The sequence below is a fragment of the Xiphophorus hellerii genome, chromosome 12 (assembly GCF_003331165.1).
Source record: "Xiphophorus hellerii strain 12219 chromosome 12, Xiphophorus_hellerii-4.1, whole genome shotgun sequence".
In the NCBI taxonomy this organism is placed as follows: domain Eukaryota; kingdom Metazoa; phylum Chordata; class Actinopteri; order Cyprinodontiformes; family Poeciliidae; genus Xiphophorus; species Xiphophorus hellerii.
Genome location: NC_045683.1, coordinates 11,439,689 through 11,939,652, shown reverse-complemented (window position 1 = coordinate 11,939,652; position 499,964 = coordinate 11,439,689). Strand labels below are relative to the sequence as shown.

Here is a 499,964-nt window from a genome sequence, read left to right as displayed (position 1 = left end):
TAGCTGTGTTGAAAAGCATGTAATACCGTAGGCAACAAATACTGTAAGTGTTTTCTGACCAACCAGATGATAGATTGTGATTTTGGGATATTTTTATCACTTGGATACTTTTTATATCAACAGTTTAGATCAGTAGTGTAATGGTGTGGGGGATCTGTTGGTCCTTGCACACTCCCTGACCAGAGTAGTATTTCTGACCCTCCCTTTAGATGACCACCATGTCACAAAGCTAAAACCATTTTTAAACTGGTCAAATTTGATCATTACAACAAGTTGACTGTATTTCTGTGGAATCCAAATTCGACAGATTCACAGATCCAACAGAACACCCTTGGGTGTGGTTGAAAAGGAGATATGCAACATTGACGTGCAGCCAACTAAACTGCAGCAACCAAATAGGAAAAAAAAAACACACAAAATATTTGTGTGTATTTGTGTAATATTTCATGACATGAAATCTATGTCATGAAGAAATAAGACAGTCATGAAAGCAAAAACTGGTCCAACCCAGCAACAGTAAAGTGTATCTGACCAAGAGGCTGGTGAGTTTGACTCCCTACCTTTACTCTGTCATAAAGCTGACTTTTCTCTCTGCAATAAAAGTTAAGGTCAGCTGAAGTCAAATGTACCCAATTTATTGAATTTGTAGTACAGGAGACCACATAGTATAAATTTACCATAAAAGTGATTGATTCTCCAACCTTTCCCAATGGAGGCAACAAGCTTACGGTGGGAAAACATGACATATCCCTCTTCAGTAACACAGTCCAAGATTTTTTCTGGCCAGAACAGAAATACAGTCCCTTCAGAGAATTTCGGGTCTCGCCCAGGGTCTCCTCCCTGCCAGACATAGAAGGGAAACCTCCAGAGGGAGGGGACTAGGAGGCACCCTGATCAGAAGCCTTGAATTACCTCAGCAGACTCTTTTCAAAGTTCCTCCCAGATGACGGGTCTCCTGACTCTATGTTTAAGGCTGAGGTATGGAGGAAGCTCATTTTGTGCCTGGGTACAAGAGTCCTTATGTATTCAGTACATAAACGAATGAAACAAAACTCAAATAGAGTTTTGTTTTGAAAGCCTTGTTTCTTAGTGTTCCAAAAGAGCCTTTTATTTTCTCAGATAAATGAAGTTGTTTGCGTAGTTTGCGTCTTCATACCATAAGCTGTTGAAGAATTAAAAACTCTTTATTTCAATCTGGATGTTAATATCTGTCACTGATGCAAAATGTTTGACTGACAGTCAGTTTTTTTATGTAACTATTCAGCAGTCCTCTTCTTCTTTCTTTCCACATTAAGGCGAACAAATGTTCCCTCACACACACACACACACACACACAGAGAGGAACCACAACCAGCTTTCTGCCTGTGCAGTATAAATGTCCTGCAACAAAGTGGTTTCTCTCTTTATGTTCTTTGATCCATATTCTATCAAATCAAGCTCCAACAACACCAGCTCCAGCTGCTTCACTAGGAAATGCTCCCAGGCTATTAGCTACAACAATATTGAGCTACTTTCTTTTGTTAATTTACACCAAAGTTTTCCCATTTAGAGAATTTCTACCACAGGGCAAACAGAGGGTTAATGATAAAGAATACGCAGCACGGCTGCATTTTATCTCCTAAATTTGATTCAGAGAAGTCTTAACTTCTCCTCATTACCAGGACCTGTAGAGTAGCAAATGACAAATCACAGTATGTGATAATAAAGGTGACACTGTGAAAATCCCCTGGCTGGGATCCATCTCATCATTATGAGAGCATTATGAATGGATGCAATAAAAGTGAATTAAGACAGGACATGGCTGATATAGATATTATGAGCACATTGTCCCTTGCCTAATGTGAATGGTTCTTCAGCCGGCTCTTGCAATATGGGTCCCAATTTGAAGAGGCTATCCTTGACTCAGAGTAATACTTACATACAATCATGACCAAAAAGCAGGGAGGAAAGAGGGTGGGGAGCCATTGAGTCCTCTTTTGTACTCTCTGCTATTTCATTACAGCAATGAATGTAAAAAAAAAAAAATAGAAAAGAAAAAAAAAGAAAAAGTCTTTGATATGCCAGGCTGTAGTGTGCAACACAGCAGTGGTTTGGCCATTTGGGGGTCTTGTGCTTCTCTTTGAAGTCTCAGGGAAAAATATGAAACATAGATGTTTCATTGTCACTTTGACTCTTCCGTCATATGGAAATATAGATTCATAGGCTCAGGACAAAGCTAATAGGTAGGCTTGTCTAAATTTAAGCAGTGATATGATAATCATACACTTCAGTTCAAGCCAAAGAACATTAGTCTCCTTATAATACCAGTTGATTCCCTTTTCAAACAATACTCTCTCTGCTTCTGTCCCTGGCGGGTGTTGGCCTTCAGAAAAGGCCACCAGTGAAGAGCTCGCCTATACATCATTGATGATGGTACAATAGCATTAGTGTATGCTTAGCCTGCTAATTCCCCCTGTCATTGTGGAAAGTTTTATAATCGGGCCATTTGTAATTCTACTCATAAAGGGATAAGCTGCGATCCAAGCTTATGAGGCTGATCAAATTAAGATGGTTTTCTCCTAACAGGAACACCTGATAATGGGGAATACTATTGCTCCGGACAGTATCACTGATAAGCTATTGACAAAGAGATTTGCCCTGTGGCATGTATTAGTAGGTGTTTGTTATTCATGCTGCACATTTGAAAACAGCTTCTCACAGGCCATCCCTTATCATATTCAAAGCAAATCAGAGGTTTTCCAGATATTAAACTTCAACCAAAAAAAAAAATTTCTTATGGGTTTATCATCTTGACCCCATTTTATAAGCCATGCATTCCTCACTGTAAGAACGTGAGAATGTTCCACATCCCTCTGACTCTGCAGTAATCCTCGCTCTGCAGATATCACTCAGTCACTTAGATAAAGCCTTTCCTTCTCATGTTCCTCATCTGCCTCTTTCAAATGGAAAGAATGAAGGATGTACAATAGCTAAGCGCACTGGCATCTGTTTCCTTACAGTTACAGTTCCGGGTATTTGCATGCATTCCCATGAGACATGAATATCAGATTATTTTATTTTCTTAATGATGCAATTGAGCTCTTCTTTGTTTTTCTTTGAACTTCACAAACAAGACCTGGGTGTACAAGTTTAAATTTTTGGCAGACTTTATCCACATAGGATTAAAAGTAAACATACAGCCTCAAATTTATACTCAATTATGTTCTTCAAAATTACACTGCCATCATTTCTTAACAGCTGATATGTTCTTCTCAGGCCTTGTTGGCAAAAATTATATATCCTTCACTTCTCAACACAGTCCAAGGTCAGCGATTTGGAAATGCAATTCCAGAAGCATAATATTCACATTCAAAAAATGTGATGGTTTGTTTTTCATCAATGTCTTGTTAGAAAATCCATTTGTTTCTAATTTTCAGCAAACTCACCCAAACTGTTACATGCTCCATGCTTGTTAAAGTTGACTATCCTCCATCCTTTATTCATCCATTTTAAAATATATATTTTTCATACCCCTAACAGTTCCTTTAAAAGCATTTTCTGATCTATATTCTTCTTAAGTTGATCAGAGAGGCGAATAACTTTTAATTAGTGAGCCATTGCTTTCTTTTTCTTTGCAGTAAAACATTTCTAATAGAGGTCCAATTCTCTTAGCCTCTCTTCAAAATGGACCAGACTAGAAAACATATAATCAAAATAAAGCAGACTGAAAGGAAATGGCTTAAAAATCTTGGCTATTGACCTAAAATTATCATATGAAGTCAGATGAAAAATGAAACATCTATTTTCATTTGCCCGGTAAATTTACAGGGCACTGTAAAGAAATAAGCATCTCAAAACCACACTGTGCCTCTGTGGTTCACTATGCATGTTGAACCGTTCTCACCAGACATCAAGAAACCTGCAGGCCAGTGGAACGCGGACACGCCCTCTGAACCACCACATTTGACTAACGCCAAGTTGTCAGCACCACGCATCCCCGCAGCTCAGGATATTGGAGCAATTACCTTCGTACAGCACCCCCTAGCAGAACAGGGGTCATTGGAGCCCAATTCATCAGTAGAAACCAGTCAGAGCTAACAACGCCAACACTGACTTGTTAGGGAACAAAGAGGCCATCATAATTAGCAGTGACATTTGCTGACAGAGAAGCCAAGCGGGCCCTGGCCTCCACTGAGATGTTTCAGCACAGAGGAAGAGAGAGAGGGAGAGATCTAGCTGATAGAAAGGGGTCTTTCACCACCATCTGAAATGGATGTTGCTGCCTAAGGGTCCAACGTGCCAATCAGCAACTTTCCGAACCGAATCATTTGCATCATAAACAGTCTCTCATGATGTGCTCTGAATTAATTTGCTGTTCGCTTACCACTGGAATGAATAAAAGCTTCACTCAAAAAATTTTAAAATCAGACACACATCACCAGCATGGACAAAAAAACATGCAGCAACTGTAACATGTAAAACCCCTGCAACAATTATTGGTTATATTAGTGTAAATAAAGCAGCCAGAGTCACTCATTATTTAAAAAAATGAAATTAGTCTCATAACTTATATTTAGAATAAATTAATCTATATGATTAATGACACTCATTGAGTTCTCAGTAATTGTAATCACAGAACACAGTTGTTTTCTAACCATTTTTATGATTACTAATTCTTAAAATAAACCTAGATAACTCTTAAACAAAGCAAACCAGAGAAACATCTAAAGGGCTGCTATTCATTTTCTCTTACACTCATTGACAAAATTTTAATAGCAAATAATTGCTGCCTTTAGACCTGGATAACCTGCTATATTTGAAAGAACCATAGGTACATTTTACTCTTCACAAGAAAATCTTGTAGAAAAATGTCCAACCAAGTGCTTGTGATTCAAAGGACACTAGCAAGCAACACCTAAATGACAAAATTAAGATATTTGAGTGATCTAGTCAAAGTAAAGACAGGCTATGGCAAGTCTATAAGGCTTTCATTCTCAAAAATCCTCCAGTGTGGCTAAATTAAAACAATTTCACAATGAAGAGCGCGTTAAAGTTCCTCATCAGTGATGTTAAAGATTAGGTCAGTTATCACAAACACTTGAAGCAGTTGTTGCCGCAAAAGGTGTCAAAACCAGTGAGAATGTCTAGGTGGTTATTGTTTTTTCACACAGTGCAGGTGGGCTTGGATAACTGCTGCTTCACAGTAAATGAAATCTTTCTTTAAAACGGCATTTTGTATTTTCTCAGATATTTGCTGTTTGATGACCTGAAACATTTAAGTGTGACCCAAAAAACAGAAAAAAAGAAGAAATCTATTCACATAAAGACTCTGGACAGTTATAAATAGTTTGTCTGAATTAAGGGTTCATTTTGACTAAATCATTTTTTTTTTCCACTTGGTTAACTGAAACTGTCAGGAGAGCCGAGTCTTTGCAGATGGTGTCCAAAGGTTGATTTGTGCTGAAGGAGTTATTTTCTTCTTCCTTAGTTTCTTAAGCAATAAGTAATGATTTAGGTATTGTTTCAGCTGGGAACTACAGCAACAGTTCCAGTGGTTTGTGCTAATGACCACCCCCTGGGGAAAAAGGATGATCATGTGGTTCTGTTTATATGCGTTTTAAATCTCTCTCCTTTTTTTCTGCCTTATCAAACACTATCATCGCTATGGGTGGACCACAGAACCAGTATGAGAGCAGTTCAGGAGTGTGACTGAAAAATTGCCAAGATGAGCCTGCGCTTTTAGATTCTTCATGGGGCCTTTACGTATCACCACCACAGGAGATGAGTGATGAAAATGGAAGGTAAGCGTGGAAGATGGCCAAATAAAACAGGAGGAAATGAAGAAACTTTGATTTTCACATGTATCACAATTTGTGCTGTAAAATGCTGCACGTGTATGAGGGCGAATATGCTTCCATAAAAATACATCTGGTGTCCATCAGACACTTTATTTTTCCTGAGGTCAGGGTCCGCAGGATATTTAATATTTCCACCAAAGAATCCAGATGACAAGGTAATGTCTTGGACTGAGACAAAGGCTCATAAAATTACTCGTATTATGCATGTCTCTTGGGGTCCAGAAGAAAAATGACAGTAATAATTTCAAACAGCATGAAACATGACATAGTCACAGTCCCGATAATACATTTCTTTACAAGTTTTTTCACATTCTTCCTGCCTGAAGGAACACTACTCATTTTATTTTATCCAGCCATATTTGCTCTACAGAAGATTTGTAACCTGCATGGGACTAAATACATTTTGTGTAGAGGGGACTCATTAAAAGGTCTCCCTTGACATCACTCAGGGTCACAATTCCAAAGTGAACAGATAAATAGTATCAAAAGATATATGAGCATAAATGTGACTTGATTTGCTCAATTCTGTTACACTGCAAGTTCATTCTCCATTTTTAAAAGATAATTCTGACATGTACACAAACAGGTTTTAGTACTACATATCACTGGTTTCAGGATTAAGAAACAACATAAACCTGCAACTTTCACCACATTCTGTATGTGGAAACCTTATAGGATGCTAACTTTGGGTTTCCGGGTTCGTTTTTCAACTTCTTGGGATACTTCTGACAGGGTAGCTGAAATATATGACTTGAGCGTACAAAGAGAGAGTTTCATTAGCCTCTTCCACTTACACCACAGGTAAAACTGAGCATGGACATGGAGGGATCAGTCCGCTTCTTATGTTTAAGAATCACAGCATCTTATTGAACCTTTACTCAAGTGTTGTATTGCACAAACAACTTGGTTTCTTTCTAGACTTGATTCTTTTTTTTCTTTATGTTACCTCTACAATGAGAACTTGCCTTGAACAAAATACATATCAGTTATAGCTTTTAAACTATTTCCAGCTATAATGTGAGTTCTTTTTGTCGAAAGGTTTTCTTTCATGCATATTAATTCAGTTCTTTTCTATTTTCCACCCATGTAGAAACATTGCATGCTGACAGACCTGAGGAAGAGTAATCTGTTGCTGAATTATAGACATTGACAAAGGAGAGATTTCAGACAGTCTCCCTGAGCCTGTAAAACAATGGCACATCAGACACGCCACGTCAAGTCATGTTTCTTCTGTTATTAAACAGAATCAGCTGTGGCTTCCCCTGCTGAAGACTCTGTGGGTCCTATAAATCTTGTGTGACAGTTCAGTTCAAAAGTCGTTGCCCTAAAAGGAGTATATATTTGTGAAAGCGTGTGGGTTTTCTCCCATTCAAGGGTCTGCTATGGCAGACCAGCACTAGCTAGATGAAGGAGATGAGAAAATGGAGAGGGACAGAGAATGAGGCAATATATATGGAAGATGTGGACACAGTTTGATTCTGAGAGAACAGATCCTCTTTGATAGTCTCACATCATAAATTAAACATGTGCATCTTAATAACACGGGATGGGAAAAAGAACTGCATCCTGAGTGGGGTCTCTGGTGCTTTCTGAAGTCATGGTGACTCACAAGGTCCACCTCTCACAAGGGCAGAGCTCACGACTGCAACAAGGCCTGCTTCCGCATACCGCGGCTGTGGCTTAATAACAGAAGACAGATTTAAGAGGGATTGAGAAGTCATTGTTTTGGTCAAGCTGATAACACCTTAAGGTTATACACAGAGGAAGGGCAAGTAAAGGAACAACAAAATGTCAAAAGCAAGAATGTGCCCATAAAAATCACTGCAAGTTCTTATTTTGTTCAAATTCTAATTCACAATGAAAAGTTGTTTTGGGTTAAAAAACTATTTTTTTTCATGCAAACTGTCACCCTGCCCTACTTAAAAACCACATTTAACGTTTTCATTCCAACAAATATGTTGTTTTTGTTTGTGAAATTAGCTTTTGTTGTGAGCGTGCATGTATTACAATAGCAGGTTTCTAGTGTTTTGGGATTTGTCTCCACAACCTTCTGATATCTAGATACTAAAATTTTGACAATTGTTTTGCAAAATCGCTTTGCAGAAAAGTGTTTGTAAACCTCAGTTTCAAAGTCTTGTCACAGATTTTCAATTGGGTTGACTAGGTCATTCAAACATATTATTATATTTTGATCTAACTATTCCACTGGATTTGGTTGCATACAGTTGTTGCCCTGCCTGAAGTTAAACTTCAGTTTAAATTGGAAATTTTTTGCAACTAATAAGTTGGGGTTTTCTTCCAAAATGTATCTCTATTGAGCTCCATCCATCTTCTAATCTGGTCATTTCTGAGCCATTCACTGCTGAAGAAAATGATCCCCAAAGCATGTCACTAGCACCACAATGACAATGTTCTGTGCTTTCCATGTAGGGCAGTGTTTGCATGTAGGACAGACATATTCTGTGCAGAGGATCTTCTTCAACAAATGCAAACACAACTTCCTGTGACTTTCTTTCAGTAATGGCTTTCTTTTTGCCAAGCTTCCATTAGGATCCAATTAGTGGAGTTTCTGACTAATAATTGTCCTTTTAAAAGTCTCTCACCACAGCTGTAAACTTCAGCAGCAAAGTTACCATGGGCTAATTTCTCTGATTATTGATTGCCTTTGCCTGAATCAGATGGACAGCTATGTCTTAGTAGGTTTGCAACTGTGGCATAATCTTTCCATATTCAGTTGATGAACCGAACAGTGATCTGGAATATGTTCAAAACTATAAATATTTTTGTATTTTTACATCCTAAAGCCGCTTGAAACCTCTACATAATTTTAAGTCTGATCAGTCAGGTTTGTTTGTTAATATTCATGATTCTGTTTGTTTACTAATGTTCTCTTCTCTGAGGCATTCACAAAACAATTGTATTAATAAAGACATTAAATTACTCATAGGTGGACTATGTTGACTACTTTCCCTGAATTTTATTAATTAGTATCAGAGTAATGTGGATTGCAAATTTTTCAGATTTATGTCATTCCAAAGATATTTGAAAACCATGTATCATTGTTTTCTACTTCACATTAATGTCCTCCTTTGGGTTGACAATTTACATTGAAGATTGTTGTTGAGAACTGTCAAAATGCAGAGCAAGTTCAGTGGGTACAACTACTCTTTAAAGCCCAGTAAAAGTTACACTGGTGCTGTTGTCAATGTTAGTTCTATGTAAGTGGTTTTACCCAGATTTTGTACACCTGTTGGAGCAGGCGTGCATGTCAGAGGGGTATCATGTTTGTGTGCACACAGTGCAGCTAGAGCATAAACATGCAGGAGTAAACAGAGCAACACTCTTTGCACTATTGTGCCACAGGCAAACCATTAATTAAGCAAAGAGAGTGAAATTGACCCAGCGGGTGGTACAATTTATACGCATGGAAAACTCAGAACACACAAGCAGAAGCAGTCAACGCTGACATATGTTTACCTCTGCAGGCAGTCTCCAGAAAACACGCTTGCATTACCTAACAGCAAACTTGCACAGAGTTACTATCTCTAAGTTAACAGAAAAACACTTTCTGAAGGCGTGCGTGTGTGTGTGTGTAAGTGGTTTTGCTGTCTCACCACGCCCTTTGTGCAATCGAACCTGCTCCTAAAATATACGTTCGTAGCTGGAAACACAGGTTGGCATGTGAGCTAACGATTGGTTGTGAAAACAGAAGAGGCTTTTATAGCTTGGCTGTGGAGCTTCCATGGGAATAACAAAGGTTATGGTTTATCTCTAACTTTACATCTTCGAGCCATTTGTCACGTCTAAGACTGATGGTGGAAAGGCTTGCTTGCACACAAAAATATAGGGATGCCTTGCCATATTTTCAACATCTTACCTCACGTTTTTAACCTTTTTTTTAAAATGTCTCTCACACAGCCATGCCACAGGAATAGAAGTTAAATCTGTGTGTTTAGATCTGCTGCCTTCTTGTAAATCCTCAGTTCTGGACCCGGCGGGGTGAGGTCATCAAATGGAGTCAGTATGGATTAAGGTAAATTGGTGGATTTTTCAATTCGAGGAAAGGAGAAAAGGAGCCTAATTCATAGTGATACAGTAAGAAAAAGAAACTAAGTGTCTCAAACAGAAAATCATTAACTCCATGATGCAAAATGTGGCAGCATACCCAAGTAACCAAGGAGATTAGACCAGTGACGAGTGGAGAGTGACATTAAAAAAAGGTTTGTCTAATCAGAGGCACTCAGAGCAGTTGAAGTAGAATACAATGCACAGTAACTTTGGGAAGGAGGATAACACAGGGAAACACATGTTCATGACAGTGTCATGTCAGTCATATTCATACCCCGTCAAATAAAGTGTTACCGAATGTATAAAGTATATGTTCTATATACTTGCCTTCCTCCTATGTCAGGAGGAAGGCAAGGCAAGTTACATCTTAATTATATTATATCTTATATCTTATGACAACAGTCATAAATATTCATGAAGACTTACTCATGTTCATGACAGGTGTTATGCCATGTTTATGACGGTGTCATGACAGTCTTATTCACAACCCGTCAAATAAAGTGTTACCATACATTCAAACTTTTTTTCATCAGTTTTATTTTATAGAAAAATAACTTATGTATCATTCACCCACATCCTCTCATTCAAGAAGTTGTACTTTGGTAAATAGCTAACTTTGTGGTGTTGTGGACATAAAGTCGTTAAAGTGGCTGATAGTCGCACAAATATTTTTAATCACATTTGTTATTTTAGCCTTTAGTTTACCCTATCACATATGCAGGGTACAAATCATCATCTATACACACTATCCACATAAAAAAATAAGCACAGCACGTACTGTACAACTCATCCCTCTGCAACATCAAGTCTCCATGAAGTCACCATCTCTGCCTCATACACACAAGCAGAAACGCTTACAGATTCCTTCTGTTTCCCATTATGTGGGCATCATGAGAAATTTTTCTGCTGACATTTCCAAAGATCTGTCACTCTTAACTCTTTCAACTGTCCCTCTGGAATGTGAGGCATTATGAAAAATTGTGCCCTTGCTGTCTTTCCTTCACACATTAACAAAGCTCCATGATGGTAATTACTCTTCACATTATGATTAGAACCAGTCAATGGCCAACAGATGGGGCCTGATAATCCCTTTTTTAGGGGTGAAGATAGTTCTAACACATTGCTGAATGTACAATCACCCTCCTTCTGAGGATTTCTAGGGCTTTGTTTTTTCAGTCCTGTTGTCTCATTCTGAGGAGGAATTATGGGTTTAGTTTACCAAGCATAAATCTGTTCTCTTCTGCTCCTCTAAAACTATTTTTACTTTTATTAGAAGGATGTGTCATCATTTGCTCCCACAAACAGAGATTCTAAAGAAACAGATAATAAAATCTGTGTGATCTTATTTGTCTGCATTTGTTTGCTAAATTTTGCAATTTAAGTATCTTGGAGGGGTGCTCTTGCTTATTTGTCTTGGACAGTGCTGCCATGTATACCAACTCCCTTATGTTTCCTGTTATTGTTGCAGTTTTCCCATCCCACCGATACAAATTTAACCCTCCAAATATTCACCGCGCAACTGAAAGGGTGAAAAGATCAGAGGTTTTCCCATTGTGACCCATACAACACTCATTCAGGAAATGACAACATGTTTTTATTATTTAGTATTCATTTCTTTCTGGACAAACAACATAGAAATAAGACAAGCAAGTTTTTTGTGTTGTTGCTGAACAATAAGTAAGACAGCACAAAAATGAATTGACAACATAATCTCTGACTGTTATGGGAAAGCTGCAGTAAACAATAATGTTTTCAGTCCTGATATAATGGATTGACACAGTTTTTGCTTGGGTTTTTAAGAAACTTGGTTCCAATGTTGAGGAGCATAAAAAATTGAACCTGCCTCCCCTGGTTTAGTTCTGGGCTTGGGAGTATTGGGTAAACAGAGCTCCAATGGCTTAAGGGATCTAGCTGTTTCATACCCGGCAAGCAACTCTGAAATATATTTAGGCCCAAGACAATTCTGTGGTACACAAACTGGTGAGAAGATTTATAATCTGAAAAATCTGATTGTATCTTGTCACTGTAGATGTCATGAGGACAGCAGTGTTCTCATGAAGCTATTGATTGACCTGTAAGTATTTGGAGGGTGACAGTTAAGAGGTAAAATCAAAGTGAATCAAATCAGCATTCTCTGCTCATGTAGCATTAAATAATCTGATAGTTTCAGTGTATCAAGGTTTGTATGATATTAGCTACAAAGCAACAATACCTAACCCTAGTTGGCCCGTATTAGTTAATAAAATACTTGTTACCATGCAGACTGGACGCAGGGTGGTGGAGAGACCAGGGACTCAGACTGATTCCTTATCAAGTCCTCTGGCTTCTTGGGTACTACTTCCCTCCCAAACAGAGGGGAAACATTCTTACATCTGAACACTCTGCTGCATCAGTAAGACCTAGAAAGAATAAATAATTCTCAATTTAGATATGTATTCTAAATATGTACAAAGATTACAAATAAATGACAAGTAAAGAAGAATCAAGCGACTACAACAGAATCCCTATTACAATATAGAAAATATGAAAGCAGTACTCACTAAGCATGGGATTTTTTTTTGCCTCAATTTCCAGGAAAATCACTAGCGAGTAATATCTATTACCCATCAAAACCCGTAGCAGCTCTGGGCTGCCCATCACAAATGAAACCATCTGCCTACTCCATCTGCACCCATTTAGTTTACTGTCTTTTTGCCTAAACCTATTCTTCCACCTTTGCTTACATGTTCCACAACTTTAAGCTGCTTTTCATTCCAATGTGAGTTGCATATTCAAACATAACTATTTCTGCTTTCTAATTATTTACGCTGCCACGTCACCCACAGCATTGAAATGCTTCAATTTTCTTTCCTCCATCCAATATTTGCGTGTGGTCATTTTAATAGAAAACTCCCAGCGTCAGGTGGGTGACTGCAAGTGTGTGTGGCTTTTACATCTTTCACCATCTTAATAAAAAGGAAGATTGGATCGCATCCCAACTTATTAATCAGTCATGCCTTGTGCGTCACTCAGCAGGTCCACATGTGAACGCGAGTATGCGTATATTAAACTTCATAAAGCACAGTCCCTTATCTGATTAAGTGATTAACATCGGTTTAAGCTGTGTGTGTGTGCGTGTGTGTTGGGGTGTTCTAAGGTGGTTTACAGTTGGTTAAATAAAAATTCTTCAGAGAATTTTGCAAATATTATTCAGTTGCTGTGTCTTGGCTTATTTTAAATCTTACCTTCAAACTTTTTTCCAGTAATGCTGCGAATCTTACAAAGTAATGTTCTTGTCAGAGGCTGTACAATTTTAAGTAGTTCTGATTAGATGCTTCCAGGCCTGACAAACCACCAATATTCTTATCCTTGATTAGTTAGACACTTCAGATGCCAACATCAGTAATATTTATGATAGCAATGTCAGTAAGATTTACAAGTATCACAACACTGTGACAGCTTCACGATTAATCTGTTAAGTCTCATTAAAAGAACAGCTTTTTTCTGTTTTGATTAGCCAGGACTGGAAGATGAGAGGACCCATGGATGTATTTGTGAAAAAGAAATCAGCTTCTGGGAGAGGGTCTGTCATTTTAAATGCTTATTAATCACTTACAACATGATGATAGGCTTAATAAGAGTGGTGGGTGATCGGCAGGTTTATGTTGGATATGTATATTATTTCACAAGATTTAAATATTTGGCAGTGATAGAACACCACATTATGAAATCCACCAATTTATATATGTATATTTTTTAACATGAATACCAAATCAGCCACAATGTCCAAATGTGGTTAAAATAACTTGCTGACATTTAAATGAGCTTCAGAATGGGGAAGAAAGGAGATTAAAATTACTTCAAAGTGGGCATAGCTGTTAGTGGCAAATGGGATTGTTTGATTACTTTGGAAACTGTCGACCTAAAGGTATTTGAACACAACCATTTCTCAGGCTTACAGAAAATAATCAAAGGAAAAGAAAACACTCACTGAGTGGCAGGTATACAGATGAAAAAGCCTTGTTGAATTTCTGAATGTACAACATCATAAAGTTTGAAGTAAGAGGCGACAGTGGCAAAAGTTTGTCCTGCAATCTGCAAGTTGCCGGTTTGATTCCCGCGCTGTCTACCTCTAACATAATAAATAGTTTAATACATTTGGCGGGAACTAGAAACAAAAACAAGTCAAGAAAGTAGAATGCAAAAATCTCAAACAGAATCATATCCACTTGTGCCAGTTTAATCTACACCCTCATTTTTCTTTCTACCTTCTCCTCATGAGCCATCCTCTTTGTCTTCCTAGTTCTTTCCTAATTTTTCATTTCCTGTGCATTTTCTCTTTTTGTTCAACCAGATCTTATTCAGCACAAAGATTTTGATACTTAATTCATTTCAGTTTTTGATCTGTGCCGATAATATCACTCAGCCTGGTTTATTTTCTCACATCCTCACATGTAGTTACTACTCTTAAGCAAAAACTTGCCTCAGGGATTCACCCAGACTTACAAAGAACAAGCTTGAAGTGCTTGAAGGGTGGAACACCGGGATTTATATGAATAACTTTAGTGTAAAAGTGTTGCAGATATATATGCAGTTAGACTGGAGCTGGAAAGTATTAGATGAGGGTGTTTTACTGCCTCGGGCATCGACTGGAGGAGTGTTTTATTAAAGTTAATGAGAGAGGGCCGCGCCCCTTACAGTGGCCATGCTCAAGCCTAAGTGCTTGATGCCCCATTACTCGGCAGATGTGTAAATCTGCCTTAGTTTTTTCTTAGTCTGTCTCTTCTAAGTTCTTCTCTAACACACTGAGATGCAAGAAGGATAAAGAAGAGTTAAATACCAAATTAGCACAATTCATAGGTTGTGTGTGTGTGCTGCTTTATTTGTTACACCACAAGTATCCTTAAACACACTCTAGGAAATAGAATTACTGTGAATGACTCCTCTCACCTCTTTTATCAGAACCTGTAAAGAGGAAAAACAAACAAGGGCAAATCCCAGAAACTGGCTGCAAAAATAGATCTTAAACATTTCAAACTGGGTGTGCTTTCTGCCTCCACCTCAGATTTTACAAGCGGTCCAAGTTTTCTGAGCTTCTGTGCTGTGGGAGTGATGGAGGAAGAAACTGAAGCTGTGTGAGACGGCACACGAGGAGAAACCAATAAGGCATAAAATTAGATCATAAAAAATGATATGGGACAAAGAGCAATGTGTCTCTTGCCGTTGATGCATATTGCCTTTTCTCATTAATATCACCATATTAACTTGTTGATGAATAATGACAGCCGTGGGATTTGAGAGGATTATAGATGTTAGACATCTCAGGATTTTCAGCTGTCAGCTTATCCAAGATTTACAGTGATCTAACTCTGAAGTGTCCTTAAATACGTCAACGAACCACATGCAGTGTGGCTCTATGGAATATACAGTCGACCAATAAACAAACACATGATCAGCCTACGCGACCTCACAGAGAAGGTACAAGAGCTTCAGATGTTTCAGTGGATCTCTCAGCACTTAAATTTAGTGTTAATATTCCATGAGTTGCAAACAACACAAGGCTACTGCAGCACTTTTTGTGTTTTCATGTGGCTTTTATAGCTACTTTTAAAGTAAGAAATTAGGTATCAACCTGAAGGGACTGGTTAAACTACTCATACTTGTTTTTTAATTGAGTAAGGACTGGATAGGAGCCATAAAAACTAATTGTAGTTCATTCACTGTAACACCAAAATTATACTGAGGGCTATGATGTAATCCAGGTGGGTATTTTGTGAGAGGTTAAGGCAGTGCATTGCTGAATGAAAACGTTATATCAGCCACATGGACTCAGTCCTTCATGGCTGGAGTTTTCACATCTGCATTTTGCAAGATTCAAATGTGGTCTCATCAGAACAGAGCACCTTCTTTCACATATTTGCCGAGTCTCCTACTCGAACTATCAACCAGACTGCTTTGTCTTGCCACTCTTTCATAAATGTCAGATTTGAGTGATTCACACGGATATCAGTTGTTCTCTTTTTGTTTGCAAGTGTTCTCTGAAAAACCTCTGAGGCTTTCATGGCACACTTGGGTTAAAGTTTTCCAATTTGCATTTATCTAAACTAGCTGTGAAATCTTGTATCTTTTAATTAGTTTGAGTAAGTCACATAAAATCAAAATAAAATACTTTGAAGTTTGTGATTGCTACACATTGTGGGTGGGAATCCTCATAGTATTTTTGTTTTATTGAAAAAAGGTTCCTTTTTTATCTCCCACAAGTTCCTTTTGTTGTTCGAAAAGGTTTGGGAAAGCTCAATGTGAAAAACTGAGTCACAGGGCTTTTTTCATCCTCTCAGACAGTCTGGGACTCCCTGCTTGCTCCACAGGACACATTCTCCCCTCCAGTCTATCTTTGTTCTACGATGTTGAAAACAGATAGACATGCCATGATATACTGTAGGGCACAACCAGTCACAAAATAAATAATGTTTATTTGAAATGTAAATTTAAAAATTTGATACAGTAAGAAAAAAAGGTCATGTTTAAAAAGACCCAGACTTCAGTTTTTTTTTAGTTGAAGTGAAACTTAGTTTTGCGACTCTGCTGCAGCCCTCTGAGAATTAAAGGTTGGAGAATGAAGGGAAAAAAGAGGCAATGACTTTTTTAAAAGACAAGGAATAGTAAGAGACGGGAAAATATGAGCGGAGAAAGTCAAAAGGCTATCCTGATGAAACAAGGCTTAAAAAAACACAGGAGGAGGGTTAGGTTCTGAAGCCAGATAATATCTGCTGTGTGTACATAGGAGACGGGCAACGAGAAATTTTAAAGAAATGGAAAGAAGACGGGAAGCAGAGAACTGGGAAGTGGAGAAGTCAGTAGGGTGCAGTGTAAATACAGCAGGGATTATAAAGTCACTCTGTTCTGCTCTCTGCTCCCCATCTCCTGTGACAGAACTCAGAAAGAGGCTTACTACTGAGTTATGCATTGCAAACATGGTGGGTAGGGGTGTGTGTGTGTGCAGCCACTGCTTTTAATCACATCTTTAAATGATTTGGTTCAAGCTTACTTTGTCCTCAGTGCTGTATCTGAGACAGAGACTCGTTCTGCGGGCTCACCCTCTGTTTATATTAATAGGGCCTAATTTTTCCCTCCATTTCACAGTAATACACACAATAATGTACCCACACAAACTTGTGTGAGTACACTTTCCCCTCTCTACTTTAGCTTTTAATGGCAGCATGGCCAGCATCCAGAATTGGATTTCACTTATCAAAATAAATGATAAAACACCATAACAGTCAATAACAAGCTATCGAGGCTCTATTTCATGTCAGTAAGTTGGTGGCTGTCTGAACGTGTGGATGAATGACTCTCCAGCAGACCTTTTAAATAAGCAACAGACCGGCTTAACAACACTGTTACAAATCCGCGCCACAGCCGAGACGCCACTCAGGTTTATTTAGAAAATATTGATTTTATGCCAGTGTAGAGAGAAATATCACAGCCTTACAGTAAATATCATAACTGTTCATTTAGATGTAAACTAACCAGCAATAAATATTGCTGAAATTCAGCCTGTCTGCTGAGTGATCCCAACCAAGCCAAGCTCCATCCTCATGTTTGATTGATTTAAAAGCAGGTTATCACCTGCCCAGAGAAACTGTATCCTTAGATACAAAGAAATAGTATTTTTACATCTTTGCAACAGAGTATGAATAATAGAAACTGCAGAAATAAATTAATCATCTTACGAAGAAACACCCAAAATGAGTCAATTAATCTAAGGTGTTTACTAATACAGCTTGTTCAGTCAAACAGGTTACAAATTACTGGATTTATAAATTGAACAAGTTAGCTTTCTTATTATCTTCAAGCTTAAAGCCTTCTTAAAACAAATTAAATGAAAATATATTACCATTTACTTAATTTTCAGTCATGTTTTGTAGAGATTGATTGAATAAAATAAAACCTATGTACCTTTTGTCATATTAAAACCCAGACTTCAGTTTATTTTATCAGAATTTTATTTATATTTATTGAGGTGAAAGGTAAAAGATGGATGGTTCTATAGAATTTTGATAAATACAAGTTTCAAGTGTTGTATCCATTTACTAACAACTAATTGTTTTCAGAAATCAACAAAGTACTAAATTTAGCTGTTCTGTGAAGGTTAAAGAACATTAGTGAACAAACAGCATCATAAAGACCAACGAACAACATGGTCAAGTCAGAGAGACAGTTGTGGAGTTTAAAGTTTAAATCAGAGTTTAAAAAAGATTCTGAAATGTTGGACTACTTGCCCCACTGCATGTGTGGCCCAAAATTAACACTGTAGTGGGACAGTGTTAGCAACCCATAAGTCCCACTCAGAAAGGTGTGCGCAGTTGATTATCATCACACAGGGAAACAAAAATTGGTCTGACTTCATAGGAAGATCACCAGAGCAAAATACAAGATAATCTTAGAAGAAAACCTAGAGAAGGAGACTAGAGAAGAGGTTAACCTGCCAGCAGGAAAATAACCCTAAACATCTGACCAGAACTGCAATGGGATGGCTTAGATCAAAGTATCAAAGGTTGTGGGTTGCTCTTACACAATCCTGTCTTTGGCCTTTCCTTTCCCTAATTTTAAAGGCTTAAACTGAAAGAAAACTATATATATAATTGTCTTGTGGTCTCACATTTGGCATTAATGTGTGACTCCCAAGAGTTCAGGATTAATGTCCCAGAAATCTCTGTTTTATGACCATTATGGTAATCCTCCCAGTCAGTAGCCCATACTATCAGTGATGAGGTTGGCTAATCAAGTAAAGTGCATTGATAGTGCTGTTTTCTTTGGTCAGGAAAAAATATAATTGATTGGCATCCGAAGAATAACTCCCTGACCCATCTTGAATCATTCTGAGTTAAAGAAAGAGTGATCCATGCGGCAGAGGATCAGACTCAAGGTACTGACTGTATTGTTTTCCTATACAACGCTGGTTCCCTCCTCCCTTCAGATGTGTATCAGTATCTGAACATTCTCTCTTGTGACTATCTTGTGAGCCAACTGTAATGAATGAAAGAATGTGTGTGAGCTGTGCCAAAAAAAATAATGATTGCAACCTTTTAACCCCTAAAACTAAACCTCAGCCATAACCTCTGACCTCGATCTAAGAAGAATGCCAAAAAAGTGCATTTACTTATTAGCATTCATGACATTGACACACCTTTACTGCGGTAACCTTTTAGTTACAGACCTCTCCGACCTACCGAGACTCTCACAGTGGGACTGTGGTATTTTTATAAGAGTAGGTCAAATAAAATAATAATATCAAGTTGCAGGCATTATGTTTATTTGATTTCTATATATAGTATTTTCTGTTTCAGAAAAGGTTATATAGTAAAAATCCCAGAAGCAACAAAGAAAACACATCATTACTAGACTTGAGTGTCCCATTTGTAACGTGCAACAATGGTTGTACTTCTATTACAAATGTGTGTAAAACGTCTATATTTTGTTAATGTTGCAAAAACAAAACTTTACAATTACGGTGTGTAGTGGAGAACTTTAAGTTTGACCTCTGGGGTGTGAAAACTTTCTGTTTGACACAGGAAAATGGAACTCAATAACAATGTTATTTCTAATCTATGTCCAAACTTAGAACTTTGTGTTTTATGGAAAGAAGAAGTGGACCAGACATTCGCAGAGGGTTTTTTCTCTCTCTCTGAATAGGTTGCTGATGTGTACGGAGAAAGTGAGACTGCTGTCTATAAGAAGTTTGCTTGTACTCTTGGTTTTTGCTCTCATCCCTGGTGAGAGACTTCAAAACGCTATCTTGGCCCTTTGAATAAAATACATGACAAAATGCATTTTGTTCTTGATTGAATCAGTGTCTCATTTTTAATAGGATTATTGGTTTCCTTATCAGGTGTTTCCATTAAATAAGAAATGAAATTATAAACACGTGAATAAGTTTGTTCATTCAACAAGCCATTAAAAATCATGGCAGCAATGGATGTAAACAGTTACATGAGATATATAATAGCCATGGGGCTAGGACTCATCAAGTATCAGCTAGCAGGGGAGATGTTGGTATCTTATTCAGGGGTTGGAGTGACAAGCCTTATACTTGTAAGTGGCTCTGTTTTGGGGAAATTGTAGCTGGCGATTTTACAGAAGAGCTACGGATTCAACACACATGTTTTATTGATTGTGATGCTGTGAGAGCTCTGGTGGTGTCCAGCTGCACATTGTCCAAAACCAAAAACAAACCATCATCCTCGTACTACTTTCTGTCACCTTCTTTGTGGATTTCTCCAGGAGTAACATCTGGCTGTTGATCACATGACTCATGTGATGAGTATCATGACTGTGCATTTGGATGTAAATGCACAGTTTACATCTAAACTGTGCGTTTACACACATTTTAGATGTGTGTAAATGAACACATCTAAACTGTGTGCATTTACACAGTTTAGAAATGTAAAAAACAAAAAAAAATTTTAGAATATGTCAATATCTGGTTCCAACTGTAAAATCAAACTGAACTAAAAGAGAGGAAAAACTCATGAAAGAAATCTATAAACCTTTTTGGCACTAAAACTCCTGTTCATCACAATATCTTCTCTAGAAATCAAGAACTGGACAAGTGAAAGTATGACATGTTAGTAATGAAACTGTCTCAAAATAAAGCCCAGAAAACTCACCAGTTGGTTTGATTGTAGTAATGTTCTCGTAGTCCCTCAAGAAACCTACCGATCAAAAACAATAGATTAGTCACAGTGCCTTTAAGACATTTCCCTGCCTTGTGTCTTTCTCGCAGGAGTTTAAAGGCTTGTCAGCAAATTGTGAGTGTAAGGCTTTACTTTACAATAGTCTTTTCAAGTGATAGCTGTTACCTCTCATATTTGGTGATGGTTTCTTTGAGTATCACATTGAAATGTTGTCATCTTAATGCCCCTGAATGAACTGTTTCATCTACTTGTCAATCACACCTATTGTCTGTTCACACTCTATAGTTTTTTTTTGTCTGCCACACTGTTTATTACAAAGCAGTCTTTCAATTTAAAGGGAAAAAGAAAATACATAAATAGATTTTTGTCTCATTTTCTCCCTGTAATTATTATCCACAACATTTCCATCATCATGTATTTTGTCTGTTTGTGAGAGCTGAAACCACAATGTTTGTTCAACTGCCTTTCCTTTGTGTTTAATACGAGCCTTGTGAGAACAGGGCTGGTATTAAATATGTCAATCAGATCATGGCTGCAACAGCAAAAAGGCTCAAAATACTCTCGCACACAATGTTAATAAGGGACTGCTGCAAGATAAAGAATTCACAAGTCAACACTGATGTTGTGTTCCTGATCTTATTTTCTCAGTTAAGAGAGTGTAAATGTATAATTGGAATTTGACCATGATTGTTTCTAACATGCATTTATATTGGCATTTATATCATCTGGTGAAAGAATTCCTAACGTTTAATTGTTTTTCTTTTACTTTTTGTCAAGTTACAATAGCAAACTTTAATTTATTTTACTGTATCATTATTAGATGCGTTAGATGAACACAAAATAGAGAATGCAGAATCATGGTGAACTTAAAAGAAAATGATACATGGTTTTCTAAATTGTTGATGAATAAAATACTTGTATTTGCCCTAAAGGACCCAGAGTCAAAACTTTATAGGGACATCTTTTTCTGCAACAGTTGCAGCTGTAAGACTTTTACCAACTTTGCACATGTAGAAACTGAAGACCTTACCCACTTTTCTCTCCAAAATAGCTACAGCTATGTCAGACTGGATGGAGAACATATGCAAGCATTAATTTCCAATTTAATGCTTGCCACAGACACTTGATTTGATTCAGGTCTGAACTTCGAATGGGCCATTGTAATAAATTAATATGCCTTGATGCAGACCATTTCATTGACCTTACCAGAGGGGCCGCTTTTCATTGGCTGATGCCCATTCTACGTGGTCACGTGCGTGGCTGTCGCACAAACACACTTAGCTTCCCGTTAGCTAAGTACAGCATAATGGCAGAACTGATACAACTTCTACACCTTGAAGCCTGTCTGCTACACAGTCTTACGTTAGCTAAACAGATCAATATGCAATGTGTGCTGTATCTGACATACACTAAAGATTTTATTTTAGCAGAAAAGGCTTTGGACTAAACTGCTACTCGTGTTAGCCACGCTAGCACCAAGTACAGCTAGTCAATCAACCATCGCTGTGTTCAGGGAAGCGCTGATTAATAATCGAGAAATAAATATCAAGCCTGGAAACTTGATATCGTAACGGACTGAATGTTATGTTTTTAACGTAAACTTTGCTCGTCTTGCGGGGCGCAGGCGGTTGCCACGGTAACAGGTGTGCTTAAGCGATAAAGAGAGAGAGAGAAAGTAAAAAGGTAGGAGTGGTTTTGAGTTGATCACCTGTTCGGGTTATTTTACCTTTGTTTACCTTTGCTGTGGCGCATTACAGCCGCTGTAGTTTCTAAACGTTGGACTAATTACCTCGTTCGTTTGTGAGTATACGTCATTCACAACAAACGTCAAATAGAACAAATATATTTCATAAAATTTTAACAAACAAATGGCTTCTACCGCGGTAATTATGTGAAATTAAATTAATTATATCCCAACTTCAGATGATTTGCCTTTACCTTTACAGAGCTCTTTGGTTCCTCCTATCAGTCTGTAGCTTCTCATATTGACGTCATCAAACCAAATTTCAGATCTACCATAACTGACTGACACCTGCTGGCCTCAGGTTTGCAACCAGCTTGTGACTGAGAAACCAGTAACCTCCTCCCAGATGATGACATGAACTTGTTAGTTCCTCTGTCCATTGTAGTAGCTGATTTATTGTGGAAATCCGGTAGAAATGATGCACTAATCATTCATGTTTACATAGAAACAACGCACCGCGAGGCTTTGCTTGTGAGACTTGGAGTCACGTGGGTCGGTTGTGGGCGGAGCTTGGTAAGGTCCATTGTAGTTGTGGTAATGTGTTTAGAGTCACTGATCTGCTGAACGGTGAACCTGCACTGTCTTGAGTCTTTTCCAGCCTTTTACTGTCCTGGATTCAATTTTATCCCATTTCCCGGCAGGTCTACTCAGATTCCTGTCCCTCCCAAACAAAAGTATTCCCATCCATTCATCCATCCATTATCCTACATGCTTATCCCTGGTAGGGCCGATAGGGGTGCTGGTGCCTATCTCCTGTGGTCAGCAGGTGAGAGGTGGGTTACAACCTGGACAGGTCGCCTGTCCATCGCAGACAAAAGTATTCCCCCAGCATGATACCAGTTTGTTTGTTGGTGACTGTTCTGATTTGTGCTGTGTCTTCTACATTTCTTGCCACTAACTGCAAAGAGGACTTCTTTTGTCCTTTTTTCAAGAGATCAGAGTTACTATGGCACTTCTCACTGCTTCTTTCTTCCAGTTAAGGTGCACCATTATGCGACTTAGGCAGTATTATTTTTTTCCAAGCACATAGTGCCAATTTATTTCAAAATCAAGTCATTATGTTATCTTCAGTTATTATGAAAATGCTGTTTATATCAAATATGACTTAATATAAATTTGACTTATTAATTTAACGAATTGAAATTGGGCCTGTGTCTCTTTAAAATGTCCTGCTCTTTCTGAAACTCTGCCTGTAGGAAGTCATCACAGCAATGTTCCTCTATTAATCCTTCAATATTGTTTTTAGATACGTTGCACTGAGAAGTGGCTCAAATAATGAGCTCCGCTGATGTGTAGTTCCACCTGGTGTTTGCTAATTTCTGCTGGCTAGTCTGAAGGAGCTGAGCAAAGGAGTCGAGGGGAGGGCTGCTCTGTGAGACAGAAGCTATAAGCTTGGAAACTGCAGTTTGGAGGAGGAGCTGAACCCCTATTTCAGTAGAAATACATTTATTTTCTGGGTATGGTAAGTCCTGCCCTATTTTTTATTCTGGTCATGATATATTAACACAATGTGGAAATCAACTTTGTTTCAATGTGTTTGGAAATATTCAGCCATGTAAAATGCAAAAATACATTCTTTCCCTTCCTTACTTTACTTTTCTGTAAGTGAAGTGCACACAGCTCATGTTTTTATGCATTCTTGCTGCGCGTGTACAGAACGTACGCCTCTGTCTGTGATCATTTGAGTGTGTTCTGTAGCAGTTGCTGGAAACATTAAAAGTTCAGACTCACGTTCTGTATGTGCATTCATGCATGTTCACATGTCCACCATGCTCACCTCTATAGGGAAATTTGCTCTACCCCTTGCTGTCTGCTTGGACATGGTGAATCTGTGTTTGGACTGTCGCACCCAGTCAGGGTTGTGTGCCCTGGTGCACTCGTCATGCAGCTTTAGTTTACCTCTCTGGTTCTCCCCTACCGCTGTCCCTCTTCCTATTTTTCTTTCATTATTATTTTCTCCTACTCATCCTCTCTTAAGTCCCACAGCAGTCATACACACAAACACTCACAACTCACAAAGGTATGCAAGCACTGGAGCATTCAGGCGCACATTCACATTCAAGTACACGGACGTTCATTTCTCATTTTCCAGCAGTCAGGGAGCGCTGACAATATTTGGAACAACTTTAAGGTCAGGTAAAGTCATGACTAAGATGGAAGACATGTCCTAAGTAACTCTCAAAGTAATCAAGCCGGTGTTAAAATACAAAGAGGATTTGTTGTACCTGTTTTATCCTGTAGTGGGTCACAAACTGAAGTTTTATCATACTGACAATAGGTCAGAAAAGGGGAACATCCAGGACAGACTGACAGCCCGTGTAAGAGCCAAAACATCAACCTTAAATGTATTCATTTAAATGTGTATCGAATACAAAAGAGACAGTGAAGTATATTATAAAGCATTCACTTAGAAGGATAGTATGGCATTTGAAAGTGAAGGTTTATGAGTTTATCATCTGCAGTAGTCAATAGTCGAGAGGTGGAGTAAGAGCCCTGACAGAACCCACACATTTGGACTACATGTAAACAAAGGCCCTGTTGGGAATTCAAACCTCGCTAATTTCTGCTGCTAGCCACTCCAACCCTTATGAGCTGCTCACATACCAAGTGTCTGAAATAAATATCACTGAATTGAGATAAAAACATTACCAGGTTTTCTGATGGGCAGAACAAAAGTGTGTTATTCAAAGCCATATGACGCAAAATGTAGCAAACAATTGTAAGTATGGGTATGTAGGCAGTTCTAAAGGATTTTAACCAACCTGTTTGTTGCTTTAGTTCTCATTTGTAGTTGGGCACAAGGTTTATATATCTGCTTTCACTTTGTTTTAGATATGTTTAAAAAAACAGAATCAGGCATCTAAGCACATGGTTTAGGTTTAGGAAAGTTTGAAGGTTTAGAATCTTAAGAATGAAATTGAATTTATATTGGAATTAAAGTTTTTCTCTGAATGTCAAAAATCCCTATGCTGATTAGCTCAAAATAAATGGTGGCAGGCCTAGTTAACCTGGTGATTGGGGTAATGGAAATATGTTTTTTTGTATTTCTGTGAAACTGTCCTAAAGTTAACCCCGGATTTACGCTGCGTTTGGCTCTGCTCCACTGCAAACCCCAGAGGTGCTCCAAGAAGCATGAGTGGGAAATGAGAGATCGCACCATAAAGCCAGTGATAAAAAGGATGAGTGGTGTCATAAAAAATACTGTAGTTCTCAACTTGAAAATGAATCTTTTTCTGTCCATTGCTCTCTCACTTTGTCTGCCTTGACAGACGCTCCTACTGTGACTGGAGTTACAGAACTTGATACAAAAGGTCTCTATCAATGAATGATACATCCCGACATCATGTATGTAAAAATATAAGAATATATTTATTAATATAGCTAGTATTTCATGCAAATGTAGTTTATCTTGGTGAATTATTTTGAAAATACATATGTGATCAAGCAATTTCCTGTTGGAGCAGTGTGATCTTTGAAGACTGACTCTACATGTGCTCCGGCATTCAGGAAAAATCTTATTGGTTCTAATTTTGATGGATGTTGATGCAGAAATACTGCACAGGCAGTGTAAATGCTCTCATTGACAATAAAGGGTGCACATTTACTGCACTGGCAGAGCGGAGACATGACCAGCGTTGAGCCCAAAACACGCTGCTTGTCTCCTGCTTTTAAACCTCTGATCCAACTTCTATCTGACACAGAGGATCTAACCCGATGGTCTGTTAACACACGGGACTTGTGAGAAGGAGTTCAACACACATTCTCGCAAGTACACACAAAGCTGCGGTTGTTGATTAAACAAAATTGCTGTTTCTATCATTATTTCTGTACTTCTGAGATCCTACCATGGGTATGTACACTGCATTTTTTTGGTTGAAGTATTTTAGTTTATATATTCCCTCAAATCAGTTGTGTTTTACTTTACCACTGTGGCTTACTTCCTGTCTCGCTCATGACATTCCCATCAAATTGCTGTGTATCTCTGAACAAAATAGACCTCAGGTCTATCATGGTTGGATAGTCATAGATGTTGTCACGATGAATTGTGAGTGGTCTGCGAGGCCTCGTTGACTTTAACATTTTCTAATTGCTGCATACATCATTCAATCCGATTTTTCAGATACTAAAAACAGATAAAGTGTGTCCTGGGCCTAAATTAAGGGTAAAAAACAGATGACCGTGCATGCCCTCACTTAAACTTGTACCTAATTTAGAACCACCAAATCCTGTAATTTAGATCTCATGTCTGATTACTCCATAAAGCAATTGTAGAAAATGAAGAGACAGATTTGCTAAGTTTAATTTAAAAGGGGAATTTCACAGTTGGTATCTAATTCTGATATACATGTGTGGAAATGGCCATAAAAGGAATCTACATCTTTATTAAAAACAAAAGTTCCACACATATATTCTAAAAAATATCAAATCTTGTATCTCAAAGAAAGTGCTAAAAAAAAGTGAAGCTTTTTTCATGAATACTAGAAACCTCCAACAAATAGAACCACTTTTTAAGACAACCAGTTTTGAAAAAGGCTTCTAGAGAACACATTTTTTTTCTGACAGTTGCTTTTAAGTTTATGGCACTGGTGCAAAGATCATCTTGTAATCTTATTAAGACATCAGCAGCTCTTTGAATCTTGGCAAACTCTGAAAAACGTTCTCAAGTGTGTCTGACAATTGTGTTACTGAGTCTTGGACTGGGCTGCGTTTCCAGGCAGATGTTTCTAAGAGATTCTTATCAACATGGCAATATCCTCAGAGGCATAAACACATGAACAGATGTCTAGGAGCAGGCATGCTATGCTCTCACACAAACTTCAAATTTGCACAAACATATATAGCTCTTCTCATTATGACAGTTCCACTTTTATTTGTTTTAGCTTTTGAATACGTTTGTACTTTATTTCTTATCACTACACGATGACTGAAAACATGAGAAAACCATTAATCTGTCTTTTCTCTGGAAAGAGGTGAAAATGACATTGTAACAAAGTACCTTGTATAAAAGATAAAAGTACTGCACTAAAAGGCCAAAAAGGCAAACTAGTGAGAGCAGTCAGTAAAAGCATGTGAGTCATAATGAAACAAAACAATGATAATTCATACTCTGAGTAAATACTGGTGTAAATTTCAGGGGTTTGCATTAAGAGAATATGCCAAAATGCTGTAGGGTTTCCTGACTAGAAAGACAATTTGGACATGATCCCACTGTGCTTTGCTAAACAGTCATACTCTTTGCAAATGTGGCTCGCATGAGTCAGTACTTTGTAGAACCAGCTTATGCTGCAAGTCTCTGTGCCTCTGGTTGCTCTTGGACTGAAATTTATTGCTCAACTGTCTTTGCAAGACTAGTTCTATGTCAGTCAGTTTGGATGGAGAGTATCTGTGAACTTAAATTCCATGTGTGGTGCAGATTCTTCATTGGATTTAGTTCTCATCTTTGACTGGGCCATTTTAAGGCATGATTTTAACCATGTTTGATTTAAACTGTTGCATTGTAGCTCTGTCTGCATGTTTGGGGTCTTTATGTGGCAAGTTACATCGACACCAGTATCAAGTTTTTTGCGGCCTCCAACCAATTTTCCTCGAGAATTGCTATATTTTTGACTGAAACTTTCTTCACATTAACGCTGCATAACTTCCCTCTCTATGCTGAAGGAACAAATCAGGGTGATATGAACTGTTCTATGGCACATGGTGTTTTGGAAAATGTTAAATTTTGGCCCAAACTGACAGGGTGCCTTTTGAAGCAGATTGTTTTATCCCATAAGTTGGGAAAATTAGCCTATGGTCAAGTAAATAGACTCTTAATGAAAATAATTTATAGAAACACTGGAAAACCGTGAATATGGTCAAAGCTTTTTTAGCTATTTTAACATGTTAGACATTTACCGTCTCCAAAAGTTATTCAGACCTGACATTGTTTTTTGTCAAGGGTTCAGAAATATATGTAGGGCATATTGAAAAGCTGTGCTTCAGTTCCTTTTACTCATTTGCAGCCTTGAGAAAGAGCGGTTAACTCGGAAATGGAACCAAAATAGCGTTTCATTCCAGCCATTTCCATCCTTTAGGTAGTGATTGAATTTTCCTGTTGCCTGCACAAAGTCAGTCCCCACAGGAACATTGGCATAAATGTCATTGAAGTTTGCCTGTTAATCCGCTAAGGAGAAGCATGTGATAAGATGTATCATGTTCGTCATGCCTGTTGCATCAGAAATAACCAAGACACTGACGCGTCTGTTCTTCCAGAGGTGGAGGGATGGGAACGAAGAACACCCATGACAGTAAGAAGAGGATGCATTAGTCGACCTGTGGGAAATAGAGCTCCCTTTCTGCTTAGTCAACCCTGCATAAAAACAAAGTTTTTTTCTGTTTCCCAGTTTGTTTACCATTTACTGTATGTGGGTAAGAGAAATGAGACAGATGATCAAAATGCCACAGTGACTGCGAGTGTGTTGGTTATTCATGGAAAGAGATAGCATAACTTTAACTCCAGATAAAGATGCTAGGCAGCAGGAAAAGGCTTTTAAGTTTGACTCTTTGCTTTAACAGGGTCACAAAGAAGACTGCAGTGCAGACAGAAGCAGCTGACAAGCACATTGTCTGCATTCAACAAAGAAAAAAAAAAGGTTGCAGATAAGTTTCTCTCAAGATCAAGATTCTGATCAAACATTTAAGGTTCACAAGCTTGTGCGCCAGTAAGCATGCATGTGCATGAATGCTGTCCTCTTGATGGACGCCATTTCTCATGTTACACAAAAGGTCTTTGATGTGATTGGATTTGATCCAGTCTTTCATCAACATCAAATAAATAGGTGAAGAATAAATCCTGCACCATCAGAGTAATAACACAGAAGGAAATGATAGGTATTGGTTACTGTGTCAGGGTCCATTACTACACTTCTTCAATGGCAGGGTGCCTCTTTTTGAGCCTTTTTACAAATATTTTTGGGTTTTCTATAAAAGTTGTCAGAATCTTCATTTATTGGAATAAGATAAATATGTTGAGAACACATTCATACTATTCCAAAGTACTACAAGAATGTAATGTAAGCCAGTAGATATGAATACTGGAGAAATAACATATTCTGACATAGCATATGTGCTAATTCTTAAGATTACGTTTGCATTTTCCCCCTTTCTTTTCCGCTGGATTCTGCTGGAGGTTTTTTATTTTTTTAAAGCAAGTCTTTTTCTTTGTACACAAGCGTGGCAGTAAAATGTCATAAAAAAAATCAAGAAAGTGGTAGTCAAGGAGCTGACCACCATGAGTCCCACAATCATGTGAATACTGGAACTCACTACTGTCCTTGCAAGATCAGCCCGGTTGTCACAGTTAATCGAGGAAACATGTCACTGACTCAGTTGTAACTTCTCAAGTGCCTGTTGTAAGAGGGTGGCTGACGCTACAGTCTGCATTTTTGTTCCTATTCCAAGTAACTCGACTAAATGTCAAACTGAAACCTCATAACTAGCATATGTCATACAAGGAATGACAGTTGGCTGCATGGAGCTGTGGAACAAAGCTATCACAGCCGCAGGGAAGCTGCAGGTAGTGAGTGTGGAGAAGGAGCAGTCTTATCTGCAATGTGTCAGCTGTCACCAAGGCTGACCACTACAACAGCAGCTGTGTGACAGAAAACCTCTATGGAAATAATCCCCCACCCTAAAAAAAAAACCTTCTGCACGTGAGCATCTAAAACATTACCCCTTCCTTTTTTCTGTTTGTAATGATGCATTCAGGAGAGATAAGTAAAGGTCAGAGGAAAAAATGGAGAACGCCAAGAAAATTGACATTGACTTTAAACATGGCAAAAACAAATTCAGTTTTGAAGCAATTTTGCAAATAGACCCATCACTGCAGAAAACATGTTAGCTCAAACTTTACACAAACCACATCAAAGGTGGAATTGATTCTCACACATTTCTTCAATTTTCTACAATGTGTTCTGCATACTTCCAGCTGTCTTAGCTCCCTGGGATCCTGTTGTGACTATTTCATTGTTCTGCACTAATAAGGCTTTAAAAGAATGAGAGCCACTCGAGCCTGAGAGAATTAACATGGCTGCAATGCATGACACAGTCACACCCCCCTGTTTACTAGATGTCTCGAACCTGAGAGTTTATCATTCCAGAAGTTTAGCTCCAGCACTGCCTTTGGACAGAGGGTTATGTAGTACATTGCAAAAATATTAAAATTCCTGAAAATTTGCATGGTTTTTGCAGCCTCAGAGGTTTTCATTCTTGCTATTAAGCTCCATTCATCTCCATCCAGCCATTAACTTTGACCAGCTTTACTGTTCCTACTGAAGGAAAGCATTCCATAGCATAATGCTGCCACCAGTTTGCATTACAGTAGGATTTGGTGTGTTTAGGGTGCTGTAATGTTAAATTTGTGTTTTCAATTAAGTTAATTTAATTTTGGTCTCAACTAACCAGGCTACTTTCTTGTGTTAGCTGTGTTGCCTGCACAACCCCTGGAAACTACAAGCAGGACCTTTTATGACTTTATTTCAACAAAAGTTTTCTTCTTACCAGTCCTTCACATGGAAGGTCTAATCTGGGAACATAGCCATTATTGGCCAATATTGGCCATGTTGCCAGATTTCCAAACCTGAGCTGTAGATTTCTGCAGCTCTCCCAGAGTTATCATGGACCTCTTTTTCAAAACGTGGGGTATTGTTTTATAATCTAATCCTGCTTTAAATTTATCCACATCTTAATCCCTGATCTGCTGTGTTCCTTAGTGTTCTTGGTGCTATTTGTTTACTAATGCTCTCCAACAAACCTTTAAACTCGTTTGTAAATTTATTCAAGAGTGTTGCAGGCTGAATAGATGTACATGCCACACATTTAAGATTTTTCTTTCTTTTCACAATTGTGCCCTACTTGGTGTTGGTCTAAAATCCAATATGCCTGAGAACAGTTTTTATGCCATTTGGACACAAGATATGGCAATACGCACTCTCTGCAAGCATAAGCTTGGTCCCAAGGATTTCAGCTTAGGCTGCACAGTAGTGTTCAAGTCTTGTTTTATTTGTATGGACGAAAATATCCTCTGCCAATATTATTAGATAGCCTGCAAGCTTCCCTCTAGTGGAGTAAACACTATGGCTTCTTTGATAAACCATGAATCCTTCATTTCACTTTGTATTTCTGGGCTGCAGCCGAAACTCATCCGCAAGAAATCTGCTGTGCAGTACACAGGAAGATTGGTTTGGCTTTGCTGCCTTTCGAAAGCACTGAAGCTAAACCGTCGGTCTGCATGTTAAATGCAAACACTCTGTCCTCTGGGGAGGTCTCTTAGCTCTTAATAGGCATTTTGTTTGGAATTTCAATTTGCTGCGAGGGGAAAAAAGCTTTATTCTTTTGAATAATATGAACACAGACAGGGGGAGGTTGCTCCTTGCTCCAGTCGGTCTGGCAACACAGGGCCAACACTGAGGTCAAAACCCATGCAGTGTTGTGATACATGCGGTTGTGTGTGTGTGAAGTCTCCATAGGACTGAGTATGTTCTCACCAATACAATAAAAATAAGACAAAACTCTGACATGCTGATCTGGGCTGATTAGATTTTAGAGCTATGGCTACTTTTTAAGTTATTTTCTAAGGGAATCCAAAAAGAAAATAGTGACATAAACATGCCAGCGCTTGGTATCTGGTGAGTGTTTCCTTTCAGTGAATGTACGAATGTGTGATTTTGCATGCATGCGTTTGTGTGTGTGTTTATTAACCTTTTGCCCCCCGTCTCTGCAGAATATCTCACAGACCCCCAGAGCCTGACACTGGACCACTTTACACGCACGGTGAGCTGATATCACAGGGCATGACATATTCAATACACACAAAAACCCACGCCCACACACAGATGCAAGAAACTGTACTATTAACGTAATCATAAATTAAAGGTCAAAAGAAAAATTTCATTTTTCTTTTAGGGTTTAACTTTTTGATTTTAATGGAAATATGCATTAGCATCATGGCATTTACATGCATTAATACACTGTGTGAAGAAAACCAAAAATGAACATTAAATTTGCGCTGAACAGCTTAAAACATTGTAACTGGTAGGCGCTCTGGCCTCTGTTGCGAATGCCAGTTTTGATCACCACTCTCCCCGCAACTTCATATTCAATTTATAGCGCTACCTTCAGTAGTTAGTAGGTGTTGCTATCTTGAAAATGACACTTGGGGAACTTGTATTAAAGTCTACTAGGAAGCATTCTGATTTGGGGAGATACTGCCTTACAGAGCTGAACCAACTTTAGATATCAAAATTCACCACTCTGTCATACTGGCAACCTCCATCAGTTTGAATTTTATAAGATTTATAAGTATATGGATCTTGCTTGGAACTATGTTATTATTAACTATGTCCAATGCGATGCAGATCACGTTATTTATCTAGAAAATAGAGCTATAACTAATTTTGCCCCAAACCAAATTCTCTCATAAAAAGTCAATATTTTCTATACCAACATCAAGTCCTTATCAGTCATCTGACTTAGTCTGAAACTGGATAGATCAAGATGATCAGAGATTTATGTTAGGATATGACAACTGACTTCCTGTTCTCAATGGACGAGGCATATCTGAAGTCATTATTTTAAGTGTTTTTGTTGGCGACGAGCACTGCAAAAATCATGGGACACTTTGTGTGAAAGTTTGTGGCCAATCCACAGCCAGACCCTCTAAGAAAAACATGAGCTTTAAACAAACAAAGCTTTAAAAGACTTAAGACCCACAATGAAACAGAATCATCAAAATTGCTTGGAGACGGGTAAAATATGCGAGACATGGCAGCAACAGAATACAAATGAAAACTTGAATCCAAAATGCACAACTTCTTGTTTGTTTTAAGATGTGGTTAATGTTTTTTGTAGGTTCTGGATAGATAAAATGTAAACTAAATCTAAAGTTATATGGAGCAGTTCTTTCATGAAGAGACCAAGACAAGCAGAGAACTAAAGAGAATTCTTTAATGTCATTTGATAATTGCACCATTGTTCAGTTTTCTAAAAAAATGGCATTGTTTACTTTTCTTTCATTACTTGTGAAACATCTTCACTTTTTCTTTGCTCTTGCGTGTGTGTGTTGCAGGTGTTGGTAAAGCTCTTATTCACACATTTTCAGCAGTATGGGAGAAGAAGAAAAGACCACCCTTTCTGAAGCACAGCAATCAGGGGCCTTTCAGAAGACTTCTGTCTCTGTTTTAATTTCCCCCCAAAACACATCTGTGCTCACACTGAACTCACCAGGATATGTGCACTCAGATCTCTTTGTGCATGCACAAATACTTCCTGACAGGTATGCACGTGGGTGTGTGCTCCAAAATAAAAAACAGTCCTGGAATACAAGTCTGCTGGAAGTGGAGCAATCAAGAAGAGAAACAATGCAAACAGATGGAGTTGTTTCTTCCAGCAAGAAACCCGCATCCAGACATAACAGCTCACACAGATGTCCATAGTTTCAAAGGTTGCTATCAAAGCATCTAATAGCAGCACACTCTGCCATTAACAAGGCAGATGGTCTTCAACGGTTTTGTTTCTTAGGCTGGCAAACAAACTATCATATGTGACCGCCCACACAGTTTCACCACATATTACAGCTTAATATTCATGCACCTGTTTTTAGTAAAAACTCTTTGCTGAAAGAGAGAATTTGTTTCTATCTCTATGAAACCATTATCTCAATGAAACTTCCTGGCACTAACTTTAGCTTTGAACTCAAAACTTTGTTATTTGGTATACATGTCCACATGTCTTGACTTTTGTAAATCCAAACAGTACATACACATATAGTGCAATTCCAGTTTTAAGTCTAAACTAGGGACGGGTAGTTACAGTCTTTGAGGGTCAGAATGCTGCATGTTTCAGATGTTCATTCTTTCCTGCAGAACTTACTGGGTATCCAAACCTCTGTGGCTCTGTATTTAAAAAGTTATTCTTCAACATTTCAACTCAGGATATAGCTGTTAATTACATTTCAGAAAACAATGTCAGTTGCGCAGGCCACACCGTGTAATAAAGCAAAGAAATCCTTTGATGGAACCTGTTTGATAAAATGAAATAGGGTAAAAAGGTCTCAAAAGCAAAACATAATGCCTGGATCTAAATAAATCAAGACCAGGTGAGAAGCAGAGAAACATTTACATCCATTAGTCTGATAAGGGTTACAAAGTCATTTCTTAGACTGAGGGACTCCAATGAGCCACAGCAAGAGAAATGACCCACAAATGGAGAGAAGATAGAACAGTGGAGAGCATTATAAGGAGTTACCCGGCTACTAAAATTTGTCCAAGAGCACATTGACAACTCATACAAGAGGTCGCAAAAGAACCCAGAATGACTGAAGCACTGCAGGGCACACTTACCCCAGTTAAAGCTGCAACTGAGAGTTCTGAGAAAATCCTGGACTTAGCCTGAAAATTTGAACAAGCACACCTTAAACGTCCCTTCTCTTTGCTTTCTGCTGTAATACAGCCCTCCATCCACAGCTGCTCCTTCACAACTGAGCCTGCCAAGAACTCAAGAAACCAACACTTTTTCTGTAATGTGCGTTTGTTTCTCTGCCATTAGCACAGCTGCAAGACACCTGCAATCTTGAGCTTATACCACAGTAAGGGCTGAGCGGGGAAAACGTGTGAGCAGCATGTACATAAGCTTGATTAACACTTCCACGACATTCTTCCTAGTTGGTATTGGTTATTTCTGACTGGGAGTTATGTATTTAAATATTATTTACTGTTTCATATATACAGCTTTTTATGACAACTGAAGCTAACATAATAATTGATTGTACTATAAAATGGCACTATGTACCTGGAAAGTAAATAATACAACCGTTTTAAAGAGAGTAGTCATTTTTAAGAATTTAAGTTTAAAGTTGGATCATCATTTTATCCTGGAAAATGAATACTAAAAACATAGAATTAAAATGACATTTTTCCTACGATGATTGTTCTTCATTTTCTGACCACAGCTCTAAGTACAGTGTGACTCAGTTTGGTAACATTTTATTTCCTTTTTGCATTTGCTTATTATGGCCATATTGATTTGTTTAGTGCACAGTATATTTGGTGGCAGGATTTTCCATAATTGTCCGTTTTTTCAAAATGACGACGTAGGGATGTGTCCACACCAATTAATTCCCGAAAATGGGAACGAAAACCAAAAGAGAGAAAGTGCCACTATGAATTAATCAGCTAGAAATAAGTTCTGGAACACAACTTTGACCTATTTGGCTGCTCATAAGGAAAACTCCATAACAACAAAAAATGATAACCATTTTCCATTTTCAGCAAAACAGATAGAGGACAGCAAGTTATTTCAATATATTTGATAAAATCCCCCAAAAACACTTAATTATATTCAGGAATGTTGCTGAACTTGTTCAACATTCTTATGTTAATTTTCTGTTCATTGTATTTTAGTGCCTAAATTAAAGCAAATTAATTCATAACCTTTAAGATAAAATGCATGCAATTATCCAGTTGGTTACTAAAAGTTAATTTAAAAAATTGTGTTTTTTAAAAATACAATTCCCCATACAATACAAAAAAATGTGGCTGCTGGGTTAGTTGATTCAAGGTCAGTTGACAATAAGGTACAACTCTCAGAAAAAACAGATTCTTACATTGAGTCGTTGGATTTCCAGTAAATCAACCAGAGCAAACATGTCGTAAAAGTGGTGAATAACGATTGGGTTTTAGCAAGAAGAAAACAGCTAAACTAGGCTCACTGTGATCTGCCATCTGCCACCTGGATCTTAAAGTGGAACAAGAGGTTTCATTTCTGTTTGGTCAGAGTTACATCCTGTTTTTTATCTTTTTTCCAGAGGTTTTTCAAAAGGAGGTTTATTAGTGGAACCACAGACAAATGTGTTGAATTAATAATAACTGACTTATAGTCAGGAAAATACTGGACTTTTGTTAATCAAAGGTGACCACATATTAATGAATGTATGAAGTGTCCTTTTTCTCATTTCTTCCTCCATTATGACCTTTCTGTTGCTGCATACCTGACCTGAAAAACTCTCAGGGGCTTCCCAATACCTCACCACTTTCAACCTTATTGCTATTCTCTTCCACACACTTTAGAGGTGAAGAGGAGCGTCGGGCTGCAGTATGTCAGGGAGCATGTGAACCTTGGACTATGAGGTCAGGTCAGTGTGTGCCAAACTTTGGAACAGGCAGGTTTGTTCGTGAGCTTGGGAGAGTCATGCGCTGTTTGCATTTAGATCGAGAGTTTGTCTTCACTTTTTCCCCTCCCTGACTCTGTGATTCAAGTCCCAGCTGTGGTCAGGTGGAGTTTGGAAAAGAGGGAAGTCAGGAAAGGAGGAATGGGTATAAAACTGGGGCAGAATGAGAAGGGACAGAAGAGGGGGGTATGAAAGTTGGCTAAGAGAAGCTTTCAATCAGTGAGCTTGGCAGATGCCTCTCAGAAGAGGAATGCCAGGTCACCGCTCCTTTCTTTGTTCTGAGAAGTTTTTCGCTTAGCTGGAACTCTGCTGAACTCTCTGGACCACTATCAGATTGTAAAGTTGGCCCTGGTGCTGTAGTGGAGGGGCATAAAGGGGATAGAGGAAGGGTGACAGAGGGGCCAACTGGGTCCTGCCAGGACTGGGCTCAGTTCAGACGTCTATAACAAGAAACAGAAAGCGCCACAGATTTACTGGAATCCCCTGCCAAGGCTGACAAGTCAGTTCTGTTTAAAGCATGATGTAAACAAACAGAAGCACAGAAAGGCTTATTTTACATTTCGCCTAAAGTGAATGTGGTTTTATTACTTTTGTATTTCGTCTTCTAAAACTTTCTTGTGTTGCTATGAAACTAAAATTACATTTTCAGGTATTTTGTCAAACAACAAACGTCTGGAATTGGGGTACTTATTTATTATCTTTATTTGTGTATTATTTGTCAGTTGACACAAACACTGCTAAACAATGACTTTGTGAGAGATCACAGTTTTTTTTCTTTTTGTATTTACTCTGTTTCTTTTATTTGAGTCTTCTGAAAACTAATATTTGTTAGTTTTTTATATAAGGGTTATCAACAATTTGGGTTCAATAACCCATTGTTGGTGCTTTCTTACAGGTGTATGCTGAAGATTTTGCCAGATTTTGTCTTTTATCTGTAAATATTCCCAGGATAAGTTCAGCTTAGAGAAAATTGTATAGCAAAAAACATTTAAGAGTTTTAGGGATGTTCACAAGACATGGATGTAGAGCATCTACAGTAAGGCAGAGGTGTCAAAACGTTTTGCCATATAGCTAAAATTTTCTAGCAGAAATTATTTAATTATTAAAATGAACAAAGGTGTTGGACATATATAAAAAAATTAATCTATAAATTATTGTTGATCTTAAAATATAAAAATTGTTTATCTCATGAAAATTTCCTACATTTTTGGCTTTCATTGTTTTTTTTAAATTTCTTGAAAGGCTTTTTGACTGTTTGTTCTCAGCAACAAAATGTGTATGTAGGTTACACTTGTTGTATTTAGCAAACAATAATGATCCACCCTTGTTCAGTTGTGCTAGATGTAATTGTGCTATTAGTGTTATGCAATATCCTAATTGTATGAGAAAGGTTGTAAGCAATAATCAGCAGAACTACAGAAATAAATGTTTCAGATTTAATACACTCTCTGTATTAAATTAGTCTATTTAGAGTCCAGGTCAGTGTTTGTTTCTCTCTTAGTTTCTGTCCATCCTAGAGCATATTTTAAGGTAAACTATGTGATCCTATGCTCTTTATTTATGATCACTTTTAAATTGGAGTTACAGCCCCACTTACTTTAATTTTCTATTATTTAGTTTCAACGTTTGGTTTATATTTGAGATACATGTATATCGGTTGTGTAGGTATGTATTATTCTTTTACTTTTCCAAGAAAAATAATCCAATTTAGCACAGTTTTTCCCCCTCCTAAAAATAAAATAAAATAAAATAAAATAAAATAAAAAATTGGCATGCATTCTTCTTTCTACCTGTTGCTTTGGAATTCAATTTCCTTTCCTAATTTTTGTTGATCATTTCAAGTCATTGTCAGGCTAAATAGCACTAGCATAATTTGTGAGTGTCTCTGTGTGTGCATGTGTGGAACACCCAGCGGCTGGGTGACATAAAAAAGTCCACTTTAAGTACATAAAAAGCCTCTACTTGAGGACTTAAAGTTTCTATGTTAAAGCACACTGAACTCCAGGAACCTCTCAACCGAGACAGACTAACAGCCGGCTAAGACTGTCAAGTATGGCCATGATTCAAGGAGCAGAAGTAGGAGATGAAATAAGAGACAAAGAGACAGAGGCAGGGGGTGAAGTGCAGAGAGAAGGTAAAGGGTTTTAAGAGCAGATAAGGAGAAATCAGCAGTAAAACCACAGACGGGAGAAAACAGGGGAAAAGGATGGTGCAAGAAAGACAAACAGCAGAGGAATGGAGGAGGAAATAAAGAGTGTTAGACAGACAAGGAGTGACTAAGGCAGTGATAAGTCTGAGAAACAGACACAATGAACACACACTCAGCGCATCATGGGTCCCAAACCATCTAAATTGAGTGCAAATAAAGAAGTGCAGGAGTGTTTGACAATCTCCCAATTGCCATGCAGTGAGCGTATAAGACAGGATGATTGAGTAGTTTTTGGACTAACAACATTCTGTCTAGAAATGAGGCAAACCTCCATCCTCCACCCCCCCTCAAAGACAGCCAGCTATTGGAGCTGTTATGAGCGATGATGTTAATTATGCATCTGACTATTTTTACACCGTGAAACAAGGGCAGATAGGATCGTTACAGAAGCTCCGGTTGCAGACAGGTTGGCAGGTAGACGGTGTGATTTGAAAGTAGAGCAGACAGATGGCCATGTGAGACCGTGATTACCAGAAGATGAGAGATGATTGCAGCACAACTAGACACTGTCATTAATCAAGGAATGATCGATACCCTGCATCCTAACGGTGGCCTTGATACATGGGTAATATTTTGAGTTTAAATGCGATTGGGTTTTACTTTTGACTTTTTCAAAAAATATAACGCTCCCCAAAAAGTTACTTGGAGAAACTTGCAACTGACATGAATGCAAAAATTTTGATGAGTTGCATAATAATTGTTCTTTTCTGACTAGAAAATGATCTGTTCATTGTATTGGTACTAAGCAGTGGCTGTGGGTGGCTGTCTCTTCAAAATAATTCTAGTGATCATGTCTAAAGATTATCTATTACCTGTCACTGAGCTTGTACTCACGCCATATTCATGCCTATTGCACTGACAATATGGACTAACACTGTTATATTGAATTTATATCCTGGAGATCATTTTAAGACCTCCATTTGGTCTTCAGTTACTAGCTCCTGGGTCAAACTATTGTACCCACTGTTTATATATGTCTGATCAACTGACTGTCACCTTTATGGTGATCAGCTATCTCTTACTGGTCCTAACTTAATGTTATCTACAATTGTCTATTTCTACCTGCAGCTGTTAAACCTTTTGTGATATCTGCTCTTGAAAATGTAAAGGGTTAGAAAACAATCATATCACCATTAAGAATTTTATTTTGTCTTTGGCCATTTATTCTCTAAATTCTTCATACCCACGGCTGATTTAGAGTTAAAATTGTTTTCACAAAAAAAAAAAAAAATGTTTCTGACTGGAAAAGATACTTGCCCAAATTTTAATAATGCAATATAATAGCTTTAATCAGGGTCATTGCCAGACATTTGGGGGCCCTAAATGCTATGTGGTGCATGTTTTTGCAGTATATTATTGCTAATTGTTCTTCTGTCTACAACAGTTAAATTATTTTGGTTGTTTATCCCTCTTCTCTCCTTCAACAGGGGCAACAGAGCAGCGAACACGGCTGATCTGAGCCCAAATCCATGCAAGAGTAGGAGAAGTTGGTGACTGGAGGGAGAAAGAGAGGGAGCAAGGCACTTTTCTTCTTTTTCTCTTTCCCCCCTACTCTTGATGTCTTTTCAAGGCTGTGATCACAAACAGCTACTTTACCATGTGTACCAAGGCAACTGTAGTGCATCTGGCTCATTGTTTCTTTGTTGTTTGGTTTAGGGTGGCAGTAGTTACATTTTATTTGGTGTATTTGGTGTAAGTTATAGATGTGTGGTGGTTTTTGGTGGATTTGTGTTGATGCTCATTTGTTTGGCTGGGGGTGCATTCGAATGTGGGGGGAAACTTGTGTTTCGTTCCATGGACCATGTTGTAAAGATTGGCTGGTGCACTTAAAGCCACATGGGTCATTCTAGATGAAGAAACTGGTTGTGAGAAGCTTCGGTTTTTTTCCTCTGGAGTCAATGCGGCTAATGAGGTACAGTTTTGTTTTATTTGTATCTTTTATCTATGTAACAAGGTCAGTTAAACTGAGGTTTAAAACAAAGGATGAGTAGTTCCTTAACTTCATTCTTCACAAACTAAGATTTCTGTTTGTTTTAAATGTTTAAAAATATGAAAATAGTATATACCTTTTCAGCTTCTGCTAACTTATTCTTTCTCTGAACTACACATATTTTTATGTCTCACTGTTTTCCCAAACAGACCTCAGAAGGCTTCTTATCCTCCCCATCCAGCTTGGTCCAGACCTGGCCAACTTATCACACAGACCAACCCATCTTCTCTCCATTACACCACAAACAAATTGGTCTGTTACACCTCTGTCTGGACCCAGATTGCATTTCTCTTCTCATCCCTCACCGCCTAAACATTCTTTCTTCTTCACTGAGACATCTCAGGCCGATCCGACACCCACTCTCCCTTCACGTGTGCCCTCGCTGCTCAACTGCTTTTACTTGTCAAGATTGAATCCCGTCGCTTTCTTTATTTTACTCTAACACACGGTCACCCAAACGCTCACATCACCTCTGTTTTGTGTAGAGTAACAACCCAAACAATACAAATGCTTGTCTTCTTTGCGGCATTATATTATGTCTGTAATTAGACGGAAAACACTATATTTTTCTCTGCTGCTTTAGCACAAAAGAAAGAACATACACTGCGAGTTCTGTTTCTGAGATTATGAAGTTAGAAATGAGAAAAAAAATTGAGTTGTGTGCCTTTTTTAATCAGATGTGACAATATGGTCAATCTGTTCCTGAATTCAAGGATGAATTCAGGAAACTATATATGCATATGTTCTAATTTATGTGGAAAACAGTTTAACATTACAAACCAAACAAATAAAAATGTAAAAGAAAGGATTCAGTAGTTAGAAAATGCTAATCTTCTCAAAAATGTGTTTAGACATGCTTGATGCGAGTCTTTCCAGGAATCTGGTGGGAACGTTGCTCCATGTGGAGAAAATGGCTTCTGGAAGGGCAACCAAGGTCCCGAACTGACATCTGTTATTGTAAACCTCCTTTTATCAGTAATCCCAAGACATTTCCAATGGTATTTAGATCAGGAGAACATGGAGGATGGTTCAAAAGTTATTCTTCTGGAAGAAGGGCAGCATTGCCCTTTTGAAAGAGCCAGTGATCAACACACAGACGAGGGCCCTAAGCTAAGAGCAAAGCTGCGCACTACCATCCGTGGTTTAACATCTCTGCACAGCTCTACTGTTCAATGTCACATGTTTCTCTTTTAAAATCCAAATGGAAACACTTTTGGCATCAGACAAAACATGGTGTTAGGTGCTGTTTTATGTTTTTTTTGTAATTTTTACAGGTTTAAAATTTTCAAGGCTATGATATTAAACATTTGGTCCACTGAAGAAAAACACGTTTGAATTTCAGTACAGTTTTCTTTCAGGAATATTCTAATGTATAGAAAGTGACTGTGTCTAAACACAAAAATGTGTTTTAAAACTTCTGCACATCAGCTTTCTCATTTAGAAAATTGGGAAAAACTAATCTATGAAATTAGCAGCCACCTGTTTTAGGAATCAAAGTTACTCACCAGACATCACAAAAGTAAGTTACCACTAAGTTACCGTATATAAAAAATAAATAAATTGTACTGTCTTTGTGTTAATCTACACCAGTCTCACAAGATCATAGATCCACTTTTTCACATATCCCAGTTCTCATTTATAACATTTATAACACACAGTACACTTATGAATACTTCTGCTCGTATGTGAAACTGAAGAACATAACACATAGACTATAAAATCCCCTGTCCTTCACAGTTTTATGAGGTCAGATGCTGCATCAGATCTTTCTCACTTTGCAGCTCTGACAATTCAATGTTTATCTTCACATCACATTACCGCTGAGCAGGTGTGTGGAGCTGAGAAAGCAGAACCTGAACTTCTCTTTTTTTTAAAAAATCGCTCACATAACCACATCCATAAGTTTCCTTGTTCAATACAGTGACAGCCTTCCAGGTATTTCTGTATGACCAGGCAGTACATTTAAACCTCAGGCAATTTTTGAACCATGGGGAAGAAATGCCTGTGGAATATAGATTTCTCCACCTAAGTTTAGACCTTAAAATCTTTGCTGTAGAGTTACATTTATGTGTGCATAGAAAAAAAATTCTAAATCTACCACTGTGAATTACTTTTAAATTCACAGTGTTCTATATCTATGCAATTTTAAGTAAGATGTCACATCTGTGCAGACAGAAGATCACCTAAGGACCAGTCACATGGCCTCAAATTTTTCTTCCCCTTGTATTTGACCGAGTCGAGCCAGTGGCTTGAATGCTGTAGCTTTAATGCTTTTATCCAATACTTTCCACTGAGTGAAATGATTTAACCACAGGATTATATCGGCTTACCCTGCAGGGAGAGACATGGGATGACAGAAATACTCCACTACTTACCACCATAAATCAAAACATACACCCACATGAAATGTCATGATGCACTCTTGTACTCACAAGCACATGCTTCCCCCTCATCTGTTTAGACGTCTACTGTTCTGTACCTGATTTGTAACGGCAATAGAAGAGTAAAATATCCAAGGGGTTGAATACTTTTAAAGGCACAGTAACAATTACATAATGACTTGGGAAGGATAGCAGCAGCTGAGCAAGTGTAAACTTTTGGTCATAAAATACTCTCAGTACTTTTGCTGAACTGAACAATGACTTAACACAATGAGTCACTTATTGTGTTCTCAGTCAGTACCAAAATATCTGTGATCAGTTTATTGCTTTATTAAATAAATCAATCTAATCAATAAATCTAATCAACCTCTCTAATGTTTTCCTCCTGCTTGGTTTTACCTATGATAATTAGCTGCAGCAGGGAACTGTTATTTTTCTCAGTATCTGAGACAGTTTGTCAGTAGCTGTTGGTGTGCCAAGACTTTGATTTCCTTTTCAACAACCACATGTTAAGCATTAGCCTGATATGACCTTCTAAGACCAAACAACGTGTGTGAAGAAAACTAACTCTAGATATTCTTTTTGATTAAGTGGAATGACAAGCAGTCTGCTCCGCTCAAGCTATCTCTTATAGTTGTTGGGCATGCCTAGCACTTCAACCTTGATTTGTTCCTTTTATTTTACAAGAGTTGTTCCATAGTCCTGTAGCTGAAAGTTTTTGATCAGGTTGAATAAATCCACCAATATCAAACAAGCAGCAACATCTCCACTCAGCATATCTCAACTGAAAGCCTTTTTTGGTCAAGAAAACAATTAAATTTGAGTTTACAGTAGTGGGTTATTGTGGTATGCTATAGAAATAAAAATCTCCAAAAATGATGTACTTTTACACTTTTATTCTCTGACCAACATTGATACAGCAAACCACACCGGCAATAAGATATCAGAAACTCAAGCTCAGATAGAACAGAATTTAAATTGGAACAACCTATTGTGTTTGGACATCCAGCCATGAAGGACTGAAACAGAATATGATAACTATTGATTTAACATACGTAATGTGTTAACTCTGGTTCCAGAAGCAGGAAGAGGAGGAGTTTCAGGAAGGAGCTTATAACAAAGAACTTTATCTGACAAACCCAGAGGGTGACATATGGAGGCCATGTGCAAAGAGATGGGGTACACCATTTCTTTGTGCCCAGTCCTGCACAGGGCAACACAAAGATACATGGGACAATCAACAATGCACACTTATGACTGCAGAAACCTTAAAGTAAAGTTGTTGGACTGTGGGAAGAAGTCTGAGTACACAGAGAAAAACCCCACATGCATGGGGAGAACATGCAAACATAAAGTAGAAAGACTTTAGGACTCAGGACCTTTTTTGCTAAATGGCAGCATTCCTACCAACTGTGCACTGTTGCCTCCCTGTGCATTAAAATTAATATTTTAATAATTGGAATTATTAAAATAAGAATTTTAATGCCTCCCTGTAGACAATAAAATAATGTCTTTAAAGCAGTTCTCTGTGTCATTTATTTGTGACATACACAAGTGTTTTCATTATTATAGGCAATGTAATATCTTTATATCAATGCAAAAATAAGCTCTTTGTGAAGCACATTACATCATCATTCCATTCTTGCTGAATCAGATTTTGCTTTATGCCTCCAAAGACTCGCACTGTGTCACAAAATTGTGTGGAAATTATTCATGTTTGTGAAACAAAGGAATGGCAGATTGTGATTAATTCTAGTCTGGTATAGATTAGAATGTTTCTGACACCAAATTGTGATGAAAAGTGCCCTTTAGGAAAATAGTCTGGGTTTCTCATGTATAAAGTGAGAGATTATTACCATTTGGGGTCTTTCATGTTTTGTTTTTTTGTTTTTTTTTATTGCAATGAGACAGAAAGTTTCTAGGAGCAAGAAAGACAGTCCTCAAATGGCAGCAGTCTTTATACTCAAGGAGGTGACATGGGTTAATAAAATGTGGGACTGAAATACGAAAGAATGTGAAATCACATCTCAAATTGTCCCCAAGACGTATCTGATGAAAGAAACAACTCTTTCATACAGTCAGATGCGGTTCTGACCTCTTGTTTTGACAAAGTTACAAAAACAAAATCACTGAGCAAAATTTGTCCTTGAAATGAAAAAAAAAAAATCTTTGTATCCTGCATTCACCAACAAATTGCCACAAACCTGCATTCAAAATTGTTAAAAATCTGTCAAGTCATGGGAATGTAAGAAAAGAAAAACATTTAAATAAATGTAGTTCCCAGGCGTAAATTCTGAAAAGAACAGTGGGGCTAGAAGTGATCTCCATTTTTCATCAGTGCACTATTCAACCTGACCGCAGAGCGCTCACAGTGGAAGTCAGCAGGCTGGGCCAGCATCCTGCCAGCCTTGCAGCGTCGCAGCAAACATGAGCCACAGCAATGTTTCCGCACGGAGCGCGGACACTATAATCAGCCACATGGCTGCCTGTGCAAGCTTGTGACTGCCTTTCACAGGCAGGGTGAAAAACAAATGAGTCACTACTTATCTCTGAATGTCATCATTGAGAGGTACTTAACAAGTTTAAAATTCAACGTTAAACTGAAGACCTCTGCAGTCAGTAATAACTGACACCTTAATTTCTTCCTTGCTTATACTTCAATATTCTTTTTGCTTTCATATCTAAAGCAAAAAGAAGGTATCCATTAGTCGGGAAGAAGAAGCTTTTTGTCTACAATATTATGCTTAAGTGCTTTTTGAGCTCATTCCAGGTCGAGTAAAGTTCAGATCATTTTTATTAATTGTTTTCTTGTCTTTAGAAAGAGTAGTTTTCAGGAGGCACCAAGAAGCTCCCTCTTTATCACTCAGATGAAGAAAAACTCCTTCACAAGAGCCAGCATATATCAGCACACCTGCAGCACAGCCATGCAGGGCAAGTTATGCTGATAGGTTTCACGGATGGAAGCGAAGGACACAGCAGCAGTGTGTTTGGAAAGTTTAATGCGACACCAGACTCTGTCTCGTCACTGCAGCTGTCAGTGTGAAGAAACTGATGGAATCACTCGTGGAAGACCTGTGCTAAATGGTGATTTGAATTTTGCGGGTGCCTAAACACTTGCTCTCAACAAAGCACTGCCTATTTCTACAAAGCTCCTCCTTGAGGCTGCAGTCGAGTTTCTGCCTCACAGAGCACTCCTCCCCACATTTCTTTCCCCACTCAGCTCCTCTAGACTAGCGGCATCAGTAATTAGGAAACACCTGGTGCAGCTGCAAATCTATTGAGCTTTTCATACAAACCACTTCTCAGTCCAACGCTGCTAAGAAGAGTTGTAATAATGATAAGCGTTGTACTGATAATGTGCTGAAGGTACAGTGATCGAAAGAGCAGGAACTTCTTAAAGAGACAGTGGCCCAATTTCTAGAAGTCAAATTTCTTTTAAATCATGTTTGATATATAAAGCATTTTTATAACAACTGAAAGTAACATAGTTACATGATTCTACTGTAAAATGGCACCAAGTCTTAAGAATACAGAAAACCACACATTTCATGAGTATCTGGTGCTGCTGGTGCCTCCCTTGTCTGAAGGTAGTCACTTAAGTTAAGCAGTTTGCATCCATGCAGAGGAAATGCAACATAAACAGAATCTCAATCTGCTTTTTCTATGCTTGGTCTCTTTGACTGACATAATAAAACACTTTGGATAATCAGCATTACAGATGTTTTCTGCAGGCCAATCAGAAAACATTGGCAGATGTTTTCTGATCTGCCTCCTGTAACAGAGGCAGATCAGAAAACAGTTACAGAGCCTCCTGCTACCAAAACTCACCATTTGCTGAAAGAGCATTCCATGAACTGTTTTAAAACAATTAATCTTTTAAAATGATCTAAAACAAGAAATAACAAATATGCTAAGTGTAATACTAATTTAGGTGAGATTTTGTTCTTTTATTATTGGGTCATTTTTAGAATATCTAAGTAGCAATTGTGTAGGTGCCGTAATAGTGGCACATGTTTGGCATGCAAGATGTGTGAGAGCTGTGGCATTCATGCTGCATAATTTTAGGAAATCTTCAATAATTTCTTGGCAGCCTGGCTTAGCTGCTAATAAAATGCATCAGTGTTCAATGTGTTTGTAAGGTGATGCGGAAGTGTTATTTATCTAAGGCTGTGCATCCTAGATGAAAGAAATGCAAGCACATATGCAATAGTGTGACACCAAAGAGTTGACAACACCACACAGGTCTCTGTGCTAAAGTGGCTTCAATTCATTTAGGACAGAACAGCAATAGCTGCTTTCAGACGTTAACATAAGGAACACAAAACTCACTTGACATTTTTCTTGGTTTTACCAAGGTGTAAAAACCTTTGCATAAAAGTCTAATGTGTGTTTGTCCAAAACTCATAAGTTCATTTTTTTTAAGTTTAACTTTTTTCATTCAGAAAACTGATTTATGACTGGTCTGTTCCTTGATGAGTGTTATCCCAGTTACCAATCTGTATTATCTCTGCTATTGTAAGAGCTAATACAACAGTGTTCTGTTGACACTATGGTTTTTGAACATATTTGAAAAACAAAATATTCTTCTACAGAAATTTGGTTGGCTTGATTTTGTGCACTAGGATAAAACCAAACTTTTTTCTATATACAGTATTATTCTTTAGAAAGAAGCTGCAACACTATTTTTATATTTACCGTGTAGAACTTGTTGCACTCTTGTCTAGAAGAAAACCAATCGCCTCTTAATTAGATAAGCAGAAAAAAAAATAACTTGATAAAAAAAAGAACAGAATTGAGTTTTAAACACAAATTGGATTCGATCTAAATTTGTTTATTCTTTTCCTATCAAGTCCCCAGAGCTGTTGTGTATTACGTGAACTGAAATGAAAGGCTTTTGAAAGATTCTTGTTTTATCTCTCTGTGAGTTTCATCTCCATGTGAGCGACACAACACAGCACTCATATGCCAGCATGGCCCACACAGCTCATTCCATATCTCTCCACAACCAAACTGAATCTACCCCATGCATGAACGCAGATGGATGAGGGCCTTTCCACTGCTTTGCTGCAGATTCAAGATTTTTCTTACAATGTGAGTCACTGCAGCTGCAAAATATTTTCCTATTACCATGCTCCTGATCACATTTCATTTTCTGACTTAAACATAAGTATTAGAAAATCAAAATATCGTGTGGCTATGCTGAAACTGCACATGCAAAGTTTTAAATTTCCTGAAATACTGAAAGAAATGGCTACTTCGACTTCAGCCTTAGAGGGAGTAAACGTTGTTTCCATGAAGCAGGAATCCACATGGATTTAGATACAACAAAATGGCAACCAGTAGCTGTGGTAAGAGGTTGAAGAAAAACAGGAGCTGGTACAACATACCCTGTTATCCAGGGTGTAATAATAAAACCTGGTAAAGATGTGTATAATACTTTCATCTTTTATTGAAGTATCATATTTTCACTCAGAAAAAAAAAGATTCTGCATTAGTCCAGATGTGGAAATTTTCTAACCTTTACTATTTTTCTCACTGTGTATGACAATAATGGCTCCTAGAGATTTGGTTGTTTAAAACTTTTTAATTATTGCTTTGAGTGTAGATATGGGCATATTTCGGTTACTATTACTTGAAGCAAGTTCTTAGCTTTTGAACATCAACACACATATTGTTTTTCTACTTTGTTCAAATCCTAGCCTGTGGTCTTTCTGCATTTAGATTGTTTGTGCTTTTCATTCATGTGTGGTCTTCTCTCTAGCACTCTGACTTCCTATGACAGTCCAAAAACATGATTGTTAGTTTAATTGGTCTCTCTAAATTGCCCCAGAGGTGTGTGTGTGTTTGTGTATGTTGAAAAATATGTGAATTTTGTCACATATTATGCTTACACTTTGAAGAAACACAAAATTGTGGATCATTAATTAAACATTTTCTGACACTCATAAATTTTAAGAAGAAAAGGGAAAACAAAAAAGCTTGAGATGTATTTTTTGTAAGAATGTTAAGGGGCATCAGCAGGGTGGCAGCAGCCTTTACGAAAAATAGTTATTTGAAAGAGCAAGAGCTCATAAAATGCAAACCTCCAAAAGGGGCGATGCTGTTTTTGGTCCGATTTCCTCTGTTGTTTTTAACAACCGATTCACTTCAAACAATAGTCCGATTCAATACTACTGAATATCTCATTTTCTACAATTTTGAGTGTTGATTAACTATCAAACTGTTTTCTTCTTCAGCTTGCATGTCTTTCTGTAATAATGGGTACATTAATTGAGTTGTTCTTATTGTTAAAAACGATTTTTGATTATTTTCCAAAGTTTCTAATAGTATGGCTCAAAAGGGAAATATTTCCCTTTTCCCTAGAGAGAACATCACTCTACTCTTTAATAGTTTTTACTTCTGAAACATTTAGTTTCTTCATTCTTTGCACATCTTTACCAGGGGTGCCAATAATGTAAAGGATGCTGTAAATGACTTACTACTCTGGATCGAAATAATGACAACAACCGCTTCTTAAGTCGGGTACATTCAGAATACTTCACTTTAAACCTCAGGGGAACGCCAATGCAAGCGTTATATCTAATTATGAAGTGAGTCTTACTCTGCACAGTAATCTGCCTCATCATGTTGTCTCACTGAATTCAAAGAGTGAAATGTCATCTTTATGTGTGATGGTGAAAAACAGAAACATGATTAAACTATCTGCTCATAATCACAACTCCCACAGGATTCTAAGACATCCTGAGAGATTCTGTCACCCTTGCTGAGAAGAAGAAGCCCCTGAGAGTTTTATAAGTGTTTCTTGACAAATCTTCACTTCTCATATTTGACCACTGACATCATTTGCTTGCGTAAGCGTGTATAATGGGGATTGTACATATAAACCAAGCTGAGGTTATGGTTTCTTACTTTAGTATTTAACCATCTTGAGAATACAGCTTTAAAAATAGGAGGAAAAACGAAAACCATGTGAACCAGCATTTGAGATGTTATTGATGACATCTGGCTTTAAAGAATGAGTTGTTTTGGAAACACATCATTTTAGATTGCTTCCAGTATTTGGTTTTGCGACTTTTATGTGTCAACCTCTACATTTTCCATGCTTTGAAAATGAGATGTCATGCACACTGTGACTTAGATGTTTTATGGTTGCACAGCAATTTGCAAAGGTATCCAAGCCCTATATAAGTCTTCAAATTTTGTCACTTTAAATCCACAAACCTCACTGTGCTTTTACAGCATACCATGTCTTTGACCAGAACAAAGAACTACCTCACTATAACTTTAAGGATAAAGAGATTATGAGGAAACTAAATGCTTCGTGAATGTAAGTGGATAATTATTAGCTACATTAATCATACAGTAGTTTCACTTTCACTATAGTGAGGTGAATGAAGCATCTGTATAGCATAATGTCATATGAAGTAAGGTTGTTATTGAGTTGTTGACATGTTAGTTGAAGTATAGTTACGTTGATTCAGTAGCAGTGGGACGCATACTTAATACATGTACCAGGTATGTCCAAAAATGTTTGTCCTCACTTAGCTGATAATCAAATTCTGTATGTTTCATATGCGTGGTAGAATGATGTAAGATTTTTATGTTTCCATAGCATTGAGATATTCTATGTTATTGAAGATATGCGATAGTGTGACTGGGGTGAAACCCTGACAGCAGCTTTATGATCATGCAGCTGTATTACAGCTACAGCAACTGCGACCTTGACTTGAAATTTGTGCAATTTTATATGCATTTTCCATACATTATGTTTCAAACCCCCACAATCAGCCTATTCTGAAAGAACAAAGTAAGTTTCTGGGTTATTGTATGTAGTGAGAATCTGAACCCTGCAGGTTACAGCCGCCCGTGAGGGAACCCTCCTGTTTCACATTTCAAACCCTCATTCAGACCAAAGATACCCACTGTTCACTCTATAAGATGATGGTGATGGTACAGATGAGCGTGGGGATAGCGAGACTGATGGTGGTCCTAGCAGAGGTGATGAGCGTGATGATGATCACGACCTGCTATTGCCTCCAATGACAGCCCAGAGTCCTTCACAGGTAAAGAGAAGCGCAGCAGAGTTGCGGGTCACATCAGGCTGACGGTGGGGGTCTTGGCCAGCATCAGCAGGATGTGTGAGATCACATTAAGTGGAATGAATGTGATTGGGCCCCAGGCTTATCATCAATACATAGAGCTCCAACTGTTTCTGGATTACATCGTGAAGGGCAGCAAAGAGGGATCCAAAAATTGCCTGCAATTTACTGGTGGGTGTTTGGAAGTGAATGTGTTTCTAGATGAGTGTGTTTTTTGAATATGAATGAGAATCTATGTAGTGTGAACAATGATGTAGACATACATCAGGTCCTTTTAAAATATGTTTTTTTTTTTCTTTGCCACCAGCAAAGAACAGCATGAGTCCCCGCTTTACAATTCACACTTTCTCATGAGTAGCACGCAGTCTTGTCACAACAAAAGTACTCTGATGGATGTCTCTACCTCTCTATGTCACTTTGGTTCTGACAGCCACTCTTTAGACCACTTTTCAGATGTATCACCCCACAGGGGGAAAAAAACCAACAAGAACAGAGAAGAGTACAGGGCAAGGAAGAGCCAAATGAAGAACTGAGGTAGAAGGGAGTTCAGAAAAAAAAAAAAACTTGTGAGAGATACTGGTGTCTTTGTCTGCTTACAACAGCATGTTTTGGGATGACATGGCGTGTTGGTTGAGAGTCAGTGTGGTTATGTTGAGGTCGTGGTCGATAACACTTCACTACACGGTGGAATATGAAAAGTATTGATTTGCTTTTTACCTTGGACAGCTTTGAGCACAAAGCCTGTGATGTTTCTGTATGCGGCGTTCAAAGTCAATACGCCTCTCCCCACATCAATCTAGCTTGTAAAAGAGAAGGAGGGGGGAGAAAAGAGATTCTTGTCATATCAGACAGAGCTGTGTCCTCTTCGGGGCTTTGTGTTACAGAGGTCAGGCTGGTTGTTGTGTTTATTACCTTATGGATCTGAGATGGTGGTCAGGGAGGGATGAGGGTGATGGGAGTTTGTGTCAGACAGGTATGGTTTGAAAGAGTGATGCTTTTGGTCTCGTCGGTTCAAAGCACCATTGCTGCATGTTTGCCTTTCACAAAGGCAAAATTTGAGAGATGCATGGCTGATAGTTGACCAGGCAAAAAAAAAAAAAAATCTACCACCTGACCTGTTACTCTCTGCTGCTTCTCCAGAATATAGATGGAAATCTTAGTTGTTTCACTGACTAATGCTCTCTTTTGCCAGGCATGTCAGCCATGCTCTGGTAAGATTGCAGCTGTATCACAATCTTTGTATTTTTATAAGCTAGATTCTGTGACATACTAAAAGCTTAAATAACTAAACCTGGTATTTAGTACTGCCAGTGCATGCACATGCAGCGACCTTCGCCCTTCTGATTACATTTACGTTTTTAGTTTTACCAGGTGATGGCAATAAATGTAATTTTGATTCCTTGTGTGTCTAGTGTAAATGATGAACTGACAACAAAGTACTCTGACTTTATAGTGAGATCAAATTGCAGACAGGTGAACCTTTTTGGATGGCGAATGAATACATTGCACAGAAAAAAGAGCTGAACACAAATGCAAAAAATAAAAAAAATCAGATGTTTACTTGTGAAAAAAAATAAAACATTTGTTATTTCATAATTATTGGTGTTGATGTAACACTTAAATATTCCCAATAAAGTCCATTGAAGTTTGTAAACAAAATATGAAAATGATGGGGCGTGCTGTGGTGGCACAGGGGGTTAGCACGCCCCACGTTTGGAGGCCTTAGTCCTCAACGCGGACGTCGGGGGTTCGACTCCCGGTCCCGACGACCTTTGCCGCATGTCTTCCCCCCTCTCCTCACCCTCCTTCCTGTCTGCCTACTGTCGAAAAAATACGAGCCACTAGTGCCGCAAAAACTCTTCGGAGAAAAAAAAAAATATATGAAAATGATTCAAGAAGTGGTAATACTTGATAATCCCAGAAAAAGGATTGGAGTGTAAAAATTGCAAGGTCAAAAATTGCTCTGACCTTGGTCAGAGCTCCAGGTATTTAAACCACTTGTAATGTGTGTGAAGTAACCACAAAAAATGCTGTCCACTGTTTTTCAGACACAGAGAGAAAGAAAAGACTGTTCCAAATAGTACCCTTTAAGTCTTCTGAGTCTAAAAAAAAATCAATGAAATCAAGAAGAACTGACAGACGTATTTGAGGGCGTAGATCTTGTGCAGAAAAATTCTTCTCCACAAAGAGAGCAACAGAGGAAAAACACACTTGAGACAGTCCTCGATGTTAAATCTTGCTGATCTCAGATCAGACAAGAGGGAGGTCTACAGGGAGAATAGCAAAGAAACCGACAACTACAAAGGAGCAGAATAACAGATTGCGGAGCGTTTCTTGAGATCACAGAGGAGAAAAAGGCAGACGGACACAGGAGGAAATCAAACTTCAGATGTTTCTTCATTGCTCTCATGCATTGTAAAAGCCTACTTGGAAACACTGAGGGCTATGAGGAGTATACTCGTATGGTGATGCAATCACTATCTTTGAGCCTGTCTCTCAGTCTACTATTTTTCCTTGGACACCAGTAATGGCCAGGAGTCTGGGTGAGACCACTGGGACAGATCTGAATCAAGTGACTGATGCACGACAGGCTGAGAATTAGATCCATCTGCTATGATCAGAGGAGAGGTGTGGCTCTGCAGACATCTAAGTGGCTGGATTAACCATTGGCCATGAGGGCTATTGATGTTATTGAACAGGGAGGCTGATGTAGGGAGTCCTTGTCAAGGTGTGCGATTATGCTGCTGTGGCTGCTTGGCATGCTTGTGGAACAGGAAATGTGCAGTGACACAAACTAAAAAAAAAAAAAGAAAGTCTAACAAAAATAGTGGGACTGAAAGAAATCTGTCTTTAAAATCATATATCAGACTTACAGTACACATCTACACAACTGTTGTTTAAAAGTGCTTGTTACTGTAGTGTACAAATTGATAGTTTTAAATCTCCTCATATATGCATATGCATACACAGCTAAATTATTTATTCTCTTGTAACACCATAAAAATGTGGAGAGCATATTGTGAAGAGACGCAGGCAGTGCAATGTAACAGAAAAAAATTTAGAATAGAAACAGTCACAGTCCTTTCTTCTTCTGGCTAATGTATGATTGTGACTTTTTATGTTACAATTTACCCATTATTTTTATTTTGTGGCTTTTTTTGTATAAAAAATGTTTCAGCAAAATTTTATAACATTTAATTGCTGGAGATAATCTCAAAATCCCCCAATGTCACGACCACTGCAGTTACGGGCACCACTTGATGCATTAAGTAATTTAACAATTAAACCTGATAATAATTTTGTGTTGGATGTGAAAGAAATGGACAGATGTGAGGATCAGAGTTATTTTGGCGGGAATCAAATGTCAGCGACCAGACAGCTGGGTCCAATCATTTTTAAAGGTTGCTCACAGATAGCCTGGACAAAATAAATAAAATGAAGATAAACACAAAAGAAGATACTTGAGGTGTAAACAAACGAATGTATGCAGATGAGTTCAAAAATAGTTATTCACTTTAAGAGGGATTAGGGATTTCATTATAATTTTTCATTTATTTAATAATAAATCACAAATTCTGGTCATCAGCATGAAGCAGTACATGTCTGGAGCCACACCTATCCTTTCCATGATAAATGCAGAGCTGCAAGAAACATTGAAGACAAGGCACAAATACAAATGGGGTTGAGGGATATCGTGAATAACAGAGAACCAAGTTCATCCTCTTATCGAAACAGTCTGGTACTGTTAATCAAGAAAGAATGGAACAAGCATTCCAGGGAAACATTAAGTTGGCTCACAAACAAAACCTTCGGGCCTATAAATCTGGTTATATTTCAGCCGAAGCCTGTTACTTCAGTTCTTATTTCTTCTTTACCTCATTTTGACCCAAGCCCCCGTATCTTATCTCTGTTGACCAAGACAGGGCGTGAAGAGTCTGCCTTTTGCAAAAGAATGCTTTAATTAAATTCACAGTCACGGCATCTGGTTAAAGGTTTTCATTTTTCACAATGAATTGTGCGAAAGGGATGTTCACATCTTTTGATGTGTGATAGTCTGCATTAATATGGATGTTGAAATTTTAGGCGGCTTGACACAATGCTGGTCTCTCCTAAATAAAGATAGGCTTCCAAGTCTGGAAGCCTATTTCTGTCACTTTGTCACTAACCATTTTGACTTTAAAATTTAACAATATGTTGAATTACTAACTAAATCTCATAAATATGATAGTTCAGATTGTTACATTGAATGTCAACATTTATGACTGAAAATCCTAAGTATGACTGACAGACTTTGAATAGTCCCGATTTCTAACAGTTAAAAACTTTAAAACTTTAAAAAGTTTAAAACTTTACTTCTCAAAATTGCCATGAAATTCAAAATTGTAATTTTAAAAAACTCCTGACTATGACAACACAAGCTATTTATTTCAAGTGACATAAAAGTGTTTCCACAGAAATCAAATGGGAAGCAAAGCAACCAGAAAATCTATTCAGCTGGCTGGCTCTCACTTTTTGTTTTCTTTTAATTCTCCTCTGAGTACAAAATGTAAGATCTTAAAATGGTTTTCTGAATATAACAGGGAGGAGACAGGATGACAGTGTTTTAGCCACAGAATTAATTTTTTCCCCATGAATAAAGGCATTATGCTTTGTTTATGGTGCTAATATGGCTGGAGTTGGACAGGCTGTCTAAACTCCTGTAAGATGGTCACGTGTGCATAAATGTACCCGCAGAAGCTGGCAGACACACACACACATAGACACACAGCACGGCTCTGTTGCTGGTGCCAGCATATTGTTCAACATGTTTAGTTTTGCGACAGGAATTCTGTCGAATTTCGTGATGAGGTCACGACTCGCTATGAATAAACTGAAACACACTGCAGGGTTTCAGAGACGTGCTTGGTCATCACGTAGATGAACAAATTCAGGGTGGTGACACACAAACAATTAACTCATTATAATGACGAAAGAAGTTCTTTGTTCGCCAGCATTTCTTTATTTTTTTTAAAAAACTGCCAATAATATGTCAGCAAAGAATTCTGGTATATGTTTTCCATAGTTGAGAATTAAGTTACAGCTGTAGTTATAGCTGTACATTCAGAAGCAGACAATATTCTGCATCGGTAAAGTGGATGACCTTCATTAACTCAAGTGTTTGTTTGTAGAACAGCATGAAACTCAGTGAATTGATTTTTCTTAAAGACAAAAAACTGCAGGAAGATGATTGGCACCTTGCTTTTAAATCATGCTTAATCTAAAATGACAACTTCATTACAGAAACAAGCAAATATTTCACACAGGCTACACTTGAAATGTACGGAAGAGGATTAGGGCCACTGGAAAAATAAAAATAAAACAGTTCTGACTTTAATCTCAGAATTCTGACTTTAATCTCAGACTTCTGAAATTAAAGTCAGAATTCTGAGATTAAAGTCAGAACTGTTTTCCAGTGGCCCTAATCCTCTTCTGTAGGAAGTGTGACAAATGAAAAAGTGCTTAAATCTCTGAAAAAGGGTTAATTAGAGTTACTTTAAAGGCAGTGTTTTATTGCAATTTTCTTTCTCATAAATTAACTAACAAGAGTACAGACTGAACACTATGGTGCAAAGGTTTTAGTGATCTAATTTAATTTAGTAATGAAGCCAAATTTTATTTTTTATTTTCTTGTGTCTAAAACAATTAGATGATGCTGTATATATTTCAGATTAAAAATAATAGACCCATATTCTAACATATTTCTTTTCCTTTATATTAACTGTCAAAAAGACAAAGATTACAGCGAACAAATTTATTCAACAGTGCGTGGTGCCGGAAGGTCCCTGATTGGGCTGGAAATCAGAGGAGCATCACATATTTTGATGTCAGAAAGCAGAGCATGTCCTGCTTCTCTGAGAATCATAGAATTGCTCAACCTAAATTGTTTTGTTGACTTTATAAGTAAAATCTTAACATAGTCAAGTTGTTTCAAATGTATCAAAGTTACACGTTATTTTATTTTATTTTATTTATTTAACTTCAATATAACAGAATTTCTGTGATGGACTGGCGACCTGTCCAGGGTGTACCCCGCCTGTCGTCCGAAATGTCTCACTGGAGATAGACACCAGCACCCCTCCTGGCCCCGCTAGAGATAAGGGTGTACAGAAAATGGATGGATGGATGGATGGATAACAGAATTCTTTAGAATTAACTTGTTACTGAGAGGTTTGAAATTCCAAAGGTGTTTGCTCCTCACCAAAAAATACTTTAATGCTAGAATGTTAAACATTTGTCAAAAAATCTGAAGCAGCCAAAAATTAAATAAAAAAGCTCCCCCCCCACAAAAAATTTCGCAAGTTAGGAATACCACCACAAAGCATAAAAATCCCTCCTGCATATTCCCCTAGTAACTTTTGTGGAAGTGACTCGGAGCAAGGCAGTTAACACCCAGCTGGTCAGGAGGAAAAGCTCAGTGAGCCACGCAGGGGAAACGTTGGCCCTCTGAGGTGTAAATGTGTGGAAGTGAATGGGGGCAAAGTGAGGCCTTTCTGAGAAGCAGCACGTATGCTTGACCAATACCGCCTGAGTAAATAAAAGTGAACATTTAGAAAAAGGCGATTATTTTTCTGGTCACGTTGAGGACGCACTGTCATTCTGGTTTGATAAAGATCCCCAGTTGCGGTCAAAAGTGCACAGAAAAGAACGTGGCCCGGACCCACATCCTGTGGAAGCACACCTCATTCCAGTTTATTTCCAAACACAAACTTCACATTACTCTCAGCTGGCCAAGTGCACTGTCATTTCATCAGGTTTTCCCCACGCCGCCACACTAGCCCCCGATGGTCTAGTAATTTTCAGAGCGTAACCCATAAAGAAGCATTGTAATGTGGATCTACCTCATTATTGCCGGGTCAGCGTATAGAGCAGAGCAGGAGAGTAGGGCGCCTCGTATGGCTTGTTAATTCAACACCTCTCTCATTCAGCGCTGCATTTGTACAGCTGGCCTTTTTGAAAGGAGTTCAAGCTATATCACACCCACATACAGCGTATGTAGTGACAGCACATATGCACAATAACACAAATCCCAGACGTTGCCCTGACATCACTCCACACCACTGGGTTTCTGCCCAGCCTGTGGTTCTCACCTTGGGAAATGACCCAGTGACTGTCCAGCCACCCAGGCATGAAACACACACCCTAAAAAGCACAAGGGCTGAGTATAGATCGGAGGTCTGAGTGGTTTGATGGAGGCAAAGCTGTGGTAAGTATGAGTTTGTGAAAAAAATCAGCTGGAAACTGAAGAGGAATATGTGTGCAGCAGGAGTGTATGTGATATTAAAATGCAGGAATGTTTTTCTCGATAAAAAATGTTCTTTAGCTTCATGCATGTGACTTAATGTGGCCTGTGGGTTTAGGCTAAAATTAGAATATGCTCTTATTTTAGGCAAAGGTTAGTACTGCATGACTTCTTGCCCTTTTGTGTTAACAGAGTTAGCAAATAAAACTGTCTCATGGGACCAGGCAACAACACCAAGAAATGGCTGTGTAGCCCTTAATATTTTAAAATTGTGTATAAGGCAGAATTCAGGGCACTCAGAAAAAGAGATAGTGGGAACAAGATAAAAAGTATTTCCAATGCTAAACACAACATCATCTTTATTGTGTCTTATGGCTTAAGACTGAACAGAACCTACCAAATTAAATACCACAAGGCCACATTGTGGTATTTAATATCATTGAGCAAACTGGTGCTTTAAAAACTTTATTTATTGGGGAGGTTTCTTGCTCCAAAAAGTTTAAGAGCCACTGCTGTAGAGGGAGCAGCAGAGGGTGTTGATTGGAGGGTTTGAGCGTTGAGAGATGGAATTGAAGAAGGATTATATGGTCACTCAGATTCAGGGGGATGAGGAGAAGTACGGGGTTGGCTGTGAGGGGAGTGGGGCCGCTCTAAAAGGAGGACTGGGGGGGGTGAACTCTTGGCCTCCAGACTGGGGCTCCGTCACGCCTCACATCTTTGCAAGCCACTTGGGCCTGATGCTCAAGAGGGGGAGTCGGTTCAACCTTTGTTGCAGTGGAGGAGTGGGGAGTGACAAGGCATACCAGCATATCTGACATGTCAGAGCAGTTGGCTGGGAGACCTGGATTCTGGTCAGATCTGACGCTAGCCATCTGCTTCAGAATAAGACCGGCCTGTTTTAAGTGATGACTCTGCCCCAGGGAGGATATGAAATTGTGCTTCGAGGAGAAAAAACATAGGAAAAACACACATGGCAAATCAGGTATTGATGAAATATGCACAGACTTATTTCAGTAAGCAAATAAGATCTGTGTATCCTCAGGGAAAGCCTAAATGGTGGTTAAATAAATCAAAAGGAGTTTTTTTTCTTTAGGTGAAAGGCAAACAGAAATGAGCATGATCAGATTTGAGCTTTCGTTCAAGTCCCCAGTAGGATATATTTATCCTTACCTCTTTCTCTCATAGAGCTCCATTTAAAGTCATTGAGCGACGGGAAGTGATGAAATGGAGCAATTATGTATCCATTTGTGCTATTCAGGTGAAACCAGGTGTAAAATTTCCAATCTGTGCAGCTGCTGTATCCTCAATTCATTGTGCTTTCTTGCTACTGTTGCCTGTTAGAAAGTAATATCTGAAATATGGACTAAATATTACAAGCAATAAAGCTATTTAACGTTATTGTATTACTTCCAGAAAGATTGCCTTTTCCACCCTGCAAATGTATACCAAAAAATTGAAATAACAAAGGTACTGCTGCATAACAAAACAAATCTTAACAGAGACATTTCTGAATTTATATGTTCTGCTGAGAAGGAACAGAATGCAATAACAAAAAAAAAAAAATCCTAATCAAGAAGAAACATGGGTAATTTGATATACAGACATTTAGGAATATGAAGAAAATAAAATGCTTGCACGCTCATCCTGAACGCTGGGATAAAAAAAAAAAAACACAACCTTTTTTTTCTCTGTGAAAACAGATAGCCGAGTCATCTCCCGTTGAGCTGGAGATTAATTTTCATTTTCCCAAACAGTTTGTGCATATAAATATTCATGAACCACCTTGAAAAGCGGTGGGCAACTATAAGACGGTCAATGGAGAAACCAACAACTCCCCCCTCCCCACTGCCTAATCTGCAGCTGTGCTGAGGGAGAGTGGGGGGTTAGCTCATGATGAAAGACTCTCACCATCCACGACCTTTCCAGTCTAAAACAAAGATTTGCACAATTAACTACTTTTAAATGTCATCCAACTGCCAAATCTGCATATCAACGCCAAGGCTTGCATAGAAATGAGGATGTTTGTGGACGAATCATTTTTCTCCCCTGTCCCGTCGCCGGTGCCAGCGAATGGGTGGCTCTTTCTTGTTTTAGCCAGGGAAGAAATGTAAATGTCAACATATCTTGCGTGGAGATCCTTCTGTTGCTAATTAACCTTTGCCGTTTAGAAGCTAAACTGGGCTCTGCCTAAACGCCGCAATTAACTGGAGCTTGAAAGACAGAGAGACAACATCTACATGGAGCCGTGGAACACAGCGAATCACGCCGACTTCATTATCCTTGCAGACGCACCTCATTTTTTGTCATTGGTAGATATTCTCCCCAGGCTGCAAGAGAAAAAGCCTATTGGGACAGTGTCAAAACTTTGTGGATTAACAACTCTCATTACTTTTTTTTTTTTTTATATCTCCATAAGGACTATAGACGGAAGGCAGTTTAGCTGTAGCCCCAAGTAGGAGTAAAACCATTAAAGGTGGATTCATTCTCATAAATCATCATACATCAAGCTGAAGACTGCTGGGGTCTATCATATTCACATTCAATTTTCAGATTTAGTGACTGGGAGGAAAAATGTGTCCTCCTCTAACTGGCTTTAACAGTCCACAACAAGAAAAAAGGACCGGTGTAATTTAAGCACTTTCCTCTGGTGGTCTCGGTGGGTCTCCTTTGGGCCTGAGCTGCACAGGCTCCTCTGGAGTAATGAATACCAACACTGAGCTCAGACCTACAGCTCAAAGCCAGTGTCAGTTACAAAGTCAACCCATTACCATCTTCACTATTCAACAATATACTATTTCCCTCAACTGTAGAATAAATAACATTCAACAGACAGAGCAGGTAGCTGGAGGTGGAAAAATACCATCTCGTTCCACTGGGAGGGAAGTGAGAAAACTATATGATGATGGACAGAGATGATTTTTTTTTTTTTTTTTTACTTTTATATGCTGATAAATTTTGAAGCTCAAGGAACTGTCAGGCTAGATGCAGACATATGATTGACATAATTTCCAGGGGGAAGGGAAGAATGTGGATTTGTAGAGGGCAGGGGTGATGTGGGGAGAATGTGGATTCAGTGCAAAATGATGAGAAGCTTTACCATAGCAGACCTGACACCATTTAACCACAAGGCAGACACAGTACTGCGAAAATGTTTTAATATTTAATCAGCTTCTTGTAACCTTTTAAAATGGTCTCTTGTTTTCTTTGGTTCCTTTTTTTTTTTTTTTAAACTAATTTGAGTCCAGTCATTATACCTGACTTGCCATGACAGCTGATTATGCAGAATAGGCTTCAGTAGGAGGAAAGTGGGCAAATGGAAGACAAAAAATGTGTCTAGCCTAAATGTATGGAAAATCTACAGTACAGAATCTTTAATGTAGGAAAACCTACTAAGCAACATACAAGACTTTCACATTTTTGTGAGAAGTATCATTATACTGTAACTCACATCCCATTTTATACCCAAGTATCTCTACATAATTTTACCCTCTTTAATTTCATACCCAAGTGTATGCCCGTTAGTATGTTGATTATCTTTGGAGATGTTGTGTTATTTAGTAACACAACTACTAACAAATCTTAACAGAGACATTTCATGTGACGTCACAGCGACATACCGTGAGAGCACAGAGTACAGATGGAAAACAGGCAGTGAAGGTGCTGATGAGCAGACGTTTGAAAAGGAGAGAGAAATGTCGAGCCGCATGCTAGCCCTCTTCAGAGGCTTCCGATGGGCCTGCTAGAACATTATATTTGGTGTCCGTTCAGTTCTATGTAAAAATCAATAAGGTAGCTGCAGCTCAATCAAAATATTGTGACAAGCGTTCTGAAACATTACAGTATAATGGATCACAATATCAAAAATTGTTCAATGGTCTCGAGCCTAAATGCATTGAGGAATTGCTGGTGAAGTGTGTGAAGACTGCAGATCTTAAGGGAAGCTCACTCCGTTTTTTTAAGAACCAAACCTAAACAAGGTGAAGCAGCATTTAGTTTCTATGCTCCTCAGCTCTAGAACAAACTCCCTGAAAACCTGGGATGTGCAGAAATGTTTGGTTTTGATAAATCAAGATTGAAAAACCTTGCTGTTAATGGAAGCTTTCTCATGGAGCCTAAGCATTTGCTTTATCATTTTTAATGTCTTTTTTTATTAACTTAAATGAGCATTTTAATGTGTCTTAAGTAGTGTGTCATGTTTTCAATGTCTATTTCATGTTTTTTTAATTGTACTCAGCCTCTTATCTCTATCCATTTATTTGTCCTATAAAGGATTTTGATTTATGATATCCATAAATAGTGTTAAACAAATAAACCTGCCTTCCCTTCACTCACAAACATCTAAGTCTAGCTCTAAAGTATTACTAATCAGCTCTGACATGATAAACTTGTTGTCGCCACATGAATGCTTGAGGAAAGCGGGCCGACTGTTTGTAAAACAAAGCCTTCATTATGAGCAGGACGCACTGCATCAATTCTTATGAAGAAGTTCAAACAAGCTTCTGCCTTTTCAGTCGAGGACATCCGTCAATGTCGGCTATGATTAGGTGAAGAAAAATACTAATTTCTCAGGAAGACTGGGATAATGTCCTTCCAGGTCCAACATGACAAATGTCCTTTATGGTCAGTGTCAATTCTTATCAGTACCTCATTAAACATGTAAGTGAACACATGAATATTTACCATGTTTAATTACGGCCCTGTGTCGAAGCTGTGTCGGAGTGGACCTGCACTCTTCTTTCAATCCTAAAGGGCATCGTCTGAACGCGTACCTCTACCTTGATGAAGTCTGAGAAGTCTGAGCAAGTCGAGTCCCCCTCAATCAGCTTGAGAACTGTTGGCACTGCCTCACATTTGCAGGGCCGTCTAATTGGTGGCAGTAAAATTCAACAAGCTGCATAATTTACTTGAGAGAAATGAGAATGAAGTGAACAAAGATCAGCTCATTTGTGGCAAAGAAATTAAAATGCCTTGTCCTTCCAAATTCAGAAAGACTGCAAGAGATTCAGAAATGACCAGGCCAGATATTAATGGTCTCTACTTGTCAAAGTAAAGAGACTCGGGGAGACATATGATGCCAAAACCCCTTTTTCACATTTGTTTTTTCACAAATTGTTAATAAATGATAAATGATAAACCTAAGCCCAAATTTTGGATTGGGTTTAAGAATGTTTTGATAATTATGTTGATCCTTTCTACAATAAAAAAAAAGATGAACAGTTGTTCAAAGCAGATCAGTTGCAGAACAGTTCTGCTTTCAACACTTAAGTCCAAAGCAGAAAATCATTAATTTAACCAGAACCAAGTGGAGAAAATTTAAACAGTTTAAACTGTAATGACAAAGAAACACATCAACTGGTTTGGTGTAAAGAAACATTTAAAAATAAATCTAAACCAGACAAAGGTAGGACTATTCTGAAACAGGTGTCATTTCCATCTGCAGTCAGAAACTCTGCTTTCACACACGTTTTGCATTAGGGGAAGGTTTTAATTACAGTAGCAATAAGAGTTGCTGTATCCATGCTCCTCACTTTCTGTATATTTTGATTAAGATTTAAAATACTCCCTTAGCTCCTGTGAGCTGAGCCTCAAACTGCTGACAATGTGAAGAGCCACCGTGGAAGAAACCCACTTTGTGTCCCGTTTGATGCTTTCTCCCACGTTTGATCATCTGACATGAAACAACACAAACACGTTGAACAGTAAAACAGGCACTTGAAAGGGACAATACTGCCAAAGACATGGGGACATATTGAGTGGCAGCTTGTTAGCTCTTTGAGGCCTTTGCTGTCTTGCTGGGCAGCAAGCTGATGTCTCCTCGCTTTGTCTCAGATGTGGAACTCCTGTGATCGTAAATAGTTCTGACCTTCAAAGTGTCCCTTAATAGAGATTCGGGGGCTCTGAAAAAAAAGTGCAATAAATGCAGCAGTATCTGTGAAAAACATCTTTACCTTAAAGAAATGGTGTGTCACTCTCTGGCTGTTCTGATAAGAGAAAAATAACATGCAGGTGCCCCTATTTACGTTTTACTTGAAAGCACGGATGAAATATTTTTTAAATGCAAGTTTGAACATAATTTGTATGATGCATAATTTGAAAAGCGCAATTAGTTCTGGCCTATGCTTTGGTACCAATGTACCCAAGTTTTTAAGAAAGTTAACATTTTAATAACTTACATTTTTGTTCCAGCATCCTGTGTTTTAATGTCCTTTTGAAGAGATCCCAGGTCAGAGTTCAACTGCTTAGAAATTAGAAAAACTAACAGCAAGTCTGCTGAGCTGCTGAAAACCTACATGAGCATATCACCCAATTAATCAGCTAACATTAAATAGTCATAATCAAAGCGTAACTCTAAAAAAAGAAGAAAAACAGCAGCAAATATCTGAAAAAAGAACGTATATCTGCTTGGCAAATAGTACCAAATTTAGGAGGTTCTTATGCTGTATTTTGGCTTACAGTATCTACAAAACTGTTCATACCTTGCACATTAGTTCACATTTTAGGTTCCAAAATCATATCCAAAGCTATGTTGTGCTTTTCATTGATGCTCTAGTAGGATAATCTGATGACAAATCAATAAATGGTGGAGTTGGTAGAAGGTGAGGCCCTTTTAAGCATCAACACAACAACTACTAAGTGGTCTAGACATTACACCCACCTTAATATTTTAAACTACTTTTGCTGCAGAAGGAAAACATGTTATTATATTACAGCTATTCATCATTTACATCTTTATCAGAATTTTTTTTGTCAAAAGCAAAAGCAGAGAATATTATTCCTATGTGTCATATCAAATAAACGTTGAAACAAACAAACGAAGCATCACAGATGACGACAACAGAAGCAGCAGTGTATTCTACTTTGTTTCTCAAAGTTGTCCTCCAGCTATAACACACATAAAAAAAAGGACAGAAGAAATCTTGAAGTTGTAGTGTTTTTATTTATTATTATGTAAATCCAGTCATTTATGGTTGCCTTCACAGATCAGAAATCAATCTTTTCAACACCTAGCAGAGGAGGAAGTGCCTACAGGGATTACAAAAAGAATAAAAAGATCAAAAACACAGCCAAAGGACAAGTCTTCCTTTGGGTAAAGTCAATAAATCCCAACAAGGTTAAAATGAGTCTGTTCTTAACTGTCTGTAATCTGTATGCGCCAGCAAAGTTTATACTTCAACTCAAACTTTCAGCTCATTAAGGTGTGCTCCCTGTGGGATGGTGTTTGGAGTCCAGAGTTGGTTCACACCTTACAAAAATACCCTGCTTTTTTTCCTTTGAACTGTGCAGCACTCAGTTTCTATTGAATGACAGAACTGTGATCAACTCTCATCCACTGATTTTCCACTGGTTTGTTATAATTTGCTCTACTAAGGCTTAGTAAACTGTTGGTCTCTCAACTTATGATTGAGATGTGAGGAGAAATCCCTTTCTAGTCTTTCCACCAGTCCACACTCACCCCTTGTCCTTCTTTGCATAATTGTTTGCAGCCCTAAAGCTTGTAACTGTAAGTCCTGTGAATTATAGAAACCCGGGGATCAGGTCTTTAAGAAGCAAACATAAATCACACAATAGGATTCTCATAAACGTGTGTTCAAAGAGTCGCGATCTATTTGTGCTGTGCAAACAGACAAGGTTACGACGCATTTGGCTAAATAAATGTAAATTGCTCACAGCATTACAGAGCTAATGCTAACAAGGATACAATCCAAACTAATAGTAGGCTAAATAAATTTCATTTAGTTTATATGAGATCAGATACGCTTTCATACCAACTCAGTAAGGAAACACTTCAGTAAAGTGAAATTCAAGTTGTTCATCTGAACAACAGTTTAACCTTTTCTGCATGTTATGTTCTAATAAAAGGACCCAGAACATTTGGGATTTTTTTTGTGTGAAAAAAGGCAATCTCTATTTCAAGCAAAGTTAAATTTGATGATGTGATGCTCAGTTATTATTAATATTTGCACTGCAGATAATGCAGCATGGAGTCCAAAGTCACATGGATCTCAGTTTCGTCTACACACCACTAGTACTTTGAAACAAAGATGAAAAACAGAAACATGCACGCTTAAACAACACACAACGGCATTCTCTTGGCTTGAGAGGAACTGTTTCTGCGCCGAGTCTTTCACTAAATCTTCTGTCTCTGACACCGGAGGCTCGTCAATGGTCCCAACAAATCCACAAAACATGTAATACTGCGCCGATGTCCAAAGAGAAGAAAACTATTGTCCAAATGGAGAGAAAAAAAAAATCCCCTCTGACAATTTCCTTACAAATGCCTCAAGTGCGGTCTGGAGCCGTGGCAGTTCAGGTTGACCTAAGTGGTCAGAAGACAAATATATTTCCTCCATGTGTTCTGCTTCCTCCTCAGGCAGCTCAGCAGAGCAGTGTGGAGGAAAGCGAACATCATGATGGGGTGACATGGAAAAGACCTCGACAAGAGTGGTTCCATCAGAGGAGGCAAACCTTTTTCTATTTTATCTTCAAATAAAATGACTGGTCTAACTATGGCTAAATTTCTGTTAGGTAAAAGTTCTTCCTTTTGTTCACTTATAGATATATTTTCAAAACTATTCAAAAAACTTGTACCCTCACATCTACTCTACAATCAAGATGATGCAAAAAATTCTAACAAAATTTGTTGTATTAACCTGTAGCGGGAAAACAAAAAATGATGTTTGTAAAACATTGTTTCAGACAACAACCTAAACGTAGTCAATGCATGAAGTCTTATTCATCGTTTGTAGAACAAACTAACAGAACTTTACCTTAAATGTTTATGACGGACTGATTTCGTTTCTGTCTCTGAGTGTGTCGCTACATGTTGACATGCATGACTGAAGGGTGAATGAGAAGCATGGCTGAGCTGCACTGACTTGTGCTTGTATGTATGTGAAGCTGTGTGTTTATGTGCGTGCATGCCTGCGATGCAGCGGCAGCTACGAAGAGTTTGACGTGTTGGGGCTCCAACCCATTTGATAAGCTCTCTCTAGGGTTCTCTTGCAGTCTTGCATCACTGTGCTGAAAACGATGTGAGGGTATTGAACCACCAGCCTCTCCACCGTCTCCTCGTTCACCTGTGAAACGTAAATATGTTGCATCACCAACAGTGTTGTGCGTGGTCACAGAAACTAGTTTAAATTGCAGTCAACATACATAAAACATACATACATTAGTTTTAACTTTATAGAATTTTGTAAAACGCTGTTGTCATTCACATATTTATGCAGTCAAAAGGCAAAAAACTGTGACTAACAAGTTGCCTACCAGGGCAATGTTTTAAATTACGATGGCATAGGATTGTAATCTTCTACATTTTTATATTTGTTTGTTCTTAAATGCCGAGTAGCTCATCAGTTCCCTCCTTTTAAGCTAAAATTTGGACAAGCTCAGTGGCTGAATCATCCAAGATCTGATGGCAGAAATAGGTCTGGCATTGAAGTCGAAGGAAAGAACTGAAAACTTTTGAATGGACAGTTTCAATCAGAAGCACCAAACTGACTCTATTCTCCCTTCAGCAGTTTTTTTTTCTGTGTCCCTGCAAAAGGCTGTAATTTTTTCACAAAGATATCTTTTTTTCCCTCCTCGTTAGGGAGAAGTTCATTATGAGCTCACGACTTGGGTCTTAAAAATAGCAAGAAACTTTTCAGATAGTACTATGCAATCTTGTTTTCACAGTGCTAATTAGAGAAACAAATGACTAATATATTTTTAGCTCAGAAAAAATTAAGGCAATTTTTGATCTAGGTCTACCTAATGCACATTTTTGAAAGCCATAATATAAACTAGTGTACTTTCTCTTTTAAACATGCTCATTTCGGCATTGCCTCTATAGTACTAGATGCTGAGTAGATACATTCCGAATGGGCCTGGGTCTCAGAAATTACTGAATTCTCGACTAATATACTGAACAGACAGTTCCTTGAGAGCGTGAAGTCTATGGACATGCTTATCCGCACACACAATTGGACTGTAGTGGCGGGTTTAGTACCAGAGGACAGCTGAGCTCACTGGGCTAATGAGGCCTTCATGTTCTCAGAGGACCAGAAAGACAAGTGGCTAATAGCCTCTCTTGCACATCTTTGCCAGTCTAACACTCTATCAGACCATCACTGAGAGCCAAGAGTGAGAGAGTCTGAAAAGCTGACAAAGAGCAGAGACAGAGTAACCCTGGAGACCTGAAGGGCTTAACTGCAACCCACCCAGAACCGGCCTCCCGCCCACCCGAGAGCATGATGCTTTCCAGTGGAAATGATGTATGCATACTTATATTAATGTTAAGGATACAGTCGACTGTTGCTGCCAAACAAGTGATAAAAGTATTTCACTTTTCCTACAGGATTTGTCCATTAGAGCATTTGGGTTTTTGGGCCATTTTGGTAAACTGCTTGTCATTTTCAAATTCTATTATTTTTTCCTTTCAGTGCAAACTACAAGCAGTGATGCTCTGCAGTTCCTTGGTAACTAGAAATATTGATAGAACAAAAAGAGAGTGGGGGTGAAACCAGATGAATCAAAGAAATAAGTGTTCTGGAGGAGACAGAACACTAATGTCTCTCGGGTCACAGAGAGAAAATGGAAACTCCAGGCTGAAAATAAAAGGCAACAATACACTTTCAGGCTTTCTCCTGATTGCCAAGAAACTTTACAGTGAGTTAAAAGTCAGGTGTCAACATAGAGCGCTGCACAGACTTTAGCAAGATGGTAGCGATGCCAGAAAAATAAAGTTAATTACATCCAAGCGGTTGAAAATTTTCTCACATGAAACTGTTTTGACTTTGTGATCTAAAAATCCTCAGTGAGAGCCAAAACTATTCTGCTTCACGAATCTTTTGAGTTGGCACAGAAGTGATGGGAAAAGATTGCCTTTTAAATGTAAAATAACACATTAACTCAAGAAAAGGTGCATTAAGTAGGTGAGTAAGATTCAAATTGGGAATATTCCACCAACAAGTTCAGAGCTCTGTTCAGCGATCCATTAGCTGAACCATTAATAATACAGTGTTTCAGGATATTGCTTTAAAGATTTCACATTATTTTGCTCAGCTAAAATGAATATCCTAACCGCCAGGCAGTTCTATAAAACAAATCATCACTGTTCCTCATGCAATGAAAAGATCAAACTCAACAAGTGGAGCACTCCTGCAGATAATATGAATGGGAGGGAAAAGAAAAAAAAAACAACTAAAAACCTCAGATATTTTGTCCTCGAGGTTTTAGTCATACAGGGCATGAAAACTGATATTACAATCAAAAGATGCCTGCAGTGTTCCAAATCTCTGTGTCCTTTTCTTTATGGGATTCTCTCACTGTGCTAAAAGTAAGTTACAGAAGGTGTTTTTCTGGGTACATTAAGCCTATTTTAATCCACCTGTGCTCATGCAAAATTTCATTGTGAACAGGAAATTAGTTTGGCATGAAATTAGCTTGGCATTTTTACCTCACTTGATGGGTCATGCCACAGTTTTTGTACTGACTTATAAACTGCAGAACAGTCCTAGGATTATAATATCAAACTCATTTAGAACTCCTTAGTCTGTAATAAATATTAGAAAATAATGTAAATAATATACATTCAGGCTCTTTTTGCAAGAAATATATCAGGTGATTTTTGTTGTTTAATGCAGCAGGACAGCATTGGGATGTTTCAGTGGGAACATTTGGAAACTACAACTAAGTCTATTTTCACCAAAAGAACAGAAGTAGCCATATGCATCTTTTACAATTAAGCCATGTTGTTGAAAGAGATTATACTGAATTTAGCTTTTTTCACCTGGTAGACTACTTACAGTGTGGGCTCTATGTAAGCAAAGGATTCAAAGCAGTAAGTAATTTATGTTGTTTAGATACACATTCATTGATTGGAACTTCTATCGTATTTGCAGAATTCGTTAGTTTGACTGCATGTTTTCCTTAATCCAGTCCCTCCAGTTTTTTGCAATCCTGTGATCACAGAAGTTCATACACGAAATCAACAGATCTCCATGTTTTTTATGATGAGGCATAATTCTGGGTTTATTGCAAATCTTTGGCAAATGTAGTCAAAAACTGGGTTTTAAGTGACTGTTAACGCCCACCTGCAGTTGACAGTATCTCTTATTGTTACTACACTGTTGCCTCTGCCTTTCCTGGTGTCAAGTTACAGTCTGATTATTGATTTGTGATTGATTTGGTTAGTAACAAAAATCAAGCTCATTAAGATCTTCAAATAATAAAAAATTCTCGGTGTCCAATTTGTCTGCTTGTTACTTTTTTCTCATCTTTTTTCCTTTAAATGTAGATTTTCAAAGGGGGTTAATGGGGGGAAAAAATGCTACAGTAGCGCCACAAAATCAATGACTTTGATTGCAAAGAAATTACAAAAACAATAGCAAAATCCTGGAGGGACTGCCTATTTATGTGCAGCCCTCATAGTGTTTATATACATTTAAGTCCAAATTTATGTATAGGACAAGTACATTTTGTTTTCACATAATGCTAATTTTATCAGAATGAACAGCCTCAGACAAGCTGCCTTTGAGATCCATCTGCCCATTCATAAATCACGAGATACTGACATCCCTCACATACCTCTGGGTTTTCAGAGAGCAGACCCTGCAGTATGACAGGAAAGAACTTCACATAAAATCTGTGTCTGAAGTCTCCCAGGAGAATTTACTTTAGAACAATAACGGCGGAACAACAGTGTGAAGCAATCCTGTTGTTGGCCGAGCAAATGCTTCAAATTTAAAATGTATGTCTCAGTTTCTTATTTTTGTCATTGGAAATTATTTCTGTGTATTGTTTCTGCTTCTAAATCCTGCAGCTGTCTAGTCGCACATTTCATCTATCCTCACTACATCAGTTGACAAAACCGGTCTGCCCCTTTACCAGTCAGCCAATGCAATGCTTTGACTACACTGCTTGGTGAGTCAGCAAAACAGACTTGAACCACTTCACCACATCTTTCCTTTTAAAAGATGGACAAGGCAATAAGGCACCTTAAGCCCGCCTGGAAATGTTTTCAAAATATGGGGAAAGAGAAGAAAAAAAAGACATTTAGGTCCCAAACAACAAAGTAAATCTTAAAGTATGTATTTTTTTCACTATTTTACTTATGTGCACAAAGGCTGATTAAAAAGGCATTTTCTCTCATGCAAGCGATATCTGTATAAGCACCTGAAACATGCTGCTTCTGTTTAGTAGAATCTAACAAGGGATTTTTGAACATGTCTCTCCATTCAAGAGCCTTTACCTATATAACATGTCTCATTTAGATTTCCCCTTATCTTCCCAGAAAAAAAAAAATTACATCATCTTTGCTATTGTTATCATTCAACTTTACTGTCTCATAGTTGTTGTAATTGGATGACACAAGAGGAACCATAAGTCATGGCTCAAGGAAAAATTAAGCAGCTCCAGTGTGTGCAGTTACAGTTTGTTAATTGGTTGAAAGGTTATCCTGCTCTTGTCTTGTGACACAATTTTCTTTAATGTTTCAAAATGAATAACTCTTACCATTGTCTACTTCAAACAAAGACACTGACTGCGGATAACTACTCCATGCAACCACTTTAAAGTTCAACATAATGATATCTATAAAATTTATTACAATGAAGTCTTTAATGAGGTCTAAATTAGAGGCAAGCACTTATTCTTTTTGTTCCACATAAACAAAAAGTAGGCATTTAACTCAACTCGTAAAAAAAAACAAAAAAACAAAGATGAAGAGGGAAGCAGATTAACAGAGGGCTTCAAACATAGCTGCTTTAGAGACAATAAGTTAAGTTTGTTTTGACATATGGGTGAGCCTCATTAACAAATAAAATGACAACTCCCTGATTGCCTTCATTGCATATTAGGCTACATTCCTGAACTGAGTATAGAACATCCCCCAGCTTGTTAATCAGGTCTTAATTACAATTAAAACAGATCTAAAGAATAGACCTGTCACACTGATGAGAAGCCATAACATTCATTAATGCTAATTTAGTGCAGCTTCACTTGCTGAGCAAACTTCACGCACACAACTCCAATCAAAATGCTGAATCATATGCTAATTGCTGGTTATGGGAATGCTAAATGTTTGAGCCAAAGCTGGATTGCTTTGATGGAAATCATGAGAAGAGTAGCAACTGTGGTGACCTCTGCTTTGTTGCTCCTAATCAGAATGCATAAAAACTTTTAGTTTGTGTTTATTTTTTTTTATGGTAATATTTAATTACAGCAACAGGCTTCAAATGAGTCAAATCAAATCTTCCTGATTCAATCATTATGCTGGGTGTGAAATTTTATTACTGCAGCAGAATAAAGAATTTCAATGGTTTGGCATCTAATTTAAACAATTTGTATCTGTTGTACAGGATACTTATATTTTAAATTACTGCCATAGTGAAAGTAATTAAATATTTTACATTTCCTACACTAAATCTTGACAAGTTTGTTGGTGCATTAAGAAATGTGTCACGAGTCTACGCATGAGAAAAAAAACTAAACATTTTGTGAAAGATTACGTCCTTTCATGTCTAAATTTAGTGTGTCCTTTATAATACACACTGATTATTCATTATTATTCAAGGCTGTTTGAAGTCCCCTAGGTAGTAATATAATTATTAGCTGACTTAATCAGAGAGTAGGTCAGGCTGACATCATTCTGAGTCTCTCCAAGCTTTTAGTGAGTGAATCTTCATTCGCATTGACAGAGGATCAGAAGAGGGTAGAATAAGATGAAGAAATATTTTTAATTGGTAATTTTTACGACATCTGAGTTGTGAGAAATTCAGTTTAAGTCCCTGCACACAAGGTGATAACTATAGCATGTTAGATTTGTGATGCTCACTTTGTGGAACCTTTGAACATATTTGCTAAAAATCCTGAAGGGGTTTTTGTTTTATTCTGGAGTCTTTAGGGATTCCAAGATGCATTTGGTAATCTCCAGATCAAAGTAAAAACACTTTGCTTCTTTAAATGTGAACCAGAATATATCAATAATTAAAAATTCATAAGACATAAAACATTTATTAATTTTTTGTAAACAATGAATATTATTTATTGTGACTTATTTGTTTTAGAACCACAAATAAATAGACTCTTTATGTTGTTCGACCTCTTCTCGTAACCATTATCTACAAGCAATGGATCATTATAAAACAATGGACTCCAAATTGTTTGGAGATGACTTTATAACCTTTCTCGAAATAAACATAATATTTTTTTTACTTCAAAGCACTCAGGGTTTTCCAGACAAGCAAACTAGGGGTCTTACACTTTCTGAAGAACAGTTTCAGAGTAAATTTTCTAAATGTTAGCTCATCAACAACAGCCAGTTATTTGCTTTTATTCCTAAGAAACCTATAAAGGCGTTTTTTTTGTTTGTTTTTTTCCCCCACTTTTCATTTCAGCTTTGATTTTTTTGAATAAATGATGACTTTGTGTCCTGATGTCTTTAATTAGAATATAGTGTTCATTGTGGATATAGCAGTAAAAAAGGTTAATGGGCAAGAAGCTCAATAACTAAATATTTTTTTTCTTTTCTAAAGAAACCCCTGTTGTAGAAAGTTTTCAAAGTAAGTCTCTGTAGTTTTCATCCTTTCAGCTCTAGCACTGTTATGTTATATATGCTTTGCATTGCTCTGTGGTATATTGAATGATATGTGATCATATCACCACACCTGGTCGGTATTTGGGGATTAGAGCTGATGTGAGATATGAAGGTCACACCAAATACCGAATCCAACTGGTTTATACAAAGGTGAGTTTTCTGGTTGCATTTGCACCCCTGAAACTGAAAAGTCATTTTCTTCCTAGAGAGCAAATTTGTTACTAGGCAAAAAGTTGCTTGATAATATTTTGCTGCTAGGCGACATAGACTTAAAATGTAATTGAGAACACTAGAATAAAATCCCTGGGGTGGTGTTTCAAATACGTGGCACTTGGATAGATTTTTTTTCTCCCTTTCTTACTTTCCCCTCATTTAGTCCAGACTCAGTGACCCGGCCTATACAACCCTCCTTTCAAAACAGCTGCCAAATCTGTAGGAGAGCCATATGATAGAGCAGATCACTGCACACTGATGATTCTAATCTCTGAGAAGCATCTGGGAGAGCAGCCGCGGCTATCTGGACTCAAGCCTGTACTTATGATATTTTCCCCCATTTTAACTTCAAAGATGCTGCCCTCTGGATCTAAGCTCAGTGTAATTCATCCTGACGGGTAATGTGCTGTTGTCAGACAGTACAATAAGGCAGGAGAAAAACAAAAATATGTGCTGAATTAGTTGTTTAGCAAAAAGCATTTTTTTATGAACATGCATAGCAACAAATGAGAATGCAGTGAGAGCGCAGCTTTTGAATCAGACAGCAGAACAGAAAAACGAGACCATGATCAATTATTTCAAATTTTAGAAAGAAAAATTAATTAAAAACCCCAAAAGGGCAGAAAGTGTGAAAGATCTGAAACAAATGCTATATTAAACAATTGTTTGAATTGATTTCAGCATTTAGTCTTTAGGAAGGATTTGTCACTGTCAGCATATCTCATTTTGATTTCAACAATGTTTTCAATATATATAATATAGCTTTCAAAAAGTCTCTTTCAGATTAAGATGACATTTCAAGACTTGACATGATCTCACAGATTTTCAATCAACTTTAGTTCTATATTCTGGCTGGCCATGTTCAATGTTTTTCTTTTGTTCTGATCTCACAAACTCATTAAACTGAGGTGACACTGAAAAATAAAAGCATTTACTTAAAGATATCCATATTTATGCAATCAGGTCACTGCACCCTTTTGTTATTTTATAACAAAGGGTTTTTGCAGAATAAATGTCACATTTATGGACATAAAAGAAAGAACAAAGTTATAAATCATATTTCATGGCCTCATTTTTAAAAAATCACAGAAAAACTTGACATTCTAAAAGGGGTGTGTACACTTTTAGAGAGCAACTGTAAATAACAGCAGGCCAAAGCAGAGTGCTCCAACACTAATCCACTGATGCAAATGCACTCTAACACCATGTAAAATATACATTTACTGCAAACACCCGGCCTTCTCCCAGTGAGCAGGGCAGTAAAAACAGTCGTAAAGTTGAGTCATGCGGCAGCAGTTCAATTCCCCAGCTCAAAAGAAGGGAAGGAAGGGGCTGTAAATTGATAATCAGCAATACAAATTTAAAGATGGATGTCAAATTAGACTGTCAAGATTAGGGCATCCTCAGAGTCCACCTAACAATCAGGCTAGGAAAATAGAAGCGGAAAAAATACTACCCTGTGAAAACCCACAGTGCTTTATTGTTAGTTGAACCATTTTTTTTCAGCAAAACAGCCAAATGTCTTTTCATTTCCTTTGTGTTTTCATTAAATTCAGCCCAAGTCTGCATTATGATATTTCATTTCTTTTTTCTTTTTTACCTAGGCGATGTGGCAGCCATGGCTACTCCCGGCCCATAAAGAGAGACAAATACGCCCTTCTCCCTGTCTACTCCCATGTAAACAGTGTATCATTCAACTAGTAAATACATTTGGGGTAAATGTTTAAAAAAGGCTTGTTTAGACAGCAGAAGAATGCAGTGCATCAGGTCATAGCGTAACACAACTTAAACAAGTCTAGATTTACACAGGTCAGATTTACGGCTTTTAAAAGTGCTTAGAAAAAGACCCCCAGTTGTAAAGTTTGGCAAAGAGTAGCTGCAAAGCAGAGATAGTTCTCCTCTTTGTTGAGAGAGGAGGAGGAAAGAAATGGATAGAAAAGAAATAAAATAACAAAAAGGGAGATTTAAAGAGCACAAAAGCACAAAAGAAGTCCTAGCAATTTTATCTGAAGGATTCAAGATTTCTAAATGAATGATTGATGCTTTGGCTCTGAAGCTTAGGAAATAGACTGCTTTTCACGACAGAAAGCCTGAGCTTAGTCATTTTGATTAAGCTCAGAGAGTCCCAGAAAGCACAGCAACCCGAGCAGAAATCTGTGGTGCATGGCTCTGAATGTGCTTTTAAAAACCAGATCAGGCGCTGCTTGCGACATCTAAGGTCTGGTCCTTCTCATCCCTGCACAATGTCAGACTGGAGCAGAACTGAAAAGCAGGGTGTCACTACATACACTCACACAAAAAGAGGAATGGCGGCTCTACTGAACGGGGTCAGCAAAAGAGGTTCTGGAGGCCAGGTTTGTAAACCCCACACTCCATCATGCGTGACAAAGGTAACTAGAGGAATGTGAAAAAGGCTAAGTAGAATCTCTTTTCTATGTTGGCTTTGTTATCTCTGTAGACTGGGGTAAAAACATACCATAATTTAGGAGATCTTACATAATTTCTCTGTCGGTCTCAGAGACAGAGATTGGCAAAAAAGATTGGCAACACTATCTTGAAAAATCTTTTAGGGAAAGCTAAAATGAAAGTAACTAAACTAGGAGGTGTAGTGACATATTACACTAGCGTGTGTAGAAAGTCATCAGGTAGATACAATTCCAAGGATTATAATTCTGAAAGGATAAACAAAGTGATCTAAGCTATGTCAACGTCTGTAGGAAAGAGTTTCTGCTGCTATAATTTTTTGTCCACTATTTTATTTTCTTTCTTTTAAGAAAGTCCTTCTACCGTAGACACTTTTTGTTTAACTATGTCTTACCTGAATTTAGCCATCGACTGAGCTGTTCATCTGTGTATTGTCCATATTTTGTTCTAGAGTAAGCGCTCTTGGCCACTGCTTCTTTATTTAGGTGATTTTCTCTTGTGGACAAAACCCCTGACTGAGTTCTGGCATAAACTATGCGGACTCTTTCCGTTTCCATTTCCCATAGAAAGTACTCCTGGCAAGTGATTCTGTGATTCTGTCTCTTTCCTGGAAGCCTTGTGGGAGCTTTTGCTGTCGGTTCCCTTGTGCACTCGTGTTTCCATGGAAAGTGTTCCTGGCCAATCGTTTCTTTGTTTCACTCTTCTGGTTGAAGCCATTCACCGAACTCAGAACTCTGTACATTGTTTGACTTTCTTTTGCACAAAAGTAATTTCTGTCTCCTTTCTTTCCTCTCAAACTCCAGTCAGTCCAGTCAGTCGGATGGCGGCTCATGCTGAGTCTGGTTCTGCTAGAGGTTTTTCTCTATTAAACATAAGTGGTTCTTTTTAGTTTTTTTTTTATATGCATGCTCTGGATGAGGGATTACTAGCAAACCTGACCTAATGCAAGCCGGTATGACTTTCTAAAATAATTTGAATTCAATTTGACAAATGTAACAGTATCTGAATTTGACTGTATACAGTGATTGGATTGCAGTGAAATAAGCTATAGTAATTTGGACTGAGCTTGGAAGAAGTCATACTTTATATAATTGTACATGAACTGTATCTTTTTGTCTGAAAAAATGCTCTGCGATATCATTCTTTGTGAACCTGAGCTAAATGACTATAGTGAAATAATTTGAATTCCAAACTGGGCTTGTACAAATAGACACACAGTTACTGCTAAAAGGAAACTTTTTTTTTTTTAAAAATGTAGAATGGGCTTTTTATTTCAGGAGCAAGGGGATGATGTCATGTAACCTTAACCCAATCCCTGCAAGACCAGGACATAGAAAACACACACACACAACAACAAAAAAACACAGTTCAACCTCGTACATTTTTTTGGTTTTCTTTGGAGATGAAAATATGATGTTTTTAGATTTTTTTGTTTGTTGGTTTTTGTGCCCGACTAAAGAGCTGGTGTGTTTTGTATCTTTTATCCACACACAGCCACACAGTAAATCTTCCCTAAAACAAAATTTGCAGACAACTCAGACTCACCCTACACACACACACCCCCACGCCCACACTGTTTTAGAGGGTCTAAAGTCAAATTAGAAGAATGCCGCACAATGTTGTCATTAGAAATGATACATTGCAGACCTGTTGAGACAACAGATGTCAATAAAGACCACTTTTGGCCTCATAAGGAAATAAGCAATAGGCAGTAAGATGGGTGCACATAAATACACAGAAAGACAAACAAGAACCAAGCAGAGGAAATTCCACAGTGGCTTATTGAAGGTCAAGCCAAGGCAGAATTCCTCACAGATTGATTGAGTTTAATTATTTGCTTAAGATGATCACCTCGTTCTCCTAAATGAAGGAATAAATAAGGACATCTTGCCCTCTGCAAAAAACATGTGACACAAAATTAGTAGTGACTGTTTAAAGTGAATAAATTCTGAATGTGTTGAAATCACAAATGTAGACTTTAGCAACACTCTGTGACTTCACAGACGTCACTGATTGCACTGATTAGTCGGGATTATGGGTTAATTTTCGATATTGTAATGAGAGCAATGCAATTACTGTCAAGTTTCTCTCTATTAGAAAAAGCTCCAAAGTGGAGGAAAGCCCCATACAAGCTTCTGCAAAAGCATTAATCTTCTGAAGCATGTCCATGTACTGTGACATCACAATCCCAAGAGATGGATTTTTGGGGATTTTACATGAGAGACAACCTCAAAGTAGTTCAGAATTATGAAGTGGAATACAATACTACGAAAACTGATACATGCATTAGCATTCAACAACTTTAAGTCAAAAATTTATAGGACCAGCTCTTGCTGAAATAACAGCTGCAGGTTTTGGGGGAGGGGGTTGTTAGTTTTGTACCTCTAGGCTGACATTTTTGCCCATTCTTATTGGCTAAATAGCTCAAGCTCAGCCAGATAGGAAGGAGTGAATCTCTAAGCATGAACTTAAAAGGTATTCCCACAGGGCTGGACATTGCCATTGCTATTTAGACACATGAAGACTTTTTCTAAACCACCCTCCAAATGGATGCAACACTTTCAAATATTTACTAATAGAAAATATGAAAATGATTTATTTTCTGCCACTGCTCAATGGACAAATTTTTATGGTTTTATCACTTAAAATATAAATAAAAACCTGTTTTATATAACTCTCTGGTTAAGAGGTAAAATAGGAAAGGTTTTATTTTGTATAGTACTTCTGATAGCCACTTCATAAACAGTCCAGTCCGTAATTATATTCAGCAACATTACATACATAAGTCTTTAAAAAGTCCTGCATTTACAGCTTTTTTTCTATTTACATTTGCCTGAAAATATTAGTTTTCTGAGCTGCAACCCAAGATGTCACAAAGTTAACTTGTTTCTGGATGCCCTCCAGTTGTAACACAGTTAATCTTATTTAAAGCTCTTACATTTATTGACTGTGAATCTCCCCCAAAAAATCACAAGTTCATCAGACCAAAACATATCAGGATTGGCAAGCTGGACAATCCAGGCCAAACAGTCTGTCCATAACTGGAAGATTATATTGACCTCAGTTGTGGTTAGTAAACAGCCCCCAATTTGGGAGAGGGGAAAAAAAAGGTGGAAGATAGACAAGGAGGGCACTTAAACGGACTAATTGAATGAACATGATGTGAGGAGCATTCAAAATTCAAACAACCTTGGATGTCCTCATTTAAAGTCGGGAAACGGAGGGAAATCAGAGGCAAAAAGAGGGAAGAGGGGAATAAATAAGAGAGAAAAGAAATGCATGAGTGTACCCAAGAGTCAGGTGAGGTCAGACCTAAGTTTCTCAAAGATCCTTTTTTTTTTTTTTTTTGTTTTTGTTGAAGGGCAATTCTGAGATTCACCTCAGACGCTCAGTGAACTCTGTCAGTGTCTCACTTCTCAGCTTCACCATGTCTCCTTTACTGTCCCACGCTCCTGCCCTTTAGAAAGAGACGAAGGGATGATCAGGCAGCAGCTTGAGTTAAGACCACCAATCGATACAACTCTTCTTCTGTGTGGGATGAGTCCCCAAGATTACACTGAAAATCACAAATGGCAAATGACTCTTTCAAACTACTTTCATGACTTTGAACATCTAGGTGTGAGTACAGCGCTGGGCTCCTCTCCTACACATGATGCTGTGCATGAAGCTTTTCTTCTAACTCCCCACTGCATTAGGGCCGTGAAATTGAGGATACCCGCTGTTACCAATAACAACAACCGTCGGAGAAAGTTTCGCTGAGCTTCAGAACTCTCATTTCCTAAACGAGAGTTAAAATGCTTCCTAACTCCTCGCCATACTTCATAATTATTTTCCTCACTCCAAACCTTCAGGCCCCGAACAATTAGGCCCTGGTTTATGTCTGCAAATTGCTGTGGCATGCCTATCTGTGCACGGTCCCAGGCAGCTGGATGCACCGGTGGAATGACCGTATTGATTGGGACGTCTGCCTCTTTTAACAAGGTCTGTCTGGATGTTGTATCTGGGGGTGCAGCCGTGCTCATTCCTGCTCCCCGAACGCCACTCCACCTCATTCCAGGTAATGGGAAGCCACTTCAAAACTGCTTACACAAAACACTTTTTGGGGGCTCAATTTGTAAAACAGATATGCAGCGCTAACTCTATTGTTTCACCTGATCTAATTTTACTCTCATAACCTCACGGTTTCAGACACGTGTTAAATAATTTCTCTTATTTTCCTTTCCCAGAAGCAAACGTTTTGTTTTCCTTCCCGCTCCCCTCCCTGATCTCATTCCTGTGATATCTCTTACTTTCTCCACCAGCTGTCCCTGAAGAGGCTGGTAGCAGTCAGTGTCATTATTTTTCTAGTCGGGCTTCATGCTGAGTGTGTGAGTTTGCCTCTCACTTTCTCAGCCTGGACTGCCCCATTTGTTTTCACTCTAATGAAGTAGTGGAAAAGTAGCTGGGGAAAACGCAAACAGGGGGGAGAGGGAGGAGAAAAAGAGGGGGAAAAGAAGGGAATGCAAAAGATGAGGAGAAAGAGACAAAATGAAAGGGGAAAGGAGGTAAAGAAGATGAGGGGGTTCAACAAGCTACAAAAACGTTTAAAGAAAACATTCCACTGAGGCTGAAGAAGATAGAAATCCCCAAAGTGATACATCACTGGAGAATGAAGGCTCTAAATGTTCACCTGAGTGGCCAAAAGGGCCTATTACAGTAAACAACAACTTAACAAATAAGGTATGTGAGACACATGAAAACAGCCTAGATAAGGAGGGCAATATGTTATAGTTAAGTGTTTGGCAGAAGCTTACATGTCTTTCCAAATCAGGAAAGACTAAGGCTTGCTGCTTTTCTTTTTTTAAATGGAAAAATGTTCTGGTTAGTCAGTGTTACTGTATTTTGCTTTAGAGAGGTTGGCTTGCTAAAGTCTGATTGTCTCAGTCTCTACTCAAATCAGCAACCAAATTGTTGCTACAACATCTTGCCAAATTCTGGCAAGAATTCTGTTAATTCTTGCCAAACTACATCTTGAATTTAATATACTTCTTGTAGACTGAGGCCTTTTGAACTGGCCTCTGACATGTTTTTATCGGTGTTACTCGATTCATGCAGAGCAGCCAATTGTCCCTAGAAATGACAGAGCAGACTGTGTGGCTCATCTAAACTGTGAGGTTTCTGAGCTCCAAGTTAGATAAATGGATCAGCAGGAGCAAAACAGGAGTTTGTTGATGACTTTAATTTTTTTAACAACCCTTCAGTGTATCTTATTAGCTTTTTTTTATCATTGAACAAATCATTGTACAGCCTAATTGTGAAATACAAGAAGGATTCATCGTTGTCAAAACGTTTCAGATAAAATTCTTAAGTGTCCCATGCAGTTATAGTTACCCTCCTTTTCATCATTACAGCATAATCAACTCCCCAAGCCACTCATGGAGCACTGTTACACAATCATCCATAAATGAAAATATTACAGCTAGGAAGGAAGACATCAACATAAATTAACTGGCTGAAAAAGAAGAGCTTTAATCAGAGTGGTAACCATGAGGTCAAATGTAGCTCAGAAGCTCAGAAGATTCACAGGTCGACTGGAAAGATCTTTAGACAGGACAAATCTGGCAGAGATATATTTTAAAGGGGGAGTGTTGGGTAATATGAGCTTTATATATGAACTTTTTCTCAGTCCAAGACTCCTAAGAACGGTTGTAAACAGCATAATGGAAAGTGTTGTTGCGCAACACCCCCCCCCCCCCCTTCTGTCTCTACTCTCACACTCTCTACTTCCTCTTCTGAGAGGGGAGATGTGCTACCAGCTCTCCTTCTAACGGGTTAATTGAGTTTCCTAAATCTGCCGGGATTTACCCTGTCCAGGACTGAAGTAAACTCTGTTTAAGCTGGTTTCGAGAAACGATTCGCCTGGTTTTCTGACGGCCTACATCCAGGTGTCCCACCCTTCTTCCCCCTGTGAATTAGCCAGACTGAGCAGCCTACAGCCAACTAGTTTCACAGAGCACACCTGTTAACGGTCGCTCGTTCTCTATTTTACAACTTGCATTTGTTATTGAACCAGGTAGGTTTTAGTGACTCGGGCGAGTCCCAAGGATGACGTTTTAAATTTGGGCTACCAGCAACCTAAAAACATTTTAAACTTTTTCCTCTCCAGAATCAAACATCACAGCTATTTTACAACCATCAAAGAACTTTAAGGTGACTCATTAACTGAATGTCCACAACATCTTTTAGATTTTCTTTATGCTAAATATTTTATTAGTAAGGCATTTTTGCAAGGGTCAGTACAGCTTAATTCAGTAGCAGAAATAATCAAATAAGTAAAATCAATCATCTAGTCTGTCTTTCCCTACTGCTGATACTGAGAACTAAAAAAAAAAGGGAACCTTTGAGAGAGACGGACGGAGTTTGGCGTTTCGAACCCCAGACCTGGCTTGATGATGATGAAGATGTTGCAGCAGGAGGAAGATGTTGATCGGCGAAGGCAGGGATCTCTGTAGGTCCGATGAGCTTCCTCTCCGCATGGATGGTGAGGTCACACAGGACTTGGTGCTGGCAGGAAAAAAGGCACCAGTTCTTCTTCTTTGTCTTTGCCTTTGTCTTCATCTTTGTCTTTGGGGTCTGAACCCAGCTGATGAGAGAAGTGCGATTCGAAGCCACAGGTTGTGGGCCTGACGGGTTGGTCTCCATGAGAAGGTCAGTCTTCGGCTCTGTGGCCCCGGCTCTTCTTCAGCTGCAGAGTTCTTTGTCCATCTCTTGGCTCGAAGCTGCCCGGAGGATCCAACGAACGGTTCCTCTTTTGCACTCACCTTTTATAGGGTTTCTTTGGCTAGCACTGTTGCTGGGCTTGTTTCATTGGCTGTCTGCTTAGACAGATGATCTCATATCCATCACTGTCTTACAGACATTATGTCCTGATGTCTGTGCTAATGTCTCAGGGTTGCTCAACCTCCTATGTCCGTTGTCTTCACAACCTTTCACCTAAATAAGGCGTTGATCATCTCTGCTCTCCTGTTAGTTCCTTGCCTTTCACCTTTCACCTACTCTCTACCTCCAACATATCAGTGATGTTTAATTGCAGTTACACCTTTTACACCATTTCAAGTTCAATGTCAAAATCACATTTATATCACATTTATTTTCTTCAGCTTCTCTGATTTATCATTCATTTATAATTTTATAACCATAACTTATATCACATTTATTTTCTTCAGCTTCTCTGATTTATCATTCATTTATGATTTTATAACCATAACTTATTAATTATACTTATTATAATCCTAATGTGAGTTATTACAGATGTTCTTCTGAAAAGAAACCAAGAATAATCCATGATTCTAATTATTTGATGCCAAAGTTACAGTTACTTGTTTTTCTTGTAAGTGTTCCCACAAATGTAAGTGTAAATATTATTACAAGTAAACCAATATTAATATAAGTATTTTACTTTGAATCTTATCAAATTACCAAAATGTTTAGATTTAATTCTTTAAAACTTTCATGCTTTAAAATAAGAAATAGTCTCAGCTATATTTATAAATCTGCAGGCTGGAAACTAACTTCCTCTTTTTCCAGGAAACCTGCTTTTCCTGTTTAATGACTCTCTCTGTCTGACTATGATTTCTTATGATTAGATAGAAAAAAGTAGAATTAAAGCAAAGTTTGCTTTAGACAAAAACAACACACACAACCAGATTTATTTTATTGACACCTAAGTCTACTGCTGGGCCTAGATGTCACTTGAGTGATTCATTTTAAAGATAACTTTATTTATTATTACTGTTAAACTTAAATCTCCAGCATGGGGAAGTGGGATGAGCTCGGATTTTCTTGACAAAAGGCATTGTTATGATGATGTGCTGATTGAGCGGAGCTTATTAAAGAGACAGAGACAATTTCAAGACGTCAAATTGGAAAGTCAAATTTCTTTTCAGTTATGTTTGATATATACAGCATTTTCATAACAATGGAAGGTTGATAGCAACTGATTGTGCTATAAAATTGCACTATGTGTCTGGAATATCCATAATACCGCCCCTTTAAGAGATGTACATATAACTGCAGACAAAGGTGGCTCCAAAACATGTTGCCCCAGAGGTGCTGAATATAGAAATGTACGACCCACTTTTCTGACTTTAATTCGTGAAACATTTGGAAAAACCTTGTAATGTCAAGGATGTTTTTTTTCTTTGTTTTCCTTCTCAGCTATAAACTAACAAAATGTGTTACTGAAACCTTGTAAACTAACCTGAAATGAAACATAGTCGTGGTTTTTAGCCTTGAGAATATTTGTTCACCCATGAGCTAAATACTCTGCAACTTTGTATAATGAATATTGCACCCTAGTGAAACTATGAAAATGTTGCATCTTAAAGAAAGTCTCTAGACTCTCTCCAGTAGAATATCAATTTTATTCTCACTGAGGCAACCTGGTCATTTTTGTTCTCCCAAAACTGAATTAACAGCAAGCATAATTTCTTTCCACTTCACAGTTAAATACTTATATCATCCAACAATCTAATAAAATCCATTGGAGTTTGTGACAAAAAAGGATTGATATAAGAGTGTATTCTGTCCAGTGGTTCTAAGAATATATTTTTCATCCTACATCCATCTCTTTATTGCTCTGAGCTAAAAGAAGCACTTGGAGAAAACCTGGGATAGTTAAGAAGTCAAGCATTGAGTGGAGAAAGGTTTGTGTTGAATGGTCATGTATTTTTCCAGCTTACTGGGTGATTTACACTCTAACCTGGCACCTCCAAATAAGGAGCCACATTCGAGGTTGTATTTTTCTGCGTTTTGAGTAAGTACTGACCTCAGGCAATCAAATATATGACCCAAAGCAGACAAGAGTACTTTCTGAAAATATGTTCCCTATAATGCATGATGCTCCAACAGATTTGTGGAAGATGTAATTCACTCACAGAGTAGACCATACCTAACAGCCAGAGTCACTGGATTTACTGAGACCTGATATTACTGTATGGAGGAAAAACCATCCTTTTAACAGAAAAGGAATAAAAAATACTCTTCCTCAACGCTGCATACTTCAATAAGCCTGGCACAGTTGCAGCTTAAAGAAGACTGAATGAATTGATTTGATTTTCTTTTTGGCCCAAGCCTGGATCAATCACATTCTTTCCCCTCATCAGAATGGGGTCGTTTGGACCCAGAGGGCTGAGGGATGTAATCGTTTGAGGCAGGCGGAGTGTGCCATTTGCCCCGGCCTAAGGGTTCTGATTTCAATACTCCATTATGAGCTGCGTTAACAGCAAATAACATGAATTCCTCCCAGAGTTACACACAGACACATTGCTTTTCAGCATGTATAAACACAGCGGCACACAAAGGAGCTCCTTTAGAAAGACAAGGAGGGAAGGACGAGGAGCAAAAAAAAAAAAAAAAAAAAAACTCAACAAATGAACAAATTCTTTACTACGAACACTGTGTATGATTCATCTTTTGAAAATATAACTGAAATAGGAATGCATTCAAAAAGACGCACGGATTTTTCTCATGTATGTCCTTACGTGCGTGAATATTGCCCTGACCGCTGCATATCGCCTCCGCCAGCAGTGGACATTACATTCATGCTGGCGCGGCTTTCAACTGTATACAGTTCAGAAGCACGTTTATACAAACTGTGACGAAGGAAACGGATCGTTCACACTGCTGCACATGAGGGGAGCCAGATGGATCCTGTTAACAGTTCCTAAATGAGTTCTGCACTTTCTGAGTCTGCTGACATTCCGAGGAGGCCACCAGATTAAAATTCACAACGTTTTGACAATTTCAAATAAATTTACACACTGCAGAGACACGGAGCTGACTGGTTTGTCTGCGCCAATGTGTCAAGGTTATCACAAGACTGTTTGTTTGAGACTGACACACTGAAACGCAACACCGTCGGATTGTTTGGCAGCTTTGTAGAAGGACTTAGGGAGAGATGGAGAGACTGAGAAAATATTTATTTTTTAAAAAAGCCAAATGTAGATTAGAAAATTTACATAAATAGCTGTAGGAAAGTTTGTGACAAACATGATTTTCAGGTTATGAGGAGCCAGTTTTTCAAAGAGGCTTTTTAGCTGCTTTTTTTTTTTTTTTTGAGATTTGTGCCACATTCCTCAAGAGACACACAATGTAGAAGAAACTAAGTAAAGTCCATGTAAGGGAATAATGAACTTGGTTTGCAATATGTCCGCAACACTGTCAACAGCATCGCCTGGACATCTTGTGCACATTGAAGAGTACATAACAGTTTATTTTTGCAATGCAAACATTTACAACAGGTATGCGGAGATAAATTATTTGATCTGAAAAACACCAGCACTGACATTTAGGTGGGCTAGATGGTAGTTAGCAGATGTATAAATATTGAGATTGATCCTTAAGTGCGTACATCCCAAAGCAAGGCAAAAAGATATCCATAAGAGTCAGTCAAGGGCAAGGATGCAAGTGTTGGACAAACTTATATCCATCAAGTCGAAAGGCAGGAAATGCCTTGAAAGGCGAAAATATCTTCATCAGGAACATGTTTTTACTCGGAACCGTCTTGGAAAATGTAGCAATTACAGTTGTTGGAAAACCTTTCAGCTAAAGGGTACATGGTGTTCAGTGTTCACCTGCCTCTTTCCCCCTTATTTTCTGTTACTAAGGAAAAACAGCAGATTTCCCAAGCAATTCTTAAATCAGATCAGCTGAACCATATTAAACAATCAAGACAAATATGTCCCGGCATGATCTAATTTTGACATTAGTACATCGCTGCATGGAATGTCTTTTTTTTACTGAATAGCTAGGAGGGTTGATCCTCTTCTGGGAAAGGTTACTAGATTAAGTTTAGATTCTTACCAATCAACAACCAAGTGAACAAATGTAGAAAATGTAAGAGGATTGAGGATATCCTCCTTCAAGATGGATGGCCAGTGAAGAATGTATATATATATATATACGTATATAAATATATACAGTACAGACCAAAAGTTTGGACACACCTTTTAATTCAATGAGTTTCCTTTATTTTCATGACTATTGACATTGTAGATTCACACTGAAGGCATCAAAACTATGAATAACACATGTGGAAATATGCACTAAACAAAAAAGTGTAAAACAACTGAAAATACCCCTTATATTCTAGTTTCTTCAAAGTAGCAACCTTTTGCTGTGATTACTGCTTTGCACACACTCTACATTTTCTTGATGAGCTTCAAGAGGTAGTCACCTGAAATGGTTTTCACTTCATAGGTGAGCCCTGTCAGGTTAATAAGTGGGATTTCTTGCCTTATAAATAGTCATGAAAATAAAGAAAACCCATTGAATTAGAAAGATGTGTCCAAACTTTTGGTCTGTACTGTGTGTATATACAGTATATATAGTATATATACAGTATATATATACATATATATATATATATATAAAATACAACTGAAAACAGATGTTGAAATACCCGGTATCAAACAGCATATAATAGTTTGGAGGTTTTTTTCTCACCACCTTGACATTAAATCAGACTACCATATTTTCTGTGCCACAAAGAGAAAAAAAAACATATCTACTGTACAATGCATCTTCAGTATAAGTCGCTTTTTTTTTTTTAGAAATGAAAGGATAAAATTAGCTTTCGTCTGGGCTGCAGACGGTAATGTTGACTCCTTGGCTCATGTCCGTAAGTATGAATTAACAATTAACGGCAATTAACAGCAATCAAAGAATCAGTCAAGAAGAAGAACAAAAACATATAAATCACACCTGAATGTAAATCGGAAGACTAGTAAAACTGTAAAATAGTGAGTTTTAGATGTTGCAAAAATAAATAAATAAATACATAAATCAGTTGTTATGTAACTTTTTTTTAAAGATTATTAAAATTTGAAATTCATAAATTGGGTCAATCAGGTTAATATTATACTAATTTATTTAAAAATGTCACATAAAGAAATCAAAAACGTGCATTTATACCTTACTGGAAAAGTAAGGTATACGTTTTTTTTGTTGAGGCCAAACTTTTGCTCAGCTTTCTAAAAACTTTGGAAAACTTTTGATTGTCTTGTTCAACTGATAAATAACTTTTGAGTTAAGCTTGAGTTAAGACACATTGTTTAAAACAGCTTGACATTTGTCCAACCTCTTTTTTCCATTTTTGCAAACACAAAAGGAGAATGTTGACACAAGCATTAAAAGCACATTGCAACGACTCGATAAAACTGTACTGAATTATTTCACATTGATTAACGTTTCTTTAAAACAATTTGTGGTCTGTAAAACTTTAACTCTCAAAAATATTATACCGTGCATTGTTATATCCTGCAAGCAACATGTGGGTAGTAAATAGTTACATTCACTTAACTTAAAAAAACAACAAACAAACAAAAAAAAACTTAGGAGTAGCTTTGCTGCACTGTATTTTTTACTTTTACTTGAGTAGTATCATTAAGAAGTATAGCTACACTTCTTTGAGTACAATATTTGGCTATTCTACCCATTAGCTTCCCTGAATGTCATCTTCTATCTGTAAAGCCTGTTGTGGCATTTGGAGCTCAAGTGAATATACAGTAAACAGTAGATATTGTCACTTGAAGTATGTTGCAGTATTCATATGTATGTACATGAGTAAATAGTACTGGAGTAAAAGTATGTAATATTTGAGCAAGTTTTTTTTTCCAAAATACTTTTTTCTTGCTACTTAATACTTTTACAAAAACAAAAGTATGTTGGAGTAGTGCTATTCTTACTTGAGTCCATGTTTTGGCTACTCTAACCACCTCTGCCAGGAAGTATTGACACAACCATAAATTATACACCTGGTTCTTGAGATTTTTACTTGTATGCATAACAAAATGTTCAATACTACATTGCTAAGTAAGAAAACACGCTTTACATTATATTTGATATATTTTTATTGGAAAATAAAAGCATTTGAAAAGCTATCCTCCCTAACAGGTGATTGAATATCTTTTTCTATTTGGCCACTGCAGTTAATATTCATTGTTGTTATGCTTAATTAAGTGGCATAGCATCTAAAAAGGAAGGTGGGATGATAAATTAAACTATCTTTTTCATTTAAGATGAGGGTCATTCCTGTTTTTTATTAGCTCAACTGTATCTATCGATTGCTAGGTCAATGAGTCAGTGAGGTAGGGGTGAACTAAATGAAAGTGGAGCCTGAGTGATCACCTGCTGTGTAATGTTGTTTCACTTTACTACTTACAGATAAATATGATAGATACACATTTATGTCTGCTGTAATGTGAACTGAGTACACTGCTTCATCCCAGAGACCTCACAAATGGGGGTCACTGTCAAATCCTCATATAATATAATTTTATTACAGTCTAAATAGATAAATATGATACACCGATGCACTCGACGCACTTAACCATCTGAGAGCATTCATTTTTATCTAAGAAATCCATAGGGTCAACTTGGAGGCCACGACTTGCAGATATCCACCGATTTTATAATGAAGAAATAAAAATGATGAGTTTCCAACCTGCTGAACAGCCTTGAACATAACTCAAAATTCCTTGTGCCCCTTTTTATCACCATCTAGCTTCTCATACCAGGGGGATCTTATGATTGTGAAATCCAAAGCCAAATGTAAAAATGTTTCTAAATCTAAAAAGAAAAAAAAATCTATTTAAAGCATCCCCAGAGACATTTCTTATAGACCCTGAGGTTTTGGGCTTAGGTACAGAAACATATATGTGCAGAATAAAGTGTAAAAGTCAATCCAGCTGCTCTCTCTCCCTTCTTCTCTGCTCTTATCCCACTCATGATATCACACCTAGTCCTTTTCCAACATCTCAAAGCCCATTGTCCTGTCCCTGAAATTTAGCTGCCAAAAATATAGATCAGGTTTTGGTATCAAGGGTAATTAAGAGTCCATCCATCTGGTTGAACGTATTCTTGGCATGTAGCTGAATGCATGGTTATGGTAAAAGGGATGTACTTGTTTAGCATTTATCTAGTCCTGACCCCAAAGCGCTTCACACTACAATCAGTCATTCACCCAGTCACACACACATTCACACACGGATGGTGGTAAGCTGCTACATTGTAGACGCAGCTGCCCTGGGGCAGTCTGACAGAAGTGAGGCTGCCATGCGCTGCACTGCATTGCATCCAAGAAATCCTTTGTGATTTCACTAATGCACATATTGAATGATTGCACTAACAACTATGACCTCATATACTTTGGAGTCCTTGCTGCAACAATTGCCATCAAGAATTTGTGATAATTGAAAATGAGACTTATTTTAATTTACATTTGCTTGATGGCTTATCATACTTAACAGTGATATAAACAGTAAAAACAGAAGAGGCCGATTAAGAGACATTTTGTGTTGAAATTCAAAAAAACACATTCTGCTGTGCTTTAGCACATGCATGTCATCTGACTTTTGAGTGTATTAAATGTTAATTGCTGCAAATTTTATTTAGCCAATGACATACCTGTTCATTTCATAAATTGCCACAACTGGTAACATAGTATACAGCTAATTTTGGAATCCTTTCGAGCATTTTCTTAGCTGTTGCACAAATTTTCTGTGCAGTGGTGCGTTTTTCTCATTATTTCTCTCACATTCTCAAAACAATGTAGATGGAAACAATGTAGATGCAAAACGTGCAAATCAAGATGTTATCCATAATGCTTATGAATTTTTTATCGTCTGCTTTATTAATATAGGAGATCTCATGAGATACGGGATCTCATTTTCAAGATGGAGGGAAATAATGTAATGCAGATTACATTCTTAGTGAGTTAGTGGCAGTCAATATGTCATCGAGTAAAACTTATAGATGATTCAGAAAATACTACCAATAGTAATGATGATGAGGAGAATGATGAGGAAGAAACATAATCACACATCCATGCTGCAGGATGGCCAAGTGTGCCCTGCAGCCTCACTCTTAGTGGATACCTTTAGTTTGTATTAATATATTTTGTATATGTTAGCAGCTTTACAAAACAGTGAAAGTACTGCTAACTATAATAAGGTTTTACACAAGGATCAAGATATAGATGAATCCTCTGTGTTTTGCATTAGTTTTAAACTACATGCATTTGTCTATTAATTTTCTGGGAGGTTAGCAGCTAAAACGTTATTGCACGGTACTTTACAGAGGAAATAACTAATCCTAATTCCAATCTTTTCATATTCATAAACAACATAGATTTAGAGCTACATAATAAACATGAACTATAGAGGAAAGATGTTGAAAATACCTTGAGCATAAAGTGGCTCATGCTAACACTACTTCTACTTACAATGACAACAGCTGAAATCAACCTTGTGCACATGCACACATGGATTCACTTCTAGGTGCATTTATTGGAGGATAAAGGGGTTACTAATGTATTCAAGAAAGCAGGGCTGCACCTGATGGCAACTGTTTGTTTGGACTATAAAATGCAAATCATCACTGCAATTCCAGTCCAAGATTTTTGGTCTCTTGTGGTCTTGTTATATTCCTTGTTTTGAGAGTGTCTAAAACCTAGATATTTGAATTTCCATTTTTATCATCATTACCTTCTCTAAAAAAAAAACTTTGCTCAAGTACATGTACACAAATTTACATTCACATGACTTTCTGCCACAGTATGTGAGCACACGCCCATGCCCGCACACGCCCACACACACACACACACACTAAGCAATCATCTGCTGCAGCCACAAGTTTAGTGTTAAGCCTTGTTACCTTGTCACATCTCATGAGGCCCAGGTATCGGAGGGACTTGCTGCTTTGAGCGATCTGTGTGGCTCCTTGGTCTGTGATGTCTTTGCACCAACCAGCATCCACGGTCTCTATGGTACTGCTGTACTGGCCTATGGCTATCAAAGCTGTGGGCATGGAGGGGGAGAAACAGGGGAATTGGGAAGAGAAACAGAAAAGGTGTTAGTGTGAAAACCTTTTCTCATGCAAATGTGGAAGCAACATTGTTCCTCAGGGACTCGGAGAAATTTGAGATGAAATCAGGGCAGATCATCTGAATAGCTGTGACACGATTTTGACGTTTAGTCAACACCTTGGAAAAAATCTGCACATGCTTGCATATTGACAACTCCCCCACACACCCATGTTTGTTCAGACAGCTGCAGGAGTCATACATCAGAATGTTGGCATGAGTCGCAACACTGAAAGGCAATGACAATGACACAGTGCCAAAGCAAAGTGTGACTCGATGCCAGCGCATGATATAATTTTGCATGTTTTGTTGGGTGGTGCCAAGGGAAGAAGCAAAGTGCCAGGGTAAGGATCCAGCAAAAACAAATGTGTGTTTGTCACTGGGGGGGTTGTTAAACCAGCGAAGAGAGTGTGAAAAGACAAAGGTTGAATTTGAATACACTGATTGCAGCCATAAATGACATTGATTTCATATTAAAACCCTCTTTCTATGGAGTAGAATAATAACACAACAAAATATGTTAGAAATTTTTACAAAATATAATTAGGTGCATAAGTTTGAATTTATTGTACAGTTTCTCTAATCAATGCAGGGTCAAAACTATGCTTAAAGGCTCAAATATGTTGTACCAGTGTTTGGATAAATGTCCTGTAGTAAAGTTTTCCTGGACCACAGGGTTTTCTCGCCCTGAACCAATATTTGCCATAAAGCCGACTGGATATTTGATCGCTCTATCAGAAATTTTAGAGTTTATACACACTGGTTGATTTTTTACCGCAAACCCAAACTTCAATCCCAGCCCACTTTAGATGGAAAGAAATCGGATAGAATAGTCAACATGCCAGCAACCACCAGGCCTATCATCAATAGTGAAACGCTGGAGCACCAGTCTCGGCATATTCAACATTAACAAACCAAACGCATCATGGAGAAAACTTTGGTCTCTTAGTGTAAGACCAAAGCCAGTGGTCTCTTAGTGTAAGAGACCAAAGTTGAGCTATTTATACAACTGAAAGTATAAAGTTTTGGAGGCTCTTAGCCCCAAAATTACTGTAGAAACTGTTAACCACAGTGGTGGTCGCATGATGCTGAGGCTCTGATTCAAAGCCAGTGGTACTTATACATCACACAAAGCAGTGGGAAAATGAGGTTCGAATACTACATCCAAAATTATTAAATGCAACCTGAAATTAAATAATAAATGGTTAAAATTGTGTTTCATAAACACAATGATCCCAGAAACACATCAAAACTTTTGAGGGAAAATTGCAGATTATGCTTAAAACCTGTCAGTGTCAGAAAGCCAAGCATTTTAAATTAGCTATTAATTCTGCCAAGAAGAGACATGAAATATCCAGTCAGATTTAAGGCAAACAACTTATGAGTGGCTACAAAGACCAAGTGGTTTCTATGCAACATGCTTAAGGACATTTATTCATACATTTATAAATTTCAGCCTGTAGATAGTAATTTAGTTAATCCATCCTGAAACAAATAAATTAGTAAAGACCCAATATTAATTTGGAAATTATATTGATGCTGAGCGCATGGAGCCTTCAGAGCAAAGCTACATTTTCTTTCACAGTATGGCATTCTTCACGTGTGCTGCCATAATGTCTTAATATAGTGACAAATTAAAAATGTACAGCGAACAAAGTGAGAAAACATCTTCTGTAATCTGGCTCAGAGTCTTGATATATGAACACACAAATGCAAACAGACACACAACAATCTCTCTCATCAGTCTTTGCCGCATCAATTGCTGTGTGCATCCCCGAGACCTGTGCTCAATCAGTAAATTGACGGCTATACTTGGGGATCGATTGGCAGTTCCTGGGCTTTGTTCTTCATTCTCACAACCATTGCTAATGAGAACTCAAAAGAAGAAGGAAGGATAAGAGGTGAGGGAAAGATGAAAGCAGGAAGGTAAAGACTGAGAAAGCCTTTGACAGCCTCTTCAAATAGCTCCTTAGCCCTGATGTTGTTTCTCATTTGCAAAAATCCATTTTACTTCAACCTTTTTGTGTTTCAGGAACAAGTTTGAGACATCTCCACCTCAGTAAAGAAGAAAAAGTCTTCTCCTCACCTTCTCACTTTTATGACAAGCAGTTCCCATAGTACAGTATTAAATAACACACAGTCAGCACATCAACAATGTTACTGCACATTGAGTATGACTACCAGCCCAGTCAAAGTGTGTATAAATGTGTGTTAGAGGTGAGGGAGCCTTTTTCCCACAGGAAAAGGGAAATGTATAATCCTACGCTCTGTTCTCCAGGTCCCTGAATCCTTTTCCTGCTGTGTAAGGTAGACGCCTCCACACATACACCCCTACACACACATGCATATAGTATGTTACATGTGTAATATATAGCTTAGGCCACTTGAAGCACACCACATGTGGTTCCTTTTGTGCTCCATCATGCCATGCATAATGGTACATTATAGCTAAACAGGCAGTAAAGCTGCTTTGAAGCTACAGTATGTTTTATGTAAAAAAGGAAAATGGCAGAAGACGCTTTAGTGAGTCAGATAGCTTAAAAGAACATGAGGTGACCAAATGATAACATTGTAGAGTATGCACACACTAGATACACTTATTTGTCTATGAGCTGAACCGTATGAAAAACTGGAATAGATTAAAGTAAATAAAACTCGAATCCTGTTGCCTTCATCATTTTCAGTCACATGATCCAAACTTTGATTACCTAGGTTCAGGCCTTTCATTTTAAGCAACGATATACTGTACATATCACTGCTGTTCTGAAAAAAAGGGAGATAAAAAAAAATTGTTTTGTACTTACACAAATCAAATGTGGGTTCTTTTCAGCTTTTCCTTTACCAAACATACACTCCTGATTCCTTTAATTCACCTCCGCTTCCCACAACATGACGGGAAAGCATTCAAGGCAAAATGCACAGATCTGCTTGATGTTAAGAACGGTGTATGCATCTCCTAATAACTGTGCTGCGCTCAAGCTGTCTCCAGTGACTAACACATTTAAATCTGTTTCGTATATATTCCAGCTGGAAATCAATACAAGGAAAGAGAGACACAAATACAATACCATTAGTTTATAAAGCTGTGAAATTGATAAATCAGAGTCAAATAAAGTCTTAGCCATACAAATTTAAGTTCGCTATTGAGATTTGACTGTTCAACAATCAACCAGGATTTTTGTCCATCGCATAAACCAGATAAGCTTGCTGCTTTCTCTGTTCGATCCTCTGTTCAGTCTTCTATCAAGAGAATACACCAATTCAGCAACACTAGACTGCAAATCCAAATCACCTGCTTTTAAAAAACCTTTTGAATAGACATGATCATTTTGTTTTAGATTATCTGTGACATACTTAAATATGAGCAAAATGAGACAGACCAACACAAACACACTTAAGACTCAAAGATTTGTTCATTTGTCTTTGCAAAATGCTCAAAACTCATGGCAAAGGCAGCGTGGTGCTGTTTTACCCTAGGATACTGAGTTTCAACAATGATTGTTTTTCGTGCTACTGTTCCATAAAAGGCAGGATTTTAGGTAATTAAAGGTTATATAGTGTTACTTGATTTATTATTATTTATTGTTTCCTAAGTCATACACCTCTACAGAATTTGTATTCTTCTAAACATCTCATTCTCAGTTTTATGACTACAGAGCATGGCAATGGTGCTATCAATTCAGAGAGGATTTCTATTCAACTGAGATTGCTTTGATCCTAATCTGTCAAGTGTGGCACATATAGCTGACAATATACTGCATATTTATCAGTCTAACAGTCAGGATTACCTAACGTGTTAATAAAGTGATCACAAGCAGAACACCTCTGAAACTCCATTCTGAAAGTATCATCAAAAGATTATGAAGGAAGTTTTCTCCATTTTAGGAAACTATCAGGCTGACATGGATTGTGAGTGGAAGCTGTAGTGGTTTAACTTTTCCTCTTGCAGTCTGGACAGGACTGAAAGGGATACCATCTGGTGCTCAACCAGTACTATTGACACTAGTCATTAAACGGTAGGTCTTATGTTTCTTTTTTGTTTTGTTTTTTATCATTTAAGATTTTGTCTAATACAGTGAATATTGATTTTTACTTGGTTTCTTTTATAGAAACAATGGAAAAATATGATTAGATTTCAATATGTGAACATTTATTTTGAAATAACTCAATATTTAACAGTCTCTTTTTTCCCCAAATGATTATAAATGATGTAACATTTTGTACATTTATATTAAATACACCTACATTTATTTTTTTCACAGTTTATAATACCGTAATGAAAACTGTGAGAAAAATCATCAAAAAATTCAGATGGTGTAAAGAAGAGCACGAGGAAAGGGTATTGCCTTTCCTGCACCTTACTGATTTGCTGTCTGAGACGCAGATGAAGTGACATGCAAGAGAAGTTGAGGTGAAAAAAACGAAAAAGAAAAAAAAAGAAAAGATGGCAAAATCCTATTTAGCTGCTAGGAGCTGGTGACTACACAGTCACAGACAGTAATGAGGACACACTCTGCTGCCCTGCCTGAAAATGGCTTTAGGATCAATCTGCCTGTGTGTGTGTGGATGTGGGTGGGTCTGTGTGGAAGGTTTTATAACGTCTTGTCAATACTTTAAAAAACAGTTATATATAACAAATTAATAAAACAGATCAGATATTTACTCTTTAGGTCCCCTATCCTGCAAAGATCCGAGTCCCGAATTCAGAAGGATTTTTATATTTTAAGCAAAAGCTAAACTCAAACCTTTTGGTTTGAAACTACTGTCACAAATGTCAAACAAAGGTGAACAACTGAGTAAAACCATAAATCTCTGATGTTTCATTTACTCTATTAAATCCCCAGATAGGGATTTCATAACTTACTGCTTTTCTCAGCTGAGGCAGAATATGTTTTCTGACACTATGAAGGATGAATTTATTCCAACATAAGGTAGTTTCAGGTTAAAATAACTTTACTCTTTAAAACCAAGGTCAGGAACACAGCAAAAACTAGAGAGTTAAAATTTCAGGGTTAAACGTGTCAGAGTTAAATTTAACTCATTAAGTGTTTTTTTAACATTTAGCGATTTAAATGATGCCCAGTGTTGGAGTTATTTCGCAGAGTTAATTGTGTTGGTGTTGAATCAACTCTGCTGGGAGGAAAATAAGCTCCTCCCCTCTGCTTCACAGTCTTCCTTTGCGTTCAATCTGAACACGGCTCCATTTTGTTCATCTCCTGTTCTACACGGTAAGTGTCCAACTTACTAAATATTTTGTCCAGCACTATTACATTGACAGAGTGAGTGATTTGACTTTTTCTACTAATTACCACATAACTGAAAGGCAGCTGAATATATCCATTTTGCAACAATTTCACACAACGTGTTAGCTAGTAGCCCACGTGGTAGCTAGTAGGACTTACACCTGATATTATTATCATGGTAATTCTTACAAAACATATTTTGTCGGACCATATACTCGTGAAAAATATACTTTTATTTTTTTGCCGTTTAAAATGATAATTTTGGCCTTGTGAATGTAAGAGGTAACGGCTATTAGCTTCCGTGGAACATCAATGAGCCGAAGTCACGTGCCACAAATAGCAGAGGAACGTTACAGTGAGGTGAACTCTTGACCTATACCTTATTTTGCTTTGTCTAGGTTTATCTCATGCTTAAACAAAATGCTAATCCATGTAAAGTATGGTGACCTGCAAAAGTATGTGAAGTTGGAGGAGGTCGAAGGGCTGTTTGACTTCAATCAGTTTCATGAGAAAGGTTTGTTATTTATTTAACATCTGTGTGGGGCATGGGCATTATTCTTTTCAATGTATGTCTATTTAACACATATTTTCCACATTTGTGGTAAGTAAAAAGAGTAATCAATTGTATTTTCATTAATATGTTTCATACAAATCACATGATCAATATCAAGTAACTGTTAGTTTAAAAAATCCAGCTAATTACAGAATTGGGCTCTAAATCTTGCCTCGTTTTTTCAGTCATTGAACGATTTTGCCTGCCACCTGATGGCAAAGTTACATACAAAGATGCAACAGATACTGAAGTTGACGAAGAAATATTCAGTGACCTCCTTAGACAAGGCAATGTGGTACTGACGGTTTTCTGCTATGATGGTGAGATAACAAAGCAAATTAAATCAACTGTTATACAGATTTTACCAAAGAATGTCACTGATGTCTATTGTCTCTTCCTTCAGAGTTCTCAGAATGGTCATCTGCTTCTGAGTCTGACTCGAGCTTCAACTCAAATGCATCAACATCAACAATACTAATGGATGAGATACCACGCAAGAAGCAAAAAACTGAGAATCCTAATAACTCAGTGTCTGCTAAGAATGTAACAATATTTTTTTTCTGCTTCTAAATTCTGTTTTGTATGCCCAGACATGTTTTGTCCTATTTTGGTAATCTGCATATTGCATATTTCCTGTTTTGTTTTCCTTTTTTTTATTATTAATTTTATAGCTGGTTGAAGGTGTCCTACAAAGCAAGTCTGGTGGTGAAGAAATTCTGCAGGAGTATGAAACTACAGAAACCCTAACTGATGCCACAAGAAGACAAATGGTGAACATATTGGTGGCTGACATGATTGATAAACATGGGTATGTTTGTTTTTACACTATTTAATTTATGTATAATAATTGAAAAAAATGTTTAATCACCAATTTAAAATCTGCTGTTAGGCACCTCCCTACTAAAGCAATCAGAGAGAAGTATGCCTTTGGAATAGTGACACTCTTCCCATCCCTCAAGGATCCATACACCAAAAAAGGCTATGTAATGTTTTTTTTTGTTTGTTTTTTTCTACAATCAAACATGCTCTTTTATTTTGTGACTCAAAACTGTGATTTTGCATTTAATTTTTTTTCTTTTTTTTAGGAGCACTTTTATGACGCAGCAAGCAGCACTGGATACATTTCATGGCGTCTTAAAACGGTCCAAAGGAAGATTCAAAGAGGATCTCTTGTGCCACTAAGTAGCACCAATTACATTTCATCTGGAGGCCCAAATATACAGAGAACTGTGATTGTTGAAAATCAGCTTGATGGGAATGCCTGCCAGGAGGCCATATCTCTGCTTAACCACACCACAGACAGGTCCGTGATCTTTCAGAAGATGAGAGAGACTTTTGAGCACCGTCACAAGCTTATTAAAGATGCCAGTGGAACAAATGATATTCTGACAGCGTTCAAGAGGTTCCTGGACACAAAAGGATTGGTAAGTGTTCAAGTGAGTTGTTAAAGTCTTTAAATGTGGATTTTTACCTTGTTATAATGGTTTGATTTCTACATGTTTTCAAAGATTGATCAAGACTTCAGTCTTCTATTCAATGAAGAAACCTCATCCAGACTGCTGCAGAAGTGGGATGTGTTCTTCAAACCAAATGTCATCAAGGAGGCTAAGCGTTTCACTTCTACCCCTGAGTTGAAAAGTTTGGTGCAGTCAGCGGAAAGTCTTCAAAGTGATGACCTCGCTAACACATCTAGTAAGTACCTAGATCTATCTAAAGATAGTTGACTGTTCAGAGTACTCATAAAGTTCTGATATTATATCTGAAAACTTTTATAAATTTGTCCTCAGGCTATGACCAAGAAATGGCCTCACTGTTACTTCTCTTACATCTCCTTCCACCGCAACCAGGAGGACAGAAGTCTCCAAAAATCAGTGCAAGTGATGCAGTTGAGAGACTTGTTGTCTTTCATAAGGTAATTGAAATTTAAAATATGCAAAATTATTTGTCTTTTTCCTTTTATAGACATGCATAAATACAGATGTTTGAATGACAGCTTTGAAGATGTCTGGGCATACTTCAATTTATTTTTTATGTAACATGTATCGTAAAGCTGTATGTTTTGTTTCTTATGTTTGGTGTATATTTTTTTAATTTTAGTCATGCTGCAGTTTAGAGGAGCATCTCCGGGGTCAACGGGGACTGCAGCCATACCTCCTTGCTGTTGGACGTCAGAAGAGCAAGATTGACAGCTTCTACATCGTCATGGATAAGTGCCTCATCCCATGCCAGACAAACGGTTCTCTTGGAGCATTTGATGAGCTATTCAAAGCACATTTTGTGTTTAATGTCTCTTATGATGCTGCATTGATGAATTTCTACACATTTCTGCAGACAACAGTGTATAACATTGACGTGGGCAAAATTAAGGAATCGCCCAGAGTTAGGGACATGAGAGCAAGGCTGCTAAACCAGTCCCTTGTGCTCTCTTGTGAGTAAGTCAGGCTAAAAAATGTTGACCTGTTTTATGTGTCAAAAACTGTATCCAAGCAGCCAGAAGTTGATTTCACATTTAAGACTTGAACATAGTTATTGTCCTGGACCAAAATTCAAATTGTTATGTTCTCAGCGTGGCTGCAGGCATCAGTTTCTGACATACACAGGTTTTCGAAAGCATCTTAATAATGTTCATAGCACTGTTCAGCAAATTTCACAAAGTTCAGCTATTCCAAGTTCTTCATCTTGTAATACAGTTGTGACATGTCAAACAGATGTTTTGGATGACCAGTTAACCCCTTTAAATCAGTGCTGTTCTTCTGATTCTTCTCATGAGAGCATCTCCTCACAGATTTCTAAAGATCAAACTAAAGAGATGTGTGCATCAATAGTGGCTAAATTACAAGGCAGTGGAATCTCTGGCAGTCTAGTGTCGTCAATTGTGGGGGATTTAGAAGAACTAACAAACAAGATTCACTTAAAAGCAAAGGAAACGGCTATATCTGCATTACCCAAAAGTGATCCCAATATTTCTGTGATAAATGAGTCATTTGAACAATTTGAAAACCCATTCACAAACCTAAATACAGAATGGAAGCGAAACAAATATTTCAACCTTAAATGGGGTGTTGTTGAGCCTGTGGAGATAACACTGGGAGTAAGATATGATAGTAGGTGGAATCAGAAATCTGGTACATATGATCAGGTACCTGTGAAGGATACGTTTGTATATGTGCCGATATTGGAAACATTGCAGTTCATGTGCAGAAATCAAAACATTTGTGCTATAATTAAGAAAGAATATGAATCAGAGAAAAACACTTACACAGACTTTTCTGATGGAAGCTATTATAAAACACATCCTTTGTTTTCAACAAAAAAAGCTGCATTACAAATTCAAATATTTTATGATGATTTTGAACCAGCCAATCCCTTGGGCTCAAAACATGGAATTCACAAGATTGGCTGTCTCTACTTTGTTCTAAGAAACCTGCCTCCTAAATTTAATTCAGCTTTAATGAATATTCATTTGATATCGCTATTTCATGCACAAGATCTTCACAAATATGGTTTTGATTCTATTCTGGAGCCGTTAATGAAAGACCTAAAAAATCTGGAAAGCCAAGGCCTTAGTCTTCCATTTTCTGATGAACCAGTATATGGCACAATATCCCAAATCACCGGAGATAATTTAGGGATGCACACAATTCTTGGTTTTAATGAATCTTTTAGTAGTCACTACTTTTGTAGACTTTGTTTAATAGAAAAAAGTGACTGTCAAACTGTATTCAGTGAGGATGATCCTAAGATAGTACTTAGAGAAAAGACACATTTTGAAATGCTTTATAAATCTCTTAAAGAAAACCCACAGCTAAAGTCTTTGTATGGTTTGAAGAAAGAATCTTCACTGAATTCATTGAGTTATTTTCATGTTTCTAACAATTATTCCTTTGATATAATGCACGATCTTCTTGAGGGTGTTGCTCAGTATGAGATCAAATTACTTTTTGAATATCTTACTCAAAACTTCATATCACAACAAGATTTACTTTCCAGGATTTATAGTTTTGATTATGGGTATTTAGAAAGAAAAAACCGTCCCACAAAAATTATTTTGGAGAGTGCTGGAAATAGTATAGGCTTGAATTCTGTTCAGACATTGTGTCTTGTCAAAAACATTCCACTTTTGTTTGGGGACATTATTCCTACAGGAGATAAAAACTGGTACTTGTTACTGTTGTTACTAGAAATAATGAACATTGTCTTTTCTCCTATTCTCACTATGGGTATGACGATATATTTGAAGCATTTGATTGTTGAACACCATAGACTCTTTAAGTTCTTATATCCACATCGAAATTTGATACCTAAGCATCATTTTATGATCCATTATCCATCTTCCATTAGGAAAATAGGTCCATTGTTACATATGTGGTCTATGAGGTTTGAGGCTAAACACAAAATGTTTAAAGAATATTTTAAAAACTTTAAAAATATAACCAAATCACTTGCGAAAAAGCATCAGATGACCATAGCTTATCATTGGGAAACAATAAGTATTAAAGAAAATGAGCATGGGCCTCTCAAACCATTTTCACTTAAAGATGAAGATGTGGTCAACAAAGAAATGCTTCAAATGATTTCATCAGGAGATGTTTTTTCAACCAGCTGGGTTAGAGTTGAGGGTGTTGAATACAGACCAGGACTTGTTGTTTGCAGCACAATTCAAGATGAGATGCCAGTGTTTTGTCAGATAAGTGATGTACTTTTAGTTGACAATACCTTTCTTTTATCTAAACAGCTATTCACAGAAACATTTGATGATCATCATCATGCTTTCAGGATTGTTCAAAGTGAAGAAAGGCATTTAGTAAAAATCCCTGAACTTAAATTTCACAAGCCTTTTGATATTCAAAACTCTTATGGCGTTTCAAATGAATGTTTGTTCATCGTACCACAATTTAAAATGTTGGAAACACAGCTGCAAAAATAAAGTGTTCAAAATTGATGTACTTGTGTCAATTGTTTTTCTTAATAATTATTATAATTAATCATAATTATAAAGTAACTTTTTTTGGAGTAAATAACACTTGAAAGTGTTAAATCAACACTAACAAAGTGGTACATTTTGTTCTTGGATCAGTGTTATCCATTATATCCCACAGTGTTAAATGAACCCTGTTTTGGGAGTTAAATAAGTAACTCTGATAAAGTGTTAAAATTTTAACTATATTGAAAGTGTTAATTTAACTCTGAAGAGTGTGGACTATATAAACACTGAAAAAGTGTTAAAATCAACTCTGTGGGAGTTAAATTAACACTGGACTTTTTGCTGTGAAGTGGTCAACACTTTGATTACTGAAACATGAGAAGACGTCCTCTTTAATCTGCTTATTCTACTTTTGAAAATGTCATCAGAGTTTCTGTGGTTAGGCATCTTTTACAGCCTTATTAGATATTCACTTATTACATTCTCCTAAATGATGCTATGTCATTATTGCTGTCATATTAAACTGTATACACCCCCCATGACTTTTTGCAGTAATGCTGATAATAACAGCATGTATTTCAAAGATGTGATCTAACTGCAACATATAGGATATGCTGCAAGTTTGACCTTTATGTGAAGTTTTACGAGGTCATTAAAAAAATAGCACTATAATTAATTTTTACTAAAAACTCTTATCGTACAAATAATGTTATACAGCCTCACAGGATATAATATTATTATACTGTTCAAAAAAAGGTGCCACTCACATGAGAACAGAGTCATGTGGATTCATAAAAGCAATTTATCATTTTGGTCTTCAGCTTACATAAGAAAACTGCATTTAGGAGCCTTGAAACGAAAAAAACATATTTCATTATTTCATAAGAGGTGGTGAAAAAAATCGGACTTAAAATGCGACTGTTATATTTTATGAGGAAGCAGTACTGCTGCCTCATGTCCAACCAGACATTACATGCACAACAAATACAACCTTTACAACGCAAGCTTTTTTTCCCGCTGTATTTATGGAGGAATGTTAGAGACCACATAAGTATAAATACTATTACAGTTTGAGTTGTTTTGGGTATTCTTATGTGGACAAAAATGTTTTTTAAGAAGACCTTTTAGGTGCAACAAACAGTTTTCAGTGTCTGGTGACACTGGTGAGATTTAAGAATTTCTTAAAAAGAAACTGGTTTTTGCAAGGCATCGTAAGAGGTGTGAGGCTCATAAAAGTTACGAGACAGAGAGAGAGTGGGACTTTACAAGACAACCGAATGTCTTTAAAAAACTCAGTTTTATTATTTTCAGCTTTTAACCTCACTCTGTTATGGAACATGTTGAATTTGGAAAGGCTGAATCCCTTTTGGATGTCTCAGAGTGAAAGTGAGAATCTAGATTCTCCAGGACTGTTAATTGCTAATATAAGGTACAGTTTAAAATATTACTAATAATTTTGTCTTCATTTTAAAAGACAATTGGCTTTTACATTTGGCTTTTTTTAAAACACTTCTCAGCAACTGCTGCCTCCCACACAAGGCTTGACTTTGACACCTCTGCTCCTCAAGCAAATAATTAATAATGCCTCATGCCAGGAGGACAAAAAAAAAACATGTTGAAGGGTGGTTTTTATCTTAATATTATAAAAGTCTTAAAGGCAATCTTCCAAAATAGGTTTTAGTAGGTCAAAGCTTCACAAAATCTGTGCACTGAGCAGTGTAACTTTGCAGAAATGGATTTCATAAAGTTAAACTTGGTCTCAAACTTCAGCAATACAAAACAAATGAACACATATGTCATACAGAGTGTTAAAAACAGCACAATGTGACTTAAATAAGCCACATATGGACATCGCTTTACTCCTTTGATGTTTTCTTGAAATGGGAAAGTGCTGACCACAAAAAGTCTGACTGATGAACAGACTAACCTCATCTTCAAAGGTACTGGGCCTGATCGGGTCCAATCTAATCCAGTAAACAACATTCAATGCAACCCTTGTAATGTATATGTACTGTAGATGAGAAACCAGGCAGAAGTTGTTGCTTTGGCAGGACATGAGCTGAGAAACAGTAAATGTTATGTTGTGAGAAAGCGGAAAGCGGTATCCTATTTCTCTATTTGGATGACTTGAGGGGATAAAAACTAAGCTTCATCTCCCAAGTGAGATAAAATATGGAAAAATAGAAACAAAAAAAATGAACAAAAAGAGAGCAAGGGCTGCAAAACTAAGAAAGGCAGAAGTTCAACAATGCAAAGTCCATCGACCAAGACATTTTGATCTACTGCAGTCAAAGACTAGGGAACTAAAATTAACTGAGCTTCTGAGAAGGACATATGAAGAAGGAGGAGCAGACAGAGCACTTTATGGTGGGACACAGTAGATGTGGGAAATTAATTAACTCGCAGGCCTGGTGAAGGCAGTGTGCTGAAGGCATGGGCATTTTCCCTACAAACCTCTGATGTGATGCATGCCAGCTAACACTTAAAATTTTGTGGCCCTGTGTGCTCATATGTGGTTTTTGTGCTTGTGTGGTTCTTTGTATAAGGAAAAAAGGCAGGAAATCAGCAGGCTTTTTTTAAGAAGTTGAAACAAAACAGCAAAAAATATATATACATATAAAGTTAGGGTATTTTTAGAGGTCCATCTTTGCTGAATAACACACACGCACAAACACCGGGGCTGTTTTAGTATTTGATGTGTGATAACCTTGGGAAGGGGATGTGATGTCTAAAGTGGAGACAAAGATTGGAGAGGTGAGTGAATGACAGGGGGAGTGAGGGGAGAGATCGAGTGATGGGCAAGGACAGATAGACAGAATGAAGGGGTGATAAGGAGAGATGGAGCTATCAGAGAGGTGACCTACAACAGGCTTTCCTTTGTCAGTGAAAATAGGACCTCCTCAACAGATTGCAAACATGTGCAAGCAGGACAATGTCACTTCATAAAAAAGAATAGGCCAGGATCACTCATCAAGACTTATGCTGACTGTTTCCTCTCATGTTTTGAATGAAAAAAAATTCAGTATTGCAAAACAAAACCTTAGCCTAAACACCACAGAGGAAAGACCAATAAAAATAACCTCTCACATGCAAAGTTGTGACCAGATATTTACATCAGGGGTTTCTTAAATGCAACCTGAGGTTTTTGAACGGCCATCAGATTCTGTGTGTTTTTAATTCAAGAATAGTTCAAATGTGGCCTGTCAAAAAAGGTGCTTGATGCAGATGGACAGTAGTTAAATTCTTTTTGGCTGAGATTTTCCCTGTCATGTTACTATTTTAACAGAAAAATACAAATAGAATAGAGAATGTCCACCATGTTTTTGCTTTTCATCTAACGTTTAAGTTAAAAAAAAAGAAAAGAAAAATGTAAAAATCCAGTTGTTCTACTGAAGAGCACCTTTAGCTGCACCTTTTCAACAAACTTTACGGAAAGTTTTAGAAAAAGGACCTAATTTAAATTTTTGCTCCTGAAAATAGAATCAACCCAAATAATTTGACTGACTTTTAATGAGATGGCTAGGGCAAGACCCTTTTTATGTTTTAAATCAATAATTTACAGACTTCTTCCTACAAAAATCAAACTAGTACCATGTGGGATCCCAAACACCGCCTGAATAAGAAAGGTATACGCCAAAAATCATCAAAAGACAACTAAATGAAGAAAATCTTACAGGAGTATAAATGTAATCAGAAGATTTTAAATTCTGAAGATCATTATCTTCCGGACTTCTTTCTGCTTCTCTGCCCTTGTGAATCATGTCTTGTAGCTCATCAGCGTCCTATTCTGGCTAAGGGTGAACTGCTTACAGCAAGAAGGCTTGCTCTTTCTGAGCTGTGTTTACTGTCAGTCCAATTGGAGGAAAATACTTCAAAAGAAATAAAAACATCTGATTAAAGTCCCTTGTTCAGCACAGTCTTTATAAAAGCCAGACAAGACAAATTACCCTAAAGATTGAATATTTGTTTCAGCCACGTCGTCTATCTACCATCCGCCTTTAAAATGCTTAAGACATTGAATGGGTTAAAGTTCACTAAGGAGAAACAGTAGGGCTTTTTTTTTAAACTGATTATTTTTGGTAAGATCCTAAAGGGAAATTGATATACTTTCTATTTTGTGCATTTTAATTAGAACTTTTGAAAAAGGAAATGCATCTCTGCTAATTTACTTTAAATCAAAACCTTAAACAAAAAAACATTTATGATTTGGTCATTTCCTGTCTCATAATACACTGTGTTAATTTAGAAAGTCATCAGCAGCTTCTTATTGGTCACAGATTTGCAGACATGTTCTCTGGTTCTCTCTGACAGCCAGAGAAGTCAGATGTAAAGAAACAAACCCATAAAAAAATCTCATTCTAACCTAATTTTGAAATATTTGCAGGGTGATAGTTTTATATATATGTACAAACTCTGAGGAAGCTTTATGAATTTCATCTTTCTTCTCAAAAGACAATATCAACGACATACCCAGACAAAAGGTTCCCTTTGCCATATGCAGTAAATGCAGGATATTAAGCCCTATTTCAAACCTATAGCATCTTTGCTCCCGTTGGCCTCTCTGAGGATATTAATCTTCTGCATCCTTTTTCTTTATATTTTTCTTACTCTCTGATCTTCTGGACTGTGTGCAAAAGAAGCTTTCTAATTCTGACAAAATTTCTTACAGATTTTTATTTCAAATGAAAACATGATGAACGAGAACAGAGGAAACCCAAAGGTAGCTATTAAGGTGAAGACTTTCTGAATCCCGCAGGCTGAAACGCATGTTGCGCACATCTGACTGGAAATTTTGTTGTGTAGCACAGTTATGGCTTTGTTATGGATTATGGTTAATCCTTTAGCATAGGGAGCAGGTCTTAAAGGTAATTACACGCTACAATTGGATCCAGAGGTCAGAAATGGACCCCATTTGTCCTGCCCATTATGATCGAAGTAGAAAACTGGCTTTTACGTACAGAGTATATAGATTTACAGAATAGCATTCAGCATACATTTATCTGAATGGTATCAAAGCTACAGATCTTAGATGTTCTTTTAGTCTGGAGATTTATGCATAAAGACATGTTTTGTGTTTGCATCTGCAGCTTTGTTCTTTTTTGTGACAATGTAAACATGCAGAAAAACTGAAGAAACAGTAAAGAAAGAGGCTGGCAAACAAACCATATAGGTTTTCTGAAGTTGTGGCTGCACTCTTACCATTCCCTCTATAAAACACACATCCTCTCTCACTCAGAGTCTAAGCACAGAGTCAGCCTTCAAAGTGCCAGTAAGTCTGTTTCAATGCCTTATCTCCAGTCTTTTAACAGTCCACTCTGTCTGCTTTGACCCAGTGGGAATCATTAACCAGAGACAAACTCCCAGAGCCCATTTCCCTGAGAAAACCCCACAAATTGTTTAACTGTGCTGTTTTGTCTGTTACTGAATTGAGGGTCTAATAAGCCTGCGAAACAACCCTAAAGTCAAACAATTATGCTAGTTGCACTGCAATTACATCAGTAAACTGTTAATAGCTAGTAGTCTCAAACAAAAAAAGACCCAAACCATGCCCAAGTCTTCCCTCTAATTCTGAAATTAAAGAGCCAAACAGAGCTATAGTTTATTTCCAAGAATATGCCCAAAAACAAACATGGTAAGGTCATCAATAATTCCGTAAAGCTCAAAACAAATCTACAGTTCTCTTCTAACCTTAAAAACTAAAAGTTTAATGGAATACTGACCATATGAATTAAAAGTACTCTTAACTGAATGTGAAAGAACAACAACCTAAATATTTAACTACCTACTTATTAATGTTTTAGATTAAAATATATATACATTTTACATAACGTGTCACAAATAAAAATACAGAATGACAAGAATGGAGTCCTACAACTGAAGAATGAAATATGTGTTTAGATATCCATGTATGAGAACATAGAAAGATTGTTTCATTAGCATGTAAGACAAATTTCATACCTGTTGGTCTGCATGATGCTGTTTGTTCACTGGTGTTCTACACGAAACCTCTGAAGCCTTCACAGAATAGCTGGACTTACACTAAAATTAAATTAAAAACAGATGGACTATATTGCTACAAGGTGTTTTATGACGTCAGTTGGCTTTACTTGGATAGTAAAGGCAATACTTTTCTAAAATTTATTTAAAATTAACCTTTGAAAAGCAGTCCCTGCACTAAATAATTGTGCACTTTAAGGTACACTATGTGTTGAGCACTTAGTTTTTATGCAAACTAAGTTAATTTAACCTTTAAAAGGTAAATGGGTATAAAAAGGTGACAGGCTAAACCAATTGCTACCACTTTAAATCTAATTTTTACTAGATTTAACAAAGAAGTAACATAAGGCCACAGCCATGGCTGAGTCATCCGTCTGCTTCCTGTGTTTTGAAGTCATCCAAGTCATTAATGTTGGCTCTTTTTGTCTCTTGATTCTTTCAAGGAGCAACACATTCCTGCAATATATCTTTAGGTTCTTCAGGCAATCTTACATAAAACAAAAATAATTTTTTTTTTAGTTTTTGACATTTTTGACAAAATGTATAAAAATTAAAGGGATTTTGATTCTTTTGGAAGGTGTCGTGTATGAAGTTGTGGTCAAAAAAAGAATCAAATAAAAGAAAGTTTATTTTCCAATTAAAAAAGCAAATACATGTATAATATTAAGAGTGATAATCAGGTTATTCTATATTGTCTAAGTGTTTTGTTTGTCCATTCAAACTTCATATACACCATGAGTTTGTAACTGCACTCAGTCAGGTCCCACCAAAAGCTCTTTAGCAAAGTTTAAAGCAGCTGTGATGTTTTCTGATCAATACCTGGCCATAACTCAAATCACACGTCAAATGCTATAACTGCATACACAAAGCACACTCTTCCAAAGTGCTCCATACACACCCGTACATTTTCATGAGCTCAGACAGTGTTTTTGATCAATACATGGCTATAGATCAAACATCTTTTTCAGTTTATGGCTAACCTTTCCCGAGGCTCGTTTCAGTCGCACAGAAAATAACTCATGTCTTACTTGGGATGGCTGCTTTGACAGCGACTATGAATTTGATAAGACCACTTAAATGTAAAATGGCAGTTTAAGGACCTCGTTTTCAAACTGCTGCATAGTCAGAGTGTCTCATAAAAGCAAAAAGCATATCTTTTTCAGAAGGGAACTTCAGAAACAGAGCGAAAACAACTACAGACAAAAATCTTGAAGCTAAAGTTCTGTGCTTTATCCTCAGAAGATAATAATCTAAAGAGTTCCTAAACCTTTTATTGTTTTTATGTACAAATATAAAAACAGAGAATTTTCAATGTTTTATCAGTATTAAATCATTGCCACCTCTTAAAAGAATTCTAACTGAAGCCTTTTAAAAATATATCCTTTTTTATAGATGATCTAACTTTTAAAGAGCTTCTTATTAGCAATGGGTGACTTTCTGTTTCCCTCAGGATTTTGGAGGAAGGGTGTCTGACATAACTCAGAGGGCTTTGTCTTTAGCCACTGGCGATAAAGCTAGATAAAGAGCCATATATTTATATATTTTTGCTACCAAGCACAGTGAGCAGGATATTAAGAAAGGTATCAAAATCTCTATGCTCACTGATAGAGAACTGCAACCGAGTGGCATGAAGCCCAAATAACAAACCTTATCCATGATATACATTTCAACCAGTTACTTATCACAAACATATTGAGTTTAGCTGGAGGAGAGTGGTTTGATGAGATGAGACTGACAATTTTGAAAAACGGTCCAGTGTAGTTGACAAAAAAAAAGACAAATATGTGTCAATGTGTATGTGAATGACTGAATGTAGTGTGAAGCATTTTGAGGTCCTGGACTTGATAAAACACTATGCTAGTACAGGCCATTTATCATTTACCACATTTCTTCCTGCTTGTTAAAAAAAATTACTTATTATAAAGATGAGTTCTTTCTTAATTGTTCTGTGCAGGATTATCTCACCACAAAAAAAAGGAATTTATTTTGCCCGTGGCTAGTTCTTAGAAGGGGATAGAAAATTAAAAGTTTATGGGCTCTTTCTTCACAGACACCAAAATGATTTATTGACATTTTAGCTAACCTGCTCCATCCTTCACCATCAATTATTTGATTCTCTCTGTTTTTGGTTAAATTCATTTCATCCCAGCCTTGGCTGACTTCTAACAGCCTTTCTCACATCGTGCCGCCATTCCCTTTCATGACTCAGTCTTTCTTGCTTCCCTCTAATGTTTGCTTTGCCCTCATTTTCAGTACCTCGCCACCTTCCCCCCCTGATCTCCTCTAAAGGATGTTCCTGTGTTCAGGGTCACTGTCACCATCTTAGTAGTTGTCTTGACCTCTAACCTCTTTACGATCAGAGTCACCGCCTGCTGCCATGGTTTTTAACATCCCTGTGGGAGGCTGCCCATGTATATGGGTCAAAGCTTGCAATGTGCATATCAAAGATACATTTAAATTATAATTGTGCACGCAGCTGTAGCTTTACATCTACTTTAATCTTCTGCTCAGTTTACTTCCAAATTTTAATAAAACAACATTGATTAAAGAGCATTTTTCCTCTTCTTCCCTCATTTATTTTTTGGGTGCTCCATCTTCTACATTACCATGAATCTTGAGATACATTACACCTCAACAAAAAAATTAATTGCCCAGCATATGATCCTGACCTAAAACCCCTTTGGGAATCTGCAGAGCATCTTCAAGAAGAAGACAAAAAACAGCACACCCAACCATGCCAACAAGCTACAGGCTACTGTTACAGCAACCTGGGCTTCCTAAACAACACAGAGACTCAGACTAATCACCTTCATGCTACACTACACTGAAGCGGTTTTGTGCAAAAGAAAAAGATCCTTGTGCAAACACTGAGTGGATGCATTGTACAGTACATGAATATACTTTTCAGGTAACTACCATTTCTACATTAAAAATCTTTTTAGTCATTTTATTTAATTAAATTTGGGGTTTTCATTTGATGGCAGCACTGTTGCATTGCAGTAAGTAGGTCCTCGGTTTGAGTCCCATGTCACGGTCTTTGTGGTCATAGAGTTTGTTTGTTCTCCCTGTGCATGCGTGGGTTCTCTGCTGGTACTCCAGCTTCCTCCCACAGTCCAAAAACATGACTGTTAGGTTAATTTATCTCTCTAAATTCCCCTTCGGTGTGGATGTGTGTGTGTATGGTTCTTTGTCTGTCGCTATGTAGCCCTGCAATGGACTGGTGACCTGTCCAGGGTGTACCCTCCCTCTCGCAAATTGACTGCTGAAGACAGGCTCTCGCGACCCTTCAAGGATAACCATGTTTGGAAAATAGATGGATGAATGGAGTTTCATTTGATTTAAGTCGTAATTATTAAGATAAGCACAATATTTGCTTTATATAAGTCAATATGTGAATAGGAAAGCTACATTCAAGATATATTTTTAGCTCATTTACTGAAATAAATAGTGACAGATTTATGAATTGGGAGCAACGGTCTCCCAGTGCGTACTCAATTAGCTATAACTCTTAGAAAACAAATTATGTGAGATCCTCAACACCACAACAGAGAGAATACAAAATAATGGGAGTCTTCAGCTTCCACTTCAAGTGTTTCTGCAACTGTTCTAAACCATCATTTACATTTTAGATTATTGTGAATTCTAAACAAACATAAACTTAGGAATCTGTATTTAACTAACAACATTGTTGAATTCAAATATGTGAAGAAGTACAATGAGCCAGTCTTTCAGGCGTTTGCAGGCAGGCTGAATGTCAGGTTTTAAAGTCCCTCTGACAGGAAATCAAATTATGCCCAAATTAAAGTTTGTGTGTGTACAGACATGAGACCTAATACTTTTGGAAATAGATATTGTCTTTAGCTGTACCAAATGCAGTGTGTTTCCAAACTAACCAGTAGTTGAGGAATCAATAAAAGTGGTTTCAAGAGTCCAAAAGTAATATTTATGACTTTTCCCATAACAGAGTCCTAGAATATTTTTTTTTTGTTTTTAGCCTGCATACCATGTTGTTATAGCATTTGAAATATTTTAGGTGAAAGTTTTAGCCAAAACTATTATGCATCTGTATTTATACTGCCTTCTTATCCTCACCTCTATGAAAGAAAATGACACCATATTTCTTTGGCAGTTTTCTGAATAAATAGATTGATTTATGACTGATTCGATGAGTGGTAAAAATATTGAAGAAATTAAGTGGATGGAAATTAAGTTAACTGATTTTGTCCTTTAATATCTGCAGATGTAATGGAATGAGAGTCTAACTCCATAACCTTGTTTTAACTGTCTACATAGGTTGTAAATAGACTGACATGGTCTTGTGTGTCAAAATACTTGTGTTAAAAATCACATAGAACACCTTTCATTTCAGTCTGTTTTACAAAATGCTTGGATTGTTGGAATGTGTGTTGTTTATATACAAATATACCCTTCACTGTTCACTTACTGTTCCGTCAATCTGACTGCATGGAGGTGGGCAACGGATTTAGCTTTGAAAGTGCGTCTGTGCTTTTCAATGGGGCGGGAGGTTTGAGCTTTAGAGAGGCCAAACACTTTGTGGGCAAATGATACAAGCCCAGCACTCCTCCTCCATAAATTACCAGCTCATTACAGTAATGCAATCCATTTAGCATAGGAAGAAGGGGGAGGGATAAGGAGGAGGCAAAAGAAAGGGAGTTTGGAGGTAACAAGATGCATGGGGGTGCTGCCTATGAAGCGGAAATGTCAACAGGGAGAAAAGCAGTGGGAACAAAGAGGTGGAGGGGGTGTACAACAGGAAATGAAACAAGAGAGAAACTGGAGATAAAAAAAGTGTAGAACAACTTGAAGGAGAAAGCTTGTTGTGATGTGTTTAAGCAGCTTTTCAATCTATGCCAAAGTGCTTTTCATTAGGTTAAAAATCTATCATCTATGCTGCTGCAGGGGGAAAAAAACACAATGGGCAAATTTTCATACAGACAGCGACTACAGCAAGAGACGGAGATATAGATCCGAAGAGAAAGAGCGAGCAGAGTGCAGAGAGGGAGGAGGAAAGCCAGAGATGTAACACTTGTAATTGAATAGTGAACTAGAGAGGGCCTGAGTGCAAGCACTGATTAATACAATTCAAATTGATTGTCTCCTTGTAGCTGTGTGAACATCTCATTCTGACTTTCATATCTGAACATTCAGCAAGTTCTCTGGGTGCATGAGTGCGTAAAACAAGAGAGCAGATCGGAGGGGTACAGAGACAGAGGGTGCCCTCTAGTGCTGGAGTTTTCTTTTACCCCATCTTAAGCAGCTGTGCTGGTTTGGTAAAAGGTTCCCACAACTTCGAGATAATTCCCTGCTGCCATATGCAAACAGATTTACACTGGTGACAAAACAGATTAGATTTTTTTTATATTCATGCACAAAATATTTCCAAAAACTGCATTATAAGGAAGATTAAAACTTATGCAGCACCTACACATGCCTGTTCTTGGAGGAAAAGCCAAAAGTTCTTGAAGGGCCTTTTAACAAGTTAGCACAACAATCAGAAAACAGGAGTCTTAAGGTGATGTAGTAGTCCATTGTGAGACAACTAACATCAATTGTTGTCTCAATTGATGACAACAATTGATGTTCAACCAATTGAACAAAGGTTCAATTGGTTGAACCTCGGTTGAATTTAATAAGTCACTTAAGAGGGGAGAATATTCACGCATGCATTTATTTTATTTTTAAAAATATGTTTGTTTTGTGGACATCAGCTTTCAGATTGACATTTAAATGTGTTTTGTATCTTTTTTTGTCAAAAAAAGCTACATTTTGCTGACCATGGTTGATTTGTAAAAGCAATAAACAGGTAAAACATTTAAGGGGAGTGAATATTTCTTGTAGGTTCTGTGTATGTTGCTTTTATTGCATCATGATATAAGTTTGGGTTACTAAACACCTACAAATATTTAATTATGCTGATTTTAAAGCTTTATTTGGCAATACAACTGGTTGATAAAAATATTTTCCAGTTTTATGAGAGCATCTCCATAACAATAAGAACAAGGCAGAAAAAAACTCTGCACTATCACAGCATTGAGAGCTAACGAGGGTGTGTGGGAAGAGTCGAGATCCATTTGCACCTCCAAAGCAGAGAGAAGGATTTATAGATGCGGTGTGAAACAATCATTCAAGTTAGCACATTCAATTAGCAATAGCTTGTCTCTCACACTGATGCTTCTCTGCTCATGAGCTGGAGAGTCCAGACACAGAAATCTAAGGCTTTTAAAAAACAAGACAAAATAAAACAAACAAACAAAAAAAAAAAACAATGAAATCATTGATATTCCACATGCTTTCAAGCAGTGTGCAGCCTTTTAGACAGTTCTATTAATTCTGCCGATTGTGTCAAGTCCTCAAAGTTTCAGTGGAGAGACAGATTATTGGTTAGACACATTTTTTTTTGAAGATACCAGAAATTGTGTGCTGTGTGTTTAAAATGTTTTTTTCTTCTCTGTGTTAAGCTAATGGTGTGCAGCTTAAAGTTGTTTTGTCAATAAAAAATCTGTTTCTTTTTAACAATTAATAACTCATGACGTGCATATTTCCCACATTATGATGTGATATTATTTTTTATGCATCTATTATGATTAAATGTGACATTTTAGAGAGATGTATAATGTAAACTCAAATTATTTTTAACAATTAATTTCCCTTCTTTAGCACTTTCAACATAGTTAATTGTGCACTAGTTTTGTATTTAAGTTTTTAAATATTGTGGTTTACTTCAATCTATCCCTGTGATGATGCAATATTGTGAATCATACTTATGTTAAATTATCTGAGTAAAAACCTGAAGCAGAGTTGTAGGTAGAGAATAACACCACCATTCATCTACCACTACACCAATTACTTACCGTGGCGACTGAACACAGCCTGGTGGATAGACAGTGCCAACTAAGGAAGTGCTCTACTTTTTTATTTTTAAAGAAAAGTCCCCTTGCTGCTGAGGTGTGAAGAGATGTGACAAGAGCTGCTATTTTCCTAATGTCTGAAGAAAGACGGATTAAGTCATATTCTTTAGAGGAAACACAGTTGCTTCTCAAGGTGTGGATTTAAAATACACTATAATGCCAATGGTTCTGCACACAAATAAAATTTGGTGACATTCTAATCCTATTCCATAGAGTGTAAAATGATTGTGCCCCACCCTTTGCAACTCCTGGAAAGGCTTTTTACAATGCTTAGGAGTGTGTCTATGTAAATTTATGACCATACTTCTAGATTTGCATCTGTGAGGTCAGAGATTGATGATGAATGAGAAGGCCTGACTTACAGTCTCCACTTAACTTCATCTTAAAGGCCTTCTATCAGGTTGTGAAGGACTCTGAGCAGTAAAGTTCTTCTACACCAAATTATTCTTCGATGCTTTTATGGACCTTCAGTTGTGCACTGGTGTACAGTGATGCTGGAGGAAGAAAGAGCCATACACGTCTTGGGGTGCTGCACCATTAATAGTTCCTTTCACTGGAACTAAGAGGCTAAACCCAAACCATAATCCCCTTCTCAACCAAACAGCACTTGTCAGATAAGTGCTGTTCTCCAGCCTCACTACATTTTATACAGCAGATGGCTGGAAAACCTGAATTCAATTATTTGGATGTGTGAAGGAATACTTCTATGACAATAGATTTATATACAATACATTTGTTAAATAAAGAGATATACTATTCTGCTTTAGCAGAATGTAAGGCATCAAAAGTACAAAAGTACATCTTAAAACCGGCCAGTTTCCATCACAACTTCGTAACATTAATGGCAATTCTTAAGACAGAAATGAAAATCTGGAGTGCATAACAAAAAGAACCTTCGAAGGTCAAATGACAAGTAGGTAAAAACTGCAAGAGAGTGCAAGGTATTGATGCAAGCAGATGATCAAACCTTTCATCAATTATGTAGAAAGAGAAGTAAGGCAAAGGGAGGTTCATGAATGATTTAGAGACTATCTTGTGCATGTGTAAAGTGTAGTGCATGTGTACAAATAAACAATGAAAAGAACAGTTACTTCAATAAGTACAATCATTATAGCAAGCTTAAAAGCAGAAAATATAGCCAAAATGTTGTTTTAAGAGTTCTGTGCGTTGGTTTAATGGTTAAGCACCAGTATGAAGAAATCTGTTCCAAGAGGAGATTTTGTATTTATTGAAGTATAAATCACTCAAACCATAAAAACATCCAACCTTCCTTTTACACTTAACTGCTGTGTGCTAGAAAAAAAGGGAAAAGGCTTAGCTAATGTAGTGTGTATTCTCAGCCAGTCAATAAAGTTGGATGGACTGCTTTTCAATTGAACATAATGGCCAATTATGCTGCATGTACACTAATGGTCTAAATTAACCGGTTTGAGTGTGGGGGTAGGTGGTGAATTCTCTGGTAAAACAATGCTTTCTGCGCTTTCGGAGTTACACACACATTTGAGGGATGGTAAACTGCAGTTTGCTAAGGGGTGGCTGAATCATTCATCAAACCAGAGCTAGAGACATTTATATGCCCAAAGACTGCTTACATTCTGCAGCATCATGCCTCAGAGCCCTCAGCAATGCAGGAGAGATATGGTGTTCAGTTCTGCACTGGTGCCATCAATAACATTACAGTGCCTTACTAAACTCATTTTCTTGAATGTGTGTATTGTTTCAGAAATGTACAGAATATTGTAAAAGTATTTATACTAACTGAAGATTTTCCAATTTGATCACATTCCATCTGCAAAGTTCTATGTGTTTTATATGGATTTTGTGTAATAGAGAACGACAATATAGAGCTCAACTCAAAAGTGGAATATTTTTTAGTGAATAAAGTTGGTGGCAATGCTGGCAAGAGTTCCTCCTGTAACATTGCTCAGCTCCATACATCTTTCCATCAACCCCAACTAGATTCCATGTCCCTGCTGAAAGAAAGCACCCCCAGCTTATGATGCTGCCACCACCATGATGCACATGGTGGGGATGATTTGTCCAGGGTTATATAAAGTGTAAGTTTTCCAACACCATAACATATAAGTCAAAGCAGTTAAATTTTGGTCTTGTCCAATTACAAAATCTTCTTCCATCTGTTTTTTGTCTTCCCTATGACTTGTGTTAAACTGGAAGCAAGACTTTTCATGTTTTTATTCATTTTTGTTAACAATGGCTTCATTGTTTTCCATTTTCCAAAAAGACTATATTTATGGGGTGCAGGAGAAATTGTTGCCGGTCGACAGATTATTTCACCTGTGCAGCTGATCTTGGTCACACCTCCAGAGTTACGATCAGCCTTTTGACTTCTCTGAATGACCTTCTCTGGCAATTTATTTGGTTATTAAAATACCAGTAATGTACCCTACATTTTCTATTTTCAACATATTGTAGTTTGCTTGAATTTTTTTTGAAAAACCTTGATTTTTAAAATATGCTAATCAAAAAAGTTTTTAAAAAGTGTCGATCTGCATCAACTGCCAATGCTGGTGAGCTAAATTTGTACCATTTGCAAGCTGTTCCAGAAAATTGTCCCACAGCTGCATTTGGATACACATAAATACCCAGTAAAAATACTGTGTATTTATGATTGCAAATCCAAACATAAAATATATTTCTATCTTGTTTGTTTATTATTAAAGACTGAATAACATATCTTTCCATTTTCACTGCTTTCTACACATATGCACATATTGATTCTCACCACAGCTGTTAGCTCACATGTAAACAGAAACACAAGACAGCAGCCAATACCACCTACACACACACACACCCCAGTATCTGTTCACCTTCTGAATCTCTCTCCACAATCACCTCCACTGCAATTAATCAAAGCTTGTTCTTTTTCCTCACAGGGTTAAGCCTGTCACACTCACCTCTCACTCTTTCATCATCCCTCAATTCTTAAAGAGCCACGAGCAGACAATATGAGTCCTGCCGGGGCGGCAATATGACACAACGCCGACAGAAAACAGCGACCTTGATTTAAATCATACTGGCATGCAGATTTATCACTGTTTAACTTGTCCAAAGTGTCTCCTCTAGTTGGTGCAGATCAGACTCTGTAAGCCGTTTGGCTTTCCTCTGGGAGGGCCCCAAGCCCTCACCAAGCTTGGCTCAGTTATGTTTTGTTCACGATGCAGTCACCGCTGAAACATACCACCAATGTCAGCAACAGCACACAGACATAAACCATGCATGCTTAAAAAGTTCACATTTTTGAGCTGATCCCTGGTTGATTTCATAGGATTCTTTGGGGCCCACTCTTTGCATATCAGGGTAAATATACCCATTTACTGAACACTTTCTTTTTCTTTGTGGTCATGAGGGGAGGGAGCAAAGTAGCAGATCATTACAGCAGTCAACAAGCAAGTGGAAACATTCTACCACTACAGATACCCCACTTATCACACGACACCAATACAGCAAACAGCCTTGCATTTCGTGGTTCTAAAGGCAGTTTAGCATATCGTACTTTAATCAAAGACAAATAGGCAACATAAATACTAAATCCAGTTTTAAATTTCATTGACAAATGTTTTAATTAATCAACTTGTTCAAGTACTGAACAAATACAGCATTTCTTCAATATTTTCCAGCTTTCCAGCCACTTCAAGGACATTTATTTCCAAAACACCAACAAGAAGACCATCTGATCAGTCATTCAACAGGAAATTAATACCTTTTTCTGATTAAAAAGTGGGCAAAATAAGAAACACTGACTAAGAGTGGTAGCCTATTTTGTTTTATCAAAAGTCTTGTGTCACTTTAGGATCGTTATTCTGGTAAATATTAGGGTACTCAGTAAAAAAAAAAAAAAAGAAACAGTAGAAACTATGAAAGATTTGCCAGTATGGTGATGATAACAATAACAGCGAACTGTTAGCAGCTAGTGGTACTAAAGTTAGCATCTTCTTCAGAGCTTCTTAAGGGTGCTAAGCTAAGCTCTGCATTCAGTATTACCAACTCCTCAGTAAAGAAACCATCTACTGGCTGCTTAAAAAGTCACTAGGTCCCAAAACCCCCTCACTTGCTAAACTGGCAGTAGTTGGTAATTGTAAAGAACGCTGCAAGAGTAGCGAGTAATGTGGGAGACAATTATAGATTATGTAAAGCATTGTGGAAATACGAACAATTTACTGCTTTGCAAGAATAAACACCATAGTACATGAACTGGTCAAACCTGGACTCAAACATTAAAAACTGATTACAGACTCTTTGAACCATAGCTTGAGATTTGTAAAATCTTTACTTGTGAATTCAGAAACTGGAATTTATTTTTATTCAAATTATAATAAAATAGAATATATTAATATTATAATTAAATATAATATATAATAAAATTATAATAAAATATAATAGATGATATTATGTATCATCTCATCTTCAGACAACGATGCATTATTATGTTCCAGATGGATGACATTCAAGTCTTTGAGGTAAGAACCGCCTTCACCTTTTTATTTTGACCGTAATTTTAAAATAGTATTTAGATTTGTGATCATCATTTGAAATGTTTGCTAGTTTGTTTTTTTGTTATTGAACATCAACATACCAAATAATTCTAAAGTTATAAAGATCGCAGAAGTGAACATATAAAAATAAACTTTTGAGTTTGTTTATGTGCAATCACTGCACTGACATTGTAACACTGATTTGTAAATTTTCTATTAAAAAAAAAAGTATTTTAATAGAAACATTTTATTTTTCTATTAAAAAAATAAAATTATTTTAATAGAACATTTTTATTTTTCTATTAAAAAATCCAATAGAATACAATAGAATAGAACTGTGTACTTTACTTCACAGTGAAGTACACACTTCACTGTACTTCACTGAAGTGTGAAGTGTTCATGAAATGAAGTGTTGAAGTACACAGGTGAAGACTTGTATCCTTTGATTACATATCAACAATTTTTGCCAAGCAAATGAAATGTTTATGGTTGTATGATAGTGTTTCCTCAAATGCATTTGGTTGGAGGTGTCAAGACTTTCAGATGTCAATGATGTTGATCTGTAGAGAGAAGTGAATACAAATTGCACATTCTCTGTATATATTTAACGATTTTCCATCATCATCATCTGCCAGGCAAAAACCTCATATTTCCATTTTTATACATTTAGTTTTCCAGTGACAATCATCTCTATGCATCTGTCTGGGGTCTCGTTAGAAAATTATCAAATATAATGTAAGAGCTATTATTTATATTTAAAGACATGTTTTTATTATTTTCTGAAAAGTTCCCGTTTTGGGGAAGCAAGCAATGTTGATGCACAAATGTATTAAGTGTTAAGCATTTTGTAATATTTTTTAGCTGTTACGTGCTGCTTAACCTTTATAGCAGAACTATTCAAACCATATCTGTGAACATTACAAGAAGCTGGTTGTTTCCTCGCCACAGAGTAACAAGTTGTGTAGTGTTCTTTTCAGAAGTGAGCTCTGTTTATGAAATACCAGATCAAAATGGAGACATGCATCATCCTATCAGATTTAATCAAAATTCTGGCAGGGGTGCCTAAGATATTGGAAGTGACGGATGGATAAACAAACAACCAGATGGGAACCTATTCACAATCCAAGAGAGAAAGGGACAAAGAGAACCAGGCACAGAAGCAGGGAAGCAGGGTGAGTCTTCAAAACATTAGAGAAAAATTCAAAGGCGGAAAGCAGCATTAAAGGAAGGATGGGGAAAGTAAGTTGCCTTGTTGCATGAGGCGACAAGAGCTCTGCTTTAAGATGGATGGAACCCAGTTATTGATAAGGTCAGACCTCATTTGTGCCAGACCTTTACATTTTGTGAAATGTTGGCCTAGCCATTGGGCTGTCAGGAGCAATTCATCCCTTTGAAAAATGGATTGGCTTATTGAAGATGGTGACACCATGCAAAAAGCCAAAAGGCCCCGGCATTGTGCTATATTTCTGTATCCCGCCACATTAAAGAGTCCGAGCCCAGATGGTTTGCAATCTTCACTGTTTTTCTGTCAGGCTAACTTAAGTGATTTCTGTCACTCTGTCACCGAGGAATGTCTGGATGTTAGGAAAAGTAACTCTTATTTTCCTCAATATCACAGCCTGCTACTATAAGCTTTCTTCTTCAAAACTCCTACAGAGGTAAAGTTCCTGCATCAGCCTCAGTTTTTTCAGCTATTTTCTGTTTTCTTTCATCTAAAGATTTAAGCACAATAAATCACACGAAGCTAAACTGTCAATTAACCATAATCTTTAATCATCTGAAAGAAAATAAAAGCAGTTACATAATGTTAAAGATTTTTAGTTTTTAATTTCAATGCAAATATTGTAGAACTATGACATTTTCCCTCAAGGTTTTCATAACTCATCAGTAGAAAATTTGACATTGCATACATACTAAATATATACAATCATATTTAATAAATTAGAATGTGTCAAAATGTAGTTAATTTGTCCAATTAAAAATACCTTTTGAAAATCATCTTTAAGCAGGTATTAAAATATTCTTTTCATTAAACCCACATTTGTATATTAAAACTATTTCATTTTGGTCTACAGTAATATTCTAATCTTCTAAGAAATTAAATGTTGTGTTTTCCTTAGCTGTAAGCAGAAAATCATAATCAAAAGGAAGAATTTGAGTTTAATTAATCTATATAATGTGTTCCACTTAGTGAATTGAGTTACTGAAATGAATTAACATTTCTATAATATTATAATTAATTGAGTATGACTGCATTTGAACAAAACAATGAAATAAAATGAAATGTTTTATGAATTGCACATGCTGTAAAGTCAAAAATACTGAAATCCACTTTTTTATTGATTTCTCATTAAAGTACATAAAATCTGACCCCTCCTACTTTAATCCTTTGGACAAGGACATATAACTGGAGTCCAGAGGACTGTAAGTCTGTACACTATGACACCGACCTGGCAACACTCCAAGGAACAGTTAAAGCTGGCTCCATAAAATAACACTACAATCAGTGTTTCAGATATGCAATCCAATTGAATCTCATCAGCCAACTGGTCACTTTCTTAAAAGATTGCTGTCTGCACTGTTGCATAAGTTCAGCAACATTTCTTATGGATTTTATACAAAACAAATCAATGGACTGTGGTGAAGTAAATCCACAAGAGATGCAGTGCACAAAGCATAAACTCGCTAACAAGGTGAGCAAAGGCTCTGCCTGGTTTTTACCTTAATCAAAACTCCAGGTGTACCTTCAGGTCTAATGTGCTTATTTATAGACGCAGCACTAAGTAGTGGTCGCAGGCCAGTGTAGGAGAAAAACTGACAGTAACTAGAAGGATGCACAGTAAAAACACAATGCAAAAGAGCATCATTCCCTAAGATTATGTCTTAGCAGAGGTTAATTATGCAAAAACAATAATTTGTCATTAACCAAAGTCAAGCAGTGTAACCTTAAACATTAAAGTACACCGTATTCAACAATGTGAAATGTGAAATAGGCAATATAAAATTATGATCCTCATGCAGCTAAAGCCACAGCAAAATTATATTTTCATTTCAAAGCACTTTGAAAAACTCAATATATATCAGAATATTGCCTGAAGTTGACCTGAAAAAATACAGACAAGTAAAACCCAATGACTTATCTTTCATCTCATTCATTACCCTATCAAACCTGCAGTGCACGTTTCTGATCCCTGATCCTGACGATCATATCGTCTCCACCTGCATCTCCCTCTCCAGGCTAATAGGCAACTGACTGTAGCTGAGGTGGCTGACTGACCCTGACTGCCGCCATATAAAGCAGAGACCTCAGAGCTGAAATCAATAGTCTCTCTGTGGATGCAGCTTGTTTGTCACCCTGTCCCTGGTCTGTCAGTCACCATCGTGTATGTCCTCCATTTGCTGCAGTCACATAACTACCCTGAGAAGACTGTCCAAAACAAAGGCCTTGAAAATGCAAAACGTATAATACTTTTTGATTAGAGATGCTGCTACTCACACAAGATCAATTAGCTCAAGTGTTTGCTTCAGAAGGACATGTAGCTGTAATTGAGCTTGATGGATGAGTTGGGGGTTTTTTTCCCAGATACTCCACAGCCTACTCAAGCACTTTCCATTTCTGCTTATAAAACAGTTGTTTAAAACTGGAAATTTATCACAGAATTTAACGGCCTAAGAAAAATTCTGAAAACTTTTGTGTAATAGATATGAATAAAAAAGTAATTTCTGTTTTTGTACATAGGTATCACTGGGAAAACCTGTAATTGAAAAATGGAGCTCTTGATACTCTAAACTGGCATATTTGTTCTGCTAAATAGTCTCGAGGCGTTAGATTAAGCAGGAACACCAAACGTTTCATAGCATCATGCGGTTTGGTTCACCTTCACACTTGTTTGCAGGTGTAACATTTATCAATACCCAGTTGTTCGTATGATAGAACCAGACATACAAACATGTTCAGAGATCAGAATCTGGCATTGCTACTCATTGATATCATGGACACAGTAAAATATTGAAAGTAATGGACTGTAATTATATGGTGACAAAATATAATGTGCATCATCAGCACAAATATGATAAGTTATTGATGTACTACAAAATTTGATGTAAAAACAATGGCCTAAAATAGAACTTTGAGGAACTCCCATATTCCCAGTCATTGTAGCTTGTCTTGTTCTGCGACTTATAGTCAGGTTCAACATACATATGTTTTTTCCTCTTTATGTTAATTCACACTGACGGACACGAACCAATGTCTAGATGCCAGAAAAAAACATAGCTAATATTGACATTAACATTGCAATGACAAGAGTTTCTTTTTTTAGTGAATAGTTAGGCAAAATCATCAAAATAAATAAAATTAGGAAAAATAGATAAAAACTTAGGGTAGTCTTTGACCTTCCAATAACAAAATAAACAATATGAAAAGGCAGCAAGATTCTTAATCCTCCTGCGTTCTTAAGAGATGGAGTCAATTGCACCCCACAATTTTACTCTGTACGTGGTCCAGCGGTGTCGCACTGACCCCTGTGAGCGCTTTTTGTGTGTGGTTTAGGAAACTGATGGTCTGACAACCACTCACTTCCCCATTGTTCGACGTTGACATTTGCGCCCACCGAGAAGAATAACAGGAAGTAGGTCATTTAAGTGACAGGAGACAAGAAATCAGTTAGAAAAATAGGTTAACAAGCACACTCAAAAAGTCTAATAACACCCTATGAGTCAGTACAGACTATATTTCATTTTCTTAAAAAGATATTGATTTATTTCCAGGAAAAACTGTAAATTTCATTAATAACCTTTAAACTTAAACAAATATTTACAGCAGCCATGTGCTTAAGTTTAATGAGCTTGTGTTTACCACAAGAGCAGCTTCAATTGGATTAAGATTAATTTCTTACAGTGCACATCAACGAACTTCAATTTTGCAATGAGCTCTTGCAAAGACAAGAGTCTAATCAAACCCCACAGAGGCTGCCCTTATGAAACAGAAAGGATCCTTTCTCTCCCGCAGAGTCTGACTCACTCCGTTTTCCTCCACATGAGTGCTACAATATGGTTTCTATCCCAATACACCTCTCACCGTGATAGTCTGAGTAGAGGTGCTGCTAAAACTGTACCAGCTACACATAATTAACAGCTTCTCAGATAATGTGAATTCGCAATGTAGTCATTTTTTTATCTTAAAGCTTCCCACTCTCCACTGTCTTTGGTAAGTTCATAAAAAGTAAATGAATGAAGTTAATTAGTATTAGAAAGTGAAGCAAGTGTCAGTCTGCAAAGTCAGTCCTGACATTAAATCTCGCAAGTTGGCAGTGCAGAAACGACAAGTTGCTGGTGTTCAGAGGTATGTGGAGGTGACACTTTAAAAGAATTGATAAACGGGGGAAAAAAAGCTTTAGCAGCTCGTTTGAAAGGCTGTCAAGAACCACCAGTAACTCCACTTATCACTGGTTGCTGGCACCTCTCTCCCTGTAGGAAATGCTTCAGCAGAAGGTGGTTGAAAACCAATCTCTCCTTCAACACCACGTTAGAACGGATCTTTGGCACATGGAAACTGACAGTCCAACGTGACAGACTTCTCCTTTAGACGCTGCAAAACAGAGCAGAAATCCAGAGGCATAAGCTCGGTTCTGTTTCTGTAACCACAGAAACTCTCATTGGCAGCAGTGCATATGCTCGCCTTGGAATAACTCTGTGGGGGCCAATTCTTTATGAATATGCCATTCCCTATGAAGGTGTGAGCCTTGAAGAGCTGCCTGAGGTTGGACGCTCTCTTTACAATGCAGGTTTTCTGAGAAGAATCATTTTGAAATCACTGACTGAGACAGCCATCTCTGTCCTTTGTAGTTAAAATATATTGTTTTGTTGAGGCCTGATGGTAAATTTTGTAGACCCATTGATAATAGCAGAAATTTGGTCACTTTTACCATGGCAACAGGAAAAGAAAGCTGATATATAATGGTTATTTTTGCATGACAAAGACATGCTATACTTATTGATGTTGGACACAGATGGCTCGCTGTCTTCTTTTCAAGCTTTAAAGAGAGTCAATTATCCTCTGAAGGAGAAGAATCAGCTTTGCACCATTGTTAAAAGGTGATTACGGTCATTTTAGAACTTCTGTTGATGTACAAACTGTACATATACAGTAAAATATGAGAAGTCGAATGTATGGGGATTTTGACTAATTTCACAACCAGATTACATATTTATCATGCCTAAATGTTTCAGATTAAACAAATTTTAACATCAGATACAAATAGCCTGAGTATATGTGAAATCCAGTATTCAAATTGTGATATAATTCACTTCAGAAAAAAATAGCCTGGCAATATATGGGAAAAAATTCCCCCCTTAAACTACTAAGGGGTTGTGCCACCTTTGGGAACAACCACCTTCAACTTCAGGAGTCTACTGAATCGCAGTGGAGGAATTTTGAGCACTTCTTCTGTGCAGAGTTAATTTTATTTCAGTCATACTGAAAGGTTTTCAAGGATGAGTATGCAAGTTCATGCCACCAAATCCATCCATTCATTGTCAATAACCAGTTGCCATGGGGAGGCTGGTGCCTATCTCAAGCAGTCAATGAGCAAGGGGCTTACCGACCAGAGGCAGCAAGCCTGTCTCGGAATGAAGAAAACTTCTTATTCCTTTGTTTTCTATCAAAATCAATGTTGTTTGCAAAATGTTTCACCAAATCATACCAATACCTGTCATTTAACAAAAACATTTAAAAATGTATTCATTAAGGATTTCCAAAGACAGCAAACAACAAGAGCTGCAGAAAAGTGTTCATTAATAAGGGATTTTGGATCTTACCCAGTACTGAATTACTGAAGTCATTTCACTGTTTCTATCTGGAAGCATATGTGCAAACACCCAGATGACATGTACGCTTATACACACACACACACGCACACAAAGAGAATTTGCCACACAGCCTCTAGTCAGAGCATATGGCGGATATGTAATACATTTTCCAAATGTCAGTGAATCCTGTTCACAAGTGTCAGTACCAAATCCCTTTGGATACAGAGAAAAGGAGAAGAAAAGCAGAATGAGTTGAATGAAACCCACTGCAGATACGACAACACGTTTATGAAGAGAATATTAAGGGAAAGATTTCTGCAAGAGTGATAAAAAACATAGAAAAATAGACAAGGTGAACAACAAGTGTGAATTCAACAGTGCCTTTAAGGGTTTTTCCTCAATGCAAATCATCAAATTTCACAAACACACACACGCACACCCCAACAGTAATGTGTCTGCATGTTTTCATTAGGCTTCCAATTTCTTCAACCACTAGAAACATTTCAATAAAGTCTCTTAATTAACATGCACACCGATTAGAATGTCATGTTTTAGAATGGCCAGTAATCTGTCTTCCTGTCACTCTCACACACACTGCATGCACAAGCGCACGCCCACGCCCTCACGCAATCCACCCTTGCCTGTGACTTAATGGCTTTTTTTTACCTGCACTTAGCAGTGTACTATGGTCTGTGAATAATAAGTGGAAAGAACAAGTAAAGCAGAAGAGAGGGAGTCGGCGTAGGAGTGAGTGTGAAAACGAGGTGTATTTCATAGCTTGGCTGTTAATGTAGATGCCAAGTCCTATTGAGCGTTTCATATTTCTTACCGCTATTTTCCCTAACTTGAATTTATTGATACATAGACTGGGAGCAATTTTCTGACAAACACTTGGGACAGTTATTAAAAGGTATTGTCTGCATGGACCAGTTTTGTAATCGACAGAAAAAGTCCATTAGAACTTTTCTTTTTATACAACAGGCGTATAAAAAAAAACGTCTGTTTTACTTAACTTCATCTGAAATATTTATGTACAACAGCATCTCAGTTTATTCTCTTGCATAAGAACAAGTTGAAAATTGACAATTCATGTGGTCGAGCCACATAAAATAGGAAATAACTGATAAGTGGAAAGAAAATTTGTTTTCAGCCTCAATATTTAAAAATCTTTGCAACCATCATTCAATTGCAGCTGCAAGTCTTTGCCCAGTTTGTTTAGCAAAAACATTCAGGCTCAGTAAAAGAATTTAGTTTCCGAACCGAACCTTTGCAGTCTAGTCACAAATTCCCAGTTTGATTTGATCTGGACTTGGACTTGAACATTCCAACACAAACTAATCTTCACATTAATATGCTTAGAATTAAACCATTGAAACACATTAAAGTGTCACTTTAATCCCCTTGTAGACTTTCCCTGTCTAGAAGGGGAACCTTAAGTTATTTGGAGCCTTTGTTTGGTTTGTTTCAGGATTGACATGTGCTCAGTTCTAAGAATCTTCACAGCAACTCTTCTGTGTCATACTAAGAAAAATAAAATCCATACAGAATACAGCAGCCACCACCATGTTTTATATTGGAGAATAGGTGTTCAGGTTACGGTGCAGTTTTATTTTTATTTTTGTCCCATTTAATCAGAAAACCTTTTACCACATACTTTTTGGCATGTGCCAAACTTCAAACAGGGACATGATCAAAATGATCTTTTTTCTTGTCCTGCTTCTATGAAGTTTAAATTTGTTCAGTCAACGACATACAGATGTTGTGTGGACAGACATCCTCTTGAGATGTAGATCTCTGCATCTCCTGCAAAGTTATTATTAACATTTTATCTCCTTCTCTGTGTGAATTCTCTTCTGTTGCAGCCTGCAAAGTTTTACTTGTTTTTTATCACCAGGAAAATTAACAGTATTCTGTAATAGCAGAATGGCTAGAATTACAATCATTTATGTTAAAATAGGTAACTACTAAGTGTAACTTCTAGGCTAGATTTTATTTAGGAATATCAGCGTAAAGGAGCATTGAATACAAATGGAGGGTTACACTTTTCATTCTTTTTGTAATAATAAATGATGCAACGAATCTTTCTTCTTCATAAAATCCCAATAACTTACATTGATGTTTGTACTAAAATGCAATATTTAGAAAAAATGTATAGACATCACTAGTTTTTCAAAACACTGTACAGCTTAGTCTGTCTCAAAATTTGGAAATAGTGATGAAGACGTTGCTGTTATTTTTTGTAGTAATGCTATCAATCAGGAAATACCAGGAACAACTGACTACTCAGAACAGAAACATGATGCCAGAGAATATCTGAAGCCATAATATAGACACATTTTCAGTCTTTCCAGTTAGATTCACTGCCTGAGAGAGGTTTGAATCACAGAGACAGGGAAGACTTCAAGTAATTAATAGCCTTTCAGTTATACGCAAAGCAATCTAAGAGGCAAAGTTTATATTCACAATAAATTTTTTTAAATAAGCTGTTTTGCAGAAAAGCACCCAAAACCAAGTAACTCTGCATACTCTATATTCCCACCTATGTTTCTTAAGTTTTAATGTACAAACATTAAGTTTTACTTAATAAGCATTATTTCCATCACATAAACTGCCAGGGAAAATAACTGACTACGCCACAGATGATTGCCAAACAGTAAACATAAAAACTGAGCACTGATGTATACCTGAGCTCCCCAGGGTTTGACTACCCACATGAGTCAGAAGCCCAGCTGCTGTTTTGCTGAGCCTATAGCTCAGTGAACCTGCATATGTGGGTGTGTGTTTATGTAAAAATCTCCAATGAGGTATAATACAGTCTAATAACAAGTAATAAGGGCAGTGTTGACCTTGTAATAGTTGGTTTCCTGCCAACCCGAGGGCTTGAAAGGCTGTCTTTGTGTAATGTAGGCTGCTGTTTAAGCAGATCACTTGAAGGGTTAACTAAACCTAGACACCCAAAAGGACCTTTCAGTATCAGAGCAGTCAGGCACAATTTTGACAAGAAGAACTTAAACAGAGTGTGACAGGTTTTTAGTGACCGCTATGTGAATCAAAGACGAAAACAAACGTACAAAATCCAACCCATACAGTATCTGAACCAGTCCCTGCTGTCAGTGTTTCCTTATGGGACATTTATAACTTTTAACTTAGAGCTCTAAGACATCAAAATATTTTGAGTTTTTTTTTTTTAAACAAATTCTGTGCAGTTTAAAATGCTTTTAAGTACTGTTTTCAAATTACAATAAAACAAAAAAAAGAAAATTAACTAAATACTTCAGTCACTATAAGTGCTGGTATAAAACTGAAGAAATGATCATATTTTGATAAGTCATCAAAATATAAATAAAAAAAACAAAACAAAACAAGAATGAGAATATAAACCAACTGATGATGATAAGCCATCCTAACATTAGCATGTCTTAAATACTAAAATATATTTTAATGATTAAAATTGAGATATATAAAAACAAAATGTGAGAAAAAAGCAAGAGACAGCTGAGGACACAGATGAAAGCTTGAAAACCCCAGCATTGTGAATAACACAATGGCCAACGAAAACATAAGGAGAGATAGTCAAGTCAGCAGCTTACATTTTAGAACAACAAGGAATTAAAATAATACTTGTTAAGTATGGAGGAGGCAGTTTGGAGAAATGTTGTCTGTACGCAGTAGCTTGGAGGAACTAACCAGCACCCTACAGAGAAACTTCAGGGCTCTGTGGTAAACCCAATCTGACTGTAAAACACTGCAGATGTGAACGACCAGAAATAAAGAAAACACTAACTATTCAGATGTATTTCTGCTCCGATACTGAGCAGCATTGGTACTCTGACGCCAGCAACCATAAGCAAACCCACTTTTATAAACAGCTGCGTTCCCAGATAATTTCTTATAAGGAAGCCATGCAGTTATTATGCAAGTCAAACTTTCCTCTACAGAGGTATTAAAATTTCACTGCAAGTGCACTTTGTGCCATGCCACTTAAACTCTGTTGGTCCATCTGCAGTTAGTTTCATATCAATAGCATGTTGTTTTGCCCTCCAAAGTCACTTCAAAAATAATGCTACACATGTGGTGGAGGTTAATTTAGATAGCCAGAAGGAACTTGTATTCAAATCCTTTTTCCTGCATTGTCAGATCTTTCTTGAAAAAGAGTTTCTTAATTTCAATGGCAACTTTCAGGTTAAAATAGGGGGAAATAAATAAATATTTCAATAAATAAAATTGTTTTGACATAAAAAGATTAAAAGAGATGGTCTCATCTAAATATTTTGGATGAACATTTCTTTATGAACAGTAGTGATGGGTATTCATCATACATGATAAGAATGTAGATTTTTGCACTGATAAATTCCAATTAGTGACATCTAAAAACCCTGAAATTGACAGTGTTGTCAGGATTGTTACTTTTACAATTTTCTACACTGTTGGTCCAATGATAGTGATCAGTAAATTAATATAAAATATGATAAAATGCAGCTACTGTGAGCAGTCAAATGATAAAATTGCACCTCTTTATATAACTGTTGTGTCCAGTGGTTGCCCGTTTTAAAAAGACTAACTTTTTAGAAGTGATATTTGCTTTTGAGGAGATGTTGACTGAAGAGACATCAAGTTACTGCCACATAGTTGCATAAAGGACTGCAAAGACATTGTACATATTTTACTGTCATTTCTAGCATTACCACATTAAATACCACAAAATATTACAGTACAGTTTTAAGTTATCTAGCCCATCCCTAACCACAGTAAAAGAATATATAACTTTGTTCTCCACTGACTCTTTGCTTAAGCTATTGGCTGTGGCTGTGAGATAAAATGTGGTGTGTTTTCTTCCCCAAGTTTTGCATTGTTGCTTCCCTTAAATTTGAAAATTCGAATTTTTTTATAATTTTGGAGCTAACAGTGATAACAGACAGATCGTTGTTGGTGGGTGATGATGAACCTGTCCTCTCTACTAGTTAGAGACCAAAGAATGTCCCCATGGCATGAATACAATCAAGGAATTTTCAGTGTAAACACAGCTTCCGTGTCCCCGACTCTCCAATAAGCTGCCTCATATGCATTCAACTTATACTCATTAGAAAGATATTTTTATTTATAAAATAATTTGTTTTCCATCTCCAGCCAAAAACAGGAACAGAGTCCAAGACAATGCCAATACAGAGTCATCATTGTCAATTCCAAGTGCTTTTCTGCTTTAGCTTGCATGACTCATACAACTCTTGTTGTATGAGAAAACTGCACTTTTCTACTTGGAAACACTACGTCAAGGCGGATAGTGATTTATTTATATTTCATACTGTCTCTAAAATACGAAGCAAACTAAATATATGCCTAAGATTTCAAGCACAAGTAATAAACTTCTTTTTTTTTGTTTTCCTATATTTACAATGTATTATTTGTTACCTTTAATTACTAGTAAGAATATATTAGTAACGGTGAAATGTTGGAAGTCAGCGGTTGTTTTGTATTGTTAGTATTGCATAAAGTTTGGCTACAGGTGACGCAGGTTGCATCATAATAAGGCAAAGCAAGGCTGAGTTGCATTGTGATTTTTAGCCAAAGATTAGATGCATCTACAGGACAACAGAACAGATGAATATTCTATTTAAAGAGGAAGGCAGCCTTGAAGCAGTGAACCTCAGAAGCAGAAATGTTCAAACACAATTTGCTGTTTGCTCTCCTGAGCTCACCTTTTCATTCTTCATCTGATTCCACTCTGGTGTCTCTATGGGCCTGATGCCACAAAGCTTTGCCTTAAGCCTAGAATATCCTTGAAAGAGAAGTGGGGAAGGCTTGTATCTACATTGCTCCCCCATCCCAGGCACATTATGCTCTTTAGCTAAGAGCAGGTTTAGTAAAGTTTCCCCAGCACAGACCTGCCGCTGCATTAAGATAACTCACATATTATTCACAGCCATAACCAGTCAATTCAATGACAAAGAATCTCTGGGAATTACCAATGCTTTCGTTGGGCCTTATGGATTGTGCTCGTTTGTCACAGATCATTGTTAAGAGGAAATAAAATCAACCTCAAACATTCACTGTGTACATCAACATAATTTAAAAGCAGTATTTGCATGATGCAGTTTTAGGGGATTGTTGGTGTGATCTGGAAGTGTACCTAGCAAAGCAGATACCTGCAAATCAAACAGATTCAATGGTTTCTTAGTTTTTGGGAAGATTATTTTTTGTACACTGATTGATAATTATAAGAAAAAATAAAGGCACTCATTAACCAGAACACACATGGCTTCAGAATAATATGATGAACTAAGAATTCAATCAGCTGTAACTTTATTCATGATTGCTATGACTTTTTAAAAAGCATTTTTAAATTAACAGTGACTAACTTCAGCTTCTGTCTCCTGCTATTGGGATGTTCTCTTATTTTACATCAGAAGACATGCCTGTGCTGAAAGAGATGCAAAAGCACTTTGGAATGACTATAAAAAATATTCAACCCCTCACAATCTATTGCTTTTACAAATCAATCATGATTAACAAAATTTGGCTTTTTGACAAAAAAAAAAAAAAAAATCGCTTTAATGTTAGATTGAAAATGGATTTCAAGAAGTATTTCCAATTAAATGAAAACATGTAACATAAAAATGATAAGCCACTAAGTGTTTTTCAGCAGTGGCTTTCTCATCGACACTCTGCCATTAGTCTTTGACTGGTGAAGAACCAGAAACAGTTATTGTCTGTACAGTCTCTCTTAGCTGCTGAAGGTTGTTTCGTCTTCATTATTCTTATGGGTATGCTGGTTGCCTCAGTCTCAAGTCTCCTTGCACAGCTACTCAGCTTGTAAGGACAGACATGTTCCTAACATGTCTTCATGATGCATTTAATTGAACTCAAGAATATGTTCAGTGGCTTAAAGATTTTTTTGTGCCCATCCCCTGACTTATACTTTTAAATAATGTTTTCTCTGATTTGCTTGGAGTGTCTTTTTTGTCATCATGCTGTAATGGTAGCCAGAAATTCAGATTAAGCAATGAATGATCCTTCCAGATATGGGTATCTTTATTCTACAATCACTGAAGACACACTGACTGCATTGAGGTGATCTATAGTCCACCCAGTGTGAGACTACCAGCACTAACTGGCTTGATCTCCGTTGAATTAAGTCAATCAAAAATGGTGATTATGTATGTAATCACTTACATATTTCTATTTTTCATTATTTTGTAGAAATCGTTGTTCACTTAGATTTTTTAAAAGCGTTTTTTGGAGTTTGTCTTGTCTCAAAGGCCACATTTTGTTGATCATTATTGATTTGTTAAAGCAATGCAAAGCATCTGAGAGGGTGAATACTTTTCATAGGCTCTGTATCTCAGGATTTTCTCAGATTATATTTCCTTATTAAGTGTTAGGCACCTTATAAAAGTTTTTTAACAAACTTAGAGATAGAAAGTTATCATGAAGTGTAGAAAAGAATAAAGACATTTGCACACATAGTTCTCTCTTTGGTAGAAAATTGATATTTGTTCTTTTAAAATTTGCAAAAAGTACTGACTCTGTACTAATCATATGCAGTGCTCTACAATCGGTTTCTATTAGACAAAAATTACAAGAAGCACACAGATAGTTAAACACAGACAGAAACAGTTTAAAACCACACTTACACATACTTATCAAATACACACACATTCTTTGTGTCTCCTTCCTGTATTTGGGCATCAGGCATATAATTGAAGGCTTAAAGTACAATGTGCTTCCCTTCTGCTAATCCTTCCTATGTTCAGGTGTCACACTGATCTGACAAACTATACTCCACAGGTACACATCTGATTAGTGCTGTTGTGTGCATGCAGCCTTACAGGGTAGGCAGATAAACAGAAAACAAGGAGAAGAGTAAAACAAGACGAGGATGAGGAGTGTACTGAAAGACAAAAGAAGATGTGGACACATTGGCCCATGAAATAATAGTGCAGAGTACAAGGAGACAGCTATGGTGAAGTCAAGTAAGCTAATTACTGTCACATGTTTTGTTTAACTCAAAGAATAACCAACCAATCAGTTACTGACTACATCAGGTATTTTTATTTACTTTGACTTCATTTACCACTGCATTGTTTTCAGTACAAATGGTTTTGTACTGAAAACGTAAAATCCTTGTGCATCACCAAGTATACTGATGGCAACACATGCCATGTCTCGTAGCAATATGTCCTGATAGGACATTTGAAAATTTCAATTATGTTTCACTAGATTAATGTAGTTAATCATTTATTTTATCTCACCCTCAGGTGATTTAACATTTTAACCTGTTTTTTTTCTCCTCTATTCATTAACTTAAACTCATAAATCAGACCTATTCAACTGTTAGCCTCAAGTTATCTGAAATACTGTGTTTGATTTGTTTTAAACAAGTAATTAAAAACATCCATTTATCAGAAATGTATAAAAGCCGGGAGACATTTTCTGGAAAAAAAAAAAACTTTTAAGAACGTATCGAGCCTTTCAGAAAGTTATTAGACAGAGTTTGGGAAATTTAGATGGAAAGCTTTTAATCCAAATCTCACTTTCTTCACTAAAAACAGAATTTACAGAAAATAATTAGAGGCTTGACATACTCAACAAAGGCCACAGCTTTTCAGAGACTAAGTTAATGAAATATATTATTCAAACCATGGTGCAAAACTGTGTGGATAATGATGTGGAAGTAGAACTTAGCACTGAACATAGGAGTTGGGTCTCAAGGACTTTAAATGCATTACAAAAAGGATTTTTCAGAACTGAAACAATGAAAATATTTTTAAAAGAGCTGTCTCAAATCACAGAAAGTTTTGGCCCAAAAGGTGAAAGCATCGACCTTGTTGCCAGTTAAGTGATCTCAAACAGAACCTAAACAAAATAAAAGACAGACGCACTCTGAATGAGGCACATATGCTGTTTGGTAATGAATGATAACGGTGCCAAGACTGCAACTTCCCACTGTCTTTTATGTTTAAAGAGCATTTTTGTATGCCTTTTATCTTATAATCCTGTACATGCACACAAACGAGTTACCTTTGCTTCATCGGTGCCATCGATCAAACAATGGGGGGGGAAAAGCCAGCAACCCGTGTGACACTGTGGCTGCTTGCCAGAGCTATTGCTGAACCACATTTAGGAGACAAGAAATAAAACGATTTAAACATGACCAATATGCTATGAATTATGATGGCTTCCAAACAGCCATGCTTTTGTGTAACAAGGAAAAAAGCAGCATAAGAAGACAGAACAACAGACGGTGACAAAAGGAGTAAATCAAAAGCACAGAAAGCATAATAAATATTAGGAATAAAAAGTGACTTTTAAGTACAAACAGATTTTGCATTTAGATACTCCAGTAACCTTCATGTAAGCTGGAATCCTACAGAGATAAAGACAGGGATGTTCTCTTGGAGCGTGGTCATCATGCTGGAAAAAAACCAAAGCAACTATAGGAGGTAAATGACAGGTCAAAGGTCATAGCCAGCAGGAGGAAATGACATCAGCAGGAAGTATGAATAAACAGTGGGGGATAATCATCCAATACAAGCACTGACCTTGCAAGGGATTAGCAGCGGCTTTATCTCTCAAATATACAGATTTGGAAAAATGAGGGAGCGAATGACCTTCATGTCAGAAAGTTTTCGATTAAAAGTTTAACTGAAGCGAAGACTGATGGCCGTAAACAACATGTTGTTACTAAGTTGTCATAATTTTTTTGGGTTCTGCCCAAAGTAGTAGTATGACTGACTAAGTAAACTTGGCTAAAGAGAACAGGCAAGTCATGGTTAATAAAATAGACTATAGAAATATGCTTTGCTTGAAAAAAAAGTAGAATTTCATTATAAATATTAAAAAATATATTACTTTTGGTATTATTTATGAATAGTTACGATTAAAATACGCAAAATGAAAAACTGAATGACTGCAATTATGCTTCCTATTATCTTATCTGACCTTTGTATTAGTACCACAAAGTAATATTTAATTCACTGCCATAAAAGATTAGGTGCATGCCAATAAAAACAGTTTGAATTTTCAGATTTGTTCTTTATTTAAAACACTACAGTGACAACCCATTTACCAGTCCAATGCACTTACTGTTAAACCAAAATATTTAAATACACTGCACCAAAAAGATAGAACTTTTGCCACATTAAACCAGGCTGAATTTTGTCAATTTTTGGCAAGCTAGGATAATGATAATGACATTTATTAATTGAATGCCAGAATCATGACAGAAATGTTCATTAATGTATTTGGTAGAAATGTATTTTAAACTAAGATTTGCATCAAACATTTTAGGCATCCTGCCAATTTTTTCCCATTACTCATGACTAAAGTGATGCAACTAAGTCAGTTTTTAAGGCAGCCTTGTTCACACACCTTTTCAGCTCTGACCACTGTTTTTATTGGACTGAGCACCGGACTACTCCACTTTGTGGCCACTTTATAACTAGTTTGATGAATGCTTAGGGTCATAGTATGCAGTTGGAAGACCCAATTGTACCCACATCAACCAGTGTGGACAATGACGATCTCTTACCAACTTCAGCCACCATCTTTTCAAGTCTTTTACTTTGTCCTGGGATTGGTGCACAAATTTCACACCGAAATGTTTTCCTTTCTAGAACCCGTCTTCTTCCTGAGCAGGGTGATGGCTACATGCTCATGTGGTGTTTATATTGCTTGCAATTGTTTGAACAGATGAATGCACCCCTTCAGGCATCTGAAAACTATAAGGGTTTTCTCTAATTATTTAAAGGCAATCACAATTTGCTTTATATGCCAAATATGACATGGAGTAGACATGTGCCTGGTTATGTCAGAAGGGGCAGGAGCCGCCACTGACAGTGAGCCAGAATCGCCCTAAGGAACCCAAGCTAACTATAGCTGGATATTTAAACTATTAAACACTCCCAGATCTGATCTCCATCATACATCAGCACCTTCTTAACCTGGAGGACAGCTCCATTCACACCTGAGAGCGATAAGTAGAGAGGGACAGCTTGGGAGTACAAGATGCCACGTGAAACTGAGGGCGGTGATGCACATGAAAATAAAATGAGACAACCACTGGGAGAAAAAGGATGCTGAACAGTTTACACCTGTCCATGGGCTGTAGCGGTGCTACTCTGAGGCGGTGGCACAGTGCATGTGATGGTGTCTCTGGAGAAAGACCTGTCATGTTCGAAGACATGCAATGGAACTAATAAGAAAAGTAGGAAAATGCAATGTCTCACTTCTATAAACAAATGCCTTATAGCCAGCAATAACAGGGACATCTTGATCACACTTCCACAGCTTGGTGTTATTGAGTCCCAGAGGCACACTTAAAGCATGCTGTTATTACAAACTACAAGCCTGAGAGAAAGAGGAAAAGACTGTAGGAGTGAGAAAGAGATTGAGCAAATTGATCCATTTTTATAAAAACTTCATAAACACAAACAGGGCCTGTTGTTACTAGAGCTGCTTCTTACCTGCAGCGCATACACTGCTGCTGGACACGCTCATACACATTTATAAACACAGTCAAGCACACAAATATGTGTTTAAATAAAGATAAACACACACACTGAAGTCATTACAAACATTCTTCTTCATGGTTAAGCCCGAAATAGCAGAGGCACGAATATCATTTCCCAAAAGTTAAGCCAATGTGTGCGAGCTGTAATATGATAGTGTAAGTGGAAGAGGATATTAGCAAGCTCTAAAGTGCATCTTATAATAAATGTGTAGCGACTGTGTGTGTAATTGTGATCGAGGCTCTCCTGGCTGTAATCCTCAAAGTGAGGTTTGTGTGTTAGTTTGTACCCTGAGAGAGGAAAAAGTGTGGGACAAGTAAAATGGTGGAAAGCATATAAGCCTGAAGCCTTCACTGCTTAACCCCCCCACTCACTTTTCTCCCCTATAAGGCAAACAGTGGATAGACCACAGGGCTTAGTGGCAAAAAGAGGAGGGGAGGACAATATATGGAAACTAATTCAATTTCTGCTTCTTTGCACTGCTCTCCTATCTGTAAATACCACCAAAGGCTGATGTAAGGAAATGGAAATTTCAATACTATAAAGAATCTGCAGAGTGGAACCCTATAGATGTATTTATGTACTTGAGCAGCGGTCAAGCAGTTGGGAACCTCTGCATAGGTTCAAATCCAAACCTTTTAAGCTGTCTTTGCTCCCCCCCACCTTCACCTATCACCCTCTCAGATTTCCTACATATCATCTGATGAACTTTCCAAACACACAGAAAAAGGGAAAGTGGTTATTAGTTATAAACGAAGACAAGATGATTTGCAGTTTCCATGTCTGGAGCCAAGGAAATATTTTTACAGAAGAAAAAATTCTTTACTTACTTTTTTTTTTCTTACAAGAGTTTAAGTATTAAACAAGCTCTGACATTTGAAGCATTTTTTGTTTTTTTTTGCTAAACATAAGGAAATGGATTGTTGTTTCTGTGGCTGCTTTGGTCAGAGTTCTCAACTAATGGTGAGCAATAAATTAATTTCCAGATTATATAGACTGCAATGGACTGGTGACCTGCCCATGTGTCTACCTCGCCTCTCAAAGCTGTCTCAGTTAATAGGTTTGCAATAATTATGTGAACTGGAGTCCTTGGTAAGAATTTCCCTATTCAATCACAATCATTTGCTAAGGGTCATAATCAAAACATTTTTAAATGATCAGGATTGGGTTCCTGCATAAACCAATTCCAGATCCCTCAAAATCTGGCCAGCTTTTGAAATTATTTGAAATGACCACCTACAGTATTTTGGGGCTCATGACTTTATTGTAGATCATGCTTAGCGTTTCCTGATCTAACAAATAAGCGTGTTTACTATAAATGTACATTTGTATTGTAATGACTTTCAGAAGAACCTGCAGCATTCACGGCTCTTGGAGTATCAAAGACATTTCTCTGTGTTTGGCAGAGTGACAAGGAGCAACTGAAACACAAGTAATTATGTACAAAGCAAATGATTTTGAGTTTATAAAGCAAGAAAAATATGTCTGCAAGTGTTCAAATCAGTAAAAACTACTGATTTTATCAAATTCCAGCTTGCCGTTAAATTTAGGAATGCTCCAAATGATTAGAATGCTCCAACATGATTTTAGACAAACCAATCCTGCCCTCTGAGTGAATACGTTCTTCGGAAATTGCAAATGACATATTTAGGATCTCTTTACAGTTTTGGACATTCATTTAGATAAAGTAATACCTAAATGAAATCATTTTTAAAATAGATGTCCTTATATGTTTAACTTTCTTTGGCAATTTCTCTACAAATTATTAGTTTGATGTAATAAATAGAAATGGGCATATTAACTGACAATTTTTACCTCCAGTTCATGTTCACATGCTTCAGAAAGAGTGTGACAGCTCTGCAGTCCAGCTACAAGCTCGCCATATTATTTTGTGTTGTCCCCCAGGGCTCTGGCACTACCATTGATTTGCTGAGATAATAACAGTATATGAGCCTTTGCCCTTTCGGTGTCCAGCGTTTTACAGCATATGCTACACTTATGCTGCTCAAACTCACCATCTCCTATACGCCTCAAACTGTAAACATACCCCTTATAAATTTTTCTGGAGAATGCTTTTTGTGTGTTACTGGCATATTGGTCATAAGGGTCATAATGATAATGACAGGAGTCACTTATGGGTTTGGACTTTCTGGTTTTATTGTTGTACTTAATGAAATTGAGGTCAGGTAGATTTTCCCTGGGTTGCTCTCTTGTACACTTGTGATGGTTACATGTTTCAGCATTTAAGATCTGAAATGAAAACAATGACATCTACAATGATAAAGAGTTTGTAGCAACATTAGTATTACAGGGGCGATACAATTTTGAAAATAGTGTTGAGTTGAAATGCTCATATTACTGATATTTTTGCTGAAATGTTGTGGTTGAATCTGTCTAATAAACAAAAGGTTTGTGGTTTATTTGGATAAATGAGGCAATGCAAACGAGGCATAAAGTTAAGGACAATATATTCAGTGTTTTATTGTACCAACCTCAAAAACTCAAAGCTTTGTCTTTAATACCAGTGGAAATATGCAAAATCCAGGTCAGCAATTATAAGAAGGGCTTGACTGCTGCAATGCCAAAACATTAAGTTTCTGTAGATTATTAAGAAAAGCCCATCTGTTTAAAGTTGCTTTTGAATCATATTAAATGAAACACTAACCAACATTTTGATGATGGCACTTGGCGAAATATAATGTTTCAATTGTTCATTTGTTTGTTTTTTTTTGCTCACTTTTTGTGTAGAGCTGAAATGAGCAATAAAAATAAATAAATTTGATTGATTGAAGGTTACAAATTATTTTCAACATGCCATTTTGTATTCAAATGTTAATGATAATGTGTTTTATTTTATTTTTGGGAGATCTCTTTCCCTAACAAACAAACTTATTGGTTGAACACAATTAATTTTAAATCTAAATTTGACAATGCTTTGTCTAATTCTGGCCTTAATTGTACTTATTGAGGGGTGGTTTTTTTATCTCTCCTGCTTACACTTTAAGATTTCACACACTGGCTGCAGAGTTTCATTCTTTTTGTAATGATAATCATATTATATTACAAGATTGCTAAGATGTCCACACCTTAGGGAAATTGGCAAGTACAATGTGTCTTACTATAGAATGACCAGACTTCAAAAAGGTTCAGAAACAGCCTAGTAAAGTCTTCCAAAATAACTGTGACCAACCATGACTTCTCAAAGACTAAAGACGCTCCTCCTTGGCATTGTGTTCATATACACCTGGGTACCATGGAGCAGAAAATTGCCAATTCTTTTGTTTTTACAGATGCAATCACACTCGCTTATGATTAGTTAATCAAGTGCATTTGATTAGCGGCACCTGGCTCCAATTTATCTTCTTAATTTTTAATTAAAGCGTTGGTGGTATAGTCTGTGCACTGGGAATTTTTGCCTTTTTCTGGAAATAAGAAAAAAAAAAATTGTTCCATGAGTCTTTTTATGATTTTCGTGTGTAGAAATAAATAAAGCTGTACTTTAATATTCTTCCATATATTTGCATTTATTTATATATTTATATTTATACATATATATTTGCCATGTCCTGACATGTTAACAGTAAAACTGAAAAATAGTAAACTGACTTTTATTTCCCTTACTTTATGAACAGATGTAATGATATGATACAAGAGATTTGTTTTTGTATTGACACCTTGCTGTTTGCCAGATGTTATTGCAAATAAGTAACTCTTTAGTAGAAATAAGTTATAGTTCGGAATAACTATTTAGATCCCAGTTGAGGTTTCTTTTGTTCTAAGAGTAAGAGGTTAAGAAAAAAAAAGGTCACAAACTATCCATTCTTTCAAACCATTTTCACTCAATTCGAGTGAAAGTTATTGAGTCTAAAGTCTGTTAAAAAAGATTACTGTAGCAACTTTTATATAATTCACAGATGCAGGTTTATTTTCAGCAGAGGAGAGATAAACAGGAGTTTGGATTGGCATAATAACTCGATGTTCTCAAACATTAACCTCAGCTTTTTGTTTTTACAGCAATGACGCTGCAACCACATTAAAATCACTCCACATTCTGACGAAATATGTAAATGCCTAATAAATTATGATCATTGCACACACACACACCCCCCCACACACACACACACATATGCCTACGCGCACGCTCACACACACACCGCTCTTTGGTTAAGACTATAAATCTTTTAATTCAGAACGTTGGAAGGGTTGAAGATGTTTTTATGTGTGCCTCAATCATGTAATCATGTAAATCATCCTAAAACACCGCTTAAGTCGGGAGCACTGGGTTGCTCAGCTGTTAGAGCACACACACCCTGGCTGTGGCCCGCGACGTGGTTGTCCTGGGTTTGATTCCCAGCCTTGGGCCATTTGCTGCATGTCTTCTCCTTCCTTCTCCTCTCCATGTCCTGCACATTTACTGTTAAATAAAGGCCTATAGAGCTTTAAAAAAATCTTTAAAAATGTTTTTAAAACCCTAAAATATTACTTTGATTGGAAGATTTATTCTCTCTAAATCTACAGATGTCTGTGATATAATAAATACATTAAAATGAAATTAAAATATAATAATGGAGTATTGAAAACAATCTGAATTACTTTGCATGCTCTACTTCTACCTGCCTCAACACCAGGACAGATTACGGAGTTGAAAGTCTACCCTTTGAATTGAATTGAAGTGGAAACACACGTTTGGCCAAAAATTGACAAACAAAATAATCTTAAATAAACTCCCTGCACTCTCTCATCTTGAACAGCACTAAAATCGTTTCCAAAAGACAAAGGCCTTCCACAGACTTGCTCTCTTTAGCAGTCCACATAAATCTGCTGTCCCGCTCTGTGCATTTTAATCAAATGCTGCTTCCTTATTTACCCTCTGAGTGGCAAACAGCGATAGGGTAATAACAAACAAGCTATTACACTATCTACATTTACATTCCATTATATGTGAGAACACTTACGGGGGAGAAAAACACAAATATGCTTGAAGAGAAAAGAGATGTGACAAAGCCCAAAAGGTATAGAGATATCCAGGCCAACACTTGTTTATGTAACATATAAATGCAGAAAGTGATAATCTAATTTTAGTCTTCATCACTTTTCGTTAAAGCTACTATTCCAGCATGGTGTGACATTTTACAGATAGCGCGCTGGTCCTTATCGAGGGCATTAAATGATATTGTGCTAAAGCTTCTGACATGAACATCTGTCCTACAAACAATACAGAATAATAAAAACAGAGCAGTACCTTAAGGTTAAAAGCAAGCACAGTAACTCTTGAGGTTAGAGCGTATTCTGATGGCCTCATCAGACTATGTAAGGAACCATAATAATCACATGTCACTTTCATTGTCTGTAAGGTAGTTACTGTGCTGTTGCAGCTGCTTTTATGCTAAGTAACCTTACCTTATAAAAAGCAATATGATACTTCAGGGAGTAACTGTGTATCAATTTTCCCCAGCGGCAAGGAACATTAGTGTGAATACACAACAACCCACAAAAAGGGATCTAAACAAGTAAAGACACACACTTAAGTCAAGATGCACTCACAGGCATACTTCATTCCTACAGTTTGGCTGAAGGGGAGAGGCATGGAAGCCTCATCAATCAATGTTCAGTGAGTTTAGAGTAAAGCACATATGATAAAAGCAAGAGCTTTAAGATGAAAAGAAAGAGGTACTAGAGAGGAAAAGAGAAAGAAAGGGGGTTCGGTCTTGGAACAGGAATGAAGGCAGGCAGCAGAAATATGCATGTGTTCAACGGGGGGAAATGTAGATTTGTGTTGACCACATGAAGTAGTCAACACAAAGTTGGTGATGAAATAAAAGAATCGGACGCTGAAAATTGAATGACAGCAATAATCCCACAAGCTCACAGATGGGTAAATACAGATGGACAAAACAATAAAATGCACAATCTGAGGGGCTCAATCCTTCTTATAAAACTACACAAGACAATCACAGCAGTCTGGATGATGGGCTGTCGCTGTTAGTTTTTGTTTTTTTAATTGTATTAGGGTAAACATCGTTGCGACTTTTTATTTCTTTTTCAAAGATTTTTGATATTATATAGAAGCTGTATTTTCTTTATGGCATAAAATACTGTTGTATAAGGTCTTTGAAGTCAAAATCAACACGCTGAAGATAATTAAATTGATGTATGTAAAATTAATATGAACTAAAAGCTCTTTGAAACTCTTGATCTCAGAATTTTGCCCAAACTTTCTCATTTCAAGTACCTGCAGGCCAGTGATTATTTTTTCATCTGCTAAAACAATGAAAAGTAAAGTAACTCTACAATCATTCAAGCAGTTTGAATTTTGTAAAAAATAATAATCACAATAAGGAAGAAAAGATAGTTCTGTACATACTGATGTATCTATGACATACACCAGCTTTGCAACTTTGCCTCACCAAACAGAAAGGAATAAAAAAGAAAAGTTTTGAGGTTGATTATGTTCAACTTTTATGATCAACTATTATTGTTTGTATTCTGAGCAGCAGGATAACCTGCTGTTGGCTTACAGCACAGTTCCTACAAAGTCCTTGTCCATGATATAACACACAACAAGCAAATTCAAATCCTATGTTTCCTGACAGTTTGAAAGCTCAGAAGGATAAAAAAAATAGACCATTGCAGTAATTTATTGAGACTTCCTTTTACATGCCTCACATTCTCAAGCAAATCTGCTGAATATCTTGCTCTCTCATGCTCTCTTGAATTGAATGAACCGCAGATACTAAAGTATGGCACATTCACTGATTGGTAAAAGATTGGATTTTTGAATTATGACTAGCCGATCATCGCTCGGTGCATAACCACTCATCAACTCCTTTCTTTTTGCATCTTGAAAATTGAGCATGTGATAAATGCCACAACAGTGATGTCACCAACTTTTCTACATGTAAGAAAGTTTTTTAATCGATGCCAGTAAACTCTGACTTTGTGCCATAAAATTAATTAACATGAAGAAATCCCTGAATATTTTTTCTTTTATAAAGAAGATATAATTGTTTTGCTGTAATCTCAAACTATGTTCAAATCAAAGCTGTTGTATTTTTTTATTGATGCATCCTAACAATACAGTACGCATTTTTTTCAGTTCTGGATGGAGATCTCCTCCCACCTCACATTTTTATAACTACAAAAAAAAAAAGAACATCAAATACACATCAATATACACTTTAAAATGTATGAAGAACTGTAGACTCAGAGTTGGAAATGTTAAATACATTAGTACCGAAACATTGTACATGTCAGAAAGGGAAAAAGAGGTTTACTTAAATCTATCTTGAGCCCTAAAATAAATCTTCCAACTTTGCTAATATATACCAGCTCTGCTTAAAGTCCTCCAAAAGCAGAGTAAAGCTTTCACTTTCCTTCCTCTCTCGCCAGCACAAAATCTCCCACAGGTGTTTCACTTGGTCTTGCATTTCGAAAATGTACACAGGAGGCAAGGACTAAGAATGCAAAGGATCATGCAGGGCTGTGTGGGTGAAGGAGGAGGATTTCCATATGTAAGGAGCAGCAGCACCAGGGTCTCTGTTTTTGTATCTGGATAAAGCAGGTGGGCTCCAGGTGACAAGATAAGGGCAGCCAGATACACACATACATAGAATGCAGAAGCAAATGGATTCATGTTAATGCAAATCACGCACTGAGAACAAAAGGAGGCTAACAGACAACTGGAGCGAGAGTGAAAGGAGACCAGGGTGCATCACTGTCTATCAGGATACAGAGCCGGTTGGTCACTGAGGAGGAAAATGGTGGCAAAGAGATCTGATTAACAACAGCAGAGAAGGTGAGAGAGTTTTCTCATCGGGATCAGTTTTCAATGTTATAGTGATTCTGTTATCTCTGCCAGAGAAACAACCCGCGATACCACCATCCATTCAACAGAGATACTCTGAAAATAAGCTCTTTGTATAGTGCAGATAGCTAGTTTTAGCTTTATGGGAGATAAAATAAGATTTAAATGGTACTTCTTTTTTAAAATAGTTTTAATAATCTAAGGGAACATTAGACTTTTGTTTGCAAACCTGAATATTTTTAAATAAAACTAATCACTATAATATGGAAGTGAAATATGTACTGCATGCATAGGAGAGTGTCTTTGCAGCCATGAGAGTGATAAGTGAGTGTACATAAGGACGTTCTTAAACCAAAGAGGGCCTGACACTCAAGTGTCAACTTTTAGAGAAATTACTTGAATTATTTAAATAACATTTGGTCAAAGGCTGAAACTGAATACATTCTATAATAATGATTCAGGATTCATGCACCTTGTTATCTCTAACTACCCTATACAGTGAAGTGAATCACTCCTTATATCTCTCAGCAAGCATTGTTAAACTAAACAGGCCTTACTTTACATATTAGCAATTAACACCAACATGCAATTGTATTTTAGTTTGAAAATGTGGAGTTTCCTTATGCTTAAAATCCTATCCATGATAAGATAATGACATCTTGTTAAGATATGACTCCATGTTGTGTTCACTTTTGTGCTGTGTTTCCACTTTCTAACATTTCCCTTCATATCACATGTTAGAAGCAGCCTGGTCAACAGTATTCAGTATTATAGAATAGAAGTACTTTATTCATCCCAGCAGGGAAATTACTTTGCAGTTACAGCATAGAGACAAGACACAATAACAACTACTACTTAAAGGTGACAAGATAAAAGTAGCAGTCCTGCTAGAAGTTCATTAATTAATAAACTTATTGCTCTCACAGACCTTCTCTTTAAAGAATAAATTATAAGTCTGCCTTCATGGCAGTACCTTCTTGCTCCCATATTCCTAAATCAGGGGTGTCCAAAGTGGGTCCTGGAGGGCCGGCATCCTGCGTGTTTTAGTTCTCTCCCTGGTTTAACGCACCTGGATCAAATGATGGCTCATTAGAGGCCTTAGGAGAACACTGACATGCTGAGAAGGCTGTTTCTACCAAGAGGGAGAGAACTAAAACATGCAGGATGCTGGCCCTCCAGGACCCACTTTGGACACCCCTGTCCTAAATGATAGCATTTAGATGCTATCATGTTGACTGGTTCATGGTTCATGTGTAGTTGACAAATCATCCATCCACACAATAGGTGCAGTTACAATATTTTGCTTTCACCCAGGCAGCCAAAAAAGCAGCCAGTGAGGCTCAAGCTTAATTTGAAGAAATGAAACAATGACCTGACCGTGATATTAGAAAAGTTGGACACAGTACGACCATTATGGTCAGTCCTCCTTTTCTTGTCACAATGTCAACAATAAAAGCCGTTTAAATGGTTTGGATAAAAGGTAGTCTCATCTTGAGTCTTATTTTGAACTGGAAGAAGAGCCAACTCTTACAATCTCACATATGATCTCTAAGAGCCCCTTCACACAGGCTTAAGACCGCCCTAAGGATGTCCAAAAATATTTATATTGTGCCGGATTACTACAAATTTGGAAGATCTCACGAGTGTCACATACACATCATCTAGGCGTCTCCCTACTCTTTTTCTGGTTTCTTGGATGCTTCTGCAGAATTACCATAACTTCTCCATGTATGAGAGGTTTCTGCGCCTCCTCCAGACTTTCAGCTTTGTGGTGGAAGAGAAATATTATCAGTATTTTCATTGGTTTATAAACATCAAGAGAAGATGAAGGAGAAAGGAGTTTCTGCACAGTGCACCTAGGAGCGCCATCTGTGGTTCGTCACTTTAAGCAGAAGTTGTGTTTTGTGTGCATACCTAAAAGAGAACAGTCAGGAAATTGTCCAGGCAACATTTTCAATGTGTTTGTTTTACTGATCACTAGGAGCGGAATACACTGAATCTTTAAAGCCTGAAATAGTTTATGGGTCATGCTCTGAATATTGTAAAATTATAAACCATAAGCAACTGATTTTGCTTTATACTCCTCCTTCTCCTTTCCTCTGCTTTTTGCTAAATTCAATGCAGGAATTCTTTCTGACAGTGTAAGAAATACACATTAGTTTTTAATCAATGTAACAATCGTTCTCTGATGAGCAGAAACCTGCCAGCACAATCTAAAGTAGAAGGTGCTTTTACTACCATAAATACAATAATTCTTCAAAACAATCCACAGAAAGAAACAAAATATCGATGCAGGCACTGTCTTTAAAAATCTGCATTTTCTGATGTCTATCTGTTCTAAATGCTCTTATAAAAAAGGCAAAGAAGCCAAATCTGGAAGCAAAAAAAAGAAGAAGAAAAAAACAAACAAACGAAAAAAACAGAACACTCAAACATAAGAGGCTTGCGGACATCTCAAATGCACTCAGAGAGGCCATTAATAAAAATAATTACACAGGAGATGGGCGGAAAAAAACATGGGCCAGTGAGGCAGATGTAAAATCTCATTTCTGTTATTTAATTTAGCAGAAGCAGAAGCAGGAAACCAACCAATCAATGAGTTAGAGTATAGAGCTCAACCAGAAGACATCTTTATCCTTGAAGGACAAGCATACACACAAGCACAAACAGATTCCAACCCAATCAGTGGCCAGAGAGGGCCAAAGGGGTCATTAGCAAAGGAAGAAGATCAGATATCAGCAATTCATCATGGTCAAAATGACCAGAGATGCTCAAACAAATGAGGATGTGTAAGGAGGTGGTTGTGTACATTTCTGCTGTAATGTATTTTAGGGATCTTTAAGTCATTAATCAAACTCCAGCAAAAAACACACCCACACAACACTTTATACACTTGGAGGCACAGTTAAAGCGCTGGTTCAGAGAGGTCAAGGTGCTAAATGTTGGTGTAACTCAGGGAAGTTTCCAACAATACTGCAGCTCATCAAGAAGAAAACTCTTTAGAGCTTACTCTGTGCAACACACATGACAAATTCAAAACATCCTGGGGGAAACTTGACACAATTAGAGTCTGACATGAAATGGTTTTCGTAGAAAAGAGAAAAACACAATTAGCATAGAGAATGTAAAAAGACGGAGAGCAGCCGCGAGTCCGTCCAAAGGTAATGAAGGTCAGAGAGAGAAACAAATGGCTGGAGATGTTGAAACTTTGAGAGAAAAGTAAACTGAAAGAGACTTGACTAATATGCTAATTTTATATAACACATTATTTAGTAATATATAACGCTGTGGTTCTTTAAAATGTGTGGCCAGTTCAAGAATACTTGTCATAAGGCTGCCCATTTTTATTGCTTTTACTTAGATATGCACCCAATCTTACATGATGTAGAACACAGACCTCTTGTGATTCAATTAAAGGCAAATTAACAAACCTAGAGTGTAGTTTCAACCATAAAACTTATTTTAAAAGAAATCAGCATTCCAATAATTGCAAACAATTCATACTCATACAATCTTTTTGTAGTGCACTCTCATGGCAAAAAGGTTCAAACTAGAGAGAGTTGAATTAAAGTATGATAGATACAAAGGGTATTTTGACCTGGAAAAGATAAGATTCAAAGTTTTGTTAAAGTAAGGTAGGTACTAAAAACAACAGCTGGCTTCACAGTGTAGCAGAATTTGTAGAGTGCACATTTCCACAGCTGAATAGATTAATATTACTACACAAAGAACCACATATTTCACACATGCTGTAATAGTCAGCAGTGTGCTCCTAATTCTTCAGTACTGAAGAACTCCAACTGTGTATTGTGCTGCATCTGATGAAAGGCTTGAATATTCAGCAAGACATATGGCTGAATGGCATCAAGCAGAGGAGCAAAGGTAGTGTAAACACAATGAAAAGAGAAGAGGATGCTAGGGGGATATACAAGCTGCCAGCTCGAGTGTTGCAAAGGGGGAAAAAAAACATGTATATCTTCTGTCAGACAATGCAAACACCTCTAATCCACAAACAGAAGCAAATGCAAAGAAATCCTGCCTGAAGCAGTAGTGATTCTGTGCTGCTAAATTCTGCCTTAGAGTTCAGAAATCATCACATCTGCGACTAAAGTGAGTCAGTCTGCCAATTTCATTCAAAAACTATTTCTTGGAAGGTAAACGTCAATATCAAGATGCTCATCTACGCTATGAGCGGCAATAAGAGGCATTACTTCCTTCTGTGTGAAACTTTTCATTATGTTTTTACTGTTTGCAAGTCTCATAAGAGCTGAACCATAAAAGCCAAATGACTGCACTGTTGAGAATGTGGGCAATGATGGTTATGATTATAACATTGGAGGTTGACTGCAACAAAAAGTCTCCTACCGTGGTCTGTGATTTTACAAGACACCAGATAGAGCTCCTTCAGACTTCTGCCTTCCTTGGCGATGATTTCCACACACCTGCAGAGACACAAAAACACAGCACATGTTTAAAATCTCACCTCAAGTGTGTGGCTTTTATCTGTACGTATCTCTGATTGGCAGATTTCACTTCCAATAATGAGAATATGGCTGCTCATACTGTGTTTGCCAGCAAGAACATTTCTGCCATTCATTGTGACAGAAAAGTCACAACCACCATTTTTCAGAAATGGCAGGGCCATTCAAACTCATAAGTATTACTTGAGCTAAACCAATAATTCCTTTGTCCCGCTGGAAGGTGAAGGTCCCAGTATCAAGTATTTTGCAGCCTTTAAATTTAAATGTTTTCTGATTGGGATGTATTTCACTGTCTTCACATAATCTCCTGGCTTAAAAACAAACATCTGTACAGTATGATGCTGCCAATACCATGCTTCACTTTACATTTAAGGTAACTTGCAATCTAAGCTCTGTCACAAATGTTTTGGCATGCAGGCCAAACTGATTTATTTTGGTTTCAACTGAGTCAAGCAACTTTTTCTTTATGTATGATGCTTCTCATAAAAGACTTGCATCGCATTGCAAGGACTCCTTTCAAATCTGGGCTTGCATACAGAACATATTTGAGGAGTATCTAACAGTTATTGTGTCAACGCATTCTCCCACCTAAGCTGTATATCGCTCCAGCTCCTCATGAATTAGGGGCCTCTTGGCTTTTTGTAATGTGTTAGTAGGTTTGCAGTTTTGAAGGATTTTATTTAGGGGTGTCAGACTAACGGGGACTGACAAGGATTTACAATTTAAAAATCCTCTGCGTCAATAATCTCAAGTTTGTGAGATGAGAAAAGGTGAAGAACCATAACATAAATAGTTTTGCAGGGAACATTCACATTGAGAAGTTCTTTCGTTCAGGAACACGCTTCTTTGCAAGTGGGATTACACTAGCATAAAGGTTAAACAGTACAGCCGCAGGGTCAAATCTGCTCGCACATTCTGCCTTCATTTATTTTAACATACATTAATAATTAAACACCTGGTCTGATGAAAGAAGCAAGCACCAACAAAGCAGGATTGTTGTGCGTATGTGTACGCACACACATCTACGGCTTTGCAGGCTTGCTCACTTCAAAGAGGTATATCTGGATTCATCCCACTGCCTGGGCCCAGAGGACCAGCAGAGCGTGTGTGCATGTGTGAGAGAGGAAGGATTCGCAGGGGAGGCCTGAAGGCAAGATCAGAGTATCTGTATCAAATAATTCTCTTTAAATGCCTGTAATGAGAGGAGTGCATGCAACAACTAGATTTTGATCTTTGCATTTGACCCATTAACCTTCAGGAAAAACCGTTTTGATCTCATTGCTGGTGTTGTACCATGAAAATTAACGATACAGAAAGACAGGAACACACACAGGCATGCTGCGTGGCTCTCGAGGTGTTTCTCTCTCTGCTGTGTATGAGCTTCGTGTCAAAGGGAAACATGGAAACAATTTTTAAGTATTTCTTGTGGTACGTTGTTCTGGGATGCAGCAGAAAACTGACAGTTGAGGTTATATTTGCACCAAAACAGCTGGCTTATGCCGAACCGAGCTCAAACAACTCTGAGAGTTTGTGGGCTTTTGTTTCTTTCATGCTGTTTATCCTGCATTGTCTCTCTCTAGCAAACACAAGCGAAAATAGGGTTTGGATCAACTAGGGAATTCTGTGTGACAAAACTTCTGGAAAGTCTGATTGGTGAGTTTTTTTGTGGGCAGTTTTTGCCCCAGGATTCACTTAAAGTGGCACAATACACGGATGTCACTTGAGGTGTGATATATCACACTGAAGGATCAAGGAGGAAGAGACGCAAGCGACAGAAAAGTTGAAATGTGGGGTGTAACGCAGAAAAAAAATTCAAGTGACTGAATGCAGCCGAAGTTGTTAAAATGTGCCCCGGCCTGTCTGCTTTAGTTCACTGGACTGCATCTCTTATTTTGCCTTTTCTATCACATTTTTCCTTCCAGCGGTCCTGCGAGCCTCTCCGTGTTATCAGGTTGTCCTTTTTCCACTTTGTCACTTCTCTCTCCCACCTCTTATTTATTTTTCTGTCTGAATCTAGCTTTTTTCCAAACTAAACCCTCCTATTCTCCATCTGTTGCCCCCCACTTGATCATATATATTAAAAAACAAACAAACAAGGGATCCAATCCAAATAGAAAAGAGGACTTGTTGCAATTGGTCATTCCTTGTCCAGCCTTGAGCCGCAGCCAGCCTGAGATTAGATTGAGTTAAGCCTCGAGGATCACAATATCATGCCGAGTGTCCTGAGGCTGGAGCATTAGAACTGCTAATGAATGAATGCCCTGGGAAGAGCCAGTGAGGAAACAGATAAAAAAGAAAGCAGCGATTCAGGGATGCTGCGACGAAGGCGGAGCGCATCCTCTGGGAGCTTGTTACACTGCGCCCAGGTCCCCAGGGTGAGAGCAAAAGCAATTAGATCAGACATCAATGAATGAAGGAGGGAGCAGGGAGAGACTGAGAGCAACTACAGCAGGAAGCACAGTGAGTAGGAATCTCTATATAGAATCAGGGCGGATGCATCACAGGAGACTTACGGCGCAAAAGAAAGGAGAAAAAAGGAGATGAGGGTGGAGCGGAGGGAAATGGGAAAGATGGAAAAGAGGTGTGGGGACTGGCAGCTGAGGCATGGTGTGCGCCACATGAAAAGACGTCACGATTCAAGAACATGAACCCCAAAAGGTTTAACCGACATAAATTAGACATCTGATCACTTTCAATAATGTACGCAGTGTCTAACAAAAGCTTAAGTTGAATCTGGAGTGCATCCTCACCATTTTTATGTTAGGACACTTTACCAGTGCTAAGCTTCATTAAAATCTACCAGTGTGGTCAGAGGAAGGTGAAAATGTGTTATTTGAACTTGAACTGGGTCCAGTTGTTTTGCCCTTTGGCCTTAACCCCTTGAGCATCGGTACAGTCAACCAGAGAATGTTGATTTGTACAAAGAGGACTTATTCTTCCTCACTGTCTGACATTAAATCCTAAGCATTTTAAATCACTTAGGATTAACAACAGTATTTTTACTGCCTCACTCACACACATCTTTTCTAACTCTGCCTGCAATGTTTTCATGAAATGAGGATCACTGACCATTTAGAGGACCTATTGGATCCAACCTTTAACGTCTTAGCTGGTGTTTTATAACCTATCTTTACCATTTGGACATTATATTATTTCCTGATTAAACCATCCATTTTGTGAAGTGCAACAGTCCGTCTTGCAGTAAAACACCCACGTGACATAAGGTTGCTGTCTCCTGGTTTTTATTTGGCTTCTGGAGTTATGGTTTCTTTCTTGGACAATCTGGCAGAAATGATGCTTTGGTGTGGCTGGTGAAAATGAACTAAAAAACTGGGTTAATCGGGAAATAGCAAGAGGAGTAATAATATTTTTAAATGGGGTCAGTTTGGTTTGTATAATCTATACTGTATGTTGGATTTATTCAGGTTTTGATCTCAACACTTTCTTGATAAAGGGTGTAATGGCAGCTTCACTTCTGTAGAAGTGAAGCTACAATGTAGCTTAATTGGTGAATTACTGAGAGTAGAGTGAAATGTGTAAGGGTGATAAAAAGTAGATAAAGCACCGTACAAGTCATTTACTATATACATGACTACACCTGAGGTGATTTGTTATTTTTAAATACATAAACACTTAATGTCTTTTGGTCATGCTGTTTTTGTCATATTTCATACTTCAGTGTGTCTTGGTTTACTTCTTTGCACTTGTGGCATGCAATAAATACCAAATTTGGCTTCTAAAAACATGAAATAATCTTGCTTTTGTTTTTTGATGAAAAATACTTGACTTCTTATTGAGTTATGACAAAAGTCTAGATCATTTATTTAGTGTTAGCCCCATTAAGGAAAAGGAAAGAATTGAAACAGTAGAACCAGGGATTGAGGCATTCTGGATGAAGGATTAGAAAGAAAGGCAGGAGAGGAGGTGGACAGATAAAGTGACAGAAAAATCTGGCGTGAAAAAGAAGAGCAGGTGGGCTATAAAGAAAGAAAAATAAAATGTCAATTTCAAAACTATTAGCAATAATTACCTTTAAAATTTAGGGAGTTGAGAAAAGAGAATAAAAATTAAAAAGAACAAGAAATTGGTGCAACACAAGGGGTAAATGATGATAAGTGACAAGGCTGAGTAGTTTACCACAGAGACAAAATCTCTAATAAAAAAAAAAGCCCGGAGAGAACATTCTGATTTAGTTATGAAGCTTTCTCATGTGCAGCTTATGGCCATTTTTTCTAGTTTAATGACAATAGACCCCTTTTCATTGCAACAAAATGCATTACTGTAACCAGAGGCCAGGATTGGAAAGACAACTAAAGACAGCAAGGCTCATCAAGGGTCAGCGTGTGGTTTACTGTCACCGCACTGATGACACCAACAGCTGGAGGTTCAACAATAAAGCTGTTACTCCCTTTACTCAACTCAAATCTTTTCAACTTTTATTTCTTTGTGTCTATGACTTATCATATGACAAAAATAATTTCACTTACACTTCATGAAAATTTCAGATGAGATCCAATTATTCAATTCACAGTACTGGACCTTTTTTTTTTTTTTTTGGCTCTATTCAGTTCTTTGGCAGACAACTAATGCTGCCTACAAAAGAACTGAACTCCTAAACTGAATACTAAAATTGGGATAAAAATAAAGAATTGAATTAATCTAGAGAGCTTAAAACCTGTCTTATTATTGTTCTAAACACCTATAGGTTTGTTGATGTTGAATTTATTTTACTGTTTAAAGTTTGTGAGGTTTTTTTTCTGTGCAGTTATTAGAAAAACATATTGCTGATACAGTATCCCCATATTTCATCTGAGTCTTATGTCCCATGTTTTATTTTCTTTTGTAAAATTAAAGGTTTTGTCTAGGTTTGCAATCACATGTCTTTGTCTTCTTGTGCAACCTGAGGTTAAATCCTGACAAAGTCAAGCAATCAGGGATCTTAATATTTCCTCACTGTTTGATCAAAACTAACTTCTCCTTTGCGGATATTGCTATCAATCAAATTTTATTTGTATAGCACATTTCAGCAGCAAGGCATTTCAAAGTGCTTTACATCATTACAAACACAGAAACACAATGCAAGATAGAATCAACAATCAAAACACAGCATTAAGTCAAGTTCCATCTATGGTTGTACAGTGTTGCCAGTTTAACAGCCAGTACACTTGTTTCAGAGTTGTGTAGTGTGATATGTAGTTCTCTCATTTCCTCTGCTTACAATGATCACTGTCATTCCAACATCCAATTGATCTAAATTGTTTTTGCTGTGATTATTTTCCCCACAAAACAGGGATTTTTATTTAATAGAAATCCCTCTCCTTCCACCACATCATGTTATATGAATGATGAAATATATGTCCAAAATTTAATTTTTGGGTTGTTTTAGAAGATTATCCATAGAGCATGCTGTTGGAGCATGCCCAGTCCAGTCATTGTGTCCACATACAGGCAAATTGAAAAGTATCTGCAGCGAAGAAATTTAAAAGCACCCGGGACAGGAACGGAGGGACAACGTGACAAGGAAAGCCTTGTGTTTGTATGTACACACAGTGTGTTGTGTGTGCTTTTGTGAATGTATGCATGTGTCTCTCAGAGGTGAAGCTAATCTTCTTTTATGCAGCACAGTCAGAGGTATCCAAGCAGACAGGCGGCAAAGGGGACGAATAGTAACAATACTTGAGAGAAACAGAGTTCCATATTTATCACAAAGGCTGCAGACAGTCTTGCAGCCAAGCAACATGTGTAGCGCTTTGCTTTAGCTAGGCCATCACAATGGTGCAAGAACAAAGAAGTGGCTGGAAGGAGAACTGTAGGTAGGTACGCTTGCGCGACGCCGACCAACACAGGCCCCCTCTCATCCCGTCTCCTCACACGGTCCACAATTACACGGCTGTCTGGCCACACAAAAGGGGCAAGGGAATAAAAATGGATGATTTTTCGAATGAAGAGTGTGAAAAAGAAAAAAAGTAAGCGTGGAATATATGAAGAAAAAGCTTTTGAAAGTGTAGCAAGAGGTTGAAAACATAAAAGCATGAGTAGGAGGCAGCAGTTGTGACACAGAAGACTTCAGACTTGGCTGTCTGTCTCTGCTTAATGAAATGGAAGGGCGGAGCAGCACATGAGGAAGAGAGCGAGACAAGACGGTTTATACTTCTGCGGAGGTAGCTCTTGCAAAATCATTCTTGCTGTAAATTTTCTTTATATCACCCATAAATCGATATGCAAGTGTAAAGGCAAGAGGGCTTTCACTTCCCCAGGACATGTGCAACTTTGAGTTGCTGGAATCTTCTGTGCAAAAAAACTTTTTCATTGTACTAATATAAATTCATATAAAAAATATCCAATACCCCAGAAGAGCTCTTCAGTAAGCAAATACTTGATAATAAAGGAAAGCAATAATCTTTAAATGAAGCAGTAGAAGTTTTATAGAATGTAAGGGGCCATCTTTATGGCTTTTGAAATAGCTGACCTTCCAAAAATGTGAATAAGCTTTGACTATGGTCTGTTGCATACTTGGAGTTTGACTGAAACCAATTTATCAAAAAAATAATCTGTTTTTCCCACTTTTCTCATATTTGCATAACAGCAATGGTTTTAGAAAAAAAAGAATCTTGTAATTCAAACAACATGTTTTTTTTTCCTGACTCGAAGTATTATTCACATTTAGGAGTGACTCAGCCAAAGTGCTGACTTGATTCTGAGAATCTCAGCAGAGGAATCTAAAGATTAGCATGATGGATGTCCTCAGTAAAAATAGATTTTTAAAACTATAGTGGAAACATGGAAAAAGCTGCACAGCAATGATCTACATGTTTTGATTATTGTTTTGCAGATCCTTCATAAATGCATAAACCTTATTCAAAATTCTGCTAAATATTTCAAAGTAGAGTCGATAGTCTTCTGTTTCATCAACTTTTGTGAGATGCTAGTTTCCTTTCCAATCAGGATTAAAACATTATATATTTTTAAATCTGCTCTTGGTATGAATAATTTAGGGATTAACAATATTCCTCATGAACATACGAGGTAATATTATATTTAGGTTCGTTACAACCAAGTTATTTTCTTTCCAAGTTCTCACACTAGTTAATGAAAACAAAATGTAATAGTGTTCGATTTAGTATTTTCAATAACAATAAGAAAAAAACTTTACCTGTCAGTTTAACAACAAATAAATAACAGAATTAAAATAACTGTTCAAAGAGGGAAGGACTATCACATCACGACTATAAGAATTGTATTTCCTACCATCTTGGTTACCGCAAGGGGAATAAAAAAAAAAAATGTATTCTGTTACAAACAATAATTGAAATTTAGAGAAGGGGATTTAGATTTTTAGTCTCTTGAGATTCCATTGTTAACTTTTCCACCACAAAAAAAGAATGGCAATATGTTTCTCAGCCATGAAGTTTGAGATAGTGGCAAACAAACTATACTCTGATACTAACAAAGAAATAAATGGCATTATTTTTGGTAATTTCTAGGTGGTTTATTTTTATCAGCTTCCAAATGAAAGAGTCTGTGTAGAAAGTTCAATTTAGTTCAAATTATTGCAAAGGATGTCCAGCCTCAGACAACACTCAAAAATATGACTAAGATTACAAAAGTTTCATATACATTGGTCATATATGGAAATACTTTATAAACTACGTAAAACTGCATCAACTGGAATCAAAAGATAGGCATTTCTTTTATGTGTAATAGTTGCTAAATACTATTAAATGCTTAATACACAGATCCATGAATACAGTTTGTTTTGTGGAATGTATTAAATTTATTGAATTAACAAGATGTAATATACATTTTCTATAAATCTGTTTATTTGTGTGTCTATCATGTGTGTGGGCGTGTGCGTCTGTGTGTGCGTAATTTCCAGCAATTTGAATCAGGGTCTGCTTTGGCAATTAGGGCCTGGATGATTTCCCAGGCTAGTCTGCTGTACCCACCGCTCAAATGAGAATCACATTCTTATTGTGTTTCACCGCAGTTAATCATGTTTTCAAACGCCTTCGCAAACCGGAGGGGCATAACGGCAGCCTGTCATCGGCTGGCTCAAAAATGTGCCGACGGGGTCATAACCAGTGCCATGAGCATTGATCACGCTCTGCGCTCCTGTTCAACCTGTGGTTTGGTTTTTCTTTTCTTTTTTGCTCTGAAGATGAAGCAAACACAAAAGAACACTTAGGAGGCCAACTAAGAGGCAACTAACACAACAAAGCAGCTATCTGTGGGGCATTTTTCAGCCATCTTGTTAAAAGAAAGTTTTTGTGTTTTTTTAGGTTTGGTTTTTTAGAAAGTAAATACTTTTGAAGTTAGAAGTAATACTAACTTCAAAACTAAAGGAGACATGTGGATATTTGATATGTTCTACCTCACTAAAGTACTGCTGCCCCTGATTAATGCTCTGCTTGCCGACTGTCGGTTTAGGTGGAGTTTAGAAGTTGTGCCATATTCTCTCTGTTTAAAGAAGACGGACTGAACGATGCTTCATGAGATCTTTGTCGGCTTAGATCATGTTTCATAAGATTAACCCTTCTTTGAACTCTTTTACAACTTCATTCTGATCGTTTTAGGGTGTTTCTTGCTCTTCATGATGCTGATTGTTCACTAAAGTTCTCTAATCTACGAGGCTGTCATAAAACAGCTAGATTTATGAGGTTAAAACACACACAGACTATTTACAAAGTAGATGACTTCTGAAGAATATTGGTTGGATTAGATTTTACTACTAGATATCAGATTAAGAGGAGCATAATTGAAATTTAATCCATATAAAGTGAGTTTTCCTTAGAAACCACTGTAAACTACTTTGTGGTTTTTTACCACATAAAACCTCACTAAAATAACAGTCTGTGGTTGCAATGTGCCCAGAAGCAAAAATGTTGACTGGGTGTGAATATTTACACTGCAATTGAAGCAAAACATCGGGTGTCAAAAACATATTTAACATGAACAAAAAAACAAATGCAACAAAGGAGTCAGTTTGCACATCAAATACTACAAAGAAAAAGTCAGCTAAGCACTTTTGTGAAGTTAAGTGGCAGTTATTCACTTGAAGTTCATCCAAATGGACAGCCTGTTATCCTGCCAACACTGACAGGCCTCCGTGATGCTCATGCACAAACAACATTACAAGGCGGCTTCTCGGGTTGCCAACAGAAACCAAAAACGGGGCCTCGCCATCACTCATACAACATCTATTCACTCAGCTTATGCTATTCCTTCCTCCATTGCACCAGAGTCCCCCCCCCCCCCCCCCCCCGAGGACATGCAAGTGAGATACTCACCTGTAAATGAACAACCGGCTTTCTGTGAAGCAATGTCATGGTCCTATCTGCCTCCACGGTCAGCCCAGCGCGGCCAAAACACAATAAATAACTCAGAAGAGGACGAGCAGTGCCCCGTGGCAGATGGCGATAACACTTACAGCCTGAGGTCTGAGATGACACAGTGGTTGGCAGCAGCTGTGTGAGTGTCTGAGTGTGTGTGTCTGAATGAATGGAGGAGAGAAAGGTAGAGGATCTTTGCCCATGTGAGACGAGCAGTTAAGTTAGAGATAGATGCCCATGGTAGATGTGACAGTGGGGGACAAAAGTCTGAGATGCAGGAATTTTTTTTTTTTCTTCTTCAATCTGTTACTTCTGAGAGACGTAGGGTCGAATAGAACAGGAGAAAAGTTTAAAATAAATATTATTATTAAGTCTGACAGCCAAAAACTGAAGAGGTTCAAGAAAAAAAATAAAAACGTAAATGTTTTCCACCATAAAAAGTTTACAATTTCAAGTAAATGAATAAAACAAAATGTATTTCATCATAATGCATCGGCTCAGGCAATGTTTCTTTTTAAAAGCATCTTTGTTAACTAACTTCAATCTAAACCACTGTATTCTAAACTGAAAGCATTTGTACATTACAATAAATAATCCAGCTACAGAAAGGTTTCTGTTCATCAAGGCCACAGAAATGCAGATAAACTGTGTCCAATAAATGCACTAATGCAAAATATACTTAGAAATATCAAATTGGGTTACTAAACAAAAGATTTGTGAGATATCCACTGTAAGTGATACACCGTCTGTCAGTAATATTTGGTAATATTTGTAAAACAAATTCATAAAGCTCCTGGATTGGTTTTATATGCACAGCTATGAGACTGTGCATATATCACAATTCAATAACTGTGATTAATAAAAAACTGCACACATCATTTTATTGATCTGATGAATTTTTGTTTTGTTTCTTTTAGATAATTGGTGACAGTGATATTGAGTGAAAAACGCTTTGTAGTTGAATTGAAAGACTTGGAACAAACATCAGCAAACACCCAATCTTAAATTAATCAGACTGGTAACTGGGACCGAAGCAAAAACCTTAATCAGGACATATTTGCCTATAATAATATAGCTTAAGATCTCACAAATCATGACAAATTAATCATTTCTTTGTTATTCAAGTTTTTAGTATTTTTGTACAAGCAACCCTGCCAAATACAACTTTTCTCTACATACAATATCCTTCTACAATGATTAAATCCGATTTCTCTAGAGAAGCTAATGGAGCCGGTCCGTGGTGGCTAACAATAGAACCATGTTTTTGTGGGCCGTACAGAACACAGTGGATCTAACGGTGATAGATTGAAATGAGCGTACCCCTCAGGGTTGTACAACGTAACTCCCCTGCTTCGTGTCCACACATGGAACGAGGTGAACTATCACGGTGTTTACCGGTGGGCCTGACACACCGGTACTGCGTACTCCCCTCCGCCCACTCAGCCGTAGCTAATTACTCTGCTCTTTGATTACTCCCATCTATTTTAATGAGAGCTTACAAATGCACTCCCTTCATCCTGTTTTCTCTGTCAAACCCACATGTAAGCATGATGAACACGTGCAGGAAGCGTGCGTTTTCCCCTTTGACATATACTGTATACACACACACACACACACCCCCACTCACACCAAAGCATGCGTTTTCCCCTTTGACATATACTGTATACACACACACAGTAAAGAGAACAATGCTGTATCCCATGTTTGTCCCAGAGGCAGGAAATTGGAGGGCGTTCATTAGGCTAATGGATTTGAAGAGGGAAGGAGAGGAGGATGAAGGAAGAGCAGAGGGTAGAGGATGGGGAGGCCACTGAATTTTACCACAACGAATTTTATACAATAGCCCAACAAGTCATAATGCAGCAAGTAATTTCCCTGCTTCTATGATAGAGAGTGCAATATTTCCATTATGTGAAATGGCTTTAATTACAGTGAATTTGCCTCATAAGTCAGCTCCTATTGAGAACAAATGAGCTGTTGCATTTTTGGTGGTGCTGCGAAGCACTCCTGCAGCTTGCCCGGATGGACTCGACTTCATTAGGATCACTGGTTTGCCAGCACACGCACTGAGAAGACAAAGCTTAATCAATGGACACACGCTGGTCTGAAAAGTCTCAAAGAGAGCCAACTGAGGACGCAGAATGGTACATGGTAACTGATCAATAGAAAAATGAGTGTGTGGCTCCTGTGATCTTATTTTCTGCTCTGCAGAAAGTCGTGTCTGTCACAGATGCTGTAAAACTCATCTTTATTCTAAGGTATGTGAGTGCTATGGCCATATGCTCAATACAAAAAAAAAAAAAAGCTAAGCTTCATACAGACGGTACACAAAAACACATCTCTTAAATACAGTGAACCCTCGCTATATCGCGGTTCTCCTTTCACGGTCTCGCTGCTTCACGGATTTGCATCGTGCATTGTGTTCTGCATTCTGATTGGCTAAACAGTCTCTCCGCTTCTTCTCTACCTGTGTCAATAACGTTGCAGTTTAATATGTACACGTACGTAAAACAGCTTGCCAATTTCAAGAACCTTTTTGCCAGAAGGAAACAAGAGTGACAACAACTACAGATAACTACTGTATGTTCTTCTCTCGAAAAAACACACCTGCACCGCAGGCTTTAAAAGAAAAAACGCTACAGAGCGGAGTCAGGCTGCAGCAGCTCAGTCAGAAGAGCAGTGAAATACACGTGAGTTTGTCCTACTGTACTTTGTATTTTTTTCATAATCATTTTTCATTTTCTTCCGTTTTAATCCAATGACTCGGGTCGCGGTGGGGATCTCCGCAATTTGAAGCCTTCAGTTCGTATTGAGGATTAAAATTATTATTTTACAGTACAGTAGTTATTTGTAACAAAAAAAAAAAAAAAACTTTTATACAGTACTTTTATTTGTTAAACAAATGCTTGAGACTGTAAAAAGGTTTTGTTCTTTGGTTTCAATGTATTATGGAGTATTTCATTGGATAAAGTAAAAAGAAAAAAGGTTACTACTTCACGGATTTCGCCTATCACGGGTTGTTTTTGGAACGTAACTCCCGCGAAAAACAAGGGTTCGCTGTAACTTAAAAAGGTCTGATGGCATCCTGTTTTTATTCAACAATAGATCAGCTGAAAAATTTATTTTTCAAACACATAAATACGACTAAGACAAAAGAGTGTTTATATATTTACATTTACACTTTGTGGCTGCACTTTTTTAACTCCACAAGCCACTATAGTTGAGCATTATGGTAAAAATGAGCTCTTCAGAGTTGCTAAGGCACAAACAACAAAAATAAAGTCTGCTTTTTGTCTAGACCAGACAAGCGGACCAGCAAACTTTCCTAGTGTGAATGCACCCTAAAGATTTGCTTTGAGAGTGCATTCATACACTAGTTACCCACTTTGCTAAAACAGACCATGTGATTTGGATTTAAAATGGTTGGAAACCCAGCTCAATGACAGAGATGCCCAGAAAGTTTAAATGAAAGAAAATCTGACGATTTATTTGTAATGGACTAGAATCTCTATAAACTACTAAGTCATGGACTCTGACCAAGTGTAAAGCTCCCACTGATCTTAACATGACCCATTTGTGTGTGTCACTGTGTTCATAGCAACATCAGCAAGAGTAGCACTTCAGCATTTACTCATGGCAAAATAAAATGTCCCTGAGGTGAATACCAAAGAAAGAAAATCTTACAGATAACGCAACACTTTCAATCCCAGCTTCTTCTCACCTCATTTTAACACCCTAACACCTGCATCTGCTGAATATTATTACTGAATGCTCCTCTTTCTTTCTATTCAAACATCAAATGCCTTCTTGTTCCGTCTGTGTTATCATAATGGTATGTTTTGCTTTATACCAGTAAAAACACACAGCAAACATAAGCCCAAACATAAAAAAATGAATTATCTGCTGTGAATGACTCGAAGACATTCTATAAAAGAAAAAGTAGCTGCTAATCCATTTGTTCCCCCTATAGGGGCAGAAGAAAGAAACATCCTAATGAAAAACTGGTGGCTAAATCACCATGATGGTAATAACAGCGGGAGCGTCACTTGGAGCAGTCGTTTGACTCTGGTGACACACAGCCATTAGGTATTCATGAAAACAGATGTTGCATGGTTCACCAGCCCACTGGCCCAAACACCCCCTGAAAAACACCAGAAACCTAAATGAATTTCTCTACGGATCACACCGTTTGATCCCCTGCCAAGAAAAAGTGACAAGACTTTTAGATTTTCACCAAAGGGGAGAGAAGGATGAGCAGGCTGAGCAGGATCAGGAGGAGTAGACAGGGAAGGTTACGGACAAGATGGTGAAAGACGCATGATGAGTGTAGTTTATCACTATTGATGCTGGCATGTCCTGTGCCTTACATAGGAACCATTCATCTCCAAGACTCATCTCTTTCTTCTGTTGTCCAAAGATATCATGTTTTGTAGAGTCCTAAAATCCTATTAACTTGATAGCGAAGGGATTTTCTTCTTGATCAGGCAAATCTTTTAGTAGCTTATCACTAGCCAAGCAGAGAGAGCTTATAGAAAATTAGGCCAGGAAAATGAGTTAGTGTGGGTCTATATATCATTTAATATACAGTTCTGTGAAAGACTGCTTATATGCATAAAAATATTTAATAAAATCACTATTTTTGTTAAGGTGAATAGCCATCTCCAAGCATCTATGACATTTAATTCCAATTACTGACCACCAATCAAGACAAACTAAATGTATTTTTTGAGGGGGAAATAAAAAAAGAACTTTGAAGACCAAAAGTTTAAGAATTTAGTTTCTCATTCAGTACGGCAGTAGTTAATGTCACCTCAGTTTTTAATGGTGAAGTCATTCTGTAGACTTTTATTTATTTTATAGTTTTGATTTTTTAGAGATCTTTAATAGGAACACTAGTCATAGCAAAGGGTACTGGATTAATCAAGTTTAGGTAACAAGTACAGAAATCTGATTATATTAAAATAATTGCTCATTTGCTGATGGCCAACAGCTAAAATATTTCAATCATTGCCGATATGGGTGGAGCTATCTCATGTTTTAATAAATAAGTCACTAAACATGTTTTCTTTCTGTTTTTTTTACTGTTTATTTTAACACATTTAAATTAAAAAGCCATCTCTTGTGTTTTACAAAACACTTCAAACAATGTAAAATGTCCTTTTTACAGTACTTTTACAAATGTTCTGTCCTGTTTTGTCTTTCAAACGGATGAGTCTACAATCCCCTGAAAATATGAGGATTGATGAAGTAGTCAAAGAGTATAAAGATCCAAATGCAAGTTTTGTTCTCTTTCACTCCCATAACGACTGACAGCACATTGTTCATCTTCTATTTAGTGTGCTGGAAAATTGACTGAGGCTGGCGGTTAGGAGTCAAACAAAGTAGAGGAAGAGCAGGCTTTCACATGATAGATGTGATTATAGCCTCTTCGTGGTGCCCATCTATTCTCTATAGATTCCAGATGATAACAGTGACCAGGTCCTCTCTTTCTTTTTCCCATCTTTGTAATGCCTTACCCTGATTTTCACCCCTTCTTCTCCTCCTGTCTTTTAACTCGACTATTTGCCATCCTTTTTGTTCTCCAAACTGTTTGTACTTTGATTCCTTCAACTCCATGTTTTTTTCACCATAAGTCACCCCCTCTCCTCACTTGTCATGTGCGTCACAGGGAGCCGCCAAACCATATCACAAATCTAAGGCTTCCCTTTCTTTTTTAAACTTGGAATCTTTACTTAATTTTCATTTTTACCACTTCCTCTTATCCGTTCACGGCCATCATCCCAGCATGCCTCTTTACGGTTTACAGTGTTCGGATTTTCAAAGAAACTAACTCCAACACCCCCCGACGGGTGGTGTGTATTTGCCTTAAAATACATTAGCAGTGTTGAGTAAAACAGTCTGACAAATGACAGAAGGCTAACAGTGGGGATCCAGTGGGTCAGAGAGCTCTGCCATAACACTGAGGCTCAAAGTGAAGCCAATCCTCCAACGCCATACAATATCTGCCTTAATCTCACTCAAGCTCCGCTCATTACACACTCAGCATGGGCTGGACACGGCCAGCGCAGGAAGCTATGCAGCTCGGGTCTGCACGCCAAATGTGTGGGGGTGTGCGTGCGTATGTCTGAGTGCGTATATAACGATGTGGTATCCCTATCACTGTGAGACGAAGCCGCAGTAAGAGAGCGTGTAATTCGTCTTGTCACTGTACGCAGATCAGGAAAATTCATGGTCCGTATCATCCCCTCCCAAATGGGACACAACCATGGGGGATGTTAATTTCCATCTCCATAAAAAGGCATAATAAGAACTCCTCCAATATGTTCGGATGGTTTCAGGAATTTACATACTCCGATACACCATGTCTTCTCCCATGACGTGTTCTGCCTCGGCATATTTGTATGTTCTTGTGCGTCTCATCAGTGAAAGAGCACGTGGGCGAACACAGTCAGAAAAACAGTTCTGGCTGTGATTCATTCATCACCTCCATCCTCATAGGTGATGTCATCCAGTATAAACTCAGTCAATCCTAATTGGCCCGGGTGATAATGCTCCCACATAAAGACTAGCATATTTCAACCCGCAGTAATATCCTCTGTAATCCAACAACTTTTCAACACCCGGCAACCTCCTGCTTAAATTCAAAGTTGGCCAGAGAAGAGTCGAAGTGAAAAAGCTGCAGGTCTGATCTGAATAACACAACCAATGAAACTGAATGTCTGTGTACCCACAACTAAACAAATAGACAATGTCTGAAAAGTTTTTCAAAGGTAACCATGTGCACACACACATGTACCGAGACACAATTCAAATAAGCAGACGGGAAGGCTGGAGCTCCAATTCTGCCAGTTCAATTTTATGTCTCGGCTTTGAAACAAGTCTGCACAGCGTGAAACCTCCCTCCACCTGTGGTTTATGGATATATGTGCAGGGGTATAAATGTAAAACTCCAACCTGTTTGCTATTGTGCAAAGCCGATCTCCTGCTGCTTGTAAAGAGTGCACTCATAATTTGTATGTATGAATAAAAAAAGTAAAGCTATAGAGGCAGTCAGACGTTTAGATACACTTACCTTTTGGCATGAATGTTAATCTCGAGTTTTTCAATTACGAATTTAAAGCATTCTTTTTTTCACAAAAGAACTTGTATTAGAATTCTCTAATAAACGGCTAACAATTTTAAACATGATTTCACTGCATACATCAGATTTTGATGTGGATTTACATAACCCAAACAGCTTCAGAATTATAGAAACTAGCTGAAATGTATGTATACATACTTATTAATATTTTAAGTGTATCTTTACAACTTTCAGAAAAAGCACAAATGTTTTGTATCAGCAAGCTTCTGGCATAATTTTTTTAAAAATTTTGACCACGGTTCTTAGCCAAATTAGTAAAGTTCATTCAATGTTTCCTGTCCTGGAACTTACTATTATCACTTACCACACATTTTAATAGAGTTGAGGTCAGGGCTGTGGCCAGACCACATAGGAAGCGTCACATAAGCTTTTATAAAGCATTTTATTTCTTTGTTTGGAATAAAGTCCATGTTAGAAAACAATACTGTGCCCACACTTCAACCTACTGACCTATACAGCACACCCCAAATAAAATTAAATTGTAAAGTAAGTTTTAATTCAACATGAATTGATAATGTGCCAAGAAATAGGCTCTACTTCAAAAGTTAAAACCTTCTAGCATGTCTGCAATTTGGAACTGTCCAAATAGAAAAACTAAACTCCTGGCAAGAGATTGAGCTGTTTGATAATAATAACAAAAAAGGTTTGGAAAAGTCAAAGACAGGGTTTGAAATCCTAAGAACACTTTAAAAGTGAAGCCTGGTGTAGTGGCAGCATCATGCTAAGGGTCAGTGATATTGGTGTTTTGTGCAAAGAGGATCGAACAATGAATAAGAACATCTGCCTCCTAATGCTTCACTTCAAATCACTTCTTATGTTTCCAAAAGACCTTACATCGAACATAGCTCTTCACTTGAACATGGATTGGAAGCATTTGGGTTTTATTGGAGTGCCAATATTAGTACCATGACTAATATCTGTGGGTTTACATGTATAGACCTTTTGCAAATTAGAAAAACTCGCAAATTCTTCTCATAAGTTATGTATTGCATGAACATAAATTAAATGTTCATGACTGTATGCTAATTGCTACTCGCCAGCAGTTGGCACACATTTTGGCTTATGTAGATTTATTAACCCATTCAGTAGAAGGCTGAATCTCATCAGTTCAAAAAGAGATAACTTTATGTACTAAATGTCTAATCTAAAAAAAGCCTTACATTTCTTTCTTTGTTGAAGTAATCCACCTTCTAACCAGATCAGGTCTTGTACCAAACAAACTGAGGTTTAACAGTTCAGGCCAAACATATGCTCAGATCATTGAATGTCTCAGCTGATACAAATACAGAAACCTGGGCTAGATGTATCGATGTCATTCCCATTTGTTTGCCAGTTTTCTTTCATAACAAAGCTTGCTACAGTGATCTAATCCCTGCATTCAGTGAAGTCATGATTATATTTTGCTGCTAAAATGCATAATGGATTTCCACAGTTATTTCAAAAACGAAGGACAGATGTTGAAGCGATACAAAAGAGAAAAAAAAAGAATTCATTTAAAAAATGAATGACACTGTAGGACACCTTATGACAAGCGTGGACCAATCTGTCTAAACACATGTCCTATAGCTTAAACTTTTTCTCATTTCTGATGAACCCCATGGAGAGAACATGACATATGCAGCAGAACAATGTTTTATCTCATCTGGCATCCTGACAACAAGGAAATAAACACAAGCTGACAGCCAATCAGATCGCCCATCTGCTGCTCTGCCGTACAGTGGTTGGATTGCCCGACAAGTGGTGAAGGAATAATCTCTTGGAGGAGCACACACCAGAGATGGTGCGTAGGGGAGTTGAGGTAAAGAGGACAAAAAAAGAAAGGGAAAATGAAAGGAATACAGAGAGCGGACAGCCGTATGGCAACTTCTTGCCACTTGATTGGTGGAGGGCATGCATGCAGCCAGGCAGGGAAGACCAGGAAATGTAATTCATGGAAGCTGTCTGGATATGACATCTCTGGGAGCTATTCAATCTGCAGCCAAACCCTCAAGTGGCGCCTTGCCTGGCGTGGTGGCAGGAAGGTTACAACTGTGAGCTCACTGCCTGTCAACCCCACTACACCCTCTGTGCAGGAAAAAAATAAGATGAGAAAAGAACAGAGAGGAGAGGAGTAGACAGAGAGAAGCACGGGGAGGAGAGGAATCGCAGCAGTGAAAGACAGGTTTATACTGTTAATGTTACAATATCCTTTTAAAGAAAGCGCAGGAACTATAGCAACTATATAAATGAGACTTAAAGTGGGCAGGTGAATGTGTGCAGGAGACAGCAGCACAATGAGAATCAGCTGAGACTCAATTTAAGAAATGGGAGAATGAGCGAGACAGCAAAAGGCGGGGCGGTTGGGAAAGTGATCCAGGCGCTGGCTGTGATTCTTCTCTGTCAAGCGTGGCTCATATAGAGCAGCAATAATTGAAAATAGCTGTCCCTCATTCACCGCAAAATATACGCAAAATAATCCACTTACACTCTGCGTATAATGCCTTAGGAGCTGTACTAGGAGGCATCATGTAGTGCTGTGAATAACACAATGATCTGATATTTTGCATTGTTCTGAGCGGAGGGGCTCATTTGTGCTTCGAGTCAAAGGAGGCAGTAAAACATCATGCTTGGTCTCGTATATTGTAAACTCTCCTCGTTTTGTGGCTTTGAGCTGCTTGGTCAGAAAATTCATTGATTCAGATCGATTAAAAACACATGAGCAAGGCAAATATGGTTGATTTTGTTACACCATCTGTTTGGGAAGCATAAATATGAAGAAAGGCTATACTACACACATCTTCCTTCCCTAGTTATTTTTTAAAAATTCTTTTGGGTTTATAATTAGACAAATTGCATTGATATAAAAGTGTGAGTAATCAGAGAGGGCTGCTGAAGTCTACAAAAGCCCATCCCAAAGAAAGCTAGTTGTTCACAGACTGTTGAATTAAACCATGTTTAAGTAAAGTTTAGTGGAAGGAAAAAAATGTGGTGAAATAGGTGCAGGGATGACCACGGCCGGGACAGAAATGTTCAAAGGTTTAAGGGGAGATTCACGTGTTGTGGACTGCATCCGGAGTCTGTGCATCAAGAGACACCGCACAGCTGAATCTGTCAAACTCTGTATGGTTAGCCACTCCTCAACCAAAGACAAAGTCAGAGGGTTATATTTCTTCCGGTGTTGGTTCACTATGTTCAAAGTCAAAGCAGATGATTACAAGGTAATTATAGAGTACTTCATGCTTCCCACTGTTGACTTTCAGCAGATGCCATTTCATTTTTCAGCAATTCTTTGGATCTCCCAACACATGAACAAATATCTGATTTAATTAAAGTGGTGTCACTGCGCAGGCATTAACAGTACAGTAGGTTGAAATTTCTGAATTAAAAAAAAAGTTTTATTGGTCTTATTTAACTTTCTAGCTCTCTGAGAAACTGACTTTTAGGTCTTCATTATCTTTAAGCCAAAATTAACTGAAATAACACCTGAAAAGAAACTCAATGTAATTAAGCTTCATATTATGAGTTTTACTTTTACTGAAATGGATAATCTTTCCATTGAAATTGTGATTTCTTCAGATACACCCGTTTATTTCACATTTCTCCCCATGTCATTTAGCCTCAGATCACTACACTTAATTTTAACATCTCACTGTTGAAATTACACATATATTATTCAGACAAAAACCCCTGACTTCTCCTTCAAACCAAATGTTGACACAATTAATTTTTTCTTATTTGGTTAAGGCAATGCTTTTCTTTTCTTCTTTTAAGGCAATACAGTTTTCCACTTGTCCTGCTGTTTCCAGTCTAATTACCCCAAATGTAACTTTGTAATCTAAAGAAACACATTCAAGATTCTTGAATTTTTACATATGAGCTGATAGTTGATAGACGTCCAACTATCAGGTAAAGTTTTTTTATTTTTAAGCAAATTGATTGGACACTCCGAAGGAGAATTTCTAATGATGATCCGATTGATCAAGATGGTCTTTTCAATTTCAAACAATGAAAAGCAGACAAAAACACGATTGTGTGCATGGAAAGACAAACTGAAGAAATTGTTCAACAAGATAATTGGACACTTTCAGTAATTGTTTTCTTGACCATCGGCAAGCTGATGGCAGCTGATGGCAACCTAAATATCAGTTGTGAATGTGTCAAATACACATAGCACATAATTGTCGAAGTGCAATATGGTGATGCTACAGAAAAGTTTTTTTTTGTTTTTTGGTCGGGCTCTTAACACAACTTTCCAAAAGTGACTATAAATGTTAATGGCATAGTTATTGTCTTTCAAGCAATTACCAATCAACTAATCTATAATATTGCCAACACATAAATATGTGCAAAATTTAGATTTTTTGCCATTTTTGCATTTTTACAGCTGACAGTTTATTGCAACACATAACTTTACCACTTTTTATTGAATTAAAAAAAATAATTTAATGCATTAAAATAAGTGTTATATTAGAGAATATAGAAATTTTTTGCATGCCAACTTGCCTTTTAACAGATTGTACTACCTGTATCACAGAGGAATGACATCATTGTAACTAACCACATTTACTAAGTTCAAAACCTACTTCACCGTCATTCAAACCCATTTCAGCTCCTTTATCTCTTTCCCTCTAGTTTTTGAATTCAACAGTAAATCTCAAAGAATCTTATCAGTAAAGTTATGACTTCACCATCTAGTCACTACAAGTCACCATTCAACAGATGACAGCTCACTATTAGAAACTGCTCTGAAGATCTTTCATCAAGTCCATTCACTCATACTAACATGCAGATATACAGAAGTTCAGAGAATACAAAGACGCACAGAAACAGGACCAGTCTTCCTTTTCACAGATACATTCATCCAGCATTTCATCCCAAAGAGACTGTACACATTCAAATAAACAGAGAAGACGGTTATTGTCCAAATGCAATTATCTTGTACTGTCCATCTCGTTGACTGCGTTGGGACAAAGAGCCCTCTGTTGATGAGGCCAGCAGTGTGTGAATAGTAGGTTAGACATCTTTGGCCTTTTCCGTAGCTGTGGACATTCAATCTGCCATCCACACATCGCTCTGGATCTGATAACGCTAAACAAACCCGAGAGGTTGAAAGGGAGAGGGAGGAAAAAGCCAGACGCTAATGGCCTCTGTATTGTGTGTAAATCCTCTCTTATCTCTCTGCTCTCTGTGTTAAGAGACTGGTCAAGGGCATTGAGAATGGAGGAAAGAAGTCTAAGCACAATGCCGTCTGCTGGTGCAGTCCTCAGAACGGAACGTGATCGCGCGCACATGGTTGCTCAAATACACGACAAAGTATCACAAACACGCCTACACTTTGTGACTAAAAAGTATACCATCAAGGCTAATGACCTGACATTAGGCAGGAACTAATTATTCTCGGCCTATCAGGCTCTCCCATTAGACTTTATCTCATATAAGCCCAGACATCCACACACACACACACACACGCACACACTAATTGTTGGCCTATTTCTCTCTTTAGCGCTGTCATGTCGGCGTCTCCAGGAGATGGAACCGTAATAGGAAGAAAATTAGAAGAAAGGTAAAAGGAGAGGGGACGGAAGGAGAAGAAAAGACATGGAGAATTATCCCTATAATCCCCTCTCTGCTAAATTACAGGGGAAGCTCAGCTTCTGATACATTAAGAGTACAGTAGGGAAACTGCTCCCTTATTTCCAACTGCAGCGCCAGTGAGAAGTTTACATATGCTCAGCATTGGCTAGAATGTCCTTTAGATCTTTTAAAAGCCCATTTTAATCTTTCTTTCCAGAGTGGAATGATCAAATGATGCATTCAGTAAGTACAAATGTATTTAATGTCAATTAAGAAAGTACACTTGGTTGAAGCTGCACATACAGTACATGTTCAAGTGTACATAAATTTGGCCAAATATCTTGTGAAGAGCTGGAGCTGGATGCATTCAGTAGCTTTGTCTATTAAACTTGTCTTCGGGAAGAACTTGCACAGTTCATTTAAGCTAATTTGTTTGACCTGTGTCTTGTTTTTTTGTTTTTTTTGTAGCCTAATCATCAATACACAAGTGCATGTTCTTGGCTATCAAGGTAGAGGAATGATATAAAATTATAAAATGTTGCACTTTCCAACAAAAAAAAAAGTTTTATATTGGATGTGATGCTAGAAAAAGTGTTGCTGTACAGACTCTGGCTGCATGGAGCAAAAAGTAACACAGCACTGCCCCTCCCCTGGCTGTTGCTGTGCACTGCAGGTCAAATGGTTAAATGAGGCTACTTCATAGAAAAAAAACAATGTTTAAAGCTTAAAAAAAAAAATAAAAAGCTTACAAGAGCATCAGAATCTTATACTGTCTTATGACTAGTTGGCAATCAGATGAAGGTCAGAGCTTTGGCCAGGCATTCCAGGTAGCTCTTCTGTCTATTCCAAAAACAGTTTTGATTTAATTTGGGATCACTGTTCTTTTTGAACACGTGATTTTTGTCATTATTTAATACAAACTAAAATCCTAAAATGAAAGTAAACTGGTTCAGATGTTTAACAGATACTCAGGGGTCATCAAACCGCAGGCATGACATGAGCTGGAAGCTGCTGGAACGCTGCTGTCTCTATGCACATTGAAGTGGGCTTCCAATCATAGACCTAGAATGTGCTGATTAATAAAAAATAAACCAAAAAAACTATCACTTTCACTTTCAACTGTCACTTATACTTTCAAGCTCAAATAAAACTTGCAGCAATCCATGTGGATTAACCAAACACCTTCAGGGGGAAAGATTTGTGGTGAGGTGGAAGATTGAGCTTTTTGATCACAATGGTAAGAAGTATGTGAAGAAACAGGAAAATCATGATAAAAATCTGCTTAGCTGCACAAGCAACCTATTGAAATCCAGATCTGGAGATTAAAACTCAACCAATTAAGTAGACTCCATCAACTGTGTCATAATTATGCCAGAAGCTTGTTGATGGCTACACCAGCCAGTTTCTCACAGCAACTGGCTGGTGAGAAAAAAAGCTATTATAAATTTAAACATCTGAATTTAGTTCTTGGTTTTGAAATTCACTGCAGTTGTTTGTTGTATAATCATACCATCCCGAAATGATTGAGAGGACGCAAACATTGCACCAGTGCAATGATTTCTGCATTTTGGGACTCCACTGTTTCATTTTATACCACAAGAAAGGTAAAAGGATCAAATAAAATGTGCTTTATCATCAGACATGAACAATTCAGACTGACAGCTCTGCAAACATTCTCCTGAGCTTTTTTTATTATTATTTAACTTCTCTCCTTTTTTTCTGCCAGCAAGATTTGCAAGACGATCACATATGTTTGTAATAGCAAACAGATGGTAATGATACAGTTTTAAAAGCAAATATTTTAAATATGCAAAATAATCTACAGCAGTAACTTCTGGAGTTACCTGCACTGCATCTCAAAGGGAAGGAGAGCCCACATTCATCCATCACAAGCAATCAGTGCCATGTTGTGTGTGCGTGTGTGTGTCTCACAAGCACGTGTTTTGGGTTGGCCAGCAGACTCTGCAGGTGCCACCAATCTGTGAATAACCTCCAACTATGGCTGTGTAGCACCTCCAAGTACAAAAGAGAGGACTGTTTGCCAAATGTGTGCATCTGAAAACCATTTCCTCTACTACAGTGACAGCATCTCAGCCCTAAATGAGGAAATATCTGTTCCAACATCCAAAGTACAAATTCAGAGAGAGAAAAACACCAGAGCTGCAACAATAACCTGCGAGTGGAGACTTAGCGAAGCACTGGTGTCACCTTTTTTAACAATTTGCAAAGCTGTGAGCTGTCACAAGCTGGCAGTTTGGCTCGTCTCTTCTTAAGCTGACAGAAAGGTTATGAGTTTGGGCCCTGGTAGATACCATGTCTAGAGAAAAAATATATATAATTCACCCAGTTGGTGCTCCTTATTTGTGGCTCGACAAAAAGGAGACAAAAAGGAGAGAGAACGGCAAAAAATGAATAGATATAAATAAAGTGCTGGAAGCGTTAATGATCATGGTGCAAGTAGACAGGGAACATTTTATGATTATTTCTTATTTATTTGAAGTAAAATGTGACACAGTTTCTCTACAAGCAAACTAAAATAATGAGAGAAAGCTAGGTGTGGAACTTAAAGGTGACTTGGGGTGAAGTAAAAGGTTTGGACCCTTTGAATTAGGAAACATGCTCAAGTACTAGGCACCGCATGACATACTAGAACTTTGTACATTTCTCCATTTGTTTAATTTTTCTATGCAAATCTAATTTGTTGAGAGAAGCTTAGAGAAGCCACAAAAATATGCTTCTTAAACATTAAGGAAAGTCAAAGTGCTTGCCTTCTCATCACACAATGACTGAAGACAAGTTGAAGACAGACGAGCACAGGTAAATTATGGAGAAAGCATACACTTCAACTTGCATGCATGCATGCTTCCCACACACACTCTCATTCCCTTGGTGTGTGTGATGGGAGCAGGTGCTGGATGTAATGAGTTTGTCTACAAGCTGTTATAAAATGACAACAGGGAGTGTGGCCCCTATCACTGGCAGATACACCCCCTTTCTTTGCACACTGGATACAAGCACACGCAAACACACACTGGTGCCACTTCCCTAACTACATGCTTCTGTCAATACCACTTGTCTTTTAGGGAGTGTGCGAACTGAAGCAAGATGGCAGTGGTCCAACTACGTGTGTCAGTGCGTGGGTGTACACATCTATGCCACCCTTTGAGATGCGGTGTGGGATGCATGTGGCAGGTATGGTAATACATGAATTAATACCACTCTTCGCAGTCTTCATGGAACACCTCAAGGACATGATATAAATACCAAATGCTGGAGAAGTACTTCACTTCATCTTTCTTCTTTCAATCACTTTCACAATCTGTCTTCCTGCAATTCATCTTCACGTGTCACACTCAGCATCCTTATTGGACTCATCAAACTGTGATGTGGATTCATTGTCACGAGAAAGAGGAAACTTTTTCTTATTGCAGTAACTATTGGAGGAAACTTTGTGGATTAAATATCGGAGGAGTCTCTGCGACTAACTCCATATTCTTAATGTTCATCTGTGGCCAAAAGTTATGTGTCTTGAAGAAATCTTATTTTTATACAAATTTCACTGCTTTAGAGTTGTCTGATGTTGTTTGATGATGTATCTTAATAAAATATTAAACCCTTCATAAGATTCAGAAAATGTTTGGGGTGACATTGGCTCAGCAGGTAGGAGTTTGTCCTGTAACCAGTGGGATTCTGAAGCCTTTAGCCCACTTCGAATCTTTTTCCACCTTCATAGCGTTTCCTTGTTTCTGAAGCTGATGCACTTAAAATGCATCGGAACTTCCTTCCCAAAATGGTTAATATTAAGCAGAAAAGGGACAAAGAGCTTCAAACCTTTCCACCCCAAAATGTGTGGGAAAAGAGCCCAAAATGTATTCTAGAGTGGTCAATTACTGACCGGCATCACCTCATACATATGTACTTGTTTTTTCCATCTCTGTCTTCACCTGTTTCTTAATTGTTTGTAGTTTTTCTTTAATAGAAAAAAAATAATACTGAAATACATGCTTGTCCAAAGGAAAACAATTTCAATAATTATATTTGACACAAAACGTACTAACTGCATAATTTCTTTTTGACAGGCATCTATTGACTCATCCATTTGAAAACCTCCCTCTGCTCTTTGACTCCAATCCCATTTCCCCATATGTCCAATATTGCTTATTATTCTAGCCAGTTTTTTCTCCACCATACTGGTGCCATCTTCTTCAAGATAAACAGAAATTGAGCCACATGAGGGTTTTTTTTGTTGTTGTTGTTGTTTTTACTTTAAAATAAACATTTTTTGCTAGGTATAATTGCCAGTTAGATATCATGAAAGATTTATTCTGAGAGTTTGCATGTGTACCCAGAGGCAAAAACAATAAAAACCCAGTTTGATGCAGTTAGTAAAGGTGGGATTTATTTGGAAAGACTTTGCAATATAAGAGTGAAATCCCAACAAATAAATAACTCAGCAGCTTTTTTACACGAGAGCCTAGAGTGAATTATTGATTGACTTTAAACTAAGGAAACTGCACACACTGAGACTTTTTAATTTATATACTGTGTATCTGCTTGAGGGGAAATGAGAATCTCCAAAAACATTTTCAGATAGCTAAACCGCATTCTGATTAAACTTCACACACACACCTCATTTTTTAAAGTGAGGGGAATTGGTCTAAACACACCAAGAGCTGTTCATTCTCGCCTTTATCAACAAACTAATTCAGACAAACAAAAAGTCATACACCTCCCAGTACTTGTGGCAACTTGATCTGATAAAAATAAAAGAAATTCCTATTTGTGCAAAACAGACAAATCATCTCCGAATGTGAACAATGGATCTTTCCCTGAAAACTAATTTCCCCATGAAAATGGGGTTTTAAATCTTTCGAGGCTCCTTTTAGTTTCTAATAAACTAATTCCAAGGGCAAAGCCAAGAGAGGCTTGTTTCAATTTCACAAGGCTTTGTTTGAATTTGTTGCAGATGATGATGCTGGTGGGCAGTGGGGGGTCTATGGTGCTGGGGGAGGATGCTTTGTTTTATTCGGGTATTTTTCTTAAGTTCATAAGATAACAGAGAGAAGAGCATGGAGAAACTTAAGCATATTTTATATTTCTGTTTCTACTAATCAATAATACAGAAAATCTGGATAGGTACAGATCGAGATAAAAATCTGCGTACAACTATCCATGATGTAAATATCATTAATTTTGTGCTTTAAATTATTTATTGATGCAGTTCCTTTATCAGGGTCCGATGCTAAAACAACTTAAATAGTTTATGGGGAAAATTGATACAAATAACTGAGTTTACACTATCACACAGATTTAGGAAAGGGCTTCCAATAAAGTTGCAAAGAAACTACATGCTTTACCCAGCCATCAGTAACATCCTGGGTTTGCTTAACCAAAATGCTAGAGTTTATCTAAATTATTTGTTTCCTGGTGCAGACCTGTATCTACTTTTTGTAATAAGGTTAGGTTTGTAGTGTGCTTTTGTCCTAATCAAAAATTCAATTTTGTCCAATTTTCAACTATGTACAGTAGCTGTTGATCTGAAGCTAAATTAAAGATTATTATTACAGAATGCGATTACAATTATTGTTTTTCTAAAACTGGCTTAGTTTTCTCATAATTTCAACTTGAAAATCCCAAAAATAAATTGCCACATTGCTGCATTTCATCCTCTGATATTGACATATCACTGTTGTCCATAAAAAGAAAAAATATATATTTTATTGAAAAACAAAGCAAATGTCCTGAGAAGCCAGTGATTATCCTAACAATTTTCCAGTTGGTCTAAATAAGCCACGCTGTCAGACCAACTGGTAAAATTTCCCAACAAATAAAACAAACAGACGCCCACACATGCAGTGAAACCTGGAAAAGTTTATCCTCCTCTGTTTGTTCAACAGAACAACAGAACAAGAGTGAGTGAAGTTTCAGGCATTACAAACAAGCTCAAGAGGTAGCGCAGTAAATGCAAATCTGTGGTTAACGTTAAGGGAGCAGACCAGTATAATAGTAATTGCAGTCACTAATGACTATAATAACATACCTTAACACTGAGCTGCTCAACCCTGGGCGGCCTCAGCTGATTGCAATCATTGTTAATTACACGTGTATGAGCTAATTAAGAACAGTAGCAATTCCAACTGTTGCTGCGCCAAGTAGGCCCGTGTCATTGTAGAAAGTTTACAGAGTACATACGCATAAATATTTTGTCAAACAAATTTAGGAAAACTATAATTGCAAAACCAAAGGGTGAGGGGAGTTAGAGCTATTAAAAGTACCAACAATATAAATTTTAACAAGCACAGAATTACTTCTTATACATACATTTTGGAGTAAAGACTTTTTCACTACACAATGGCCTGTTTGAATACATTCACTGCACTGTCGCTATTCATTAGTGTCATTTGCAGGGTCAACAAAGTGGTACTTATATGTCTTTTCAATCCTTCCATGCAAAATCCAGCAAAGCTAACGAGGCTGAGGTAACATGTTTCTCTGCAGAAACTAAAGCTGTTCATGTACTTCCAACTGCAGTAAAATTTTATCCCAAAAGTTACACAAGCATATGTAACAAATGACATTTCAGGACTTTCTACAGCTTGAAGGACATCAGAACCCCGCAACGGTTTATTCTGTGTAAGCCTTAGAGCTACTTATGATTACATGGAAATGTACTGTAACCCAAGAACTGCAGAAACATGAACTGAGACAATCAAAATAATTTTACTTTATTTTTAAGCTGCAGAGATGGTAATATATTCAGCACTTCATCAAACGTCTTGTCAATAAATACTGTACCAAGAATTATTTTCTTCTAGTTTTAGGCATAAAATCTGGTTTGCATTATAAAGTAATCATAAAGCCTGGTTGGTAGCAAGTGCCTTACACAAAAATTGCTTCAAATTTGTCACTTGGTCTGTGCAGAAAAGCCTAAACTGTATCATTGTGTTTGTTATTAAGATTCACTGGCCCTCTACTTCTAATACCAATGGAAAAGCAATTGGAGTTGTGAAACAAGATAAATATATGCATTTTATTCCGGTTTTATTCAATCATTGCTTTCCTTTAGTGCTGTATATTGCAGTGTTGTATAAAGTACTGAAATCTCAGAGTCAAGTAAAAGTATAAGTACCTCTCCAAAATATGACTTTGGTAAAAGTCGAAGTCACTGACTGAAATGTTACTTGAGTAAAAGTCTTAAAGTATTTGAAACTTCTTGTACTTAAGTATGGAAATTACTGTAAAAATGGATGTACTCAAGTAATGTAATGAAAAGTACAAGTAAAAAGTAAAACAAAGCAAATGCAGTTTGAATGACTTTTTTTATATTTTGGTAAACTTTTCAAATACACTTAAAATAATGTACCCAACCAAGTGCAGGCAAAATTAAACCTGCTAATAGATATACCTGCAGGCATCATTTAGTTAAGAAAATTAGGTGCTTTACCTATAGCACAAGGTTAACTTAACCTGCTTTACAACTGAACCAGCTTCTTAGTATACCCTCCAGGACAGAAAATACAAAGTTTTTGTAAGCCTTAAGTTTTCCCTTCAAGTAAGGTCAGTGCTGAAAATGAGAAAAATAAATAGTACAGAAAATTCGGCCAACATGAAGAAAGAGCTGTTACGATTACTCTACTTCACAAATCAGTGAATCAGTCAATGCTACAGTCAGTAGGTGGTGCACACAACTGGTCATTATGCAAAAGAAAAAAAGAATTGGGAGGGAAATGCAGCTTATTGGCATCTGTAAACCTGGTTTTGAACTTGCATGCCTTTCCTATATTCGTTAAATTTAGTCTAAATTGCTATTGCTATGGCTTCCGTCCCCCTTGAACAGAGGAGTCTAGGTAGCCTGCTACAGTCAACATTAGGCCTAAGCTAAATACACCACGTATGGAACTGAAACAATGCCAAACAAAGTTCATTTATGGTCAAGATTTCACAATACAGTAGTGCCTAGTGACCAAGCTATAGTTACTGAAACAGGAGGATTATAACCATTTCATAAGAAGTTACCTCGATGTGTTTCTTCAAGTTGGACGGGGAGTTTTTGTAAGATAGAATTTCCATGTGACTGCTACTGATTGCGAGACTTGCTTTGTGTTTAATGGGAGAAGCGAAACAGGTGTATCCTAATTAAAAGTAAAGAAATGGAGAAATGGCAAAAAATGTGGAATGAAGATAAGAAAGGAAGATTATATGAAGTACAAAAGTCAGTTTGAATTCGAAGCATTAATGAACGAAACAGAAGAGAAGAAATAATAATTAGTAGATTAAGAGTAGGTCATACCTACTTAAATGACATGCTTTATAAAATAGGGAGGAAAAATAATGATAAATGTGAGAGATGTGGAGAGAAAGAAAATGTAGAACACATATTGATGAACTGTAAGTCAAATGAACTCGAAAGGGAAGAATTAAAGAGAATAGTTAGAAATATGGGGCATGAATGGAATCTTAAAGGTATATTAGGAAATGAAGGAAACATAACAGATATTCACAAATTAAGGAAAGCATTGTTTATTTATCTTAAGAATACAAAATTAAAAAGTAGAATTTAATAGATATGAAGTAATGCTTCTACACACTCATGTACAGTAGGTGGCGGTATGCACCTTAAAGTTGCTTGTGATCCACCATAATAGAAAAGAAGAAGAAGAAGAAGTATCCTATTGGTGGTGATGAACAAGCCCAGGCAAGCAGGCTACGGACTTTGTTCGGTAGCCTAACAAAGCCTACAAAAAAGCCTACAAAAAAGCGAGAGAGAGAAACGCAAGTGTTTTGACCCCACCTACTGATTAGCAAGTAGCAATACTTGCTATTGCTAATCAGTATTGCTACTGATTAGCAAGTAGCAATACTTGCTAATCAGTAGGTGGGGTCAAAACACTTGCGTTTCTCTCTCTCGCTTTTTTGTAACGAGTAACTAAACCACACATTGAAAATGTATCGGAGTAAAAGTACGCAATTAAGTTCGGAAATATAGTGAAGTAAAAGTGAAAGTCATCAAAAATTTTCATACTCCAGGAAAGTATGAAGTACTCCAAAATATACTTAAGTAAAGTAGTGAAGTATTTTTACTTCGTTACTATACAACACTGGTATATTGGTTTGGAAATCCCAGTCTCAAAAACAAAAAGGAACTTTCAACACATCAATAAGGTTTTAACATAACACAAATTGCTGTTATACATGTAAAACAACAATGTGAAGAAAGGCTCATGAAGTTACCGAGTATCGCCTCTGATCCTTCTCATCTCTGCATAAATATTCAGCTGCTCCCTCCTGGGTTTAGGTGTTGTCTTCCCAAATGCAACACTTGTAAATATAGATTTTAGTTTTTTGTTTCATCTGCCACTGTGCCTCTTAACAAGCAGATGTTCTGACTTTCTCTGCTGTCTTTAAGCCAACATGCCACTTGGGTATATTTAAGTTTTGCCTTAACCCTGCTCCCTATACACGAGTCTTTTTGTGTTGCCATTCCTGCTATAAAGCAGTGTGTTTTTTTTCTGTAGTGATGTCTGCTACTGAGGCCAGCAATTACAGTTGCATAGGTGCCCTAAAAGACGTCTGTAATGAGTGATTTTTGGAAATGAACAACAACAACCTCCCCAAAAGAGCTTACATTCAGCAGTTTCTGACAATAAAAACCAAGAGGGGAACACTAATCAAGAACAAGCAGAACCAGAGCTGACTTAGCACAGCAGGATGCTTAAACTTGCAAATGTACTGCCATTAAAACAATTCTTGAAAACCACAAGGCTGTGCAGTGTGACAAACATGTTGCCTTTGTGATGAAAAGAAAAAAAAACTGTCTGTACAATAAATTATACTGATGCATTATTACACATGTCCAGCAACGTTTTGACCAATGTCTGCAGTAGCTGTGTTGGTCTTGGGCAGAGACTTCAGATGACGGATGGGAGCTGAATCAATTAGGATTCAAATCTGTTTCTATGGTAGTTTTCCTTGACAGGTTTCTGTATTTCTATGGACTGCATGACTTCACATCCCAGCACAAATTACAATGCATCCAGGCAGAGCAGATTGTGATGCAGAGGTATGCAGAGGAAAATATTTATTAATGTACATCAGACCTGCTGTTTTTAACAGTTAAGTGAGTTTTAATTTAGAGTGTGTTTTAAATTTAGAATTTACAAGTACGTAAAGGTATTAATGCTGGAATATTATGGTAATATATTTTTTTCTTCAAATTATTAAGCAGGTCATTATGGCAATACTTACAAGATATTTGTGATTTCAAAGCCCTTTTATCAGTAATCAAGACATATACCAGAATACAGTTCAATATGTAGGAAGCTCCTGTCAACAGACACACTGAATCAGAAGTACAGCTGCCCTTCAATATTCTACAGTTTTTCTCAAAGTTCTCTTCATCAAAGCTCACAATCATCATCATCAGAAGCACTACTCTCAGGTATATTTCAGAAACTGTATAACAGTAGCAGCTGTATGTTGTATGCATAAAATTCCCATCTATTATGTTTAACATAGAGTGCAAAACATAAAAATGTCTGAGTTTACTATAATAACTACTAAATAGATATGCAAAACGCTAATACATTGTCTGATACTTTTCCTGCCTGAGTCACTTCTTTGTCTGCCAGTTTGGCAGAAGAAACTCATGTTTTTTGGGAATACTAGGTACATAATTCACAGCACTGCTTTACAAAGCACAGATAGGTAAAATAAATTAGCTCAGGAAGAGTCTCTCAATGCTAACCTTGAGATAAAATGTACTAATGTTTTATTGTTAAAAAATTTACCCATCTCTTTAGATTTTTTTCAAATCTTTAATGACCATTTACAAATCCCCAAACTCAACAAGTTACCTTAAAACAATAAAGTGCAGGTGTAAAACCAACTGCCACTTAGCTCAGCAAGAAAACACTTTAATTATGGAATAAACTTTGATTCATCTGCCTAAAGAACAAGGACTGAATGATTGTACTTTGAGACTTGTCTTCAAACGTTATACTTGCAGAAACACTGTTCTTCTACTGACAGTAAAGACAGACAATATAACAATAACAGACAATGAAGGATTACAATGTTTTGACAAGCTGCTAAATGGAAGAGAGGAAGACTGTGATATCATCTAATAGGTAGAACCGTCTATTGTCATTCTACTCTTCTGTGCATATGTATTGGAGTTTAACTTTTTCCTCTTCCTTAATGTTCATAGACTAACCTTTATGCAACAAAACTCCACTTTCCTTCAGTCCTGGTGTTTGAGGAGGAAAACTAATCATTTTGAATTTGAGAGCAAGAACACTTCAAGTCTTAAGTACAGTATATTAGATAAAGCTCAACTGTTAAGGAAATTGGCCAACTTCCAGAAAAATGTGTAAAACTAAATTGAAAATGCTTTCATGTTTTCTTAGACGAGGAATTTTGGTAGAACAATGTAAAATATAAGTTTTGCAATTTAACTCACCAAAAGAGATTTTTTTTTCTTTGCAAAGGACTGTGTTTTATTTTTGCATTCCCAAAATATAAACTCCCAATGAGGACCACTGTATAATTTACATTGCCTAATAGTTTGGGTCACCTCTCTTAATCGCTGAATGCAGGATTCTCATATGCTTTCCTGGCCATAGGAATATAAAATCCAGCACCTATTCATGGAGACTTCTTTGACAATCATTTAACAAAAATGGGTCCCATTTTTGTTAAGATTTTACTGTATTTTACAGAGAAGCTCAGTAAAATCCAGTGTAGAAACAATGAGTCTGCAGCCTGTGTGATTAGTTCAGTCATGATACTTTCTCACTGCTCAGTATTCCACCGCCAACTATTGGTAGACTTATAATAAAGTAAAAGCTGGAATGACAGAAGCTTATAAAGTGGGGTCAGCGAATACTGAGGCAGAGAAGTCACCAATTTTCGAAGACATATACCAATGCCAGCAGCCAATAGATACAGACCTCCAGAATTCATGTGTAGTTCATGAATAATATGTAGAGAGATTCATGGAATAGATTTCCATGATCAATAAGTTACATTTGAACATTTCACCAAAAAGGTGCAAGATGCCAATAGAAGAGACTTCAATCTCTGGAGTGATGTTGATTCTGGTCACTCAATGGACAAATCTGGATTAGCAGTTGGCAGGAAAATGGCACTTGCTTGATTGAATTGTCAAGTTTAAAGTTTGGTGAGGAGGGGATTATTGTGTGTGCCTGTTTCTTAGGAGTTGTACACTAAGTGAAAGGAACCCTTAAAGCTTTGGACAGTTTGGACAAATCCATGCCCCAACCTTTGAGGAAGCAGTCTGGTGTATATTTGATTTGATTTTAAGGGTACAATTTTGCAACAACAAAAAAAGGTAACCATCTCCTGTGATGAGTACTGTTGAACATTATGACAGGTACATTCCCATTAAAACCCGGGAATGAGAGCATCTTCTTTATTATTCTGGTTGTTCCTTGTAGATCCATAATATTTTTTAAGAAGCAAGTTTAATTATGCCAGTTCCAAGCGGATCACAATTTTAAATGAAGCAAATATTAGCTGGACCCAGGTGGTAATTAACCGTCTTGTCAAGATGAATAATTACTTCTCTTAAGGCAGACCAGGAGAGTTCATTCCCTGACCGTCATCTGTGAGTATGTGCATGATCACAGCCTGAGATTCTCAGGGGACTAAATCTCTAATGCCGCCTGCAGCACGCATATTGTTAGGGTACACACAAACCCATAATGCCAGCAGCTAATTAGCAGTCAGCCTGAAAGCCATTAATTCCTCTCCAGGTGAGAAAACAGTGACAGAAGCAACCCTCAACCCTCAGTCAAAACAATATTCTTTCCCTGAATCATCATCCTTGTCTTTCCCAATCCCATCCTTCCACTTCCATCCATATTCAGCGGATCCAGACGTTGAATAAGGAGGGGGAGGAGGCTGATTCTAAATTCAGAACCAGCTCTTCTCGTTGTGCGGGAATGACCCATCATTTCACACTGGGCCAAATGGCATGAATTCATAAATATAAATAACAGCAGCAAAATCATCTTTTCAGGATGCCGTACAGAAGCACAGGCAGGGCCACATTAGAATAAAGATGCCTTCTCGCTCACTATCTCTCTGTCCCATTATTACCCACCAACACGTGCCTATAGCTTCTTTATCTGCCTTTACATTTTCCTTTACTACTCTCTGCACATTTTCCTTTATCTCTATCTTTATCTCTATTAACTCTTATTCTGTTTTCGGACAAAAATAAAGATTCAGAATCTTTATTTTTCTGGGGAAGAAACAGTAGTTGTTTCTTTTTAATTTGAAGGTGTGGGTTTATCAGTGGAAGAACGTTCCAGTGCCTCTGCCTGGCTGAACAGAGAAGCAGCCTAAGAGTGGGAAGAGATTGGCCTGCGCTGTGACAGTTGGGCTGATCAGCAACTTGGCTCTCCCTCTGCAAATCCAATGAATCCCTTTGCTTTCTCTACCATTTTCAGTCACTGCTTTTTTTCTTCTCTCCACCCAAAAAATTACTCAGCTTTTTTCCCCAAGAACAGTCAGAAAGATTCTCGATAAACAACCTGATTTGTTGTTGCGCTCATACACAAGGACAGCAGCACCAAACATTAGGGAAACGGCAGATACAACTGATTGATCGAACTGTCTCCTCTCCATACCACCAACGCTAATGGTTAACAGGGTAGTTGGAGATAAGCACGGCCAATCAGAGACAATCACTCGGTGAGCTGAAGAGGCAGGTGAACTAATGACAAGGATGGAACAGAGTGATTAAATCTTCTCACTGAGCCTCACAGTCATTTGGCAGCAGAGAAAACAAGTTGTTTTTTATTCATCAGGTGGGAGTGAACAACACCCACAGCCTAACTCTTCTGCTCAGCCCCTTCCATTCCCCTCTTGTTCTCGCTGCAGCTACAATTGCCACTTCCCTGCAACAGAAACCCGAACCTAAAGCGGGGCGATCAAATGAATGTAAATGCAGGCAAAGTATCACAGCAAGAAAGGGACAAAAGCTGTCATTCTATCAACTGAAATATGATGCTCGAATCAATGCACATCTGCAGTTGAGAAGATACAAGTGCAGAATTACAAGAGTGAAAACGAAGTGAACTACTACCTCTAAAAATAGGTTTCACTGTAAGCAGTAAAACCAGCCTAAACTTTAAAGTTGTTGCTGATCCACAAAGTCAACAGAAATCAGGTGACAGTGAATTTTAAAATGTAGCTTTCACAGTGGATCAAAAGTGCAAGTCCTCAGGTTAATATGGAAGTTCAATGCTGCATGGATTTTACATGTCTATCTTTTTCCTTTCCCATCAGCACCATTAGTATTTGCAAAAGTCAACCTTTTGCTTTGTTTTTCTAAAAGCAAGTAACAGCTCCTACAACTTTCCCAAACTAAGTTTCCAGTTTTGTTTTCTTTGTTTTTTTCTTAACCAAGCTGGGTATTTGAGTGAAAAATATTCAAAATGCTTAAATTATTGGTTGGCTGTAGAAATCATAGAACAACACAATGCTGAAGTAAATTCTAGACACTAACAGGTACCATAGGAATTGCACAAAAATCCGTGAGGGACGGCGAAGTCCCTGCTCGAAATTCCGTGAAAGAGGCGTACGGAGCCCCGTGCAGAAAGAAAAACGGCGAGTGACTGAGGGTCTTTGCGCGTAACGGAAACCCTGTAAATTCTAGACACTAACAGGTACCATAGAATTGAACAAAAATCCGTGAGGGACGGCGGAGTCCCAGCTAGAAATTCCGTGAAAGAGCTGTACGGAGCCTTGTGCCAGAAGCCCATTAAAATGCTATCTACATCATTTTAAACTGTGTGATTGTGAGCGTGAGTGGGAATAAAAATAGCAATATTTATTTTGTTCCATATAACACAGTAGGAGTGTAACAGGTAAACCTTTTATGGATGCAAACTCGACTAAAATCCCACCTGTTTAGGATTGTATTTGAAACATAATCAATTATAAATTTATTGATGGAATCTGACTTAATGTCGTGTTTTGATTGTTGATTCTATGTTGCAATGTGTTTCTGTGTTTGATATGATGTAAAGCACTTTGAAATGACTTGCTGCTGAAATGTGCTATACAAATAAAATTTGATTGATTGATTGATTGATTGATTGATTGATTGATTGATTGATTGATTGAAGACGTGAACTATAAATAGCGTTAAGAACATCTTGAGCTCCAATAAAAAAGGAAGCCGTTACAATGCAAGTGCCATGGTGAATTGTTTTTATCTCGAAAATCAGACCTTGAATCTGGGAAATTGTGTTTGGTTGCAAGTTGGAAAAAAGCTGGATTGACTATTTGTTGTGATGCAAATAGAAATACAAGCTAAGTAACTTTTTATCTTTATTTTACATATTCAAACACTTAAAGCCACAGTATGTAACTTTTATACATCAAGCTCCTCCACCTCCTCCCAGTGCTACTGTTGTCATCTGCAGAAATGCAATGCTCCTGGTCAAAAACATCCAGTCAGAGGAGGAAGGTCTTAGCGCTGTTAATCATACTGAAGTATGTGCTGCTGACTAGAGAAAGTATTGACTGTTACAGGAAAATTGTATCTGCTGTTATTGGTGGCCACTCTAACTAGTCTGAGAATTTGGGGAAGGTTCTCCTGCCAGGAAGACGGTAGCATAGCTGAGAAAAAGAGGTATAGTATGTGTAGTGCATACACATGCTTGATTGACAGTGCTAAGACCCTCCTCCTGGCTCTGATTGGTTCTCAGATTATTTGTCTCATATTAAAATGTCATGACATAGTGACAGTTTTAACAAATCAATGACAAACTTTGCTGTTTGACTTTGATTTAATGGGATAAAAACAATCAAAAGTGCAATCAATAATGTTTACCATCAACTTTAACTATGTTTTACATGTGCAGTATTCATACAGAATACTGAACTCAGGACTGCTGAGTGAGCTTCAATTTTTCCAATTTGACTCATAATTTGTTGTTTTGTTGTATGTTTTAAACATCCTTTTTAATAGTGAATCAGGACAAAACTAGTCCTATATTAAGTCAACATTTTACATTATAAAAATTCTGAATACAATAAATAAGTATTGTTGTTTTGCATGTTAAATACACAGGAATTACATGCATATAGAGTGTTACTTTTATATGTGACTTAAGCAATCAGAATACTTGTTTTCTTGCACAGTCCGAAGAAGAATATGTAGTTTGAATGGGAATTAAGTTGTTTCCAATACACTGTTCTATAATTATTTCCACATGTCTGGAGCCCTCAAGCAATAAGCAATAATAACAGATATTGCTTTTTTATCTAATTGGCAAGGCCTACCCACGAAAACAGCAGAAAATAGTCCATCACACAGATTAGTTTCCATGCAAGAAACCAGCACATAGTGCAGCATATATAGGTAAATGCACTCAAAAGTATAAAATAAAAGATGTCAGTCCTTGTTTTAAAACTGAAGGAAATAAAACTAGAACACTATGGGACCAAAGGTGAATCCAGCACTTCATGGAAAGCAAAAAGGCATGGAGACATAAAGGAAGCGCACCATTCTTTAAGCATTAAAGCCTCCAGCAGTTCTTCAAATAATAATGGCCCTAAAGAAAATGGTTAAAAAGGTCTAACATGGGAGCACATGGTTGATCTAATGTAGACAGATTCACAGAGGGCAGCTCTTTGAGCCACACGTGACCTTTGCCTTCAGTATTTTTCTCCCTCCTCCATTTCTCCTGAATCCATGTTTTTTCCTGTTCCAGACTCTTGCTGCTACAGGCTTTTACAGAAAATGAGCACACTGTTACATATCAAACAAAGGTCAGTATGTTTTAGCTGAGCGCAAGCATATGTGAGACTACCTAGAAAACAGAGTTGTGTCAAATCTCAAGGAAAGGTCGGGGTGATATGCGCATGAATGATCAAGTATGAATTTGTGTGACTACTGCCGACAGCATGAGCTAGTACACATGGCTGCATCTGGATTATAGTCTTTTCACAAGTTCAATACTGCCAATCACTGAAGCAAACACAGAAAAAATGCGCTTTCAGATATCACACTATTTCAGGACCGGACCCGATTGGACGGTTAGAATGCACTGTCATCTATACGTGATCAGCAACATTTCAATTTTTAGGATATTATGACACATGGCAAATAAAACTTTATTCCCACTTTGAGCAAACTAAATATCAGAAATGTTTAGAACTGATATTAACATTAACTATTCAGTTGAATGCCATATGGTACTGACTTATGACTTCTATGCAAAAACAGATTATTATAGCAGGGAGAATATATGAGGCTGTTTTGCAATATTAAGCTCACTGACTGGTGTAAACACAATTTCCCCAAGATTTTCCCTGATGTAGTTACATACACTTCCTTCCAATGCACATAGCTTAATAGATAAGAGTCTAGATATTAGCAGCTATTACTTCAAATGTCAGTAAATCATACTACGGGAACCTCTGAAGCATCAAATGCAAGTTGAAAGTTTACATCCATTCCTCAAACAAGTTCGCTTGTTGCTACAGAGGACGACTAAACCCTGGTTCAATAGTTGAAGTTCAGATACAAGCAGATCAGTTTTTGACTGTAGGAGTAATATACATAATATGTATTACCGATGGTAGGAAACAGAACAATTTTGACACATTGTGATACATTGAGCATAAATGCCAAGGCTACAGATATGAGGTATATATTTAGATTAATTTTTATTTTATTAAACAGCTTGCCTGAAAACACAGCAGAGCATGTCTGCTATGATCTACATGCTTTTCTCACCAACCGGGACTCAAGGATCAATTGTTTCTTTTGAATTATTAGAAACTGTACAGTTCTATGCTTGCAGCTTTTATGACATCACTCTGATTCAATTTGCTGCATGAGAGCAAGAGAAAAATGCACTGTGAGAACGATAACTGATAAACCCCAAGGCTAGTAGAGCAGGTGGCAGCCGAATTACTGGATGTGTGTGAATGTGGTTTCATCACCCAGCACATCAAAACAGCATACAGAGGATGGTGGGGCTTTTGAATATTAGGACTTATGAGTTAACCAGGTTTTTATGAATGCAACTAAGAAGCTAAGGATTATCTTAGCAGGGTATGTATAGGAAACATTTTTTGCAGTGGAAAGTTGCTGTCTTGTATTTTTTCTTTTTCCATCCCTAAAGACAGCCTGCTGACCATCTTGAGTCAGACTGTCAAGATGTTTTTTGTTTTTTTTCCGAACTGTGAGAAATCCCTATTTCATCAAGGCTTTGCATTTTTCCTGTGTGTTTTGATGTGGAGAAAAATCATTGCTGGCAATATCTATTGTTGTGAGCAGAATGGTTTTACTTTAACACATTTCCTTATTTTCATTAATGTATTTTTTTTTTATTTACCCCACTGTTGTGTTGAAATTACATTTTGGTAAAAAAAACAACAACAACAAAAAAAAACATTTATCCACATTTTAATATCTATTTTATTTCTTCTAAATTTCAACTACAGTACATCCAACACCTAAAAAGCGAAAAATGTTCAGTTTAGTCATTCTTTAAGAACTTCAAGTCAATGAAAAACTTTAAATGTCTTTTGAGCTATGTGAAGCACAAAGCGCAAGGGGACAGGTATATACAGAGCTTTTTCAGTTTCAAAATAGCTTCCTGTCAATACTGTGATACGTTTTAAATTCTAAAGTTAAACAAACTGTCGCTCAATCAACTCTGCCTGCTTTCAGCTTCCCTGTTTGCCTCTTTCCTATTCCCTTCATGAGCCTCTCTTCCCCATGCATTCTCTTTTATCACTACTCTCTGTATGATGGAGTATGATGGAGTGGGAGTGCCTATGGAGAGATATGACATTTGGATCGTTGGCTGTCACATAGACTGATGTCCATCTCTGCTCACATAGACAATTCAGACAGCTTAACAATGAACTTCTCAATGTCCAAACACAAGGCTTGCACGCAAACACAATCACAACAGTGATGGACAGCGATAAGGCAGGTAAACAACCTGTCATACATGGGTAAACACAAACATCAATAGTCCTCCATAGAGCCAGCTTGGTGTTTTGAATCACCTTGGGTAGAGGGAAGAAAATGGGTCCAAACATCAACAAGTGTTTATGCATTATTGTTTTCAAAAGTATTAAAGCACTGCTGAAAGACATGAAGCCAATTTCTTAAAACCTATGCTTCCGAGACAACCAAATATCTCCAAAAGCTCAGATGTTTTCAGTTCAGGATGTTTTTCTTGCTTTTTAATGTAGATAAAATGGATTTTAAATTTAAACTTAGCAGCTTAACCATACATTCAGCTCAAAGGATCAAAGGGTCTGTTTTTGGTCTATGTCAAAGAAAATGTATTCATAAAGAACAAAAAAGCAAAGTACGAGTTTGATCAATCACAATCCAAAATCAGTTTAAAAAACAAACATATTCAAGATAATCCTGATTAAAGCAGTCACAAAATTATTCAGTCCACATTTTAACAATCAGAATATTTTGGATTTTGACATAAGGTTGCACGATTTTATTAAAATAGAAAAGACTTTATCTCTAAATATTGCTATAACAATAATAAGCTGTCCACCTTATTCCTGACTCTGTTGCTCTTGAGCAGGTTGTGTCGGTAACATCCAGTAAGATGGTAGAAGCTGCAGTGCAGCAGAGTGTTTTGATTGCTAATGCAGTGAGCTGTACTTTTGAGGCAAATGGCTTACAGATAAGTGTGTGTTGAACACTCAACCATGTTCAAGAAATGGAGTTTAATTTTTGTCAGTTATACACAAAAGATGAAGTGACCATCTTATAACCTGTCTGAGTGTTTCTTTCAATGATGCCTAACTTGCATTGTAGTTTGGCTCTGACCACAGATGGAGAAGGTCTTCTGAAAATTAATACAATTATATTTTTACTCTCAAATGACTTCCGGTGCTAGGGTGCAAAATGGCCCTGCATTCTCAATACAGGAACAACTTGCTGTCTGTATTTCTCTGGTGAACAACACTAGAACCCATACTTACTGATGTGTGATGTTGAAGCTCTGGGTGGGTAGATGAGGTTGTACTAAACCTTATTATTTTGGAAGTGCTGGTATACCTCAGATTATTTTTGACAGTTTATAGTTTCTTATTTGTACCAATGGAGCTGCCAAACCAGCTAAAAGTGCAAGCATAGAAAACTAAATATCCTTCCTTCTGGCAATCTTTGAAAGATGAAGGTGACCACATGTTTATATTATCCTGCTGAAAGTGTAAAATTGATATTCCCACATGCCGTATCCCTATTTTAGCTGTTAGACTATTCACATGTAGAAACTCTAGACGTGCAAGTTATTCAGGCAAAGCATTGTGGGTTACAGAAATAAGGTTACAGAAATGTGATGTATTCTGTTATTTTTTGGGATCTGAAATTGATCAAACACACTACATTTAAACACTCATTTGATGTAACAATTGGGCTGCAATGTGGAGAAGTTGGTAGCACTGCTATAGCAAAAAGGTCCTGGGTTCAAATTGGGTGAGCGGTGTGAACATGAAGGAGACTGACAGCCCTAAGATTCTCCTCCTGGCTCTGAGTTGTTGTTTCTGACCAAGTGGTGTATTTCTGCAGGTGGCAGTGGAAGCACAAATTTTTCACAGATTATCTGTCTCATATTATGGTGTCACAATATAGTGATAGCTTTAAGAAATATGGAAATTTATCTAAATTCCCCTTAGACAATTTTTTCCTCTGGTGTCTCTATATTGCCATGTGATGGATTGGCAACCGAAGCAGGTGTATTCTCCCTCTCACCCAATGACCACTGGTGATAGGCACCAGAGACATTGTCACATGTAATATTGAGATTTTGTGCCACTTAACGCCCTCTATAAAAGTTACAGCATCCAGTAAAAAAAGATCAAATTAACATATGCTCCTAAACCTTTAACAGTCAGAGGATCTTTCAGTATATACATGAAAATCTGACACACCAGACGTGAAAAAAGTTTATTTACACCAACATCATTTACCCCCCGTGATGCTATGGCTGTAAATTAAGACCATCTTTGTGGATCAGCAAAAACAGATGCATTTGTACCATAGGTCCAAAATACGTGCACTGAACAAGTGGGGAGAAAAAAGGACACGTGTGGAAACCTCTTGTACATACAAATACAAAAAGTTGGTCAGATGCTAAAGCAGAATGTGGAGTGTGAATGAAATCTACAGAGCAGTTACTAAAACTTTGTAAAAAAGGTAATTAGTAACTGAAAATAATTAAAATGACAGAATACAACACAAAAAGCCATGATGCTATTTTAATCAAATAATTTTGTATTCTATATTTGATCTAGTGTCTGTTAATGTGTTTTTTCAGTCGAGTGTTTACAGTTAGACCGGGGCTCAGTAACCTCCCAAACAGCTCGGCTTTCTCAATAATAGATGCCTGTATGTTACTGTTCTATCTCCAGCTGGGGGGCTGTAAGTCAGTGGTTGGCTTGTGGAAGGTTATTCATAGATATCATGCATGCACCCACACACCCACGCCTGCACATGCTACCTATTTCACCCTCACAATCCGGCTCCATCTTCTCCCAGCTGCCCTATTAAACTGAAGAATCTCGGGAAGTGAAATGAAACTAGTAAATCTCGACTGCTTTTATGATTGACTTGATATGATTTGTATTATAATTTGGACCCAGTGCTCCTTCTCTCTCTGCTTCTGCCTCCCACCAGTGTACTCCCTACCCCCTTCTCATCCCTTTCATTACTTAGATTGGCTCAAGAAAAATAAGGCATGGAATCTTTATAACACATGCACCCGTATGTATGCAGATATACAATCACAGAGGCTTCTTGGCAGTCTATGATCTCAGTGTATGTAGAAATTTGTACATAAACTCAGTTTTGTAATAAAGTGGAATGACACAGGAAAAATGGTATTGAGCATTCTTACTGAAACTTATTTTAAACTTGATAGAAAAGCCTTTCTTGGTAATCGGAATTTGAAAATGTCCCCTGTATGGAAAAACTAGTTTCACATATTGCTCTTATGTTGTTTTGATCCAACTTTCACACAAACTGTCCTTAAATGTTGAAACCTGTTTGTTAGAAATCTTGTCAGAAGCACCTGATCATGACTGGTTGATGGTGAAAATATGTTTTTTTCCATTTGCCCCAAGGATGTTCATTGGGACATTCAGAAGCTTAAGATGTCTGCAGCCAATGCTACAATAAAGTTGCAAGGGTCTTAGGAGGGCTCTTTACCTTTAACCAACGTGAGATGCTTTTGATACAATACCTTGATACTAAAAAGCTCTTATAATCCGTCAATTAGGAATAAATAATATTTATGTCCACTGATAAAGGGCTGGATTGCTTTCTAATTAGTGCTGGGCTCTAAAATGACTGTCTAACAGCTGTTATAAAGTAAATTTGTATACAATCACTTAATTCACTCCTATCATAAAGACCAAAGACGGAAATTAATCATTATCAGCCCATTCCTGTAAAATTTGTAGCCATAAAGGACAGAGTAAAGGAGTCTGTAAATGTACAGCATGTTGTCTACTATAGTATTTACATTAAAATGAATTCATATAGTGATAAGTCCGGTGAGAATTTATCAAAACTATTGATATAGAGTCAAGATATAAATCTACAAGGGGAGAAAAGCGACCTGGTCGTACTTGAGTTTCCCTCTGTATTTTGATACTAATAAAGACATCTATGAACGGATTAAATGCAGTCTGGCTGTCAAACTTTTTTCACCTCCGTTTGGAGGCCAGTGATGGAAGATTAAGTGAAATGTGGAGATGAGAAGTCCAAAGAAAACCCGAGATGTGACAATCCAATCAGACTCCTCCCTGCACAGAATTGGCCACACTTATAAATTAATGCATGAGAGAGCCTGGAGAGATAACCGGTGGGTGTAAGGACCTCAGAGAGAATCTTTATATCGACTAAGTGATAGAGTAACTGACAGACTGACTGAATGATGGGACTGAATGAAACCTTTGAAATGCAGGCAGCTTGAAGCTGGGAGTCTCGAGGTCTTTGACCATCAGAGCCTTGACAGACAAAAGGCAAGAGAGGGCAGCTTATTCGACTACAGGCCCTTTAGCCTTCTGTGGCTTGGGCAAAAAGAGATGATAAGCACAACTCTGGCATCCTCTCTTCGCTCGGCTGATATGCCTTTGGGCAACATTTCCTGCCTCTGTTTGTGAGTGCATGTGTTGAAAGTGAAAGCCAAGTCATAAATACTGGCCAGGCCTTTCTTCTTCATGCTAAGATCAGGAGTTTAAACACCTGCAATATCCTTTCTGAAATGACTTCTTTCTTGTGACACTTTGCCAACTCTATAAACATACCTTATCTGAGGAAAAGCAGAGAGCAGGAGTTTGGAGGTGAAGCCTTGTGAACCTTGCTTTAATGTACAAACAGTATGGTGAGGGTTGCTAGATGCATTCAAAATGTACAGGAAGAAGATAATTTCAGTCTAAACTACTGCAACCTCATTATTAGTCTGTTAAAAGCTATCTTTGTTTATCTTTATCCATAATTTTCATTACAAAACGGGGTCCGGGATCCAATCTGAGGTTGTTTACTGCAGTGACACAAACTCTGGTCCGGCTTCTGACTTGACCACAGAAGGGCCCACAGCACCACATCTGTCTCCAAAACCAAATGATTCATAAAAGCCTGAGCCCAGCTACCTGCTGAGGCCACGTTTCTGCCCCAGCTGCTGACCACTGGAAAACACATGTATGTTAATTCTACACAGTCATGGCGATAAATACAAATTTGCTACTTTGAACGGTAACACGCACACACCCTTCATTGATTTTTCCAGAATACTGTGGCTGGCATGTGTTATTTCAACATATTTTCAGGCCATTATTATCTCTTTTTCAACAAAGTTGGAGCAAATCATTCAGTCCATGTTTCTGTTTTGGGAGCCCAAGGCACTCTGTCAAGGAAATGGGATAGTTCCTGGAAAAAGAGATGAGGAGAAAAGACTCCAAAAGACTATAATAGACAAAAGCAAAGGAAACAGAGCCCTCCAGAAACACAAATACATCGGACTATTTCCAGGATTCAAAAGCTATGTTTTGAATCCTGGAAATGTTTGAAAAAATGTTATTGACAAAACATTCCACATGGATGTCAACGCATCAGTGGAGACAAAGGGATGTTAGATTTCAGAGAAGCTAAAAAGATTATTAAAAGAGACTACAGTGACCCAACAACTATCAGCAGTATTGACAAAGAATCTTAAATTATTATTATTATAGCATACTGCAGACATTGTATTATATTATATCTTTATTATATTATATTAAACCAATTTCTCCATTGAGCCTGTATTAATACAATAAGCTAATATTTTGAAAAATAATAAATAACTTTACATGCAAACCTTCAGAGACAGTGATATAAATTTTAATGACTTATAGTGATGTTCAAGACACAATGTTTCTAATGTTTGAAGATATTTCCAAAGAGTCCAACAACTGCTTAATATTAAAAAACAGAAGGCGGAGTTTTTATAATAATTAGTTTTTATAATAATTACTTACAATTACTGCTGAGTCAGTTTTGTCTCCAGTTTTATTATGTGGTAGTTAAGAAACAAACATCTGCAAATCACTTAATTACATATTTATAAAGGCTAAAATACAGCTAGGTTTAACATTTATGTCAGATTTGAGATGATTGGAAATTTGCCATCAGTAAATTTGCATTTACTGATGTTGCCTATAGTAAACAGTGTGAGGAACCCAGTTGGAGAGTCTGTGAAAGTTCATAGCAAATACATCAATATCACTCCATCTTACTATTATGCTTTATCTTCAGATTTACAAAAGGTTCATTTAAAAGCAGACATTTTTTTTGGCTTGAATGAGCACAAAAACAGGTGTATTATTGAGAGCTGCATTCCTTTTCTGCAGCTGGGCATTCTGGTTATCTCTAGAACAAGTGTGAAGTCTGGACCTAGTAAAATGGGGACCTTCATAACACACCTGGGCCTGTCTTATTCTTTTAAGGTTAAATGTTTGCTGTGAAAGAGGCTCTGTGCCACAAATTTGTTATAGAATCAAGACGTCCAAACAATCCTATGAGGTGTATGATATTAACTCGGGAAGGATAGAACGGTAACGGCCATTTAACCGCCACATTAATGAACCCACATCAACCCAATAGAAGGAGCTTTAGTGTCGTGTTGGAAATATGCAGCCAAAGTAAACACAGCTGCTCAGACTTTCTTCTGTATAGAGAGATAATCAGCTACTTTCAACAGATCTTTGCTTGAACTATCAAGATTTGTTTAGTTGTGGTCAAAGTCAAAGAAAGTTGCTTTCAGAATTCAAAGAACTAATCAGTTTCGAATCAAACACTCCATTGAGTTCATTATTTCTTCTAAAAATAGGAATTTTGCCTTTTCTGAAAGTACTCCATGCAGGACTTGACGTGCATATTTCTAAGCAACGGTTTAGTGAAAACTGTTTGGTCTCAGATCAGATTTCAAATAAGGGACTTGCTCCCTATGCTTGTAATTACAGGGATAAGGTTGTTTTTAGTTGCTATTAGTCACTATTTACCTCAAAAACAGTCTGCAGCTGAACTATAACAAACATGACTGTTTCTCTTAGGGATAACTGTCATAAAACAGACTGAATTTATTTAAAAAATGAGACAACAAATTCTGAGTTTGGTAAGAATACCAGTTAAAGACAAATCTGGTGCAACATGTGACTACTTCATGTATCTACATATGAAGTACAGTCGACCACTGGTTTTGACAGAGGTTTGAGGAACTGAACTGAAAAACACAAATATTTGAGATCCCCTATAAAAACCATTTAGAAGTGCCCATTTTAAAAGCTTGACATATATTAATACTCAGAGTGGAAACTATCTATCTTGGCACTACCACTACAACTAACATCCATGGTCTTTCTGGTCTACACTTTTGGGGGTTCAGACAATTCAAGCATACCTGGTGAATGTTTGGAAAAGGCCTGGAATAGTTAGTTTACATGGTAAAAACGTGGCAGTTGTCTAACAGAGAGCATTACAGATATGTTTTACTTCCATTACTATTCTCCTCTGAGTTTGTGTGCTTTAGACAAACCTGGGTTATGAAGTTTTATAGAATCCTGCTAAAGAACTGTTCATCTTTTTGTTGTTTCAGATGTGCTGAAAGAGAGCCGTCATAAAGCTACGGCACACTGGACCACACAAGGACTAACACCTAAATCAAACAAAATCATTTCAGCATAAATTGGGCATGTTGTATATGGGGGATCCAGACTGTAGTTTTGGGGAAGGTTAGACAGGTTTCTATATTTCTGTATCCATGTTTTTACTTAAGAAGATTCTAGCCTTGCTACAGTAGCATGCGTTCATATATTGCATCTTTGAAGAGTGGCTAAAAATAAATGAGCCTAAGTGTCTCATTATGTTTTATATGCTTGAAACAGGAAGTCAAGTATTAATAAGTAAAAGATTTCATTTTGAGTTCAAGTTAAATTTGTTAGAAATCAATAACTGTGGCACCAATATTTTCATAAAAATCAGTTAAATCTCTGTTTTGTCCAACTTAAATGTACACATTTAAAAAAATGCTTTCAGTATGAAATAATGCTACTGCACTAAAAAGTTTTCGTTTTAGGAACTTTAACACATCTTCATTAGGGTGCTGATATATATATAGGTTGGCACTGAAGATGAGCTGAGAGATCGAAAGGGATTAGGCAAAGGAAGCATATTAACTATCTGTATGATAACACCATTACCTCCCATCTGATCAGCAGAAGCGTCCCCGCCACATTCACTGGCCATACCCTCTAGCTTTGATTAACATGAATCATGGATCCACTGTTGCATCTAAATGCTAAGTATTGTGCCACTTACAATGGCGTTTTCCGCATTCTTATATCTTTCTCTTTCTTTTCTGTTCTCTTCCACTTCACTCTACACAGCAATACGACAGATTATGATTGTTACAAAGCTATTAGGGAGTGTGCTGATGAAATTTCCATACCATCATAAGCCCCTTGAGATTCTGATAGTGAGGAATTTGCCAATATGCCACATATGCACACACAAATCCTGCACAAAACGAAGACTGTAAGCTGCAAGGCATGACTGAATCAGAAACTGCCTGGGTTATGTGAGAAAACCATGATGAACGCACAAAAAAAAAAAAAAAAGTCAATGACTTTAACAGAAATAAGGTGAAAAACGGGCAAGAAAAAGGAAAGACTGTTCTGGCCTTTTTCACTTTGCTAGAAATGAACCCTCATTGGTACTGTGATGCAGGTTTTTAAAGGATACATCAATAGGACAACTGAAACTGGACGCTGGATAATAATACCTCACTAAAAATCTTACAGCAGCTCATAAAGAGCCCAAAATCACTTTAATAGGTGCCGAGATGTTTCCTTTGGTAGACAAAAAATAAAAAAAAGTCAGGAAGAGAGATTGGGGTTCTGTGCATTAATACAGGTCACTGGATCTGTCCTCAGCTGAAATGATCCTTAGGACCACTCTCTGAAGTCTCAAACCAAGTCTATCAGTCTGTCCGGACACTCCTTCATTAGCAGAGGTACAAATAGTCCTCCTGCGGTTGGGTGAATGACATCAACCTCTCATTGGCTGCTTTACGAGCGCCACTGACCAGCGTGAGAAATCATTGGTCTGAAAACCCCGCTAAGACATGGCTAAAAGACCCAGCTGAAGCTACACATGAGCAGAAACACACACTGCATCCCACAGGAGATACACCGAATATAAATGCGCACACAAAGCATGGGGCGGCGCAGAGCCCAAGACCGCACATACTTTCCCATGCTGATGGAGGCGTAACAGAGTTTTATAAGTTGAACTTTCCCTCCTTGTCTCGTTTTTTGGGCAGAATCTTTTTTGGAAACACACACCAAAGGCTTTTACAAAACACTTATAACTGATGATTCAGATTGTTGTAGTTGGAGTATGAACAGAGAAGAAGCACACATCACAGAAGACGTTAGGTCTCAGCCGATGTGTCTTTTTTTCCCCTCCTCCACAAGGCCATAAAAGCCCAGATCAGAAGAGTAAGATGGGGTCAATCAGGAGGCAGAAATATAGAAACCAAACAGACCCAATGAGATATAAACAAAAAGATGTGCCTTGGCTAATTGAGGAATTGAATTACTTTAGTGTGTTTATTTCATTTGAATTTATTCAGACTGTGGGAAAACGTAGGTCATGCTAAGCTATTCATAAACCTTGGATCTCTTCACACGGTGTTACATTATAGCCACAAATCATAATGTATTTTATTGGGTATTTATGTTAAAGTCCAACACAGTAGTGCATAATTTAGAAGTGGAAAGAAAAGGCTTCATGGTTTTCAAAACATTTTTATAAACAGAAATTTGAAAAGTGGCTCAACATCTTAGAAACCACAATTTGCAGGAATCACAGCTACAAACCTTTTGGAATTTGCCTCCAACAGCTTCCCACAGAAAAACACTGAAGTGTTTCTCCATTTAACTTAGAGAAACCCCTCAAGATCACAATGATTGGATGGGATGTTTTGTATTTTTTATTTTTTGTTTAATGTCATACCAAATTGGATTTAGATCCAAACTTTGACTGGATCAGTTTGACTAATGAATATGAATGTAAACTACTGAAACATGAATGTCAACATTAAGCTCTGGCTTAATGTTTCGGGTCACTGTCCAGCTGAAAGGTGAACTTCTGCTCCAGTCTCAGGTTTTCTGGCTTTTAATTGGTTTTCCTCCTGAACTGCTATGTATTTGTCTCCATGCATCTCCCCTTCAGCTTTGATCTACTTCCCTGTCCGTACTAAAAAAAAAAAAGCATCCCCCAAGTATGATGCTCCCATGATTCACTGTAGGACAGGTGTTTTCAGGATGATGTGTAGACATTTTTGTTTTTACTTTCCATAAAAGTCAGATATGTAGAAAGCCTGACTAATAGTTTCAGTTTAGATTAATTTAGATTGCCCAACCTGAATGGGAGATCTCTGCAGCTCCCCCAGAGTTACCTTGTAGCTTGCATCACTGAATAATAATCTTAATGCCCCCCACACCTCCCACCTCTCACCCCAGTTTGCAGATTTAAAAATTTCCATTTTAGGTGTTTAAATATTTATATAAACAATTAAATAAAAAGGCTTTTTTCCATTACAAAAGATGATAAACTAAGTTAGGGAAAGGCATTTCTAAGGCACTAAAAATAAAACAAATCAGCTTTGTAAAAATTGTTACACTGCAGTTTTCCACCACATCTCCAGCCTGCCACATAAATATAAAGGATCAGAGAAAAATGCCATCAAATAGAATAACCTGCAGAGAGACAGAAGCTGTAATGGTCAATCTGTTATCCTACCTTTGAAAACCCCTCAATAAACAACACTTCAGTACTTGAACCATCTGTCATTAGATTCCACTCAAACTATGAGCACAAAGCCCAGACATGAAATGAACCCTTAATGCCATTTCAGCCATCATCATTTCAAGAGTAAATTAATGTGAAGGAGTAGAGAACTGGCTCACCATAGATAGCCAAAAGGGGTTCTTCCAAGACTTTGTAATACAGGAGTGGATCTAATTATATTCCATAATTTCTGGTATGCTGATTTGACAATGATTATTTAGCCTCACTGCAGTATAAAATATGAAAGAAAAACAGTGGACAGATTTTGTAGGTGCTTGTTTTGGCTTAAATTTGGATTCTGACCTGTTTACCCTGAGGATGCACTGTCATGAACCTGACCTGCATAATTCACAAACTGGGCTAGGATTACATGATTTGGGACATCCAGGTTTGATGAGGGTTCCCTGAAGGCTGATTCTACCTGAACAGGATTTTCTCTCAGAAGAGGAGTGATCTCAAGCATAATAAAACCCTTAAGGAAAAATAGACCATAGGGTTGTGCATGCTGTGATTTTACTTCTTTTTATATCCTCATTTAAGACAGCAAAAAAGAAAAAAGGACATAGGCAATTCCACCCTTAATCTTTTAATACGCCCATATTGTTTGTAATTTATGTTTCTTTCTATGCTTGTTGAACAAATCCCATGTCCTTTTCCTTTTAATCTCATTACCTCTCAAGGTGTGCAGCTCTCAGGATAACTGGAACTCACTTGCGCCAATGTAGTTCTCCACAATCCAGTGCTGACTGCCTGCTAAACAATATGCAAATTGGTCCTTCCAGCTGGACAACAGGTCTAAACATAAGCTGTTTAGACCTGTTGTCCAGCTGGAAGGTGAACCTCATTCCACTTCTAAAGCCTCTTTTGTCCATTTATAGAGGCCAATCTATTTTCCCATTAATGACTCAATTTTCTGTCTTTGCTGAAAAACAGGATATGCACCTCATGTTGCTAACATTATGCGTTACCATTGGGATTATGAGTTCAGAATGATGTGCAATGTTAGCTTTCCTCCACATAAATAGTTTTGCAAGTCTCCTCTGACAAGATAATCAGCCTTCATATCTTTGCTGTGTCCCCAACAAGGCTTGTGACAAACTATAAATAGTAATTCTTATGGTTTTCTTTCAACAATGTTTTCTTCTGGCCACTTTTGCAGCAAGGCCAGAGTTGCTGCACTGCATGACTAATAGTTATTAAACCTAAGCTGTGGATCTCTGCAGCTCTTCCTGACTTACCATGACCCTCTCGGCTGCTTCTCTGATTAATGGTCCCCTTGGCCGGCCTGTCAGTTTAGGCAATGTATTCATAGGTTTGCAGTTGGGAAGGACTGAATAGTGCTATATGGGGTGTGTGCTTGAGATATTGATTCATATGCTTATCACTGATCTGTCAGCTGTGTTCCTTGGTCGTCATGATGCCGTTAATTCAATAATGTTCTATAACAAACCTCTGATGCCCTCAAACTACAGTCGGATTTTATACTGAGATTAAATTACACCGCTCTGAACTAATTTGTTGACTCCTAAAGACAACTGGTTGAATTGGATTTTATTTAGGGGTACTAGAGTAAAGCAGACTAAATACCAAAGCATACAATGCTTTTTCAGATTATTTTGAAACCTACAAACAGTTTACCTTATACTACCTATTTATGAACTTCTTTGCATTAGTTTATCCTGGAAAATTGCATTGCAGTTTGTTCTTGTAATGTATCAAAGATTTCCCAAGGCACAGCAGATCAGCCAAAGGAATGAGTATTATCTCTGACTGTCTTGCTGCTTCTCCAGAAACTTAATAAAAAATAGGTGGATGAAAAAATGGGAGCACAGGAAAAGGAGAAAAGAGTCTAAGAAAGAGAAGACAGGGAGATGTATGAAAGAAGCATAAGAATTTTTTTCTTGGTGCACAGGGTCCAGAAGCTATGAAAACTGTTCTTCATCTGGGGCCAAAGAACATAAACGAGGTATTAAAAATGAACCCTCAGACCAGGGAAAGAGAGAGAAGAGGACAGATGAAAGTAAGTCAGAGGCAAAGGAGGAAAGAAGTGTTCAAAAGAAAAAAAGAAACAAAAGACAGAAAGACTGTTAATAGCCACTTCTTCTCTAAGTAGCTCTTTTTGAAATTTTCTGTAATCTTCACTATATTTATATATGAAATGGAAGAGAAATTGCTTACACAACACCCAAAAAATGCATCAACAAGTGGGGTTAGATGGGGAGCTGTAATGGTTCATTCACTTACCTTAATTTAGTGAAGAAACATCAGCAGCAGCATGAAAAAAGAAAGAGACAAAGAGACATTGGTTAATTATCTATACAGATAGCTTTTTTTCATGTGCAACAATGCAATCAGTTTCACAACCAATAGTAAATGAGATCCTGGCTTCATATACACTTTTTAGTGCGTCACACTTACTATTAGAATAACGGATGGTAACTAAACACAGACCAATGTTTACAAGGGGAAAAAACTCAGCTAATTGTCCCCAACACATTATTAGTTGACAGAGAAATATGAGGCTAATTTCCAGCTGTCACTGCTTTATGAATTTCTTCATTTTGTGGACAGTCAATTAAAACTGTGAAAGGCAATAATTTGGAGCTTATTGAATAAAAGAAAGAAAAAAAACGTCTTGTAAAGGCAAACCAGACGCTTGAAAATATATTTAAAACCAATATAAGGCAAACTAAGAATTACCTCCTTTGCCCCAACTGTTTTCTTCAGATTAGTTTTTTTTTTCTCTTAAATCTTATGTACAATTGTAATCTCAAGGAAGGGTGCAGGTTTTTAGCAGAAAAGAATTAAGGTTGCAAACAGGAACTAATCATAGTAATAAGAAGTTTGACACATGACTGAGAAGAAAATCCCAAACATGTACCCACGCCTGCTGGGTCACCCCTGCAAAGTACCATTTCATTTCATTTGAATGTGTCATAATGACTAATTTCACAAAAACATATTAATGAGAGTCTCTGAAAGTTACAGGCACTGTGAAAGGCTGAGAGATAACCACCTAATTAATGGAGTTTTCACAAGATGCCCTAATTGTTGTTTGGTTAGGCCCAAGCCACCAGCCTCTCTTGTTTTCAAGTGCGTTGCGATGCCAAGCTGACCGAGTAGAGCTAAATCAAAACCTTCTTAAGAGCATGGCAAGAGGCTGATGAACAGGAACAAGATGTGGGGTGTCAAAACTATAAACAACAATCACTCCGTTGACAGCTACGAGGGTATAACACCGCTGATACACACAATCGGGAAAGGGTCCGCACCAAGCCAGAAGCAAACACTTTGAAGCCAACATACTGCAACTCTCCGGCGGCTTTCAAAACAAAGGTATTAATCATCATTACACACATGCACACAAACACAGAGCACGGGTGGGCCGGGGACGGCGAGCCTTGGGACTCATCAGAGAGACACACTGACACCTCAGCTCAGCTCAGCTCTTACTGCTGCTGTCATAGCAACCAAGGTCAAGTGGTCCAAAAGCCGGGTGAGAGTGCGCATGCATGAGAGGCAACTGTAACACGCTCCCAGAAGAACGGGCTGGAAATAATGAGCTCGTCGCTGTCAGGATGGCGCAGGAAGTGAAACCCAAATCCCTCGGCGGTGCAGCGCAGCACGCCGCTACCTGTCCAGAACAACAAGCTGCCACACACCAAAATATTTTACCAGACTAGACTGCTAAACAACAATTAAGTCCCCGAATAATTGTAGTCTTCTCAGCATGGGTAATTGCTGGTTATGAACTGACTCATGTAATTCATCCAAAATTGCTATTTCATGAGTTAAATTCAATGAGAGAAACACCAGTGGAAATTGTAAGATATAAAGCATAAAGAAGCATCTTCTCCTATTTGCTGTTGAGAAGCAAAGCCTTTAACAATATAACGTGCACTGCAAAACTATTGAATCCCCTTGAGATTTTCCACTGTTATACATTTTACAGCCACAAACCACAAGGATTTTTGGGGGGTGAGACAAGACGAGATTATTTTGTGATAGACCAACAAAAGATAGGACATAAATGACATGGAAAGGGACAATGAGGAAAATGAATAAGACAGCAAAGAACAATAATTCTATATTTCTAAAAAAAAAAAATACTCAAGGCTTAAAACCTTCATCTTTTGTGACAACCTGCACAATCAAATGGATGTTGCTCCATGAAACATGTCTAGTTGCAGGTCCAAGAATTTTAAGCTTAAAATATTAAAATGAATAGAGCAGAGATAAATGAAAAACAGCTGACATTATCAGTAAGAATGTCTAAGAATGTGGAAGTATACTTTTGAGGCAGGTTGATGAAAATCCATGGTCTCCAACAGGACTTGAACTCTTAGAGATCATAAAAGTCCAGAGAGTATGGTATTCCACTACATCACTATGTACTTTGAATGCAGAGTTTTATTCATCTAATTGTTGTGCAGAAGGTTGTTTGGTGCCTCTGGATTCTTCATGATAGACTTGGATAATAAAGCACTATTGACACCGTGTAAATAACACCAATGCAGAAATGCAAACAAAGACTTTGTGCTTCTTGTTCTGCAAATCTCTTTACTAAACAGAGCTTTACTTAAATATTGAGTATTTACATCTCAAATCCTGTGTATTTCTGTTTAAATCAGATTCATCTGCTGCATTTCATGGAGTCTTTGTTCTTTAGTTTTCAGGTTTTATAACAAGTACTCCAATGTAGACAGGTCAAAAGTCAGAAACCTCGTCTTTATGTCAGACACATCTTCAAACCTTCAACTAAAGAAATATCCCTGACAAAGAACAACCATTTTGGACACCCTTCAAACACAGACTAAACACAATGTCAGTATTGACTTTGTGCAGAGGATATGAAGAGGGAACTTTTGAAGCTGAAGTTCAGCAGTCTGCTCTATATACCCCAATTTATTCATGCTTCAGTCACTGAGGAATCTATACACTGACTCCAAACATGTTGTCTGTCAGAACTGCTGTAATCTTCAGCTGAGTGGTGTCACTCCAAACTAAATCTGTCACAATCTACTCAAGAGGCACAAAAGTACAAAGCAACATCTCTCTGCCCTCATCCATGATTAAAAAACACAGGCCCCTCATCAGAGACGGAGCCTGTCGAAAAATTTATATGAATTTGAGGATAAAAATACAAGCCTGTGGAATGAACAGGGATTTCAAAAGCACTTTGAAAAGCTTACAAAACGTGTTCACGAGTCACAAAAGAGGTGAATGTTTTGACGTGCTCTTACTTTTCAAACTGACACAAAACAAAAAGTTTAAAAAGGTTTGGCAGCCCACAGAAATATTCACTGATAGTAACGGGTGTAAATCATTAGAAAATCGAATGGAAATAATCTGATTTACATTCGATTATTACATTTATTATTAATGTTATTATTATTTATTGTTACATATAAATGTAATAATATACTATTATTACATTTACATTATCTGATTTATCTGCCAAACATGCATGGGCCAAATTGAGATTCTAAAGGTGTCATAGCCTTAAGCACAGTTCACAATATTTATCAATCAGCTAGAATAAAATGTTGAATAAAATGTGGAACTGAGGACATGAGAGAAATGGAGGCAAAACTAAACTTAGCTTACTAAGTTTAGTTTTAAAACCCAGTAGCTTTACTTTGAGAAGTTGCTTTAGACACTCCTGCAGTAGCCACACCAGGATTGTCCATGTCTTTCAGGACCAGAAACGGTTCCAAATAACAAAATGTATTTTTCCTTAAAATGAAAAAGGGGGCAATTAATCGTGTTTCAGACAGTTCACCAGCAGTGACCACTTACAGGCAGGGGAAGAGGTAGCATTGTGTTACTCTATGCTCCAGGTAACCAGAGAAAATTCATGCCAGTAGGCACTTTCTCTCACATTTTAATTAAAAGACTTTAAACTGTAGGAATGACATGACAGAACATTTGTGTGGTTTCATGACTTGGTATATCTTCATACAAGTAACAAGAAATCATATAAAGCTGCCATTGATTCCCCAAATCGAAATTTCTATGAGCTTTCTCCACCTTCCTTTCTCTGCGTCTGCATTACTGATCCAGAGTGTCTCCTTCTTTGGTGTGTTAATTGCAGGAGCAGGAGACAAATCTGACCTTTTCAGTGTAATCATCCCTTTGGCTCCATTACGATCTACACCTCAGACCCAATCACCTGCACACACACACTAAAACTCAAGCACAGCTCAGTAAAACACCACACGTACACACACACCACCGGAGGTTAATCACAGAGTGGAAGTAGCTTGAGCTAGAGACACGATAATCAGTCTGTTCCCTCTGGACATTCCCACTGTCTCCTCAGCTCCAATGCAAAAGGCCTATAGAGCCTCTAAAAATAACAAGAAAAAGAGCCGAGAAATATCTCATACTCTCTATAATCTTTTCTACTTAACAGCGGTTTGGCATTGCACATGAGTTGTAAAGCAAACTCCACACATGATGAGAAATCTGCGGCTAATGAATCACGACGACAGTGACTTGCGGTGTTCATTTTCGGATGATAAAATCACTAAGCGAAGATTACATGCACGCTCGTTGTGTATGTTGGCAGGTATCAGGCATGCTGAATGGTGCTGTGCGAAGCAAAGACGGGAAATGGTGATGCACAGTCGTCCTCCAACAAAAACCTTCAAGGCCCATTACAGCCCCAACTGGTAAGAGACAAATGGATTTCTGCCATGATCTCTGACTCCGTCAAAAGTTATTTGGCTGAAGGAGAAAAAGATGCTTCTCCTGTGGAAAGATCAAGAACAGATGGACCGACTGAGTTCAGAGGAGAAAGAGGACAAGGACGGGTCGTCTTCTAGCATTCTGGGTAAGACTAGTGACATGGACGGAATTAGACTTCCACTCACGATGCCACACACACTGCGAGTGATTAGATTTACTGCCAGATGAGCACACTCGCATTGCTGCATCAACACACACACCATCTGAAAACAGAAACACACACACACATCCCATCAATTGCAAAAGAGGCATCCAGTGATCAGTGAAAGCTGAGTTCTGGCTATTAGTCGAGACAGCATGTTACAGATGGTGCGGCTCACACCCTTAACTCAACCTTCCTTCTCTGTATTCTGTCTTCTTTAAGAGAGAGGGTGGCATAATTAATAACTGGTATCATTCCAATAAAGCCATTAGTGGTCACTACATTTGTGAATTCGTGCACTCTTTCTCTCTCCCTCACGGTTTGTTTCACTTTGCATCCCTCCGTCTCTTCCTCTTTCTGTGATTGATGAACACAGAAAGAAGTAGACCACAGGAGAGCTTTTAGACACACACAATCTATAAAAAAAAGAAAATAGGTCTGCTACAACAAGGTAGACCAAGGTTACACAAAAAACATGCCCCAGCCTCAAAATCCATTCATTTAGCTTTGAACAATGATTCCTATCTTGAGCGTTGTGGACCCATAACATCGGCAAAAGTAATCAAAGGAAAGACAGAATTAAAAGTCTCTACACTTCTACATAAATTTTAACTTATATACCAATAACTTACTAAGACTTTGAGTTTTAATGATTTAATGTTGGTGAAAATAGATTAAAAAAAACCATATACAACACTTGCTCATTTATAAATGCCCTGTGTAATTTGTTCTCAGTATAAATACAGCAGGTCTTTAAAGACTTCAGGAAGAAAGGCAGCCCAGGGATAAAGTTGTGGAGAAGTTTAAAACAAGGTTAGGTGATAAAATATTGTCCCAACCTTTAACTTCTGATTGACCACAGTTCAGTTTGAGAAAGAAAAAGTGTACGGCACAACTACAAGAATACCAAGACCTGGCTGTCCACCTAAACTTTAAGCTGGGCAAAAATAGCGAAAATCAGAAGCAGCCAAAAGACCAATGATGGACGATTGTCTGCTTTATGGAAGAGTGATGACAAGAAAGTCACAGTTGAAGGTAAACCATATGAAATCCTGTTTGCATTTTGTAACAAGCCATGCAAGATGCACAACAGTGGAAGAGGGCACTTTGAAGAATGAGACCAAAACTGAACCTTTGGCCTCCAAGCAAAACGGTATGCATGGATAGAAACTAATGGTGAACATCATCCTGACCGCACCAGCTCTATGGTCAGGTGAAAGTCATAGGTGGCAGGTTCATGCTGTGGACACTAGGGAAGTTGGCCAGAGTCCATGGGAAAATGCAGGACTATCTTGGTAGAAAACTTGTGTGAAGTTGGAAATAACACCACCACTCCAGAACAACACCAAACACATCAAATATCTAAAGCAACACTTGATGTCAACAGTCTTCATCCAGTCTGACAGAGTTTGGGCTATTCTGCAAAAAGAATTTGCAAATATATCAGGTTGATATGTAAAACTGGTGGAGACAAACTATAGAAATAGAAAATGACGCTTGCACTTTGGTCATTATATATAATCCTAATAAAGTACATTAAGGTTTGTGGTTTCAATGTAACAAAATGTCAAAAACTTTAAGAAGTACGAAAACTTTTACAAGAGTCTGCATCCAAATCTATTTAATCTTATTTAACCACCACTATTATTAGAGGAAAAAATATTTCTGTGGCATCCAGGAAGCCTGGGAGGTTAAGAAAATACCACAGCTGCCCAATTTAATGCTGGCCTGAGATCTTAACTGCATGCCAAACCCACAGGCTGCACATAAGAAGTGGACAGGAAGGTTGAGCTGGAAAGTTAAACCTATCAGCCAAAAACAGACCACTCTGAGGCCTGATATTTGGTTAATTATGGAAATATTTTAATGTTTTCAGAAGGACCCCCAGGACACTGAGCACAGGAAGTGAATGTTGATAGAGACATGATAATGAGTTGGAAAATGAACTACTCTATATATCACAGGAAACTCTTGACAGCAGATATGTTCTTAAGGGATGGGATCCATTTATTGTCAAAGATATTTTGGATTTCCTATTTTTTTGGTCTGAATTTATGACATTTCTGTCCAATATGCAGTAATGTATATTGGAATGTATAATGTATAATTAAATATGTAGAGTTATATTTTCTTTGGCCTTTTGAAATGCTAACCTCTTTTTTGCTGTACTTTAAACTGTCAAAGGTGGTTCAAGTGGTACAGTAAACAAGTGGTTGTTTCCCTCTCTGTTGGATTCCAGTGGTTAAACGTATTGATTTTGTTGAGTCAAAGTATTAATAGCAGGATTGCACCCATCCAATCTGCCCTGACAGTAGATCAAGCAATTATTCATTTATAATTCCCTTTCCTTCAATGCTCCAGCTGTGGTGGAGGACAGCCCTGCTATGAAGTTGCGCAATGAGATGAATATATAGAGAATATGTGAAAAAGAAAATCAAAAGGCAGACAGGAACTCTTTACACAGTACAAACAGTGTTCTTTTCCCGTTGAGTAAAAAATCCATAATATTATAATGCATTCAAAATCACTCTTGCTGCACATAATGATAAAACCACTGCACCTGCGTACTGTAAAGTAGAGCTAAAACAAAGCCACATCTATATGCTGATTTTTCATTTTCTCCCTGTTCCCACTTCCCCTGCGGATGCGGAGTAGTAGCATATGCTCTGTAATGACTCAGTGCGGCGCAGCTTTTAGGGGTAAATTGATGTCAGTGACATTGTTGTAAGTTTGCATAAAACTGTCGGAGAAGGATGAAGTTTTGTTGGCATGTTTTAGGGCAAAGCAACACTGTTTAGATCCTTGAAACAAAGCTAACTCTTTTTCAATCCTACACTAGCATGACAGATTTACAGTTGAAACCATAAATTTACATACAATGTCAAAAACGCCAAAGGAGAGAAACATTTTTAGAGGGTTTTTTATTATTTTCTTAAAATTCAGAAGATTATGTAAACTAACACTGACATGATTTTAACAAATTTTGGAAAGCCAGGATGATGGGGATATGACGTTTTCAGCTTCTGTTAGAGTAAATCAGAGCATTTGAGTTAAACATATCTACACCTGTGGATGTATTTTATAGCAACACGGCAAAAGCACTGCTTCCGAGAGAGACATTTTACATATATGTAAAGAAATCTGGCAAAATGTCAGGAAGAAAATTGTGGACCTCCACAAGAATGGCTCATGCTTTATATACAGTATATAGGTATACCAGAATCCTAAAGGTGACACCTTGATCTGCTAAAGCAATTATATGCAAGTATAAAAAGCATGGCCAATAATTACTTAGTCACTCAGGAACTTTTATAAGGTGCGTGGCAAATAGTTGAACATTATCATGAATGTTCAACTATAACAGCATGAATTTCATAAGCCTCTCTGTGAAATAACCCAAAAATTCCATAAAAGGAGACAAAATCACTGAATCCCATCAGTTGAATGCAGAAATAAAATGCTTCCTTGGTACAGAGTCAGCACAGCCACTAACACCTCCGAGTTGAGCAACATCAAAATGCAATTTAATATCCCCCGGTTTAGAATCTGGTGCAGCCTGGTAAAACCTAAATGAATAATAAAATAAAAACGTGTACAGCATCTTATGGCAACCGTTTTTCTGGAGGGGTTTGAATCAATATAAAGACATTTCTGAATTTCACATTTCATGGACGTCCTTGGGTCAGATGAAAGGAGTTTATTTCATGCTCAAAAATGGAGGCCACAGTTCTGATTTGAAGCCAATTTAATTTAGGGTTAAGTCATTCGTTTGTGGACCTGCGCCTGCTTGACGTGACAGATCAAGGTTAGGTGCCAACCAGCAAATCGCCAAGGGCCACACCAGAGAGTACCCACAGCCACGTCAACAGCTGATGCACCAAGGTTTAATCTGAAACTGATCAACTTGAGGGCTGCACAGGAGGAAGCAACAGCTTGAGTTTGTTAACACTTTAAATTGTTGGAAGTGGGAGACGATGACGACTCCGCCGGTTTCAGCTCAAACCAGACACATCTGTCAAACTCTGGACACAGGGTGATCTTTTCATTAAGGGAATATCTGTGCCCTGACATTTACAACACCCGTTAAAATGAAGATGTATTACATATTTCACAAGGTGGCAAAGAAAGCATCCATCTCTCCGCCTCACCATCTCTCCCCCTTTCTCCCCCATCTCCCACCTCTTCTGCTCATGAAGTGTTGTACAGTTAGTGGCATATTAATTTAAAGCGCACTGCATTAGCCTATCCTGGATGAATATGCTAATGAACAATTTTGAGGCTTGATTAAGTATTTTTATGAGAGGCTGTAAAAGTATTTTTGGGAAATTCACTGTCAGGTTCAATTGCTTAAAGTGACTAGCCTCGCAGGAACCATATTTCACTTCGCTATAATAAAGGAGAAGCAGAGAAGGGCTGATGTAAAAACTGAGCAAGATTTAAGTGGCAGGTTTTATGGGCCACAGTTTTGTTAAATTAAGTTATCAGTGACACTTTTTTTAATCAAACATAAACAAAGTGATTCCAACAGCTCTGTTCTTAAGTTAACAATTGACTTTCGTTCAAGTCGGTTTAATGCTTTAAGTGAAAGAATGACCAATCAAACTCCCAAGTAGGTTTTGGCCTTTTTAATATTTATATTTTCAAATTCCAAATCACCTTTTAGGGACTTTTTATAGTAGGTGCTTTTGAATGCATTTTTCTAATGTGTATGTGATGATTATGCAGCAACATTATACTGCACCATTACCTGCAGTAAAAGTGCAAAGTAAATAGTTAATGAACATTAAAAAAGAAATAATTCCCAAATGACTTACAGACAGATACAACACTCTTAGAACAGTTTAATAAACTCAAGCATACAATCAGACTTGTTCAGGTAAAAATTTCAACCTGTCCTGAAGATGTGATTATCAGAGAGGAGAATAGTGGTACATCTAAACAGATTGCTATGCAAAAAAACAAAGAACTGTGTGTATTTATGTTAGTTTTACTAACTAGAGCTTACAGCAGATAAAAATAAAAAATTACAGCAGAGCAAAAATAAATTTTTACTGCAGAAAAGTTCTGTCTAGTTTTATGGCCTACCCATTCATGGAAAAAACTGCTGGCTTTCCATTGTCCACAGACAGATTTTAATAGAAAGCTTAGTGGAAGGACGAAGTGTGACAGAGACAGTCTTCTGAAATTGCAGAACCAAAGCTCAATCAAGAGGTTTAGAGAGATTCAGAAGGTATGGAGTGTGGATGAAGTCAGTGCTTCCAGAAGATTAGAGCTGTGTGAATTTTTTAAAGTGCTGGTCTTGGTCTGCTGCGTTTTACCTTGTCCAAAGTCAACATTTTAGAGCACTCTGTTTCCCTCTACTAAAAAAAAGCTACATTAAAGGATAAAAATGGGGATATAACATGATAATCACAAAGGATGGATGGTAGTTTATAATAAGGTAAAAAAAAAAATTCTTATCTGAACTAAATGAAGAATTAAGATGATTTTCAATTAAATGCAATTTAAATAATTTTGTAGAATATTATTGAGGTAATTTGGGCTTTGCTTTTGGTTTGTTGTGTTTAGGTGCTTACATTAAAAACAGTATTTACTTGCAACTCCTTTCAAATCTCATATGCTGTAATGTTATTTTCCTCAACAAAAAAAAAAAAAAAACAAGTCCAATTTTCCTGTTCTGAGCTGCCAAGATCAAATGAGCTCTGGTAAAATACAGGGAACTGTGTGGGTGTTTTGTTTATGATGCAGGTCAAACAATGAAAAAGACCCAAAGAAGTGGAGGTGGAGTAACCGATCAATATGCATTTAAAGCATTTACAAGTTTATGACACAACAAAACACAGTGCAGGTATCACAGACAGGTTTTACAACTATCTATAAAAATATAAAAAGTTAAGACAGAAAAAGCAGACAGAGCACAGAGAAGATGCAAAACTATATTGATAACATCAAGCTTCAGTAAGAAAACTGCTGTTTCTTCTGTACATTTCTATAATCATCATGCATGGCTATTGTCTTTGATTAGTTATACTTTGCTTGATCAAGAACAGAGCCTGAAATATCAGGGGTTCATACAAGTAAGGAACCCCTGAGTCATATGTTCTTGGAATATTTTTGCTGACAGTTAATGACTGTAATGGTGCTGGTAAACAGTGAATGGCTTTATAAAATGTATTGCTTCCTCCCTGTCATTTCTCAGGAGTGTGACTAATTTGGTCACAAATGTATCCTAATTTCTTAAAAGTGCTCAAAAAATAATCTGAGGTCTCACCAGCGCAAAACGGTCATTCAAGGAAAACAATAAAGCAGTCAGCCTTCTGTGGTTCAACAGCAGACATCCATCACTCCCACATCCTGTTCTAAACCAATCAGAGAAGGTGAAGGGCAAGAATCACCCTCTGATTGGCTGTGGTCTAACTGTTCATGTTCGTGTTACACTAAGTGTCATGGTTTCATAAAATTCACCTCAAGCTTCATTTCCTGAAATGAGTAAGAAAATATTGAATTCTTTCATGATAGATATTTTTAGCTGTAATTCTAAATCAGCATCCGATCAGATAAACATGGTAAAACATATGGGAAATATTTCAATAGAATAATGATTCTCAGAGCACTAACAGTCCTATCAGATTCAGATGAAGGCTATGACATTTCCAAATGAGTTGTTGGTTTTCTCAGAAAAGATTTTATAATTTGACTTAATAAACTGACCTTGCATTATAAATAATGACTGGAATGTATGTTTTTTGCTATTACTTTAATTACACAGAAATGTATTATTTATGTTCATGAATTGGATTAATTTGTCTTTTAATGTGCATTGACAATACATTTGTAGCAAATTGCCACAATATAAAACTGAATGAAATTAAATGGGTAAAAAACATCAGTAAGCCAATTTCAAGGTAGCAGTGAACTGACAAAAACACTTTCAAAAAAGGAAAGTCCAAAGCTTACAATATGAATAGTTACATCTTGACATCTACTGATATCTTTAATAAATACTTGAAAATACGATTTTTGTCACATTCACAAACAGCAGGCTTTTTTAACAAAAGAGTGAATATTTGATTCTATATAATACTCGTTGCTCATTGTATTTGCTAAACCGGTAATGTGGCAGAAGCCTTAAGATGAGAAGCTCTGCACAGAGCAAGCTCCTTTGTCATGTCTTTCTCCTGACACAAGGAACCATAACATCTTCCAATTAAAGAGAGGAGCCAATGATAAATGAGTAAGGACAAAGATGGGTCGACGAGACTAGAAAGCACTGAGAAAGTGGAGATTTTAAGACTCATCCTGTGCCCATTTTTAACGCTCCCTCCCCTCCATGCCGTCAGCACTTATTCCTCTATGAAAGGCTCTGATCGAAGGGAGATTTGCATGATTGCATTTTCCATACCTTGCATTAATAGTGCAGCAGGGATGAATAGCTAATGGCCTATCACATTTAAGTAGCCATCTCGAATAGCCATCATATTACAGCTCCCTCAATTTACAAATGAAACAGCTCTTTCTCTCTCGCTGTCTCTCTGAATCATCTTCTCCAAATAGACACCTGGTCCAGTCAGATTTTCGAAATATCTTCAAATGTAAAATTTGGGTTAAAATGTGAGTATGATGTTGCACTCTAACCTGGTAAAATACCATCAAAAGTAAATTACGCTGTTTTTATTAACATGGAAAATGTCCAGACAGACTACAATGATATATTAGTTTAAATATCTGTGTAAACTCTGTCTGTTTTACCAGTAATTTTAAGTGCTTAGATTAAGGACATTGAAACACCTTGTTGGCTCTTCATTTATTTTATAAGAAAACATGTAACCAATAAGGTTGTAACGCAACCCTAAACTTTATTTAATGATGGTTTATCCAGACAAAAATGCAAATACTCAGAGGTGATGGCCTCAGGCATTAACTATCAATAATGGAGCCTAACTTTTTTTTTTGAGTGAACAGTTTAAATCCTTACATCAAAACAACTCACATGGTGTCTTAAAAGATAAAACAGCAAAGGGAGCAAACAAAACCAACTCCAGATTTTTTGGAAGATTTATTTTCTTTTTACTACATTTAAAACAACAAACATGTACAACTGCAACAGGCTGCAGGGTTTTATAAATAAATGATAAGATACATCTATTTATTTTTATTTATTTATTTATTTATTTATTTATTTATTTATTTATTTTTTCAGCATATATTATTAACTGTAATGGGAATCAAACTGGTATTAGCTGATGTCAATTCTCAAACAATTTAAAAATCCTAATGAGTTCAGGGACCTTTTAGGGCAGAGCTTCAAAAAGCATTATAAGCGAGTCCCTACTTTATTCATTAGCATCCTGTACTTTTTTCTGATAAATATAGTAAAAATAAATAACTCATGACTGGATTTATAGAAAATAATAAGTATGAAGAAAGGCAAAATGGTTTAAGTCTACAGAACGAATATAAATAATGTTAAAGGTGCTCAGAAAACTTTATTTTTAACTGTTATTAGGATTATTTTCACTGTCAGAAAGGCTGGATGGGTCCTTTGAGAAAGAATCCAATTTAGAAAATTTAACTGCCTGTGCAAGAGTCAAAGACCAAATGCATTTTGTGCTTTTTGCTTTGCTGTACTATTATATTTGTGCATGTGTGCGCGTGTGCGTTTGTCTCAGCAAATGCTTGAATTGTTTTCCCATTTTGCTAACCATGGGGCACGAAACCTCATACCGCAAGGTCACAAAGACCACAGTCTATTCATATTTTTACTCTCTTCGGGTTATGGCAAGCTCCTGCTCTAACCCCTTCACACCACCACAACCCTTTTTACTGCCTCCCACTAGACAACAGTTTCCGTAATCATCTGACTCTGCTGCCAACAGATTTCCCACCAGACTTTACAACCTTATTGAAGATTAAGACGACCGGAATGGGAGATACTCCCAATATACACACGTTACCAAAAGGCTGCAGCTTCACATTAAAATACACTTACAAAATTCTTGCTTATAGCGGCTTGACTATATGGATGGGTTTTTTTTTTTATTATTGGCTGGCTTATTGGTGCTCTGACAGGACCTTGGAGCAAAGAACAGTTCAGGCAGTCATAGCCAGGACAAAAGGAAAGATGACGTCAAGGTGGTAAGGATGGAGCGAGGAAAGGACAAATCGATTGAGGGAAGGAATTGTGGACCCAGTAAATGGAGGAGGATGAATGAGGAGAGGGGAGAAAACAAGTAAAAAAAAAAGAAAAAAAAAAAGTAAGTCAAGGGGTGAGAATGTATAAGCCAGAGCAAATAGTTATTACCAGTCTCTGAAGGGTGGCGGCGTGAGCTGAATAGACTGGGACTTGAAAACCACTGTTACTGACGGAGATAGGGGACTGCTTCACAGCCTTGCAATCTGACAAAGGCTTAGTACATAATGGAAGCACACCTCCGACAGCAAAAAGAAAAGAGAAAACACACACACACAGGAGCTTCAGCACACTTTAAGAGCTGAACATCAGATAAGTCCAAATCCTCCTCAAATCCAACAAAGTAAATGTTTAAAAGTCAAAGGTGTTTATCACTTATAGATTGTAAATGCGAACTTTAATGTGATACGCTGAACATACCTACCGACCCCGGAAAATTAAAGGAGATGACAGCAGTCTCATTTGTGTGCTGTCTGACAGTTCAAACAAAACTAGTTTTATGCCAAAGTTATGATCAGACCTCTCTGAAAGGTTGAAAAAACTGAAAAAGTTGATTAATTCACTAAAAAATTACTGGAACTTCAACAACAAATGGCTCTTACTGAATCATCTTTTTGAGTACAGACCTATCTATAAAGAATGACCTCAGACAGCCAATATTAGCCACTCAACAAAACAAGAATATCATTTCAGCATAAAAAGGTCTACACTGTCTGCTTTGGATTTCATGTTTACCTCATTGACACAATGGGCTCAACTGAAATGAGAAAAAGTTTCCAGGAAAGAGGCAACTTTGCAGGAGTTCCTGAACTTGCGTTCTGGAAACCTGAAAGCCTGTATTTCTTTAACAAATAATTAAACTTTTCTCATTAAAAAGGGACATTTGCCTTTCAGTAAACAATGCAGCAAGATATTGAGTTCAAGATCTTGTTGAAAGACTAGTTAAAAGCAGAATGTATTACCCACCATAATTATCAGCACTTCTTGTACATAATAAACATAGCCATTATGCCTGCAGCATAATCTCCCACTGTATAAATTAAATATGCTGTCAAAAAGAGGAACATTTTACATGAAGAATTCACTGTAACTTCGTAAATAAGAAATGTCACAACTGCTGGCAAAACACTCATAAACTCTGTACAATCTCCTTTTGGCAACAGGAGCACACCTATAGGAGAATCTTCTCCTATAACATTTGATAATGTTGGCGCATAGAGAGCAAGAACATTTTGACCATTTCTCTTTGCAAAACACTGTAGATCAGGTGTTTCCAAAGTGCAGCCCAGGGCTCATCTGCAGTAATTGTGAAGATTTTGTGCAACCTCAACTGCAACTCAATAGCGATCAAATTTGACCTGCCGGAACAGGATGTTGGTGCAAAAAATCTTAGTAGAAAAAAAGATACGTTTCACGAAACAATTTTTTTTTTCAAAATATACAGTTTTTGTGGCTGTTAGTAAATTCAACTGAATGATTTTGGCCCAGGAGGCAAAATGTTTGGACATCACTGCTCCAGATCGTCCAAAGTCATTTTATTCTCTTCTGATTACCCCATGGGTTTTATACAGGATTTTAATCTGGAGACTAATGGCAAAAAACTGATTTTGTGTCTGGTGAAGCATTTCAGTTTGTTCTAGTATTAAATAATTAAATTAAAGATACATTTACTTAAGAGTATTTTGGGGGGTCAACACATTTGGAAGGTGCCACAGGAGAGAAAAAGATCAATTAATACACTATTTGTCCCAAAAAGCATCTGCTATAAACCAGGTGAGCAAAAGAAGCAAGTAATAACTCCAATTTACTTTATTATTAAAGTCCCACCACAGAGCACTGCTTAAAATACCAATTTAAAAAAGCAAATCAGCCACACAGTAGAAAGCTTCACCCCTAGAGACATATATCCCACCAAACAAATCAGAGCAGACACTGAGTCCCCTTCATCTATTTAGTATGCTGTGATACCCTCACTTTCTTTTCTTCTGATTTGGTAGAAAATGCCTTTCTTCTGTTTCTCCACACGTTAAAAAACCTTTAGTAATTTTCTTAATCTAAGCCCGATTTCGAACATTTACATAAAAATGTTCACTTTGGAGACTTCCGTAACAGAACACTCCCTTTAATACGCAATTACTCTCCTGAATAGCAGCGGCTAATTACAAAGGTGTCAGACAAACAGGTAGCAGAGCAGAGGGAGGCCTCCAACACAATGGCCGAGGTGCCGGTCCGTCACATGGGACGGTGCGGCTCAATGGAAAGCAGTAAATTCATTACGGCAGGCTTCATTACACCCTGCTCCTTGGGCCCTGAGTCGTGTTCTCCCCTTTGCTCTCATTTGTGGGGCGGACGGATGTGCTGTGGGTAAGAAGGAGGCAGATCACACAAATCAGAGCAACATAGGGAATGGGGGCAATGCTCGGGGAGGGAAGACAAGGAGGGAAGTGGGGACAGGAAGGAAAGACGGGAAGCACAGCTACACAAGAAAAGAATAGAGGACTATTATAGAAAGAGGTAGTGAGGTGGAACAAGGCCATGAGGACATGTGCTCATTTGATGATAAAGAAATAAGCATATAATAGAATATGCCTTTTGTTTTATTCGAAAAGACACACACACACAAACACAAAAAAAAGAAAATTACAGTTCTGGTCCTCAAATAGAGGCTAAACGCCAGCTCTCCAGCATGGTGCAACAAGGGCAGCCAAGCCCCGTGGTCTCTTTACCATTTAGATCATACTGGCCGTTTTCTGACCCCACAGTATGGATTACCATAATAAGGCAGAGCCCCCGCTGTGTGCCACCTGTAAGCCAAACATATTCACAAAACAAAGTCGGACACAGCAATCTGGACCAGAAAAACAGAAACGCTTCCACAAACCCGAAGCCAATTTGGCTTGCTAAAAAGGAGAATTACTCATACACTGAACTTTTTACATCTGCATAACTGTGTCAGACTCAATTTAATATCCCATTTGCACCATTTTGTGCCCAATTTAACCAAGCGTTTCTTAGGAGGACAATTAAATGCACAATGAACAAAAACTCTTAAGGAAGGAAGGTAAAGAACTGAGCTCTACAAGTAATTTGTAAAGCTGAATTTTGCCCTCTCTTCTGAAGAACATCAGAGAGCCTCCATAGAGGTGTTGCCAACTACAGACCACTGCTTTGGTTTCTGGCCGGTAGAGCACTTTATGAGAACATTTCTGCATGATTACATTACATAGCTGGTTATTCTGAGTGACTAGGATCACTGTAAATGACCCAGACACTCAGCTGCTGAGTGAACACGCATGCACTGCAACAATACAGGAGTGTCTCTGGGCAAAGAAGAGGCAGTGGCACCGCCTGGGTAAGAGCACAAAATAAAACAAAGGGCAAATTTGGATGACAAATATTTAGATAGAAATGCCAACAATGTTTTGGCTTCAGTCGATTTAATTCATGGGTACAAAATTATGAAGGTTCATAATAATAAATTGGGAGAAGAAAAAAAACTGATTAAATAAAAAAGTGAAAATAAAATGACCTTCACTCCCTAATAAGCTGAAACATGCACACTAAAAAATAGGGGTGGGGAATATAATCCTCATCTTAAAGACGCTCAGCCAGCAGACATCTTGCATTAAAAATGAACTACTCTGCTGTTCTTCTGCATCACTGATGCAATTCTTTTCCATGTCTGGCAGAGAGTATCAAATAAAACCAATAATCTTAGTGTTGCACTTCAATAATTTGGTTAACATAGATTTTTAGCGACATTTCAGTGTCACACTAATGACTCATATAAGATGACTTCACACAGACATTTGGTTCAACAGCTGTAAGATGCCCAGGTTTCCCTAGTAATGAATTTTGATGAGTCATAGTGGAATTTGCCAGAAAATAGTTTTTATATATATTTAATGTACAATAGCAGGTTCAATTTTGATTAAGAGTGAAAAAAACTTTATTAGGGAGACTGACATATATGATTTACACAGTAGAGAGGAAGTAAACAGCCGTCTGTTAGCAACAATATCTAAAATACATTTTGCTATGTTACTTAAAAGCATCAAATCGGTAATATTTTTGTTCTTATTAACACATAATACTGCTTAACTGGGAAATCTTTTCTGTACACTGTGGTGTAAAACAAAACACAATCAATACTCATTAATTTCTCAATGCTTGTCAGTAATAGTGTATCTTTATTGAAACCTTTTGATTTACAGAAATACTGGCACGCTAATCACACAACTCACATTCTGAAGAGTGGCCAAGAGAAAATGGCCGCTATGTGATTCATAGTCCAGAGAAACAAAAAGTCATGGATTCAAGTTTTTAAAACCTTTACTCAACATAAAAAAGTGTAATTTGAAAGAGAAAGTGCTCTGAAAAGACATTTCAGAGCAGGTTAAAAATCTATTTTTTCTTAATATGTGATTTGCTTCCCTACTAGTAATATATAGACAAATAAAAGGCTGAATTTGACAAACATTTTTGCAACGTGAGATTATACTACAATAATAGAAGACAATTTTATTCTAAACACTTTTTCTGGACTAGTATTGATAGTCACTCATGGAACTGATTTGCTATAGTATATTTTACTTCCACAAGGATTTTATTTCAGGGAGTGCAGGCAGAGAAGTGCAACTTCACTTCAGATCTGTGCCTGAACATAATGGCAGCAGTCTATAAGCTCCAGCTGCTTGCCTTCATTGTGTGTCTGTGCCGTGCCACAAACGTTTCTCCGTCTCTGATACTTATCAAGGCACCCAAGTCTGACGCCGCCATTACTCAAAATTAATAACCACGGCAGCATGTTTATCACAGCACACTTTCACAAGCAACCTGCCAGAAACAATCGCCTCTGTCTTTGTGCGCATGACAGAAAGGAAGAATAAACAGAGAGGGTAGCCGAAGTGTGAAAGAGAGGCAGAGCAAAGAGTCTAAAATCTGAAATGAAAGGTGTAACTGAGAAAGAGATGAAGAGCAAATATTCTGCATGCATACAGGTTCATCTGCCGTGCCTAATCACTCTGTCTCCATTAGTCCTCAAGGTTTTTTTCCTGGACCTTTTCTTCACATCATGTTTGACAACTGGGCAACACCGGTTCTACTTGTGTATTCACTCTGCTAAGCAGGACTCTGATCTTTGCTGACAGCCAATCTGCTCCAACACAGCAAGCCCGAGTAAATAAAAGAAAAGCCTGGGTTGCTAATTTACAAATCATACAAATACAGTGTTGAGTCGGGGGCTCAAATGCACAGCCGGAAGAGAATAAAAGAAAACCTTCTTCTGTGCAGGATGTGTGAAAATACAAGTAGAGAGAAAAGAAAAGTGACAAGCACAAGAGAAGGCTCCACAGCAGCCCTCCTCAAATCAGGACAGACAGGTGGTAAAGAAACAAGACAAGGACAAATGTCTCATTCAGGCTACGCTGACATTTTCCGTGACATTTTGAGACAAATCTGACAAACCCAAAGAGAAGGAGATAACCTGAAATAGTTTGTGAGAGGAAATCTGAGTGTAGTACCAAGCTGAGGCTTTGAAATCAGATGTAAACCCTTCAAATAATCTCATGTTTGAGATTTACCGCATACATTATATATGTTTCAAAAGGATTAGTTGTGCCTTATCAAGGAGAAATATTATCACGTAATCCTGACCTATAACCCTAACTGTAAGCTTTTAGAAGGTGCTAACTCATAAACCAATGTTTTATTTCTTTGTACACGCATAATCAGAAAGGGAGTTTGTGGTTTCAAAGCTGTGCCAGAAATTCAGTGGTGTCAAGAACCTGGAGAAATATATTGTAATTATGATTCTTAAAAGGGCATTTCCATTAGGATGTGACCGTTTCCCTTTTGTAATTTTAATAGACTAAACAGAGGCAGCTCAGCACCAGATGTTGGAGCCATCAGTAAGGGTGGAGGAATGCTGCTGAAACTATTCAACCTGAATCTCAAAGGTGGGTGGAAATAATGAAGGGTGGGTGGAATTAATAAACTCTGATTGAACAAATTAGACAGCTTATTAAATGACATAGTTTCAAATAGCGGTGGGGGATGTGACAGTTTAAGATGGTAAAACATTGCAACTTGTTGATCTCCCAAAGCAGAGACAAAGTGATATATTTTATAAAAGAAATCCTGCCAGTTGTTATTGTACAGCATTGTTTTGCATCAGTTTTATAGTTCCTTTAGCTGTAAATATGACAATTTCTAATATATGACAATTAGAGAGTGCTGCTTCTCTAAATGTCGCGAAAAATGTGCAACAGCAGGCAGCCAGTAGGCTTCCTGATCGGATGACCACACCACCTTAACAGCCACCTGTATTCAGAATCTAGTTTTTCTGATTGTGATGTACTGTATATCTCATAACCATAAATGAGAGTGGGAACACAGACTGTTGAGGTACAAAAGTCAGTGATGTATCTATTTAGGTCAGGAAATAATTATGGACGAATGAACCATCGTAATCTTGTTGACGTAAAAAAATAAAGTATAAAGCTGAGACTGACAGCTAGTGCATTAAATTGTCCTGTCTGGAACTGGTCCTTGTTTCTGAGTATGCACTTCCTACCTTGATTCTTCTTATAAATATAAGTAAAGGACCAAGCTGACTCAAATCTCCTTAATTAAGAAAATGTGCAAAGGTATTTGAAAACTTAACAAGACAAACAGGAAAATCTAGAGCGTTGCTTTTTTGCTCAGCTCATTCTGCACCGCAAAACACTTGGGGCAGCTCCAGCATTTGTACACATAACCCAAATTTGTCTATCCATCTACCACACTCACTTGTGCCCATCACACTAAGATAGCTAAACTCTTTGCTTGAAGCAGAGACCGCTTCCCAACTGGGAGGGAGCAGTAAACATATATCCTGTTGAGAACCATCACCATAAACTTAGAGGGAATTATTTTCATCCCAGCCTTCTCACAGTTGGCTGCAAACCACCTCAGTGCATGCTGAAGATCCAGGCCTGAAAATGCCAAGAAAAACACACTATTTACAAAGATGAGACCATGGTGTTCCCAAACCAGACACCTTCCTCTCACAACTATGCCTTCAGGTACCGTTCACAACTTTTACAAACAGAATCTAGACCAAGGATTTGCCCCAGCAGAGTCAACCCACAATAATTGAGAATGCAGACACAGATTTTGCTTCAGTTATAAAAGGGCCAGAAAGCTTTACAGAGGATTTCCGGCACCCCGTACTCCTGCGGCAAGAGCCCACAAAATGCCTTTGGAGCAAAAGCCTCCTTCCGACCCATAAAACACAAGTAGCCCGACAACCAAACCTTTCCAGGGAGCCTGAGAAGTGTGAACCTTCAATAATGAAACACTCTCAGTTCCCCTTAGATAATTAAGTACTTTGAGTCTTGGTTAAGAAATGTCAAGTGTAATTGACACAAGTAGGGAAAAATTGTACAAAAAAGATTAAAAGATTGAAACAGATGTTCTGCTATATTTGTTTCTTTACAGGCTACACCTTGATATTGAGAAATTCTGATATCTTGATTTTAATTTACCAGAAAAAAATAAAATCACTATGTTTGTCTTATTTCGCTCCTACTACCATTTGTATTTAGCATAAGTTTGACATGGTAGTAATTTTAATAAAAACAATAAAAACATGCGAAACAAATATACTGGAAGTAAACTGGACCTCTTCTTTCATGTCAACTCTATACGCAGATGCTAATCCATGAGTCATTGTTAGAAGTAAATATAGGAAGACTTCAACTGTTGGACATAAAGTTTAACATTTCTAAAGTCATATTTTAATATTGTAATCATACTAATGACTTCTCTTTTTTGCCCAACCATTTACAGCAAAACAGAACAAAGAGGGTATTTAGAGTCATCCCTTTCTTTGTTATGGGAGTTAATGGATGGAATATGTAATAAATCAAACATACATTCAAATACTGACTGACAATAACATCACCATTTCACTTTGGTGTCATTTGAACTCCAACTCAATAACTTCAAACAAGAAATGCTTTTTACTGCATTGAAGCTCCTTTAAATATTACATAACATAACATTCAAATGTTGATGCATAAAATCTGATCGTTTGAGCAAAATCATGCAAAGAAGAGAAACAAATGATCATTTGACACATCATTGATCACACTGATTTATCACATAAGCATCTGATTTGAAGGTTTAACACTTCTGCGGGCATTGTGACATCTGCCAATTGGCTGGAGCAGAGGCTATTTGGAAAGCATCTCCAGTGCAAACACCTGCGACTGTTAAAATGTTTCTGAAAAGGTTTGCTTCTGGGAGAATATTTCCCCAATTATTTATTCCTTTATAAGCTTCCCCAAGTCACGGGGGAGAGCGTTTCTGTAATCCTTCATCTAGCTTGATTTCCGTAGGAGGGGACAAAAATGTAAAACAGCCAATTTGAGCACTGATTTGTGATGCTCGTACAGTAAGTGATGGAGATATGCAGCAAATGTTGGCCTCAAGTAAAATGCAAAGGAGGTAAAATGGATGAATATTGATTTCCCCTTGTTTGAATGAAGCTGGCAGAAAGACAGATGAATAAACAGGGGAAGGGAGGAAGAGGGGTGAGACCGTCTAAGTTTTTGGGAAACACCCAGTCTCCAACAATAGAGGCCTCATAAAATAAAATGACTCACTTAATTCATGAATTTGGTTTCAGGAAATACTGCAAGGCAAACTGACCAAAGCCTGCACACAAACCCACATATAATCAGAGAGAGAATGGACATAAATCTTTCCCCTACTCCTCTCAAACATGTTCAGCTTTAACATCTTTGCTTAAAAATAGTTATTTTAACTTTACTGGACAGTAACAGACCAATCAGCTATGTCTGATGAAAATACTTGAAAATGTTGTAAATCAGCAGATAGTTGTGTATTTATTTTAAAGTTACCGGTACATATTATTTGACAGGTTTTAGAACTATGCAGAGTACAGAAAAAAGCAAACAAGGGTTTCAAAAAATATTTTTTCAAAGAGCTAACTAATATATATGAGGCATAAAAGTCTTTGCTGTATTTCTGAGAGCTGAGGTGTACTGGAGTGATGAAAGAAGACAGAAGACACAAAATTGTAAGCCAGAGAGACTGACCCAATGATTAACCAGCCAACCTGATTAACCAGAAGATGTGCCCGATCATGTGTACAGACAAGTTTGATCCATTTGTTCATAATTCGGTTGGACTTTTATTCAGCAAAATCTTATTTAATCTTTAGGAAGATAGTGTTTCAGACTGATTTTGAACTCCAACTGAGGAGCAGCTTAACATCCAATAGCCTTCTATCCTCCTCTAGGCAGACAGCACTGGTGTGATCCGCTTGTCTTGCATCTGGTCAGGACGACAGAGACACGACCAAAAGTCCAGACAGAACACGAAGCAGAAGCCCGTGGTTTTCCATAATGATATTTGAGAAAATGTAATGTTTGTTGCTTGTTTTATGTTTTTATCATTTGAAACATCCCAAATTGTGTGCTGCCAAAATGTGACTTACCAATAAGCTTAAGTTAAAACAGGATTGCATTAAAGCAGAACCCTGATGGATTCATCGTGATGGGCTGAAGGAACTGACGAGATACGGTTGATATAAACAGTCAGTCAAGGATCTACTTGAAAGCTAAGAATCACTTCAAGGTGATCCAGATGGTCATATGACAGAGATCATATGTCTAACTAAACTAGAGCTCTGGATTCTTCAGTCTGCTGCCATCAAAATGTCACTTGATGGATAAAGCAGGGCGGTTTTAGGGAAATGCAATTTATCTTTAAAAACCACACGAAAAAATACCGTTTTTATTTAAAAAAAAAAACAGAAGTTGCACAGATATTTTCTAAAAACCTTTGAGATAATTACTGATTTGCATTTAAGTCTGGGAGTTTTTGGCTGATAAAGTTGACTTGGGTTGAGTACACATACGAACATAGACATTATGTTTGACCAAGGAGTCAAACACAATCTGGGCCTCTTCACTTTCACTACATCCACTTAAGAGTTTTTTAAAGCCTCCCAACTTGTTTGAATTTTAATCTGGATTGGAACAAATTATAATATAGTGGTATATTGGTATATTGTTACTTTGCACAAGAAAAGGTGTGTCTTTAGATAGATGGACACAGTAGAAGACATTCCAAACACTTCAGGGTAAAGTGGAGAAAACTATTCAACTTTGTTTCAGTGAGTTTCTGAAAAGCCCACACAGGCATTTGGTCTCCAATTACCCTCTGCTCATGAATCGCTCCCCATTTTCCGAGCAATATGAGATTTGAAAAACACAATCCCACTTTGGAGTCTCATCATCTCTGGAAGAAGAAACAGAGAAATAACAACACCATCACTGCCCACCTGCAGAACAGCGCTTCTTCTCTCCCCAAGAAATGACGGTGACCAAAAGAATTGGGCATCCCACTGCCACCAGCCTACCCATCGGACTGTGACGATAGGAAGTTGGTGTTTGATCATGTCTCGGTTTCATACTTTGGGATGCTGCTTTCTGCTATTGTTGAGGCAATGGTTTCCCTCAGAGGACACCACATTTATTTATTTGTTTTACTGTTTAAATAAGGGGTGAAGGAAAGGGGAAGAAATGGCTGATGTGCTTTACCTCCCACCGAGCTCTATATCTTCAATAGCTTCTAGTTGGGGGACAAATTGGTCTTGGAAATAAGGGGTCATTTCCTCTGCCTGTTTACCTGTTCGCAGCACACTGCCATCAGTTTGAAACAGACACAGGCTGACCCAGCTCTACCCTCTGAGAGCCAATGTGAACCAGGGTTGAGTCATTCTCGTCTTTACTGACGACAAAGCACTGATGATTGTGTATGTGTGTGTCAATTGTGTGTGTGTTGGTTACAAACAGTAGTGATCCTGATGAACGCATGACCTTTTAAACTTTGAGGCAAATAAACCAGTTTCAAGTGTCTTGTCATCTCTTTTTGTAAGACACACTGACAGTTTGAACATTTCAAAAAGACCTTCAAGGAAATTCCATCCGTGACGTCTTGAACATTTTGGTGAAGTTACGTCTGTGTCTTTATCTGTTCTGTACTTTTCCTGATGTCCATTTGAGACCTTGTCAAAGCCCACACAAAGATATTTGAAACCAAATATTGACATATGCAGCATAAAAGGGAAGGAATCGCTTTTTTTCTTGCCCAACTTTAAACCAGACAGACCATTTCCTGCTTTAGATCATGACAGAATAATTGAGTGGAAGAAGTTTTGACAAAACTTTGTTGAAAGTTAAAGGTTAAAACACATTTCCTTAGTATTCTATGGAATTGCCATTTAAACTGTATGACTTTAAATATATGAAGAGTAGTTCCCCAGGCTTTTAACACCAGTTTGTTTGTCTCATTTTTCAGGTCAGGATACAAACAAGAATGAGATTTGGGTTTTATGATAGTCACTCCAAAACACTGACATTGTTAAGACATTGGCCTTAATCTATTGTGTAACTAACTTTGTGGTAGTGTCCATTTAGAAGACCAATTTGCATATTAAGTCCTTGAAAATGTCTTGATAAATTGATTTAATATTTCCACATAATGTTCTTTTTTTCTATTCATGCCATCTGTTTCTTTGACAATTCATCTTTTCTCTGTGTTCATTTTAAGCACATTGCTGATACTGAAAATTTGAATCTTTTTCATTTAGCAACAACATCCCCACTATGCAATGTTGATACTATATTTATACAGTGTTTTTCTGGGTATAGATTGGATTTTTCTTTTTTTTTTTTTATTGCCAAGTGGACTCTTCAGCAACAAATTGTCAGATTCAGGTCAAAAGTTTATTTGTAAAAGTACCTCTTAATTAAATTGTACATAAAGGCAATCCAGTAATCAGCTACTACAAAATATGGCCTCTACACTGAAAAAGTAAGTAAAATGATGTAGAGGAAGGAATAAATTTGCTTTGTCTGATAGATTTTTCAGGTCCTCAATAGTTAGACATGGTCTTTAGCATTTTGTTTACTAGTTGTGCTAATTTATCCAGAATACATCATACCCACTGTAAGGTGTCATAGAAGTCAACAGAAACTGCACCACACACACCATTTTCAATTTCATTCATTTTAAAATCCAGGCTGCACTCATCTCCTTAATGAGTGCAGTAAATTAAAATTTAAATAAATTAAGGAATCAAAGTGGCCTTGAATAAAATAAGATTGAACATAAATGTGCTTTAAAATAAAGTTTGAACAGTGAAAAACTGAAAAAACACATTTGTATTTTTTCAGAAGTTTTACCAAAATAAGCTTTTTCAAATATTTATAAGGGACATGTAAGGTTTTGCCATTACCTTCCTACCAAACACTGAATGTACATTCAATAATACATGAAGGATTTCACGCATGCACACCCCCACACATTCATACACACCCGTTGTTACGCACTGCGTACATCCAATATTGTGTTCACACTGTGGGGCTAAAATGGGAATACAGTCAGCAGCCAAGCCTTAGCTACAAATCGATAGATTAAATAGAAATGTATGAATAAAACACCAGCTAATAAATAAAAAAGGAGAAGGTTTATTCTTGCTGTCAAGAACGGTGTCAACTCTCTCCCAAAATGAGAGAAGAAAAAAAAAACAAGAAAAGAAGGAAGAGGAACAAGCACAGTACAACCAGAAAAACAAAGACACAAAATATTATTAAATTTTTAACAAAGTGAGTACATTTTTAGTTGATCCATAATTTTTTACCTGTTGTTAAGGCATTTTTTTTCTGTGAAAAATACTGAAAGTTTCCCATGTTGCACATAAAAGTAGTGAAACTGAAATATTTGTAAGATTTGCATCCAAATCTCATCCATTCATCATTGTTTGTGAATTTAATCGAACATCAATATCATTTGCCTACAAATGATATTGCTGATTAGCTATTGCTATTTGATTAGCTATTGCTCCACCACATGTAAATGTTTTAAGATCATACCATATGTTTTACACACATCATGATTTCTTCAAAGTAATGCTTTATGTATGTCAGTAAGTATTAGGTGGTAGATTATATTATTGTAGGCTGAATGAGACCATAAGTAAGTGACTTTAAATGTGAAAGGAACTGGATTAAACTGGATTATTTTGGATCAAACTCAATGAACTAAATTAATTTAAAAGTAAATAGGTTCATATTTAATTGGATATGAATTGTTTGTTTAAAATAAACTGAGTTAATGGGAAGAGAAGAGCTAAGTGAGCTGAGCTGAACTAAATAAAAGGGTAATAAGTTGAAATTGCATTAAAGAGGATTTCATACAATTGAAAGCATTTGAAAAGAATAGAACAAAGCAAAGGGAGGAAATAATTACTAGGCTATTGTAATTTAAGTGAAATGCATTGATGCTCTGCATGAAAATAATATATTTAAAGAGCAAGATGAACTCTTTCTGCCATTGATACGCGAATCAAATAAATATTGTTTAAGGTCTGACCTGGGTGGCTATTAATTTAACTGAACCCAATTAAACTTTATTGAACTAAAACATTTAGAACTGAGTTAAATATGACTGAATAAAAAAACAATGGAAAAATACTCAGAGGAATTCAAATGAATTTAACTAAATCAATATTTAGTGCAAATGATTTGTAACAAACTAGTGATTTGAAATAACATGTACTGAACTGAGTTGTACTTAATTAAATTTAATTAGACAGAAACAAACTGAAGAAAAATCAAATGAATGCACTGGGATGAAATTGAACTGAATCACATTGATCTGATTTGTACAGGACACAAGAGAACTGAACAGGTTTTTAAGAATAGAATGGATTAACATTATACTGAACAATGAATTAAATTAATCTGAAAGAAATCAAATTGAGGTGAACTGACATTGTTGAGTTCTCTGAGTTACACTGCATCATTTGACCCGAAAATACACATCACCTACCTGTCATTAATGCTCCAGTTGAGGCACAGGTTTAGGGAGCTGAGCTTCCGACACTTTCTCACCACTTCCATCACCGTCTCATTGTTCAGTTCTGAGATGTGCCGTAGATCCAGGACACTCAGGTTTTGCAGCTAGAAGAGATAACACACACAATATTTTATGACAAATTTATCAGAAAGTATCACAAGCATAACATAAACATGGGACTTTAACTGAACAATGGACTTGTCCATCATTACTTTGATAAGCCTTAGAGAAAAAGCAATAAAAGCATGCAACATTTCTGCTGAGCTACATCAGTAGATATGATGTATCTGCAAGAATGAAGTGAATTTTCCTTCTGTGTGTTCTACCACATGCTGCATCAAATACAACAAAACAAATACAGAGCACACACAAACAAGTGAGATAAGTGATACAAAATTGTTTATCGTTACTGTTTACCATTCTGCACCCGCACGCCTGGTGCAAAGTGTTTGAGCCAAAATGAGCAATCGCTTTTCATCTTCCTTTCATCCCTTCCACTTCCAATAATCCCACTTCCCAATCTGAATACCTTATATAAAAAAAAAAGGTTGAGCTTAATCCCCGAGTTAAAATCTCAACCTTCTGGCACGATGTTGAGCAAGTGTTCCTGCTCACTTAACTATCCAAAGGCTTTTCAAGAGACAGAGCAGGTGTGCAGATTCAGATACAGACTCATAACTATTCAAGAGAAAGCTGCAAACACACAAATACAAGCTTAAACTCTCTTACACACGCACACACACACACCCCCACACACACACACACACACAAGGGGATGCAAGATAAGAGGAGTATGATATTCAAGCAAGCCGCCAGGGAGGCATAAAGGTAAATGTCATGTCCGAGGCTAAAGAGAAAACAAGCTTACAGTTGGTGTTAAGATCACTGAGCCCTGTTGTCGGCACCATAGGCATGACATATACCGACCAGCATGAAGACACATGCGGGGGACAAGGACCAAGTCTCACTGTGTGCTTACTTCACACATGTAAACACTTTTCCCAGCCTTCACTAAGGTTAAAAACACACAAGCTGCAAACAAACACGGTAAGTGCGCAAACCGCTGTGCTAAGCTGAAGAAAACTATTTCTTAAAAAGCTTGAAAAAAAAAACAACCTTATTTCTTCTCAGCAGCTTGTTATGAAAGTTGAATCCACACCTCTTGTTATAAAATGTCTGCTCAAGCATGAAATAAAAATGAAATACAATTTTTATGCAGCACATCCTCACCTGCACTCTAGTGACAACCTGAATAAAATAAACAAAAGGCTTGTATGTGCACAGATTGGCTAAAAAAATCCACAGGTAAAGGGTCAAGGAGCGGCAAAACTGACAACTGCAAAAAATAGCAGAAACTGCTTACTAGTTATCAATGAATATACTCAGAGAGACAATGAGGTTTGGACAAAAATGCACCAAAAACCACAAATAAGGACAAACTGCCTCGTGCCCCTGTGGTCACCACTGAATCCAAATGTTAAATTATTAATTTTGCCTGTGTGCTCCCCTTGTTATTCATTTTGTTGGGACATAAACATGACTTCACATTCAGATAACGGGAGCTCAGAATCTTTGGAAGAGTGTGGGGGGAACAAAAGCTAAGTTGTAATAATTCTTGCTTGGGGTTTAGTGTAATTATTATAGATTAAGGTTCTAGCTGTACAAATATTCATAGAAATATACCCACAAGAACGCAGCTGAAAGATTTTACACACATCCTCACATGCTTCCCGTCTTACAAAGAGTTTTCATGTCCATTCAGTATTTGTGATCGGTATGCCTGGAGTAAATTTTCAAAGCCTCCACATCAAAAGTAGTATTTGTTCACCAAATCTTCAAAACTGCTTATCTCTGCCGAAAAAGAATTTCTACTACAGCCAATAGTCAGTGTTTCATTGATGTGGGAAACCAATGAGAAATCAGGCCAACCTGAGAGAGTTTTCATTGGCTGAGTGTGTAGCTAGGTTGGAGGAAAAAAAAAAACAAATTTTGGGAGATGGGGAAGGGAGGAGAAAGGAAGAGGGCACACACCCACAGCTCTAACTTTGTAAAATCCATCTGAGCAAAACCAATGCACGAAAATAAATACCGCAATTTAAGAATGCCTGCCAAAAAGAAAATATGCTGAAAATCCCTGAAATTAAAAGTTACAAATAGCAGCGTCAGAGCAATTTGACACACTCCCAAAAATATGGCAAGGAAATGTGCTTGCCGTATTTACTTACTTTTTTTTATTAATTTTCAGTTTTCAGAAATTTTACTGCAAACTACGAATAAGCTCTAACAAAGAGAAAAATAGAAAGCGGAGTAGAAAGCAAAAAAATGAGAGAAACTGAGCAAAGATAAATAAAAAAGTAAAAGAGAGGGAGAGAACAAGTGAGGGAGAAACAAAGTAAGAGAGCAGAGAGGATTTGGGCAGGTTTTTCTTCTTGTTGGTGGAAGCCTGTAACCAGGCAGAGTTTGTCTCTTCGTCTCCGAGTTGGCAGCTAGAGCGGGGTCATTATTCAAGCCGTTCATAAAACCAGTGAAACCTGCAAAATCCAGCTGCTCTTGGACCAGTCGCTTTCCTCCTGCCACACATACACACTTCAAATAATGAGCACAGTGACTACCTGAATGCTGGGCAGACATGCTAACATCTGCAGTGTGAAGTGTTAAAACATTAACTTTGTATTTCATGAAATTATCAAATATATATATATATATATATATATATATATATGTGCGCATGTGTGTAGGTGTTATTACTTAAAATTAGACATTTCAGTCTAATTTCTGCAAATCTGTAATGTGTCACTAAAAATGAGCAATTAAATAAATACTATCAAACTCTTCGGTAATTAAAAAAATTAATATGCAGTCTTTTTATACTTGAATGTACATCTTTACCTGAAATTAGTAAAATCAGTTTTACAAAAAACATATAATTTTGTTAGTCTTTTTAAGGAATTTTTCTAAAATAGAAAAATATATGTATGTATTACTACATATATTTACACAACGCCAAATAAATGTGACAATTATTTTGTCACACTTATTATTCATTTTGTTGGAATAAAACAAAATGAATAATTACTTCTTCTACATTTAGATCTGGTTTAAAATGACTATGTCAAAAAATATAATTATTGAAGTACAAGAGAAAAAAATAATAATCTAACTTCTCAGAATTAGAAACCTGGACGTGAATTTTAATAATTAGATAAACGCTACAGTTGTTTCATTCCATCTAATCTATTCAATGAAAGTCAAACCCATCACAGATAAGCCAAAAGGCAAACTCCTCACATCTGACAGGGATCAACAGGAAAAAAAGATCTCATCTGAGATACAAGTTTAACAAATGAAAAACACAAATGTTCCATCTATTTTCATCTACAGATTTATAAGAGAAGTCCAGGGAGTTTGAATTTTGATTATTTTAATTATTTGCATCTTTCAAAAGCAAATAGGACCCCAAGGTCAAATAATAATAAAAAAAAAGAAGAAAAAATAGCTGGCTGTTTCAAAGCCAAGGCGGGTTGTAGCATTTGAAAAGGCTTATTTAGAAATTTATTTCAGCGTGTGCACCTGTTAGTGTTCTGCCATGCAGTCGACTTTTTACTACCTCTGATATTACTACATATATTTACACGATGCCAAGCAGGAAGTGGACGCCTTACTGGACCCCGTGCAAAGGATATGATGTCACACATTTAAGCGTTGGCACAAAATAACATGAGTTCATGGTTGTAACTGTCCATCAACGTCAATGTCTCCGGCTCACAGGGAGTTACATGGGATTATAAAAGCACAGACAGAGCTAGCATTGTTTTATTCATAAACAGCGAACATGCTGGTTTTGGAAAATATGAGCTGCTGTTTTATTGCTGCAGTAAAAATATGTCCATTTCAAGATTTAGTATGTGAGTTTCGTCAGTACAAAAAAAAAAAACAGCTTCTCTGGGGTAAGCTTACGAATTGTCAAAGGAGCAACACATGTTTGGATGTTTTTTTCTTTTTTTTTTAAGGTAAGGAAACCGTTTAGTAAGAGTAAGAGCCTCAAGAGTCATAGACCAGAAAGGATGAGTAAAGACTGGTTTATAAGATTTAAGGGAGCCAGATAAAAGTTTAGCCACACGCTTTGAAGTGTATTTAAAGTTCTCAGCAAGGTGTCAAAGTCACAAAGTGCCTTTGAGGTGTTTGCTCGGTTGTCCGTATCTGTTGGGGGACAGTGTGAATGAGACAGGATGAGGTGGGGGCAAAACGGAGGGACGAATGGCAGAGGTGATACTAGGAGAGTACAAGTGCGCACTCATGCATGCTCAAGCCCCCTACCAAAAAAAAAAAAGAAAAAGAAAGGGAACATGCAAGACAGTTCAGGCAGAAGGGTAAAAGGTATGTCATGACTGGTCTCCTCTCTGAAATCATACAAAAAAAACACGCAAAGCCTGAGAAGACACAATTAAAACGGTATTGAACATGTCAATGTTTTCCACAAGGAAATATATTTCTAATGAGGCCATTACAATGAAATTTAAACCAGATGCCGGCAACAACCCAAGAAATGTACCCATACAAAGAAATCAAAACAAATCAGATCATAAATGTAGTTATGTGCAATAAAGTTGAATAGCACAAGGAAAAAGTATTAAATACATGAAGAGAAGCAGCTGCATCTTTAATCCAACCATCTGTGTTTAGAAAGCAATCCTGCCCTCTATCAGTGGACATTTAACATGAGCTGGTTTAGCTCTAACTGGCGGCCTACTTTGTCGCCAAAGTATTGAACAAGAAGTACATTATTAAAGAGTAACAGAATGGTGCCTTCTCAAGATCCTAACCATGTTATTGAAAAACATATTGATGGACTAGACAATGAAATACTTGGAGAATATAGTCCAGCCACATGGGAACAGAACAGTCATCTTTGGGTGCCTTTGTATATGTTAAAGTAGATTTTTTTTTTTTTCTTTTTTAAAGCAAAGCGAAATCCCAAACACACAGATAGGGAAACTCAGTAATTGGTTTTAAAATAAAGCTGTGAATATCATGTCGATGCAGCCATTTGAAATATATTTTCCAAGATAGACATTGACATGTTCCACGCTCAATGTCACTTCTGCAAAAAAAAAGCAAGATTGGGCAAAACGACAAAATGTAAAATGCAATAATGTGAAGGCAGACCAGTGCATGTGTGTGTGCACTCATACATGTATGGGTAGCTCCTCTCTCTGTCTATTCCATGCCCATCTACTGTCTACCCCTTATTTTTCCCATTTCTATTCCCCTTTTCTTTTTGTAATCTCCTTCAGTCGCTAATCCTGCATGTGCCGGTCTCGATAACAAACTCAGTGGTGAGAAAAGGCTCAAGGTGATAGAGAGAGATGGTGTTTTTTTTTTTTCTTTTTCGGTGCGCCGAGTCAAACGTCCACATAAGACACGCAGGAACCACCGCAACAGCGCAGGATGACAGTCATGGCACACTGACTCTAGTTGGGCCAGTAATGAGACATGATATCCCCACCCTCCAGAGGTCAAAAAACCTCTCTGTCTCTGTCTGTCTCTGGGTTAAAAGTCTTACAGCCAAATGAATTATTCTTCAATTACTCTTGCATGAGACACACATCATCCTTAGGCTCTCCACTCCTCATTATATTCATAAATCCCCCAATCTCCTCCATACAGCAGTCAAGAAAATTATTATTACAATTGAGACTCATTTGGCGACCTCCACAACCCCATTACCTTTCTTTCTTCAAATCCCCTCTGCCGCCTTCTCTCCCCGTCGCCCCCACTCCACCACATCTGAGACACAACATGCGTGTCCCCATACATTCGTACGCGGGGTAAGATGTGAGCACAAACATACACACAACACACATATTTCTTGGTTTGTGTTGGGGGTTATCAGTTTGACACAGGGCACTGTGATTATGTATTTTCTGTGCTTCATTCAGGGGGCTGAGGAGATAAGGGACCAGCAGACTGCAGCAAAGCCAGACACCGATTTCCCAACGTGGGGTGGAAGCAGAAGAGGGGTGTTAGTAAAGGTGGCAACTTCACTGTTCATGGCAACTAAAAACAGAAAACACCCGCTAAGCTTCTTTCACATTTTGTCAACCACAAACTTTTAATGTACTACAATTTTATTTCACAAACAAAGTAATGAATATTTGTGAAGTAGATTCTTTTGTTTTCTTTTTAAGTTGTAAGTCATCTAGAAATCGCAGCCTTCTCCAACATTATCACACACTGCATGGTTTAATAATATTAAACAGCCCTACTGGGCACAATTCATCCTTCTTAATCCAATACTTTATAAAACCAGTTAGATACGATGGTAAACATTAGCAAGCAGAATTTTGTTTTACTTTGTGTAATTCTAACAGATAAATATGCTTTCATTACCCATATAGCTGTGGCTGTATGTTCAATTCAGTTCAGTAATATGCTTTTATTAAATTAAATTAAATGTCGTAGTTTATATCATCCACGTATCTTTGAGGAGTTGTTGTGGATGATGATGCTGTGAGCAGGTAGGATCTTGGGTAGCAGTCAGTCTTGCAACCAATGTGAAGCTGTCTCTGACTGAAGTCTTTTGCTGTATGACACTCGTATGTCAACTCAGACAATTTTCCAAAGTAGCATATCCTGGATGACATCATCAGTTGTTGGCAAGCCCTGCTAATCACAGCTGGGAAAAGAGACATTGGAGCTGGATATATGATCCTCGACAATTACGATCAATGGAAGAGATGGTTTCAACTTCCTCCTCTCTCTACTCTTTCGTTCTGATCTGCATCCATGAAGCCTCCTTTTCGACTTCTTCAGGATGTGGGGTCAAAGATCAGGTGTTGTTTGAGCTTTTAGATGCTCACAGCTGCTTCAGTTGTAAAAATAAAAATATTTTATTGGCACATGTCCGAAAGTGAAAAAGTAAAAGCAAAAATCCCATCAGCACAGCCTCCAAAACCAGAGGAAATAGTTATCCAAACATGCAATGCCTCAAAGAAAATTATGAACAAAAGCATAACAAATGGACAAGTCAGAACTAACTCCAAAATGCTGCAAATGTGATTTTTCAGACTTTTATTTGTAACTTTCTTTTCGCTTTGCAATGATGCATTATTTTCTGTTGGTTAATCATATAAAATAATAAAATATGTACAAATCTGTAGTTAAATGACAAAACATGGAAAATTTTAGGAAGTATAAATAGTTTCTTTTTAGAGACAGTATGTGGTTTTCATTGGTTCGGAGCCAAATTTGAGCTTTGAATGTTCTGAACCAAGCACTGCACATTATACTGTACATGGAAAAATAGAGCATATGATTTTAGTTATGAAATTAAATATCTTAGCTGTCATGAACCAGACTGTTTTATATGCTCATAAACACACAAAGAGAGAATGAAGTATTAGCCGTGGTCCAATTCTGTCAAATTCGTAGCGCATTAATCAAAAGGTCCCAACTTTTCTCCCCAGAAGAACAACAAAACCACTGAAGCAGCACGGCTGAATTAATCTACAAGGCCCCAAATTAAGACCAGAAACATCCAAGCTCTGCACATCACAGAGACAACACACAGCTATTACAGTGTCCAAATATACCTCGTTTCATCTCTGACGCATTTTTCAACAGTCTCCCCATTTGTTATAACTTTGGCTCCCGTTCCGAGGGTGGGAACTTTCGCACAGACAGCAAAACCCCTTCAGCGGCCCAAAGTGTCTAAGGGCAGTGATAGGCTGATGTATGAGGAGGGGCATTATGGGTAGGCATGACAAGAGAAGACTAGGCCATCGGTGGGACATCTAAAGCTGGAGGAATGAAGGCTCTCTGGCACAGAGAGCAGTTCTCAAACACTGGTGCTGTGATAGAGCCGACCTTGGGCTTAATCACCAGCAGAAGAAAAGAGCAGCTTGACAGGAAGATGGAGAGACAGAAGGAGAGAGAGCATGAGTGTAAGAGAGAGAAACACACAAACACACACACCCACACACAAAAATATAACACACACAAGCCACATGAGTATAAGGGAAAGAGATTAATATAGAAAACAGAATAAAAAATACTGCACAAAAAAGACAAACAGGTTGCAATGCTTATAAAAGTTACATCATAACTCTCAGGGTGTTCCTCGTCTTTTCGAAGCTGCAGACTGAAGGCAGCTGCAGAATGAGATTAACAAAGCTGGTAATATACTGCCTATAGATATAAATCAAATACTTTACACACAGATCTGAACAGCAGGCTGTGGAAAGACTTGAACCTTATATGCAACACCTACATATAACTAAATAAAAATTTACTGTACTGTTCTTCCACCTGTCTATATAGTACACTGTGTTCAGGTGTAATATTACACAGCTGTACACACTAATCAGTTTCAAAGTTTTTACTAAAAAATAAAAAAAGCTAAGAAGGTAAAACAGATGAAGGAGGCTTAAAGGAAACTTTAATATCCATGAATGCATATCCACTGTTCAGTAACAGGCAAAGCAAAAACCTCTAAATGGTGCATCAAACAAAAAGGGTTGAGGAAGTAGTTAATGCCAAAGAGGTCTGCTAATGGCTAGAAAGAGCAATACAGGCCCAATCATGCCAGCACAGGAACAGGACCTAAGTACAGTAGAGCAAATATAAACCGGGGTCAACAATGTCAGGAAGGCCAAGATGTAGGCTGGGTAAAAATGCCACTGAGACAGTCCAACACAAAACTGGTTGAAAGACATTCATAGAATTATATGAGAGACCATATCCATAACATGACTGAGAAACAGAAAACCTGTGCTAGGTTTAAACTGGTGGTCCCACAGTAGGAGACACCACCAAGAGTGGTAGAGGATGATGAGGATGTGGAACTTCCAGATCCAGACTGACAAATTTGTGATGGCTAGGAGAGCAGAAGTGATAGACACTGTGACAGGTTTCTGTTCCAAGCAACAGAAACCTCAAGAAGTTTAACTACCAGAAGCTTGGAAAAAGAAACACAAGAGCTCAAAGAGGAAACAATGACTCTGTGGAAAGCCAAGACTTCAGTGGTGCCAGTGGTCATCAATGCACCTTTCAGTCACATCATACTTATATCTTAAAGAAACAGGTAATCAATGATTACCAATTAATATGTTCTAGACACTCTAATAACTTAAATGACAAAAAGTAACTGATGGGGTGCCAAGTGCTTCAGTGGTGGATCAGGCACACCACATAGGGAGACTACAATCTTCCACGTACAGTACAGACCAAATGTTTGGACACACTTTCTCATTGAATTCAATGAGAAGGTGTGTCCAAACTTTTGGTCTGTACTGTAGGTCCCGGGTTAAACTCTCTGCCCTTTTTTCATATATAAATACCAATGAATAAAGGCCACCACTAGTTCTATGTAACCATAGAAAAGGAAATAATTACCAAAAACTACAGCAAATGTTTGGGGTGTCAGTAATTGTGGCACTGGGCATATGCTGATATTTTTATTTCTAACATTGTGCAACAATTTCTTCTATTTATTTCAGTATGAGATCCTGCTACTGCAATAAAAGTTACATTTATCTGAAGGCTTATTTCTCCACATTTTTAGTGTGGTAGCCACTGTAAACACTTGTACTGTATATTATAGTATACATATTTCTCAAATTACCTGCTGAGACCTAGCGCCAAATCACTAAAGCTTCCAGGACACCCACAAAGCCCCCCTTCAAGATGTTTTCCATCAATAACACAGCCTTGGGAAATAACAGACCTCATCAATAAAAATGTTATTTATGTCGAAAGCTCAGAGCCAACACTGAGCTTCAATCTAAAACCCAACCGTAAATAAAAATTTACAGTAAGATCCTGGTGGCCACAAACACTTGCCCTTAAAATCACCAGTTTCTCTTATCTCGTGTTGAGGTGTTTAATTAATAAGTAGTATGGGAAGTGTTTATTTGCTGGACAAAGAGAAAACATTGTTTTGTCTTTTAGTTACTAAGCAGAAGATGATTTATCCACACAAACATTGAGTTGTGATCCTCATCAGAGACAGAGGAGACTGTAAAACAGACAGCATAACCCTGCAGACTGCATCGAACGTGTCACAACATGTCGCCAATTTCTACCTCCAGCTCTTTCTATTTAGAAAATACAATTGTAATTGATTTCTTCATATCCTGACTCGGGACAAATCAATGTACGAAAAACAAGGCGTTACAGGAGAGAATAAATAATAGTAGATGGTTTCCTCCATCTTTTTTTTTATTATTCAGAAGTAGAAATTGAGCAAGTTGGGAAGATTATCAGAGAGAATGTGATCAGCCAAAAGAAGTAGGGAGGGAGAGCACAATAATCGAACAAGAGAGGAGTGCCGCAGTCCTGGAACCACACGGAGGTCCGTGGAGTCATCAGAAATGCAACGATTTCTAAAAGCAAGAATATGATTTTTAAATTGACAGATGATGGGACCAGGTGGGAATCAATGAGAGGAGGAATCAACTCTCAAACAAGATAATTGCTGTCAGATATTATAGAGAGATGGAAAAAGGAGGAGGTAAAATGACTGAGATGTAGGCAGAGAGATGGATAACAGAAAGAAAAGTGATTACAACAGAAGACTGAACTTATGAACTTATCATCTGCTTACATTTTAAATGCCTTCTGGAAAAATAATAGATAGCTTGTCTCAATGGATTCAACCTAAAAGCAATGCGTCTGGGGTCCCTTTAGCAGAAAAGAAATTAAGAAATAAACTAAATTGACTGTTGTTAGAAAAGACAGATCCATTTGGAAAATGCTATGAAGGGATGAACTCGTTATATTGTCATTTCAGGATAATAATGAAACAAATATTAAACTGTTTGGGAAAACTACATAAAACTTTAAATATTTCAATAAAAGTTTGATGAAAGTGGAAATGTGGTTACTGTATACAAAAACAGAAATACGTAAATATCATAAGGCCAGTTATTTACTTTGGAACGTCTTCCAAATAAAATCTTTTCCCTTTAAGAGAAAAACTCACTTGTTAAATATTGACAGCTACTCTTCGTAGCTTAGCATTTTCTGTCTTTATCTTCTTTGTCATTTAAAGCTAACATTCTCAAAAAAGATCTACACACGTGCAAATCGCCCCTCTTTGCTTCTCCTAGTCAAAAAATAATGGCGTAAGGCAATGATCCTCAAAGTCTAGACTCAAATCTGAATCCTGACCAAACAGTAAATCGCCTGAGGCTCAACAGAAAATCGTGTAAATGAGACCTGAACACAGTTCAGCACGCTGCTGAAACACTCGTCATTAATAACTGTGATGTCCGAAGCCAAATGTTTTGTTTATGAAACCGTAGGCCTACTCTTTCTGTAAGATTCGTCTGAAAACTGTCCACTGGGACAGCAGGGAAAATACATTAGCAGACTTATCAACTAGTATATCAAAACAGAGGAAAAAAAACAAGGTAGAGTTAGCCTAATACCTAGTCTAGTCATTTTTTAGCTATGTGAAGAGAGTGACAGTTATTATAAAATAAAATAATTAATCTCAGCGTGTTTTGGGTGAACTATTAGAAGTTTAGATTAGACCATATGTTGGAGGAAAGACAATAATCTTTGGGAGGCACTAATATTAATCAATGTGAAAAAATAAAAATAAAAACACTCTAAAACCCAGAACATCATTTTTTTGTGAGCAAGTAAGGTAGAACACAATCGAACAACCTCTGCCTTACATGTAATAATGATGAAATGCAGTGATTTTTTTAAATTTATATCTGGGAACATTCAGTTTCACAAAAAAAATAAATGGTTATTCTAAATGTAAATTTTTTAAGTACAACATACTTTAAAGTAATAGATATTTATTTATCAAGAGCTGTGTGACAGCTCTATTAAATCCCAATGAATACAGTTTATTCTTCTTTAAAATGCTTAACATTTAAGAAATAACCAGATGATGAGATGCTGTAATGTTAAAGTATTGAATTCTGACAATTAAAAACCGAATGTGATAGAAAAAATATAAATCCGATTAAAAAGTTAAACTAATTTAGACAACTTGATTAATTCAGACATTGCCATTTTTCAGGCTGCTGAAGATCTGAGCAATAAACAAATTTGATAATTTATTGAGGAACAGATAATTATGATAGCAATAATAAAAGTAGGCTTTATAAGTCAGTAAGAAAAATGTGGAGTATTAACAGCACAAGGGCCACGAGTATTTAAACATTTTTACAACACAGAAAAGAAATTGAGTGTTAAGAGTGCATTATTTTATGCTTCTACTTAAACTTAATTGTCCTGAAAATGCAAAAAGATTACATATATTTGCGTATTGTTAGTTGAGTAAATAAAATAATTTACATGTAAGCTACAATTTCCCACAATGTTAAAGGGAATTTTGTGTTTAGTTTATGACCATTTTTATAAATGTCTTTCATTACTTTTTAATAATGTTCATGTGAATTGTTCTTTCAAGTTGTATTGAAACAGATTTGATTTTAGAAAGTGAAATTTTATCATATATTGTGATAGCAATCGAAGCTGTTCCAATAGAGGAAAACAATATTGTAATATTTCATTTATTCATATGGCCAATATCCACTGCTATGCCTTAAATTTCTCTGGATATATGCAATAAGTTTTAACCTTACTTGTTTTAAAGTTGTGTCTTGTTGTACTCTAAGTGTAATTTACATTGTTAATTTTTTGTGCAAGATACCCATTTAATTTTTGGAGACATCAAATGTATTGGAATTAACTAATGGAAAATGTTTAATTAGACATTTCCAAAAATATTATGAAAAAAGAATAGATTATGGTCACAAACAAATTACTATATTAAAATTCCCTGCTTCTGAACAGCAGAAATTTTCTAGAATAATTTCAAAGACAAACCAGACAACTTCTTATTTGTCTTATACGTCCTCTGGGTATTTTGCACATACTGTAAATAAAAGTCTGGACAGTAATGGGATTTTAGGAAGTTCAAGGTCAGTGCATCTGGTAGGAACAAACAGAACTGAAAATACGTTAAGTCCAAACGAACAATATGATCCACTAAGCTTGTGGCTCTGAATGCTGAAAAAATCTATAAATATTAGCAGAATTATGAACTTCTTCTTCTGAACTCCTAAATGTTCACCTTGGTTAATACTTCCATAAATAATAATGAGTGTGCTCGTCTGTAGGCGTGGGTGTGTGTTTGTGTGCGTAAAGGTGCCTGCGTCCACCTCCACGTATGCTAATGCTGTTATGACTGGCTGGCTTCATTACTGTCTGTCTACAACACCATGGCCAAGGTCAGCAGAGGCTGCAGAGATGATAGGGGCCAAAACTATGAGCACAAATTAATCTGCTGTTTAATCTAATAATGCAGCGCGGCATCGGGTGCCTCAGTCCTATTAACACAACTGTAATTGCATTTGAGGAGAAACGAGAGCATGCAGGTCCACTGAGGTGTGTGCACGCTCAAGTGTACACGCAAGTACATCAAACACAAATCGAATTGTATTACAGAAGGACACATGGGTGTGGACATAGCATACACAGATGCACTCTGTAGCTGCACGCACTCTAGACGGATGCCATGTTGGGAAAAGGAAATAATGACAAGGAAAACAAGGTGAGGGATTTTTCTGTGAATTTACTTCAAGCAATTATAACACGAACACATACATGTGTGTCCGCGTTTACATTATATGGCATGGAACGGCTTTAAGCACGGAGCACTGCTCATTAGCATGGTAATATCCAAACAGCGGGGTGTAGTCGCAACAGCGGCGCATTATTAGGATTCATCTCATTAAGCTTTCATGAGATTTAAAAGTTAACACAAAATAACTTGAAAACTAAGTCAGAGATAAAAACAGAGTGCGTGCCTGAATTCATTTCATAAAAGTTAAATATACCCCCTGGAGACAACCTGCAGCAACATCTAGGAGCTGGCCTGAAGTAAGCCGATTAGACAGCAAAAAACGAACTTTTGGCGACATTTACTGAAACAAGCAATTACAAAGAAACATAGGAGTTTATCTTTAACTAGGACAGCGGGAAGTATGTTATCTTCAACTTATAAGTAAACACACAAGTGGAGTTCCTAAGATACAGTAAATTATCCACTGATAATTTAATATTACTATGATAATCCAAGTGAAAAACTGGTTTGATACTCACCGCAGTGAGATGGATGACACCCTGAGAGGTTACAGGGCATCCCATGAAGCCGACAAACTGCAGCTCGGGACAGTGCTCTGCTACTGCCCGCACAGACTGATCAGTCACCTGGACAACAGGAAAGAAAAGAGGAAAAGGGAAAGAAAGGAAGAAAAACAGTTTAGACTTGTCTCAGTAGTAGGAAACACTTTAACTTTGGGTTACGTCTTCAAAGCACCGCATGGGTTCGAGTTCTTCACTGCATTTAGCTCGATAGAACTGACATATGACAGCAAAAATGGCAAATCCGTTGATTCTTCATAAACTATGGAGATAGAAACTGTAATAAAATATCATGTTATTTCGTTCAAGACTTTATATTACTCTCTAGTTCCAATGATTGTGGTTCTGAACCACGTTTGAACCAGTCCCATCTTCTGGTATGTGATGGATCATTATCTCTGATCAAACCAGAATAACTGAGCTACTGAGCCAGTGCAAGTAGATATTATTAATGTAATTCATATAAGCACATTTCATGACTTAAATATAGAAAGCTGGTTTAAGTCATCAGTTTAAAAGTGGGTATGAAACATCAATGCCCCTGATGATGAGTGAGAAACTGATGCAGGGTGGATACCAAATGACCGTTTTATATTAACATTATAAGGGACAGTATCATGTCCCTTATAATGTTTATGACTGTTTCTTTAGTGACTCAGTAATGATAACAGTTTTTCCTAGAAGTAAAAGAAGAGCAACTGATGTGGTTTAGAAGGCACAGCACGCAACAACTGAAAACACTCACCACCAAACATCGTCCTGTATTATGAAGGAGCAAAGAGCAGAAAGGAGGTCAAAGGGGTTGAGTGGCAACAGAAGTTTCTGTGCATGAGGGCAATAAATAGAAAAAACTTCCAGTGACACTTGCAAAACATGATCTTTTTATAAATTAAAGAAAGAGAGTGTCGTTTTTAAGTAACATTAACATTAATCTTGTTTTATTTATTGGGCAAATTGTTGTAATTCTGCATGTTTGATGAGCGAGTAACTAGTAGCTTCCCACCCACAGACTATTGCTGAAGCTAAATCGATTTTTACATTTTATTTGCCTCACACAAAGACACACACAAAGAGGGAGAAGGGAAAGATAAAAAGGAAGAAGTAAAAAGAAAAGCCAGCACGGACATTAGCTTATGATATTAGCTCTTTCCTCATCATTCACTCTCTGTAAACTAACGGCTAATAATGGATCGAAGATACATTAGAAAGCTGAACATTTTTACCAGCTTCTGGTGACTTTATTATGACAGACACTGATAGCTGTTTTTTGTTGGGTTCATCTTTGCTGATATAAAAGTTTCGAAAAGGAAGACAAAAAGATATTCTGCTAAGATGTCCCTAAAAAAAAAAATGTTTCATGCACATCACTTTCACATCAGATTAATTTCTTTAAGAGCTTTTCTAAAGAAAGATTATAAGATCACATTTACTTTTAAAGAGATCCTACATAAATATTTGGTTTCAGCTTTTTTCAAATAGCAGGAACCTCAAAATGAACAAACTAGTCCTTACTATTTGTCCATAATTCCTTTGTCTTCTTGGTTCTCCTGACTTCAAACCTTTAGATCTAAGCACTCCTTTTCTCTTTCTAATGTTTGCTCATTCTTCATTTTTCTTTCTTCCTGTATCACTGCCCACTACCCCCCTCCTGGACTACCTTAAAGGTTACTGAGTCGAGGCAGAGGAAGATGAAAAACCCTGGGAGACAGCAAGGGAGAGAGAAATCACAAAAAGAAAGAACAAGGTTTCCATTTATCTTTCACCAAGTCACAGGATGGCTTATCAGGGTAAAACACCTCCTATGAAGCTCAAAGCTTTGTTTCTCACCTTATCTGCAAGGAGCCAAAGTGCTTCCAAAGAGCAAAGTGCCTCATAAAGGAGTGTGAGTGCAAAGTATTATAAGAGACAGGTAGAATAGGTTGTGAGGTAATAATTGAAAACTGAACAAAGAGATCAGGACAGCATGGTGCACCTACAGATAAAAATCTAAACTTTAAATAAGTCCCAAAACAACATTCATTAAAATTTTAGCAAGCATATATTTCTTTTAAAAGTTGCTTAGCTGCAACAGTGTAAATAAGATGTGTACATATCTTCATTCAGTCCAGACTTATTACCATGAGGCTTATATTTCTTTTTGACTGGAAGTAATACACCAGCCTCAAACACTTGGAGGTCATCATTAAATTTAATTTAAATTGTACAAATACCAAAGGGAAGATGTAAAAAGCTAATATACAGTATATATATATATATATATATATATATATATATATATATACAGTATATATATACAGTATATACTGTATATATACTGTATATATATATACTGTATATATACAGTATATATACAGTATATACTGTATATATACAGTACAGACCAAACGTTTGGACACACCTTCTCATTGAATTCAATGAGAAAGTGTGTCCAAACTTTTGGTCTGTATTGAGTACAGACCAAAAGTTTGGACACACAGTTGTGTCCAAACCTTTGGTCTGTACTATATATACATATATATATATATATATATATATATATATATATATCTGCGGGTGTGTGTGTATAATTTATTTGTATTTGTTAACATTTTTGTTAGGCAAAGCCATGTAAAAAAAATATGCTAGTCAACTGAAAAATCTTTACTGGCATTACAGCAATTAAAGAGCTTTCCCAAGGTTTTTCTGTTTTGTAAGATAACTGTTCATGTGAGATATGGGATATGTGTAAATTTCCAGTTCCCAGTGCTTCAAGTTTCAACAAAATGCTGCTTTTTAAACAATCCATACCTAGATGAAACATGTTTTAGGACCCATCACACTGCCCATCACGACTTACTGCAGTCAGAAGAGATCTCTTGTTTTAAAACAATCACAATTGTGGAACTGGGCTTTCAGAGTAAGTTGGGAATCCAGGAATATACTGTTTTTTTTTTTTTTTTTTTTTTTTTTTTAAAACAACCTTGAGCTGAACAGCTGGCAGGTGAAGAAAGCTGGCCAGAGTTCTCCTAACATGGCTTCTGCCAAAAAACCATCAAGGAAAACATTTTCAGGTTGACTACCAACCAAATCGAAAAGACTGAACTCCAGTAAAATCAAAACCTTGTGTGAGGGAGGCAAAGGAATTAATACACACCGAACCTCCAGACTTTGTTTTACACTAGTGTTTGTGCTGCAGGAAAGTGGGTGCAGCTGAGTGTCTGGAAGCAGAAGAGAAAAGAAAAAAATAACAGAAAAAGAGCAAGTTAAACATCTAGAGTAACTCCCAGCAGGTGAGGAGGGAGACAGAGGAGAAAAAAGTAAAATCCCAGCAGAGCAGAACCGGCCAGGAGAGCATGTTCCATATCAAATTAAGTTTGTGCACGTGTCAGCGTCAGTGTGTACGTGAAAAAGGCCACATGGTTCTGTAACTAAGATTTGTCTCCAGCCCACAAACACAAAAATCCGTCCCAACTTTCAGTCTGCTTTACCCCCTCCTCCTTTTCTCTCTCTCCCTCTCTCTCAACCTTCCATGGACTTTGATTTAAAAACATGAAAAGAGTGATGGGATGGCTTTTGGAGAAGTGGCTAGCCAAGAGAGGCCTTACAGCCGTTTAGAAGGGATCTAGTTTAATGGTCTCTGGGTGAAGAAGGTAAGAAAAGCAGGGGGAAAAAAAATAACAGCGAGCTAGAATGGTGGAAATGCTGCAGTCATAAAGATAGTCTTTGTGTGTGTGCTTTAAAGAGCTGCGGGGTAATTGTTCAGAGTGCTGTGGTTGCGAAAAGAGTTGGTGCTTTACATGAGTGTGTGGTTTTTGTCTGGTTGGTCTGTTGTTCAAAACGCTGGGACAGCACCTCAGGGCCACTTCTCATCCAATAAGGGCGTTTAAGCTTGTCAATATGGTCCATCATACGGCTCGTTTGACTCCATCAAATGCAAAAGCAGGAGACGGGAACAAACCACAGATCTGCTTCAGTCCTCTATCACTTTATTTTATCGACAACAAATCTAAAACTACCAACAAACACAACAAAGTTTTCATATCTTACTTTAGTCTATTCATTCTATTTTCCGATTTTGAATATATGTGTTTGAGGGTAGACTAACCCAGTAGTTAAAGTTATTTATTTACTAGCGAAGCTGTATTCAAAGATTCCTGCCATCCTTCCAGCATTTATCTGCAAAAGCGGATTTTGAGGCTTCTCTGTTGGCCAGCCAGTGTTAGAACAGATTAAATGAGGCTCAACAGCTGCAGCTGATTGATTTTAATGGCCAAACCAAAGTGAATTTTTAGTCTGATATTATAACGATAATTTCATGAAAAAGCTGATGGTAAATTAGTCGACTGATGCTCCAGAGCTCAGTGTAATAAGTGGAAGCAGAAGATTTTCTACCTAATTGGCTTTCAACAGTTATCCTCAATTTAATTAAATAATAGTATCCTTTGATAGAAACATTATCATGCTAATATTAACGGATCGCAAAATCCTGTTCTAATAATATGAATTTATGATATCAGGTACACAACAGCTAAAAGGAAGACTAAAATAATCGATAAAAGCTACACAGTTGGAGGAAGAAAGGAAAAAAGCCCATGAAAAGGAAGACGAAGGGTAAGGGCTACACATGTGCAGCTTTGCAGCATATGAGAAATCCATCAGGAGCGTGCAGCACAGGAAAATCTGAACATTAAAATGTTGTGTAACAACAGTGTGCAAGAAAAGGGAAAGAGTGAACTGGAAATATTCAAATACTTATATTACTTTGACTACATGTGCAGCCATCATCTAAACCACAGGTGTCAAACTCCAGTCCTCGAGGGCCGCTGTCCTGCAGTTTTTAGATGTGCCACAGGTACAAAACTCTGGAATGAAATGGCTTAATTACCTCCTCCTTGTGTAGATCAGTTCTCCAGAGCCTTGCTAATGACCTAATTATTCTATTCAGGTGTGGTGCAGCAGAGGCACATGTAAAAGCTGCAGGATACCGGCCCTTGAGGACTGGAGTTTGACACCCCTGATCTAAACGATAATGGATCTCAGTATTTCACATAGGTATACAACCGACCACCATCAAAGCTACATTAGTCATGATTGTTTATAACTTTGGCTCCAAATGGAAACTACTTCCTCACGTCTAGTCTTCACTCTGTTATGAGTCTGGCTTCTGAGAGATTAATAAAAGCTAGCAGGCACTGCGTCCGGAAATATCAGAAATGGACATGGAAGTCATTTTAGTCTCTTGACCAGGAGCCTGCTAATGAGCCATTCATTTGATTCAGGTGTGTTTGAGGGATGCATTTAAAAGCTGCAGCACAGGAGCTCCTGAGGCTCCACAGGTTTCATTTGTCTCATTTATTGGGGGACTGTCTCCAGTTGTTTGTTTTTTTTGAACAACCTTGCAGCCCAATATCAAACAAGAGATAAACCAGTGTGGTATCACACATAATATTCAGGACCTCATATTAATCTTTGTCTAAAGGGTTTGCAGATAAAATAAATAGAAAAGCAGCCAATGGCCAAAGAAAACTTTGAAATCCTGAAGAACAATTAATCAAGACCACTGCAAGAGATTCCAAAGGAACCTGCATCTCTACATGACTTTTAGGTTAACTGATCTCTCCAAACTCCCCCTTTGGATTGATTCCGTGTGTGTGAATAGTAATGTGTGTTTCTGCGTTGCCCTGTAATGGACTGGTCTACTGTTGAGGGTGTACTCCAATTCTCGCCCAAAGGCCGCTGGAGGTAGGAATCAGCAACCCCATTTACTATTTTCTAGAGATAAAGTTGTTCAAACACAGTACAGAACAGCAATCAAAGGCAGGAGGACATGATTTCTTTATGAGTGCATTCTGTTTCTGAAGTGCAGTTGTGGACCTTTACAATGGTATCTATAAACAGGGACAACTGCAGGCCTGTGAGGTACAAATTGAAGCGGGATGATTTTCATCAAAGTTCTGTTCCTTCCACAGTAATCATCTTCTCCATAAATACTCTCAAGAGGGTGATACTGCAGTGGGCTCATCACAAACAGTCCTAAATGTACACTCATAAAGCCACCCGTGCACACCCCCACACACTAGAGTGTGTGTCTCTTTTTAAAGAGCTCAGATGGGCTGTATTGATACAGAGGACTGGTGATCTGGCAAAAATCTAAATGAATACCTATCATCCTTTGTAATATCCTGGAGACAAAAGCAACACGGAAAGCCGTAAAGTTTTACAACAGCAAAGGAGAGTCTCTTTACTGTGCTGATGAGCAGAAGCTCTTTGCTGAGTGCAGGAAGCTGCTACTACAGCAGATGCACATTTACATCCGCAAATAAAAATATGTGCATGGCTCTCCACATTCAGACGTGAAAGGAATTGAGCGGGGCGACAGACTTTTGCAGAGTGGACGCTGGGGCGCGAGTCCACCACTGAGTCTAGACAGATGTGAGATTCCTGCTTTCCAGCTATCCAGGGCAATGTTTTCCTTGGCTAAAGATGGGGACCAGACATATTTATGAGACATGATGAGACGAGAACACAGGATGCATCACAGTTAGAGGCAGAGAAGAAGAATGGGGCAGGAAGGAACAGAATGGAGAGAAAACGAAGAGGTATGAAGAGGAATGAGAGATTTGCAATCTTTTCATGTTAACATAACTTCACTTCAAGTCTTCATTGTACTGCACTTGCAAGCTAGGCTGCTTCTTTCATATCAGTAAAATCTGACTGAATATGCATGTGACAGACAGGCAGTCAGAAAAATGAGAAAGATGGAAAGGCGTAATGACAGGCCAAACAAGCATTGTGTGTGTGGGTGGGATCGGTGTTTGTGGGTGAACATGTGAGCACAAGAGCAATCCGATCTTATTAGAGCGGTGTCGGGATGAGGGGCCGTGATGAGAGTCTTGAATCGCCCCGTCTAATCAATCAGTCTAATTAAGCGAACTTCATGAACACAGGGCCAAGGTGAGAAAGGATCCGCCAGCACACAGATTAAAAATGATTACTGAAATCACTGCAACACATTCTATTACAATCCATCTTTATGCCTGTCCAGGAGATTTATTTAAGAAGTCGCTCCACTGGATGTTTCAGGTAATTCTAAGAAACAAATCAGAGGTGCTTTAGTTCAACAAGCCTATACAACATGTGCTCGAGTTCTTATTTTTTATATTTTAAACAATTTATTCTTAAATTTGCAATTACACACACAAGAAGTCTTGGAAATATTTGCTAAATTGTTTTAATATAGCCATGCTGGAGGGTTTTCCAGATAGAACATGTTGTTTAAGGTCATACCAGAGGCAACTCACAATTGCAGTCAAAGTCTGGACTTTAACTAGGCCATACCAAAAATTTTATTGCTTTGGTTTTCTAGCCATTCAAAGATGAACTCCCTGGTGTGTTGCAGTTTCCTGTTCTGTGTATTGTACTTGTGCCAAAGACAACAACCTGATACCTGATCATTCTCCTTGCCCATATTTAACATTGAATGATGAAAACTGCCCAGACCTGAAGCAGGTGAGGTCAGCAAGACTAATGTTGTTCTGGGCTTGCTTGAGATCTCCTGGAAGAGTCATCAGTGCACTCTTAGTAAAATAGACGGGGCGTAATATCCGGCTAGCCACTTCTGGGAAGGTTCCATGTTTTTTCAAGTGTGAACAATGGCCAGAACTGTGGCTCTGTGGTGTCTCAAAGCCTTTAAGAAAGACATTATAACTCTTTCCAGATGAGGTTTTGTTCCTCATCTGTTCTTGAATATTTTTTTTATCAGACCATGAAGTTGTGCTTTGTGAGGATTTTTAACCTACTTCATGCTGACAGACAGGTTCTAGTTAAGGAATTTCTTCATTCTGCAGGTCTGGTATTAATTAGGAATAAGTGATGCTAGTAAAATCATAGTTTTTGTTTTTAATCAAAGTTATTTTGTTAACGAAACAGGACATAATTTCTTCACAAAGGACTGTAGCGCTCTAGATAGTTTGAACGCTTGAGAAGATTCTGGGATATTTGAAAGAAAAGAAAAAGGGGATTTGACAACTTCCATGTATTCAAACGTTCATGAAAGTAGAGAATGGAGTATGCAGACAAGATAAATGTTACTAATTTCAGTGTTGATTTTTATTTTTCTCGAGACTACATTTTTTTTCTTTAAGAATAAATCCTACAAAGGGTGTAGCTGCAATCATCTGACTCCTCTAGTATTCAATATGCAAAGCTCTATACGATCTGAAGAAGATTTGCTCTAAAAATACACTACTCAAATATTATACTTTACAAACCAGTTTTGATTGTCTATTTCTACTTTCACATAAGCCTGCACAGGTGGCTTTTTTCCAGCAGCTCCTTTCCCTGCTCCCAGTTTTGGTAAGAAAGCCAAAGCAGGTCACAACAAAAAGAAAAGCAGTAGAGCATGCTTGTATGTGTTTGTGTGTTTATGCTGTCAAGTCCTCACTTCGAGCAGACCTTTAACCACCAGCAGGGGTGTTCATGTGTGTGGTGTTAGCACTGCATGCTGCTGGGCTACACAGGGCAGCAAGCGCCAGCAGCGACATAACAACCCTGCGACCGCCTGACTGACTACCCACGAAGCCACACTGCGGACAGTAAGCGTTTTGTATGAATAATCTAAAGGCTTCTATACTGGCCTGGAGATTTATTGGCACCCCTGGTAAAAAAAAACAAAAACTTAAAAAGTCTTAAAATATATCCGTCCATTTCTGAAAGACCAAAGTTATACACTGGAAAGTTTGAAAGATGTAGCCTTTCTTGCAAGTACATTTATTTTTTGGTGGAAACAATCCCACATAGATAAATAGACCAAACAAATGTAACTGATGAATACTTAACATAAACTTTACTTTTTTTATTTGATAAAAGAGTTTGATGGCTGTTTAGTTAAGTAATCTATGCATATCTGCTTCTTTTTCTACTATTTACATGCTAACTGATTCTTAGGGAGGTTATAAAAAAAAAACAGGGTACTGAGACTTTTACTGGAACTATGTGTTTTGGTCAAAGGAGACGAACAGAGCTTTCCTTGAAGGTTATTATCACCTAACAGTCGTCATGGGTCTTGCCTGAAACAAATGGCTCTTTTCTTCTAGAGCCAACTCAAAATAGCTTGACTTGACTCGTTCTAAGAGTTTTTCAACTCATGTGGTATCAGCACACTTTCTTCAGAAATTACAACGCTGAGAGTCCAAGAGTACTGAGACAGGCTGAAAACACAATGGTAAAAGACTGACTGTTGCCAAACAAGAGCAACTCCATTGCAATAATACAACTTACCATTTGTAAAAACTCACAATAGAAACTGAACGTATTGTAAGAACAATGCCAGGCTGAGCAGAATGTTTAGAATAGCTTCTGTGTCGTCCTTCGTTGCGTTGTGTTTGATCACGCTGCGCTACCCTTCGAAGTATGTCGACACCACCTGCTAGAGCTGTGATGAAACTGTCATGGAAAACCACCCAGACTGTCAAAATGCCATTAGATGCTTGCGGAAAAGGGCCAGAAGAATTAATTTGCATACTTGTTGATCATTGTTAGGATCTGTGATGCTGTTGAATTGTAAGACATTATGAACTTCTTGGATTAACTGGGTATTTAAAAAAAAAAAAAACTGTCAAAAATCTGCCAGAAAATTAAAAATAAGCTGTCATGAGATATTCCAGATATTTAATAATCCAAAACATAGGGGGCAGTTCATCTGAAAATGAATCTGTGGTCAGTCTGTATCCAATAATGTGTGTTTTTCTTTTCAGCCCCACATTGACAATGGCATAATAATCAATTTCAGCTTATTTCTGTTACTGGTCATCAGTTATATAGAAAAAATTACAAATAGAAAGACATAAATTGGAGAATGTGTTAGAAAATTAATAATTAATATTTCCTCCATTTAATCCACATATTTCCTCTAAATTCAACAGAGCGGCTTAATTCATAATAAAGTAAATATACATGAATCACCTGAAGTGCTTGCAGTCTGACTAAAGTGGTGTAAAGCTGTTCATTTTCTCTACAAAGGTTTGAATTCTTCATATCTCTCCACTGAGTCAAAAATGCCTTAAAATTATCTCAAAGCACACCGTGTATTTTTCAAAAATCGAAGCTGCCTATGCAATATGACTATGTTCAAAAAATGAAACTCCCAGGATCAATAAATCCACTTTTCTCCAGCTGTGGACATCACAGACACATTTGGAAGAGAAATCCATATAAAAACCTGCCCTATCGTTTTCGAATACTTTACAAGAAAAGTAACTACCACCTACTTAGCAGCCATAATTCTGTAGCCTGAACAAAATAAACATTTTACCACTTTATTCCTCACAAACTAACCCAAAAAATATCTTCTGCCATCTCTGCATATGAACGGTACATGCTTCTTCCTCACTCATTTGTCAAATAGTCCTGAATCAGTCAACGTCATTGGACTTGATGAAGCCAGGAAGAACCAAAATCTGCATGGGTAATCACCAAAGTGATTGATCGCCTCACTTCCCCCTACACTCCACACTCAGCTCAAAATTACCTGTCGTTTCTCAGTGACTTGAGCCCTCAGTTTCTGCATGAGTTTCCCATGCTGAGTTTTATCAGGCTTCAACTGTGCCTGATTGTGGATATGCATGGACAGCGCGTGCCTGCTTGCTCCAGAGGGACCCTAAACAGCAGTTTCCATGGGATGAGGAAGAGATTTTGTTCCTGCTCTGTTTCCCCAAGGATCAATAGTGCTTTGTTGCATGTCAGATGGAAATCAGAAGCTATGGTGGAGAAACCCAAAAGGACATGCTTTTCTCCTTTTAAATGCAATGTCATTATACAACATTGTCAGGCCCCTTCGACGCCCCTCTTGAGGGTTCGATCCCAGTGTGCTCTTTTCCCAGGGAACATATCAATAACTCTTTGTTGCATGTCAGATGGAAATCGGAAGCAGATTTGAAGAAAGCACAGTGGACCCATTTTACACCTTTAAATGCAAAGTGCTGGCTGTCATTACAGCACTTCATAAATCCCTAAAAACCCCTCTCCAGAGTCTTTAAATTCCAAAGTGATCCGTTTCAGAGTGGTTCACAAAAAAGCTGTTTTTCACACATAAATACTAGAGATTGGGCTGAGAATAAGGTCTGAACTTTGTTTGAAGAAGGTCCTTCACAGACCCGTCAAATATTCTTATTGTGAGGTTTTATCTCATACCTGAAAATCTTCCAGAGGAAACAAGGCCAGGTACAGATACACACTGAGCAAGCAGCAATGTACAAAGTAAAATACTAAATAATGCTCTGATCCTTGAAAGTTAAGAAGTATTCTTCAGCTACTATTTAACATTTGTTAGACTGTAGAAAAGGATGAAGCACTGTGTTTAAAAACTCTATTTTATTTGTGAAAGCACAAAAAAGTATGGATTTTCTTTACATGCATTTCAGCAAACCAAAGACACTGCAAATATTCTAAATAAATACACAAGGTGATCTTCCACACTGCTGGATTAAAAAAAGAGACAAAAATCACAGATGCAGAGAAGTGCGTCTAATGTCACAACTACATTTCTCAATAAAAATCAAATTTTGCATTAAATATTATTTTATTGTTCCAACTGTTTTTTCTTGGTTTTCTTATTGAGGTTAATAAACATTAACTCAAAACCACTCTGTCCCAACATTCTGTCTCTGGAAGGAGTTGAGCAAAAGGTCCCGACAGACCAGAGACGGTGGGAGAAACCAAGGACACAATTTTCACCGATTACATTTACTTAACTTCATTAACAATTTTGTGTCGAGTTGTGGGCCTAATTTCACCAATTTGACCTACCACTCCAGAGCAAAGAGTAAAGATCACAATGTTTAAATTACCAAGTATGCTGTCTATTATTCAGAACCTCTTCCTGTGTTGTCTCTTAGTAAAATGTCTAGCTTAATGCGTTCACCCTTACATCATAATAGGATCATAATTGAATTTCATTTCACAAGACATATTGTGGTATTTTAATATTGAGAGATGTTCTGTCAATACCTTTTGTTCCACCCTTAATGAACATCAGGCAGTATCTTATGTCACAAACAAAATGATCAGTGATTTCACTATTATGCATTACAAAACTTAATTTCGGTACCACAGAACTGAACAACTATAAATTCCTCACAGTTGAAGAGGCGTTTACTTGTCCATCTTCTTTAAACAATGAATTTTGCACATCCCACAGAACATCTCTCTCCTTATTCTAAAAGCATATCTCCTGGACCACCTGAACAGCTCCTCCTGGATGTTCTAGATTGGTCATTAAGGGAAGATTGTACCTTTCATTAAGTGTGCGCTCTCCATTGGCAATTTGATTTAACTTAAGACACTTTTTCCTCTCCTGACTTCCAAGCATTAATCTATTTCTTGATTGTATTTGCTTGCATGTTTAATGTTGCTTTAAATATTACTGTACAGCACTTTCAGCAACCCTAGTTGTATTTAAATGTGTTTTATGAATAAAGGTAATTTGTTGTTTGTAATCATAACAAATGTCATGCACACTACATAGTGAGATGGTTTTAAATGCACCTTTCTTTTAGCATCCTGTAAGCTGTGGTCTTGAACTAAGTGGCGTATCTGTCGGTGATCTCTCACTCTAACAAAGAATTAAACCACCAAGAGACTCTTTGGTCTGCACAACTTTGAACCTCTTAACCCTTACTTTATTGTCCCCATGGCAACTGCCTAGCAAAATCCATGGAGATGGACCAGAAATTGACTTTAAACTTTACTTAGAGATCAGTTTTATGTCTCACACTAATGATGAAAAATGGGACTTAAAGAGGCCAATTTGGACCAGAATGACAGCCTGCTGAGGTGACGTACCCATCGATGCCTGGCGGTAAAGCTCTGGCCCATATTGGATTGTTCTGTTCAGCGGTGTATGGAGGGAACCCCCCCTGCACACATACACACCTCTTCTTTGTATTGATGCAGTTACTAGAAGCACGAAGCAGAAGTTGGCAAAAGCTGAGAGAATCACAAAGCCAGCAACAGACAGCTTTGCTTTGCTCCCTAAAGAGAACAACACTTTCCAAAGCCTTCAAAGTTGAGATGACATTGATCTTGTTGACTGAATGTTAATCCTCACTAAATAAGATCTTCAGCAAATATGATAAACCCCCAGGAGGCATGTGAGGAATGTGAGAAAGCATCTGTGGGAGGAAAATTATCGACCATTATTCAGGGCTTTGTGTTTCACACTTTAAACAAAAGTAATTCAAGAAATGCCTGACACCGAGTTTGTTTAGCTGTCCAAGCCTAGTTGTCCACTTTGGAATGACTCCTAGTTGTTTTGTGGTTTTACATAAATCAGGCACATTTCAGAAGATGCCCTGACTGCAAATCTTGCATTCAGATTTCTACATTTGTGTTAGCATTGAGCAATGCATTGTTTAATGCTAACTTTAAAGTAAAGTTAATCAATCCAGCTACAATTACAGCAACATTAATTTGATCTTCCATTCCATTCTACAAGCTCTGCCCTTTAAATGAACTAAAACGGTTTGGTTCTGGTGCAACATATGTTCTCTCACAAATAGTGAAGTTAGGTTTCCATAGCAATGCAAAAGTCACCGGTTATTTTCACAGACATAGCAATATAGAGCTCATTACAACAACAAAAAACAGCTAAAAAGGCAAAAAAGGAGCTCACACAAAAAAAGTTGCATTGCACTTTGAATATTCCTATTTTATTCTATAGATAAATAAAGGGGAGATGAAATATGTATAAATGGATGGACAAATGAACAATATGTAGGTGACAGATCCAGGTCTCTGTGACTCCTGTAAAGTGCTGTGAGAGAACCAATAAGCCTTCGTATATTTTGTTTTAATGTACCATAATATTGTTGTCCACTGGCAATGCATTCTTGCATTTGATTACAAACAGTAACAGTAATTCATTTAGGAGCCTTAGGGATAAAAAGCAATAATTTAAGGAACCCCAGCCAGTGAATTGTTAGTCACATATAAATGCTAAATGTGTTTGTTGTGCTTAATTTTTCTCATATACCAGATATTCCCTGATCCCAGCCTGCAGTTAATTATTTTGAGACATCCAAACTGTACACAAACAACCAAGTGAACCAGAGCTACATACAATAACAAAAAGCAAACAATCAGGTCATTTATAAAAATGTTGGCATAAAAGTTTAATGATTGAATTAATCACTTACAAACATATCCATAATAGTGGGTCTGACACATATTATGCACTATATACACCTACTGTTTGTACTATGTCAAATAATTTGGAGCGTTAGCAAAAAAAGATACGACAGGAATCAAATATTTGTTTTCAACATGAAAGTCAAGTCACATAATTACAAATCCAAGTGTGGTGCCACATTTTTAATAAGATACTCAGCCTGCTGTTTGGAGTCCCACTTTTTAGGAAGTGGGATTCCTGGAAAGTGGAACAGATGTTAGTGCCCAAGATGTTGAATATTGGAGTGTTAAATAAAAGGGGAACAAAAATTGACTTTTGCAGGTGAAAATGTTGTGGAAATTTTAAACCAAAATAGGAAAATTGCTTTAGTTTCCGATACCATGCATCCTTACAATGTAGTTTTAAGTCATACTTTAATTCATATGCATCATAAATTACATAATATATGTTTGCAAATATAACAAAATAAGTCAAATATTTCCCAAGGGGATTGCACTATAGCTAATATGTGACTGGCTGGGGCTTTCTTGATAAAAATAAAAATGCTTTAAACATTTTTTGCTTCTTTACACAATTTCATCTGCGAATATAACAAAAAAAATCAGTCAACAAATGATTTGATTTACATTTAGCTTTTTCAGTATTGATTCACACAATGCTTGGTATTCCTAGTAGTTTTCTGAAATATATTTCTACAGCTGCACTTAACTAATTTTAGATGAGAAACAAATTACTCTTGCTCTTTTTGTTATTATCAAATGTCTAATGTGGATCTGGAATGTAAGCAAACATCATCCCTACATAAACAAAGGTACAGGCAATCTACACGGCAACAAAAAGTGAGAATTTCTATCATACAATGACAAAAAACATCCCACTGGACACACATGCATCCTAGGGCAGCTTAATTTGCAAACATGCAACCGAATGGAGAAAAAGTGACAGCTCCAGAAGAAAACATACAAATCCAAAAACTAGGTCTAGTTTTGCTTCCAGACAAATAAAGAGATGCTGGATATTCATGATAAACACTTATGGCTATTGAACACCCTTCAATCCTGAAGCATACTACAAAAATTTGTGATACAGCAATATCCGCTAAAAACAGAGAGAGTGCTATGAAAACAAGTGTATCGAATGATGACAGAAAGTCCAAGGTAAGCCTGTTCACAAGCATCATCAAGTTGCAGATAATAAGCTGTATGTAATAGGACCATTACCTTCCAAATTACTGCTCAACTCAACAATTAATGTCCAAGAGTTTAACGCAAACCCAACCCATTACCATGCCTAATGGCTGCAGAAGACCACCGAGTGTTTATGCATGCATATATGTGAGATGAACTGAGACTGAACGGCAGTGAGGGAGAGACAGAGGGATACATCAGTTGTAAGATAATTAGCTCTTCACGGCCACAGATTGCTATAGGGATTAGTGTTAAACCTTTATTCACTGCCATATTACCCACGTCAATGCTCATTCTACGAGAGCCAAGTCGCACACAGTGCGGCCTGCATAATAAATGCGCCTACAACAAGACCTGGGGTATCAGCAGACCTCAACCCAACTGCTGTAAAAATGGAAAACTGACCTTTTGTGTTCTTTTCTCTCTGTCACACTGACACAATCATCACGTCCACTAGATTTCTGCTAAGGCTGTCAGAGAACACTTATTCCCTTGAGTGAAAAAAAGGTTCAACTAGAGGGAAGATGAGATCAGAAGTGGAAGAAAGAAGAAGGAAAAGAAAGTAGCAAAAACAAAGAAAAGGAAAAACAGACAGGGAGACAGAATGAAGGTTTCCTACACGTATTTGTGTCAAAACATTGCATCTTTTCAGACTAAAAATTGTAATGTTTTCAATTGTTTTTTATTGACTGCGGGATGGATGGAAAACAACAATGATATGGAATGAAGTCTGGAAAAACAAATATTTTTCCATACTGGTTTCTTTTCCTTCCATTCTTCCACCTGAGTTGCTAGAGCAGAGAGAACTGAAAACTCATGTGCTTTTTAGAACCCAGCATGGAAATAACCAGCGAGGCTCCTTGGAGTTCTGCCGTAAATCCAGGAAATAAAAGTCAAGACAGCTCCAGTGGGAACAGGACTCTGTTTTAACACACACTCGTGTGTACACACACTGACTTCCAACAGGTAACTGAGCAGTCAACAGAATAAAAAGGAGAATGTGCTGATAAAAAACACGTCTGCTGCATAGTTGCCATTGAGATTTGCATCTGTGGATGTTTCCTGGCTTGGCACGAGTCATTTCAGAAATGCATAATTCGAGTTAGCCATAGGGCAGAAATGAGGAATACAATTCAAACTGAAACAATAAAAATAAATGTCATTATTTGCCATGAGAAACAAAGAAAAGGTGTTTGTCTACAGTATAAATCTGAGCAGAAAGAAAAACTACCCCTTATAATTACTATAATAAGGGGTGTGTAGGTTATAATTTCCTAAAAACACAGACACCGTATAGTTTTTCTTTTTTTATATAAAAACGGCACATCTTAAGGGTTTGACTTATATCTTGTAAGAGCATCTATGAGGACAAACACTGAAACATTCATCCTCAGGCTTCCACCTGTTCCCAAACTTGTAAAGATAAAGGACAGCAGAGCAGAGGATGGAAGAGCATCACATTCAAAGCAGCATCAGAGGGATACGTAAACATTTTACTTCATAGGAAAGTCTGCCTCAGAGGCCGCTCAGCAGGTGCTGAAACAGACATGAGCTATCTAAAGTAACATCTGCAATATGGTAAAGGACGGTGACCAAGCGAGTCTTTGGTTAACGCATCACTTAAATAACTAAAGCATAAACATAAACCCTATATCCTGAGAATAATACAGCTTTGTTTTTACATACACTCATCAGTCTAACTTATTATTTAGAGCTTTAAGTTATTTACGTGACCTATTATTTCTCCATGGTAGAGCTCAGAAGCATGCATTACACAGCATGCATCTTTAATAAATGTTAATTTGGCTAACTTTTATCATCAAATATTATATGGAGGCTCAAATATGTAGATATACTGTATGTCCTCTTCTAAATGGCTTAATATTTTTGTGAGGTTCTTTTGGCCACCAGGATACTTTTATTGTATTTCTGGTGGGATATTTGACTTGAAGTTAGGCTTTCTGATTTGGATCATTGTCCTGCTGGAAAACCAAGTTTTACTTTTACAGCAATTTCTCTTTTTAATGCAGGACAAGGTAGGGGGACTCACATCTGATTGTTAGTGTTCATAGCAACTTTGATATACACTGCTGTACTCTTCCCATTATGTATTGATTTGTATTTGACTTTTTTTTGGGTATGTTTTATTGTTTTTTATTTTTTAACTTTGATACTTTGTCTTGTAGTTTTTATACTTGCTGTAACATCAATTGCCCATTGGGGCAATGCAATTCCAAAAAGTTTTACTTTGGTCTTCTCTTACAGATTTGACTGTGTCCTCCTTGAGTGTATCATCCTAAGATATTTTAGTTTACAGCAAAGGACACAGGATAAACCTCCACACTAAAATAAAAAACTAAATTCCATCAAATCTTACCTGCTATCTAAAAGTCATCCAGGTGTTGCTTTAACCCCTTAAACATTTAAAAAGTTTCTTTTCAATTTAGTAACATTATCTTAAGTATCCTACAGAGAGAGAACAAATGCTACCACACCTTGATCATATACCATCTCCATTCATCTATCCATAAATCAATTCATATATTGCAGACAAAATAAAACATAAGGGACGCTAATGTAGACCTATGAAAGTGGGAGTTGTGCTGATGCATCCCACAGATCATTAACAGTTAAAACCACCTCGAGGCAAAGTTGAAGAGAGCAGAGGAAGAGGGAAATGAAGAGGGAGAAATGAATACCAAAAAGACTGGAAGAGAGACTGTAAAACATTCAGGAACCAAAAGAAGACAGTTGCAGGAAAAAAAATATGTAAATGTATTATTAATAAGCATTCCCTGCTGACTATGAGATCAACAAGTGCAAAAACTCTTGCTCAAACATATGCGAGTCACACAGGCAATGCCAGTGACTCAGCAGGCCTGGGTAATAAGCACGGTACCTTCAATGCAGAGAAGGTAAAGCCTTTGATGTGAGCAAAATTCTCCAGGTCATGTTTTACAATGAACACATCCCTAAAACAAAACAGACACGCAGAAAGACTTGCTTAGCAGATAGGCCAACAGATGCATGCATAAATTCACAGAGGATAAAACCCGGGCTTGTTTTCTGCATGGCCAGAGAGCTTAGTGAGGCAAGTCAGTACAGTCTGAATCCAAGTTCTGAAACATCAAACAGTCACACCCATGTGGTCTGCTTCTCGTGTCTCCCTCATCAGCTCGGTTTCTGAGGCAATTTCTCTATGAACCGAAGAGACGGGGCATGCTGGGTATTGCCCTCTGGGGAAAGACCGGCATCCTGAAACTGAACAAATGAATCTGAGTATCTAGTGATGAGCACATAGACAGCTGGGGTCATCCTCCTCCATTGCTTCACCTGTCCAACACCATTAGGCCCATCACAGATGAGAAAGATCCAACAGCAGAGAGAAATGCAACCTTTTTCAAGAGTTACACTCAACGCCGTAGAGAGATATTATCAATAAAACAATCATTTCAAACCATTTCATCCAATGCTACCAAAGAGTCAGGCCAAGCCTTTTAACAGCTGATCTATTATGATAGAGCTGCACATGAAAAGTCAAGTTCAGCTATGTCTTATGTTTTGAATGATAGATAATTTTAAAAGTGTTGCATAATTTTGAGCTGAAAATTTTTTTTTGATTAGATCTAAAAAGCTTTTCACACCAGAGCCGATTTGTCCGATCCCTCAAAGTTTGCTTTATTTGACCCAGTGGTTGTCTTGCTGGTGTGATTCCCTAAACGTAGGAAAGCAAATGCTGAAATGCTTGGATCACAATATTTAGGACGCCATGTTATTTCATATTATATGCATTTATGCTCTACACATCAATAACATATTCAACAAGTTGTATTCCAACTACTCATGATAACCAAAATCTACTTTAAATGATTACAGTGTTATAAACATCATAATGACAAAAGAATAAAAGAACAAATGTAATGTCTGAATACGTAAAATTCAGATGGTTTAAATCCAGCTTATGCAAGTTTTTTCTTATTTGCATGTTAAAGTCATGCGTAATGTGGCCAACATAACTAGCTGTCGATAATCCCACGCAAACCGTTTAATGGAAACAATATTGCAACAGTTAAAATCACATTTATTTTGCAGCCCGACAAAAACATCCATTTTATTCATCTTGGCTAGGTCACACTTAAAATGAGATGTTCATGCATAAAAATAATTTGTTTTGGTTGGATTACTGGTATCAAAGAATGTCCATCCATCCTGGTTGCTGTAATTGGGCATATGTGGACTAGCTTGGTTTTGACATTGCTCTCTAAGGCCTTGTTTTCTTAAAATGTTTCAGAAGCATTCTTTATCTACAAAATCTTGTAATTTTGTGTTTGTGTTTCTCTTAACTTGCAAATCATTCAATTGTTTAAATATAAATCTTGTTCATATTGATTTTTCTTATAATATCTGAAGTGTTCATTCTGGTGTTGATCCTAAATACATATTAATGTTTGAAATAAGCAGAAATATCTGTGTTTTCCTTATGTGTAATAAAGTTTGCACAATGCAAAGTCAAGAGGTTTCACTTTTAGACTAATTTTGAGGCTTAGCATTAAATTGTTTAGATTATATTAACTGTTTTAATAAAGTTAACATTCTGTAATCATGAAATAATAGCTGAATAAAACTAAAAGGTGAAATGTACCTGATAAAGTCATAACAAGTATATTGCTCAGCAGCCACACAGGACATGAAGGGTAGAAATGTGAAAAATACAAAAACAGATTCAAGGATCAGCCGTATGGTTAAAGCCCCATGAGAATGACAAAGATTGTTTTTGTGCACCTTGCACCTCGAGGACAGCTTGGGTGCAAAAGGAAGCAAGAGACTAAAACAGATATTTGCATTCAGTCTCTCATGCTAATACTCCCTGACAGACATGCTGAGGTTTGTTGTCATATCATCCCTCCTTAAGGATTAAATCTTTAACCCTGAAAAAAAAAAACTGATTATTTACTATGACTAATGAGAAGTATTATCAAGGAACCATTAGGGTTATTGCTGTACTTCATTCACTAATGTTTCATGCTTCAGGGAGAAGCTTAAATGAAATAAAAAGTGATGCCTTGTTTCATTGGAAAAAGAAAACTGAACATAAAACAGCTTAGGAAAAACCTTCAAGCCTAAATTTTTTCCACTTGAAGGCAACTCGTGTTCAAGCCACCTGGTGTTTGTATTTCCTGTTCATTTACATTAAATCTCCGCCTCCCCAGCTTGGCTTACAGAAACAGATGCTCCATTTGTCCTACAGCCTTCATTTCACACCCCGTTTCCTTCTTATTTTGGGCTCTTCTGGGGGCTTCTAACCCTCTAATCAGCATGGTAACAGGACAGCGATACAGTCTTGGTCCCTAACCAGGTGTCGGACTGATCAGAGCTACAAAAAAAAAAAAATTGGAAAAGAAGGAGGGGAATGAAATGAGCAGAGGAAAGACTGGAGCGCAGAGAAATGATGAATTATCAATGTGCTGTGAGCAAATGGAAAATGATTATTTCATGGTGACTGTCTGATGTCTGATTCTGAATTGTAATGCTAAATTATTAATTTTCCTCAACAGATTAATATTTCATGAATGAAACAGAAACTGTGATTGAGGTGATTTGAGAAAGAGAATATGGAGAAAGGTCATGGGGTCAGTCAGAGTCACGAAGAGCAACACAGCATCTCTGTGCATTAATCAAATGATTTTTTTTTCTCCCTTTATGATAAATATAGATGAAATAACCTACAAAAACTTGTCATCAAACTGGAGGAAATTAAGCTAAAGACAACTTCATTTAGACCAGCGAACAGAAGAATTACTGGGGCAGAAAGGCTTCTCCAATTTAGTGCACCAAGAGAATAAGCTTAAACAGGAGCTCGAGACATATCACTGGGGTTTTAACACCTAATTACAGACATCGCTGAGAGCAAAGCACCACTCAAAAAGCACATTAACACTCACATTCAAAGAGGTTTCAGGTACAAAATGAAGACCTCATACAATACCCTCCTGTTCTTTCTGCCCAAAGTCCTCAGATAATGGATTTTCTTTCACACAAAAAAGTCACATTGAGAAAGGCCAAATTTGTTATAGATTAAAAACCTTTCACTGTTACTTCTGCTCGGGTTGCTCCAACAATTACATCTCTGCTGAGGAGACTGTCAGGAGACGGTCTATGGCATTCAGCTGAAAGAATAAAGTTCCAGGAAAAGGTTGAGGTTTGTTAGTTAGACGGAGCACAAACATTCCTCACTCGGGTTTTCATCCGTCTTCATTGCCGGTGGAACAAATGGGAGCTACTTTATTGTTATTGAGAACACAGAAGGGAACACAAACACCTCGGAGAGCAAAGACGAAGGAATGAGCCGGAAGGAGGCAATAGAAGATCAGAAATGAACACAAAAAACAATTTTCAAGTAATTCCAATATGAAGAACTGAGAAACTGAAGGAAACTACAAAAAGGTTGCATTAAATACAATTTGTAAAAACGGAGGCAATTAGCTCAACAATTTGCCTGTAATGTATACCTAACATTAAGAGCAGATTTACATTTATAGTTTTTTATATTTAAAGATTAGTTAGGCGACCGACTGTAAACATACTCCATTTTCATTTGAATATTTTTTTAGCATTTCTATCAACATGGCCATATGTGAAATAGTTACTGCCACTTAAATCTAATAAATGGTTTTACCACCCATGGCGGCAACAACGGCCATCAAGTATGTAAAGGAAATAGAAATGAGTCTTTTGGGTCACTCTGAAGGAAGTTTGGTCCTTTCTTCTTTGCACAGTTGTTTTAGTTTGCATGCATGGACAGCCTGTTTAAGTTTATGTCACAGATCTTAACAGGATTTAAGTGCAAACCTTCACTAGGACACTTCAAAATCTTAATTTTCTCTTTTGGAGACATGCAGAGATTGATAATGATAATTTACAGTCAGTTTCAAATACCAACACAAAACCTACAGCAGCAAAATTGTATATTTTACTCTGAGATCGATTAGGAATAAATCTAGCTGTTGCCAAGAGATTTGTGCCTATTAAGGTTCAACAGGTGTTAATAAAATTGTTTTAATAATTGCATTACTCAGATCTTATCCAGTTACTCCAATTATTGTAAATTACAATCTAAATGGGGTCGATGATGGTTTCTGCTGTCATTTATCACAGATTCAAGGAGCCCAAATGAAGGGCTAAATTCAAGGAGCCCAAATGAAGGGCTCCTTGAATTTATCCAGTTTTATCTGGATAAAACTTATCCAGATAAGTTTTAAATGTAATCGGGCATGATGTTGTCATTTAGTCTGTAGTCTTATTTATGATTTTTGTATTGGCCTTATTCTGTTTTGTTGATGTTGTGTGAGGGTTTCTGTTTCTTTAAAACTATTTCCTCCCTGCTGAAAGGAAATTTTTCCTATGATGTCAATAATAAAGTGATAGTGTGATTTTGAAAATAAAACACTTCCTGTACGACTTTTTCCTATTGTATCCATTTCTTTGCAAACATGCGTTTGGATATAGAAGTCGATAGCGGACGTTTTCTGCACAATGTTTTTCCAATGGTTTTCTCAAGATCATGAGATGATTGGTGTGTGCGAAACCTGACTCCATTCTTCAAATATATATTTGATTAGATAACTTATGAGTGGAAAAAAAACTATAGCAGAGCTGCTATTTGAAAGCTACCACCTGATAGCTTCAGCCTAAACACAACCTTAAATAAAATGATGGTGATAATGAGGACATCACAGCTTCTTTTATGTTCTGGTTATCCAAAAGATGAAAACAGATTTAGAAATTTCATGACGGACTCAAAGCTCTGAGAGCCTATTTGATTTTCACATATTCAGAATATTCTTGGAGGCCTGTGCTAATGCAAATTTGGCAGCTTTGAAAGCCTGAAATCATGAAGCGCCTTGAATTATTCAATACTCTTGCCGCACTTTACCTTCGAAGGTTTTTCATTCTTCCTGGCAGAAAGATTCATCTCTAAACCAAACTGAAAGAGGAGCCATCAGTGACGAGGCATTGTTAGGCATTATTGCTCGGCTAACAACGAGTTTATTACGCACAGGTTTATGTCCTGCTCCTGTTTTGCTGTTAAAAAATACCTTTGGCAAAACACAAAATTCTACTGTACTTTAGAAGATTTTCAACAATAACAGCTCTTTATTTGTCTTCCTTCTCACTCAATTATTGCTCTCCCTGTCAGTGTTTGATGAAATTTGGCCACTGCATAATGCTGCCATGCAGTTAGTGAAGCAACAATTGATTACAGCTGATTTACTGTTGCAAGAATTAAGTTGCACATTGAAACTTTAGTCAGGTTCATGTTGGTTGAATTCTCAATCCTTTTTTTCAAAATAAGAGTATACAACTAATTTTGCAGTTACAATGATATCTTGAAGTCCATAGTTCATCAGTGTGTTTTAAGGTGGTCATTTTATTTATAAAGCACATTTTCAGCAACAAAGCAGTTCAAAGTGCTTTACATGAATTAGAAGTAAATACAAACCAAACAACAAAACCAAAAGAATGGTAATAACAAAAAAAGATTAGAGAGGTATAAAACTATATGATGGTTCTCCATGTTTGATTCTTGTTCAGGGTTGCTGTTGGTAAGTATAAAACTAAATGTTGGTTCCAGTTGTTCTGGGTTGCTAAGTAGATGGCATTATCCAAGTTTGCTCTAGATTTGTAAAGTATCAAGCTAAATCTTGGTTCTCCGTGATTTTATGGTAATGATTGATTGATCAATGACAAAGAGAGGAAGCTGGAGAATAGAAGAATAGAAATATTCCTTTACTGCCCCACACCTGGGAAATTCAGGTGTAGCAGTCACATCTCTAAGGTAAACTAAAGTATTCAAAGAAGGTAAGAAAAATAAAAACAAAAAATAATAACAGAAAATGTTGTAATGTAAGAAAAATAATAATGAAAAGTAATCAAAATAGCCACTCTGTTTAAAAGACATGTGCATCTCAGTGTCATTTAAGAACATGAGTTAACGAGTGAAGTTTAGGTTGTATGTCTTACATACTTGACTGCATTTTTCTAAGACAGGTGGACTTCAAAAATAAAAATGATTGTTTTGAGTAAAAAGTGCCTTTCCCAACCAAAAGCCCTTGTTCAGCCATTTCTCTCACATCTACTGAAAAAATGGCCAGGATTCCTTCAGTGTTTCAAGCCCTTTCAGAGCAGTGTGTGGATTTCCCTTCTCCATATCCTTCTGGTAAAGTCACTGCTGTATCAGTTCAGCCATCTTCGGATATGTCATGCTTTATGCTGCTTTACAAGGATTTAAGGTATCGAGTAAATGCTAGGCCACACAGAGCTCTACATAAACTGTATACTGGTCATCTTTTTTGCAGTATCTGAGACGTATCGTTAAATAAAACATTTTAGAAAAAAAAACAGGCTGTTGCTTTTTTATTGTTATTATGCTTGTTTCCTCAGGTCGACTCAACAGAAATGTGTTAAAGTAGTATCAAGTATTGTGGAAATTCCACTTTTTACAAGATTAAGGTCAAAAGTTAATTTTACAGACTGACCCACAATTAATTCATGTTTCAAAGTTTAACATCTGAACAGGCTGAGCAACGTAAACTTAAACCAAGATGAACTAACTGAAGCTTATTGATACATTTTAATTGCAGTAAAATTTTCTAACGTTATTAAAAGCTATTATTGTTGGTACATAAAAGTATGCAGTAATTACCATATTCATTCAAATATGCTCACAATTCTAGAAAAAAAAATTCTGTCTGCTTCTTTCCACAATGTTAGAAAACCCATTTGTTAGCAAAATAATTGCATTTTGTGCAACCAGTAGTTGAGCACTGTATTCTGAAATGTTTAGAAGGAAATTATTCCAAATATGTAACAAAAATAGTTTTATGAGTGAATATGTTAAAAGCTGAATAAAGAAACTGTGAAGCTCTGTGTATGAAGTCTGTAGGGCTAAAAATGTGCTATGTAAGAGTAAGGCATTTACAGTAACCGTAATTCCTCACTATTTTTCAAAATGAGAATACAAACAGATTTTATTTTTGATTTTTTTTTTTTTTATTTATTTTTAAAATAGAAAAAAAAGTAGGTGTAAGAAATGCACACAGGTGGGGGGGGGAAAATGACAGAATAAAAGACTTTCGAAACACACAGAGACGAGCAAAACCAGGAGAAATTACAGTGTGGGAGTAATCAGAGGCTAAAAGCTTTCCCCCGCTGACTCAAAGTGCTTTTGGGAAAAGGCAAATAGCGGGAATAAAGGGATGTGAAAAATTAGTGGAGCAACACCAGGAGAGTGTGTGACAGCCAAGGCTGAGAACGCTAGTGAAGGCAGGAGTGGAAAAAAGGAGGAGAGAGAGAGAAAAGTGAGTGAGTGATTGAGGCGGATGGAAAGAGTAAAAGGAGGGAGAGAGAAAATGAACTTCAAGAACTCCAAGGGGGCTTTCTGTCCATTTCTGCATCATTCTGTCCTATTAGTACTGCTCTTCCGGCTGTCCAAACACCACTGAAGCCTAATAAAGCCTGAACTTAGTCTCTCACACAACCACAGTGATGGTCTAAGATGGCTGGGAGGGGGGGGGGGGGGGGGGGGGGGGGGGGGGGCTTTCCAAGGGGCTTTTAAAAATGACCTCCAAACACAGTGGCCTCACTCCGCCAAGAGCTCGGAAACTTTAATAAAGACCATTTGGGATTTTTTCTATGATTCTGTAAACGGGTTTTTTGGCAGCAGTACCTCCATTTTCCACCGATTTTGAGCAGAATGGGCCAACAGAAGTTGAAACGGCTTGGAAAGGTCTTTTTAGATGTGTAGAGGTGGAGTCAGCGAGACTGCTGTGTACACGCAGCCTTGTGGGAAGACATTTTTAGCAGATAAAAACGGTTATGTGTACTTCCATTGAGGTGTCAAATGAACATGATTAAAAGAATTTAGAGTTGTGGAAAATGAATGAACTCAAAAAGCAGAAAAAATGAAGGCAAAGCCAATAAATAGGCAGTAATACCAGCACAAGTTCTAGGTAGCATCTAAAACTTCCCTAATCATAGTATTAAACACTGAGGTAACTTGCTGGGCAGCATTAAATTTAATGTGGCAACAAAGTGCAGCTGTTCACCTCGTTAAACTTTTTTATAACATTCACTCCCCTAATATTGGAGCTGAGAGGGAGCATCAGGTATGGTAAAAGCCTGAGAGAGGAAGAGTGAGGTGAAGTATTGCAGACGGCTGCAAAGAAAGCCTTGTTTTTAATCTCCATCAAACAAAATCATATTTAAAAAAAACAAACACTTGTTTATGAAAAAGAATCATTAAATTAATTTATGCAAGCATCGATAAAACAATTTTAAAAAAGAGATGCATATTAAAAATGTAAATCAGAAGGCATCTTGAGATGCTCTTTGAGATCTGACTTTTCTAAAAGTGAGCAGCTGCAGTTTGTAATCAAAACAAACCAGGACAGAGATAAATATGCAAACCGGTGGATCACATTTTAAGTCCCGAGTAAGGCAGAAGAGGGCATCTCAGTGGGATTTTCGTTCTTTTTTCATACATCAACCAAATTATAGACATGAAAAGGAAGAGAAATGGAGTTGAGATTAAAAGTGTGAGACCAGACGCTGTGTTATTCCCTTTATTCCCCGTGCAAAACTCTCATCCCCAAATCAATTACTCGGAGGTGGATGGAGGAGAGCTTGAAAAGCGAAGCAAGTGGAGGAGAGGAGCACTTCTGCCACTAGGTTCAAGAATCACATTAGAGGAGCTGTTAAAGTCTCACTGTGAAAGATTTTCTCAAAATTAAAATCAAAATAGAGACAGTACCTCAACAGCGGCGTTAACTCTTTCCTGTCTCATTCAATTTTCCTCATCATCCAAAGCATGCTTCAGACTTAACAGCAACTCTTACAAAGATGTGTAAAAATGATTAAAAGTATAAAAACCATCATTATTTTATTTTGAGCATATATATTTAGTGGATAAAAAAAACCCTAAGAACCAGTGTGTGCTACATGTACTGGGACACCTTCTGTTTATACTTTGCAGATCTGTCCAGATGACAGAAGGGGATGTACAAAGTTTAATAAATTTAAAGCATACAGAAAGGAGGAGCATGTATCTCTCCATATTGTTCAAAGTCCCAGATTCTCTCTCACACTCTGTCACACCATATTTATACCACAGGAAAACAGAAAGTCAGAGATTACAAATTAAAAGTTCCCCCAACAACCTGATCAACTTAAAACAAGCCAATTGAAAATTTTTTTATTTACTGACATGTTTTTCAACATAAAGTTTATCAAAAAATACATCATCAGCATGTAGAATCTGAACCACTTAAAAAATTATATCCTACCCAAATATTTCATTTCAGCAGTCATTTCCAGTGGCTATACTAATATTGCAATTATGATTTAATATTCTCTAATCAGAATAATCAATTTTAAATTAGCTTGGTTCAGTTTATTCATTTAGTACCAATTCACACACAATGTCAGGCAAAATAAAATCTGTGATTTTAATAAGAAAAATCTCAAGTAATTAATACCCAAAGTCAGGCCTGAGGGGCTGATATCCTGTTAATAAATCAATGCAAACACAAGAAGGATTGGACTAAATTTCTACACAAACCACTCTAAAGATCATTTCAGTCTGACCATTTTTAGCCTAATAGTTTTTGTTTATGAAGTGTCTTTTGTAGATTTCATAAACAATAAAGTACATTAAGTACCTGAAAACTGTGTCAGACTGATTTTACAATAACAACCTTTCAGATTTTATTTAAAAACCCCACACCATAAGAGTCTATCAACCTTTTTTCTGAGCTGTGTTTTTATATCGAGGAACATTATGAAGACATCAAAATCTGTTCCAACTTTCCCAAAATGGAAAAGCTGCAAGGGGGAAACCTCAGAGACCACACAAATCCCACACTTGCTCACATCATCACAAAAAGGTTGCTGAGGTGATCACAGAACTGATGTGAAACTATAAATACCTAAATCCATCAGTCGCAGAGAGAATGCCGAAAATACCGTCGACGCCGCTGAGACCGTAAGAAGTATAATTGAGCCTTACGGGTGCATAATGTGCGGGTTAAGGGCTCTGTATGACGTGGGTTTTTTCTTCTTTTCTTTTCGTTTTTTTTATTTGGGGCATGGACCATATGTGCTCAGTAGAGGGTGAACGAGAAAGGAGTGCATGACCACAAGAGTGTATTTAGGAGCACAGACTGAGAAACTAAAGAGTAAGTGTTAGAGGATGCTCAAAAATTGTCCAACAAATAGTTTCAATGAAAAAACACATTAGTAAATGATTACTGAAATTACAGATGCTCCTGGCAGAATGTGGCTGGGATAAAGGCCATTTTGGCCAGTTTTGTTTCAAGTTCATAACAACTAAGCCACCCTGGTGCCACTACAACGCCTGACAATTCTCCCAGAGAAACAATCCCTTTACACCATAAAGGGAGTGAATGTTTTTAAGATGATCCAGACTCAATTGTAGCTGATTTTTATTGTTGTATCTTGGTTTTAATCATATCTGAAAGGACTCTAAATACACTAACACGTATATGTCAACACAGAACACAAATGGCATCAATAATTTTCTGGTTATGTTTGCAAAAATATTATTTTAAGTATCTACACAGACGTTATCAGATAAAGCAAAAAAAAAAGAAAAGAAAAACATACGGCACAGAGCTGATAAAAGTCAAACCTTCGACTCTGTGAGGGCCCTGTGAAAACTTATTCAGAGCCTGCAGCCATCAAGACAGCTCAATCATTGAAGAGAGAAAGTAGCTAATGAGACAAACCTGAGCTGGGTCAGAAATGAGGAAACTTCATTTAGCTCTCCCATCAAGGTCTATGGCAGAAAACATCATAATTCCTCACTCTCAAAAAGAAGAGCTTCCTAACAAAAGCAAAAATGTTTTCCTTTTCACTAACTGGAAACAGCCCTCTCTGTTTCTCTCAATTAACTTGTCCAAATGGACCTTTTACTCCAATCAGTCCTGAACAGAAGAGTCCCAATGTGTAGGATTCAAGAAGGTATTCATTTTGTTAAAAGTTCAGACTGTGAAAAGCTGTCAGTGGCATTTAATCAATACCTGCAAATGATCAGGAGTTGAACATATTTCAAATTTGTTACAAACTGGTAGAAAAAAAAAAAGAAAGCTAGCTAAGACATTCATGAATGGGTCTGCTGCATTTGGCCATTGCTACAACAAACATTTAAGAATCGATGGTGTAAAATTTCCTCAGGATTCTGGCTGACACTAGCCTCTGTTTCATCATATTTCATGGAGCCAATACTTCAGGGGCCATTCTGGAACAATAACTGTTTCAGCAATTTTTATAAAAACCAAGCTGGCACTGAAAGACATTCAGGCAGACATTCTTTCAGAGCGGTTCACTCTGGCATTTTTGCAGGCTTTAAATGAGGATTTTCCTATCATTACAACACCGCCACTCCATTAATTCAGTGCCAAGTTTGTCTGCTAGAATTTGCACTGCCTGCTCATACATAAGCATAACTACAACATGTAAAAGGTATGGAGAGAAATAACAAGTTTTAGGTTTCCCTTCAGTGACTCTTAATATAAAGAAAGCAACAAGAAAATATCCGACTGCCTTGTCACAGGATCATAGACACAGATTTTGCATTTCTGAAGAATGTTGGCTATGTATATTCTAACACTAAAAGGGATTTATTAGTGGCTAGCAGTAAGTGACCCTAATTTGACCCATAAAATACAAAGCAACTAACTTTTCTACTACAATTTCAAAAATATATGAATTAGCAGTCATTTTAATTTGCATTAAGGAAAAAGTGCTACTCAAACGTTCTTGTCTGCTCTCTCCCACAGCATGGTCATAACATAACATTTCTGAATGAGCTGTTTTTTTAACTTGCTGCAATGAATCTATTTAAGCTAATTCCTCTTTTTGCATTTAATACTAAAATAATTGATACTTTTTCAATTTACTGAGATTTCCCTGTAAGTGGTTTACTGAGTAAAGTTAAGGGTGTTGCTTTGGTTATTCATAAAACATGCAGTTAATTTTGTGCGCGAGTCAGTGGTGTCGGGTTTTTACAGTAAACAGGACCAGATTGTGAAAGGAATGCTTCACCACTGAATTTCATCAAGGAAACGGTCTTCTTTCTCAGTTACCCATAGTCTAGGCGAACTAGCAGCAGCAGCACATGGTCAATATATTGCAAACATAAAAGAAAATATTTATCGGGGGAAAAAGTGAGATAATTTCAACAAAATAAACCATTTCAGCTAGAGGAAGCTCATCCTTAGCTGAAAGTATACCTTATCTGACCATCAACCACAAAACTCAAATTCACTTTGAAAACCCTGAGCTTGGAGGAATGTAAACCTAAATCAGCAACATTTGATCAATCAAAACCAATCTTTAAGCGACATTTCTGCACCCCTCGCAACAAAAATGTTTAAAAACTAATTTTTTGTGTAATAACTTACAGAACTCAGAAGATCAAAGGCCAAGGGGCCACTTTTATTTCACTGCATGCAGCCATGAAACATGCATTAGGAGTTATGCTTCATCTACACAATTTATCATCTCTGAAAAGGAAATAGCGCAAAAGTTCCCGCATCACATGGCAGCAAGCAGCCAAACAGCCTTTCAAAGAATTATTGAATGTGACATTTGATTTGTTTATGCCTGTTCTGTAGTTACGCCGGGGCCAGGAAGAGAATAAGTTATTTCTTGGAGACTAGGCTGGTTTGGCACGAAGCAGAAGATGCGCTTCATCACTTTGTATTAAAACCTCCAGTTAATTAAGCAGGTCACTGTCTGATTAAATGTCCATCTTGGAAAGCAAAGCACTGACAGAAGCATTATGCTATCCACTAATAAATCCTTTGTCAAAACCCAAATTTAGCTGATAAAAAGAGTTTTCGACAGTAGCTCAGACTCTCAAAGGGAGTTAAATGAAACACGCCGGGAACATCTTTCTCACACAACAGTGAATTATAAGTGATTATGTTCAAAACTGTAATCAATGTAAATTTCGCAAATGACACAAAACAACAACCCAAGCAGAACATTCTCCCTATTAGAAGGAGACTGAATACATTAATGAAAAGGCATTTTGGATCCAAGCAAATGTAAGAGTAATCATCCCAAGCTTTTAACGCATTCCTTTTCTTTAATGCTTTGGAGATTTTCACACCAAATGTGTCCATTATCCCACTCAGGTGGTGTGATTGAGTTGGCAGGCTCGCCAATTAGTCTAATTTCTTTTTGGACCCATCTTGTGCTGAAAGTGAATGAAGCCTTTTTTCAATTTTCACAGTCTTCCTAAGTGCTAAACACATAATCAGCGAAACTGAAGCACCAGAGCTTCCATACACTGAACAAGGACATTGTGCAATGGGGGGAAAAAAGGAGACATTACAAAAGAAAACATGTAAAAGTAAGAGATGTGTGATCAGGTGTGTTTTTTAATCACCTGAAAGGAGCATCGGGCTGAGTTTCTCTGACAGCAGCTCAACATCTGGGTTTTCTTTTGGGTTTTCTTTCCTGCCTCAAGACAGGATTTGCTGTCCTGAGGCTTAAACCTCAGGACAGCGAATCCTTATACTAATAATACCCTATACATCAAAAAAACAATGACGAAAGATAAAAATACAGAAAGTGACAGACGTAAGACAATAACAGATGGATGGAAAGTAAACAGAAAATATTTTAAAAGTAAAAAAAGGAGCCTTATATAATTTTTATATTTTTCTGTCTTCTGCTTGTCATTACAATCTCTCCATTAGTCCTCAAACTCTGAATGAACCACTGTTTAACCATCCTCTTAGGCCCCGGAACATTATCTCAGTGTAAGTTAAACCATGTGCTGAGAGCACACTTCAAATCTGACAACAAAATCAGTTCACATATCTGCATAAAATCAACCAAATGTAGCTTTTAATGACGCCAAGTTCCTTCAGCATGAAAGTCTTACAGCCTGAGTACAGTCTTGAATGCATCACGTCTTTTGCAGCTCAGCCTAAATGCCATACTAAGAGGTTTAATTTCATTTTTACAGAGTTGCTGGCCACAAACCGAGGCTCCAAAGTATTAATGAACTTAGCCTCTATAAACGCAATCATGCCTGAGGAGCAATTACAAATCTAATTGAGCATCTAAACAGAATATTAAATCACCATTAACTGGTGCCTCTAATTTAGAAGACACTTATAAAGTTAAACACTTGTCCATAAAACAAACACTATATAGCCAGGGGACTCAACAGAAAACTGGTCAAATATTTAAGCAGAAGAACAAACTTACTGTTAAAGAAAACAACAGTCCAGTTTTATGAACCCTTCTCAGACTGGAAGCAAACTGACACTACTGTACAGTCTGCACCAGAACAGCTGCTGTTGTTCTGGTGCAGACTGTTCTGTTGCAGAACAGTCTGCACCTTAACATCTTGCTTCCAGTAAGAAAAAAGATCTTGTGCAACTCGGTGGTAGTGGAAGTGGTTAGTGTTGGTCCTTTTTTTAATTTATTTACTTTCATTTCTTACGTTTTCCAAATAAGAAATGTTTTGCTATTGGAAGCATATTTCAACAGTGACAATGATTATTAAACAATGATGTTGGTGTTTAACATTCTATTCGATGTTAAACACCAACATTGAATAGAATCACTACAAGTTATTCACAAGAAACCTGCATATATAAAATTTGTTAAAAATGTCAAAATTAGTCATTAAACTAATCACAAAAACTTATTGATCAATAAATAAAACAATCACTACATTTAGTTTTAGTACTCTTGTTAGTTTCTCACACAGTAGGAGTCTAACAAACTAATGTAACCTAACATCCTGCTCACACAAACTGTAACTGTCTTAATGACCAGAGATATCAGAGAAGGAATAGTGTGCAACCATTTAAGTCAGCTGATCAGAAGTGTGCAGCATCTCGGAAAGGAAAAACTTTAACCTACAGGAATGCAGTGACAGAAAGTTTTTGCAGGGAGCTTTTTGAAACCATGGTTTAACTTGATACAAGTAACACATCGGCATCTGATTGCTATAGTAGTTGAATGTGAGGCAGAAATGTCTGCATCTTCCTCTAAAACAGTATTGTTGTATTCTACAATTATACTGCAGTTAAAAAGCCAATGTGTTTTGTATAAGAGTGTTTGGCCAAGACAAAGTCAAACTTGTTGATGCCTCTTAGGCCATGTCACCTCCCCAATGAGCAATGTGGGCACCAGCTGCCACTGTGGTAAGAAACACAGTAGGGAAGGAGTTCAGGCCAAATGACTCTTGATCCAACGATAATTAGCCTGCCTGGCTAAAAGCTTGGCATTCTAAGCACTAGTTGAGAGACACACAAACAAACTTCCAGTCTTGAATCACCTTTTCTTTTGACGTGATGTGTCAAAAGACTAAAAGACGAGACACATCTTAATTAGAAAAGCTTGCAGCAATTAAAAGAGTCTATTTAAAAGTGTGACAAAGTAAACAACCAAGTCGCGTCATTTGTTGTGTGGCCCCTAGACATATATATTTTCCCTGGGATAAACAAAGAAAATGCGAGGGATGTTATGAGGAAAGGAGACCTTGGTATAATTCAAAGAGGTTTTAATATTGGTGGCTTCTGTCTCGCCGGTGAGGGCTGCTGTTTGGCGAGGACAGCTTGGCTTACAGTTTTAGGGCAACAGCATTAAAAAGGAAAAGAGATGGAGGAACTGACGGCAGCGACACACAGTGCCAACCCCTGAGAGAGCCCTGGGGGAAGGTTAGCCCTCCTCTTAGTCTCTCTCTCCCCTCTCAATTTTTCTGCGTCTTTGAGCTGCAATTACCCAAAAGCCAACTCTTTCACCTTACCCTTTTTGAATAACAACTGAAAATGTTGCTTCTGCATCCCACAGTAACTTCTCACTCACACACAATGCTGCCGATGGCCTTTAAAGAGCATACCCTTTTTTTTTTTTGTCAAAGCGGGAAAAGGCGAGTTTGAAAGCCTAATTTTTTGTTGAAGGCACAAAACATAAACACAAAAACGTTGGTCAGAAGCCCAAACCAGCTAGGATTTCTTGTTTTTGTAGTGGAAGGGGGGAGACACTAAATATGTGAGCTGGCCGTGTGAATCTGAGCTGGCCTGAGGGTAAGCACTGATTTAACCGCTCTTTGCAAAGAACAAATAAATCAACCATCACACTGAGCCAGACACAGACCTCGAGAGATGCCTCAATACCGCTGTTTATCGATCTCTCCCTTGCATGTTTGTGTGTTTATTTCTGTCGGCGTGGGTGCGCGTGTGTGTGTGTGGAAGCAAAGTTATTTATTTCACCGCTTATTCATTTGTTGGCAAAAGGTACTTTATCTTATCCGTGTTTGAAAAAGTTAATGCGCTTACTTTTAAATTAAAGACCCACTTAGGTGAGGTTGGAGGGCAAGAACAGTGTGCAAAGGGAGAGGAAGAAAAGAAGGAGGAGGAGGAGTAGGAAGAGGGCAGCTCAGTTGAGGAGGCCAACAAGCCGGTGCTGACGAGAAAGATATTGAATTTCAATTAGCAAACACCTAAATTTACATACAGCCTACATAGTGATGCTTGGGTAAGCAATTTAACAATTTCAAACAGCTGCTCGGTATCATTTACATAAATTAATAAAGCAAATTAAAATTCCATTGAAGTTGTTTTCTTCTTTCCTGCATGCATTTCCGCTTGCTTCTGTTAAAAAGTGAATAAAAGTCTCAGTAAAGGGTCAAGACAACAAGTTGTGGGCGATCCAATTTGGGACTCCCAGGGGAGATTAGATCTCCGCCTGCTTCGACTAAATGTACCAGCAGGTACCTGACAGGTCGGCTCGCTCTGTAGCTAAGTCCCCTCTCCCTCTTTGTCAGTGGCACATTTGGTTCATTCAAGGAGCAGCATGTAATTGAGGATCTGCCAGCACCTGCCAGGGTCGAAAACCAAACACGTTCCTTGTGCCCAGTCTCCTACTGTCTACACTCCCTGTGAGCCTAAACCAAATCAGAATCCAAAAACAAAACAAAAACAAAAAATGTCCAAATCATGGACCAGATCCAAGGAGCGCATCTTGATCTGAACATGAAGGCATCTGGTTTCTGATGCCTTCATGTTAAGCATTTCAGTGGATTTAAATATTTCTGCAGTAAGAGGAAAATGAGTCTGGTGGTTTGAGGTTAGTAACACAAGCCAAGGCAACATGGATTTGTCAGATTCAGCTGGACAACATTAAAGGAAAACTGGAAAACAAACAAGTCTCATGTAAAAACAGCATCAGACTTTCAGGGACAAACAGTTCACACTTAAAACATTTTGTGTCTTTTTAAGAAAAAAAAAGACGCCTCTTTCATTACAAAGTGGTATAAAGGTATAGGGTTGTTACTGTTATCAAAGTGAACCAACGTCTTAAAAAGTTATGTTTTTCTAATAGGTCAAAATTTCCTAAATATTCAGGTAGTGTGAAGCACATAGTAAGTTGCTCCTCCCCGACCTGTTTCTGCACACAATCACTCAGCTGCCTGGCTGATAGAACAATATTTACCCTTGGTTTCGAAAAAGTCCAATTTGTGTCTTAAATATTTCTCGTTGAGAAAAATATGAACAGTCAGTGTTGAAACAACAATGCCTATTAATGTAATATTTTAAATAGAAATTGCTTAGATTAAAAATAATCCAATATTTTTTCTTAAAACTGTGCATTAAAATCAAAATGATGAATACTCTGCTCTGAAAAACATAATCATTACTCCCAGTCAGAAGAAACAAATCGGTAAACGCAAAACATTTTTTTAAACAAACATCTGCCAGTATAACCAACACTTTCAATTAGAACATTTTGTAAATTTATAATTAAAATGAACCCCGGTTTAATCTCCAGTTCACTCCTTTGTGTCTCCCTCTATTGCTTGGTTCAGACGAACCAGTGCTGACATGTGCCTGCTATTTTAGTGCTGTCTCAGGATGCAACAGCGTTTAATCAGCTTGTTAAAAAGGTGAGGAATCAGAAAATCATTTCCTTTCTCTTCAACACTCCCACTGCCCAACCAGGTGGGAGCCTCCAGGGTGCAAAAGAGGTGTTACGTTTTAATTTCGAGGTCAAGTCATTAGTGGACATTCCCACCACAGGTTTCTTGTCATCATTTAGATCTCAGCTCACATTAACTAAGACACACCCTCCTCAATCCATTAAGGTGGCCGTCCAACAGGGACAGCTCCATCAGAGGCAGACTTAAACAGAGTTATTAGTTTCCTTTTGCAGGCTAATTGGTCCGGAGGAGGCCCAGACTGAAGAGTCAGCCGCTAATCCAAGCACACTGCGACATTACTGTGTTCCAATTTTCTGAACTACAAAGCCTTTAATAAAAACTATTTTAAAAACTCCAGGGATATTTTAAAACAATAAAACATGTTCATGTAGAGCCAAGTTTTACGTAAACTTCATGCAAGAGTGGAAATAGCCTTATTTGGGATTTCTTTACGATATATTCATAAAAAAAACAGGATCATAAATATATATGTATATAATGAAAGGCACTGTACAACAAAGCAGACCTGCATTAAGCTATAAAAACTTGATTTGAATTATGGCCACTTCAGCCTGCATTTCTCCAGCTAGTTTGCTCCGCATTGTGTATTCTAAAGGGGAAAGATATGAACTACTGTGCAAACATTTTAGTTAAATTAATTAAGTATAGGTCTCAAGTGACTGACAACAGGAATAGCATTACATAAAGCCCACCCTGACAAGAAAATCCACTCATCTTGGGCAACAATCTGGGAAAACAAAACAAATTAAGGCTTCAAATTTACTGTGATGGATTACCTGGCTAAAACAATTTTCAAGTCTGTGTAAATTGTTTTCACACTGAACAAGACCGAATGGCAGTATATTAGCTCCTCTGGTGGTATAAAACAAAAGCTCGACAAATACCAGCACACTTCTGGACACCAGAACACTCTGCCTGAGGAGCTGATGAAGAGAAAGTGTGGGAGGCTGGAACCCTAAAGAAAACGTTATACCTGTGGAGCTAAATGAGTTATAAATTCAAGGAAAACTGCAACAAAAAAGAAAAAGTCATTTAAACACCCACAGCCTTGCTACGTTTGGTTGTTTTCCTTAATGCAACCAGCTTTGAAAACAACAGAAAACCACCAGACTTGAATTATAAGGCTTTCATTCCATTTTATTAAAGTAAATGCATGTCATGTTGAATTGTCAGAACATGTCTGTTGGTTTGAAAATTATTTTTCCATCAGGACTCTGTGTGCGAAAATGGAGGACATCTCTAGCTTCGTTCACTGTATCCAAAGGTGTTCTGCAAGGATCAATTCTGGGGCTTTTACTTTAAGAATAAGGGCTGCCCAAAATCACAAAAAAATAAAAAATGTTTTATAATGTTTGCGAACAACACAAAAGTGTCTTCCAATGAATAAATTCTGAAATCTGCAGACTTAATATCTTCTTTCTCTACCTACAGTGAAGATAATGAGTCAGGAGGTGGTTCTGTAAACCGAGGGTTGCTGGTTGAACTCCATCCGTCTCAGTCACCTTTGTGTCCTTGAGCAAGACACTGCCTGGTCTTGACAGGGTCTACCACAAAGCTTTGAGAGTTAAACTAAAATATTTAAAACCCATCATTGTTTACTGGATGGTCTGCTTTGTCAATATAAAGAGTCAAACCATTTGTGTTATGTTAATTTATAAAGTTATTCTTTGTTTTCTCCCTTAATGTTTAAAATTTTACAGTTAGTCCAAAATTATTTCTACCCCTACCAGATACCAGATCCAAACTTCAGATTGGACTGAAGTTTATTTTTATTCAACCAAGATGTGTGTTTCTTACAGGAAATGAAACAGGTTTTTCTTAAAAAATATATATATAATTAAATAACCAACAAGGAGTAATAAATTTGAAGAAACAAAAAATCTTTTTTTATTCACATTTTGTCAAAATACTCATTGAGCGCTAAAAATTATTTACACTCCCCTCAATTAATGACTGGGATTGACCCAGTTTCGGGTTTAACTAAATTATCCAAAAAAGTGCATCAATTCACCATATTTCAAGACACGCAGTTCAAAAGGACTTTGCCTCATACAGAGATGAAGAAAGAAAATGTTTAATATTTCTACTTATTTAAGTACTCAAACATCTACATGGCCATGTTTTGACTGGACCGCTGAACATCTCAGAATCTTAGTTTTGGTAATATTTTCAGTGACATTTGAGGAGTCTTTTTCATACATAAAATGCCAATGTGTTGTATTTTAGAGTCATTTTCAGCTAGTCTCATGTTATCCACAACACCTTCATGAATATGATTCCATATCTTAAAACCTGTATTACAATAATAAGTGGAAAAACTAATAGCATTTGACTGAATGGCACTGAATTTAGGAAGTAAATATAAATAAATAAAAGATGATAAATAAAAGAGAAAGATAATTTTATCAGACTTGTAAAAAAAACTTTACCAACACATTTCAGTCAGAATATTTTCTTCGCTTCACTTTTAGTTAACTTAATGCCATTTGATGGTAGAGCAAGATCCTTTGGCACAAGACAGCTTTGGTCAGCATCACCTGGTTTTCATTTCTTGACCATTGTATTGTTACTGCTCAACATGTGAGCCAATTGCCAGCGAATCTTCACCCATTAATAACACAGTAGTACATATTAGGAGCTGGTGCACAGACCCCTCAGAGACGGAGCCATCAGCTCCAAGTAGAGTCAAGTCTCTGTCCTAAGCACCACATTGATATTGCACCTGTAATTGGAACTCTGGTGTCACTACTTCGTCTGAGGGACTTACATAAACAAGTACGAAGGAGATAATCCATTTATCTTACCTTGTGCCGAAGTGGGACACATCATTACGCACAGAACAGTAAGTGCAGAGGTCTTACTAGGCTTGTATGTTTGCAAAATGGATGGAGCCACAGCGAGTCTGTGATTTCTCTGGGAAGAAGCTCAGCTCCTTTGTGAGTTGGAAAGCAGAGAAATCAGGGGAAAAAAGGGCGGCCAAGAACCGTTTGAGTCTCAGGGTTTTCTTTAGTGCTCAACTTTAAATGTGCGGCCTTCAGATTGTCAATAAGACGGTTTTGTGGGAATTTCTTAAGGAATTTGCACTTTCTAATTCCTCCTGCACACTGTCCACATTTTCTCACAAATGCAAACAGCCATTCCCTCTTGGATGTTTCTTCAATTCCCCATTCAGTGCCCCTCAATGGTTACAGTTTGGGAAAGCCCGTTGAACGGCCGCCATTATTTTTTTTTCCTTGAATCTCAAGCTTTTGGGCAGCCTTCACAGAAAGCACAGTTTGACAGCGATACTCAGACAAAGGTGAGAAGGCAACAAAGGCGTCTGAGTTAGTTTGGTGGGCGACAATGGCGCCAACAGGAACGCATATGCTGCATGACAATTGCATTGTTATGGCGAGTCTGCATAGGAGACGGTGAGCCTTTCTTTGAGTGCTTGAGGGTTGTCACAGTTCAGTAAATATCCCCTAGAAAGGCCCAGCAGGGGGTTTAAACATGTCCAGCTGCAACCTTTTTCAGGCCAGAGCAAATAATACTTTAAGAGCAGCATGAGGAGGACTACAGGTTATTGTATTGATGAGTGTATCATCTTTGTTCTCTATTTCAGCATATGGAAATGTCCTGCAAAGACACTACAAAGATATATAAATGACCCTAAAAGTTCAACATGGGTATCATTTTTTGCCTAGGTTATCAACATTCAGCAGATCTTTGTGTGAGCTTACATTCATCATTGACTGTAACTCTAAATAGAGCTAATCCCATGTTCTTCTGAAATCTCTTCTTGATGTGTGAACAAAGTGTGCGTCTGAGCTAACCTCCCCAGATGGTTCTCAGTTTGAGCACTTTGATTTGTATCCAAACCTTTAAATCATACATTAATATTTGCCATGAAAACACAGGCCAATGCTCTGGAGTTCAGTATCTCAAGTACAAAAAACAGATGTAGACGCACATTTCTTGGACTTCCTTCACTCCAAGCGTGACCATTCTTGTTGATCCATCTTTGATTAGAGTAACCTACACTTCATTAAGTTTCTCAGCTTGACCTGAGACAGCTGTTGCAGCTTTTTTTTAAATAATCATTTTCAAAATGCAATTGCTCTGAAAGTTGCTCAGGGCCCAAAGGGATTCAACTGATTTGCTTAAAGTTGCTTCTGGTTCTGTTTGAAGCAGCTGTTTTATTCACTATCAAAGACTGCTTGTCGTGTTATTTCCATTCAGACTGTTCTCTCCCCATTTCCCACTCCTTCTTTTTTTTTCCTTTTTATTTCTCTGTGCATTGTAAAAGTATTTACACCCATTTTGTTTCATTAAAACGCCAAATTTCAATCTGTTTTATTGGGACTTTCCTTAATAGTCCAATATAAACTAATGCATAATTGTCTAGTGGGAAAAAAAATAACACATAGCTTTCAAAATTTCTTACAAATAAAATTTGTTGCGGGCTTTTATATTAATTCTTCTTAAGGTAGAAACCTGAATATGGAAGTCTGGAACCACTTTTCACTGTGGTTGTAAACTCTTCTTTGCTAATTAGCTTAATTAGCTTTGCTATGACTTCTATCAAAAAGCTTTGCCACAGCATGATGTTGCCACTGCCTTTTTCCACCATAGGGATGGTGTGCTTGGGGTGATGTCCAAAGTTAGTTTTTCCCCTACGCAGTGTTTAACATGTGGAACTAACATGTCTAATTTTGCTCTGGTTTGATGCCATATAAAATCTAAATTAAACGTAATTAAGTACTTTTGCGAAGCACTGCATCACCATCCTTATTAGCTTCTTTCCATCTTTCTGCACTGGAACCATTATCCAGAGAGTTTTCAGGCTGATGCTCCAGAGTTGACCATTATTTCGGTTTTAACATGTAGTTCCACAATCATTGTTTTTCCGTGCATCAAGTTTCACTATGTCTCGTCTTTGTTTTGCTTTGCTTTTATTCAGTGTGGTTTCTGAACCCCAAAGTGCAAAGGTAAAGCCTTCTTGTTTATTGTCTGCATTTACAAGAGAGCGTGAGAGGTCATTTCCACATTCGGCAGTGGCGACAGTTTGCTTTTAACCCTTGACCCTAACAGCAGGAAGAACTATGAACCATTCAACACATTTCCTGCGGCAGCATTTTGCCACAGATTTCATCAGAAACTTTTACTTTTTTGTATAAGCACAAAGGTTTTGCAGAACTGCAACATTTGGCAATTGAGGTCCCTCTTTGGGGACCCCAGGATCATTTTTTTCCTTTTTCTGCATACACACATTTACACGGCACAAACAAAAGGAAGTTCCTCCTCAATCCTGCCCGTTTGGGAAAGGGGTCATGGAAGTCAGGCTTTTTGGATCCATTTTCTCCCAGAGAGGGCGACGGAGCTCAGTGTCACTCCACCTCACACTATATTAGCATGAAATCAGAAAACAGACAGATTCAGACTCTGACTTGCTTTCGTTCTTGTCCCTACGGCATCTCCCTAATGGACCAGTGGGCGTGGGATGCTGAGTTTGAGCTGGGGTGTAGACAGGGGTTAGGGGGTCTGCAGGATGACAATAGATGGGGCAGAAGGCCAGGCAAACCGGGAAATTCGACGGCTCGCCTGAGCTGTGCAATCAGAGACATTTTAGATCAGTTCAAGCTGACCGCCATCAACCCAACACAGCAAAGATCGCTGTAAGGGTCAGAGCTCCCTCCCTATGCATGCTGCTGTTGGCTGACCTATACACAAATAAAAGATGAACAGGAGAAAATAAAAAAAACTCCTTCATGCATATTAAAAACAAAGACTCTCCCACCCCTCACCTTTGTCTCTGTTGACCCAGAGACCTGTCAGATGAGGAGAAAGGCCATCAAACAGGCCTAAACAGAAAGCTGACATGGACTGCTGACCATGACCCGGAACTGAGCACAATGGAGCAGTCTGGGCGAGGTTGTAAAGGAGGCAAAGAAGGTGTGTAAGTCGAGATGATTTGCACACTGAGTGAAAAAGAAACATGAGCCAAATTTAGTCTGAACAGAAGGAAAGATGGAGGACTGGAAAAGAAACAATAAGACAGGAACAAAAATAATAAATATTTTAATTAAATATGCACCAATCAGATTTATCCTGGCCAATACCAACTTTTGATTTCCTTGAGCTGCAAAGTAAAACAAAATGGTTAAAGTAAATACAGTGAAAATTTTAACGTTTCTTCATTTTTATTGTTTTGTTCTGTATTTTTGTCTAATTCATATAACTTTGAGGCCAACGAAATTAAAAGGCACATTTTGATTAGTTTAGAAAACAAGCATTAACCAGGGTTTTCTTTGCCGATAACAATTTATTTTAATGTCTAACCTACAAGCTCACATTATTTGCACAATAACTGTGAAAATACAACACAAAATACAAAAATACGTGGACAACAGCTTCTTTCATGCAGGTAGTAGTTTGAAATCCAAACAAAAACAAAGGGCTTATGTTTTGTTTATATAAAGGTATTTTTAAGCACATGTCCCTAACATTTATCTGATTTTTGCTAAGCTCAAAAGTGCATAAAAATGCTGGCCGATGTATTTATGGACAAAAGATGGTGGGAATACTTCTGGAAGTTTTGCAGCATTTCTTGTATTAAAAGCAGCTTTTTGAGTATTAAAACTGTTGATAATAGATAAGAATTACAAGCTGATTAATTGGTGCTTCTTAAATATTACTGAGAAATAATAAAACTCAAAGCAAAAAACCACATCGTTCCTGAAATGACAACTTTCTAAACACAAGAGTGAAAGGGGGAATCCCTTTGAAGAGAAAACTATGGCTAGTGTAGAAAAAGTTAGAGCACTAAGTGAGAAAAAACGAATACAAGAGCAGAGAGGAAGCAGGTTAATGCTGGATGGAGACGGCAGGACAACAAAGGGCAAAAGACACAAACAGAAAGCGGATTAGAGAGGTGCCGTGGCCCTGAGAGTTCACCATGCATCTCGACCCAATATCCTCTGCTCTCACCAAAGATAATAGAAGAAAAGAAAGGAAAACCACAGGAGGGACAGGAAAGACATAAACACAACAAGCAGATGTGTCGTCTGGCCTGCGCTAAAATTAATCCTCGACCCACAGCTTGCTTTCTTCCTTTTATCAGTCATAACAAAGGGAGACCTTCTTTTGCTTCAGGTCTGGACAACAGAGGTGGCTGGACACCGAATTTACGTCCTCGCTGAGAGACGAGACAAGGAGGGACAGCGGGAAGTACGGGATTTGGGGAGATGTGTGGGAAACACGGGTGAGCCCCTACATGCCAGGTCAGTTTGAGGTCTGATGGAAGGAGGAAGATGAAAGAGAGAAACCATGAGATCTGGGGAGGGGTTTGGTGAAGCTAGCTCAGTGGAAAAGAGAATCAAATTCAGAGTTCCAGTACGCTCAGGCGTTCTGTTGAGCCTGAGTGGGTCTGAACTGGAAATAAAGAAGGGGAACCATTGACAAAAGCAAGCGAAGGCAAAGAGAGGTAACAAGACAACACCCGCCCTGAACTGATTTCAGAACAAATTCTCTTATAACAGACTTGTGGTTAAAATAAGCTCTTAAGTTTGCTTCAAGAGTGCTGGTGCAATGGTACAAAACAAAACAATCAGGATTTGGCAAAAACTTTGTTTTTAAAGGCCTGGTGCAGGACATTTTCTCTATGCTTCAGTCAAGAGAAACAAATGAAAACAATTTGATTTTATCATGCTTTAAAACTTGGAAAAGTTACCAGTAGAGACCTGACTGTAGGTCTAGTGAGATGCTTTTAAATTCATAAATCATATGCAGGCACAGCCGATGCAGAGAGATGTTACATAACAATAAAACCACTTGAAAACGGTTGATGTAATTGTTACGAATTTCTTTGAATAAGACTCCACTGACAAATAAGAATAAACAAATGTTTCAACCATATTGGAGTTATTTTGGTATCTACACCACAAAGTGTGCAAACATAATCAGCAAAAGCTGGTCGGTAGAGTGGCACAAAACTTAATATTTACATAATGCATCAGCAGATATTTGAAATCTAACTTAAAATAATATTTGCCTTTTTTCCCCAACCAAACTTTCTTATCTGCTGTTTGCCAGTTTCCTACCTTAGCATCTACATTGGTGTGTGAAAAAATGTGTTTGTTTAAACATGAGGTCAGTTTGTTCGCTTATCAAATCTTCAAGTCCTGTTACATCTTTGAAGAGTCCATTTGCATTCTGACGTTTTTCAAAGCGAGTGTGTATTGGTGGAGAATTCAATGTTGTTCTGCATCATGATGATGCATGCGAATTCTATTATTTTTATTTTATTTTCATATGTTAGGGTTAACTGATGATGTAAGGATTGAAATTCACAAGATTCCGTAATTTGGTTTAATACAGGGAAGAGCATATGACTTACATAAATAAATTTATTGTGTTAATCTGAGCAGATAATTTTAATTAGCATTGTGTTCCTCATGAAGACTATTTTAAATATTTTACTTCACAGAAAACAAATCTGAAATTTTTTCCTGTAAAATCTCAAATTCTCAGGTGAAAGTCAAAAAGTATTGTGATTTTATATAAGAATCTTAGGCAAAAAATATGAAAGGATGGGAGAAGGTTAGGGGATATCGCACATACTAGAGGTTGCAAACGTAAACAAACAAACTCCATTGATCGTATTCTCCTTGCACCACTTCTGATGGACGTGGTGCAGCTTCTCCACATGAAGCTGGTTTCTCACCAACTTCTCATCAATCCCAACATGGCAACCTTCTTAAAGATACTTAGTTTTGATTGGTCCCTGCGAGACAAACTCAGTAAACCTTTACTTTTGGAGTACTGGCCCCCAAATCCCCACACAAGATTAGGCTGTGACCTGTAGCACAGACAGCAGATGAGCAGGGCTGGACACACACTGAGCTGGAGAGTCACAGGAGTCTTGTTCTGCAGAACATTTAAGCCTTGAAAGAGCTCGAAGCACAGGCTAATACACTGCGAGTGTGTGTGTGTGAGCGTGTTCAGCTGCTAATTGTTTTCTACTGTTTGGAAGCAGGCAGCCTCAAAAGCCATCTGTTTTATTCAAGTTTGGAGGAGGGGTATTAATGCCTTTATTACAGAGCTGTTGGAAGCGAGAAAAGACCAAAAATTGGGCGACTAAGAGGGAAAATAAGACATTTAAATAACTTTTAGACAGTTTCTGAAGTTGATGGTTTGAAAAAATGTAATTTTTTTAGTCTCAAAAAGTCAATATAAAGTACAAAAAGTAGATTATGTATTGTACATATGCTAAAATGTAAAATTTTACCTTACTCAATGTTTAATAGCAAAGGCCTTTTGCAAAAATACAGAAGAAGTTACTTATCTCTTCGAGAAAGAGTGAAGTAAAAAAGTACACTAGATCAAATTTACAATAATATTTACAATTTACAATACAACAAATTTACAATTTACAAATTTACAGAACCAGTTTACAAATAGACTTTGTAAATTTACCAGAGTGATTTGGTAAGTAAATACAAAACTGGTTCTGCACTTTTCAATGCTCAAGCCCACTTAAGATGAAGAGACTTCAATAAAATGGTATTAGGTGCAACGTTTGGCCAATGAAGCAGGTTGTGGAAAAGCACAAAAACATCATTTAACAGGTTGTTCTGGAAAAGAAGTTATTTGGTCTGAAGAGACTTTAAACAGGTTTCCTACGCATCTTTAATTTCAAAAACTCAAAAACTTTTCCAGGCTTAAATTAGATTTTGTCTGGAGTTTATAGAACATTCTCGTCATTTAAGTACAAAACATTTACCCTTAACTGGCAGAATAGTAATCAAGTCTTTTCAATATGTTCCATAAATTATGTATCAAAACAAATGCAGTAATTGGCTTCCTATATTCTGGATCAGGACCAAAACATGAATGCTCCATTTCAAATACTGTAGCTCTTTGTCTTGTAGGGATTAGTAAATATGGACTAGACAAGAATATAATGCATGAGCCTTAAAATTCTATGAAACATTGATACTTTTATTTTGTTTTCAGAAACAACATCTAAAAATAACACTTTTGAGACTTTAACATTTTAACCAGATTTAGTTCAAGAACCACGGGTCAAATTCAATTAAATTTTTTAGTCCATGCATCTTATCAGTGAAAAGGATTTTAATAAAATCACAAGCATTATTTTTTTTAATTCACAATTTCTTAGAATGAGTAGACTGTCTTTCACAATTACACAATGATAATGTTTCCCATATTTGCCTCTAAACAATTTACACAATTCAATAAACTTTCATATAATCACAAAAAAAAAAACAGGCGGCCAACATTTCTCCCTAAAGACAAAAAAAAAAAAAAAAAAAAAACAAGTCAAGCCACTTCCACATACCAACAACAACTAAGGAGCAGCTTTGTGCTGCTGTTAGAGGAAAACTTTGATCAAAGTTATTTCTCCTCATCCATCTCTGACTCTCCTGGCCAGTCATAAATCATCTTCACTGTGCCAACTGTCAGACTCGGTCCCAGAGCCGTGAAGAGCTAATTCAGCCGCACGACGCTCTGAGCCAGTTTCCGCTCTGCTCCTTTAGCTCAAAACAAAGAATTAAGCTGCAAATTACTGATCTTGTTGGACTTGTGTCGGTGATCCCACATGACACTGATTACTATTCTAATTACTTTACATGGCGAGTTCAGAAGAATCATGCAATTTTTGTCATAAGGTTGTATGTCATGAATGTGTTTGGATCAACGGTAGGTAAGAACAGCTGATTCTGAAGTACGTAAACTGAGAAGTCTAACATGTATTTATCCAAATTAAGAATAAACACCTTAAAAGGTTTTTTAAAAAGCTGATAGGCATCCATTGAGGCCTAGCTGGAAGCTAGTTGACATGAATGACACAAACCTTTTTAGGCTTTAACTCCCCCGGTGGACCGCAGTCATGAAATTATTTGCTTGGCTGCACTGACTTCTGCCAGAATATATCTGCAATGCTAATAAACTCCATGGGCCCTGGCAGGTAATGGCATGCTACTGTAACTTTTCTACCTCATCTGAGTACAGCTCAATCAGGCCCCGCCAGAGGCCTCCTCTCTACGAGTCCCCGCGGCTCAGAATCAGCAACTTTCAATCTCGGTGTGTTAGCACGCAAGAAGACGCAACAGTACGCTTGGGACAGGTGATGAGACAAGCAGACAGCGCAGCATGAGAGTGAGAGAGCGACCACACATACGCACACGTTTACTGTCGCACATACAAACACACACATAAAGTCTAATATCGGCTCAGTCCCCGACTCCCTTTAAGAGGCCCGAGAGCTGAAGGGGGAGAAATAAATACTCTGCTTTATTACAGGGAGATAGACAGAGAGGAAGGAGAGGAAAAGTAAAATAAGAGGAGGTAGGAAGAGACTGTGTGTGCTCTCACTTTCTTTCTTACACACACACAGAGCGGACTGGCTTGGCCTGATCTTGCTGAATCCTATATAGTCGTGAAGAACTCTTTATTTCCCCAAGTCAGCATACTTCCCTTAGCCCTGTCGTCTCATATACTGGCAGCTGACAAAGTACAAGAGCCCTGAAATACAGTAATACCATGGTACTACAAGAGCATACAAACCATGACGTTATAGTACAAGCTCTCAGTTTAAGAGGCAAATATTTGTCTATCATGTTGCTCATAGTAGGAGTGGTTCTTATTAAAGAAGATTCTTAATTTGTGGAAGGCAGCATTTTTAAGAAACAGGGGTCAAAGGGAACATGTTTTGTTTCAGCATATGCATGAACCAAACAAATACAGAACTATTTTAAACTCATACACATGGAGAAGTTCATATGCAGAACTAAAGTGCAGTTTCTCAGGTCAACTTCTAACAATGGCACCACAACAAAGCAAAGCACAAGCACTTCCAGCTATCATGAAATTCTGCTATTTGGGAACATTATGCTTTTTAAATCGATATGGTACGTGACATAGGTACTTTCTCACCAAACAAGATCTAGTTGAACGCAAACATCCCCGGCACAGAGAAACATACCTTCAACTATAAATCTTTTATACACCGTGATTCCTTAAGTCACCAAGGCTTAGTTTAATTGCACCGATTGGCAGCCATTAAACATTTACTTCTGAACTGTGTGGCATTATTCTATTGTTCAGAGAAGACAGAAAAACCTCTTCCCCAATATAACTCACATTGTCAACACTTTGAGACATATTTCTGAAAGGCTTTCGATATGATTTTGTCACAGTCTTATAAAACCAGTTGTTATATGTCACCAATTCGGTAGGTTTCGAAGTCATTTTGATCCAATTACAGAGTCAGGAGAAGATTTTGCTGTTGTGTCTCACATAGCTGCCATGACTGCCATTTTCTAACTTGTATACTGGCAACCAAAACTACATTTTAAGTATCAAATATCAAACATTTATTCACATCTGTAATAAAATTAATGTATCAAATGCCTTATACTTTATTCAGTTTGTACCATTCCTACATACACAGCATTAAACTCAGCAAAGGAGAAAAAAGGATTTGGAGGAATTATTGGGATGATTCCTCTGAATATGGAAACATCTTTCAGTAAAGCTCTTACCTCTCAGATAAAACAAACACAAAAGTGATTATATTTCCAATATGCAGGACCAGTGGTGCAATTGTACCAGCTAAATCAAAGCCTACTTTTGATAAAGTTATTTGAAGTGAACAATTGTTTATTCATGCAAAATAATTCAAAGAATCCAGTCCTTAACAGACATCCATGCACAGTAAAAGCTTACTTTACGGAAAAAAAAACACAAATTCTTCCATCCTCTCTGATATTGTCTTTTTTTGATCTACCACCTTTTTCTTTTTCTAACCAAAGCTGTCCCTCACCAAGCAGTCCTTTATTTTTTTTCTAACTGAGGAAGACATCCAATTGTAAGTAAGCAAAAGTGTCTTAAAGTCCTGAATTCTCACTACATAATCTTCCTTTTATAACCATTTAGAGGAAAAAAGGAAAGTTCCCCTGACCTGCTGTCATTGTGAAAATTTTCTTTGAGTCTAGGTAGGCCTGCAGGAGTCGATATGAAGTCCCCTGGCACATTCCTCTATTGCTGCACATTGCGGGTGAGAAATTTCAACGTGTGTAGATGGTTGCCTGTTTCTTTGTGTGCAGTGTATCTAGTTGCAGAATTTCTGGCACAAACCCAGCAGACATGGGAACGCCGAAATGGATTACTCATGGAAGAGGGGGATTTAGAGAGGAGAGGAAAGAGAGGGAGATCAATGGAGGAGGATCCAGTATAAAAAGGAGGTAGAGCAAAGAATTTCCTGAAAAACATTAGCCAGAGTATCTGCACTAAAGCATGGACAAAGTGGAGGAAATGGTTAGAGACTATGTTTTCTGCTCAGTACAGTTTGCATTAAGCCAGAGTTTAAACGGAACAGGAGAAATATGTTTTTTGCAGGAAAACAAATAATTTAAAATGGATGGAGGAAAAATTTATTATAAAATATTTATTCATAAAATAAAGAAGGTATTAACCTTATCAGCATGGTTTGATCATTTGACTAAATATTTTATAAAAGAGTCTAAAATATAGTCCATCAGCTCCTAAGAAGCCATATTGATTTGTTTTAGAATAAACTGAATAGCATTGATTACGCATGAGGCACCAGCGACATTACTCCATACATTTTCTAATTGACATTTCCTCTGTTTTCAGAAAAATATATGCTAACATATTATTTTAGCTTCCAGTGAAAAACAGTGTAATACCTTTGCTCCACCAGTGGGTGGCATTTTGTAAAAATAAACTACTTTACATTCAAAAGATGAAGGTATTGTGCATGGCTAAACCAGTGCTAGGCTAAACATTCTAAAACAATGAAGCTACAAAACACCACCAATGCTTTTACCAGCCACACAAGTCTTGTATTTACAGTAACCCGTACCCTGAATTCCAGCTTTAAATGAATAGCAAACCTCTACTGGTTCATTAAATGACCACAAGTAAAACAACTAAATCTAACACATTTTGAAAGTAACAATACACCTAAATTGTGGTTTGGTACTTTTTACTGCAGTTTAGGTTACAGTTTGATATACAGTACAGACCAAAAGTTTGGACACAACTGTGTGTCCACAGTTGTGTCCAAACTTTTTTGGTCTGTACTCAATACAGACCAAAAGTTTGGACACACTTTCTCATTGAATTCAATGAAAAGGTGTGTCCAAACTTTTGGTCTGTACTGTAGATGTGGTGCTACAACAAAAAACTATTTTACTTGTGTTACAACATGCTACATAACTCACAGAAATAGACAGAAAAATGTACCACCTATGTATGAGAGGAGGCTCTAACATAGCAGAATAATTACAACAAGGGAGATTTGTCCTGGTGAGTTCATTTAAAGCTAAAAATAAAAAAATAGCAACCAGCGGTCAACAAGCCATAAGTCAGACAGAGTTTCATTTATGCTGAAAACTGACATCCAGATATCTGGCTTGTTATGAAAGTCATTTGACCATAACTTTATGCAGAACAAAAAGCCAGGGCAGCTTTGAGTAACCTCTCCCAATATAAAAATACAATGCTATAAAATCTCTAGCTCACCTGGTGTGACACAGCTTGCACACAAGAACAGGGACTATTAGGTTAAAATGATGGCACACACTAGTACAATTAAATCCAGAAATTTCTTGCTAAACACCCTATTATATCACAATGGGTTTGCCATACTCCACTGCTTGCCTTCCAGTGCTCCAATTTAAAAAAGAAACCTGCAATCTGCTAACATCTGATGAAAAGCAAGCAAATGAGGTGTTTAACCTCCTGATTGTCATTAATACCCAACCATCTTCAATTAGTCTGCTATAAAGAGCTTAAGATTTCAGCTTAATTTCCCATCATTATACTTAAGAAGCAACAAAAAATAAAATCACATTTGTGTGACATTTTCTAAACATAAAAGACAATAATGAGTGATCTCTGACATATGTATGTTCTGTGACGGTTCAGTAATGATGCGCAAGTCGTTACTTCCCAAGGAACAAGCTGATAGTGTAACCAAAAAAAGGTCCAATGCAAGATAATGGATTGTGTTGGCCTGGTATCGCAGTGTGCGGGGTCTTCCTCAAGGTCAAATAAGCACAGAGTCTGTCAAATGTGATGTGTAGTAGCCAATCAGAAAGCAAGGTGACAGAAACATGGAGCAGAATTCAAAATACAGAACACAAAACAACTGCACCAGAAAGTCTGGTGGGTGTCACAGACTTTTCTTTTTGCATTGTTTCTTTAACTATTAAAACTAGACCACAAACTATCGCCAATTTTCTTCCTGGTCGGCCATGTTTGTTACTCTGAAATCACGTTTGATCTCGAGAGATTTAGCAAGTTTTAACACTAGACATTTGAATATTTGTGAGTGAAATCTGTCCATGTGGGGGGTGTTTTCTTTACTGTGTGGCTGTAGACCACACATTGCACAACCAGCCATGATTTTTTTTATCATCATGTTTGGGGTTTTGAAAATCTTGCCAAGTGAAGCAGGCATAACAGAAATAATGTAAATCAGGATCTTCTACGCATACCTTGCATACGGTGTACGTACACACAGCGATGTGTCTCCAACTAGAGGAGATCAAGAACATATGTGCAAACTGCACAGCTATGATTTAAGGAGTTCTTTGTTTTTCTAACAATTTTGTCTAATTGCATGACATGTCTCTGCCGTGAGGTCAGTTCTAATTAGTCATTTTGTAGGTTCTGCCCAACTGAGAAAAGGCCAGACACCATCATTTTATGCAGGCACAGATTTGGACACACCTATGTTTCAAGGGCTCATTTTTATTCTTTCATCACTGTCTCAAAAAGTGGGTCAAATTCTGCACACACACACACACACACAACTTCTTATACAGGTAGGAAGGTCCATGTGGGGGGGGCAACAGTATTCAGCCTCCTGCTTTTCAGTGACAATCCCACATCCACCGAGATTTATCTAAATGCAAATAAACTGTCTTTACTCTACAGCACGCACATAATTTACATAGCACGCCCAAAATATCATCAGTTTAAAGTCAGTCGCACCGTCAGACAGCTGGGCGACCCATCGGTTCCGCCTCTCCTTTCATCCGTGCCCTCCAGGGTACACTCATTTTCACCAATTTCACTTGTAATTGAGCGTTAATTCAACTACGGCGTCATGATACTGGAGGTAGACCAGATAAAGGTATGGAGTGTAGCAAATGGACAGGGATAAACTGGGAGGAGGAGGAAGTGACAGGTTAAATAAAAAATGTTTTTTGTGTTGTTCTTACTTTGAAGAGGGAAAAGTCGCTGTAGTCACCACTAATTACAAAAGTGTGGAGTAAAAAAAATAAATAAATATAAAAAATCAAGGCCAAAAGAACTTAACTCTCATACTCACAAATCTCATTTTAAAACGCCACACATGTTTGACCTGGATTAAAAGTCCAAGTGGAGCCTTGTGCAAATGCCCAACAGAGCAGCAAGGTCATGCAACCGGTGATGGATGCTGTAAAGTGATGCACGCTCCAAAGGTTATCTGGGGTCTTTGCTTGGTGGAAACAACCTTACTGATGCTGCTCAGTGCTTTCACTACCTTCACATAGCTGTTAATTAGTTCAGCTAAGTGCACCATTAATCGATTGCATGTCTCTGCGCTATATCTCATAACGGCGTTGCTCTCTGGCAACAGCAGGCAAAGAAATGCGAGGTTCAGGAAGTCACACACTTCCACTTGTGAAATACTGATTCTGGAGAGAGAGGGAGAGGAGTCGAGATGTACTCTGGTCTTAAGCCGACATAACTGGTTGATGGAGGAGGATGACACGTAAACCTCTGATTTTGAAGATATTAAATGCATCCCCCACATATTTTTTCACTATCATGGGATTTAGGAAATAAAAATATATTTGGTAATTCTGATTTAAAAAAAGAGAAGTTTGGTCTGATTTCACTTCAGATTATGAGAAAAAAATCGGTGTGTCTTTTATTTCATGTATGTACACTCCTGGTTTTCACAGTAAGTCAGTGAAGGCAAGAAGCAAATATTTATACTACAAGAAAACTTACGTTTGGAGAATTCCTGTTATGACAAAAGTGTTCAGGCACTTCTCTTAAAGAACCACACGAAGGAGGACAAAAGACACATGTCTTTGAGATAACAAGCAGCAATCTATAAATCAACAGATGGCAGTTCATCTAACACCCACAGTGCACACATGTAGAAATAAGAAACTTCACAACAAAAAGAGCCTTTATATTTTTGCCTTTCATTTTTATGTTTGAAGTTTTTTTTTCCCCTTTAATTACTTATTTAGCTTTGCCTTAAATATAAAATTATGAGTTACAATAACTAACAATATACTACTGGAGAGGCTGTATTATCACGTTATAATTCATTATAAAACAAGGAGGAGCAGAGTAAAGTGCAGCTGTCAGTCTGTGGAGCAAAGCTCTGCTTCTGAAGACTAGAACAGCCAGAAGAAAGACTGCAAACCCCATGAGATGCCTCTTAGAAACCATCCTCTCTTAAGGAAACAAAAAAAACCTCCAAAGTACTCCAGAGCATCTATGCCGGCATTCTTAAGCCAGGTCGACCTTGAACAGATAGGCAAGCTGCTGTGAAACTGAAGCTGTATGTAAAGCTGAATGTAAAAGAAAAAGAATTGTGAGAAGTCAGGGGCAAATAGTGCAGAGGGAGGATAAAGAGACAAAGGGTTATGTTGAATGATAATATCATCTCAAATATCATTCTTCGCACTGAGTCAGTTCAGCGGCCGGTTTGGAGATAGTGGATAATGTCAAACCTCAGCCTGGAATAACAGTTCAAGAGCAGGACCGAGGCAGCTGGTCTTGAATCCAGAATCACTTTTTTTTTTTAACCAAAGACAAAATATAAGATATCTTGACCAATAAATGCAACTAGAACCTCTTGCCACAACCAAAATGAAAAAAAACAAGCAATGTTGGCAAAAAAACAAAAAAATAAAATTAGCGTTACTGAATACTCTTTGAATTCAAGTTGCACCAATCATGCCTATCCTGGTCAGTATAGATTTCCAGTTATCTTTTTGATCTGCTTATTCAGATTTTGACCAGTCTAGGTTTGAGTAATAAAAAATTTCCCAATTATGATCTCTGGCTGAGTAATTGCAGTCCTGCACAAGATATCATATACCATTAGTCATCGCAATATCAGTGTGTCAGTAACCCAATCACAAAGGACTGATCGGATGCAACATTTGTTAGGATAGTATATTTCAAGTATATCCACACTTACTCTGTGTTTTTAATCTTAGATGCTGAAGAATACAGGAAACAGCTAGTACTTTATAATGACAAAGAAAGAAAAGAAATGTGGTTTAATTGTAACTGGCATATTCTTATTTGTGCATTTGTATTGCAAACTGGCATTAGGATAAAAATACTTTAAGAAAAAAAACACAATTAATGAAATCCATACCTTTGTGGGGGAAAAAATACCAAAAACCCATGTAAAACATTTCTCTAAAAATAACCACTAAACTTACAAATTAATGTCCTTTAACTCAACTTTCAAATGTAAATCCATCCAGTGTACTGAAACAAAAATCTTGGATGGCAAAAATAAATTATTCCAACACCCCACACTGGTGCAGGATACCGTCTTGATATATGGGAAAAGAGAAAATTTAAAAAGAAAGAAAGCAGCAAAAATGCTGCTTTCTTTGCTGCATAGATGAGCCTAGATGCTCATATAGATGCTCTCTAAGCATCTATATGAGCGTCTAGGCTCACAAAGTATAGATGCAGGTCACCTCGACCCGAAAATACTGAAAGAAAATCTTTCAATGTTCAAACTTATATAAGATCTTAGCCCAGAATGACAGTTCTGTGGTCTTTAGTCCAAGGACAGAAAACTCTCGGGTCTGCGTGTTGAACTCACAGCTATCTAAAAACATTTTGCTGGAAATAGAGTGAATAATAGTGTGAAAGCATTAGCAGGACAAGAAGAAATGTTCTACAGTGAAGGCAAACAACTGTAAGGGTGAGGGAATCCCGATTATAGCGTGACCTTGCTAACCCCAAAGGCTCGTTGGAGTCTTGTTAGAGCTGCATTCTGCAGGCCTATCCTCTGTCACACCTTCATTAAGAGCATCGACCCACAGTGCTTATTAAACACATTCATTACCCCGAGTATTGAACTGCTGCCGCCATTGCTGGCCCCAAATTCATCATGGGGGGAGCAAACACAGACTGCAACATCTATACGCCACAATATGGGCACGCAGCTTTCTGAGTCTTATCAATCATCGATAATGAAGTCAGTATTTAGATCGGGTTGGGTCTCTCAATCAGGAGTCAGCGGGAGCAAAAGGAAGATAGAGGGCTGGGGGGAATGCAAGAGGGAGGATATGCTTAGTTTGAGAAGGGATTGAAGGGAGGAGAGGAATAGCAGGCCTGTGAAAAAACGGAAGAGAATAATTAAAATAGGTTGACGAGCCAGCCAGACACTTTCTCACAGTCTCCTGTGCCATCTCTCTCCATTTTCTCCATAAAGCACGACACAAGAAATTCCTGAAGAAGGGCTTTCCATCAGGATATGTTTAAACTGGAGCTGGGCAAAAAGGCGAGTCCTTGGCGCTGATTTTAGGGTCAAGCCTTAAATTATGACATCATTTCTGCCCTTCTCAAACAAAAGGAAAACTCATCACGAGAGAGCAGAGAAACAGGGCGTAAGAAAAAGGTGCGAAGAGATTAAGAAGTGTAAGGCATGAGCAAGGTGTCTGAAAGGACCATATATCATAGTGACATCCCTGTTGGCTGAGCGTCAGAGGCTGTTGCTGCTTTCTGGAGGCAGTCAAAGGTAAATGTAGTCCAGTCAGAGTGCGGCACTGGTTCACTGGAAAATCTAAATGACTGCCACATTTTTCAATGACTTTTTGTGGCCAGAAAATCACTTGCTCTTACTTTTGCTGCCATAAACCTTTCGATTTACTGCAAGCTAAAGGTGGGTCAGCCATTAAAATATCAAGTTTAGAGCTGTTTCAACTGTACTTCAACTTAAAACGTTTTTTAGACATAGTAGCCAAAGGAGAGAAGCATAAAAATGTCCGACTACATCTACTCTCTTAACTAACAATACATTTTGTTTAGATTTGTTGATAGAGTAATAATTTTAGAGCATTAGTGCATTCGGTTACATTCTATCCACCATCTGCATTTAGTTAAAATAGTAGAAACCATATGCTCTGTTTTTAATTACATAGAAGGTACTCCTTACTTCTGATCCTCTTTTTTTATGGGGTTCTGTCCTGCACAGAACTTCTGCTGCCTTTAACTGGACACTGGAAAGTACTTTTTTATTTCACTCCTTTTCAGTCCTCTTAGTTCTCAGCTGCAGATTAATGTCCATACTGCTGAAGGTTTCGTCCTGATAAATGTAGCCCTTCTTTAGACAGACAGTCCTTTTCCCAACTTGCTTTTTTAATAAACAACTGAATTTGACTGCACTGTATTTTGTTTGGAGTGAACTGGACTGAATGAGTCATGTTGGAATGAAATGAACTGATTTTAATTGAATTTGCAACAAGTTGGATTTTACACATTAGAAATGAATTGGAACTTTATGTCTTGTAAAGTGCTTTGAGGTGAAATTTGTTGTTTATTCTAGATAAAAAAAATAAATGCAGTTAAATTTTCACAAAAGACTTCAGCATTAAATAGCTGCTGCCTCTGGGAACTAAATGTTTTTACATTTTTTAGCATATTTAATTTCAGCAGCTCAATATTTGATAGCCTCGTTTTTCATCTCTCTCATAAATCCAAACATATTCAAGAGGTTGGAAACTCACAGCAAGTAAAGCAATGGCTAGAAATACTTCACCGTTTTGATTAATCCAGAAACACTTGCCATAATTACACAGATGTAAATATTTCCTACAATAAATGCAATATGGAGAAGAGCACTTACTGCTGCAATCTGGGATTCAAAACTAGAACAGAGATGAAGTATGTAAACAGTTCATGGGCCACCTGCACTGCTGTACCCACACACCTTTGCAGATGTTTACGTCAAACAGGATCTCTTCAATAGTTTATTCAGAAGAGCGTTGCATTCAAAATTAATTTTAATTCTTGCTTTATAGGAGTTGAGTTCTTCATGCACACTTAATCTGTAGTAGAACAAGCATTACATTTGTCATTAAGATCCGTTTTCTTGTTTTTGCACGGTACAGTTTCTAAAAGTCATCAACAACAAGTTGTTTTTAGAAGCGTTTAGCAGCCTCATTGCTGCCTCAGTGCAGCAATTAGCTCTTTATAATTGGGCTAAACTCACAAAACATGTAATATTCTGGGCAAGAATAAGGTGAAAACTACAACAAATTTTGGTTTAAAACTTTTTTGTATTAATACTGTACAATTATGATACTTTTACTGAAGGTCATCATACTGTGATAATCTATCAGCTATTTTCACATTTTAGTCCCTTTTTTCCAGATTGCAAACATTTATTGCCGATATTCACTCTCAACCAAGGTCACACTAGTAGCTTTCTGCAAAATTAACTTAAGTACTGTTGAGACCTTACAGATAATGTTAGCATGAGGGCGTCTAGTATTTTGGTAACTTTGTTCTATAATTGTTGCTTCTGTCTCAAAAATAAAGACTTCTATTTGTTCTAGAAACATTTCAATGTGTTGTATTCTTAATTTTATTATCAAAAGACGAACATTGGGCTTGACGAACATTTTAAATAACAAAAGTAAACACGCACGATGACAGCCAAGGCTGATTTTTATTGTTTGTCTATAAACAAGCCAACAATAATCTGTATTCAGGTTTAAAGGGCTGCTGTCAGAATAACAGTAAGAAACTTTAGTTGAGCAAAACTTTTGAGCCAAAAAACTTTATGAGATTTAATTTGTTTTTACTTGAACGTTTTATAGAACAAAAGCAAGGTCAATTAGTTTGTTTTAATTAACTTTGCAATTATCTTCATCCAACGGCCCTTTTTACAGATTTACAATAAAGTGTCTGTGTGCCCCTGTAAGGCAACAGTCTGAGACCTGGGCAAATTTCACAAAAGCTGAAAAGCGGGCTTCTTCGTAGCTATACACAACATCTCTTACTTCATTTCAGCCAAGTGCTCTGCCACAGTAAGTGAGAATGCATACATTATGAAAGCCTCAGTCACTCCAAGCGTCCCAGGCTCTCTGATTGCTGCAGGCAAAAGCTTGATAATGTAATGGAGATGAGTGCCGCTACATCTCCGGCACTAAGAGATTACATACTACCATTGCAAAGGTCATCCGGAGTTCCCATTTACGTGTGAGGCAAAGCATATTTTCATTTTTACAGTATTCAAATTTTCATGTGGGGGCAAAATAGGGATGAAAAGTGCAAACAGAAATCATGTGGGAGTTTCATATTAAATCATTTGCATCAACAGGTACAATAATTTCACTAATAAAAAATATTTGCAATACTTTGTAGGTACAATGTTACAGAAAAAAGAAAACAAATGTAACTAGAAGGTAATTGCACCACTGTTTAATTAATTAATAAGCTGAAGATTTGCAAACTTTTAATTGGAATAATTAAAGAGTGGCTTAACTATTAGGAAAACATTCAATTGCCTGGTGGACCTGTCTAACTCATGACTGTATTTCTGTTATTCATATTCAGTCCTACAGCACCCTCTACTGATGAGGACAAGCACTCCTACAGCACATATTTAAAAAAACTCGAACTTAGCAGATATTTCCCCTTATTTATCATCCAGTGATTGGGCTTCGGACTCAGGCTTTCGAAACAATGGTTATTTCAAATGTCTGTACTTTTTAAGATTTCTATTTCTAATTTGATTCTTGAGTTGAACAATTGAATATAAATTAAATAACCGACAGTTTAAAAAAAAGCAAGTAGCCCCATAAAGCTGAAATTGAATCAGCACTGTTCAGTACCAGTATAAAATCTATACCAACTGTGCTGGTTTATCCAACATTGAATGCAGACTCTCTAAAGCACAAAAAAGTATAAAAACAAATATTTTTGTATGGACTTTTTTTTTCTTTTTCTTTTTTAACCAGACCAAGAATTGTTTTGTTTTTTTCTTTTGTTCAACCAAACCGATTTGATTACAAATCTACTCCCACTATGTTCTTACTGGAAAAGCATGACTAACAGTCTTCCTAAATAGTTGAGCTGCTTTCCGTTGTTCCCTGCCAAGTATAACTGGCATAATTTTGGCATTCTGTCACTCGCCTAAGATTTGAAATGCCTGCCTTTCACTCGACTTTGCTTTCTTTCCAAAAGGTTAAAACTTTTAACAGACCCAGTCAGCAAACCTTCCTCTACTTTTCTTCTTCTTTATAAGCAATTCATTCTCTATTATTGATAGACTGCAGAACCAAAAAAAAACAAATGCTGAGGCAGAATTTCTCTCCTGGGGTAACTAATATCGAAACAAAACTGTAGCAAGGTGAAATATCTCTTTGCAGGTACGCTTCACAGACTCACATTTCACTTTCTTCCCTTTCTTTCTCTCTGGCCTCTCAAACCTCTTTTGTTCCTCTGCAGACGGCAGAGCGAACTTATCGACAGAGTCTGTGTCTGAGCGCAGCCGGCAGTCCGAGCAGAAGTCAGTGCTCATTAATGCATCTGATTACTTCCCAGCGAAAAATGGTAAAAAAAAAAAAAGACTGAAGAGTTACTGGCGTGAACACACAAACACAGAGAGAGGGAGCTTTTTGGGACTCTAGATCAATATGGAGGCACTTCAATAGAGCAGTGAAGAGGAGGATACTGGAGACAGGAATACGCTGGTAACTTAAGACTACCCACTGAGAATGTAAGTAGCGGCAAAGGTTACAAAGAATCATTTTAAAATGTGTGGGGGTCACCAAATAAAATAAAACTTTATCCTATTAACTTATCTAAAGGTTAGACCGAGGAATCAATTAAATTTTTTGATTTTTGTGCAGGTTGCCCGAGAGGGTCCAATGATTAGTGGAGCGACAGGTAGTGTACACATTAAACAGACGGTCCTCACTTCCAAACCACCAGTTAATCGAGCATACATGTTCTTAAGCCACCTTAAGAACATGCAAACTCAAAGAAAAGTCGCCATCCTCACAGCAGAAAATTGGACCCATAATCACTTTGCTGTGAGACAACAGCACTCATCGCTGTTCTTTTTTTTTAATACCCTTTAATTTATTTGGTAAATTAAATAGTAAAAATTTATAATTATGGTTGTTTGAATGAGTGTTTTGGTTGCAAATTGCTGCAATTAATTTATCCTGAAAACAATTAAGCCAGCCATTTAGAAAGCAAGCTTACAAAAATACACTCCAATCTAATTTGGAAACATTTGTCAAAAAGAGACACAATACATAATTATTGTACTTTAACAAGGTCTGGTTTATGAGAACAATACAAGAATTAACTTTAAAAAGATTTTGAAGAAAATTAGACATCTCATACTTTCTCATTTTCTCTGAGAAAAGTTGAAAAATCTGCCATCATTGTAGGAATAATCTTTTGTTGTTTAACTACAGAAGCCATTTGGAGCAAAGTAAACTTATTAAGTTAAAGAAACCAACCTGAGATGATTTGAGCTTTGTGACATGAGTCACCAAAGCTCACCATGTCACGATTAAACAGTCTAATGATTTAGACTGTTTAAATTATTCTTGACTGGTACTAAGGCATTTCTGTATATACAACTGCTGCTCAATGGACCTTTTCTCTTTTTTTGATAATTCTCTCTAAACCTCAGAGATGCTTGGGAATCAAAATCCCGGCTGATCTGCAGTTTCTGAAATACTCCGACAAGTTCACCTGGCACCAACAACCACGGTGCATTCAAGTCACTTAAGTCCTCTTTGTACCTTATTCTGATCCTCTAGCAAAAACAAATGAACATAATAGAATGGCTAGAGAGTGTATGCAGCATTTCCATCCAAGGAAAAAGTCCAGACTTTTTCAAAATCCAGACAGATTTTCAAGGAAAGCAAACAGCAAAGTAGAACACTTCTTTAAATATGTCCACAATTTTACCTTATTTTTGTATATGCAGTAGCGATAAAGTTTTAGATAATGATCATAAATTCAAGGGGGTTTTGTTAGCTACCCTTGAACCATTTGTCAAACACTCCTGTAGGTATGAAAAATATACAAATGGATAAAATATATTAGCAATCCTCCAATGATTTCTTCCAGCTTCGATGTAAAAATGGTGAAGATTTTTCCAAAATCAACCCAGACAAATAGAGAAAAGGAGTGAAGGATAACTATGTGGAGGAAGAAAAATAGTGAGACTTCTTGACGACATAAAAGCATGGAAATTCTGGAACTTTTCCTCAATCTGACAGATATAATCCAGTGCCATTAGCAGGGATACTGACAAAATACATCATGCAGCTTCTGACATTAAACATCCTGAATGGTCTAAATGGCTGCCTGAGAAGATGGGATGGGAATTGGAGAGAAGAACAATGCATTGTTTTGTGTGTCTGGATAATTATGATTCTATTTATCTGCAGTCACAGTCCAACATATCAACAGTTTCCAGGGGAAAATCCAAATCCAATTAGAGTCTTGCCTTCAGATTTTATTTTTCCAAATCTGTCTGTTGTTTCCTGTCAAAAGGTCTATCCCATAATAACACACAGCCATCATTATCAAGTCCTTAGTCTTTGATTTCGCTCAAATCTAGTTAACTGCATCTGCTTCTGTCAATATACATTTCAGCTTGATTAACTCTAATTGAACATGTGGAACCGTGCAGCCGTTCCTGCAGCCAGGAAAAACCAAACAGCTGAGACATTAGACAGCGAAATCAGAGCTGGAGATGAAGGTTCGTTCACTGACATGTAGCCAAGAAACACTGTTCACACTGACATCCATTACTTCCAGGGTTCAGACACATTTTTGTCCTTTTTTTCTTTAGCCCATACTTTTCCATACTCAAATTTCCAAATTTTTTAGTTTTGGAGGATTTTTTTTATTTTTTTTTTTACTTTCTGCAGAAGTAGATAAAAGTTTATACGAACATTAATGGAACCAAGTCCTACTGTGGTCAGGCTTTAAATATATGATCTTCAAATCATTGGGTGGAATGAATGAATGATGTGTGTTCTATTTTCTAAATAGAATAAATCATTCTTTTATAAAATCTAAATGTTTATTTACACAGTCCAGCCAAACATTATATTGTATGTTAAGATTTTTTAAAAATTCAATTTCTCAACTGAAATCAAAATCCATCCAAACCACACACTCAACTTCAGATATAAAAAAAAGGTAACAAATGCGCAACATTAATCTTGCAAAAAAAATAAAAAATACAGACAACATTAACACCAATTATAGATTAAAATTAACATATTTTAAATTGCGTCTCTTTCATTTTATGATGGAGTGCAACAGAAATATAACTTATCCAAATTATGAGAATATCTTTATTACTGCCTTCTGCTAAGATGTTTGTGCCATCAAAATGTAGAGTTACCGTCAGAGTTTGATGCACCCAGTGGGTTTTTGCTGGTCTTAAAAATGCTGTAGCTTGTGATCCAGCAGAAGGTCCACAACAATCTGCTAAAACCACCAGTCTAAACTCCAAGTCTTTTCAAAATCTATTGCAGCCTCTGCATGTACAATCTGAAGCTGGGGACACACTAAATGACTTTCAAAGAAGAAGCTGCACCCAAATTGAGGGCACACAATAATTTATGTTACGTCATCTCTAATTCCACCAACATTTCCAAACCTTTAATTAATTAAAGCTGTAAATAATCACAAGCCTAGGTAGGCAAAGTGTCTTTGAGATGAGCCTGTGGGAAAATATTCCCGTCACACCGCAGGAAAATGAAGGCAGCACTCGTTAAATTCAACAGGACAGGAGAACAGATAAGATTCCTTAAAAAGCCTGGAAAAAAGAAGAGTGAAAAAGTGCTTCAGCAGCAGAATTGTTACTAAATTATAGTGCTTTTAAGAGAAAGAAAATTGCATTCAGTAAAGTTCCCAACAGTGGAGGAATGGGTAACAAGAGTTTTCTCCATTTCCTCCACCGGTTAGTCTAAAAAAAAATAACTGACAGAGCAGAGAGTTGAAATTTCGAGGCTGTCTTTCCTCCCTACACCAAATTGAAGTAAGACGAGGAAAAAGGGAATTTGCTATTCTCATAGCCTCTGCCCTTCAAGGTAGCGGGAGAAAAATGAATGAATGAGAGTAAAAAGAAAACACTTCAGGATGTGAAAAAAAGCCTTGAAATACAACTGGCGTGCTATAACCAACTCTGGCAGAAATATTGGATGAATGCCCAGAAAACAATGCAGGTCGGATGTCAAAAGAAAAGAAAAACGGGTGCTGAAACACCAAATTCACCTGCTTTTCACTCAGCACTTTTAGCCCAAGGTTATCCATTGCCCTGGGCAGATCTGGCCCTTGGCTAACGAGGTGAATGAGCAAGCATCAGTTTGCCAACAGTAAACAAACTCAAGAGTCTGTGTGGAGAAGTTTTCAATACTACATACAAATCCATCCACGCATTTCCTACAATTAGTTCTCACTTGGGTAGCTGGTACCTCCCCAGGAGTCAGTGTGCAAAGGGCAGGGTTCACCTTGAACAGGTTGCCAGCAGACGTGCACTGAGACATCAGCTCGTGACCAGAATCTTTGGATTGTCAGGTTTGCCAATCACTCCCACACTAAGAAAAATAAGTCCAATCAACAAGCACATCATGGTGGCTCTACCAAAAATTTTAAATGAAACTGTTTTTTTACAGCATGTTTAAACATGCCTTCGGTTCTTTACGGCTGTAAAGGGCACATAAACATATATAGAGCCGCTCTTAGCTTCCCTCTGTAAAGTAAAAATGAGGATAATGAACAGATTATTATAAAAGCTATGCTATATGCTAATAAAAGCATAAATATTGTTTAACAGGCCTTCTAATTATACTGCAATTGCACTAAGAAGTATAAAACAACACATTTTGGATAGGGTAGCTATTTTATGCTAGATGACTATCTTGGAAGATTAGGAGAAAAGATCAACATTTCTAATCTGAAACACATCAACCTTATTTTCACGAGAAGAACATGATAAAAACATTTCTAAAGAAATTTAGACGAGCCAGAACCCAGCATTCTGATGCTAAAAATTGGCATGAATGCTAAAGTAAGCTACTACTGTATGTACTCAATAGCATGTGGAGAGTCACAAGCATGTTGAATAACATGGACTTCATTCAGTATGTTAAAATTAATGTATGCGCTAACTATAGCCAAAATGCTAATGTTAGCCTAAATGCTGCCAGTGACATATGGGGTAGAATTAGCATGTTGTCTTATATTGACTTCCTCCATTCAGTATGCTAAACAGAGCTAATAAATAAACATAATAGCTAAAAAGCTTATTTTAGGGAAAATACTACTGCCAACGTGGGCAGTAACTGCACTAGCAATGTTTGTGCTAATGTTAATGCACTGCCTTCTGATTTTTACTTTTGCAAAAGTAATTGCAAAATAGCAAATATTTTGAAATACTGTTTATCTTATACTACTTAAAAAGAATTGCGTAGTTGGTAAATTTGTTAGAAAAATGAATTTTTTTCTCTTTTTTTTTTAGTCATTGGTGGTGAATATATTATAAAACCAATATTCAAAACAAAAGTAAAAATCTCATTTATACTTCGTGGCAGTTCGCCACCAGAAAAAAACGTTCATCTCAACATCAAATTAATTATTGTTTGTAAAACATAAGCTCTTTTGAAATACTTCTTATCTGCTTAGACACAAGAAATATACAGCTGGTAAATTTTGCAAATAGTAAAAATCTAATGTTTTTCTTCATGGCACTTGGTTACCAGAAAGCTAAGATCATCTCTTAGCAACAGATTAACAATATTGTTATTGTTCAAAGAACGTAAGATTTCTTCTGCACTTTTGAAATACTACTTATCTTACACTACCTAAGAATTGTGCAGTTGGTGAATTTGGCAGAAAAGTGATTTTTCTTTTTTTTTTTTTTTTTTTTTGTCATATCTGGTGAATATATTATAAAACATTCTACGGAAAAGTAAAAATCTGATTTATACTTTGTGGCAGTTCATTACCAGAAATAACAAGCTCATCTCTTAATACCAAATTAATAAGTAATATTATTGTTCATAAAATATAAGCTCTTTTGAAACACTGTTTATCTGCTTAAACACAAGAAATTTACAGTTGGTAAATTTTGCAAAAGTAAAAACCAGATGGCACTAGGTTACCAGAAAACACACTCATCTCTTAGCAACAGAATAACAACAAATATTGTTATTGTTCAAAAAACATAAGATTTCTTCTGCCCTTTTGAAATACTGCTTATCTTATACTACTTAACAAGAATTGTGCAGTTGGTGAATTTTTCAAAAAAAGTGAAAATGTTTTGTTTTTGTCATTGGTGGTGAACATATTATAAAACAGACATTCAACACAAAAGTAAAAATCTGATTCATACTTCGTGGCAGTTCGTTACCACGAAAAAACTCTCATATCTGAAACACCATATTAATTATTGTTTATAAAACATAAGCTCTTTTGAAGTACTGTTTATCTTATACTACTCAACAAGAATTGCGCAGTTGATGAATTTGGCAGAAAAGTGAAAATCTTTTGAGGTTTTTTTGGTCACTGGTGGCGAGTATATTATAAAACCAACATTCAAAACAATTGTAAAAATCTGATTTATACTTCGTGGCACTTGATTACCAGAAAACGCACTCATCTCTTAGCAACAGATTAACAACAAATATTATTATTGTTGAAAAAACATAAGATTTCTTCTGCTCCTTTGAACGACAACTTATTTTACACTATTTAACAAGAATTGTGCAGTTGGTGAATTTTTCAGAAAAGTTTTTTTTTTTTTTTGTCATTATTGGTAAATATATTATGAAACATATATACTTGTCTGTAGTAAGTGTTCCGCCAAGGTGGCGTCTGTAGTTCTAACTCTGCCCTCCTCTGTAGGAACTGAGGGTTCCGCCATCTCTGCAGTTCTCTACATCTCAGCTCTCCTCAGTGTAAAACTGTCGTGTGTGAGTGAGACACAGAGGGGGAGACAAAATTCTATCTCTTTTTTGAGTCAAAAGAGGGTCAGTTTAAAATTTGTTTTGATTTGAATTTGGCTCTATTTTTCCACCAATTGCATCGCCATGGTTACTCGAAATGCCAACATTATTAAAAACCTGCATGCCGAGATCCAGCCGCCTATACATATTGTGGGGGTGCAGATAGTGGTACGAGCTGCATTAACCGTGAAAGGAATCGGCAGCTATTTTTAGGTGTAGAGTAACAGGTATGTTCCATGCAAATAGGAGGCTTCGCAAGGCATTTCAATGCTCTCCTATGCTTTGCTATGCCAGGCCCCAAAAAGGTAACTTCATCCAGATATTCTTGTGTGTAACTTCAGAAAAAGAATCAGTTATATTTACCAAGTCCCTGCACACAAACAAGATATTTGTCTTCATCTCCGCTTTTAAAATAATTTATTCCTGTTAGTTTATAAATTGTGGAGTACATATTATTTTAGACCAACATTTAGCTTTATGCTTTTAATATCGGAGCAGAAACTCCTGTTAGTTTATAAATTGTGGAGAACTTAACAACCCAGAACAAGAACCAACATTTAGCTTTATACTTTACTAATCTAGAACAAACTTAGAAAATACTATATACTTAGCAACCCAGAACAAAGTGTAGTTTTTCTTTTGCTGTGCTTGTTTTTTTCTTTTATTGTGCTTGTGTTATTTTTGATTTTCTTCTAATTCATGGAAAGCCCTTTGAACTGCCTTGTTGCTGAAAAAGTGCTATATAAATAAAACTTCTTCTCTAACTTAAATATAGACACCTGAATAAAATCAGCAAAGTTGTGAATTATAGTATTTCTAAAAATAGGCAAAAAAATTAGCCACAAAAACAAATTTAATGACAACGGACCTAAGAAGCATCCTGGAGGAACACCACAAGAGACGGAATCAGCAGAAACATCCACTGATACACACAGGGTTTTAAAACATCATTAAAAAGAACCCAGCTTTTTCAGGGAGATGGCGCTTCTTGCTCTTCCTGTGAAAAGCTTGACATGGTCTTAATGCAGATCAAACAAAGCCTCAAGAATATAAATAAATTCACAACATGTAAGGAAGAAGAGAGAGATAAAATGAAGAAAAAGTTGAGAGGGGAAATAAAAGACCACACAGAAACATCCTAAAGGGGGTTCAATTATTGCATTTTTGGGGCAGATCAAAGTGAGCGAAAAACTCATCTTCCTCTGTGACTGATTATGGTAAACAGACACAGAACATGCAAGACAAAAAAGGATTGTCTTAAGACGGTTTTATAACTACCGCATATCATGTAAAGTACTTTCATCTTCTCCAAAAAGCTTTCATTAACTGTGAAATAGGACCCTAAATTACCTCTTTGCTGTTTCATTTTATGTTGAAATCACACAAATAATACAGGAAATATTCATGCACGTTTGTGGATCTCAAAGGACCCACGCTCATTCAGAGAGCAATTACAACCACTTGCACACAGAGCAGTAAAAATCAGCAATTTCACAAAAAACCTTAAGTTGTCTTGAAAGCTGTTGGAGAAAATAACCGGCTTCTCTGTCTTCTTAACTCCTGGCAATTTAATGTCATTTGTAGGCCATACAACCACTTCCCTGGACATAATTCCCATATGAGCTATATGGGCTATTTCTCTCTGCCCTAATGACGAGACACTAAATAACTGCAACCCCTGCACATCTTAAATATCCTCATCTGAAATCAATATACCTCTGCTGAAATGTTATCAGCAGCAATATTAATCTCTCACCTGGCTTTAATCGCTAATTTCATTTGCTATTAAGCTGATGAATGGGGTTTTAAAAAACCGAGCAATTCTTAACAATTTCAAGTGGACTAATTCATCAAGGTCACCATTACTCATGGACTCTAAAGAAATATTCACTGGAATTCATTTGTGAAACAAAGAGCACCCACATAATGAGGGGCTGAAATGGACCATTGAAATTGTAATGAGAGTATACAAAATGGTTTTCTGCACAGTTTGTGTCTGCATCTGAGTCCAATATCAGATATTAAATACAAAAATGTCTCTCAAGATTGTGAAATGATAGAGAACCAGACTATGGTATACGTGGCAATTTAAGGAGAAAGACCTTACCAGCTGCTTACAGAAAACAGCGCCATCTGGTGGTGGTTTAGCGCAGGTAGACAAATTATTATTCCTCCTAATAGTTTTAATACAGTTAAATTTTTGTATACTATATAAATACTGTAATATTTATGCGCCTTAAAAAAATGTCTTCATGTTTTTCAATATAAAAACACAAAGTGGTACACAATTGTGGAAAAAAGTATTGCACACTTTTTAAAATGTTTCACAAATTATTACATCTGGATATATTGTGGCATCTCCCAGTGTTGCTCAGAAAACGAGACAGAAATGTTTGCCTGTTTTTCTCATTCGGACTGGATGGAGAGCATCTCTAGACAGGGTTTTTATAAATCTTGCAACTCATTCTCAATTTAGATTTCAGTCTAAACCCTGACTGAACCATTTTTATACTCAATCGGCATTAGTTTATAATGCCGATCGACAACATCACTGTCACTAACTGTACATCAGTACGTCTTAGTAGGTTTATAGTTGTGCTACACTCTTTGTGTTTTAAGATAATAGACTGAACAGTGTTCTGTGAAAAGCTTAAAGCTTTACATTTTGATTTATAGCTGAATTAGGTTTTAGCCTTCACCCTTGTTTGTTCCCTAATGTTCTGTGACAAAGCTCTGAGGTCCAACCAGAACACCTGGATTTATACTGACATTATGTTACATACATATGAAGGGGGCTCAATACAAATGCACATCACACTTTTCACATTTTTATCTGTCACAAGTCATTTCTTCTTTGTGTTGATCCAATCACATAGGTATGGTTGTAACGTGATCAGATTTGAAATATTCAAAGTGAATGAATACTTTTGTGAGGCACTGAAAATAGAAACATTTTGTTCTAACATCAGTTTGTCAAACTACAATTGGAAACAGGGAAGACCTAAATACCCCACAAAGTGCTAATAAGGAAATATAATAATGCATATGAAATACACAAATTTCAGCACTTTAGCCATAGGATGTATCCCATGATCTTAAACCTTCCAGATATAATTATAGAACATAAAAGATACAAGCTGGATTCTACCTTCCTGGCCATGTTTCCTCAAGTCACTCCATATGTCACAAATCTGAATATGATGTCTTATTCTTTACAGTTTTGGGTTTCTCTCCTAAAGTAAGTAGTGTAAAGGTTAAAACAACAGCCAGATGTGTAGGCCAGATGGACATCTGAACCAGACACAAACAGATCAATGCATCATGTAGTTTCTGCATGAAAAGCCTTTAATTTGCTGTTTTGATTGAAAGTTGAGAATTCTCTCCCTGATCAAACATGAATTTCTCATTATCACTATAAATGCCAACAGGACCAATAAATCAAGAAAGCTATGAAAGAGCTTCTATGCGACAAAAAGACAGTCCAACAACCAAACCGCCTCGCATGAAGTAAAGAAGAAAAGAATAAATATTTGTATGACATTAAAAGTATTCAACTCACCATTTTGTTCTCTTGCAAGTAGAGTCTCTGCAGTTTTGGACATCCTCGAGCCAATGCCATCATACCTTCATCAGTGATGCCATAGCACTGACCCAAGTGGAAATCCCTCAACTCCCTGCAGTTTGCTCCCAACTGAAGGCAAAAATAAAAAAATTAATAAGCATCAAAATATTTGGCAACTTTTGTGAACCAACAACTAAACTGAACGTCACTTGGAACAAAAGCCTCACCTTCTTCAATGCCACATCAGTTAGTTTATCCTGGTTTCCCACGTGCACCTTCACCAGGAGAGGGCAGTGTGTCGCCAAAGCTGTCACTGAGATGTCACCCAGCTGCTTGCACCTGTAAGCTGTGTACTTCTGCAGACCGGGACAGTGGGAGGCCAGAGAGGACACACCATAATCATGGACTCCCCTGCAATCTGAGATGTTAATCTCAGTCACATTCTGCCTTCGAGATGCTATATTCACAAGGAGATCATCGTTGACCTAAAGAACAACAAGAAAAAAATTTTACAAATACATTTAAAAGACAGTCTTATTTTCTATTATCTAAAGCAAAGGTTTTCTTTATGAAGAGTTATGTTTATGAAGAGTAATGATCAATAAATAGTCTCTTACTTGTTGCAAGCCACTGAGGTCGATTTGCTTCCAGAACTGAAAGTCCAAGCAAAGATCCCTCCAATACTTACAAACCAGAGAGGCACAAAGACAGCGCTCTTTCACTGTCAGGTGGGACAGCACCTGTGAGCAGAAGAAATGCAAACATTTCTAGTTTACTAATGCATACAAATAAAAAAATATAAGTAGTAGGGAGTTGCATTCCCTTCACTGACCTTAAGAAGGATGGAGGAAGGCAGGTGGTTGATACTTAGATGCTCAGCAGCATCAGAACTCCTCGCCTGGCAGTCATCATAGTGATGCAGGCAGCACGGGGTCGACTCTGAACTGTTGGGCGATTCGGTATGAAGAGTCAACCCACAGCAGCAGTCCGCTGGAGAGGAGGAAGAGGAAGTGGAGGTGGAAGAGGAAGAGGGAATGGGGCAGATAGGAAGGTGGCTGTGACCAGTTTCAGAGTTCGAAGCAGCATCCCCTGCTCCTCCTACATCTCCTCCTGCTCCCACTCCATCAGGAGCAGCAAAGGCACAGCGCGGCTGCTTGCATGGGGTGCACCTCTGCACCTCCGAGCACTTCCTCTTGCACACCTGCATTCAGAGACACAGGCAGATCTATCAGGTCCTCTACTGAGACGGCACAGCCAAGTTATCAAGTGTCTACACGGTGTGTTCAAGTACAACTTTTTTGATCAGGGACTTTTGATGTATTGAGGCTTTAATACAGCTGACTTTACATTTTAAAATAAAAAACTGACTGAAGTACTTTCAATACTTCTTTCGACTTTTTAACTACTTCAACAATGAATGAAAATTGTTCATTATAAGATGTATAAAAAAGGAAATACTTTAAATCGGTAATTTTTTTGTTGCATACAAATTTTATAAATATATTTAGTTACTTGTCCTCAAATAAGCATCCAGACAAGATTAACTTTTCCACATTTTGTCATAATTTAGCCATAAGTTACAAAGTATTTTACTATGATTTTATGTTACAGACCAGGAATCTCCAACCTGTACAGGCTATTTACCATTTACAATCCAAAGAGACATTTTTTTTCCTTGGTTCAATTGAGTAAAATTTGCTTAGATCTACAAATGTTACATAACCTTGTGAAAAGGCAACAACTTCCAATTTGGATGAATATCTACTGCAGGAAATGTGTCGTCATTCTTAAAAACGCTGTTTATAAAACAGTTTCTGCGGTTTAAAATAAAGAAAAGCATAAAACTTTTGTGAGAAGAAGTTGAATACATTTTCTTCTGAGGGATGTTGATTTTTATGATTTTTTTTTTTTAAATCAACATTCCACCTAATGTCACGAATCTTGTCATTCCACCTAATGACAAGAAAAGCAGATTAAAAAATGTTGGTGGTACTTTCGTTGACATTCTGTTGTTGAAATTTAATGCAATTGTTCCATGAAAAAGTCTGCTAAGACTTGCATTTGTTATCATATCTATATTTAAAAACTTTAACTAGTTTATTATTTTTTTACCTATGTTTATAAGAGCCATTGTGGAAAAGAGCCAAAGAGCCACTTGCGGCTCTGGAGGCTGCAGACCCCTGTTATAGACCAACAAAGTGCATAGTGGTGAAGAAGAAAAAAAACGTTTGGAAATTTTTGTGTTTTCAAACACAATGTGTAGCTGTGTTCTGACAAAATGTGATGAGAGTCAAGGCGTCTGAATACTTTTTGTAAGCGTTTTCAGCAGCTAAAGAGTTTAGAGTCGATGCCTACCATCTCTGTGTATTCGCTGGTGCAGCCGGGCACAGCCACAGGTATGGGCACAGTCACAGACACACCAGCCGTCCGGAAAAGCACCGGTGCTGGAATCAGTTTGGCAGGAACGGCTGACAAAAGACTCCTCCCCTGGCCCTCCCAGATGGCAAGTTCTCTTTGCGACAGCAGAAACTTGGAGCAGTCCTCAGGCGATGCAAGAGCCGCGTATCGCTCTGCGAGCTTCGAGGCTGCCGCCGCTCCGATGCCGACTTCGCCTACGCCCGGCACGCTGATTCCAGCGATGCTGTTGTGACGGCAGCCGTTGACACCGGCTTCCAGCTGGTCGCTGTCGTCGTCGAGACCACTGCTGTTGCTGTGGACGATGAAGCAGAGCATGCAAGGCCCCTGGAGAAAACAGTTCCTCTTCTTCTTCTTCCTGTGATTTAACTTGCGCGTCCTCTTCTTCAGGCGTAGACCATTTTTGGAGAGAAGATGGCCCATATAGATGATTCAAGGAAACTCCTGACAATTAGAAACACATTTACTTTTATTGTAACTGCATTTCTAGGAATAATATTCTCCTTATTTCATCAAATTAGTTGATTGCTAAAGAAAATAAAAATCACATGGGCATAAAGTGGTTGTGAAATGCCAGTACAGAAGAAATTGTACAGACTGGGTACAAAATGGAGACATGATGTTAAATGTTCCCAGTGATACATGGATTACATATAGACAGCTCAACCTTGATGTAAGAGCAACACCTTCTCTGTCAGACAACATTTAAAACAAGTAACTATTCCCTTGCCACTATTATTTATTTATCAATAAATCAATCACCAGCTTCACTGTGATGGATTTTTCACTCAAAGCAGCATTACATTCATTCTCCTCATTCTTCTAATAGAAAATTAAAAGTTTTTTTTTTTTTTCCTTTTTGAGGGGGCGAACAGGGGATCGAGTCTTTTCTCTATGCTGCAACAATTTTTTATTTTAATATTACACACATTTTGAGTCAAATTGTAAAGTTCTCCCAGAGTTTGATTGCCCAAATTAAATCAAAGTTAACTCCTACAAATGATTGAAATATATTACTCTGTGTTTGATGAATTTATGAGTTTAATTGCTTCGCAAAAATATTCCATGATATTTGAATTTATTGAGAGCTACTTGTATAGGAGTGTGTCAATAAAAATCAAGGTGCTGATAAGGGTGCGCTGAATGAATGCTCAGTATTGTCAAGCGTTATTGGCGTCAACAACTTCATTAATGATTATACCAAACTAGTTTCGCCCTTGTTAGTGAAGCCAATCATACTTCATCCGAAATACAGCAGTATCCTGTAGTCATGCGTATTTCATTATTCTCTGATAAGAGACATCACTTCTACAATTTCTATTTAATTGCGGACCTCTTTATGTCACAATAAAGTTGAGCTTTTTTTAACAGAAAAACTACCTCGTCTGGCTGCAGCCGAATGAAAACACAAGGATGTAAACAGTGAACAGGTGGCTCTTTGATTAGCATAAACAAAAACACACAGCACGGTAAACCTGGAGGCTGTGACTTACCTGAACTCTCTGCAGGTATAAGTCCAGTTTAGCTCACGGTTTCTGCCTCATATAGAGTGAAAAAGGCAGAAGCTAAGAGCTTTCTGGTAGGCTAAGCAGCTCCATCCTCATCATCAGATGCTAACTTAGCTGTAGCTTTCAGCATGAAGCAGCTCTCAATGAACTCCGCCGGACGGTGCCCGCATAGTCCTGCTACGAAATACGGACAAAGTGAGCGCTGACAGCCCCGACGGTGAAGACGGAGGGGCCGGAGAAGCAGCACGGGACCCGCCGAGGTGTTTATCCAAACAGTTTGCAGCTCTGCCTCTGCTGCTGCTCTGCAGGATAACACTTCCGCACCGAGAGGGCAGAGCGAAGGAAGCCGACGAGGGCGATTTGGAAATCCAAACGAGGCCAAAGTTTCATCTCGCATATAGACGATGATAAATGGACATTAACAGTTTTATTCCTGAGCTAAATGCCGGTAGAATACTGACTTTACTAAAAGTCCATACTCTACACAATTAATTCAAAACAAAGACTGAAAACAAAATTTTAAGATGCCCTATTTACGAGCTATTGCATCTCAAACAAGCTTCAAATCCAATAAATTATTGTAATAAAGTTAGAGCTGCTAGTATTTTTATGCATAAGCTAAGCTATACTATGAACTGTTAATATCTTTTTATATACTATCCATTCATATTGAATAACTTAAAGGTATTACTCTGTAAAAAGAAGGAGTTGTCGTGGAAAAACATAACAATAAATATTGTTTTGCCATTGCCACATCCACAAATGTGTATTTTATTGAGATTTTATTGAAAGGCCAACAAAAATGTAGTGTATGTTTTTCTTTATTTTTAACAAAGTAAAAATCTGAAATTGTTTGGTTTGCATATAGATAGATAGATAGATAGATAGCATTTATTGTCATTGAACAGAATTCAACGAAATTTCCATTGCAGCTCCCGTGCAAAAGGTCAAATATATACAGTAAAAATAAGCAAACACACAATAATAATAATAACAATATATACAACTAAATTAACTAAAGGCACTCAACCACACCAAAGAAGTAGCAGCAGGTCCAATTATGGCAAAGTACAGATGATGTGACAGTGCAAAGTGCAGAACAATATGGCTGTGTGTATTATTCCCCCTTTACTCTGACACCTCTAAATAGTCGTAAAAGATTTTAGATTTAATTTATCGGGTAGGGGGAATGCACATTAAATAACATTTCTGTGAATTTACAAGAATTAGCCAAAAGGCTGGAGAGAGGGGTTTCTGTGGAGTGAAATTAGTCTCAAAATACCTCTGCGTGTGTAAAAATATCTGTGCATGTGTAATACTGGATTTGTAACTCGTGTAAGCATCTTTTCACTCCATAGGTTTCATCTTCCAGCAGGACTGTGACTCTAAACTTAACAGCCAAAGCTATAGTAGCTTGGTTTGGAACAATGCATGTCTTTGTGTTCAATTGTTCAGTTGAAGTTCAGTTTTCAATCCAATTTAGAAACTCTGAGAGAACTAGGAAATTGTTCATTCCTGAATCTGATTGTGTTTGAGCTATATTGTAAAGAACCACCGTAGGCAAAGATGTAATTTTATTGATTTGCAAAGGTAACCACAGAAGGCACTTTTGAAAAAATATTGATTGAGTGTAGCTTAAACAAACACACATCACTTTTATTTTTTTCTAGTAAGAATAATAGCTTGCATAGACAATATTATCATGTGTATCTAGTTAATTATGATAAACAATATTCAAATATTTTTAATGAATAAATACATGACAAATCGAACGTTCTTCTGCTCTGTACAAATTCTGTTCTGTGTTAAATTACCTCTGTGTGTGTGTGTGGGGCGTGGGTGTGTGTGTGTGTGTCTCTCTCTCTCTTTCTCTCTCTGTGTCTCTCTCTCTATCTATATCTCTCTTTCTTTTCCATGGGCGTGAAGTTCCACTTCCCAGCTCCTCCAGGCTGAGAGGCAACTCCCGAAATAGCGCTGCTTGCTGGGAAGACTGCATGCAGGGGGAGAAAATGGCTGAATTGGTCTCACCGATTACTCGACAGGTTTCTACGGAAAAGTGGAAAGCTGGAACCGCAGTTGCCGACATCAACCTTAAAGATGTCGAGGACTGTTTGATTTACGACCGCCGTGGAGTCTCTTTCCTTTTCAAGAGTTTATATCAAGACAGCAAATCGGTCATTATTTTCGTCCGGGTAAGAAAATAAAACTTTCTGTAGCTTGTTTAGTTAGTTAGCTGAGGAGAAGCCTCATAATAGATATTTCATCAGGTGGCCCTCAGCTCCTACTGTACACATCCACAAAGGATTTCTCATTTTGTGGCGAAAACAGGAATGAAATAGCCTACCCTTACAGAGTAAAACGAAGTGCTAAATAAACGCAGTTTTTAAATAGTTTAAAACTTGTTTTCGCACAATACATGCATGTAAATGCCACACACCATCTGTCCTCGCAGAATTTCTTGTGCTACAGCTGCAAGGAGTATGTTGATGATTTAAGCAAAGTGCCAAGAGGAGCGCTGGAGGTGAGTCCTGACATGTAGGACGTGCCTACATTCGTATGATCTGTCAGATATTTTGTTTTTATTATGGTGATACCATAATGTTGTAGTGTTATGGTGACAACTTAAGTAAATATGAATTGGGTTTATTGTGGAAATACCAGTTTTTGCTATATGTCTGTGCAGGAGGCTGGAATAAGACTGGTTGTTATAGGTCAGTCTTCTCATCAACATATAGAGGTAATAAAATCAATATTGTGTTAATGTCAATACTGTGTGACATTGTCTCAAGAAATGTATGACTTTACATTTAACACTGGTATTTTGAATTTTATATAAATGTTGTATGTGCATACATGGGGCCCTGCAAAAGTTTTCATCCCCCTTGAATCACATATTGTCAGGTCATAAACTGCAATGTATTTTATTGGGATTTTATGTGAAGGACCAACACAATAGTGCACTTGTAAATTGGAAGGGAGATTATGAAATCTCACAGAGTCTGAGCTATTTCAGAAAAAAAGACAATGTCAGTCTCCAAATGTGTAAACCTGGTTGAGACACCCCTCAAAACAAAAGGTGGCTCCACAATATATTCATTTATAAGGGTGGAACACAATTGCCTTTTTTAGATCTGAATTTATACACATTTTGGAATTTCTGCATAATTTTCCTTAAACAGCACAACTCTGCATCATTGTGTTTGCGTAATATTCCAATAAAATACATTCTCGTTTAAAGGGGGGAAATGCAAAGAAGTAAAAGGAATACAAATACTTTTAAATGTTTCACCTGTGATTTCTATGCCATTTGTCCTAAACTAAAATCATGTCAGCTATATTTATTTCTCCATAACGGATTCATTTTTTAAAATTCACTTCTGAATAAGTTCTTTGTGCTCCTCTACATGTAATCCAGCCTTTCTGCTTGCTGACGGGCTATTCTCATGAAATATATGTGGATCCAAAAAGATCCATTTACCTAAAGCTTGGGATGAAAAGAGAGGAGACTTTCACAGACTCTGGTAATATATTTATGAGTTTAAAGTGTTTTTGCTAGTGTTAGATTAAAAAGAAAGTACCCCCTCGAAAACGTGCAGATAGGCTACATACAATATACATAAAAGCCTAAAATCTGAAGAGAATATAATTTCTTTATGACAAAACTGGATAATTAAATTTTTTACCGAGATGTGTTTTTGTAACCAGCGCTGCCCAGTCCTCATGTGAAGTCTGGTTTATTTATGGGCCAAATAAAGAGCATATGGAGGGCTATGACCAGCCCTGCCTTTGATTTTCAAGGTGATTTGCATCAACAAGGTGGAGCCATCATTGCAGGACCAGGTAAGATGTAAATTCTTAGTCTTCAATCATAACAGTTTTTCTTCTTTTATTTACTTTTATTTTTCTTCTCTTCTGCTCTCTGCAGGCTCTCAAGTTTATTTTTGTCATTTTGATATGAACCGACTGGATCACATGCCCATCAGCTGGCTCCTCCAACTGGCTGGAGTTCAACAGAGCCTGGACTTCAGTCCTAAACCAAAAATTATGCATGTGTAGCATTAATTAATTCGGGATTACTCTTTTCCTTTAAGCTGCTAGAAGTCACACTTCTTTTGTTCCTGTTTATGGTGTAAATTAAAGCTCCTGTGTTACCAATATTACTTTCTTGTCTGTCAGGGGTCAGTGGTTAATATTTTAATCTAGTGTCACTTTTAGCCTGATCTTATCAGGATATAGATACAAACTACAGTAGAACTGACATGTTTTATTTACTTAAGTTGGGAAAGTTCCCAGAACTATGGGAATGAGTTCAAAGCAAAAAATTTAAAACTAAATGTTTAAAATGTGAAAAGACGACCAAACATCAGGAAAAATGAGGTAGTGATAACTAGTTCTGCCAATCTGCATAAGTTATAGAACTGAATATGCAAAATATTTCATTTTTGATTTACATGCCGTATTTTCTTCAGCCAGCGTGTTCTCAACATTTGTATAGATTGCATTTATTCACACGTCAAAGCAAAAAGTAGAATATTTCTTGTCGTTTTAGTTTTGAAAAGAAACTACAGTCCTTGGTAAAGTGGCTACTTTTAACCTTTTTACATTGTGTCACATTTCAGTTTGCTTTCATGCAATTTCATTTGACTGACCAACTTAAAGTCATGAATAATTGTGATGTAGAAGATAAATTATAATGTGTTTTTAAAATTATTTTTGCTAATAAAAAAAACTGTGAAGCGCATTTATTTTTAGGCCCTCTGAAAAAAACAGTTGTTATAGCCACTATTTAATGCCAGCGTTTGAGGGGAAGACCCAACCAGTTGTGCACACTGAGAGACTGGCAATTTTGTATATTCTTATATTTTTTTATTGCAAGATACAACAATCTCAATCAAACTTGGAAGTTTCTGAAAAAGACATTTTTCAAGCAAATGAAATTATACAGCTGGGTTCTGTAGTTCATGTGGCTTGTTCTGGATTTTATATAGGAGTATCAAAGTAAATGAAAAGAGATGGAATGGTGCTATATAATATTGCAGCAGCACAAATTCTAGGACATTTCTGATAAAATGTATGATTAGAGCACAAATGTCTCCACACAAATGTACACATAGAGTAGGGTTATGCAATAGGATCCTATAAAAGTGAGCAGCAACACTTTTATAGAACCCTACAAAAGTGAATACAAAGGCAAGCCACACTTTTCAGATTATTATTTTCAAACATATTTAAGCAATCTTCCTTCTATCTAACAAATAAGCACTACTTAGTTGATCTCTCATACAGAATCCCAATTAGATGCTCTTCATGCAAGTTTGTTTTCATAATGTGAGAAAGTTTTGGCTAAAAGTATTCACAGCTTTCAACAGGTATGAGAACTACTTGAAAGAGTTTTTTGAGCTGAGTTAGTTTTCTATGTTGGCTTTGTTTGTTTTCTATGATTCCATTCAGAGCCTCTCTCTCTATGTATAGCGGAGTGCAATTTTAGAACTGTACTTTGAGTAAAATTACTGTTGTACTGACGTTTGTATTCATCTTTCAAGTTTTTTAATCATATTATCAAATAAAATGTTATCTCCCAGCTTCACTTCATTTTGTCACATTCCAGGGTCTGGTCAAGTTCATCCAACTTCCCCTGATCTAGTCTCTTTTGGAATGGTCTCTGTAAACTGCAAAACTAAGGCAACTGATCAGCTAAGGGTGGGCTCTGGACATATAATCCTGATACGTCACATGCAGGGGATTCGGAAAACAGAAACCTGCCCCTGTTCAAAGACGTCACCACAACAGAGAGCCAACTCAACCTCGGTTTGACACAGAACACAACACAAGCACGCACAGAGAGGCTGCACCGGGAGCGCAGGAGCCAAGCCATGTCAAATTAACAGCAACGGGGTGACTGCGGAGGGGGCATCGGTGGCAAACTCTTCGCTCGGGAAATGTCCTTCATGCTGCAGCTCCTGAGGAGAGAATGAAGCGCAAAAGCGAGAAGAGGCGAACCGAGTCGAGGAAAAAACGCCGCGCAGCCCACAGCAGCTCAGAGGCGGAGCTAAGCTCTGATATTTACATTGAGATAACAGGTAAGAGGGGTCTGCACAGTGAACCCTGTCAACTTTCAGCCCACTTGGCCAATGCATTGAGACCTGCGTACACTGTGTCCTTTTAAAACGCAGCACTCCTTGATTTTCTTCAGCTTTTCCCCCCCAATATGGCGACACCGTGTGTCCTTTATCGGCCAGAGGGTTTGTAGGGAGTTACCTTTAAAACAAATACCCAAAATGTAATTGATGTTTAGTATTTATTCCAGTGCAATCAGTCACGCTTGAAATTCATTATCTCCATGCGTCTCCTTTAGCCGATCGTGTTTATTTCACGCATGTGCACAAGGGCGGTGCTGTGATGTGTTTATGCTGATAATAAATAGTAAACTCCACATCAGCTTCTCCTGATAATGATTTTCAAATGTTTATGACGTTTCCTGGTTCCAGTTCATCCTTCATGACAGAAAGAGGTTTGTCTTAAGTGGAAATCGCAAAGCTGACTGGCTGACGGATCGTCCTAGCAACCGCTTTGGCAACTATCCCGAGGCCTATCAGGTCGCTCATGTGGAGAACTTTAAACTAAAACAGGCGGAGGCCACACTCAAATAACAGTGTCTTCCTCCAATCAAATGGCGTCCTGGATCTGTCTCAGCCAATAGCGTGCCGGGGAGTTCTGAGAAGGAGGAGTCTCCCGCGCAGAGAAGGTGGGAGGGGGATCAGTTTTAGCAGAGTGCGCACTTGCACTCAAAAGTCTCCTTCGCTCTTCGGATGGTGACTTTCTTCTTTTTCAGAACAGCTCAGGATCAGGAAATAAAACTTCTTTTTGCGAAAAGTTTTTATACAATTGATTTTACCTTTTTTTAAAAATAAAATAAAATAAAAAAATAAAATAACAGAGCACAGTTCACGTGTAAAAATTACTTGGATGTTTTCGTGAAGGAATCCGCTCCGTACCTATAGGTGGAAAACGTCATGTTCGGATCTGCTCGCAAAATGACCTCAGACGATGTTTCCTCCAGATGTATCGAGTTTATTAAGGGTATGTTACCAGAAATGTTAAATAAGTTATGCTGGAAGTGCTGCTGTCCTGCTTGGAATGGATGAAAGGAGTTATATAATGTCAAAAGTAATTAACTTGGACCCTTTTTTTGTCTCCCTGCCCCCTCCTTCGTTCCTTCCTTCCTTTTCTCCTCAGATCAACTATATTTTGCCATACTTTATCAAAAGATCAAGAGCACAGCTGACCGACACTGTTTCTGCATAGATGAAGAGCTGGCATATGAGAAGTGAGTTCTTTGCAGTGCAATATTTCCGTACTTTGCCCTTTGCCCTTCTGCTTCTTTGAGTGCTGAGTTTTTAAATAGATTTACAATAGTGTTATTGCTAAAAAATATATTTTAAGTGTAATACATAATGTGGTTTTATGCTTCTTATTTTCAAGTGTATTTACAGGAAGTTCTAATTTCCATGCTGAAATTAAGAACTAGGTGACAAAGTGAAGGCTGTGCAACTCAAAGTTGCCCAAGACTGATGACGTTACATTGGAAAGGCTGAACTTGGTCGTCAGTTCATAAAAGTGTCCACCAAAGACAATCTACAGATTGTACAGATTGCACTTAATTAAATGAAGTAAAGATATATGGCAAATGTAACACATAATGGTTGGACAAGAAGTGTAAATACTCAACAGCAAACGCTCACTTCCTTATTTGACTCAAGACACAGAGAAAAGAAATGTTGCTAAGCCTACCAGAAAACAACAAAACTCAAACATTTTATCACCTGAAAAACATCCCAATCTTAAACACCTACAGTCGCTTCGGTTTCTTCTCTTTGCTCCTGTTTTTGAACAAACATGCCATGAACTGAGTTGTGTCCTCATCCCTTAGTTTTAGGGTGTTTTTTTTTTCTTCCCTCAAATCCACAATTCCAATTGTTTCATTATCCTGGAGGAAAAACATGCTTTAAATGAAGACTGTTTTTAAAGGGTGAAGAGAGATCTGTCCTCCTTACATTTATTTATTTCCATGGAGATCGCCCAGGTTTCCTGGATATATTGTTTTAGCACTTTACAGTAATAACTGCATATCTTTACAACATGTTCCTGTTGAAAACATTTTTCTGTCAAGAAAACAATCAGTTTTATGAATGCAGTGTTTTTGAAACCTTGTCATCATCCATAATGGTAACACCTTCCTGTTTTAGTTGGCATGACTTTAAGGGTTCCTTGTTTCAAATAAGTGTATTTCAATGTTACTCATCCACTTTAAAACAGTGGAAAGGCTGATACTGATTTGTCCATGTTTAATACTTTTAAGATTGGTTTTTGAAATCTAAAAATATAATGACACCAGCTTTTTTACCTCTGTAGTTCTTTGGTGAGACTTAACCTTAAGGGGCTCCTACTTGTGTAGTAAGGAAAAGTATTGAATTTGGTAAAAAAAAAAAAAATGCAGGTCTGAATATATGGAAAAAAATTAACATGGAGAAATTTGTTTTCCCCAGACTATATTGCCCTTATAATTTCAACAACAACAAAAAAAATTGCTCCATGTAGCAGAGTTGTATTTCTGAAGTATGTTCAGGTGATGTTTACTGCACTTTACTTTTCTTATTTATTAGTTTTAATGTAAATTCTAATTTCTGGTTTTAGTAGTTTTATGTTTACTCTGGTTATTGATTTTTTACTTTTGAGGGTTTTTTCAACTTCATGTACTTTGTCCTTTGTCTTTTTCTATACAGCACCTATATTGAAAGTGTTTTATGAACACATTTCCTATTACTGTATTTATTATTGTGGCCTCTGCGTAAACTGCTCAAATCTCACAAACAGCTTAATTTAATTGTCTGCTATTTCCAAAAAGGTTTTATTTTGTCCTATTTTAATTTATTCAAAATGTTATGTGCAAAGAACTTTAATACAGTTAACCTCATGATGTGTTACAAAAAACAAATACTGCAGGAAAGACAATAACCTTATCGAGTAACATTTAAGAGCATGTTTTTCTAACATGTTCCCTGTTGTCCACATTATGTAGTACATTTACATAAAATTGTTTAATTATGTTTAACAAAGGAACAAAAATACACTGAAAACAGATTGGGAATCCTGCGAAGAAATTATCCAGAACCTCTCACTACTACAAAGCTGTCCGCAATGGAATAATGTAAACAGGTTGCAACTTCTTTTTCTGCTGGTTTAATAAAATGCTTTTAAAGCAAATAGAAGAGCATCTTCATTGCAGCAGTTTCAGGTCTTGTCCCAGAGAGGACACAGCTGACGTGAGGTCCAACTCAGTAGTACAAAAAAAAACAAACACGCTCTTATTTTACATTTCTTTCTCCTTTTTTAATTGAAACGCTCTATCATTAGAAGCTTCCAAATATACTCATTACTCCTGTCAGTATTTTCACTGTAAGCCCGATGGCGCTGATTCGATCTTGTGAAGCTTCCCCAGGGACGGAGGCTGGCTGCATAAATAGCCATTCTTACACTCTCTTTCTTCTCTCTTTGCCTCTCACAGCTTCTATGCGGACTTCGGTCCCCTTAACCTGGCCATGTTTTATCGCTTCTGTTGCAAGCTGACAAAGAAGCTCAAGGTAAAGTAAACTGCAGCAATTAATTACACTTCCTGGAAAAGGAGAGTGGAAAAGAAAACATTGACCAGTCAATATCTATTTATACTTGCAGTGGGCTGTATAAACGGCAGATTTGCTGTGTTTTAGTGTGCTAGTTGTTTTACAACTATTGTCAGCAATGGTGCTTGCAAGCCACTTGCTGAGGCAGTTATACCTGGAGGATCCAGTATCTCTGCACCTGTAATTTAATGGTGTTTTTAGAACATTTAATCATTTTCTCGCCTATTTTTAATCACCACCATGTCTGTTGAAGTAAGCAGATGTTACAGCTAAAATTAAAAACACAGTTTTATTAGGGAAGTTATCTGTTTTTATATACTTCTTAGTAAGATAACTTCTGGGTGACAAAGCAGGGCGATAAAGCCAAAGAATTTACGCAACTCCTGTGTTCTCCATGTTGTAGTCAGTGAGGTTGATTTAACATCTCTTCTGTTATTTGCCATGTTTGGGACAGTCAATTACACTCACGAGGAAGAAGATAATTTTTTATACTTGTGGGGATCAGAAAAAACAAGCCAACGCTGCCTATCTAATAGGATCGTATGCAGTAAGTTTTGCACAAATGTGCATATTTCATGTAGGTGTGGGTGGGTGTCAAATGCCAAAATTGGTACGCAATACAAGAGAGTGCATGCTGAAAAGATCCTTGTCTTGTACAGGTGATGCATCTAAACATGACACCAGAGGACGCCTACAGCCTGCTGGTATCCAGGAATTCAACTTATCTTCCATTCAGGTAAAAAGTCACCATTTTATTGTGGATCACATATACTTCAATCTAAGGTGTGGTTATCTGATATTTAACTAAAATCAATGTATTCTACCAAAACCTGTATTTTCCCTTAACACTTAAAAAAAAGTGAACATTTAAGTCCCAAATGTTTTCTTTTGATGCTAAAGAGAGTTTAGAATGTTTGACATGAAAATGTGTAAATGAGGCTTAATGTTGCTGGTTGAATTTCTTCCATTTCTGTGTCTGTTGAGCATAAATAAAGGACTTATAAAGTATCTTGTCAAAGATCCATATGAGACATATGTTTCATTAGAAAGTGAGACAAAGAGAGAATAAAATCAGGAGATCCAATATCATCTCTGGAATTAAAGCCAGATGAAATGTTTTGATGAACTAAATCGCCTAGAGGATGCTTTTGCAGATCGGTCTCATCATTTTGTTTCTGTACTTCACAGAGACGCCTCGTTTGGAACCTGCATGTACAATCTGGACATTCTGGACTGCCTGCGTGGAGTTGACAAAGTATGGAAATGAACAATAAATACAGTTTTCTATCCTCTCACGCCATGATGCCGATTAAATGAAATGCAATCCCTGTCACCTTCCTTTAGGCTGTGCATTACGGCTGGCTGAACTTCTCCAACTTTGATGTGGAAGAGTACGAGCACTACGAGAGGGCGGAGAACGGAGACTTTAACTGGATAATTCCTGGGAAGTTCCTCGCGTTCAGTGGCCCTCATCCAAAAAGCAAGATAGAAAATGGTGATTATGCAGAGTATCGGTCAAACGTGTCGTGTGTGTGTTGTTGCACACAGAGGCCTCTTGGTTTTAATATTCTCCTTTTCCTGCAGGGTACCCTTTACATGCTCCCGAGGCCTACATCCCGTACTTCAGAAAACACAACATCACCACTATCATCAGACTCAACAAGAAGATGTATGATGCGAGACGTTTCACAGATTCAGACTTTGAGCATCATGACCTGTTCTTTGTGGACGGGAGCACGCCGAACGACACCATCGTCAGAAAGTTCCTCAACATCTGTGAGAACACAGAGGGAGCTATTGCGGTCCACTGCAAGGGTAAAGGCTCTACTCTGAAGCATCTTCATAGCTGCGCCGCTCTGCATCGCTTGTCTTACGAAGATTACTGCAATGCTTCTACTGCTTTTGTTTCCAGCTGGCCTGGGAAGAACCGGTACGCTAATCGCCTGTTATATGATGAAACATTACGGCCTGACTGCAGCGGAGGCCATCGCATGGATACGGATCTGCCGGCCAGGATCCATCATTGGACCACAGCAAAACTTTGTAGAAGAGTAGGTGTTTATTCAACCCAGATTTTAATGAGAAAAAAAGAATTAAATGTGCTTTTTAAATTTTTTACTTTGACAAGGCTTATAAACCTCACAGGGACACAGAACATAACAAAGTCTTTGTTACCAAGGAAGCTTGACGGTAGCTGTCTTTGTACAAGACAAGGATTTTGCATCATCGATCAGTTTGCATGTCCAATAAAGACGTCTCTATTGACATGATAATTCTACATTATAAAAATGGCAGCAATCTTTTTGTTTTAAAGAATTTGGCCTGAAACTCTCTGTTCATACAGTAGAGAATTGCATTCCTTACTTGGTGAGATATACACATCATGCTGAGTGCCCAGTAGGATAAACAACACATCTCGGCCAGCATCCATGTCCGCTCTCTCCCTCACTCATTCATCCATACATTGTGGAAATGTCTGCCGCAAGGGAACAGCTGTTAGTAAACTGGCTAAAAGGGAGAGGGAACAATGAAAATTACAGAAATATTATGTAGTTTTGGCAACATAATACTATAAGCAAAGCAAACCCTGAGCTGGTTTTTATTATTATGCTCCAATATGCACATATTGTGAAAATAGCTTTGACACTCTGTGCTTTATCAGTTTATTGACATTACATAATCTTTTAATGATCCATGGCTTGTTTTTTTCTTTCTCTTAATCCACCATGAAAGTTATCTCTTCAATTTCAATCGGCAGGAAAAAACCCCCCAGAAAAATTCATCATGGCTGGGATTTGTCTGTCTTCTGTGAAGAGTATCAGGCCCATGATTTTTTTGATAAGTCGCCTTTTATGTATAATGGGACACATTTCCCCTAGAAATATTGGCAATCTGTGAGTAATAACTCGCATGAAGCTTCCAGGCATTGTAATCTTCTTTGTTGCTCCCTGTATGATATTTTTCTTTCTCTGAAAAGACAGAATATTTCTGCATATGATTTACTTTTAATAAAAAATAACACCTTTTAACAATTTAATAATGTTATTCCCTTTATTTAATTTTTTAAATGTATCAATTCTATAAATACAATTAAAAATTCAGCTGATGCAGTTAAAGAATCACACTGACTTCTGATATTTACTCTTCCACCTCTAATTTCCAATAACTCACTGCATTGTTGATGGTTGCAGGACAACATGTATTCTGGTGAATCAGGTCTGTGTGTGTGGGTGTGTGTGTGTGTGTCTTTTTTCCCACGTTTGAGTGACAGCTCTTGTTCGGAAGCCAGTGTTTGATCATAATGGCAAACGCTGTTTCAAAGGATTATTGTGTCTGGGCAGGTTTTAAGAGAAACATAAAACAGAACACTTGGTTGTTGTTTGGCAAGAAAACAAATCAACTGAGGTTTGCCCTCCACTTACGTCATCAGGAAGCAGAACAGCCTCTGGGCAGAGGGAGATGTTTTCCGGGAGAAGAAGCTGAATGAGCGGGAAAACGGCAAGACGGCTGTAACCAGGATCCTGTCTGGAGTGGACGACATCACAATCAACGGCAGCAACAAGAACAGGGCATCCAAGAAAGAAGAAATAGAGCTGGTGAGTTTTCTACGCCTCTTCTACCATGTCCAGATTGAAATACGATTGTGCAGCTGTTGCCTTTACTATAGTTTTGCAACCTGTAGGAAATGAAACACGAGGATGTTGAATTTTCCTTGCCAAACGCCTCTTTGTGTTGCAGTACAATGATGAAGATGAGAGAAACGGCGTCACGCAGGGCGATAAACTACGAGCCCTGAAGAGTAAGAGGCAGGCCAGGTCGTCTTCAGGTTCTCTGTCGTAAGTATCCACGCAGTCCGCAAGCACCGTCATGCATCCTCACCCATATGTGTTATAACAGGGTGAAATAAGAGATTGTTTTCCATGTCAGACCATTAAATGTATACTCAGGTGTTTTTCAAACCATAAACAGCTTATGCTTTGAAGACCAGAAAGTGACCACGTATGTCGTTCTTTTTAATTTACTTCATGACCATTTAGTTTGATAAGCTTCTCTTTTCCTCAGTGGTTTCCTAGCACAGTCAGCTGTCCTTTTAAACCAGCTTGTAGCAATCAGAAAAGTCCTCTGTTTGACCTAGAATGCCAAGTTCATAGCAGCTGTGATATTGTTAAATGTAACTTTTTCTTTGATTTTTTTTAATGCTACGGCATGCAGATCTAGTGAATTACAGTGCTATGATTGTGATTAGTGAGGGATGAATGATGCATCAAGGAAGGAGCAGCTCAGATATTATAACAGAGTTATGGACACAGTTGTTTGACACTCGCCCTTCCAGTTAAAACAACTTATTTGTTAAGAGCTCGATTTAAAATGGAACAAAAGATGTGGAAGTTAAAGGCCAGTTGCAAAGCAATTATGTTTCCTCTTCTCTGAGGTGATTGGGCAGGGAGAGGACACATTGTAGAACTTCCTTGGTTATTCAGTCAAGATGTTCATTATGTAAAAGCCCCTCATTTCATCAAAAGGCCAGACTTTGAAGTAAGCTGCATGACTGGGATTACTCGTACAGTTAAATATTTAAGTAAAAAAAATACTCTGTGGCACATAGAAAGTTTTTTATTTGCCTTCTGCAGGGACACTGAAGTGTAAAAATGTCTAGATTAGGGAAACATTAACCAGGGCGCAGTCACAGATACACTCCCAACACTTTACAATGTCAACAAACAATATTTTTTCCTACATTCTAGGATCTTTACTTGCATTTTATTACAAAGCAGCTGCACAGTAGAAGCAATTTTGATATGACTACTAAACATTATGGTGACAAACAACTTTTCTCACGTTTCTTCTTGTTTTCGTTTTTCTTTAAACATGCTACCACCACTCTCCATGAGCATCTTGGCCAGTAAAACCTTTATGAGGTGTTGGCAGTGAGAGCGTCTATAATAGGTCAAATTATTATTGACATGCATAATATTAATCTCATATCTCACTTGAAATACAGTAATTGACCAAATACTTCATGGAAGCTAGGGCTGTATGACATTAGGAAAACATGTGATATAATTGGTGGAAGTTGCAAAAGCAAATTGACTTGCAAGAATAACATGAACAAATAATTAATAAACGTACCTTTCTTTTTGCTTTCTTAAAATAAAAGGAACTTAGTTGTATTTTTTTAATGAATTGACTATGTTACATTAGGATTAATGCCAGCATGACAGCTTTAAATAATCAATTATTGCTGCTCATTGTCTTTGTGTTTAATTGTAACCATGAAACTTGTGTGCCTCAATATTTTCTACAGTATTTTCCACCACAATTTGATCCAGATTCAAAACTTCTAAAATTTTCCATTTAATTGTACCTTCTCTATTGTCACCAGGAGGCTAATCTGTAAGCAGAGCATGAAGTGAATAAAACTATCTGCTTCTAATTCAGTTCCACTCCTTTTTTTCTGATAGGTACTAGCTGCTGAGCTCACAGCTTTAAAAATTCACTGAGTGGCATTGTAATGGCCTCATTTAGCTTTCTAACTGTGGTTTTTACAGTAAATAAATATAGAAGTAAGAGGTGACAGAAAAAACAAAAAAAAAACGATGCAAACAAACGATGGTTTGTGTGAATGCAAGCTTTAGCAGAAGCACTACTGTAGCAAGAGCTGTCAACGCATACTCTCTAACCAATCAAATATCCTAAAAAACGTCCAACTCTACATCATTTGTGGCCGTATAAATGGAGCTGTGGAAGGATGGGTGTCAGCCTGGCTGAGGATGGTTGACCGGCCTCTGTCCATGTACCCATATGGCTTTGGCTTTTGTTGTCCCATGTCAGGCAGGTGGTAGTGTTCTGCTGCAGCCTCATGGGCACGGCGTGGCCGATGTGTTGCCTGCCGTTCAAAAGGTAGAGAGAGGGACAGTGGGGCAGAGAGAGAGGATGTGAGGTTTTGTATGAAGGAGGTAAGTGCACGTCACTTCCTTTTCAGCTTACATCCTCTTCCTGTAGAAATGGTTGCTATGCCAATGAATGGTATGGCTGATCTTGTTTTTTTTTGTTGTTTTATTTTTCTCCTTTCTTTCTTTGGATTACTATGGTGTTAAGTGGATATGCACTTAGCGAATGCGTTTCATTTACACGCCTTTCATTGACTGCCTGGTGGACTGAGCCGCTCTGCTTCGATATAAAGGCATACAGTCACTTGCAGAGGTTCTCCAACCCCTCAAATGTTTTTCTGCATTTTGTCACTTTATAGCCACTAACTTCAGTGGAATTTTGTTTGATATTAGAGAAATACTAAAAGCACTTTTTTTATCCACAAATATGACTCTGAAAATTTCAGTGAGAAAGAAAGCCATAAAAACCCATGTAAGGGAAATACAACAAAACTAAAACTGCACATCACCTGACAAAAACATCCCAAAAGTGAAACATGGTGGGGGCAACATCATGCTGTGGGGATATTTTTCAGAGTTCTTGTGAAGATGGATGGAGCTAAAAACAGGAAAAAAACTTGCTGGAAGCTAAAAAAAAAAAAGACATAAGACTCGTGTGGAGGTTCGTCTCCCATCAGCACAACAACCCTAAATTTACAACCAGAGACCAAATGTAGATCAAGTTGTTCGTTCTTCAATCTGACTGATATATTTTACAAGGAAGAATTGGCAGAAAGATTTTCAAAAACTAAACATCCTCTTAAAGACTTGGTTCCACATGGTCCTACAAAGTGCCTACTCATTATAGCTTTAATCTTCCACTTAACTTTTACGCACTGTGATTTTGTTTATTGCATAAAATCTCAGTAAAATACACTGAAGTTTGTGGTTGCAACGTGACAGAGTGAAGATGTTAGAGTGGTACAAACACCTTTGCAAGGTATTGCATCCCAGATTTCTTCTGTCACTTAGGGCCTATAAATAAAGTCCACTGTTGTTTTTACTAGCAGCACCAGTTGTTCAACTGATACCAGATATAAATAAGATCTGGAATAGCTGAACGGAAGGTTTTGGTTCTTGGCTTGCACTGCTGACTTGGCACTACTCATAAAGTTGTTAAGAAACACTTGAGCCTTTATAAAAACCTGCTGTGGCTACTTCCTTTTTTGATCAGTTAGATCACTTTCCTGCACCAAATGTTTAGCTGTAGGTTTTCTCTTTTAAAGTAAATATACCATATTCTAATTATTTTTGATTTGTGACTTAATTTGTGGTTGTGTAAGGACAGTTAATCACAAAACATCATGCATAATTTTCTGAGGGTGAATTGGGGTTAAAAGCAGATTCTTATGCATTCTCAGGGGGAAGTTGAGACAGAATAGGAGGTTTACTTGCACTTTTAGGTTATATGCTGTATCAATGTATTTCCTGCTGTACAAAGATCTAATTCAAGGCTGAATTTCACCATCTGGCTCCACTGTTTTGTTGTGTAACACTGCAGCGCATGTTCAATTGCAGGGACAATTAGAAGAATGCTTATCCAAACTTTTGCCCATCTCTTCTGCCGTTTTCCATGCATGACATAAAATACTAAACTCCTTTGGGCACGCATGCATGCACGTACTTCAGTTTTGATCACTGTTTCCGTCTGACATGTTATAATGTTGGGCTGGAGTCACTGTCAATTGTCTGTTGTTTTTCCATTGCATTTATGACTGGATCGGTGTTCACATACCACCTAAGCTTTTCACTCCTGCAGGTTTCCAACTCTGTCAGCTTCTATTGAAGTCAGCAGTTTCATGAAATTAAATTCGATAATCCATACAGTTGAAACCAGATATTTGCATGAACTGTTGTTAAGGAAATAAGTCTTACCTAAGGTGAAACACTGAGTCAGTCAAGAATGAATCAAAATGCATTTTGATTATCATTTTATTAAGAAATTAAGCCAAGAATATGAGCAGTGACTCCCCTAGCTAGTCCAGGGAAGTGAAGGAAAGATGAAGGCACATCGCTTTTAATATCCACCAGCCCGCTTACAAAGAGGGGAGGACGAAAAAGAAGTATCCCACCAGTTTCAGTTCACTACCCAACTCTGCACCTGCAGACTGTCACCCTGGATTGTTCAAACCCAGTTCAGAAATACCCTTTATTATGTGTTTCCAGCGAGCTGCCTCCAACATGAAGGATGCTTTATAGATAAAATTGATTGATTGCTTGATTGAAATAAAAAGTTTTGTCACAACGCTGTGTAAGGAGAAACAATTTTTGTCACTGACTGTTTAATGCTTAATCAGACTTAACATTTCTTGTTTTCGGCCAATTAGTACTAATACGATCATTTATATTTGTTGAATGGCAAAAATAATGAGCGGTATTAAAAACCTTCATTAAATTCAGGCAGACTGTAGCATTTATGTCTTGAAATTATTTGTTTCAAGACATAAGATCTGAAACCAATAGAGGTTTTTTGGGCAGAATTAAAAAGGTGTGTGTGTGTGTGTCTAGACAGAGTACAAACCGGACTAGTTTACATCGGTTCTGCAAAGAGGAATGGACCAAAATTCTAGAAAACTGTTGCTGGAAAAATACTAGAAACATTTAATCCAAGTAATCCAGTTTAAAGGGAAACCCAGCAAATACTAAAGAAATGCATACGTTTAAAAAATTTTAATAGTTTATCGTTTAACAAATGGAAACAATTGGTATTCGTAATTGACCTTAAACAAGAAAAGTTCGGATTAAACGCCCGATGGTGACAAAATAAAGATATTCTTTTTATACAGCGTATGTCAACATCTGGTTTCAACTGTTCCTAAATTATTGTTGGGTTTCACATTGGTTGAGAAGTCTGACAATTATAATAGTCTCATGTTCAATGTGTTTCTGCACTTCGAGTCAATTATGGGGACGTGCGGGTGTCGACTGCTGCTAAACAATGTCTGCAATGTTAGAATATCAGAACAAACTCCAGCCGTGTGGGACGATTGGATGCAAGACTTTGTGAAGAGGGTGTTTCATCTAATCCAGTCCCAGTGGAAAAGCACGACATGAGAGGCTTTGTGTCCTGCCCAGACGTCTCTTGTCTCTCCTTCCTTTTTTTTTCCCCCCCGTTTGCTCTTGTTGTTGGATTTGTCCTCCTTTCAGATGGCTGGTAGCCATGCTGCTCTCCCTGTGTAGCCTTGCCCTGTGGTGGATTGTGTATGGCTTCCCTTCTTCCATCCTGCATTTCTGTATAGACGGGTTAGGATTTCTCTGAGTTCTGCCGCCCATCAGCGCCCCTTCCCCCCCAAACCTGTCCTGCCCCTCCTTCTGGAGCTCTAACTGAGAAATGCTGTAAGTGAGCCCCTGGTCTCTTCTAATTCCCAACCCCAATTAAAAAAAATTTCAGAATCATCCTCTTCCTTTATGCTGTCGTTTGTTAAATCTTAAATCCGATCAGCAGAGCCAGTTTTGTTTTCAATCACACACATTGTCCTTGTCACAATTTTTCCTCTTTAATGATTTTTTTCCCAAAGACATTCCTGTCACCTTGCTTTGCTGTTTATTGTGTTGGCTTCAAACTGTCAGTTAAATCATGTTTATTAAGACGAGACTTTGCTCCATTGATTTATTTCTAGTTTACTAACATAACCTGCCTGCTAAATGCAAAAAGCTTCATTAATTTGAATGTATTTTTGCTAGTTTCTATGCAGCCTCCCCCCTCTCTGACCCTCAAATCAGTCATTTATTTTCCGATTCAAACTCCCAGACATTTATGTCACACTATGCATGTCTTTGCAGACAAGAAGAAAACAAAATAAACACCAGGTCGTCTTCGCAGTCCCTCAGGTAAAACGTGCAGCTCATATAATGAAGACATAAAAAGATGGCGTTGACCAATAGATGTGGCTTTATCTGTCCGTGCAGCAGGGTGATCACACAGGACAGTGTTGAGGGCTGTAAGACCAGTGTCAGCGCCCTGGCTCTGTCTGACCGCTCAGACAGCAGGAAGAGGACCAGAGCATCTCTGCCAGCTAACGGAGTAGGAGGAAGGTCGGTTTGATTCTAACACATATTAACCAAAGTAACACACAATGAGGAGATACAGGAAATGTCTTCTCATTGATAGAAAAAAAACTTAGATTATCTGAAGGTATTTGTATTTTTTATGTAAAAGAGTACCATGAATGTGTTTAATAGTTTTTTTTTCATGTGGCAATGACACAGTTGAGGAGCAAATCCAGAGGCTATAGCCACTCGCACAGCGTCTTTCACTATTATTCACCAAACCTTTTCACATTTCAGTGCAATTCAATGTGTTAGGCCAAAGTAAAGTGGCAAATAATGGCAAAGTCTAAGGAAAGAATGCATGATTTTCTAAATATCTTGCAAATAAAAATCTGAAAGGCGTAGGCTTCAGTTGTGTTCTGTTACTCTGACTGGTTGTAGCTCATGCTGAAGGGTTTATCTCCACCAACTTTCAACTTAGCTCAAGCTCAGTTAGACTAGGAGAGCTTCTGTAAAGGGCATATTTAAGTAATGCTACAGATTCTCAATTGGCTTTAGGTCCGGACTTTGACTGGGCCATTCTAATATGAACGTGTTCTGATCAACATCATTTCATTGTATGCCTTATTGCATGTTTGGGGTCCTGGTCTGGCTGGAAGGTGCACCTAAACCACAGTCTAGCCTTTTGTCAGGTTTTATTTCAGGGTTTCCATGTGTTAGATTTCTTTTATAATTCCTTTAGTGTGTTCAGTCATGTTCTCTTGGATGGGAAAACATATTATACTTCATTCAGACCCATGAACTACATCTGTCCTGTCCCAGTCTCTGTTTTGCAACACTGTCTTCCTGTCTAGAGTGTTATGAACAAGCAGCCTGTTGTGCCTCACTAAACCTTCAACTGACTGGGATGGTTCATGGTTTTCATATTTTTCTGTCCGTGGAATCTGTGGGGAAAAGCAGCTGTTCATGCTGTCTTCAGGCATACGGAGCTCATTCATGCACTTTGCTCCAGCAGAGACTTTCTCCCACAGCTTGCGAGCTTGAAGAAAACTCCAACCTGTTTTCCAATTCTGACCAGCTTCCTTTTCCTTGCTAAAGAAACGTATCCTGACAGCATGAGGCTTCCTCTATCATGTGTCATTGTAGCATTGGTGTGCTGAAGATGAGAATTTTTCATTTTGCACACATCTGGTGAAAACGCAGTGTTTTATATGCTGATGCTCCACCCTTTGTGAGGTCTTTGCAGAACAGCTGCAAAAATGTTATTTGCAAAAATGTTAAAAAAAATTATGTCTTTCCTTCAGCTTTACACTTATCCACAACTTTGTATTAGTTTATGGCATAAAACTCCAGTAAGTACCGCTTAGAAGTCTAGCTGCAACAAGACAAAATGTGAAAAAGTTAACATTTAAAAGTATGAATACTTCTGCAAGACGCTGTAGATCCCTGTGGAACACATTAACAGCTTTCCTTCTCTCTACCAGCTCCCTGAGCCAAACCAGGCTGGTCAGGTCCCTAGGCAACCTGCATGTAGTGGCTGGCAACAGCGACCCAATGTTCTGTGAGCCGTGTGGCAGCCATAGAGACACGGCCAGTCTCAGAGCCAACACAGGCGCCCTCATCAACTTAAACGCAGCACAGGGACACCTGCAGGCAAGCTCCCTCAGACACACTCTGAGCCCAGCAGAGACCTGGGGCTGCAATTATATGCAAAAACACATTGCTGGCTTTTTACTTCAAAGACAGAGACATGTTTGGCTCCTCCTGCTCGATGTTTCAGCTTTTGAATTTGTTGAGTTTCTGATGAGGCAGGGAGATTCATTTTTCCCTCTACATTTTACAAGTGAATGTCAAGAGACATTTGGTATAATTTCTGAGTAGACCTATTAGCTTTCATACCTTTTATCAAGGGCCTGTACATTATATATAGTAAAATTCAGACACTTATTATTGGTGCTCATAATTTACTAATGATCACCACAATGCAGCTCCTCTACTTCAAAAAACCTCCAAATAATTCATCTGTTCTTCAATGTTTAATGATAGAAAACAGGCAAAAATTCAACTCAGTTGTACTTTCACTGCACTATATTTTAATTTATACATTCTACATACTGTAGGCACATTACTATTTTGCACAGTAATATTATTGCTATGTACTGTATTTATTAATTATGTAGTTGCTCTCATTGATGTGGTCGGTCATTTGTATTTGAAAGCCCTCAACAAACTTTACATTGAATCAAGAAACTGTTGCTTTGCCACTGCAGTACTGTACCTAAAAGTATTAAAAATACGTTCTTAATTTAAATAAGGGTGTATGGACAGTGGATAAATATAAATGGTCCAAGATGACTTGATTTGTCCAGAAAAAAACCCCTGCATGAATGATTTTCATGCAAAAGAAAAAGAAATTACCAAAAACACAGCTGTAATATAATTCCTTATTTAAAATAAGAAATGTTACTTGTTGAATATTAGGCCAAATAGTGGTTGAAAGTTTGAGTAGAAGGTGCCAAAAATGTATTTTTCTATTTAGATTCTAGCTGTCAGATGGATAGAGAAATCCCACCAGATTTCTTTAGTCAGAAGCCCAGAGACTCTGTTTACTCTTTTCTTTTGATTTGCTGCGCAGTGCCTGAGCTACAATAAAAAAATAACTCATATAGCCCACCACTGAAAGTTTATTTCAGTAATTATGTCAAAAAGTGAAACTAGTTAATGCTCCTACTAATTACACACAGTGATTCAAACCCAAAAGTTGTTTTCTCAGAAAATGACATAACAGAAGACTGAAGAATATAAAGGAAAGGAAAATAAAGAAGCTGGCTGTTCAAAGTGCTTAACCCAGGCATATTAGTGGAAAGTTAAATGGAAGGAAAAAGCGTGATAGAGAAACAAACAGGATCAACAGCAATAGCTGCAGCCTTGGGGCAGCTATTGCTGAGGGTTGTGGGGCAAAGCCCACACAAGACGGACCCACACACAGATTTAACGCCTCCATGCCAGACTGCGTTGATGCTGTAATTCATGCAAAAACAGCATTAAAGTATTTAGAGCCAATACTGTACAGTGTATTGACATTTCACACTAGGTCCACATTTATGCATTAAGTTTCCTCTCTGTAATAACTTTGTGCAATTCTCTAATTTTCAGGAAAACTGAATTATAGCCTTTTAATTGCTGCAAGCCAGAATAATCTCAATTAAATAAATACTTAAAATGTATCTAGTGTCTATCATGAATCTGAGTTTCACTTTTTGAAATTAATTCCTGGAATAGGTTATTTTTTCAATGGTGTTGGAATTTATGAAAATGCTGATGGATTGATTTAATAGAGTATCTCTATAAAATATGATCTTTCTTATTCTGATTAAAAATGAGGCATTAGAAAAAAAATGGCTTCTCAGATTCCACTAATCATGCAAATGTTTTCTCTGTACTTTACAGCATAAATCTCTCCCTAACATGCCTGCAAACTCTAAAATGTCCCATGCCAACACTTAAACTCTTAATGTGCAAAAGTCTCTCGTCTGCAACTTTCTGAATCTTTTCTTGCCCGTTTCTACATCAGCGTCTTTTAGATTTCGACTGGCTATGGCTTTTCTCGACTTTGCTGCTCACTGTGTGATCTGCCTGTGGCCATCAGCCACTTGTAGTCGTATTTGGCATCCTTTACTTGTGCTCCATTGCCATGCTCACCTTTCCATCTGTTCGTCTTTCTTCCACGCAACAGACCCGCTGTGTCACGAGGACGTAAAGCTCGCAGCTCTTTGCAATCAATTAGATTTTCCAGGCTATGGTATCTATCCTCATTCCTATTCAATTTGCTGTCTTTTGTAATAGCTTTTCCATGACATCTCTAAATAATTGTTGTTTTTTTTTCTTCTCTCATAGTCACTCCATACCCAAAGCTAGAGCTCCTCTCCTCCGGTAAACCTGTGAACCTGGAAAAATGCAAAGATATCCAATCTTTTTTGGAGAAAGGCTGGCATGAATCTCAACTTGGTGTGAACATTTACTGCAGAGGAACAAGATGGTTTTATTTTTTTTTAACAAAAACACTGCATCATTAAATTTTAATTGTGTTTGTTTTTACTTACTGAATCATTCAGCTAAAATGTCTGAATTATCAGCAACCACAACTAGTATAATAAGTGTAAAGCTGAGAAATTTTTGGTTCACACAATCATAGCATGAAGTACTGTGCACCGTCATACTGCCATTCAGCATGTTTTGGACAAGGCCTGTCATTTGGTCACCTTTTCAGCTCCTTTATTTCAAAGCTGTACATGTGTCAACATTTAATATACTGTTTGTATATTGTAAATATTTTGTACTGTTAAAATCATGTCATGAAATGGTCCCAACGGGGCCTTTACTCTTTATAATCCTAGAAAAATATGAATTTTAAATAAATTTACTCCCAAATGAATCTAGCTTCGTTTTTGCACAACATGGTTAGTTACAGTGGCCGTCCCCAAAAAACAAAACTATGGTGGGCTGCATTAATATTCCTCCATTTGGGGACATTTCTGTCCCCAAATCTTATTACACTAGTTGAAACCGCATTTCAGGTTTTCATTAGTTTAGGCCATATTCTTCAAAACCCAGGCTCAAATTTCATTATTATGAACCGATAACATAAGTTTGACTTTTTGAAAGCAAATCTTGAAGTAAACTGGATGCCAGTTTGAGATGCACTTGAATTTTGGCTGAAATCCCCAAATCTGGCAGTGATGCCATTGTTACCAGATATTTGTACCAGAAGATGAAAAGTAATTTTGCAAAAGCGTTTATTGAACAGTGTTATAAGTGCAACAGAACATTAAGAACAGAAATGTGAACAGTTTAGTTGAAGGCGACAAGTCAGTCATTTTCCTGCAGTGAGGGCCGGAAAGTCTTCTGGGTCATCAGGATCAGGCGCCATCTCATCCTCCTGAATCGGAAACAAAAATCAGCTACTTGTTTTCAGGTAGAATAAAATCTACATGATAAAACATTTTAATATTAGACACACTGATGATTTAAGAGCCATCTGGTTGTGGGAGTTGGTAACATACCCTTTCATAAATGGGTCTGGCTTTTTCTGGGCGAACGCTTTGACCACCTCGAGCTCCTCTTCCTCGGCCGCCACGACTCGGGCGTCCAAGAGTCCCAAAGTTTATGTCCAAGAGAGTGGTGATGACATTCATTGACCTGCGAAAGAAGTTTCCATCTTCCTCAATCTCCTCTACCGTCTCCTTTGTGTTCTGAAATATTGGAAGCAAATGCATTTTAGACAAATGTTTGGATTTACAAAAATGTTCCCTTCGGTGTGTAATACAGTAACATTTACAGTCGTTATTAAATCATGGTAAAATCCGTTACATGTTAGTGTAAACGTTAGTGTAGTGTTTATTCATATGCATTTTGTTGTTACACCCTTTTTCCAAACCAGATGTACTTTTCAACCTCAGAACACCAAGCACGCCACCCAATAATGACAATGTGAAAAATAAAAACCACAAGACATCGCAAGTACGTACACATTCACAGCCTTAGTTGCACCTTTGTTCTCAAGAACAGCTATAAGACTATAAGGCTGTTCTTGAGAATCCATCTTGGCACACAACTGTTTGTTAAAATTAAATGTGAAAACCTGCATAAATCTTTGCTTTAACTGGTTTGATTTCAAAATAAATAAAAATTATCATTTAAACGCACTTTACTGCATTAGATCAAAAGTAACGTTTTCAGAAACGTTACTGTTGATCTTGTGTCAAAAAGAAGCCTTTTTAAATATCTAGAAATTATTCCCTGGATTTTTTTTTTAATATATATTATTATATTAAGAGCAGTAATTGTTTATGGGGCTTTGACTGCAGTGACACCCCTTTATCAACAAAATATTGATACTTTTAGGTCCAAACCACCACATCCCTAATTCATGGTGAACCTGTTCATCTAAAGAAACACTGCCAGAAACAAGCCGTCCACTCAGGATTACAGTAAAAAGGTAATGCTTTCTATGTGTGCATTTGTGTAATTAAAAACACACTCCACTCAGGCTGTGTAGTTTCAAGCATCCCATGATTCTCACCTCCAGGTGCTTGGACTGGTGAATGACCTTTGCTTTAGAGGGAATCTTATCCTCTGCTTTGCGGATATTAAACTCCACTTTGGGACGGTTCTCCTCCTGAATGGCCTTCCACTCATCCAGGGTCATCTCCATTGCAACCTGGACCACCATCTCATTGTCCTCATCTGTCACTCTGTTAAATGAAGCCAAACAACTTCAGTCCACTTTATTACAACTCTTAGTTTTCATGTAAAAACCTTGGCCACACAGTTTACTCACCGAGTTGGATTCTCCTCCTCCAAAGTTGATTGTGGCTCCTCAGCTTTGGCACCAGCATCACTTGTCACCTCCATCATTTCACTTCAGAAAAATAATTAATTAATTTGAAGGCATGTACTGCACTGAAGTGCCACAGTTTACTTCGTTAAAGTTCACTGACCTTGGCGCTTCCACAGCACTGCCCCAGTTCCATGGTCCTCTGCCTCCTCGTTTTTCTTCTGACGAGATCCCTCTGCAACCGTTACATTATGATCCACCATCCACAACGCTTAAACCTGCCAAATGAATCTTGAATATACAGCCTTACGTTCCATCATGTCGATCATATTCTCTCTTGCCTCTCAGATAAAAGTTATCAGAGTTTCTTCCCCCACCTCCTCTCGCTCCTCTTCGGCCTGTGAATCCCCCTCTGCTGCTGAAGGCAGAGGCTTCAGTATAGGATGGCCTGGAAACCAGAAGAACAGTTCAATGTAATGCTTCTCAAACTGTGCAGGCCACATCTGAAGCTGTCTATAGTACCCATTGAACTTGTATAAATACAAAAAGCATAATTTTAAAGTAATAGGAAGTGTGTTTTATGCTTAAATTAAATAAACATTTTTCTCATTAGTAGGGAAAATACATTTTTACTTAAAGATTAATACACTTTGAATTCCACATTGAAAATTAAGAACAAAAAAGAGCAATCATTTTTAGAAACTTGCAGCATAAACCGGTAAACTCAACTAAAATATGAATCGTTACATACTTTGGCACTGAAAACTCCTGCGGTTCTTCTTGGTCCAGCCTCCGTTGGCCTGCAGCGCCTCCTCTCTTCTTGTTCCTCGGAGCCTCGGCTCTGGAGTCTCTGTCCTCCTTTGCAAATGGGGGACATTCCTGCTGTTTTCGCCCTGAGGACACAACATGTTGATATTTGTGCAAAATGATTTGGGGAAATAATCCCGTTACTGATCATTTTTTATGAAACTGCTAAAGTTTGTATTTGTTAAATGATTTTTAAAAATATAAAGTGGTTCTTTATCCTTTTTAGCCAAAGTTATTGACCCATTGTGGAAGGTCCAACGAACTTGATCCCTGGGATTTGCTAACTAGATTGTGCAAAGATACTTGTTTAACATTTCATGTCCACAACTAATTCTATTTTTAAAAATTAGGACATTTTTACAAACTTGAGTCACAACTTTTCATCAGTATCTATGTAAATTTGGAACCCAAATTGCATCAGAATTTCAGCTTTCAAAGCACTGTCCTAATCTTTAACTTATAAACATGAACTTGGCATCCTTTTAAAGCTTGCAATACTTTTGTATGTTTGGCCAACATGTGCGGTAAGTGGGGCCAAAAAAATCTAATTGTACTTGGGGTTCTTAAACTTTGGACCGCCTATGGCAGTACCTACATTAGTAGGCAACTCCTGCACAGAACCCTGTGGAAAAGATTAAATGGAAACGCAGCCAAACAGAGCAAACGAGCAGCTCCGCTGACTTTGCATCGCTAAAAGCTGACACAGCCCGAGCACACTACCATCCGCTCTAGAAACACCAGCATCTGCCAGCACAGAGCCGCTGGACCGCGCCTGTGTCTGTAGCGGTGATGCGGCTCACCTGGAACCAGGTCCAGACCACCCGAGGCCACCGGCAGCCGTCTGTTCCTCTGAGATTCCCTCAGGCCTGGTTTCTTCTTCTTGCTTTTCTTGTCCTCATCCTCCTTTTTTTTCTTTTTCTTCTTCTCCTTCTCCTGCTCCACCTCGCTGATCAGGTCGAACGGGTCAGCTTCGTCGTCCAGAAGACCCCCGAACCTGTTCGCCACGACGCACCCGAAGGCGTCTTGCAGCATTTTCTCCGCCTGCATTTGTGTGAGAGAGGGACACAAAACATTTGACAAGCTGGTTCCGTTTTGAAAAGGAAAAGTTAAATAAATAAATAAATTGGGAGTACCGTTTTGCAGCCCAGCTACAGGAGAAGCGAACCGCGGACGGAACTCATCCGCTCCAGACAGCAGTCGACAAAAACAGCGCGAGCTGTTATCGACAGGTTTTAAATGTTTCCACGTGCGGAGGCCTCGCCACGCCCTCGCGCTCATTAATAGGCTGTTCACTGATCAATACGCTCTGCATAGAGATGGCTCTCAGCCCGTCCGAGTCTGTAGATTGTTCTGTGCTTAGTCAGACGGCACCAATCAGCTTTTAAAGGAAGAAGTGTGGAGTTTAAAAAAAACGACAAATATATATGCACCAGTGAAGTCATATACCCTCGAAAAATCAAGGAACTGTAATTACTTTCTATCCAAATAAAAGTGCTCCTCAATCAACTAGAATATCATTGAAAGGTTAGCATATTTATGTAATGACATTTAGCTTTTAGAAAACTATATTACATAAGACTTCTAGTTTAATGTTATATTTTAGTGACCAATCACAGGGAAGACTGCTGACTCAATAGTTATCCATTAAACACAAAAGATGACTGCTAAAGACGCAGACTGTTTATAGACTGATGTGTCTATGTATTTTAATAGAAAGTTTAGTGGAAGAAAAACCTTGTTAGAAAAATGGTTTCTAAGAAGATTATGAGGCAAAACCCATTCAGATTATTCACAAAGCACAGACTGTAGCTGGAGTCAGCGCTTCACAAGCCAACACCGTAAATCCACGCAGGACAGAGGTTTCCCTCTGTTGACAAACTTTCTGAAGATGCTCATTCTCTTTTCCAGCAGATATTTTTTTTCTGCTGAAAGATGAGTGACATCAGACAGATTAATGCTGAGCTGAAGGGAGTTATCAAAGAAACTTTAGTTCCTTAAATAACTCAGTATATCCATTTTGCATTCATGCCAAGCTGCATTAATGCAGGAATTCATGCAAATGGAGGCCTGGTGAAGTACTGAATCCATACATTGTGGATTTACAGTACTTTTCACCAATTGGTTATTTCTGTATTGTAATTTTTTCAAATAATATTTTCATTTTTTGGCCTTTCATTTGATGTAATCCATGCCATCAAAGTTAACAAATAAACCTTTGGACTACATCACTCTTAGTTCTATGCCTGCAGTACATGGTTTAAATTACTGGAATAATTCAATTATTAAAGATTCTGTAAATAATTCAAGTACATGTGTAGTGGAAACATCATGTCTTATTTCTCTCTGTCTGATTTTCACTTTAAATACACATAAAGTTGCATAAACCTCATTCAAGCCCATCAGCAGTGTTTCCACCAAATAGTTTTAGGAAGAGTTGCTCATACACAAATACAACTAGTTATCTGGCAATTATTAAGTGAGAAGTGTTTGTGAGCAGCTTAATTGTGTATAAAATGTGACACAAGCAGTAGAAATGATTATTTGTGTTTTGTACAATTATGACTTGTGACATAACTATCAAAGTAATAAGTTGTACACTAGTACACTTGTCATTAGATTAGTTTAAATATAAAACAAATTATACTGTCTTGAAACAATTATCCCTTTATTAATCACTGTGATTTTTTTTATTGATCTTCTCCTGTCCAAGAAAATATGAAGTTTCTGGCAGGCAGTAATACTGCAGTGTTGAGGTGCGGGTGGTAAGTGGTGACGCAGCGCCCAGGTAGATGATATGATGTCTTTAATGAAAAAAGTTAACAGGCGCTCGCACGAGACACACGACGACGAACGACTTAACATGCAATTCGAGGACCGAAGGAACAAAGAACACAGGTGGAGTTAATACACGGAGGTAATCACGAACGAGACAACCGGGAACTCAAGGGAGGCAGGACACGAGGACTGACCAGAAAACCACAGAAAACACAGTCTGCAGTCGGTCTTCCTCTTCCATCACTGGTCTAACACCAGAGTGCCACCTTCAGGCTTCTCTCTAGATCAGTTCATAGCTGTTTCTGTTTTTATTTATCCCCTTCATGGTCCGCCACCTTATCATGGTGGACGGGTTTGAGTGTCTCAGTAATCCTGATGGATGGCCCCCAGCCACCGGGCTCAGCAGGTTTTCTGGAAGGAAACCCTGGAAGTGTTCCTGGGTGATGCTTCTTGATTCAATTCTCCATTGTGATTTGAAACTTTCTTAGCAATCCTCCTCAAGGAATGCTGCTATTATTTAGGTGATATTTACAAGTGTGTGAGTTTCTGAAAAGTGATTTTATTCTGAGTCGTTAAAGGGTTTGACCTGAAACTGCAACTCGTCCTACTGTTGGTCTCCCATCCTGTTGTTACCCAACTGTCCTGTTGTTGCCCTACCTACTATAAGATCAACCCTTTGCAATGGGATTCAGTTGACTGTGGTCCGGAAAGTCCCCCCCAGATCTTAATGACCTGTAGAAACTTTTTCAGAGTTTTTATAAATTTGATCAAATTTTCAATAAAAGCCTTTGAAATGAAAATGAGCTTGTGAGCTATGAAAGATTGTAATATTGATTAATATAAAAAGGATGACACAAACATCTTTTAAACACAGAAACTGTAAAGTTTATGAAAGCCAAAAAATACATACATTTTCTCTCTAGTAATTCCCTTATAACTTTACGTTTCGATTTCCATTCTCCTAAAACAGTGCACCCTTTGTTTCCACCCTAAAACGATTACGTCATTTTGGCGCCTCTTGGCCTTTTCCGTTCCCTTTAAAGTAAAAAAAAAAAAAGACATGTAATAACATAAACAGACTCCTAAACGCGGGAAGGAGCCATCTGCTACCTAAACTTAACCGCTCTTCCTTCTGATTGGCTATGCTGCACGTCCTGTTCATCCTGATTGGCCTAAAATCGGTGTCAACTTACAAGAGCGCGCGTCAGGTGTTTAAATTCCATTGGCCAAAAACTAGTCTGCGCATACGCCAGTGTTTCTCTTTCTGATTGGCTAATGGTGCTCACGCGAATATCGCTGCTATTGGCTGCCGCTGACACGTGGGGCTAGATTTCTCCAGCGCATTGGATGGCAGACTCCTCAGGCGGGAGTTTGCAACGCGGGACCACACATTTGTGGGCGCAACCGGTCAGTTCAGAGGAGCCGTTCCGGCCGAAGGGGACTGTTACTCTGTGCTCCCTGCTTGGAAACTTTTAGGATACTCTGTAACAAACAATTTTTTGCGTACCTCTATGGAAATGAAGGACATATTCACCCCAGACTGAAGACCCGCCATTTAGGACTTATTTATCGATTCTTTTTGTAAGCAGACAGCAACTTTTAACTATTTTACTTGCGTTTTTTAGGCACGTGTACTATTACTGTACTCACAATGGCCGACAGCAAGCATCCCCACGTCATTTTCTGCAACGACTCACCCAAAAGAGTTTTGGTTTCTGTCATCAAGACTCCGATCAAACCCAGGAAAGTGGAGACTCTGACTCCCACAAGTCCAGGTTTCAGCGACTTCATGGTCTACCCCTTGGAAATGGGGGGAAAACGCCCACAATGTAACCCTGAGCCCGGGCTCGGCGAGCGGGGCCGCGTCCCCAACCGGGTCACAGACAGCCAGGGAGGCGGACACAGCTCCGTCTCCTGATCAGATCAAGGTAAACAGATTGTTTTTAAATATCTACCCCAACCCTGCATGGTGCAGATTTTTAGATGAGATAATCCATAGATTTTTGTTTGTGGCACATTTATTAGAGTTTGATATTGATGACATAGCTCTGTTGTCAGAAATTGCAACCAGCAACAACTTGTAACTACATAGGTGTTGTTCACATAAATCAGTATCTAAAGACAGTGAATGAACCCTAAGCCCAGTCAGGAAGGGGTTAAAGTGTGTGTGTGTGTGTGTTTTATTTATGCTGAATGTGGCCAAGATGGAGAGTCATTTAAAAAACGCCCGCGCATTAGGGTGTGACATGCTGGATTTTAAACCCTGCAGCTGCTCTGAAACATGACGTGAGGCCGCGCGCCAAAAATGTAACCGGAAGTGAATGAGTTACAATGAAACTAGTACGATTTACACTCGTGGACATAATAACTGACATGTTACAATAAGTTTTCTCTTTTGTTGTATTTTCTTTTCTTTTTTTTTAATGTTGGCTGTGTTTATGCACATGGGGATGAAGTTGATAAAGCGGGGTATTGTGGAGTAAATTCTGACGTTTTAGTGGATCAACTTGTGTTTCCGCAACATATTTAAATATATTTTGAATGCACTGCTGCAACTTGATTTTTATTTTTTTCTATTTTATTCACCGGTGGTAAAATCTCTTTTTCATGTAGCCCATTCATAGGATAGGACTGAATTAGAATGACCTGTTTAACAATGTCTAAAATGTTGCTAAGATTAAAATTTATCGCAATTGGTGTCACTGCAGATTTTGGATGCTGGTATTACTTTAACTGGCATTTGAGAGGTTAAAAACGCATGAATATTTATGTGTTGAAGACTGATGTTGAAAATGGAACTAATTAAATATATACCGGTATAATACGTATACAAAAATACTTAACTGAGCATTTTTGGCTTCTAAGCCATTTCACAAAATTAATGAGCCTGAATCACTAAGATACTTTGTCCTATTTAATTATGTTATGCATCTTGCATAGAGCCAAATTACAACAAATTTCAACTTTGCAAACGAGTTCAATTCATATACAGATACATTGAAATCAGTCCAAATAAAACCATTAACTATTCAAATATAGTTATGTAGCCACATTCAGAATCATAATTATAATATAATTATAATACAACACAGTCAGAGTTAGTAGATCATGTACCAAGAAGTTTGGCTAAATGCGTCTGTCTTTCCAACAATATGAACAAGCATGTGGCGACAGGGGAAAGGAATGACTGCATTAAAACAGCCAGAAACCTCCAGCAGATCCAGGAAGAACTTGAGTAGACATACCACTAGTGGCTGAGAGCAGAAGCACAAAAACACAGAACTGATCCAGGAGTATTTTCTACGGGAATGAAAGAGAGCAAACAAAGTTAAAGGCATCATCAGCTCTGTCTAGGAGAGAAATAGACCAGAGAGCTAAGCCAGTAGAATTGGTTAAATGTCATTGTAATTGGCGGCAATAGTTCAGTGGAGGACCCTATCCAGGGCTAAAAGACTGAAAAATTAGGACATCACATGGCACTGTTCTGCTGAAATGAGCTTCATCCAGCTTTGTCTGTGCTAAAGATCAGATTATATCTGGTTGTCAGGATGGCATCCGGAGAGGCCGGCCCCGAGCAGACACGGTGCGGGAGCTGATAAGCGAGGGCGAGACCTCCTCCAGCCGGATCCGATGCAACATCTGCAACCGGGTGTTCCCCAGAGAGAAGTCCCTGCAGGCTCATAAGAGAACACACACAGGTGGGTGTGACAGATGCAATGCTGTTAGATGGAGATGTCCGATGCAAACATGTTTTAAATGGCAGTATGAATAGATGGACTTATGGTCTTACATTACAAAAAAGAGATAAATCTCAATTTTTCCTTCACTGGCTCTGATGGATAACCAGCAGATCAAGTGCTAAAAAAAAAGAAACAAAATATTTTCTCTTTATTTCGTTAAAGAGAAAAACCCGATTGGTGCATCTTTTGCTATTTCACACTTCTTGCACAAAGATTTTACAGCTTGCAGAGGATGTCACGCATTCATTTGAATCACATGTTCTGGAACAGAGACACATCCGATGCAGGCAGCGGTCCCTGAGGACCGGAATTGAGAAACGCTGCTCTAGATCAAACTCAGAAGTTGTGAAACTTCCCTTTACTGTAATGCTGCATCAGCAGCCAATGAGCAGAGCATTATTTTAGGATTTGTGCAACTTTTTCATAATGCAACAGATTTAGATAAAGGATGTATGCTCTAATGTCCTACATGTTATAAATCTGAGTCTGGAATTTGGAACTCTTGTCTTTGGTTTTCTACCAGGAAATATTTCTTGGCTTGTGTAAAAGTGAAAGTGTATTTGTTCTGAAAATGGCAAAACATTTTGTCTTCATTTATTTATTCTTTTTCTCCCATCTAGGAGAGAGACCCTATCTGTGCGACTACCCTAACTGCGGGAAGGCGTTTGTCCAGAGCGGCCAGCTGAAGACTCACCAGCGGCTCCACACCGGCGAAAAGCCGTTTGTCTGCTCAGAGAAAGGTGAGTCAGACATACAACACATTCATTCATAGGTTATTTAAATCAAGCCCAAACTTTCACTTTTAGTCACCTCTAGGTACTTTCTAGTGTTATTAAAGGGGGGTCAGTTGGAGCACTTGGAAAGTACCTGAAAACACAACATGAGTAAATACTGTCTGATTAATACAGAGAGGGGCTTTATTTACTATTATTACCATCTTTAATTCTTCCCATACAAAATCAGTGACTCTCATAGGACTGTGAATGTGTTTATTCATGTCTCTTTTTTTTTTTTTCTGTATGCAGGATGTGGCAGTCGGTTCACCCATGCAAACCGTCACTGCCCCAAGCATCCTTTCTCTCGTCTGAACAGAGAAGAACCGAAGGCGGGTCTGGGAAAGGCTCAGTCTGTGGATAACAAGGCAGTGGCAGAGTGGCTTTCTAAGTGAGTAAAGTTCCTCTACAGAAACTGAGCAGAATAACATAGTTTCAGGTTAACCATCTTTGATGGTGTAAAACACAAGAGTTGTTTCAAGGAGCTTAATAGCCTCTCTCAAAGTGTTCCCTCTGTGTCCATTGGTAATTATTAGTATTATCTTTAATCTTAGTTCTGAAACAATAATTTTCTTAAATTCATTTTTAATCAACACAAATATCATGAGATGACTCCCCAGCATGTTATTCTTCAGCTCTGAAACACAGTCTCTGTCTGAAAGTCATTTTAATCCAGTTAATAATTCAGTTCCAGTCAGACTTGAGGGAATGGACTCTGGATCTTTCACACCTCGATTTGGTGCCCAAGACCTGCCGTCTTGTCCCTGATATATGAGTTTATTTTTTATTGTAATCCAGTGTTTTTCTATGAATTATGGAGATACATGGTTCTAAAAACTCTCAGATTTTACACAATTTAATTCAGTTGTGAACAGTGAACCTCCAACTAGACTCATTTTCAGTATTTGCCTATTTTTCGGTGGAATATATCTCTAAATTATGTGCAGAAAACCTACTTATCTGTGGATTTTTTCTTAGAGCAAATCTAAAATATTCAAAAGAAAATGCAGCTTGGTAAGCTGTGTTATCTAGACCTAATGCTACTTGACACAATATTACTTAGACAGATCCGATTATTGATTAATGCATATTAAATGTTTGAGCTATTAAAATAGGCTGTTGTATGCAGTTTTATAGAAGGCCTGAAGTATTGGGGGATTTTAGGAATTTGAATCTGAAAACACTTCATATTGATTTTGATTCTTACCCTAATTTTTAAAAATGGTGGATTAAAAATCAGTCGAAGTGGCTTTCTGTTGGTACATGTTTATTTATTGGAATAAAAAAACACATTTTAGTTCAGTAGGCTTTGTGTATGGTATAGACATGGTTTCTGGCTGTTTTTGTCCAGGGCAATGTATAACTTTATTATTTCAGGCTTAAACAAACAAACAAACAAAAAAAACATTCATAGCAGTGGAGGTTTTTTGCATAAATCATGTCCTGGGCAAGCCACTAGATTTTTTTTATTTAATGCTTTTTTAAAGATCGCTTTTCAAGACTCTGTCATCAAAATGACATATTTGGTTCAGGTTCACCAAAAAAGTCTTTACAGTTGTGCTAAATAAGATGCTGCTAATGTGTTTACACTGTGAGCATCAATTTTCCATTGACTGGACATGCAAATAAGCAACAGAAAAGTTATTCAAGATGCAACAGACAGATGGGATTTACATTTTGTTTGTGCTCAGGCCATCCACATAGGCTGTGTCGCCCTGGGCAGCAGCCCATATCAAAACCCATCAACTCTGCAGATGGACTGACACATTTAGATTATAACGTCCTCCTTAATCCTCCAGGTACTGGCAAACCCGCGAGCAGCGTGCTCCTACATCCACCAAGTTGAAGCCGCAGGGCAAGGCGAGCGCAGAGGACCAGGAGCAGCAAGATCCCATGGAGTTCCTTCACTCTGACGAGGAGAACGGAGAGGAGCCGGAGGCCATGGAGGAGGAGAAGGGTAACCAGGGCGGGGCGGCCAAACGGCGCCTTCAGGAGCAGAGAGAGCGTCTCCACGGCGCCCTGGCCCTCATTGAGCTGGCCAACAACCTGTCGCCCTGAGCTCCCACTGACCCGACCTCCTCTAATCCGCCTTCCTGCAGAACGTGCTGTAGCTAAAAGTTCTTCATAAACGCAGATCAATGCCTAGTTTAGTTGTAAAACCAGACTTTGAGAAAGAATCGGACTTGGCCTGAGATCCGTGTTAAAGCACAGAATCCCTCCCTCCCTCTCAGCACCAGGAAGGCACAAGCTAAAGCACCTTACCCAGCTTCCATTTTATCTTTTTGGCTGCTATAAACGTAGGTTTGACAACATGAAGAATGTCTCTTTCCTCTGTCTTCTAAAGGCAAAGGAAGAATACCTATTATGTTTTAATTTGATTTTGTTTTGCACTTTGGTAACGAGTTTTTAAGTATATTGTGGGAATAAGTGTATGACTGATGTATATATATATATATATATGTGTGGATTAAGCTCAGATGGACCGAATGATACAGGGATGTGGATCACAGATCCAGCTGTCAGATGGCCCAGATGTACTGAGAAAACTAAAGTGAAATAGTTTTAGCCTCACTGTTACTACTCTGTTCACAAACCGGGCGAGCAGCGACAAAACGAAGCACATGACAGCCAATCATTGCAAGCGTAATCCAGAAGTCTGATCATGCAGAAGGTTTTAAAAACTAAAAAAACAAAAACTCAGCCCCTAAATGCTGCCATGTTCTGCAGAACCAGCAAAGTAGTTGACCATATTCTATGTTCTGGATTCATAGTTTCTGTTAACAATTCAGTTTTTCTTGTCACAACTAGGCATGGGCCAGTTAGCACCAGAAAGGTTTTAAAACGTTACAGTGTAAAAAAAAAAGAAAAAAAAAAGGCTTCAATTTGCCATAACACCTTCTCTGTAGTTTGAAGTTTTTAAAATGGGATTTTCTCCTAGTTGTGTGGATTATGCACACTGCCAATCAGCTGGCTGAAAAAAGGCTCTTACATTTTTATTTTATTTTTGCCTATAAAAAAAAAAAAGCTAATTCTGTTATTTGGAAGTATTTTGAAAAAAATACAGACTCCTCTTGCGCTTTAGGATTGTATCGTTTTAAAACCACAGAAGGTGCCAATGTGAGTGAGAATAGTCTGCTGCCTGTTAGCTGTCGAAAGCATGGCATTATTTTCCTCTCTTGCTTAAAATAAAGGTAGTTTGTAAATATTTCCCATCACAAATAACAAGGAGTTGTGTTATTTAAGGAAAGAGCAACTACAACAATAAGGCAATGCCTCTTTAATGGAAAGAAAAAGCGTACAGTCTGAGGGGCCTAAAAAGTGTGCAAGTTTTTTCAGAGCAGTGTGTAAGCACACCTTTCACCTGACCCCTATCCGATGCTGCACACTGCTAGTTAACTGGCTGAAAGAAAAGGATTGCACTTATTTCTTTTCCTGAATAGTTTAACCAGTTAGCCAGATATTAGCTTATACTTCTACCTAAACTACTACTATATTTTATCTATAGATCAAAATTTTAAAAAACGAATACAATAAGTATGTTAAGAAATAATTATTTCTTTTTATGAAGTAAATTAGGTCACATTATTCATTTAGTTTAAATACCATAGTGTTTTTATTTAGGATTTCTTTACAGTAATTAAATATTGGCCCATGTCTGGTGAGGAGAAAGCCTGCAGGTGAGAAGCCGTTTTCCATTCGATGGGTCGTCGTCTTTTATATTAAAAGCTGACAGACCAGATGTGATACTGACATGGCATCATAACAGTGTGGCAATTGTGTCATCTCATTTTAATTTTTCAATATTTATTTCACTTCCTTTTTACGATTTTTTGCTGACATCTTGTTCACATAGTCGAGTGCTGGAATCATAATTTAATAGTGTGACATAAATCCAAAGTTTGTAAAACATCAAGGTCACGATGAAGCACTTACCGCCCGGAGAGGCTCGGATTAAGCTTGCAATGCAGTAAAGATTTGATTCACTGTTTGTTCTGGAAATGGTTTTTATTTTCATAAACTGATTTGAGTGTTGCTGGTTGGGTTTGGATTTGTTTTCCCCTCTTTTTTTTTTTTTTGTTGTAATTTTATCAACGTGACACTACATCGTTTAACACTGTACGAAGCCCCTCGCTGATGTTCTGCCTCTGTTTGGTTTTAATCTAGCTGTGCTCTTTCAATCTGGTTTGCAAATTACCCTTTAAAGAGGCAAAAATAATAATCCAAAAGAAGAAAAATCCAAATGATTTAACGAGCCCAATGATAATATATTTGGAAGAGCTTCAACCCCTTAGTCTGTTTTGTGGTTTGAGTAAATTAAGGCATTTAATATATATATATAAATATAGTGTTCTTTAGAAGATAAAATGAGTATGCACACTATTTACAGAAAGCTTTGAAGTTTAATTTTAGTTTCTTTTTTGCTTCTAACATCCTTCAGCAGTGTTCATGTTTGACAGTATAGGGTGATCCTGCCTGCTGGTAGATGTTTTTATTTACTCTCGACAGGCTGTCCACACTGTTATCTCATTGTTGATCATCAATAAACATTCACTGAATCTGACAGACGTGATTGTGGGAATTTTTGTTTATTTGGTGTCGGTTTAAAATCTGAATTAAATAGCTTTAGGAATGAGTGTTAATAGATCTGTTCATAGTATAAAACGAGAGACACAATAAAGTGGTGAATTAATGAAATGCTTCAATATGAAGCAGGATAAGGCCACCTGGTGGCTGAAGTTTTCCTCTTTTTCTCAGTCCTTCCTTGATAAATCCTCAGAAATGAGAATCTTCTGCTCTTGAGTTCCTTCTGCATTATTTCCGGGTGGTTGGCTGCTGTTGAAGGTGAGGTACGAGTAGATTATTCCTCCTGACATGCTGCAAAGAAAATGACAAGTTAGGAGTAAAATGATACGAACATTTTCTGTAGAGTGAATTGCATAAAGTCCCTACGCAGCCTTGAAAAGTATGAAAATGACTTTCCCAGGTCCAGACGAGTAGAGAAAATGCTCGAGTTTCCAGAATATTATACAGCAGGTTTTTTTTTTTTAATGTTTATTCATATCCAAATAATATTTATCCTCCATTTTAATTCAAACTCATGGATCAGTCTGGTTGTTGAGTTACTGATTGAGAACAGCTGTTATTTGTCTGCTCATTCTAAAGTCCAAAAGGGCTTTTTGTGCTCCAGACCAGGGTGTTTATGCAGCTCTTCATCTCTATTTGAGAATGGTACAAATTCTATTTACATTGGGTTGCCTCTAACTTGTGTGGTGTACTTCTCAGTGAGAAGAAACCAGAACAACAAACAGCTTATGCATATAGAATAGTAAAAATGAAACACATATATGTTGTTTGGAATGTGGTTTCTCGGTTTTTTTTTTTTTTTCTCTTTCTGCAGAACTAGAAACAGACTTCCAAGGTGTTTTCTCTACTTTTATCTTCATTCCCTTAACACTTTTTCCCCACCTTTGTCTTTTTCTTTTCTCCTTTCTTTTTGTCTCTGTGTCCATTAGATTTGAAAAAAAATCTAGTGAAGTTTCATATATATATATATATATATATATATCAAGTGGAGCATCATGGCTCCGCTTGTGATAAGTAAATCTGTTGGGCTCAGACAACGATTCTGTGTCACTCTGTTGGACAGGACATAAAAAAGAAAAGCAGAAATTTAGGTTGAGATCCATTTTCACAAACTCAGACCATTGTGTTCATTTCATTAAAAATATAGTTTTGTTGATTAGGCAAATGCGCAAAAATGTCACAATAAAATGTGTTTTTCCTTTTTCATTTTGATGGCCAGCAACTGCTTTAAAGTTGACCATGTTGGATCTTGTGGACACGTCCAGAACAGAGTTTTAACATGTAAGATGTGGTTCTTAAACACGGTAAATTCTGCTTTAAAGAAAATATTCTGTGTGATCTACGCAATGCAGATTTTGCACAGGGAGCTGATCTGAGTCAGCAAAAAACAAACCAACAAACAAGAAAAACAGTTAAAGGAGCCCTTTATCACTTTGCCAAATTGAAAGCCAACTTGAGCTTTGTGTTGTATAATGATTTGTGCAATGGTTTGTGGGACCTGCAGAGAATAAAACTTTTTTTTGCAAATGTTCTTCTCTCAGATTTCCAAACTGTTATAAAAACTGCAACGTAAATTTGAGAAATTGAGTGTGGAAAAGTGACCTTTGCCAAGATAAATCCAGAAAATATGTGTAAAAGATTTCGTTTATGCAGTAGAGATTTGATTGAAAGACAACTTCATTTGTTTATGGTATTCTATTTCTATTGATGTGAATTATGACACCAATAGAAAAACGAAGCCATGGTAAAATTCTCACCAAATGCTGAGGCCGAGGAAGTTAATCCATGAGAACATGTAGTCTCCACCCACAAAAATGCCGATGTAAGCTACGGCCACATTCTGAGGAGGGAGATCAAATGACAACCGATTAATCAAAACAAAACCTGCGAAACATTTTCTTTCTTTCATTTCACAGTAAACATGAAAAGCCTGGAGAACTGGGAAGTTGAGCTCCTGCTTGAGACTGAAGATGAAATGATGAAATGGTTGAGATCTCAGTTTCCTGCTCTGTGTGAAATCGTTTCCTTCTTTCAAAAGCTTCTCATTAGCTTGCTCTTACCTTTATGGCCCCTACAACCGTAGTTGTAAGTGCTGAGTTATAAAAGCTGCAGAGGACTATTGAGTACATCAATACAAATCTGATGAAAAAAAACAGACAAGTTTACGAGTTTATCAATGCAGCAATGGACTGACTGTGACTGAATATGTTGGATTTTGTTGCTGTAACATACCCCATGAAGCAGGACAGAAGGAAGCATAACATAAATGCAACATTGCTCCAGTCTTCAAATAAGAGAGCCTGGGGATGAAAGCACAAACAGTGGAAAAATAAGAAAAAATAAAACAAAAAAACCCTTCAATTTTGGGTTACAAATGCAACTAATCAATAGTATTGTTTTGTACCTTGGTTAAATCTCCAGTGAAAGCACTGGCCAAGAGAGTGGGGAGGACGATGATGAGCGAATTGTAAAATAAGACGCCGTACTTCCCAAGGCTCTGTGCACAAACAGAAGGAAAGACGAGGTGATTGAAAATGTAGTTTTTAACATGCGGCTAACTTAACTTTTGTCAAATACAGTTAATCCCAAATTTATTCATACAACTGGCAGATTTAGATGTAAAACAATTTTTATTTCACTAAAACATTTGTTCCTGGTTGAAAATAATGCAGGAATCACCAAAAAGAGAATGAGACAAACAAAAACATTTTATTCTCCTTTTAATAAAAATTGGCAAGTAAAAAAATATGTACAGTATACTTCTCTTTATAATCTATGGACAAATCTTTTTTTGCAGCAATGAAATCAGAAATTTTCCGTACCATGTAGAACAGATTTGGAACCGTTAACATAAAGACAATGATGAGCTGAAGAACGATGGATTTGTCAGGTTTTTCTGGGGGGTTTTTCCCCATTTATTTTTAAAGTCATAATTTTCGGATACTATTCATCTGCTTTGGATATTGCTTTTTTGAACACTGCTCAATTCACAGTCACAGAATTGAGCAGATGTAATAAGTGATTGAAAAATGAACAGAAAAGCAACCAAAGTCCAAAGAAAAAAATTGACAGACCTTCAAAAGCCATAGAAAACAAAAAATCAAGACTATTTTTAAAGCTTAGAAGAGAATTTGGCTCTTTCTAAGCAAATGTCTAATGAAATTAAAGTTAGTTTAAAACTTTTGCCTATTTAAAAATCTTTTTAATCAAGTAAATGTGTTAGTATATAGTATAACTTAAAATAACACACATAGATATTAACTGAATCAATACCATGCAGGCTGTGTGGTAAATGGTACCTGATCACCAAGTTTCTTTTTGGTGTAAACACCAGTGGCTGCAGTGAAGGCGTCGTTCAGCAGAATGAAAGTGTAGGCCTCCACGTCAAAGGCCAGGTCAGAACTAACACGGACAAAAAGAAAAGTAAGAAAAATCCAACAATCTGCACCACAACCAGATTACAAACATTTAATCTGTAAAACAAATAAATTATATGAGAGAAAGTCTGTACCTTGCAGCTACCATGGCCCCAAAGACTATCGTCACAACACTGCAAATTAAACGTCTAGAAAATGTTTTTCTGAGAAAGCAAAAAACAAACAAGAGGCTGAAGAAAAACGAAAACAAACATCTTGTAACACAACTTATCAGTTTTAAAATGTATATTGTTTCCTGGCCAAAGGTTTGTGTGTCACCTTAATAAATAAGCTTCCAAGATCATTGTCATCAATATAGTGAATTTCCGTAACACTGTAAACATGGGTAAACTGAAAAAGAGGTGTTTAAGAGTGACCACTGTGTGCCAAAATCCAATAAACATAAAAATATAAAAGGCATTCTTCAAGTAGGATGGATTAAAACCTGAGCTTTTTGGTGCTTGCCAGTCCTGTCACATGGTTTCCAACATACAGCAACGGTAGAGGGAAAATCTGTAAAAAATAAAAAACAAGATTAAAGCATTTAAACATACTATAAAGTGGTGTGTTTTTAGTTTCTACTAAGAAGCACCAATACAGCTGGATAACGAGGTATAGACGTCCACAACAGCATTTCACTAAAACAAAAATTTATTAAAGACTTCCCCAACATTAGCAGCTCTAAACATGTCTTGTTTTTTTCCTGAGGGAAAATGCCTCAAAATTTCAATTTTGTGAAGGATGCTTGTACATTATCCTGAAGAATATATTGATACTGGGTTTATGACATCCCATCCTCGACTTCAACAGGGGACCCAATCCCTGAACTAACCACACAGCCTCACAGCGTGACGGGACATCCATCACATCCAAACCCCTTTCTGTTATGACCAAAACATATTTGTGTCTCATCAATTTGCTCCAGGACGAATCCGGCTTGTCTAAATGAGCAGCATCTGACACAAAATGTTCTCGCCGGTCTTTGGAGGTGATCTGTGGGTTATCTGGAACTATTAGCCCGCTGCTGCTCCTGGACGTTTCCTGACCCTCCAGACCTGAGTTTAACAGCATCTGTGCCTGTGGTCTGCCACTTCCTGATTGCATTTGTTACAGTTGAAACGGACAGTTTTAATTTAATCTCTGAGATTACGAACCTTCTCCTGAACCACAACACTGAATAATCTTTGTAACAGATCTCTCCTGAGTTGGTTTGATAACCCTCTGATGTCACAAAGAGAAGCAAAATTTGTAACTGGCCATTATTAAATACTTTTCTCATGATTTGACACTCTTGTCTATAAAGTTCAAGGCCAAATTGATGTTGCATGCAATCAGTTTTGTTACATTAAATGCTGTCAAATGAGCAAAATCACAAGAGCACCCAAATTCTCCCACAGACTGTAAATATTGTTTCACAAAAACCTTTCTTCAGAAACTTGGATGATCCTAGGAATTAAAAGACATACTACTGTTGTCTTTTATAGTTGAAAGCATGTTGAATTATTATGAAATCTGAGACAGTTCACCAGACTTTTTCACATTACTGTAAATTACAACATGACGTAAATTAACTGACATTTTAATGGTTTAAAATCCTCAGACTTGCTGAATATTTGTTTGTAAATTAAACTTCTTAAGAGATCGAGAGAGTAAAAAGTAGAAAAAAATAAAGCTGTAAAGTTGTAATATCCTTGATGACTTCCAAGGGGAGAAAACAAACACAGAGTTACAGTTTTTCTTATTGACTTAAGGAAACTGGGAACCACTCAGTCAATAGCGAGAGTTTTTTTTATTCTCTAATAGATTTTATTTTGGTTTGCATTTACAGTTTTGTCTGTGACATTTGAGTTTTCAGCCACAGTTTGATAAAAATGTCAGGGAATCGATACAAACGGCATCAAAGCATCTCTGATTCTGGGTCCAATCTTTTACAAGAAGGAAAAAGTGCCAAAGGCACCAGCATGAAAGGGATGTAATAAGCTACAATGACAAGTAGTGGTGAACCGATGGTTGCATTTTGTTGTCCATTATGTAATGACTGACCGGGACAGCTCATACTCTTGGTTGCCAGTTGTGTTGTTTGAAGCCAATATTTGCTTTTGTTTCATATTTTAAATGTTTTGAGGCTTCTGCAAGCAAAATGTGTCACTTTGATGGTGAGTGATACTCAGTTTGAGTTGACAACTGCTGGAAAGCAATCAAGAAAATCTGTAATAATAAAATTCCTCCTGCTACTTTGCGTTGGTTAAAGTTTGCGGCCGTAAGCCTGCATCTAAAGTGAGTTGGACAGGTTTGAATAATGTGAAATTAGCTTTAAAGTACAAAAAGAGGAAAAACTCTTACTTTTAAGACAACGCTCCTGTCAAAGTCTGGGAACTTCACCGTGTTGCTTGTTTTGGCCAAATAAAGGACGACAATCGTAGTAATCATCTAAACACAGAGAAACATCAGACTTTGTTGCACTGAAGAGAAATGAATCACACGAACACCTGCACAACTTACCTGTCCAATTCCCAGGAACAGGTAGGAGGGAAATCTGCAGAGTCACAAATAGTACATGTTACAGAGTAAATACTTTCGCCGAACAAACTTCCTGTGTGACACCGTGACTCGATGACAGGACGACAAAAAAAAAAAACCCACCTGAAGCTGGTCAGCACGGTTTTGTTCACCACGGTGATCAGAAACGAACTACCGGCGTAAAACAGGGCGGATGACAGCTTCAGGAGTCTGGGATGTTCCGCTGTTTCCCTGCAGACCTCCGCAGACATGTTATAAAATAATAAATAATAAAAAAATAAGGAAAGAGACACAGTTAACAATTAACAACTGCTACAGTTGTAAACTGAACTTGTCGTTTTGAGTTTGAGTGATTCGTGGGGTGGTTTCAGTTGTTCATTTCCTGGAAAACATTGGCCACATCCGAAAGGGGAGAGAGCAGGTGGGCGGTGCTCACACTGTTACACAATTCAGAGGCGGGAGTCACCGAAGATTATAAACGAGCTAATAGTACAACTCAGACTCATGCGGTTTGTCGGAATTAAGAGCGGTTGTTTCCTAAGTAAATCACTGACACATATGTAAAAAGTTTGAATGAACAGGACATTAATAAAACTCAAGTGTATCCGATAAATACTCAAAAATTAGGTACGTTGGGTTTGTTTGACACTTGATTTATATATTTGTCAGTAGTGGGTCTCGATTAAAATCTTTAATCGAGTTAATTTCAGAGCTGCAGTTTTATCGAAAACTATATTTTTGACAAAATAAGCAAAATCTTTCATTAAAAAAAAACCTTTTTCTGCTAATGTATTGAATAAATAGTCCTACAAGCTCAACAACAAAACTATTTACTGTTTTTAATCTGTTATTTAGATTAGTCAACCATCAGATTGGTGCAAAGTGATTTCAAGTGTTTCAGGAAGCCTTGGTCATGCAACTTGTTTGAAAAAAAAATAAATAATTTATTACTTCCTTAGAAATGAGAATTTTGTTCCTCTTTACCCAGAGATTTGCAAAGTTAATTCTGAAAGCTTTCTGCAGGGCACTTTTTAATGAACAAATTATAAATTTTAGGGATTGGATTTAAACATTTAGAAAAGTTGAAGTTTTGCACAATGCAGAACCCATCGTCTCATTTCAGTGAATGTCTCCAGAGCAGAAAATACCATAACAACTTTATTTATGAAGCACTTTATACACCGAGTTGTTACACCTGGGAACGCCTTGGGATTCCCCAGGAGGAGCTGGAATAAGTGGCTGGGGAGAGCAAACTGTGGGCCTCCCTTTTTAAGCTGCTACCCCCACGAAAATGGATGGGGATAAGCGGAATAAAATGGATGGATGGATGGATGGATGGATGGATGGAGGAATGGATGGACGGACGGAAGGAAGGATGGATGGATGGAGAAAAGTTTTTTATTGATATGATATACAGTATATTCCAATTTTAAAGGTTATGTTTTCAGTACTTATAAGTGGAAAATCATCATAAATAACAGAAATTTATCTTTAACATTGATTATTTTTGTGGAGTAAAACTACTTTTCTATTACAGAAAAAATTAAAATAATATGACCAGACAGTCAAGTCTAAAAGAAGCTAAAAGAAAGTTTAACACAGTATCCAAATAAAACCTGTTACATCCTGTTAAAAGTGCAGCTGTGTGTTTGCATAGAATGAGTAATAGGTGCGTGGGGGTGTGCGTGTGTGTTTTGCGCGAATGAATGCATATAAAGACGTCCATATCTGTGTAAATATACCATTTGATACTTCAGTAAATGTTGTTTTATTGATCTATTTATGTTTGGTTGGATAAGTTTTCCTCTTTCTATTCTGTTACTAACATGAAAAATGACAAGCAACAAGGAATCGATTGTGCATGGAACTTAAATCTAATCCAAGATAATCCATCTTTATGCCGATAAGAATCGGTCTACAACTGCACTGCTGATTTCAACAGAGATATTTTGAATAAGTATGATCTGTCAAGCAGCAACATGCCCTTGTTTCAATTATAGGAAACCAAACTAAACTGCAAAGCTGCATGTTTCATCGTACTCCTTTTTTTCTTCCTGACATGAATTTTAGATTATACAGAAAGTTATGTATTAAATAAACATGACATAAACATTTTCATTGGTAAAAAGTCCCAAGCTATTTGATTTTGTCATTCTCTACAAAGGATACGGTTTTAAAAGTTTTTTGGTTTTTTTTCCACTGTATATGTTCTTAACCAAGTCATGTGTCATTCTACATCACCTCTAGGCTGAAAAGCTTTACGGCAGCTGTGCAAAGTTAAACACTGTGAGCAGAAGTTGCGCACTGCTGAGCAAATAGGCAAAGCATGAGTGATTTGCTTGAGTGAGTTCTATTATTCTTCCTTTAGAAGATAAAACACCATTTGCATATAGATAGCCACAGCCTAACGTAAAACACAAATGCTTTTAGTTAGTGTATATCTGGCATGAAAACATGCCTAATAAATTAACCTAAGGCAAATTCTGTTTTTATGAATGTGTGTGACCTTATTTTGTATGATAGTGATAATAATACTACATTAAATTGTGCTGATATTTACTTATAGTAGCTTATTTTTAGTGGGGGAACTCCTTAAGTTCAGTGTAAAAATTATATTTCACAAAAAATGGAATCAAGAACATTCTGAAGATGTTTATTGTAGCTTTATTACTCTCCACTTGCTGGAGCTCATCAATAATAATAACTATAATTTATTTATAAAGCACTTTCAATCAAAGAGCCTTGCAAACAGTTAACAGAAATGAAAAATGCTTCAATGCGACTCACATAACAAATGGAAAACAAGTGGGCCTTTAGCTTCGCTTGAAACCATCTACAGAGAATGTCTGTCTTACATCCAGAGACAGATTGTTTCAAAATTGCAACAGAATTTAGGTACCTGAAATGAGAACGCTCACTCACCAACACACTTTTTTCTAACCCTAGACATAATACTCAAAACTTCCTGATAACAGAGGGCATGAGAAGGTACATACAGATTGAGAAAATTATTTAGTTCATAAAGTAAACCCTTCTTACAGAGGCCCAGTGTGTATGTTGTTAAACTCTAATTGTGGGACGATATGGTTGCAGAGGAGTGAACTTTAAACTAACGTGACGGTGAATGAGCAATTTAGCCATCACATAGTTTTAACTCAATGTACTTACAATTTTCTCCACAAGATGGTGCTACAGCACAAGTCTCGGTCTCCACAGGATCTTTCTTGGCTCTACCCACTACAGTTAAAGCCAAAATTATTCATACACTCTTAGATTTACATTTGAAGTCATTTTCATTGAATCACAAAGTTTATTTCTGATAGGAAATAGGACAAGCATCTCTCAAAGGATAAGAAAATAAATAAACAAAGTACACATTTTGAAATAAGTATGTTTTTTTCCTACATTTTATAGAAAAAATTGGCATTTTAAACTATTACTCCTATCTTCCTGAATGATAAATGGCAAAATCTTTATGGGCATTGTAGCAACTAAAGCCTGCTTATAATTTCTGACCAGGACTTTGAATGTTTCCTCCAGTATTTCGATCATTTATCTTTGGTGATGAACTCCAAGCCTGTGGGGTTGGAAGGCCTCTTTGTCATCACCCTAATCTGTCGTTCTTCCCACCGATTCTCTATCAGATTCAAGTCAGGACTTTAACTTTGAGAAGAGGGTGTAATTTGGCCTGTGGGTTCAAAGGGGTTTTCTTTTAAATGACAGCAACAAAGACACCGAGCTTTATAAAAGTCATAGCACAATCTGAAACACAAATTCTTCAGATTGCAGCAGCTGGATGTTTACACAAATCCTTTCTTTTACTTCCAAACTAATCTAAACACCTTTTTCAACTAAACGGATCCTGCTTGAATCAATTAATCCAAATATTTCTTTGAGCTTTTCTCATGAGATGAGCCAAAACTTTGTGACAGTCAACCTGCTGATGGACCGAACCCTGAAGACTAATGACTGGGGATTAAAGCTGTGAAAAGGTGTTCAGGTGCTCACAACTGTGACCTGTTTTTACATGTATGTGCATGTGTTTTGGTTCCTTTGAATGCTACTTGATGTAACACAACGCTGTTTGATGTCTGGCTACATCTACACACACTGAGTTAATTTTACAAAGGAAATGAAAGTGTCTTAAAAGAGGGAGCTAAAGGGGAATCAGACTCTGAACTCTGAAGACATTCAGGTTGATTTACGTGAATTAAGAAACCTTATATGACCTGATAGTCCATTATGTGTATTGAGGTAAAGAGCGTCTATCATCAAATATGATTAAAAAATGAATTTTCTCCTAGCTTTTTCCTTAAAGTGACAATTCATTAGCTGTGAAACGCTTTCGTAAGTAGCTTCACCTTTTGACTGAAAAGACATAAATCACATGTATTTTTTTGCATGTATGCTGAGGCAAAAAGCCAACAGCTTCTACATGATGAACAGCTTGGTTTATTTATACAGCTTCAATTCAATTCATCGGATGTACAATTTAAAGGCAGTTTACAGAACTTTACAATTTTGTATCGAATGCAGTTAAATTGAAATTAATTTATAACAATTCAATTCATTCCAACCGCATAGGTGTATCTATGTGAAAAGGAATAATGCTCAAAAGGTTTATTTCAAAGTCTCAGTCACACAGTTTATTTCTGTTAATTTAGTGAATGACAAAAATATTTCAAGTTACTAAGAAAATACAAATATTACATAACACAAATAAAAAATGGATTGTTTTTGTACAAATGCCATCCTGTGTATTCTTGCTTAATTGAGTCCAGCAGTTCTTCACTGAAAGCCTCTAAAAAATAGTAAACAACAAAGTCTGACTGTTAAATAAATTAACATTTCATGGATATGCAACCATATTGATAGAAAGTTTAGTGAAAGGAAAATGTATTATTTTAGTCTTTGGCTCTGTAAAAAATACACTAGTTGCACCGGTGCCTCTCGACCCCATAGTTGGTAAATTTGGTTTAGACTGACAAAAAACATTTAATTTTCCTTTGATATTCATAAAATACTTTCTAATTGAATTGAATCAGATATAAAAATAACGCATTTTTGCCCGAACGATTGGCAAGGTCATAGAAATACTTTTGAAGGAACCTGGACGCCACCTGTGACCTTTTTATGGACTGCAAAGAATCTTTGAATGGTACGTAATGAGAAACTGCTCTTGTGGGTGAAAAGTCTGATCTGTTGATGTAGAAAAAAATATGCAAATTCACACAAGCAAATGCTTTGACAACCAAAGCGTAATTGCATGAATTCACCTAGACCTAAAAGTAAAACATTAAAGCAATGACAGGAAGAACAAACGAAGCTTTAAAATGTGCTGTTTAGCAGTGAGGCTAAGGCAAAACTGTAAAAGTAATACTGTATAACTCGGAGCACCTAAAACATAGCCATTGGCATCAACGAGATTTTCCTTATCTCTTTCTCTCTGTGTATTTTTCGTCAGTGAATCACTTGGAGAGGAATGCACGTTATTAACTTCTACAAATAAGCTCGGTGAAGCTTCCCAGAAGAATGTAAGGGCGTTTGCTGTGTGTGTCAACTCATCTCTCTCTGAGGGATTAGGCAAGACAAAATAGGCGACAGACAGCCAACCATAAAAAAACCAAAACAAAACATCAAAACGTTCAAACAACTGGGACAATGTGTTCAGAGGTACTCACAGATTATTCACACGCAGACGTGTCAGCAATAGTGTCAAAAGTGATAAGGCAAGCTCATTTGTGTAGCACCATTCCTGCAAGAGGCAATTTAGGATTGTGAAGATACAATTAAAGAAAAGTGTAATAATGCTAATAATGCATGGAGAGAACATGTAAACTTCATTCAGATAAAAGCAAAAGTCGAATTTGAACCCAAGTCATTCTCACTGCAAGGCAACATTACTGCCAACTTTACAACTAATGTAGAGAACTATCTTTTGAGAGGTTCTTGTCTCATCTGTAATTGCAAAAACAATTTTTGGTTGAATGAAAATAGTTTTAAATTTAAATCTAACAGGGATGGGAATCATTTTTGGGCTTACCTGTAGGTGCAGAATATAAGTGGACTTAGAACGGAGCCTTGAGGAACCCCACATGGCATCATGATTGGCTTTATCAATACTGTCTCATGGGCCTTGAGTGCTTCATGTTAGTTACCAACAATTCAGATTAAAGTAGGGGATATCACATTTAATTTATTACAGTTTAATTATACATATTGCTGGTTAAGATGATTCAAAATAATGTAGTTAGTCATAAGTAGTTGTGATTCTACTTATAATAAATTACTTCTGACTAAAGTTCCTGCAGCAGTCAGAGAAAGTGAAAGTTTTGACTCAGACATTTTGCACAAAAGAAACCAACGTTCTAAAACCAGTGTGAGGTGACGGTTTAGGTGTGGCTAAAAAGTAATTTCTCCTCCATATCTGCAGCCGTACACAGGAGACCTTAAAAACAACATGAGTCACACTTTAAAAAGTTTTTTCTTTACTGACCACATAAATGCCGACGGTCATAATACAAAAATATGCTGCCTTGAAAGATACAGTTCAAATGATATTCAGCAGAACAAAATCAAACACATGATTTATACAATGCTCTTACTGTTTTAAATCTTTTTATTATTATTATTTTATATTGTTTAGGGGAAATAAAAACAAGTCTGTAAAAAACCAACAGCATTAGTTGAAAAATAATTAAAATATAACCCACACACCACGATTAATACCAATCTTACAAAAAATGTGTAAAAGAATCTTTATATATATAACTTCAGTGTGATTTTTATGTTTATGTTTTACTTTTTGTTTTTTAACCTCAGTTATCATCCTCTTCACTTGGTTCTTATCCAGCCTTGCTTGCCACATTTTTCATTACTTTTAGCTTTTTTGACAAAATGGCTGATCTGAAGTTTATTTCCTGACTTATGGAGATCAACATGATTTATTTTAATGGCATGTTCTCTTGTCTTTCCATTTTGATGAGTGCATGGCCAAAAGAATGGCCAATAGGAAACAGGAAGTGAGGAATTATTACACTCTAATCAATCAACCAAAAAAAGTAAATTATAATAAAAAAAAGATTAAATTGCATTATTTTGTCAGTATAACTTGTGGTGAGGGATATGATTTTTCCCGTTTCATTCTTAATAAATGAAGGTATTCAGATTAAAAGTTGCATTTTTGTAAAATTTTCAGTCTCAGAAGATGTTGCGGCAAAAAAAAAACAACTGAGTTATTACTTTTTTACCAGGCACGTCAATATATGTGGGGCTTTAACACAAAAAGAAAACGCTACAAATATATGCTATAACAGTAAAGAATATAATTGCCTTAAAAAGGAAATACTTTTCAAACAATAGTAAGAAATAATAGTTTACCATTGAGTTTGTCTGCACAATGTTTTAAAAGGTTCATATATTTTGCATGTGATCTAAACCTGTGATATGTAACTTCACATCTTTATTCTGAACAGCGCTTTTAAAAATGTTCCTCTGTACTAAACCAAGTAAACTGCTTTAGAAAATATCAATCGATATCTAATATCTAATCGATACAAAAACCGAGAGGGTTATACAATCCAAACACAATAAGAAAACAAATTGTGTGAAGCACAATGGATGAATGATCAAGCTGTTTTGCACATTTTAGATTCCTCTTGGCTTGTCGTTGTTGCAGTCTTTTAATCCTTCTCAGAATTGCTTGCACCTGGATGTCAACACAGACGGGCCTCCGCCTGCGCTTAATATGCACTCTGAAAAACAACAAGAAGATGCATAACAGTGCAGCTTTGAAACTCAAATGTCACAGACCAAAAAAAACATGTTGCTTATTGATAGTATTTAAATTTAGAATGAGCCACACATTAGTAGAGTCGGAGGAAGATGAGACCCTTCAGACAGACAGACAGCAATGAATAAAAGACAAGAAAATTTGATTAAATTAATGAAACCAAATTAAAGGCTGAAATGTAAGCATAAATATGAAATGGCGCACATAATACATGCAAACATGCATTTGCCTTTTTAGTCTGATTACTTTCTAAAACTTTCACTTGCTGTACTTACACCAAAGCATCGATGTCACAGATTCCATCGCTGTACTGCCGCTCCCATCGATCTACTTTCAACAACAATTCTTTTGTAATCATTTTAGTACTGATGCAGCAGCTTGGGATGCTAGCTGCAAAAAACATGACAGAATGTTAGGAAAAACACATCAAAAATAATTTCACATTGTGCAAACTCCGACAAACAAAACTAAAAAACGCTTTCTTAATATATCTAGTGCTTTGACATGGATGTTTCCGATAAGCTTAATTATGTTCTGGATATTTTTGAAACTCATAAAACTCCCAGTTAGATTGAAATCTTTTCATTGTGCAGCAGTAGCCTGCAGGTTGTAATCAAGTGGACGAGAAATACCAGTCAAATGTTTATGTGCTGCAACAGGCACTTATGAAGATAGTTAGTGAAAGTATGAAAAAACGGTATTAAACACATTCTAATAGTTTTTACTTTTAAATCATAAAATAGCAGGAAACCAATTCACTAAAAATTCCAATTAACACTTAATCAAGAAATTGCTTCTGACTAATGATCAAAGATTATCAAAGATCTGTTTCCTTTGTGTTTCCACTGATGAGGAAAGGTGCAGGGCTTACCATTAGTGGATGTGATGGCTATAGCACTCAGGAAGGCAAGCACCAACACCACCTTTAGATCCATGATGGCAGAGTAACAGAGTAACAGAGAGGAGAAACTGTCTTCAGAGCATAAACACCATCAGTATATATACCGACAGTCAACACGTACGCTCATGTTCAAACATCCACAAACTCACCCCCTCACACACACACCACCCAGCATGAGGTGGAGTGTGGATATGCTACTGCCAGCAGCTGTGATTGTGTGTGTGGGGGGGCAGATCTTTATCAGGACAAATTGTGTCATTTCTGAGCTGGAGCTGATAAAACTGTTAATGCTGACGTGTGACATGGGAATGCTGCACGTAGACAAGCTTGGACAAGTTGGATGTCAATGCCAGATGACAGACTGACAGCCTAACAAGCACCACACCAGCGGCAACAAAAGAATATGAAAAAAAAAAAAAAATCACAGTTGAATCATTTAGTTTAAACTGAAACCTTACTGAGGTCACAGTTTAAGTCAGAGATGTCAAACTCCAGTCTTGGAGGGCCGCTGTCCTGCAACTTTGAGATGTGCCGCTGCTGCACCACACCTGCATAGAGTAATTAGGTCATTAGCAAGGCTCTGGAGAACTGATCTACACAAGAAGGAGGCAATTACGCCATTTCATTTAGTTTTTTTTGTACCTGTGGCACACCTAAAAACTGCAGGACAGTGGCCCTTGAGGACTGGAGTTTGACACCCTTTGGTTTAAGCCTTTGAAGTCAGTTTGTGCAGCTAAATACTTCTCAGTTTAGAAAGACAATGAAGTCGGAGTTCCCAGGGAAGGTGCTCCAGACTTTTGCTGCTCCAAAGGTGTTGAGATGGAAATGTTCCATCTCAACCTCTCAACAAACAGACGAACATGCAGTAAATAAATCGATTTTCAATCAGTTTTTTGCACCAAAGAGTTAAGAATATATAAACAAGTTTTAACCGAGGCGCTTTTAATGTGTATATATTTGAAATATGTGACTGTATAAAAAATAGACCAGGGTGTATTTACTTATTGCAAGGGAATGCAAAAGTTTTGCGAGGTAACGCAAAACAAAATTTTTCCCCCATGTCCCTTATAGGGCTCCATATTCATGTGTTTGCAGCACTTACCATCACTTAATTCTTGATTGAACCTGTAGGTCAGTACTGCAATGGGTTTTGTGTTGTATTTCTTTATTTATTAGTGTTTTGAAATGTTTTTAATGGTATTGTACACTGCATCAAAAATGCTGTGAGAAATGTAGTTTCTAGCAACTGTAACTGCATCACTGGCATATATAGAAAATTGGCAATAATGCCAACTTTGATAAGATAATATGATGTTTCAAGATATAATGCAATAAAATGTATTGACATGTAGTATGATAAGATATGAAAAGATAAGATAAAATAAACTGCAGTAAAATAAGTTGCAAAAAGATCCAGAAAGATAAAATAACATAAGATATAACTAAGAAACCCAATAACCATTGCAGTAGACACATGCCCTTTTGTGAATTTTTCTGTGGAACATAACTCTAAATTATTCTCTGAAAATGTGCATATTTGTGGATTCGGTAAGATATATAAAAAAATTAGCTTGGGAAACAATGCTACTTGACAAATAGCCTCTGCAAAAGCAGCTCTCATTGGCTGAGTCCTCAAACTCAGGAAAACTACATCTTAGCTTCTGTGGCAGTGCCACTTCGGTTTTATCTGTGTTTAAAGTATTAAAATAGGTGGTTAGTGCTATGTTATAAGTGTTTTTAGAGGGGGTATCAAGTATTTGAGGATTTCAGCTATTTGCGGGTGGTTGTGGTTTCTACACTCCACAAATATCAGGTGCCCACTATATTTCTTATCCCAGGTTTTCTCCCCTTATGAATAAATTTACTCAAGCGAAAGGCTGGAAATATTAAAATTGTTCGGTGTGAGATCCTGTTTGTTTGTTATTTTAAAGCTGCACAGTGAGTGCCTGGTGACATAAAGCATTGCTCACCGCATCTCGCCACTCTTTAGAAGAAAAATTTGTAACAAATTTGAGTGCACAACAATTCATGTTGCCTGCCAGTAGAGTTTTCCACCTCCGCTGTGGATCTCTGCTGCTCCTCCAGAGCTACTGTCAACATCTTCTTCTGTGATGAAAGCTCTTGTTGCTTGCAGGGATCATCTTATTGTCCATGAGGCGCATTCTGTCTGTGATTGCTGTAAGCTCCTGCACACACACACACACACCCCCACACACACACACACACACACACCACTCTTATCTTTTTCATTAGGTCGATGAACTAATTTATGTAAGGGAGCATTTATATGGAAATTAATGTTATTTATATTTTAAAATAAAATACAGTTTTGGGTATGGCTTAACTTTGCATCTTAAATATTAATTTTCAGTTGTACTTGACAAGAAGAACTGTTTAAACATGCCTTTTGGTCTCACATTTATTTGGCCTCATACTTGTTTTTCTTTTTAAGGTACAAAAAGGTACTAACCACTATGCCATTTTATGATGTATTGTGATTTATTGCAAAAACATAAACTACAATTTAAAACAATAGGATACAATAGCATCTGATAAGCAATCCTGTGCCACAATAAGACTGAAATATACAGTTATAGTTAAAAAACGATTACTGATTTGCAGACACATGCCACAGAACAAATAAGCAACATTTTAAAGCACATTTCTTCAAGCTGATTATATGATTATCAAATATATGCTGCTTAAATTCAAGCAGAAGCATTAATATTCTATACTATAAATGTACAGAGCATCTATTTATCTGTTTTCGGCTCTAAATAGATGAAGTGTTTTAAGAAATATGATTCGAAGGTTTTAACAGGAGAAAACAAAGATGTGAAAAAAAGACATTGACAAACTTTAACAATTTTTAGACATATGCTGCCATAACTAACCTCCCTACTCTCAAAATTACAACATTCTTCTTTATATACAATGCCCACCTATAAAATGATCAATATTGGCTGTTAATATACAACAAAAATTTAATGTTGAATTAGAGCTGAGGGTTTTATCAGCTCTATGTTGACCATGTTAATGATTATACAGCCTGGTGTTTAGATAACTTTGCATCTTCATCTTGGGAAGCAATCAGAGAGATGTGAGGGATTCAGTGATATAACATGTAGATACACTGCAGTTTCCAAAATTTTTCCTCCATACTTAACTTAAGTACATAAATCCAGAAATGATACATTATTTCCATCACTCATAGAGTTGAAGTAAAAGCAGAACCTGAATATTTTAATCAACAAGACAAGTGAAAGAGCTTGTAAAAGAAAACTCTTAAAAACAAGAAACATAATGGACAAGCAAAGTAAAGTATATGTTGCACAGCTCAGTTTTTCTTATGTCTGTTCTCTTTCTCTGTTCTCCAGTTGATCAGATTCTGCAGCCGTTTTTTATATTTTGGGTGAGCACATGATGGTTTCCGCTGGCCCTTTATGTACACTCTGTAAACCAAAAACAAGATTGATGAGATTTGAGAGAGTTGAGATTTTTCTATTTCAGCTGTTCAACCAGATAGCATATAAAAACGAGTAGTGTGTGAAAGACACTGCCAGCTGAATGGGGAACATTGAAGCCCAAACGACTCACTGCGTTGCTACAGTTTTGCAAATAAATGATGAACAAAGCTTAAAGCACAGCACATAATGCATGCTGTATTTATTTATTTGTTGTTTTGCTTTATTAATCTCCGGTGGCTCATTTGCCTGTACTTACACGAGAGCATCGATGTCACATGCTCCACTATCGCTCTGGAACTCCCATCGTTCAACCCTCAGCAGCTTCTGAAGGGGGATATTTCTTGTTTTGATGCAGCATTTCGGGATGAAAGCTGAGAAAAATAAAATAAATGAAATACAACACACGCTATGCTTGATTGAAAAACAATAAAAAAGAAATCCAATCAACTTTGTATCTTAGTATAACTGCCTTCAAAATGTTTCATCTAGTTATGATCTATAAACATCCTAATTAGCTTTGGAGTTTTGCCATGTGCTGTTGTAGCCTGAAGCTTGTGACTAATTGGACCAAAAATATCAGTTAAAGCTTTACATGTTGTAACTGGTATTGAACCATATAATTTGTCTGTAAAGGCAGAAAAATTAGGCTTAATTTTTTTAACTTTAAAAGACTGAAACACCAATTTTTTTTATAAGTTTTATAAAATTTTATAAAATTATAAATTTTATAATTTTATAAATGTTTAAATATTTTTCCCAAAAGCTGCTCCTTTTGGGGGAAAAAAAAAGAAACCTCAAATACTTCAATTTACACTAATTCCAAAGAATACTTTTAAATAATAATCAGATCAAATGGATTTATTATCTGATTATTTTGGTCTGAATTGCGCAGAAAGGTGCAGGTCTTACCGTCAGTGGAGATGATGGCCAAAGTCATCAGAGAGACGACCAGGAAGACGACCTTTAGATCCATGATGGCAGAGGAACTGTGGGAATAAGCTCTGTTACAGCTCTATATAAGCTGATCGTGAACGTGCACGTGCATGTGCACACACACCCCTTCCAGGCCAACCAAACAAGCTTTTTAATTTAGATCACTAACTGAAAGCCATAAAAGGCTGAAGAGCAGTGATGATTGGTGGAGTTTAGGTCTTTTATTAGAATAAATCCTTCTATTACTGAACCCGGATTATTAAAACTGCGGCTGGCGGATTGATGCAGGAATTCTACCCAGAGACAGGCTTGGACAAGTTTAATGAAAGCACATCAACCGACTCTCTTTTGATTCATTGATGACACATGGTTACCTGACAAAGACACATGCAGCAACAACAGATATAGGAAAAATAAAAATAAAACCGTTGAATCATTTTTGTTTAGACAAAAAGCCAGAAGGAGGTCAAGAGGAGCAGAGGATTTGTGGCAAGGAAGATACCAAATGTTCTACGTCTTTGAATGCAGCACGTCTGATTGGTGCTGTGCATGTTTCTAGATGATTTATGTTTTTCCATGAACATGACTCCAACACGTGTTCCTGCAGTGAAAAGGCAAAGTTTTTTGTTTTGCTTTTGGAAAACAACAACAAATAATGTGATTGGATGACTGGAGATTAACCGTGTATTACGGGCAATGGAAATGTTTAAGCGTTGTATTGTATTTGAAGCTCTAAACCTTGAGTTGTTTTTTAAGAATTTTTTAAGTGCAGCAAAACTTTAAAGCTACAACAATAAGTTTGCAGGTGCAAGATGACAACACAAAGAAGGGAAAGTTGACAATTTATTAAATTTTATTCACTTATGCATCACCATTTAGCAGATAAATTAATCTCACAGCACAATCAAAGAAAATTAAATAATTATTGCTGCTAACAGGAGCTCAAAAAACTGTTTATATTTGCTTCCATGCCCAACAATAATGGTGTTTTAAAACCTTTTTTTGATTTTTCATGGAGAAAAGAAAACATTTTCACTACACAATGAAATATAACACATGGCCTGTTACCCAGAAGAAGCTTCACAGTAAAATTAAATTGACCTTTGTTACCTTGTCTTAAATTAACTGTAATTAACCAATTTTTTTTTTTTTGGTTCAGCCTCACCAGACATGATCAGGTCTGATTACTGCCTGACCTCTACAATCAACAATTTGCTCAAATAGAACCTACTTGTCAACGTGAAGTAACCAAAAACACTTCAAAAGCCATTCGCACCTGAGATCTAAAGAGCATTGAGAACAGATAAGATTGACATCCATTTTTCTGAAAAGAGTTACAAAGGGATTTCTAAGGCTTCGGGATTTCAGTGAACCACAGTGTTTTATCCACAAATGGAAAAAAAACAGGAAACAGAACTGAAGGATAAAAAGAGAAACAGAACATCCACCTTTAAGTAGCTCAAAAACACAAAATGAAGATTTTACAAGGGCTTTGTCAAAAACTTAAATGTAATTACTGTGCTGTGACAGAACCTTTAAAAAGCTATTCATGATTGAAAATTAATCTGAAACAATGTATAAGACTCAATTTCCGTTATCTCAACAGCTTAATGGCGATTGTTGCTGCCAGATAGAGAAATCAGGCTAGTTGGTTTGGATAACTCTATTTTCTTTACAAATTAAAAAATAATTTAAAAACTGCTTTAAAAATAAATAAATAAATAAATAAATAAATAAATAATTCAGGTTATCTTTGTGATGATCTAAAATATTTCAGAAAATATTTCACAAAAAAGTGAAAAAAACAAACAAACAAACAATGAATTAATCTGTAAGAGGACAAACACTATAGATAAAGTAAGCATTCTACCAGAAAGACATAAAATGTGACTCACAGTAAGCAGTTATACACACTATTATTGGATATATTGAAACTTTCTTTACATCTCGGAGATCAGAACAAGTCAATGTTATTCTAAAGTGATTCCATTGGCGGTAATACCATTCATCGTCACGGTAAACACCGTTCGAGCCAATGTTCATTGTAGGAGCTTCCCACATCTCACCACATGTTGTGCAATTTAACTGAGCGTGCAAGAGGACAATATAATTTAGGAGGAAAAAAAAAGTTTTTGCCCTGGAGGAGTTTTTTAAAGTAGCAAAGGCAGCAGACAGGGAGATGTTGGTTCAGGAACTCACACTAATGTTGTGATAGCGATCAAAACCGACACAAGAAAGCATTTTTTGTTCACAGATGGACTTTTGTTCCCACGTTCCAGACGCTGAAGCAAGAGTTTTGCCCTTTAGGTACTCCTTCTGTCTTAGCCATTGCGACATGAAGACAGTGATGCACTTAAGTTGTATAACAACCCAGCATGTTTGCTTTGCAAAATAAACAGTAAAGATTTACTTTGGTGCACCAAATAATCCCCCCGTTACCTCTGCTTGACTGACGGCTGCTTTTAGAGAATGTGGTTTTAAATCACAGCAATGTCTCTTAAAGAATCAACGATAGATAAGCAATAAGAAAGACATTGTACAATTACTATCTCAGTCTTGACAAAGGCGAGATTATTCACATTTTAACAGAAATTGAAGCTGAAGAAGACAGTAGAAAGGTAACGGAACTCAAACAGCAGGTTTCCACAGAAAGAACTCGTGTTCCACAACAGGTTTGGTTCCTATGTCACCAAGCGGTGGTATTATGTTGAGAACTCATGCCCGATTTCATCGATTTTGGGAATCAAGCATGCATCATCAACAGGAGGTGTTGCACAACATGGAAGAAGAGTAGAAGAAGATTGTGGAGTTCATCTGCGGCCCCTTTTTCTGCCATGCTTGTTACTTCAGTTTGACCGGCCCACAGGGTGACACCACTAATAACGCCGCAGTTCGCGCTGAAGAACCAGGTATTGCTTGGTGTCCAACTGGAACCTAACTGGACATTTGGGAATCTCGTTCCTCCAATGGAAACACGTGACACTGGTTCAAATCACGTTTAAGAACTGGAAAGAGCTTCAAACTGTGTTTGTGGAAAACAAACTCCTAGCAGAGAACTTCAGAACGACCTGGAACCAGCATCTACAGCTCTTCCCAAAGAAATGTGTAACACACTCATACATGAAAGACCCAATAAACGCTCACTGTGTAATACTTCACTGTGGAAGAAAAAGCATGAGAAAGGCAGCAAATTGCTTTTCATTGGCATTGTGAAAAGCCAGTAAAATACTAAAAATAATCTGGTCAGATGAAACCAAAACTGAAGTCTTTGGATGACAATGCACACATTGTCATCCAATTGATGACAATGTGTGCATTGTACCTATGTATTTCTTTTTTTTTTACTGTAAGAGAGAATTAAAAATAAAGTTGTTGTGCTTTTAGTTTCAGCTGTATTGAGATAAAATCACTACTAGATCTAGGGTTTGCAACCAAGTGGCTCTTTTTCTCAGAGTCTCACTTAACACAGATAATAAATGATGAAATATTATCCTGTTGTTTTTTTATTCCATTGTTTTGTTCTTTGCCCCCATGAAGAAACACTGATCCCACCATGGACCCCCTCGTAAATTTAGTGTAGATCAGCCACTGGCAAGATACAAGGAACACCCAGGAGAGGTTATATGAAGGCTGAAAACAAAGATGAGCTTTAACGCAAGAGAATTATCCCAAACATATTGCTAAGAAAATTTTCTATTGAAGTTTGAAAGAGAAAATAAAGTTGCTAAAATTACCTAAATCTACAGATAGAACAGAAAATAATGTATAAAAGGGGCCCCCAAAATCTTCAATTTGTGTGAAAGAATTGGTCAAAATCTCAAAGTTTCTCCAAACAGGAATTGTTTTCAAGCTGTCATAACCAGAAAAGCATTTCCTTCAAAGGTGGCTATTCCTTGTTCCATCATTCCACTTTGCTACACATAACTTAATTTTTGGATTAATTAGTTTTGCATGTCCATTTTTGATTTTCCTCTGAAATATTGACACTTTGCTCTGTTTAAGGGCAGATGCAGGTCCTGACACTTGGAACAAGACTGAATTTTAAAAACAAAAGGATGTATAATGTATAGAAAAAAGGCTGTAGGCTCTAAAACAAAACTGATCGATTGAAACGTATAACTGTCTAAATCTGGGAGGTGCTGCATTCACTTCCAGCTGAAACACAATGCTGACAAACCGCCATCACCTGCAGCTGTGCCACCCTTGTCAGAATTCATTTATCATTAAAAAAAAGACGGTAAGAAAATTACAATTCCCATCCACTCGTTTATCAAATAAAACATGTTGGCACAAGACTATAAGCTCTCTGCGCTTTAAAGGGGATGACACCAACTCCATAAATTACTGACTAAATCACATCAATTACTTTAGATGACTTCTCGAGTGTAGTTATCATTCCATTCTCTTTCACGCACATGGAAACCTTACTAGATGTGACTAATAAAGGCCTACAGGTATGATGAGAAAAAACAACAAAGTCCTTCAGGCAGAGTTACACACTACATTTACCTCCTCCAATCATAAGACAGTGACAACTTTAATCCATGATCCTTTCTTTATTTACACGGTTTCCTTTGCCTTGAATTGTGCACGTTATGTGCATGTATGAACATTTCTTCTTAAATTGAAGTTAAACAAGATCTATGCTGTTGTTCGTTTAATCTCTCTGTTCTGATGTTTCTATTAAAACAAGTTGAAGAGCACAGAAAAGACGTTTAAGACAGAAAAGAAAAGTCGACTGGGTTCAGAGTTCACAGATTGAGGTCTAATATCTGTCGTTGCTGCAGGTCGTCAGGCGCAGAGGGGGAGCTTGACGCTTGTAGCGTCAGTAGTCGTTCTGTCCTCTGCTGGCCACGTGAAGGAGACGAAGCAGCAGGTCTGTAGGGGAGCTCCTTGCAGAGCTTTGGGCAGGGATCTGCGGCGTCTGTCTCTCCGAGGCAGTCAGAGTCCACCATGCAGCCCTCTGAGAAAGAAACACGGATCAGTTCACATCATCACGTGACCATTAAACCCAGAGTTAAAGACGAGACGGTACCAGAGTTACAGCAGAGTCCCGAGGAGGCGCAGTGCCCCCCCTCAGGTCCACAGGGTCTCCCTCCAGGCTGGCAAGGGGTCAGCAGGTAGTTCTCCTCCTCACAGTGAGCTGCAGCTGCCGAGCCCAGTAGGCAGCCCAGGCCCTCTCCACAGCAGATGCTGGGGCCAAAGCAGCGGCCCCTGTCTCCAGGGCCACAAGGCATGCACTGAGAAAGGCAGAGCAGGTGAATGCAAGAAAAAAAAAAAACTTAGTCAAAGCACGAGAACATTCAGAATAACTTTGCTCTCATATTTACTCAAGATTAATGAACTTAAAAAACTAAAAATGCAAATCATCAAACACATAAAATAGAATTGATTGAGCAGAATTGAGGTTAACTCCACATTATTAATAAAATAAATAAAACAATGTATTTTGTACACAAGTTGAAACTGGGTTCACAAGAAAAAAATACTTAAACTATAAATATTATATATATAATTTTATTACAATGTCATATTTACTAAACTTAGCATTTTTACTCATCCACATTTATAAACAAAAGTCAATCATTTCACATTAAAGTGAAACTTCTCTCTTATTTTCTCACAACTTTGTTCTTAAAATTCATATTTTACCTAGACTACCATACATTATTCCAGTTCCTTTCACATATAACATATTTATACATTTATTGATTCTTTTTGTCTTAACCTTCAATGTACTACTTTTTAAAGAAAATGTTTTATTTACCTCTGTTTCTTAATGAAAAGTACTTTCTTTATGAATGGTGCTATGTAACCTTTTTAGATGTATTGATATTTTCCCACTAATACAAATAAAGTTAGAAAAATTAAACAAAACTCAAACAATCTCTAATGTTTAATTAAAACGTTTTTGTATCTTCTAAGGCCTTGAAATTATTTTTAGAAAAAGTAAAAAAATGAAGTATTATTTGTATTCTATCACAGTTCTGACAAAATTGCCACGTTTTTAAAGCAGTGAAAAATCAAAAACATATCTAAATTTCAAATATTCTCAAGATTTCATTCTTGAAAGGAAACATTTGGCAAGAATACTGAAGCAAAAAAAAAAAACTGGAAAGTTTCACATTTATATGGTCTTATAAACTATTTCTTCTTTCTTATGAGTTGCATTTGATTTAAAAATATATATATTTAAATTTAACTGGATTAAAAAAAAACTTCTTAGTGATTCATAGACAGCAGTCTGAAATCTTCAGAAAATTTATATTACGCGTTCAAAAAAGGAACATTATTTATATTTTTGTTTTATTTAAAGTCCAGATCTGATTACATTTTCCAGTTTTAAGAATAAATTAGCACATTCATCTAAATTAAAAAATAAAGGAAAACATATTAAAATAGATCTCCACCTGCCAGATGTTCTCAGAATTGCATTTACAATCATATGTTCATAAATTAGCCTCTGTATTAGAGATAACATCTAAAAATGAAAACAATGTCTGAACGATAATACACTAAACGCATCTTAAAATGTAGTTTTATACTTTAACATAGAAATTTGATTAAATGATAGAATATTACAGTTTGTTATCAATTTTTTTAGTTTTTATAACAATCCACCTTTTGCTAATTCAAACCTACAAACGAAACACATTATAAATCTGCTTCCTGACGATAAAATAGCAGCGGCACACTTATTTTACGCATTATTGACGTTAAGATTATTTCTTTAAAAACCAAAATAAAAAAAACATCTTCAAAGAAAAATAAAGATGTTACACCCTCGAGCGCTCACCTGTCTGACGCCCCCCTCCGGCAGCGCCCGCTTCCCTCCCCGGGGGCAGTTCTGGATGTAGCAGGCGGAGGAGAGGGCGAGGAGTCCCAGGACGCACAGCAGGGAGTGATGCATGGCTGCTGCTTCTGATTTCCTGCGCTTGTGTGGATGTCTGACTGACAGCCCACCGATCATTCCTCACTTATAAGCACATGGACACGTTGTTTGACAAAGCGACCTACACCTGACGTCACTGACCGTCCACCCCCCAGGCAACCGTGCACGAGCCGTTTGCGCGAGGGGTCGCAACAGATGTGAGTCTGCATCGGATGCGAGCATCAGCCAAATCTACACAAGAAAACAGCATCTGTATTCAGCCCTGCGCCGCACTTTACTTCTAATAAGCTTTTCAGAATAATTTTCGCACTGGATGACACAATAAATCTGCGGCGAGAAAACAAGTAATTGAAGCTTAAGAACAACTAATCTGATTTATATTAATAAGCGGACGAGATGGAGAACAATTTATGAAAATCATGCACAGTTCAGTTGTTCAGCGCAGCCATTTTTCGCGTTAGTTACATTCAGACAAGTGAGATCATGAGAACTTCAGGGTCACACGAATTATGATGCTGACTAAACTGTTGATGAGCATTAGCATTTCTAACAAACATACTTCTGCTGATTGTTCTTTTCCTCTGCATGCTTTGAGTTGTTTCTCTCTTATTAGTTGTGATGCTGATGAACTAAACAAGAGGGAAAACTGAGCATCAGCGGGTTAATGAGCGTAATGGTCCTTTAATGGATCCCACTGTATTCAGATGGAACTTTACTCTTAAATAGCATTCATCATAATTTTTTTTTTTTACATTTTCTCTTCAAGCGTCATCAGACAACTATGGCATTATGTTTTTAGCATCAAACCCGAAAAACATGCGAACACAACAAAATGGCAGCCAGAGAAACAACGTGGGGGCTGTAAGGTCAGTTTGAACTCATAAATCAGAAGCTGTTGTTTGGCAGCTTGGAAACTTAACGAACGAGTGCCCTACCATTACATTTAGGCCCTATCTATACTACTCCTATATTTGATCTTTTGTTGAAAACCCCCCCCCATAAAAACAACCCAAAAACAAACAGAAAATGAAATAAAAATCCTCCAAAAATAACAGATTGCACTTCTTTTTAAATATTTGTTTATATTTGAAGTTTAATGGGAATCTAATCAGGACAAAGTTAGACAGAAGGGGGAAAAAAGCTCCAGGGTGATGGGAGTTAAGGGGTTAATGTTTTAGCTTCTGGCACAGAAAGCAATAATCAGTTTTAATCATCTCACTTGTTACTATTATGTGAAAAGCGATGTGTCAGCATGTTACTCTGAAAGACTTCATCACCAGAATAGCTTACTTTACATTAGAATACACTAAATATGTCTATAATGTAATAAAATATGTGTAATATAGCAAGTTTCACTTTTCTCTATATCAATCAAACGATTTCAGTCATGAGAGTTCAGCTACACTTCAGTACATCACATTATTCCGAGGACATTTTCTACAACGACACCCAAACTCTGCAGCTTCCCACTAAATTTACTGTTTAGCTTTAAGAACGACCTCAAGATGATGTTCCACGAGTGAGAATATAAGCGGGAGTAGTTACTCATTGAACAGGTTATTGATTTCACATAATCTGTGGATATCAACGGACACTTTGTTCTAACATCGGACACTAAAAGGAAAAAAAAAAAAAAAATCGGTTAAAAGAATTATTTTCCTTAAACTTTATGCTTATTAAATTCAGCTGTAGCTCGGTAAGTTGTCTGCCTCTTCACCCCTGCTAAAGCTATCAGCAACTCTATCTCACCAACATTTTTAGTAAAAGTGTTCTCTTTGCACTTTTTACCGTTAATAAGTGGCTACATTTGACATTCCTGTAAAAAAAAAAAAAAAACAGGTTTAACCAAGAAAACTTTCACTTGTGCACAAGGCCATCCCAGAGATCCAAATTGTTAATGTTATTATCCAAATTATAACTAATCATCAAAATATAGACACACATGAAGCTTTTTTGTTGTCAAGTGTGATTTTCAGATTACCATCTGCTTTGGAAAACAATGAAAAATATTGATCATGATATATTTATGTTGCATTTTACACTTTGTGACTGTAAACTACGTACATGGTTTATTTAAATCTTGTATTAGCTCATAACAGAAACATAACAGTTTAACTGATTAATAAAAATTGAGCTAAATATAAAGTCACCTTGACCGAATAAAAGCGACCCAGTGGGTCTAATTTTGCCTTTTTATTTTTAGGGACTTTATGTACCTCCAGCTGAAACGGCGAGGCTGATGTCTTCATTGCACATGCAGAACCACTGATTCCAGTTAGACAGAGCGGATACAGGATCACGACCTTGGTTAGGCTTAATGTTGTCAGGGAAACCAACACAGAAATGATGCTGTTTATGACTATGAAGACCAATAAATGTAGAACCTGTGACTTCACTTCAACTCTTTTGTGCACCACAGCTTAGCGAGTTAGCAAAAAGCGTAATATTTTTGAAAGACGTACAGATATTTTCTGTGTAACAACATAGAAAACATAAAAAATATAGCAAAAAGCAAATTTAAATGTTACAATTGTGAAATGCAGGTGTGGCCAGTATTTCAGAGCCAATATAAAATACACTTTTCACCAGACTAACATTTTATAGTACTTTTAACGTCTATTTATTTGCAGTATTTTAGAGTATGCGTATGTATAAAAGTTGGGTTTTATTGTCTGTACAGACTTTTTGTCACACTAGTATCCTCCTTTCACATTAATCACATGTTAAATGAGCAGAGAGAAGCATAGATCCCAGGGTCAGGATGGCTATTTGGAGGACTCATAACACACATATAAAAGATTCTTACTTTACCGTTACACAACTCTAATTTAAAAAAAGCTGTGGCCGTCAGAGCTTTACATTCACTAATGAGCATGAAAGATGATTTACTTTCGAGCTTTTACTGTTGATTTGGAAAAATAAAATTCTAGGTCACAGGGATTGTATAACCTTCTCCATTTTTTAAAACAATCCTTTTTTTAAAACAATACCTTTTTTAAAGTATCCAGACAGGATTAAATAAACTGAGAGCTCTAAAAGTAAGAACATTTATGTTTAGTCAATTATTTCTTTCTAATAATAGAAATAAATCATATATTACTAGGAAGCCTTTATTCCCCTTTAAATTATTCAAAATCAGAAGAAAAATTTATTTTTTTGGTTAACAATTGCTTTGGCCATGAATAATTTGGAAGTCTTCTCTATCGATGCCAAACAGCTTATTCTCCTATTGACTCTAGTTTAATGTCGTTTACTGGATTATTGGTCTTTGAAGAACCAAGTTATTTTAGCAATTTAACAGTTGCCTAGCACCTCCTCCTTATGCTGGGTACCAGGATGGTCACACACTGCTGTGGGATGGTATCCCATGTTTTAAGCAACATTGGTGGTGGCCACTCTGATGCTCTGAAGTGTTCAACAGGTTTGAAATCAGGGCTGTAGTTCGGCTATTCGGTTTGCTTCACAGTGTCTCGCATTTCCACAAACTCCACTTCAAGAGACTACAAAGAAGCCCTGCATGAGTTTCTGTCTTTAACATAAAATAATTCTCTGCTTTCACTTTTAGGAAACAGACTGAGACAGGGGCCAGACACGAGTACAAGGTGAGTAAAACATCACAAGTCCAGATGATTAGCTGATCGTGACCCCTTTTAGTTCATTCATGACCATCCAGCCTTGGATCGACTCTATTCCCTCTCAAATCTTTCTTGTTATCAAGCTCACAAGCGTTGCTGCCCCTCATTCTTTGCTCATCCTCTGCACTGCCATGTCTCCTCCCTCTGAACACAGATGACGGCACCAAGGCTGCAACTTCACTTCTATTAAAGAGTCCAAGAAAAAGGCAGAGTGGGTGGGAGAGGGCAGGAATTTCTGTATATGTGTATTTGTCTGTGCTCTCAATGAAAAGGTCTGCGTGCTCAGAGATGTTCTTTCCTTCAGTGGAGGATAATAGGATGATGTCAGCAGATTAAGTAACTTCATGGATCTAAACAACAAACTTGACTGAACTTTAAAGCACGAAATGAGCAACAATGCTACTGAAAGAACCCTGGACATTAAATCACAACAAATATATTTATTCATTTATAAAATTAGAAAAAAATTAACTGATGCCAATAAATCTTTTGCTGTCAGTAATGTACACGTAAAATGTTATTGCGTGGAGTACGACTCAGGCAGGTTGGACAGAAAATACAGCCGGATTTATTGGTCGAGTTTGGTAATTTTGAGTCTTTCTGCACACAGGCACGACACAGCAAGTGGCCGCATCCCAGCCGGTAGATCGATGATGATGATGATGTTGAGTAAACTGAGACTGAACGGGAACAGTCAGAGCACACCTTCCCATCTGGACAGAAAATACAGCAAAGACAGAAAAAAAGGTTGACTGATGCATAAACAAGTCTTTTAACATTTTAAACCTTAAACTTCTTAAACATTCCAGTCTGTATTCATTATTTTGACCCTTTGTGGATTGGAAAAAAATCAACAATAACTTCAAACCTCTACACCATATCCTTGTTAATAAAAATCTTTAAGGTATATTTTGTACAATCTTTCCACTCTGAAATAGAATGACTTGGCTGTATGACTATAAGCTTTAATTGTACTGAGATTTAAAAACAACAACAACAACAAAAAACAATTTTAGTAATTTCAAACCAGATAACAATTTGGAAGTTTACATTTTTTAAAGATTTTGTAGAAAAAAATAACTTAAAAAGGTAATAAAAAAGAGGTTTTATCACACTACAAGTCTAAGCAGTTTTATGACTATGAAAATTTGCATAAAAGTTGCCTAAAGTGCAGGACTTGTCATTACCTAAACTTGACTGAGCTGGTCAACTGCAACATTTTTACTAGCACACAGACTTTGACAGATCACTTTGTGACAAGCACAAAGAGAACAAACCTCACAGTATTTGCATTTTTAAACTCAACCAAAATTACAACAGAAGTGTGTCAGTCGCATTTTCCTCATACTTAGTAAGTCACATGATATTCAGCACACATTCAGCTGCAGACGGTATTTACAGGTGAATGTGGCCGCATCCCAGCCAGTGGACATTTTTTTACATGTCTGTAAATGAACTTCTCACCATAAAGATTGAAGATCAACAACACCATTCAGTCCTATGCAGACAGGTTTTAAGGTTCTTGGAAACTACAAGGATGTGGTGCAACACCTGCAGAGAGCCAGAGAGAACAGATTGTACCTGTGGATGAGCTCGCAAAGCCTGAACTTTGGCACACAGTCGACTGAGATGTACTTTCTGCTTGGTGGAGCAAGTTTGAAGTAAAGGAGGGACGTCCCTGCAAGGCAGAGAGCAGGGCCTCGTCCAGGCTGGCTGAGAGCAGCTGCTCGTGGGAACTGGAGCTAAGCTCTGAAAACGAGCAGAGAGTGAGAAACAAAAAATAAATAATTAAATAAAACACAAAAACTGTGAAGATTCGTTTGGGAAACCAGTGTTCATAATTACAAAACCTGGTGAGCACAGAATGAAAACCATATTTATGACGCATCCTTGTACTGACTTACAACTCCAATTAGAAGTATGGTGTAATAAGGCAATTAAGTACAACAAATTATTGAAAATGAGAAAATGATACCTAATTTAATGTTATGACCTAATAAAATTACTTAAGGATGTCTGTAATAACAAAACTCATTTCAATTAGGCAGGTCAAACATATACGTATATTAAAAAAAACAACCCAGATTTCTGTGCAGTTTTCCTTACTGGAGCTAAAGAGAAACCTTAGGATGATATGCTACTTAAGGAAGCTAAAAACCAAATAAGATACTGCTGTGCAGTCATAAACCACAGCTGCAGGTGAGACCATGGGACAAAACAGGAGCTGATTTTATGTGGTAGGGAGCCTGTGATTGGCAGAAACTACCATTGAGTCAAATCTACCAAAACTTGCAGTATTCCAGATAAACCTTAAACACAAAATGTTTTCCAGATGTCAGAAAGCCTTGCGATAATGTCGATGAATGTTGCAAAAACAATGTAAATTGCACTAAATAAACAGTTAACAGTGTTAAAGTCATTCTGCAATGGACTCACTGAAAACATACAGTACATAACATGTAGTTTGTAAGACTTCTCTATCTTGTTTCTACTTCAGTTTTAAACATTTTTATGCTGCATTAAACAAGAGTCGTCAAGATCTTAGCTATATTAACATGGCATACAGTGTGCCCCCCCCCCAAAATTCAAATATAGTTCACACTATTCAGAGTGCTGTGCACCACAGTTTAAAGGACTTACAATTTTTTGCAATATTTGAATATGATAGTAGAGGTGTAACATCGGGACATACTCTAACAGAAGCTTAAAATGTATGAAAAGTTTGATAATATGAAACTTCAGCCCCAATTTGTCACAGCTGTAATAGCTGTAGGCATTGAAATGTAGTAAGGATGTTACATTGAACACATTCTACTGGTGAGATTTGCTAATTGTTGTGGTTCTAACACTTGCAACATAAACTGATAAAAGTATATTCTTCTCTCTGTGGATTTAAGCAATAAATGAAAATGCCCACAAAAATCCTGAAGATTGCAAGCATGACTGATTTAAGTATAAATACAGTATATAATCAGTGCATATAGATGTAAACAGAGTGTCAGAAGTGTAAATAACCAAGTTAATTTCTACAGCTATATTAAATATTGAGTGTGACCAAGTTTAACTTTCTATTCAATATGATTTCTTTTCTTTTCAAAAAATGATCTTGGAACATCAAACGTTTTAAGACAAATCAAGGAGTGTGATGCTGCCTGTATTTAGGAAAAGATGCAGCTTCAAGAAAATGACCTTTCATACCCATTACTCACCTAAACCTGAATTATTTCTTATTTTTTTGCTTTCAGAAGGCAGTTGCTTTCCAGGTGTTGAAGCTTCTACTGAAATCTCACGTTTTTTTCTTCTGTTCATCTCTGATTTACTATCTGTAGAGAGTGGCTTGATATTAGATATATCAATCCTGTCATTTGATGATGGTCCCGATTCATTATCCACTGCCATGTGAGCAGAGGTTTGGCTTGTATCTGTGTTTTTATCTGTGGAATGGGTAGAGTTACTGTTTATTGAGGTCTTAGTAAAACTTGGAGAAGTCTGAGAACGACCCTGAACACAGGAGGTTACGAGTCTTGATGCTTGTGGATTCTGTCCCTGGTCTTGTCCTCCCAGCATCCCGTCCCTCCTCACCATCCCTTTCTGCAACAGGAAGTGGTCAATGCGGCTTTTGAGCTGGGGGTTGGGGAGGGGTTGGCAGGTGGAGGTGAAGGGGACGCCGGTGAAGGGGTCGTTTGGCGGTCGACCCCAAGTGGCTTCCCTCTTCTGGTACTCCTCCAGAGTGGAGGCGTCCACTGACATTCCACTGGGAAGCAGCATAGGGAGCGCCATTACTTCCTGCGTTAGAGGATCCAGGAATTCTTCTGGGATGGAAAAACTGGCCGAGCCAAAAAGAAAGCCAACATAATCAAACACTGTTTTGCAATCAAATGATTTCGTTCAGACTCTTGAGTCATCATGAAATCAGATGTTCTCGTAAATTAAAATAAACATTACTCGAAATGTTCTGTACCTTAGGCTGTTCTGGAGGGTGTGTGTTAGTTTGGCCGACAGGAGGAGAAAAAAAAACAGGGCGCTCCACCCGCCTTTCATTTGACTCCTGGATTCTTTGAATCCTCTCCACTTCCTCAGCCGGGCAGCAGCGAGCAGGTTGGCCCCACACAGCCAAAGCCTTCAGTCCCAGAGAAGACGCAGCGCCGCCGCATGGCACAGTGACACGAAGCTGCGTCACGGCGCTCAGCGAGTGCAGCCCCCGGCTCCACAGCTTCACCTGCCGACTGCTTGTCGGCGGTGGAGGAGGAGCAGAGAGGAACGGAGCTCGGGGACGAAAGTTTGAATGACTGAATGAAACTTGGGTTTCTTCTGTGAGTTCACAACGAGCGACCTGCTTGAACTCTGATTCAGAGCTCGACTGAGATTGGAAGTCTGTCTGTGGAGGCCCATCTTGAGCTTTTTCCTCCCACTGTTGGGCCTGAATACTCCACTGATTGCCATTACTCTGCTGAGACCGACTAGAAACAGGTTGATGCTTCTGCCTGTTCTTAATGGTCTGGTCCTTTGCCTGGTTTTTACTCTGCTCCTGTCGATGAATCTGCCCAGGACGTGACAGAGCACTGATATCTGAACTTGTGCTGATCTCCAGTCTTTTGCAGGCTTGGCCCCGGTCCATTCCCCAGGGCCACAGCTCCACATCCACCCGGCTGAGCTCCACCGGGAAGCCAAACTTCAATGTCACCTTAAAGGGATAAATGGAAAAATAGATACAGAGATCAGCATCATATCAGCACATAAGCAATAATCAGAAATTGATATAAAAAAATCATCGGAAGTTGTCAAATCTGATAGCAATACACACTTTTAAGTAGAACTGAAACAATTAATTGGATTAATCAAATTAATCAGACTAATCATGATGTGATGTGCATTCCTGCACATGAACAGGTCATGCGTGATTCCCGGTGACACCAGTGAGTCTATATCAAGGGTCCCCAAACTCGATACTCGAGGGCCGGCATCCTGCACGTTTTAGTTCTCTCCCTGGTAGTACCAACAACCTTTTCAGCATGTCAATGTTCTACTTAGGCCTATAATGAGCCATCATTGGATCCAGGTGCATTAAACCAGGGAGAGAACTAAAACATGCAGGATGCCAGCCCTCGAGGACCGAGTTTGGGGACCCCTGGTCTATATAGTCACATGACAACAGTAACTCAGTCCCTTAAGATTCTCGCAAAACACTATCTTTCAAACAGGATTCATACAACCGTTGTTACAGTCGTCACTTTTGTTCCGTTTTATCCTTACTGACTGCCAGAGTCCTAAGGAACCACATACACAAAAGAAGAAAATACATCATAAAGGCATGTCCACCTTACTGAGACAAAGATGAATACTGCAATAGGATCCCTTACAACAGGTGACACACAGCCAGGTTTAGCCTGTAGAACCCAATAAAGGTATTTGGGGATGACCAGGAGGCGGCTGCACAAATAGCCTCGAGACTGACCCCATCCATAACACTCTAACACAGCTGGTGGAATGGTACTGTACCGTCACAGGTGGCCGGAGGCCCTGTAAAGTGTACACCCGATCCCCCACATCCCTGATGCTCAACATGTGGAAAGGGATAGACTTTACAAACACATTCAGATCTCTCAGGTCTAAAATTGGGCATAGTCCCCCTGTTTTCTCTGGGTCTAAAAAATACTTTTAGAGTAAAAGCCTGCAGGGATCCAGACGGCACCCTTCAACCTCCTCTTGCACTGACAGCCTGCAGTAGCACCCTTAGCATCTATTTCATGGCTCAGTGCCTGAGCTTCAACCTGGTCACAAATGACCATCATTCAGACCGGACCAGGAACAGGCGGGCAGCGGCGGAACTGTAGCACGTAACCCCAAGGCAGCGTTGACACAACCCACACATCAGAGATTTTTATTTTTGGTGCCTAACGTCTGAACTGAACTTGGAAAGAAATCTTTTCAGTTTTCTGCTCCACCTTCTTGGAACCAGTTGCAAAAATACATGAATGTAAAGGAGGTGTTCTCACTAAATGCTTTTAAGGCTGTTCTTGCTGATTTCGAGAAGGAATCATCTGTCTGTAAATGTTTTAATTATATAATTTATGACGGAGTTAACTTTTTTGGTTTTCCGCTGTTAATGTTCTGTAACCTGTAAAGGGTTACTTAATGTCAGCGGGATTTTCCTGATGAATTAAAGGTTAAATAAAATAAAAGCACAAAAGATTTAGAGGCTATAGAATGAAATAGAAAATGTTTGAAGTGTTGGATGACTAAATGAAACAAAGGAAAGGTAAAAAAAAGGTAACTTATTCCACAATAACACACAATCTTACATGCAAGGGTGGACGTAAGAAGTATTCCAACTTGAAGCCTTGTTTCCGTACTGAAGGGTCTGCTGACACAATGTTTGTAACATCATAGCCATCTGCACAGAGCTAAAGATATAACATAAAAGATATGCACATCAATAAAAGCCTTAAACAGCATGTCTATGCATCTTTTTATCCTTACAAATGGCAATGGCACCCATGGACAACTGTTTCTGTGACATAAACAGAGGAGGAGGCAGCAGAAAAAGAGAAAAATATGTAATTTTGTTGGCAGAATAAAAGGTACATATTATACGTCCTGAGTGCTGAGAAAAGGCAGCCATGATAAATTACAGAAATGGAATAAAAAGGACAAGGACAGTTGAGATTTATTCTCCCACACATCACGTTGTACCCTGCTCTTTTATTTTCACACAGCCTTCCTCCACATCCCTCCAGAAAAAAAAAACAAACATCTCGTCTGAGTTTCTTTGTGAACTTGAAAGAGTAACGGCTATAAAAAAAAATCTAGTATCGGTCTCATTTGTGAGAGGGATATAACCGCTGTCGATTCCTGTCACTTCATTATAGTAAAATTATTATCAATGTTGCGAAACCAGATGGCATGTAAGAAAACAGCTTGAGGGTTGTACAGTACTGTTTTAATAGGCTTTAAACATGTCACACCTTGTTGCAATGAGCCGTTGTTGAAAAGTGTGGCAGACAGAGGTTCACCACCATATTCTGCAACCTGCCAAGACACAAAGTGAGTAAAGAGCAAAACAATGCAATTCTGTAACGTACATGTAACTTGAGGCCCAGGGAAAGTGATGCACTCAGGGATTCAAATACTAATTTGTGTTTTCAATCTCTTATTCATATGTCCTTTCATAACTTGAAAAACTGAACAAACTGATCAATTTACATCCACTATCTACTGTATGTCTCATCACCAAATTAAAAGGCAGTTTTCAGAGAGCAAGACTGCATCAATGATTCAAATACAGCAACAGAAAAAAAAAATTGTGACTTACTCTCCTGTTTTCACCATAAGGTTTGCAGCTGTAGCAAAGGTTAGTCTTAGGTTAGTCTTTGCAGCCAACATTATTCCATAAGCAAAAAATGCTCAATTTAATACCACCAGAAATTGAAGTATCTATGTATTAATCAGAAATCAAGGTAAATGATATTTATTTATTTATCTGGGAGGATGTGCATCCTCATCATGTGAGAACTCATGTGGCTTTCTGAAGCTTTTAAAAAAGTTTTTCATAGATAAATATGAACAAAGAGGGATCAAAACAATTTCTCTGTCTGTGTAAGAGTATAATAGCTTGCCTCTTGTGGTTTAATGGTGGCACTTACTCCTTTAGCTTCCGTGACATGACTGTTGAGAAGTTTTCAGAAGCTGGAATATTTGTAAAACATCAAATTTCTAGTGCATTTCTTATTACAGCTCTGATTCAGACTGCTGACCGAGACTACACAGAAACGCACTGAGAGTACAGTTCCTCATTCTAATTTTTACCTTAGTTTACACGCTTTCATTTACATTTAACTTTTTTCTTGTACACCTAAATTTCAACACCGTGTGACACTAGAGGATGTTTTATATTATTTTTAGTGATTACAGTAGAAAACTGCTGCACAAAGTACGACAGTGTTCATGAATCATACCGGAGACGGTAAGTAAGTAGCATGCCACTGAAACATTTCACAGTATCTAATAAGTAAACTAACGCCTAACTCGTTAATATACATATTTTTGTAACTGTATTTATTTGACATCGATCCATTACAGCCATACTTCATACAGCAGCTAGCAGCTAGCAGCAGCAGCTAACAAATGTATCTGGAAATGCAAATGCTGGATCGGACTGACAATATCAATAACCAAATTAATATGTAGGGAAATAAAAATAGTAAAACCCATTCTGCTTGGTGGCGCGAACACTTGCCTGCTCGGTTCTGTAGTATTCCTCCTCTGGATATTTTTTGGAAGCAGCTAGCAGCAATCAAATGCTACAAACACAACAACCGGTATGTCTAAGGAAGCCGAGGAGGGCCATATTTGTGATTCTTTTTCTTTTATTTATTTATTTTTATTAGCGCTGACTCCGTTTCACTTTTTTCTGGTTGACATCAGTTCTGGGTCTTGTTTGTTCTTGTTCAAACTCTGTTTCAAAGCCCAATGAAGAAATCGTCTCTGTACAGTTTACTGTACGTCCTTCCAGTTAACACTAATGTTTTATGGCTGTTAGTTCTAAAACTGCTGTTGTTTTCAGATAGCTAATTGTCATTTCTAAAAACACTGACCAATAATAAACCAGCCAGTATTTTCTAATACTGACTGATTTGAGGAGCGACTTACTGCAAAGATTTTCAGTCCGCTTTATTCAGCAAGTTTGTGCACACAACCAAGGAATTTGACTTGTTTGACCTTGATATAATTTTTAAAAATATAAATATATGAAAAGGACAAAATAAAAAACAATTGTATTTCTTTCTTGTTATTATGTATACATAGAGTGTTTTTTTTCACATAGGCAGACAAGGTTGAATTAGTGCAAATATGCAAGGTATCGACTCTGTCGACTGTTAAGTGTTGATCAGGCAGACAGTCTGGGGAAAGAAACTATCTTGGCGGCTGCTTTTTGCAAATAGCCCTCTGTTCCGTGACCTGAATATAAAAATCCACACAACTAGTGTCCAGGATGTGTGGGGTCTGTGGAGATGAGAGGAGATACACTCAGTTAAATAACTACTGCATACATGGAAATTTATTCTGGTCTTTGTTTGGACCTATGGTGATAATACTACTCCATATTTATTTATATCTTCTTGTCAAGACTGATTTAATAGAGAATTCATTCTGCCATACAAGACAATAAAACCATTTAAAATTTTTACCTCCACTGTATGTTACAGCTAAAACTGAATGCCAACTTGGCCCTAAAATAATTGAGATTCAGATGGAAAGCAGAAGTGCTGTTTATTATCTCAGATCATTCAATTTATTGTCTTTAATGAGATTAATATCTAAGAAACCATGTTGAGGATTTTTCTTCTTACTTCTAATAGGTCACAAGAAATTATTAAGGCTAAGAGACAATCTGGCTCCAAACAAGTCCAAAGTATAAAAGACACATGTGACTTTTGACAGTAAATGTTGCCCTCCGTCAACATTTTTCCTTCCAGAATTTAATCTAGTGTTTTCTAGAGCAATAAAAGGACTTACTCATGGACAAAAGCAGCTGAATATTTCACATATCTTTATTAGTTCTGCTGAATGTTAACAAATGAATGGTTTTAATCAAGCCAGAGCAGTACTACTAACATAAATGCAAACAATAAAAATTTGAAACAAGAAGCATTTTTCTCTCTAAACAATGCAATACTGTAACTACATCACCTACAACAAAAGGAACATTGTTATTTTTTATTTTTTTGGACAAGTTTGCTATGATTGCACCATTATGGGCAGCCAATTGGCTAGCTACACAGTAAAAAATAACACAGAAAGGAAAGCTAAAATGGCACGTATTTTTTCATCCTTTAATTCACCATAATATAATAACAGTAATAAAGATGATAATACTATGTAATACCTTAGAGATAAGTTAATATTCTTGAGCAACATTTTTTTTAATGCTGGCATAAACAACAGTTATAAAAGCCGTGATATTCACATCTGACTCTACTGTACATCATAACTCATGTGTAGGACACTACATAGTGCAGTTAGCCTGAATGCTCTCCTTTAAAAAGGCAAACTTTCCACTTTTTAGATATTTTTTAAAACTTCCTCCTTCTCTGCTTTTGTCTATGCAAATTATACAGAAGAAAGTAAGAGTTTTCTAGATATGCACACACCCTCGATGTAAAATTTTAGTCTCACAAGCTTTTATCTACTTTTTATTTATACAACCAAAACTTTAAAAAGCTGTAACATTGTGTTAAATGTAAATAAAAGCGCAATGCAATGGTTAGCAAATCTTCTAAATCTTCTTTGAGTGTCTCAAACTGCACTCCTCAAGGACCAGAGTCTTGTAACTTTTAGATGTGTCCCTTGTCCTACACACTTGAATTAAATTGTGAAATTGTGTCACTATCATTCAGTCTAGCTCTACCGATCTATGTTAATGAGCTCATATTGGAGCCAGGTGTGTTGAAGCAAATCTAAAAATTGCAGGACACTGGCCCTTGAGGAATAAAGTTGGAGACCCCTGCTCTACACTGGAAGATAATATAGTAAACATACCAAATGTGCAAACTAAGATAATGTACCACAGTTTCCATCCCTCCATTCTCTTCCTTTTATCTGATATTGGGCCATTGGGGTAACAGTTGGACATGCAGACATCTTCTTTCCAGCAAAACTCTCCAGCTCATTCAGGTGGATCCCAAGGCTTTCCCAGAAGGAAAACATATATAGTTCCTCAAGCCAATGCTCGGCCATCATAAGAGTCTTCACCCAAATGAGCGTACCATGAAAGCCTTCATAGGGATGCTCCTTATAAGCACCTTGAGAAGATTCCCAAACCATTTCAATTGGCTTCTCTCCGTGTTGAAGAGCAGCTGCTGTAGTATGAGCTCTTCACTCTACAACTTAAGGTGAGACTAGAGAAGAAGCCCATTTTGGCAATTTTTACTCAAGATCTTGTTTTTTCTGTCCTAACCCATATCTTGTGATGATAGAAAGGGAAGAGTACATAGACGCACCAATTGAGTTCAGCCTACTTCACAGCAGCAGATGGAAGAAGTGCCTGCATGACTGTAGCTGAAGTTCATGTCTATTTATCTCCTGCTCTATCCTATCCTCTCTCATGAACAAGATGCTAGGGCACTTAAAGTCCCCTGCTTGAACCACAGACTGACCAGCATCTTGGATAGTCTACCTTCCAGATAAGAAACTCTTGACTGCCATTTGCAGCAGTGTGGTTTTAATGTTGAGTCTCTCAGAAGTAAATTTAAATAAAATTACATATGTTTTTTCTCATTACAGGCCCCTTAGATTCAACTAGAGATTGTTTAAACACCGCCTACCTGAATATTGTTCCTGACCATGTTCATCCCTTTATGACCACAGTGTACCCATCTTTTTATGGCTGCTTCCTGCATGAGGGGAACGAACCTCAAATCATCTCAAGACAGATTTGTTGCAAAGCTGCAGCAACGAATAAAGTGAGTATACACAGGTTTCAGAGCAGCATATGTTCTCAACAGGGGCTGAATTTGCCTGCGTGGCGACCCAGGACTATTGAACAACTATGCTGTATCGGACAAGAATGGGAAAGCACTGTCCTCCAAAAACTTCAGCAACTAGTCTCCTATACTTTCTTTTTTTGTATTGATTATTATTAAGCAGTCTTGAACAAATGGTGCAATATATTAGTTTTCACATTTAATATGTGTTCTATGTCTTATAGTGAATGAAATATGGGTTTATCGTCCAACCATTGGTGTTGTTCCACTTATTGCAGCTATTACAGACCCAGTAGGGAAACCCAGACGCCCCCCGTCTCAGTGCCATTCCGGGAGATCACAAGACAGCTCATTTTATCCACTTGTAAGAGATTTGCAAAGCATTTCAATGTGTTTTTATTTCCATTTTACTTGTCTCAATATTTTTAAATATGCATCGCATCTTTTCCCTTCATATTTCTTAGTTTGTATTGCCACTAGTCCCTCTATCTTCAATCTCATAAGCTGAAGCTTTTCATATGTATACACACATGCACACACTCTCTTTCATACCTCCTTACACGCGCACATTTACAATCTATAACTATAATAGGTATATCTTTCTGCAAGTATATCATACATTCTATAAAAAATTTTCCCTTTGGGGGTACCGACTGCCTGCCTGACTGACTGGCTGGTTTCTTGGCAGTGAATGCACAGAGACACAATTATCATAATAGTATTCAAATTCAAACTGTGTGCGTACATTCACGTTCTTGCAGTTCAATGAAGGAGTTCAGCTGGAAACATAACCTTCATTTTTCGTCACTGCAGAGAATCTAAAGTGAGAGCTGATGTAGTTCTCTTATGCTTAAAAATGTCATCTATACTCAGTTTTGGGCTGATTATCTGCTAAGCAATCGTATTTAAATTCAATTTGTAGAAAATATAAATTCTCTTGGTCTTAGTGTTTAAATGGGCCATGTATTGGACCCTGTGCAGTGTATGTTTCTGTATGTGTGTGAGACTTCAGAGGTCAACATCTGCTGAGATTAAAAAAGAAGACAGTCCAGCCCCGTATAATAGTCTTGCGCAGCTGGTGTGCTGATATTACAGTTAAAGCACTGAAAATAAATAACCACGCTCTCTATCTTTTTTCTTCTTCTTTTTTTCAGTTCCCAGCACTAATTTGCTCTCTTACACTTGCTGGGAAGAATGGGGTAAGGCGCTCTCTGGCCAAAATGTAAGTTGACGTCACACACTCTGACCACTAATTCTACTTTTACATAACCAGTGACATAGACTTACAATGAATAAACAGCACAATATATTCTTGTTAATCATTTCCGACAATATCCCTGATTGTCTTGTTCCTTTTCTGGCGTGGGAATTAAATGATGCATGTATTAGGTCTGTAATTTAAATTTTTTTTCATGGTTTTCTATTTTTTTGCCATCCAACCATATGGCACACATTTCTGATAATGTAAGATGTATCCGTGTGCAACACTAAGAGAGACAGAAAGGCCCCTTAGGAGGTTAAAAATTCAGCGATAATGCAGAATGTAGTTCAGTTTCCTGTTGATATGATGTTTGTTCCTGATAAGTTTGTTGCTTTGAAAAAAGTGATTGTTTTAGACCTTGTTTTCTACTGTATGTTGAAATGGGTTTTGTGTAAGAGGCCTCACCACTGTGAGTGTAGAAAAAATGAGCATTAGCATCATGAATCTGTGTCTATATCTCTGTAGACTCTATCCTCTCCAGGCGCGACGGTCCGGCCCATGGAGGAGCGAGCTGGTGGAGTGACGGGGGGCCCTTTTGGTCTTCACAGGGAGGAGAGAGAGTGAGGGCGATGGGTCCAGAGAGGGAAGGAGGAACAGAGATGGAAGGCGGACCAGAGAGGGAAGGAGGACCAGAAAGGGAAGGTGGACCAGAGAGAAATGGAGGTCCAGAGTGAGAAGGGGGACCAGAAAGAGAAGAAGGACCAGAGAGAGAAGAAGGACCAGAAAGGGAAGAAGGACCAGAGAAGGAAGGGAGTTGCTGAGGAGACAATGGTGACATGGCTGGAGGTGGAGAGTTAGAGGAGGTTGGGGAAGTGGTGGTGGTAGTGGTAACAGTAGTGGTGGAGACCGTGGTTTGTTTGGTTCCCAACTGGCTCATCCGCTTTTCCAAAGCTTGGTTTTTCTGTAGCGTTTCCACATAGCTGAGCTGCAGTTGTGCCTGATACTTCAAAACCCGTTCCTTCTCGTCCTGCCAGGTGTGCCGTTCCTGGTCAAAGTTGAGGGCTTGTCGTTCCCGCTGCTGCCGCTCCAAGCGCAGTACACCCTGGAGCTGCTCAAGCTGCCTGCGCAGCTCCCCAGCCTCATCCCAGTGACCCTCCTGCGCCCGCTGTGGCTGATGGGCTTCCTGACGCAGCTGCATGTCCTGGCAGAGTTGGGAGTCGTGACGGAGCTGGGCCTCTTGGCGCATTTGAGCCTCATGGCGGAGCTGGGCCTCCTGACGCAGCTGTGCTTCTTGGCGGATTTGGGCCTCATGGCGAAGGTGAGCCTCCTGCCGGAGCTGGGCTTCCTGGCGGAGCTGGGCCTCCGGTCTGATCTGCGGGTTCTGACCCATTTGGATGTCCTGTTGCATATGGGTATCTTGTCGGTGCTGCACATCGCGCCACTGAGCTTCTTCACGCTGCTGCCTCTCCTGTCTCTGAGCTTCCTGCCTTTGGGCTTTAGCTTCATCGCTCTGCAGGCTGAGCAGGGTGTCGGATGTGGGGGTGAGCGAGCTGGTGGAGGGCTCAGTTGGGTTTCGAGGGCAGTGGACTGCTCCCCACGGTGGCAGCAGCCCTGCTGCAGCTAAGTTCGGGCTCACAATCACTTCTGCTCCTCTGCTCGCTTCACTCAGAGCACGCTTTAAACTTAGCACCTCTGCCTCAAACACACCCAGCTTCTCTCTCAGGATGGACACCTGGGGGAAAAAGAAATGCAAACTCTTATGTAAACAGAGCATTGTAAATTTTAGATTTAGTTTATAGTTATAAACAAAAGGTGTGGTGTACTTTTCGTCATCCTTCTGAATCATTACTTAGTTAATCCACCTTTTGCTGCATTTACAGCTGTAAGTCCTATGAGGAATGTCTCTACCGGTTATGCACAGTTAAAAAAAAATTTACTCTTTTTTTTTTTTTTTGCAAAACTATCCCAGACTCAGCCAGACAAGATGGATAAAGACTAAAAACATGAATTTTCTATCTCTTTCTTACATTATACCTTAAATTTTGGCCTGGACTTTGACTAGACTACTCTAACTGATGGATATAATTTACAATGAACCATCCTGTTGTAGCTCTGGCTAGAGTTTGAACCGAAATTAGTATTTTAAATTAGCTTGTGATTTGTTTAATCAACACTTTTCACAAACCCAAGTCTGTCAACAAATTTTTACTAGAGTCTGAGAATACTGAAAGGTTAAGAGAGCAGGTAAAAAACTAATCATCACAATGATAAAAATATTTTTACATATTCCTGAATTTTATGAGCCTTTTCTCTTGTTTTTGGAGGAAATTAATTTAAATGCGTGACTTTTTAACATGCTTATATGACCGATGAAGTTTTGATATATTGGCAATATGTGAAGTTTTCCAGGATGCCATCAGATGTTGAAGGCACCAACACGAAATAAAAAATTTGCCAGTCAAGTCCTGAATGAGTTTTGTACTGAATTTACAGTAAGGAGTTGACGCCCCCTAGTGGTGAACGGGTGCACTGACAGAGGAAGCAATTTAGGTGAGTGTGCATCGCAGCGTTTTTACTCCAGTCCATCTTTTGGTGGATTTACTGGATTTCCATTTGTTTGTAGGAGGTATAACTGTTTGATTGTGTCAATCAAACGGGTGACACATGTCTGCCTTCACTAACAGAGCTACATTCTTTGATTTCTTGAATGGAGTGGGGCACCAAAACGGGAGGTGCTTGGAAGAAACAACACTGAGCCCATGGCTTACAGCAGGGATTCCCAACCCTGATTCTTGGGAAGTGATCCTACAACATTCATTGCTTCAACACACTTAACTCTGATGCTTTAATTACGTGCCATGATTTCAGACATGACATCCCCAAAGACCAAGGTCGGGGACCACTTCCAAAACCCCCGCCATGGTGGATATAGTTTGCAGTCATTTTCATGTATATTTCATAAATAGGGTCACTCTGTGTAAAACTACTGAAAAAAATTGCACAAACATTTTCTCAATTATACTGATTTTCTACCAACAAACTCCTAACCTTTGACATTTCATTGATTTGCATTAACGGAAAAAATAATAAATATTTGTCAAAACAGAATTATATGTATGCTTTTAATTTGTAACCCAATTAGTGAGAATGGAACATTTTAATTAAAAATGGAACTTATTTTCTATGTTTTAAGGTCAATTTATACCACGTTTTGTACGAACAACATTGATGGACTGATAAAGTACGTGATTTTTTTTCTTAATACAACAGTGCAGTTCGCTTTAAAAACCCACCTCAGACAGTGTCCTCCTCAGCTCGCCTTCACACTTCTCCAGTTCCAGACACTTTGTGCTGTAGGAGTCCTTCAGACCCAGCATGACCTCCTCCCGCTCCCTCAGCTGGGCGTTGAGCTCCTTCAGCTGGCCCCTCAGGGCCACCATCTCTCCGGCCCGCTGGGTCACTTCAGCCTGACTTTCTCTGAGCTGCTGCTTCAGCAGGGAAATCTCACCTGCTTTCTGACAAACCTGCCACAGGAACAATGCGTGAGTTGTATATAGTTTAGCTTCATCTACTGTTATTGGCAACCGTAGAGAAGACGTAAAAAAACGCTTTAAAACATTTACTGCATGGTATGCTGAAAATGGGTTGTCAGAAGGTCATTTAGAAGAATTATGTACCAAAATATGGACACAACTCTGTTCAAGTATTTCTTCACAATAAAGCTGTTTTCCTCTCATAATGACTTGGTTTTGATGCATTTTTTGAGTAATTTCTCTAATGTACAGCTAAAGATCTGTGACTTAGTAAGCTATATACATCTAGTGTATTTGTCAGAATGGAACTGCTGCAAAAGAGGTGAGTTTTGATCAACTTTTTCTTTTAAAAATTAGGATTGTCCTGCACTTTCATTCAGAAGGACAAGTTTATGAAGATCCTGAGTCACGTATATAATAACGATTCTACATGCTTGAATGAAAGGAAGGAGAAAACAGGGACACTGACTCTTATTTGATATGTTATTCAGAAAAGAATGCTATAAATAGCTTCTGTATACTATTTTGTTTCAGGCTAAGGCAGAATATAAAAAAGTATCTTATAGCTTTTAAATCATGATTTCATGTTCATTTTGAACTTCAATCTTAATTTTAGCCACTAGGTGTTAAATTGATAAACATTTAAACAACTTTTTCAATTTTAAATGCAATTAAACTGGTTACATGATGGAATCAGGTAGCGATATTCTACCTGAAATTTCTCAACAATCAATTTATCCAGCAGAGCTTTCATATTATTTAAACTATTTTAGAAGTTTCTTTTTAGGATAAGTAGGATTTCGGTTCACTGCTTTGCTTGATTATCAAACCAAATGTATGAAGCTGCACAATGTCTCACCTTTAAATCCTACCTACATGAAGGGCTGCAGTCATTTTACCAAACTAGTCAAGTGGAACATCTCATGTCTCACCTCCCACTTGGTCTCCTCCAAACGCGGCAGGATGTCAGCCTGTTCTTTCCTGTAGTCCAGGCACTTTCTCTCCAGTTCCTCTCTCTGAGCCAACAGGGCCGCCATCTCCTCCTGGAGCCTCCTCTTGTCCTGAGACAGACGAGTGATCTGGGCCTGCAGAGCGGTCTGGGAACGCTGAGCTCGGCGGGTAACCTACAGGAGAACGTAAATGTATTATTTACAGCTTGTAAAATATATTCACACCGTGTAAACGTTTTGACATTTTGTTGTTTTACAACTACAAGCTTTGCTGTGGTTTATTCGAAAGATAAAGCAGTGCATAGTTGTGAAGTGGCAGGAAAAGGCTGTCTTGAATGTTTTGCATATAAAATTAACAAAAGTGTGACCTGCATTTATAGCTAGATCACAGTACTGCTCAATCTGTCCACTAAAAATTAAAAGAGTGTGGAACAAATGGAAACCCACAGAGACCTGGTTATATAATCTGACCCACCAAGCAAGGAAATAATATTTTTTTCCTTTTCTTAATATAAAAAAATGCATTTATAGGTTTTTCTTTTATCCCTATTTTATTTCCTCTAAAGTTTGTATATTTATACTTTATAAATGTAGGGTGCGAGAGCTTAAAAATTCAAGTCATATTTCTTATTTGTGCATACAATCTTGACCAATAAAGCAGATTTTGAAAGCTTTAATTGAGAAAAGCAGCCAAAAGGCCCACAAGAACTTCGGAGGAGCAGCAGCAATCCACAACTCAGGTGCGAGAATCTGTTGACGTAACATCTGTGCCCTCCACATATCTGCCTTTTATGAAAGACTGATGGAAAGATTGTTATTGTTGAAAGGAAGCCATTAGATGTCCCGTCTGCAGTTTATTAGAAACAATTCAGGGAACAAAGCAAATGTGAAAGAAGGTGAACTGTTCAGATGGGACCAAAATTGAACTTTTGGTTCGTATGCAAAACGTTATATGGAAGAAAACAAACATTTAACATCACCCTAACGTACTGTCAACACTGAGAGAGGTGGTGGTGGTGGCAGCACAGGTTACCGCAGGAAGCTGTTTTATATAACTCAGGTTACCTGCTGCAGACGTGAAGCATAGTTCTGTCTCAGCTCGTCCATCTGTCGCTCCCAAACACGCTGCTTCTCCTCAAACACCTGAATGATGGCCGCCTCACTCTGGTCCAGGTTTCTGCGCATGTGCTGTACCTGGAGGATAGAGATGGAGACAGATTGGGCCTGACAACTAAATATATACAGAAGAAGAGCAACACCTCTGATAACAATTAAGTTATAGGAATCTGTTATCATCCTGGTTTTTTCTCACAGTTAGCCAACTCTTAGCTATACAGTTCTCAGTAAGACTTTTAATTAATATGCCGGGTTATGATAGAAATAAAACAAATAATCTTAAAGCTGTAGCATGCAACTTAAAAAAAGTTGTGTTTTTTTACATATTTGTTGAATCTGTTACTATGTTGTGACAGTATAATGTGAGACAGATCTGTGAAAAAAATCGAGCTCGTCTACTTTCTCCCAGTGCTAACTGCAGAAATACACAAATTAGTCAGAAACAACCAATCAGAGGCAGGAGGAGGGTTTCAGCATTGTCAGTCATGCTTGTGTATGCGCTGCTCACACTCACCCTCTTGCTCTCTGCTACACTACACCTTCTTCTCGACAGCAGAGCCTGTCATGAATACTCAGGCTAATTAGCATCGTTAGCACTAGCTGTGGAAAAACAGTTTTTCGGTGACAGCAAGTTGTTTCACATACATGCAAGTGTTTGTGCACATACACAAGATTGATTGACTGTGCTAAGACCTTCCTCCTGACTCTGATTGGTTGTTTCTGACCAGGAATGGTGCATTTCTGCAGAAATACAGCGAGGAAGTGTGGAGCTTAATGTTTTCACAGATTATTTGTCTTTCACTGACACAACATGATGACAGTTTTAACAAACATGTAAAAAACATAATTTTGTAAAAACAACATAAGCAGATTTTAATTTCTGACATTCTTAGAAATCAAATCATATTTAGGGTCCTGTAAAGAGAGCTTGGGTCAACTCTTTCCTCTTTGAATTTTGCCTCCAATATTACATATTTCTTTGAAAACTTTAAAAGTGGTCTTTGTTCATAAATTTAAAGATCATTTTCAGAGGAATTTTCTTAGATTTGATAATATTGCATATAGTAACACATCCTGTGTTGTAAATTGTAGAAATTTTGGAATAAATACCAAGCAGGGCATTTCTAAACGTCCTCTCACCTCTTGCTCTTTCTCCCACAGTCGGTCCTCGAGGTCCTGGATGATGTCATCAGACGAGGGGGAGGGTCGCAGAGGTGCTGGAGCGTCACTCAGGTGGCTCAGCCTCTGATAGGACGAGGAGCTCTTCCCCGAGGAGGACCGACCGCTGTCTGAGGCGCTCAGCCCGTTCTGCTGGACAGAACCACAACATGACGGTGACGCTTCAACAATATATTATGCAGGGAGAATTGAGCATCAAAAAAAATCAGAGGACAGCCTTACCTGGTAGCCAGGTTTGTCCAGTTTGTCCAGACCTGCAGCTGCCCCCGCCATGCCCAACCTGTTAATGTGGCTGGTAGAAGCACTTAGGGGCCCTAAAACCGCTGGGGGCCCACAGCCAGACCCCGAGCCTGTGTAGGTGGGCAGACTAGTCAGGGAGTTTCTCCCTGAATCTGACATCCCTCCCTGAACCACTTCAGTACCATTTCCCCCTCCATCACTCCTGCTGACCCTAACTGGACTGTCTTGGTCCAGCAGCAGGGCCTCTGGCACTACCCCTCCATCCCCTCCCACTGCGTCTCTGCCTCTCCTGCCTACTCTGCCCTCACTGAACCCCTCGCCCCTGGCGTCAGTCTTTCCCTCGCCCCCGGCCCCTCCCGCCTGGCCCACCAGGTTCTGCATGGAGTGAAAGCTTTTGGGAACCACCGGCTTGAAGGCGGAGGGACGGACGAGGCCGGAGGTGCTCTGCATCGCCTGCGGAGTAGAAGGAGGAAGGATTCAAAATGAAATAGATAAATACTAGAGTCATTTCACTGCTAAATTATGCAATGTGTGTAAAATTGTTTACAACAGTTTAGATACACCCATCATCATCAGCATGAATGTCATATTGATTTGGGATTTTTCATGAAATATCAGGGCCAGTCAATTAATTGTAAAAACAAGAATCAAGTGCACAGGTGGAAGTTTTTGTGGATTTTCTCTAATCAACACAATTCAGTCCATGAAATCCTACATGAATGCTCAGATAGATACACACATCCCTGTTAAGTTTTGGTTAAATGCTGCTTAGTGGGTTGCGGGAAATCCACACCGTTTTTGTTGCTGATGGAAAATTCTGGCACTCTTCTTCACAGAACCAGAAGGGCTCTTTGTAATTGATTTTGTTGCTCAGATCCAGCTTTTAAACAGAGTCAGAGAGTTTTCACTTAATATTTTATTAATTTCTGGACCAGTTTTGATCTGTGTTTTGGATCATTTTGGGAACAATGAACTGCATCCAGCTTTCAACCAACTAGCTTTTAATATGCGGACAAGTTAAGGAATTTATAGTTACAGTAGTCCTACCTCTTCATTTATCTATATCATATGTGCAATCCACAGTACTACTGCCAGGGAAACCGACCCTTAGTATGATACTGCCACCACCATGGTCAACAGTTCTTCTCATCATTGCATCCAAAGGTGTTGATTTTGAAGCAGGTTCCTCTTTAGTCAATGTTTTAAGCAATAGTGATGTAAATCTTACTACATTGTTTACCCTTAGGCTTGAGCCTTGTTGGTTCCTGGGTTGTTCAGGAACATTATGACTCATTCAGCTTCACCTGAGGGTGACAGTTTGAGTCGAATAGGAGAAATTTGGACGTTTTAACACAACAATGATCTCAAACACACCAAAGTGGTTTAGAAAGATTTACATCAAGATTCCAGAAAGGTCGCCCCAACACCCTGACCTGAACGTTAATGAAAACTTGTAGATTATGTGACAGGAAATCAGCCAATTCTGCCAATTGTACCAAAAGCAGCTGTCACATATCCAACCAAAATTATGTTGGAAGCTTCTTGATGGCTGCAAAAACCCAAGATTAATATGACATCCATGCCCGTGATGAGTGCATGTAAACTTCTGCACAGAACATTAGAGTTTTGGTGTTATGTCTATAACTCTAATAAGTGGTGTCATAAAGTTAAAGAATGTGCATTGATGCCATTATTAGTAATTATTCCAACAAAGAATCAGTTTAAAGTTATCTTTGCTGATATTATTATCTATGCTTGCTTAGTGTATTATATCTTAAATTTTCCACATAAGTGTAAGCAATAACTGCCTAGCATAAGTATATAAAAATTTTTTTTTTTTAACTTTTACAATAATATTATTGATCTTTTACACAATAGAGAAAGTCTATAAAATAGCTTTAATTAGGGTTTGTCACGGGATACAAAAAATAATAGTAAGTTGTGTATTTTCATGTTTTTCCGTTGTCTTCTGGCTGTTCTAAGGACTTATTTTCTTCAGCATTTGCTGGTCAAATCAAGGTGAAATACTTTTAAACCGGGTTATAAAGCTACAGTGGTTCTTTTCAGAATAAATTAGAAATTTCTGCCATTGTTCTATGAAGCATGTTCCCAGGAACAGACATGAACAAGATGAGGAAGCATTTAGATGTTGATTTCTCTCAACTTTAAAAATGGGGTTGAAAAAATATTAAACCCATTTTCCCCCGTTTGAACCTGATGTATTCCTGACATTTCCAAAATCTGCCTGTGATTGCTCAGTCAACGTTTTGCCTTTTCCTTCAGTCTAAGGACTCAGAGTAAAACAAGAATCAGACGACTGAAACAGAGGGAAGACTAATCACCTCTTCAGATTTATTTGGAATAAATATTTATGATTACATAATACTTGTCTTATTTCTCTGTGAATATTTTGTTGTTTTTCAGTTTTTCCTCCACTCCTCAAACATGTGTCCACATCCCGTAGCAAATTTCTTTAAAAAAAAAAAAAGATAGATCCGTTGATTAGAATGTAAAGTGAGTAACGAGCAGGACACCCAGTTTGACTTTTGATGCAATCAGAAAACAGGGGCTGTTTTTCTTGTTAACTGAGCCGAGCGAACAGGACTGTGGACGGAGGATGAACAAGATACAAGTTGGTGTCTTGTTCCAACTTGAAACACAAAATAAGTTGCTCAGTTATTCCTATAGTGGCAGTTATGGTGGTGGGAGTTTCCCCCTCTCTGATTAAAATTAAGTAGGAAAATTCAAAATTTAATTTAAATTAATGGCACAAGCCTTTTTCTTTAAATTCCTTCTTGACATTTAATCCTTTAATAAAAGTTTGATTTTTAACTATTTCAATGGATGTTGTGAGAATCTTTTAGCTTGTAAGATCAGGTTAGTGTTAGTATCTTTATTCATATTTATCTTTTGCAATTTGTCTATTTTTACTTTAATAAGCCACTAATAAGTTAATTATTGGTTATTGGATATATTGATCTTTCCATTTTATTCAAACTTTTTTTTAATTTTTTTTACCTTAAGCAAGTCTCAGTTTTGAAAACTACACAAATTCCTTAAATATATGATAAAGCTCGCTCTATGGAAGTAAATAATACTTTGAACAGTTTCTATTTAAAAGATAAAGAGTTATTTATTTATGCACATTGATGTAGTTTATTGTGATTTCTTTATGATGAAACTGAGTCCAAAATGTCAAACTACCTGCTCCAGTTTTCCTGACACGGCCATGATCTTGGGCGGGTTGTGGTTTGGTGGGTTGTGGCCGACTGGATTGTTTTCATTGTCGCTTCTAGTTGCAACCATCCCTCTGTGCTGGTGGTGGTTCATGCCCACACTGGTCTTCTCGCTGACTCCTCGACCCACAATGTTTCCACAAACATCCAGACCGGCCGCCTGCATCTGCATCTCCCTCTCCCTCTCTCTCTCCATCCGCTCGTTCTCCAGCCTCTCTCTTTCGCGGTCCCTTTCTCTCTCCCTCTCTCGCTCCCTCTCCCTCTCTATCTTCTCCCTCTCTATTCTCTCTCTCTCCCTTTCCCGGGCCCTCTCCCTCTCGCGCTCCCTCTCGCGCTCCAGCCTCTCCCTCTCCACCCGCTCCCGCTCCCTCTCCCGGTTTCTCTCCCTCTCGCGCTCCCTCTCGAGCCGCTCCCGGTCCCAGTCTCTGTCCCGGTCCCGGTCCCTGCCCCTCTCGCGCTGCCTCTCCCTGTCCCACTCCCTCTCCCTCCTGACAGCTACGTTCCCACAGTCCAGTTGGTTGTTGTTGGAGGGGGCGGTCATGGTACATTCAGTGTGGGTTGAGGAGATTGTCTCTGTTGGCCTGTCAGTCCCGGTGCAGGTCCCAGTCCCGATACTAACACTGCCTCGCTCATCACTTGACGCCGTCCCGTCCGAAATAGTCGCCGGGGGGCGAGGCAGCCGCTCGGCGCTGCAGCTGCGGTCTGCAGGGCAACGGCGAGAGAGAGGAGGGGCTCGGGGCAGGGTGGTCCTCGTGCCCACGGACTTCATGGCAAACTCCTGCTCTCCTGCCACCCCACTGCCAACACTGCCCATAGTGAAGGTCAAAGGTCAGGGATTAGAGGTTAGGAGTCAGGATTGGGGAGGGTCACAGATACATTTGGAAGTAGTGTGGGTCATCACAACCTAATGCAGGTAGTGGGGGCACACACACTAGAGGAACACAGAAAAACGAAAGCAGTTATACAATATAATAATTGCATAATGACTAGTTATACAATATTAGAGGCAAATTAGATTCCTGCCCACAAACAGGGGCATCGTGGTCCTCCCACCACCATGACAAACCAAAAGGGTCACAAAGATTAGTCTGACCGGAAAAAAAAGGTTGAAAATTATGAAACCGATTATTTGCGTATGGGAGGGGCAAATAGAGAGAATTTCCAATAACACACAGGTACCTGTGGTTAAGATGTGTTAAAAGACTTCAGATCAAAACCTCTTGCTTTGCTGGAGCATAAAGTGCTGGGAAAAAGTTTTTGTTTTTTTTTTTGCTTTAATTTAACTTCCCACATCCGGGCCACTGCCAAACCTCAAGAAATCAATTAAATGGATCTGAGAACGGGAAACAGGCTAAACTGGAGGTGAGAATAAATTTTTTAGGATTTATTATTTATTGTGATGCATTTCTTGTCATGATAAGACTTTAAATTTATTGTTGTCATGATAAATTCCAATGAAGTGATATTTACAACTGGCCTTATTGTTGGGATTGTTATTCTCTTTACTATTTTTTTTCCAGTTTGTTCAACATATATCTTTACATTTGAAAATATAATTAAATGTGTGCAGGTTAGTGATATAAATCACTTCTTTATGTGACTGGTGCCCAAACGAAGCATATTGGAAATGGGTATGTCTTTGAAGAGTAGTGTCTGTGTTTGTGGGGCTATGATTGCTGTGCAATGCAGTCGCAGTCATACAGTCACCCTAAAAAATTAAGTAATAAAATGAAGCCTAGGCGCAAATTCAAACTGGAAGACTCTTTTATCCCCACCGGGACCCGTTAATTGAAGCGACCTGCCCACAATCGTCGACCTATCAACGCCGGACCAAGCCACGTCACGTCCAATCACCGACCAAGTCCCAGCTGATAAGGACCTTCATCCATGGTGTCCTTCGCTCTCCAGCCGAGCTCAACCCACCACCACCCCTTCTCCTCCATTCGCCCGGTCCTGAGGCCCGCACCCTTCTTCAACCTCCACCACCAGTGCCGGGCCCCGGGGGATGACGTTCCTAACAGCATCGGGGATGCTCATCTGAAGCCTATCGCTAACGCTGCGATAACCGTTATCCCCAGCCGGGGCCCGAGCGCCAAAGACTTTAAATTCTGTTTGTCAATAAACTCTTCTAATTGTCTTCTCATCTCCGTCTGAGTCTCTCCAGATTGAATTGTTCTTATCATCACTTTTATTGTTATCACAATAGTATCACAAAATATCAAACAATAAAATACTTCAATCTGTCTCTGTCTCTTATTCAACACGCCCTTTTAAGTGTTTTCATCCCAGAAATTAAGACCTTCATTACAATCATGATAAAACTTTAAGTTCATATTACCCATCCATTGGCTACATGTTTTCTAACAGCAATTGATCCTGTCCCAATGTAAAGAACCGACATCTATCTTTCTGAGAAAATGACAACAAAGTAATTTCAAAGGCTTTGAGACTTCAGCAAACTACAGTAAGACCACTTATCCACAACCGGAGAAAACATGGGAGTAGGTCAGACCGGCCTACCAGAATTACTCAAAGAGGGCATCAACAATTCATCCAGGTCACAAATGACTAAAAATAACATCTAAAGCACTGTAGGCCTCACTTGTTTCAGCTAAGGTCAGTGTTCATGATTTAACAACAAGAAAGAGAGACGAGGCAAAAATGTCATCTATGGGAGAAATCCAAGGCCAAAACCACTGCTAACCAACAAGAACAAAGAGGCCTGTCTCACATTCATCCACAGATAAATGTGGAACTTTTTGGGAATGTGTGCACCTTGTAATAGCTGGTCTTTAGGATTGAAAAAAAAAAATCATTCTGCTAGTAAAAGTTGCTTCTGCTCTCTGTTAGAAAATCCTGAGGATGTTCTGTCATGACTTTAAGTTCAAGCACACTTGGTCCAAGGCACACCGACAAGTCCGCCTCTGAATGGCTTAAAAGGAAGATAAATTAAGGTTTTGAAGTAGTCTAGTCAAAGTCCATACATAAATCTGATTAAAATGCTGCAGCAGGACCTTAAAATAGGTTATTGGAAACATTCATGTGACTAAATCTAAAAACATAGGTTTATAAGACAGTTACTTTTTCACAGCACTATAATTTAACAATAAACAATAGAAACAATAATTTTATTTGAATACACTTATTTATGGGGGTGAAAGATTCAATGTTAATAAATAATAATAAGCTTGAGAATGCATAGCATCACAAACTAATTAAAATACCGGTAAACTAGTGGCTTATACCAGAACACTTTCAAAATAGATGCAGGCCATTTAAAATTTGTAAAATTTGTTTTCTATGTTATTTTTTTCTCTCACGCATATTTTTAACTTGACAGTTTTCCAACTATAGCATTAGGTTAGAACACCACTGATCTGGAGCAATTTGGCAAAGTTCCCTGCTTAATCCAACAATGTAATCTATAAAGACTAAGTTCTGTCACATCAGCACTTTTCCCATTTTTACTATCATTTTTTAACATGGGATTTCTCCCCTCTGAATAAATGTACTTCAATTACAGATTTGATTATTCTACATTTTTCAATTTAAGTTAAAGGATTACTTTATTTTAATGCTTTTTACACGTTTACCAGGATGTCAAGGAATACAAATTTGAAAAAGTCCTTTGTGCCCATGTGAATAAAAACACAACTCAAATTTTCCATCCTATGGTTTCACTGAACTGAAAAGCAAATATTGTTGTTTTTTCACTAAAAGAACAACGGAAAGAAACGTACTTAACAGAAGCTCTGTAATGAACACAGTGAGTTTTGTCAACTCAATTTTCCCTCATATGCTATGTATTACAGAAGCTTAATATCTGTTGTTGTCATTCAGAAATCTTATAACTAACCCATTATTGCAACTGTAGTTTTAAAAACAATACTAGTATGGCGATGGTTTCCTCCATTGTCACCAACATTGTGTGCAAATTCAGTTTTAGAGTCAATCACTTGTTGGAGTAGGACTGCTTTAGGACCAAACAGGAATAAAACTCAACACCTCGATCTAAGCTTGATTTTGTTGAGGTTATTGTTAGATAAGCCTGGGAATAATATATTTGAAACAATGTTGGGATAAACTGTTTGTTTTAAAGTGGCTGAACAAATCTAATGCGTTAGTTTTACAGCAGCTCTTCCATGCTGATTGTTTCTACTGTTATTGGGATGATCTTATATCCATATTGTAAGCCAGACAGAATGGAAATCTGCTGTTGCCAAAAAATGTTTTTCGTAGCCTTTTGTAGAACATTGGCGAATTTAATATTTGATTGGAACATAGTTCTTAAAACTCAGTTCATCCTGATGACAAAAAGGCCTTTTTCTCAGCTACATTTCAGGTGAGAAGAAATGCATTGTGGGCACGAGATTCATAATACGTTTGGCAGTTTTGAATGATTTGCAGAGTGGAATAATTGTAGAACAGTCAGGGGTTCAAACACATTTTATATTTTTAAAGTAATTATATACTTCTTTACTTTTATCATATCATATTCACAAACAATTCTAAATTTAACCAAATAATTTTTAAAGAAAGTTGTCTCCTAGTATTTGCTTGTTTTGATTTAATGATTTATGGTCTTATATAGAAGTATTTATCCTATCTGGCTTTATATTTTTAACAAAATAAGAGGAAAGAATGCAACAGTAAAGAAATCTTCAGATGAATCATTACTGTGTTGGAAAATATTCACTCAGTGCATCTTTGTGTGCTTTTTCTGACAGATTAACAGTAATTCAGTGTAAAGATTGGTCAACTATATGTTGGTCAAACGTGTCTCCTGTTCTGCTCTGAAAGGTGTTTTTCTATTCCAGAAGCTCTTTTCTCTGTGAACCATGGTGGTGACCATACTGCTTCCACATCAATGTATGTTTTGGTAGCTGGATTTTATCTCTAATTTTGTTAAAATGCCTGGTTTCTGTAACATAAAAGGAATGATGCCAAAGAAAAGTTGGGGATGGGAGAATAAACATACGTATGCACACCCTTAACCCAAAACTGTGTGAAAACACTTTTTTTCAGGTTATTCCTTTCAATCTACTTGTGTTCACACTGGATTTTAATTATGATGGATCTGGCTAACCTAAAATAAAATTCAGCTTTGCATCTTTTAGACATAGTTTTTGAAGAAGTTTTAAATGAGCAAATCAATCTCATTTTATAAAAGTATCATTCAGAAAAAGCATAGAAAACAATAATCCATACCATCATATACATTTCAAACCAGATATTTACATACACTGTATCAAAAGACATGTTACCATCTTTTGCTCACTGTCTGATATTAAATCAGAAACATTTGCTATTTTAGGTCAGTAAAGATTCCCAAAAATATTTATATCAGCTAAATGACAGAATAATGAGAGATTTATGTTTATCTACACAAAGATTAATATATCTTCAAACATTTTTTTAAAGTTCAGAAGCATCTAAAAGGCCAATTTGCAACATTTGCTTTAAGCAAAAATACACCCGAACTTGTATCTCATGCATTGGACAAATACAAAATGGAATAACTGGAAATAGAAAAACTGGACATTTCTACAAAACAGAAAGAAGACAACAACAAGAATCACACTGAAAGAACAACAATTTTTGGAGGATGTTGGTTATGGTAGGTTTGCAAGACAGAAGCCTTTTTTTCAAATAAAATATTAATTTCTCTTTAAAATCTCAAAACATCTTGCATGAAAATGTGTTTTAGTGAGATGAAAGCAAGCCTGCACATTTGAGCAACGATTTCAAAAGCTACGTTTGGCACAAAAACAGCTGTGAACATCAAACAAACACCGTAACCATAGTAAAACATGGTGGTGGCATCATAATGCTTCTTCAGATTTAACTGTGATTTCTGGAGGAATTTATCAAATTATCCCTTGATATGCTAAGTAGGCACCTGCTAGAAATCTAAAATTGAACTTGGCCTTTATTTTTTATAGTTGCAGAGAGTCAAAGCATACATTTAAATCAGCAAAAGAATGCTTTCACCAGAAGAAATTTAAAGCTTGGGAATGGCCTAGAGTAAGTAAATCCAACACCAAACCTGTGTGGGCAACTAAAGAAGGCAGGGGGACAAGATATGTCCTAACACTCCGACAGATTATGAGACCTTTCACAAACAGAGTGGGCAAATACTCCCAAATTAAGATATGACATACTAATAGACTCCACAAAGAATTAGTTTAAGGCTGTGCACATTTATGGTCAGCTGTTTTTTTGTTGTTGTTGGTTTTTGTTACTTTTTATATTTATCCCCCAAAATATGCTTGTTTTTTCAGATTATTATATATGTGACATAGGCAGAAAAATATTTTTAAATGATTTAGCTTTCAAATTGTCTTCAGCACAACACCAGATTAACAGGGATATGTATGCTTTCGACATTTATTCCCATACTGATGCATTTAATTTGGCCATAAAAAGGTAAACAAAATGGACTAAATGGGAAAAATGCCATATTTATGTTGAAATTAATGGAATTGAAACCCCTATCAGATAAACTAATTAGCAAAGTATTTAGATAGATAGATAGATAGATAGATAGATAGATAGATAGATAGATAGATAGATAGATAGATAGATAGATAGATAGATAGATGCAGTCATGCCATGCACCTCCCCTTCTCAGCCCATTTACTAGAGGTTTACTTCCACTCGGATGAATAGTAGTAGTAGTAAAATACACTGGCTATGTATGTGCTGCTCTGCCTCCATCCCCTCCCCTCACGACTCCCTCGCTCTGCCTTTTCTCTGCATCCCTGGGCGGCAAGGGCGGCTTTAGCAGCATCCGCATCAAGCCCTGAATCCACTGCACTCCCTGACAATTACCGACTAGGCCTCTGACTGGGAAAAAAAATAAACCCACAAAAACCTCCCGACCCTCGCTGAAGACAGGGAAACAATAACACAAGCAATCTACATCAAAATGCACAGCGTCTCTGACATTGACGACGTATCATGCAGCAGCTTTGATTTACCGATTGTAGCATCCCGGCGGTCCGTCATCAAAAGGCTACTCACTGTTTCTGCAGCTGGCTGGTCGGTAAGATGGCAGCCTGGAATCAGCAGTATTGTCACAAGACGGCGTCGGTGCTGCTCGGCTGGGCTCTGAGTGGTTCTGCGTTGCTACCGCGGCTCGGTTGTCTTCGACCGCTGTCAGCGTCGGATGCTGATGATGGAGTCGGTCGGTGGTTACGCGCATCAGCTGAGAGGCACACACCCACCTCTGGCACCGCCCCCTTCAGCGGCACGATGCAAACGCCCCCTTTTGGCGTTCATCCAGTGGTCACCTGGATGGATGGATGGATGGATGGATGGATGGATGGATGGATGGACGGACGTGACATTCCTGAAAAGATTTCCTAAGATACTGACCTAGCTACCTACCATACCAATCTCGTTTATTAAAAATAAAACACTTTAAAAACGACAACAATGCTGACCAAAGTGCAAAACATTGGAATTAAAGAAAAACAAACTAAAGGAAAGAAAAAAAAAAACACAAGATAAAGTAGTGATTAAAATAATAATGGAATCCACTAAATAATTCAATTCAATTCAAAAATACTTTACTGATTCCAAAGGGAAATTAAATATAGTTATAGGTCATTTAATTGAAGTTTTTGTAGATGGTGATGGCTGTGGGTAGGAAAGATCTCCTGTAACCTGTCTGTGTTACAACAAATTTGAAGAATCCTCTGACTGAAGACACCTTGTGTCTCATGAACAAAATGGTCAGAGTTATTCACAAATCTCTTGATTTGATGTAAAATCCCCTTTTTTCAGCATCATGTCCAAAGTAATCCCCAAAACAGAACCAGGCGTCTTCATAAGGTTGTTGAGCGTCTTTAAGGTTCTGATGCTGCCTCAATAATGACAGCAGAAGAGAAAATACTCTAAAGATTATTAGTCCACTGTGTTCTCTGTAATTCCAATCGGACAATTTGCAAACTTTAAAGAAAACACCACAAGTAGAATTTGTAAGCTGTCGGAAAACTTAACTTTTCTTAGTTGAGATCAAGGAAATGTGAGTTTATTTATAATGTCAGCCATCACACTGAAGGATTATTCAAAGTGTTTTACAGGAAAATCAAGAAGGAAGGTTTCTGAAAATTAAATTACATTAAAAACGAGAAACATAGTAAAACAATAATGACACAATTTAAAAATACCACAAACAAAAAGAAATGCTAAAATACAAATTTAAAGCAAATAGTTAACACATGATACTATTAAACTTCTACAGTCATCTTGACTTTTATAACCCCAGTACATGTTGACATTTTACAGAATCAAACAAACCCTTTTGTTTCCCTTTTTAATATTTTTTATCTACTGTATTTTAAGATAAAAGCATAGTCACATATTTAAAATAACAACTATTTAACAGGTACATAAATAGCAAAAACTCTAATGAACTGGATATATAAATGTGACAGAAGTAGAGCTATTACTGATAGTAATATCCAGACTTATGTGACTGCACCACTCACAAAAATACCAAATTATTGTTTATAAATGAAAAAGCTCTAAGTGCTCAGCTTTGCTTTTCTAACATTGTCTAACAACTTCATAGCGGGTTCACAATTGAGAGTTTCTGCTACTTATGGCTCAGTGTTTCATGTGAAAAAACATCCACAGAAGCATTTTTATCGTGTTAAACTTTGGGCAGATGTCCAGGAGGTGGCAGTGTCGTCCCAGCTGGAAAATTGGTACCAGTGCGCTGGAGAGAAGCGTTGAACCAATCTGTTTCTAGGGGATGTCCTTATTATCTCTGACCGCCATGAGGCGCTATAATTACTTCCATTCAACTTGACCCCAAGACTTAATCAGTTCATGCATGGACACAGAAATGATTTTCAGTCACCTCTCACCTCTTTATGAGATAAACAATCTCAATTCTTGGAAAAAATACATAAAAGAACATTTCTATGTAAAAGGTTTTCTACTTACGTATTTTAGATTTGAGAAAGTTTTAGGGATTTTTTTCTTAACTTCTTGTCAGTGTATAGTAAACTGGTTCAGTACTTGACCTGTCATCCTGATGTTATCAGTCTATCCTAACAAATGGATGAAATGTAGACTTTGTTTACTGGTTACTTGAACTTCTGCTGATGATGGTGATAAAATATCGAGACCAGTCATTCATATAGCTATGCTTTGTCTGGAAATTACTTTGGGGTTTGAGAAAGCTATTATGTCTTTACTCCCAACACACACATTTTCCAAAATAAAAATAAAAATATTTCTGAAAGAAATGCAGTGTAAAGGTAACTGAGAAAGAACAAAACTTGTTTCTGAATTTTTTTTTTAATACACCTGTAAAACCTTTGCCTTTCATTCACTAGATCACTCTATTGTCCATCATTATTTTATTTATACCTACTTTTGTATTTATTGCAATGTTGTATATGCTTTTTATTTATTTATTTTGTCCAAGATTTGTATTTATTTTATTTGTCAACAGCGTCATCAGAGGCGGGGGTCACAAATGACCTTTGTCTAGAAACACACACGCAAAACATCTACTTTGCATTAAACATAAAAGCAATATTCCCTGGATGTGTCCCTGGTTAAATAAACAAATAAACTAAAAATATATTTTTGCACAATTTGACTTCCTTTCTGTTGACCTTTAAAAATACTTTACTACTACTTTAACTGTTTTGTAAAAATCTAGTTGTGCTGGAGGCTCTTCTGTTTTCCACAACAATCAAATGTAAAAGTGAATTTTCCTCTCAGGTATCATATGTTTTGTTGCAATCAGAAAGAGGGAGCATGTTGGAGAAAGCACCAGAACAGAGTGGAGGCTACGAGACGGAGCAGCTCCGTTTCCATTAGACGTCTGGCAGCTGTTCAGCGACACCTCCAAGGCCTGATGGACAGGTCCAACTGAGAGACAAAAATAACCCTCAGGGAGAGGACAGCTACCAGGTCCTGAGAAGGGGCTATGGAAAAATGTCCCAGGTGATGGGACACACCATTTAAAATGTGAATGCAAATTAATCAATCCTGTAAGTATGATGGTTAGTGTTAGTAGTTATCGTTTCACACAGTAATAACTGTTTTATTAAAATGTCTGTGAATTGGAAGGATTGATTTTGGGGCATCTAATGAGACAACCCCCTCTCTGAGCCTCTTGGTACAGTTCAAGTGGGGTAAGGCTATTTTAGTCCCTGAAGGGAGGAATGTCCAGTTGTCACAGAAGATACAACGTGTTGGTTTGTGAGTTCTCTAACTATCTTTCTAGTGTGATAGCCTTCGCTCAACTCAAGCCACCATTCATTCACCAAAATCTGGGAAAGAGGAGCACGAAGAATGGAGAACGTGGCCATATTCGACTCTCCTGGGAAAGGAAGGGGCTTGAAGGCCTCCAAGGAGTTTTGGGCTGGAGATGTCATTTTCTCTGAGGCCAGTCTCGCCGCTGTTGTGTTTGACAGGTATGATATGGAGTGAAATCAGAGGTAATGTGTTTTAATGCAACTGTGAGGATATTCAAGCAGTGAAGCTGTTTGATTACCTCAATTTTCTCAACATAAAACACATTTAAAATTTTGAAAGCCCTACATGTTTATTTGTAATTCTAATACTGCCGTTTAAGAGCTGCCTTTTTACAAAATACTGCTTATTGTCAGTCATAACTTTAATAAATATGATTTGAACAATATACAAGTGAACAATTAGTGTTTTATAATGTGTTTGATCTTCTCAATATCAATGTCGTTCCCGTCCTAGAAGGAATATAAACCTTTTACAACAGATAAACATGAAGGAGAAAATAATCTCAACTCAAAGTCCCCTTATTAGTATTGCATGGAAACAATTAAGTTATCTGATGTTATCTGAGTGTTTTGCAATATGGCCTGAAATATAGAAAAAGTAAACTAATTACATTTTGCTGATTTACTTAAAAGTTGACTTAAGTGAGTGAATTCAGCAAAACATCAAACGTGGACACCAGTAATTACAATTTTTTGTGACATTTTTATTATTATTTTTGTCTCTGCAGCCATGCAGAGCGCATTTGCCACAGCTGTTTCCGCAGACAAGAAAAGCTCCAGAGGTGTGGTCAATGCAAATTTGCTCATTACTGCGACCGAACCTGCCAACGTGCTGGCTGGGCTGAACACAAACAAGAGTGCGGTGCCATCAAGGCGTACGGAAAAGTACCAAATGAGAACATCCGGTGAGTGGAAACCAGAGAAGAACTATGCTGACTTTTTCTGTTTGGGAATACATCAAACAAAACTTTTGAAATACATTTTAAAAATCTGTAGTACAGGTACAACATCACTCTACAGTTACAGAAATCTTAAGCGCTTTAAAAATAGATTATTATCATTCTATGACCAAAATGTAATATGAGAGAGCATAGTCCAAGTTCAAAGAAAGCATTGGTGTACTCATCAGGGATGTCATCTCAAGAACTGCAACACATAGCTTCTCTTTAGCTGTAGCTTTGTGCATAAAACTTAATGACCCACAGCTTAACAAGGGCCAAAATATGATTATGAACCAGTGATTTGTTCTGTGCAATTAGTTTAACATAAAACATAAGCATACTCAACATCTATGAAATTAAGCAGTCTGGATATTAAAAATGTCACCATAGTCAAAAACATTTTTTAAAATGTAGCTTTAACAAGTTTTTGCCTATAGCTGATCAATTCAGACAAGCTAAACTTCTCTGAAAGTTTGAGTTCTGAAGGAAAGGCCATCACGGTGATAAATAACACTCTCCCTAATGTCTACCCTAAGGCAGAAATATCAATATTAACTGAGATTTGTGGGTCATTTCTGAAAAACGTCATTGTGAGAGAGGCTTAAGCTCATCAGTACCACTTACGCAAAGAACCATCTGCAATCTAACAGTTATTACTAAATATGGAAGATAAAAACATGGCCTAAAATTGAACCTTGGACTCATTTCAAAATCTTGAGAAAACTGGACTTGGTTCCATCTACAAAACACTTTCTTCTCCATCCGTGAGGTAGGTTTCAACCCAGCCTAAAGCCCATCACTCAGACCGATGTCTGTGCACATCATCACCAGACTCAAATGTTTCATTTGAATGTTCATGTCAGACTCTAGAATCTTGATTCATATGTCTTTGTCACTTTAGAAGAAGATAAAATATGTGCTCACACAACCACAATGCTTCTTAAAGGCACACAGCTGATTTCACTGTCAAATTTCCAACTGTTCTCCACTTTTCCTTCGTGTGCACAGACTGGTGAGCCGCATCATGTGGCGCATCGATAAGGAAGGAAGCTTGGTGTCTGACTTGCAGCTGACCACCCTGGACGAGCTGGAGGACCACCTAAACGACATGCAGGAGGACGATTTAAAGGAGCTCAAAGTGGACATACACAACTTCCTGGACTACTGGCCCCGAACCAGCAAGCAGCACACAATCGACGACATCTCACACATATTTGGAGTGGTGCGTTCCAAAGTATGACATGTTGGTGGTGTAAAACTACAGAGCAGAAGCTGCTTTTTTCCAGTGATCAAACAAACACTGGTATGAGCCAGCTCTCTCCAAGATAAAGCCATGTGCAGGAGCTCAGAGAGCAAAATTAATGAGTTTGGTCAACAAGTTATGGCACCTAATATTTGTTTTATAGCAGACACTCAGGTTTAAACACTCATCTGTTATGCAGAAAGAACAACATGTACAGTGTACCAATGGCTCAAAAACAAAGACGTTGGTAGTGATAAGGAAGCTGAAACAATTTGGCTTTAATTTCTGGTTTCAGTGGAAGAGTCCAGGGTTCTCATCTCCTTTAATAAGTCAAGCAATATTATTCACTCCACCTTCACTGCAGTAGTTTGTGTTAAGGCAACACATCTTTTATATGAAAAGAGAAAATGGTCTGTAGTTTTCACAACCTCTTGACCTGTTTATCCTCTTAAATAGGGGTCAACACAGGTATTCAATTTAGAAAACTTAGCTGAGGTTATGTTGTCTTTCAGATCTGGCAGCAATGCAAAACACATTGAATTGTGTGAAACTTCTAAGCCAAATATGTTTATTGTCAACTTTGTCTGTATTCTTGATTTAAATTGAAATATTTCCTGTCTAATGTTTCAGATCAACTGTAACGGCTTCACTGTGAGCGACCAGAGGGGTCTTCAGGCGGTAGGAGTTGGTCTTTTTCCTAATTTGTGCTTGGTTAACCATGACTGTTGGCCAAACTGCACTGTGATCCTCAACCACGGCAGGTAAGTAAAAAATAAATAAATAAAAATAAAACTCTCCCTGACAATGTTTGCTATTGCTACCTTCAGATTTCTTCTTTTTTTTGCTTGTCACACTTATATGTCTCAGGATATTAAATACGGTACAAAACAGAGATAACCTGAGTAAATACAAAATGGAGTTTCAAAGGACGATTTAAAAATATTGTTCAATCCCCACTGGTCTTATAAATGTAAAAAGGTAAACACTCTGTGAACCTAAAAACTGGTCTGGTTTCAAGTGGTTGTGTTAACAGATGTTAATTTTTCTCCATCACCGATGAGGAATTTTGTACACTTTAAAAAAACTAATAAATTCAGCCAGATTCGAGGGTTTTCCTGCAAAAAATGCCCTTTTTAAGATTAAACCAAAGCATCTCAGTCAGATTTAGGTCTGGACTTTGACTGGACCACACCTGCTTCTTGTTTTCTGAACCATTCAGAGATGGGCTTGATGGTATGCTTCAGATAATCTTCAGGATTAGGAAGTCAAGTTCTGTGGGTTCTGAAAAACTAAACTAGCCATCAGATCACCACCATGTTTGAGAAGTCAGAAAGGTTTTATTTTTTCTCAAATGTTGTAATGGGACGCACACCTTCTGAAAGATTTATCTAGTCAGTCTATAAATATTTTCTCAAAGTCTTGGGGATCTGATGTTTTCGGAGGGAAGGGGTTTTGCCTGTTTTTTCACTGTAAATAAGTTTTTCTCATTTGTGGATAATGGCTCTCATCATGGATCACTGGTGTCCCAAAATCTTAGAAATGTTTCTATAATTCTTTTCATAGAGGCCAATGAATCAGTAATAAGATTCACTGGCCTGTTAGATCAGGGCATACTGTAAAATAATTTTAGCCTGCTTCACATTGTCAGAAACTTTTTATTAAAGGATAGTCAATGAAACTGAGTCAAAAGCTACAATATATCGCTGTTAATTCACTATTTAAAGAGCGGCTTGGGGGACAGAAAAAATAAATCTTCACACAGGACCATTCTGATTTGGATATTTATTGTCCCATAGTTACATTGAGTCCAAAAGACCAAGTGAGCTCATGTAGCTTTTTTGGCTAATACCAATAAAATTATCATTTGAAAGCTGCTCAGGATATATTGAATGAGCTGAGACATTTCATCATGACAATAAATAGAAACAGAAGTAATAGGTGGGGGATAAATACTTTTTCAAAGCACTGTAGCTGCACTTGACTCAAACTTAATGGAAAACGGAAAAATAAAACCCACTGTTAAAGGTTTGTGTTTGCACTTCTTGTTTTTCTGCTATATGAGGTTTGTCTGTGTGTGGTTTATGTATTCGTCAAGTGTTATTCGCTGTAAAACTGCTTCCTGCTTGTCTTTCAGTCAGTCGGCTGTGAATACCATATTTCATTCTCAACGGAGGTGCGTTACCTCACCTTAAATCTTTTTGATAGCTACAGGAATATTTAACGCTAATAAATATTTGCACATAACCCCAATCGATTCTTTGTAGAAAACAAACTTTTTAGCTGGTTCTGTGGTGTGCACTTTATTCATTGTCAATCCATCTTCTTATAGAAACATCAACATGTACGTGCTAACTTTCACTCACCCATCTGAGTGTAACAAGAAGCTGTTCTCTGCCCACTTCTCTTCTTCATCCTCACATTTATCTAACTGCTTGTGAGATCAACACACAATTTTACATGTGATAGATTTTTCATTTCATATTTGATTTTTGTCAAATGAAAACACAGAAGGTTGTTTTGTTTGCATCAATGGCTGACCTCTAACATTACCTAGCTAATACCGTTTTCATGTGCATACAGTTTTGTTTAAAGGTGCTGTCTGAAATAATTGGGCTCAGTTTTTGCTAACCAGAGAGCTACGTTAGGTTAGCATGGTGGTGCATCATTGTATCAGAAGTCATTTTACCTAACTCTCTAGTTAAATTGCCTCAACTTTGTAAAAGAGTTGCTTAGAGTAATACAATATAAATCTGCTATATATTAAAGGAGCTGAATTCAATGTAAAAATGGCTCTAACGTTCCCTTGTTAGGACAGTGACAGCTAGAGCTTTATAAACAGGGGCTTTTGCAGCTGTTGACAGAACTGGACTCATTCAGCGCTCACAAGGGCAAAGTACATCCAACATTTATAGTTTTTTTTCCAAACACAACTTTTACAGGTATATGAGAATGAGCAATCTGCCACAGGACATTTCGCAACAATCATTTTGTATCCACCTTGGCAACATTTTGTGCTGAGTCAACCAATTCCTGAAAGTAATTTTCTGTGACCCGACCAGGGCGATAATCTGACTAGTATGAAATATAGTATCAGAAGTGAAATACATAAAAAATAAAATGTTCAGGAGTTAAATAAAATTATTTGAGAATTGCCTGATTATGTGCAATAACAATTCATCAAAATATTAAATTTTAGAATAAAGGGCTTGGTTAGGTATTTAGACCAGTGGGTTTCAACCCTCTTCTTGAGGACCCGCTGTCCTTCATGTTTCAGGTGATTCCCCTGCACCAGCAAACCTGAATAAAATGAATGCATTTTCCTCGTTAGCATGCAATTAAGTGCAGCAAAAGCCTGGCAAACACCCATCTATTTGAGTCAGGTGTGAGGAGGCACTTAAAACAGGGGTCTTCAAATCCAGGCCTCGAGGTCTGGTGTCCTGCAACTTTTAGACGTGTTTCTGCTTCAACACACCTGAGTCAAATAATCCAGGACCCTGAGGAACTAGACTGCATACTGAAAAAACGATTCAGCCATTTTATTCAGGTGTGTTGGATAAGGAACCGATCTAAAAGTTGCAGGCAACCAACTCCTATACAGGATACACACTTAGGTTATAAGTAGTAAAGCTAAATATTTTCTGCACAGTAGTTGACAGAAATCACTACCACTACCTTCTCTTAACAGAAGCACAAATTAAGTCAATGAAGAAGTGATAAGATAGGGTCAAGAATAGACAGGGGAACCCCCTGCCCATTTAAGATTTGATGCTTCAAACAATCCACAGTTTGAATCTAAATTCAAAGTCACTAAAACAACATTAAGGAGCATCAAAGTTGCCAGATTTCACTTTCTTTCTGTGGACCCTTGATGTTGTTTACTTTATCATGAGTGTGTAAATAAAATGTTCTGTGTACTGGTCCCAAATGAAAGCAGACTTGGATGAAACAGCATCATATAGGTACAGAATTACTGGATGGGTAAACTGAGTCAAGATCACATGCAAACCCAGGTTAAAAAGTATAAATGGTAGATTTAAAAAATAGTTTTTGTTACAAGAATCAGAGGGTGTAAGTTTAAGATTAAAAATGTGTCTTCAACAAACATTGTTTTATGAGAAACAGGGAATAAAATTCAGCTGTTTTCATGAGTTAGGAATTGAGATCAGCTTTATTTTATTTTATTTTATTTTTTACAAAATATGATGGCAAATATGATACATTCTGCTTAGGGGGTAAAGAGGAGAGGCTGTACTTTGCACCTTTAAATATTCTGTTCATTACACAACCAGATCATTAAGTGTTTTGAGAATTAAAGTGTGCAAATACTTTTATCATGCTGTCTAGTCTTTAAAGTTGACAGACTTGATTGAAACCCACATCATGGTGTATGTAGGCTTTCACCCTCATACCCATCATTGAAAATGACATGAAATCACTTTGCATGCATTTTAAGATGCAGACATGCCTTTACTTTTGTTTCCACTCTTCAGGATTGAGTTGCGCTCCTTGGGCAAGATTGCAGAAGGAGAGGAGCTGACAGTCGCTTATGTGGACTACTTGAATGTGTCAGAAGAGAGACAGAGGCTCCTGAAAACACAGTACTTCTTTGACTGCACATGTGAACACTGCAGCAACAAAACCCACGATGACATAAAGATGGGGGGACGGGAAGTGGAAGGAGTCAAGGTTTGTGTGTGTGTGTGTGAGTGTGGGGGTGGCAAACAGACAAAATGCTAGCGCCTCATTTAGCACTGACAGGGGTGATAAGGCAGGCGGGAAATATGAGAAGCAGGACTACACTGACTATTTTAAGAAAAGATAATTCACAAGTAGAATTGCCATTTACACACACTCCCAGATTTTAACTAGACTTGTGCAAAGACTTTATGACTGTATCTTTACTTCAGTGGCATATAGCAATAATGTAAAGTCAGCTACTAATACCAAATAAATATCAGAGCAGCCTGACATTATCTTAAGCTGCTCAATTCACTACTAGGTCATACTACATTCAGCTGGGTGAGTGAGGTCATTGTTATTTAGAAAGTCTTTATCTATGAGGAGAAAACTTTTTCTAAGTCTGTTTATCTTAAGAAACTGAACACAATGTGACTTAATCAATGTCTTGGACAGACTTCTTGCAGTTGGACAAAGGTCTTTTATAGATAACAAGTAATCAGGCTTTAACTTTTATGGACCTAGTCATGGCCTACATGTGTTATCTCTGAACAAAATAACCCATTCTCTACTATTTGTGCTTAAATGTTGCATTTTTAGGCCTCTTCACTGCTGTTTCTCTACTTGTGTCGGTTAGTTATAAGATTATTTTCTCCAAACTTTCAGCCTACAGATGAACAGGTGAAGGAGGCGACAGATTATTGCTTTGATATGATGCAAAAGATGGACAAGGCTCGATTAAATGGCGACTACCACGAGGTATATTAAACAAAAACAGGTTAAATAGATCTTATGCTTGTTATTTAAACTAAGGAAATGAACCTTTGTCTTTTTTTGCCTCTAGGTGGTGAAAATATGCAGGCAGTGCATTGAGAAGACAGAGCCTGTCTTGGCTGAAACTCACATCTACCAGCTGAGGATGTGGAGCACAATGAGTGAGGTGCAAGCTTACCTGCAGTATTTTGAGGAAGCGGCGGATTACGCTCACAAGATGGTAGAGGGATACATGTGAGTGCAAACAGGAATTTTAACTTCACTTGTTGCATGGCTCCTGCTTAGGGTTTTAAAACCTGCTATCAGGTTTATCTGATAGCAGGTTTATTTTACAAACAGCACAACTTTCATCAAGTCTTAGTTCCTTGTAAGTATGAGGCTTATTATAGAAGGTATAACTCACAACAGCTGACTAGAAAAGGTCAGAATCACCATGGTAACCAGAAACTCACCATGCATCGAGTCAGCACCAAGCAGCTGAGGACATTAACCTAAAATTTAAAACTACAGCCCACACACAGCCTTCAAAATAAATGTTTTATTTGTCTTAGATTAGATCATTAAAGAGAAAGTTCCTTTTCTTTTTTAGGGAAAAGAATCAGTGGTAGTTCTGTGTGGCCTTTAAATGTAAAGCTAACAGATTCATTTAAAGGTGAAAGTCCTGCTGTTTTATAGATTAGTGGTGACACACAGGTAGATTCCAGATATTAAAGGGCTTTAAATCCAAAATTTGACATATGTTGGGTTTAAACTTGAGTAAAAATGGTAATATGGATTTAAACTGTCTAATAGACCAGGTATCAGTCACTACCAGCAGTTTTTGTAGTTTAATATTCTCTGTGAATTTGTTGGGGTTTTGTAGTTTTAATTTTACTCTCAGTTTACTTTTCATGCTTTTGCTGTTTTTACTTTTGTGATTTTCTACAGGTCTGCACATTTGTTTTTGTCACACATTGTGATGTGTTGCTCTCTGCTAAAATGTTGCATTCTGCATTTTGCACCTCATTTCCACTGCAAAATTCTTCCTCAACTGCAAGTTTCCCAGCTGAAAATCTCTCTGCTGTGCCCTACATTTCCCATCTTGGCAGAAAACTGTACCACCCAAACAATGCTGCCCTCGGTATGGCTGCCATGCGTGCCGGAGTGACTCACTGGCAGGCCGGACTCATCGAGGTCGGACACGGGTTGGTCTGCAAGGCCTACGCCATCCTTATGGTCACCCACGGCCCAACACACCCCATTACCAAAGACCTTGAGGTACATGGCTTTATAACAATATTTACCAAAAAGAAACCATATTAGCTTTTTATAATGGGGTTTGTTTTTATCATTTTTATGAGCTTTATATATATATATGTATATATATATGTAAAATATAGTGAATCAGGTGCCAAACAGCTGAGAGGCACAGCTAAAGATTTGTTGAAAAATGTAATCCAAATGTTTATTCCATCATATCCAGAAAATTTATAAGCAGCTCTGGTTGCAAATGTCTGGTAAACATGAATAGTACTTCGTTTCTACTGCCCCCTAGTGGCCTGGCTCCAGCTGGAAAATGTTTGTCTTCCAGTCGATCTAATTTCTTTATAGGCTACATAAATCAGTGTTACATTACTAGTGCAGATATACCAGTGGTTATCCTCTGATAACTCTGCTGCCCCCACAGGCGATGCGCATGCAGACAGAGATGGAGCTGAGGATGTTCAAGCAGAACGAGTATGTTTATCACAGCATGAGAGAAGCGGCCCTGAAAAACAAACCCATGACCATGCTGCACGAACCCAAGTCTGTTGAGGAGGGGATCAAGAATCTCTTCCACCGGAGGAAGTAGCTCAAACATGGGACTTTAAAATGGAGAGAGCAATCGTTTTTGTTTACTGTAAACAGCTTCCTGGGTGTCCGATGCATTTCAGTCACATGACCAATTTCTGCATTGCTCACATTTTGTAGTTACTTTTCAATAAATGTGTTGAATCAGTGACTAAATCATTTTTTTCTCAGGTCTTAAACTCAGTTTACAGACAGGCTTATAGAATAGAAATTGCTTCAACCCACAAAGAAAGTTTGCTCTAAATCAATTTACAAGAGAGATGAGAAAAAGTTGTTCATACCACTGGCAGATTAGTGTGGTGGGCATTTGTTGATTTTTTGTCAGTCATAAGCACCATCAATTTTTTAGTTTTTAATTAAAAATTAAGCTGATTTTGAACCTACACATTTGGAAAAAGTTTAACTTTTGAATCCCCCCACTGAGGTTAATACATTGAGAACAAGGTGGAGTCAGTGACAGACTTTTAACTGATTTTAATTTGTAGGATCAGATTAAATTTAACTTGGAAAATATGAACATCTTTTTCCTAGAAATCAAGTGTGCTCAGAAGCAAACTTCTTGCCACCCATGACCTTTTCGAAACCTAAAAAGACAGTGTGATCTCAGTACTCACTTTAAATTTCACACTTTTTTAAAAAAATGGCATGTCAAGTTTCCCCAGCAATAGAAAATTGCTTTACAGCAAGCAAGTCTGACCAACTTTAAGGGGATTTCCACTGGTATTTTGGGTAGATCCAAGTTACCAGAAATTGACCTCAAATCCAGATCTGCTACACAAGTGCAAATATTTCCATAATCTAAACCCACCACATCATCCATATTAATCTATGCATGGCTTCCTTTTCCCTTTAAAACATAGTTCAGTTGAGCTTTTAGAGAGTAGGGAACTTGCAAACATTAGAGTTAATTGAACAGTTCTCTCCCTTTGTGCTTCAGAGCCAGTCTAGCACAATGGAGTTCATGATTTCACTACATGGTCTGCACAAGCCCATTAGTGGCAAATTTAAGGTCTTTAACTTTAATGCAAGCCAGATGGATTCAGGCAAAAGTTTGATGCTGTGGCATCAAAGAGTCTGTGAAAATTTGCTCATGTGTCCTTTAGCTAAGCCCAAGACAGACTGAAGTCTTGCATATTAGGATCCATGCACTACCTGAAGGAAAGTTTTGCATCACCACAAACTTTGATGAAGTTCAATAAAGAGACATATTTGCTGCTTTCATGTTTATTATACAAAGTGTAAACATTTACATGCGTTTGCTTATCCTCTTGTAAACAATGCCACCAACAGACATCGTCTGAAAAGAAAAAGACAAGGTTTACAAGTTTGTCCAAGAGGCAACCAGAGCTCATAGTTTGAAGAACTTACATTTACAATAGTGTTGGCATCAGTCAGTTCTGTGACCGACTCGATTCCTTTAAGAGAAACCTTCAGCTTGTTGCCGTCACGAACCACCACTCCCTTCAAGATAGAAGTTAAAGATTTAATGCTGAAACGTTTAACCCAGTCAGGTTTTAACATCCCATTTGAATTAGTTTTAACAGGCGAGTTTAACTTACTTTGACCTTCTCTCCAGTTAGGGTTTGCAGCTCTGTCTCTTTTCCAATGGTGAAGGAGTTGGTAATGACATTTGAGCCAGTAGTGACTGTCACCTTGAAGTCATCACCAGTCTCTTCAATCTCAGAGATGCTCTTAAGATCTTTACCTTTCTGGATGAGTTCATCAGGAATACCTAGAATACATCAGATTAAAACCATGCCAATCGTTCACACAGTTTGATCACAAATCTGTTAAAGCAGCAACTCACCAACAACCTTCATAAACGCCTCAAAGTTCTCATGAGACTCCAGCTGGTATTTCCCACTGAAAGACATGATGGCAGACAGTGAAGGTAGAGGAAAAATGAGGATCCTGCCTCTTTTATACTCTCAGACTGCAGGAGATCAATGATTAACAACAGGTGATTCCAATTAGGCGGAGTCAAGCCACCTCATGCAAGGTCACAACGACCACAGCAGATAAAACTCTTGGAGGAGATAAACAGACTCAAAGCAACTTAACTAAGAATAAACATTAGAAAACAGGGAGGGTGAGAAAAAGCAAAAGAAAGACACATTTAAAAGACCACAAACAAATGTTGACATAATTTTTTGAGCATGACAAACATGGGAATGACCTTTGGCTTGACTGTTGTCCAGCAGACAGACACTGAGCCCCACCATAAGTAGGGGAAGCTATAAAAGATTGCTGCTAAAACCTTGGCTGTTGATGGAGTGCTGCATGCTATATGTAGTAATGGAAAGTTGAGTACCAGAAAAAAATGTGGCAAAAAACAAAGTGCCACAGCAACAGTGATAACAACAGGGATTGAGTGAAGCAAACTTTATTCAAGAGTCACCACAGAAAAATATATACAGAATATGAGTCAAAGTTTATCAACTCCTGAACCCTGAGCCCTTACCTGGACTATAGATACTGTACTGTTGCTCTTATGAACATAAGTGCTGCATTTAACTTGGCAAACCAAGGTCCTGGTATAGAGGAAGAGTAGAGAGCACAGGTATCATGTTGCATTAGATCCATTGTGAAGTTCTCTGTTAGTGATGAATTGGGGTGCCATGTCATCCGCTGGTGTTGATCTGCATGTCCAAAGTCAGAGCAACTGTCAACCAGGAATCTTCGGAGCTCATCGTTTTGCCAGCAAGCTGTTCAAAGATGCTGATCTCATTTTCCAACAGGACTTGGCACCACAATGCAAAAGGTATTAATACCTGGATTAATGACCACTGTGTTTGATTAGCCAGCAAAATAACCTGATATAAAAGATGAGAGACAAAAAATCGGACAATGAAGATGACCTGAAGGCAGCTATCAAAGCAATCTGAACTTCCCTTACAGATTGGAAGTGCCAAGAGGCTGACCGCCTCTATGCCACGGTGCATTGATGCAGTAATTCATGTAAGAGGAATCCCAACCAGGTAATGAGTTCATTTGTAGCACTGTTCAAGGAAAGTTTATTTTTTCAATATGCTGGCATCTTTGTATTCAGTTTTTAAAAAATTATACTTAAGTTTAAATTTTTCCAAGAAACTGAGTTTTGAGTTTTCATCAGCATTAGCCATAATCAATAAAACAGATTTAAAACCTTAACACATATCAATCTTTGGGAAGTTGATCTAATAATTTTTCTCACCTTTTGAAATCAAGTACTAAAGTAAATCATCTTTGAAGTTAAATTTCACTTTAATGAGATGCACATGTATGGTAATAAATTTATATATTTTTTCTTCTTTAGCACCTGGTATAAACCCATCGAGGTGCACAAATCCACAGTGTGAACTATGATCCATATTTGATTTCAAATGTACTTTGATCAGATGAAGTCACTTTTCACAATAAGATTTTTGATGATGAGAGTTTTCACAAAGCAGACTAATATAACCATTTATTCTGCTCAGTGGAACATCGCTCGCCTGCAGCCTGTCTTTCAAAATGTTTTCCTCCGACTGAAACACTTTTCTTTGTCATTACCTCTTGAACTGAGCACAGTTCAGTCATTAAGCTGTGAAAAACTGTCTCAAAGGTGACCAGATGATCACCCTAAAGGTTGCAACATTGATATTTGACACAACCTCATGTGAGGATCTGAAAGATAAGGGCAGCTCTGATGATAGTGGGATATGATCGAACACTAAACCTGATAAGGCTAATGCTGACTCTTTCTTCACCTTGTGCAGAGAAGGAAAAAAAACAGGCATGTTATACTTTCTCCAAACTTTATTTCAGCATGCAGAACTCTGGATGACCTCTCTGTATTCATCCCTGTTTTCATACTCAAAAATATATTGACAAAGGCACTCTACTGAAGCACAAAATGTGGTGACAGACATGGAAACACAGCTATACAGCAGGAACTACAAGTCCCATTGTCCTTGCAGAGAGACCTTTGGGTAGCAGAGGCGCTCATTGGTGGGTTCGGTGAGAAGTGTGGCGGGCCAGATGCAAGAGCCTGAGGATGATGTCGGTGGGGTCACCGCCTTCGAACTGGCTGCTTTGGTCATCTCCGTCGTCCTCAGGGAGGCATGCCTGATCTGCAGTGCAGCTTTCTGTGGTGGAAAAAAAGAAAGATGGAGGCGTTAATGCTGTGGTATTTCACTGAGACTGCACTTAAACAAGCAGAAAAAAGGCATTTTCCTGTAATTCCCCCACCACTTAGAGCTACAAGTGGATCAGAATGATCTAAAGAGAAAGAATCAACATGTTTGTTCCTGCTTATATTGTTCTGCAAGTGTCTTCTGCTTTTATCCCATGTCGTCTATTAACTGGTTAAATGCCCTTTTTGCAAGTTTATTTATTTTAACAATGTTGTTTTCTTGTAAATGTAACCCTGTGACTTAATGGTATCTTAATGTTTACATTAAGATAACAAATTTAAAGCAATGGTTGGTTTTTAAAGAGGATTTTAACATCAATTCAGCCATTAAAGAAAAACTGAACTGAACTGAAGCATTCAAACTGAAATGAAAAAAGCTGCTACTGATGCATCGGCACCAGTAATGAGCCATATTTAGATTAAGTATACATCCTTCTGTCAGAACTAAAAAAGAAATCTTTCAGATGAGAAGTGAAACACTCAAAATCAAAGAAAGGAAGTATGTTCGTCTTCTATGCACACAAAGATCTATGTTTGTGTGCATAGATCTTTATGGTACTTTAACTTCATTACATCTAAAAATTCTCTGTGTTTATCTAAAGACTGTCATGTAAACTGTTATTTAGATATTTATAGAAAGTTCTACAATGACTATTTAGAATCTGTTTTTTGTTTCTTAAATTAGAAATTTCACTTTATTTTCACCTCACACTTTAGTTTCTTTAAAATAGAGTGGATGCACTTTTCTCACACTTCTATTTAAATTGTTTAAGAATTTAAAAGCTTTGGCAGATAATTACAATAATTTGAGAAGCCCTCTCTATTGTGAGCAAATCAAATAAAAATGCTGATGTTGTAATAAAATGATATGAATGTTTAAAAATGGGCCTTGTTTCACCCAGGATTGTTTCAAAGGTAGTTTTTGTTTCTTCCATACACGCTGCCACCTACTGGCCAACATGGGCCTGTCCTTTACCATTGTTGTCCTTATCCAGCTTGAGACGTTTGTCGACTAAACCAGGACTAAAATTCTGAAGTGATTTTTAATTATCTTGGATTAAAATAGTTTTTAATCATCTGGAAATAAAGTTGACATGGCGCATCACTGGGTTTTAACCAATACCGGTCCATTTAGTTTGCGACTTTTAGGTTTTTGTAGCCAAAGCAACAGTTTTTGCAAATGAGTTCACTAGTATGTGACATGAAGATGCAACAGTAAAGGAGGGAACCAAAATCCCAAGTTAAATGACTAACAGTGCTTTATGATGTCTCAGAAAATAAAGTATGATGTAGAACAAATGGAGCTTAAGATGATGTAGTAATAAACATACTGTATTTTATAAAACATATTTTCATATTTTAAACAGTTATCTTAATATATTGTGTAATTTCTTTGTCCAGACATTTTATGAATGGGTGTGTATGATTGTCTGTGTTGCCATAATGGACTGGTGCATTTTCTTCACCTGCTATTTGAAAAGCAAGAACGTTACATTTTCTTCATGCCTCAGGAAAATGCACCAGTCCATTACGACAACTTTTTGTCTTGAATCAGTGACTGTTTCCAGATTCACTGACCTGCATCGCAGCAAAGTCCTGCAGCGGCGCAGCGTCCTCCCTCTGAGCCACAGGCTCTCCCTCCAGCCTGACAGGGGGTGAGCAGGTAGTTCTCCTCCACGCAGTGTGCCGACTCGGGGGAACCCATGAGGCAGCCGATGCCCTCCCCGCAGCAGATGCTGGGGCCGTAGCAGCGGCCCCGGTCTCCGGGGCCACAAGACATACACTATGGAGGGAAAGAAAAAGAATCTTAAGTATTTTTTGTCTAGTTTCTAGTGCAAATATCTTAGTGCTCTTAAAATAAGACAAAACTAACTTAAAATTAACTTTTATGCAAGATATAGGAGCTTTAAGTCAGTTAGTGCACTTGAAATAAGAAACTAGACCAAATGCAACAGTTTTTGCAAATTAATTAACTTGTTTTGCAAGTTAGTCAACTTGTAAACTTGGTACGATTTTGTGTTTTTGCAGTGTTTATCTTTTACCATGCTCATTCAGTTTGATGCAGTTTGTTTCTATAGTGCCAATTTGCAACACATGCCATCTTAAGGCACATTACTAAACAAAAAAGTCCAATTTGTATACAGGAATAAATCAAGTCAGTCTTGATTTTATTTATATATAATAAATATATATAAATTTTATTATATATATTTCCATCCTAGATTTTCAATTCTATTTCTGAAATTTATCTGGAATCCAAAACGTTCTCACAGTTCTGAAGAGAAAGAAAATGCAAGAAGATCTGTTCTGAAAGTTGTCATAGTTATCTATATTTTTTGTCATTCAGCTCTGATAGGCGACACATTTCAATTTGATAAGGCAAAAGCATTTTACTTTGAGTTTGTAGCTTAAAAATTAAAATTGAAGCAACAAACCTTTCGGAGAGGAGCATCCATGATGGACCTCTTTCCACCGATGGGGCAGTTGGAGATGTAACACGCCGAACAAACGGACAGGAGGAAAAGCAGGCCCACGGACACGGCAGCTCCAGACATTTCTGCTGAGAATAAAGGCTGTTAAATACAGAAAATGGACTCGGCTACACAAATGTTCTGAGATCAAATTTGTTCACCTGTTTCTTCACGTTCTGCTCACAAGCGCTCAGAGGTGATTGCTGTGGTCTCCGTCTTTGCGTCTGCCGTTCACAGGTCTTATATATTCCTCAAGGCAACATTTGAAAGTGACCCAGAAAGCCGAAAGCCACTTAAAAATCTCTAATGAATGTTCTTTGGATGCAGAGATGAATCGTCACAGTGTGAGAAAAGGGTCAAAGGGCCAGGTCGCCGTGCTTACATCTCTTTTGCTGAAGTTCATTACTGAAGGTCTTGTGGAGCGTGACCGTGCATGTTAGAGATGAGAAACATCATCAGAGAGGTAAAGATGAGCATGCAGGGATGAAATTATTCTAATTATTAAAGATCACACGAACTGTAGAACTTTGATCTACAATTAAAAGAAGATGGTTTGAGTTTTGGGTTTATTCTTAAGATTTTTGACATATTTTGGAGGGCTGTCATGAGAAAGTGAGTTTACAGGTGATCAGAGGAGGTCTGTGGTCAAAATTGAATGCTAAGCGGCCGCATTTGGCTCGGCGGCCATGTTCTCCTTGAAGCAATGCAACACCGATGATGACAAATCTTGCCACTACTAAGAATGTCCTCCATTCTTCTTTAAGTCCTTAATTCTTCAGAGGAATTGAGGCACACATTGTTCAGGATCTGAGGTTAATTGCTTTTATGGGCTAATTAACGCACTTAATGACGAGCCACAACCCGCAGAAGGCAGCTACATCTCAACAATGATATGAGCTTAATTAGTGCACCTTTCTGCAGAAGCCACCTCATTTCAACTAACTTTTGTTCCAGGTGTAAGTTTGTTAGCAGACATGAATATGTGGAACAAGTCACAGTTTCACTTGCCTCCTACTGGCTGTGAGTTGTTTTCTCTTATCATCCTTTTTGCTAAAGCTTGGACAAGGTAAAGGAACAACCTTCCCTCCATCTATGCTGATTGGAACGTAACAGTTTTGTGCAAACATTTACAACAATACAAAAGGCTTTTGAAATTCATGTTTGTTGAATAAAGCGTCCATCTTTAATATTTCTTTGTTTTTTTACAGATTACAGTAAAAAAACAATTTTGCATTTTTGTTTAGGTTACTTTACTCTCTGTAAATAAAATACAGTGAAAACAGCAAGCTTTATAAATCACCTAACTGGTAAATATGGTTCATATGAGTGTGATTAATCTCTCATCACCGTCACGGAAGAGAAGCAGGAAGAACAGCCGTATACATTTTGTTTGAAGTTTGCTAGAAGCCATGTGTGGGCCTCAGGACACTTATGGTCACATTAGACCAAAATGTATCTGTTACTCGTCACATGTGGAACCTTGAGCACACCATTCCCCTGATGAAACACGTTGGTGGCAGCAGCATGCTGTGGCCGTGCTTTCTTTCAGCAGTCACAGGGAGGCTAGACAGAGTTGGTGGGGATCTGAATGAATATAAACACATGACAACACGTAAAAAACATGTTAAAGGCTGCAAAACATCAGGATTTATAGACTGTTAGTTTCATCTGTGTTTCTGGTTTTGACAATTTCTTTATTATTTACTTTGATCTGGTCTTAATTCATACATCTACGTGTGTTAACTTCTGTGCATTAGAGTTGGGTTCCTTAAAATAGTTTTAAGTTTTTTCCTTTTGTCTGGTTTCCCGTGTCTTAGTTTTGTTTCTTTCTCCTTTTCTTCACCCTCCCAGCTGTTTTTCATCTCCTCATTTCCTCTGCCTGCTCTCCCTCTCTCCCAGCTGCCTCTACTCTCCTTTGATTGCTCCTTTGTCACGTTTCCTTCAGTACTTAAGATATTCAGTTTGTATTAATCCTCTCTGGTTCCTCTGTTGATCTTCATGACTTATTCCATGCTTTGCTCCGCTTGTCCAGCTGTTGCTACCTGCTATTTGTCTGTAAGTTTTCTCATTAGTTTCACTAAATATGTCTTCCATGACAACTCCAAGCTTCTGTCTGCCTGTCATACCACAAAATACAACACAAAAGACTGAGGGAGAGGTTCACCTTCTAGCAGGACAATGACTCCTAATCATACAGTCATGATGGAATAGTTTCAAAGCCCAAGTCCAGTTTTTTGGTGCTATTATGCTGCAACTTTTAGATTAATTTCTTCCACAATCAAGTCAAATAAATACTTCTTTCCCTGCCTCACAGAGCCAAATGACTTGATGGTGATGAGGAATGCATCCGCAAGTCCCAGAATAGCGGCTGTCCAGCCATGCACCCTGGTTAGAAAAAGCATATCCACTTGTTAGAATGGCCTGGTCAAAGTCCAAGCTGAAAATCTGTGACAAGACTTAAAAATTGCTTTTCACATGGTTATCCATGTGATCTGACTGAGCTTTTGTGATGTGGAAAAAATGTTGTGGGGGTGTGAATACTTTTGCGAAGCACTGAATTTCACTGCAGCAAAAACTAAATCATCTTGCATTTCCTTAAAATAGACTGATGGTAAAAAACATCTGAAAAATGACACCAGTGGAAAGATTCAGTCCATCATTGCATGTCAATTCACAACTCTTAACAATTCAAATTGTGCTGTTTGTTTGTGCAACATCAACTCTCCTCCTCAAGTTCCTCCAAAAACCTGTGCTAATCCCTATTTCATAGAGAAATGGAGATGTCTATCTAGTGTTTCCTTATTTTTCTGCAGGAAGGCACTAGGCTTGTTGACTTCCTCTCCCCTCCCTTCCTTCCTTCTCTCCGAAGGTACTCATCTGAAAAATGAGAACAAAGTGATTGTTCCTGTTCTCTTTCTTAAGTCACTTCAAATGCTATCCGTGGACAGGCGGCTCATTGTCAGGAGAGCTGCGGAGCGAGCGAGAGGAAGAGAACTCAGGCTCAGGTACAACAGCAACAAGAGCAGCAGCAGCACTTCAGCCAAAAGCATCACACAGAGAGGGGGGGAAAAAGCTGGTAAGTTGCACACAGGCTTCCCTGCAGCCTCACAGGACACACTGGCATGGCACAGACTGGCACATGAGGAGGGGCTTCACTTTTAATGGATTATTTGGGATGAGTGTGGCAAACAGGCAGGGGTCTCTGCTCACAGCGACTCAAGCAGGAGGAGTGAGGAGGACAGAGTCCAGGAGAGAGAATTCAACTTCTGAGACAGAAAACAATGAAAACTTTGATTTACGTTTGCGGCGGCTCGAAAACCTGAAAAGTGACAGAATAATATTTTTGATAAAACTTGCACCCTGCATTAGGAATATTATTTTTAACACATCAGCACTTTTTTGTTTTGTTGAATTGCCATTTCTTTGTGTCCCAGCATCAGGAACATTCAAATTGTTATAAAGGTCTGCAGAGAGGAGAAATCATTTCATAATTACAAAATGTGTTCATCTGTAAGTTTGCGAATATACAAAAAGTCTGGATGCTCATTTTCAACGATGAAACGTATTTGAGAAACTGATTAAGACAAAAGTTTGTTTTCCTTTTTCTTTTTGTTAGTTTCTTTTACAATTTTAACAAGCACTAACTCAGAAATAGGCCAGTGGACCAAACACTAAATAACAATTGGAGATTATAAATGTTGGACTGTTTATCTAATATCTCAAAAAGGTCACATTCTACCACTGTAAACAGTTCAGTTTAACTATTATGTTAGAAGAGTCTGCAGATTCTCACGAATAAGCTGGAAACGATTACCAGGAATAGAAGGATGATGTTATGAACGACATTGTTTAGAACTGTTTTGAATGCCATGCAGAAGTGAGATGGTTCCCCTTTGACTTTAGTTATCGTTTTTGTTCATCATCTAGAAAATCACACTAAGAGACGGCCGTGAAGATGCCAGCTACATCACTGTTGTGTTATTGTTAGTTATTTGAGTCAGAAAGCCAATTTTAACATGGTGAGAAGTTAGAAAAGTGGACAGTCCTTCTGTGAGTGCACAAATAAAGCTAAGAGATGAACAGAGCATAGAGAAAAGAGATGGAGAAGCGAAAAGGCTGCAGGAGGTAGAGGTGAACATTTCTCAGAGAACTTCCCGATTTCAGACGAGGAGGAGACCTGTGAGAAAGAAAGAAGTGAAAGGTTTCAGGTTGAACACCGAAAGATGTGGGTGTCGGCGCCGCTCTGCACCCTCGTCAACCTTTACTTTATAAAAATGTTTCAGAGGAACTGCTCCCCATCTTCAACTGAAACCAGAAGCAGGGTCAGTAGATGAGCTTTTATAAACTGTTCCTCTTAATGATGCGTCTGGAGGTAAAAATAAGCATTGATCAAAAGTAGATCTGCTCAATAACTGTACTTTGTATATTTTAAAACTATTAGCTACTCTTTTTTGATGCCGATTCTGCAGAGCCATCTCTGATTTGGATCTATTACATTTCACACCTCTGATTCACCTTACTTGTTTAAATATAATTCAAAATAAAAACTTCAAAATGTCAGATTATGATTTTGTCATGTCTTGCTAAATTGTCCACACTCCTTTAACTCTTTTTTGTCACAACCACAAACTTCATTACGTGCCCTTTTTGTTAGGGAACGTTAGAAACCAAACATGAAGACCAAGATGCACAGCAGACAAGTCAGGAATTAAATAGTGGCGAAGTTTGAAGTACATTTGGGTTAGAAACAAATATCCTGAGCTTTGAACACCTCTCAGATGAACACAACTGGGAACCTACAAAGATATGGCAATAAATCTAAACTGACACTCTGAGCAAGGATAGCATTAATAAGCATATAAAAGACTCTTCGTAACTCTGGAGGAGCTGCAAAGATCAGGTAAGAGAATCTGTTGATGAGATCAGACACAAATGTAGGAGAGTGAGAAGAGAAAAGATACTGTTGTTAAGAATGTCGTAAGATTTCCTAAATAAGTGGGACAAGGTTCGCCAATCAGATGTATTAAACTTTTTTAATTTTAACTAAAAAAAATCATCATCCTGAACTTGACATCCCCACGGTGAAACAAAGTGATGAGTGGGACATTTCAAAAGGAATGAATAGTTTTCAATGCACTGTAAGAGGACATGTATTCTGTAAAAACAGCTTAGTTAATATAAGAAAACATGAGTTTTTTCTACTTGGTATTGATAGGTTTTATACCAGAGTAAAAACACGGACTGCAGACTTCCACTGAAATCTGCAAGCAGACTGACGAACATCAGTGTCTAACACTGGGGTTTCCAAACGTCACATGGCCTAAAATCAAGTCAAAAGGACTTCTGGGCCCTAAAAAACGTCTTACCAACTCAACAATAAACTAAGCATGCAATAATTTAATCCAACAAATGAAGTGGTCGATTTGTTGCTAGAAATTATTTGGAAATCATTTTAAATCCAAAACTTACTGCAGGTTTGCCATGACAAAAGTAACTTTACAAATTTTCAAATGGGGGGAAAAACAGAACACAATTTAATGAATTCTGATCAATAAAATCTTGTTTTGATAATGTTTGCTGTATTTAGCCAAGTTTATAAAATTAACCAAAAGCTGATTTTTGGTGCAGCAAAGCTTGCTTTTGAGTAAAAGTCACTGGGTCTTGCAAGAGAATGCAAAAAACACGATTATTTTTTATGTTCCGGCTCTGTTGTAAGATGATTTTACTTTGTGATAATTTTGTCCTGATTAAAAATAGAAAGTCCACATCAAGTATCTGTACTTTGGGGTCAAATTTGTATCTCTCTCGATAATGCCCCCCACCAGTGACGTGAGGCAGAGCAGAACATTCAGCACATTCAGAGGCTAAATGTTCTGCTCTTTGTGTCGGAAATATCTGAGTGTTTTTTGTTGTTGTTGTTGTTGTTGTTTTTTGAGGTGGTGTTGTCAGTTGCTATGGCAACGAGTCTGCGCGTAGCTGCGCTGATACAGAGAGCGAGAAAGAAGTGGTTTTGAGTTGTACTTTAACGGTTTTTCCCTTTGCTGTGGAGCACAGCACGAAATTAATATCTACATGTCCAAGTTTGATTGAGTTAAAGGAATTATTCTATGGCGGCAGCGCGACTGTGCATGACATGTAAAATAATTGTCTTTTTGCCGTCCAGCTTTGTCCGCATGGCGGAATTTCCTCATGTAAACAATAACATGCAGGGGGTCTATATTTGTACATATCATTATGATTAAGTCAGTGCTTCACCATCTATGAACCTCACCACACGTCACTAACCCCCACACTTTGGACACCCCAGGCCTAACAGCTGCTTGTTCTGTTTTCTGTAGAATAATGATGGAGAAAGACACTGTGAACTTCTCACCACGTGAAAGTCCTTCTCAAGGAGACAGGCTTAGACAAGCACCTCAGCGGGGTTTCTACTTGGGCCAAGCCCCTCTTTATATAAAACCCCCAAGATTCTCTTTACCCAGTTACCCCACCATAGACCCTTACAGTGCTCTCACCATGCCGGCGTTCTTCTCTGTACCCGGACTCGGGTATGTTCCCAAAGAAGGATTCCCAAAAAAGAAGAGGCTTCATCTCAAAGCAGGCGCCCAGGGGGAAGAGTCGCCTGATGGACAACAGGAGGAGGCAGAAGAGAGCAGGAGCAAGAAGAAGCTAGACATCTCTCATGTCCCCTTCTCGCTCCCACCTTGCTCCATTTCCTCCACGTCCTCTCGACCAATACCTGGGATGATTGAGCTGAATAGGCTGCAGCTTCACAGCAGATCAGGAGGTTTGAGTCTCCCTGTGCAGGTGAAGCAGGAGCCCCCCAGTCCGTCCTCTCTTTGGCCTTCCTCCCCTCTCCATCTCCACCCGCCTTACTTCCCTCCTCTTTCTCACGGCCATTTCCCGTACCCCTTCTTCATGCCTGGGCCAGTCATGCACATCCCACCCAGTCCCTTCTACCCCAGACAGGACCCTCGCTCCAGCAAGGCCCCACGTGACGAAGCTCCCCGAGGTGAGCTCACCAATGCCGAGAAGGTGGGTCTCAACGTCCATGTAGATGACAGCTACTACGTGGACGTCGGCGGGGACCAGAAGAGATGGAAGTGCCGGATGTGTGAAAAGTCCTACACATCCAAGTACAACCTGGTCACGCACATCTTGGGCCACAACGGGATCAAGCCGCATGGCTGTCACCTCTGTGGGAAGCTGTTCAAGCAGCTCAGCCACCTGCACACACACCTCCTCACACACCAGGGCATGAGGCCTCACAAGTGCCAGGTGTGCCACAAAGCTTTCACCCAGACGAGCCACCTGAAGAGACACATGATGCAGCACAGCGACGTGAAGCCATACAGGTAGATATCTGGCAAATATCTTAGTTCACTTCAAATAAGACAAAACTAACTTACAAATAACTTTTCAGCAAGATATTGTTTGTTTGAAGTAACTTAATATTGATGAAAAGTACTAGTGTCAAAACAAACAACTATTTGGTAATATTTTGTGTTTTTGCACTGCAGGTAAAATTCAGCTCTTTATTTCCACTCTGCTGTCATTTTAACACACATTTTCTTACTCCTGCAGCTGCAGTGTGTGTGGCAGAGGCTTCGCTTATCCCAGCGAGCTTCGTGCCCACGAGTTGAAGCACGAAAAAGGGCAGGAGAATGTGTGTGTGGAGTGTGGTCTGGACTTCCCCACCCTGGCTCAGCTCAAGAGACATCTGACAGTTCATCGTGGTCCCACCTTGTACAGGTGATTGCAAAATCCTTCCAAAAGATATTTATGATGTTGCCTGGTTTATAAAAAAAATTTTTAAAAAGCCCCTTGTTTTACGCTTTACTTCGTAGATAGCGTCACTAGACTCTTGGCTATGGAGAAACACTTAAGTTTAAAATTTTTACGCAATTAACATTCGGCGATGACGTTATGCAGCTTACCGGAAATGGTCTTTGCTGTGACGACCACTGGGGGGCAGCATTAAATGCTGACAGCGTTTAGTCTGCTGGAAATGTATTAGAAGAACAAGATTTCGCCGTAAGCAGCCATCCTCCATCGCAAAAAAGAGAAATGCCGAGTTGAACGAGGCGGCTGCTAATTTTACTTCAGTGTTTGGAAGCGTGACCAACACAAACTGAACGGATTTGCTCACTTCCTCCGCTGCTATTGCTAAAACTACAAGCTTATGGGGGGAAATTTGCCCATGCAGGCAGAATACATTTTTTAAAACGGGGCAGAAAATTGACGTCATTGTTCACAACTTCGTCTTCTGTTCCCTGATTGGCCCGGGTGAAATTCTAACGGAGGAATAAAAATCAAGTGAGAATAACGTAGGAAGACAACAGCCTGTAAGAAAAGTATGCATTTCTTCGTCCTTTCTGCACGGTTGAATAAAACCATCTTCGGTTCCTGCAGGTGCACAGAGTGCCAGAAAACCTTCCAGTACCCGAGTCAGCTTCAGAACCACATGATGAAACACAAGGACATCAGACCGTACATCTGCAGCGAATGTGGGATGGAGTTCATCCAGTCGCACCACCTGAAGCAGCACACCCTCACTCACAAAGTAGGTTCAAAAGGAAGGGAATACAAAACAGAAACCATCATATTTGAAAGAAGAGGACAGCGAAATGCACATTTTACGCTTCAGCAAATCCATGTATGATTTTATAACCTTACAGATGATTAAAGAAAAATGGAAGTATTTTTCTCACGCTTATTTGTCTTGAAATTAAACTACCCACCCAATACTTCCTCCTTGTGAACTGTTTATTTTAAAAAGAAGCATTGCAGTAAAAGAAAACAAATATCTTTATTATTCATGCCAGTAAACATAAGGGAAGTTCCAGCAATTAAATTTCAGGTAAGAATACATCTAGTAATGCATGAATCAGTGCAATTTCTTCAACGTAAGATCAATACTTAAAATTTTAACAAGTACATTTTACTCTTTAGCTGTTATTGATGCCAAGAATGTTTTACTTGTAGGGTGGTCATAAATTCATTACAGCTTGCCTGTGCTATGCATTATAAAAGCACAGTGTTTGCTGCATATTTAATGTTTTTACTGTAAATGTTGAATAAACATTGTTCATTCAATATTTTTGCACTGCGCAATGCAAAATATTTGTACATTAAACATCATAGAGCTAGGGTATCAAACTCATATCAAAATTACGAATGTCCTCAAAGGGCCAGTTGTTCCAGAATGTGTTGGTAATGGTAACATTAGCAAATTGTTGAAGATATTAATAAACACCTGCCTCTGCATTTTATGAGTACTTCTTGAAATTAAATCAACCTATCACATTGAATTTGGCAGTACACAAATAAAACTGCTCTGATTTGATTGATAATATTGAATCACACAACTGTTATCTTGAAAGCTCCATTTATGTGACCAGATTTGGCCCCCGGGCCTGGAGTTTGACACGTGTGATGTTGAGTTTCTGTCCAGAGCTTGACATTTTCTAAGCTAAATTTAAACAACAGATTTATTTTCACCTCTCATGTTCTTGCTCTATAGGGGGTGAAGGAGCACAAGTGTCGCATCTGCGGCCGCGAGTTCACACTGTTGGCCAACATGAAGCGCCACGTCCTCATCCACACCAACATACGGGCCTACCAGTGCCACATGTGCTTCAAGAGCTTCGTCCAGAAGCAGACTCTCAAGGCTCACATGATCGTCCACTCGGACATCAAGCCCTATAAATGCAAGGTTGGTCAAAAGTTGGTCTGAGGAGGAGACATTTGGATGTATATTTGTATATTCTTGTAACTTTTCTTTTGTGCACAAAAAAATCGCAGAAGAGTCATGGGGTCTTAACAAACTCAACGCAGAAAAAGGATACAGAGGATTTTATTAATGTGCCAAGTGATAACTAACATTTGTGTGGAAAAGGTGAATTGTTTTGCATGCACAATACTTAATAACTAAATGGATCTTTCTAGTTTAGCCCTGTTAGGTAAAGGTAATTGAGGATCTGGCTTTATTGTAAGGATAAACCATTCCAACCAATCTAAGGTGTTCCCTGCTGTCAAAGAAAGTTCCTTCTTTTCTGGAGTGACCTATGTGTTACAAGCGCTGAAACGATGACCAGATAGCAAAGAGGCTCATGGGAGTGGGAGCCTCCTCGTCCATAGGAAGGATATACCGGTGCAAACCGCCTTTCTAACAATGGCCCCCCCAGTCTCCCCAGAGAACAGGGCCCACAAATAGATTTCATCTCGCTTTCTCTGCTGCTCGAGGGAGCTTCCTGTTTTCTCACGGTCCTCTTGGACAGTTTACAGTCCCTCTCTCCTCCTGAAGGAAAGGACCACCCTAATAAAAAAGAATGCAGAGGAAGGACAGCGCAGGAGTTGCCCTTCCCTGTTCTCCTCCTGGCCCTGTCTCAGGGTTGCTTCCTCTCTCTTTCTCCCTCTGGCGCTTTCTGTTTTTCTTGTGCGTTTCTTGTGGGGGTGTGTTTGTGTGTGTGTGTGTGTGTGTTAGAAGTGAGAGAGGGAGGGTGAAGACAGAGAGGAAAACAGAAAAACAAGGATAGAGGGAGGAAGAAAGGGTGTGTCCTATTGTCTGCACATTCATTCATGATTACGTGTTGCTTTGCTATTCTGCATGCTGTGATCTAACAGAGAGGAAAAGTCTGAGATTAGCTTTGAGATGCTGCAGAGAAATAAATTTGCTGAAGTGATATTGAAGTACAGTTTCATTATTTCTGTTATTTTTTATTTTTATGGCAAATGAATGTTAGTTTTGTGTATTTGATACAACTTCCATTAAAAATATTCTGTAAAGTTTTGCTGCTGCAGGCAAATCTTAACATCCATTAAAGTGTAGGACCTTAAATATTAATCTACTTGCATTTTATCATAAGATTAGTTTGCCAGTTCAAGTTGGCATAAACATAATACCATTAAAATCAGGAAGGAAAGATAAAGAAATATTGCATATTTGATAGGTCTAAATGTAAGAATAACATCTAACATGTCCATGAATTAGCTTAACCTAAAAATTCTGGAATACAAAATGAAATTTCAAACTCTATTTTTTGTTACACTTGTGGACACAACCATTGTTGATGTTGAATACAGTGAGTAAATCCCTTACAATTGAGTGATATTGAAAGGAAAGAACATAACAAGCATCCTGCAAAAGACTCAACTGGATTCAGAACAGCTAGAAGCAGCATTAGCATCTCTCTAGCAAATCAGAAACCTTACATCACATGTAATTTCTTCTCTTTCAGCTTTGTGGGAAGGAATTTAACAGAATGCACAATCTAATGGGACACATGCATCTTCACTCGGACAGCAAACCCTTCAAATGCCTCTACTGCCCCAGCAAGTTCACTTTGAAGGGGAACCTCACCAGACACATGAAGGTTAAACACGGAGTCATGGACAGAGGGCTGGATGAAAGATGTAAGTAGGAAAATACTGCAAGGATTTAACATTTTCGCCAGTAAAAGTCGGTAAATGTTTTAACATTTCCTTAATCTTAGTGTTTCGTCAAAGAGGACGCCTCTGCCTGAACAGATCCATGGGCCTCATCTCCCACTATAGCCAAGAGGAACCGTTCGACCTCTCCCAGAAAGCTCCAAGCTTGCCGAGCCTTCGTCTCTCACAGTCTGATGGCGAAAGCATCCCAGGAAGCTCCTGTCAGGAGGAGGATGAGGAGAGTTTGTACAGAAGGAGCCAGTACAGTCCAGAGGTGGATCAGCAAGAGCCCCCAGGCGCGGACCAGTACATTTCTGACCTGAAGGAGGGAGAGGACGGTCGGGTTGATGAACTTCGAACTGGCAAGATGCCGAAACTAAAGAAGTACCTGGATAGTTCAGAGGACGAGTCTTTGGAAGGAGAGAAAAAATCACAAGGTCAGTTTGGTAATACACGCCGCCTCGTACAGTCAGAATCATCTGATGAATCTGATGAAGAGGTGCATGAGCAGGGATACACTGAAAGAGTCCGCTCCGAGTCATTTGACTATGACTCGATTTCAGAAGACGAGCGCGAGGAAAGCAAACAGCCGCCGGATGGTAGTTAGGAAGGCATCGACGTAACAGAGGAAAACTGAAAGAGAGTTGATAGAGCACACAAAGAAATTACAAGTTAAACCACGAGTTACAGAGTGTGGAAAATCTGTCAATGGCAAAAGTGAGTTGAAGCAAATTTACACTTTTAGTATTAATTACCATACAAAGACAATAAATATTTATTTTGTCTGACATTAAATCAGACAAAACCTTTCCTACTTTAGGTCAGATACAATTTTACAAATGGTTTCTATGTGCCTGAAATAGCAAGATTCCTTACATACTTTATTACTTTCTTTCAAATCGACATACATTAATATCATAATTCCTTTAAACAACTGGAGAAAAAGATTAAATGAAGATGCTATGGCGCCATAAGATCTTGAGATAGAAATCCACAACCTTTGAATTAATGTAACTTACAGCTGTGAAATCAACATCTCAAACACACCAATTCATTTGTGACATAAATTAATAAATGGAATAAAATTTTAAAATGAGACATTCGGGAGAAAATTGTGGACAATTTCAGGATGCCCAACAGTGTTCATCTGTTCAAAAATAAAATAATGGGAATGTCCAGAAAAAGTTCAGACATTATGTTTTTGTGTGATATTCAATTGTATTTTTAAATCTAACATATTGTGTTCATATGCAGATCAGAAAATACACATGGATGCTTAAAGCTGTGAATTGCTACTAATATCAGACATTGGGAATATATTCTGATTTATAAATGGGAATTAATTTGTAAATATAATGAAAGATTTATTTAATGTACTATTTTTTACAAATCAATTTGCAATGTTCACATAATTTTGCTTTAACTATGACTGAATTGTGTTACTTAGCATGTTTGAAGACAGTTTTTGTGGGAGATCATGCTAAAACTAAACTAATCAGGTTCTAACTGCACAAATTTGACTTTTTGTGTAATAAACTGTGATTTAGTTTCTTAATGTCTAAATTCTGAATCTGTATGATTTAAGAAGATTATTTTTCTCATTTTTTTCTGTGTGGGTTTTCTATCCTACTGCTGTTAAATTGTAGCAATAACATGTTTCTACTGAATAAACACAAACCTGCAAATTCTGTTATTTTTTTATTTTTTTTTTGGAGTAATTTTAAAGATAGCATTAGATTTTCATCCTGTCTGACTTCACCAAACATTTGATGGTTGCTGCAAGTTTCAAAAAGCTTGCATTGCTCCCTCTGCTTCTCTTTCAAAGCAGAGGAAGAGGAAGAGAAAACACCTATCCCCTTCTGTCTTTTAGGTTGTGATCAAACAGTGACGGACACAGTGGGTGTCCCAGACAAAAGCTTTGTGTCTGTGCGACTCAGAGTAAAGCATTGTTACTCCTCATTGCAGAAGAATCTACTAAAATAAAAATACTACTTTGCTAAAGGCTGATGCCTGAACAACAGTTTCCACTCTAATTAATACATGACTGTGCAGAACAGCTCACACACACCTTCCTGCATTAGAAAGCAATAAATGCAACTTAGTGTTTGTGTTGTTTCACATCACTCGTTTCCACCTCCCGATCGTGCCAGTTCAGGTAAATGCAGTCATTTCTTGTTAGATGAAATGCAGAACAGCAGCTTCTCCATTTCTGTCCAGCCACGACCACCGTGTCCCAGCGGGCGAAACTGCAAACAGTTTGAGGAAGTTCTCACATCCTCCTCCTCTTTCCTTTCCTCACCTACACTTTTCAATCCCAGCCCCTTGCTTCAAGAAAAAAAAAAAAACCACAAACGGTGCATATCTGTCGTCAGCAGTCAGCTCCTCTCAAAGGAATCTCATTGTCTCGTGTGTGTGCGTGTGTGTGTGTGTGTAACCAGTTCCAGCTTGGAGGTTTGATGAAAGGTAGATTTTTACACGGTGATGCCGTCAGTATGATCCTTTTTCATGAACTGAAACTTAGGAGAGAATGAGAAGTCAAAGAATATGCAGAAATGCACTGCAGGTAGGGGTTTTTCCTCAGAAAAAGTACATACGCCATCAAAGTGGAGGGATTCTGTAGAACAGATAAAGAGGTTTTTACTTGAGTAATTTTTTTAGATGGCAACTTTATACTTTTACTTCAGCAAAAGTATACTGATGTAGCACTAGTCTTACTTAAATAACCTTTTTGAACACTACCCACCTATGATCATCACAAACAATTTGGATGTCGTGTAAAAGTGCAGTATATCTTACCAGCCATCTCAGAAAGTGAAACAGTCATTTTATAAGAATTCATTACAGTGAAATATTTCCAGCTTTCATTTTTTGCAATTTTGATGATTATGACCTACAGGGGGCTGCACAGTGGCACAGTTGGTATAGCACTGTTGCCTTACAGCAAGAAGGTCCTGGGTTTGATTCCCATGCATGCGTGGGTTCTCTCCGGGTACTCCGGCTTCCTCCCACAGTCCAAAAACATGACTGTCAGGTTAATTGGTCTCTCTAGGTGTGAGTGTGTGTGTGCATGGGTGTTTGTCCTGTCTGTCTCTGTTGCCCTGCGACAGACTGGACAATAGACTGGAGATAGGCACCATCCTCTTGAATGAATTACTGCATCATTGCGGTGTGGCATGGAGGCGATCAGCTTGTAATGTTGGCCTTCAGGTCAACACCTGCCTCTTTGGGTCTGGTGTCTCTCATCTTCCTCTTGACAACAGGCCATAAGGGTTAAAGGTCAGGGGAGTTTGCTGGCTCATCAATAACAGGAACACATGGTCACTGAACCAGCTTTTAGTACCTTTGGCAGTGTGAGCAGGTGCCAAGTCCTGCTGGGAAAATAAAATCAGCATCTCCGTACAGCTTGTCAGCAGAAGGAAACATGAAGTGCTCTAGAATTTCCCGGTAGGCGGCTGCATTGTCTGTGGACTTCAAAAAACAGAGTGGACCCAAACCAGCAGGTGGCATGGATATAAAAACCTAAATAATTAAAAGAAATACATAAAGATAAAAAGGCTAACAAAAAATAATATGTGTGGGTGTTTGGGGGAAAACCTCATATCTAAGCATGATGAGTTAAAACATTTATGAATTGTCACCTTTTGTAAAAGTTCCTACTACTATTACTACTACCTCTAATTGAGTATTTTCTTGAGCTGAAGAAAAGTCTTTGTATCCCTAAGCCATCTAGATCAGGGGTCTGAAACTCAATTTACCCGGGGGCCGCTGGAGGTAGAGTCTGGGTGAGGCTGGGCCGCATTCACACACACGGTCTCCTCAGCCGAACCTTTCTGATTGCCTATTACCATATTTGGCCGTAGTCAGGCGCTGTAACAGCCGTAATTGTGTAGTGTCTCTTTAAGATACTCTAGTATTGCTAATGATGTCAGAAGTATGCGCCACGGCTTCTCTGTAGAGAGCGTGGGAGAAACGTGCTAGACGGACATGTTAGCTCCCTAACTTTTTAGTAATGTTACGGGTTGTTTGGACGCTGCTCAATTTTCATGTCTGATAATATAGCAGCCGTTCAACCGGGCTTTGTAAGGTTGGTGAAGAGCGTATTTATTAAAGGACAACACTGTGGAATTCCCAGTACCAGTGTGGTTGTGAGTTTTTGACCGTCCTGACGAATCTGCCGCCTCCTCTCCTCCCTTAAACACAACCCAAGCGTTACAGCGCCTAACCTTAATTACGTTACACTGATCAGCAACTTCCGGGTCTAGACTGGATGCTGAAGCACGTGAAGCGGGAGCGGCCGCGGAAATTGCGCATGTACCGCATGCAAATAATGACAAATAGAAAATGCAAATAGGCCCGGCCGATGTCCCGCCCCTGAGAGCAATATACTCCACCGTGATTGGTAAGTTCGTTCAGGTCCGCACACAACACTGAAAAGTGCCAATTATATCAAACTCGCGGGCCGCACTAACATTAAACTTTCATATTAAGGCGGGGGCCACAAACTATCATCCCGAGGGCCGCAGTTGGCCCGCGGGCCACGAGTTTGAGACCCCTGATCTAGATCCAGAGGGAGCAAAAACAGACTGCTAGAGGAGCAATGTGTGTCACCTAGCCGACAGAAAAGAGAAAGAAATGACAGCTAGGTGATCAGAGGAAAATTCTTTAAAGTCCTCTGGGAGGCTGAATATAGCAATACGGGGTGAGAGGTTCATGTTTCCAGATAGTACTTTAGGCATGCTGTTGCAGGAAACCTGCCAAAACACTGAACCAGTGGGCAGGAATGAACTATATGAGTGAGGTGTCACGTTGAGGTGTGGCACCAGGAATCAACTACGCTATTACAGATTTGTGAAAGAGAGTTGAACATTGTAGAATATTCTAGAAAACTATAACTGAACAAACAGGAAATTGAACTAGTATGGATAGTTTGGTGGCAAATTTCCTACCAGTTGTTTTGCAGGGTGAACCCCAGCTCACCTTTCAAGTTGTTTTGAGCTTAGATAAACGTGGAGAACTGGAGAGAAGTGAGCTATTCAAAATTAAAGGGGCGCTACTATGTAAATTTGACTTTTTTGAGCTTTACATCATGTTATATTGTAATTCCCTCATCAAAAACAGACATGGAGTGTTGCCTTGATTCTTTTATGCCTGTTTGAAAAATCTCTTAAATATTGCGTGTCAGCCATTGGGGTGGATAAATCCTTGCTCTCACCAAGCCCCACCTTTTCCACAGAGCTCCTCCTCAGAGCTGCAGTCTCCAGTCGAGCTTCCGCCTCACAGAGCTTCCTTCCCCCACTCAGCTCCTCTAGACTAGCGGCAGCAGCAATTAGTAAACACCTGGTGGAACTGCATCTGCTGACCTCATCATGCAAACTACTTCTCAGTGCAACACTCCTCAGAGCAATTTTAAAGGCTTTACTGAGAAACGTTGCTGTGATGATATGCTGAAGGCAGAATGTTGGCAAGAGCAGGAGCTTCTTAAAGAGACACAAGTGTTGAATTGCGAAGTGAAATTTATTTTACATCATGTTGGATGTATATAGCATTTTATGACAACTCAAGGATAACATAGTTACTTGATTGTGCTATAAAACGGTACAATGTGCCTGGAAAATACATAATACAGCCCCTTTAACGACTTTGCCAACTTCTTACCTTCTATAAATATATATTTAGTGTATTACATGTGATTTTACATAACTGTCTTCTGTCTGATATTATCCTGCTTCAGTAAAAGTTATTAGAGTAGTTTGTAGACTGTTTTTGTTTCATTCTACTGAAAGCCAGTCCACCTGAGCGGCAGGTGTTATTATAGAAACCAGTAGCTTTGCATATTATTGAAGCTGAGCTAAGCTTCAAGAAAACACAAAGCCACACACCGACATGCCAGCTACTGCAATCTGTCGGGTGCCATTGTGTACCGACACGTGTCAAACAATGCACTTTTTAAGTCACGTTGCCTTTTCCTCACCTAAGTGCACTCATGCCATTCTGCACCATGTATGTGGTGTGAAAAAAGGAAGCAGAGAGAGGTATTGAAAATAAATACTTCTGAATTTTTCTGTTTACTGGAACACATAGGTAAATAGGAAGGTTTCTGGGTGATGGACGAAAGAAAACAAGTCTGAAGCAGGTTTTCACTGAAATAAACAAAACAAAACATTTCTAAGATTTGAGCTTAATCGTCGGCTCATGTAGCTGTATATCTCTAACAACATGGTGAGCTCTGACAGAGTGCATTTCAGGTACAAGCTTCTTGTTTTGCTCATCAGCGAGAAATCCAGATGATCTTCCATGTTTTGTTTATTAAAACCGTCCACACCCCAGTCTCAACCTGTCACCGTGTTTGACCCACAGCCAGTGGGTTTACTGTAATAATAGTTAAAGGCTTTCCTGCTGGGGTATTTATGGAGATCAAAAACATTGGCTCAATAACAGATGATAGGTCAGCGACACAGATATGCACAGGACATATAAAGGAGCATTTTGCTGCACACAATTTTTGCACAGTTGCAGCTTTTAGTCATTTAGAGAAATTTTTGAAATTATAAGCCTGATACAGAGTAACTAACAACCAGGCTTGCAATATTTTAAATACATAGTTGCAGAAAGGCTCTGGGCAGAATGCCAGCTGACATGCTATAGTTCTCCCTACATACAAAGATCGCCCTCTACAGACAATTTTCGGTGTTTTCTTTAACAGTTTAAACTACGGAAGAGGATTAGGGCCACCGAAAAAAAAAAAAAAGAATTCTGAGATTAAAGTCAGAATACTTTTTTTTTTTCGGTGGCCCTAATCCTCTTCCGTATTAAACAGTTTTGTCATCAACTCAAATTAAAAACTTCACTCCAGCAGTGAAAGTGATTTATCAAAAAATAAAAAAGAACAATTAATTGATGAAACTTATTTTTCATTAAAATGCTTCAAAATGGTGAACAAATGACGATTCGCTTGTAAGTTGGGAATATTTTTGGATTTAATATAAAAAAAACATTAGAAAATAATTTAATGATTCAGAAGTTATGCTTTAATGAAAATCTTTACATTAACATTAATTTTAGTACTTATGGTACAGTGAGTTTTCAAGACTGGTGAAAGTGTAGATGATTCGGTTATGATGCCAGGCTGATGCCAGGCTTGCCCTATTCTACAATCCCTAATGTCTCTGTAGAAAGTCTATTACTTTGAGTGTATATCGTCATTTTTTGTAAAGATTTACTATATTAATATGAAAATGTTTTCTATTAATATTATTGCATTAGCCTTTTTGATTATTTCCGAATTTATTTTTTTTAGAAACTAGCACCTACTTTGGTATGATCCTTGTCGGACATATCAAATCTCCCTTTGCCTCGGTTGAAAATGGTACGGTCCAAAATGGCGGCCTCCGTGTTGAAGCGGTGTGTAACTGCAGCCGTCAAAGTTAAAGCTTTATCGCCTTCTTTTACAGGTAAACGTTGTTTGTTGTCAGACGCAATTAAAGTGCATAATCTTAAGAATGTTTTTGTCTGGATTTAATATGATTTACTTAATATTTTGGAGCCACGTATGACGAATTTAAGCAGAAGAAGCTGAATGTCACCGTTATTTTTGCTAACGTGTTTAATCTGGTGAATATGCCTTCATAGCGAGACGATGGTTGCTATCAGCAGCTTACACGGACACCAAGCTGTGGGAGGAAAGCGAGAAGGACCCCCAGAACCTGGGTAAAGTTCACACATTTCAGCTCATTTAAGAGTTGACCTGAAAACTCGGCTCGCATGAGTATTACAGGATTTTAGCTGTCAGCTATTTCATATAGAGAGGCACTCTGTTGCTCTGAAAACACCTAAAATTGTGGCTTTTTATGTAAATATGTGTGAGAGACCGTTTGGTCCCCCACGCAGGATAAGTAGGAGGACTATTGCATGATTGCTCTTTATTTTAAACGACTATCTCTCTGCAAAAACATCTAAGGTTCTGTCTATGCAAAACCAAACGTGTACAGATGAATAAAAATATGAAAATAAAAATTCTTTATCTCTAGTAGCTATGCAGCAATGGAAATAGTTGGATGTCTAAACAGCCTTTGAAATAACGAATGCCATTATTGCAATGACATTCAGTGGACACCGGGAGGCACTGCAGCCCAGTGGTGTATTGATAACCTAATATAGTGTCTATCAAACCACACTGCCCTGCATGTTTATGTCGATTCTCTGCTTCTGAACTGTAGTCAATCAGATGACCAGAAGTCTGTTAATTAAAAGTCTGTTAATCAGCCATCAATTGAGATTAGGTGTGCTGAATCAGGGATCAGTGTTTTTGATCAGCAAAAACACTGACCTATTTTTTTTCCCAGCTCTCTGAGTTGTGTTTAAGAATAAAAAAAATTAAGTCAATCAATTTGTCTTTTAGATTTTTTCACACTTTACCACCACACCTGATAATGAAGCCAAATACATTTTAGATCATCAATCATGTTGTATTTTTTATGCTCATTACTTCACAGCTTTGCTGGCCAACCTAATGGACAGAACGTACGACCGAAACTTGCCGGTCAGCTCTCTGACCATCTCACGGGTGAGCTGCATCTAATTGCATCTAAACGGACAATTCCCCTCAAATTGTGCTGTTTATTTTTATGGTAACACAAGATGCTCACTATCTATCTTTTCTCTGTTTTAGTTTGTTGACAACATATCGTCTAGAGAGGAAGTTAATCAGGCAGAGTACTACCTGTACAAGTATGAGAAACTGTTTTCCTTCTCCTGCTTCATCGTATCTGCTGCTTCCTTGTTTTTTGTTTTTTTTATGGTACCAACTTCTGTGTTTTTCTTGGATTGAATCGTCTGTTTAGCTTGTCTGTTTGGTTTATACTCAGTCACATGGTCCTCTTTGTTCAGGGCATCTCCAGACCTTTCCTGTTTACTCCTTCCTCTGGAATTTGCTCCCATTCATGTGATTACTCAATTTAGCATGTTTGCCAATCAGACTCTTGCTCAGGGAACATTTATTTTCAATATAGGGTGGGAAATAAAACTTCTTTCCTACTTTTGAAAATTTGTAAATGTTTCTTAGTAACTTTATCTCTGCTTGGTGTCATAGCTGATGATCAAAAGTTGCTGAATCTGACTTGTTACTATTTCTGTCTCGTTTTTTTGTACGTGTGTGTTTATTTACATTTTTTGTTTTTCCATTTCCCAAGGTTTCGCCACAGTCCAAATTGTTGGTACTTGCGAGATTGGACTGTTCACACCTGGATCAGACAGTGTCTGAAATACGGAGCCAGAGATAAAGCCCTGCACACTCTCAAAAACAAGGTGCAAACAGGATTATGTATAAGCCTGTGGAAAACTGTACTGATGAATGTTCATGAGAATATTTTGAGTGTCAGTGATGCTCATGGTAATCAGAAGTAATCTGAGTAAACCAGATGCATGTAATTCTGGTTGTTTGACCTTTTCCAGTCCAGCACATATTTTGTGTATGAATGAACTGTTGTGTTGGGTTAACATGACCTGCAACATTTGTCAGATCTTTGTTTGTGTTAAACATATGTTTTTAATTCACGTTTATTATACTCTCATTGCATAGCCATTGTTGCTCATTAAAGATAAATTACTTCTTACTTTTTACTTAAGCATGTCAGGTGACTTGTCTTAAAGTCAATGCAACAACACTTTAAACGTTTATATGTTCTATTAATGTTTTCTAAATATGTATGCAGACCCAGTATGGAATATTTCCAGATGACTTCACCTTTAACCTCCTGCTGAATTCCTACATTAAGGATGGAGACTTTAAAAGTAAGGCTCCTAAAATGCAACCAATTTTAAGATTATTAGTCATTTTTAGGCGTGCTTTTAAAAAAATAGGCTGCGATCAGTTTTAGGATTTGCTTTATAGCTGGTAGATTCAAGTGCATGGGAAGCTGGACGGTTCCCATGAGTGGTAACGACAGACTGCACACAATACTTCATTGTGAAGACTTTTCCCTCCATATTCCTGATTGCTTGTTACACAATTTTAAAAACTTCTACTCAGATGTGGAGCTCTGTATTTACTTTAATGAATGCATTTTGTGATTTTCTACATGAACCATTCTCACTCTTTATGTTATGTTTGCAGATTTTAAAGTTGGATTTAAATTTAATGTTAATTCAACCAGTTTTTATTTGCCAGCCCATAAACCCATATATGGCTGATTTCCTAACTGTGTTTAAAAGAAGTAGAATACACATTTTTAAAAAGTAAATTGAGCGTTTGTACAGTGTTGTTATAAAACCGGCTTCATTGACCAAAATCATTTCCATCTAAGTGGTAATCTCTTATAAAGACACAGAGAAAAGCAAACTTTCCGAGTTTCACCAGGAAAGCTCTTTCATATGGAAAAGTAAATAAAATTGCCATTTTTGTCTGCTTTGTGCAGGTGCATGCTCTGTGGTGGAAGAGTTGATGCTCCAAGAGGCCTTTGACCTTCCCTCCACACAGATCCTGTCTCTGAATGCTCTGGGAAGTTTTCTTGCAACCAAACCTCAACTCTCTGTGTGTGACGACTCGACTTGTAATATTTCCAGCATGTTTGGTTTGATATTAAAGGTGATAAACATTTAAAATGTCTTGTTCTTCATATTTGTGCTCAGGTGTCAGAGGAGCGAGCTTTGGGGGCGTCGCTCCTCATCTGTGGTCTAAAGCAAGACAACACTGTCGGCTTTAGTGCACAGCTGCTTGGCAATGCTCTCCTTGGTGTGTATTTGACTGGGTTTTTTTTCCTCTCTTCTGCCTTCAGTTCTTCATTGGTGCTGTGATTGGTTTATGCATAACTCTTCATTATCAGCTTGTCTGACTTACTTTTCCTTTTCCTCCCCATCCAGGCAAGGTGGAGATGTTAAAGGGCATACACGGCGTATTTAAAGGCATGCCTCTGTCGTGGGTTAGAGGGTATCTGGGACGAGCGCTGGCTGTAATGGAGAGAGTTTCTGCAGCATCTGGTGACATAAAGTTGTCTAAAGACACAGTAAGTATGTAGAAATTCACACATTTATTTTGTTGTGAAAATGTTTTCATGAAGAGCATCAAAAAAGAAACAAACTTCCTGCTAAGACGATTAACTTTGTCTTATATTTTAACCTCCTTAATTTGAGCAAAGTCAAGAAGTAGGAGAAAATTCAGCCCTCATTTATAAAAATACAGAAATTATAAATGTCACTTCCCTGCTAAGCATGGTGGTGGAGGCGTGATGATTGTTGCTCATTTTGCAGCCTGAGGATAAATGGTAAATGGACTGAACTTATACAGCCCTTTTCCAATCATTTTGACCAACCAAACCGCTTTCCACTAGAGTCACATTCACCCAGTCACGCCCACAAACGCACACACATTTATACACCAATACAAGACGACTATTCTACCCAGTCGGTAAGTTGATGTTAAGCATCAACGAGATCAACAAGATGGTCCATTAGAGTAGATATGTTTTGTTTTAATAGCTGGAACCAGAAAACTGTGTGAAAGGACACAGAAAGACACACAGGGATTTCAGGATGTGATAGTTGGAGAGTTTTCTGAGCCAAGTTACCAGAACTATGAGACACTGAAAATATTTTTAGAGCTTAAAATAATGTTGAGCTATACTCGGACATATAAATGCCAATCTAAATTTAAATGTATTTAACACTAAAATTATTACTGGGATTACATGGAAGAACCAACGGGATCTGGTAATGTCTAGGATTTGGAACTAATCAAATTAAGGTCCATCTGTTATTGATTTAATTTAGTAAAAAGAAATACAAAAACTAAAAGAAATGTGTTATTTCTATTAGTCCTACTATATGTTACAGAAAAAAGATCCTAAGTTGAAAATGTAAATTCAAATGATCAAAGATGATTAAAAGGTTTAGGTTTTCTCTTTAAACTCTCAGGAGTTTAAAGAAAACGCCTGCAGCCTGATTTAAAATAAGTTGCTTGGCACAGATTAACATCAAAAATCTAGATTTATTTAATCTCAGCAGTCTATTAATTCTTCAAACAAAGAACATAAAGGCAGAGAAACAAAAACATAAAAAAATAACTCCTGCCACGTAATCTGTCTTTTGGGATGTTGATACCAAACATATTTCAGAGTTACTGGTTTAAATCCAAGCGATTAAAACCACTTCAGTACTGTGTTACACAGAGCAGACAGCCTGCTGTTTATCCCCAGACAGGTTTCACCTGCTGAGGTCAAAGCCACAAGCTGTCATATTATTTATTCAAGTCTGCACAGCTGGTTGTGCTGCTTCTATTCTGGCCTGCGCTGCCCAGTTCAATAATCTGGCTTTGTCTGTGTTTAATGAGATTTTTAAAAGAGCCTGGAGTGCAGAGGGTGTCAAAGAATCACTGGAACAGGAACCAAACAGAAGGTGTGTGACGGTGGCACGGCAGTAATGTTGACTGAGAAGATAATGCAGCGAGACTGGGAGGACGTGCTGCAGCTCCCGTTCTGCTGACCGCTTCCTCAGGCCACACTAACTTAGCCTCTCTCTAAGATTAAGAAGCCGGCTGATGAGTAATTCTTAGCCTTTTTTGCGTCATCGCGTGTCTGTCCAGTTTAGAAATGTCATTCTCAAAAAAGGATTTATTTAGATAGAAATTTTTTATTTCAAGTCTGGCAGTTTTAGGACATGATAAAACATTTAAAGACATATTAACTTTTTTAGCTTGACTGTGTGAGCGACGTGCTGCAGGAGCTGTCCGCTGCGTCGGACAGTTCTGGAGACGAGGAGTCCGACGGAGAGGAAAGTAAGAAGGAGGAAGCCGTAGATGAAGACGATGAAGCTGAGAAGGCTAATCTTCCTCATTATGTCAGCAGATTCAAGGTGGGTGTTTTGTGCTGCTTTTGTTTGTCGCTGCTGCCGAATTTACATGAGCCTTCCTCGCAGAGTGCAGGCCAGCAAACTCCGTTTCCTGTTATGTCTATGTTTGTGATTCAGATTTTCTTGCGAAAACTAAGAAACTAAAGCACAGCGGCCCTTTGTGAGGACTTATTTTTGTTGTTTTTCGCAAAGCATTAACATAAAATTAGAATCATAAGCTCTTCTGATGTTGGTCTGCTTTGGAGAATTGTTTTCACAAGTACTTACAGCTGTAAGAGAAATCCTCAGACCTCTCCTTCCCCAGTTATTCCTGCCAAATCATCTTGGGAGACTGAGGCGTTCCCAAACCAACCTAAGATGTAATCTTTCAAACGTCCTGGATGCAAAACTGATGAGATCAAACAGTGACGAGGCAAACAAGTTGCAGCTTTCTTTCAGCTTCCAGTAACTTCCAGAAGTATTTGCATTTTCTTGAACAGTTTTATATTTTACTGCACTTCAGCGAGGTTTTGACATAAAGTGATGCCTGATTATGAAGAGGAAGGAAAATCTGATGTGGTGATCAGTATATTTTTTGTATAAATACGTAACTGGAAGAAACATCCAGCAGAACATTACTCTATATGAGCGGTAATGTACAGCAAATACCTGAGGGTTTCAGTAGAAGGGGCAGAAACACAAAAGCATGACTTTAGGAGTAATTTCTATTTTTAGAATAAAGTTTCTGTTTAATGGCTCCTCTAATTGAGAAACACAGATGAAATCTGAAATAGACGTACAGTCTGTGACAGGAAATCTCAAATCCAGTCCTCGTAGGGCGGCACCTTCAGCTTTTAGATACTTCGGCACACTTGAAGCAACGGCTGAATCGCCTCCCCAGGACGCAGTCAGGTTGTCCCTTTCTGCTAACAATCATTATTTGACTCAGGTGTGTTGAAGCGGAGACGCACCTAAAAGTTGCAGGACTTTTAGAGTAGCTATTAAATCTTATTTTGATACTTTCTACTCAACCCAAGATAACTACTTTCAATATAGTTTGGAAAATGTTAACATTTATTATCTTTTTCTTTAAAGAGAGTTTAATCAATCTGTTGCCATGGCAAACCCATTGTTTTGCTGATCTGGCATTAAGCTACTATTCTAACTATTGTTTTCCTCTCCAGGAGCTGAGCAGTCAGCTAGAGTCTCAGGGTAAAGTGGACCCCGCCTCTTTCCAAGCTTTAGTGGCCACAATGGCCCAGCAGAACCTGGCCTCTGCAGAAAAACCAGACATAGAGCAGTACCAGAGCCGGCTGAAGGCCTGGGAGGCGGAGAAGAGGCTCCTGATCCAGAGAGAGAAGGAACAGAGAGAGAAAGCTGAGCAGGAGAAACGAGAGCGATTAGCCGCCCAGGCTGCAGCTCAAGCTTAAGAGACTATGCAGATTAAATAAAATGATGTCCTCACTTTGGGATTTAATGTCAACCATACAATAATACTACCATCTACATGTTACTCTTGTGTATATATGAGTTGTTTATGAATTTTAAAATAAATTTGGTTTGACTTTGTCACAGCAGAATGTGCCTGTTTGGTAACTGAATGTAAACTAAAGGCAGGATGCCAATCTTGATCCATTATGCCCCCTCTTTTTTCCACTTTCCCTCTTCTTTCTGCATCTGTCTCTGTTGTCCCTTTCTGGGTTTTTTTCCTCTGTATGGAGGTTTTCTCACAGAGGAGTTTAAAAGTGGTATTTGTGGAGAAGAATTGGTTGATTTTTTTATTTTTTTTTATCTCAAGAAAACCAAATTCTTTGCCTGGAAAGGAATGCACTTGTAACCAGTAAACGTTTTTTTTTTCATACAAAGAAAAACATTGATTCCCACAATTTAGATTGCGATCTCTCCTGGAAAAGACAGAAAATTGTTCTGGATTTAACAAGGCGACATGAGCGTTCAGCTAATACACAAACAGAACCGGCCAAACTTAGATGTTTGGACTCCGTTAGGAGATAATAGATTTCAGGAGAAGAAAATGACGTGGTGCACACAATGTGCTCATTCCGCATTATGTTGCCTCTATTCAGTATTCAGAGCATGATGTTGGGAAAGAGCTGGGTGGTATGCAGTCCTGGATGAATGAGAGGCGCAAAATACTGAGACAAGAGCTGTTGTGATTCAATGAATCTTTAATATGTTTGTGAGAAACATTTCCTCGTTGCTAGGTTCTTGTTGAGGCAACCTGTAGGTATTAAAACATGAAGGTGTTTTAGTTGCTTTTACTTGCCTGGCTGCAGTCACTACAAAAATCTGACATCTGATCTGGAGTAATTTGATTTTAAATTCAGAGCACACTGATGTCATTTCTACAAGCAAGGACATGGTTGCTGTTGGATGACTGAAACCCAGAAGAACCAATTTACTGAGTAGAGTGAACAGAAGTGACATAAATGAACCAGGAGATTTTTGTGCGTTTGATTATATAGTTTTTCTTGTGTGATTTCTTTCAGGTGCTAGTTTTATCGCATAATTGAACATTTACAACATCCGGCCATCATTTTTGCAAGAGATAAAAGAGCGAGCTGCAGATATTTGGATTTATAATACAGACATACAGGCTTTAGATCCTCTATGTATCCAGTTAGTTTTTGAGCATGACGCTTCGTCTCTGTTCACCAAAATTCACCCACAGGATTCTGTGCCACGTTGAATTTAGCCACATAGCTAATATGGGAGGATTAGCAGGTGTTTCCTGTCGATAAGGAAACACTAGCAGTGTTCCTTATTGACTGTCTATAAGGACAGTTCTAGTGTCAATAAGGAAACATTAGAAGTTTCCAGGCAGATGCTGTTGGTGGAGGTACAGAAACATTTTATTCCTGTATGGAAACTTGACAGATTGTAAACAAACATCCTGGTTTGAACTGTGATTGGATGGCCAAGAAAGCAAATGCCAGAAACCTGTTTGGTGAGTGCTAGTGGTTACATTCACAGTGAAATTAAAATGTTTAAACATTTTCTGGTGTCCTGTTTGAATGTTTATGGAGATCCTGGAGATATTCTAGTAGTCTTACTCTGTGGATTAGAAATCTGAATTTTGTATGAGAAAACAGCAGACTTGATTTAAATGGCTTCCCACTTCATTAAATAAAAATTGAATTGTAGGTATTTATGAACTATTATTCTTTAAGCAAACACATGATTCTGATTCGAATGAACATCAATGTTGGTGTGATTTTTTTCTGTTCTGTGCTGCAAATAAAACTGTGATCTAAGATTTGAAATGTTAAATGATGATTAAAAGAAAAGCCTGTAAGAAAGTCATATGAGCAAAGCAGAAAACAAAACTTTGACCAAAAATAATGTAATTAAATAATTTGCAACTCTCCATTTCTACAGGGGAGCACTTTAGCTTTATAGGCAAAGTCGCAGATGAAATGATATTGATGCTGCAAAATATTTTGATGTTTGAGTAATGAAATATTGCATAATTGATAAGTTGAAAGCTGCACAATGAAGAGTAACTGTAAACTTTTTCTCTAATCTTCCAGCCAAATTAATTTTCATCTTTTAGGCTCCCAGTCAGCACCAAAATCCCATACATCATAGAAAAGATGCTAAAATAAACTAAAAGTCTAAAATTAGACATAAAGCAGGGGTAAGAGCAATCATACAATAAAAATAAACTAACACCAAAAATAAAGATTAGCAGTTCAAGTGGTGTCAGAGGCTGTGCAAATAGATTAGTGAGAGATAAGAGTTACGTCTAACTTGGGTTCTTCCAGTCTGGTTCCCACTGATGCTTATCTTTCTCTTTTGTACACTGCAGAGCAGCTGATCGGCTGACCTTATATATAAAATGGGACGTTAATACTCCAACTATCATATAAAATCTGTCTGTTCCCTTTAAAATAAATCCTCCTACATCCTACTTTTTGCTTCTGCTTCTCTGGAGTATTTTTCCATCTGCGTGAGGTTTTACATCAGCCGCTCGTGTCTCAGTGGGTGTTTAACCATCACCTGAGCTGCAGGCAAACGAGAGAGGCATCGGGAAGTTTGACATTCACATTACTGGCACTGATGCGCACAGCGTTTTAGGAGAGCCGTCTGTGTGTTTTGATGGATGGGATAAGGATGTTGGTTGAGACGTGTCAATATAACAGAATCTCAAATAGAAAACGCATTAGATGCCATCAGGCAACAGAACACCTCCTACTGTACAAACACTTTATCTCTACCAGGAAACCCTTTTTGTGGAATCAGGACACTTTAATTTTTGGAAACGTAGAAGGAAGTCAGCACATTCCCGTTTTTATCTTTGAGGCTTAGTTTGTGTTATTACTGAACAGGATGTTCACCCAAAAATTCAGCAGTATTTCCTCTTTTTGCTTATTTTTAACCACACACCAAAGGTTTTTTTTTTTTTTTTTTTTATCTTTTTGAGGCTGTCGTCTTAATATGTTAATAAAAAACATATCTGCAATCTTTTTTGAGAACTTTACAGTTGAGTCAAAAGAATTCAAGTCCTGTTTTTGATTAATAGCTCTGACTTTTATCTCTGTTATTAGACCAAATGCAACTTTATCCTGTTTATTAAAGCAGATAACAAAATGCTGCCTGTAAAGTTGCTCTTTGTTTCTGCCCCCGCACATTTTATCTCGAGAAAAAATATCTGAGAAACTTTCATTTCTCACCCACTGTGCTTCACGTGCCACATTTTGATGAGATGAGTGAAACCAAATGTTTAATTTAGCCATTTGTTTGGAGGCTACACTTGACTTTTTATCTGGTTTGATGCTGGTAAATTGTTCACATGGTGAAGTAATAAATTACAGAGAAGCATGTAGGTAATATTAAATTAGATTTATGAGCTGTCTGATCCATTCGCCTGTTGTTCCACCGTCAGCTAATAAGCATAACCTTTGCCGATGGTTTTCTTATTGAGAATTAAACTGTAGCGGTCTTGATGTGTTTAGCTGGGGGGTTAATTGAAAGGTCTTCATTCTCTGAAAATGACATTTTGCAGACAATTTATGCTTTAAAAGTCTTTTAATGTGAAAATGTGTAAACGTTCAGCAGATTAAAGTTTAGGTGATTTCCTGGAAAAATGCAGTAAGCATTCCTACAATTTTATAATTTTACTTTAGTTTTTCAGACAAAATTTTTTTTGTACTTAACCCAATTGAGACAAATATGTGAGTTTCCAGTACTACAGATTTATCTTGTCATCTTAAAATTATAACTTTGTTTTTTCTAAGAGGAGAAGTTTCTGTTATGATCAGAAATCTGAACTACCCCTTTAACCACGTACACATGTTGGGGTTTAACTAGGAATACACATAGTTAGTTGTTTTATTAATATATTTTTACAATGAACAGTATTCTGCAGTGATTTTAAAAGTCTAAATGGAGCTTTTGACCACTCCAGGATTTGGTCTTGTCCTTACGTGAAGTAGTAGAGAATAGAGACTCTAATCCTCTGAAAACACATTTAAGTACCATCATGTTCTATTTTTAGCAAAGTCAGCAGGTTGTTTTTCAACCTGAGGGAATAGACCTTGGTGTCCTAGTCTTCTGATGTTACTGCTGCTGCTGCTTTTAGGTTGCCTGATTGTGATTCAGATGCAACATGTCTGATTTCCACTTTTAGTACCGCCATGTTTTTCCTCTTACAGCAACAATCATCTGATATTAAGATTAATAATCTGTGCAAAAACTATTTCACTTCTCACATTTTCCCCTGACGTTTTTCCTTAGTACTTAAAAACCATTATTTGAACTCTAAATGACACATTATAGCTGTAATGTGACAAAACGCAGAAACAAATAAAGGGCATGACTATTTTCTGACAGAGCGGAAAACAGAAGTTTTATTGTTCACATTATACTGGTTGACATTGAAAACTTATAAATATGACAGATTTGACTATGTTCTCAAAAAGTACTATGTAAGAACGCAAGCCAGAATGCCTGACTGACAAAATGAAAAACTGGAACAGTGTGAGCTTTTTCATCTGAAATTATCTGGAAAATCAGACTGTTTTCTGTAAGTTTGGATTTTCTGTGGGGGATATCGGGAACATGTCAACGCATGGTGAAATTTCTCACAAACGTTGCCCGCAAAAGCTGGGACTCTTAGAACTCTAGAAATTGTTATTGTTTGACTAAAATGTGTACAAATGTCCAAAGTAGGGACTAATACCAGGCTATCTGTAAGGATTTGGTTTTCTCTGTGTTGATTTGAGTTTTTCTGTGTGTTTATTTTGGGTTTCTATGTCTTTTGAGTCTCCTGTTGTCCTGTCTACCTTGTTCCCAGTTGTGTCTCGTTCCTTGATTACCCTCTGTGTATTTAATGCCACCTGTGTTTCTGTGTCTTTGTCGAGCCTTAGCCTTTCCGCTCAGCTGTGCAGCCTGGACTGGGTACGCTGCGTTCTGCCTCACCACCTCTACCACATACCATGACACTATCTGAGCATGGCATACTGTCTGTTATTATTTGTAGCTTATGTCTTTAATGTGGGACAAAGTAGGTTCAGATATTGTTAAGTTGTCTGGGGAAAAAAAATATTTCAGTCAAAGATACTGACATTTTTGATGTATATTATTGTAGAATGGCTATTTAACCTTAAAACTGATCATTAAAATCCATTTTCTTTTTGTCTGCATGACGTTCACACAAAAATAAAACAAAAAGACTTGGCCATTTTCCACATCTGACATCTTTTATAGCCTTTTTTCATGAGATCACACTACTATTAAGGAAATGCTGAGGTGGATAAATTACCTGTTTGAGTGTTTAGGAATGCTGTGTGGCAGGATAAATCCCAGCTGTCCCGTTTGGTGGATACCGTAGCCTTACGCCTCAGGCTGAAGCAGGATTACCAGCTTCATCACAACATATTTTTATAATAATCCTGAAATCAGTGGCAATTTATTTCTTCTAGTCTGCACTTTGTCCTTCAGGTCACGCAACGATTTTTTCATTTTACATTTTGAGAATGACTTTTTACTAGTTACCAGGTAGTAGCTGTTGAACTCAGAGTAAAGCTACTGCTCTTCTTCCACATTAAAATGGCACTATTTTCTTAAATGCAGTGTGTCTGCAAACTAATTAAAAAGCAGTAGCATCACAAAGCACAACATGAGATCAGCAGAACTCCAATTAACTACAATTTCTGCTGCAAAGCCATGTTCACTGCCAGACTTAAGACACCACCAGCCAAACGATGCCCATGTTCTTGTAGAGCACAAAGTTGTGGTGTGCAAAATCTACAACGATTAACTTGAATTGTAGTGAAATAGATTAAACATGTTTACAAATTCTGTTCAAGTCCCAAATTCATTCAGAAAGCCTGTGGCTGGAACATAAATGAGCTGATTAGAGGCTTTGTTAGTCATTTGTTTTGGTTTGATGGTCTGCACCATTTTTCTCAATTTATGCATCATCAGTAACAAGACACAGTTTCTATTATATTAATAAGAAACTACAATAATATAACTATTTAACCGTTAACAGTTCGGGGGTCCGGGTTACTTTCCCAGCTAATCATTACATCCATAACTCTGAAATTTAACAAGACTCCCAGTGTTTCCTAATGAATCTTGTTTGAGTTTGCTATAATTTTAGGACAACTTCCTGCAAGTCTGTGATCTTTATATTGTTGACATACTGTATGAGTCACACTGCTTTAGAGATATATCATTCTCCTCAAACATAAATAAATATATAACATGCACAAGACTGTACAATAGATTAGAATATACTTTATTGATCCCCAAAGGAAAATTGCTTATGTCCTGAAAGCTACTCCATCCAAAGTGTTAAATATTGGTACATACAAACATAACCATACACAATGTAACATTTATACAAATATAAGTGTGATATTGTATGACTAAATATAAAATAAACACACAAAATGAATACATAATAATAACATATTAATCTATAAATAAATCCCTATTCCTTGTCATGTAACTGGAAAACGAAACTTTTGTACACCCAGTATGTTTGCAGCCTTCCAGCCTGAACTGTCAATAACTGGACAAAACACTGCACTGACTTTAAATAAATATCTCATTGTCCAATTGTAATCAGCTTAAATATACATATATATAATGAGCAGAGTCCAATTAAGTTGAAAAACTTTGCTGAGAGTCTAAACAAATGTATATATAGTCTTAAAATTGTGAGAAAACATTCGGTTTCTGTTTTCTTGCTGGCAAACCAGTGCCAGTTCAAACAGTTTACATCTGATCCTGTGCACTGAAACTTTGTTATGTTGAGAGACATTGCACACGGATGTTATCTATAAATCATCCAGACCGGAGCATAAACACATCCCAACTCTATCCAAACTTTATATTTAAAGCGAGGTGGAGGAAAACTGTCCCCAAGGACAGCTGCCCAACGCTCTTCGACTCATGGTGAGACGGACTGGGAATGGTTGGTCTGACAAAGAAGCTCATTTATATAGAAACAGTCACACTCAGTAAATTAAAATACTAATGAAAAATTAATTCATTTATGTGAAACACATTTTATAGATTAATTACAAACACATTGATGTTTTCAAGCCTTTATTTCACTTATTTCTTCATGAATGTTTATAACAGTTGTCCTTAAGTGTCATTTGGAAAATAATGACACTTTCTTGCAACTTTGCACTAAAAGCGTCAACTTTGCAACTGCTTCATGTTCATGATAGATGTTTTGTCATGTTTATGACAGTCTTCAAATAAAGTCAAATAAACTGCCACCAATAATGGTACATGTAGCCAGAAAGCTATAGAATAATTTATTAAAGGGACTTTGAAAAGTTTTCAAAGAAAAACTAAAGAAGGACTTTTGTACACAATAATAAATAAATGAATAATATAATTATTTTTAAGAAATCAGTGCTGTATTATGTTTTTCCTTGAGTTCCTGGAGATAAGCTGTACATTTTGCCAATCATTTTTATTTTCATGCAGCAGTTGAATTAAAACCTTTTAATTGGTGTAGACTGGAAAAATGAAATGGCAGAGTAGAATAATAGCTGATAACATTAGAAGAGGTGAAGAAAGGAGTTAAACATGTTCATCCAGTTAAGGCTGAGTTGGTGAAGGTTGTGGTGGGAGGTCATGTCAGAACAAAGATATGAAGACTTTTATTTTCTGCTTCCAGAGAGCCTGTTTTCCTTCGTTTTGAGCAATAGCTCTCCAGACTTCCTAAAAATATTCAGTGGCAGGAGCTCCTTAAATTCTGTACTGCTTCTACAGCTCTGCATGTTTTTCTTTAAGAGTTTGTCTTATGTTCCCAATTATTCTTTTATTTTTTGTTTTGTTTTTCTTTAGCTCTGCAGGGCTGTCCTTTCCTTTGCAATGACATGGTCTCTCAACAAATTACAGCATAAACATCAAAAGCGTAAATGTAAATCTTGTAATTGGTCTCCCACAATTACATCTGACAATGATTGCCATTAAAACTTTTCTCATAGTTTATATAACCCTTAAGAGCACATTGTTATATTGACCACATGACAAAGCAATTTGACTGTCTAATCCGTAGACAATAAAAGAAGAACTAGTCATTCTGATGGCACTAACATGTTCACTAAATTAGATATTTACTTTTGAGAGATAAACTAACTATGGAGTTTTGCTGTTTGTACAAAAAGCTTTAAGATATGCACTTGCTGTTTTGCAAACGTCAAAGATGATTAGACAAATGCGACAGAGATAAACTTTAAAGCAGTCTAGTTCTAATGACCCAATTATGTGACTCAAATGTGTTGACACATTTAAAAGTTGCAGGATGCCTTACCTGGAGGACTGAAGTTTGACACCTGATTTTTAGAGTTGTCCAATCTGATTTATACATGAATATATGCAGGTATATGAATCTGATGGAGAGAAAACGTTGAAAATGATGCGCAACAACTTAGCTTTTTATACCATAAATGTTGTAAAAAGCTTGCATATGAAGTCGACATTTCTTGTCAACTTAAAATGAACCAATTTACCAATTTCAGTTATGAAATGCTGTTTGTGGGTGTGTAAAGAGCTCATCCATGTTCCCATTTATCAAGTTTAAACTTGGAATGGAGACAATTTCCTTCAACTCCTAAGGGTTGGAAATTTGTCTGTGCATGTCAAGAGAGGTTTTGTTATTCCTCATGTAGGATTTTTTTAAAGAGCATTGTGCAAACCTTTATAGGTAGATATAAAATGAAAGACATTTTTATCTGAAAAATAAAGAAACTTCCCTTATTGCCTCAAACACCTGACCTTATGTAGTTTTTCCTCCTACGTTGGTTGCTATTCTTTTGTCATAAATAAGATGAAATCCAAAACAAGAATAAAGTATGTGCTATTTTCCACGTTATTTAGAGCACAGAAATACATGCGTCCAACAAATCACTTCCACAACACATTGTCGTAATTGTTTGGCTGATGAATAAAAGCAGTAGTACAAATTGTGAGTTCGGAGGGTATTTTTTCCCTTTGCTTTCTTTAGAGCACAAAGTTCTGCAAGAAAACAAGCTAAATTATATAAAAAAAGGCCCACTCTCATGTACAATTGTTTTTTATTACAATAAGTATGCAGGAAAATTGATTCTTTTAGCCAAGCTTGTGGTCATTACTTTGATTTCCAGTGGAAAATAAACTTTGCAGGTTATCTGACTTCAACAAACAAATCCTGGAAATGCACATTCATATGAAAGTCTAATCTCTCAAATCTACTTACAGTACATTCTGTAAGGTCAGAGGTTTGACATACACGTACAGTAACAAACAGCAGGAGGAAATATTCCTCTATATGATAGACGCACTGTCTTATGTAACATAGCTTGTTAAGGCCACTTGTAAACAATTAGCTACGAATTACACTCTGCGAGGTGGGAAAAAAAAAACCTTTTCATGGCTTGGAAATGCCCATGAGGGTTTCCCTGGGTTCCGTGTTAATGTCTGAAAGTGACAACAAAGAAAACAAGAAGGTGTGATTTTAATGTGAGAAGGGTCAGCATAGTGGGATGACATCAGGCAACTGGAGTCAAGCTCATTGGTTCCTTGAAATGTTCTGTCACAGCCAATGGCGAGTCTCGCATTTTTTTGACATTGCTTAGCAGATTTGTTGTAAGTGCAGCAGCACTGTTGCAGCTATAAAAATTAACATAATCTGATTTTAGCAAGAACAGCTCATAATACTATTTTATAAGTTAAAGCAACTAGTAAATGACAAATTATGGCCCACAATGGTCAACAAAATCCAAAAGCCACGAACACAACAACATCGGAAGTTGTTCTAATAGGGAGCCATTACTAGAAAAGCAACATAAATAGCCAGATTACAGTTTGCAAATATCCTCAAGTCCTTAATCTTTGGAGACCTGGTGAAATGTTTATCCCCAATGACCATCATTACCACTGGAGGCAATAGGATGAATCTTAGAAGCCATTCGAACTGTTAAACAAGGTGGTGGAAATATCATGTTGTGGAGGTGTTTTTGCTGTTGCAGAGATTAGTGTACTTTACAAAGGAAATGACATAATAAAGAATGAACGTGATGTGAAAATAATGACGCAGCACTTTGAGACATCAGCCAGGAACTTGAAGTTTGGAAACAAGTGGATCTTTCATGGACCTTATCCCACCAAATTAGTGTTTTGGAGCTGCTTTCACAAACCGCTGATATTTGTCCCAGAAAAATTACGTGGGCAGAGCTGAAAATGTGTATCTTATTAAGGTGGCCTATATAAAACCTCCTCTGGTATTCCTCCAACTTTTGCCTGTAGGAATGGGTCAAAATTCCTGCAAACCAGTAGGAGAAGATTGTGGAAGGAACCCAATAGCATCTAACCCAAGTCCACCGATTTAAAATGCAAATTCACAAAATAATTGAGGATTAACAGAAATTAATTTAAAATGAATGTCTCATAATTTTAGTCAATTAGCAGCTATAAAAACTAAAACTGACTTAAAATAGGAAAGGTTTGGGGCGTGCCGTGGTGGCGTAGCGGTTAGCGCGACCCGTATTTGGAGGCCTTGAGTCCTCGACGCGGCCGTCGCGGGTTCGAATCCCGGACCCGACGACATTTGCCGCATGTCTTCCCCCCTCTCCTTCCCCGTTTCCTGTCAGTCTACTGTCATATAAGGGACACTAGAGCCCACAAAAGACCCCCTGGAGGGGTAACAAAAAAAAAAAAAACAAAAAAAAAAAAAAAATAGGAAAGGTTTGTGAGACAAAAATGGTTAAGTATCTATTTGCACATAATATCTGGTTTCAACCATTTCTTGCTTCCATCTGCATGCACATTGTTTGATTGCTCATTTTTAAAATGTACCAGTTCAGCTATATAAGAACAAAGTCTTTCTCTCTTCTTACTGATGAACTAATTAATTGCTACTGTTGGATGAATTTGTACTTTCTAGAGTTCAAATTCAAGTGTCCAAATCAAACCGTGACAATCATTTTGATGATGCTAATTATCATGTCAGAGACACCAGCTTATTACTGTCTTTCTAAAGAACACTGTGTTTATTTTTCCTGCTGCTAACTGGGATTTAATGTCTTGATACAGAGTTCTCGATGTCCTTTTAGAGAAACATACTGTGACCAACACAGCTCAGTTTTGTCAGCAGGGTGCCAGACAGGCTTAAAAGGTGTTTGCATAAAATGTGGTGAAGAGATCAGAGCAAGATTGAACAGTCACTGTTTCAATAAAGGTTTGGCATCTGACAAATTCTTCATTTTTAGCTGAATTTCTGGAGAAGCTCTTGTTCAGTGATGAAGGAGAATGTCTAGAAGTTAGTTGTTAAGATAAGCATTCATCATAAAAATATTGTCGGCAGTTTGCCCCTCCGTCTCGGACTGAAATACACAACAATGAAGAATTTATGCACAAAACGTGCCTCAGTTAAATGAATTCATGCAGTTTTTTAAAATGTATCAGGTGAATTCAGATCTGTTCAAATTCAGAGAGAGAATGCGGAAAAGATCCAGAAGAAATCTCTGAAGTCCACCGCAGCCTTCGCCACATGTTCTGATTTGTTGTTCTGATTTTAGCTTCTATCTGCTGAGACAGTAATATATATTGACTGTGGCTTGAAAATATATATATATATATATATATATATATATATTTATATAAGGTTTTTTTCTGGTGTAATTTGTCATATTGAGATTTTAAGAATTTAGATATTTTCACATAAAAAACTTTCCACATAACTTTGTACTTTTTGTCTATCTGGCCTAATGTAAAGATATCAAATTAGATGTTCAAACACTTTTTTCCTTTAATTCCTGATTAATACTACTTATGTCAAATTATATTACATTACTGCTCCTCCCTGCGACAGACTGGCGACCTGTCCAGGGTGTACCCGGATGGATGGATGGATGGATGGATGGATGGATGAATGGATGGATGGATGGATGGATACTGCTCCTCGTTTAGGGTCCTCTACGTCTCTGATTCTATAATTGTATTTTTCTAATCATTAGTTGATTTAAAATGCTAACGTCTTCCTTGATTTTATTTTTTTATATGTTTATTCTTATTACTATTTTTATTTTTAATCCAATTTCATTCAATTATTGCTCTATACTACTTACATTTTCTAATGTTTTAGTCTTATGTAGTAGAATAAAGTATTTTTGATCATTATTTTTGCCTCGGTAGTCTTTAATGACATCAATACACCCCGGCGAATGTTTGTTTGCAAACAAAGTTTGCCGGAATTCAAAATGAAACACAAACGTCAACGGAGAGCGCCACCTTTCGCTAAATGTCCGCAGACAACGTTCACCGGACATTGGTTGGACGTTCACCTAACGGTCCTTTAACGTCCGCTCAACAAATGTAATAGTGTTTCAACTGGACGCGCAAGCAACGTTCGCCTAACGTCCATCTGACGCAGGTTGCGTTACCAGTTGTAGAGCAAATTGTTTTACTGAATGAAGGGGAGGGACTGAACTCCTCGAGAAGCTGGAAGGAAGAACTTTTTTTCAATGAACCCTCTGGTGTCTCTTTTACACATTTTACCTCCGTGTGTCCTGCTGACTGACAACCGCCTGCATGGACCAGTTTGCTGAGGATTTTTTATTTTATTCTTTTAGAAATCCCATGAGGACCGTCGGTGGCAGCAGCAGGGAGAGGATGCTCTGCATGGGGTGGAAAGTTTTCAGATAAGGTGCAACCAGCTGGTGTTTGGACAAGTCTGTAAAGATATCAAATTAGATATCTTCCCGAGCAAACAAGTTTCGTGTTTCGCACTGGAAGCCTCAAGAGAAGTTCTGCCCTCCCACGACGATGAATGATCCAACGACAACGATTAATCCGCCAATGAGAAACATACCTGCGACCGTCCCGATTCTTATGTTCATATTCGGGGTGGTCGGGAATGTCATCGCCATCGCAGTTTTGTGTAGAACTCGCAGAGAGAAAAGGGAGACCACGTTTTACACGCTCGTATATGGCCTGGCGGTGACGGACCTCATGGGCACACTGCTGGCCAGTCCGGTCACTATAACCACTTACGCGCAGGGACAGTGGCCCGGAGGGGACCCGCTGTGCCAGTACATGGGCTTCATCTTGCTCTTCTTCTCCCTGGCGGGGCTCAGCATCATCTTTGCCATGTCTGTGGACAGATACATCGCCGTAAACCATCCCTACGTCTACAACGACCATGTGAACCAGAAGTATGCCGGACACACCCTGGTGGCCATCTATATCTCCAACGCGCTCTTCAGCGCTTTACCCGCCATCGGCTTCGGGCAGGTGGTGATTCAGCACCCACAAACCTGGTGCTTCTTGGATTGGCGAACCAACCATACCACCCATGCCGTCTACACTTACCTGTACGCCGGGGTCAGCATTTTTCTCATCTTCGCCACTGTCGTCTTTAACGTGCTGTTGTGCGTGGTTCTGATCCGGATGCACAAGAACTTCTTGCGCAGGATGTCGCAGGGAACCGACACCGGGCGCAGCTTGGACTCGCGGAAGAAATCGACCAGCTTCGCACATCTGGCCGACTCAGAGATTCAGATGGTCCTTGTGCTCGTAGCCACAACGGTGGTGGTGCTCATCTGCTCCATCCCACTTGTAGTAAGTATTCAAGCTGCTTGTCATCCATGCGCACCATTACGCACTGCCATTTCAAATGATTGTATCAGGGAAAGTTGCTGTAATCCGACTACATTTGTGAAAATTGTATTTCTGTTCATCTGTCTAGCGTTTGGGTAACCACTAACGCTATTTATAGATGACTTCCATTTTTGAACATTATTTTTAAAAATGCCTGTTCAAACTGAAGTTTGTAAAGCACCATTTACAGGGTAGGAGTTTTACAGGAAAAAATAAACTATCATAAACTGGAGATAATAAATACATTAAAGTCATAACAGTAAAACTCAAGCATCACATAAAAGGAATAAATAACTGCATGATTAAATCTGATTAAATGATCGTTTCCCTCCATACGAAAAATGCAGAAGTTGGTTTTAATCCTAATTGAAGAGAGCCCAATGTTTTTGCAGATCAATTTTTCCAGGAAGTCAGAAACTAAATGCTGTCTTCCCTTATTTAGTGTTGATCCATCGATCAGGAAGTAAACAGGTTTTTTATGGTGCATGCTGACAGACAACCTCAGGTTGCATTTAGGCAGAAGACTATTCAGTGTTTTGCAGGCTATCAGGATGCCAGTGCTGTGATTTTAACAACTGATGACATGATTTATTGCAGTGGTGTTGGTCTGAACTCTGGCAGCAGCATTTTAGTTAGCAGTAATTATTATATACACGGTAAAGACAGCATCAAAAATATTCCAACCTGAAAATAAAAGCTTGCAGCAGTTTTTCTGTCTCCAGTTTACACAGGAATCCCAGACCACAGATGTTATCAAGAGGATTATTTATTAATGGACATTAATCTGGATGATCTATGAACTGGATGTTAGAATTTAGATCTGAGTTCATAATTAAACCTTTTGCATAGTTAGACTTCTCATCTTATTGAGACTAGCAGAGTCTTAATCTCTGACCTTAAATATTTGTGTTTAAAAGAACTGAGTTTAAAGAAGTTTTGACCCATTTATTTCTTGATTGAGTGATAAAAATAGTAGATGAGTAGATATAAATGTTTGCCTGAGGTCGGGTTAATAGGTATTGAAATGAAGTGACCCAGGAGTAGCTTCTCAAGGAATCTCTCATGTGATTTAGTTATGAAATTACACAAATTTCATAACTGCTATCAGTTATCAGACTGATAACTGCTACCAGTCTGATAACTGATAGCAGTTATCAGACTGCTATCAGTAGCAGTCTGATAACTAAAATTTATGCCGATTTAACACACTACCAGACAATCATCCGCTTTTCCAGGCCATCAATCATTACGTCATGATAAACTTCATCTGACTCAGCGCTGCGATTCAGGGAGAACTTTAATCTGGTAAAATTATTCCAATTTAGGGCTGGATGACATGGTTGAAAAACTTGTCATAATATAAGCGTTTCATATCTGTCGATATCAATAAAGTCGATATAAATAATTATGGATTACTTTTTTATTTTAAATATCTGAAATGCCGAACCGGTGGCATGACCGTTCCTGTTTTGCCCACAGTTTTCACTCCACCATGCCGTTGTTTCTTATTTTTAAGCTGTTATGAGCCATGGTGAAGAAACCGTACACTGACGCTGCGCAAGTTACTCAACATGTTGTTGCTAGGTAACCAAAGAGTGAGAGTTAGTTGATGCTACCACCAACCTAGCTTAACTCTCTGTCAGAGGTTGAGCAGCTAAAGCCTTTCCTCTGCCTACATCTCCCAGAATGCTGCACGGTTCTGGATCAGAGTTTAGTGAATATTCTAAATATTGAATATTCTATCAGGTGTGTTATCTATTGTTATTGATCACTGACATTGTTATTATCTAAAAGTCAATGCACAACCATCTGTATAGGTTTCATGGGCAATTCAGAAGAGATTCATGATTTTTCCTACAATGTCTATAAGAGAAGATTTACTTCTTATGTATTGAAATATATGGCAATAAAAAAAATATCCTTTTGAAATAATAATCTGTTTAAATCTGACACAAATTTGTGACTTAGAAATAAATATCTGTATAAAGTCATCTGTTGAATAGTAAATCCAGTAAAAGGAAACTTTACAATCGTTTCTCTAAAAAACATTATAAGGAATAACAACAAATGTTAAATGGTAAATTTACCATGTACCAATAACTAAACACAAGGATTAAATAATAAACATAGTCTAACTAAAATAATTAAGAACTAACTGATCTAAAGTAAAACAGAAACAATGTTGATTTAATCAAAACAAGAATAACAATGACAACAAAAGGAAAAACTGTGACCCAGGATTCTGACATGCATGTGTATTATAGAGGACTGCACAAGGTAAATAATACATGGTTCTCAATTTCTTTGTATTTTTCTCATTGTGTTGTTTGTTTTTTTTTACCAAAAAACAATCTGAACACATTGTCCTCCACAGCAACTATAGCTGCTGGTATTTTGGTGTATGTCTTTGCCATTTTCTACAGACTTCAATTTCTTGCAAAGTAACCCAAACTCAGTCCGATTGGATGGAGGTAAATTTTCTTGAAGATGATTGTTTTGTGAAATCAATAAAAGTATGAATAATTTGTCACTCGCTGTTTGCTTATGGAGTTCTTCTGGAAGGTTGACCCTTGCCCTACTCTCAAAAATTCATATTCCTCTAATGATGTGTATTAAAGTAAAATAAGTATATATATTTTTTTTTTTAAGTAAAAATCATGTATAATCTTTCTTCTATTTCCCAGTAATGTGCTTCACTTTGTTGCTCATAAGATCCCAATAAAATGCATTGAAGTGATTGTAACGTGACCAAATTTGAAAAGGTTTAGAGGGTGTAAAAGCTTTAGCAAGGTAGACCAGATGCAAGCACATCTGTACATCGTCAATGCATTTACCAACCAATGTGTCTCTGTTGCAGGTTCAGGTGTTCCTAAACCAGCTTTATAAGCCTCCAGTGGAGCTAAGCATTGCAAAGAGCCCAGATATTCGGGCAATTCGCTTCGCCTCCTTCAACCCTATCCTGGACCCCTGGATCTACATCCTTCTGCGTAAATCTGTTTTACGTAAAGTTATTGAGAAAATCAAGTTTACATTTGCCAAAACAGGAATAAGAAGAAGGTCAGTGGCAGTTCCCCTTTCAAGCGTTCACCATCTCGCCTCCACCAGCTGTCCCTCTGTGTACTCTCAAGACCCACAGATGGTCAGGCATAACTCTCAGGGTTTCCTCTACGTGTTGGAGGACATCAAGACAGCTACTGAAAGCCAGCTGCAGAAAACCAGGCCGAGTGACTCGGAACAGAGCGAAGGAGCAAGCGCATTCACAGAATTAACAGTGGTCACCTGCACAGAAGATCACTGATCACAGTGGAGGAGAAATGCATTCAACTTCTTTCAGAATAAGGAATGCTGACTTCTCATATTTCTTTCCTGAGGCAGAATGTCAGTTATTTCTCCATAGGAGAAGATGTACATTTCTTTTAGAAAAAAGAAAATGTGGAAACATGAAAATGGACGCTGAACTGATATTTTGTGACTCATCCACATGCGGTGAGAGAGCTCTGTTATTGTGAACATAGACGCAGGTGGCAAGTTCTCATTGGAAAATAATAATAATGCGGATTACTAGTTTCAATAAGATAGAAACTGCCTTTTTCCAGTGAAAAAAGCACTACAATTTGCATTAAACAAGTTTTTATTGGCACTGATGTTGTTAAGCTCTGATGCTGAAAATAAACAATGTTTGCACATCGAACTAGAGTTGAAATGTAGTGTGCCTATAATTATTTAAAGTAGCTCTGAAAATATCTTAGACCCCTAAGTAATTATATTAATTTAGCTTCAGTTATGACAAATATATTTAAAAATCTCAAAAAGTATTAACTGAGGGCTGGACGCAAAACCATTTGATGCTGTTTGTCAGATGTCAAAAAAACATCTGACAAACAAAAAAACAATATTTAAAAAAAAAACAATACCACTAGCATCACCATTATTACTGTTATTGCTATTTTTTATTATCATTACAGTTAATACTACGTAATAGCAATGGTATTCAAAGTTAGACTGGCTTGTACATTTCTATTGTGTCTCTACAAAAATGCCCCTCACAATGTGAGCGGCGACATCAGCACACAATCACTTAATTGATGTTTACTCTTGTATTGTCTCTGATCGTGAGCATTCAGCTACCTCAGTGAAGACAAGTTGAGATTCTGTGGGAGATTTCCTGCAGCCGTCAGTGCAGGACAGTGACGGTAGCGTGCGTAGCAGCGACTGTGTGCACTCACTGCACGAACCGTGTTCTGCAAAGTCAATGAGGCCGGTAATTCCGGAGAAGTGAGTCACAAGATATAAGGTCATTACAGTATATAAAAACAGCAGTGTGTGCAATTCCTGGGATTAATTATTGGTATGCGCTGCCATGGACAGACTCATCTCTAAAACAAACTCTGCTGATGCTTTGAAAGGATTTCTTGTGTTAGCTCCGTGACAAATGCACACCACAGTGATATATTGCAATGAATACATGCTCTTTGTTTCTCTGCCACACAAACATGCTATTGTAATATTCAAAACAATTTGTTCTCTTGAAAATTAGGGTACAATGATTCCTGTTCTATAACAGACGAGACTTAAATATTTCCCTGACTACAGAGTTTTGGTGAAGTCAGTGGAGATCTGCTCAATAATGTGGATTACTAGTTTCTATAAGAAAGAAACTAATACAACAAATTGTTGTCAAGGAGATAAGAGCAGTGAAACAATTCTCTAGTTTTTAGAGAGATCCAAAGAGATAAAGACTCAAAATTAAAAGGTCTGGTGTTACAGTTATTCAAATTTATACAGTACAGCAAAATAAATATTTTTTTGTAAAATTCTGGTATGTGTAGTTTTTAAATTGGGAAAAAATAAGAATACCTGTTTAAGCATTTCTTCCACAGCAAATTATTAATAGCAGAAAAAATAAAACATTTTGGTACAAATAAATGTGCATACTATGCTAGGAAAAAACAGTAAAATATGTAAACATTGCAGTCAGTTCAATGCAAAACAATAGCTTTATTCTGCAATTCCTAATTCAAAAGCGTCTGAGGGTCATATCATCCTCAGAGCAGTTTCTTAAATATGCTTCCTGCTGGGTTTTTTCCTTTTCTTTTTTTCTGAGTTTCAAAACACTTTGCTTGGTTTGGCTTATGTAAGGGGGGATTCAGCTGAGCTTTTGTCAGTAGTAAACATCTTACCTACACACAGTACTCAGTACCGTTTCAGTCTGGAGAAACAGAAACGTTCTCACAGAAAAGTGAAAGTAACTTCTGTTGTGAGGGTGACCAGTTGTAAAAGCTGATTTTTTGACCACTTGAAACAACTCTTATCTTAAAAGAACACATAATCTTGTTTTAAAGAGCTGCATTCTTTTGCATCTAATGATGACTTTTAGGTTAGGAGGTCTTATCTGAAGTCTGGTAGCTTTCACTCAACTCCTTGTCATTACATAATTAATCTGTTGCAATGCTCTGTTGTCATTACAACAGAGCAGATTTCTCATCTGCTCTGTTGTGATAAAATTTGTGAGGATATGAATTGCATTTTTAGATCACTGACATAAAAACAAAAGATCACCAGTTTTGAGCTGCTGCATATGTGCTGCTGGAATGCCATCTTGAATTCTTTATATAGCATTTTATACCCAGAATATTCAGTCAGAGGGATTTTTAGATTCAAAGGCATGACCAAAATAAAATTAACTACTATTTCATCAAAACAGCTGCAATAAGCCCTTTGAGTTCAGAGTGTTTTTATGCTGCTGTATCACTGTTTCGTTCTATTTATAGATTGAGTTAATTTTGATGAAAGGTGCCGTATTTACAGTGTTCTACTGTGTCAGGACAAATGAAGGAGTTTATTTCTTTAACAGGTCGGTATTATGTACTTACCTGGCTTGCAGTCCCATTTTATAGCACAATCAAGTAACTATGTTACCTTCAGTTGTGTCAAACATGACTTCAGAGAAATTTGACTTGACAATTGACAAATTGCCCCGCTTCTCTTTAAGAAGCTGCTGCTCTTTCTGACTCCCTTCTTTCAGCCCCTCATCACAACACTGCCTTTCCACTCTGCTGTTTACTGTTTTGTTTCTGAGCAGCTCTGGACTGAGGCGCAGTTTGTATCGTGAGCTCAGCAGATGTGCAGTTCCAACAGGTGTTTGCTAATTGTTGCTTCAGTCATCCCCGATGTAAGATGTAAGGATTTCTCAAGCATGAATGAAGGAACAGTACTGCTACGCTGCAGAAGCAACTTTAAGCAGAAAATAATGTGTAAAAAGACAACAGTGTGACTGTGGCAGTAATTTAACTCTAGAACTGGTTCCTCTCTCAAAATCTCAGCTGCTCAGTCAGAACTTCTCTTTCTCCAAGCTGAGGATGTTGAAGCTGCTCTCTGCTGCAGTAAGATACTGACTGCTGAAAATTATTCCCTGATTCATAAACAATCATAATTTTTGCTTTAATTTCCTCTTATGTAAGTTGACACCTTCTGCTGCCATGTTATTTTTTAAACTGCTGCTAAAATGAAGTATTATCAGCTTTGTGTCTAATGTTATATTGCCTCAAATGGTTGCTTAGCTATAAAACTGCATCCTCACTCTTCTTGTTTTTGTTATGCTTCCTTTTATGTAAAACTACTACAATTTGATTGGAGTCTGACATGCAGGTGTCTTGTTCAGCAAGATTTGTTTTTATTTATTTCAAACTGTTAATTTATTCACTTTATATTTTTTTGTTGCTTTAATTATTTGTGAAATTGTAAGGTGGTTACTGTTTTTTTGCAAACACGATTGAGTGTTGATAACTCAAAACGTCTGTGCGGTAACTGATGGGTATTTGTAAACTTAATGATGCAGCTGTAATTAACTGGCAATGTTGCTTCATTAAAACATGGCCTGTGAACTGCAGGAATACTGTATGTCGTCGCTATCAAGAGGAACTTGATGATGCATTATGAGCCTAAAGTTTTTGTTCTTTGTAGACATGGCAAAGAACTTTACTTTACTTATTACTTTACGCAGCTCAATTAAATAACCTCAAAATTCACAGAAAATTGAAAAAAAAAAAGTAGCACACTGGTTTAGTACTTCTTTATCTCAGTAATGTGTTGAAGGGAGCTGATGGTGGACTCTCAGAGAAACAAAGCAAACAAAGAGCCTCTAATGGAAAGAGGCTGGTTCTGAGGAAGAAGAACTGGCAGCGAGAGCCTCCCTTTTCAAACAATAAACACTTCCTAAGCCTCCAATTCACTGCAGATCATCTTAAACAAGCAATTCAGTGGCTAAAGAAAAGGCCGGGTCAGCCTGTCCTCCAAACTCTGGGAACATTATTTAATAATATATTCAAACACTGAAAGGGGAACTTCCAATATCAGGACATTGTGGTGGAAGTCCCTACGCACGTAGGTTATGTTTACCCTTCAGTTTCTGCAGAACCCTTAACATTTATTAATTATCAAACATAAAACTTATGTTATGAAAGTTATTATGTGAAATTTCCCACTGATTTTAGTCAAATTTAAGCCAGACGTACTTTGTATTTTACTGTATCATTGAATAATTCTTGTTTCTCTTTAATGTCTTCCACATCTGCAACCACAAACCTAAGAGTGTCTTATTAGAGTTTTAAGTGAAAGATCAAAATAAACTAGGGCTTGATTGTCACATGGATGGTTTTCAGATATTTTGCAAAAACAAAAAACTAAAAAGTGCATTTGGATTTGTGTTCAGCCCCCTTTAATCAAATGAAAGTTTGGTGCATTCGTCAAAGCTCAGTCAGATCTTCCCAAAGATTTTCATCTGGATCTGGGCTTTTACATAAAAACACCAACAAAGAACAATAGGCTTATGGTTGTAACAATATAGAAAAAGTCCAGAGAGTACATCATGTTCTTGGGCTTGAGGTGGTGAAACTTGACATCTGTGTTGTTTCAAAGCTGGGAAGCTGCTCTACATCTGTTTAAAAACAGCCTGTTCACTGTCAGCTCATTGATAAACAGCAGAGGGCACCTGCTGCTGCTGCTGCTGCTGCTGCTGCTGCTGCTGCTGCTGCTTCAACACATCTGCTGTCACACGTTGGAAAGGACACAAAACAATCGCAGGCTGAAAATATGACAGAAAAGACACAGACAATGAAGGAGCTGATAAATGTCTCTGAGCCTGTGACGAATCAGTCTGGTGATGGAGGAAATTGGACTGAAATGTAATCTGAAGTGAAAACAGGACCTTCAGAAGCAAGTTCAGCTTTAGAGCCGTCACTCTCACTAGGATTAGGATGTAGAGATGCTGGAGCTGAGGATGATGAGGTAGATAGGGATGCGTATAAGCAGCTCAAGGTGAGGAGGAAGGTCAAAAATTATTACCACCTGATAGCTCTCCAGGACATGAAAAGGTAAAATATCTGAAAATTCAGGTTTTCTGGTTCTCTTTTCTAGAGTTTTTCTTTTCTATTCAGAAAAACTCAGGCAGTATTTGTGTTCTGAGAAGCAGCGTAACGATGAGAACTCTCTGAGGCTCTGTGTCCAAGTCAGCTTATTTAAAACTAAATGATTTATGGTGCTTAAGTGTAACAATGGGAACTTACTGACCTTGTGATAGGTTATTAACTGAGCTGTGATTAACAGAGAAAGTGTGGTGGCGGACCAGAGTCTTATTTGGTGGTTAAATGATTAAATGATTTGTCAAGACTTCCCATAAGTGAGTCCAAAAGAACTGGCAGCGACAGCATTGTGAGCCGGGAAGCAGCTGGTTTCCAGTATATGTGCACATGTGATTGGAGCTGAGACGGCTTATTGTGACATTCTGTGCTTGAACCAAGTGCAAAACAGCTTCATTCATATAAGCACCTGTACAGTTCTGGTAAGGTGTCAGTGAGCGACATTTTCCTGCTCCCATCCGTTGTCTGTGTCCTCTGTTACCTGTCACAGCATTTTAATAAAAACAAAGTTCACTCTGAGCAGATCATCAATCACTCTATGGTGAAACAAGCAAAGACAGTCATGTACTCAGCACTTACACACCTATGATTGATCCAGAATGGCCAAAATGTGCAGGAGAAAAACTCAGGCAAAACACACACTGGGCCAAAGTCCACACAGAGAGGCTGCAGCCAAGACTTGAACTAGAGTCCTGCTTTAGCTGGGAGCCAGCATGAAGCATGAAATTAATTTGCAAAATGCCGCTTTCATTTTTCATTTGTAATTAAATTAACGATTTAGTTTTTAATGTTTTACTGCCAGTGGAGGTTTTTAATATGAATCAAATGACTCATGTTCCAGGCGGCATCCCGTCAGAGCCACTGAAGCAGTTCAGGAAAATCAGTTGCACGCACTAGTTTACCAGTTTACCAGTTTATTTTTGTTTATTTGATTGTTCAGTCAGTTCTCCCCGCCTCAAGTGAAATAACAAATTTCTCTCTTCTTCTTGGAGAGCGTAGAGGCCCGGATTCTTAGATTTCCATTTCTCCATTCAGTCATTTCATAATAAATAACAAAAACAATAATTACTTTCAGCCCAATCCTGTTAGATTTTATTGTCATGTAGGACAGTTTAGGACCTTGCTGTAATACCTCCACTGCTCCAGGAGACTCAGCTATGTTGTATGTTTATATTAGCCTACTCTGGTAAAACAATCAGTTAACTCACAACACATTGGCTGCTCATTCAGCTGCTCAGTCAGTTCAAACCTCATGGTTTTGTGGCTAATACACTCCTTCATGTCAGCATAAACTTCCACTTATTCACTGTAGGTTTGTCTCCTAAAGAGTCCTGGCTGTGGTTCTTTGTTGCTCACTCGCACAAATCCATGGAGCTGGCTCAGGTTACTAATTTTACTTAAAAACCAGAACACTGACTCTTTAGCTAGTCTTAAGACCCTGTTTTTATGTTTTATGCTATATTAAAAAAGGTTCTCAGTGGTGAGTTAAGGCCTTTAAGCCCTCAAGCTAAAGAGCATCATTGATACACACTAAAAGTTAGCAAAATATGATGCAACATTCTTGTAACATGCTTGTAATTATTTTTGTGATGCCTCTATGATAATCTGAACTTAAGGTAAAAGAAAACTATGAGACCAAGATGAGAGGCAGCTACATACAGTATATTACTGCAATTTAAACCCTCATCTGTGCAAGAGTACACCTTGGTGAAGTTGATTTTAGTTGCTGCTTTTACCTTTGTGTATGTAAGAACAAACAAAAAAGAAGATTTAAATGAACCAACTTACTGAAGTTCTTGTTAAATTATGTGAAGCAAATGTCCTCTCTAACATAACTTTATCACATGTAGTAACTATTTTTATATTAATTCATAAATATGAGTGTGAAAAACAATTTAACAATCCTCCTGTGTACTCGTACTCACAGGAACACATGCAATGACACACGTGCTCACATCAGTATAACACGCTTTTATTGTTATTGGCCACTCTTACAGACTATACAAACACTTCCCACCAGTAGAAGAAGGAATCCAAAAAACACAGTTATTTCCCACTTTAAAAAGAGAGCTGATGAAATATTTTGAAGGATGTACCGTGTTTGTTTTAAACTCTGTTTAACATTTCACCTCATGTGGCTAACTTTTTCCTATTCGCTTGGCTTACATAACAGTGTAGTTCAAAGTTAGCAGTTAGGATCCTGTGTCATGGGAACTTGCTGATGTGCAAAACTGAGCTTCAGAAACTTTAAAACAACTCACTCTACATGCTGTATATTTATCAGCGATTCGACACGGTCAACACACAAATGATCCTTGAAGACTAAACTCTCAGATGGGAGTATAAAATGTTTATCTGGATTTAATCTCAGATCATACACTCCAGGCAAAAAGTAAGGAAATTTGTGTTTAATTGATTGTTTTCCTTGTAAACATTATATGAATTTTGAAACTGCAGTCAATTTTACTCTGTTGGAAAGCTGATGTCTCCTTAAAGTGCCACATTTGTAGGGGTGTTTATGTATAGAGAAGCAGTTTTATGCAAGTTGTGCCAGAGAAAATATTTGAACCTTGTTGCTCCAGGTTCTGACAATCAGGTTCCAGATAAGAACGTTCCTAGCTGCAGCACCTGTTACCCCGCCGCCTGTGGTCAGATGGTGTCTTCAAAAGTTCGATTTATAGCAGAAGATTTGAATGTGAAAGATGCCCTCAGATATAAGAGAGTTGACAATGACACAACAGAAGACATCAAGGTTTTAGATTGAATCAGGTGCAAAGACCCCACTTGACAACATCCTCCAAAAATATTGTTAAAAGAGAACGGCAGACACCTCAGAGCCAGGCAAAATGAAACCAAATCCATTAAAAGACATATCTGTGTTGTTTTGGGGGCTCCCCATTTCATAAGCGTTAATATTTATCATTTGATGTGGTTTTGCTGCTTCCAGATGAGATCAGAGTTATCTAACTTTTCTGAGAGACATGCATAAGCATTGACACTTATCTAATACTTTATTGACTTTACTTTAGCGTTAATAAGCCATTTCTAGATCATTCTGTCATGAATACTCTTAATCCTTCAAAGAATAAAAAATGCAAATATCTATGACATAAAATTCAACAACTTTGCAAACAATTTAGTCTTGGTTTCAAAACCTTTATAGCTCTGTGTACTGGTGAATCAGTTATTGTTGCTGAAGTGTTTTCAAAGGAAACATAATCATGCAAAAAGAATCCATATAAAATTTCACCAGTGAAGCATGATGTCCATTTTAGTCAACATCAAGCATCACTTGCTTATATGAAAATAAATTTGATTGAAAACGCATTTTAAGTGTTAACAACTCTGATAAAAGCTGAAATATTCTCCAAGCTGCAGCCCAGATGACAAACCTTCAGTATTAGAACCATGATGTTCTTTTAAATATAGAACAAAAAGTCAATAATTCAACATTTTAACAGTCATGTTAATCCTTAGTTGTTAACTGATTGTATCAATTGCTGTATAGATGTACATGTGCAGGCCATGAGATAATACTAAATAAGTTTCTGATCACATGTACTGGCTAGGAAAGCTAACTAATTTGTACCTTGGGCCAATTTTATTTCTTACATTCATAGTTTTACTTTAACAATAAATAAAAAATTATGGCATTGCACTTTTACCTTCTAGCTTTATTTGCTAGATTAAGGTTTGCAACACGCCGCACTGAAGAGGTTCTTTGTCTCTGTGGCTCACTTAATATGTTAAATGATGAAAAATAGGTTTGGTTTGTTTAATTTGTTTGTTCTGATTTTACTCAGGTCTGCCTGGTAAATTTGCTGTAAAACCACCATGAATTAATAAGATGTTGCTGATGTTTGAAGAAAGTTTTTGCAAATGTTTTACTGCTTCCAAGTAGGAAAGAGCGATATTTTTGCATCTTCTTAATTTAACAGTTATTCACTTTGCTTCTGGGTTTAAAAATCTGAAAATTTCTATGAAAATAAACACAGACACTCCTCAGACTCGCTGACAATTTTTCTAAACACTCAGAATTATTTGGCGTAGTGGAGGATGTGGTATTTCCAAGAGCAGATGGTTTTCTGTCAGTGGTTTTCACATGCCAAACTTATGTTTCTTTTAATTTATTTGGACTGTGCAGAAAATGCAATTGTGAGTCACTGCAGTTGTTTTACCCACGCTGTATAAAGATGCCTGTCTGGTTAGGAAATTCTTCTGAAAGGTACAGAAGGTCTTTTGCGGAGACATGATTTACTAAAGGAGTCGTTTAATCTGCACAGAAGAACCAACTGGAACATCCATAAATCTTTTCTTTGTATGACTTTTTAAAATTTTATGAAACTATTGAGATCAAAAGGAGGAATCAAAATGTGGATGTGGCTGATATTAGTCATAGTAAATGCTCTGCTTGTGGGTTTCTGTTTGCTCAATGTGAGTGAGTTGAAGCAAATGCACCAACAATTGGTACTGTTAAAGTTTGTACTTTTACGTACTTTTCAGTCAAATACTTATTTATTTAACTCTTTATACATCCACAATATTGGTGACAAGTATGCTACTAAATTCATTATAAAAGAAAACATAACAATCATATTTAAAATAAGGTAGATAAAGCTAAATATAATAAACAAAGTAGATAAAATCTGAAGTGAAATCATATTTTTAAGTATTAAGAGCCTGGCTCAATAGAATAGTTTTGAGCTTTGATTTAAAAAGGCTTTAGACCAGGGGTGTCAAACTCAATTTCACCGAGGGCCACTTCAGCATATTGGCCACCCTCAACGGGCCACATTGAGGGTATAAATCAGGAATGCCCAAGTGCAGCCCTCCAGACTGCAACTTTTAGATGCGTCCCTGCTAAAACATACCCCAGACAAAAAGTTGACTTCCCTCATTAGCAGCAACTCAGTTCTGTAGAGGCCTATGAATGAGTCAATGATCCAGGTGTGTTAGAGAAAGAACGCATCTAAAGTTGCAGAGTGATAGGTCTGGAAAACTAGACTTGGTCAACCCTAGCATAAATGTATAAAAATACAATGTTAAAAATAAATTAAACAACACCTCATATTGTTAAATAACTGATTTTATGTATTCAAGTTTTAAATATTACATTTGAGTTTGCATGGATGTAAAATTACTGCTCAGTTTAAAAATTACAATGTTTTTAAACTGCTCAGCTAAACTTCGCTCTTTAGCTTGTTAGCTTGTCGATGTTTCAGTTTTATTCGCTGGGAAAATTTATCTTTATCTGCTTTAAAGATAAGCAGACAACGAATAAAAACAAGTTTTGATATTAACTCTCAACTTGATTCACAAAACGTTTTTGTTATTTATTACCCAACGAACATGTACTTCACATAAGAACAAAACAATGAGGTGATGTTGCCTGTCCTTGAACACAACGCTGATCCTCTTCACCCCGCCACCAACTCACACACATCCTCATTGTGTTGTGTTCTGTAAATAAACACAAAACAAGCAAAATCAATAAACTAGATGCATATTCCAGTATACTGAGTTTTGGTTTTACATTCATTCTATTTAAATTTAGTTTGTTCGTGCTCACCAATGTTTCCCCCTGGTCAGTTCGTCGATATCTGGTTTTAGTTCTATTCTGTGGAAATCCGCAAAACGGCGTGTAGGTTTTCGTCAGTAATGCGCGATCTGTGCTTGGTCTTGTTTAAATTCATTTTTGAAAACATCAGTTCGCACAGATAGGTGCTTCCAAACGTGGACAAAACACGAGCTGCGTGGAGTCGAAGCTGTGGCATCAAATCAGGGGGCAGTAGACGGTAAAAGATTGAAACATCACGGAACTTCGCTCTTTAGCTTGTTAGCTTTGTTGAAGAACGAGGCGAGAAATGTTTCTACTCCCAAGTGAACTGACTGGTAAGTACTGTAATTTCAAAACTGTAATTCAGCTTGAGGTGACTCTGCTGCACTCTAGTGGCGAGAAGCCGTAATGTTGGCTGGTAAGAATCAGAAGGCATTATGGGAGATGTAGTTTGTAGTCAATTCGTGCTCAAAACCTATTTTAAGTCATTCAATGGGGCTGTAAAACGGTGGTGGGGGGAGAGGGCCACATAAAATGACGTAGCGGGCCACATGTGGCCCGCGGGCCTTGAGTTTGACACATGTGCTTTAGACTAAAGATGTAATGGAAGCTGATACCAGAGTCGTCATGCAGCCACAGAGAAAGTTTGGTTACCCCAACATTTGTCTGTATCTGACCTCAAGGACCTGATGCGAATCGACAAACTTAATAAAAAGCTCAAATAAAAAAGGGTAATCAAAGTCGTTAAGAGCTTTAAAAACAAATAAGTAAACATCTCTTCTAAAACAAACAGGAGCCAATGTAGTGAAAATGAAATCTCTTGTTACATTTAACAGACCTCCAATCCTATATAATATCTGTTAGGGGTGTCAGTAATTTCCTAAATTTCCAACTGTGCATGTACTTACAGTAAATGTATATATTGTGTTTCTGCAGTGAGATTTGGAGGTGCTTTAGGGTTTTTGGAGTTATACTTGGGAAAACTGCATCCCAATACATAAATGTACCACAAACATCAATAAAAAATATGTAGCAATGGCTGCATTTCAAACATTATAAAAGTTATGAAACAATAAAAAACAAGCCTTTGATTAGAAAAATGAAGAAACAAAACTCCATCAATGACCACGGGAGAAAGGAACCGGTCCATACCTGCGAGGGTAAGCAGGTGGAGTTACTGGATGGGTGCAAAAAAGTCAAATGTCTGTAAAGTTTTCCTTGAAAATGTTTCAGGTCAGTAGACCTCCACCATTTTATACTGACAGTTTGAATACAGAGCTGTATTTTATAGCACTGCGTTGCTGTGAATCTCAGTTTTCATCTTGTGTAATTTTTAATTTTTTTCCCTTTGCTCAACACTTTCCTTCTTTCCAGTAGAGATCAGTACCACTAACTGCTGGTGTCGCCATGATGGGTGTAAGTACTTTAGCAGCAACCAGAAACATGGAACAAGTGTGCTTACGTACAGGAACGATCTCAGATATCGCTTCTGAGTGAACTTCTCTGCAGGCCTGAAGGCCACCAAAGATGTAAAGAAGTGAACAAATGCAGATGTGGGAAAATAAGTTGTTGTCAATCTGTCCGTGTTTGCTTTGACTGCAGCGGTGTAACTAAGAAGCTTATTGTAAAACAGACAAAACAAAATTAATATTTGTCCAAATGTGCAAGTAAATGTGTATCCTTCCTCTCAAACTAATTAGATTTGTAAAGTTATGTACTGCAGCAAGAACAGGAAGAGTCTGACATCAGAGAGAAGATGTCAGTCTTTATTTCCATTTTGTTATTGCCAAAAAAATCATTTTATCCTCCTTTAATTCACTTCCATAATTACTCCGTGTTCTTTGTCAGTCTTTAAAATCCATCAACTTTGCTTTAAAAAGAGCATAAAAAAAGATGCAGAGGGGAACTCAAATGCTGACTGCTGCAACTGTTTAGGGTGTTGGGAGGACAACAAAAAGACTAGAGAGAGAAAACAACAACTGCCAAGATTAGCCTGGTGTTTCCTGGTAATCATAAACATATTTCCTTCACTGCAAAGCCCAAAAACTCACAAATTACTGGTTGGATTCAGCCTTTCTATGGATTTCTCTATAAGTGCATTTATCTGCACCACTTATGCAGATAAATGTTCAAATTTGTTGTGATGAGGAGACTCCTGTCTTGGTTTCTGTATTTGATATAATTTCCTCTTTTGTTTCATTCAGTTTTTTAACTATGATTGTTTAGATGTCCTCAGTTGCCCCGGTTACAACCTGTCCACTCACCACCAGTGTCGTAATCAGGTCAGCGGTTTGGACCCATCCCTGTATATCTGCATCCAGCACCAGTTCTTGTTTCATGCTGTGTGTTGGGATGGTTCTTGATGTTTTTGTTTCTTCTATCCTGTTTTCCTGACAGCTTATTAAATTAAATATTTAGCTTCCTCATGAATCTACCTCAGCAGTACTCAAATTTGGCTCAGCTGATTCATGCAACCATCTGGAGTGGACATCGTTTTTAGTTCATGATCTCATGACTAGCATGACTGGATCACAGCTTCAGGATAATGAGCTTACCTGTGCAAGGTCTCCTGCTGCATTTTATGGTTCCACTAATAAGGACTTTAGTATCCAAATCTCTTGTTTTGTTAGTTGCACACAATATAAAAGTTTTCCATGTTCTCAATAGAAATTCCAGGTCCAACGTTTTTGCCAAACTACATGTTGTTGCTCATTTTACTGCGTCTGTTTTAAAACTCTGGATTTGCTAAAATCATCCTGACTATTCTCTTGCATCCTTCTTATCTGCCATTTACTTTACTCTGCTTGAACAAGATGTCTTCCCCCACAATTATTTCTTTATCTCATAAGCCACCAAATCCACAATCGTAGCCATTGTTGTTGCAGTGTGACATGCAAAATACTGAAATACTGCCGTGTTGACTCCACCACAAACTAGAGCAAAATACTGCAGAACCTTATATATATGTCACCCCAGAAGTGTAGTTGATGACAAATAGCCAGATTTCTTTCTTTCTTTCCTTTTTCTATTTTAAAAAGTGATTTCCCTCTAAATGCAATAAACTGGGTCACATTTTGAGGCATCAGCAACCATGAAGAGTTTTTCAGTACATTGTGGAGGAATACTGACCGATATGAGGGGATTCTTTAGCATGACGTCGCAGCATCTCTATCAGTTTTAGGTGTTGACTTTGACTGGGCCACTCCTAAAGCTTCATTACTTAGCTTGATGCAAAAAGCACAAGCTGCAGTTTGTACAGTATTTACTACAGTTGTCATAATATTATCATGATAATATTTGTTTGATGAATTGTAGCATTTAACTTTGACTACAGATAGAAACAAGAAATCTATTTGGAGGAAAATACTTTGTCTTAGAGGACTGTATATTTGTAATGTCTTCTTTCTGTTGAAAGTGCAGTAGTGATGCAGAAAAATAAAATCAACCCGATGTTTATGTCACTTATATGCTTTTCTTGATTTATTTTTATGTCATTTACGGAACCGAATTGACTCAGAGATTTAAAATTATTTCATGGCATCCTGCATGCACCATCAAAACACATAAAGTCCACAGTGAAAACACTTGACTTGGTGTTATTTGTACAACATTTCATCAACTCAGGCTGGTGGAAGGCTCTCCAGCTGGGTCGAAGTATTGTTGACCTCTTTGGGTGTTACATAATAACCCCTGGTACAGTCTCCTCTGGGAGGGAACAAACTCCATCATCCTGGTGAAATAAATCAGTGTTTATGTTTTGCTGAACATCTGATCCTAGAGTGAAGCATAATCTGAGCTCAGGTTTTTGATTCTGAGGCTCTTGGTTGTGAAGGTTGACAGTTCCTGAGCTCCTCATCAATCCTGCTGTGGCAATTTGTAACAATCTATTTCCAACTTGCTTCCTGCTTCAGTCTTCAGAGCCTCTGGTGTGTTTGTTTTGAGAGACTTTGCCGAGTGTCTTCAATGTCGCGGAGCCGCGGCCCTGCTTTCACAGAGTTCCTTCTGCAAGAGCCTAAACAATAAACATTTGTACTTTGGGAAAGCAATTAAACTCATAATCTGAAGGCTATGAAAGCATCTGAAGTCAGAATCATACATGAGACATTTTTGTCTCCCACGGGAGTTTATGTTGCTTCTTCATGTTTATATCAGAACGATAAATCAGGGTCAGTCGGTTCATTTCCAGGATCTGATAATTAATCAGAGTTTTACAGATCGGTTTGTCTTGTTCCTCTGAAAATATATGAATCAAGAACATCTTGACTGTTAATTTGCTGAGATTTTATCAAAATTGTTTAATCAGATTGCAAAAGAAATGACTCACTTTAGTAATTTAAGCAGCCTGAAACTAATTTGGAGCCACATAATGGCTCAAGTTGCTAATTCTATCTTTCCTGTGTAAATCTCCCTTTTATTAGGCATTTTTACTGAAACATAATGACTTGATTTTGGTTCTCTGAACGTTACATAAAGACATTTTCCTGAATTACCTCATTAACATTTAGCTTTGGATGATTCTGACTCAGTTCTTATGAACCACAACACGTCTCATTACCCAGATTGCTTTAATTTTGCTTCTTAATAACAAAACCTTTTCTAATTGTGTGAAATTCTACATTTGTATTCACTGTTTTCATAAGTTTCTCATTGATTTTTGAGTCTTGTCAAATTATTGTAAGAACTTTAGGCTAAACACTATTTTCTGAACTAAACTTATTAGAGGTTCCAGCTGCACAGAGGTGACGTGGTTGTCTTTTCAAACTCTGTGCATCATCTTCTTGTTCCCACGTAGTTTAGGGTCCAGTCATCACCTCCAGGCATGTTCGTTTAATTAAAATGGGTAATTTTGTTGATGAAATTGTCAGCATGCTTGATTCTCTTTCTGTCTCTGTGTAGTTCCTGCAATCGATCCAAGTGCAGACCTAAATTGCCTTTTAACCGGACGGAAAGCCACACAATTTGGCAATTGTTCTAAAAAACATACAAACCTAAGTGTATTGACGTCCAGCTATTGTCTTCAGCCGCTCTGAGAGAGAACAGGTCACCGAGGGTCAAATGTTCAGGGGGGAAGTCCAGACAACACTCTCCTCAGCAACCATTTCTAGCTCACTCCAGCTGTTCCTGGGCCAGAAGTCCCTCCAGCTAACTTCATGTCTGCCAAGAGATGTTTCAGGAAAATCTGCCAAGGGAAGTAACCTGATCAGAAAGCAAGTAACTTTTTTGATACACTCCAAAACATTGACATCGTCCAAATTTAAAAAAAAAAATTGTTCTGAAGCTTTAACTTCCATGACAAAATCTTGAGATGCTGCTTCTGTATTTCAACGTCTATCTATGCTCCTTATCTCCGAGAAGTGCACCGGTCCCTCCTGCAACAAGAGCATGATCTCGCCATCTTTGTGGTGTTCTGTCGACAATGACTTCAGCCAACATCTTTGCAAGATCTTTTGCTTTTGTTCTGAAGTTTCTAGGGAAATTTCACACCAAAATATATGTGACACAGAGTCTCTTTTCTGAATTTCATGATGGTTTTTGAACAGATGAACCCAGCATCTTCAAATATCTAAATATTGGATTCAAAGATGAAAGCCAAAAATGGAAAGTTAAAAATGTCAACTTTGAGTACATGCAAAGATAGATTTTAAGGCTGTTTTGGGTATTTATTTGTCTGTAGTATTAGTTTGTATTTTTCATCCCTGTATTTATTTTTATGCTTTAACATCAACGTGCCAAAGGTACTAGCGATAGAAATGAAATACCTGGCATTAATTGTATGTCTTTAAATGTAAGTGTACATTAATATGTATTATCCCATTTTAGAAAATAAACTTAAACTTGAACTTAAATAAGACTTGTTCACAATTCACATCATAACATCTCGGATTTCCAAACTTGCTTAAAGGTATATAAATCTTAGTGTTTGAGGCTTTGGACTTTAAATCAAGCTATTAAAACATCCCTCCTAAAAGTTGCGTATCTAAATATCAAGTTTTAGTAGAATGCTAAGAAAGTAGCAAGTTTCTTCCATAAAGAAACTTGCTACACAGTTACACAATTGGTAGAGTTTATGGTCAAACAAAGCAAACTGTTCAATAATGAATGCGTTTAGTGAGAAGATGTGCTTGAATTTAGTCCAACCCTTTTAATGCAACTGTCTTACGTCACAGAACAGAAAATTATGACCACAAACGTTTTTGAAGCAAAGACGAAAAGACAAATCTAATCTGGGCAGGACCAGGAGCTGTAGTTTGCTTCAGTGACCAAGAGTGATAAAGAGCTTTGAAGACCAAACCCTTTGAATTTAGGCGATAAATAGGCGATGAAGGCTGCGTATGAACTCCCTGGATGATCGGGACATCCTATCTGCTGCTGTGTTGCATAAACTGCTTCCTTTACTGTTGACGAATCTGAGACATCTCAAAATCAGAATTGATTTACAGCAACCAGCATGTGTAGATTGTCGGGAAAAAGATCTCAAGAGACTTGAACGTTTTTTTTCCTCTTGCTGATATGCATCTTACAGTCACGTCCTGACCTACCGCCATTAAAGGTCACACAGGATGTGCACTTGTGCTCCTCTATTCTCTTTTTTTATGGTTTTATAACTACAACAGCTTATTGTATTGTATAACCAGGGAGTTTTATTATGTAGCAGCTGATTCTAAATTTGGTGCCGCATTTTATAAATTACTAATGCAAAGATTATATTTCCTTTACACATTAACATTAAGTGAGTCATATAGTCCATTAAGTAAAGTATTAAGTGTAAAATTAAAGGGCTCAAACAGGAACAAGGTAAAGTTTTATAAACACCTTCTGGAGTCTTAAATCATTCTGTGATTATGAATTGTATAAGCAACTGCAAGTATAAAACATTGGCTGTTTCCATTCAGGGATGAAAACATCAGGGATAAAATTTAGAGACTGAGAGTTTCAAACACAGGAGACAGAAAGTCACAAAGGGAGAGGAAGGTGGGAGGCAAGGCAAAGGAAAAGGATTCAGGAGCTCGTCGTGCCAGTCAAAACTTTTACTGTGCAGCCAAAAGAAACTTTGCCAAAAACCTGAGACAGAAACACTTTACCAGAGAGAAAATGAAGACAGGATGAGGGCTTAATTTATTGCCAAGTCTTTGCTGCAACAGCTATAATTTAAGAAAAAAACACTGTGGCTAAAAAGCTCAGTAAAGTAAAAACTGTTTGCAGTAATTTTTTTATTGTTTGATTCTTTCTTTTTTTCTCTCTTTTGTTTGAACACTTCTACTTATCAGCATTCTTCAAATGCACATTAAAAACCAATCTTTCACTTTTCACACTGACCATGTTATATCGCTCATAGCATTTAGCACAAACGTATCACAGTCAGAGAGGGGGGAAATTTTTTTTTTTTTTTTGAGTAAATTAATGAAAATCCATCTGTATCTCTTGATAAGTCTCAACATCTCTCAGTGACGCAACCTGTGCTCGTCCTCCGTGAAATGGTTGTAATCATGACAATGTCTCCCTCTGCTGGTTAATACAAAATGTATTTTTCCTACTTATTTGCAACGCTACGTTTTACTTTAATAATCTAAAAATGTATAATTGGCTTGAATTAAACCAATCTTTTCGTTATATGTAATAATTTATTTAATTCTGTTTTATATTCTATATTAGTTTTAGGGATTTGAATTTTGAAATGAATAAAATAGTGTGGTCAGCAAAAGAATATTACACAGCTCTCCGTGCTTTTAACCCCACTTAAAAACTCCTTGCAGAATCACTCTTAAAAATATTCTTACCAATTATTTATTTTATTAGTGGCTATATGCTTTTTTATTATTTAACAAATAGAGTTTATTTTTAATAAATACCATTAGCTTTTCAGCACAACATGGGAGTTCTTTTAAGTCAGTAATTCATTAATATTAATGAAAAAGTTCTAGTTGTAAGTGAAATAATCTGCCAGTGGAACAAGACAATATTCCCATATTATACATGAAAAATTGTCTTGTTCCACTGGCAGATTATTTCACTTACAAAGAGTACTTTTTCATCAATATTACAACATTATTGACTTAAAAGAAGCTAATATTTATTGCAGAAAAGTTACTTGCACATTTATTTTTGTCTTATTTGAAGTGTACTAAGATATTTGAACTCGAAACTAGACCAATAATACTTGATAAGATTTTGTGTTTTGTGACAGCAAAAGACTTAAATAATACCGGTTTGTG

The 499,964-nt window shown here is 37.7% G+C and overlaps 16 protein-coding genes and 1 long non-coding RNA gene across 27 annotated transcripts; 7 read left to right on the top strand and 10 right to left on the bottom strand.

The window, feature by feature from the left end:
• Positions 1 to 65,400: 65,400 nt before the first annotated feature.
• On the bottom strand, positions 65,401 to 321,264 carry fbxl17 (F-box and leucine-rich repeat protein 17). Its single transcript, XM_032578944.1, has 11 exons — positions 320,906 to 321,264; positions 319,353 to 319,856; positions 317,830 to 318,198; positions 317,615 to 317,737; positions 317,225 to 317,482; positions 316,995 to 317,126; positions 246,929 to 247,036; positions 232,775 to 232,905; positions 151,227 to 151,303; positions 92,394 to 92,536; positions 65,401 to 67,560 (listed from the first exon to the last, which is right to left on the bottom strand). The coding sequence occupies exons 2-11, from the start codon at positions 319,833 to 319,835 to the stop codon at positions 67,423 to 67,425; spliced, it is 1,962 nt and encodes a 653-aa protein (XP_032434835.1). The 5' UTR covers positions 319,836 to 319,856; positions 320,906 to 321,264; the 3' UTR covers positions 65,401 to 67,422.
• Positions 76,204 to 82,842, bottom strand: LOC116730009 (uncharacterized). The gene is made up of 3 exons (XR_004341238.1): positions 82,832 to 82,842; positions 77,923 to 77,935; positions 76,204 to 77,562 (listed from the first exon to the last, which is right to left on the bottom strand). It is a non-coding gene; the product is annotated as an uncharacterized LOC116730009 (long non-coding RNA).
• Positions 321,265 to 322,796: 1,532 nt separating the features above from the next.
• prxl2c (peroxiredoxin like 2C) lies at positions 322,797 to 326,507 on the top strand. The gene is made up of 6 exons (XM_032577992.1): positions 322,797 to 323,112; positions 323,373 to 323,441; positions 323,604 to 323,657; positions 324,336 to 324,441; positions 324,626 to 324,760; positions 324,846 to 326,507. The coding sequence occupies exons 1-6, from the start codon at positions 322,915 to 322,917 to the stop codon at positions 324,974 to 324,976; spliced, it is 693 nt and encodes a 230-aa protein (XP_032433883.1). The 5' UTR covers positions 322,797 to 322,914; the 3' UTR covers positions 324,977 to 326,507.
• Positions 326,508 to 326,644: 137 nt separating this feature from the next.
• cdc14b (cell division cycle 14B) lies at positions 326,645 to 344,955 on the top strand. 9 transcript variants are annotated; one of them, XM_032577981.1, is made up of 16 exons: positions 326,892 to 327,000; positions 328,157 to 328,247; positions 330,486 to 330,561; positions 331,055 to 331,147; positions 331,260 to 331,336; positions 331,789 to 331,855; positions 331,945 to 332,095; positions 332,185 to 332,415; positions 332,513 to 332,651; positions 334,031 to 334,196; positions 334,339 to 334,436; positions 340,314 to 340,361; positions 340,440 to 340,565; positions 342,005 to 342,173; positions 344,257 to 344,322; positions 344,418 to 344,955. In XM_032577981.1, the coding sequence occupies exons 1-15, from the start codon at positions 326,892 to 326,894 to the stop codon at positions 344,278 to 344,280; spliced, it is 1,665 nt and encodes a 554-aa protein (XP_032433872.1). In that variant the 3' UTR covers positions 344,281 to 344,322; positions 344,418 to 344,955. The 9 variants fall into 9 exon arrangements, 8 of the variants coding, with proteins under 8 accessions (XP_032433875.1, XP_032433878.1, XP_032433879.1 ...); XM_032577983.1 differs by lacking the exon at positions 326,892 to 327,000 and adding an exon at positions 327,687 to 328,000; XM_032577984.1 differs by lacking the exon at positions 340,314 to 340,361 and having other exon boundaries at positions 326,645 to 327,000.
• A 344-nt stretch (positions 344,956 to 345,299) lies between these two features.
• Positions 345,300 to 348,947, bottom strand: LOC116729443 (intracellular hyaluronan-binding protein 4). The gene is made up of 9 exons (XM_032577989.1): positions 348,798 to 348,947; positions 348,465 to 348,705; positions 347,609 to 347,750; positions 347,168 to 347,305; positions 347,021 to 347,092; positions 346,861 to 346,941; positions 346,603 to 346,774; positions 345,584 to 345,772; positions 345,300 to 345,459 (listed from the first exon to the last, which is right to left on the bottom strand). Exons 2-9 carry the CDS (start codon positions 348,694 to 348,696, stop codon positions 345,394 to 345,396), a joined length of 1,092 nt encoding a protein of 363 aa, XP_032433880.1. The 5' UTR covers positions 348,697 to 348,705; positions 348,798 to 348,947; the 3' UTR covers positions 345,300 to 345,393.
• A 2,879-nt stretch (positions 348,948 to 351,826) lies between these two features.
• Positions 351,827 to 357,122, top strand: znf367 (zinc finger protein 367). Its single transcript, XM_032579096.1, is given in 6 exon segments — positions 351,827 to 352,237; positions 352,239 to 352,367; positions 353,987 to 354,137; positions 354,800 to 354,919; positions 355,205 to 355,343; positions 356,752 to 357,122. Coding segments are annotated over 6 exon segments (945 nt in total). The 5' UTR covers positions 351,827 to 352,090; the 3' UTR covers positions 357,011 to 357,122.
• A 1,871-nt stretch (positions 357,123 to 358,993) lies between these two features.
• On the bottom strand, positions 358,994 to 365,878 carry slc35d2 (solute carrier family 35 member D2). Its single transcript, XM_032579095.1, has 12 exons — positions 365,596 to 365,878; positions 365,455 to 365,488; positions 365,296 to 365,382; positions 363,398 to 363,465; positions 363,232 to 363,303; positions 363,048 to 363,116; positions 362,836 to 362,938; positions 361,941 to 362,033; positions 361,769 to 361,836; positions 361,597 to 361,675; positions 361,294 to 361,376; positions 358,994 to 359,827 (listed from the first exon to the last, which is right to left on the bottom strand). Exons 1-12 carry the CDS (start codon positions 365,721 to 365,723, stop codon positions 359,704 to 359,706), a joined length of 1,008 nt encoding a protein of 335 aa, XP_032434986.1. The 5' UTR covers positions 365,724 to 365,878; the 3' UTR covers positions 358,994 to 359,703.
• Positions 365,879 to 371,937: 6,059 nt separating this feature from the next.
• Positions 371,938 to 374,548, bottom strand: ccl27b (chemokine (C-C motif) ligand 27b). The gene is made up of 3 exons (XM_032578494.1): positions 374,136 to 374,548; positions 373,540 to 373,654; positions 371,938 to 373,226 (listed from the first exon to the last, which is right to left on the bottom strand). The coding sequence occupies exons 1-3, from the start codon at positions 374,197 to 374,199 to the stop codon at positions 373,019 to 373,021; spliced, it is 387 nt and encodes a 128-aa protein (XP_032434385.1). The 5' UTR covers positions 374,200 to 374,548; the 3' UTR covers positions 371,938 to 373,018.
• An 8,553-nt stretch (positions 374,549 to 383,101) lies between these two features.
• avp (arginine vasopressin) lies at positions 383,102 to 385,539 on the bottom strand. Its single transcript, XM_032577478.1, is given in 4 exon segments — positions 383,102 to 383,493; positions 383,495 to 383,528; positions 383,601 to 383,805; positions 385,362 to 385,539. Coding segments are annotated over 4 exon segments (516 nt in total). The 5' UTR covers positions 385,536 to 385,539; the 3' UTR covers positions 383,102 to 383,390.
• A 3,978-nt stretch (positions 385,540 to 389,517) lies between these two features.
• On the bottom strand, positions 389,518 to 397,429 carry ubox5 (U-box domain containing 5). The gene is given in 8 exon segments (XM_032578145.1): positions 389,518 to 389,805; positions 390,674 to 390,841; positions 392,302 to 392,918; positions 393,054 to 393,079; positions 393,081 to 393,776; positions 395,395 to 395,496; positions 396,058 to 396,121; positions 396,405 to 397,429. Coding segments are annotated over 8 exon segments (1,962 nt in total). The 5' UTR covers positions 396,476 to 397,429; the 3' UTR covers positions 389,518 to 389,587.
• Positions 397,430 to 398,625: 1,196 nt separating this feature from the next.
• On the bottom strand, positions 398,626 to 419,243 carry lzts3b (leucine zipper, putative tumor suppressor family member 3b). Its single transcript, XM_032578146.1, has 8 exons — positions 419,011 to 419,243; positions 411,999 to 412,961; positions 408,777 to 409,247; positions 408,516 to 408,686; positions 407,325 to 407,453; positions 406,242 to 406,433; positions 405,070 to 405,300; positions 398,626 to 403,508 (listed from the first exon to the last, which is right to left on the bottom strand). The coding sequence occupies exons 2-8, from the start codon at positions 412,842 to 412,844 to the stop codon at positions 402,288 to 402,290; spliced, it is 3,261 nt and encodes a 1,086-aa protein (XP_032434037.1). The 5' UTR covers positions 412,845 to 412,961; positions 419,011 to 419,243; the 3' UTR covers positions 398,626 to 402,287.
• A 2,972-nt stretch (positions 419,244 to 422,215) lies between these two features.
• smyd1b (SET and MYND domain containing 1b) lies at positions 422,216 to 431,929 on the top strand. Of its 2 annotated transcripts, XM_032579767.1 has the most exons (10): positions 422,216 to 422,472; positions 423,042 to 423,218; positions 424,263 to 424,476; positions 425,128 to 425,258; positions 426,632 to 426,670; positions 428,988 to 429,183; positions 429,841 to 429,933; positions 430,019 to 430,182; positions 431,037 to 431,205; positions 431,615 to 431,929. In XM_032579767.1, exons 1-10 carry the CDS (start codon positions 422,351 to 422,353, stop codon positions 431,777 to 431,779), a joined length of 1,470 nt encoding a protein of 489 aa, XP_032435658.1. In that variant the 5' UTR covers positions 422,216 to 422,350; the 3' UTR covers positions 431,780 to 431,929. The 2 variants fall into 2 exon arrangements, with proteins under 2 accessions (XP_032435658.1, XP_032435659.1); XM_032579768.1 differs by lacking the exon at positions 426,632 to 426,670 and having other exon boundaries at positions 422,351 to 422,472.
• Positions 431,930 to 432,986: 1,057 nt separating this feature from the next.
• Positions 432,987 to 433,683, bottom strand: LOC116730217 (fatty acid-binding protein, liver-type). Its single transcript, XM_032579243.1, has 4 exons — positions 433,586 to 433,683; positions 433,338 to 433,510; positions 433,147 to 433,239; positions 432,987 to 433,075 (listed from the first exon to the last, which is right to left on the bottom strand). The coding sequence occupies exons 1-4, from the start codon at positions 433,650 to 433,652 to the stop codon at positions 433,025 to 433,027; spliced, it is 384 nt and encodes a 127-aa protein (XP_032435134.1). The 5' UTR covers positions 433,653 to 433,683; the 3' UTR covers positions 432,987 to 433,024.
• Positions 433,684 to 435,537: 1,854 nt separating this feature from the next.
• On the bottom strand, positions 435,538 to 438,677 carry LOC116729125 (isotocin-neurophysin IT 1-like). 2 transcript variants are annotated; one of them, XM_032577474.1, is made up of 4 exons: positions 438,564 to 438,677; positions 438,367 to 438,488; positions 437,510 to 437,714; positions 435,538 to 435,884 (listed from the first exon to the last, which is right to left on the bottom strand). In XM_032577474.1, the coding sequence occupies exons 2-4, from the start codon at positions 438,484 to 438,486 to the stop codon at positions 435,742 to 435,744; spliced, it is 468 nt and encodes a 155-aa protein (XP_032433365.1). In that variant the 5' UTR covers positions 438,487 to 438,488; positions 438,564 to 438,677; the 3' UTR covers positions 435,538 to 435,741. The 2 variants fall into 2 exon arrangements, with proteins under 2 accessions (XP_032433365.1, XP_032433366.1); XM_032577475.1 differs by having other exon boundaries at positions 438,367 to 438,491; positions 438,564 to 438,650.
• Positions 438,678 to 441,306: 2,629 nt separating this feature from the next.
• Positions 441,307 to 451,520, top strand: znf366 (zinc finger protein 366). Its single transcript, XM_032579797.1, has 7 exons — positions 441,307 to 441,478; positions 444,741 to 445,757; positions 445,987 to 446,154; positions 446,815 to 446,965; positions 447,926 to 448,117; positions 449,643 to 449,817; positions 449,898 to 451,520. The coding sequence occupies exons 2-7, from the start codon at positions 444,745 to 444,747 to the stop codon at positions 450,437 to 450,439; spliced, it is 2,241 nt and encodes a 746-aa protein (XP_032435688.1). The 5' UTR covers positions 441,307 to 441,478; positions 444,741 to 444,744; the 3' UTR covers positions 450,440 to 451,520.
• Positions 451,521 to 457,195: 5,675 nt separating this feature from the next.
• mrps27 (mitochondrial ribosomal protein S27) lies at positions 457,196 to 465,666 on the top strand. Its single transcript, XM_032579197.1, has 11 exons — positions 457,196 to 457,283; positions 457,462 to 457,539; positions 458,325 to 458,395; positions 458,501 to 458,559; positions 459,021 to 459,135; positions 459,543 to 459,621; positions 460,245 to 460,360; positions 460,459 to 460,561; positions 460,690 to 460,832; positions 462,517 to 462,675; positions 463,836 to 465,666. Exons 1-11 carry the CDS (start codon positions 457,196 to 457,198, stop codon positions 464,079 to 464,081), a joined length of 1,257 nt encoding a protein of 418 aa, XP_032435088.1. The 3' UTR covers positions 464,082 to 465,666.
• A 10,634-nt stretch (positions 465,667 to 476,300) lies between these two features.
• On the top strand, positions 476,301 to 484,677 carry ptger4a (prostaglandin E receptor 4 (subtype EP4) a). The gene is made up of 2 exons (XM_032577511.1): positions 476,301 to 477,738; positions 480,635 to 484,677. Exons 1-2 carry the CDS (start codon positions 476,944 to 476,946, stop codon positions 481,073 to 481,075), a joined length of 1,236 nt encoding a protein of 411 aa, XP_032433402.1. The 5' UTR covers positions 476,301 to 476,943; the 3' UTR covers positions 481,076 to 484,677.
• Positions 484,678 to 499,964: the final 15,287 nt, after the last annotated feature.

What these genes read in the sequence shown, in the direction of transcription:
- fbxl17 (XM_032578944.1), bottom strand. Translation starts at nt 319,835, where the DNA reads ATGGGCCATCTTCTCTCCAAAAATGGTCTACGCCTGAAGAAGAGGACG. An exon ending in CTTCCTCCATCCTTCTTAAG is followed by an intron (nt 317,738 to 317,829) that starts GTCAGTGAAGGG and finishes TTCTGCTCACAG; the next exon opens with GTGCTGTCCCACCTGACAGT. An exon ending in CTGATGTGGCATTGAAGAAG is followed by an intron (nt 317,127 to 317,224) that starts GTGAGGCTTTTG and finishes TTTTGCCTTCAG; the next exon opens with TTGGGAGCAAACTGCAGGGA.
- prxl2c (XM_032577992.1), top strand. Translation starts at nt 322,915, where the DNA reads ATGCAGGGGGAGAAAATGGCTGAATTGGTCTCACCGATTACTCGACAG. An exon ending in TGCCAAGAGGAGCGCTGGAG is followed by an intron (nt 323,442 to 323,603) that starts GTGAGTCCTGAC and finishes ATGTCTGTGCAG; the next exon opens with GAGGCTGGAATAAGACTGGT. An exon ending in GGAGACTTTCACAGACTCTG is followed by an intron (nt 324,442 to 324,625) that starts GTAATATATTTA and finishes TTTTGTAACCAG; the next exon opens with CGCTGCCCAGTCCTCATGTG.
- cdc14b (XM_032577981.1), top strand. Translation starts at nt 326,892, where the DNA reads ATGAAGCGCAAAAGCGAGAAGAGGCGAACCGAGTCGAGGAAAAAACGC. An exon ending in TCAACTTATCTTCCATTCAG is followed by an intron (nt 331,337 to 331,788) that starts GTAAAAAGTCAC and finishes TGTACTTCACAG; the next exon opens with AGACGCCTCGTTTGGAACCT. An exon ending in AAAAAGCAAGATAGAAAATG is followed by an intron (nt 332,096 to 332,184) that starts GTGATTATGCAG and finishes CTTTTCCTGCAG; the next exon opens with GGTACCCTTTACATGCTCCC.
- LOC116729443 (XM_032577989.1), bottom strand. Translation starts at nt 348,696, where the DNA reads ATGCTGCAAGACGCCTTCGGGTGCGTCGTGGCGAACAGGTTCGGGGGT. An exon ending in GAGGAGGAGAATCCAACTCG is followed by an intron (nt 346,775 to 346,860) that starts GTGAGTAAACTG and finishes TTCATTTAACAG; the next exon opens with AGTGACAGATGAGGACAATG. An exon ending in CCAGACCCATTTATGAAAGG is followed by an intron (nt 345,460 to 345,583) that starts GTATGTTACCAA and finishes TTTCCGATTCAG; the next exon opens with GAGGATGAGATGGCGCCTGA.
- slc35d2 (XM_032579095.1), bottom strand. Translation starts at nt 365,723, where the DNA reads ATGTCTGCGGAGGTCTGCAGGGAAACAGCGGAACATCCCAGACTCCTG. An exon ending in GCAAGCACCAAAAAGCTCAG is followed by an intron (nt 363,304 to 363,397) that starts GTTTTAATCCAT and finishes CCTCTTTTTCAG; the next exon opens with TTTACCCATGTTTACAGTGT. An exon ending in CTTCTGTCCTGCTTCATGGG is followed by an intron (nt 361,676 to 361,768) that starts GTATGTTACAGC and finishes TTTTTTCATCAG; the next exon opens with ATTTGTATTGATGTACTCAA.
- ccl27b (XM_032578494.1), bottom strand. Translation starts at nt 374,199, where the DNA reads ATGGATCTAAAGGTGGTGTTGGTGCTTGCCTTCCTGAGTGCTATAGCC. An exon ending in AGCCATCACATCCACTAATG is followed by an intron (nt 373,655 to 374,135) that starts GTAAGCCCTGCA and finishes TGTTTTTTGCAG; the next exon opens with CTAGCATCCCAAGCTGCTGC. An exon ending in TGTGACATCGATGCTTTGGT is followed by an intron (nt 373,227 to 373,539) that starts GTAAGTACAGCA and finishes GTTGTTTTTCAG; the next exon opens with AGTGCATATTAAGCGCAGGC.
- lzts3b (XM_032578146.1), bottom strand. Translation starts at nt 412,844, where the DNA reads ATGGGCAGTGTTGGCAGTGGGGTGGCAGGAGAGCAGGAGTTTGCCATG. An exon ending in TGTCAGGAAAACTGGAGCAG is followed by an intron (nt 409,248 to 411,998) that starts GTAGTTTGACAT and finishes TCTACTCCGCAG; the next exon opens with GCGATGCAGAGCACCTCCGG. An exon ending in TGGACAAACCTGGCTACCAG is followed by an intron (nt 408,687 to 408,776) that starts GTAAGGCTGTCC and finishes GGTTCTGTCCAG; the next exon opens with CAGAACGGGCTGAGCGCCTC.
- smyd1b (XM_032579767.1), top strand. Translation starts at nt 422,351, where the DNA reads ATGGAGAACGTGGCCATATTCGACTCTCCTGGGAAAGGAAGGGGCTTG. An exon ending in GTGATCCTCAACCACGGCAG is followed by an intron (nt 425,259 to 426,631) that starts GTAAGTAAAAAA and finishes CTTGTCTTTCAG; the next exon opens with TCAGTCGGCTGTGAATACCA. An exon ending in CCATTACCAAAGACCTTGAG is followed by an intron (nt 431,206 to 431,614) that starts GTACATGGCTTT and finishes CTGCCCCCACAG; the next exon opens with GCGATGCGCATGCAGACAGA.
- LOC116730217 (XM_032579243.1), bottom strand. Translation starts at nt 433,652, where the DNA reads ATGTCTTTCAGTGGGAAATACCAGCTGGAGTCTCATGAGAACTTTGAG. An exon ending in GGCGTTTATGAAGGTTGTTG is followed by an intron (nt 433,511 to 433,585) that starts GTGAGTTGCTGC and finishes GATGTATTCTAG; the next exon opens with GTATTCCTGATGAACTCATC. An exon ending in TAACTGGAGAGAAGGTCAAA is followed by an intron (nt 433,240 to 433,337) that starts GTAAGTTAAACT and finishes TCTATCTTGAAG; the next exon opens with GGAGTGGTGGTTCGTGACGG.
- LOC116729125 (XM_032577474.1), bottom strand. Translation starts at nt 438,486, where the DNA reads ATGTCTGGAGCTGCCGTGTCCGTGGGCCTGCTTTTCCTCCTGTCCGTT. An exon ending in TGGATGCTCCTCTCCGAAAG is followed by an intron (nt 437,715 to 438,366) that starts GTTTGTTGCTTC and finishes TTCCCTCCATAG; the next exon opens with TGTATGTCTTGTGGCCCCGG. An exon ending in AGGACTTTGCTGCGATGCAG is followed by an intron (nt 435,885 to 437,509) that starts GTCAGTGAATCT and finishes TTTCCACCACAG; the next exon opens with AAAGCTGCACTGCAGATCAG.
- znf366 (XM_032579797.1), top strand. Translation starts at nt 444,745, where the DNA reads ATGATGGAGAAAGACACTGTGAACTTCTCACCACGTGAAAGTCCTTCT. An exon ending in CGTGGTCCCACCTTGTACAG is followed by an intron (nt 446,155 to 446,814) that starts GTGATTGCAAAA and finishes CGGTTCCTGCAG; the next exon opens with GTGCACAGAGTGCCAGAAAA. An exon ending in TCAAGCCCTATAAATGCAAG is followed by an intron (nt 448,118 to 449,642) that starts GTTGGTCAAAAG and finishes CTTCTCTTTCAG; the next exon opens with CTTTGTGGGAAGGAATTTAA.
- mrps27 (XM_032579197.1), top strand. Translation starts at nt 457,196, where the DNA reads ATGGTACGGTCCAAAATGGCGGCCTCCGTGTTGAAGCGGTGTGTAACT. An exon ending in GAAGGACCCCCAGAACCTGG is followed by an intron (nt 457,540 to 458,324) that starts GTAAAGTTCACA and finishes ATTACTTCACAG; the next exon opens with CTTTGCTGGCCAACCTAATG. An exon ending in GCTCTCTGACCATCTCACGG is followed by an intron (nt 458,396 to 458,500) that starts GTGAGCTGCATC and finishes TCTCTGTTTTAG; the next exon opens with TTTGTTGACAACATATCGTC.
- ptger4a (XM_032577511.1), top strand. Translation starts at nt 476,944, where the DNA reads ATGAATGATCCAACGACAACGATTAATCCGCCAATGAGAAACATACCT. An exon ending in TCTGCTCCATCCCACTTGTA is followed by an intron (nt 477,739 to 480,634) that starts GTAAGTATTCAA and finishes TCTCTGTTGCAG; the next exon opens with GTTCAGGTGTTCCTAAACCA.